The sequence below is a fragment of the Amyelois transitella genome, chromosome Z (assembly GCF_032362555.1).
Source record: "Amyelois transitella isolate CPQ chromosome Z, ilAmyTran1.1, whole genome shotgun sequence".
Taxonomy (NCBI): domain Eukaryota; kingdom Metazoa; phylum Arthropoda; class Insecta; order Lepidoptera; family Pyralidae; genus Amyelois; species Amyelois transitella.
The window spans coordinates 3827535-4400743 of record NC_083535.1 but is presented as its reverse complement, the minus strand read 5'-3'; the positions used below and the strand labels follow the sequence as shown (position 1 = coordinate 4400743).

At 34.9% G+C, this 573209-nt stretch overlaps 17 protein-coding genes across 24 annotated transcripts; 9 read left to right on the top strand and 8 right to left on the bottom strand.

The window, feature by feature from the left end:
* Positions 1–2573: 2573 nt before the first annotated feature.
* Positions 2574–12406, top strand: LOC106130547 (alpha-tocopherol transfer protein-like). Its single transcript, XM_013329402.2, has 7 exons — positions 2574–2653; positions 8039–8224; positions 8544–8703; positions 9314–9375; positions 10264–10457; positions 11195–11399; positions 11551–12406. Exons 2-7 carry the CDS (start codon positions 8041–8043, stop codon positions 11757–11759), a joined length of 1014 nt encoding a protein of 337 aa, XP_013184856.1. The 5' UTR covers positions 2574–2653; positions 8039–8040; the 3' UTR covers positions 11760–12406.
* Positions 12407–13931: 1525 nt separating this feature from the next.
* LOC106130574 (chondroitin sulfate proteoglycan 4) lies at positions 13932–39449 on the bottom strand. Its single transcript, XM_013329448.2, has 25 exons — positions 39079–39449; positions 38726–38862; positions 38251–38397; positions 37750–37893; positions 37475–37656; positions 36772–36979; positions 34047–34202; positions 33393–33620; positions 32641–32931; positions 31795–31992; positions 29986–30092; positions 28593–28728; positions 27754–27929; positions 27433–27592; positions 26096–27301; positions 25427–25608; positions 24454–24607; positions 23665–24156; positions 23102–23297; positions 21415–21570; positions 19234–21092; positions 18731–18969; positions 18065–18215; positions 17370–17517; positions 13932–16741 (listed from the first exon to the last, which is right to left on the bottom strand). Exons 1-24 carry the CDS (start codon positions 39131–39133, stop codon positions 17410–17412), a joined length of 7068 nt encoding a protein of 2355 aa, XP_013184902.1. The 5' UTR covers positions 39134–39449; the 3' UTR covers positions 13932–16741; positions 17370–17409.
* Positions 39450–41618: 2169 nt separating this feature from the next.
* On the top strand, positions 41619–48243 carry LOC106130605 (chromatin complexes subunit BAP18). Of its 2 annotated transcripts, none has more exons than XM_013329496.2 (5): positions 41619–41965; positions 42295–42386; positions 42569–42670; positions 43504–43567; positions 45049–48243. In XM_013329496.2, exons 1-5 carry the CDS (start codon positions 41945–41947, stop codon positions 45154–45156), a joined length of 387 nt encoding a protein of 128 aa, XP_013184950.1. In that variant the 5' UTR covers positions 41619–41944; the 3' UTR covers positions 45157–48243. The 2 variants fall into 2 exon arrangements, with proteins under 2 accessions (XP_013184950.1, XP_013184948.1); XM_013329494.2 differs by having other exon boundaries at positions 43504–43612.
* A 1972-nt stretch (positions 48244–50215) lies between these two features.
* Positions 50216–86824, bottom strand: LOC106130546 (LIM homeobox transcription factor 1-beta). 2 transcript variants are annotated; one of them, XM_060953617.1, is made up of 4 exons: positions 86704–86824; positions 53422–53623; positions 52625–53241; positions 50216–52398 (listed from the first exon to the last, which is right to left on the bottom strand). In XM_060953617.1, exons 2-4 carry the CDS (start codon positions 53541–53543, stop codon positions 52151–52153), a joined length of 987 nt encoding a protein of 328 aa, XP_060809600.1. In that variant the 5' UTR covers positions 53544–53623; positions 86704–86824; the 3' UTR covers positions 50216–52150. The 2 variants fall into 2 exon arrangements, with proteins under 2 accessions (XP_060809600.1, XP_013184855.1); XM_013329401.2 differs by lacking the exon at positions 86704–86824 and adding an exon at positions 64020–64141.
* Positions 86825–97594: 10770 nt separating this feature from the next.
* On the top strand, positions 97595–100357 carry LOC106130551 (uncharacterized). Its single transcript, XM_013329405.2, has 5 exons — positions 97595–97667; positions 98198–98422; positions 98769–98904; positions 99503–99630; positions 100150–100357. Exons 1-5 carry the CDS (start codon positions 97660–97662, stop codon positions 100283–100285), a joined length of 633 nt encoding a protein of 210 aa, XP_013184859.1. The 5' UTR covers positions 97595–97659; the 3' UTR covers positions 100286–100357.
* An 887-nt stretch (positions 100358–101244) lies between these two features.
* LOC106130552 (uncharacterized) lies at positions 101245–102688 on the top strand. Its single transcript, XM_013329406.2, has 3 exons — positions 101245–101380; positions 101847–102048; positions 102440–102688. The coding sequence occupies exons 1-3, from the start codon at positions 101343–101345 to the stop codon at positions 102686–102688; spliced, it is 489 nt and encodes a 162-aa protein (XP_013184860.1). The 5' UTR covers positions 101245–101342.
* Positions 102689–103618: 930 nt separating this feature from the next.
* LOC106130583 (F-box/WD repeat-containing protein 7) lies at positions 103619–124649 on the top strand. Of its 4 annotated transcripts, none has more exons than XM_013329463.2 (12): positions 103619–103776; positions 108435–108473; positions 108579–109295; positions 109701–109787; positions 110211–110258; positions 112111–112265; positions 113173–113388; positions 113726–114014; positions 114537–114718; positions 117091–117316; positions 118076–118286; positions 118536–124649. In XM_013329463.2, exons 3-12 carry the CDS (start codon positions 108597–108599, stop codon positions 118820–118822), a joined length of 2400 nt encoding a protein of 799 aa, XP_013184917.1. In that variant the 5' UTR covers positions 103619–103776; positions 108435–108473; positions 108579–108596; the 3' UTR covers positions 118823–124649. The 4 variants fall into 4 exon arrangements, with proteins under 4 accessions (XP_013184917.1, XP_013184919.1, XP_013184920.1 ...); XM_013329465.2 differs by lacking the exon at positions 103619–103776 and adding an exon at positions 104305–104436; XM_013329466.2 differs by lacking the exon at positions 103619–103776 and adding an exon at positions 104308–104481.
* A 2058-nt stretch (positions 124650–126707) lies between these two features.
* Positions 126708–353474, bottom strand: LOC106130621 (protein bric-a-brac 1). Of its 2 annotated transcripts, none has more exons than XM_060953746.1 (5): positions 352730–353474; positions 140889–140946; positions 133691–133957; positions 131406–131572; positions 126708–131089 (listed from the first exon to the last, which is right to left on the bottom strand). In XM_060953746.1, exons 1-5 carry the CDS (start codon positions 353399–353401, stop codon positions 130619–130621), a joined length of 1635 nt encoding a protein of 544 aa, XP_060809729.1. In that variant the 5' UTR covers positions 353402–353474; the 3' UTR covers positions 126708–130618. The 2 variants fall into 2 exon arrangements, with proteins under 2 accessions (XP_060809729.1, XP_060809730.1); XM_060953747.1 differs by having other exon boundaries at positions 133691–133954.
* A 50817-nt stretch (positions 353475–404291) lies between these two features.
* LOC106130569 (CCR4-NOT transcription complex subunit 1) lies at positions 404292–429543 on the bottom strand. Of its 2 annotated transcripts, none has more exons than XM_013329442.2 (16): positions 429145–429543; positions 423776–424000; positions 422476–422659; positions 419878–422377; positions 417974–419390; positions 417299–417862; positions 416566–416814; positions 415975–416280; positions 415443–415820; positions 414681–414827; positions 414194–414337; positions 409139–409567; positions 408629–408813; positions 407956–408219; positions 406987–407126; positions 404292–406716 (listed from the first exon to the last, which is right to left on the bottom strand). In XM_013329442.2, exons 1-15 carry the CDS (start codon positions 429244–429246, stop codon positions 407048–407050), a joined length of 7173 nt encoding a protein of 2390 aa, XP_013184896.1. In that variant the 5' UTR covers positions 429247–429543; the 3' UTR covers positions 404292–406716; positions 406987–407047. The 2 variants fall into 2 exon arrangements, with proteins under 2 accessions (XP_013184896.1, XP_013184897.1); XM_013329443.2 differs by having other exon boundaries at positions 414203–414337.
* A 1130-nt stretch (positions 429544–430673) lies between these two features.
* On the top strand, positions 430674–432055 carry LOC106130539 (uncharacterized). The gene is made up of 2 exons (XM_013329393.2): positions 430674–430832; positions 431708–432055. Exon 2 carries the CDS (start codon positions 431836–431838, stop codon positions 432007–432009), a length of 174 nt encoding a protein of 57 aa, XP_013184847.1. The 5' UTR covers positions 430674–430832; positions 431708–431835; the 3' UTR covers positions 432010–432055.
* A 5188-nt stretch (positions 432056–437243) lies between these two features.
* LOC106130618 (DNA-binding protein D-ETS-3) lies at positions 437244–507958 on the bottom strand. The gene is made up of 9 exons (XM_060953740.1): positions 507879–507958; positions 505968–506326; positions 499352–499435; positions 469558–469611; positions 462487–462558; positions 450133–450180; positions 439431–439620; positions 438790–438998; positions 437244–437368 (listed from the first exon to the last, which is right to left on the bottom strand). Exons 1-9 carry the CDS (start codon positions 507956–507958, stop codon positions 437244–437246), a joined length of 1221 nt encoding a protein of 406 aa, XP_060809723.1.
* LOC132903953 (uncharacterized) lies at positions 440379–444437 on the top strand. The gene is made up of 4 exons (XM_060953679.1): positions 440379–440539; positions 440625–440702; positions 441414–441492; positions 441580–444437. Exons 1-4 carry the CDS (start codon positions 440379–440381, stop codon positions 444040–444042), a joined length of 2781 nt encoding a protein of 926 aa, XP_060809662.1. The 3' UTR covers positions 444043–444437.
* Positions 490053–492755, bottom strand: LOC106130473 (dynein regulatory complex protein 11-like). Its single transcript, XM_013329322.1, has one exon. It carries the CDS (start codon positions 492753–492755, stop codon positions 490053–490055), a length of 2703 nt encoding a protein of 900 aa, XP_013184776.1.
* An 11886-nt stretch (positions 507959–519844) lies between the features above and the next one.
* LOC106130518 (succinate dehydrogenase [ubiquinone] flavoprotein subunit, mitochondrial) lies at positions 519845–539198 on the bottom strand. The gene is made up of 12 exons (XM_060953793.1): positions 539101–539198; positions 538561–538634; positions 535552–535724; positions 531063–531218; positions 530056–530213; positions 529188–529352; positions 528674–528873; positions 527932–528126; positions 527327–527471; positions 523472–523480; positions 521014–521247; positions 519845–520040 (listed from the first exon to the last, which is right to left on the bottom strand). Exons 1-12 carry the CDS (start codon positions 539114–539116, stop codon positions 519895–519897), a joined length of 1671 nt encoding a protein of 556 aa, XP_060809776.1. The 5' UTR covers positions 539117–539198; the 3' UTR covers positions 519845–519894.
* Positions 521969–522933, top strand: LOC132903980 (uncharacterized). Its single transcript, XM_060953794.1, has one exon. It carries the CDS (start codon positions 521995–521997, stop codon positions 522784–522786), a length of 792 nt encoding a protein of 263 aa, XP_060809777.1. The 5' UTR covers positions 521969–521994; the 3' UTR covers positions 522787–522933.
* A 13405-nt stretch (positions 539199–552603) lies between the features above and the next one.
* On the top strand, positions 552604–553707 carry LOC106130474 (uncharacterized). The gene has a single exon (XM_013329323.2). The coding sequence runs from the start codon at positions 552604–552606 to the stop codon at positions 553705–553707; it is 1104 nt and encodes a 367-aa protein (XP_013184777.2).
* Positions 553708–554066: 359 nt separating this feature from the next.
* On the bottom strand, positions 554067–560561 carry LOC132903969 (uncharacterized). Its single transcript, XM_060953738.1, has 3 exons — positions 560529–560561; positions 555487–555754; positions 554067–555328 (listed from the first exon to the last, which is right to left on the bottom strand). The coding sequence occupies exons 1-3, from the start codon at positions 560559–560561 to the stop codon at positions 554067–554069; spliced, it is 1563 nt and encodes a 520-aa protein (XP_060809721.1).
* Between the last annotated feature and the right edge of the window lie 12648 nt (positions 560562–573209).

The window sequence follows — 573209 nt, the reverse complement described above, 5'->3', positions numbered from 1 at the left end:
GCCATAAATCTCTTTCTTCCTATCTATCTGATATTGTCTGTGTTATTTATGTTATCCAATTGTCTAAGCTATATAACAGAAAAGTTTCATGAAAATCCGTTCAGTAGTTTTTGTGGGTAAGAGCAATAAAAACCCACACCCACACATCATGACAAACTTTCGCATTTATATTAGATATCAGGATCTTCGTAAAAATAAGAATAATATTGAACTATGCCGATTTTTATAATCATCTTTGTACCATCTCGTCGTTGAAGAATGTACTGTAAAAAAACCTGAAACGCAAACTATTTAGAAAGGGCCCATCAGCACTGGTTATACAACTCAAAAGTATGCCCTTTACCAAATAACCTTGGCCCAGTGCGGGCCAGTCGTTGACTTACTACATCGGAGTGCGCCCATACCGGCTTGGAGTTACAATCACTTTTTTTTTGAACATCACAATGGCAGAAAAAGCTTGCCTTATGTCACAAATATTTCGAGAGAATATTGCACTTTTACTAATCGGATGTCGGGCAGGTTAAATTCAGACTAACTTTACGTCAAAGGCCATGTTTAGCTGCATGGTTTAATGATGGAATTGAGATTCAGATAGTAACTAGGTCGCTGGCCCATCTTCGCATAAAAAAAAATGGATTAAGTATATTGTCACAAATAAAAAATACATCTTTACACAATTTGACTTTTTTTCTATTTAACGTAGCTTTTCAAGACTGTTCGTTTTGTATAAATGCTACATAAAGGATATGTAAACGTAAACTCAAAATCATGAAAATGAAATTCGGCGCAGAGCTACACACAGCTGCTTTTATTTCTAGAAATTTCAGAGTGAACTCGCGAGCAACAACTAGTTTTCATTCACAAGAACGAATATGGAAAGGTTCGTAAACTTGAATTAGTATAATGACCCAAATCAATCATTGTAGAGTCCATGGACATTTTAAAACGTAAATAGATAACTACATTCCGGTTGGTAGACTTGCATTACACGTGACCTTAGCAGTAGAGGTTGTCTCACCAGTTACCCAGTACGTACTTGCTATTCAGAAGGGCCCAAGTTAGATTCCCAATTTATCTGCAACTAGAGGCCGCCCGCGACTTCGTCCGCATGGAAACCCTATCAATCCCGCGGGAACTCTGGAATAAAAAGTAGCCTATGTGTTATTCTGGGTCTTCAGCTACCTACATACCAAATTTCATGGTAATCGGTTCAGTAGTTTTTGCGTGAAAGAGTAACAAACATCCATACATCCATACAAACTTTCGCCTTTATAATAGTTTATCTGCAATTGAGGATGTACCTCTCTGAAAAAGAGCCTGTGGTGCGACTTTTGGCCATGATCATAGATTAAGTCAGGTTTTTGCACGAGGCAATATCCGACATCGTAAAGAAACCTGTCCATTCAAGCAACTGGATATGTAACCATGATCGATCCAATACGGTTCTGGTTCCCCTGAAAAGGTTGCGGAGGTCAGACGGGAGTCGCTTCGAGTAAAAACCTGACTCCAGGATCCATGGCCAAAGGCATACCGCGGGCTCCTCTCCAGAGTGGTGAGGATGCAACCAAGATCTAGCAAAAGCTTCCACACTGCACTGTTGTTTTGACGAAAATATACAAGCGTAGTGTGCTGGGTCTCTTCCTGAGCAGATTGTAATAGTCAATCAAGGGAAAGGCCTATAAGAGTGAAATTATTTTATTGACAGGTTACTAGTACAAAAGACAAGAATTTTAAAATTTTCGTTGGAAGCTATGCACTCACCTGTTTTGATTGCTACGCTTTGCAAAAAAACTCCTAAACTTTATAATAGTCCAATAAATACGAGTACCAATGAAGAATAGTCACTAGTTATTTAATTTTGTTTACAAACAATAACCTTATAATGCAATCCGAAATGTCATAATTGGGCTGTTGTATAATAGCGCATAATGGTCTCAATGTACTTTACTGCAAGTTACATTTTTTTACCAAAGAATGGCAAACGACCTTAATCATCTGTGCAATAAAACAAAGTTATGTAATCCAGGTGTAAGCATACTCTTTTGATGGGAATAAAACAAAATCATTAAAATTTTTATAACGATATTCTAATAAAGTAATAAGTCTCTGAAGAAAGTCATCTTAATAAAATACATTTATCATATAATCTGACTGAACCAGATACTTCATGTAAATCAGAACATTTCAATGGATCTGCTTGTTTTTTGTCTAAGGGCTAAATGAATGCGTTGTTTTTTTTTATTTACATTACTATTTAATTTACAAAATAATTTTCTATTAAGGGAAAAAAGATAAATGAATAGGTATAACAATCTATATACGATGAAAAGCGAATATTACCTCAAGACAAAACAATTTTATAGGTATTATACAGATGCAGGTACTAATATAATAAGGTAATAAGATAATGTAAATTGAAATCACAAATTTTATGTAAATCATTTTCAAACAAAAAATGTTGGCAACGCCTGCCTTATACACAAAAACCACAGATTTCTAAACATCTCTTACACTAACTGCAACCATCACCATAAACCAAAAGACCTGAAACAGTGGTGCTAGTGGCCAGTGTTATTCGACTCGCGGTGTAAGACGCCCGTGCTTGCACAGTTCGAAAAAAATTTTGGTGTTCGGATTTAAAATTTTTTGACAAGTGAGTTTTCGCGCCAATCTAAAGAAACGAGCAAAGGATTTTCATGCCTTTCATCAATTTCATGGGATTCATTGTTTTGTGACTATGAGAGTGTTAATTTCTATAAAAAAGCTCTGCGATATATTACTCAAAGCCCGACCTAATTTTGCTATGCGAATATTTTATGCTCTGTTCTAATTAATTTAATGTAAAATTTAAACTGTTACATTTAAATACCTATTGTTTCCCTGCCCTTTATAGGATTCTTCATTTGTAAAGATAATGTACTTGAACTCAATACAATATTTTACAAGTAAATGCAATATCCCTTGTTCGTTTCTGCATATTTTACTTACGCTAATAGCCTTAATTTATTAATACGATTTTTTTTCCTTCCAATTTGATTAATTTATTTTCCGGGAATTTCTGTATATTTATATTACATTATAAATATAACTTAATATCAATTTGCGTTAGTTTCAGATACTAACTAAAAGTTTATTTAGTTAAGTAACTTTTAAAACTAAACCTTACGCAAACAGCGGTGAGTCCCGCGGGAGCGAAAATTGAAAACCTTGGAATGACGCTTATTTATTTACTTCGGTAAAATAAAGTACGGTCGAATTGAGAACCTTCTCATTCTTTTAAAGTCGGTTAAAATTTTATTATCTTTATGTCTCTCTGGCAAATGCAGTCGTACGTGTTTGCTTTAAAAGTCTGGTTCATAGACGGCAAAGAACTTACTTGCCATAAAAATATTTGTTAGTATAAGCATTGGGAAAACTCATTCACTGATAGGTTTTAAGTTTCTATACTTTAATCGCCTGCAACAATATGCTGAGAAAGAGTTTAAATTGTCCGTTTTTGCTCTGCCATCTAGAAGATATATTTCACCATAATCGGTTTTTTTTCGTATTAGGTAAGCCCCGCGATAAATTAGGTCATTTTGTGGAAGCCATCTGTACCTTTTAAACTGCCTGTGCTTTGTTCACCAATAAATGTGTTTAATTGATGGTTATTTCAATGGTTTAATAAGAACACGCTTCCTTCCCTGAAACAGAGCTAAATTGGACACTAGTGGTAGGCAGAGACTATATATTCACAGTTTTTAGGATTTCTGAATCCCACATTCGTCTTATCTTTTTCATGAAAGCTTTTCCTTTTATGAAAGCTTTTCCCTTGAGGGTAACTAAATAATAACGTACGTATACCTTAATTAGTAAATATCTGACATTTCAACAACACGTGTGATGTGCACAGAGTCGGTTTCACAAGATCATCCATCACTTTTGCCCAGTGGTAAAAGTAGGTCGATGACCGCACATTGATGATAAGAACAACCGATGAGTAATCTTAGCAAATCTATGCAATAGTTATTAAGACACATAATATGATTTACATATACATAAGGTGGCCGATACCACAAATATAGTATAATCCCGGTAATGTGATATGGCAAAGCCGTGGCGGGCCGCTAGTATTAATATAGAAAAGAGATATTAACGTACAACCCGAACAATCTAAAGATTTCATTTTGTATATAGCTTCCTCGTGTGTAACAAAAGGGAACGGAAAAACATAGGCTGCGATTACACGTGCGCAAAGCCGCGGGCGGAAACCAGTGAGATAATAAAGAAACGCAGATAGGTGTCAAAACATAACCTCCTTTGCAGAGTAAATTGTCATGAGATAACAGCGAAAGTGGACCGTTTACTTCGCGGTTAAATCTAGATTGAATTACATATTGTTCTAGGTCAAAGTCAATGTTAGCGATTCTCCGATTCAAATGAAGATGAAATCTACAGAAATGATTGTTTGATTTAAATATTGGTTGCTAGGTACCTTCTATTATTGGTGGGAGTGATACAAGTAAATTACATTAATGGTAATTTGACATTAAAACCGCACATAAAAATAATAATAAGTAATCATATTCAGGGTCAATTGTTTGACAACAATTGTTCTTGTTAAATCTTTTTTCGAATCTGTGATATGAAATACACAAATACAGTCACGAAATTATAGGAATTTACATACATATAGTCATATCTATATCCCTTGCGGGGTAGACAGAGTCAACAGTCTTGAAAAAGACTAATAGGAAACGTTCAGCTTTTGGCTTGATGAAATTTTAAAGGCCTTTGTCTTCAAATAATTTTCTGGCAAACTTAGAAGAAAATTACTAAATATTTTATTCCCTTGATCGATTGTAACAAACTAAAGTTATATACACTCTCAATAGAACATACTTTTGTCTGTATTTACGAAACGGGAAAAAAAATACTTAAAGGCGTACTATAGGCTAAATCAATAAGAACAATGTAGGTACTATCTCAACATAAAATTTGGGAGAACCCAAAATCACTCAAATGCAGAGTACTTGGTTGCCATTTTGGTATAATGTTTAACGATCAGTGAACTATAGTACTACAGAATACAACAATTTGATTCAGATTTTTACGAGTACTTTACCTGATTAACAAAATGTTCTTTTACAACGAATGCAATAGGCAATATATGTACCTACAACGATGAAGTAGAGGTCTAGACACATTAAAATTAAATTAGTCAATCAACTCAAAATGAAATTACTATTGCAAATTCAACCACAACCCACTTTGCTCCCGGAAAACATTCAGCAAATATCTGCGTAATCAATATAATGATTTTAGTTTGAGTATAATATGAGATCTAGATATTGCAAATCTTATGAACACTCTCCTTGGGTCTTTGGCAAGAGACCGTTACAATGGCAGTCTTGTCTGACTGCTATTTTGTAATCTGAATCATATCAGTATTCGTAGGGATTAGTTACATTAACAAATTATATTAACATCTGAAAACTTGTGTTTATTAGTAGCCGTATCAATTATATCATTAAGCCATCCAGCTTAAATTGGTATTTCAGTATTTTTAAGGCTTTGCTACCTCGTATAACGCATGGTCGCTCGCCTCTATTCTATCTCTCTCATCGTGTTTTCTATCGCACCCTTCACAGAAGTTTTTCGGTAAAAATTTTGTTTCTGATAAAATAAATACAAGCCAAACAAAAAAAAGATTGACCTATCTCCAAAATAATTCTAGAAATAGAAAGATAAACATCTAAAACCCCAGGCTAATGAGAGAAGTTATTTTGTCATCATGACTAAAAGAAGACATCGAACCCGAGACTCAGAAGAACAACATATCTCACTTTACCACCGCATTATATGTACAGACAGCCAAATATGTTTTAGTCTGTTAAAAATAAGGTATCATTCATTATTCGCGACAAAACGCAATATTTAAATAAAAATGCTTGCAAAATTAGGTACTTACTTACTTAGTACTACTAGGCCGCCAAAATACCTATCTAAGTCTTTTAAAAATAATACAATCTTGAAACAAAACTATTTTCCTTTTTTTATCGAAGTTATACAACAAATAATGTCGTCTCATCGTGACTTCTACCGTCTACGGGATAAAGACCTACATTAGGTACCCACTGATGACCCACAAAAGTCTGGGTCGCCGACATCGATGCGCAATTAAAGTTGCGCCACAATCAGACGCAGCTTTTGTTGTAGTTAATATGGCGTCCTATTATTGAGTAATATTTTATATTAATGTTTAAATGGCACAAAAGAAATTTTGCCGAAGAAAAATCGAGCAAGCGCAATTTGTTTGAAGTGCATAGCGTACTTATACAAAAGGTGTAAGATCAAATGGTTCGAATTTTAAAATCGGCCACAGTAATTATCCTCATCAATAGTCACTTTAATTTACAATATTTTCTTTCAAAGCAAACTTAACTAATATTTGAAACCAACGGATATTGTAACCAAGTCAAGGCCAACCATTGCCAACGTGACATGTGGCAAGTACATAAGCAATATGCATAATGAAACTTTCGCAATAAGTTGTAGGCCCGGCACTTGGTAGACTTCAATTAGCGAAAACTGTCTCCTTATAAAAGAAACATTTTCATTATTGTGGAACTTTTGTAGAATTGGTACAATAAAAACCATACGGCCGAACCACGCTTCTTTTTATTCAGAGACGTAAAAGTTTAATTAAGTATTTATTAAATAAATAGATGCGTAACAATTTTTTAATCCCTACACATCGTATTCCTGTGAAAAATTAATAATTTAAATTTTAAGCTATAATTTTTAGCCTAACCTACGCGTGGTATTCATGGATAAAGGCACTTCTAATAAAAATTATTGGTATAACGAATTTAAGCGCAGTCCCATTTGCTTTGGGAGAAAAATAAAAAAGGTGGCCATTGACGTCGTTTACGGAATAAAACGTGCTAGCAACGTGCTAATTGTTTTCAAAATAAAAGACAATGGCGATTAATAATTCCTAGAGTATTCATTTAATTAGAAAATAAAAAATAAATAAATAAAATCATAATGTAATCTAAACGCGCGTCAGCGTTCGGGCAGTTGTATCTGAGGCGTACTGAATAAGTGTTCACTTCAACTAGTTCACACGCATAAAATAAGGCTTGTGGAGAGAGAACTTCAATTAAAAAGATTCATGTATTAAAAAAAATTTGTCCAGGAAACCTTTTTTGTAGTATCGCAAATCTTTTCGTGTAACCCACGTACCTACGGAAACAAAAACAAATGATGCATTCGTTTACAACACAAGATGGGGCAATGTCTGAATCTTTGTGTCGGGTTGAGCAACCTGCGATATCATTTTTTCGATGTTATATAACCGGTCGAGAAATAGGCGTGACTTTAAACATTTCTATATTTCAACATTTGATTTGCCATGTTGCAGATTTTGACCCACTAAAAAAAGTTTTCAGGTCATATCTTCGGTTTCCTTCTTGTTTTCGAAATTCACAATGTGAACATTTTGTTCCACATTATTTAAATTTTTTGGTTTCGTCTTATATTTAAAGTATTTTTTTTTATGTGAAAGTGTTTAGTGGTTAACTTTACTACTCTAACAATATCCTAAATGGCAGAACAAATGGCAAGATACGGAAAAAAAATATGGAATGCGTTTCATCCACCTGGCTATTTTTCCAATCATTGTTTTCGATTTTCATACTATTGTAGTAAAATAATGAAATTAATGTACTAAAAAGGGAAAATTATACATATTCAATTTATTATTGTAATCTCTTTTGTTTTACACTTGCCGTAATTCTTGTCTTGATAAAAAAGCGAGGTATATATCCTTACCAAATAGTGAAGACAAACATACAAAAAAAAAACATTATTAAACTTAATCCATCATTAAGCCATACAGCTGATTATGGATTTCTAGTAAGGGATAAAGACATGATTATATATATTCAAGACATAATCCTCTGCCTTAAAAAAAATCTTCTCCCATCTCCTGACAAATCATCGAAATGGCAGATAAAAATGTGGATATTAACCTTTTATTTTATTTGTGTTCTAGAAATGTCCCGAAGATTAACGAAACGGTATCTCACGCCAGCGGACGATTACCGCTGTCCCCTGCCCGATGAGACCCAGAGAATCGCCCAGGAGCAGCTGCGGGAGACTGAGAACTCCAGGTCACAAGCACTAGCTTCCCTGAGGAGCTGGATGGAACAGAACCCCAAGTTCTTGGCTGTCAGACTCGGTAAAAATCTTCTTCTAACTTTACAATGGCTACCGGATCCCACGTTCCCCGTAAGGGGAAAGCCACACAACCATATGGAAATCGGAATAATTGTTGTTTATAACTCTTATTTTTGTAACAATACAAATAAATATCATAATTGGAGCTTGGATCACACTCTTATCATCCGTTAGTCCCGGTTGCACAATCACCTCTTAAGAAAGGAACCCTGAATCCACCTATAACTATGGAGGTGAATTGTGTAGGTCAATCACATCTCTATAGTGTAATCTGTTAGTCTTTCAGTATCATTTACAAATACTATATTTATACTCGACAGATGCAAGCTTCCTGCTCCGATTTCTGCGTGCCAAGAAGTTCAGCGTGCCGATGGTCCAGGAAGCCATCGAGAGGTACATCCTCTTGAGGCAGTCATGGGGTATCGCATTCAACCAGCTCGATTATAAACTACCCACCATGATGGAGCTTATTGACCTGGGGTAAGTTTATTTCATACATAAAATCACGTCCATATCCTTTGCGGGGTAGACAGAGCCTACAGTTTTGAACTGACTGAGACTGATTTCAGCATTTTGGCTTAATGATGGAATTGAGATTCAAATCACTATAAACCTGCAACTGCAGGTTGCTAGCCTAAAAGAGAAATCCCACGTTTGTAAGCCTGTCCTCTATCGCCTTTTACGTCATCCATGAAAATGATATGGAATGGTTCTATTCTAAAGTGCCGGAAACCGTACAGCACTAGTTAATTACAATGTTTTGATTGGGTTATTAAGAGCAGTTTTAATGATTTTTTGTTATGTGAGGTAGAATAATAAATTATAAGTAACTATAAGACACGTACAATTACAAAACATCCAACACACCAGTAGGCATATTATTTTTAAGAGAGAAAAAACAAAAATTGTACCCAAAAGTCGACAGCGTGATCTAAGGGTCACTAATTTTTAACCCGAGTCAGGGGTACTTGACCAATGTACTTTCCAGCTTTACATTAAGTCACTAACCGGCCTTTGGCTTATACAATGCTTATTTTACGTGAAAAATTCATGCGTACCTATTTCAATGTAAATTTTTTTTTCTTTACAGGTACATTTTCGTGAGCCCATTCAAAGATAGGGGAGGCCGTCGCGTTGTCGTGTATAGGCCTGGTAATCCATAATATCGGTTATACTCATTCATTGGTATTTATTTATCGCCCGTATGTATTTTCATTGCACTTTATATACAGGTCTGTATGGAAACAATACATAATTTATGCGAATATTTGATGGGTAGGTATGTAGGTAGATACTTTTATAATTGTTTTAAATTGTTTTCCGATTACGACAAAATACATTGAATATTTTAAATAAACTTTTATTTGTGTCAACGTACTAAGTAGATAAATAACATTGATAATTCACATAAATTATAAAGGTATCTTTAGTCTACTATACATTTAAAATATCAATTCCATAACCTTGTTGAGCATTTCAGCATACGTACGTTCAAGATTGCCTTTTTGTATTTATTTGCCGCAAAAGATAAGTATATATTTATTTATTTAAAATAGTTTTTGCACTCATCGCATAAAGCAAGCACGTAATATTTTAAAGTATTTTATTTCCATCATCATACTTTATCTTTACACTACATTTATCATTGTACATTATACATATATAAATTATAGAGAGATAAAATTTGTTGTAATGGTAACAAATAAGCAAACTACTTGACCGATTTAAATCTAACATTTGCGAAATTGAGTCTAAATATTTCTTTGTTTTATCAAACACCTTAGCGTATCAAAAATAGGTATCGTACCTATAAAACGCTAGTACTCTCAATTATAAAGAATTACCTTTGAAGAGGTATTAAACAAAGCTAGTAATCTTCTTGAAATTTCGTATACATATTTTGAATTATTAAAAAAACGAGGGAGGAATCTCTCCACATGCAAAAGCTTGGAAAAAAGTTTGTTGCTAACAAAAAGATCAATTAGCTCCTTGTTCCTGATACACTTGTTAGTTTCATTCGTTCATAATTTCCTTTTTCAGGCGTATTCGATCCATACAAATACACAAACCAGGACATGTGCCGCGTCATGGGCATATGCTACGAGACACTGATGGAAGACGAGGAGACCCAGGTCCGAGGGCTAGTACATTTTGCCGACGGCAGCGGAGTCAGTTTCCCCCACCTCACCCTCTTCACACCTAAAGAAGCAGTGCGGATCGTGAAGAATGGAGAGGTGTGTTTCGTACCTATCCATACGTAACATAGATTAATATAATTAAAACAATACCATTCCGATTTCTACCATGGAACTGTACCATGGTTCTAGTATCAACAAACGCATATAACCGTGTAAGTGCCGCTGTTGAACCGTATGGTTAAAAACAACACGGGGTTATTTTTACACAGTACTTATCCTCAATCTTCCGCAAAGCAAAAGGGTGATAAAACAACTTCACTACGACAACCTTCCAATATAAATATATCTGTCCATGATTTTATGCTAAAAGAAAAATAAACTATGTAGATATTTGGTTCTGGTCCCTATCGCCTATTTGGGGAAGTGTGAGGATAAGTGCTTGTGAGTACTGTGTAAAAATAACCCCGTCAAATCACCGATAGTCATTAGGTACGGAAAGAAATGAATCTCTTTGTATTGCAAAATACTTGTATATTAATGGGAAAACAAAACTTAATTAAATAACAGACATCATACTCGTAATAGATTGTTTTGCTTCTAACCATACATTATGTATTAGATATATATTTTTTCAGAAAAAGGCATTTTAAGATTTAAGTATATTTATTTCAGTACCCTAACAAATGGAATTTAGGTAATGGACTCTTAGCTTTTGTAAGTACCTTGAGTTCTAAAACAATCAATAATATTAGAATTGGGAACACACCTAGATGATGTAACACTGTTGACATTTTTACCTACGATAAGTTACTTAATTTAATATAACATTGCAGAGAACAATCCCAATGAGACACAAAGAGATCTACGGCGTAAATGTACACCCGACGATAAAATTCGCTTTGGACTTCGGTATGGCCCTCATATCTGACAAGATAAGGAAAAGAGTGCGACTATACAGCGCGGCAGAAGATGTGGAAATCGAGAAGAGATTACTGCCGAAAGAATACGGCGGAGTCATGCCGATGAAGGAGATGATAGGTGAGTATCATGAGACAGCGTATGAAGAGAAAATATTTTGTAGGGGCACTAATAATAATAACGTATGTATTAGTAGAATAGAATTGGTCTAAAAAGTATATAATAACAAGTCGTTGTGTAACACAATAAAGTTTTTAATGAATGTTTTCAGAATTATGGAAAGAAGAGTTGGCGCGCAAAAGGGACATTTTGTTGTTGAACGACAAAATGGCCGTCCGATTGGAGATGTACTCGGAAGCGGCGCGAGAAGGCGCTGTGTCAGCACTCCGAGCCGGCGTGAAGACATGCGCGGGCGCAGACGCCGTCGGAGATGCTATGCGAGGACTCACAGGAAATTTCAGAAAGCTTGAAGTTGATTAGAGACTGAATTTTATTTAGATGTCTTTAAATAGGGTGTTTCTCGTGGTGTACATGAATTAGGTTCGTGTATTTATGTAATTAAGTATCGACGTCGCTTTGTTGGTACGAGTAGGGACGTCATGGACGATAATACATTTGAAATCAATCAGATAAATTTGTAAAAAAATATGTTTAATTCCACTGAATTACCCCATTTTTTGCAACATTGTATTAATTCCGACTGGTAGCTGATATCTAGTAAATCAATTATGTATTTAGAAATAAACAGGCATAGGTCCTGCAGTGAGATGTAAATTCTCTCAATTAAAGCTACACATACACAAACATTATTATACGTATAAAGTAACTATGATGTTCCAATATTCTGTTAAACGAGATCAGATGAAATGTGTGATATTTAAGTTCATCTGCTTGTAATGATAAGGATTCCCGCCTTGTTACCGTTAAAAACATAATGTGTACGTTATTTGTACTGGGTAATCATTTGATTATTTTAAGAATCGTTGCTATTCATTATAGCTATAGCAACAATCAGTAATAGAGTAATTACTTATTTGTAAGTGGCAAAATAAATATTACGAAGTACATTGACTTGTATTTCGGGGACAATTAATATTTAAGATAAATTGTTAATGTACATAATCTCACATAAGACTAAATACCATTATATGAATAAAACGGGAGTTGAATAAAATGCTACATAGTTTTTGTTATTTATTAAAAATCCATTTATTACCTAAAATGGTATAAATTAATGCGTATTCATATCGTCTTATGAAACAAACCCTCTTAAAAAATGCAACGAATAAGGCTTCGTCCAACAAGATAAGCTCTTAATCTCTAAACAAAACAACTCAAAATCGACCTGCAGCTTGATCTTGATGGACTATTTAGGCTGAACTCATATTGACAGGTATGATTTTTTCAAATTTTTACAGGTAATTATTTATTTTATAAATGGGTTAGTTAAAATAGGAAGCTTATCCAGCCAGTATGGGTTCATTATATATTGAGAAACATGCTTCAAAATTGAGTTCGGCCTAAGCCTCTTATTCAACCTTATTTAAATTTAACAACATTATGGCACGTCGAATTTGGCGCAGTGGGTAAGAACTAGAATATTTCAAAAAGGCCGGCTTAAAACTACCGTCAAATAATCAAATGTTTATAAATTGTATTTATTTAAATGGAAAACTAGAATTTGGTCAATGTGTTCTTGGGGTGTGATTAACGTGAAAACAGGAACATTTTGTACCACTAAATATTTTTGTCCAAAGCGCATTGTAAAGAACAACAGATTTTTAGGCTAAAATTTTTAACTATCCGAATTTCAGTATGAAAAATACCAAATATTTTTTTATTTTTAATATCAAGAAACTAGTTGAAAGCCAGCCTTAACATTCTATAGGTATTGCTTTCAATAAAATCCGATCAAGTTGTCAGTCAGTTGCTTTTTAGCAATTGGGTGAAATAAAACAAAGTTCTTAAAAAAAAATTGCATTTACAACTCACCAGTCCCACTTATATTTCATCTATAGTACTGCATCCCTAAAAGCCGTCACATATTGCACGTCTCCATGCTCCGCCTTCGGTATACGTGCGGCGGCTTTTAAGGCGTTGAATAAGGGGCAGACTTGGACCCTTAACAATGACTTGGCCGACAAAGTCTCTAAGGCTGATTTCAGAGATTGTCCTCTACGTCCAAACTGGATAGTAATTGCGGTACATATTGATTTAAACACGCCGTCCGTGAATTGCGCTTCGTAGCGCATGATTGCACCAACGTGTGACACTAAAACTCGTCTAACAGCGGTCATGTGGTCAAACGCGCTATTTTAATCGCGTCACTCTGAAATTAACCTCAGACGACAATATACTAAATAGGTACACAAAAAGTGGCTCCAAATACAATGAAAAGAAACGATTTAAAGTGCTGTTACTTACTTATGTACGGAAATTTTATTTTCAATTAGGAACATTTTTTTAATTTCATATTTTTTCATAATAATGAATGGTAAAACTACAAAATGTCAAAAATCGATTAGGTAATAACAATTTATGCGTACTTTTGATTACAAATTCGTTACCATTTATATATTTCACAAAGAATATCAAAGCTTTTTTTACAAAAGACCCGACTATTATATTATATATATTATTATTATTGATTCGTTTATTTCGTAATTCACTCCATACAAAATGCTAAAGTACTTAAGAACATTTAAATTGAGTATTTTCGATTGTTTTTTTTTTCTTATTTTTCACGTCAATCTTGTATACAAGCTTTGGCAAAATGGGCAAAATGACACAAAATAAATATACTCACAAATGAGTCCAAGTCTTTGTGATAATTTAGAAAATAAAATAAAATTGGCACTGTATAAAACTCTCATGCGATAGCCAACTTGATACTTAATATATCTCTATAAATGCTATGAGCCCTACCTTAAACAAGTCTATGAAACACGAAACCTTACACAGAACTACGAAACTAGGCACTTTTTTACAGAGCGTAAGAATACTATTGGTTTGTACTACGGACGAAAAGCAGACCAATCGTCTTGTTAGACGTCATGTCTATACGGCGCTGATATACTTACGCTTCGATGAGACAATTTTAAAATTACGATGCTACAAAAGTTAAACTTTGTAAGAAAATTAACTTTCACCATGTTTTTTCATAGACAAAGCGAGTATAATTCATATTAACATTATTTTATTTAAACATTTTAAGATATAAATTTTCAATGTATTAATTTTACCCAATAAAATAAGTTATTTTTTTAGTATAAAATCGTTATATTGGCAACATATTTATACTTCTAGCGTTTGGCTAAATAGGTACCTAGGTATGAAAATACATGTCATTTAAGTGTCTGCATCTATATGTATTTAAAATTAACAAGAAAATCAATCATTTTGAAATTTAAGTCACGAATAAAATCCCGGTACCACTTTAATTAAGCGCTAAACCTATAATATAAAATACTTTAAGTACAAACTAAGTCATCTTCAATGGCACACTTATCTAACAAAGAGTTTCAACATATTAAAAATTATCCGTTAACATTAACTTAGGTTGCATTAGGAGGGCTTAATCTAAATTAACCTTTAATAAAATTAGTCTAAAATATTAACGAATAATAAACTAGTGTATATACGTATCGCTTTGGCACTATCATTGGCATATTTGTGTATTGTTTACTGTTGCAAACGAAGATCTGATCACATTTCTTTATTTGGTTTATGTAATTCATGCCTGACCATTTTTGCCTCATCTGAGGGCTACCACCAGTAGCGACGTTAAAAGGAAATCAAGCAATGGCTTATAACAAACCTAAACATGTTGAAATCGCGAATTCAAGTCTGGACTTTTCATACATTTATATTATTGCTCAGATTACTTATAAAATCCAGTCTGTTCAATGGTATGAGGTAATATGTAATAGGATATTTTAGTACAGTAGCCACTAAAACTAGTAAATAAACATTTGAATACTGCAATACTAAAATATAACCAGTCATCCACCCGATACCTCGATGGTACATCTAATGGATAACTGGCTTAAAATAATACTTATACTTACTATTAGTGTTATTAGAGCTGATATAATTCGTAACTATAATAAAGAATAAAGCCAGATTCAATAGTCATAGGCGTATACTACTCTAAGCGATGTATAAATTTAAAAATATATCTTGTACTGTAATTACAAGCGCATTTATACGCGATGAGGCTTCTGTTTTTATTGCAATTTGAGAATCCATTATAAATCTATTAAACTATGTCTATTTTGGTACACAATGTAATTTTAATTAGGTGGTAAGAGTAAAAAGAAAGTTACTCAAAAAAATAAGTTTGTGCGTGCGACCGACCTGTATTGTAATCTATTCAATGCGAAATTTAATATAGTTAACATGGTAGAAGCAATATGAAATAATTAAAACAAAAACATCATGGATTTTGGAAAATTACCAAAAGAGTGAAAAAATATTTTCTGATTTTACTCAATTTTCTTACTATTATCAAATTAACCTGTGGACTATAAATACTTTCAAAATTTATCACTAGAACTATCTAACCTCTATTCTAATACTAAACGCAATGACACGATCTTTTTCTACTCACAACGCATACAAACCCGTCGACAATTTTCCTGTCTTTACATTTTGCTCGGAGAAGTGACCAAGACCAAATTTCGTTAAAAGTTAATACTAATGTGTGTGTACTAACGTAATATTTGAATAAAATTATAAGTAGACAGAACGCGATACGGTCGCCTTTTTTGAATGCCCTATTTATTCATTGTCATCTCTATTACAGTAAAGAATTTGTACTTTATCACGCTTTGTGAAACCTGACTAAAATCACAAATGTGCTGTTGAAACAAAATTATTACTTTCAATCCAGTAACTGTTCCTTCATAACGATATTTGCTCCTGTCCACACTTCATCAAAAACATTGCAATATTTCGTTATGTCTAAAACTATGTCGAAAACTGTAATTATATATTACTAAATTCGATAGGTAACATGTAACGGCAAACCATCAATAATATTCGTCATAAACGATATTCGTTGGATTAAAAGACACAAATCGTGTTTTTCGCTGTTAATTTTTTGTAAAGGCATGCTCGCATGCCTCATTTTAAATAACAAATATTTTAAACAGTACGATGGGGAGGTCTATTCACGAAGCCTGAAAAGACTTGTCTTATCTATTATCTCTTACTATCTTGTTGGCTATCCGAATTGATAGAAAGAGAGAGTTAATAAGACCTATAGCTTATCAACATTTGTGAATAAGGGGGTGGCAGATTGTCAAAAATATGGTAATGTAAGACAGCTTACAAGGTGACCTCTCTGTTGGCATGTTTAACCTTGTAGTTGCTGAGTAGGAACGGCGTCGGGACCAACTCGACCCGTCTCTCTTGCAAACGACGGGTTAACGTCACGCATCCTGAGTTTTGTGTCAGCGTTACTGGAACAATGATAAAAAATACATATACTGCTAGCTGTCCCGGCAAACGTTGTTTTGCCATATAATTATTTCATTTAAGTAATTTCTAGTTAAAATAAATGTTAAGGATGGACAACCCTTATCACTAAGGGGTACGAAAAATAGATGTTGTCCGATTCTCAGACCTACTCGATATGCTCACAAAATTTCATAAGAATCGGTTAAACCGTTTCGGAGGAGTACAAGAACGAACATTGTGACCGAATAATTTTATATATAAGATCTTATAACGAAATTATAACTATTTGTAATTTGTATCGAAGCACATTATATCTCTAATGAATAAACATTTAAATAACTTAATTTACTTTGACATCTACAATAAAGAAGGCAGTTAACTTGTGTTTGGTCCGATTGTAAATAGACATCCTTATTTCTTCGAATTATTATCGTATCTTCTAATCAAAGAAAATAAAAAGTGACTGACACAATTGAAAATACGTAATGGTATTTCCAATGGCGCAATCACAACCATAAGGAATTTACAAATTTCTAATGGCCTAAACACAAGAGTAAAAACAGATTGAACCAGGAATTTATATCGATATTTTGTCCTAAACATAAAAATAATAACATTTTTAATATTTACCAGGTTTAGGAACCCTAGGCAGTGTGAATGTGTCCTTGGGTCAGACCCAGTATTGGTTGCGTCGAAGCATCGGATTCGCGGGCGCCACGCCCGGCGCTCTGATTGGGTAAGCAGTCTCGCTCGCTTCGTAACTACTCCAGTCTTCCGCCTATAATAATTCAACAATCAATAAGAAAATGTAGACAATATACTGTAGAATTCTAAAACACCGCAAAAGTGGCAAGTGGCAATGGAGAAAAGTTTATATGCTGTTTTGTCGGGATAAATCTTTCCACTTGCCACGATTTCGCTTCTTCCACATTCATAATTCTTCATTCAAGGTTGTTTGTCAAATTCTTGACCTATTTTATTTGATACAATAAATTCTAAATACATAAATTAGTAACTTATAATATTACAAAGAGGTAAAGTTTGTAACATAAAATGTGTTTACCATTTGCATGCATTTACCACGGGCAAAGCCGTGGTACCACCAGTACCACCACCACCAGTAATAAATACTCACGTGAATATGATCGTCCGCGCCGTACGGGTAACGAGCGATCAGATAACTAGAGGCGTCACTTTACCTCGCTAACGCCCGGAAGTAATACAGCATTACTTTTGGTTTCAACCACATACATCACTCTCTTTACGCAAGCCTGCCAGTTAAGGGTCATGACTTATAATTTTTTCTTGCAATGACTACTACTCACGTCAGTGTGATCGTCAGCGCCGTACGGATAGCGAGCGTTAAGATCAGGCAGCATGGGGTCTGCTAGGGGAGTCACTTTGCACGCGACGCTGCCGCCCGAAGGCAAGGGGGTACTGGCGCCAGTGTGCACCGATTGTTCAGATGACACGTATCTGAATGAAAATGTTATTGTTGTAACTATATTGTACAAAATGAATATAAAACATCACATACAAAAAAGATAAATATTGCACAAACCTTCTTTGGAAAACAACAAACTAATTCCGAAAACTAAATCGTTTGTCTCAACACAATACGAACAGTATTAGATATTTTTTTCACTACATATAGACTTTATCCACCTATTTTCTCTGCCTGTATGGATGCGCTAATCCTGGAAAGTTGGACGGATTTTGTTTCTGTTTGAAACGATGGAAAGAGGGTTTTATAAGGAAGGTTTGACTGTGTGCATAATTCTTCTTCTAGTCGTGTCGATGTTATTCAAAATATTTTTTTTTTATTTTTCCACTAATAAAACTCAAATCACTCGTAAAGAAAAAAAGGTGATAGAATTATAGACTTAGTTGAAGTACGGGTTCCATCTTTACGTCTCTGGTGGGGAGCCCTATTTATTATCGGTAAATAATAATAAAAAAAGACTAACAAAATGTTATATTCTCATTCTCACCGTTTGATAGGCGGCGTCCCTTGCGCAGGCGACGGCATCAAATGATCAGGCGGCCGAGGAAGCGGTATAGGAGCAACCGCCCCCTGGCTTTGCCCGTGAATCTTAACCAACGCGTTCTGATCCCGAAGCAAGAATCTGCGGCATTTGAGCAGCCCGAATATCACTAAAATGGCGAGTACAGTACCAGAGAGCGCCATGAGAATCATCATATAATAAGACGCTGTTTCGCCGTTTGCTACCTGTAAAAATATAAAATTGGTTATTTACTGCTACAGTTAATTTGTTAAAGAAATTTTCAAGTAAAATAATAACAAAGTTGTAGAGATGATTTTGAATTTGTTTTTAACAGATCAAGTGCAGGTTGTTCTTTGTAAATAAAGTCATATGTGTAAAATTTTGATGAGTATTCACACACCACCAGTTTTTGATTCTAAACCACTTCGAACTAGTGTACGTTCTGCTAAATAAAGAAATTAATATATTTAACAAACCGAAATACTCACAGGAACACCTTCATGGCTCTCTGGATCATTGGGCCCCGGCAGATTCTTCTTCGGCCTATTCCCTATAAACACCCTGACATCCCCCGCCGCGGGCTGGAAAATCGATGCCGCCAACAGAAACCTGAAGCTATCCTCGACACTGTTCAATTCCTGTTTCCTTTTACTAACGTAATATATCACGCCCGCCTTTATATCTTCATGAGTGAAATACGCTACTTCCCTCTCCCTCGCACTAGTTTTCTCCCCAGAACTTCTAATTATCTTCTTGATCGCACCGTATCTCGGTTTACGTAATATCGTATACACCGGATCACTCGCAGTCAAATCGGCCAATCCCGTAGCGTCCATTATGTTCAAAGTTATCTTTGCCTTGTCGCCTTCGACTCGCAAATCGCCCAATGGTTTCATCAAAGGCTGAACTGTCACGCCTATCGTAAATGGGCGCGTAGAATTACTATTGTGAACGTACGCTATGAGATCAAAACTATCGTTAGCGGTGGTCATATCGTTCTGCATGTAAATGACAACTCTATCGACTAAATCTTTATGAGAGAAGTAGTTCACTGGATTTCTTCCGACGTAGATCATACCGTGCAAAGGTTGGCGAGTTATATTGTACCAAACTTTTGTTATAGCCGCATTCGTTTCTATGTATATTTGGTCTGGAGATACGGTCGCTACGTTCGAACCTTGCTGCAAGCTGATCGGACGCATCGAAGTAGCGTTGAGTATTACTGGTATAACATCTATTGTAAACACTGTGTACGTGGGCTTAAATTGACCATCCCAAACTCTGAAATAAAATGTGGCCGTTTGCAGCATTCCAGAATGTTCGTAAATCACTCTGCCATTATTGATATCTTCTTGTGTAAACTTGTTTATGCTTTGGGCCTCATCTATAGTCTGGTTTTTGTCTAACATCACTATTCTTCCTTGGGTGGGACCGCTAATAATGTCGTATAAGATACCTGATGGCCCAGTATCGGCGTCTTCAGTTAACAAATCTTTTCTAGTTATGGTATAATTCTCGCCTTGTACCACTTGTATCTGCGGCGTGTCAGTTAGCAATCTAAACGGTTGATCATTCACTGGTATTATGTGTATCGGAATAGTTATGTTACAAAGGAGGACATAATCGGGCAATAGAAACAATGCCATGTCGATTTTATCGCGTAAGGTGTCTGAATCGTCATGTTCATAGTTCACGACTCCCCCTTCAAGTTGTGACTGGGTTAATGACGTCATCGGAGGCTTTAGCTCCCCGTGGGCCGGCTGAGACCATTGCGCCTCTACCTGCGGCTGTCTCAAACCAGCCTGCGTTTCTAAATACGCGATAACATTAGTAACATTCACATGTATTGGCACTTTATCACCTTCTTGTACTTTGATTTGAGGCACGTAAACGTATTTCGCTAATCCTCCGGTAGAAACCGATATATCGATATTAAAAACTTGATCTGTAATCGGTTTGGCTAGAGGTGCTTCAACCGTGAAAATGAATGAGTCATTCGTATACAAATCGGAAAACGGATGTGTATGTTCGTAGCACACTACGGAATTATTGACATCTTGTTGGGAGAATTGTTTTATTGACCTGTGATGGTTTTCTCCGTTCAACATGACAAGTCTGCCCAGTGTTGGAGCGCGATCAACTTTGTATATAATCGTTCGCGTCAAATCTGAGCATTTGGACATTAGGAAGTAGTTATTCAATGGCTCCCTCATGAGAGGAAACACTCTTAGGTTATTTTTTCTGATTAATTTGAGAGAAACCGGTTTAGTTGTGATAAGGAAAGTTATTTTTGATAATTCGTGAAGACCGTCCGTTACGTTGAATATCATTTTGCCTTTTGATCCCTCTGAAACAAGTGTGTGGAAAATTATTCATCTATACGAAATATACGAAATGAATTATGATAAAGAGATAATTATGATTACTTTAGTATAAGATATAAATTATTTTGCAGGGAACTTAACCCACACACATGGCTGCACGTCTAATTAATGTGCAGATTTCCTCACGATATGTTCCGTCGCTATAAAGGTATCAGCAAACAAAAAGAAACTCGGAAAAGGGTCATTACTACATGACCGCATGAGGAAAAATGTGTATAAAGCTTTTTTTATTAAAGTATCTCTATAATTTAACTAAAAGAAGAAAAGTAAAAATGTCTTACAAACCTTTGTGGACAAACAAAACATGTCCCCTATCAATATCGGCCTGGGTAAAGTGATCTACGGCCACGTCTTGGGCGCCACTCATCGCTATGTAACCTGATATGATGTCAACCACTCGGATGGTCACGTTTTCCAGAGGCGTATCTATGTCGTTCACATCTGTGGACACAAAATGATAAAGAATATATTATAGTAATTTATCACATCATCATGCCTTTTATTGTGCAGGTTAGTTGTTAATTTTCTTGACAATTACACTAATTACGATAAATCTTCAGTCACTTTAAGTCTTACAAGTCAGATAAAACCTATGCCTTGTCTTCCCTCTCACTTTCACTATGCTGTTCTTCTCATATATAGAAAGAGAGGGAATAGAACACGCCTTGTCAGACCCCCGGCGCTTAACAACAAAATCTAGTAAATGTAGAAAAGAACACCATTACATACATACATATAGTCACGTCTATATCCCTTGCAGGATAGACTGAACCATCAATCTTGAAAAGACCGAAAGGACCATGTTTACCTTTATGGCTTAATGACGGAATAGGGTACCGGACAACTTTTCAGATTGTGTTTAAAAATAATCTTTATTTATTTATATATCCATAAAAAATATTATTTTAAATAAATAAATCTTTTGGAGTATTTAAAAACGAGAAAAACGTAATTTATTTAAAATTGCCGCGAAAACAGCACTTTACGTCAATTCTGATCGCGTGACGTCATATGTTTGAAAAACAAACTACAAGCCATATTACAAGTGATCAGTGCTTGGATAATTTAAGTATTTTCTCGCAGATCTAGAAACATGCAAAACCCATAAATATCTAACCTTTAAAATCATAGAAAAAAATATGTGAAAATAACTTTGTAAACAATGAAACTAGTTTTAGGTTATGTTTTCGTTTGTAATTTCTTCAATCATTTCTGTTGTTAAGATAAACAAAAAGAGGTTGAAATACTTACACAAATGTTTCCACATTGCTTAATTCAGCAAATAAAAGTCGGTATTAGTGGCAAAGGAACTGCCCACCATGAAAATATCAATCTTTTGGGAGATTTCTATTGTCGGTTTGTAACCTTGTTCCATGATAAAAGCTTGATAGGCGGCTTCAAGCACTTGCGACAACTTCTGTTATGAGTAAAGTCCTTCAATTCGTAACTAATTACAATTAAATATTTTTAGAAAAATGCAAATAAATCGTAGAATAACTCGAAATAACATACAAAGCAGTGGTGTTTACTTATCACTCATTACGTATGACGTCACTCACTGTGATTGGTGTTTGGGTTCTTACGCTGCACAGATAAAAAAAATAGGATTTTTGCAACTTTATTTATTGATTTAAAATTATAAATCATTGTTATTTCTTAAAAATCTTTATTATGTGATGTTCTTGTATAACAAACTTTATTTTAAAACACAACTTAGATTTTTTTTCGATTACTGTCCGGTACCCTATTGACATTCAAATAGTGACAGGTTGTTTGCCCATCGCCTACAAGAGGTATATCGAGTTTATAAGCCTTTCCCTCAGTCGCCCTAAACGACATCCATAGGAACAAAATGAAGTGGTTCTATTCTAAAGTACTGGAAACCACACGGCACAAAAAAATGTGATCTTTTCCCATAAAGACATTCTGATTTAATACTAACATTCATAAAATGATAACAAACTTTACTCACACAACTCGTTCCTGGTAAACGTAAAAGTGCCGCCTTCCCAAACGCACAAACCCGTGTTAGCAGCCACTATAGGCGTTTCGTCGTTCACTGGCATTATATTGATATACACTAGGAATGGTTCAGATTCCTTCCCGCTTTCAGTTATAGCTTGAAGCTTGAATGTGTCCAGATATTCTTCTGAGCCGTCATTTATGTACTGGAAATTTACAATATCTTTATTAAGGCTGTCTTGTGAAGATATGATTTTATTTTTAATTTGTACAGAAGATAATTTTTCGAACCATTGCTTATTTAAAAAACTATAGAAGTAAGAACTTTATCAACTTATAGGAAGCACAGTACTTGAAACTGTAGAACCCCCTATTTTGACTTCTTATTGCTTGCATGTCGATTTATCTTTCCTTTTGTTATAGCTTTCACACTTTACTAAAACAGTAGTGAGCTATTCCCGTTCAACAACAATAATAATTAATTATCATGGCAGACTTGGCAGCAGATTATTTATTTATTAACTTAAATAAAGAAGAACACTTGGCAATCGAATTAATATTTTCTATCCTCACCTGTATATTTCCCGAGTTGAGTTTCAAAACCGGCAACAAAGCTAACTCCTGATCGCCCATCACTATTTTCCCGTACTTCGGTTTCTCGATCACTTTATACGACACGACTTTCCCACGATAGTAATCCGTTATCGTTCTGAACAAATCCGGTCTGACGCTCACTATTTCCCCTTCAACAACCGTCAAATTCGTCGCGATCACGTAGAAATGTTCGGGTATTATTATTATTGTCAATTCGACATCTCTCAACCAAACAATGCCGTTGGTAACGTCCATTTTTATTCTGTCTCTAGTGCGATTCACTCCAGATTGGACGTACATTAAACGGTTGACGTTTATAATTGATTGGTCGAAAACGCGGGTGTGAACGGGCTCCTCGTAGTTTTCGAGTTCGAACGAGAGCGGTGTCGAAGTGATTTCGAGCCAACCGTAGTAGGGCCCTTCAGTGACTTTGTATACGATGTTGGAAGGCTCGATTTGAGGGTGCATCACCTGTTGATAAAACAAAGGAATGCAAAAATATTCGAATGAAAAAATAAATTTGATTAAGGGTTGATATTTGTTTTTTACAATATTAAACAGAACTTATCGTTTACTAAAAAAAACATATTGAATTACCAAATGAGATTAAAATGGCCATAAAGCTTTGGGTATTGACAAAACTGATTCTACTCTAAAAGCAAGAATAAAGCACAAATTATATAAAATATACGCGAGTAAGTGTTATTTTTGTGGGTCTTTATCTTTATTATCATTATCGAAAATTTACTTAAATTTGTAGTTTATTACCTCAAGCACATCCCTAGAGATATTGACACTAGTAGACTCTTCTACCACCAGCGGCCGGTTCGTGGTGACCTTAAGTGGCTCCCAGTAGCTCGATGGGTATATCTTGATCGGGTAGGTGCCTTCGCCCCAAGTGTCAAGGCACATCACTTTGAACCTGAAAAGATTTGCTTCTATGAACACAAGAAAAAGACCTTTTTAATTTTCTCTTAGGATAAGATTTCCGGTATTTTAAAACGAATAATAATCTGCTCAAGGAGAAATCAGGAGATAAAGATAAGAGATGTAAGATTTCTACAAGTGCGAAGCTGGGTACAGAAGATGATTATATGTACATAAGATCATGATTATATTGTCTTCTGGGAGCAGCGGTAGTGTGCTTGCTACAATTGACGTTTGAATGTATTATTATTAAGGTTTTATTATTAAGGTTTTATTTACCGTTTGAGTTAGCATCTCAAAACACAAGTTTTGAACTCTCAATATGTGTTAGAGATTGTCTAAGCTGAAGTGACGCGCCCCACTACTTAATTAGTTTATTTAGATGTGTGAGTGCAAATATTAATGACGACACTTCATCTGTGTGGTAGCGTCGATTGTTCAGTGAACTACGATCTGCACGTGAACAATACGGTCGACTTGTCGGGCGATAAATCCGACCACGCTCGCTCTATGGAGCAGCGACGTCATATTGTATGAAACAAAACGTCCTCTCCTCTCGAACGTTTAAGTTCAACTAAACTAGTTGGGCAACAAAATTCAACAAATTTGAGAAAAACAGTTTGAGCCTAACCGGCAAATGAACGATTGATGTTTAGGTGTATTGAGTCCATATTTGATATTTGCTTGTGTGCGTAAATACGAAGGTGGGGCGCGTCACTTTAGCTTAGACAATCTCTAACTGGGTACTAACTCAGTCTTTATAATTTGTTCCGTATATATTATTACTTACTCACTTCGTTTCAAACTAACTCACCTAAATTGGTCCACAGGGGTATCAGGCTCGCGATGCCTATAAGCGACCCGACCGGCCGCCACGTCCAACTGAGTGAAGGTGAAAGCACCCTGGCCTTCTCCCACCTCGATAGTCCCGTGTTTGGGCTCGAGAGTCACCTCGTAACGGATATCCTCTTCTAGACAATTCATGTTCGTGTCCACCTAGAAATAAGTAGGTTGATGTAAATTGAGACAAGTAATGCTGCGTGCCCCTATATAACATGCAGCGTAGAGTAAATACGTTATTAAAAACGTACAATAAAAGATATTTACATTTCCGAATGTGGTTCGGGCTTTCTACAAGATATAGATTAAGCCTCGCAAATTTAAATCGTTGCAATGTATTTGTACTATTTCGATTTAATCCAAAAATAACCTATTTATTTATGTACCTATATTGTTTATCTATTGTAATTTTTATGTATGTATATTATATTAAAATTAATTTATTTTATATTTTGTCTAGGTATAAATATATTTATTTAATTTAACCCCACATAAAGTTCTCTGTCAGACCCAATAGTTGACTGGTAGATAATGCTTCCAGCATTAAGTCCGCCAATTGTGCTATACATTTGTATTTTGTGCAATGAGTTTTAAATTAAATAAATAAAAGACTGAACGTACGTATTACGAAATGGCCACTCACCTGCATTTCCCTTGTTGTGATGACCACTGCCTTTCCATTCTCAACAATAGACCCGTTTGTCGGGTACATCCTTATAAACGGCGGTGACGCCTGGATCTCCAAGTTTCCGTTCACATCGAACAACCCATCAGAAATCCAAAAAGCCATCTTCCCATACTCCTTACCCTGATGCTTGAATAAAACTAAGTTTTTATTTATATCGTCTTGAGAAAACGTTGCTATCTGCTCCGAAGGATTGTCGGCTCTGAATATGCCACCATTAGGAGGATCGTTCGTGTTCCGTTGCACTGTGTAAATAATATCCGATGGTTTTGTATCCAAATCCGCATCAGAATAACTCAAATCCCTTGAAGTTATCAGTCTAGCACCGCCGTGAACAATATGGAATACATTGTTATTAGTACGCACAGGACTGTTATCGTTCTTCAGTATAATATCTATATGAAACACTCCGACGTATTGAAAATCTTCCGGCTCAGGACTCAGAGCCATGAAATGGAACGAATCATGCTTACTCTCTGAATCGTCGTGCGAGTAATAAACCCTGTCAGAGTTCAACTCTTGCAAAGTGAAGTAGGTTGTATTATCCCTTATAATTTTCAAGTTCTCATTGATCACTTCAACTTTGCCGTGTTTCGGCAAACGGGTGATGTTAAATACTAGATTCGTGACGGCATCCGTACGGAAATTTAAATGTGTTGCTGGAATGACCATTCTTGATCCTTCTGTCACTTGTAATCGTTCCAAGGTCATTCGCATGCGTCCTTGCGAATGTTCGGCGGTCGTCGTCGCAGGTATATGTCTTATAGTCATAACTCCAGTTATATTTTCACATTCCGTCGCACCGACCACGAATGAGAACTCGTCTTGTATATGTGAATAAGCTCTTCTATGTAATCGATACCATAGTTGGTCCGTATCTATATGTTGTTGAGTGAAAGTGCTATGCGTTTGTAAATGGTGTTTTCCTAATGAAAGATGGAGGATGCCGTATTTGGGCGCGCGTAATATCGTGTATTGAATTCGGTCATTGGGCAGAGCTAGGGGTTTGGTTTTGAACAGTAAATGCTGTGATGATATGAAAGCTTCTCTTGTATTGTTCAGAACTAGTTCTTCGTTTACTGACTGGTGTAATTCGAGTTTTATGAACGTCAATCGAAAGTCGTATAGGGTATTCGTTCGTACAGAGCCTACCGATGCTTTGAACTGTAACAAAATAAGTGATAAAAATTAATCGGTACTTTGTGTTTTATTGGAATCTTTGCATTGAATCAATATTTCGTTTAATTGTTTACCACTGTTACGAAATAATCAAATTTTTAATTTACTGTACTGACCTTGAACTCGTCGTGAGATGGGTTGCCAAGTAGGTGCATGTACCTAACCCGGCCAAAATTAACCATATCGTTGGTGAAAGAATCCACCGTCTGCCAAGTACCGTCCAGCACACGAAGGCGTTCTACCACGCCGAACTGAGGCGGTTTTACTATGTCGTATCTGGGGAAAAGAGATTTTGTTTTTGAAATAGATTTGACCCTATCTCAGGCAGCAGATTGAAGTTCAAATCGATTTAAAAACCCAAAATGTACACAAGTGTCGAGTTGAATAATACATATTTATTCTGAAAGTTACTTCAAAAAGCGTTACTGAACACTTACTTGACTTGCACGTTAGTTTCATCAGCGTTGGTGGTGAAAGTGAGGTTGTCAGCGGTGATAATTGCATAGGAATTGTGCACCAATTGCAAGCCGGTGTTGTTCACCAGGCGCACTTGAAGTGGCACCACTGACACCCGAAGGATGCCTGGCCCGCTCGTCTCGATGCCGTCCGATACCTGAGTAATACAATAACACATACAAACATACATCTTATATTTTACTAGCGACCCGCCCCGGCTTCGCACGGGTGCAAAATTCGGGAAAAATTATACATAAAAACCCTCCTCTTGGATCACTCACTCTACCTGTTACAAAAAACCGCATAAAATCCGCTGCGTAATTTTAAAGATTTAAGCATACAGACAAACAGACTAAAATAGCGACTTTGTTTTATACTATGTAGTGATTTTCTAACTAAATAGCTGTAACGATGCTCTTCGCCCACGGAAATTTGACTCAAATGTAGGATAAGAAGTTAGGTCTACCTCAAGTTTTGACCTTCTTTAATCAGATTTCTTACTAATAACATTAGTAATAGAAGTATGAATTAGTTGACAAAAGCCTACCACTTTTTTAGCTGGCTTAAAGTTCTTACAAATCCTTCAATTTCTCCTAACAAATCTAATCGCTAGGGTAGAATCTGGCCAGGGCTTAATAAACAGGATAAATTCAGGACACATCAAATTCACGATAATAATAATTTACCGCCTGAAGTAATAAACCTTTCTCCGTCCTTAAAAAAAAATTGAAGACCCATAGACATGACATAACACATACACTAGAGCACAAATTAAGACTTATCGCTAAACACATCCATAAGGTGAGAGAAAATCACGTACCTGTAAGGTCAGCCTTAGAGAAGTCTTGTTCAGCTGTTTGTCCGTTGTTGAGCCGTGCACGTATGAAATTACTCCGGCGTTTATATCTTGCTGGGTGAAAGAGTCCACTGGCTGGCCAGACATTTCTATGTGACCACTGTTAAAAAAACATACGTTAACATTACGATATTGTACATTTATTATATTGATATGCCCTTATCAAACGGTTAAGGCGTACGATTTAAAAACAATGAAACGTTGGCACAACAGATGCTCCTACGGTGAGTGTAAGCGTCGTGACGATCCCTACATATCCTGCCAGATGTTTATTCGTACATACATACCTACATATAGTTACGTCTATATACCTCAATGATGAAATTGAGATTCAAATAGTGACAGGTTACTAGCCAGGTGTTATCATGTAATACAATTACTGGTTACATTGCTATTACAATCTCAAATGAAACGAAATGCATACATTTACTTTGTGTTTTTAAGCGGCTTTTATGTAGCCGTTATCGAATGTTTATAGTATACTAGCTGTGCCCGCGACTTCGTCCGCGTGGAATAGTTATTTTGGGCATCATATTTATTTTTGCAAACATCCTCCTCGGCTTTATCAATGTCAGGCGGTCACGCGTATTAGAAAGAACGCTGGTTCGCCGTATTAAATGTTTCGCTGAAAATTGCTTATAGCGACTATATCTCAAAACCTATTCGTCTGATTTATATACTGTAAATGGCAATTTTAGTCTACATGAAAAGCCGAAAGTAATAAACATATTTATTTGGATAAGGATTTATACTGAATTAAAGAAAATTGGTTTCAAAATAACTTATGTTTATAATGAAAAAATAATCTTAAAAAATGAACATAAAAGTGGTTATTGTAAGTAAACCTTAAGAGATAGATATATGCTCTCGCGGACTTTTTTGTGGCAAAAAATGAGTACTTCACATCTTTAGTACATTGTTTTACTATATCTTTGTTGGTTTGCGCAGCGTTCGCGTGGAAAGCTCGCAGATGGCCGACTCATTCAACTTTCACCTGCATTGTTGACGTTTCCCGTAGGAAATCTGGGATAAAATGTAGCCTATAGCCTTCCTCGATAAATAGACTATCTAACAGTGAAAGAATTATTCCAATCGGTTCAGTAGTTTCTGAGATTAGCGCGTTTAAACAAACAAACAAACAAACAAAACAAACTCTTCAGCTTTATAATATTATATAGTATATATACATATGTTAATCCTGAAGGTTTTGTCTCTCCTAGTGCCGAAGATCACCAAAATCAGGTCAGGAGATTTATTTACAAACAAAGAAAAAAATATTAAAAACCAATCTCTTGATGATATTAGAATGGAGTATGGATTAGGAAAATTTCAACAATATCACAAGGAAATTTCTTACCTGCCCACTTCATTTTTTCCATGCAAGACAGTGTACAGAAGATCTTCAGGCGGCGTATCGGGATCTTCTGCTTTCAGTATGTCAGATGTGATCACTTTTCTTGTTCCCTAAGTGAATGGACAATAGCGTCAATATTTTACATAAACTTATACAACACACATACATAAAATCACTTGTCGTTTCCAGAGGGTTTGGCAGAGATTTCATCTTTCAACATGCCACGATCCGTACATACTTCTTTTGCCTGATCCACATTCATAACTTCATGCAAGGTTGTCGGTCTCGCTCGACGATCCCAATTGATTAAGCTACATTCATCTCGACCTTCCCTTCCGATGTTCGCATTCACACTCTCCTTGTACATTTACTTAGTCAACCTAATTAAGAATTACTTGCTAAACTATGAAAAATAATATAAAAATAAAAACAGTGAATAATAAAAAAAATGAGTTATACTTACGCTAATTCACTAATGTTAGGCGTGCTCTGTCTACGTGGTCACAAACACATGCAACTACAAGCAAATCAAACAAAATAAGTGAAGCGCTGCGAACACTCTGAAAAATAAATGTTAAAATATAAAAAGGTATTATTGGAATGGCAAGGTATAACGGTATTCCATTGCTGTCGATACAACTGACATTTAAAAAAAATATTTAAAAAAACGAATTAAGCACACCACAAAATTCACGTTGAAAATACGAAATCATAAAATTAAATAAAACAGATTTTAAACTTTCGCGTTGCATTATAAACGAGTCGCTCGTATCACTGTAACATGATTCAAAACGTCTGAAATAAAATAAAAAGTACGTTGCGTGCGCGTTTAATACCTGTTTTTATTTATAAGTAAAGAAAAATAAACAGCTATTTTGTGATGCTTTTATCAAAACAATATTAATATATAATCAGCTCCGTCCGGGTGAAAAGTACTCTATTTCTTTCTTCGTAGTCCACACTAGTTTCTCTCTAAGAAGTATGCAAAATTTAATGAACAATGGTCAAGTGATTTTGACTAGAAAGAGGAAACAAACACGTATACACATATAATCACGTCCTTATCCCTTACGTGGTGGACAGAGCCGACAAGTCTTCTAAAGACAGTAAGGCCACATTCAGCTATGTGGGTTGATGATATACCTAAATGAAATTTAAAATAACAATCAATTTAAACCTAAACATTGAAACGAAATTAATTTCTTTAAATTAAATAATTTGTGCATTTCCATTAATTATGTATTACGAAACATTAAATCGATACTAAATAAATCAAAACGCCATGCGTTAGTCCATGCTTAGTCAAACTAAATTTATAGGACGTTAAATGTCACATTAGATCTGCTACTACAAAACAAACAATTATGAATATAAAATTATGAGTACAACTTAAGTTATCGTAAATTAAAAGCATATTATTTATTATGGTGATAGTAGTAATGCTTAAAAATAAACTTTTAAAAACACATTAAAACGAACGAAGACTATAAACAAACAATAATACAAATATTTTTAATTTCTTTAAAATAACACGAAATCAGTTGATGTCCTTGTCTACTGCACTAAGTAACCAGGAAGGACTAGACTAAGAAGTTCTTACAACACGGAGTGCAACAAACTAAAACACAAATAAATCTGCTATATGGACCCAAGAAACAACTTTATGGAGATTTGTAATAAATATTTAGCTGTGAAGACCTATAATAATTGGCTTCTTCACTACCTATTGGTCTTGCTTCTAAAATTAAATATGATTAATTGAACAGGAAAACTTGAGATACATATGTAAATTAAAAAAAAAATCTCACTGACCTGTGTAAGCCTCAGCACCTTCCCCGGCAGCAGGTTCAACACTGGGGGGTCATTAACCGGGGTGACGTTCACGTGGAGGACGAACGTGTTTCTGCCTTGAAGGTAGCTGGGTAGTGTGAACTTGGTCTCCGGAATCAGCTCCATGTCGAGGACTATGGCGTCTTGATGGTTCTCGGAACCGTCGTGGACGTAACGGACCTTTGCAGATAAAATATATATGTATTTGACTTGCTTTGGTCCATTTTTTATATAATGAAAGAAAAGGCGAGAAAATAATCAAAATAAAATATAGGAAAGAGCGCCTTGTGGTTCTGCACCAATACAAAAAAAGGAGAATAGGACCATTCCATTTCCTTCACATGGATGTCGTAAAAGGCGATTAAAGGATAGGCTTACAAACGATGGGCTAGCATCCTGTCGCTATTTGAATCTCAATGCTATTAAGCCAAATAGCTGAACATGGCCTATCAGTCTTTTCAAGAATGTTGACTTTGCCTATCCCGGAAGGGATATAGTCGTGATTATATGTATGTACGTAAGAGTTTTACCAGGTAAAACCTTCGAGAGCAAGCCATAGCAGCTTCATGGCATAGGAAAATCGCTCATTAAGTCTCGGAACACTTTGGGTACTTCTGGACTGCTTCCCCTTGCTTTCACTGCTTTTTGCTTTAAGGGTGTAGATTTTTGGGCTTTAATTTTAGCACTAGACTTATTGATATTAATGAAATTAACTCGAAATCTAGAGGAGACTGAACACACTAGAGCCTTTGTGTATCTTGTATCTTTTTACTAACATGTTTCATACAATAATGATAATTAACTTTAATAATAAAGTAACAAACTAACCTTATCCCTAGAAAGGTCCATGAGCGTGAAAAACTGTTTCATTTTCCCAACGGCCTCTATATAATTGGTGTACTGTGGCGAATTCCTTTGAAGCGATAGATCCACTGCTATCCTCCCGTGCTGTGGCGATGTGGCCACGTGTAGAAGGACCCCTGAAGGCCTAACGCCATATTTATGATGGTCGAGGATCACATCTATGTTTTGTGTGGTTATAACTGCAACGCCACCTTCTTGGACTGTGAGGGGGTAGAGGGCTACGAGTTCAAGTTCGCTGCTGGATTTTGAGTAAACCTAGTAAAATTAATATTGAAATTAAAATTTGTTTCACTTGTCCGGATAATAGATAGTAACAAAAATATTTGCGACAGAAAGTCATCAGTAAAAAAACGAAACTTCCTAGAGTCCAGTGGTAATAATTTTTTTTACGTCAATAAAAAAATACCTTAGCTCTTATACTTCTTTCATGTAGTCTTATAAAGTGTGAGATCAGAAAAAAATCTGATCATAGAATTGTTACTGGTATATTATTCAATCAAATCAAACAAATAGCCCAAAGGTAAAAAAGTAGATTAAAGACATAGGATCTTGAGATAAAGCGCTAAGACGAGAAATAACGAGAAAATATATTTGCCTTGTCATCATTAGTTAACAGCCTTGCAATAGCCAAGAATAGACGCATTTAGGGCCCTCTTCTGTTAAAACTTATTTACGTAATCCGATTATATTGCAGTTAAACTCATAATCCAACTCACTTTATATTTCTCAGCGTAATCGGGATTGATGCACAGATCGGAGTCACATTTGCACGTGAAATGGTCGACGCCATGTTGTTCGCACGTAGCTGATGGCACGCAAGGCGGGTTAGCAGGATTGGCGTGACAAGGATAAAACCAGACACATTTAGGGCTCACTCCATAGGTGACAACTGCGTTGGGGAGGCCGAAGATCTTGTCGTCTACTTCGATCGGTTTTATGCAGCCCTGGAAATGTTATTATATATTTATTTTTCGTCTGTGTACCTTCTGAGCATAGCATTAGATTAATAAAGGGCAAAAGTGCAATATATGAACTGTTACGTAGTGTGTGGGTGTGTGTAGATCAAGAATTATAACATTACTTAATCAATTCAACCGAAACAAAACCTACATCAGACACCACTCTCTCACAATTTTGTAATAAGTGTTGTGATAAATAAAAAAAAATATATATTTATTCAACAGTTCATAAGAGGTATTTATTTAGATGATTTGTTCCGGATGTAAACAAGTATGCTATTTCACAAGCCTTATTATTAATGTCACCTGTATTCGAGATCTGTAAAAAATATGTAATCCCACATTTTTAGCGACGACCATCTTGGGCCAATACTTCTAGCTCATTCAAACAAAAAGATTACTCAAACTTACCATAATACTAGAATCAGCCGCCTTGATTCCCTTAGCGAAGGCTCGCTGTCGTTTCTCACTCTCAATCCCGCCGAGATAGAAAGAGTCGGATAAATCGAGGTATCTCGTCCCCCCGCTCTCGATTCGGGTGCTCATGGCTATGTTGTCCACGGTTAACTGGAAATAGGAATTTCAATAAATTAATAATGTCGTAGAGAAAATTATCAATTTTATTTATACAAATAAGAAATTAATAGTCGATTGAAACCGTGTATTTTTATTTATATACATTCAAGAAAGTAGGATTTGGTTAAAGGTTGCAAGCAAAACACTTTAAATCTTACGATTCTTCTTTTACACTAATGGCTGTCAACTTCTTCATCATCAATCCATATTAAAACGTAGGTTTTTAGACGGAAAGTGTCACTTGCATGCTGTCTTTAGCACACCTCAAAATTTGAGTCCAACATTATAAAACATTTGCACAAATAATTGAGCACATATTACGGTCGAACGCTTAAGATACCTGACTAAATCAATAAGCGTAACGAGCAGGACGGCGAAAATGGTTCAATTTTCCCACGACCATGTTTAAATTACTCTTTCTTTAGTTATGTATGAAACCTAAACGATGATCTAAAGGCGAGGGAAAACATCGTGAGGGAACCTTAACGTCCAGGCAACTGACACCAACTGAATTACCATGATCCAATATAGGTTAAGTCCCCCAGACAAGGTAAAGTCGTTAAGTGTAAAACCTGACTAACCCAATAAAGGATTGTGGTCACAGGCACACCTCTGGCTTCTCTTCAGAGACGTGAAGTTGCAGCCAGAATTAACGCCAGGAGATGATGATAATTTTACTCCAATATATTTTTTATTTTATTTTTATTAACAAATACCTACCTACTTTAGTAGTAATAAATAACAATAAATAACAAAACCGTTTGTATACACTCGCATTACAACATACAGCAAGCGACAGTACCACACTAAATTACAGAAAATTATTCATAGGCATAATTTGGAGCATGCTTAATTTGCTCAAATAAAATAAATATACAACACACATTTTTATATTTATTAAAATCAATATTATTATATTGCACTTATTTTTATATTTTCTTTGCAATATCTCTCTCAACAAAGCGTGTTCCACATTATCAATTTCGCCTCAAAGTCAGTTTATTGAGAGATAATAAAATTTGAAGATTCCCTATTTGAAGAACTCGTAGTTCGCGTGGACGGCAGCCCGGCCGATTGCCAAAGGTCAACCACCACTTCGAAAAGTTGTGCTCGCCTACGAGCGGTCAAGGCTTTTTAATTCGCAGTTATTTTATACATTTTTACAGAAGGATATGAAATAGAGCAGAATTCAAAGGTCACAAGACTTCAAATCATAACCATAGATTATTTAATAAATTTGAGTATCAAGACCAGGTACAGAGTTAAACATTATCCATAAATATACATAAATCACACCTCTTTCCCGAAGGGGTAGGCAGAGACTACATCTACACAGTTATATTCAACCGGAAAATAATTAAGTCTTACGACGCAAGCAATATCATATAGCTTAGCTTATAAAAAAAATCATTACACATTTGTTTTTTTTTTAATATGTATTAAAGCTTTGCTTTTCTGAAACACAGCCAAAACAACTAGGCAAAATGCTGAAATTCGGTGTATATGTTCTTCTTCCTGGGGTAAATCCCGGTTGCATCCGCATCTTTCTGAAAGGAACCCCGGGGTGCGCTTTTTGCTATGATCCCATATTCGATCAGTCGAAATTCGGTATGTAGTCCTTAGAAGAAGAAGTGTTAGAAGCACTAAGAGAATCAGAGAGGGCAGAGCTGTTTGCAGAATTAATAGAAGAGCACATTCGCTTATGCAGATATATTTATTGAAAGTGCAAAAGCAAATAAAATTAATCAACAGCGAGGCTGAATCCACTTCTTTGGATTTTTTTTACTAATTACCATCTATGACCCACTGATTTGTCCATTTCTCATGGAATGCCTTTATATTATGCAATCAGTTTCCTGTTCTCTTCCTATACTTTGTATTTTGAGTTGTTGTTAATTATTTTTTTGTATTTTTTTGTCGATGTCCAAACCGTGAAATTTCTTGCCTTTATGATATTTTTCTCTCTCTCTTACTTCGCTGTTAACAGCTGAATGGATGTTCATAAATCTCAAATAACACACACGATACACTTAGATATTCACAGATATTATTATTTCGCAATGAGAGCGTTTCTCACAAAGGAATTCAACATTTTAACACGACTAAATTTTTTATTCCTATTACTATAAATGGGAAAGTTTGCTTGTACATTCTTAACTCTTCATCTACTCGACTAACTTCCACTCAATTTGGCACGCAAGTAGAAGTATGAATAAGGTCTCTTTTTTTTTTTATTCGGAAAAGATACTGATTTCGCGATAAACGAGCAATCGTAGAAAATCGCATTGCAAAACCAATATCAAAATTGTTCGCCCAGCTTTAATAAAAAATTGAGTTATTGGGATACGAAAATATAAATTGTTTTTATTCAACTAATACAACACCTAATTTGACAGGTTTGTAAGAGAAATAAAACAACACATAATATTACACACAACATATTTAGGAGTATTCCATACCTATTCTATCTATAGAACCAGGAAATCTTACACACGACGAATAAAGCAACAAACATACCACATCGCAATGGTATTAATTTTATGATAACCAGTTTACTAACCTCAATGAGTGAAGGGTTGAATGTCAAATGCATCTTGTGCCATTGTCCATCATTGATCCTCAATGTGTGTACAATCTGACCGCGCGCCATTTTGACTCGAACTACTCCATCCAAAATCTCCACAGCCAAGAAATCGGACCCACGACCGCCTCCAGAATTGTATAGAATTATAGCGTTTTGGGTTATCGTCTTGAATTCTATGTTCCATCTGTGAAAGTTGAATAGTACTTGTTTTCAATGTAGAAAAAATGTCAAATATTTAAGTTTATTCATATTTCTATCAAACAACATACAGAAACTAGAGATTTGCTTCAACAGAAACACATACAGGCAGTTACCAGGCTTAATACTGGTCGTAATAAAATTTACATCTGTAATTTTTTAAATTTGATTTCTGTTATTAATAAATTTTTGATTGCATAATGCAATACAGCGGCCTTTTGTGCATTTATTGCATTCTTTTGTTAATATTTTATGATAAGATTTTATGTTATAATTTTTATGCAATATTATATTATCTTTTTAACACAGCTTTTACCAAGTTGCATTCTCATCAGTAGTAAAATCTTTACGTCATATAAGCTATCACTTACTTGCATTAATAATTATATAAACAGTAATAAACAAGAGAGAGATTAATAACATTTGATTATCACTCGCTAGATTTGGGAAAAGTTTATCGCCCTTAAAACTTTGTACGAACCTTCCTCCAGCCCTGGAATTGATCTTCGGCAATATTAAATAAGCTCCTTCGTCAACGAAACTGATGTCAGAATTGATGTCGGCGTCGAACTCGGGTGCACAGTTCCAAGTGACTCCCTCCACATGGACTGAGCCGCTGCGACTTCGAGCTTTATCTATTATCTTAACACCATTGTAAAATACCTAAGGATAAAAACAATCAATATTTATATATTAGTCCCACTCTGGTTGATTACAAATGTGCATGAATAGTTGAGGCAGATAAGTTAAACTTACATCTTCCATACATCCCCTGAAGTTCTCCATATGACCCAAGAACAACTCGGAGAAGTCACCCTGGCCTCCTAGAAATACTCCAAAATGTATGTTGAGCTCAAAGAATCTTCCAGGTAGCTTCTTTTTAACAGCACTGTCATCAACCTTAAAATAAAAATATAGTTCTGTTTTAAATGTTGGCTTCTGCACATAATATGAAACAGTCAATTTCCGTTTTTTGGTTGTAAAAAACCTGTTTGATTCAATAAGTTAGATATTGTTAAATTCCAAAAAGTAAAACATCTAAAAAATTTTCTTATTTAACAGAGTAGGAGAGGTGAAAAATATCAAAATATTTATTTGGAAAGGAGAACATGTACAATGAGTTATTTCATAATTTTTGTACATTTAATGTCATAAAACCTGCGCATTGTGTTTGCTTTTCTGTAAATCACTCCACCAGACTGTAAACCCGAAAGTAAACAGGTGATTAATAAAATAAAATATTGTTAAATACTTCACCTTCATGGTGAGATTAGCTTCTCTCCTCACAATACTGACATGATGCCACTGAGTGTCATTTAGGTGTATGCCTTTAGGAGACGACAGTTCACTCTCGCCAGCACCAAGATTGATGTGCAGTTTTAGACGACCACCTTCCAAGCGAATCTGTTAATAGTGATACGTAACTTTAAAAACATGTCTATACAGGGCAGAGCCAAAAAGACTTCAGAAGATTGAAAGGTTCAAATAATGACAGGTCGCTAGCCAATCGTCTACAAGATGAATCCCAAGGTTATTATATTTATATTATTTTATTTACTATATTCTTAAATGTAAGTAAACTCAAGGTTTTCTTTGCTATAATAGTATTGATAATAATTTCAACTCATTTAACTCAGAAAAGTTTATTGATCCATTGTCCAAGAAGTCACGGATACACTGGTGCTTTAGTGGTATTATTAATAAGTATCTTTACAAATAAAAAAAATCTTACCATGCAATAGTCTGTTTTTCCAGCTGCCAGTAATAACAAAGCATCGGACAAGTGAGTTCGAAACCGAAAACTTATATCTGTAATTCCTTTGGCCTCTTGAAGTGGATAAGATATATAACTGGCTCCATAAAAGGAAGCTGAAAAATAACAAAATGTATGTTAAGAACGAAAAATAAGATTTTGCTGGCAATTCGGTAAAAAGCTAATGCCAAAAGCCGATTTTATAGCAAAAAAGCTAGTCCTTAACCCCATTAGATAGTACACTTGTGTGTGAAAAAAGGAATTTTGTTATAACTTTTGATTCGTAACCGACATGATAAATTATATATGAACGAATGTAAATAATTCCTTACCTTTATCATAAGCAGACACCAGTGAAACGAAGGATAAAATTAGAAAAAGTTCCATGGTTTTTAATAAAGAAAGACAAGGATTCTAGTTGAGTTAAATTATACATAGAATCATTTGTGAAGCCTTTCTCGCTATATGTGAAACACATAAATAGCGTACTTGAATTGAGTAACTTGTGGGCGCATCGCCGTGAACAACAGGCGTGGCGATCTTAGCGATTTAAATTCCAACATAAACTATAGAATCATGTTTTCTTATTATCACAAATAAAAAACATAACAGTAGTGATGTCGTCACTTATTTTCAGCTTATTAGAAGAGCCTTTTCATAAATTTAATCAACAAAATAACTTCACATCACCAAACCGTAACAAACATCATTTTCTGAGAATAATCGCAGTTCGTTCAACTTGAATATTTAATTTCATTCGTTCACTATAATGAGCGGTCCATTCCATAGATTAGGTGAGAAAAATTAGGCAAAGACTATTTGTTCTCTAAAACAAAACGCGGTTTTTACATTTTTGTCAAAACCAATTTAGTCTATAAAGAAAAAGAGGCTACTTAATGGAAATGAGTAGTTTAGTTTTATTTTACGTAGGTAACCATACTTACATGTACGATCGCGTTCATATCTGCAGTCATAGTTTTAAAATTCTTACGGGTTAAAATAGCGTGCACTGTGGATCCAATAGATACACACACACATGCATATTTAAAAAGAATAAATATTCCATCAAATGAATACGGTCTTTAATACCAATGATTACCAAGTAAAACAGTTTATTATTCTATGACATATAACATAACAAAACAGAAAGAGACGGTAATCAACGATGGCCGAACTGGGCCCGATAATTGTCGATCGAGATATCGTCGTCTCTCATTATTTGCATAAGATTTGCCTATAGAGGGAAGCCTGCGACTGCCAGACTTATGACATTTCAATAAGGTTGAAAGTTTATCTGCACACGACCCTAACATAGGTAGTGGTTCCTTTGAAAGTTATTGGGTAGCAATTTTATTACTTGTGTGAGCAAGTGAGATCTAAGATATATTAGATAATCTCGCTTGCTCACACTCGCTTGTTCTAGTTACTAGCGTTACTTGGATTTCGAAGTTATTCAAGGATTTTTTCTGCCTATAAAAAAAAAATTGTGTTACTGACAATTTTTAATGTTTCAAGGTGCCATTTGAACTAAGTAACTGACTGACTAACTAACTGATATCTAAGAATTACAAACACGGAAAGTTGTCTTCAAACACGGAAATCAGCAAGAAATATTAAACAAGAGGGAGAAAATAAAACATTCAATAATTAAAATTAGTAAATTTTATTGAAACAGTTTACCTGTAGTTTTGTTTACATATTGATGATTATATAAAGCTATACATACAGCATATTACACTAATTGTATCATCTACTTATCTCCTGTTATTAAGGTTACAGCTTAATTATTCGTTTTCATAAAGAAAAGATATTGAAGCTGTCCTTAAATACTATCTAAGTAATTAGTAGTTTTAATATAAACTGGCAGAATCTTTCACGCACTATATGGACTCGATGCACAGGACACAAATGATATTGTTGGCATATCATCAATCGGATAAATATACCGCACAGTTGGTAACATGGTTTCTTCCAGCACTTGCACATAATGAGTAGCTGTAGCGCGTCCTGCTATCCACACCTGTTCCCCAGGTCAAGCAGCACTCATCCAGCCCCACATATTTACAGATATGTGTCCAGACTCCATATTTGGCACAATATTTTTTTCTTCAACCGAGTTGCATTTCTTCGCCATAAATGAAGCCTACCGTGTAGTGATGACATAAACGAACTTTTCGTCCGTAAATATCGCTTCTTTCCAGGTAAAATCCAAATACTGCCCAGCAAATTCTAAACGTCTTTGCTTATTTATTTCGGATAAATACGGCTTTCTTGCTGGCTGTCTGTGGTGTAGTCCCTCACGATGCAAACTCAACGAACAGTAACCACTAATGTGTCGAACTGTTCCGCAAATATTCTGGTCGGTATGAAGCCATTATTTTCGTACTGTTCCACCATGGATCTCCACTGTGTGGCTGTCGCTGTGTTGATTAGCGGACGACGGTCGCTGCGCGGTCGACTTTTTACACTACCCTCTTCTTGATGGCGCGTTACCCAACGTTTCACCGCTTGTTGTTTATTGTGTTATTTGTGTGAATGTGTGAGTGATAGCAGCGGTGCAAGCTATAAAGTTTTGCGAACTATGACTGCAATTATGAACGCGACCGTACATACATACATACATAAAATCACGCCTCTTTCCCGGAGGGGTAGGCAGAGACTTACATGTGCGTAGAGTTAATCAAAAATAAGTGTGAAGTACTCGAATAATAACGCACTATGCAATAGTGCATAGTGCGTTATTATTCGAAATGTAGCCTCGGCTTCGCTGCGTGGACTTTGCCTCCTCAAAAAACGAGGAATCCAAAAAAAAAAAACTTTTTGACCCGCTTGTCATTGACAATTCTTATTCTTCATTCATTCACTTCGCTCACTAGATCACTTTGTCAAATCAAATCTACGTCTCGGAATCTGAGCCAATCTAGTGGAGCTTGGCTAGAGTAAAATTTTTAGGCACTGATTGATTTTATTTACTGCTTTCTTCTCTAATGCTCAAGATGATTGCTTGAGTCGTTTAAACTGTTATAGCCCAATTTATTTTTCGATACTGACCTCTACCGATCGTAAAATCTGTATAAATAATAAAGCTTCCTTGTGTAGGAATCGAATTTTTTTGTACTTGTGATAACATAATTATTAGCAGTGGAGTTCTCAGAGAGTGATAGTTCTTCGGAATCTACAAGATCTCCTTCACCAACGATGAATAATTCTGCTGCAAAAGTAAGTTTTAAACCAAGTTTGTTCTCCTGCCAACTCAATTCTAACCTGAAAAATATTGAATCTTTAGCTGATGAAGTTTACCACAGAGCACAGCAATATCTTTTATTGAAAGAAACAGTAATGTATTTATTACCTAACATCGAACGTATGAGAACAATTTGGCAGACAAAAATTGTGTTGCAAGAGTTATCTGCAGATTTTTTTTTTCATTTAATTTTGAGCTGCTTAAGCCATGTCATTTTGAAGTAAATGGTATGCCTTGTATTATATACAGCAGCACACAGTTCAGGCCAGGAGTATCATATATTTTATTTTTCTTTTTCTTGCAGGTAGGTGAAATATTTCGGGAAGCAGGCATTGCTTTCAACAAATTGTCTGAAATGACTATGCTTTTACATCCTATGGGTGACTCTCAACCAGGGTAAGTTCTAATTATTAAGAATTTGTATAGATTACTAGCTGTCCATCCTGATTTTATGTGGCACACTGGCCTATTGCATATTTTTTTATATTAGTAACAATGTCCACAGAACATATGACATATTTTTTATTCATGAACATGCAGTATCTTTAAATGTCTTACATGATATATATATTTTTAAGGGGTAAATGGACAGATGAAGAGATAGAAATGCTCCGTTCCTGCATTCATCGCTTTGCGGTTGACCTCAATAAGTTGAGCCAACATATCAAAAATAGGACTGTGTAAGTTTTTTTATATATTTAACCTTTTTTTATATTTAAGAATATTATTTAACTAAATTTTTAAGGTCGTAACAGAATAAGATTTATTTTAACGCATTGTGTGTATAGGTATATTTTCATATAAATAAATAAATATTGGTATGTCAAATGTTATATCAGTATTTAAAGGGTGTTTGCCTTATATAATACAAATGTATAGCACAATTGGCGGACTTAATGCTAGAAGCATAATCTACCTGTCAACCAATGGGTCTGACAGATTTATAATTTTTTCAATGCATTACTACATTCAGGTTATTATTTGGAGATCAGATTTCTCATCATTACAAGTTCTCAGTTGCACCCACCACCACTATTCTTCAAGACCTGGGGTCTGATTTCCTGTTTTTCTTTTTCTACATCCTCCATTAGACACTGTATTTAGTTCTAAGTCCATTGGTACTCATATCATTTTTCGTAACGTGAAGCCAGATTTCTACAGCCTGCTACTGCTGTCTGTACCAGAGCAAAGTCTAATTTGTTAGTTTTAAATAGTTCATTTTAGCCTTCCTCACACTTGAATCCTCAGCAGTTTAACTAAGGTCTATGCTTACTGACTCCTGGTAAACAATAGTGATGTAGCAACCAGCCATAACCCCGCAATTAAGTAGTAGTACATTTTGTAAAATGGATATCAGTGGTGCGTGAAATGAATTACTGATCTTGGTAAGCAAATTCAATTTCCACAAATATCGACTTTGTCAGTTAAAGAGGCTCTTAACAACATTTTGAGGTAAAATCGTTACAATATTGTCCATTAGTACACATCATACAAGTACTAACTCATATTCCAGGACACAAATCCGGACTAGGCTAAAGAAGAAAGCATTCGAAGATGCAGGTATACCTGTACGTCAGGTAAGCAGTACAGCGACCAGCCATGCGCCGCCGCAGCCCCCACAGGTAGCCCCCATTATGGGCATCCTGCCCCAGACCGGTTTAGGAAAAAATGCCGAGGTTTTCACCCACTGATATTTTAAGCAAATTTAGTCGTGCTGCTCTTTTATTTTGTTTTTTTTTTAGTGAGTTAACTTGGGTGTTGTCATGTGGAGTGAAAATCGGGTTGATTATCCAAATTATTCATATTAGTGGAGGATGTTTATTTTGCAAAATATACCTACTAGTATTTTATTGAGTGGATGGAGAAAAAAAATCAACATATTTTTGTCACAAATGAAAATCGGTCAATTGATGATACTAAATATAAAAATCCATTAATCTATTAACCTACTATGTTCCACGAAAAACATCATTGTTTAAAAAATATTGCATATTTTACAAAAAAAAAAAGATATATTTCAATGTGCCATAGACATAAAAACGTCCTGAAACCAAAAAGGATTCGATAATGTGTGGTTAGGTCTATTCAATACCTCATATTGGCACCAACTGACTTCTTCCGGTGTGATGACACCCAGCGCTTCGCCCCAGCACTAGGCTACAGCATGCACAATTACACTTTACAACTTTTTTTTTATTACGACCTGTTTGTGTTAATTTTTAGCTAGATTTTGACTAAGAATTTTCATTAGTTAATTAGTAATGTAGTCGTGTATATTTTTTGCTAGCTTGTTAATAGTAGATTTACAATGTTTTGTAGATTGTATACAGTTCCGAAATAGATGTGGGTTTTTGTAATGTTTTGTAGTATAGTAACACTTTTAATAGGAGCGAATATTGTAAAGCATATTTGTTACAATATAATATACCTACACATTAGTTAATTAATGTTGATTAATAATAATAGTCATTTCAAGTTAATGAACGTATATTGTATTTTCCCATGCATTAGTAGGTAGGGAGCAGATTTAAATATAGTTAAATTTCCGATTTATTACATATCAATCAATCACATCTTAATATTTATAGCAATAGAACCGTTCATACATGGAATATTTTTATAAAATCTTTTTGAAATTTATATTTTTTTTTATACTTATGTAGTGTTTGAGTGTTTGTTAATATGTAAATAGAGCATAGATAAACACGTAGAAGGAACTGGAAAACGTTATGTTTTAAGTCGTTAAATTTAGTCACACATAAATGCACAGAACTGTCTTGAAGTGATTAAAATAGCTTAGTTACTAGAGATTTGCTGCTGATAAGTCACCATAAACCGAAACCGGAGGCGCAGCGAAGCCAAAGACGAACGTTTTGTACCATTTGTCTGTCTGTATGAATCACTGCACGCTCAACCCAAAGCAAACGTCATACCAATCAAGGACTGTCTTCCAAATTTCGACAGTCTAGTATTTACCGCAAACCACCTTCACTTCGCCTCCAGTTTTCAGGTATTAAATAGCCTCTTTCCCTCAAATTTACCCTATTTTTTTCTCTAGGTAACACTTAACATGCTCAACGCTTCAGAAAACGAGGTAGACGTTGAAGGTCTGAGCGGCGATGTCAAGCTGGAGTTCGAAGGGGGAAACGAAGAAGTGGCCACCTGAAACATGTTCAGCTTTTCTTACAACTAAGCAGACGACTTTTAGGCACAGGATTTGGGACATGCATATTGGTGACAGGCATTTTATCAAATTGTAGTGTGAGAATATTATTCGGGCAATTATGTTTACATAGAATATGAATAAAATAAATGTGCTTGTGGGTTGAAAAAGTTATATTTATTTTGTTTGTTACAATTAATTATTTATGCCGTCTTAAATATGTTTAATTTTTCATCCCACGTCTCGTTAACATTTTAATCAAAACAATTTGAATTTACAGTTTTTATTGAATTTGATATAATCAAAAACCTGTTTAATAATACACCTTAAGGCTATGTTCTTCTAGAAAAAGAAAAATATCTCTAGTTATATGAAATGAGTGCTTCTCATTTAACGAATATTTCATGACAAATGTTAATATGCCTGTTGCGGATAAAGAATGGTATTGTCGTCCCAAATTCTCTGCCTAAAATTATGATGTCGTCTGCTTACGTTACTAGTATTAAGTATGATAAAGACAGCAGCAGTTATATTCAATTAATCAAGGACTTTGGTGATAATGATGAAATTTATGATTATTGACCTGAATTTAGAATAAACACTACTAACTAAAATATTCACAATATACAGTTTAGTTAGTACAGTACAAAAATGCGGTAATTTTCAATGAAAACGAGTGAAGATTGAAGTACCCAAAGAATAAATTACTAGTATAATACAATCCTGAATATAACTGCTGTCTTGTAATATGTAAACTGTAGGTAGCCAGGAAAATAAGTCACACTGATGTTTCAGGAAAAAAATTCAGGAAAAGTAAAAGCACTAAATTTATTAGCCAATTGTAAAAGGTGGTTCTGGGCATACTTGGGTATTAACGAACCTGAACACTTGATGAATTTTTTCTGCGGCAACACCAAATAAGTAAGCAGGTTTTACAGATCCTACATAATTTGCCAAGCCTAAGTGATGGGACAAAAACAGAAAATTAGCTTCATTCCACTGGTGATGGATATGTTAGGCGATGCCTAAATCAATGAAATTATTAATTTTTTACCATGCAATTGATAGACTAAAAGATTCTCCAATATCTCGAGACAAAATAAATAATTCGAAGTTGTCAATGTGACTGGTTTTCGGCTATAAATGTTAATAATTATATAAATAACGGACTATTCGTTTCATAGCTGTTCTCTCAATTTCAAAATCGACAAATAATGTGCGCTCAATTATATATTTGTTTAATGTAGGTAATATTTGTGGGGTTTCTTTATGTTCCCAAAGAGATGAGGATGCTGGGTTTAACGCCAGGAGTTTTTCTTTATTTTTCTTTTTTCTTCTGTTCTTCTTCGGTTCTGTACTTATTCCATACAAATATTTCTTGAGCTTTGTTGGCATTACTTCTTTTTTACCTTTGGCAGAAAAGTGTCATCCGCTCCTGGCATTACGATGATGGACAAATTTGTTTAAAAGGCAATTTCATGTATTTATATGTATTTGTGTGTATGAAACGTTTAGTCCTAGAATATAGATTATGGTTTGTTAGATATAAATAGTTTAAATTGTAGTTTTGGTGATGTCGAACTAGTTAGTAATGATAATGTTAATTGTAAATTTAAATTCATTTGGAAGCGAGTAGTTAGTACTTTGTGAATTCCATAAGGTAAATTAATAAATTTTAATAAACCATTTTGTATTCATAATAGAAGAAGTTGTACCGCTAAAAAAATGCATAAGGCTATTTGACATTTTGTCAATTGTACAAATTCCGAATTAGTGTTTCTTAGCTTATTCCAGCTTAGTAATTTTCCCAAACTGTAATAAAGTAATTAGACTAGGCATGCTGTTTATATAAAACCCAATGATATCAGCTAAAATTAGTTTTCTTTGTTAATTATTATTATAAATGACAGGACCAACTTTATAGCAGAACAGTTACAAAAAATATTTTAAAATAAAATTCTTATAGATACACTGTATGTTATAATATGTATACATACAAAGGTAAAAGTGCAAAGTTAATTTGATGAGGCCTTCAATTATAAATCAATTAGTGCAGCTTTTAACAATAAAATGTATATTAATAGCACATATTTACCTATATGAACAGTAAATCCACTCGTTCACGTCTTAAATACAATTTATCCACAAATCTTAACTAATATTATAATTATAAATGAAACGAATATGAGTTTGTTTGTTATCTCTTCACGCGTAATCTACTCAACCAATCTTATTGAAATTTCTCGTATATATTACAGTCTGGGAAAGAACATGGGGTACGTTTCATTGTGTGATTTGCGAAAATCCTGAATTCTTTTGTAGGTGCCGCCGCCGCCGTGTAAATTCACGCATGCGTACCGCTATTAGTCGCGCAAAATTCGCGTGGGGGGAGCCGAGGGTAAAAGCTAGTAAGTAATAAATAGAGGTAGTTATTACTTCTAATATTTTTCTAGCTCTATAGTAGCATAGAATAAGCATGTTGAGTAATTTAATTCTAAATTTAGCCTTAAAAAATGGTGAAATGCATCAAACAAAAAGCTGCCTAAGATATAGTTATAATATCACATTATTTGGGTGAATTCATAACATAATGATACTTAGTTGTAACGTCCCAACTAGGTGTTTCAATGTACACTTTCTTATATTTTAAGATCTAGCTCTTGTCACTGGTAAGTAGAGCGTTCATTCTTCTCTTTCTTTTTGTTATTGTTTTTATTCCTTGGTAAGTCTGAAAGTCTAATATTATCACATACATTAATACAATATATGTCTGTAGGTACATTTCACATAATATTAAAATCTGTACAAATTTCTAGAAATGTATGAGCGATCTTAAAACCACAGTGGTTTTTATTAGTTTCACGTTAATAGGTTTTAGTATATCTATATAACGTATGAAATCAAATCTATGTTGGTATATTTCTAGAAATTTTATAGTGTATTTGACAATGAAATAATATTGAAAACGTAGCAATGTCACTAGTTTGTTGATTATGCACACCACACTTTAATTTTATTAGAATGAGTGTTAATTACTTTTTATTGTTAAGCACTATCACATGTACATTAACAAATAAAGTTCCAAGTTCATATTGGTGTTCTTATTTACTGTAATTTGGTTCCATAATCAATCGAAATGATTATGTATAATCGGTGGATTAAATGAATGGTAATGGCCGTTTTTATCGCGCGATAAACTATCACTACCCCATTTCTTGACATAAAAAGCGAAACAGCGATATTTCTTCGCGCGATAAAAACAGCGTCGCGCGTGTCATGCTTCAGAGGATAGACTAATGAAGCGAAGCCAGCTTTCCTTTATTTAATGCTGATCAGCCGGGGTTGATAAGCTTCAAATAATTTTATATATAAAGTTCTCGTATCACAATGTTCGTTTCCTTACTCCGAAACGGCTTGGCCGATTCTCATGTAATTTTGTGAGCATATTGAGTAGGACTGAGAAGCGGCCAACATCTTTTATTCATACCCCTAGTGATAAGGGTTTTCCACCCTTAATATTTCTTTTCAGTAGAAATTACTTAAAAAATATATGGCATAAGAACGTTTTCCGGGACAGCTAACAAACTACAAAACAGCAGCTACAAAACTAGAACACGATAACATTGGGGGTTAAATATTATATATATATGTATATATATATATTACCTATATCTGTGTTACGACATAGTTGTTTTGCCATATAAATAATTTTTAAGTACCTAACTGACAGCTAGTAAAAATATAAAACATGAAATTTTGAAAAACTTGATAGTATAATTTGATTTACGAATTGAAAACTCCTGCGTGACGCCATCTGTTGACAGTTGTTCGCATGAAAACTATTTCGCAACAGCCCCAATTCTTGCATTGTTTGTCACGTTATTTGATTTTAATCTTTCGCGGATAGATGTCACCCACTGTTCAGTACAATTGCACTAATTTACAAATTAGTGCGGATTACTAATTTTCAAATATAAAATTACACAGATAAAAAAATTGTTTGGTTGTCTTTCCTATTCACGCTTTCGTTAGGGTGGATACATAAAAAGTATTATGGTATTTGCGTTTATTAAAGAACTTCTGGCTAACTGAATAAGAACTATACCTAGTGGCTAAGTATTATTCTGAGGTGCAGCCCCTAAGTTCAATCGTCAGTCATTTGAAATTATTGCGCTTCATGTGCTGGTTCCCTAATCTCTTCTTTTCGCCGAAATATCTCTGGAAAATATCTCCTTCGGAGAATTAGAATCCTTTATCCGGTAAGACTATTAGAAATAGGTTAAAAATCATAGAATTATTAGGAATATGAGTGATTACTATACCAATTTTATTATTCCTATTCTGGAAATGTGACGTCGCAACTGGCGGTTGAGGGTATAAAATTTTTGTATTGCGTATATTTTTTTGACATTTGTATACATTTTAGCTGTTTGGTGCTGTTTTGTATGTTGTACTTTTATAGTGCAATAAATAGGTTTATCTATCTATATACATACTTATAATCACGTCTTTATTCCGCCTTTAAGCCCCGTTCAGCTAAATGGGGTAAAAAAAATCCCTAGTTTATTTCTTCTTCCTTTAATTGACTCTTAAAATCACATGGGAAGAGAAACAGCTAGCTCAACTATGTTTTCCCACGTTACCAGGCCAGTGTTGAAGTTTGGACTACATTATGTGCGCCTATTTCCTCTGTTGCCTTTTACGACATCCATGGGAAAGAGGTTAAGTAGTCCTATTCCAAAGTGCCGGAAACCACACGCCACCACTTTAACAGCAGAGCTAACTAACTACGCAAAACACGTGCGTGCATGTGATGCCTATCGATATTTTTAAATACAATATTGGCATTTCTATTGGCTTGTATTATTCCGATTTCTATAGTCCGATAGGTAAACTAGATTATTATTAATTTTCCATCGTCGAAGAGATAGGGTAAAAATACACAATAATGTCAATATTCTTTTTAATTTACATGTACATCGATTTATAAAATTACATTTCTAAGCATGTATAAGGTACCTAATTACACATCTACACGTAATTGATAAAAATTATTCACGAGCGTTTGACTAGAATTGTTATACAGAATTTCCAGGCAATATACCAAAGTGGCCATTTTTCCTACTTAGATTCCAGATATCTAAGTATCTTTCTACTTCAGAAGGTCGAAAGCTACCTTAGCAGCTATTTTTCTCCGAAAACAGACCTCAAAAATACTTTAATTTTTTGGTGAATTCTTATTAGGTTTACATATATAATATTGGCTGCAGCTTATTTTGTTTCGAATTTTCTAAATCAATTTCTTCTTTTCCATTTTGAACTATCCAGCTCGACATGACTTCAAGGCTTTGCGAGACTACTTGACATGTCTCTTTCGTCAGGGATAAAATTAAGATGTGGTTATGTATGACTTTTAAATTTGAATTTCTTTATAGGTTATTGGTGAACAAATTATTTATAGGCGTTGGATACAAAATGCCCACTATTGACACATTAACTGAGGATATATTTTACTTCGTTATTCTTATACAATCACCGGCTACCTATTCAATTTATTTTTCTAAATGTTTTACTGAACATTCAGTTAAACCCAGATACCTAAAGAATAAAGTGACGATATAAAGAACAGAAAAAAACATACAAAATTCTAGACTAGTTCTTTTCTTTTTCCTTCCCTTAACCACAGAAACCATGGCAGTGTCGAGTGTTTTCTTATCAAACTTAAAGATATTTGGCAACAGTACACTCTGAAATCTAATTTCACATCTTTCTGTCTCTCCTTCCTATCAAATATAATCTAACGAAACAGTCTCGTCCCTTCTCATATACATAATTACTTTCGAACTTAAGAGAAATTGGTGTGATATTGTTTATTTTACATTTTAGTTAATTTATTTACATAGCTACTTACACAAACCGTACCTTCGAAGGAAAGAGATGTAGACTATTAGATATTGACTAGAATATAATATATTAATTGCAGTAAATAAACGAAAAATGTTCTACTAAACTTTTCGTATATCTACCTACAACAATTTATGCTTGCAGCATGAGCTTTTTCACGGTAATTTATATTTTTTGTACAATTATTACTTGCTTACCTAGAGCACTAAATAAATAAATGTTTATGTGCTCAACTATAGAAGTAGACAAAAAATCTTCACATAGGTAATATTCCTACTATAAATCATTATCTTGCGGCTATTCTAGGTTTAATATATTTATAGCCACAGAAGCCACAAGTATTCAACATTTACTGTATAATTTAAATATTATCTTATATGTTATGTACAATATTTACATTTTACATATCAAGCTACTTATTCTTATTTACATCTGTCAAAAAAGTATTTCTTTTTTTGGTTACTAAAGTTAATTTTTTTTTTGTTTACGCTGTTAATCTTGTGTAAACCATCTACCCAAATGTACTTAGTCAATAATTCTGAGTATTGACTGGTACCCAAGGTTTTATTCATCTTGTAAGAAAAAAAAGCAAACAATTCTAAGATGCCTACAGTGAAAATAGCCGGAATTTCTTAAAAGGGTAACGTAGTTTCTTAAGCTATGTTAGTTTCGTTTAAAAATCGTGGTTGTAATGTGATTCAGACCAGTAAATATACGTATTGGTCTTTAAATAAACCACGTTTTCTTTATGCATACTTCAATGTCTAAGGATTTCTAATGATTCTTCAGTCCTTCCACTCAGACCAACTACACTATTAAAACGAATCAACTATTTTTCTCACTGATAGAACTTTTAGATGGTCCGATAGGAATATTTTATTGTTTTGAATTGTAAATATTTTAAAAACTTTTAGTAATGTTCATCATAATATTTGAGGTTCAATGCTGAAGTCATGAGCGCATTAGTATCAGTGAACGATGGCGTGATGTTGGTAACCGTGGCGGTGGACTTGATGCAGAGATCCATAGCCGACGGGTGGCGCAGCCGTTGGCCAGCCCTCGATCTTCGGCCAGCACCACGGCTGCCAGAAAATCAATGATCCGTACTGAAGTAGGAATTCTGCATTAGGTACAGTTTATCTATTGGATTGACCACGGCTCCGGTACCAAGGTTCAGGGGTTCGTGACCCTGGTGGCCTCCGTGCTGGTGTGGGTGATGTTGAACCTCCAGATTTTGAAGGCTCATCGTATCGGACGCACCCTCGTCCAATTGGTCAAAATTGCTGCCGTCTAGAGATATATCTGAACTGCAGAAGCTGTCTCCGGAATGGGCTGGATAGTCTGAAATAAAATATAAATCATTGCAGATCTGTCTAAAACTAATTGCAAAGACAGAACACGAAAGAATGGTGAAGATTATATAAAGAATATAAATTTGATGAGATATTGTCCCTTTAATATTACTCTAGAAATTTTCTGGGTAAAAATTCATAAATCAAATAATTTTACGCAACCAGTGTCTTTGACCTCGACAATTGTGTTGCAATTGTACTTAGTGTTAACTTACCATCGGGGGAATATGGCAGATTTGGATTGAGAGGCTGGCTCGATGCGGAGTATGAACCGTCCAATCCCAAATAGTTGCCATGCTCGCTGGACGGCGACTCTTGTTTTATACTCTTCTCATCTTTGTCCTTTTCCTTCTCCGTGTTCTTGTCTCCTTCTTGTTTGGCCTTGCGCTGTATTTTTTTCATCTTAGCTCGCTGATTTTGGAACCAGACTTGAACGACCCTGACGCTCAAACCGGTATCTTTTGCAAGCGCTTCTCTCACCTTGCGACATGGCTTTGGGCTGACTTCAAAAGAAGCTTTGAACTGCCTTCGTTGTGCTGAGGTCAGTATTGTGCGAGGGCGTTTTGGACCTCGTCGTCCATCCCGAGGACGCTCTGAGTCATCAATGATCATATCGTCCTCAGCATGCTGCATCAGATACATTTCTTTCTCAAAATCCTGTCTGCAAAATATCTGGCCAGCTCTGATCACGTATTGCTCTCCTTTCTGAAGAGGTTGGCAACACATCACGCACACGAAGCATTGTATGTGGAAGACGTACTGCTGGGCTCTCATCACCATTTCTTGGGGTAGAAGTCTGTCGCCGCACCTTGTGCATTTGACTCCGAATAATCTGTTGGGCAATAAGGAAATAAAGACACGCAATAATGAGGGAAATTATCACAACGCTCAGCCATTCGCTTGGCACAATCGCTCAGCAAATATAAATCGCACTAGCATCAAAATTGCAGTTTATATTTCTGGTCATTCAATGGATTGAATGACAAGAAATATATATTTAAAGTTTAGGTACCTATCATAATCTGGTTTGCAGTAGAGCTTGGCGTTTCTCGTGTAGCAGGTGTGGGCGAGGGGGCAGCCGCAGACGCAGCAGCTCAGACAGTGTTCATGCCAGGACAGCTCTCCCACCCGCATCAGATATCTGTCTTGAATCTTCTGACCGCATCCTTCGCAGATTTCCACGATCTTTTCCCGTTTGATGCTGGCGCTCAGCTCTGTTCAACAAAAGTCTCTGTTAAGTAGCATGTGGTAGGTCGTGCAAAAAAATTGAGAACCTGAATGTGAATCTGTGCGTCCGTGTCTTGTAGCTGAAAATTTATTCGTGAAATTTATAGCTTTTACAATTATTTTTTAAACATTTGTATTCCAATCAAAAAAGCAATCGGATACATTAAAATTTGTTCACTTTCTCAACTGGTTTTTAACAAAGCATCATAGTATTTTCTAAAATACAATTCGCTGTGGCAAACACATTTCGCGTTGAATCGACATTTGTGGTTTGTGTGTTTAATTGGTGACCGTCATTAAACACGTCATCCACAAATAAATGTCAAACTTGGTTTAACAACGATTTTCAGCAATTAAAATAGTCTGATTAAATTATTTTATAATTTACTATATATAAGGAAGGGGCTTTTGCTTTCGATAGCTATTAAAAAAAAATATAAAAATAAATTTAGTAAAGGAATAGGAATAGCTCTAATATAAACTCGAGACTTGTATTATGGGAAAGTAACTCAACGATACGAGTATCATATTAAATTACCGTTTAAGATATGATGCAAATAAAACTAACGAAATTGGTTTTAGTCGTGGAAATGCAAAGATAAAAAGATAAAAATTTGATTTCTTTAAATACATAAGTTAAATATCAACCGTAGAAATACATACAATCAATCAATTGGAAGAATCCAACGTACTTTCGTATGAAAACTTGAGCGCTAAGCGTCTACTTAGAAAATGCCACGATCTAAGTGTAGCCTGAGATCGTGGCATTTTCTGAGAACACTCCAAGCCAGGTTGTTTAGAATTCCGTTGTTGAAATGTAAACTTCATTTAGTTTCCGTTGCTTATTTTTCACGTCTCTGGAGAAAAGCTCGGGGTGTTCCTTTTAACCATGAACCTTGATAGGTTAAGTCAGGTTATTACAAGAAGCGACTCCCGTTTGACTGAAGACTTTACAGGAGAACCTAACCGGGTCACGGTTACACCTTCAGTTTCCTTAATAGACTGAAATCCTCAACTCTCTAAATGCTCTGATAATTTCTCTAAATGCAAGATAATCGGTTGCCCCAAAAGTACTAATTAGCTCAGAAAAGACTAATTTGTACATGATGGCCACAGAATTACTTAAAACTGTACATCACGCTTTTTTATTCGGCCTTCTTAACCGTTCGACCACCAAAGATCAACTTTAGTGTGTATTTAGGAACAAAATTCCTATTCCTACTGCGTAAAATTATTTTTAAGTTTATAGTTGGTAGCTATACTTAGTTCAAGTTTTCGCTACGGTAGTTGCGGAAACTTGCGAGTTAAGTGCTCTAGAAAGCAAAATGGTTGGCGTAACTTTAAGGGATGGAAAATCCGGCAAACGTTTTAGCCAACAAAGCCAATTGACGGATAAAGAAAATAAGTAGGTGTGGGTCTTAAATAGATAATTGGAGAGGGCTAAAGAAGGCTTACACGATGCGATGAGAATACTCCTATAACTACTGTCTAGCTACGAAAAAGGTAATATTTTGAAAATGATTGAACAAAATTTATCGTTTAATATTCAAATACATATATCACGTCTTTATCCATGACGGGGTAGATAGAGCCAAAAACAGTTTCATAGACTGAAAGGCCACGTTAAGTTGTTCTTTTGCTTCACTTTTACAATCTACACGGAAGCTTGCACTCAATTAATGTGACTATTCCGTTAGTCGCTTTTTACGACTCTCCATGGGAAACATTTGGAGAGGTCCTAAGTATACTAATGTGTTAAGAACCAGAAGACACACGTTGATACTGCATATAATAATAATGTTCACGGGAATTTATTATGCATACAATTTAATATCGATAAATTAAATTGAAATCCATTACGTTTCGGTGCATGCTTCGAATAATTTTCAATAATGTACAAAAATACTTTAAAGTTATTGGGTTGTTAGTTATTGCTAACAGACATTGATAGACAAATAAACAGCCTATATTTATGTAGCTTTCAACTTAGTACTTCTAAATTCAGCTACGACCTATCCATTATTAACATTTCGTTCATGCACCAATAAGTAAGTATATTTACTGACTGTTGAAGAAAAATCTATCAACGATTCTGATTATTCTTAATTATATTTGATTGAATGAATTTAAAGGAGTCATAAAACAATGCTTTACTTAAAAAATATTTAATAAATATATGAGAGACAATGCAATAAAGATTAAGCTAGCCCCAATAAAATATCGTTACCCAAGTAACAATTAGGCGCTAAAGTAAGATTTATAATAAGTCTATAAAAGCGCTAACTAGATTCTAAAGTGGTTTATGGGTGTAACAAATTAGTGTTAAAGCGCGCTCTAACCCTACTTTACCTCCGAATTAGGCACAATTTTTATATTACTTAAGGTTGTATAATGACGGTATACAAGAGTTATGGTAATTGGCTAAGAGGTACAATCAGTGCCATAAGAAAGTTATTATAGCGGTAACAGGATCTCTTAGCGATACAAGAGGGGTAAATAAGCGTCAACTGACTCCTTAAGCGGTACAGTAGAGATACAAAGGCGTTAATTATATTTTCAAGCGCTAAAAGGGAGGTAAATAGGTGTTTTGTAACGGTCTGAACGCTATTCAAGATAATTAAACTAATTTTGTGATCTAATAATAAATAATTTTATTTTCAATGGCTATAAGTTTACGACTAATGATTTTTATATTAAACAAAAAAAAGTGATATTGTATGGTGCGAAAGGAAGCATATTTTTGCTGCGAAGGGAAGTACACTGTGAATATGTTACATATTTATTGGCAAATAATTCGAGCGCCCGATGTATGTTGTCTATTTACTGAAAACTTTTCCACGTATTTTCAACAATTTTTGTTTATTTTGGTTGCGACGCCATTGTCAAAAACAAGTAGTCAATATAAGAAATACAGTAGTGACCTTAAGCGCTATTACTTTACCTTTAGTCACAAAAAAGTAACAATAGACGCTAGAGGATCTGTTATAGCGAAAAATTATACTCCTATTTGACTTAAGGTAATGCAAGAGAGTTTTGTATAACTTCAAGCATTTGGTTCTATATAAGATTAAATAAACACTATTGTAAGGCTGGTAGCGCTTATTAACGCTATTGTGCAACTTTAGGTTCTTGTAAAGAGTTTATTATCACCTGCATAGCACTTTTGGAGGTAGAAGCTAATTCTTATCCTTATTTAGATCTTAGAGTTCTAAGATTCACTTAAAGCTATAACACAAAATGCTGTGCATGTACAACAGTGTTAAGATTTGCCATAATACATCCATAACCTTTAAGCTCGCCTAATTGGCGCGCTTGTAACTCTGTATTATAAGTAGAAGTGATATACGTTACTTGGTACGCCACTTTATCGCCAATAGTCATAAGTGCTGCTACTGTAATGCCTTTGTAGCCCACTAAGTAACAAAATAAGCTCTAATCGTCGCCTAAATGTTTGTTGGGTAGAGACTTGTTTTATAAAATACTTTCTTTACGATACTTTATTTTATAATAAATACAATACGTTTATATGTTATAAACATACAGCTCAATGAAGTTAATTTCGTTTTTCATCATGAAATGATCGGGGATCGTTCCCGGGACCATTTGTTTCAGAGCACGCACACAGCCCCACAAAAATTGTCAAAATTCGCAATTCAACCAAACTTAAACATAACTTGGTGCAATGTTAAAATAATACTCAAAATGAAGTGAGGTGAGTTTCACAATATGTCCCTGACAATGTCAATACTGAAACGTGCAAACAAAAATGTTGACTTTCCCCAAAATGTCTGACGCTGTGATTCTTTTTAATTCGAAATCGTGTTTTCTCTTTCTACCATTTTGCATCGTTGAATATTGTATTAACATTTATTTTTTCATGAATGAAAACTAAAAGATCTTGTGTGAATATCGTGATTAGGTTGCTTAATACATAATTAAGCCTAACTCACACACAAGCTAGAAAAGTTAAGGCTTGTTTTGATGTAGTCCCTGGGAGAACAGAAACTCTAAGAAAATGATGATGATCGTTTACTAAAAAAAAAATTATAAGCAAAAATAAAAGCAATATAGCGAATCCAAACTGTCCGATTGACGGGACGACCCATTTATCCAAAACTGAAATCCAGACTCAAGAAAGCAATAATTTCGGCTAAGATCTCAAGACACGCGTATAGAAATGGCGTAGACGTCTCAGGGTGGGGGTTCGCCCAATAAGTGAAGAGGGGCGTGCCCGGGTCACCCGGGTCGCGGGATCAACTGGGAACGAAATGCCGGGTATCGGGAGCTGCCCTGAAAAACGGTAATCGATGCCTGCGGCTGTGGCTTCATCGTGTATTTTTTGGGAATCGTCTGCAAAGCGAACGCGGCGAATTAACAGTTCTTCGAAATTTCCCTTTTATCCCCGCTTTTCCGTACGGATTCCAATGTTTTTTGCACTTTCAAATGCATATTTTCATTTTATAAGCACCACTGTCCAACAGTTTTATTATTTCCATACAAAACGTGTGAGGGCTTTTTATTACCTGTTGATAAAAACGGTGCAAATAAATTCCATTTAGGCAAAATTGGAAATTGGTTTCGATGCAAATTAAATTAATACTGTACTGTTACCGAGCACTTCAAAAGTGCCGCCTATTAATTTAAAACCGTGAAAAGCCGGGGCAGAACGACATAGACATAAAATCATTATTGGAAAACGTATTTAAACCTTTGCGATACTACGGGTTCGTGATAACTATCATTAACTTTGATTACTAAGTTTCTGAGAGCCAGGATACTTAGGTGTGATTTGTTGTTACTGATAGCTACCGACTGCTTCTTCTTTATCAAGTTAGTTTGAAATCTGCTGCTTCTCTCCCCGCTCAGATTGTGAAAGTCAATCAAAGGAGATGCTTTTAAACTTCGAATTTTTCTTTTGGGCTTGATGAGCTAGCAACTTGTCTCTGAATTTAATTTTCTATTTTTTAGCTATCTTAAACGTAGCCTAGTATATATTTAAAGTACTAGAACTTAATGTGAATTTCTAATCGAGATTGACTTATTTCTCAAGAAAGAGAGATAAAGTGATTAGGTAATTGTAATCTAATCGACGACATTATTCCAAATTCTAAATTTATTATTCAAAAATTAATCTATGGTCAAAATAAAATAATTAACAAATAATTTAAATATGTACTGAAATTACTAGACCTAATATCAATTTACTTTGTAGTTTCAAACAAACCAAAATGTTATTCGATAGTTGTAAGTATTTCGTGCAATAAAATAGAATAGAAAGTAAGAACTTTAAATAAGTACTTTTTATTTTACAAGATAAAGAGAGCTTCGCCATCCGCGCGTACCTAGGTCGCATCGCAACAAAAAAATTCAAAGTACCGAGATTCCTACATTTTTTAAAACGTTTTTTAGTCTTCAACATTTAAACTATTAGTACTGAATTTCGTTTCAAGCTAACGTTTCAAGGATCGACGTTACAAGTCAACATTAATTGATATATTTTCACGTTCATAGTAATAACACTAAAGACGCAAAATTTAAGCGTAGCTATTTCTATATTTTTGATGTTACGAGTACTTTGAATAGCGCGTTAATTCTACTTCGGAACGAAAATTCCACGTTGTAATAAAAAATATATCGATATTATTTATCAATATGAGTCGAATAATACCAACGAAGGTTATGGCGATACGCACTGATAAACAGTTATCGGTGTACATACACACACACACAGACGCAGCCCAGTATTGATCTTTCTCGTAGGCTGCGCTACGGGCTCTACGAAGCTACGAAAGCCTACGAATGTAGCGTCTACGGGCTACGCCGTAGCTTTGTTATATAACTTTTTTTTTATTTATTCTTATGATTATATACTTTCTCCATTTGTTTACCTTCATATTAAATTGAATTATCTTACTACCGATTGATAGGATGCATTTAATGAGAAAACAATGCAAGCATTTTTCCGAAACATTATTAATTTATTCCATTTTACTTAAAAATTTTAAACAATTATGTAAAATTTCTAAATTCCAATGTGAATAGGGGAAGGGGGACTCATTCCAGGGTAGGCCTATTATCACGAGTTTTCAGAGGAACCTTATTGGATCATTGTCACACGTCTAGCTGCCTGAATGCGGAGGTTTCCTCACGATGTATTCTCTCACCGTTAGGGAATCGATTGAAAATCAAATGACTACGATTTAAACCTGTTGATCAAACTTTTAAATTCTATCACTTTAAGCGGTCACCGTCGCTCACTCATCTATATCATTATGTTTTGCCGGGAAACTTTGCTCTCAATTAATATATCAGATTCTTTATGGATGCTTAATAAACCATAATCACCGGTATTCGTAAAATTTCAGCAAAATCCCTAATATTATTCTTTGATAAAAGCTTCAGTTATCCATTATAATGATATTTGATCTTTATAATTAGCTACATTATAACTTTCGCATTTGTAATAATAAAAAGTTTGTAATGATTTGTGTTACTCTTTCATGCAAAATCTACTAATTGGATTTTAATGAAATTCTCTGGGTAGATATATATAACATTATAAGTAAAAACCGGCAAGTGCGAGTCGGACTCGCGCAACAATGGGATTCCGTACCATTACCAAAACCTGTATATTAAAACACTACACTTAATAGATAATGATTGGAAAAATATAAATAATACGTTTTGAAAATGTTAGTACTCCTGGCATTTTCTTAACTAAGTACATTCCTTTCTGCATCTTCAAATTTATACCTCCTTCCAACATTATTCACGTCGCATACTTTTTGATTCTAGCTTTTTTTTTCATTTAAATGAAAATATTTACTTTTATCGGTGGTACAATCGGTTAGGTGCTCGATTTCAAAAACACAGGATGGCATGCATATGGTTCAAATCCCACCTCGGCCATGTACTTTTTCTGAGTTGTGTACATATTAATTAATGTGCTAATAGATGATCTTACGGTGACGGAAAACATCGTGAGGAAACCTGCACATTTAGGCAACTAGATGTGTATCCATGATACAATACGGGTCAGCTTAATGTATATTAGGTACAGATAATATGATTGATTAATGACTGACTACCCACAATCAAAGCTAATTTAATTAGCCCTTAGTAGCAACTAGCATGACCAAAATTAAGTGAAGCGCGAATAATAGACGCCTTCATACTAATTGTACATATAATTATTGTGGAATTATTAGATATGAGCAATATGACCAATTGATTAATAATTATCATTAAATGAATTTATCCCTTAGTTGTAAAATAAATTTAAGCGAAAAATTCCGTTTTTTTCTTCCCAATGGAATTATTATTATTTTCAGTTTGATATGATAGCAATGTAATGGCTATATAAAATTGGAACGGGAGTAGGATATTATGGAATAAACTATAAGTCAATTATTGGTCTAGGTAATTATAGTTTTCACAAAAAACGCGAACCAAACTAGTTGAAAAAAAAATGAGTAAAAAGAAGTTAAGATACTTAATAATATATAATCCACTAAACTTTACCGAACATAGTAAAAAATTTATGAAGAAGAAAAAAAAATAACAGAGGTTATGTAAGGGTTCTGATGAAAGATGAAAATGAATTGATATTTATAATTACATTATGAAATGTAAGTTCTTGTTTTCACATAATTATACTTCGCTTACGCATACGCTGACAGCGGTTAAATATTTCATTTCCAATTAAAATTATAGTTGAGGCGTTCGACCGTTTATATTTGGTATTTAGTGAATAAATCGAATCTGTAATCGTGAAAGGTTCGCTTCATTTATTACTAACTTTATTAATTAATCACAGGTTAAATATTATTAACCAATTGCTCAAAAATGTGATAGTGAAATATTTTTAATACTAATAGCTTTTGAATGGCTAAGGTTAGTTCCATTCGCCAATTATGTGGACCAAAATTTGTTTTAAAACTCATATACTCATACTCATATCATTTAAGGTTCGAAGCTTCAGTTCAATGTTATTAATATAAATATAAATAAATATATATGGGACAAATATATATATAAATTATTACATTTTTTAATGCAGGAACAAATAATACAATTCCATTCTATTGGTAAAACGTCCGTTCTTATGTGTCTATTTTAGTTTAATTTACCTAAGTAAGGCCTAACATAGACTAAGTTCTAAAATTCTTAATCAATATTTCGTTTGATAAATAAATTGTACCTAGTTCAAAAACAAATTTAAAACAAAAAAAAAATAACTATAATATATATGTCCCATACCTTCCCATACAATCGTTTATTTATTAAAAAAAAATGACAAATCTTCAATACACAATACATCAACTATACTGAAGAAAAATAAGGAGTTCAATAATTATACCTCAAAAAATCCAAAGGCTTTAAAATAACGTCCTGTTTCCGTCACAAGTCCCGGGTTTGATCCCCGGTTGGTTTCGATTGACAGAAGTGTTAGCTAAACCTCAATTCGCATCCTACGAATTTCGACTCTATCCGCCCCGTATCGAATGAAGACGTAATATTTGTGTTTAAAAACTCAATTATGAAATCAATCATACGCTCACCAACCTACTCCCGAACTTCAATCCAATATTTTTTCTTTTTGCAAGCTTTCATTTAGCTACGTTTATCTGTAATGAAATATTGGATTGCAACTTCAATTTGACCTACTTTCCACGGTCCGATGGAGCTGAAATTTCCAATAAACGGATGACTAGGTATGCAAATTCATGAAACCGATAAGAAATATTAAAGTTTGTAGTTAATAGTTCTACAAAGTAGAAAAAACATTTTTAGTATTATAAATGAGAAAAAGTGTTTGTTTGTCCGTTTTTCATGTCAAAACCACTGAACCGATCCGTGACATTTTGCATCCTAAGTATAAAGGTGTTGTGTGGAGTGCGAATAAGGACATAGAGTACTTTAAACGCTTGTAAAAGCTTATTTTGTTATAGCTATAAAATAACTCAAAAAGATGGAACAAGCTTCAATTTAAGTTCACCACTTGTTGTATGAGTACTATCTCGGTTTTAAAAATAAGTTTTTTTTACTAATTATACTTATGTATTTTTTTTATTTATAAAATCTTTATCACAATAATGCACTACATTAAATATTGAATAGCAGGATTGGCGTCCTGAAAACTATAGGTCAACCATGCCACCACAAAAGACGGTATATAACTTTATGTATATATGCTGTGAAAAGATTTAAAGGTCGACTGGAGCCGAAAAATTGAACTACTTTTGATTTATTTTATATAGATGCAAGTTTTTTTTTTGCAGTGAACTTTTGAAATTCTATTAACACACTGTTTGGAACAGTCTTTTGATTTGATTCTTAAATTTAAACGACTTATTTTCTTATCAAAAAATAAGAGAATTTACGAATACTACAAAGTTAATTAGTTACTATGTATAGGTAAGTACCTACTAGAAGAGTAGAAAATGCCAACCATACTATTTCTTCCTGTAGATATAGTAGGAGGTTTTAATTTGTGCAAAGAAAATATTCCAATGTAACTAGGTTTAGCCGATCATCATAAATGATTTGCCAGAACTTATTACGATAGCTAATTTAGTGTTTACTTTAACGTACAAGTACTACTTTTTTTGTCTGAGAATTTTATCGCGAATACGATAAATATGTTAAGGGAAAGACAAATCAATTAATGGATTAATTGCATTTTAATATTAAATATAAAGAGGAACGGAACAAATCATACAGATTGAACCACCACAAAAGTAAATTCGAGTACCTACTGTGTTACGGGCTTCGGAACTCAACAAAACTATATTTTCGATTATAGATAAACATCGAAGAACTAAGATAAAGTTATATTTCCACCATGAACTGAGCTGGGATCGAATATGGGACACGGTTCAGAGGCGACAACACAATTACTGCACCAAACGGTATTGATAAGAGATTTGAGCTTTTTCTAAGGTAAGCGCCTACAAGCATTGACAAATTACAATTTAATTACCTATTAGTGTACCTACATATGAAAATTCTTCATTGACGAATATTTTTTAAAACAAAGTTATTTGCATTGCATACAATTCGTAAAAATCAATTAAAAGGAAATAAGAAATGTATAAGTGTATATATTTTAGTAGAACAAAAACTTTTCGAAATGTGTTCACAAAGCACAAGGTTGACATTCTTAAACATTTATTTTACACACAAGTAATAATCTTTAAAAAAATAACGAATAAAGAAAAGTTATAAAAGTTGTGAATAACCATACCTACTTAAAAAATAATTCGGTAAATAAATCAAGTGTTCCGAACGGAATGTAAATTAGAAATAGTTAAAAATAACTAAATGAAACTTTTTTCTATAAAATAAAAACAAAATACAACATTGAAAAATAAATCCACCAACCTGTCCTCCCAGTGCAAGTGAGCGGAGGCTGCATGCCCTCCTGCATCAATCCGGGATTCAAATTCGTGTAGAACTCCAACATTTTGCCCGAACAACTAACACCAAACGACACTTTACTCGGCGGCCACCGATCATACAATGGGGAAACATGGACGCACGACCCTGCACACACCTAGGGTATCCCCTTTCTTTCGTCCACCAATCACGGCCCCCCTTTTTGGGCGGCCCCGCCCACCGTCGACATAACCAAAGATACAGACCAAAGCGATGATATTTTTCCGCACCGCTGAGGAGCCCACGAAGCCAGTAACAAATTGTATTTTTTCGTTTGGAAAAAGTCTTTCAGACAGCCGTTAAGTGTTACGCTGCTAAAGCGGTCTTGTTTATTTTGTACCATCTTATCGTGTCAGGTACTGTGCAGTAAAACAAGTATTTAATTTTTTACTTCTCAAATTTAAACCTTTAACCAGCGTAGCGCCGTGGACATTTTGTATTATTTACATAAATTGTACAATATAAGTTTTATCCCACAAACGCCTTCAATGAGACTAAAATAAAGGTTTTATCAAAAATTCTCTGATTTGTGATATTATTTGTACTTATTATCTTCGCATTTGTAACTTAATTAAAATAATAGTTAAAATTATCGCACCATGAACATCTAAAATTATTTGCAAGAATTAATTTTTAGAGAAAAAATTATGGGTGCTATAGATTTTAAAGACATATTTCATAATTAAGTACTTATTTAAGTATTTAATATTTGCAATAATCAGTCGATCATTGTTTTAAATACATCTACCTAGTAATTAACAGGAATCTGAGTAGGTAATTCAAATAACAAATAACAATATGTTAGGAACTTTTTTCTTGTTATTGTTTGTACTTAAGTAGGTACTTAATATTTTTGTTGTTATATGTAATGGTATTTGAATACAATAAAATATTTTTTAAGAGTCATTACTTACGACTATTTTTATTGAACAAATTGTCTTTCCACTTCACACGAACAACTTTTTAATCAGTTTTAACAACTTTTCCTCTAATCGATACGAAAAATTGTTTAAACTTTGATTCAATAAATAGATATTTAACTCTTTTGAAATCAAAAGTTAAAACTAATCGATTAAAAAGAAAAGCTTTGGCCTACCTAAACTAATCCTAGTTATGTGACTGAGATTTTGTCTTTGTGATATTTCTACAAAGGGTCATTCACATGGTCACATTATTACAAAAGTAACATTGCTTAATAACCGTAAATTACTTACTGACTTTAAATATGTATATGTTCTACAAATGAAAAATAAACTGAAGAGGTAAAAAATTTACTCCGTCTCATTAGAAGTACTTTAAATTTGTAACTTTAAGCTTAAGAATTTTACTTATTTACGCGAAAGTACTAAGTATTTTCTAAGTAGGTATTATTTATTGTAATAGTAAAATTAAAGTAGCAATTATAGGGCATATTATTATATTCTACATTCTCAATATTCATTTATGTAGATTAGCTCAGATCATATACCTACTCAAAGAATTCATTAGACAAAAAAATATTTAGGTATATCATTTTTAAATCATTTATTACTCCGACATACTATTACGTCACACTATTACGTAGATATATCTAGACACCGAGATTTCAATAAAGCATTTATTTGTAGGTAGGTATACACCTTCCACAAGAATCACCGAACTTCACAACAATAGCTTTTCTAAATTCAAAATACCTAATAAAATTCACCTCTATTTTAAATCTACGAAACGCGCGAACGGTTGGAACGAATAAAAAAAATAGTTTCTTTTTTTATAAAATCGCGGCATCGGCATCCTGCAATAAAAAAAGCAAGAGCACATTTGGGCGAGTTGGTTAAGTGGGATACTGCCTCGACGTTCCGTGGGCAGACATTGTATTTCAAGTGGGGCAATTCTCCCATTGAACCGGTACTTATTCCATCCGTCGTGTAAACAGACTTGATGTACGAATTTGTAAGCAATTTTGGATGCGTCAATCGTTATGATTAAATAAAGAATGGTCTGATTTTACGGAATATATGTAAAAATCCCTTATTACAACTTTATTTTCACATTATAAACACACATAAAGGAACATAAACGTTTATAAGACACAGGACTTATCAACACGATTGATTGATTGCCTTGATTTATTATATTTATTCTTCTAAAAGTTCTTTCCCGGGGCAACTTAATATATTTTTTTTTAAATCAGTTACATTCTAAATTCATTCATAATATCTTTATTTACGAGTAAATTTGAAAGAACTTCTATCACTAAGAAAATTATGACCCTTTTACAGCCAAAACCTTAACTAAATTTGATGAGCACCGTTTACACCCCGGTCAAGACAAAGACACCTTTTGGCACGAATCCTGATCGGCATGGAAAAGTCTACATATAAAACAACATAAGTTGCACAAAATCCGACAGACACATCTAAAGGCCGCACTTAGACGAATACAAACTTAAATTTCTCATCAATAACTAGATATGCACAGTGATAATAAATCTGTAGTTGTGTTAATTATGTTCATTGAAAACATGAGTATTATGGATTGTTATTGTAAATAATAGAATGCGAACCAAATCGCGCGCCAAAACTAATAAATGTTGACAAATGCCGCATCCACTGGTTATTCCACATCTCCAAATTCATATGGAATTATTATTGTGTTTTCATTGCTCAAAACGATGAATAGAACTGCATGCGTTTTGGTCCTATTGTGCACCCAACCCGACACCACTTCAGGCCTACGGTGAGGTGATCACGAAAAATGCCCAGTTGATGGGTTAAACCTATTTTTTAAGGAAATATGCTTCAGTATGCACTCATGTTGGCAATACAAACGCGATTCGACGAATTCATCAATACAATTAAAAAGGAATTTTGCGTGGAGTAGTTTTGGTTTTTGACGATGAATCGTTTTTTGAAATGATAATTTTGTATGAGTTTTGTGCGTACGGGTTTTTTTTTTGGCAATCATTGATAATTGGGTTGCATGCTTGTCTTGTATCGAATTATTTAAGTTTGTACCAGATTCTCTTCCTACGCAGATTGTAAAAGTTGTCACGAAAAATGTTTAGTTATACACTTTGATGGTTTACATTTTATCATGAAGCCGACCAACGTTGCCTACTAGTCTTGTGATCATTATACCAAAAATTTGGTTTGATTAAAATAGAGAAGTTTCTAGTAGTATATGAGACTAACGGCCCGCCACGAATTCACTCATGGTAACATCTGCAGAAAGTGTAGGTATATTTTTATGGTGAAAGAATTTGCATGATCGGTTCAGTATTGTCGAAGATTATCCTTTACCAACAAATAATCAAAGTTACAAACTTTACGTCTATATAATTTTAGTATAGCTTATAATAATTTGAAATACTTAATTTATATTATTATATAATATTAAATGGCAAAAAACCCTTCGAATGAAGTGCCAGTGGTCAAATCATTACGGAATGCGTTATGCCCTTGGAGGCACAGGTTCAAATCGTAGTAATGACCTTTTTCTGAGGACCTGACCTTTTACAGGAGTATGCAGAACGAAACATCGTTCAGCGTACTCCTGTAGCTGGATGGGTTATCATGATCCAAAATGGATTAGGCTTCCCCTGCAAAGGCTGCGGAGGTCAAATAGACATCGCTTCGTGCCCTGACTCATCCAATCTAGGATCATGATCAAAGGTGCAACCTGGTTTCCTCTCGAGAGAGGGTAGGCATAATCGGAATTAATGCCAGAAAGAAGAAGGTGCGGAACCCCTCGAACTGAGTCCGATGCAGTTTGTAGGTTTTTTAAACTTTTCATTATAATAACACTTCCAAATTCAGTGAGTGCATTGCACCAAATATTCGACTGCGCATTTTTCAATACAGAATTTTGGCTTGACAGACAGCATTTTTGCATACCAATAAAGAGGGGGTGCCTATTTAAAGCAGGTGGAATTTCATTTACCACCCTGTATGGCGGGGGAGGGGCAGACCTCCGTCAATAAAGGCTGTGTGCCACACGTGGCGAGGCCCCGGAAAATTCCAACTGTTTCTACACTTCCCAGCAAAAATATATCTTAAACTATCCGACTAAGATTCAGTATAGAGTAAACGAGCTAGAATCTTATGCGAAAGGGACCCGTTTTCCCCCATCGTAAACACAGAGTTGTATTTTGTTGTAGATTAGATATTGTTTTTGTTCGCAGAAGAGACGGTTTGATGTGGTACTTAACATTTATTTTCAGTTTGAAAATAAATGTTAAAATACTATTTCTAACGGACGTGGACGATGCTACATCAAGTGTTATAGTTAAATAATAGTACATTGTATAATCGATCATTTGAGAGGATATTTCATGACAGTGTTTGGGTGCTCAGTATTGGAGGTTAAAGCTTAATTATTTATAATATTAATCCATTTTAAGCTGCGCCACGTAATACGAAAAGTCCCATTAATTCTTATTCCCGTGGGAATTTCGCTAAACGTGCTACTTATTTACTACTCTCAGTGCTACCCTACGCTCCCTACGGAACATACCTATATGCCAAAATTTCAGTTTCTAACGACCAGTAGAATTTCGGCTGTACGTGATCCTTAGTCAGTAAAGCAATATATGTTGATGATTGCCTCTCAAAGGCACATTCCGCATATCTACCTATCTTTCCTTTCTTCTCTGAGACCGCTGAGCCAATCGTTTAACCTCGGATATGGCGCCTGGAAAGTCACTGCATATTATTTTTAAATATAAAACCAGTTTAAAAAGTCATTTAACCAGCCTGGAAACCTCATAACGAATGCTTTGTAAAATTGGTAAAGTAGTCATTATATCGACTGTCTCCACTTTTCAGCTTAATAGCTGAAATGTCTTCGTCGCCTCCTATGTTAATACTTAGGAGGCGACTAAAGAACAAAAGCACGTAAAAGACATCAAAGATGTCCAAGTTGTCAGATTTAAGTGCATATAAAAAGTTATGTAGGACTTCTTTTAAGTAGGCAACTGACTTATCCGCTTCTATTATTATTAAAGCGGAGTTCAATTTATCCTCAAGAGGAATCCAACCGGTATGAACGCCAAGATAATGATCAATATTAAACCTTTTAAAAAGAAGTCAATAAACATGGCCGAATATAATTCAATTAAATTAGAAAATCAAAATTACTTACAATTGTTGTACCTATAAATAGTTCCCTCGATTTATCCAAATTCTCATCATCCTTGACGTTATCAATATGCCGCAACTCGTGGGTAGGTAAGTAGGTACAGTTATTTTTAATAATCATCTCTGTTTATTGTATAAATATAGTCGGATGACAACCTTTATTAAAGTCGGTTGAAATGCTTTTAAGCTTCGAACATGTTTACTTGTTTACATGATATTTTCATGTTTTAGATTAAATGCTTTAGAATAAACTGAGTTGGCTCTTCTGCATACACAGTTTGTAGACAGAAGGGCCACAGCAGTGGCCAGTAATATTTGCTCAGCAAAATTTAATCCTTCATAAAGCTAGTTTCATATTTACATACGCGATATATCTTTACGTCTCTACCTTTTCAGAGAAAAGTAAATAGTCGCAGGACTCGCTTAGCTAGTTTTATATTACAATCTACGCAGATTGTAAATGTCAGTCGTAGGCAAACTTTTAAACTTGGGTATTTTTTTATAGTGATGGACTTTCTTGTATCAAAGCCTCGCTATCCAGCTGAAGGTGACCAATTCAAGTCTCTCCGATATTCATCTGCCTTCTTTCTTTCTGGCGTGAGTCCTGGTGGTGACCTCACCTTCTCTGAAATGTAGTTATCGAGGTACGCCTGTGACTATAATCCTGGCGTGAAGCGACTCCCGTCTGATCTCCTCAATCTTTGCAGAAGAACCTTTCCCATTTTGGGCCATTGTTTTACATCCAGTTGCCTGAATACTCAGGTCTTTTCAAGAAATTTTACCTCATCGTGACATATTTCTGTGTGTTCGAATGCCTGAACTAACAGGCCACTATTCCAATGTTATCACTTGTCCAACGGCTATTGATACAGTGCTAACACTAATTTAATTACAAATGAGCCCCGTTCCACGAACGAAACCTGTGTGTTAGTTAGCACTATTTATCTAACGAAACGAAAAGTAAGCACTATTATCGGAAACATTTTTTGTTGCACGATGATAATTTACGTATATATACGTACTATAGTAAAGCTTTGAATTTTACGTATGGTGATATTATTGTTGTCATATGCCATCATCATTTGAGTGTGTTCGTAGCATAAGCGGCAGGGTCATTATCTACCACAGAGTAAGAGGTATTTTAAATTTTTTTAGGATGTAAAATGCGACGAAGGTACATGAAAGAAATAGCACATTAGAAAAAGCATAGTGCGCGCAAACTGCTTCTCTGTCCATGCGAAATCAAGACAAAGGCTATTATAAAATAAACGTGACCTTCCAGTCATTTCGAGATTGTTGGATTTGTGTATCTAACGGAGATAAAGAGTAATAAAATATTTCTAAGCATGACCGTCTATTGGAAGTATGTATGTTTTTTAGCCTCTTTCAATTAACGGTCATGCTACGGAATATTTTTGTATGATGACAAGTTTACCGATGTAATTAATTTATCAGACATCGCCAGGATATATTAATAATGATATTATGATGACAATCATGTGTCAAATCGGATAATCCTGAAGGAAGATGTAAGATGAAGGCCATGATTTAGTTGACAGCTTATTTTGTGCGAAGCAAGACGACTTCATTCCTATAGTTTCAATAGTACAATAACGTTTCAAATAAAAATGCTGGACGGCTTTTCATATCTTCTTATAACTATATATGCCACATGAGGCATCGAAAATATATATGTCATACATACATACATAAAATCACGCCTCTTTCCCGGAGGGGTAGGCAGAGACTACCTCTTTCCACTTGCCACGATCTCTGCATATTTCCTTTGCTTCATCCACATTCATAACTCTCTTCATGCAAGCTCGGAGGTTTGGGGTACTTTTGACCTGACCCTTTACCAGGACGTCCTTAATTTGATCAAGATATGTATGTTCGTCTAGGTCTTCCCACTCCGACATATATGTCATATATGTATAAATTCTATTTCAAGACAGTATGTTGACACGGGTGTCTTGTTAAACAAATAAGTACAGTCTTCTCGTATAGAAAAGTCTTTTAAGTCCACACTGGCTCGCCGCCGTGCAATATTCCCGGATTTATTCCTCGTATACTTGGGCCATGGGAATGTGGTGAGAAACATCTTATGAATAGTGACCTTATTCCGAAAGCCAGTCTACACTTTTATGGCTCAGCGAGGAAGGCTAAATAATACTAAAATACAGTAAGTTAATTATTAGTTATCAATTATTTTCATAGTAATAGGAATATTTAATAGTATTCCGAATTCTATGATTATAAAAAGAACATTCCCGATAGGCACAATGGTATGAATGTTCCACGGGAAGTGTACCGAGATTGTTGTATTTTTGACATTTCAACATTTTACTTTTATTTTTGTAGTAACAATAGTTAAAAATAAACTTGACGATGCTTTTGACTTGACTATTTACGTGGAGGCATAGTCAAGCTTGAACTTTCCACTATGCCTAGGTATATATGTTGGTACTTCTTTTGCCTCTTTACTTCATCCATGTTTATTTTCATGTACTTAAATAAATATAACACAGAATACTTCGACCAATAGCTAAACAAAGGGTTTCAAAAAGCGTTCCTTTTTACGCTTGGAGGTCAAAAACAATATTTTCAAACTATGCCACGCGCCGCACCGAGCGCAGCTCACACGGGCGGCGTAGAGGGTCGCTTTGATCGCCAACGATTAAATAGTGTTGGATTTGATTCCCGGGGTGTTCACTGAGAGATTAGAAAGAGATACTAATCGGTTACTATTTTAGTGCACACATGATTGCGATGATATCGTATGCAAACTATTTTGTGCGAGCAGTCAATACGCGAAGGCAAATATTTCTAAATTTTAATGAAAATTGGTCAAAATGATCAGAACTCTGATTCGGATGCTGTGTTTTCAATTACAAATCTTTTTTTAAATATAGGTACTAATTACAATTACTTTTTTTTTAGATAAGCAGAGAAATTATTAACAATTTATCACTTATAATAAAAAAATCTAAAACCGATTTTCATACAGATCTCGTCCATGAGACGAGCAGAAAGAGTTTTTTGTAATTATAAATTTCTTAAAAAAAAATAAATGAAAATATTCTGTTGAATGCTTCAATACACACAATTTAAATTTCATCAAAATATAATCATAACATACATTAAAAAATATATATTTTCGTCCGAAGTTGATAAGTAGACCTCACTCGCTTCGCTTGCTCGGTTAATTATATAAGTACCTTTCTATTTTCCAAAATACAAGTAGCAATAGACAAACATAATTCTTAATGCATTATGTATCTGTCATTTGCGCCGGACAGAAACTTAAAATAAACAAGTTTATTCAATATCGTTCAATAAAAAACGTGCGAATTGCCCCACTGACTCTGAAACCAATTATAAAACCGGGCCGTTCCCAATAAACGCGCGCCCCCGATTCGCGGGAACAATAAAATAATGAACGCGGCAGAGCCTGAAAATATGTTCTTTTTTATCGCATTCCCGCATTCATTCATTATAGGAAATAGACGGATAATTTACATACATAGCATCCCGGCTCTATCCCTTGCGGGGTAGACAGAGCTTGCGTTTTTGAATCATATAGCCTTTTATCAGACTAAACGGCAAACTTATATTAGAAGTTCTTTTGAGGCTGCATATTGATGTGTTTAAGATTCAAGCAAGGTTTCGGAGGTCAGGTGAAAGTCGTTCCCGTGCAAAAGCCTACCATAAACATAACTACCCAGCTGTTTCCCTTTTTAGCGATAGTTTTTCGCGCGACAAAACGGCGTCACACGTGCCATTCTACGGGGCAGTATTGTGGTCTTCTACGAACCCCGGGTAACCTCCAGATTGATGAAGATGACGTAACTGGAAGTAACGCCAGACGACTATGAGCTTTCTTACTTACTCTCTTTACTAGGTTGTTATGTTCCTAACTGCCATTGTCGCGTGATTTGAACACGATGCGTCTTAAAATCTAATTTTCTCTATCCACTTATTGCAGTCTCCGGCATCTGAAGTGCGGCGCTGTGAAGCCATAATAAGGGCTACACTACTTGACTTACAAATAAAATAATAATATTTCTTACGTGGCAAGTGGAAGGAGGTAGTCTCTGCCTACCCCTCCGGGAAAGAGGAGTGATTTTATGTATGTATGGATGTATATTTCTTACGTGTTCGAGATAAAAACACCAATCATCAGACAGTACCTATATATTTATAGTTTTTTTTTTTCATTTATTTTTACAACGAGATTCAATTAGTGACCGTTTGATTCATCTTTACTAGTATTATAAAGCTGAAATAGTTTGTTTGTTTGTTTGTTTGAAAGCGTTAATCTCAGGAACTACTAGTTCGAATTGAGAAATTCTTTTTGCGTTTAATAGATCATTTATCGAGGAAGGCTTCCTTTTATATGTATATAACATCACGTTTTATATTATAACATCAGTTTTTAGGCTATATAACATCACGCTGCAAATATAAGGAGCAAAGAAATTTTTGCATCATTGACGGCTTCGATGATGTCCAAAATAACTATTCCACGCGGACGAAGTCGCGGTCACAGCTAGTGTGTTATATATTGTTAAACCTTAATGATGCTTTATTTTCTAACAAATACTTGTACTAAAAAAGTTTTTCACACTTAGAGGTTTTCTTTTTCCTAGCTTTAATCCCGGTTGCATCCTCGCTACTCGGGAGTTATGAATAATATGAATACCCAAGACTATGAATCCTAGATTGGGTGAATCAGGTTTTTACACAAAGCGACTTTTATCTAACCTCCGCAAACTTTTCAGGTTTACCTAGACCGTATTGGATTGATCATGGTTACAAATCCAATTGCCAGCATGTGCAGGTTTCCTCACGGTGTTTTCCCTCATCATAACAGCACCGGTTAGTACTCAAACAAAATGCACATAACTTGGAAAATAGTCATTGGTACATGACCTGGGTGGAATTTAGACCTGTACCTTTATGCGCATCACGCAGTTTAACCGGGCACCTTACCGACACTTTCACAGTCCTAGGGTAAAAAAAACACGAGAGAGTGCAAAACAATTGAAATATGAAATAGAAAATACGTGTATTGTACCAACGTTTAATGAGAGGAATTCGTAAGATTTTTGACATGTTTAAACACTGGCCGATGGCTATATAATGCAAACAGCGTGAGCAAACAGAAAGGTCTATACGACCAGGGCGCGATTTTATTATTAGGGTATTAAGAGATAACCCCCGCGGTGCCACCCCTCGCGCAATAAGACCAGCTTTAACCCTGTGGGGTATTTCACAGACTCAATAAAAAAGACGGCGCACAAAATTGAAAAATTAAGACGTAGTATATTGTAAGTATACAACGCCGTTACTTAGATACTAGATGGCAAATATCCTCTCCCATTTGCCGTTTCACAAAAATCGTTCGCTCGGATTTAGGTAAAACAACGCATTTTTGTGAAATGCCGGCGGTGTAGAGCCTATAATAACAAGCTGGAAATACTCGTAAGAAGGACCCGGTTAAATTAAAATGTAAGTAAACTTATGAGAAAAAATACCAAGTTGAATTTTTATTCGATTCGCAACTCATTAAAATATTACCTAACCATGGCAGAATTCATGTGTTTGGCATAATTAAATATTAATTTAAAAAAGTATAGTCCCTACCTCCTCTCTGGCAAAGAGGAGGAGAGAAGAAGAAGTTATATTATTGTAGGTAGGTATATATCGATATTGTAGCTGTATCTTTCAAGTTCTGACATTGGTCAGTCCCTAAAAAATAAATTACAATAATTGTCTTATTTATATGTTTGGATATATCTCGATTACTTTAGCCGGCAGTCACCTATTATTATACTTTCGTAAATCTTGGTAACATCTAAACTCGACAAGATAACTTACATGATTACCTGAACACCAAGTTTTGAAAGCGATGTTACGGAGATGTTGTAATCATGATCGAGCAACAACAATATTAAACAAGGAAACTTTTTGCCAATACGTGCCAGTATTTTTTGTTGAGACGAGTTGCGATATTTATTTCCTTTTTATGTTCCCCTTTATTGCACAGAAATGTACACAGTTACCAGAGATAGTTTATTATTGATAACTTTTTACTGTAAATTCCTCGTAATTCATCAAGTAAATAAAATCTGTATTATACCAAATAAAATAAGTAAGCTCTTGACTTGGATCCTGGATTGGCTGAGTCAAGTTTAAGTTTTCACACAAAGCGACTCCCGTCTACCTCCGTAACCTTTGCAGTTCTCCTGCATAAGCCTGCCTCCTAATAGGAAAACCCGTATAGGATCATATGGTTACACAACTAGTTGCCTGAATATGCAGGTTTCCTCACGATGTGTTCCCTCGCCGTAAGAGATATAGAATTAAATAAAATAGAGATTGCAACGCCTCGCCGCAAGGCAGGGTGCGCAGGAAGCTGGCAGCATTGCCTCTCTGCACTGCAAAAGAGATTCTTTGAACGAACGAACTGCCAGCACTTGGATCACTCGTATTCTCACGGAGAAGCGCTGAAATATCGGTCACTAAAGGCTTTTGATTCTGGCCCGTTGAAATTTCGGGAGTCATTTTAGTGCTACTAGATCAGATTAGGAATCATACCTTACTTATGGTAGACAGAGCTTACTTATGGTCACGTCTATATCCCTTGTGGGGAAGACAGAGCCAACAATCTTGAAAAGACTGATAGGCCACGTTCAACTATTTGGCTTTAAGATATAATTAGGAATTAGGAAGATAAAATTAAGAATCTACATGCCAAATTTCTTAAACGCTGGATATAGGCGATATTATTTTCTGTTAAGATCCGTCACTTGACCAATTGGTTCACAGTTGGGTAACAGCGGGGAACTTTATAAATATCATGTGGTTTGGTACTTACTACTTACCCAGTCAAACGTCAAGGGTCAGAGCGCAGATGACCATTTACACGAGCTAGTCTTGAAATTCAATATAAAACCAAGCCTCTTTCCCGGAGTCCACTCCGGGCACTCTGCCTTCCAAGGCAGAAACTACATCTTACTACTTTCCACTATCCCTGTATACTTACTTCTTACGCTTCATCCACATTCATAGAGCTTCTTCGGTACGCTTGTCTTTCTTCGTCCCCGATTTGTTCGTCTAAGTTCTGGAACGTTTCCATTTATATTCTGCTTGTAGACCAATTTTTTTGTCAACCTATTTTTATAAATTCTCTCCATAGTCCAAACCATCCGAATATTTCCTTTTCTATTCTTGTGTAAAATTTTCTTATTAGTTTGCACATATAATATTGCCACATTTTGAAATAACAGTATGATCCTTCTCAGAAGTTGATAAACTGCAAAAGCCCAAGCAATATTTAGATCATGAACTATTCCGTTTGCATGCGTATCGAGCCGCTGCTAGCCTGACTTCACGTGAAATGCCTGCATTTCGGACAGATCATGATGTGATCAATTTTTGGAATTAACTGCGACATACACGCTGCCAACATGTTTTCATTGTCATTGGCGCGCAAACTGCAAAGCCTCAGCGAGTACACAGGACCGCAGATCGCGTACAACAGATTGCTGTTCGTTCTAGCGTTATTGCTTTAGAACACAGCGTCCTCTTTATGTACCCACGGTACATGCAATAAGCACCGTCTGAGCTTTATGTAGGCTGAACTGTAGGTATTGGTGACATTGATATAGAATGTCTGGATGAGCCAAGACAAACAACAAAAATAATGTAACACTATTTTTTGCCCTGGGCTATCTGCCCGTAAAATATTTTAAAGACTTATTAAATTTGGTTTCTTTATTTAAAGAGTCTGCGGTACGTCAACGACAACAACCAGGATGATAATGGTGACTTCAAAATGAAATAAAATTACAACAACTATATGTTGCATCATTATTGGGTTATTGTAGAATCGTAACTGAGAAATGGACTTACATTGAGAATGCCGCCGACCAAACAAAATGAAGAGAGCAATGTCAGCAAAATAAAAGCGGGGCAAGAGAGGCTTAGGTTTAGAAAACTAGGACAGTATTTCCAGATGCCGTATGGTTCCCGGCACCAGTACAAAAAAGAATAGGACCACTCCACTCCAATGGGTGTCGTAAAAGGCGACTAAGGGATAGGCTTACAAACTTGGGATTCTTTTTTTAGGCGATGGGCAAGCAACCTGTCACTATTTGAATCTCAATTTTATCATTAAACCAAATAGCTGAGCGTGACCTATCAGTCTTTTCAAGACTGTTGGCTCTGTCTTCCCCACAAGGGATATAGACGTGACTTACATATTATGTATGTTGTATTTCCAGGTTCATTTAGATCTGTAATAAGCGGAAGGCTCCCTCGCAATATGGCGTTGCTACAGCAACCTAGAGTGCTTATAGCTTATATACTTGTAGTGTACACGCTCCGCTGATTCTGACTTGGATGAATGTAACACTGCATTTTACGGACAGTCGAACTTGACTTTAAATTATTAAAGTTATATGAATAGTTTTATTTATGAGCAAAATTAATATATTTCTTAGATTACCGAACCAAATTTTCTAAGGAGTGAGGGAAATATAACTTACTAAAAAACCTGTTTGATACAGTGCCTACTATAGGTATTTGTTAATGGTAAAAAGAAAGTTTAATAACAGATTTCAATGGTTTGGTTGTTTTTTAAAGTTCCATTTTTGAAATCCGAATTCATTTTTTTATACAAATAATCAAATATACCTAAGATAAGATGCTGCTTATAAGATAGGATGGGTAGAAGGCAATCAACTGAGTGAAGTTTGTGACGGCGAGACATGGTGGAAACTATAATAAAAGAAACTATTTTATTAGTTTTTTATAGTGTAGCGTAGTTTTAAAATTTAAAGTCTTGTGGTAAAATGTACTATTTTTTTTATCGTTGAATCTATTCCAACGAGAACGTAGATTCGAAATATTTCGCTATCCCGCACAGTGGGAGAAAATTTAACAATAAATTAAATGTTCATAATAATGAATGACGTCTCTGTGCGATCACTAATCTGCACAGGTAAAATTAGGGTGGGTTGTGACCGGCACACTCGCGGCACGCGTGGGAACGGCGCGCGCGCACGCCCCGCCAGATAACGTCTATATTGGCACTTGTCGGCGATAGCAACATTGCAGCCCATTGACCATGTCATTGGAGCATAGATCTTGGTGTTATGCTGGATTAAACTTTCGGATATTTTTTAAAATTTTCTAGGGTATTAATGGCAGTGAGCTACAGCTCTATACTAATTGCCGCTAATCTATTAAGTTTTGAAATTATGAAGGCTAGTTAGAGACAGGTAGGCAGCTACCTTATTGTAAAACAAAATGAATTGGCCTCTGTGGCGCAGCGGTAGTGCGCTTGTCTGTGTCACCGGAGGTCCCGGGTTCGAATCCCGGCCAGGGCATGATGAGAAACGAACTTTCTCTGATTGGCCTGGGTCTTGGATGTTTATCTATATACGTATTTATTATATTATAAAATATAGTATCGTTGAGTTAGTATCTCGTAACACAAGTCTCGAACTTACTTCGAGGCTAACTCAATCTGTGTAATTTGTCCAAAAAAAAAAAAAAAAAAAAAAAAAAAAAAAAAAAAAAAAAAAAAAAAAAAAAAAAAAAATTAGCCCTAAGGTGTATCAAACTTTTCATGTCAAATTGGAATAATATCGATTGTAACTTTTTTTTTAATTTTTATCGTTCATAATTCATCATTAGTCATTTCTGAATTAAAACGCACTACAAATCGAGTGACAAATACTCTGACTTAATTCGATATTTAAATATTTCATTAGTCAAATAGAAACAAAAATATATATTGTAGGGGACGTTGTGTCATGTTACTACACACTGTCTAGACTACTTTAAATGTCAGGGTAGCCTCAGCTATAGTCGCATTTTATCTGTTCTGTGGGCCCATTGACCAAGTGATTGGGGGGCAATGAGCCACGAGATTTAAATTGTAGATACGCCTTTGAAAGGTGGTAATTGGTTTCATTTTGTTCATCCCGTCCGTTTTATTTGTAGGGTATTCGTGTAACGTATTTAGTGCCATCAGGGATATTTCGACAAATAATCCTTGAAGAATAATCCTTCGTCCGCGTGGAATAGTTATTTTGGGCATCATTGAAGCCCTCAAGGATGAATAATTTTTCCCGTTTTTTTTTTCACATTTTCCATTATTTCTTCGCTCCTAAAAGTTGCAGCGTGATGTTATATAGCCTAAAGCCTTCCTCGATAAATGATCTATTCAACACAAAAAGAATTTTTCAATTCGAACCAGTAGTTCCAGAGATTAGCGCATTCAAACAAACAAATTCTTCAGATTTATAATATTAGTATAAGAAGCAATAGAACGTACTATATTATGTTACCTCATCAAGCACAATCCAATTGAGAACGTACTGGGCCATAAATATATATCGAAAAAAATCTAAATCAGAAAATTAATAAAACTATTTTCAACTGTCGGTAGGTAGTTTTTAGTTGTAGGTACTTTTTAACTGGAAACTTGCTAGTCGTGGCGCAGGGAAATTCCGAACACGTCGAACTAAAACGATTTGAAAACTATCCGTACCGAAACTCAGCAAATCTAGCAAAACCCGGTATTGACAATGGGGACTTTGCCGATAGGGAACATAAACGCAGGTGTACTGAGCAAACTTTTATCGTTACATGACACCCAGTTTATATGGGACGTCATACTAGACGGGTTCCAAAATAAATTGGTCATGTTTGTACAATATTTGCGATTGTTTAAACGATTAATCTGTTGTTTGTAAAGAGATAGTGTCAATGGTTATCGGTTCTGTATATGTTATTGGAAGGGATTTATGTAATTAATTCTTCGCATGTTGATAGCAGGACAGAATGTACTCTAAAGTTAGCCCAACAATAACAGCATAACCTTGGGTAGATTAGAAAAGGACCAACAAATTAATAAATACTTACAAGATTTTGATTTATTAAGTAAATAAGAAATCACGTTTAGAAATAAAAGCTTAAGCATCATCAATATCATGGACGGAGAAAAATTGTGAACAAAATGGTAATGTTTGCAAAAATAAAATTTTTATTGCGATTTCTATGGCTACACAATAACTTCTTTGAAATAAGTGTGACCGGGCACACACATGCACAGCTAAAATCACACCGAAAGGAATTTTGCAAAAATTCTTTGTCATATTTATACTTACAGTTACAACGTAATTATAATAAATATAAATTCTTTATGTCGGTTTAAAGTGCCAAGTTTCAAATTTTTATTTTTCTCAGTTAGTCAGTCTATAAGACAATATGTTCTTTGCTCTATCTTCATCCTTGCCACTTATTAAACGCCTATAAACTAAGGCCTCAGCCCAAAAAAATATTATTGTAGACCAATTGACCTTCGCAATGAGAACAAATCAAATTCACACAGTAACAATACCGTTTGCCATTTTGTTTTGCTCAAACGAACTACATCCCACGATACTGTTTATTTGCGCGGTGTTCAAATAAGGGGCGCGCACACGGGCGACTTATCAATCGTTTGACATTTAGTGGCGGGCGACGTCTGTCGAGGCTTAAGAAGCGTGTGCGCCGAAGGCGACGGGCGACTGTAGGGCGACGTCAATTTTGGATTTAGATGAACATTTTCAGTTGAAGAATACGTATTATGTTGTTAAGCTCTAAGTTGTAATAACGTTCAGATAAGCTCGCGTAAAAGTAGGCCCAAGGCTCCGAAAGACAGCATAACGGAAACTTCAAAACTCAACTTGAGAGAGAGAAGCGAGAAACAGAGAGGCTCTACCAAATGTAAGAATTTCCACATAGTAAAAGATAAAGTATATTTTTGTTAATCTATTGAAAACATACTGAATATTAGATAAAATACAAAACAACAATTATAATGTAATATATAAAATACGCCTATTGGCTGTTATCTTTATGTAATACTAGCGGACCCGACAGATTTCGTTCTTTGTTTGGTCAAAAAGATTTCTAATGTAGCAGTATTATGTTCTTACCTATTTTATAATCGGGGCAAAAATTCCGCTTAAGAGGGCGTGAACTTTATATAAGAGCAATAAAGCTCAAAAAGACTACGTTCAAGTTAAAAAAGAAAATGGCTGTTTTTAAGATAGTTCCGGCTTTTTTTCGTTTTTCTCGTCGCAAAACCATCCTCAAATTTCAACAATTCTCAGTTGAATTATGCGCTTACCAACATTATTAGTGATTCATTTTATATTATAAAGATTTAAAAAATAAAACATAAATAATATCTCAAGACATATATAAACATTTTTCTTTTCAATAACGAAAAGATCACGCACAAGTCCATTAGACTTTTCAAAACTCGTGGTTACCCTGGCCGTCCGCGCTCCCTAAACGAAAACAAAACTCAACCTAAATTGAATCGCAATCGGTTGTCTTAAAGTTCAAATGAGAACAAATAATTTTTTTAATAAAATTATTCATAATTGGTGGATAATATTAATATATCTAGTAGTATTAGCTATAGTGATACATTTTAAAGTCTTATTTGACAAGATATTCGCAATGAATAGAGTAGCGGGGAAATTAAATGCTGGTGGCTTAGTAGTGGCTGTTTAGTGGTTTTGAATTATTTATAGAGTTTTATGAGATCGTGGGAGAAATGTTCGTGTAGAAATTCATTTTTCATCGCTGTCCACAAAAATATATACGTATATGCAATTGTTTTAACACTTCTTACGGCATAAATTTTGACTTTTGATTTTAGGAAACAAACACTAATGCCTATAGTACATGTTAATATCCACTTTAAAATTAAAAGAGAAATATATATGATTTGTTATTTTAACACGCAATTTTATTAAGATAAGCAAACAATTGGCTATATGTTACCGGTGGATGAGGGAAGTCGCGATCGAAACTAGACTGTGGTATTATTATAATAGATTTTCTTAAAATTTGTTTATATTTCCGATTTTTAATTCGCATAATTGCGTAGTTTTTCATCAAACATAATCAATTCTATGCTTCTGAAGTCAGCGTTTCTCAAAGCATGTCTACAAAAAACGCCCTCAGTAAAAGCTCTCACTATCTCATAAATAAAGCCAGTGTCATCGCAACGAGTCGTAATTAGCATTTTATTAAAACGCTAGTTAATTTTATTCGAATAAAATTAAATTGTAATGGACGTCGGTCGCTTTATTGCATCATCAAGAGATTCCGTTTAATATCGTCAGGATATTCAGTTTTATTTACTGATTGAATTTAAAAAGCTTTCTTATAAAAAAAAAAAATTTCATAGGACGTGAACACAAAATTCTGTTTTTTAATTCGGCATAATTTTGACGAAACTTTTGGTTCTTTTGTTCTTCATTTTAACTGTATTTAATTATATTAACCTATTCTTTATTGTTAATTATCTTCTTCCTCATGGCTTTTAGTCCCGGTTGCATCCTACCAATCTGGAGAGGAGCCCGGGGATACCTTTGCTATGGACCTTGAATTAGGTGCGGAGGAAGCGACTACCATCTGACCTCCGCATTAGACATCCAGTTTCCTGAATGTGCAGGTTTCCTCACGATCTTTTCGGTAAGAGTAAGAGCTTCGGTTAGTATACAAACGGGGCACCTTACCGATTCGACCACCGACGCTACTTGTTATTTATCTGTTAGTACCTATAGAAATCGGAATGATAAATAAATAGTTCTACATACATACATTCATATATATAGTCACATCTATATCCCTTGCGGAGTAGACTGAGCCAACAGTCTTGAAAAGTCTGATAGGCCACATTCAGTTTTTTGGCTTGATGATATAATTGAAATTCAAATAGAAACAGATTAGCAACCTGTAGCGCATCGCCGAAAACAAGAATCCCAAGTTTATAAGCATATCCTTTAGTCGCCTTTTACGACATCAAGGGAAAGAAAAAGAGTGGTCCTACCCTATTTTTTTTGGTTCCTAGAACCGCATGGCAACAATAAGTGTTCTACAATAGAAATATAAAATAAAATATAACTGGTATTGCCACTTTTTCAAACATACTTACATATTTTTTATTAAATCCTCAAGAAAAAGATGTATTGATCCTATTCCAAATTCCGGGAACCACACGGCAATTCATATTACACGATAGATATAAACCTACTTTAGAACTAGGTATGGAACAAGTGTGAACGTGTCATCGTATGCGGCAGATGCTGCTAAGCTGATTATCCTGTCAAACGTGCCGTCCCGTGGCGATCCAAGATTATGAGACAATTTAACCATGTGTACAAGGTGCCGATCTATATATGGAATAAAATTGTAATGAGGGTTTGTTTGTAAATAGAAAATTTGTCTTTTGAGAGTCAATAAATAAAACACCTCTTTTAGAAAGTGATAAATCCATTTGTTATGCATACTTATAACACTCATACATACCGAACAAACTGAGATTCAAATAGTGACAGGTTAATAGCCCAACGCTTAAAAGAAGCATCAGGGATCATCAAGGATAAATTACACAGATTGAGTTAGCCTCGAAGTAAGTTCGAGACTTGTGTTACGAGATACTAACTCAACAATACTATATTTTATAATAAATACTTATATACTCGTAAACATCCAAGACCCAGGCCAATCAGAAAAAGTTCTTTGCTCATCATGCCCTGGCTGGAATTCGAACCCGGGACCTCCGGTGTCACAGACAAGGGTACTACCGCTGCGCCACTCTCTATTTGGCAGTCTTTCCGACACTCCGAAAAATCCTACTTGAAAAAATCTGTACAAAAGAGAGGACCATTATACGAGACATCATTAAAAAAATAAACGCAACTTCTTTTAAAACGTGGCCTAATTTCAGCATAATAAATAGTACAATAATTAATCACATTAGCACCGATACAAAAACATAACTAGTGGCTCGCCAACTGAGAGGAACGAACGTAAAAGAGCGCTCATAGGGCTACCAAAGTTTGCTATTTCAAATTTAAACTCTCTCTACATACTCAACAACATTTTTTTAACTGTTACAAACGGTACTGGTACATGGTAAAATAGGCATCTATCAACTTTTGCAGTCTAATATAATATTAATTTCTTTCTTGGTGTAATACTGTTCTTAATTCTAAAACTTATCAAAGTTAGCCAACCTTTTATAATTTAAGGTGTGCATGTTTTGGTTAGGTAGAATTAGGAGGCATAAAGTGGAAAGTCCTCCATTCCACCGACAAGGTTTAGCTCTTAAATTTAAGAAGAAGACATAGTAGACACTGTTCCGAAGGGGTATGCAGATAACATCTTTCCACTTGCCACATTTCCTGCATACCTACTTATTTCATTTTATCATGCAGGCTTGTCGGTTTAGGGTGCTCCTGACCAGACCTACTTTTCACCAGGACATTCCCAAATCGATCAAAGTCCTCAGTCAAACTATCCAAGCATTTCTACTACGCGCTCTATTCAACAATACTAACTCTTGGTTAAGCCTGACATTCTGCGCCCTCATTGCTGTGCGGTGTGATTGATGACGCGTATTCGTATTCGCGGACACGCCTCGCGCACTTGCGCGTTACGGTGTAAATGAAAGGGATGAGACCCGCTAACTAATTTGTTAAATCACCGTTTAAAGTAATAAAAAATGATCATGCACATACCTAGATTAATAATGCAATGACCAAAGAGCTTGAATAAAATTTCGTTTGTCTTACGGCAAATCATTAATGACTCGGTCACAATCAGATTATCTTAAATAATTAATGAAATTGAAATAGTATTATTCAACACAAAATAAAATTTTAAGAATCTAGTTACCTATGCTAAGCTTAAATTAACTTTTCAGATTTCTAAGTAAATACTCTTCCATAAGCCCTTTAGTAAGCTATCATCATCTGTAATCACAGCAACACTGTCAAATCGCATTATTTTATTTGTATTAAACATAACTATTATTTTACAAATTACATTATACGGATTAAATACTACCACTTCATTGGTAAACAATTTTTCATCTAAAAACAATTGTACTAAAGTGTATATTCGATTAAATTATGAGGGTCGGTCAAAAATAATTTATTATAGTGGAACGGATAGGGGTTGCCTAGGGGTCGGAACAGGTGTCGCCCTCTGAGACTGATTACCCTTAATTTTTGGGGATGACTTCGTAAATATGTTTCTTTTTCTCTTTTGCTTACTGATTTATTATTCGATTGAAATTATTTCACAATTTTTAGGGTGAGTGACAAAGTCAATGCACTGCTGAAATTTTAAAAGAACAAAGAAATGTTCTTGTAGGTATTTGCTAAAGATGCGCAGATATGTTTGTTGATTGCTATCTGTTTCTTGTCGAACCCATCTATTGTTTATTTTATTTGCAATTCACATCATAAAAAAAGCCAAAAATAAAATATTACCTGAACAAAGGTTTTTAAAAACGTTATTGTTTAACGTGTCACGCTCAATGTAGGCTCTCGTAGTTACCGTTCACAAAACAGTGTTTAATTTGATAAAGAACTACTTTGGTGCTGAATTTTTACTTTTTGTCGGCTTTTTAAAAAAAAGGAGGTACTGAATTCCACTTAAATATCTGTAAGTTATATGTTCGCCTTTTGTTAAAAAACCTGACCGGATTTTAATAAGGTTTTCCATTATTGATTTGTTTGTAAGGATTTGTCTGCGGAGATTAGGTATTCTTCTTTAAGATTGAGATTGGGGTTGCCTGCTTCACCTCAGACTTCATCTTGCTACCATCAGGCAATTTGCAATGTATGTAAAGATTTGGGTTTCTTTCTCTTACACTGTTTCCATTTTACGAAACACTTAAAAATAAAAACACAACAAGCGGTTCATACTTATTCTTTTATACTTGTCGTATAATCACAAATAAACACAAACTTTACAATCAAAATTGAGAATCTTCTCTTTTTTGAAGTCGGTTAAAAAGTCACGTTTGTACGAGAAAGCTCAACCGTCAATATAGTTTTGTCAGAAATATAGAGTTAGCATTTCCATTACTGAATGCCCAACTACGTTTTGTTCTCTTAAATAAAATCGTTTTTCAACTATTTTGAACTCTGAACTAATAAAAAAATTGTTTGACCGGTATGTCCGTTTCGTTTTCAATTGATGTTCATACCGATGCACTAGATTCAATTTTTTTTTCAATCGGTTTGAAAAAGCATCCTCCACTTTTTTTGGTTCATAAATGAGAATTTTAAGTTAGTATGTTTTTTATGAGATTAGTTTTCCTAAGTATAAAGGTACTTTAATTCTGGGAATTAATGTCTGCAAACAGGAATTAACGCGAACATACCGTTTTTTCTGACGTTTCATCATCCTGTGACTACGGTGGGAGCAGGAAAAAGCGGTAATAATTTAATTCTGGGAATCTGCAGACAACTATAACTTAATAATACCTATATATATATATATATATCATTAATGTAGGAATTACTTTTTTGCTTCGTGGATTTTTCCCCAAAAGGGTTTGTTTCTTGCATCTTCGAGGTTTTACAAAACATGGCTACATTGACAATATATGTAATACCTAGTAAAGTTTATTGACATACCTGAGTTTATAAACACCTTATATACTGAGGATCTATAACACACATTTATATATAAAAAAAAAAACAATACCTATTTATAACTAACACAACAGAAAATTATTCAACGATAAACAGAATGCAGAGGCAGAATAAAAAAAAATATCCACTTATTTATCAATCAGCCATATTTTAAGATTATCTCAGAGATTCTTCTAGTGAGTGTGCGTGTATGTGTGTGTGTTTTGTGTCTGTGTGGGTGTATCTTTAGAGCACGTGACGCCGTGTCGTCGCATTGCGATATTAAACTAGACGTCAGCGGTTCACAAACTGGGGAAATCTTTTTCGCTTTAGTGTCCTAAAAATTAAGCCGATTTTTTTAAAATAAATTAAAATTTAAAGGCCTCCCCTTTCCAATTACTACATACTCCATACAATATTTAGCATTTTCGTTCAATTAATATGACTTTTTACAGGATCATCCCAGATTTTATCAAGGCAAAGTACTTACTTTTACGATTTGAAAAATCTGTTATGAATGTTTCGAAAATGAATTTATACAATTAACTTATATTAGACTTTTTATTGTTCTCTTTGGGAGGCCACATATATTAAATTATAGTCAGATCACGATGAATCACTAAAATGGTCATACAGAATTGGACTTAAGTGGGAATTTCAAAATGTTTGGGAACCTCTGTTGGACGATTCCCACCCTAAGCCGAGCATGCGGCGTGGCTCAGCGTACACACAGAAATCGCGCCAGAAAAATTTAATTGTGAAATACGACCTCCAGCCCCCGCTCCCTTCGTCCCCCCCCACTCCTACCGCCCCCTTCCTAACCCGAATAGATTTAGCCTTCAGGTATAGAATATATCCCGATAGAAATATATCTGCCTGCCACTATATTAATATCGGAAGGACTCAATGGCGCTTACGTTCGTCGATGACTCAAATTATGGAATCAATTACCTAACCTGATTTTCTTAGAATTTCGAAATCGGAATGAGAAAGCTCCCATTTCTAAGGGTATCTCAAATTTAAAAATTGGTTTAGTTGAAGTAAGCTTAACAATGTTTTGTGCAACTTACTGACCAGGTGGACTAACGGGGTGAACCACAGATTGGGACTAAAACCAATTAGGTATAATATAAGAGGAAAAAATGCGTGATTGTCAAACAGTGATGATTTTTTTATATACGCTACTAGCGACCCGCCCCGGCTTCGCACGGATGCACAGCCGATACTAAATATATCTCTATTAGAACTTCTAAAGGCCCGCCCGCAAAACGGCTAACTAAGTCTTGCTCACTTCGCAACGGGCCGTACAGCAGAAATCGTAATATTTTAATTTCACCACAACTTCAAAACCAAACGTCCAATTTTAATCATTCAAAGACCAAATATTATCTACATAAACTGTACTTATTGATGAAATTATTTATTTTGATAAGGATTAATAGCATGAGTAAAAAAACGCGTTTAAATGTAGACCAAAAAAAATTCAAGATTTTTAAATAAAAATGTGGTTGTTGTGCCTCACTCGACATAGATAGGTATAGTGTGTCGCGGACTTTTTTGTAGATATTTATAAGATCTTCAATTAATTAAAACATTTTATGGTTCTATCTTTTGTAGTTAAGGCAGCGTACGCAAAATAAGTAACTTTTTGGTTGATTTTTTTTAGTTTGTGTCCGAAAAATCCAAATATATTACGGAACCCTATTTTTTTCCAAAATAAAATATAGTTAATGTTACTCGTGGATAATGTAGCTTTCGAATGGTGAAAGAATTTTTAAAATCGGTCCAGTAGTTTTTGAGCCTATTCATTACAACCAAACAAACAAACAAACAAAGTTTTCCTCTTTATAATATTAGTGTAGATTAGCATTCATGTTTTTATCTTACTTAGAAAAATGTCGGTGGCACTTACCTACATAACCACAGATCTGAACCTGTGCATTTTTTATAGTTCCATCACTAACGCACTTTAATGGCTGTAAAATTTAATACAATTTTAATAAACTCACTTTAACTCTGATAAAATTAAAATTTCAAGAGTTTATTGCCTTACAGTTCATTAGATTGATTGGCTTAAAATTTTATGAAAAATACGAGTATATATGAAACATGGAAATTACTGAAACGTGAAAATCCTGAAGAACTTTGGACTGAATTGGTAAAAACTTTTAGTAGAACATTTGTATTTGTATCAGCTCAATGGTATTATTCGTTTTATTCGTTTAAGGATTGGTTCCATAACATTTACACTTACCGTATACTTTAGTTGTACTATATCAGTTTTGAAACAAGTTTTATTAAATCAATATATCGACATTAATAGTAGACAATTAATTTATTAAATTTAAAAAGTATGGATCCGTGATGAATGATCTGACACAATCAAATAATACCTATTCACATCCACACTAATCCACACTAATAATCCACATCCACACTAATAATAAAGAGGAAAGATTTGTATTTTTGTATGTTTGTGTGGAATAAACTCAAAAACTACTGGTCCGATTTTGATAAAATTTAGCACAGATATAGAATAGACCTTCAAAAGTGACATTCATAAAGTAATCCGGGAAAAAAGCGCTACCGAAAATCTTTCCATGCGTGCGCTGGATCCACTGTTGATTATACAGACATACAATGTATTACAAAAATAAAGGTTTTTTGCAGATCTATAAAAAAGTCCGCGACACGATATATCTAACTTCTATAATTTAGTAACTACAAGGTATTTTGTGCGTAAAAAAATAATGTAAATTCAAACGTTTTGAGAATTATTATTACACAAGCATATTAATCCTTATGATTTAAAGTTGTTTTATCATCAAGATAATTTTACGGAGATAAACTTTGTCCTTTACAGCTCAGTGATTGGATAAATAGATTCTGAAATATCGTGAAATTAAAACACGCACTCCAAATTATTTTAAGTACCTACGTCACGCGAACGCGCTTGCCGCATAGGTACCAGTACTTACGCGGTGTCTCGGTAACCTAAGCCGTGTGGTCAGTTCCTTACGCAGCGTACGCCACCAAAATTGAAAATTTTGAAGCTATTTGACTTAGAAGTGCTTATAAACACTAAAATATGTCCACCCGTGCGAAGCCGGGGCGGGCCGCTAGTTTTTAACAAATATAGATCACGAATAGTTACGAGTAAGAACATCAAACTCATATGTTTTGAGCCAATATCGTGCTTTAGAGCATAGTGCTGGTTTAATTTAAAAGAGGATACAATTAAAAAAACTTTAGAATTTATAAAATTATTATGGACTTATTTGAACGAGGAGCGAAAAAAAGTTATCATTCCTCTGATAAATTAAGTAAAGATATTCAATGCCATGGAAGATGGTTTGAAAAAAAAAATGTAACCCCAAGTTTGGCACACGTGTGACCAGGGCCCAGGAATTTAGGGGGCGCAGGGTGCACAAAATCCCCCTGCAACATATTGCTAGAAATTCGACTGCGAGTATAATTAATTCGATTTAGGTAGTTGATAATAAAAACAAACAAATTTTTATGTCATTTTGTAATGTAATCTCTTGAACTAACTTTTTGGGTACAGGTTACTTTTATTGTTTGGGTTTTATAAACAGGTTGATGTTTTTCTGTGCTAAGCTAAGATGTGTTCTTTAAATACATTTTTTATGAAGCATCTGAATAAAGAAGCGTGAAAAAAAGGTCGGAACCTACCATGAACCAATATTTCAGCCATTTTGAGATACTCATTAATTTGATTGCTAAATGATGCTTAAAAGATTAGAGAATTGAATAAAATTATTCTTAACTAATACGATTGGTTCTTCCATAGTTTCTTAGATGTGGTAAATATAAAAAAGATCTCCGATAAAACAGTATCAGGTTTCAGAAGTGAATTCTTTGAAAATCAATTGACAAAACAAATAAAACTCAAAATTCCCTCTCGATTTCAGACAAAACGATTGGCTTCCTAAAGGTAGATACGCCAATTTTCCACTTACATCAGATCACAAATTAAAGTTATTAACAGATCGTAATTGTAACATATTTATTATAAAATCCTTTGTTATTGAAAAATTTACCTTTATCTGTTCTCTGGGGACCCACATTACTTTATTGCATTTCTACATAATTAGAGTGGTGTTTACTGAATACAGCCTTAATTAAACTTTACGTCAAATTTAGCTTAAATGGTAACTATAATAGTATTAATATAAAAATAATATAACATTAGAACTTTTAGACGAACCAAAAAATATTCTGAAAGAAGAGTATTCTAAGTCTGAAATAGATTCGTATGTCAAAGGACAGTAAATTGATTTGACACTTTTCCTGTCTCAAAAACCAAACGTTTTTATACAAAATTTTGATATTATGATAAATATGACCACATCTCCTCTTTTCGTTCTCAGCTTGGTTGGCTGTCTATTCCTCTTCGTCGCAAAGCTAGAATCCTATCCATGCTGTATACTATTATCAATGACCCTTTCGCTCCAGATTATCTTAAATCGAAGCGCTCGATCACTTCGCTCTACTGATAATCATCTTCTGGCCACTCCTGCCCACCGCCTTGGATTCATGTCGAATTCATTCCAAGTGCAAGCCATACGACTGTGGAATTCCCTTCCTGAATCTATTCGGAAGGCGCCTAACCGATTTGCATTAAGGGAGCAAGTCCATAAACATCTTTTTGAGCAGTAGATTTTTTTTAAACTCTACACAATCATCCATCCTATGTAGTATATACATACATATAATCACGTCTATATTCCTTGCGGGGTAGACAGAGCCAACAGTCTTGGAAAGACTGATGGGCCACGTTCAGCTATTTGGCTTTAAGATAGAAAGATAATGTAGTATATGTATGCTTATTTTATATATAGTATATATCTATAGTCATACTTATGTATGTAAACTATATTATATGTAAGTGTATAAAGTAATCTATTATTCATATTTTTATTTTTTTTTTAAAGTCATTGCACCACCCGTACATCCATCTCAGTTTGGTCCGAAGGTTCGACTGGCAGAGAATGCCTTGTGGCATTAAGTCCAGCTGTTGTACATTTTACGTGCATAAAGTTTAAATAAATAAATAAATATTCTTAAAAATAGCCATGGTACTTCTGAAAGTTTCTGTTTCTGCGCCAAAATCATCATAATTGTTTCTGTTTTTGAGTTTATTCTTTAGAAACAAAAATATAAATCTTCCTCTTTATCGAATTAGTTTACCTATACGGTTAAATGTTTTCTATGATCTCGTTCTTTTGCTAAATTTGAACCGAATACACCTTCCGATTGTCGAATCGCTGCATTACCTTCACGCGGGAGGGCGCAGGGTGGAGATGATCGGTCACGGGTGGGGGAGGGATAACTAGGCGAAACGGAACGCGTTTAAACGCACGTCATGCGTTGACAAGCGATTTGCGACGCGCAGGCGCTTCGTGGCCGTGGTTCGTGGTAGTTGTAACGTTGTAAAGAAAAGTCAAAATAAAAAAAATATATTTTACACTAGATTATTGCACGAGGCTTTGCTGGCATTTGAATAAACGTAGTCCTAATTGCTGCTTTCTCTCTCTCTCTAAGACTCGAATCACTTCCGACTATGTCAAAGTTTATCAAAATCACTTCGATAATGTTTGCGTTTTTTCCGATACAAACAAAAATAAAAACCTCTTTTAGTGTATAGTATGTTGTAGGGATAAGGTCGGTTTCAAAAGATAGATAAAACACTTTATAACTTCTACCATATATACTTCTACCATAAGAGTAAAATATACATAACAGCACAAAACGACAAAGATGGTACAAGTCGAACCTTTCGGTAGGTAATGCTGTAATTTCCAGTCAACTTTGGGTGGAAGGTGTATAATGTATAATGATAACTTTAATTATAAACAATTAATAAAATGTAGCAATTCCGTGCACGACAGTACCCACACACAAGTTCCAGCATCAAGCCGGTGCCCGTACAATTTGTGGAGTGACAAATATCGCGCAATAACGGGGGATTGCACGCGAGTGTACTTCACGGTAATTTCTCGGATGAGGGAAAACTTAAACGAAATTCAACAATAAATAAAATCTACTAATTATATTTTAAGTCTAGCCCGCCCCGATAGTGCGGAGTAGTGGGTGCGAATTATATAATTTTAGACAATAATCATTCCTTCGATAAAAATATTATGCAGCACTTTTCGATTTACCTTCGTGTAGGTACTTATTCTATTTTTATTTATTCTGTATTAAGCTTTTTATTTAGTCCCAAGTCTGGGGTCATCATCATTCGTTTGCTTTACATGTGTAAGACAAAACAATAAAACAATAGAAAGAGTACATATAGCCAGGAATTATAGCTCTTGTGAACACTGCCACCATTTTGTTTCAAATCACTATTATTTTGACCATTCTAGATATACTTAAATCTGTCTGCTATGTTCTGTTATGCTTTTAAAGCTCAACCACGGGATCAATTTTAATAAAAAATTTGATACCTGTGCACGTCCCAATAAAAAAATGGCAATATAGAATAATCGGGCGAGGAGCTGCGGGTCGAAAACTTATTGCCTATGGATATCTAAACCACAGACGAAAGAATCTCTACGGCTACAGAGGCGACCTTTCAAAGCTCTGTGAATCTTGATGTCCAATATGCTCAGATATGTACATACCTTGAAATGACAGACATCTCGCAATTTACGGAAATTGTATGACACGATTCCAGTGTAGGGTGGCAATATGTCGCAATGACGTCACGAATGTATGCGTCTGGGGTGGCCACGATTCCTGTAGGGTTGAACACGTGGTGTGGCTTCGGTGCCCTTTAATTTTGTCACGCTGTGACGTCTGATGATAAATAGTCATATTTTGAGATGTATGGTATAGGTTTGGACAATTGGGCAGGTTATTTCTGGTGTCTAGATGAGCACGTTAATCGGTGACGTAGACATTCATGAGGCGGGACTATTTTACTATTTTTGTATCACGAGGTCCTCCTCACGTCTTTTTACATGGCCACACCGACGTAAGCTGTGTTTCCTGTCATTTTCTTCGCGATCGGTAAACAGCTCTGATTGCGATAATAGATCATAGCCTAGTTACTTACTATTTGTTCGTAAAAAGTTCGTCATTATTTACAAATGGCTCAAATTCCCCATCGTTATCACGAGTGTGATAACGGCTATCTGTTTATCAGTACTTCAGATCTCCACCCAATTGATTTCTGTCTAATCGCCCCGTGTGACCGCCTCATATGCTGTGAAACATAGAGAATCAGACTTCTTTTAGTGGAGTGCGCTTCAAGCCTACATACATACATTATCACGTATATCTCCCTTACAGAATAGACAGAGCCAGCAGTTTTGAAAAGGTTGAAAGGCCATATTCAGCTGTATGGCTTAATGATGGAATTGAGATTCAAATAGTGACAGGTTGCTAGCCCATTGCCTGCAAGATGAATCCCAAGGTTATTACCCTTTCCCTTTGTCGCCTTTTACGACACCAATGGGAAAGATATAGAGTAGTCCTAAAGTGCCTAGAACTACGTGGCATAGTAGGCGTAGGCTTGAGAAAAACTATCTTGTGGCTTTATCATTAACGGGGGAGACAGTGCCACCAATCACAACCTCGAAGTCTCAATTTAAGTGTAACTATGTATGAATATCAATTCTATCAAAACCAAGTCAGTAAATTTGCTTGAAGTTCGGAGATCTCAATATTGTTGTGTTTTTAAAGAAACCATGATTTTATTACGGTTTACAATCGATTGGAGACTTATAAATCTTTCTTGTCTGTATATCTGTCCGTCCGCCCATTATGCGGTGACAAAAATAAACCCGTTGAATGCCGATAATTTATCAGTGGTTCGGGATTTCTTAATTCGGGAAATACTTAATTTAAACCACGACGAAAAGTAGGTACCATAATATACATTCTTACATACATACTTAGAATCACGTCTTTATCCCTTGCTGGGTAGCTAAGCCAACAATAATGAAAAGACTGAAATGCCCCTTTCAGCTGTATTGCTTAAGATAGAATTGAGATTCGAAAAGTGACAGGTTGCTAGCCCGTCGCCTTAAAAGAATCCCAAGTTTGTAAGCCTATCCCTTTGTCGCCTTTTACGACATCCATGGGAAAGAGACGGAGTGGTCCTATTCTTTTTTGTATTGGTGCCGGGAACCACACGGGCTTTTTGAACTTCTAAAATGAATTTATGGGAAGTCGTAAATTTTTTATAATAATTGAAAATAAATAAATTTTCATTGTATAAATTTTTTTGATCTAAAAATATATATTATTACTCCAAAAGGTTGACCATTTAACTTTATCGCAACAGAATGATGACCAATAACGAAAACCCAATACCAAACATTTATACTCTCCGAAATCTTCGTAATGTCGATTATCATACAATAACAACAAAAAGCAACTGTAAAACTCTCAAGTCGTCCTCGGATCACCAAATATAACTTTGGCATTACAATAAAAGGGTGTCTAAGATGCTTCAGAAGGTAATGTCTGGTAGAAATCGACATTTGGATAGCTCTTGAGAAGTAATTTCCGACACCTTGTAAACAAATTGTGAAGATAACTTTCAGTGAACAGACCTGCGAATAGATCAGAGCCGGCAAAATTGTTTAATTTGAAATCAAATCAAAGTTTAAAAAAAAAGACAAACAGGAAAGGCAATATTTTTACAAACAATTTACCTACGAAATACTAACTGTTAACTGCAGTTCCGCCCGCGTTAAAGTTCTCGTTATTACGATCCTGTGGAAATTTTTGGAGATAAAAAAAAGACCTAGCTCTGTTACACCTAAAGGTCTGTTCTATCTGGTCTATAAAGGCCTCTGTAATAAATTTCGCAATATAGGTAAAGTAGTTTTAGAGTTCCATTTGTTATAAACAAAATACAAAAGTCTTTATACACAACAATAAGTTCTACTACCTAAATAAAACCTGTGTTCTTTACAGGAAACGGCATTTTCTTAATGTTTATAACTACGTCTGTAACAATTTGCTTAATTTATTACATAATTTCACAATACGAATGTAGAGAAGTACCTACATACTAAAATCATATTTAATTTTAATTTTTGTTAAAAATTCACCTTTTCGCACGAATATGTACGTAAATAAGCGACCATGTAAAACATCTTGAAATGTATATTAAAATAACTGTCTAGTAGAAAGTAAGGAAATAACTCCTATTTTCTTGCGCCACCTTCCTTGGAATGCTATAAGTACTAACAGTCTACAGAGGCACTTCTGTGAAATGCTCAGCTCTTTTCGAGATCTCTCGAATTTTCCACATTCACAGTCAAGCGGTTCTGCAGAAATAAATGTTAACGTATTTTCAATTCACATTTCTTAGCGAATTAGTACTTAGATATAGGTTAAAAAGAAATAATTTTAAAAACTACCTACCAACCTTTAAACTGATTCAATTATAACTGAGCTTAAAAAATTCTTCATTCATTCATTCATATAGTCACGTCTATATCCCTATGCAGGGTAGACAGAGCTAACAGTGTTGAAGGCTTTATGAAAGAATTGAAATTAAAATAGTGACAAATTGCTAGCCCATCGCCTAAAATAAGAATCCCAAGTTTAATTTCTTTAAAAATTTTTTGGAAACTTCAAAATTAAGCTTCTGGTAAGTATAGTTTTGTTTAATTCTTTAGTCATCCGATCCTTCTTCCTTCTGATCCCACTAAAATCGACTAGACGGATTTTGGTGGAATTTTGAGCACGGGTAGAACATAACCTGGAATGACATAATAATTACATAAGACGTATGTATTTTTATCCCGAAATTTCACGGGTGTGCATATTATTTAATCTCAATATATAAAACGTGTCCGGTTGCGTCCCCTGACTAACGAGAAGCACTGGGTCTACCTACATATGACCACGACGAGTTAGAGTCAGTTATCAATAAACCAAAACAATATGAGTGTTAACAACCTTTTGTTTTGTTTTTTAGGAATAGGAGGTAATTTTTCTCTGTAGCTGACTACAAATTTTGTAAGAAAAATATTTACAAATCTACAGTACTAAGCTAGAAATACTGGCTCAAAGAGCCACCCCGTAGTTCATAGATCGAATGCACACGTCAGTACTTACGAGCTCAGAAAGCAATAAATCTTTGCCTCTGGCTTCGTCCGCCGGTCTGTTAGCATGTGCTCTTTAAACACCGAAACATTCAGTTTTCTATCAAGTCACGTGACTGACACGCGACCCACACCCCCAACCAAAATCTTAGTTTCAACCTTAAAAATAAGTAGTAAGGGTGGATATTGCAAAGTTTAGTTGATTAATAAGCCGAATATTTGCCGAATGCCCTTTGTTTGAAGCTGACGAGTCAATATGGTTCTAAGTCTCAATTTGATGGCAAGCAGGATTATTGCAGGTTGTGAGCATTATATCGTGTGAATGTTTTTTAATTGTCCCCAAACGGTCCCGGATTTCCCAAATCTGAAAATATTCATTCATACCAATACAATAAATTTTAAAGTTATGTGTTATGCTTTCAGAGCTAAACCAAGAAAATCGGTGAAAAGGCTTGATTATTTTCTTTGTCGTTTGCCCTCTTTTGATTAATTTTTATGAATATTTAAAGACGGAGTTATATATCAATCCAAATTGTTATCGGCCAGAAACAGGCCTTCATATTTAAAGCTGAGACTACCTATGTATCTATATAGTATGGATAAATACAAACACTTCTCTTTTTTATGAGCTTTCGTCTTTGTTTTCCTTTAATGCTGGCACCAAAGATAAAACCATAGAAAGAAACAAAATTAAATACCTTACGTCAATCATTGTTACATTTCACTTTTTTAGAGTTTTTTTTATCACCAACAATGTAATTTTTAAGTGAAAAATTTAATATAACAAAAAAAAATGGTCCCTGCCTTCGTAATAAACTAAAGACGTTTCTTTAGATCTACGAAGAAACAAAATTTGCAAGTAAACATGGCAAGGTAATGACTGCTTTTCATCTTTACTTAGTTAGAAACTTAACTAGCACAATCAGCTTACCTACATACAAGATACTGGACAATACACATCCTATTTCAGAACTTCATCGACAAGCCCGTCGAATACCAACTACTCCTGGTATAATACCATGAATACACTCTACTTCCCACAGCCATACTTTCAAACTAGTGCAATCGGTGTTATTTCTAATGAAAAGAATTACGATTTTGGTCTACTTGCAGTTGCTGCACACGTAGAGTTTGCCAGTATTCTGCCTTGTTATTAACACGCGATGGAAGCTCCCTTTGAGACGCAATTGTAAAAAAAAAGTAATTTGGTTTTTTTCACGACATGCCGTGTCTCGTGGTTCCTGGCACTTAAGAACAGAACTCCATATCTTGCCCATGGATGTCGACAGAAACTATTAAGGGAAATGCTAATAAACTCGGGATTCTTCTTGTAGACGATGGGCTAGCAACCTGTCACTATTTGAATTTTAATTCTATCATTAAAGCTTGCTTCTTCTTCTCAGTTGCTGCACATGTAGTGGCGCAGCCGGCGGCGCCCCAAGCGCTAGCTTGCCCTTGATCTGCCTCGTACCCCGGGATGGAGCGACCCCTGGAAAAGCGGGCACAGGAAAGCCCCGGCCCGCTTCGGCTGCCACGTCATCCCGAGGAGGCTTCCAATTTCTCGATGAAGACTATATTAAGAAGAACTTTAAATTGGCACCCAGGCCGCTATATTTGGACCCTTTCAGGTGATTCTGGTTTTAGGTTTTAGATTAGTTGTTTATAGAATTAGTACCTACGTTGCCGAGCAGTTTCCAGAAAAGGTGACAAGAACATTTTGCCTACTTGTGGCCGTCTTGCAAGATGAAGTCCAAAATTTTCCATTGCGGCGTCAGATGGACAACCGACCGACGAAAATATTCGCCAAATTTTCAGTTTTATGCCCTTTGTGGTGAACCTCTGTTGTCGTTGAAACAAATAGCAGAATTCAACCAAGAGTACGCTTTGCTGAAAAAAACCTTTACCGCAATTTTACGGGCATTTTACGACGTTTTTATTTGTCGCTTATACTTATGTAGTTTTTGTGTACTTTAGGCGACCCCTCATCACGTTCCCCATGACCCAAGAGGATGCGCAGAATTTCAACCTGGCCAGAAAATACAAAATTAACCAGCAAATTTTGGACGGAACCCTTGACCCAAGTGAAGCAATATCGGCACCTAGTGTTTTCGTGAGTTTCTTTGTGGCCCAATCTATTTAAAGCTTACTAGTATTTTTTCCTGGCGGTATTTTATACAGGTATAGTACTCGTATAAATATGATAAACATAATTAAATATAAAATTAATTTTGACATCTAATAAAACAGGAATACTTAGGTCGTATAATCTAAGGTTTATCTACATACATTTAACCCTAACAGCTTTACCCGGCGAATTTTATTTGGCGATAAATGATTGCATTGGATATGAATGACAATACAAAATTGCAAATGACAGAATTCCATGCCTATCAAATTTTATAAAAATTGTTTCAGTAGACACAAACAGACTCCATTATCTATATATAATTGAAACGCAAAGATGACCAATTGACTGACTGATCTATCAAAACACAGCTCTAACTTCTGGACAGATCGAGCTAACATAATTATGGCATGCTAAGGATTTTCCGAAATTCCAGTGGGAACGCAAGCAAGATTATTCGTTTTTTATTAAACTCAAATCCTTTAATCCATTTGTAATACAGAGATGTCCCATTCCACTCTTCATGGAAACTACACCGCACATGTCGCTATATAATAAGTAAGTACTTATATATTGCTTTCAGCCATATGCCAAATCAGAGGCAGAGAAGAAGAAAGAATCAGACGAGAACGAGGAAATCATTTACATTCTCCAGCTCCCAGACTGGGAGTTCCAGTGTCCAGTTCACAACACGACTGTGAAGACCCCAAGGTAAAAATCAGTCACCAGTACTTAGCCAGTACTACGTATACATTTTTCAAGTGAAATTGAATTTTGAAGCGTGATTGTCGAACATTGCAGGTAGAACAAAAAGCACAGATTCAAATCAAACCACAGACAATCACTTTGAGTTATTTGAGTACCTATTTATAATTGCTTACAGTGAAAAAAAACATCGTGAGGAAAATATCACATTAAGACCATTAAGTTTGTATAATATTGGTTAGGTTCTTCTGCAAAGGTTACGGAAGTCAGACGGAAATCGCTTCCTAAAACCTAACTTCCCAAAACATGATCGTGAATTGACGCAACCCAACCGGAAATAACGCCAGGAGAACGAGATTAATCGGGACGTTTTGCCAGCATTTTATCTGGAGAAAAAACGCAATCGGACTTACACTAGGATGTGATTGTTGTCACTTTCGATAAATCTAAAAGCAGACGTGATGTAGTAAGCATGGTGATAAGTATGATATGATACACTTCTTATTCAACAACATTTTTTTACAGATTCATCTGGCATTCTTGCAAGAAACCGACACAGGAGAAGAGAGGCGGACCAAAACCAGGCGGGGGACCAACAAACAAGCCGAAACCTTGGTTACTGAGCCGGCACACAGATTTTGACTTACTATCTCAATGGTAGCATAACTAACTTCCTTGTAGGGAAATCCCCTACAAGCAACAACATACTTATACCGTGGTTGACGGGGTTGGCGCCTACGTCCATGTGGAGGCTAACCGACTTTTTTTATCGAGGAAGATTCCTTCACAAAACTTTTTTATAGCAACTAATTTATTAATTTGTGTACATCTAGTGTTATGTGAAACATAAACCTTATAAATTCTTTGCAATGTTGTATAAATTAAAAGGTGATAAAATAAACAACATATTTTAAGATTTTGTTTTACTTATGTTAGGCAAAATCATGTTTGGGTGATCCAGACTATTTGGGCTCATCGAACAACTAGCGCCATCTAGGAGTGATGAGAGTAAAAAACTAGCGCCATCTCGATTTAACCATTGGAATTATTTTGAGTGATGAGACTTGCTCCTGAGACTCTAAAACCATAGTGCCAAAAACCCAAAGATGTGTTGTGGTTGAATGGTTCTTTTCAATGTTATTACATGGTAAAACCTCACGATGGAACACTAGGCACCCTAAGAGCTGCTGCGCATAGTTCCAAGCTCTTTGTTTTTAATACCTGCCTATCAAAATTACGTGTACCTACCTAAAAATCTTAACAGTTTGCTTAGAAATATACCTACTTATTAGCACCCCTCATATAAGTAGGTAGACCATAGAATTTGACCCATCCGGGATACGCAGAAGCAATTTTTCATACATAAATTTACACGGGGTAGAATTTTGCATAACTTATGTGGCGGGCTGCTAATAATTTAGCCTTATCTTTCAGTAGGTATTAAATTTTTAGTAGAATTTTAGACGTAATTTTTTTTCCAAATTTTCATCCTACTTTTTTCCAAAACAATAAAAGTAACAAATAGAACCAACTTGAATGAGATAAATTACCTCTTTATAGCAAAATCAGATTTTTTCTGTTTCTTCAAACCGTCAAACATAAAATTATCTCTGGAATATTTCAAAATTCTCGTTTCATGTAAATTTTTGTCGAAAACAACATAAATATTTTTATTCGAAATTAAATTTTCATTTTATAATTAGAAATAAATAATAACTATGGCTGAAAAGGAACTTATATCTAAACTCGCTAATGTGTAAGTAAATATTGAGATTAAACTTCTTTCTAGAAAATATACATAAATTACATTAGATACTAGTTGTACATTGCTAGTTTCATGCATAAAGTATTATTAAATATGTTTAACTCTTCTGTTATTGACTTCAGACTTACAATCAGACAACTTACAGCCTTCAGATTCTGGAAATTAAGGTTTAGCATGTAGGTTACTTAATGTAGACCACATTAAGTAACCTACATGCTAAACCGAGGTGCACTTACAGAGGACTTCCCGAAATTCCCGCGGGAAAGGAAATTACCGGCACGTTTTGTTTTATATTGGTAGATCCGCTGGGGAACGCTTGTCTTATCGTTACGCTTTAATATACTTCTTGCAATTGTTATGTTATTATACCAAATTACTACTGCTATTTTGGGGACCTAAACGTAGGTACAAATTTGTAGAAAATATTGTTCATAATTAAATATTATATTTATTGTAGACCACTAGCAAAGCCAGGGTTTGACGCTTTAGGAATGTCAGCACCGGTTTTGGTACAAATGAATCCCGACGGAAAGTGGGAAAACAGTAAACCAGAAAATTTGGATGAGGAGCGGCTTAGAGCCGTAGTACAGCATCTGACTAATTCTAAAGCTTTGTCTGCTGCTCAGAGTTACTGTGTTCAATGTGCTGCAGAAAGTCAGGTATAAACTCATATTTTGGAGGATAAAGAACATATTTATCCAGAAAAAGTAACCTTTTAGTATGTTTGTTGTAGTTTTGTCTGTCTTTGTGCCAAATATCATCAAAATCGATCCTGTAGTTATGAGTACATTTGTTACAAACCAAAATACAAATTCTTTCCCTGTACGTACCTAGAGTAATAAAATTTTTGGCTTAATACTCAGTCCTTACAATATAGGTAAGGCGCAGCTCCGCTCGCGTGTAAAGCTTCGACCTTTTGTCCTTCTCCGTTTTCCACACTGGAGATTTGTTTAGTGGTTTTAACTAACGGAAAAGACGAACAAACAAACACCCTTCCACGTTTTAATTGTATGAAATTATTTCTACAAATATAGATAAAAATATTTTTAGAAAACTGGCGGTAAATCAAATTATGTTCCTGTCATTATGATGCCTATTTACCCAGCTGACCAATGTCCTTTTGATATGGAATGCGAGATGCAAAAAATAAAGGAGACTGAAACAAAGAAACCTAAGAAAAACAAAAAAGACGAAAAATCACAAGAAGATGAAAAACAAACGGAATCAAAGAAGAAACCAAAGAAGCGCGGTTTTGTCATGCAAAGGCTTACGGATTTTGATTTATTGTCGCAATGGTAAATATACAAAAGTACTTAGTACCTATGTAATTCGTTTTGTGATTCCATTGGTAAAGAATATAATGTTTCAAATTTAATAAGTATTTGACAATTTTTATGCAAAATGTTTTTTATTCATGGTTGGACTCCAGCCGGCAGCAAAATACACCCACGCTAGGGTCCGTCCGTATTTTACTGCCTGTTTATAAGACTCTTGGGTCATAACCTTGTCACATGTCCTATTATGATGCTAATCGCTCTATCTTCCATGACTCAACTGCTCAACATGTCAACTTTATTCAAAACAAGGTTATTCAAGAAATTGCGAAATTTGCTGAAATTTAAAAAAGAGTAATACATACATAAATACATACATATGGTCACGTCTATATCCTTTGCGGGGTAGACAGAGCCAATAGCCAATAGTTCAGCTATTTGGCTTAATGATAGAATTGAACCTCAAATAGTGACAGGTTGCCAGCCCATCGCCTAAAAAAGAATCCCAAGTTTGTAAACCTATCCTTTAGTCGCCTTTTACGACATCCATGAGAAAAAGATGGAGTGGTCCTATTCTTTTTTGTATTGGTGCCGGGAACCACACGGCACCAATACAAAAGAGAACTGAAATTTAAAAAAGTACCTAGGAGAAATTGTACGCCATACGCCTTGTCTAAGTTCGTGAACAAGAAGGCAAAGGAGCGAGAACTTTCAGGAGACGACGGACATCAATGATACGAACAATATCGTAATAATACGTCACGTCTGTATTCTTTGCGGGGTAGACATAGCCAATATTGATAATTGTATAATTATATCAATAACACGTGAAAGAACAAAAGGAACTGAAGTTAGCCCACATAGATCTATGGTTAGTCTATGGTTTATTTTATAATTTAGCGAATGTCATATTTGTTATATTGGCAACATTGTTGATTTGATGGCTGACAACAGCAACACCATACCAACCATCGTGAAGTGAAGTCAATGAGAGAGTGATGCATGCACATTGCTTATAAGTTTTTTATTTGATATCCAATTTTCATTATGTTAGTAATACTAGCAAACTAAGCAAAACCAATGATAATTAATATCAGTCTAGCACAAACTAAGGTAAGAACTTTTAAACTTGTCATCAGAGTCTCAAATGAAGTGTACGCAATTAGTTTTCAACTCATCCCACTTTTTATGTTTTCTACCTATCCTTCCAACGTCCCAGGCAGAGCTATTCAGCTCAAAATGCGTTTCTGCGCATCGAGCTAGTCCTAGTTAAAATAGGTCATTTGCTGGGCCATCCCAGTCGTCAAGCTGCGTTGCAATTATGCAAAGGTCAGACGAATTTCGCCATAAAATTGTGAGAAAATTGTCTGTGCTTTTTTTTGTAAGTAGGTATGCATGTGAATCCTTGCGCTGCAAAAAATATTCTCACGCTAGTGGATCTTTTGTAGTGGTTGTTTTTTTTTAACGTAAAGAGGATTTCCAATAAGAACATGTGATTAAACTTCCTGCTATTAGGAAATTGTCGATCATGTCATCGGTTCCAAGTTTGTAATTTGTAATGCATTATTGGTTGTTATAAATTGTGTATTTTTAATCATAAACGGAAGTTTGAAACATATGATTGGGTTGGCCTTGGATATGACATTGGCTCTGTGTAAAGTGAAACATGGACCATTTCAGATAAAACATTGTGGAATGTGCACTGGTGGACATATTAAAGTAAACTCAGTCTTTGGCACTTCTAAGTGCAATGCTTGCTGCATGTGTTTTGTTGTGAGTAGGAATTAAATCAATAATTGCAACAAGTGACCCTAGTGTGTAAGTGGCTATACATAATTTTAAGGTTATATAGAAGTTTACTATTCTAAAGTCATAAAGATGCTGATATTCTGGCTACTTGCTGGATACATGTAAGTTTATTTTTAGGTTAGAATTGAGAATATAATTCTTTCGAGTAAATAATGAAAAAGAAATGTCAACAAACTAAGCTTACGTTTTGTAGGTACCATTGAATTTTCCTTTTTTGATAATTATAGGTTCAAATAAAATCATTTATAGATTTAATTGCGTTAGTTAATAAAATAGATTACTTCAAACTATATTTTCTTTATATTTTTTAGTATGAGCATATTTCAACATTTCATCTCCTGTGGCAATATGAGTCTCAGTATGTAAAATCTACCTGCGTTATCACAGCATGTTGCATGGTTATTAACACATGATCTTGATCTATAACTAATAAATGTATAGGCCATAGCCTCATTGGGGGTAGTTATGAAATCAATAGTTGATTTAAACTTTAGGTGATGCTCCAATGTTGGTAATTTTAGAAAGAGTTTATATTACTTATTTAACTTGATTAAATAATTTAATTGTAAAAACAATACTGCCAAATAACAATAAGTTGTTTACCTTTTTTATTTGAAATCTACTACAGTAGAAACCGTTAATTATGATCACCTTAAAACCTTTTCTCGCATAATACGCCATTTTGCTTCAGTCCCTGTAATTTGAGACATATTTTCATATATTCATTAATGCTTAATACAATCCATCATCCCATTTAATACACCCTAATGGCCAAAACACATATTACCTCTGTGGATATTCTTCCATTGATGATAATGTGGCATCGTACGAAATTCAATCAATTGAAGATCTTATTGAAAATGTGAATAACATACAAGAAGAGGCTGGAAGTGATAATGATCAAGAGGATGAGTCAACTCTGATTATGTCACACGCACAGGCATTATCAGCAGTAAATGATTTAAGGCGCTATGTTACTTTGAATCAAACTGACGACACACTAGAAAAGTTAAATTAAGTTGAAAATAATTGCCAATGGCTCAAATACATAATTTGTAAATGTACGGTCGCGTTCATAGTTGCAGTCATAGTTCTCAAAACTTTATAGCTTGCACAGCTGCTATCACTCACACATTCACACAAATAACAACGATAATCAACACAGCAATACTCCACACAGCGGAGATCCATGGTGGGACAGTACAAAAATAATGGCTTCATACTGACCAAAATATTTGCGGAACAGTTCGACACATCAGTGGTTACTGTTCGTCGAGTTTGCACCGTGAGGGACTACACCACAGACAGCCAGAAAGAAAGCCGTATTTATCCGAAATAAATAAGCAAAAATGTTTAGAATTTGCTCGGCAGTATTTGGATTTTGACTGGAAAAAAGGGATATTTACGGACGAAAAGGTCATTTATTTCATCACAACACGGCAGGCTTCATTTATGGCGAAGAAATGTAACTCGGTATGAAGAAAAAAATATTGTGCCAAATATGGAGTCTGGACACATATCTGTAAATATGTGGGGCTGAATGAGTGCTGCTGGACCTGGGAAACAGGTGTGGATAGCAGGACGCGCTACAGCTGCTCATTATGTGCAAGTGCTGCAAGAAACCATGTTACCAACTGTGAGGTGTATTTATCCGATTGATGATATGCCAACAAGGTGTATTAGCTGGACGTCGATTTCGCACAACGTCGATCCATCCATGTTTGCATTCTCATGACGTCGATCCGCTTATAATTGTATTCTCATAAAGTCGATTCTATTGTTTTACTACTTTCCAACATAAGAAAGGTACAGTTAAACACAACATTTTTATTTAAATTTTTATATTTCAATCAACAGGTTATATAACGTTAAATAAACAGATTATAGCGACCTTTGTGTAATTATCCAGAGACATTGGAAAGATTTAGTTTAGAAGACTTATCAGACTTGTTTAATTAGGCACTAGACAAGCCGTTTAGTTAAAAATCCCAGATGCATAGATTTTTATAAAGTTATAGGACTAAAATTTTACTCTTTAAACCTTTAAAAAAATATAAGTATCAATAGGAACACGACTAACATAATCAAAGCTAGGTAAAACATTTAAAAAATTTGATTTTTTATCACCGTTATCTCATATCATTGCTTCGACACTTAGTCGTACGACTGTCATTCTCCAATAGGACGACAGGAAATTTCTAAACCAAGCGCAGTTCTCTCATGTGTTCAACTTCGTGTGCTGTTAGAGCTGTTTGTACTATGTTATATTTAAGTTTTCATAAATACTTGCATGGAAGGTGCAGGAACCTACACTTTTAAAAGAATACAACAAAATCATTATTACCTTCATATATTCTTTTTTCGCTCGATTGTACTGCAAAAACATTGTAGTTTCTTTTTTCTTTTAATTTATAAAGTTATAGCATTTTATTGGATGAATCGATGTAATGCGAAGAAAAGCCAGGTAATAACTGTTGGATCAAGTGATCAATTGTGCAAGACAACTGCCCTGTGCATCGAGTCCATATAGTGCGTCAAAGGTTCTGCCAATTTATATTATAAGTACTAATTACTTAGATAGTATTTTAAGGACAGCTTCAATATGTTTTCTTTATGAAAACGAATAATTAAGCTGTAACCTTAATAACAGGTCATAAGTGGATGATACAATTAGTGTAATATACTATATATGTACATATAGCTTTATATAATCATCAATATGTAAATAAAACTATAGGTAAACTGTTTCAATAAAATTTACTAATTTTAATTATTGAATGTTTTATTTTGCTCCCTCTTGTTTAATATTTCTTGCTGAATTCCGTGTTTGAAGACACAGGTATTGTAATTCTTAGATATCAGTTAGTTAGTTAGTCAGTCAGTTAATTAGTTCAAATGGCACCTTGAAACATTAAAAATTGTCAGTAACACTAAAATAGACAAAAAAAAAAATCCTTGAATAACTTCGGAATCCAAGTAACGCTAGTAACTAGAACAAGCGAGTGTGAGCAAGCAAGTTTATTTCATATATCTTAGATCTCACTTGCTCACACGAAGTAATAAAATTGCTACCCAATAACTTTCAAAAGAACCACTACCTATGTTAGGGTCGTGTGCAGACAAACTTTCAACCTCATTGAAATGATATAAGTCTGGCAGTCGCAGGCTTCCCTCTATAGGCAAATCTTATGCAAATAATGAGAGACCGACGATATCTCGATCGACAATTATCGGGCCCAGTTCGGCCATCGTTGATTACCGTCTCTTTCTCTTTTGTTATATGTCATAGAATAATAAACTGTTTTACTTAGTAATCATTGGTATTAAAGACCGTATTCAGTTGGAATATTTATTCTTTTTAAATATGCATGTGTGTGTGTATCTAGTGGAACCACAGTGCACGCTATTTTAACCCGTAAGAATTTTAAAACTATGACTGCAGATATGAACGCGATCGTACAGTTTAATACCTAATAATAAAACATACGTATTAAGTTGGTTCTTTTTTTTATTTCCCTATATCCCCTCAGACCATAGTCCTCATAATCATCATAATCCTCAGTTATTATTTCGAATAAACCATTCTGATTTGTTGGTTATCTTCTTATGATGTAATATTAAGTAAATTACAGTCATGAAAATAAATGCTTTATATATGATATTTTAATATGTTGTGTAAACATGTTTCTTGTTGATATCAAACATTGTTTTGAATATCTAGCGTTCAAATAATTGAAATTGGTCTTGAATACATACATAAATAGAATCACGCCTTTTCCCGGAGGGGTAGGTTCAGCTTATCTCTGAATATTTCTTTAGCTTTGTTCACATACATAACTCTTCATGCAACTCCTGAATAATTTGAAAAAATAATAACCATGACAATAACGTCTTCCTATTACATCCATGATAAGTTTCACGTTGTGGTTTCTAATAGTTAATAAATATTTTAATTGTTTTAGTTAACCTGCTAATGCCGCAATAAATTTACTACAAAAAGTGTAAGTAGAAATAAATGCATAATGGTGTCTTTAATTCCTGACCTCATGATTTCTAACATGTTTCTTCATATTATATTTGTTTAATATATTTGTTTTTTTTTTCAGTTCAAATAACACCTTAGGATGGATCCATCATGTTCACATTCCAAGTGTGACATATATGAAGGGACGAATAATGTCCCTCTCGAAAGCAATTCAGAGGATAAGACTGATATTGAATGCTTAGATAAGAAGTCTAGCACGCAGGACAATGGCCATCAAATAGATGACCTGGAAAGGGCAGATTTTGAAGAAGAGAATAGGATAATCAAACATGTAACAGGAATGTTTGTTGACTCCAAAATCGCTGCCAATCAGCGTTACTCTGGGTCACTGTCCAGTGCTAATTCGAGCCTAGCATCCAGTTCGGAGACCATATCACACCTACCCAGCGATTATAGCCTTCCTGGGTGCAGCAAATCCTTGATTTGTGAAGATAGCAATACTACAATTAAGAACATGATTCATTCAAGAAAACCGTACGTAGAAGAGCCGCAGAAGGAAGATTTTATGCAGAAATTGTTGAATAGCAACCCTGAGGAGAAGAAGGACTTTCCTAAGGGTAAGATGTATAAAGCAGAACCTGATCTATTGGAGAATGAAGCAGAAGGTTGTGAAGGTAGAGGCGGGCCCTCTGGTAGAACCAGTTCGAATGCTTCTAGTATTGGGAGTTCAGGCTCTGACAGCACTAAGGACTTTACGGTACCTTCTACGTCGAATGCTGAGAAGCTGCTTGGGTTGGATGATAGCAGCAAAAACGAACCAGGCAGTTCCAAACCATCTGTGAGTTGACTTATTTATTAAACTTTATTATTATTATTTCTCAATAACACGTAATGGTGACATAAATGATGATATTTCCTGTTACTGTTAACACTATATATGTTCTTACACTTATAACAAATTTTAACATTTCAAATTTCATATAATAAGTTTTCCCAGTAGGATAATCTCGACCAAGTTTCATGCTCAGCAGAGCAAAATGGGATAATTGGGAAAGTTTAACTGAAAAGTTGTGTTAGCATACTCCAGTAGGTACCTTATTAGTTTGGTAGTCGTTATAAACTTTGTTTGCATTAGTTATATATAATTATTCTTAACTTATAATACCTAAACATGACGTGGACTGAAATCTCAACTTCTAGCAAAATTTTACTCGTAACATTCCAAGTGTTCGTTTTGTCACAGGCGTATATGGGGTACTGCGAGGCAGATGATGATTCTGAAGACGATGGCAATGAAGAAGCTTGGTGCACTTGCCTGTCTTCTCATGAGGTAAGAAAATGATTCTACCATAGACTTCGGAAAAATAAAAGGCGACAGATGTGGCTGTAGTGATAGTTGTGACGCTATTTTAGGCCTTGTGTTTTCATCGTTTCGACAGCTTTAGTCATAGAGTTTCAAGAACAATATAGTACCTATTGCTATTGTGTATAATATTCTGATTTCTTTGAATTCGACCTATTTTAGTGTTTTCACATAAAGTCACAGAACAACGTCAGGAATACAACAAGGAGCTACGCGTCATAAAATCAAAGTCTAGTTTGCAAATAGATAACTCATCAAGTGTTCTAATTATTAAATTGTATGCCTTATTTTATTTGCAAAGCTACTCGAGATTTAAGGCATGTGTGCAGTATGCATGTGTATTGTATGAAAGTAATTTTTGTTTGATAATTAATTACTAATTATTCACAGGACGATGATGACGACGATGAACCTGAACCGGAGCCAGAAAGGTTATGGGTAAGTATCTTTTATGTATTTGTTCAGAATTATTAAAAACTAAACATTTCTATACAATCTACATAAATAATTTATCTGTTAAGCTTACATATGGTTTGCTTACGCTTATGTTACCCGATTTTGGAAAAAGATGCTTTGAGCTTATTTAGTAGTGGATCCATTTGCTAGAATAAACTAGGTAATACTTCAATTCCATTATTTTTTTTAAATGTAATCAATAAGTAATAATTGTAGTTGAAATTTTATTTTATTTTGTAAAAAAGTTACAATTCCTAAATTTTCAATTATTCTTGCCCTTCGCTTTATATTCTTGTCTGGTAAACTATCATTTAACAGGTGTTTATATGTTTTGGTGACTGATTTAAAGTCCATTTATTATTAAAAGAATGATCGGCACTTAAAATTCCACTACTGGTTACCTTCTAAATGTAATCTAAAATTTGAATCAATAATTCAATAAATTTCATATTTGTAATCGTATGTAATGTGAATAGTTACTTTGGCTAGTAAGTATGTTGCATTTTATATGACGGAAAATCTGACAAGAAACCCCTTCTATCTCTACTTTGTAAGCAGCAAAAACAAAAACATATAACATAAGGTAACGCTATTTACTTCACTTTGGGGCGAGCTCAATTTTATGTTATTTGTCCAGCATACAAACATTTCTTTGTTTATGTATAAAAAAAAATATTACGTGCTTACTCTATAAAGGCAGACAACAAAAATAACTGAATGCGCAAATGTGAACACGTACTGATGAGACAGTATAAAATTCAAGAGAAACTAGATGCCTTGTGAACTAGTGGTGAAGCGCGTCAGATGCTCACTTTTTTTTATCAACAGCTGTTAGGCCAGGACTCTGTTCCCGCGCCGGCGCAAGATTTATGACCGTGAAGACGATTACCTTCATTTCTATAGCGTGTCACTCGGCTAAAAGTCACTATTATTCCCTTTCTAAGGGTCCGATTTGAAAAAAAATTGTTCTGTTTTATTACGTCACTTTATTACGTCAAAATTGTTCTGTTTTTTAGACGTTACCTTGATACCAATATAAGACACCAATTTCTTTAAAAAATATATACCTTATTATGTTTTTAGGTTTATATGACTACTCCTTAGTTTCATTATTATACATACATGATTTCGAATTTGGTCAATTAATAGTTTAATAATATTTAAAGAGGGCGTGGGTTTAGCTATAGCTATACTTTGTGGGCGTCCTATTAGTCCAAAGCTGCAGATACCGCAGCAAAAAAGCTATTGCGGCTGACAAATGGTGTTAGCTATAAATATACCTGTTCAATAGTCAATAGGATGATAAAATGAACATACCGATTTAGATTTAAAATCATGAATTGATTTATGGTTAACGTGCAATGTTTCACACTAGTCTCCTTCACTTCGTTAGATATGAGCAGATAAATAAATCCATAGTCATGGATCACCCGTTGTTCGCCATCTCATATACTGATCATTTGAAAACCTAATGCTTGTATCTGGGCGTTTGATATGCTAAGTCTGGCCTCTTCTATATGCGCCAGATCGGGTATAAATCTCGATGTTTCTTCGGTTATTTGTTTATGGTCCTCTGACTAAAGAGTTCTTACTGAAGTTTTGAGTTACCATCTAGTTTCAATAGCTGGCCATTTATGTTAGTCCAGAGGAGGTTGTTTCTTTATTTGTTTGTATAATTTTTTATAAGGCTGGAACTTTTAATAAATGATGTCATTATACAGAATCAGCTGCCCCCAAAGTCAGTTTCATTGTATTATGGCTATATGCTGTTCACCGGGACTTTGCCCGTCTTAAATCTCACCTTAAATCTTAACGGTTTATTTTTTTTTTACAGAGAAAGAGACGCTATGAGCCACCGCCGCCACAGAGCGCCAAGAAATTCTGTCCCGAAGGGCCTTCGTCTTCCAACTCTCAGGATAGCGGCTGGAATTTAGCTCTCAACAACGCCAACGTCCAAGGACCGCCCGAGATTAAGCAGTGGCTTAACAAGTAAGTGTATTGTTGATAAAAAATAATTTATTTTAGCTTTAAGTGTAATGTCTTAGATTGGCTACTTAATGAGTTTCTTGTATTGCAACTTAATGCGGGTCCGCTATCAAACCTGCTTTGGGTGCTCGAGCCTTTAGAAAGAGAATCGGGCCGGTACGGAACATTTCAAGGTCATGTTTCAAAGTCTGAAACAGTGTTTTTTTTTTTTCACATTCAATCAGTTATATATCCTTGTTATAAAGCCTAATAATATAGTTGTTATTGAGCCAATCTACATTTATTGTAATTTGTTCACTTGCGCCAGGCGTTTTTTAATCATTATCAAGTCATGAAGACTCCATGCATGATTGTGCAGTCAACGAATAGGTACAGTTGATTGCCTTCGCATCACTTTGTGAAAGTCAAAGTCACAAGCACTTTGTTGATTAAATAGATGGACAAATTGTTTATGTAATTTGTCCAAACGAGTAGAAGCAAAGGCAGTTAAATAGAATAAAATGATTGCAATAAATTTATATCAAAACTACTTGCACCCTTTGTTTCGCTCCCGTGGGAATTCGGGATAAAAAGTATTTGTTATTGGAAGTTATGTTCTTCCCGTTATACTTAATTTCATCAAAATCCGTCCCATAAATTTTGCGTGACTTTCGTATTTATAATACTAGTACAATATATCTGTCTTTCATTTTTTGCAATTTCTAATGGTTTGCATGCAAGTCTTATTATGCGAAAAATACTTAAGATCATTCTTCTGAAATAAAATTAATTTAATTTGCCAATTCATAAATTTAAATATATTATATACTTTATTATTCAATATTCCAAAAAAAAAAAACATACAATCAAAACAACACTATGACCGGAATCAAGCCATTTTTCTTTACAAAAACGTTTTGAACATCCCCAGATTCCAATCTTGGACCAACAACGAGAAGTTCCAAGCTATAGACGCGTTGATCAGCCGCTGCGGTAACAGTCATGTGCGGTACATGATGAAATCCATAGAACCTCTATTCCAAAGGGATTTCATTTCTCTACTGCCGAAGGAATTGGCATTGACTGTGTTGGGCTATCTGCAACCTAAAGATTTGCTTAGGGCCGCCCAGACTTGCCAGTACTGGAGGTAAGTGCATTTATTATGTATTTTCTTTTTGCTTCCATTTATTTGAGTTTGTTCAATGATCGTGAAACATTTTAAGTTTCAGTTCTATTTGGATTTTTGGTTGTCAATTTTCTTCTTTTAAACTATAAACAGATAAAATTGAACCTTTGATGATAGGTAGATTTTACCCTGTATCCAACAATTAAATAGTAGTATACGTATTAATTTTGACGGTTTCTATTATTATATTATTTAGTTTACTACTTATAATGCTTCTAGCATTAAGTCCGCCTCTAGCACTGTACATCTGAAAGTTTAAAGTTTACAAAAAAAGAAAAACATTTTTTCCTTACTACAGATTCTTAGCGGACGACAACTTACTATGGAAAGAGCAATGCCGTCGGATCGGCATCACTACTTTGAAGAAGATGCCCCGTTCCCTTCCCCGCTGCGCGTCACCATGGAAGGCCGCGTACATGCGGCAGTACCTCATAGAGAACAACTGGCTCCACAAGCCGGTCAACAACCCGATCATAATGAGAGGCCACGATGACCACGTGATCACCTGCCTTCAGTTCTACGGCAACCGGATTCTCAGCGGCAGTGATGATACGACGCTGAAAGTCTGGTCGGCTGTCACCGGCAAGGTTAGTTTTCACATACGACAGTACCTCATAGAGAACTTATTTCTTTATTCAAGACAGTTTGGTAATAATTTATGGAAAACTATGTATCTACATAGTAACGTCTGAAAAAAGAGATATACATACAATTGATAATCTCACAATAAGTGATAACTAAATAAAAGTAAAGAAACCTTTTTATACCTACTAGAGAACCAAAGCGCATACCAACATCCATTTCAACAAGCAGCTTCAAAACAACGAGAAGATTAAGAAAAGAGTGAAGAAAAGGATATCTATATTTTTCTGTGCAGTTTGTAAAAGTCAATTTAGGGAGAGGTTCATAAATTGGAATTTTTCATTTAAATGATTAATCATCATCTAGCAACCTGTCACTATCCATAATAAATCCATCGAGCTGAACATAGCGTTCTCAAGACTAAAGGCTGGTTCTTTCTACAAAGTATAATATTCTCAATGAGTTGTCTACGTCTGTACCAATACAATACATTGTTAACTCTTATCAAATTGGCCTTTCTCCCACAGTGCCTCCGTACCCTGGTGGGTCATTCAGGCGGCGTTTGGTCGTCCCAAATGGTTGGCGACCTCGTGATCAGCGGCTCCACGGACCGCACACTTCGCGTGTGGAACGCAAAGAGCGGACAGTGTCTCAAAGTTCTCGCCGGCCACACGTCGACTGTTCGCTGCATGCATTTGCATCAAGACAGGTATAATACAATACAATAATTCTTTATTGCACCACATTAAATTACAGCAAATTCACATGTACTTTAAAAACATTGCAGCTAAAGGCGATTATTATCACTAAAACCTTTGTATTGTGAATTATATGGCGCGGTGTCGCCCCCAGAGAAAAGATGCAGGAGACGCTGAAGTAACTGGTGGTCTATTCTATTGTCAATATACCTACTTATATATGTTATAAATATTATAAACAAAAATACCTAAGTAAATCACATACCTTGAATGGACACGGAACCAAAGCTATAAGGTAATGGCTGATTAAATTTTAATTTAAAATCTGGTACACCCAATTATTGAAGAGGAGGGGAGAGAGAGAAGAGGTGAACTATATGTATAGTATACTATATATACTATATACTATATACTATACTATATATACTATATACTATACTATACTATATATATAAATGCCCTTGGTACCACCCAGGTGAATGAATGTGATGTACCACGGATTGGGATTGGTTTTGTACTATGCTGTCGCTTGCGGCTTCGGTTACGTGAGGATTTCCAGGAATAATAAAAGTCTTATACTCTGCGTCAATTGTCATCAAAATCAATCTATAATCGTCACAAACAAAACAATCTTTTGTTTATAATATTATTAAGAATATGGATAGTATTTTATTTAATAAGTAAGTATTAAGCTTGCGTCTTTGATAACATCAGGACGAAAATTAACACATTCAGGCACATTGAATAATCAGTATCAAAATCCAATAAGTTTAATGTTAGATAGTAATACTTTGTAATAAAGTTATAACGAGAGTCACTCTGTAACGTAAACTCAATCGGGAACAAAAAACAAGAGGGTGATAGTGACTGTAGAAGATGCGACTGGTAAACAATGGCGTATGCGATGTGTCTATTATTCGTATAGAATTTTGTAATATTATATTGTGACATGTGATATTTTTGTGTGTAATTAAGTGCCCTTTATTTACCCTTCAGTCGCATCCCACGACATTTTAAGGAAAAGTTGTGATATTCTTTTTTCAATTTGACAATTTGGAGCGTTGTTTGAAAGACACAAACGACAATGTGTGTAAATATGCTATTTTTGTATCGCACCGCGAATTATATTTTGTTCTTATCATTTTTATTGTACGTTAATGACAAATATTCGACCAGTGCTTTAGTAGACAGGAGTTGTAAGCGAGAGGTTATCGGGTTTGAACTGCCTGCGTACGAATCTTTTTTTTAATTTCCTACATTGGTAACAAGAGAGAAAATATCGTGACAAAACCTTTACATACTTAATTTGTTACCAATATCACCTGTTGACATAATCCTAGGATTTTGATCTTGGTCTTCTCCAGGGAGAAGGCGGGCAAGAAGTTTAATAAATAATTCTATTATGTTCATAGATGTAGTCTGCCTGCCCCTCCGGGAAAGAGGCGTGGTTTTATGTATGAATATTATCATAGGCTGCCCCTTGACATATAAATCTTTGTAAATATGGAATTTACATACACGTCTATGTTGATAACATGGCTTTGGTTTAATTTTTAATTTAAACTATCACCTTTAACATTTTTCTTGCTAATATTGTAAAGACGAGGTATGATAATTTTAAGTAATGGCGTGTGTGTTTGACCTATTATTTATTAAGTTTGTGATATGCAATGCGATTGAGCTACAGACGAATTATGTTTTTTCTTGTGCTCTTGTTGCTTTGTTATATGTTATTATTGCGATCGTCTTTCTTATTTGCGAATTTAGTATAATATATATTGATATATAACCCGCATTATCAGGAAATACAATAAGCAGTACTTACACTTTCCAAAGAATTACTGTTACCAGTCTTTTTAATCAAATTTAGTATTATCAAATTAAGTGATTACTTTATACCTAATTAATACGAAATATACCTAAGTTGAACCACTAACCTTGCACCTGGTTGTGAAAACAAAATGCAAGCGTGTTATAATTCAGAAAAATATAGGACCATAGAAGGATATAGTATTGGTCAGTGTCACCTCAATGGATTGTTCATCAGTCACCATAACGTCTTCCTACGTACGTTACGTAAAGACCGGTGATCTGGTGCAGTCCGCTGGGAATCATTGGATGCAGGCCGCCTCCAACAGAGCGAGGTGGAAGTCATTGAAGGAGCCTATGTTCAGCAGTGAACGTCCATTGGTTGAAATAATTTGAGAGTTTTATAACTGAGATTTCCATTGTGTCTAACATATTATGATTCTGATTAGTGGTTGGTTGGTTATTAATTTTTAATCTCATTTCATAAATGTTTTCTATCTCAAACCTCTACTCTCACTTATTTAATCTGGATAATGTAAATTGATCTTCATCTCAAACATCTTTTTCATTCCAGGGTCGTGTCCGGGTCACGTGACGCAACCCTACGCGTCTGGTCCGTCTCCGAGGGCCGCTGCGTACGCGTGCTGGTCGGCCATCTTGCGGCCGTGCGGTGCGTACAATACGACGGAAAAGTCGTCGTCTCAGGCGCGTACGATTACTTCGTAAAAGTGTGGAATCCCGACACTGGGGAGTGCCTTCACACACTGGCGGGACATACCAACAGGGTGTATAGCTTGCAGGTTAGTTCTGTTATAATATATACGTTCAAATGTTTAGCCCAAGTTAACAGACTTAAAAGGTCACGCTTTGTTGCGTCTGCGTCGTTGGATGATGGAATTGTGATAGTGTCAGGTTGCTAGAAAAAAAAAACCTTTTAAAACAAGAATCCCAAGTTAAGCTTTTACCTTGTTAAGTTTTCGTAAGTTGTTGAATAAAAAGAGTGGTGTGTTTAGGTGCCGTGCGATCGCTAGACATACAAGCACCGGTTAATATACCAGGCGTACTATTACATACAATCTGATAGTATTTACTATAATGTTACGTCATAAACATCTTTGTTTACTTTTGTAACTTTTTTGTTTTTAATAAACTTGCTAAGGTTGTAGTTCATCCTAAACGTCCATAATTTTAAAATAATGAAAAGCATCTTATCATCTTTGTGTTATTTATTAACCTGTTTATTTATTTATTTAATACTTTATTGCAAAAAAAATGTATAAGGGACGGACTTAATGCAGTTTGGCATTCTCTATCAGTCTACCAGCTGAACAAATAGAAAAAGTTTAAGTTGTTGGTGCGATAAAGTGCACCTGCATACTGCAAAATTCATACATTACAAACAAAATACACAAATACATACAAGAAACATAAAATACATACAAAATACATTATAAATACATACTGTCCCTTTCACCATTTCTCTTCCTTCACTTTCACAGTTATTTCTCTTGTATTAATAAAAAGAAATAAATACTTCATATATATTTATTTTCACCCAGTTCGATGGCGTACACGTAGTGAGCGGCTCCCTGGACACATCTATCCGCGTTTGGGACGTTGAGTCTGGGCAACTGAAGCATATGTTGACTGGTCATCAGTCCCTCACCTCCGGCATGGAATTGCACTCTAACATCCTGGTTTCTGGCAACGCTGACTCCACGGTCAAAGTGTGGGATATTACCACAGGGCACTGCCTTCATACCCTGTCCGGTAAGTTAATTATGTATTTCTTTAAGGCTTTAACGGCCTTCGTAGAGCAGCTGGTAGTGTGTTTGTATGAAGCACAGTAGGTCTCTGGGCATCCCATACTCTGGAGATTCTTATTGTGCTTTACTGGTAAATTTTTCGTTTCTCAATCAACCAATCACACCGCGAGTATTTCTATGTCACGAACGAATTTTTGATACAATCCATTTGTAACACACGCATCTTTTATTATTTCTGACTTTCCCACTGCAGGTCCCAACAAGCACCAATCGGCGGTGACCTGCCTGCAATCGAGCAACCGCTTCGTGATTACCTCGTCCGACGACGGCACCGTCAAACTGTGGGACCTTCGCACTGGCGAGTTTATCCGAAACCTCGTCGAACTGAGCTCGGGCGGGTCCGGCGGCGTAGTATGGCGGATCCGCGCTTCCGCCACCAAGCTCATCTGCGCCGTCGGCTCCCGCAACGGCACCGAAGAGACCAAACTGCTCGTCCTCGATTTCGACGTGCCAGGCGCTTGCAGGAAATGTGACGAATAGCATAGACTAAATCGGCGCCTCTTGCGTCGCTACGCCAACCTTTACGCGCCGTGGCACTGCTAAGGCCACCTATTCCGGAGGCGCGAGACTCGCGGACGTATCACAGAAGGGTTATGGTGTTTCTTGGACTTCTGTTTGACAGTTTTCGTTGTTGTTGTGGTCGTTTTCGCAATATTTTCGGTTTTCCTGCGGTTCGGTAAGTACTCGAAGAAATTGAAGTAGGAATTTGTGTTTATGGAACCAATGTCATTAGTTTTGCTTCGATAAATACTTTATATGCTTTAGATTGAATGATTGACAGACATCTTCTGGGGTGATTTTATTGATCGTACCACTCGCTTGTAACAGTGATTTCTAGTGATGATATCGAAAGCTAATTTGATATTGAACTATTGATCAATTCGGTCAGTTTTAATGATGAACCGTATGGCACCCCAGAATTAGCTAGATAAAAGGACTGCTTACCAAATAACATGAGAATATTCTAAAACGTTTTAAAACTTTCTCACCGTCATGCTGATATGTAGACAATCATATGGAATTGAATAATGATATCGCGACGGAACAGATAATTTTAAAACGTTTTGAATACTCTAGCGTTAACTTCAATTTGATGGATGACCCCGTCTGCGGACTTCATAATTATTTTAATTTGAAGTGATAACGAGTGAACGTACGTTTTTGGACGGAATAAATTCGTTCGCGCGTCTTTCGCCTTTGGAATTAAGGTTGTCAGTGCAGTGGCTAATTCAAGACTACCCACCGGAACGTTTAAGTGACGTAGGCGCGTACAGATCTATAGGATATTCAAATGTGCTTAAAGGCTAATTCACGATGGCGTCATTATATAGACTTGTGGGTGTTTTAGTATAGCACTGATGCTATGCAAGAGTGCAGAATGCTGACTTTCTGCACTTTTTGAGCATCTAAAATAAGATTTCGACCGACCCAATTAATGTTCTTCTTAAACAACATAGAAACAAATGCATATGTATGTTACTACAAGTCTGTAAATTGGCGCGTCAGTTATTATTACTAATGGAGCTACGGAAATGCATGCATTTTGTTTCGGACACTACACAAGGAACATTCTAACACACAGATTGTGTGACCTGGAAGAAGTAAATTCTCCAAGACTGTTAATTAACTAATTTATTTTAATTAAACTTTATGCACATGGACTTAATGCCACAAGGCATTCTCTGCCAGTCTTACACTAATATATAATAAATCAAGTAAAGATCTTTCCGTGTTGTAATCAATCAAATTCAAAATCAAATCAAGAATGATTAATAACTTTTACATAACAATCTATATCAATAAATATAATGTTTGATCAAGCTGTATTTTGTGTTTTGTTTTCAACGTTTTTAGCGTTGGTATCTCATTTAATAATATCTCTAGTGGAGAGATCTTCTTCAATTTCACGTCCGATAAAATGTACCAACCCTGTGCCTGAAACGAATGTTTACTTTTGCGATGCACCATACGGATAATTCACAGTGGCGTAGAATTGTAGCAGTTCTTTTGGAGGATATCATATAGGGGAAAGACAACATTCTGAAATAGATATAATGAACTGTCTGGAGCATTGGTGTATAGCTAATAAAAAAAAAGAACTCAAGAGTTTCGAGTACCAAAATTAGATATATAATAACTTAATAAGAACCCCATTATTTTTTAGTATTTTTATGTGAAAACTCACATAAAAACACTGCTACATTCGCTCCAAAGTGAATGATCTCCACTATATCATGTCAAATAGTTGTAGAATGTACTCATCTGTAGGTTCAAATGGTGGCCCAACTCACATTGCCAAAATTCTGTAAGTTACATGCTCCATTATTCCAAAGAATTAATAAAGAAATTGGATTTTTAGCTCTTAAGTTTACGTTAAGGTGCCTTGACAACTTTTGTTGTTTCTTATATATTTATGCGGTTGTTTTATTCAATTTTACTGCTCTTTTTGTTTTTTGTCTTCGATTACAATAACTATATGTATACTTAAGTTTTCTCTTGTCATTGTTTTCTTTTTCTCGATTGATGCTATTATATATTTTAACCTCATTTGTATCGATGATTTTCAAAAGCGATTAAATTAATATGAGAATGAATATTTTACATCAGGACTAAAATATAATACAGAAATGTATCACCGAATAACGATTACATTTAAATACATAATAATGTGTACACACAATATTCGAACTAAATTCTCTCTCAAAGAGAAGATAACTTAGATGTTAACACCATATAATATACTTACCTACTCCAAATTCATTATAGCCATTTAATAACTATGAATACACGATAAATGTTTTACTGTGAATTGAATATATTATTAATCGCAGATATGTAATTAAGAGCAACTCGGTCGCTTGAATCCATGTTTCTCATTTCTTACTAGTCCGCGTTAAACTTTAATATCTCATGAAATAACTCCGCAATTACTCATAGGAAATCGAAATAACTTGTACCTACTCCATTTTATTAATAGTTGTATAATTATCTCTTTATCCGTCATAGAATAAGACCTCTTACAATTATAATCGAATTTTAATCGCATATATATATGTATAATATTACAATACATTCGCTGTAAGCTAACAATATCTATTCTTATGTCCATTTCGGCCAACTTATCTTGTTTACTACCTTTATGTTTATTTTTTCATTGTTCACATTTTATTTCTTGTCATTATTAACTACTATATTTTTTTTTACTCTTAAGTTGTGGTTGTGCAAAGTGGCAGTAATTCAAGTAAAACAACAACTGTTATATTTAATACCGGCGTTTTTGTCAACGGCTTCTCCGTTTCATTGTAACCCAAATATAATGGGCGTTCTTTCCCCATAGACAATACTCAAGATGTCGAAGTATGTTAAATAGAGCTGTATATTAAATAAAAATTGTTAAAACTATGAATTCACTGCCACTGTGAAGAGCATCAACCACGAATTAGTTTGTTTAAGTGTTACTTGTAAACTTGTCCAATTTTCGTAAAAGGCCAGCATTGTCCCTATCGTCATAAGTCAGTTAAGATAATTGTAACTCTATTTTTTATGTATTACATGTCAAACTCGTAATAATACCGAATTAAGATACGAATCTTTGATAAAAGCTCGTAGCATAAAACTTTTTTTTTATAAATTAGTTTTTGGCTATTTATCAACGTTTCAAAATGTTGCCAGATTGTTGTTTACTAATACTTCCCTTTTATAATGTAGAACTAATTTATTTGATTATAATAACCCATGTCTCTTTGAAATCATGATTTTGTACATTCGCAACGGACTGGCAACATTGTTATACTAAGTTTGAACATTTGTTGTATATATAAATATGTATAATGTCATTGAAGGGCGTCTGTACGCATCTCTTCTATGATGGCTGTAATAAATAAATTAAAAAGACTGAAGCATAGGTATAGTGTAATATTGTATTAAGTATGTACCGACCACCATTACTAGCCAATGCCTTTGATCCGTTCAGAAATCTCTGTTAAGATGTTCCAATTAGTTATGTTTAATTTAGTTTTAGTGTATAGATACTAGTTTCACTTTGAATTTGTAGGCGAATTGATTGTGGATTTAGTAACGTACTCTTTGGTACACTTTCGCGACCATGTTTAAGGGAAGAGGTGAAAAAATAAATGTATTACAGAAGTTATAAATACTTAATTCCAAAGAAATCAGGATAAGAAATTAATATACTTGACTTCCCATTAACATTGTATTCGAACGTTAGGTCCGTATGCCTTTTAGGAATCTGATATTATGATAATCAATTTGGATATGGTTGTTAAAATGAATAAAAGAGTACACAGCATTATTGTATTTCCATTTATTTTATTAATTGCATGTATAGGTAACCCTTTTTGAATTATACTCCGCAATCAATTGGCCTTGATGGTCGGATATGCGCCTGAAAATCTTTCACAACGATATCGATTCGACAAAAGTACTTATAGAAACTTATGGAGGTTTCAAAAGAACAAAATTTGAGATACCTATGTATAAATTAAATTGTACCGTAGAGAACGGTTTGATATCGGGAGTCGGTATAGTTTGCGAAAGATGTATGTGGCTTTCCACCAAAGTCGTGCGATGTGTGATGAATCAATCTTTATAATATTCTTTACTATTAGGGCTTTTGGCCGAAACAACTAGCCTATTTTCGATATACCTATTTATATTAAAAAAAATGTAATGTATGGTTACGTGCTCCGAACAATACAAAAATAGTAACCAAATAGAGGAAGTAAGTTTTACAATCCATCCAATGACTGATTCTTATAGTGACAACTTCAAGTTTTTTATGCGCTTGACTTATTTTCGATGTAAGGTAACTAGCGAACATTACAGACTCTACTTGCGAACATTTCGCATACCCGCGTTTAGCGCGCGCCCGCGTCTTTGGTAAAAAGCCAGCCTAAGCGCTTCAAAACAACATTCAATCTTAATGACTATAAATAATTCTAAGTCCAATATTATACATTAGCAACTGATTTGCCATTTTCGCTGTATAATCCGTATAACCGTATATCATAAATGTCTGTATAATGGCGATTGTAACATGTATTTCAGATTTTTGCCCGTTTGGGGTTTTGTTAGGCGATAGGCCCACCTTTGTGGTTTTCTACAATAGCAACAATACTTTTGTAGTTTAGCAGGCTATGTATATTAGGTTTATAAGAAAAGACGACCATTAGCAATTGAAGTTGGTGTAGTAATGACATCGACAGATTCTTTTGGTGGGCCCACCGTTTTGACATTACCTATAATAGGTCTGGTCAGTTAATATAAAAATGTAGCGTGATTTATATTATAGAGAACAGTTATACTGTCGTATATATCAAGTCGTACTTTAGTAATTTTGGCGTTTAGTAAATCGCCGGTGATTCGCAATATTTTAACATATAAACTACCTAATTATATTAGGCGCGACAATATATATAATGTATTTTTACCGATATCCTTGATAAATATTGTGTAGAGGATATTCAATTTATCAGTGTAGAAAACAATTTCAATATCTTCGATGTAACGACAAAGAAACTGTTTTGTATGGCAATTGGCTTAAAATTATTTCCATCATTCCCATATTTTTATCGAAACAGGGATGCAACTTGTAATATTTGTGACAAGAAAATGTAAAGTCGTTATTATATTCAAAGAAATCTCATTGTATTTAACGCAAATACGCGTTGTAACATGTGTATTGTGTAATGATGTTTTTATTTTCCTTGATAATCATTATAAATTACTTTATAAGCACATTAATCAGAAGCTTTAAATAACTGTACTCCACATTTGATGTATACAAAAACGTATCTGAACACTTGTAGATTTTGTGAACTCCATTTTAATACACGCTCCTTAACTGTATCGGACTTAGTCCATCATAGGATATGTGAATGATATAACAATACCCCGTGGGCCGTAGTTATAGAAATATTTGGATAATCAATAAATCAGGTTGATTCAGATTCTTCTTTTCTTGTAGTTGACTAAAGAACAAATTACTTAGTACTCATAACATGCTCTTTTACACGAGTTGTAGTCAAGAAGCAGTTTTCTCTTATTATTCTTCTTCTTCTTCTTCTTTATCTTCTTCTTCTTCTTTATCTTCTTCTTCTTCTTCTCTTATTAATCGTATACTCAGTGTAAAGGGGCCATAACAACTGATAATACGATCGTAATAAAATTAACGGCCGTGAAGCCGTGCAGCATATGATCGTTCTTTTTGTTATTATTTTTCACTTTATAGGCATTCTCTTAATTTGCTTAATGTATTATTATTGATAAATAAATTCAGTTGTTTTCATTTTAATTTGTTTTTCTTTTACAGTAGTATATTGATATTTTACCGTATTATTTATTTTATTTTCGATGATAACCTTCTTTTGTTTCCTTCTCTATCTTATAAGTATGCCACTTAGAACAGATATTGGACTTATTTAAAAATTAGCTTGTTCGCAATTTTGTTTGCGTGCGGTTAGAAACATTTCTTACATTTACATTAATGGTTTTTTTTTACATAAAATCTTTCATGTTAGTATAATAAATATCGGTATAATAAAGCAGAAATGTTTATTAAAAATGTCTCTTACGCATTCATCGCAAAATTTGGAATAGATATGGCATGGCTTAAAGCCCGAGGTCAAATATTGTGTAATGGGATCCAACTCAATGATATGAAAATAAATAACTATAAATTAGGGCCCTTACATATGAAATCGGCGTTTGGTATAGGAGTAACAAAAAGTCGAAAATTAATTTATTTAATCAAAGTAAGACCCATTATTATCTATGCATTTCATCTCATTGATTCATTTAATAAAAAAAAACTGACGGGAATCAATAAAATCTTTGAAGCAGGTTTGTACTGCCCTATCGACATGATGCCTTAGACATTGGTTGGTCTGTTGTGCAGCGTGCAGCAGCAGTGGCGTGGAGCGATTGACCAGCCTCGGTTATTAGCAGCTAGCTTTTCCATCATTGTTTGCAATTGCTGACAATAGACGTCAGCAATTGCAAACTATGATAGAAAACGTATCACTACTTACTAATTAATAAATACTAACGGTGCCGTGTGGTTCCCGGCACCATTAGAAAAAATAATAGGAACACTTCATCTCTTTCCCATGGATGTCGTAAAAAGCGACTAAGGGATATGCTTATATACTTGGGATTCTTCTTTTAGCCGACAGGCTAGCAACCTGTCACTATTTGAATCTCAATTCTATTATTAGGTGAGCTAAACAGCTGAACGTGGCCTGTCAGTCTTTTTAAGACTGTTGGCTCTGTCTACCCCGCAAGGGATATAGACGTGATTAAATGTATGTATGATAGAAAACGTAATCGTCTGGCCAGATTTGAGAAAACGGTAATGAACGACACCGGCACTAGTCCACCAAAAGGTTACAAGTAACTTTTTTTGGGTCAATTTTAGCTTGGGGCAGGATTTAGCTGGCTGGCCAGGGTCCAGCCATTGCGATGAGCGTTTCCGATTATCGTAGAGAATCTACTTTTCATCACAAGTAATGATTTGATTTAAAAATTATTGTGCCTTCATTGAGCCAAACAGCTGAACATGGCCTATCAGTCTTTTCAAGACTGTTGGCTCTGTCTACCCGCAAGAGATATAGACGTGATTATATGTATGTATGCTGTGTATAGCTTTTTTATTAGGAATAAAGAAAAGGTTCTCAACTCTACGAAATGAAACGAGATTATTCTCTATTTGTATATATTCATCCAGACAACGGTACACTGTGACATTAAACAAATTAAACATTACTGAATTTGTAACTACTAAGACGACAGCTAAACAATTTCTGTAATCGGTTATCGATACTGCCTACATGTGACTGTTACATGAAGAATTACACCAATTTAGATGATATTGTACTCGACTTAAATGTTGAGATGCATAGTTTACATGAACTTAGTGACAGTAGCTTAAAGTCATGATCCATTATGCACTTCAATTTCCCATGCAATAGCATATTCATCGAAAAAAAGTATCTATCATGAAATCAAACAAGTGTAACATAGCAATGAGCAGTTTAAGATCTCATTAAAGATATTATAATTTTTAGAGGATTTATCACTTGTTTTTTACTCCTATTGCATTTATCCAATATATATAATTAATATTTAAGTAGTAGGAGGTACCTATAGCAATTTTACCTCCTAATATGTTCCACATTAATACCACGCCATCTGGTCGTCAGTAGTCAAGAAACGTAACTCATATCAAATAGCTGCGTCAAAACCTTAAAGAAATTCAAACGCGCACATCATAACTGAACTAATTTCATGTAAATTATGCTATGAGTAAATTACTTAACGCGTTTTACTGCCCGACTTTTATTATTTATTTTGATTATAGACAAAAGTTGTAACACACTCATTATGGGAAATGTGATAAAAAATACCACTTAAATAACAACTTAAATCAGACCTAAGATGAATCATAGATATTGAGAGAAGTTAATATAGGAATGAAATGCAAATCATTGTAGGGTCATGTAGGTAATATTTCTAACAATAAGAACTTAATGACATAAACGAGGGTATTGAAAAAATAAAGTTGTATTCATTTATCGGACAGCAAAAACGCCCAATACGCTTGATTACTTAAACAGAATTTATCCTCTGTATTCACAAACACTACTTAGAGTTACGATACACAAGCGTAAAATAAAGAAACTTGGATGAATTTAAGCATAAAAGTATCGTTTGTGCATACAGCATTTATATGTTATGCAACAATACAGATTTGCCAGGAACACACATACTGAAACATAAATCCTAACAACAATAATTGATTCAGTAACATAATTGATATAACGACATTAATATTCACGTATATTTATATTACATGAAAAATTAAAACATATTTCCATGATTTCACTGACGTTTAAGTTACCCCTGCGGCATTTAAAAATTATAAAATACAGTTCTCGAGATGCCCCATACAAAATAAGCATCATTCTTTAAAAAATAATACAATTAGTCGACAAAATAAATCGTGTCTAGCCTACAGTCGCAGGGGTAACGAAAATTTAATTACACAGTGTGATATGCAATGAATAAATTGTTAGCCCAAAGCAATGGTAATACTTATTTAAAGTTACATTTATTGATACCTACCGACTGCTATGTACTTAAAACTAAACAGTTATTCGATAAAATACATAGAACAATAAATATTTATTAACTCGAGATTTTTGGTAGCTTGATAGACGATCAGTATGGGGTAGGTATCAAATACAATTAGGTAAGTAGGTATACTTTGAGCCCGTTCTGGCGTTATTAACGAAATAAATAATGCATATACATACAGTTACAGTAAATAGGTACTAATTAAAGAACATTGAGAAACGTAATATTGTTCTTTACGATTAAACATCTATAAATATTTTTCTTTTATCACAAAAGTAATAGAAAATTGAGAAATAGCTGCAGGTTTCACGCAGGATAACCTGCCAGTTCGTGACTAATTTAAATCATAAATTATGTCTACAATTAAAATTATACCAACCAAAACCGCCTCTCGTGTGTATCGTAAAAAGTAATTCTACAAGAAGCTTTTCTTATATTCTATCACGAAAATAAAATAGGTACTTAATTATGTAATCCGAAAAATGTATTCTCCAATACAATAAATTAATTCTTGAATTATAACTAGGAAATCGTCAATGTGATTCAAATTGGAGAACCGCATATTCGGTTCGAACTAATGGCACGTCGCAGGGTCTGCGTGGGGACTATGGTCGCGAGAACAAACGAAGAGAATCAATTTTGACGCCGAAAAGGAGCTAACGCTTGCCTGTCAGGGTATAACCACATCGGCCAAATATATAATTTTATGTATATTTTTTTCTATATAATAGTCATATGTATTTTAATTTTATATAATAATTTTGAATTTTTATTATTCTAACTTTTATAGTTCAGCACGTTCAGTGAGGCCGGTGGCGCCGCCGCGCGACTGTCGCGCGACTGTCGCTCGACGGTCGGTCGACTGTCGCCACCGGCCTCGACTAGCCGATACATCGCCGCACCCATCCCAACACTTACTGTGGTCAAAAATTTGGAAGGCACTTTCTACTTTTTTTCAAAAATTTTAATTTTTAAATTACTTTTTGAACACATTAGCCTAGACTTACACAATAGAAAATATGCGTAGTAACATTTACCAAAATTACGCAATTCATCCGAAACGTATAGGCCATTATATAACTTTGTTTTAATTTTACCATTTTCCTAGATTAAACTTTATTTCCAAAAAGGATAGCCAAATAGTTTCAACACTAGTTTTGAATTGCAAATGTATTTTTAATAATTTGGTCTTTTTTTTATACACTAATTCAAACTTGAACCGAAAAATCCAAATTCCAAATAAAAGAGAAGTATCAAGGCCACTTGGAGACTTATCATAATATCTCTTGCGTGCATGCGACGAGGCAGCCCGGACGCCCGCCGGGTCGCGAGGCGTCCTCCTCTATAAATACGCCAACGAGTATGCCAACAATATCTAATGGTATACCCCTGCGGCAAGAAGAATCGTACACTAGTAATTTTCCCGCCGAAACTATGAAACGAAAGGGAATTATCAATAAAACAAATTTGTACACATACCTTAATGAGAGTTCCGAGGCTTTGGTCGCCAGCGCCAAGCGTGACCATCAATCAAACTCTGTGACTTGACACGTAACCATTTCATTTTAATTCATTCATTTTGAGACATTTTTTGTACAGAATCAATGAATATCACAGAATGTCACATCGAATATCTTTTGCTCAAAATTCCGTGCATTCGACAAACAATAGTTGGGATACTTGGAAGAAGATACAAATGTTAGCAACGTGTCAACAAGATCTCTTTGGTATTTTTTTATCGTGTCCTGCCAATATCACGCAGATGGCGCCAGCGGCAGCCAAGTAAGTCACTTGCTACATAGTTATATAGCTAATCTAAATTGAAATGTATACTCTAGCTACGCGTAGGTAGGTTAGCAGACTTTCGAATGATTTACATTCAATGCTGGCGATTTTAGTGCTACTAAACCTATCGGACCCGCGAGTATTTCTATAGACGAAAGGTTGAGATGATATCTATATGATGAAACAGTAATAGATACAGTTGTCTTTAGGTATCCATGTTCTAAACAGCAATCATTTTGTGGAAGCAACGCCAGGCAATAAGCGTTTGGAAGTATCCAAGTTCTTGGGACTTTTCTTTAAATCCCACTGAATAGAATAGCGCAACAGTTATCCACAAATCGCAATAAGTAAAATGCACTTAATTATATTTCGTACACTTCGACTACAAATACATTTGAATATTTAATTTTTGCGATTTGTGGAATAGCATATAATGTGCAGCAGTTAAGACAGAGGCCGCACGGGTCCGGACATCTAATTTAACCTAACATTTGGAACAATCACTACAGGCTAATGATACAATCTATATTACATTTGGCGACCACTATGTCTACTGGTTGTGATCGCTGCGAGACGGTGAAGAGTGCGCCGAGCCGGCAAGCGACAACACCACGATAATCTACATAGAATTACATCAACCTGATCAAATGACGGGACTATTTTAATACAGCTAACACTAATTTATAATTCTGTCTTACACGAATATGTTGCTGAATTACAATGAATAGGTATACCAAACAGTCTTTTGAAATCGGGCCAAATATTAAATTTTGATCTCCCTACGTTCACAGATGGCTCTAAAATGTAACGTTTATTAGATAAGCTTACATTAATGTTTGAAAGTCTACACACTACGGGCGAGCCCGCGATACCTACCTTCATATAATATTAACAAAATATACTAAAATATTTCACTGGAACACATGCATAAACAATAATGTATACAAATAATAATTAAATTAAAATATTCTTTCATTACACAAAATTCATAAGTAATTAAACAACAAAGCATTTTATTGCACAGCGAGTCCACGTTAAATAATAGTAACATACATATTTGAATTAAAATTGAATAATTAAAAAAAGTTTAAACAGCATGCAGTCGACCCCTCCTACGTCCCTCCGTCTGCAGTGGCCTTGGAATGTCGAACGGTCGTATACAACATAGATTTAATAGGATACCAGGGTACTAAATCTATGGTATACAGACTACGGCCACGATGCCATTTAAAAATAGCCCACGGAGTTCCTGCTTGGGACGAAGTACGGGTAAGCGGGCAGCGGCGGAGCCGGCGCGCTCAGCGGCGCCTGCGTCTGCGCACCGCCCGCGGCCTCGCTTCAGATGTGCTCGGCGCGAGCCTCCACGAGCGGGGGAGTGCCGGCCGGCATGTCCTTGCCGTTCTTAGCCACGGGCGTCTTCGGTGGCCCCATGTCAGTGGCGTCGGTCACCACGTCGCGCTCTGAGAAACGACTGTCAGGTCGTGGAGAGGCGAAAGGGCGGAACGGATCAGCCGGTTTGGGCGGCTCTAGGGCGTGACCGGGAGGAGGCGGGGAACATAGCGGAGATTCCAGTCCGGCGGAGAGCGGCGACGGCAGGCGCGGCGACTGCAGCGGCAGCGGCGGCAGGCCGAGGTGCGGCGGGTGGTCCGGGGGCCTCTGGGCGGCCACCACCATGTTGCACATCTGCCGTCGCAGGCCGTGAGCGACCGCGGCGACGGCGGCTGCTGCGGCGGCGTTGGGCGACACTCCGCCCTCGCGCCCGTTGCCGCACGCCACACCACCGTACGCGTTCGGCACGGTCATACCGTCCTGGAACACGCATACATCAACATACAATATCCGCCGCACGACAGTCGAATAGGCACCGTTTCACCTCACGCCTTTTAGATCTGCAACGATTTCACGATCGCTGTGTAAACGTTTCTAATAAAACGTTGCAAACAAAAAGGTGAGCGCGATACGAGTAGAAGTTCTTCGAAATAACAACTAAATCTAACACGCCGAGCCAATTGCAACAATTGAACTTCGCAAGAGCATATTCGCATTAGCAGAAAGGAGAGGTGATTAGGGGTAATGAGAGTCGCCGGGGGTAATATAGTTATAGAGTGTGATCAGAGATACTGACCGTGATGGACGGGTAAACAGGCAGGACTTCTTCCTTGATGTGGTGTGTGGGATGTGGCGCGTGAGTGTCGCGGAAGACGACGGCCCGGATGACGCCGCGAATGTGCTCGTCGGGCCACACGCCCAACAGGATGCGCTGCGGACGCCCGCGCCCCTTCGGTCTTAAGTCTGGAAGCACGCACAACCGTAAACGTGAACACGCGACACAACAGACAACTTCCCCAGCGATCAGTCGTTCTCCTCACTACAAAGAGCGCTTGGGGTAACTTTCTCTGTCGTAAAAGGCGCCTGTATACATTGGTCAACTGCTAGACGAGGCGAAAGGTGAGCTTGTACCTTCTTTAAGTCCGTTGTATGCACGCAATGTTAATATAAGTAATTGCAGGTGAAGTCTCGAATATACTAGCCCAGCGTCTTGGCGAGAATTTTGGCCAATGTACACAGTGTCCTTATATCTCCTCCTGCATGTACTCGTATAGCAGGATAACCAAAACCACAAGTCTGAGGCTGCTCCCGCGCGGGGCGGTTCCTTTTCTAGCCGGGTTTGATGCAGATACTTTACAAACGTGTTTTGCAATTTACTTGCGTTAATAATTTATTCTTGATAAATCCAGTGAATTTAAATTTTGATAAATAGTTAACTACGAGTATAATTGGCTTTTTCTACTAACTTAAAAATATCGAGATACCAATTTGCTGGTAATTGCTATAGTAATCAAATATGCGTATTATTTGTAAAGAGCAACAAACATTTTAAAAAGTTCTTATTGGAAGTTACTGGAAATCTATTATTATGTTCAAAAATTATTCATTAAAATATGAGGTCTTAATAGCATAGAAAACAAAGTATATCAAATGGTACAAAAGCAAATATAGTCACTGAATAAATATTTCAAAGATTACCAAAAATATTAATAACTGTTTACAAGTACCTCCCAACGCGTCCTTTACTTAATATTTCGTGAACGACCGATTACAATATATGTACTTTGAAACATTTTGAAGTTGGCTCCATTACTTATTTACAGCTTGTGTGAGCTTATGAGGCCACAATTGGGTTACCGCACTAACAAACGGTATAATTTAACTTTCATAATACCCAATGTGAAATATTAATATCGACATGTCTCACACACACTGAAACAAATTTAAAGTCGTTACGCAAAATGAGATTTTATTGATTTTCTTATTTTTTGTGTTTATAGTTTTTCAAGTTGGTTTTGGTCTAATATAAATGTTTAGGTACTTATAAGTAATTTCCCTTGACGTCCTTTATGTAACTTTTCTTATTTTTCTCTAGGAAAGGCGAAACACGAAGCAATGACCTCATAGATATCTTATAGTCAAACGAGGTCATTGTTCGTTTTTCCGTCTGTACCAAAAACAAAGTAACAAAAAATATAACAAGATATGAAACATATGAAAATATGTATATCAATCGCTAGGCGTGATATTTCGCAATGCCATCATAAAATTCGCAGTAAAATTCCACGCAATCAGAACTTAGAAAAGATAATTTAATCATAAGTATAAAAATTATTTATCATATTTTCCAAGTTCTCAATTATATTTCCTGACTTCTGGCTTTAAAGTGTGGTAATCGGAAAAATATCAATTGAGTTGCGACGACTCGATAAACTACAAATTAAAAGTGGGATGCTTGATAGACCGCCGAGCGTAATAAACGGGGAAACATCTCGATTCATCTATTTAACCTTTCTTAATGAAATTATTAAAACCAATCTTGCGGTTAACAGTGGTTTCTCTCGAGTTTGAAATTATGTAGAATTTAAATAAAAAACAAGAGTTACAATGAGGTGTCTGGCTTTTTTCTTATACTTTTAAACGGGAAGTTTTTATAGATATGTATTCATTTACTAGCCAAAGATCTTTTGTTTCAAAATTTATCACAGATATTTTCCAAGCAATATTTCATAATAAAATATTTTGCTTGAATATAACGCTCAGAGTTGAGCATTTTATTTGGCCTATTTCTCTTATACTTCTATCATTATTCTGGCAAATAATCGCGGTTTTCATTATATAAAACATGGTAAAAGCCACCGAATATAAGTATTTCCTGCGATCTTTCATATAATAATTTATATATTATACGAAGAAAGGGCCAATATACATTCGGTGCATTTTTTTTTACCATATCATATATATCATAGGTCCAGCTAAAACACACTTTAAAAACCAGAAATCACATTTGCCTTTATGTACAAAAACCGGTACTTAAAAGGTGCCGGTGAATTGCTTTAAAACCTGTAAAATGCTACATACCTGCACCTCCATCAGCGCTGGGGCCCAGCATGTTATGGACGCGGTTAGCGTACAGCACGAACGTCGGGTACGGTATATCGTATTTCCTCGCGGCCTGCGAGAGGGACAGGCCCTCCTTCAGCACCGAGAAGATGGCTTCAGCCATGGTCTCCGGCCGCCAGGACTTCAGGGGGCCGCGTTCTCTGAAGCGCAAGTTGTGGACCAGGCTCTGGTTGGTGTTCCAACATTTCTGCCACATGGACTGCAGCTGATACTGGTAGCTGTCTGCTGGAAATAAAGAAGGTTGGCATTACTATGACAGCCGGGACGTGTTTGGACAGCGGGAACCTGTAGGGGATAAATAAATCGACGAGAACAATAATCAAAGATGAATCGAAATAATGGCCGTTTGGGAGCCAATTCTGTAAAAAGAGGTAAAAACCAATGTATGTTTGCCGAAAGAGGCACGGTGGAATTAGTTTTTTAAAAATAGGAGGTATTTTAAACAAAATGTAAAAATCCATTCTACATAGTCCTCTATTCTACATAGTTTAATAGATTTCGATCATCGGATCAACTAGTCGTTCCGACAGACTTCCGTATGCCAATTTCTTTGTTTGAAAAGTTTATATTTCAAAGATTTTTTATAGATTTTTCAAGAATTTAAGACCTGATTACAGTTAACATTTATTTATAGTGCTTCACGGAAGAGATTTTCCATATAATGTGCGAGTAACAATCGTTCCGCATTATAATTATTCTCTGTTTTTATAATGCATAATTAAAACTGCATAACTTGATGCAGTGTCAATCATGCATGTACAAGACAAGCACATTCAGACATTTTAGTCATTCGTGAAAATATGCTGAAATTCGAAAGGTGAATTATGTTGTTAGTCAAATAAAAAGTACAAAGTTGTCAGTTAAAGTAAATAATTATATGAGTTTGAAAATGTTACCATTCATGCATACATACATAAAACGTCTTTTTCCTGGAAACAACATTAAGTTATTATAAAATATTATCTAATATTTTCGCGACATGTGGTTCATGCTGAATTTAACAGTATTTAAGCTTTTATGTCAACAGCAGAGAAAACCAACTGACAAAAGCTATAATGAGAGGGAAATAATATGTCTTTGCCTTTGAATCTCAAAAGCATAATTACAAACGGAGGCACATTTATTAATATTTTTATGCAGGCTCTTAGGTTTAGGGTATTCTCGATATAAATATATTTATTGAATAAGAGTATTTATATAAATATAGTTATTTAATACTAATGTTGGTTACATTAATTTTCAGAAACTATTCTATTAAATAGTGAAATTCTATTTTCCATTTTTAAGACAAAAGTTGAGTAAACTCAAAATCAGGTAGTTTTTATTGTTGACTCGTAAAAAATAATGAACACGCGGCTACAAAATTTTGTTGTAATTTTATTCTGTACATTGCCGAGTAATTAACTAGTACTGAATAACAAATTGGGTACTTGTAAAAAATGTTCATTGAAATTCAATGAGCATGATAACTCATTTAGTAAAGTAGATAAGTCTATTAGTGAATCGATTTCATGGGAAATCAGAAATTACAATGATCTTTTTATTAGACTTAAAATGGTTGAGGTTCTCAATAGTTCGTAGTTTTGACAGTATAAATTAATTCTACGATAAAAATTAAAAGGAAACGTATTCAAGAGCTTAGTTCAAGAAAGGTTTTGAATGTCTGACCGTCAGGGCTCGACACAATTTCATTAAAAGACAAGCTTATACAAAAAAATATTTCGTGATCATTGACACATTCTTCTATTAACACCATATTTTAAAAACCGTTGAATCGATTTTTATCGATCTGATTTATTATTTTTATGCAATGGTTTAGGTTGTTTTTATTGTTTCCGCCTTTGGTAGTCCTTTCAATAACAATTTATAATTACAATATTCGATAAAAATGTTATGTGTATAAAAAATAAAACATAATATAAAAAAATAAATTAAAAAAAACAACATACTGACCTCCAGAAGAAAACCTATTAGAAAAACAAAGATTTATTAGAAATGGGAAAAAATAAAAACCACTTTTAAGATTAGGTTTTATTGCAGTCTTATGCATTTACATTCGACAGCATATTAAACAATGCTGTGTACACCTACTATGAATTCGGGAAACTTGATGTGCTATCTTTTGTAGCTATTCAACAATTATGTTCACCTTTATATCACCTTTATCTCATTATCACATAAAGAAATAAGTCTTGTTTTAATAATCAAAAGAAATTCCCGCTATTTTTATGCAAGAACGAATCGTTTAACTATATCTTGTCCAACCATTTATTTTAATTCTGACAGCTCCTTTCGGGTTGGACGTTGGAATGTACCGATACGATAATTGTTTTGGTCTTATTTAAAGTATATATATCATTCATTCCTAATTAAAAATATAATGTCGATACAATCATAAAAAGTACTTGTAAAACTTTAAATTTTAATTTAAAAGTTGATTTTTACGAAATGTTAACATTTAAAGTAGAACGAAACTGCAGTGGCAGCTGTCAAAAACCAAATAAACGAATGGACAAGGTATAAATGTATAAATGTTTTGCAAAAACAATACAAAACTTGTGGTCATTACAAAGTCGTATATTACAATTAATGAAAAGGCTTCTAATAACTTATAAAAAAATTAACACCTAGTGAGCAAAACTGAACAAAAGCAGACAAAAATCAGTACAATGAAATCAAGTTTGTAATATAACTTCCTAAAGCTAAATTATTGAGAAGTCTTTAACAGAGACCGAAATTAAAGTGTTCGACTAAATACAGTGAGGTCATAATTGATTTGAAATAAAAAATAATAATAATCTATTCTGTTCCTGTTATGAGTTTAATTCCAAAAAATAACAAAATATGTATATGATTGTCTTTCAAACTTAAGTATCTTATGTCCAATCATTCATAAGCGCACATTTGATATAATTTGAAAACTCATAGCAGTCGAAGTACTAACATTTTCATCAAATTATTCCCACATTTTTGTTCTTCTGACTTTTTGTTGAACTTACTTTTATTCTATACCTACTTTACTGTTTAAGATAACTGTGACGAGAATTTTAAAAAGAGCACATAAGTTTTTCCAGTCTTCAAATTGAAATGAAAAGTTCAACGGTAAATTTTTACATCAACTACTTTTATAACCATTTTCCTGATTGACCTTCAAACGTCGTAATGAGACGTAATCGTATGATACCTACTTTTTTCTTAAATTTGTAACTGACACTAATGGTGCGTCGTCAATGAACTGAATTTGTAATGTTCAGACATTTTAGACTATCTTCCAACAAGTATAACATACATATATGATCTATACAAAGTGTGAAAGAACGTAAAAGCTAACTAGGAACACGGAACAGTGCCAAAGGCTGCACTTGCTTTTGGTCCACAACAAAAGCACTTGTTGGCTGAAAACGAAATATCCAAAGGTATTCTAGGCCCGCCGTTCGTTTAGGTCACAGTGATACACAAACGCAGACTTTTTTTTTTAGATTCAGGCACTGCAGTAGATACAGGTAGACTATTTTGTGCTTTTTCAAAGGTGACATAATTGATGTTTTAAAAAGAAAGAGTAGTTTGATCTCTCTATTGCTCCTAATTTATAGTAACTAATTTCTGTCAATGGATTTATTGTAAAGAACATATATACGTGTATGCATTTTTATACATTTATGACTCATTTTTATAAATCAATTTCAAGATTCATAATAGTCATTTCTTGCAGAAAAGAGCAGTAATTTATTAGAATAAGAAATTAATAGTGAGTTAATTCTATTATGAACCAGGCAATTTATCATAATAAATAGATCTATTTATTCTTAGTATTTCATACATTAGAATATAAGCATTTCATTGGAACGTGAAGAATCTACACGTGGGGTGGTCTCATTATGGAATTTATTAATAACATTGTTATCTTAAATGGGTCTCTATTGCATGGCAATAATTGCCAATTTGCAATGAATCTGAAAAGCGTGATATGCTGTTATGTGTGCGATCGTCATGCTCATGCGTTTCAGACAAATAAAAGCGTTTTGCCAAAGGTCATAGCATTCATGCAGATAAATTACCTTTATTATATCAGCCGGTTTCATAGAACCTATTGTAATTTCATTAAATAATGATGGATTACGTTTTTTGTTGTGATTTTGTTTGATTCTCACGATAACTACGGCGTTTTCCATTCTCTTTTAAACTATTAACTTTGTTAGACTTTAATTAGGTTTGAAGTTATAAATTAATTTTAACACGCGAAGTGTAAAATGTTGAATTAAAAAAGCTACTAAAGATGTGAGACAAAAGAATACTCTTCGTAAAGGAGTTCGTAACAGAAAATCACTTTAATAAATAAATTAAAATGTAGTTAGGATTTAAAATAAAATCACCGTTTCATTAGATATAGTTGATAAAAACGCACAAATGATGACCGCTCAAGATTACATGATGATATTATTAAACATTTCATTAACATAACAATAATCGTTAATCCATGGGTTACTATAGTGCTCACAGATATTAAATGGCCCAATACCTATATAAACTTCAACCACAGGTCATACATAGTTGATCGTAAAAGGATCAGCTAAACAATAAGTAGATTTCAAATTATGCTTAAATATGTTATTACAGAGAATAAGAGGCCTGCGGTATAATTATTCAAGTCAAAACAATGAATTTGTTGATTACAATACGTTATTTAATGATACAAATACGGATAATAATGGATATTTTTCACAAATGCCATTCTTTGTTCGTCGCCACCGCAGAATAGGGTAAAGTTTTTGTTTCAACCACTAATTACGCACATGTTGTACTTTCTGATATAGGAACAATTTGATAAAACGGTTCAAATGATGTCTTTATAAAGAACTTACAAAAAAGTAGTTAAAGTTACAATTAACGAAAATATACAAAATATATTTACTAACAAGTTTAGCCGCAAATTTACTGAGATCTTTTAGTACCCACTTAAAAAGAAAACAATTTTTTTCTTACTTAAACATTAATTTCACGAAAATTTAAACCAAACACGCCAAATGATTAAAAATTATCACAAAGTTATCGCATCCTTCCAAAAACTTACTAAACAATTGTCACATTCTTAAAATATTATAATGACTATATTAAATGAGTAACAAAATTTTATAGAAAATACTTTTTCCAATACAATCTTAACGTATAGATAGGCACATTGACTCAGTCTTTAATGTAGTTTTTTTATGTAAGTACATTAATATAATTGAAAAGTAAAGATATTAGTTTTTCAATTAAAATATCCAGATTAGCACCACTTAATGTTTACAACAACCTAGATATCAGTAACAATTAGAAAATTATAAGAAACACAAAGTTTAATTTGACATATACTTAAAACACCTGTTATTCTTCAATTGATCGAAAAATATCATGTCCTTTTCTTTACAAAATAAAAAATAACTAATATTTACTGAGGAGAGTGACGTTAATTAAGTTGTTCTATCGAAAGCAATTAATTTCAACAAAAAATGGTGATATCAAAAAATACACCCAAAATTTAAGCATCTGTGATTACTTATTCAACAAAAGCAAAATATCATTTTTAACTAAGTCTTGGTCCTCAGGTTTATTTAACTACATACGATATTGGATATCGTATGTAGTTAAATAAACCTGAGGAGTACCTTAAATTAACTGAATTTGCTTCGAACTAAAGTTTCTAATGTAAATTTTACATGAACTAAGTTTCTTCGTCGGTGCTGTTTTGTTTTGTTTTGATTTTAGAATTTTTAGCTTTACTTGAACTTTCATAATAGAGTGATACAATCGAATGCTTCTTACAAAACGCCCACCACCATCTAAATCCTGTCAGACCCACGAATGCGAAACCTGGATCGCGGTTTCTCCGTAACTTCTCAACGAAAGCTAGAACTTCAGTCAGAGATTTCTTTGTTCTTCTGTTGTATGGCGAGACACTGGTTTCGCAACAGAAATCTAATACGGCTCTCTCTTCTCTTAAAAGAAGACCGGCTTCATCTAGTACGGCCATGCGTTTAGATTTGCCAAGTATGTTATCATATAAAGTTCCTTTGGGTATTCCGTAGTGTGTGGCGGCTTGGGTGAATCTCATCCGTTGAGTGACCACGGCTTGTATAGCCTCTTGCAGCTGGCTTTGCGTCCAAGTAGGAGCTTTCAACTTGAGTGCATGACCGTGGAATTCTAGTAAAAGTAACACGTAAAGCTTATTACACATCCCGTGGAAAAATGAAATATTGTAAGTTATTACGTGATTATGCTAAGATGAATTTGTCTTTGAACGTAGTTTCAATTTATATTTCATAGGATTTATGTGAATTTGTAACAGATCATGTACCTATACAATGTGTTTTGGTACCGTTATTAATTAAAAAAATATTTTCTTATTTAAATTTTCTCCGTTTTCGCATACAAAGAAGTAAATATTTCAAGACGCGTCTTTCCCTCGCAATTTTTTCCCGAAGTGCATTTTCCCACAGCCTAGAAGCGGGTCGCTTTACACCGTGTTGTTATCAAATCATGTACATGAGCTGTGTATCTATACCAGTATACGAGTATCATTGTTATAAAGAACTAGGTTGTAGCCGCAGCTTCGCCCGCGCGAATTTTCGCCTCCTACAAATACATGCCTTTTGCAAATGTCACGGCAACTATGATTTTTACCGGATTGAAAAATATCTCATTAAGTCCTTTTTCTGGCTCTTGATTATTTTGCAAGATAAAACATACAAACTTTCTTTAGCCTTAATAATATAAGTTGTGATTGCATTACACATATTACATATTTCAACGAGAGACCTAAAATTTTGTGAAAATTCAGTTCAAATTTTGTAATTTTACGTTATGTTATGCTTTAAAACATCAAAGGTAAACTTTTATTGAATATCTAACATATAAATGATAAAGCTACCTTATTATAACAGTGACATGGCTAAAGTCATTACTTTCCCAAATAGCCTGCTATGAAATTAGCTTTGTTTAATATTACTATCATGCTCTGATTAATATTACTATCATGAATCCACAATTGATACTTACAATATCACATTTTTTCCACGACAATTACGTAAAAGTGAAACAGAAAATCTTGCAAGTGCTTAATAAAAATAAGAAAAGTAGAAATGATAGAGAGAGAAAAATAAGGAAATGAACTGACCTGCAATTGACGACGTAGACGCACCAAGCCACGCGTGTGAATTCTCCAGTAATTTTGCCTGTAACAATGAAGAGGAACATTAGCATAATAACAAAATATTATCTTATGGATGTGCAGACAAAAATTCATTTTGATACAGACACTTGTTTTATCACGTCTTTACTACATATAGAGTGCAAAACTTAGAGGGAAAAAAATATCACAACTTTTATTAAAAAGTTGTCCGACAATCATTTGCCGAATGGCTTCACGACATAATTTTTCGCTCTCGGGCATTGGACGACTTAGCTTTTTATCTTTGAACGATTCGTCGACGGAAAACACCTGCCTTCCTCAATCCAAGATCCATGGTCAAAGGCATACCACGGGGTCCTCCTCAGAGTGGTGAGGATGCAACCGGGAGTAATGCCAGAGGGAAAAATATTGGTTGATAGAAAAGTCGGAGTCCAATTTGGTTGACGAATGATTTGAGCTGAAATGTCCTGGCAGCTAAAAGCCCGAAGACGAAAAAATTTGTCCTTGAATCTTGACTCCGTAAGATATAAAGAGGTTATATATTATTAAGTATACCAACGATAAAAAACTATTAAGACACAGATACAAATTAACCTGATACAGGCACTGGACAAAGACAAAAGTCCAAAATCCACACAACTTTATAAGAACACCAAATGTATTGTGCTTCGAATAGCCAACATAACAATATTCGTAGTATGGTTGTATCGATATTAATAACTTATAATTAGTTTATTGCCCATAAAATCCACCGTTGCGCTGTAACAACTGTAAAATATATTCTTGGGCAACAATGAGGTTGATTATATAGCAAGCCTAATACGAGTATCGCGTCCACATTTTGTGTTGTTCACAAGTTATAGTCTCTCTATTATTTGTATAACGGAATTGTATTTCATTCGTCCATTAAATTAGGGGCCGACTTCCACAAATTGTGTGTAACGGCCTTTACAATACCTACACTGGGCTCATCTAGGAGTTGACAAACTTTGAGCACGTGTATAATGGTTATGGCAAATGTGATAAGTTCAGACATGTAAGGACAAAATTTAAATAATTGGAAATACCGAAATTCATTCCAATAGTTTGCTATGCTACGGTCTACATCGTCGTCTTTAAATTTTATCTATATACGTGTTAACTTCTTCTATCTTTGTAAGATGCAGTCGCAATCAGAAATATATTTTCAGAATTCTTCAGCAGATAGTTTCTAACGCCTTCAACAACGCAATTTGTAAATTTTTAGCAACTACAAAGTATTAAAAGTTTATATTGTTATCGAGGCAGTCATGCCAAATTCAAAAAAATATTATTCCGAAACAAATTTGGCGCGACACGCGTGGCGTGAGATGTCACCGCAATGCAACTTTTTGTCTACATTCGCACCAAAAAACGTCAAGTGAGGACGTATTTTAAAAATTCAATGCGGTTTCTACCCAACGATGAATTTCCGACTTTATTACGAATTCTTGCGTCCGCCATATTTGCTGCTTCGATCCACGAGAACAATTGGATATGGGTAATTAAATTAGCTTCCAATTGAAAGGTATTTAGAACTTGCTACTTGAATAAATATAGCAACAGGATGGTTGGGTCGAAATGGAATTTTATTTTTGTGAAACAATGACTTATTTTTTTTAATTTATGTCAGTATGTAGACAAGACCAAGGTCGGATTTTGCAAGGCAATATTTTTACATTATAATTTTATCTAAATGGTTAAAAATCCATGATATCAAAATTAAGTAGCAGTTCGTTCTTCAAACACCACTTTATCAATCTGCTTCACTGTAATTGATACTTTATTATACTCACAGACATTTATATGAAAAGTAATTCGTTTCCGTACGTAAACAAGGTGAATTTCAGAGTGCAATTCTATGTTGAATACGTTAGTGAATGTATCGAGAGTAGTGATCCTACGGGCGTACAAATATTTGTATGCATAATAAAGGAATGGGCTGCTTGCGTTAGGCTGGTGTACCACTGTCCCTTCTAGGGTGTAAAATTTGTATTGTAGTACTGGTGTTTTTTTTTTATTATTGATAATAATATAAATATTTGCAACATTATAAGACACGTAATTCTTGTTTCTACATTGCGAATCGGCTCAAATTTTGTCTTAGTGTAGGGGCTTTTCTTAAACGGGACATAATTATTTGATAAAAACGTTGACCTACGTTTATTTTACGTATCTACTTACACATACTTAAATAAAAGTGCCCTTACAGAGATAAACAAGCATGAAGTTATTTAAGAAAATGTGTGTATTTTGGCGAGTAAATTTCACCAGCTTAGTATATTGAGCATAGCTTGTGGACATATGATGGATATCCACCTCTAGTTTAATAACCTATTGGTTCAGCCGGTCTGAATAACAAAACCTTATCCAGGAATACTAAAACGTTGACGATCTATCAAATATTTCAATCTATTCCCGTTACTGTACCTTCTATCATGTTGATTATGCTTCTGTACATAGAACAATTGATATTTTGAACCTTTATTTATTTTTGATCCTATTAATAATAATAATGTCTTTCCGATATCCTCTAAAGTACCATTAAACGGCATTTAAATAGAATAAATTGTGGGCAACATTTAGTTTATCCTGGCAATACAGAAAAAAAAAGAAGGCCTTTTGCTAAAAAGGCGATCTATCGTGTAATGCAATGACGAGCTCTCTCTTACTTGGACCGTTGAGGTGACACCACGATGTTGGACGTGTTATTTCTACTATGGTATGAGGAACAGGTATTGAGTTTGTTTTTATTGAGTGATAACTTTAAATTAACACTTATCCCATTATTTATGTTCTGATATCTCTTTAGATGACAGATATATATGTCATATGTACAATGACCATAGCATGGTGGGGACACTAGGCTCTTGGTTGTGTCTCACAAGATGGGCGTTGGCGAGGCTCATTCCTTAGCCAACTATTAGTATCATTTACCCGCGATAAATATTAGCTGGGGTACATAAATATATGGTTATTTAGCACAATCATACCCTTTGTTAACAAAATATCCAATTTATTTTAAGACACTTTACCTACCTAAAACCTTAAAAAGTTAAATAAGTGCGTATTGAAATAGGGTAATCAATACGCACATTGGTTTTATTAATGCACCACCACCGGCCGAATTGTGGCCCAATTAAATCGGTCAGATGAAAAAGAACAATCACAGAGTTAATTTACATCGGCAGGAAGTTTACCAAATTACCATTTGCTCATTTTATCGGCTACCGTGCGAGAGTTGCGTGCGCGCAGAATAAGCGAAAAGTATAATAAGTTACAGAAATGGCGTCTACAATGTGCTGTAAAATTTCACTGCTTCTTTTGATAGATTATAACGATTTATAAAAAAAATATTTCTGTTTGAAAATAATAAGTACCTATAAGATACTTATTTTTGTATTGAATAAAAAAATTTGAGAGAATAAATAAAATACAGTTCGAAAAGAAGATTAAATAACCCTACATTTTATTAAGGACTGAAAGAAACTTTATTAAATTTAGATATGCTTTTTTCAACAATGAGAAAAGTAAAAATATATTATAATAAAGGGGGAGGTCCTGAGGCTTAATCTTTTTGGGTATGTATACGGAACTGCTCTTACATAATAATAACTTTCTGCATTTGAAATAATGCGTACATCTTAAAAGTTCGCTTCAAACGTATCTAATTATCCGAGTAAAGAGCGGCATTTCTTTGTGCCCCACTATAACTAACTTTATAGTTTTAATTGTGCAGACAAAAGAAAATTTTACTGCGCTAACGCAACAGTTCGATCTTCAAATAAAAAGTTTCATTAAGGCGACGCGGAGTTAGTGCGCACGTGCGCAAGTATTGTTGAAACAGTGAGATGTATTGTTTGTTTACCCGAATAAAACACTAAAATCCAATTCAATAACAAAGAATTAAAGATCCCAAAATAAAATTTATTGCCGGAGTACTATAAAATAGATTTATGTACGCGCCGCGCGGGCGGCGGGAGCGGGGGAGGGGGAGTCGATAATATTATTAGGAACACTTGGCGAAGTAATTTTAACAATCATGCACGACATTATTAATACACTTCTGTAACGGCCATATATATGCCAAATACTTTCCATGCCACCTTTCACCGAAGAAAAGAGAGGTTTTTGTATCTGTGACATGCAAAGACTTTTTTACGGGTTGGACAATTTAATGGTTGAATGCTTAAACTTAAAATTTTACGTGTAATTGTAAATTAAATTAAATTTCTTGTAAAAACTAAAAACACTTGTTCCGAATGAGTTCAATAGGTTCACTAGGAATAAATATACCAAGTGAACCGCATAAACTTTCATAATATTTTGTTCACGAAGCGTAAGGAATGAAAGTTGGAAAAATAAGTAGGTAGGGTAGGGTAAAATAAGTAGTAGGTAGTATAACTTATAAGAACTTAGTGAAATATCTCTAAAACATCATAAAAATCACACACTGTTAAAATGATTGCAAAATGTTTATCGATGAATGAATATCCGAGGATAGCAATTAATGAAATCAACCTTTTAGCGCTGAAACTATTAGCGAAATTATCGGCGATGGAGTTAATTAGATTTCATTAGAGTCGGCCAGCAATACCCCACTAATCGCAGTAATCCATAAAAAAACAACTTTCGTTTTGCCTCGAACTCTTCCATTGGGGATAAAAAAGTACTCGGTATTTAATTAAAGGCTACATGCGCAGTGATTCATACTTTACTTCTTTATCTGTGGTGTACTATAGTTAAGAAGACACATTTAGCATTTAGGTGCTTTTCTGAGATAGATCTCCGTTTAAAAACATTTTTATGTATGCGCATTTTTATAATAAGTTATACATGATAATGTAGGAAGTAAGGATTTTTTTCGCAATCAATAAATCTATTTTTCGTCAGCTTATGGCGTATGACGGCTGGCTTCAGATTATAATGGCATAAAAGATTTCATCAAATTAATGAACGGTCTGTCTGACGTAAATGTGTAAAATGAGTTTGTGGTGGAAAATTCCCTCTGAATGCGAAGAGGTTCCACATATTTTGGTGTGGAACTGTCAAACTTATAGTTCGTAAAATGTAACTTGATCTCTGTTACAGTGGGGTGTAAGATTTTGTAGCACGATACGTACCTGTAATCGCGATTCTTACAATTTCCAATAAGATCGTACAATCGGTAGCGACATGCTTTCTTTTGGAAAATAAAAATATAACAAATATTTCAAATATAACAATGCACTATGCCTTTAATGATCAGTTATCAAGAATATGGAGCCTTTTTTATTAATACTACTATTACTCTACTTTATGATACAGCAATGTTCAAAAATCTGCAAGTTACTTACAAAATCAATGATTAAGAGGAAGTAAATACGAAATAACTAGTGCCGTAGAGACTTCCAGCACTTTAGCATTAAATAATAAATAAATATCTACGGGACAAATTACACTGATTGAGTTAGCCTCGAAGTAAGTTCGAAACTTGTGTTACGAGATACTAACTCAACGATACTATATTTTATAATAAATACTTATATAGAAAAACATCCAAGACCCAGGACAATCAGAAAAAGTTCTTTTCTCATCATGCCTTGACCGGGATTCGAACCCGGGACCTCCGGTGTCACAGACAAGCGTAGTACCGCTGAGCCACAGAGGCCGTTGAACTGAATTGAATCACTCTATATTTTTTTAAGGGATCAAAGCAACCCTGTCACTACTTGAAATCTTGAATCTCCATTCCATCATAAAACTACTCGTATACAGCTAAACACTCTGGCACTACCCCGCAAGGGATAAAGACGTGACTATATGTAAGTGCATGTATGCGAAAACGACATACCTTTAAATGTATGCATTTTACATCTGTCACAAGTTACAATTTTTGCATTACTAATATAACGACAAAATGGTATATAAGGATATTAAGTTAGATAATAGATATAAAGCAAATAAAGATTCTATTCTATTCTATAACTAAAGGAAACCTCGCACCTGTTGGAAGGCAAGCAATTGTCGCCAATAAATCAATATAAGCAAATAACTTAAACTTATAATTGTGAATGTCGATGGCACGCTCGCTACTAGGTATCTAATACTACTCATAGTAAGGCAACCTGCACATTTAGGCAATTGAATGTGTAATCATGATCGATCCAATAGGGGTTAGGTTCCTCTGAAAAGGTAACGGGGATCAGACGGGAGTCTATTCATGTAAAACCTGAATCACCCAATTCAGGATACATGGTCATAGGCGTACCCCAGCCTCCTCTCCAGAGTAGTGAGGATAGAACCCTTTCGTTTCATACATGGACATGTATATATGGACCTATACAAGTTTTATTCGGAGACAATACTATACCTATTGTTGAAATTTTAAAGATAACTATATGAACCGTGACACACTGTCAAGTTATCTTATCATACCAAATTATAATAACAAAAACTCTGAGCGGATCGTATGAAATTTCAGTATATAATAGATTACAACAAAGACGCACCGTCTTCAGAGAGGTGAAGACGTTACCAAGATAAGTGCCAAGAGGAAAAATAGGACCACATTTATACGAGCGAAACAGCGGGCGGACGGTACTATAAAAATAACTGTAAAACAACTTGTCGCCCAGAAGTTAAGGAATTAAAATTGAGACCTACAGTCGGCATATTGATCGCGAGTTGCTCCGTATACAAGCCATTATTTACGAATATGAATTTTTTATATAGTTTGCATAAGTACGGCGCCAAGCGCCTCCCTTCTCCACCCCCCTATTAATAACCTAAACGCCTAGTAAATGATACTCCCCATATAATAACGGTTCCGTTACGACCTCCGCGAAAGGCAACCTACTTACTTATAAAAATAAATGTTAGGAATATTTTTCATGTAAATGGCAACACTTTATATTTTGTTTTTGAGGATTTTAAGAAGGAATAACATTGAAGATGCAATTATTTTTGAACGTTTATCTTTAAATAGTAATTAAAGTGGATACTTCGACTTAGAATCCAAATTCAAAGAAATTATATATAACGAACAAAAAAACGCCTCATTCCCGCAAGACTATGGAGATGTTTTTTCACTTGCATTTAATCTCTGCATACTTTGTTTTTAAGTAACATGATTTATAAATATTTTTAATCAAGAGCAATCTTGAGTTTAAAGAAATGAAGTTTCAGTCTATACTAGCGACTCGTAGATTAGTTTACACGGAATAAAAGTATTTACTAGTATACGTCCAATTTTCAATTTAAGATCATTCAAAAACAATTCAACAGCAAACAAAATTAATCAAAGGAAGATAATCAAAACACAATCGTAGATGCGCTAAGTGCAGCCCAAATAGCTTCCTTCTGCAATCCTGGGCTCATCATAATTGTTATTTACGTTACAGCGTCTAGGCGACGGCCCTAGAAGGGATATGCACCAGGAGCACAGATACCAGAGACCGGGGCGCTAAAAAGGACGTCAGTTTCTTGTTTTTATAAGAATCATTATTAAAGTTTTAATGTTTGGAAACACAATCAGATGGATATTAACTTTATAACACTTATAACTTAATTGGGTCGATGATATCAATGAACCCGCGACGAAAACTGAAGACAACGGAGGAGGCCTTCGTCATATAATATAAAGGCTGCAATGAATCGATGGACACTGTTCAACTGTAACAATTTAATTACTATCCTAAAAATGAGGTGGTTCATAAACTTCGCGGCGCCCCTAAATTATTGAAAAGCATCCTAGGGCCGTCACTGGCTAGCTCTAATCGAAAGTTTGTATGAAACGCAATAATAAAACTTCCGCGTGAGGCGCCATTACTACATAATAAGTTCATGAGCGGACCCCGGTGATATGGCGAGATTCCGCGAAAATTATGCGAGCCAAACAAGAAACTGTACTTTTGATCTTGCCATTATCATACCACGAATTCGAGGGCAAGCTTCGACTTTTCTTGAACTAGGCGATGCCTTTACGGCGATAGAAAACATCGTGAGTAAAACTGAACTTTTAAGCAATCAGATGTATTACCATGATCCAATATGGATTAGGTTCCCCTACGAAGATTGTGGAGGATCAGACGCAGCTTCGTATAGAAACCTATGACTTATCAAATCCAGAATAGTGGTTAAAGGCGCTTATCTCCAGAGAGGTCAGGCAGGATCTAATCGGAAAATGAAAGTGATAAGTCATCAGAAATACTTTAGTCGAAAGACTTTAATGACAGATTTCCAATAGACAAATAGAACTTATTAATAATGCGGTTATTACTTCTGCGAGTACGATTGAAATGTGCAACGGACAAACAGCCAGGTAATTTCAATTGGAATAGACAAGAGTAGGGTTCCCAGATCTCATTGAGTAAAAAATATTATAGCTTTTGCGAAATTTGTTTAAAATAAATATATGTATACATAAAATCAGGTCTTTATCCATTACGGGGTAGATAGAGCCAACAGTTTCGCAAAGACTGCAAAGCCACGTTCAGCTGTATGGCTTAATGTTACAATTGAGATTCAAATAGTGACAGGTCGCTAGCTTAGCCTAGCCCTTAGTCGACATCCATGGGAAAGAGATAGAGTTCTACTATTTTAATGTGTCGGGATCACACTGCACATATTTATTGCGTATGAAAGCGTCTTAACTCCGGAACTGATACCAACTTGTACCAAATTCTGACAAATTTCGTCGTGTGGTAACCCTACAGGTAAAGAGAAGCAATATTATTGCATGCAATTTTCTCGGATATCACTTTAACTAGTTCCACAATTCATTTGTTGTGACGCGGTGGCATTGGGGGTGAAGGCGGCTCACTCAGAGGGGCGAAGGATAAAACTAATCACACATACTCTTCACAGAGATAAGGGCCGGGCTTTTTAGTGGCGATTTATTTTACAGTCACTTGGAAAAGAATTCAAACGAATTAAGTAAATGTTTTTTACTTATTGAAGCAAATTAATGATAGAAAATACTATTGGTATGGATCAGAGGTTTCAAATTTTCCGTCTTTCATGTGAGTCCAACAAAGTGTAGAAGAGAGTATTGTATTAATGTAGAAAAGTTTTATCGGCACGCTATATGCATGTTGGTAAGCTAAAACGCTTCAATTACGATAGCTTTAGAAAATTGCAACCGAACATTAAACTGGACGTTCAAGAAAAACGAAATTATATAAATCTTGAACTAGTACTAGCTAATCTTTCGCCTATTATTTCTACGTGAACGAAAAGTGTAACAAATGCACGATACAATATTAAGTCTTAACATGGGATATTTGAAAAAATCAAAGATCAAATACTCGTAAGACTATTAATGAAAATTACTATCTAAATTGCACACCTCCCACAAACACTGATTCGTTTGCACCCACATAAAGGGGGCCCACAAACGAATGAATCCCATACGTAGGCTGTACACGGATAAGCCAACGCTGTCGTGTCTCAACAAAGAGATTCGCAAAATGGGTGAGTATCCGTGACTGTCTCGTCGATATTATGAAAACAGCCACGCCGCTTCGACAACTGGTGACTGACAAAAGAATGACCAGCGGCACAAAAACCGTTCAAGAATTGGATTTGACGTGCAAATATCGAAACAGAGTGCTATTCCCTATCAAGCAAATCCCGGGACAGCAACGCACTTAGCTCAGGGATCATTTCAAAATCAACTGAAACCAAATTCTGCAACATTTTTATCAACGTGTTCTTTTTTGTGTCACACGAACCCTTTTTGTTGAAAGCTCTTCGCAATTTGGGTCCTTTAGCTTTAATTACATTGTTTATGACATCAATAGAGAACGATTTCTTTTTGATAAGCAAAATTGCAATGTGTTCAAAATATCGCCCCTCTCCCAGAAATTTTGGCTAACATGGGAAGTAATAACGTTTAAACTCCGGCGAGTGATAATTGTGAAGTGAACTTCGTACAGTCTTACGAAGTCGAATATTTTTTGCTGTGGCCATCTTTCAAGATCCTACTGTCGGCCAAGTCTTATTGAGAGTCTGATCTCATCATGTTGAGAGCCTATCAACTATAGGTGACTCCTTTGATGAAGTTATGTTTTCAGTGCTGAAAACGTAAATGTTTCTACTGATAACAAAAATATAATTTGTTTTATTAGCAATAGATAATGGGAATGGAATAGGAAATAAAAGAATACAGGCATGATACTTATCGTTAAGGAAACTAAACTGGTCTACAAATTTTAATAGTCAATATGAAACATGAAGTGACTTCGTTTTGATAATTTAGCCTGACAACTGAAACTGAAATTCTGACAACGATCAAACATCCTTTAAATAAACAAAATGGCGTGACGCCTTATGTGACAGAGTAATTGTAAAAAACATGGTTCTTCATAACATATGAATTTCATAGTTTTAGTCACCTACCTGAAGTGGACTTTCCGAGGCCAAAACATAAGAGTAATGAACACAACTGAGCGCAGCTTTATAAGCTTGCAATTATTCTATATTTATAAAAAAAAGGGAATCGCCATCATCTCTCTACAAATCTATCACGATTTACCTTGTGATTTGTAATGTTGCATTCATATTGACAGCTCTATTCCACGGGAGTTACACTATGTTTTTATTGTATAATTCTAAATAATATAATAGAACGTTTTTATTAATATTTTTCACTGGTAAAGGTGACATCGCAATGATAGTTGTGACACCATAACATTCTCAAATTGCATCTCAATTCTGAGATTTATTTGACAGTTTTACAACTGCACAGAAAATTGCTTGCGATGCATGGCAAATAGACATTTCTGTCGGTACAAGTACATACAACATGGCATTTTTATTATCTTATATTTTGATGGTTTCTATCGTTATTATACTTGTTTAACCTACTCCTACTCTACTACTCTCTACTTAGTACAGAGACTTTGTAACTTTAGAAAGAATGGTCACGCTTTGAGGACAATAATCGCTCATCGGCGACACTAGCGCCCCAACCCTAGGCTATCATGCCCCTGCAGACATGCGCCTCGGCATTATCCATTTCCACATTACTGTCTTTTGTTCCCGTTTGATTGTTTAAACGTGCGTCGATGGTACATACTGGCCGTTATTATTTCCACCGCTTTCACTCAAAATGGCTTCAGTCAATTGTGGAAAAATGTTGCTCATATTGTTTCTGAAGAACAATAAACCGCCTTCATTTTATATGTTTAGCATCTGAGGGTTTGATAGGCACTTCGAGTATTGCACAGTTCTATTGTTCCACTGTCCGTCTTTTTATTCGCCTCTATTTCCATATTAGATGGTGTTTGGTCTGATGTTTCAGATGATGGTAGATTAGCGCGTTCCTTGCGAACTATTTGCTAAGTTTTCGTACGGTCGAGTGAGTGCGACATGTGAACGAGATGAAAGTAGTGTTTGGTATGATGTAATTCATGAGATAAGTAGGATACTTTATGTCAGCAGAAACGAAACGTTGTACATATTTTCCAGTTGTCAAAATTTGATTCCCAGTTGGCAAAATTTAAAACCGAAATATTGTTATTGTCACATTTGACAAGAAATGTAGGTGGTGAATAACTAGATAGGCTGTCCACAGCAATCCCAAATCCTAATTCAAAGTAAAGCTATCTGAATGACTGTCTTTCTTTCACTCCAAGACATAGCAAATGAGAAATAAAGTCTATCAATGTAACAGTACAATGGAATCATACAGTGATTACTGTTAGTGGCGTAGCGGTATATATGTTATTTTAAATTGACATATTTTCCTGTTGCGAACCGAATTATTTAATAGTAGGTATGTCTATTTTACAAATGACAAGGTACGATGTAAAGAAAATTGTTGTAATTTATAAAAGACAGTGGTCGTTAAGTATCCGTTTATGTTTCAATCACATGTTTTTAAGTCTTATTTGTTGTACGTATTGGCGAATGAAAAATTTTGATTGAGGAATCTAAAAAATACTTGACGTGACATGGAATGACACAGTTATGACATGCCGCAATAATTATTGGCTAGAACAAACATCAGTAAGTTGATGATGATGATAAAAGGACAAGACGATCATTGTAATGGTATTAATGAAGAGTATTTATCAGGAAGTGTAACCATGTATTAGAAAATAAAGAAATTCATTAACTTATCTTTGAGTCACTTCAATTAAAAGGCAAACATTATGCTAATCCGTGTTTAGAAGACCAATATTTTTTTTCATCTTTGTGCTTTTAGTTAAAACAACACAGTAACCATATGTATTTTAATCATATGTGAATTATGAAAATTTAAGAACGTTACAAACTTGCTCCGTATCCAGTAAAATAAAATATTCATAAGCAAACACAAATTTCATGTTTATATAACGCAAGTAAGATTAATTTACATAATTACATATTTCACAATAGACTGTATAATATTTTTTTAATGAAAACGTCAATAAAAGTTTGTATCTGTTATTAAATACGGTATATTGTAGTTTTTCCACATATTATCTGCTGTTATAAAATATGATAATAAGTAAGTAAGTATATTATAGGGATGGTGGTATGTATAAAGATGTGATCTCTCCGGGCAAGAGGCCTGATGTATGTTTATTATCACAGCGCATTGACTGGATTCTGTGCAGTAGACCCCAATCTGTTCTTCGATAAACCCAGATTACTAAACACTACAGTGCGCCCGCAGCTCCGCTTATTAGGGAAACCGTATCATAGTGCATGCCTAGGCCACATAAGAACCCTACCGTAATTGCAAATCTCTAGAACGAGCTGTTTGGGCGGTGCATTGATACGTCAGTAGATAGTGTCCTTTTAAAATATTTTGATTTAGTAATGTTGATTTATAAGCAGTTTACCAAGGTGGCATCGCCCCCGCGGCAGTTCTTCTCTTTGTGGCGGTTGAGCCAGAACTAAATAATAAGTAGGTTATGCACATTTGAGGAAAAGCTCACAGAATTAATATTAAAAACACTTTAGTATTCATACCGGGAACGTAGGTGACGGTAATTGCCCAAGCGACAACATAAAACACCAAGTTAGCAAAGTCAAACAAAAACTTTTAATTCTAGCATTAATTACTGGAAACAAACGGCAGACAGCATTAAACTCAAACATTAGTACACGTACTTATGCAAAACGAGTCGAAATTTATTTGACTTGAGCGTAGTTTGGTGTAGGCGACGCAAGTAAAGACAAACATGTTAATTTTCGCCCGAGGAGACGCCGCACACCCCACGAGGGTGCTTTCATATTCCACGGCGTGAATCTTATTTATACCTTGGCCCAAATATTTTTTAACAAAAGGATGAACTGTTGTCCCGCCCCGCAAGGCGATCGTCTCATATTCCCCGTTGTAAAAAACGAGACTGAATCTATGCGAAGATTTATTTATAGTTCAATTACAATCTCAATCTCGATTTTCATTCAGGACATAGTAGTACTCATAGAAAAGATTTCTTATATTTTTAGTAAAGAAAAAAAAATCTTTCTTCTTAGTATGATATTATTTCCCTCGTAGGGAATTAAATGTTTGGTTTATATGCAAATAATGTTTTCATACTAAATTATTTACTCGTAGCACAGAAATATAGGTAGATGTTGTTGTTATGACAAGAAAAAAGAATGCACTTGTCATTTCAAGACATAAATTGATCTGTAAAGTTAACCTGTACGAAATCGGGCCAGATCGTTGAATAAAGAAGTGTTCCTACGAACCGAAGCGCGACCTTTTTACGTATTTCAATAACTTTAACCGTGGACTTTGACGAACATAAATTTATAAATTTTTGATTTGACGCCACTTTTACGGGCAGCAATCGTTTCAAATTACTAAGCCCTTTCTATAATTCAGTGGGAACGCAAAACCACGTAACTTCCTGTAGACAGGCCCTCCTGAATAACTCATTGTAGTTTCATATTATGTCTCAGTAAAATATGTATACGGTGTGTCGGTTTGCGTAACAAAATAATGCGTACAACGGAATACACCTCGGAAGGCCAGGGCATTAAACTTTTACCTGTGATGTATTTTGTATTTATGTTAGCCCCGTTTTTTTATGGGGATAATGTACAAAGGACAGAATATATGAATCAATGACACGATAGAAATGGAATGTCCAAGGTACTTACGACGCTATCGAAATTCCTGTCAGTACATTACAACGGGGGGCGAATTAAGCTGAATCCCTGTCCATATAATTAAACCAACGCTATAGAATACTATATGGACTAAATTATCTGGCTCCAACTGTATTTTAACGTACGCACAATCAATAGGATGAAAAATTAATCTGCTGATTTCGATTCAAGGCCGCGACATATTAACCTTGCCGTTGGGTCTTAGCCCTCGTGACCCTCTTCCAGAGAACTGCTTGGAGTAAGGGGACTGTTGGGATCAAATACTAGTAAATACTAGTTTACCACCGTAACGTGTATATTTACCACCTTGCCTAACGCGTAGGTATACGTGAAAGCTTTAAGATTTTGAACGCAAAGTTTTCAGAGATAAAGTTCCCATGGAGAGATCTGGTAAGTATTTCATTCGTTTTTATTTGTGCAATTTGATTTTAATTTTAATTTAAAGTTCGCGAACAGCCTAGCCTCACTAGCACTAATTTGTTAACAAGTACTCAGTGAACGAAAAAGATACTAAAAGTATTGGCGCACCACAAGTGCTTTGACACCATAGGCAGCGTTTCATTTCATGCAAATTCTAGCAGCTCTAACCGGGAACAAAGTTAAATGTATCAACTTTTTAGTCTGCGTTCGACAGATCATGATTACGTCACTTTATAAAATGAAAATGAGAAATCGTTCAGAGGTTTTATTTGATTATCTGTGTTTCTTACTAAATACTTAGTAATTATGCGACAATGGACAGTTTTCACAACATAGATCATACTTACTCGTAAATTGATAGAGAATATAATAAAGCCAATGGCCTCATAAAGTAGTAGAGAAAGAATGTAAAGAAATTAACTGAAATATATTACATCCGTGTTTATTCCAAATCCTAAGTCAATTTATGGGAGTTTTTCGTATTATCGTTTAAGCACTTGTTACTCCGTTACTCGAGCGTTACAATTCAGATTACCATACAAACAATAAGAAGTTATGCAGCAATCATTTCCAACTACGCAATTTAGTAACAATTTTCTCCGCTAGATGTCTTCCGGATGTTCCCGCGGAAACATAGATGGCGGCACAAGTATCGTAAAAGAAATGCGCATATTAACATAAATCTCTTTGATAAGAAGATTTACTTATAATTATGTAGCTTTATTATTTATTTAGTAAGTAGTAACATAAATTCCTAGAGGAGTAAGACTTAAAGGTTTTTCAAGGTTTAGTACAGTACGCGCCCGCGAGTCTGCCCGCGTGAATCAGTCGGTCAGTCACCGTCCTCTTTTAATATTTTAGGTACTTACTTATAGAACTATAATATATTTAATTATCAATCTAAAAAAAAAATTGAACTGGCATAACCGATAAATTTTTAGTATGTGACTTGTATACTTTCCAACATATCACTCCCGACTTACATCGCAAGCGCAACTAAGCTCACTACGGCGCGGAATGAGAAAGGGCCGCGGGCGGAGGACAACTAATGGTATAAATTGAACGATAACACAATTACTAATCGCCTGTAAAGATGGCAGCCGAGAGAATTTCCGCCTGTTTATAATTAATTTAGTACATTAGGAACACGTACGCATCCCATTGTGTTGTTCTATAATACGCGAGGAGAATATTGTTTCGTTAGAATCGTTTGTTATTTCTATTTTACTTGAGGAAGCGATGTAACGTTGCCGGTGTGAGCGCGTTTGAAGACCAAAAGATTCAGGACATATTCATTAATTTCATGACACATGCATTTCCAATACATATTACAAATAATATCATTGAAACTGACCGATGTCTGTATTTGAAAGATGTAGTTAGTTTTTTAGAATGTCCGACTTTTTGTCTCTCTGTATAAGCTATTATTGTTCTGATTTGAATGCAGTTCTCTCAGATGTCTTACTCTCCGTAACCAGAATTTCTTCCCTCACTCCTTAAAAGGGCAATACAGAGCGTCAGATTGACTGTCAGTGAACTATCGCTATCGTGAGTCACACAAATTTTGTTTAATGAAGTCGCGGGCAATAGGTAGATAGGTATTTATAAAAATCCCCATAATCATGCCTATCAATGTTATAAATAAGTTAAGTATTTGTAATTTAGATAAATTCATAAATATCTTCTTATATCAAATCCTGTGGACGAAAGCAAACTATAACCAATGCGCAAACCTTTTAATATTGCTATGACTAGAGCTTATAAAATATACCAACGCAATATACAGATATTCTGCAATATTGATGCCTTTGATATAATATTTCGTTTCATTATAATGATCAGGACACTGTAGGAATCATTGGTCTGACTAATGATGTATTACGGACTGATGAGCCGGAATCATGTCGTTTGTTCGGTATGAAGAAATTAACATACCTACGGGTATCACAACTATATCACTCGATCGGATCTAAAATATTAAACGTTAGATAGTCCCATACGTGGTTCCATGTGATTCCATTGGGATAAATAAGCTAGTTCATTTTAAATGATAAAGTTTAAAGGAAAAGAGTAAAGTCTAATCTTTACCAAGAATCTTCAAATCTCAAATTAAATAATCAATTCATATGAAACTTCCGTTCTTAGAAGACCTAAGTGAAAATAATAATTATAATACATCTCTTGGATACTTTATACTTCTTTAAAACAGAACAGGACTACTCCATCTTTTTCCAATGGATGTCGTCAAAAGCGACTAAGAAGAGATAGGCTTTTAAATTTGTATTTTCTAATAAATTTACTTGTTATGTTTCCAATGTCTATTAGTAAAATATTATAATATTGCAGTGTCATGAACATCCGTTCTGTAGGTTATGCGTGAAAGAGTAACAAACCCACACACACACACAACCAAACCATACAAATTTTCGCATTTATAATAAGCTGGATAGAATTCACATGAGAATTAAATTGCAATTCCACAGTCGAGCATAAAAGTAGGTCTTAAAATAATGAATTCCAAAGCGATAATATTACAAATATTTAAAAAGTTAATGGAGCGATTAGGCACGTCACAAGCGAGCCGAATTCTCCACGACGTCCGGCGTCGCGGCGGCCGGCGCGTCATCGCGGGAGAACCCTTAGGGCTGCCTACCACTGGGTATGTTTCCTTATTTCATACATACATAAAATAACGCCTCGTGCCGGACGGGTACACAAAGACCGAGTGTTTCCATGTAATTTATTTACATTAAAATTATACTGTAAACCAAGCTGATTCAAATTAAGGACACGGCACTCAAACTTACGTCATTCATCATTTAATAAACTTAAAAAATAAAATGTTTACTTGAAACTGCAAATAAGTACACTCAAAACAAATTCTATCGCACTCAGGTATTCTATAATTTGGCCAAGATTTCAAATGTACAATGGAATGCCTGAAATGTTAGCAGCCCTACTGGAGGCGCCGGCACAAACACAATGGCGTGAGATCAAAGCCGCGCACCGTGTTTACGCGAGCGGACCATCGACTAATCAACTGATTAATTTAATTAAACATTACGAGAAAGTTTTGTTTACTCTATGTTTCCTTGCCCACATGCGAGTTCAAAGGAAATAGGTGTAGATGTAAACATAAGGAGCAATGCGCTCGCGCAGCGACAATTGCGCCTTCTTCCTCTAGCGGCGTGCTTGTGATTTGCAAATTACGATAGGGAATTCTTTCACATTTATACATACTAACTGTACCCCGCGGCTTCGTCTACGCGTTAATTCTGTGTTAAGTTTAACCTATTATATTACTATTTACTGCAATGTTTGATGAAAATCTTGTTCAGTGGCTTTTGCTTGAAAGAGTAACAAACACACACACACACACACATCTACACATTATTGCCAACTTTCGCATTTATAATATTACTGGGATAGGAAGGAGGATGATCATGATTTTTCCGGACCACATTTTTCCAGTTGCCATCCCTGTTCTTGTTCATAACTAGCTTTTACCCGCAACTTCGCCCGCGTGGATTTAGCGTCATCAACAACATGCGACAAATTTGACGCCATCTACCAAAAAGCGATTAGCACCACCTACAAAAAGCACCGAATTAAAAAACCTACTAAAAGAATACATATTTTTGCAAATCGCACGGGGATTTTAGTTTTTACCGTGATAAAGGTACCCTATGTCCTTCTCCACTTTTAATAAATACGTGATATTTCAAGAAGATAAGATATACTTGAGTAGATAACCCGTAAAAGGGTAACAAACAAACAAATAAAATTACTTTCTCATTTGTAATATTAGTTGGGATAACTTGTGTTATGGGATTAGCGGACCAACTGTGAACTATCTGGAACTTGTAGATCAAAGGCTCATTTTCTTCTAGAAACTCCATCAGGACTTAGCCTTGAGCTTAAGTCTAGTTGTAGTACATATTCCGCTCACGCTATACTGTTTTACACACAACTTGCGACGCCACATTGGAACTCATCTATTTAATGGACGCTTCGGAATCGAGTGATATCTGTATATCGGTTGGATCCGTTGTTCAATGAATCTTTGGGTAAAACAAAGTCACGCGACTGTTTTATGATGACAGGTAAATAATATACAAAAACAATAACAAAATCGTAGTAGTATTTGTATAATAATTTCACAAAATTTCTAAAGCTTATAATCGCATACTAGACTTTCAAACTGACAGAGACAATTACACTGTTTGGAAACAGTGAAATAATCTTAAATTAAAAAGAGTCTGAAAGACGAAGTGACGTACATATATAGGTACGATTGATATTTTTGAACACTTCGTTAAATTCCGTTTCCGTGAGTATATAAAGAAAAATGGCTTCTCAATATACGTCTTCGCTCATTCGGTAACGCAAAAGTTAATATATTGATTGTAAAATATAAATTACCAAATTCAATCTTAAGCTGGAAGTGGCCTTACAGCATTTTTGAGAGAGTTGGCTCAGCCTACCCCGTGCGGGATAAAGGCGTAATTGTATGTATGTTGTACAATTTTCACTTGCGTCTAATCTCATCTCTGCAGCAAAAGGAAGGACGCGGCGTTGTATTATTGAAACGCATCGGCGCATAATCTACATACATATCGCTCGTCGAAGTACTCGTGTTCCACTTACCTGCGTTAATACTGCTATTGTTCTGTTTCCACAAATTTCGCACCCGACAATTTTCTAGTCGGCTGCCCTCGGTCCGACTCGTGTATAACAAATAAGTTGCAATTGTTATGACCTGTTTAACTTAATTTTGCAAAAGAAAGCCGATTTTATATTGACTGGGTCAACAATTTAAACTCTAAATCTCAATTCCGTCATAAATTATTGAGCCATTCATTAAAAGGGTGCTTTAAAGTTTTTGTTGACTTGTTGATGTGATCTTGGTTAAAGATTTTGAAGATCTTAGAGCTTTTGCCAACTACTAGTATTGCCAAATAAGGTAAGACAGTAAGCCGCTCGTGAAAAATGTTCCATATAATTTTACAACCTTTTTATTACAGCCTATGACAGCAAAATTTGTATTTCAATCGGGAATACCCTATGATAATCAGAGCTTTTGTCGGTAGGTGGTACAAAGGCATTTCAGTAATCGCTAGACATCTTCTTCTTCCTTGGCTTTAGTTCCGGTTGCATTTATCATCGGGTATACCTTTCACCATGGCTAGACGTCGTTAGTGCCATTTACCTTCTCACCCTGGGGTCTACGGCCATAATCATGGCGTAAGTAAATCAGGTTTAACACACTAAGACATTCCCGTCTCACCTCTGAAACATTTTGGTCACTCAACAGACAAAACGTAGTAGACGTAAAAAGTTAAACTTACAAATCGATCCTTATCGTCCGATCATTTCCTATACAAATTCTGATCAATCGCACGCCTGATTGGAAACACCGGCATGACAAAATTAGATTGGGTTCTCATTCGCACATTGAACTCCGCACCTTTCGCGCGAAGGGGGAGGGGGTTGAGGCTCGGGAGGGGGGTGCAACGGGTTATAAATAAGGTTAATATCGGTTTAACAATGCGTCGTTCGAAAGCAATCGGCGGTAAGTACCCGCGATCATACCGTTTCGTTATTAGCGACCGCCCACCATTTTGAGAATAAAATTAAAACAATAACTTCATTCTGTCGACTAGGTATTGGAATTTATGCTTTTTTGTCCTGGATCGAGTTGCCAGTTGAGTATGATTTCAAGTAAGGTAACTTTATGAGGTCTGAGCCATGATACCTTCTTGCTATGAGTCGCCCCTGGTCTCGAGCGTAATCGCGATCGTGAATGGCACAAGTCAAAAATCATTAAATAATTTCCTATTAATAAATTAATTAATACTATCTGTAGCAATTTGCCTTCAAACACAAAATTTTATATACTGAAGACATTTGATGATTTTCCCTGCACTTGTGTGAAGTTATTTAAAAATTTCTCAGCGTCTGTCCTTGTTTTGACATTCATCATTTAGTTATGTGCAGGTTGTAAAAGTACAAAAAATCGACCTAATAGATATTTTCAAATAATACGATTCGCTAGTTTGCTATTGGATTAATCAAAAAGTCCCCTTTACTATTAAAAAGTCCACTACATGCTAATTGTCGCCTCCGGGCAATCATTTAAGCCAAGTCACTTGGACATAAACGAATATGAACATGTGGTGATACGAGGGTAAAACAACAATGCAATTGTACCAATTAAATGGGGGGATTTTATTATATGGAATACAGTTGCCAGTTCGAAATTTAAACAAGAAAAAATATAAATAGTAAGTTAATTATCAGGAACTTTCGCTTTACTCGGGCGGAGCCCCGGGCGTATTTTAGTCCATAATTATAAACCTACAAGATTTGTATTTTTGTCATTTGTTTGTAACACATTAACTCAAAAATTACTGAAACATATTTGACGGAATTTGGCACAGACAGATAGGATACCTTCAGGAGTAAGATTGAAGAAGTTAGTATATTAGAAAATAGAAGACAACGTCATGACCCAAGCCAAAGAGGTCAGGGACATGTGAACTAGGATGAGACACGACTCTCAGCAATGAGGATACGACGCAGAAAGAGTCAAAACACAGATTGAGCTCAATATGAGTCAATTCTGATATTTTGATCACGCTAAAGCAATGTCATCAAAACTTCAACATCATTACATTGTGAAATGTAAAAGTAGGGGTCCTAAAAAAAGGAACAGCAGTTAAGTAGTAGGGAGATATTTGCAGTACCTAGTTAACATAAATGCATTACTACGTGGGCCGTGGGTCGCTGTGGGCACGTACCATCGCTACGAAAAGTGAAATAAAAATTTCGGATTAAAAGTACAACTACCCTTTTGTTTCAACACTTTTATTTTATCAAGTTTGACAGCGCATGTTGCCAAATATGGGAATGAGGACGTATATTGGGTTGGGAACGAGAATTAAATAACGTTATCGAAACGTTGCTAAAGTAAAAATTTAAGCTGAACTTGTACTAGTAGCTTAGGATGTACCTAATGATGAATGAATGATAATTCATAACTGATTCCTAAAAAAAACATGGCTTTTTATTTTTATTATTTTCTGTTTACGTGGATACTTTTTTTGTCAAAAAATAATAATCATTTGTGTACGAATATATTGTGATATATTCCCACACTACTATTTCGAAAAAGTGGTAAAAAGAAGTCAATTTTCGGCAAAAAAAATATATATATAAATTTTCAGGATCGTTACAAGACTCCGCCGCAATACTTGAAGCTTTAAACATATGCGGTATATGTTCAAAGCGACCGATTAATAACTTCTTAATTTACTTGTGTGCGCGACTGTACCTCAAGATATTTAACATTGTTCTGGCTTGTGGAACACAAATTGTTTCGATTGCGTTCCGTTCCGTGCATTTGAGATCGAAATTTTGCATGATTTAGTTATGGGACTTCCTTCAAACAGTCTTTAGCTTGTAACTAAAAATTAACAGTTATTCGTTAGAAACGATAACATTAACATAATACAGTTTTATTGTACAATCAGAAGGCGAACTACAATACTCATATTGTCGCAGTCAAAAATACTCATCCAATTCCTTCGCAATTTCCATTTTAATAGCCATATCACGACTGATTACTCATCAAATGCAAAAATAGCCAAAACACGATCGTGGGCAGCGTACACGGACCGCGGGGGAGCGAGTGACGTGCGCGGAATACAGTGGCCAATTCGAAATTTGAACAATGAATGGTCAGATCACGAAAAAAGTGTACAAGTTGGTCGTGCGCGCGCGCAGCCCTCACGAGTGGTAGTCGTGTACGTTCGGGAATCTCCGTCACGATGCGGGTGTCAGAATTTAGGGCTCAAGTGAATTTTAAAGCTATTTTGCATTGTATTAAGGACATGGATATAAATTGGATATTTTGTAAAAACTTTCAGGATATCGAATGTGTAACCGGCAGGTTAATTATAAACAGAAAACAAAAAATAGATTGAAAACACAAATGCATTATGAAACCCATTTTTTTCTCCTTGTTATTTTATTAAAAACTTTATTTCAGAAAAAGCATCAGCAGCAAAGCAGCATTATCAGAATGCAATGCACTTCACTGGTAAATTAATTATGCTCTTTCATTCCATATTATAAATTTAATTATCATTTCATTATTCAGAGTCACTTATAAAAAGTTCCTGGTATACCATGAACATTTTATTTTATGAAGATAATTTAATTAAAACGTTGAACATCCAGTGCCGGCGTCGACGAGAGCAAAATGCCCATCGAAATTGCCTTATAATGTAATTTACGTCTACATAATATTATTTTTCATAAGTAATAACATTATTACACCTTACACAGCCAACCTTGTTAAGTTAAATTAAAATTGTATGAAAAATAAAGAGAAAATATTGTTTTTGTTATCTTGTTTTTAACTGTTTATAATAAAAGTGTATATAAGATAAGATGTGAGCTTCGAAGCTTCAAAGGCTTAAGAAGCTTAACATTACATTACATATGGTAATGTCTATATCCCTTGCGGGGTAGACAGAGCCAACCGTCTTGAAAAGACTGAATGGCCACGTTCAGCTATTTGATGATAGAATTGAGATTCAAATAGTGACAGAAAGAATCCCAAGTTTGTAAGCCTATCCCTTAGTCGCCTTTTACGATATCCATGGGAAAGAGATGGAGTGGTCCTATTCTTTTTGTATAGGTGCCGGGAAACCACACGAGAAGCTTAACCATGTTTAAAAGGATGTCTTTAATAAAAATTTTGACCTTATTTTAAGTTCAACACAATTACTTATTGGAATCTCTTTAAAAATTGCTTAAGATCTCAGATCTTATGGAAGGAAAAATCCGATATAGTGTCGACAAAGTTGAATAGTTTTTGTCATTTGGTAGTCTATCTATACTATAGTAACAGAACATAGCGAAAATCTATTTCACCAATACTATCTACACTATTGGCACCTTTTCTTAGTCTTTCAGTGGTCACCACTGAAACTTCGTGACGTGTAAAATATTATCCACACTTCCACGATTATAAAATACAAGTAACAACAAATTGTTAGCACATATGACTTACTTCGAATACAAGGGCTACATTTTATAAAATATACAACAGTTTAAATGATAATTTATATTCCATTGTTATTCATTGATGTTATTATATGTATATTTTGCCATTGTTTCAAATCAGAGCATATTTCATGCATTTAATGTTTTAAGTTGTATCACACTGCATGATATAAAAAAGATTGTCTTTGGAAAATTTGAGTTGTTTCAAGATTTGAATTGATTTTGATGTTTAGGCATATGAACTAGGCGTTTAATAGGCTCTATTTATAATACTTCATAATAAAATACACAATTTTATTAAGCAGAATCAGGACTATGGCGAGTTCACTTACTATAGCCATGACTATGACATACGGAATTTCATTACTGAACCATTTCGATAGACATTATTGAAATTTATTGCATTAATTTAAAATTGAGATGCGCGCGCGCAACGGATGCGGTGACGATCGCATTTATCATTTCAAATGCTGTATTGACACTGAACGGGTTTGAACAAACATCAACTGTGTATTTATTCAACTTGGTGATACAAATGTAACTTCCATATTGACTGTCAAATGAATTCGTACGAGATGAGAGGGAGGGTGACATGCAGACGGTCAACTTTAAAAACATTTGCAAAACCACTTACATGTAACTAAGTGCGTGGTGTGACAGTTGTGCATGATGTCAATACAGTTAAATATGAGGATGTACGAGTTAACATTTTATTCCTGACGTTAAACCTGTCGTCTCTGGGGAATAAAATAAAACTCCGCCTGTTACTACGTCTTAATCTTCCTGGCGTTTACCCTAGTTACGTCCTCACCTCTCTGGTGAGAAGCCTTTTTAACATCGGATCATATGGAAAAAGCTGTGCTAGATATGTATCTACATAATATTATTGAACATGTCCTGCCCCGCCTATGACTACCTAATTATAAGTGAATTCAAAATCATTAACAAATATTTAAACGACTATAAAAAATGCAAAACATGCCCAAGACACCTGCTTCACTATTCTTTTAAAGTATTGATGATCGGATAAATATAATTTCTAGTTTTACGGCTCATTAATTAACGGAAAATATAAAAACAGGGTAATAATAAAACAGCGTGGGTGCCAACATCTGTTTCAGCATTGTCGTGTGAAAGAAATGAAAATGAAATCATTGATAAAATAGCGTACAATTACCAATAGTTTACTGGGCGTTAACTTCTAACGAGTCATTTTACTAACGTCTTTATGAAAATATTAGCAATGCCATATCGGGAGTTTTGAATTAAATTATGACATGCGATTTTTCTGTCATAGGACTTTTTTCCGGCACAGAGGTAATTGCCATATTGTTCATGTTGAATTTTTTGCGTTTTGTCGATTTTAAACGCTTTGTGAATTAAATTTAGAAACAACATTTCATGTTCAGCTTTTCCAAATGTTTAAATAGTGTCAGGGTACACTACTTTTCTTTTTTAATATTGCAAACCCAGGCAAAGCTATATTCTTCTTAAAATAAAGTATAGCTCTCAATGCGTCACCGGCAGCTTGCCTCGTATTGTTCGGCTGCATGTGATTGTAATTCGTGCAATATAAACACACACATATTAATAAGACTCAGAGGTCGCGTGTGCCAATGTAAAAACAGAGGGACACGATACGATTGCTAATATTTCTTTAATGTGGTTTAAAAACATACATTTCAATATAGTTCATACATATAATCACGTTTTTAGCCTTTACCGGGTAGTTATGATGGAATTAGAATTCAAATGGTGAGAGGTTGCTAGCCTTTTGCCTAAAAGAAGAATCCCAGGTTTGCCTGTCACAAGATTGAATTTTACTATAGAATCAGCAGGCATACACTATGTTTTCTCATTGCTACCCGACCACCACGGAAGCTTCCAATAAAGTCTCCGGTTCTTATCAAAACATAGTACCTTAAACTAAACATCAAAATGATTGGGTTAAGGTACTATGCGATTGTAATTATAATCGATTAACTTCGCTCCCTTTATAAGAACGAGAAATAAAATATACTCCACTCAAAATCATAAAATCGTTTTTCTTGTAACACCGATTCATTTGTGGATTTTTCCACTTAATTAACACTAATATATATCTAAAGAATAAGCAATAGCCATTAATAGTTGCATCGGTTTAGAGTTTTAGACGCTATTTACAGTGTCCGTAATTCGGTACATTTCCGAATGGCAATAAAGCGAATTTAAACTTTGGCTCCTACATATTTGGAAATAAACGACCCACATTCGATAGGTAAAATTTGTTAAGCAAGCCCATCTTATTATAGTAACGTGCGAGTATATTGTAGTTCAGAATTATTAATTGTGCTAATTAGTATAAATTCCGTGTCGCATTCAGCAATGTGGTATAGGACCTCCTCATATCTACATGTGTGTGTGAATCATAGAAGATAATTAAAGAAAAGAAGAAATGAAATTAACAACTTTGACCGGCAATATTTGTATAGGTACTTGAAAGTCACCGGATAGGCTTAATTTTTAAACAACGTAGAATAAGTCTCATTTCCAAAGGACACGTTAGATTTCAATACAATTTTACTAAAGCAAAGACGCCATGTATTGAAACCTATTACAGAGGTACATCATTTGTAGGAAGAAATTTAAAAAAAATAAACAATTTATGTACAAGAAGATATTCCTATACTGTGCGAAATCCTATGTACCTATTATTTGCGAAACTAAGTTATAAGAAAACTGTAATTTCCCAAACTCTTGCAATAAGTATAGTGTTCTAATTACTCAGAGTAAAACTTGGAGCGCTCCCATACCGCCCATGACGCAAACTCCGATATAAATCAACCGTATTGTGATTCGGTTACAACGCACAACAATACCATATTTACATATAAAACATTATATTTCCAAGGCAATATTTATAATGGCACGTAATCCAATATCTACCTTTTGTTATTAGTATTACGCTCCACCCGTTACGGAGATTAATTTATAGTACTTCTTATTGTTTTTCGCTTGTTTCCTGTCGAGTGAAAAATATTAATTTTGATTCGGGTTTTTTGTTTCGACGTTCGGTTTGTGCATGTGTGTTTTGAAGCGTACCTACTTTATACTATACACAGCTGTAATAAATTATTTGTGTCATTCGGTTTCCGCAAGTTTAGAACCGACTTTCTGATTTTTCATGTCTTGTGGATTTTGCATTAAAAATATTCGTTATTTTTTAGAGTATTTACTTCTTAATTTCGCTTGCAGGTGACTCATAATACCGCGGTGTACATATAAGTGGAAAAAATAAATCAATTCCCCCGAAGGAGGCGATGTGCTAGCAATCGTCGCAATCTTTTAATTTCAATCAATTTATTAAGCTGTCAAGCTAAACGCATCTTTTGAGGTAACTATTGGCTCTGTCTACCTCACAAGGTATAATCCACTATTCAAGACCTAACTCAGGTCAATAACAAAAAAAACTTGCTTAAGCTTCGGCGTCATTTTCATGGGAATTATTAGAATCAAAAGTTGCCCAGACGTTTAAGAATCTTTAATCAAAAAGGTTTTGAAAGAACCTAAGATTATTTTAACTACCAATATAGATTATCATAGGAATAGATTAAAAAACTTTTCTTTTGTCAAAAAGTTTTTTACAATTCGCGTTTATAAGTTATATGTAACACTGCTAATTTTGTAAGCGCGTTAACTTTATGTAATCTCTAAAACCTATACATCTATTCCATATGATTATGTAACAGCATACATCCGGTGCCTACGTAGGCGACAAAACCGATTTGTCTCCTGTCGACGCGATAATTAAAATAAGGCCGGCTACACACTGTCAGAGTGTAGTTTGTTCCGCCACTTCTTCTACACTTGTGCTTTTGCAGTAGCTCTCTGATAAAATAAGCTTTACTGCCCAAGTGATGTTTAACGTCAATATGTGATACTTCATATTTTGAATGGTAGTAACATTAGTTCTAAGTAAAGTCTTATATTATACTCTCTAGACTACGAACCGAACAAACAGAGATATAAGATTGTGGTACGTTGGCGGTTTGATTTAATTTTAAAGCCCTGCACATTTAGTCAACTAGACGTGCAACCATGATCCAACCTAGGGTAGGCTTCTGTTATCAAATGCTTCGAGTAAAAACTTAATTTACTAAGATCGCAGTGTAAGGAAGGTTTTAGGCGAATCCATGATTCTCATCATCGTCATCTCTAGAGATATTAGGACGTTGTTAGGACTAATGCCAGAAGGAGGATATACAGTTATATATTTTACATACGTCTACAGATAAAACGTAGAGTAAGTTTTTTGATAGTTTTATGATCTTAGAATTTCGGAAAGTACCTGTTTTCCAACACATTTAAAATTTGAAAAATTATTAGAAAAGTTTCAATCGTTAGTTTGTTGAATAACATGACATTTGAACCGGGTTTTGGGTGGTCACAATTCGTAGGCGTAGTTTTTGAACTTCAAGGTAATAGAATGTTTCGGGTTATAATTTAAACAATATGGGACAGACTCAGCAGTTTTCTACAAACAGATTGAGCAAACACGGAAAGAGACTAACGAACCTAAATACACATATATAAACCTACGCATCATTTTGTACTCGTTTATAGATATGAACGTTATGAGTATTATAAAGAGAAAATATTTGTATTTTTGTTTGAAACCGGTAAAGTTTAATTATAACTGCTGATTGGATAAGGATATGGTATAGGCAGCAAAAATATTAGAAAATTTGAAATATGTTACTGTTATACCTTCTAAAATCCAATACGAAATCTGGAAATAACCACAGGAGCAAGCCCTCGGAAGGAGGTGATACCTACAGCTTTTACTTCTAAATGTCAGTAAACATGTGTTACCCAAAAAAGCCACGGAAAATGCCGTATCATCAGCCTTCCCCATATCCTCTTGTAAGCAAGATGTTGGACAATTAGGACAAGACAGTAGTTGGGTTATATTATGTTGGAGAAAACACTCCTTTAGTCTCTCCTGACGGTCTAGTGGTACGTCTATCAAAGAATATAAATTGCTATCCCATGGGGTTAGTTTAATCCGGGTGGCATTTTTATTCATTTACATTTTCGATTACATATTTTTTGTTTTAAAGGATTGATCTCCCAATATCAGTTTCAACTGAGTAAAACAGACATCTAGTGTAATTTTAACAATATCATTACAAGTGAAACAGGTTAAATCCGGGCCGATGCGTTGCGAACGTCAATCAGGGCGATTGAATCAACAGGCGCACAAAAACTGCATTTTAACGCATTATCGCGTTACCACGTGGTAAGTATAGTATAAATCAACAGGTATGCGTTGCTGATATTATATCTATTGAGTTCTGATATTATATTTATAAGTTTTGTTTCCATATATCATTTTATAAATCAAATCTGAAAAATAATTCATACAGACATCATGAAATTCATTTCTCAATTTTGACGTTAGATAAACCATTGTCTTACAAATTGCATCGAGGTAAATCGTATAGGTACCTAAGTAAAAAAAGTCTGTCCATAAGTCACATGAGTGACGCACTCACGATCGTCCCAATCGAATCAACACTACACAAAAGCACCCATTTCCCCTCCCTATAAGACCGCACTGACGTTTCGGACACCACAAACACATACCCGGCGTCGCTTCACTATCTTTTTTTGGACGAAAGACCGCTTTGACAGGCCATATTAACTGAAACCGCAGAATAGATTTCAACCAATTTCACCAGTACTTTTCAGATGGCGGGAAAATAAATAATTCAGTTTAAGACCGACGTTTTAATTCTATTAACATTCAATAATTGCCGGAACCTATTTTGATTATATGAAATATAATGTGAAATTAAGTTTGTCATTGTTATTTACTGGTAATATATAAAAATAATTTTAGTACCAAATACATTTTTTAAATAGTTATATCTATTTGGAACGTCGCACGTTAAAACAAAGATACTTTTTCTCATTTCCCACACAACTAACAAATTTGTTAATCCGATATAATTTACAAACCCTTTGCCCGTGCAAGAACAAATTGAAAAAAGTATTGTTAATCAATGTATTCCAAGGGGCTAATAAAGATATCTGTTATATTATAACCGGTTCATTAAAAGATTTATCAAACACCCACAGAGGGCGCCTTGAAGAGCGCAACTAATTATTTGGCGGTCGAGCGTGTAACGTTCTGACCGTCAATCAGGTTATCGCCACCCTGCAGTAGGCCAATCTGGATGCCAGGGCGAACCGGGACACTAGCGACCGCCGCGTGCGCATCACTACACAATGGCGGCGCGCGGCCGAGGAGCGAGCTAATCGCATTAGCGAACTAATCACGGCCCGTGTGGTGCAGGAAATTTATTAATCTCCTGTCTCACCTACGCCGACTGATGAAAAATATAAGCCAACTCGACCCCACCTGCAACCCGCTGCCCCGCTCGGCCTCATCCTTTTTCCACGTAACAAATTCCTAAACAAGCAATTAAATTTTAAACGCGAATATTTCCATGGAGTTGACTGGAGCGTACCGATGAAAAAAGCGCCGATATACCGCGCAAATGTACCGATACCGGCCTATATTTACATAAGTATGAATGTTAACGATCGTCTTATTTGCATACAAAGTGCTGCGTTTTATGCTGTTAAGATAATAATTAACTATGTACTATGTAAGTGCGGACGTATAGAACACATTGTGTTGCAATATTACAGGGCCCGCCGCGGGCTCACAAAAAGATGCATTGTTTATTTTAAAATTTATGGCAGATATATGAAAAAGTTGTATGAAATACGCGACGCTCAGTTATAAATGATGGGTTTATATTTAATGACTAAAGAATGCCTGCGTAATAAAAATTCTTCTCTCGTATTTTTGCAATAAAAATGTCTCGGAAACGTCAAATGAACTTAATTTATCGGTATAAAAACAGGCGACATTGACACACAGCCTAGGTTTTGATATTGCATATATAGAGAAATAAAGAGTAAATATAAACGCAAAACTGTGTCTTATAGAAACTATACCACATGAATTTAAAAAGAAGAGGAAATGATCATGTCTTTTTACGTAAATGCTTTGTAAGATACTATAATGCTAATTTAATTATTATACTATAAAACCCTAGATCTTTCATACGTTGAAGGGGCGGTGGGTCCAAACGCCAAAAGGACTAAGCATTCGTTAGTGCCCGATTGCAGAATGTCCGGTGTTTTAGCTTTGGCAGCGCGATGGGATATTTACAACAGACGGCTCAAAAGAAAACGCAAACTGCAATAACAAAAATATCTAGATTTATAAATGTACTTATGTTTATGAACTGTTTAGCTTATTAGATTGTTTTTGAGAGTGTTAAGATTTTTCAACTAAAAGTAAACTAAAGATCCAAAAATCCGAACATAGAAAAAAAAACAGAATGTTTGAAGTTTCAATTTAGTTAATATTTTTATGGAAAAGTTGTTATTTAAACAAACTTGTGAACCACAAAACATTTGTGTCGTCCCACGCATAAGTTATGTCAGACTAAAAAAAAACAAGAACTTTCAAAGATCAATCCAATATTTTGTAATGTAATTCTACTAATCATACTTTAGTAAATTATAGATTTGTGAATCAACAAGTGTGCAGAATACCTGTTGTTGTTTTCTTTTCATTCAAGCTTACAATCACAATCCGTCTATCACATATGCTACTTGAATACTCGATATGCTACATAACAAAATACACACGGTTAAACCAGAACCGAAATTCCTGAAATCGTCATTGACCCTGTAAACTAAAAGGATCTTGATTAAAAGTCCGTGCCCCAAATAGATCTGGCCTAGTCGGATAATGGAAATAAGGGGATTCTGCGACCGGCTACCCTTTGAGCGACTACGGATATAACCCCACACAAAATCCGACATTGATAAAATAGGACATAGTATCGAGACAAATCCGTCATTATTCCGAGAGCGCGTTTAGCATTTATGCAACCTAACGCTAGTAATTATACCATGATTAATTTCGCCTAAAATCTATTTAGATTTTCACCGAAATTAATCAGGGTGTGGATGTAATAAACGTATTTATTTGACAACTTGCTTTAGCCGTGCAATTAATAACTAAGCGGCCGAATAGACTTTCTTTTTAATTTTTAATTCAGAAATTTTTATGGGAAATAAAGTGTAAATACGTCTTAGTAACAAAATATTATTCAACTTCAGAAAGTTCACTGTTATGATTATTTGTAAATATTTATTATTTGTACTTAATACGATTTACAGAAGGCATCAAAGGCAACCAACAGAGCATAAAACCTGTTTCTTTCCCAATTTCTAAATTCTTATGCAATTGGTTCTATAAAATTAACGGGAATATAACACACGGTACAGCGAAAGTCAATAAAGAAAATTTACCTATATCACTCCCTAGCACAATGGAAATCTCCCGGCAGCACTTCGTCCATCAACGATGACGAATATTCATATAGAAATTAGTCGGGGGGCAGACAGGGGCAGTTGGGGGGTCAAACGGGGCCGAGGGGGTCCATCGGCGCGCCAACGCCATCTAGCGGCCACTCCGACACGCGCGTCGCCTTTAATGAACTTTATGTCACTGTTCGCGTACAAGAGCACACTTTTCTTTGCGATACCATGTTAGTTTGAACAAAGCACTTGAAGCAAGCACTGGCCTGGCCGCCTCTTTGCGTAAGCTTTCGCAGCTGTTCCGATGTTTTAGGCGTGAAGTCAATTGTGAAGGACTATTGTTCCGTTGGCTATTATATACAGGTGTTTTATAGCACGTAGTCGATGCCGTTTTTAAGAGTTTCGCTCTTAAGGTTTCAGAGCTATGTAGGTATTTTAGATCTATATTTTATGCTTAATATTTACATTCTATTACTTTTAGGCGGACGCCGGGCATTAAAGTATTGATGTGGAGAAGATGAAAGATATAAAATACATACTTACATCTAGCACGCCTTTTTCCTCGAGGGAAAGGCAGAGCAAATAGCTATAATTCTAAAAGGTCACGTTTATGGCTCAATGAAAGAAATGAGATGCAAAGATTACTCATCGCCTAGTATAAGTACGATTTCATTGTATATGCATTTCCCTTGATTATCTTTTATTTTCTACGCGGAAGGAGAAGCATCTGGCATTTAAGAGTAGCTAGCAACTCAAATATTCCTCTGAGCAATATTTGTGTTACACAAATTAAATTTTTAAAGTTAAATTAATCTATATAATTTATCCCGTATACACTTTTTTAGATATTATCTGATATATGGAATAAATCTATCTATATTATATTATATAAAATACATACAAACTGACTAATTGACGCCATATCGTATGTTCCATATCCCAATGAGAATATGTATACAACGACATTTATTGACCTCCTATTGGGGACGAACATCAATTTATTGTAACTTTAGTATTATTAGATAAATTAATAACGTATTTTTCAATGAATGCCGCCCGTACGATGATTTCACAACCATTTAATTATGACTATAGACCAACTTCCGCCTGTGGCTTCGCTCGCATCTAAACATTGGACTGTGTGTTGTATGCTATGCTATGTTTTTGTTTATAATCAATTCCTAGTTTTGTTGTTTTGTTTTTGTATGAAATAGTAGCAAGAAATTAAATTTAACTAAAATATTACAATTGAGAAATGTCAGTTCAAAAGCCTAAACCGACAACCGACTTGCTTTCTGTAAAGAAAATTGATGAATGCCGAAAAAACTAAACAAGTAAGTATGCAGGGTTCATTGCAAGTGGAAAGATGTAGTCTCTGCCTACCCCTCCGAAAAGGAGTGAGTACTCGCATAGAAATTCTCTCAGAGTAGTTGTCACTTTTCACTCATGACTGACGACTTACCTGAAACAAAATAAAAAAATATAATTAACAATTTATTTTTATTATATACCAGGAAATTGAAAAGTAAGTATAAAATGGAATAAATTATATCAGAAAAATCAGGCATGAAATTTTAAACCCCGAGGAAAATAAAAGGTATCAATGCAATATTTCATTGCAAACAACGAGATTGAAAATTATTCGTCAATATTTTTCATTAATTTTGACTGGATTTTATCATTTTTAATGGTTTTGTTAAAGTGCACAGACTTGTGAAATTGTACAAAACCCCTACAGAATGGATAAATAAATACTGGACTTTACGAAATACTATGAAGAAATAAAAAAGGAGATATTTGTATTTTTTAAGTGACGAGTTAATCCAAATAATACTGTAATAATTTCTGTTAAACGATTTCTTCAAATGTTACATAACTTGTAAAGACTAAAAATAAAATGTTATCTGCAAAGCAATATGTTTACTAAAAAATATTATGAAACTCCAAAATAATTAATTTTACTTTACACAAACTAAAAACCTCTTTGCATTCGTTAATGTTCATGGATGTTTCCCATCCAATAAATAAACAATTACATAAACCGAAGGCCTGCCATTATACATATAAATAAAGTTTCCTACAAAGTTTGCAACGGAAGGAATCGCTCATCTTTGGATAATTTTCTGCTTTGTAAGTTGAAGAGCATTGCCCCTCTCACAAGTTAAAAATGGGACAGATATATGACCATTAAAGAATCCCAAAAAACTCGGAGGAGTTTTGGGGACACAAAAACAACGTCTTCCTCCTGGCGTTAACCCCGGGCTCCTCGCTAGCGCAGTGAGGGGTCACCACTCTGGAGAGGAAAAGTCCTGGATACGCCCTTGACACAACCTTTGCCGCGAGGATACAATCACAACAAATAAGACAAATTGTTGTTTGCTTCGTGTGTAACAGTGGGATACTTTTGGGAAAAGTGGGATACTTCAATGGGCTGTTCATGTAGAACGTATGAGGGATGCAAAAACACCTAACAGCCTCCTGGCAAACCTAAACGCCGAAGATTGCGCTTCTGACCACGATCAGTAGGCTAAGTTAAGCTCATAGTATGACTAATTAAGAACCATTTACGTAAGACTTGTGCTGAACTCAAAGGTCGCCGTTTTTATAACAAATATTATTACTAAATTTCCATATGAATCGTGCTGACATCAGACAAAAATAACAATTATAAAGCAACTAAAACATCCAATATCAAAATAGGCTGATAGTACCAGACAGAGGTCAAGAAACATTCAGTTTAACAGACCTTTTGATGTAAACTGTGTTGATACCTTTCTGTAAACTAGATATCTTGTGCCCTAGCAAGCACCTGCTTACTCTCCCTGTCCCTTTCTAATTTATGGACATTACTTTTTGTGCGACTGAGACGTTCCTTTTTATCTGTTGATTTATATGTGCTTAAACAATTCATTAAATATTATATTATAACTAACATTATTTGCAACTACAACAAGAGAATGTATCGATTACTAAGCTTGGGTTATTCATATTTGTCTTTAATTTTCAATAATACGAACGCTGTCTAATGAGTAAAACCTCTTTTTACAAAGATACATACATTATATATCGATGCGTGACTTTATTTAGATGGAGTTATTTTATTTTAATTTTAATGATTACGTAGAGATTACACTTTTGCACTACCTACAATTCATGCATACTTTTTTGCATCAATTATGACAGCTAATAAGTATAGGATATTAGATAAAGTAAGTTATATTTTACTTAGATATTAGAGAGGGGAAGGTTTTGTTAAGCTTAGCAGTGTGCTATTAATGGCTAGGTATAAAAGTGGGAAAGAAGTTGCGCGCTAACTTAACAATGTTTTAATAACCCTACAATCGATAATTTATAAAAATATGTACATACAAATTACGTTATAACTGAAAGTTCTCACATTGTTTCTAAGCATCGTGTTTACATATAGCCTTGACTGAAATCTTAACGACCGCGGTCTACCTACGTATAGAATGTAACTATTCGGTGCAAATTCAGGTAAGTACTGAGTGGTATCATGATTCATTTTATTTAATGTTAGTAGATAAGGAATTAGAATTGATATATATACGTTTAAACGTTAACTTGGTACTAATTCCTGTGAGATAAGGTTTGGTCACAGTTGTATCGGAAATGGATTTTTTTTCACATATTTAAATTGTTAAAATATACATACGTTACTTTAGATACATGTTGTTGTTGTTGAGTGCTTTTGAATTTAATACTTATTTTTGTCTATTTAAAAAAGTAGATGAAGTGGTTTAATACCATACATTTTGTGACCGACTTCAGAAATGGAGAAGGATTTCAATTAGATTTCTTTTATAATTATAAATTTTCCTGGTATTTTTACGGTAAAACAACTATCATAATTTTATCCACTAACTTTAGTCGGCGGTAGCAAGTTCATGATCCTCAGACTCAGTACCCCTTTTTTTAAATAAAATCAAATTCACGATAGATTATTGAAATTTAAATCTGTCAATTTAATATAATAAAATATAGAGCAATACGTTTTGTCTCTATAGGATGCACGTTTCAGCGAACTAAGAGTGAAAAACAATGTTTAGATGTCAAAGGGGGCCAAAAATCGGATAAAATAGAGAAAAAAAAAACGGCACGTAGACCTGAATGAACACGGCTGAGGGTCCAAGAAGATACCAAAAATTAGAGAGAAGAAAAAATAAAACACATTTAATTAACGGTCTAACGAACGCTCGCACACGTGCCCCACCCGAAATATAGTAGCAGGTTGTACCCCGTGCTTGTACCACAACGTACGAACGCAGGTAATTTCAATACGAGGCGCAAAACATCGCCTTCACCGTTCGTTTCCTAGCCGCTATCGCATACTTGATGCTATCATAATGATTATAAACATGTGATGCCGTACCAGGCGCCACCGGAGCGCCCTATATTTTTGACATCGTTCTGTTATTTTAATACTTACAAGCAATTAGAGATAGCCGACTTCGAACTTTTCGATTAACTGCGGTAAGTATTTAAGTGGATTTTAAATTGCGAATCGATTGGCCAAGATTTGTTTGCGAGTTGCGAGTGCCGAAGTTAGTTCCAACTGTACTGGGCGCGTAAAATTTTTGATATTTTTATTAATTTTGGTTTTTATAATAAAAATATAGTTTGTTACACTTCTACGTTGATAGGGTAGAGTAAATCGTAATGTGAAGCAACTGGAAAGCTGCCTCATCTTATGAGAGAAAATCAAGATTTACAATAATCAAACCAAATATATCCAGACTTCATAGAATGCGAACTTTTGTTTTTCTTTTACGCTTTCACGTCTAAACCGCTGGACCGATTTTGTTGAAATCTTGTATAGGATGTACTTAACTCCAAAGCCAAAGCTCTTTCACACACAAAACGAAGCTATATGCAAAAACTAGTACCCAATCAATAAAAAGATAAGATTAACCAAAAATAACGCAACTAAACTTCGGCATTATAGAAAAATTTTTGATTAATTGATTACGCCCTATACGCATTTTCCATATCAAAGCCTGTTCAGGGTATCCTAAGGGTTATCATAATCAATGTCAAACGGGAACCGAGACTGACATAGATATCACCTTATCAATAGACGACGGTCGCCCGCGGCACAATAGCCGGGGAGGCAAGCGTATAGTTCGGGAGCTAAAGGCATAACCTGGCCGTGTATGGATAATCGACGTGGGAGGAACGAAGGGACGTAGGCTTGTGCGAATATATGTTGGGATGTTAGCTTTTAATTAATTTTTGTAAATATACATCACAGAAAAAATATTTAAATTATTTGAAAGATAAGCCAAAAAGCTTGAAACTTCTCGACTGACGCAGATTGTAACTTATCAATTCGAGATTCTTATTTTAGATGTCATTATATCTCAATTTTAATTCCAGCCATACAACTAAACGTACCTACCGTAAAATCATTCGACTTAGCATTCATTAAACAATATAAGTAGTAGTACGTTCAGTTTCGCCCACTGTAGTGTAGTACAAATTTTAATTAGTTCAGTGGGTAGGGAATTATGAATTTCTAATTTTTTTTTTTTGCATTTTAAAAGTTCTAAAGCTTGTTAATATTTTCACAACGTTATTATGATTTCAACTTAATATGTACCTATACCTAGTGTTAATTTTAAAAGGCGATAGGTTAGCAACCTGTCACTATTTGAATATCAATTCTATAATAAAGCCATACAGATGAACGTGGCCTTTCAGTCTTTTTAAGACCGTTGCCTTGTCTACCCCGCAAGGGGTATAGACGTTATAATAAGTATAAATGTACGTGTTAATGTTTTATTAATTTCCTCTGCCTACCACGTAATAGATGAAGGCGTGAATGTGTGTCTATTCAAATTTGCTTTTGCAATTCAGGAAACAATCACGTGACGCGACCAATCTAGAGGCGTCCTGAATGATCACGGTGTCCTATGTAATCGAGTCGTGATAATCACTACACCAGTTTCCATTAGTTTTCATCCGTTTCATTTTACACACAGAGCACTGAAGTGCGCCATGCTTTACGCCATAGAATCGGAATATTTACAGGTCACGTGCATATTCGGAATAATTTATTAAATAACAGATTTTGGTAAGCACTAATAAATTAGTCGCATTATGATTGTGTCACCATAAATTTCTCATGTGATTCAGATGTTTTCCAGCTTTACCTACAACTGTGAGGTGTAGAAGTATATTTTTCCACACCATAAGAGTATCGGTATAGAAATAAACTAACGTAAGGCAAGGAATTAAAATGACTCGTAAATTAGAAATGAGTTATTGGTACACGGCCGCGTTAAGATTTGAACACTGACTGACAATGCTACATTTCGGATTGAACCTAACCTACATATATTGGATCATAATAAAAGCTGCACGAAATAAATATGCCGATTATTATTAGTAGTATTAATTCAATATTATCGTGTTAATCACATGAACATTTTAGTGCGATGGCATGTCGAATATATTCCTAACGGGACGACGGAGCGAAGTGTGGTCAATTAATATGTATATGCAGCGAACATTTACCACAAGTTCGCAACATAAACATAATCTATAGATAAATTTGATTAGTCACACTGGTATTCGTCTTACTGTTATAGAATATTTTGGTAAATGCCAGTGTTTGAGTGGTTATGATTTTCGAATCGTAAGCGAGAAGAACACGGTTCGAATACCTAATCATCAATGATTAGTTTCTTTCATTATTCACGGCTCCAAGAAGCTACTAATTTGTTGAGTGACCGGTTACATCGTTTAAAGATGAGCGTATTATTTTAGAAAAAATCTAATTCAAAAATTATTTATTTTGGCCTTTGGACCGGACTCATGCCCCAAAGCATATGAGAACACACAAAGAGGATAGAGAGATTTTTGGTAATTAAAGAGTGCCTTTTAACTTAACTACTTACTTTTCGAAGTCTGCTTAAAAATACGTCGATGGGCCGCCGGCACGTGACTAAACTAAATGAATTAATAAAAACGCCCCACGTTTTTCAGTACCACCTACGACGGACGCAACGACTTTTTTTAACTGTTACGTCGGCTGTACATAGAGAAAAAGGAAAAGTTTCGGCACACGGTGCCACGCTAACTAATATTTTGATTGGTCTAAATATGACACTGGAGAAGTTTCTAAAATTTACCGCGTTTCACTTTGTAATCGCGGCGTTTCCATGAAATGTCAGTATGCATACATACATAGTTTCCCGTCTATATCACTGGCGGAGAAGACAGAGCCAACAGTCTTGAAAAGATTAAAAGGACACGTTCAGCTAGATAAAGGGAAAAGTCAAAAACCTGCGATTCTTCTTGTATGTGATGGGCTAGCCAACCTGTCACTATATGAATCTCAATTCCATTATTAAGCCGTTCAGCTGAACGTAGAAACCTTAATATTTAATGAATATGTATTTATCATATTTTTCAACCTGTCATTTGAATAAATGTGCATAAAACTGTTAATTGGCTGAAAGTCGTTTAAATTAACGATTTTCTTACACAGGTTGCAAAATATCACATTTGTATTCCACACAAAAATAAGATCAACTGCAGTTGAACCCTTGCTTTTCTTGTCTAATTACCAATCAATCCACATATAAGACGACCCGATCATAAAGGATTACTGCCGTACGAATGATAATTTCAAAATCATTCAGCCCTTTAAGCACAGCATAGATAAGCCTTAGTCCCCTATTCCAGTGCAATAGTTGCTATATTGCAATGAATTTAGGCAGGTTGATGCGCTGTTATCCGACTAACGGGCAAATCTTGTTCAGCACGGTATAGATTCGGAAAATCGGCCCGGGAAATAATCGGGCGTCGAGTAGACGGAAATTGCACCATTCGATGGCGTTTTAAAAGGCGCACGGTTGCAGATTGGTAGGAATTATCACAGATTAATAAATATAAACTCAACGCAATTAAGGGTTTAACATCTAGTCCAATAGTTTAAAAAATGCGACATTATACTCGTTTATATTACGGCCCCATTTTTATCTTCTTGTTCTTACTCAATAAGTTTTTTTTTTCTACCAGTATGTGACGTAGTAAATAAGCTTGAACTATGTTTTTTGAAGTTAAAAACTACCGCCTTAATCTCTAACCTCCTTTACCAAGACAATCAACATTTAACTTCATATTTGCATCGTTATAACCCTCCACCCTTAAGGCTTAAAAACTAACGTATACACGGTGCAAATTATAGAAAGATTTCATTGTCAGAAATTTGACTTCTGCGCCGCACCAGAAGGGTGGGTTTAGGGTGAATGGGTAGGGGGACGTTAGATCGATTCCTATCGCGGTATTATTCCTGCTAATTACAACTCGCCAGTACAAGTTGCGGCGAACATTGTTCCAGCTATACTTAGAGCCTACGATACGAATAGACACATTAAAATTTAACTGGTCGAAGATGATGATAGTGAACCGACTTGTGGAGCTAGTCTTAGTTTACAAACTATTAATTATTATATCGACCACTAAAGTGAAAAATCTTAATAGCTTAAAAATATTGTACCAAGTGTAATTTTCACATGATATGTATTAAGTTAAAATAAAAAAAAAATGGTGAAAATGTCAACTTGCTAAAAAACTCAGGATGGTATATAAAAAATAATAATTTTAATTTAGCTGACTAATAATTTGAAGTAGATTAGAATTTAAGCGCGCATTCTGCCCTAAATGAGTCAGTAAAAAGGTAATTCAGGTGAAAGAAACATTATTTAGCAACTTCCTAAACGCTTTACAATGAGTCATTTATTCTCAATTCCTCCAACTACCCAATAAACAAATCAAACCAGCATGGAAACGAAATATTCGTCCACATTGATTGAAAATACCGCACTGGATCTCGCCAGAGCCCAGTACGTATTGTGCTAAAATCCCAAGACAAAACTGGTACGTGTATTCACAATCAGGCGGGCGGGCGGCAATTATTCAAAATACGGCAATATTAGATACGCGGCTAGGATGCGTTTTGCATTGCGAATCACCGTGCACTGTTTATGTGGCCGTCTGCCGGCTCTAGCAGATTGCTAGGCCGTGGTAACAAAACAAAAACGACAACAGATGTGTACGCCACTTGTGAACGCGTAAGAATTTGTGTTGTATACGAGGGCTGTGGTTTTAGCTGCTCTCTCATCTTATCCACATCCACACTAGTCCACACTAATAAAGTGAAAAGATTTGTATGTTTGTAACGAGTAAACTGAAAAACTACTAATATTAATTATAAGTTGAAAATCATAATTCTAATAAAATTTAATGACAGCCAAAACATTAATTTATGTTTGCTAACACACTGTAGATTATTTACTGAAATTAGTTTTATTATGACATTTCCGTAGGTGATTTTCGATTCGTAACATGTTGTCTTCAGTTAAGAAAGTAGGTATACTTTTTTCTTCTCTATAATTTGAACAATGGATGCCGGACGGCCTTTGCAGCCCACCCTGGCCTTTCGAATATAACCGCGTTATACCGTTTTACCGCTAGCAAGCAAAGAGATTCAAATATAAAAAAAAGTATTTTAAAATTGAATACCGGTTGAAAGATTGGTCAAATAAATGACTGAAATTAAAAAGAACCTTTAATTTTTTTTTTTTAGTTGATGTTATACGGAAATTATTGTGGTAATGGTCTAAATCTAAATAAAAAGGTGATACTACCGTAGGTAAGGTAGGATTTGTACTGAAGGATAGACAGGCTGAAAGGTTCATGTATTAATTAATTAAAAAAAAAAATCTTAGTTAATTTTTATTATTGTAAGGCAAAGGTGAAAATGGTTTAACTAGCAGCCCGTTAAGAACGCGTATGATGACAATTCTATCTAGCATTTTACTAACTAACAGCGTATTTCAAGAAAAAAATTTAATGTAGTCACATTGAATAGTAACTTCATACACAGGTGATTAGTTTAGGATCCCTTTCACACTGCTATTAGGGCCCTCAGCGGCACAGATAAAGCTGGAGGGGGCTCAAGGGCGTCTGAGTGCGGTGCAGCGGCATATATATTTGAAAATAAATCTAAGGGCGCGTTGTGGATGACAGCGGTGGCAGGTCGGAAGCCGCATTTAGCCTACGTACATACATATGTATATAACGCCTTTAGCTCATAAGGGGTAGACAGAGTCAATAGTCTCAAATAAAATTAAAAAATTGTAGAATCATAGTCAAGAAAATAATGATAATAATACGCGAAGATATATGTCACATTCTATCTTTAAAAAAAAAATTTATTTCTCACTATTAGTTGAAACTTCTTATTCGATTAATTTCAGTAGGTACAGTGTGTAAAGTGTACAATTATATTTCGTTATATTTATAAATACATTATTTCGAAAAATATTTTATGACGAAATATATGTTCAGAACAAATAATAACATGTATATTTAATTAAAGATTCCACGAAATTGGGTTGAAGGTACTACAACAGCTATTTATAGAATATAATATTCGTAATTAACCTCATACTCGAAAATGTTTTAGGATATCAACCGAAGCCTGTATGAAATCAAAACCATTGAAAAGCAGTCCTAGGGCTCCGAAGCAATAGCTGAAGATGCGTACAACAACACGCTGAGATCATAATAATATGAAGGAGTTTATATGAAAATACAAACTGTTTAACAGGTCACATAATGAGTCTGAAAATTCAATAGGAAAGGGAAGTGATGTAATTCCGAATACTAGTTGGTAATTCCTGTCCATCGTTATTACATTGGCGTGATGTCAAACGATCCTCATGAAGCCTGCTCCGCAAATTTGTGGATTGACGGCTTATAATCGACATCAAACGGACCAAATGTCGTCTCATTGCGACCTTGACCCGCATCAGAAATCCATTTGTAGATTGATGTGCATTGCATTTTTGAGACTTTGAGAAAATAACTGAAAACAGAGACTAAATAGGGTAGGTGGTCGAAGGGTTAAGGTGCCTGAAGAAATAAGCGTAATGCGCATAGTAGTACATATTCAAATCTTAGCGTGAATGTGTATAGATGTCTTTTATGAGGTTTGTATATTAGTTTGATTGCTTACCGATGCTTTTACGGTGAGAGTAAACAATGTGAGAAAACTTGACGGATGTAGCTTCGTGTTAAATCCTGACTTACCCAATCCAGCGTCGCTAAGAGCAGAAGGTAAGGACGCAACTGGATTAACGCCAAAAGAATAAAAGATCCGTAGTACTAACCACTTCAGCTTGATCCACCTCAAAACGATTTTAATCTCTTACTGGAAACATTTCCTCTTGCTGCCTCAAATATAGTCACGAAACTCAAATATTTAAGAGGTCTTTAAGTGCTTTTCAATGGAGAATGACACACTACTCGACGGATGCACGAAAAACTCCCCGCTCTCCCGAACCGTAGGGGGGTGCATCAAATATTTTATGAAGATTTAAACACGAAGATCACAAATCTTACTCCATTTTAACTATTAAATTATGAAAATTTAAAGCCTTCTACGTTTTCGATTAGTTTTAATTAATTAAATGGAAACTTATTATGCGTATACCTACTCTTACTTATCAGACAAAACGGCTTATTTCAAACATGTAAATCCTTTGTTTAAAAAAGGACAAGGGAAAACTTTAAACACCAAATGATATAATCGACAAAGAGAAAATATCTTTGAATTTTTTCATAGCATGGCAAGATGTACCAATAGTTAAGACCTTGACTAACATTTCACATTCTAACATATTTAAAACCTCGTCTTACTTATAATTTGTAGAGCCCCTTTAATTATTTTCCATTCATACAATGTAGAACAGGATGTTGGCGTGAGAGCCTGCCTAGTGTGACACATATCGGATGAGACCCATCTTATTAATAGAACATCTTCTTTGAGTGGGCGACTTTGTTTCTATGGCTATTTACTCCTTCGACAAGTTCAAAGGAAGAAATATCTCTTCTCTAATAAATAAAATTACAGCTGATTTAAGTTTCAAGCCAATAGAAAAATTGTAATAAAATTATAGATTGTCATCAGTTATTTCTTTTTCATCACAATTAACAATGTATTGTACCAACAGTTCAAGCTCACCTGGAACTGTGGGTGCAAAACATATTCCTAATACCCTACGAGATACAATTCCCGTGACTACATAGCCTGATTTTACACTTTCGCTCCACTTATGCAAATCATTAATCTTCCGTTTATGGTTTTGGTAAGTTCATGGATTTAGAAAGTTTTATTATGTATGTACTAACTCATCCGTCAAATGTTTTTATATACGTATAATATGGAAGGAACATGCTAGAAAACGTCGGCCCTGTTTAATAAACAAATTTAATATCCCAAAGATGCTAATTTGTAATACCGTGGTTAACTTTAACCCCTTTCTTCCCGCCGAAAATCGTCCAAAAATGTTCCAATCCTTGCAGTTGAATGCATTTTCGTATGGAATATTGAAACCTCAGAGTGGGTGATGCGGGCATGCCTCTTCCGTGCACGCATTGGGGAGAGGGTGTGGGCCGACCAGGGGCGCATGGCCCACTGCCCCCCCCTCGCGTACCCACCACCCGCTTTCTAAACCTACACGCAAATAGTACACGTTTGCTTGGCAACATTTCATGCTTAGTGTATACAAATAATGTGCGGCCCGCTACAAACTGCAAAGGGAATACTAATGTAAGCAACGAACGCAGGCCTAAAGTTCTATCAAACATTTTGATGATCGTTCATATTGCAGGAGACGAGACCACGGGCAAATATTTGAGGAGCATCTAATATTCAATAAACTATGTTGGTACGTCTATGTATGTATTACGAGACTTCATTTCGGGTGCAAAGATTTTTTCGTTTTCGTTGAAATGATTTTTTTCGGTATTCAGAATCTTTACGAATTGAGATGCTATCTTAGATTGATAACAGATTTCCTACCTAGTTTTCAATATTTGATAGGTTTGCAGAATCTGTTATACTGATGTTCAACAATGGTCTAACAAGCAGCATTGTTTGCTGTTCACGTGCATTTTATTATTTCAACCATAGTTTTGTTCCACTATTGTATAGAGATTTCTCCATTTTGATTTCAGAGAATTCTGCTTTGTCAAATTTAAACAAGAAAAATATGAAATCATTTGTTAAACTATGGTTTTATTGCTATGAAAAATATATTATGGTTGTTTTAGCCCAGATTGTAAAAGCCAATCAAGGAAAAAATCAATAAAGTTTCTACTTTTAGGCGATGAAATAAAGTGGCTTTTTTAATTTGTGACTATTATCTCTGTCTACCCCGTAAAGGAGAAGGACATGATTTGTGTGTGGAACACTAAAAGCTCTCTAAGCTCCTAGACTATTCCCGTTTGCATTTGCAGACGGTAGCTCAAAGCTCCGCTAAGGATACACTTGTAACTGATATTTTATTTGCTGTGAAAAGATTTGAAAAAGTTATTTACAGTTGGTTGTCTGCCGTTATATCTCATTCACCGTTTTGCTTGTATCCATATGCATCCATTTTATACATTTCTCATTTCTTCTTCTTCTCTGTCTCCAGTAGTTCATTGGCATAGCATGACATTGGCATATCATCTTCTGCTTCGCCTCTTTACAGCATCCATAGAATGTTCGTACTTTTAGTGCTTTGGAATTTTTTGGTCGCTTTCTAAAAGACCACAGACAGAGATTTTTTAAGAAAATAAATTAAAAGCAACACAATCAAATGTTCCATTAAAAATACTTATTTCCAGTAAAACGCTAAGTTATCTTTCACTATTTCCTAATCGTGGTATTTTTACGTCTAATGGCTCTGTATAATTCGTAAATATTTCGTATAACGAAATATTCACTGTTATCAAACAGTTGTCAAACTGGAATCAATGGGGACCAAACTAAATAATCTTAACCAGTATCGGTTGAACTTCGTTAGTGTACGATCTAAGGGTAGTCAATGCGTGTGTGTGCATGTAGTTTATACTTATGTGTGTGTATATGTGTGTGAATATCATCCACCTGTGCCTAGCGTCTGTTTGCCTTTTACCTAGCCAAACTCGACGATTTCCAAATGTCCACCCTTTTGTTCATTGATTGCAAACTGCGATGTCAATGTATGCGACTTGAAACGTAACTACTGCCGTTAGGGGCCGGTTTATTGTAGTTGTCAACTCTATATCAGTCAATCAAATCTTATATAAAACACTTGTAACTGACAAAGTAAAAAACTACGTGGTAAGAAGCGAAAATGTCCTTAGGAAGCGTAAGGTTAGTAAGGATATACCGAAATTCCCAAAGGAACAGAGTTTAAACAAGATTATTTTGTTAGGTATATACATTCATCAAATTTCAGCTTCTAACACCAAGTAGTTTGCACAAACTGAGTAATGCAAGAGTTTAATAAATATACCTTCTTTCATATTGATGACTTTTCGATCAAGTCTCCGAGGTCAAGACAAAGGCCTCGAATTTTTTTTGTCTTATAAAATTATGTGGTAGTGATGGGGTCAACACATTATCGCATTATAGTAACGGAAATCCTTAACATTACATAAAACAGTCTATTCTGATATTCCGGCGAGAAAGCAACCAGTAGTAATATATTTTAATAAACAAAACAGGTAGCGCGAAAACTAATTAACATTATTATCTAATTAGAATTGGCAAACGACCATTTGTCGGTAAGTACGTAACATCAAAGTGTAGTTTCGAATCAGAATTTCACATAATGCAATTTGTAAACAATAAATACATTTGAATGGCAATTTCTACAATTGAACTAATTTATCAATTAGCAACGGTAGCCACGCTTCTAGTCCGCTGGCTTCGAGTTCGTATCGGAGACGGTAATGGTTTGATTACGGCTTATTCCACATTCGCCACGTTTCCAATTCGACCTTAAAATGTACATCAATTCGTGAAAATATGCCTCATTCTCAAAAGGGTAGGTAAGTATATAAGGATATATTTCCTGTCTTTTTCACTAAGTCTTATGAAGTTTTCCCATATTGCAACAACTGAGACGTTTTTGCCACAGTAGCGCGCCATCCACTTGCTGTATATTCATAACTCTCTTCAAGTTCTTCTTGAGCTGACTTTTCGCCATTATGTCCCCGACCAAGGAACGTTCATCTAGCCTTCCCCTTTAACGTTCCAAAAATGTGAATCAAATATTAACAAAAAAGGAAAGGAATGATTATACTTTCCAAAATAATATCTTTGTGTATGTGAAAAGATAACAAAAAAACATATCGAAATGTTTTGGTCACTAAAGTGTTTCATAAGTGTTTTAATTTTTAAATACATATTTCTTCTTGTTGCATATTGTACTTAATTGTTGATTACTACTTATTTTTAATTATATTCAAGAATGCTATCCTCTTATTCTAGTAATTTCAGGACGTAGTGAAATAGGAATGTGACAAGTTATGAAATATGATACGGCCTTAGTATAATATACCACTGCAAGCGACGCTAGAAACACTTAAATTATGTTTAAATCCGATAACAACGCTTTAAGCGGTTTTAGTTAAAAAAAAAAAACTCGAGGCATTATTTATTTAGATTATTAGATTATAATTTACCTTGGGCGGATATTGAAACCCACTCCTCAGTATCACCTAGATAACAGTAGTACATGACGTTCGAAAAAAACGCTGGATTTTCCTAAAATTAAACCAACATATTTCATACATATTTTTAAAATATAAATCCATCTAAAAGCTACGCCGGCGCGGCTAATATTTTTTCAAATATTCTTATTAATCCGATTAAAGTTTCTACGAAATGAAAAATTCTGCTTGGTAAATCGGAAAATTCGCTTGTACTTATTTTTATTTAGCTTTGCTGTGCACTTTTTATTTTAGATAAATTAATCTTTTTGCTCTTATGAGCTGAGGAAAAGATTAATTCTATATCAAAAAGATCAAAAATAAAATGTTACTGTTGGCCGTCTGACATTCAATGATTAGAGTCTGTTGTTATTTGGCAAAATACCAAAAAAAATTTTTAATCCTACCTATATCACGAAAGACTGGACATACCTTTATTTGGTTTGATGGGGTTCATACATCAAAGGAATATTAAAAATACTATCACGGTGAAATTCGGTAAATTCATATTCGCACGCAATTGCAATACGGGACCCAGTGATGCGTTTTTTGTTTAAATTAAAAACATATCGATTTTTATCAGGATCATACATTTGAATAAATTTTGGTCAGGTTTTGTATATGATTTTTATAGTTATCAAAAACAAATGCACAGACACGCTTAGAAAAAATACGATTATAGCAAAATGTTAGATCAATGTTATTCGCAGATCGGAACTTCAAATTCTCTTATTCCATTTAAGACACATATAGGTACATGAGTTAGCCCTGAACGTACGATATTTTATAAAACACTAATATTATTTTCAAAAGCCATGTAGCTAACCGTAGCCTTCCAGTTTTTTGGAGATTATTGGCTCTGTCTACCGCATTTATCATTAAATATTGTACACGCATATATAATTGAAATGTTAAAATTATGGGGATTTAAACTATTCATTCACTATTTTAGAAGCTGACATTTCAGAAAATATTAAGACAATTAGGTTATGTGTTTAAGCTATCTGCTTATATTATTTAAGACCTAGTCTACGTTACCCCATATAATCTAAGTTACATGCATGGAAATGTTTAGCTCTAACCACATTTACGAGTTTCAAGGTCGGCTACCTGCCTTCTGCCTAACATAAAACCTAAGTAGGCGCTTTGTCCATGGAAAATAAGTACCTACTTTCTGACTACCTCACTTTTCGTCGAGTATGCTATTACTAGATTATTGCCGCAGTTCCGCCCATAAAAACCAGACACCACTAGTACCAGACAAAACTGTCTGTCAGTCAGTCATTCGTTAACGCAATTTTTAATGGTTTCTAGATTAGATACTTTTGTCTTTCCTAATAATAAGCTAAATAATTCAACTCGTGCTTCGATACCGATCTAATAGCGAGGAAAGAGCATGACGTGTGTCAGTAGTCTTGCCTTCTCTTCATGTGCAGATTGTAAAATCCAATCAAGGGAATGGCTAATGAACTTACGATTCTTCATTAAGGCGATGGGCTAGCAACCTATCAAATCCATTATTAAGCCATACTGCTGAACGTTACCTTCTTGACTGTCGGCTCTGTCTACCTTGTAAAGGATGAAGACGTGATTATTATATATATCATGCGTATGTATGTATCAGTAAATCAGTAGCAACCGCATTCAAAAGCAACTACAACGCACGCAATGGAACACAGGTTTTACGCGCGATAGATCCACTGCAGATACGAGTATTAATTTAATTATCGTTTGCGATGCACATCACTATTGTATTGCATAGGACAATCAGTTATGCGCATCCGTAGTTTTAGACCGTGTCTACAACAGGGTGATTACTTCACCATAACTTGAACTATAACTACTTAGTTTTGAGAGGCGTTAAAACTATCAAAACAACGATTTGATTTAAGCAACACTTTTTCCGGGACTTCTGCTCTGTACTATTTTCACAAAACAAAAGTACCTACATAATAGAGATTTAAAAAATGTTTTGATTTCACATTTTGTATATATTCAGCAAACGGCCCGAGCATTTGTTAGGTCTTCGTTTTCTAAATAACTTTAAAAGAACTGTTCTAAAATTGTACAAGAAAAATTTCTCGATGTACGAGTAGAAATAAAATTGACAGAGTGGGGGTAAAAGGAGCGAGTTATTTTAAAAGGCGATGTCGGCTGAAAATATTAGACGTACCGACCGATTGACGTCGTCTAGACTTATAAAAACCTTTGGTTACGTGAGGTTTCGTTTATCACAAACTAGCTTTTGCCCGCAACTTCGTCCGCGTGTCCATTACTAGTCCGCGTCAAATTTCCATACAAACATTTAACCCTTCTACCCTTTTTCCGAAGAATAAAAGTAACCTGTGATGTTACTTAGGTTCAACTCTATCACCGTACTAAATTTTATCAAAATCTATTCGGTGTCTTCGGCGTGTCAGAGTGATAGACAGACAGAGTTACTTTCGCATTTATAAATTTATTTTTAAATTAGTAGGTATAGAAAGAATTGTTAGTTAATTATCAAAACATTGAAATGGATTTATCTAATAAATTCGCATTAAGTCAATGGCATTAAGTTCGCCAATTGTGCTATACATTTGTATTTTGTACAATAAAGTTTAAATAAATAAATAAAATTCACGTCGAACAAATCAACTTTCCAAATACAAACGCTCATAATTAATATGATTAGTATTGATAGGTGACTATTAGTTATAGCTAACTTAGTTTTGCTTTGATACAAGTGATTAAAACCAATAAACGTCAGGGGCGACAAACTGAGCGTATGCTGGGGCGTGCGTCGGAGCGTGCGCAAGTTTTGTTCATGATTCCTAGAGCCCATTTACTCAGTAGTGACCGCGCCGGTCAATATTCATTATTATAAACTAGATAATGTACGCCTCATAAAATCCTTCCTAATTTATTTTTTTATTTTGGTTGACTGGAAATCCCGATTGGGATAAGTCCGTCATTGAAAATTTTCTTCTAAATCCAATCACTGTTTTATAATTTGTTATATTTTATTTTACAAGCCATATAGAGTTTAGATATAAGAAAACAAACAGTAATATAAATATCTACAAAAAATCACACCTCTTTCCCGGAGGGTTAGACAGAGACTACATCATGCCACGATACCTGCGTAATTCTGTCGCTTCAATCACATTCATAACTCTCTTCATGCAAGCTAGTCGGTTTACTAATAAATTTAACTAAAATCCATAGGTTTTACGGACTTCCGAATCACAAAATACGAAAACAAAATCTTTGCGTTTTGCCGCAACATTATTAATTGTACCATACGAACCTTTACATGGTTTTTTGTAAGTGGCATGACCTGAGTAAATCTAATTTTTCTTTTCTCTTTTTTTCTTTTCTCTGTCTACCCCGAAACGGATAATAGACGTGATGATATGTATGTAAGTATGTATCTCAATAAGGCATTGGAGACTTCAACATGTTATGTCGAGATGCGTACCATATAGAGCTGACAGTAGCGAAGTTAGTAGCGTTAGTCTCGCACTAAATTGACACCAATCAAGACATTTGACGATACAAATCATCCACTCTACCGAAGTAATATCCGCACTATTGCCTCGGTATTTTCATTTAAAGGAGCAGTTCAATCTTATGGATTTATATTATTATAGATTTCATATGACTAACTAACTGAGTTTACAATTAGAAATTATTTTTATTTTCGTAAAGGCGATGGGCTAGCAAAGCAACATGTCACTATTTAAATCTCAATTCTATCATAAGCATAAATACAGCTTCAGTCTTGCAAAAACTTGTTAATTGGCTCTGTCTACCGCAAGGGATTAAGCATAAATATATCTTAAAAGTATGTAGACCAACTAATAAAAAGACCAAACATGGATTTAAATATTATAACGACGTCCAAAGGGTATGGTCGGTCATCATCTTTAACACTAACTTTAATGTTTATAATGAGAGATACAGAATAGGTTATAATTAGAGATATATATTTGCTATGAGGACATATCCAGAAATTTATACGTAGACGTGGTTTAAATTGTCTATTAGTTTGCAGCGTAGACGTATATTAGTGGTATTCCTGGAGTAATTGATTGATGCATTACAAATGCAATCAAGTGATTAAGGGTGTACCAGTGCTCGGTACGTAGCCTAAATTGATATTACACAATACATTGCCAAGGGAACGGCATACGGGGTCCGGACCACCGCTTACGACATTACTGATTGAGTGCACTGAACAAGATACATATATCAGGAATACCCTTACATGGTAGACAGAGCCGATAGTCACGTAAGCACATGAAAGACAATATCTGTAATATTTCAAGGTTAGGCGAGGTATAGTTGTGAATCGTAAAAATTACTCAACATTTTTTTAACTTTTAGAAGATTATTCTATGTTATGCTTACACCATTTAGTACCTAATCAGTATGCCTTATATTAGCAGGGTGTGCATAACTATCTTTATTCAATCGACTTTCAATAAAATAAAAAAGGGACTAAACATTTAGTTAATCCGTTCAAGCCAAAAAATCACAAAGGAAAACCAATAACTTTAACTCCAAGCCAAATATACCAAGTAAAAAGAAAACTGTTTCAACATTGAAAAAAAGAGATGTCATCATCCCTTTATTAACTGAGGACAGATTTGAAAAACAAAAAAAAAATTGAAACGAACAGATTCAGGCACAAAAACACGTTACAAATTTAATTCCGCAGATTGTAAGTAACACGTTGCCGTTAGCGAATTAATATTGAATTTTTAAAGGGACGCTCGGATAAGCGAGTATGCATCAAATATTGTATTTATTAATGTATTTAAATCGGAATACGGCTTGTACGAGTACTCGGATACTCGCTCATAAAGTATGAGGTACTGCTGTTAAACGATTCATGCGATTAAACTGAGTGTGCCGGCGTTTACTACGGCGTGGTCAGCTCTCAGATACAGTCACCTCGAGCGAATTTAAACCTTCCTACCTGATGTTAAAATCAGTTTGATTGTAGCCAAAAGATCCGCTGCTCAGATTATAATTTCGGCTCGGTGTCAAGTATTCATCGAGACGGTTGACTGTGAACATTTCTATTCGTTTAATAATCTATGCCTTTTAGAAGTTCAGGTTGGTCGTTGGGGAGGTCTCTGGTATTATTATTGTTATTGTAAAGTAAGGCATCATATTTGCAAGGCTAAGTACTTAATTGGCATCTGCTTTGTACGGAATAGATACTCATCTCCTAATCAATTAAAGTGATGTCTCTGTGAAAAACTTATTTCAAAACCATAATACAAAAATCCCTATCATATCATTATTTGTGTTATTAATATAGAATTTTGGTTTGAAAATGACATATAATTCATGTAATTAACGCCACATCAAGCTGGCAAATTACAGCAATTCGACTAATTCTCCGTCCTTTGCCACATAGAGCACTCACTCGGAGTCACTTGATTCGAAGATTTAAATAGATTTGACTAAGACATCGGGTAATTTGATTCTACGAATTACGAATATGTAAATAACTTAATGGATCGGGGGGGTACAATATCCAGTATAAAACAAAACAATACGCCTTTAGATGAGACCTCAACAGACGCACGGGTAACGCCTGTGTTTTGGTTTGATTGAACGCATAAGAATGTGAGGAGTACGTAGATATATCATAACAGGAGTGAGGGAGAAACAGCGAAGCGGGAACGGGACGACGATATCGCAATTACCCCGTGAGATTGTTGAATAAATTTACATTGAGTTGATTGAAATAATAATGAAATTGGTACGGCGCACACTGAAGGATCGCATGCGTTATTTAAATTAATAATAAAATAATATTGTTATACAAATCGTGCATGGATGTGGCGCCGTCAATTCCGATGATAATTAGGTACTTTATATTGTGATTCTTTCGGAAAGATGCTAATGTTATGAATCAAAATCCCGTCGCAGAATATCTTTGTATTTTTAAAGGGCCGCCGCCGCTTTCCGTTCAAACGACAGTCTGGAAACATTTTCGATTAAATTAATAAATTTATATGTAATTATGTTTCTCCTCAATAAAAACACTCTTTGCATGTCTTCGTATATATTATATCCGTATAATTCTGAAGCAAGGTTCCCTTAACGAACAAAAGCCACAATTATATTAACGTAGCAACTTTGTTTATAGTGATCATAATGTATCAAGAATTCTTATGATGATTGATAAACCTTTAATTTTCTTATAAATCTCACAGGCTTTTATTTTAAAATTATTTATTGCACAAAAATAGCGGTTTCAGCGTCCATATAATTGCATACATCGAATTTATGTGGCTCGTTGTATTTATATTGGAAACTTGCCACAAAGTAAGTTCGTCATAGCGAAAAAAACACAGAGTTAAGAATTAGGTATGATTTAATAATGAAAGTAATAATATTGATATTGAAAGTTCCAGTTAAATAATTATTTAAAACATTATGATACGGTAAAGAAAACTTGTTGACCCTGTGATAAACTACATAATATGAGTCCAAATTTACAAGTAGGTAATATTGCTGTTTTATACTTATTGTTTTACGTTATCAAAATTTTCTCCAGACTCCATTTTTTATAATTCATCATTCTTACCTCGGCTCAAGCCTATTTTTAGCAAAATATTGTGTTGTTAATATACTCACTGTAAATCTGTCGTACTCCTCATACTACCCTAACAAAGACCATAATTTTATTTATCGCGACATAAATCCAAAAAAAGCACCGGTCAAATTTGTGCCAATATTACACAACAAATACATGACTAAACCTATTCTGTGACGATCTTACATCTGTGGTGAAGTTAATACACTCTTTTATATAATAGATGGCACGTCAAAGGAAGTTCTAGTCTTCAATTTCATTCTTGAAAGTCTTATAATAACACTCAATTTCTTGACGTTTTTTATAATAACACGACATTGTATTGAAACCCGGTTGCATATTGGTGAATTGCTAATGTAGGCAGCAAAATTATTAGTCCTTTGAGTTGTTGATAAATGTTTTATACTATACTGTTCTTTGTTCTTCGCTTTGTTATTAGGTGCAGAGTACAGGTCGCCTTGGGGCCCTTGGTCTTGTTGGAGACGTGCCATTCACTTAATAATTAATATATCCATTATTGTATTCCTGGCTGCATTTTTAGCTTTTGATTTCAAATGTATTAGAAAAGTTTTAACATTTGGCTGCTTGCCTTCTTGACTTGTTGTTTTTCATTACCCAGCCTAATTTCATTTGGATTCAACTCTTACCGTCATTCTTTGCCATATACTTCGGCTATAATAATTCGATCCAAAGGTTGAGTTGTTATCAATTTCGGTCTTCATCAGGTCAATCATGTTATTTTCGCCTATTGCAAATTCATTAATTATAACGTTTCCTATTCTATAGGGAATAAAATTTCTATCGACGTGAATAATGTATGAGCTCTCGGTAGTATCCTGAAAAAGATCACAATAAAATAAATGTAGGTCACGCGTGCTATCCATGATGGCCTTGGACTATGGCATCTCTTTTCCTAAGGTTGATTGGAGTTTTTATAATACAAAAACATAACCAACTAGAATCTAAACCTTTGCGAACTTGCACGGCATGTAAATAATCTTTTTGATGCTGTTTGGATTGAGCCAGTTAGTGCTATTCTGGAAAGAGATGGAAGATACCTATGCAATAGAGAAACACTATAATTTGAGACAAAAAATAGGTCACGCATTAAACGGAAGAAGATACAACCACACGTGAAACTGTGTCAAAAATACACATAAGAAAAGACGCCAATAAAAGCACTTGACCTGCCCCAAGTGGGGTCAAACCAGGAACTATTCGTACGGAAAAATCGGGAAGAGGCCAAAGTTTGTGACCCGTCGTCGGGAAGCGAGGGTAAGCGGGAGGGGGGTCAACGAAAGGTGGCGGAATCGCGACCATGACCCGACTCAAGTGTTGGGCGGACACGGGCGGGCGGAAGGTCGTTCACCTTGAATCAGGGTTGGCACATCACGCGTCTCCGAGCTCTCTTGGTTTCATTATGTTGGATCTGTACTAGAATATTTAAAGGGGAATATAGTATAGGAAGAAATGTTACATCTCTTTCATTAAATAGGTAGGTACTACTGACTCAATTCGTGCAATATGATTCAACACTTTAGACAAATTTAGGGAAATGATCACATGATTCTACTAAATAAGTTTGGAAACTTTATTGGTTTAAGATTATTATACCTACATGCAAAAAATATTATTTTCTATTACATACTTGGAATATTAAAATAAATGGTTATCTGAGCATTATGCACTTTTGTAAAGAAAAACCTAATTAAATTTGGTTTACTGTTTTGTACATATAATTAAGTTTTATAAATAATTCTATTAAATTGTTATACGTCCATATTTGAGTCGACAATATATATTGATACTTATAAACCGTGCACTCTTTCACCTATTTTCACAAGAAACAAATTTTTAAGTATTTATATTTATTAGTCGACAGCCCTATTTAAGACATATTGCGAGTGCTCCAATTGATAACATTGATCCCATGACCTTCAAACCGGATAGCACTTACGCGTTAGGACATGCTCAAACATTACGTAAAGGCCGATCCTCGGAGACCGCATGTTCGTCAACAGGTCGTTTTTTGTTAGCAAGGAGTAGTATTAGGCCTTTGCCCAGAAGTGCTACCTATATAAAAACAACAGGTGGAAGAAAATCGCATAAAAGCTACATGGTTAGTATAAAAATACATAACTGGCACACTACGTTTACAGTTAACCCCATTTTACGGTTAAACACAAAACATAATTTAAAAATATTTCTCCGTATCATAAATAAGAGTTAACCGGGCGGCCATACTAACAATTATGTTTAATTAACTCACGAATATACATTACTTACACATTTATTTATAAAATTCTTTTCTCGTTTCGCAGAAAAATAAAATAGAATGTCGGCATATTTGGGATGCACCCTCGTTCCTTTCAGGTATCTTTTTGTACCAAATTACCCAAAATTAATACATAAAATGTGCAATTACATATTGCTGCAAAAGATTTTTATTTAACTTAATTACTCGAGTTCGTAGGTTCAAATACTGCGTTAAGATTATACTACAGTTTTGTCAATACAATTATTTGGTGTGTTATAATTATATTATTGATGTTTTATTATTATTATTTGATGTTTTATTAATCGATCAAATTTTGTGTTAATGACTGACTGATGAAAACGTACCTACCGTCGAAACCATACTAAGCATAGAGGAGCTCTAAGAAAGGATGTCCCGAAATTCCAAAAATTTGGCAACATATGTAATTATCCAGATTTTATGTTTTACGTTAGCGGGGCCACTTTCTTATTCCATCAAGCAGGGGAGATTTAACATAATGCAATAGTTACAATTGTAAATTTAAAAAAAAATGTGCTTTGTACTTGCACAAACGCCTTCTATGTATGTTATCTTCAGATATTGGAGTGGTCCTATTTTGTCTTATGTACCTCTACAATGTCAAACTTCTTATCAGTGTATCTGCATACAAAATTGACCACAGTGGTGGTATAAAGTAATTACTCTAGCTTGTAATCACGTCTGACTGACCATCGTGACCTTTTTATTATACTAGGTCAAACGGTAATTAAGTAGTTAGCAATCAAATTAATGTACATCAGTAGGTACATACATAACTCACAAGAGTCATTGGTTGACCACGGTGGGATTTGAACCTGTGCAATTACTCTTTAATCGTAGGACCCCGAGCTCGGTATCCATACTAATATTATAAATGCGAAACTTGGTAAGAATGTGTGTGTTATTCAAAATCTACAGACGAATTTTGATGAATATTTGGTACATGGGTAGAATATAACCTGGAATGACATTTCAAGTTTATGGTATGACTAGCTGTGCCCGCGACTTCGTCCGCGTGGAATAGTTATTATGGGCATCATTGAAGCATTATCCCCGTTTTTTTCCCATTTTCCATTATTTCTTTGCTTCTTAGGATAGTTGCCGCGTGATGTTTTATAGCCTTAAGCTTTGCTCGATAAAAAAGAATTTTTCAATTCGTACCAGTAGTTCTTGAGATTAGCACGTTCAAACAAACAAACACTTCAGCTTTGTAATATTAGTATATATTTAAGTATAAAAGAACGAAAAAGGCGTGATTCTATGTATGTATGCATAAAAGAACGAAGCCGCGGGGCGCAGTTAGTATACTAATAACTTCATACATTATTCTCATTAATATTTTGCATTAAAATAATCCATTGAACATTTAGGATGCCTTCTTATGGTCTCTCGTTCGCAATCTAAACAACAAAACTAGGCGAGATATGACGGATGTCCCCATATGGCACACTAACACCGCACTTCCCTTTTACCGAGCGCAATCGAGTAATGCCACAGGATATAATAAAACTATTGCATTAGCTTAACACGGATCATACACGTGCAAACGGAATAGACACGTGTTGGATTGAAACCTGTATGGAGACCGAGTACCTACAAACATTGTTAAGGTGTATTTATTAAATAATTCGGATATGAACTGGACTTTTGCGATTTTAAAACTTCGAAGATAAAAGGATCTTACTAACTTTGAGACGTTAGTGTAGCCTTTACATATTTAGGGTGGTAGCAAAAATTTGGATCACGCCTTTTCAATATCGGACGTATTGTCCCACAGAATAACAAAAAAAATTATGAATATACTTGCTCATAATGAAGTACTTAAGAGTTTCAATACCGGAGTTCTCAGAATTGGCATTAGAATTCCAATTTCAAACTATTTTCTTACAACTTCTAACCCTGAGAACATTGCGCCCATTTAATAAATCAATAAATCCGGAACTAAACGCAATAAAATATAGCAAACACCTGCCTCGTTAATGAAATTACAAAAAAAAAAGTATTTCGCGCGTATACAATCACTAACCGGTTGCGTTGCCGCGTTTGTCCCGCTCACTCGATAACCGATAGGAGCGAGATGAAAACAGCAATAGTGAGGCGTGACGGCTATTTACACTCCCACTGAATAGAAAGTGGTCGTTTCTATTTAAATTACGTAAATGTTTTTATAAGCATTCATATTTTATTTGCAATTTCCATGATACAATCAGTGAAAACAGTAGCAAATTTAGGGTTCCGTGTTAATCTAAAAATGTTAATGTGTCTGACGCATGAATTTCCTCATAAACAAATAGGATTACTAATGGTCATAAAATATATTAAATTTGGTATATAAATAAATACTTGTTACCACGTCAGATATGTCGATCATATCGTAGACCGTCTAAGATTAAACTTAGATACCTGAATACATCCTACTTCCATGATGTTCAGAAATTTAAATGAAAGTATGTAAGTACTTACAATACATACCTATGTAAAAAGAGAATTGATGAAACTTTTACCACTATTTTATGTATACGAAAATCGCTTACTCAACTCACAAGTTTCGGATAAGAGTTATAAATATGGCAGGCCATTTAAAAAAAATCTGTTAATAGAAGATTTTAATTTACGGAACCTCGCAATGGAAGTGGAACTCGAACTAACCGGTTTTTTATCATATCCAGTCTAAGATTTGCTCCTATGCAACTTGCTAGCAAAACAGCCGGAGGAATCAATCTATTGTAAATCCATATTAATTAATAATAAAGACGTAATCACCCTATGTTGGTAATAATCTCCGAGTATTATTAAAAAGGTCCCATCTTTGGCTCATCGTCTGATTCTTGATTTTTGATATATTTTGACTCCAATTTCTAATAGATGCTTTATTTAATTGAGTGATATCCTTTTTACTACGCTTTTATTAGCTTGGGTTGTATGTATGTATGTATGTATGTATGTATGTATGTAACGGAATCTTTGAGCTTAATTTTCACTGATTTCTAAACGTCTGATCAACTTGGAACTTTGCACACGTATCAAGGACCGATGACAATGCAATATTTTGATAAGAGTTTCTCATTATCCTTATTAAAACTGCCAGGATTAATAAATTCATTTTTAGATCCTTTGTATGAGAGTAAGAGAGACAGAGATAGGACCAGTGCCAGTAATCTCCATACAAGAAACCAAGAAGTTCTGACGTATAATGAGTCAAAAAGAGATGTAATATATTTCCATATAATGTTACTATTAACCTGAGGCTTCTTTATTTCATCGCATTGCTCCATTTAGAATTACCATTAGAAACCATAGTAGAATTAGTAGAATATTTTAAAACAATAAAAAATATATAAGTAATAAAACAAAAGTAATAAATGAAAATTGAACAACTAAATTTACAAAAATACAAGAATAAAGTTACTACCTACAGAACTTTGCGATATTTAATACGTATTTAACATATTAATGCAATTCTTGAATTAACATTAGGTATCTTTTGCCTATTTATAATAGCAACACTGTAATACTCGTTTGGAAAATGAGTGACAGTTTTTTATGTCAAATAAGTTTTGCAGTAAGTTTTGATTGAATTCGATTCGAACACCTGTAAACTTTCTTTCTGTTGTTTTTTACCGGACCGCCTGTGTATTTACCTATTTGCACTTTGATTTGTGCTGATAACTTGTCGTTATTTGGAGTTTGGAATCTTCCGTTGAGTCGAGCTTTGTTCTTCCGGATATTCGTGTGATTTTATCATCTGAGATTGGACTCTGACTGTGTTTACTGTGTTGTGCAGATATTTTGAGATAGGACTCCTGTAAAAAGTACCTTATTATTTGAGATAGGAGTCCCAAGTTTGTGTTTGTTTTTGTGAAAGACAGATTTTACAACAAAAGTGCCACGATGTCTTCAGATAAACTTTGTTGCGTTCCTGGTTGTAAAGGCAGTGGAGGTATGTTTGAAATATTTTTGTTCCTGTATCAATCTGCCTCTTAATCTTGTGTTTTGATTCCTGGCAAGGCCACAATCGAAAATTATTACGTTTGCTGGATAGTCAAAAATATTATTAACAGTGATTTATCACTATAAAATTCTTTTCAACTGGGTTTAACAATCATCATACATACATATAATCACGTCTATATCTCTTGCGGGGTAGACAGAGCCAACAGTCTTGTAAAGACTGATAGGCCACGTTCAGCTATTAGGCTTTAAGATAGAATTGAGATTCAAATAGTGACAGGTTGCAAGCCCATCGCCTTAAAAAGAATCATGATGATGAGAATATTATGAGATTTAATCCAATCAGGCCACATATAACTTTAAGAAAGTTAGATGTGAAAACCTCTGGCGATGGGCGCATGGTTGCGAAAGTCTTTTCTAGTAAGATAGTTATACCAGAAGTGTTAACTTCCAAAAAATAATTGTATAAAAAAACTAAAAAACTACCCGTTTTATTGCAAATCGAACTAAAAAATAGAAAATAAATAATATGTAGTTTAAAAAAAAATTAAAAAACTACACTTTTATTGCTAATCAAACTAAAAAATAGAAAATAAAAATTAATGACAAAGGAATTCAGTAGTAGCAAGTCGAACAATCAGTTATAGTCAGTTGTAGTAGTAATTACCTCGGATTAAAATTATAACAAAATTAAATTTATAAACAAAACAATTTAAATCAGAGTAAAAAGCGTGGGGTGCATTTTACTTCATTTTCATAACTCTCTTGTCATAAATATATGCTAATAGAATGATTTTAATATTTACTACATCAGGCACCCCACGCTTTTTACTCTGATTTAAATTGTTTTGTTTATAAATTTAATTTTGTTATAATTTTAATCCGAGGTAATTACTACTACAACTGACTATAACTGATTGTTCGACTTGCTACTACTGAATTCCTTTGTCATTAATTTTTATTTTCTATTTTTTTCTATAATTAGACAATTACAATTAAAATAACGAAGAGTACCGTGTGGTTCGAATAGGACCACTCCACGTCTTACCCATAGATGATAGATGTCGTGACTAAGGGTAAGGCTAATAAAATTGGGATTCTGCTTGTAGACGATGGGCTAACAACCTGTCACTACTTATTTGAATCTCAATTCTATCATAACACATACCGCTGATCGTGGCTTTTCAGTCTTTTCGATGCTGTTGGCTCTGTCTAGCCCGGAAGAGATATACGTGTAACTATATATATATGTATGTAATTAAAGAAAATTCTAAAAATCTTTTTTACTCTTTGTGTCATAAATATTTTCAGTTAAGTATCGCAGCTATCAGATTAAAATACGTCATAAAATCACAATCAACTATCCGAATTTCAGCACGTTCTCATCAGAGCTTACAGTTTAATCTAGATAATAAATAACTATTCAAAATATGAAGAACATCGCAAGCACTCAGGGCATTTTGGGTGATTCCCAGCGGTCTCGCGGGCGCTGTTGACGCCTTCCGTCATTCTACAACCAGAAAAGCACTTGCAGGCGCGTCAAGACCCCCCCGGGGGGACCGGCCACCCGCCCGCCCCCTAGCACCATCGCCCGAGAGTTCGAAAAAAGGCGATTCACTCTGAATTGTTCCTTTTATGTCCAGGATCGATCGTTTCGGAAAAGGAGTGAATTTTTATCTGGCCAGCCTCCGAGGTACTTCGCACTTGGTAGGCTAATTGGGAACAGCTACGACCGATTACTAAAAGGAACGCTATGTTATTGCAGAAGATGATCGAACGTCGGGATTTTGAACATATTTGCGGCTCTGATTTGTACCCGAGTGCGAAAGGGTTTACGATTTTTGCCAATCTCGTTGTAGTCAGCAGTAAAGTGTTAAAAAATACAGAAATCATCAATATTAATAATTGACATGTTGTAGAATACTAATAGAGGTCTACGGTCGGTTATCGCAAAATAAAAAGAACCGCGAAAAGAGATAACTTAATAGAGTATGATACAAAATTATTTATAGGATACAACTTTCTTACAAAAGACGTTTGCGACAAGAAGCCATCGAATCTATTTGCATTTTCCAACGGACCGACACATTATTGAGTTTTCTAACCTTTCGCCTTTTCTATTGCATTTTCATCACTCAATATATAAGGAAAAATTCTTATAACGACTCACCCATACAATACGGGTGCAATTTCTTCGCTTCATTCGTTTGTTTATCAAAAATAGGACTTACCTGAAAATAAAAAATACATTTATTAGTGTATGGTTTCATCACCTACGCAATCACGCCCAAGCCTTGTTTGTTCTTAAATTGGAACATTAGACAATAAATCTCTAAATTAAATTTTTATTTTGTTGCGGACACTTGCCAGTGTTTCAGTACTGTAACAGTTTCATTTCACTGTGTTTTGGGGCCCGAGGTTTTTATTAGAAATTTTCTATCTTCTATTAGACTAAAATAACAGCGCAAATGCTGAGCCTTGAGATTTGAATTTGACTGTAAGTACCTTATGTGGCTAAGGGTTTACTAAGTGAGAATTTCCTGATGCCACGGGAACTAAACATAAAGGGTTTTGCGTTTAAGTATCTCTCTCTGCTTTTATTAGCTACATTGAATATGTTCTACAATGTTTATTATGGCGTTAAATACAAATTACAGCAGATAAAACAAGCCTAGGGGCATTGCGTGACACCGTCGCACGCTCACAGCGAATCGCCTCCAATATTGCACGAAAAAATATGATAACTCCTTGACATAATAAGTACTTGTTATGCTAAAGGCAATTAGTCTTTGGCTTATTGCAATTTATGTTAAACTCGATAATCGTTCAGGCAATTTCTGCTAAATATCGGCCTAATTTTTTATGATTCACTTGCTAATCCGATACAGACGGTTAGTTACTCATTTTAAGATGAGAATTCTACATAAAGCAGATTGAAAAACGCCACGCCAAGAAGATATTAAAATAGTTGAGGAACTCAAAATTTCTTTTGAACTTATAAAGAAGTTTTATCAATAATAGAACGCTTTCCTAACCTTTACCAATCCTTTCCATCCACGCTAAAAATAAGAGAAAAGATTTGTGACGAATAAACTCAAAAACCGAAGACTTGTGCAAAAACTAAGTAGCAAATAAAATAAAAGTAAGTCGCAAAGTAAAAAAATATCTTATATGTCATATAATAAAAGACTTCCGCTTAAACATAAGATTAATATAACAATGTCGAACAAAATATAGCAGAAATGAACAAAGTGTGACAAATGTCATAGTACATATTTGTGCTAAAATAGATACGACCTTTTTTAACGGCGCCCTATCAGAGAAGATAGACTTGGTCACTTTTATCGAGCATGTCAGTGTAAATATAATTTATTTCCCTCGGCGGTACAATGTTGGAATTTTAAATGAATGATATTAGAGTACTTTCTTGGGGAATTTTTTTTAAAGCAATGGGCTAGTAACCTATCAGTATCTGAATATCAATTAAGTGTATGACACAGCTCGCTGAGATTTTTTCGAGACTGTTGGCTCTGCCTACCCCGTAAGGGGGAATGACATGGTATGTGTATGTATTTATGAGTTCATAAACACACACTTGATGGTCCAATTCTGAAGAAAATTAATAATCCATAGACTAAAACCGCGGAGAACTGAAGACCGTTCAAATTATAAAAAATATAACAGTACTTCTTAACCACTCCACTTCTAAACCACTCTGGTGCAACTAGGAAAAGTCAAATATAAATAAGAGAGAGATGTAGGATTATTAACACAATTAATTAAAATCAGCTGTTAATGGCCGCTCCGTCCTGACTAATTTTTTCTACATATTGGGACTATTTGTACCAACCGGACCGTAACACCGTTAATAAATGATCTTTGGTCATACTTAATACATTTTAAACGAGCAATTACATAAAAAAAAACTGTTATTCCTTAGAAACCGCATGAAACAATACATGCTAGTACCTAATAAATCCATCGGGCTGTCGGTCGGCAATTATATACAATGTGGCAAATAGTGAGGAGAAAATTATCGCTAAAGCTGGGCTCGCCTAATTTTTACGAGACTAGAGTCCAAAACCAAAACTGCAATAATACAATTGTACTTAATATACTGAATTATAAAGCATGAAACTAAATTTTTAACAAAATGTGACTTCTTTCCCCGTTTATTTTTTGTGTAAATACATTTTGTGGACAACGACCCAGAATCGAATCTATTTGTGTTTATAAATTATATGTACGAGTACTACGTTGCATTCTGTTATGTATGATAAATAAATTATAACAGAATTGTAACTTAAACACCAATTAAGTATATACATTTTAGAATAAGTTTTATGGCATTGTGATATTTCTTGAAAAGTCCCACTATGGCAGAAATGTTTCAATTAGAATATAAAGTTAGGTTTGCGACAATGTCATATTTTTGAAGCTGACAAAGGTGTGTGTTATTTGTATGCTGTTGTGTGCAAGATAGTGGATAATTAATAGTTACTATTAGATAATTTTTTGGTTGATATTTAGAATTGTCTAGTTGTGTCACTATGGCATTTGTGGGATAGACAGATTTATTTTTATAATGATAACAGATTAGAGTTTAAAAAATCAGTCTTTTTACAATGCTTTAAAGAAAGTCAGCTACATCACTAGTAACAATTGCATAGCCACGTAATTGTATTCATTGTATCGATTTGCGCAAAATAATTACGAGTCTAGCACTTAAGCCTACTTTTTGCTATTTTTATATTACTTTTAAGGCAAATTAGCAATAATGTAAAGTAAAGTTTCGTTACGGTTTTCACCTTAAGAAATTAAGAAATTTTCAATATGTTTACTTTGGAGTGCCAAAAAGGACTTTTTTTAGGGAATTCCAATAAATAATTATTTTAATTTTGCTCAGATGACTATTTAAACTTTTGAAATTATTTAAATAGAAAGTACGGGTGAAACCGCGAGCACTAGTTTGTATTGATGCAGATAAAAAATATTTCTAGCACCAACAAACATGTTTTATAGAAAACTGTTATCGACCACTTACAAAACTAGTTATTAACAGAGAGCTTGCACGGACGACTTATTTTGCATTTTCGTTGGGTCATGTGACTTGACGGAATCTAGACATCCTTTTTAGGGTTTTATAATTTAAAATGATGCCTAATGGCTGGTTTCGTGGGCAACATTTAATTTTATTTACACTTTACCATCTAAGTAAGTAAGATGACTCCATCTTTTCCAGGCTTTTCAGATAGCGATCAAAATAACACAGTGGCCAGTCTCTTCCCATGCAGATCGTCACACAAGAACAAGGCTAATAAACTTTGTTTAGGCGATGGGCTAGCAACCTACCATTATTTGCATCCAACTCCATCATTGAGTCATACAGCTGATCGTAACCTTAGTCTTTTCAAGATTGTTGGCTCTGTCTACCTCATAAATAAGTATATATCTTTTTAAGTATGCATTTTATTCGTTAAAGAGTCGATCTGACTTCTTACAGCCCGCTAAAGACTTTAATTTTTATAGTAGTAAACTTGAAATATTCTCTTAGATAAACTCCGCTTGTAAGTATTAATGAAGATTTTGTAGCAAATGTTCGCAGATCGAAAAAAATCAAGGTTGATATTTGTTGACGCTACACTCCAGGCGTCGTATGGTCACTGAGACGAAGCTGATTATGGAAGTGAACGAGTTAATTAAAAATGGCATAACGCAGCCCCAAGGTTGTGTGAGAATGCGATTTTGTTCATTATGTTAACAAATAAAAACATTGTGTGAACAAAAGCACCGCCGAAGCTGGCAAAATTTATTTGAATAAGTATTTATTTACAAAATTATTATAATAATATAAATCTTATCTTTACATGAATAAGAAAAGCAAGCAATAAGCAAAACAAGTACGCACGGCATATGGTACTTTCCTATACCTCCGGGAAGTAAAGAAGGAAGTTGTTTAGGGAAAGGCAACATTTTTTTATGGTGGCAGCCTGACTGACGCCAACCGCGTAGCAATATTTAAAGCAATGCGTTTACGGATTCATAGAACAATTTAATTATGGTCTGCATAGTTATTTGTAGTACTACTTCAGCTTCCTTCAATATCTAAAGGAAAATCCCAGTAAACATCGGAAGCTTGCAATTTAATAAAATGTCTAAGATTTGATCAACATAATAATACTTCACTGGAGCGAGAGAAACTCAATAAAAACTCGCAATAAGTAAACTCATTTTATTTTTATTCAGAACAGCTCGTAGTTGCATTAGTGACTGGTTTTTATGCGTTATTGAAATTTAATCCTATTTAAACATCGAATACATTAATCAGTACACTGTACTTAAAAAAGTAAACAATGGCAAAAGGGCGCAAATTTGCTCTGCTTTCAATACTATAAAGGCATAATATACCCGGGGATTTCATTTCCTCACGTATTCGATGTTTCTGATTAAATCTTCTATTTTTTTAATCCATTCGCTGTAATCATACGCGGTAAGGTAAATACGATGAGGTGAAATATGAACAGTATAGAAGTTGATTCCAAAACAATAGAAAAATCATGATCGCATCATAAAGAATTGTAATGCCTGAATTTCTATTTATAATTAATACAGGTATTAAACGCGCACGTAACAAACCTTTATTTTTTACCTAAATTCGTCAGTTTAATGTTAAATACCATAGTAATGTACAAATTAAAAAGTTAAAAAATTAAAAGTTTTTGATACGAAACGAGCACAGTAGCTAAACAACTACATATGTCGTCCAAAACAAATGTTACATAGACGTTTCATTAAATCCGAAATTACAAAAACAAGAAAATAGATCACGCGCGGTCATAGGTGAACCCTGGGTTCTCTTTATGTTCCTGGCGTCGATGATAAATCATTACAGATTTTAAAAAAATCTATTCTGTAACCTCGTTATTTTGTGGTGACGATTCCCGCAGGATGTGGAGGCGTGAATTTAAACAATACCTTTTATGTTAGAGTTACAATGCGAAAGGATCGATGAAGTGTTATTGTTTTGCCTAATTTGTTTTTTTTTTCTTATTTTTAGATGAAACCCTTAGCCGTATATGTACGACACGGTTTTAAGTTATTAACTAGACTTTTGCCTAGTGCTTATTTTTCGCTTTTATATACATAGATTCCACGCATGAAGACTACAAACTAAAAGATTGTTGAAAATGGCTGATGTCTTCTCTTAGTGTAGCCATAATCCAGGGAGCGAGCAAAATTATTCGCATGTAACTGAGACATGAATAACTCATGGCATGATAATACTCCTCCTTTGATACTTGTCGGGTCAATGGCGTAGTTATGACTGTTTCCTATTATGCTGCGAATATTTGCCACGACCGTCATAGTTTTGTGCCTATTTGGTTCGGCAAAAATGTGTTGACTTTGAATTTGGTAACAAAAAGACGAGGAGTTTTACATTCATAAAAACACATACTTATGTATGTATGTAATTTTATAACAACGCTTTTTTCCCGGAGGGGTAGGCAGAGTCTACCACAATCCCTGCATACCTACTTCTTTTTTCTTAATCCACGTAGAAATTTGAATGCCCTCGAAACGAGTGATAAAATAATTCAGCTTTGTCTGAAACTGCACGAATAAAAGGCACGCTCCAAATACACGAAGAGGTCGCAAAAGCGGGGTAAAACTAAGAGCATTCTCTTCCAAACATTTATCTGACACAATTCCCAGTCCTTTTTCCACTCTGTCTAGGTTTAGCTTGAGGCCCTGCCGGTTGAGGGCTAGAGTAGGGACGTGGGAATAAAGTACACTGACGAACAAAAATAAATGTAGCAGCAAAATTTGCGGCCGAAGTAAAATTGTTTCTAACCTTTGTTTTCTTCTTTAAGAAAGAGGTCATTTATCTAGATTTACTTATTTGCTTTAGAAATTAGAAGGTACCCTAAATTTAAATACACCTTAATTGAATGTTTGTAAATTAAAGAGTAGATGACGATGACAAAATGCAAACCGCGATGACGTCATTTAACGAAAACTACATAATTTTTCATGAAAGAAAATCTTCATAAATCACCGAAAAAGATGAAAGGTCATATTTAAATAGAAAAAACATTGGCTGGGCAAATTGTACTTAGCCAATTCCCTGTCCCTTTTCACCACAGTCGTCTAGATTTAGCTTGACGCCATGACGTTTGAGGGTTAGAGACGTTACAATAAAGTACACTGACGAACAAAAATAAATGTAGCTTCCAAATTCCGCGCCGACGGTTTTCAGCGTGTTTGCCTCCACTCCCTGTTAATTGCCAAAACAATTAAGCCATTTATCAACTATACAAATTTTAAGTGTCCGATTACCATCGGCCGCGCCTGTGCCCCGGTTTGCGCTTCTCATTTGTTTTCATCTTCATATGCGATTAGAATGTCGTTTGGTTTTCTATCATCAGAGTATATGGTCTTTTGTAATATATCCATTATAACTATACGTAGTGTGGGTATGTAGCTCTCGGTTAACTATAGGTTAGGTTCTATTAATTATTTCATAAGGAAATTAATATTTGATTGTTTCTCATGTTTTCGATTTGTAACTTGATAATTTTAACAGCGTACGATTATTTTCAAAATATATAAAGCTTAGAAAGACGAAATGTTAACAATATAGTTGTCGAAATGATTGGGAATTTTTTTCTACGCCATAGGAGTAAAACTGGTATTAAAAAAAAGAACAAGAACTGCAATTTCGTGGAAGGTATCATAAAAACGTAAATAACCATTTTGTGCCTTATCAAACAAAATCGAAAATATTTGTTATAAATTCTTGTTTCGATGTACATCAATAACTAAATTGCTTTGCATAAGATAAAAACATTTCTCAGAAAGAATATCGAGTGCTTAAGTTATAGATGTTCCGTTAACAAAAGACCAGAAAAGAGGATGATGTGTACGAGAGTAAATTGGCCGTATCGAACTTAGGGTCAGGACACATTGAGACGGGTCGGTTTGAAGCGAAGCATCAAATTGTCTCCCATGTAAACAAGGGCGGACGTTTGTAAGTGAGACTTCAAATTTACTTACTACAAACAATACTTATTTTAAAATTACTAATAATCTCAATTTTTATGAAAATATACAATACCACTGTAATAAGGCAATCTAAAGATCAAAACAAATAATTTGTTTTAAAAATCTAAAATGTTAATTGTACAAGACATCGGCTTCGCATACAGAAAATTGCCGATAAAAAAAATGAACAAAAGTCTAGAAAAATAGCGTAGTAATTTCCTAAACCGTTTCCGAATCGAATAGTTCAAATACTGTCATCCCGGATCGGGACATTTTAATAACGGTCCGTAGCTACGCAAACATCGGTTTTAGGCGGCCAACTAAAAAAGCATCCCTTCCGCTCGCTGGCCGGTTATCGTAAACTAACACTGATACTAGCCGGGTAATAATTGCCCCCGTCAATTAACAACCACACGTTGGCCGATACAATGGTTTAATTTGACAGAGTTTTTAGCCCGCCGCGCGTCCATGTCCGATTGACAATTGGTCCGCGGCGAAAGGGTTAGGCAATATGCTCGATTGCTTTTTTTGTTACGTTAAATAAATATTTTTACGGGTCTGGTACGAATTGGATCGGTTGGAATTTTAAGTTGTAAAGATATGAAAGGCATCAATGAATTTAATTTCATAATTTTGAATCATGAATTCAAATTTGACCTAATCTTACATTTTGTATTATCACGTCTTTATTTTAATTTGACCTGAATTTACATTTAGTATAATCACGTCTTTACCCTTGACGGGATTGAAGACGTATGCAGCCACATGCCACGTAAGGTTATGATTAGTTGGATGGCTTTTCTAATGACTTTGGTTAATGCTAAAAAGAAAACTTTAATTAAAGACACCGAAGAGAAATATCAAGATTTCGACGTGTTTTCGCGGCAACAAAGTAGTAATATGAGATAAGATTTATTTACTTATTTAGAATTTATTCAGTCAGATTAGTACAATGTTCCCTATTGAAAGTTATAAATTATTTTCCATAACTAACTAAACCATTAGGTTCTAATTTAGCGATGGACTTTCGAACTTAATATAGAATGCGCCACATTTCAATATATTAAGTTAATGTGGAAGCCGAAATTTTAAATTAATTATCATAAGTTATAGTCTCATTTCGGTGTTGCATTCATGTTTGTTGTTTAATAAAGACCTATTTCGTGATTTATGTTTGTGGCATAAACGAAACTAACTTGTTTGTGGCTAGAACTGATATGATTTCATACAAATTTGACGGAAATTGCATGAAAATGCCTGTCTATGTGATCTTGACGAGTTAATTTAAGTGATTTTGTGAGATTTTTACGTCTCATAAACTAATAAATTTGAGATTATTTTTTAAGTCGATGGGATAGCAATCTATGACTATCTCCGAAACCCAATTTCGTCAAAGAGCCAGATAAACGCAAAACATTTTTATCTATTGACTCTGTCAGCCTCGTACGGGATAAAAACGTACTATACGTTTTTTATCCTCAAGCCGTCTTCTGCAACTCTGAATTCTGCATCTCGAAGTGGAATTTCTGATCATGTTATCTTGAATTGGGTAAGTCAGGTTTTCACACCTCCGCAACCTATGCAGGGAGCCTAATCCATATTGGTTACAAATGTATTTAACTCAAAAAAAGTCATTGGTACACGGCCGGGGTAAAGCTCGAACCTGTACCATCTTGTGCATCGCGACGTCTTAATCGGGCACCGCTGCTTATAACAAAGGTGGCGTAATAATGAAAAAAAAAGGGAAGTGTACACCACCCTTTAGGAGCATAGCGTTAAATGAAATTAAATATTGTTACAATATCAGATGCGTGCCCCGGGTGATTTACCGTGACACTCAACGAGCAGTTAACGTACGATTCCGAGTAGATTTCATTTTATCACTATGGCCCGTAATTAATTCGGAAAGCTGGTTTTTTCCCCCGTTTTTTATTGAGTGTCAATATACATAGACTTATCACGTCTGCTTCTCATACGGGGTGAACAGTAGCAATTGCCTTAAGGAGACTTACAGATACAGTGTGAACCCTCTTGTGAATAATAAATAGTTATAATTGTAGCTAATTAACTTGGGATTCTTATTTTAGGCTATGTGTTAGAATCTGCCACTATCTAATAAAACGGCCATTCACCTGAACATTATTTTTGAGACTGTTAGCTCTGTCTACCCAGTATGGAATATAGTTATATATACAAAGACGAGTATTGAGGATCGTAAGCCGCCCTTTTGGATACCTACATATATGTGTTGGTTGTAACAAATAATAATATCTAAGCTTTTTCTCGTTGAAATCCCACCAGAATTTATATAGAAACAGTACGATAATAAGTTTTTAATATTCAGATATAGAAAATTGATTTCTTTCTGGTTTTCCTCATCTCATTATTTGCCTAATCCTACTTAAAAGCTAACAATATTCAATTTCAATAAAAGCTTCGAAACGCGAGGCATACCATAATAAAATCTGCTTATGATGTTATATTTAACGGATTTTCCTATTGTACGAGTATTTTTCGCATTTGCTTGATTCTATGAAACAGTTTGATCCATTTTTAATTGGGCACTTGAAATTGTTGCAGCGTTATAAATTGTTAATCTTTTGCATTTTATTTATTTGAAACTTTATCTCTCATAATGAGAGGGTTTAACCGATAATTAAAACAGTAAAGCCTGTTTAATTGTATGGCACTTAACGGTTTTGACTTATCGTTAATTTGTAATATTCAAACAAAGTAAATTTGTGGAATAAAATAATCCTGAGGGCCCTCTGTAAAATTTAAGTTCTGAAGTTACCTATAGCTGCGAAAACGAAAATATTTTTAACATATAATTAGTATGGACGAATATGACGAAAATCTCAAATTTCTCGAAGCATTTAAATGGACACATGTAAACACACAAAATTCTACTATCTATATTATAAATGCGAAAGTTACTTAGGATTTGTAGATGTGTGTGTTTTTGTTACCCTTTTAAAAAAAACACTGAAAGATTCATGTAACATTGCATAATTGCTCAGACATTGGAATAACTTAATAAGTTAAATTTATAGAGATTTCAAGTGGCACAAGTCGCCGGCAACAGTCAGTTTAAAATATGAGTAAAAACTCCTGGCTAGAAAAAGTAAAACCTTGCGGTGTCATCATCTTGAATTCCTGTTTAATGTCGCCTATGTAAGTACGATGGAAGTTTCCGGAAACGGATGTTATTACGGATTCCAAAGCTTCAGGTGTCCCGTCCTTCATTTGCACCCGCATACTTGTAAATGATATTATGGAATTAAATTTTAAAGAAGTTATAAAGAGTCAATAAAATAAGGAAGGTTCTGTTAAGGGTCAGTTCAAAAGTACCTTAAAAAGGGTTTGCATGTAAAGTTTGATGAATGTGGATGAATCAAATTAAGCATGCAGGGATCATGGAAATCGGAAAGGCAATTGGTAACTGCCTTCCCATGTGGGGAAAAGGAGTTTAAATCTTGACGCTAATGTCAATCAATCTTTACGATTTAAAACATCGATACGAGTTCACGATTTTTAATTTTTAATTATTTCTTTTTGGTATTCCTTCTTGGTAAAATTAAGACATATGTATGTATCACAAAATGCTCACACACAGCTCTGCGTCCGCACGCTCAGAATTCGACTTCGTCGGTTATGCTTTAAAAAGGATTCGCTCCAATACACCAGAAATATTGTCACCACGTCGTTTTGCCGTCATTCGATCCTAACCACCGGACTCAAGAATATTATTTTCAGATAACTACATTTTTTGTGAAAATTCTGATACTCAAATAAGGACAAAAATTTTCAGCAGCGATTTTCATAACTGAAAAAAAGAGGTTTATGATACCAACGTGTGTTAGATGGATCGCATCGACCCGTCCACAATATAAAAAAAAAAACACCATATGCAATTAGTTTAGTGAACACACTCTAGAGACGCGCGGGAGAAAATCGAAAACAGTTGAAACTCGATTATTCCTGACCTCGACAACATCGTTTAACGCAACAACAATTTAGGCGGGCCAAACAAACTACTTGACGCGGACATAAATCGATCTATTCGATTACAACATATCGATACGCGATCACGAGTAGGCAGGCGGGTGCAATATTGAGAAATTGAGATGTCACTCGGGGAGGTAGGCGACAATCCGACGTTTACTGCCTGTAACTCTTGAATCGTATTGACTTCGAACGGAACACTAATTTACAACGATTGATTAAAATCAGAATTGGTTAATCGGCTTCCAATTTATGAAATGGTGATGTTATTAGTAGATATGTTTCTTATTTACAGTAAAAGAGTGGGTACTTAAACTTTAGAATTAAACCTATTGGTTTCAGTTAAACCAAGTTTTAATTCGGAGGCTTAAAGTTAAGATATTCGTATTTAGAGGTCTAAGTCGTTTTGCAATACTTTCGAAGTGTTACCGGAGGAAAGAAAGAAGATGATGAATCTTGCTTCGCATGAGTGACCTCATCTCAACATTTAGTTATGACTCTCATTCTCTACTGTATGCAACAGCTTTCTTTTAGATTATTTAACCTACTACATACCTGAAAGTATTTAAAAAAAATATATTATAGAAACACTTAAATACTTTTTAATCTCTCTCGTACAAACTATTTTAATTGTGCATTAATCTTCAATAACAACGTCGAATGATTCGATAAAATTTTAATCGATGGCCATACGTACGACTGTGACTATTTTTGCAACAGAGCAATACGAAACAATTTATAAAAGGCCGTTAATCTTTAACCGTTTTCCAGTTTATATTATTGAAACAAATAAACGTTGGATATAAAGTTCGATAAATTAAAATCTCGACTGTGCATAATTTATGGACAATCATTTCGAGCCGGGAGAACGCGGACGGCGCGGACTTCAAATGATTGAGGTGGAACTTTTATACGCCGATTTTAATAAATAAAAAAATATCGACCATAGCGAGCATCAATAAAAGTTTCAGGACGCCGATTAGCGGCAGTTTTAATAATCACGATATTGTTTGCGTGGAATTCGAAATTCAATATTGGAAACTGCGTTTTTCCGCCCGGCAGCGGAGGGGTTATCTTTAATTTGTAATCCAATAAATGTTAATACATCAAGCGCTGCCACCACGGCGGGCTGTTTGTTCGATTAAATTTTTCACGCGGCCAAACTAATTTGTGAACTATACGGAAGGGCGTTCGGTCCATGTTGCGACTCGCCGTAATTATTTTGTTTGTAAGTGTTTTTCGAGGGAAATTTTACATGTTGAGCGCTGGTCAATATTTGATTCGGACGGTGTCGAAAAGCGGCATGCCGGGCCACTTGCAATTTCAGCCACATTATTTAAATTTGATTTAAATGTTGCGCAGATAAATGAGTTCAGTTTAACCAGAATATTACGGTTACGATACAAATTATAGAGGTTACAGAAAATTTAAGCAAATATTCCTATTACAGGTTGTACGCATTACACGCTTATCCCGATGCAATACCAGTCCAAATTATATTCATTACTTATACTTTTTATAATTTCCAGATGTTAACTAACATCATTACTAAAACTAATAGAGCTTCGTTTTGAATAATAAAAGTATGAGGTAATAAAAAATCATAATTTTTTATCATTTTGGGAGGATTTAAGATATCTGGACGCTTGTTAGATTTTCACTCTTACTTGCCTCTGGGCTACTATTTCGACACTGTTCAGTGATGTTGCCTTCAAAGACAATAAAATATAAAATGAAATGTATATCTATGTTCATTCTCCATGATAAAATATACAATGTATTGAAAAGTATTGTGATATGAATTTATTACTAATATAATGTCCAATAAAAATGAAAGAAATTTTAAAATATGTACATATTAGGTATATCTACCATCTGTGATTTCCACATTTGTTGCCACTGCAATATATGTACTAATGACGCGACTGCACTCGCTTAAACACTTCCCGCTAAAAATGAGCGACATTTAATTGTTTATAAACTGCGAGTTGCGGGTAGAATTATAAAAATATCTCATTGTCGCCGCGTTCGTGTTTCGTATTCGAGTACTCTCGGATTGTCAATTAGCTGACGAGGCGGTTTTAGAATAGGGAACTTTATAACGAGCCCATTATACTGAATTCATACTAATATAAATACGAAAGTCCATTTGCCCATCTGCGAACTTAAACTTATTTAGCAATTTTTATGAAATATGGTATGGATTGAATTCAGGACTGCGATCAAATAGGTACACGATATCGCAACTAGTCTGCTGTATGTATATTAATTCACTAGGTGAAAAGTTAATAAAACATTATACATTCGTAGATTTAATTCTGTCATCTCCCAAACACAAAACTAGCCTCAAACATTCAATAGTCACACGTGGTTCCGCCTTTTTTCCTCCGGCCAGTGGACGGTAAAGGAGGCCTACGAGCACTGCCCACAACGGGATCGAGTATATTGGATTTCAAATTCGTTATTGCAAGGGACTTTTTCACTTTGCGGAAGAGATTTCCGCGGTGCGAAATCGCAACTATATTGCTTTGTATATTGCGTTTCTAGGCTGACACCCATCATAGGTCAACGGTGACGGCCTGTGGTAGACTATGGCATCGGGCGAGCACGCGTTTTGGTGCCCCTTTGCGGGAAAAAATTAAGGCATCAGGAAAAATTACCAAATGTGTCAATTTAATAAAACTAAAAAATCTTTATATAAATATAATTTTAAAGTTATAAAACATACTCGTACATAAATATTTAAATAAAGATTTGCAATTTATCTAAAGACGACGTAACTAATCTTATTGAAATTGTAATTTTCAACATGACAGGCATGATATACCTAGAAGAAAAAAAAAAGAAAGCTGTGACAAAAATGTGCAGGTGTTATGGCTTTTGCACTAAAGATTAACTCCCCTAGTGATTGAGCTATGTCCGCCGCATTTTAGGGCTGGTCCAATGTCGCCAGGTTTTTTTAGCTTTTCAATATTCTGGTACCCTTGATGGAACGAAAACGCTTGGGGCAATCCGTTTTCAGACATCTATTTAATAGGAAAAGTTAGCGCCACACGATGTTTACTTTTTTCGAACAAAATCCGAGTGTTTGTGAGTTTAAAACGTAGTTGGAAATTTCCAGATAGATAAAACATTTCGTTAATTTATATACTTGTACTTCTATAAAATAAAAAATCTGTTCTGTTTTTGATAGAAGAACTGGAAATTGTCTTTTTTTGTTTATTTCTGTTACTCTTCTTTAATCGCCACCTATGATATGGTTGTTTGGAAAAATATTTAATGCATCAATTCCATGAAAAAATACATATGAACTGATTCTTATTTTATGTATTGATTAACCATGGAGATCTCATAGACTTTTAATTTTATGACGTATCAGCGAATGATACCTAAACATAAATTATTTCCTAAATAGTTATGCGGACACAACTTTCCACTTGCATCAATATATAATCTTTTGCCTTAAGCTCATAATCAAAACTTTCATGTGTCTACTCTTGACTTGATCTTAAACATGATCGTCCCAAGGTACATCACCATTCCAATGTAAGATTGAAACAGGAATATACCATTGTAGTGTTGATCTCGTATCGATCAAATTCAGATCCGTCCGGCGAATTAAAAGCTAAAGTTCGTTACGTGTTCGCGTCCAAAGAAACTTGTTTCGCAGATTTCAATTTGAAAAGCGGATCTCAACTTGATTGGTTCTGACGGTACGTGATTCTTCCGCAGACTGGGATTATGACATGTGTAAACAAAGTCTCTTCTTATCATGTAGTACATACTGTAGTTGTTGAAACGAAACAAATACTTTTCAAAGTTGCTTAGAACTTGTAACATTTAAAATAGTTTTAAATAAAACTAGTATTTGGATTATTTAGGTAACAATAATATAAAATTAGATACGAAGTACATTTCTTAATTGATAAATAAAAAAAAAAAACTCGCATACACATCTTTCTCCTGGTGTAGGTACTCCTACTTTGACTTGTGATATTGGTAAGGTATTATTTCATAAACGATATTTTTACTAGATACCTACCTATTTTTTATTTTATTTGGTAGTTACAAGTTGCAGATTGAATGTGACCAATATGTGAGGCAAAGATTAAGAGAAGTATAGAATAACGTGATTATGGCAAAATACGTAATCAAATAAGCCATTACAGAGAACCTAAAAGTCAAATTCATCGAGTTCAAAGATGGAACTCAAAATGGACCTCGTAAACATATTCTGGAATCCACAAGGGGCTTGCTTTGTACTTACTAAACAATTCATTTCATGTAACCTAACAAATATAACATGAACCCCTATGGTACACTAAATTTAGTCACGAATTCTAAAACAAATACAACGCACAATGACAATAGCTATGTAACAAAAGTTTTAGAACAACCTTAACAAAATATGCTTTGTCTTATTAAAAATTCATATGCGCTGTAACATGTAAGTTGTACAGTCTACCAAGTTAAATGTTATACGCTCGCGTCAGCCATTAACATTGAGACGACTGTACGCAAATAGTGTGCGAGTTCTATGTAAAGTTTATTTAATAAAATATTTGAATGCCAGAGACTACTTACAAAAACTGAAGCACGTAATAATTCCAGTCGAGGGTAATGAGATTATGAGCGCGAATCCTGTAAAACGTTTCGCTTCTATTAAAACTTAAGCGTTCTTATCAGAGAAACTTGTTTTATCCGATGACAACTGAAGACTTGAAAAAAATAGAAAAACGTAAAGATAATAAGTAACAGAGAGGTTCAGATAAGGTATTAAGCGTTATGGAACAGAGCAGTGCTGCTATTTTACTCCACAGACACATAAATTAAGATCAAAGCGGCAGACAGAAATTGATTTGTCCATTCCAGCCGTATACTAGTAAAATCAACGCATTGCACTTCTATAAGTTAGTATCCCAACCATTTCCTATGGATACTTAGCCGCGCGCGGCGAGGCGTCCAAGTTACATAAAAGTATTGCATATTTTAGCGAAACGCGCCATGCCTGTTGATTTATTCAGGAACGTTTCCTAGTCTGGCCTAGGGATGTATACATACATAATGCATGATACGTATCATATGCGCCCGTAGGACTGATTGGGTAAGAATAGGGGTGACAAGGCCTTGAAATCTAAGATTCGCGGACACCGCAAAAAACAATATAAAATATACTAACAATAGCAATTATTTTTAAAATACTTTAAGGTTTTTGATACCAAAGCCTTGTTAAGAACTTGTTAAGTAATTTTGTAATTAAAATGTAACCTGATGGAGCCAATCGTTCTTAATTTGAGGGCGAAACAAACATTGGTCAGTCAGGAGCGGACGAAGGTTCTTATTTTGAGATGCATCATTGAAAAGGAAACTGTTAAGTACTTTTTTTAAAACATTTTATAAATACTTTTGACAACCCTAGCCATTTACAAAGATGGCGATTGATACGCAACGGGAAGGCGGTTTTTAGTGTTTGTTTCAGCAATGTCTATGATAATGATATGGCGTCTGTGACATCTGGTTATTTGATTAACATATTGTGTTAGAGAAAAAGTTGAACTTAACAGTGGCAAGTTATGGTTAAATGGATTTTCTTCGAGATGCTACTAAAATAAAGGACTCGTCTTACGGCTTATTCTAGAAATATATTGCAATATGCGCGGATATAACTTTTGACTCCCCTTAATGCTTGTTCGATATCAAATAGTGAGTAAACTTTTGCCTACATAAAACTCTTGCGTTGCTGAGTAACTGACTGACAATCTCTCTCTCATCTTGGCGGGCTCTCAGTTCACTCGCCGTCATTAAGCTTTGGGGCCTGTGGTCCGCTTTCCTACTTTTCTTCTTCACTTCTTCCGGTCTACAGCGTATTCAGTCGGCAGCTATTATCTTTCGCGGCGTAAAGCCATGATCTCTTTGATCAAGTCCTTCTACCCAAACCCGAGTGACAAACTGATAAAGTACAGCCGAAACTACCTGAGCGTAGGAATCTGAAATTTGGCATGTAAATTTGATAGAGTACGGAAGCACTACGAAAGGATATCACGAAATTCGAATGTCGAATGAGAAACGACAATTAACATTTTTCGCGGGCGGAATAACATATAGTCCAGCGGATAAGTGTACCACATTGTTGTCCATAACGTAGTGTACATTTACCCCTAGACTACCAGTCCCATGAGCTTCGTAAATACATAATTCGTTAGATTGACGTATTAGTCCCGGTCCACGACGGCTAAAATGTTTGCCGAAATCGTTAATTAATATCAGAGTGACGCAGCAGATGTCGGCCCGTTAGCTATCAATATTAATAATAGACAAACAAACGATGATAGCTCCAACTCCATCTATTTCATTAAAGGCGACTACGGGAAAAGGCACATTCATATACGAGTATTACAGCATTACCAAGATTCAATATGTTAGATTTCCCTGCAAAAATTGCGGGGGCCAGCCGAGAGTAAAAGATCTTTTGGCGGTTGATAACTTCATCCGTAAACTTTTGGGAACGTTTAATGCCCTATAAGTTAATGCCGTCCTTAGTCACCCTTATGTTGCCATAATATAAAATGGAGTCATCTTTTACACTTTAGGAAATCTTAACTCATTAAGTAAAAAAAAGATTAAGCGTCAATTAATGAAATATTCGAAAATTAAAAGTGTCGATTATTCGATCAAAAAATAGTGTTGATCTTGAGAGAGTACAGTCGCGTGCATATTCCATGAGAGTACGGGGGCGGTATTCGCCCCTACATCTACATTTAAAGCGCATTGTAAGCAAGGGCATTATTAATGTATAAGTTTTAGTTGCAGTACTGGCTCGCCGCGCCAGCCCCATGTATCATGTATAACGCCATTCATATTTGATTCCTTTTAATTCCAGACGTCTTTCGGCGACGGCGTGTTGGATGGCTAATGTAAGCGTGGATTTGTTTGCGAGTTTTCAAAAGACTTTTTGTCGTGATTGTACTTTGATACTTGGAGTTTTTTTTTTTTTTTTGTAAAGCATGACGGAATCACATGTAGGAAATTCTTTCACATTTTTGGTAAGAAAATTAATTGCCTTAAATGTTGAGCAGAGCTTTTTTTATTTTGGCAAAAGGTTTTCAGGCAATTTCATAAGGGCCTTGCATAAGTGAGTTTTAGACTTTTATGCCACATAGACTAGTACTACGTTAGACAATTAATAACCCTGATGTTTCTCAACTATTATAGAATAAGGACTCTACTTAATTGACATTAATAATAACTTATCCTTTTCCTTATTTAAACTTAAAAAACACAACATTTCAAATTAATTATAGAAGGACGCTCGTTGTCATGTTAATAAGCATCGTTATTTTACAAGGAAGCAAAACTGTCGTTTGTGGTAAAAAGTCTCCACTTTCTTATAGCCTTTTTCATATTAATAGAAAAGTGGTTTAAACATCTAATGTAGTCATCCTTTTAAGAATCCATATACCTTTTAAGGTGGTTATTAGCATTAGAAAAAACTATTTGTAGTGCAACATCTTATACGGAGTTCAACTGAATGTAGAATGAGAGCTCATTAATGTTTTGTTACATACATGTAATATAATCACGTCCATGTCCCTTTTGGGGTGGACAGAGCCAACAGTCTTAAAAAACCGTTCATTCAGTGTTATGGTTTGCTGACGGAATTGAGTCGCATGAGTGACAGATTGATAGCCCATCGCTTACAAGAAGAATCCCATGCGTATTTAGCCCTCCCTTAATCGCCTTTTACAGTATCAATGGGAAAGATATTTAGTGGCCCTACTGAAATAGCTTTTAAGGAGGCTTTTACTTTGAATTGAACATAGAGCGTAAATATCTTTTTTCAGTTTTTGAAATCGATTGTTAGATTTTAAACAAAGTTTAACCGTATTGGCCTTTCTAAATTTACTTTGCATTAAAATCTATATAGGTACTTGTTACTTATTTACTGTTAAAATCACATTTGATTTAAATTGTTTTTTTTTCTCAGCTTTGTTAATAGTTGCTTATTCTAATTAACCTTTCCTTTTTCTTTGATTAAGTTTGTACGCTAAAGGCTACCTTGCAAATTAGGTACTTTAGTTACTTCTCAGTTTCTGCGAGATGCATAACATTTGAAATTACTGTTATTAAAACTTATTATATACGTATTTTTTAACGTTTTGGCGTTTGTTTCTAACACCAGTTTATTAACCGCCGAGCTTGTATGAAGAGAGTTATGAATGTGGACGAAGCGAAAGAAGTATGCAGAGATCGTGGCAAGTGGAAAGAGGTAGTCTCTGCCTACCCCTCCGGGAAAGAGGCGTGATTTTATGTATGTATGTATGTACCAGTTTATTAATGCACTACGATTTGTTAAAAATGTTACTATTTCATTAAAAGTAATACTGTGAAATACTCGTAATATGTTTGAGTAATATTTTCATATGTGGTTACACTTATAACTGAAACAATACCGTATACCTCGCCATTATTCTTCAATATCATATTATGCAAAAGTCGATCAATGTCACTGATATGTATTAAAATAATGCTAGACATAAGCAAATAATTCCATAGTGATTGGTTTTTTAAGTATATTTAAATTTGCACCAATAAAAACATGTAAAACTTTAATGGTAACACCATAAATGTACATTCATATGTACGCATGCTTATAATAACATAAGATTTTCAAAAAAGGTATTTGATTAGGTACATTTTGTATTTTTGTTCTAATGGGTATATTGCTTTTAAGCTGACATAATTGTTATCAATTACAACTATTTATAGCAATATAAATTTAACGAAAAATAATTAATTGTGACCTACGTCAACGTTAAGTACAGGTAGTTAATATTCAACTAATCTAATGTAGGAGTCACCGCATCTCATAAGCATTATTAAATTCCATTTTTCAAGATTTTAATAAAAAATTTAATCCAGCGCAACATAATACATATCAGTGTTCGATGGACACTCACCTTCATAATGTTTTATTCACGACAATGCCCTGACCGCGACTGCGTTTGTTTTTTGCTAATAACCCTACAATGTTGCGGGGCAACTTTAAAGGTCGTCCGTCGCGTTTTTTTTTTCTTCAATTCATAACTGTACAATTGTGACATTTACAATATCTGACAGGTAGCGGGTAAAAAGTGTATTACAACTACAATGTTGCAAGTAGAATTGTTTTTATTTCTAAAGAATTAATGTTATCATTAGTTTTAATTGGCGCAGTCTATGTAAACCCTTATTATATCTTCCTATTGTAAATGAATTATACTTTTAACAATGAAATGCGGTTGCAAATGCACGTCATTTGTGAGGCGAATGTATGCAATATTGTAAAATTGCTGTATATAATGTCATCTTCAAGCCACTGCGGGGTTGAAAAGCTAATTATAACCGGCCGAGCCAAGGAGGGTTATGATTTTCGAGTGGAATTGTTTGATAGATTTTCAAATAAAGAGATATAAATGGTGAGATAGATAGAATGGTTAAACTATCCGATTAAAAAAGTACCACCTTCCTAAAGTTCAAATACTAACGCATCAATTCATCGATGACTCTATTCTGAATTACGTACATTTCTTAGAATTATAAAACATTGTGAGGAAACCTGTACATTCATACGATAGGTGACTCAGAATTTTCAGTCTGGGAGTGGCTTAATGTAAGCATTCAGGATCGTGGTCAAGGGTGGACTCTGGGCTTCTCCCAAGGACTGGACGCAACTGAAACTATGTAACGTCCACTAGTACCATTGTGGTAACAAGAAAGATACTCCAGGTCCATATTCCAAAAACAAGACCGATAACAAAATGGGAAATAAAATAACATCACAAATGATTAGTGCATCGAAAATTCCTGAATAGCAAACATCGGATCTACAATGCACACACAAACTTTCCGTTCTAAGTAAGACATAGACAGAGAGTAGTAATTGAGTTACAATTTGTTAGTCACAGACAACAATGCGCCTCTGAAGTTTACACCTATTTAAGATCGAATGAAGATCATTGATTGAACTAAGAAATAGTTTCTCTCAATAATAGGACGATACAGGATGCATCTAAGTAACGCATGCGCACCAGATCGCATAAAATATTAACTCGTCTGCGACGGAGGACAGCTTTAGCGCGCTAAACTATGAACCTAGACCTATACCTAAAGTCTATAACTAGCAATCCTGGACCTTTCAATAGCGTTGTCCAAATGCCGTGTTATATAATTTTCAGCGCTAGATACATATTATCATTTTTAAAAAAGAACGCTTTGTTGCCTGATATAAAAGAAAATCCTTCCAATCTCTCTTCAATAGACGTCGTAGTAAACGAGACTTTGTATCATGTATCGCGGACTTCTTTATTAAAGGTCAGGTCAAAAGTACCATCCCCAAACCGAGTATATTATAGGAGTCGACTAAACAAAAAAAAATTCACGTAAAGACAATGATCTAAGCTGGATTCTTCTTTATATAGTAATCAAAAGGTCAGATGAATAACACTTCGAGTATTCTGACTTACCCTACTCTAAAGACATATGTAGTTGAAAATACAACAAAATTTACTACTGCCACACTTCTGTTGCAATTATACGAACGCTCAGCAAACGCATTTGTAGAACAGTCGCGTACAAAACACGACGTTAATACAATCAATGTCGCACGGCTGACACGGGTCACAATCCGCAGATAGCACAGTCAAGGGTTAAAGGAGAACACTATGGTAAACAAACCGAGTCGGTGTCACAAAGGCCCTCTCGACGGTTTCCTCAAAAAACGCCACGGAACGCGTCTACGAGTGTAATTCAAATGCTCGACCCGCACCTACGTACATAAGTTATTAAAAAAAAGCTGCCTTTGCCACTGGTTTTAATAAAAATAGTCGTCTCGCGTACCCTTTGTCAGAACATCACAGGAGCTACGACATACCTCTATTAATGCAAGGGTTGCAGCCAAGACGCGACAGGGCCGCACGCAAACAGTTCTTAATTTAAACAACCGCTTTGATTAAATAGCTGTTTCTCAGACTAGTGTTCCAAATTCAAATTAAATAAAAATAATATTTACAGTGCTTAACATCAAGTTTTTAAAAACCTTTGTCCTTAAAGGAGTTGTACATATTAAGCCTTTACAAAAAATAAGTGTTTAACATACTTCTTTAAATTAATTATTAAAACAAAATTAACAATGAATGACGTAAAAGTCAACAAGTATTCACTATGGAGACTAACATTTAATATCAATTTATTAAATAATTGACATCGCCTGCTTAGCGAAAAAATTAAATATTCTCTTATATATAACAAGAACGCAAGGATAACTAAATTTAAGCTAGGAAGTAATATTAATATGCGGGCAAGTAACGGTAATTATTTAACCAATTACATCGACCCAACTTTGGGGTCGTTGCTCGTTATAAGATTAGCTTTTTGGAGAGACGATATGGTACGATATTACTAACTATAGTAATAAACGTAATAAAAAAACCGAGAGTTTCTTTTTCTTGCGAAATTTTACGGAAACATTAAAGAGAATGCTTAAACAAGAACAAGATGCTTAAACATTACATACATTACGTATTTAGTGAACATTTTCAACTAGCTTCTCTTTATTTAGCAAGTCTTCCTCTGTTCGCAAGTCCCCTAAGTAAAATTTCAGATCGCACTAAGAATAAAATATTTCCACATTTTGTTTCGTTATGTAAACACGTGAAATAATGGGATATTTTTCATCGTATATCAAAATTTTCTACGTCGGGCGGGGCGTTCTGCGAGTATTATAAATTATTCAAAGTGAATATGAATGTTCCTATATTAAAATAAATATTTAACAAGGGAAATATTAAAGCGGGGGAAGCGAAAGGAAATTCAGAAAATAAGGAATATACATATTAATATTATAAAAGCGTTTTTTCTTGGGTAAACCGTGAAGAGTATTATACTTGAGAACGTTTCTTTTTCGTACGTTTCATTTATTAATAAGCTAGATTTCGAACGATAACGATTTTTACTGCGAAAAAAAAAAAGAGAGTGTAGTAACTCTTGCACATTTAAATTAATATTCACGTTATTTAAACCAAATTCAATGTTTGTAAATTATTTTTAATTTAAGAACATATTTATTTTTAATAAAATGCTGACGTCGGCCCTGTCGAACCGCGATTTTCAGTTTGCCAGTTGCATGCGACTGAATGGAAACTTGCGAGAGACTTTCTCATCAAAGGTCGCTGTGTCATTCTGATAACAAACAGACAGTCTGTAGTTTTAATTAATAATATCTAATATTTTAATTCGTCTGTTTTAAATTTTACAGTGTAAAATTTCTAGATACATATAGTATATTATTATAAATCGTTATTGCTTTCTAAAGTTTACTTTATATGGCACGAAGGTTAATTTATTATTTGCAGTAACAAATTAATGTACCTATTCATGAGACAAAAAATTGTCAAGTGCCAACGCCAATTTGCCCTAAACCGTTGCAACGCGCATAAGGCAAAATTTAAAAACTAATATTTAAATCGGTTTGTTTAAAAATACTTAAAGAAAACTTCGCCCAGCGTCCCACTCAAAATTTGCATGTGAAACGGCGTTCTAACAATGTTTTTTCATGGGCGTCATACAATTTGCAGCATTTTTCATGTGACATAATCTTAAAGCGGCGACAGTGATTATTTCACAAAGGGAATTAAACTTTGTTCGGTCTAATATATGGATGAGATTCGCTCGTCACCATAGTCTACACATCACTTAAGGCTTTAATGAGTGCATCTGTAATAGGTGAAGCATACATATGAAATTCAAATTCAAATTTGTACCCCGGGAGCGGGCTCCTCTACATATTTTAGTAGGCAGTAGAGTGTGAATTTGAATCTTTTGTTAGCATTTACTGGGGAAAACAGCGTTTTATCTGAAAACCCATAATAATGGATGTTGTTCTGTCAACCCGTTTGTTTCGCTGAACGTCGGAATTGAACCAGGCAGGCTTTTATTAGATTTAGTTATAGATCGTTATCTTTTTCTTTTGTTGGAAGCTGTCATATGATTTTATTCAATTTGCACTTTCATTTTACATATTATTTAGTAAATGAATTAAAGTAAATAAAGATATTATAAATTATAAATTGTAAGCGCATATATTTTAGTTTAATATACACTTTTATACTTAATTTAAATAAGCATCTATTTTTATATCTTTGCACAAAATTATGCCAGCTTGCTAAGAAATAATAATTGGTCATTTTTCACTTGCCCTATAGCCTTATCAGTCTACTGGTAGTAATAAAAAAAATTACTTGATCAGACACATTTATTGGTTATTGTTTGACTTTTTCAATTGTATATCAGCTACACAAAACATTTAATTATCTTAATGATAGCAATACTATGTAACGTCATAGTATAAGCAATAAAAAAGGAGATCGATAAAACAATATAATTATTACTGCTAAATGTCATGCCACAATATAATAACTTCATCTTCTATAACCGACCTAACGAACTTCATTTAGAATTGTAATTACTTTAGCTTTTGGTCATTTTAATTAATATACATTACATTCCTAGACGATGTAAGGGGCGCGCAAACGGGATACTAATATCAAATTAAATTATGTTATTTTTATTATTTTCTTCTTCCTGGTGTAAATCCCAGTCACATCCTCATATCTGGGGTGAACCAGGGGTGCGCCTTTTGATAAACCCTGGATTGGATACGTCATGTTTTTAAATTTGTGCAAGTTTCCTTAAGATAATTTCGCTCACGATTACATATCAAACAAATAAACGTAAATCAGTAAACAGTTATTGTTCTATGACCGCTATGGTATTCGAACATGCGAATCACCTTTTTTTGTCCCTTGGATACTTTGATCGCACGACCATCGACATTTGTAAAGTCAAAAGTAAAGGGAGTACAAAGTAGCCGGTCTGCTTCGGTGTAGCCCTTATAGTTCCTGACATGCAACAAAAATGGCTTACGTTCACGTAACGATATTGATAACGACAACTTTATTAAGCATGTAAGCTACGAATGTTTTACTGTTATTTTTACATTGCAAGATAAATGAACGGTTTCCAAAAAAATAATGCAGTCAAATCATTGGGTAATGGTGAAACCAAAATAAGTTGAGCTTTATGGCCTTATTATTATGAAACTGCCACGTATTACCGCTCTAGAAGATGGTAATATTTTAGGTGATACTGGTATCAATAGTTGTGATGATGTTGTAAGCATGGTTGAAAACTTTATTAGTGTAGTAATGTCTAATTTAGCAAACTTTGGTACAAAAACGTCTACGTCTATATAGACCAACGTTATTGAGGGACTTCAAAATCGCGTGCCGTGCTATCAATCTATTATGATGTACAATTTATTTATTTATCTAATAGAAAACAAACCTAACGACTCCCTGGCGTGACTGGTTCCCCTCCCACCTTACCCATCTATAAGCCTCGAATAAAAAAAACAACGTAGATACGAAAAGAAATTCGATTAGTCAACTTGCAAGATTTATAGTTTCTATAGAAAAAGTAATTAGTGAAAACGAAAGAAACGGGGCGTCGGAAAAGTCATTGGACATAATTCATAACAAACAGAAAATAACGGAAGCCGTTCGGCGCGGGTGGGCAATGAATAATTCTCTAACAGTGAGCACCCCCAGCCGACCACCGCGCAAAAAGAACACGACGGTCGAGTTTTATAGTCACGAAAAAATAGGAGGTAGCCAAAATATCTATATACGGCGCATGGAAAGAGTAAAAAAAAAACTACAATCCCGCTCGCATGAATAAGTGAGTGGACCTTCATATAGAAAAAAGTGAGGCAAAAAGAAATAGAAGTGGGATGTCGATGCAGGGGTTGCGTAGGGAGAGCGTGCACTTTGCGACGCGTCACTTTCGCCACCTCCGCGACGCGCGACGCTCGGCACACAAATTAAAGTAAGGCGCATACGTGGAGCTTAACTCGATAATCGCAGGTACTGTTTAGAAGATTTGTACTAGACGTGCCGTGTGGTTCCCGGCACCAATATAAAAAGAATAGGACCACTTCATCTCTCCCCCATGGTTGTCGTAAAAGGCGACTAAGGGATAGACTTATAAACTTCTTTTTTAGGCGATGGGCTAGCAACTTGTCTATCTCAATTCTATCATTATGCCTAACAGCTGAACGTCGCCTTTCAGTCTTTCAAGACTGCTAGGTCTGTCTACCCCGCAAGGGATATAGACGTGATTATACGAGTATGTATGTAAGTATACAAAGTATGTATGTATTTACTAGACGTGCGAATCCCAAATAAAGGCATATATAGGAATATAGAAGGATATATCTATAAATGCAACTTGTGCAAAGTTGGGGCGGATCACTAGTTGATACCTGATAGTTACAATGCAGATAGACGGACTACAAAGTGATGCTATAATTGTTACGATTTTCCTTTAGAAGCGCAAGATCATGTCTTAATTGAACTGTTAATGAATATTTACGGAATTCGAACATCCGTAAGTTCCGGTTACATCCTCCCTCATCTCTCTGAAGAGGATCCCAGATTGCGCCTTTGACCATGATCTTGGGTTTTGTGAGATAGGTTTTTTGACTTGACCATGGGTTCTGAATTGGGTGAGTCAGGTTTTAACACAAAGCGATTCCCGTCTGACCTTTAAAAGGGGCGTTCAACCTATATTAGGCTTACAGATCCAGTTGCAGAATTTTTTTTACACATACAGGTACCTTTGTCCTCTGGTTATTTTGTATGGCGGGCGAACAACGACCCCAGCATTGGGCGCCGATGCAATGTTCAAAATTAGGTGCGTTTCGGATGCGTTACGCTTGGTTAACTTGGCAGGTCATTATTGGCGTTAATTTCTACAAATATCGTGTGGTTTGGTACTTTAGAATAGGACCAAGCCTTCCGTTTTCCATGGATATAGTAAAAGGGGACCAAGAGCAGATTCATATAGTGCAAGCTTCCATGGTGCTTTAGCAACGAAGAAAAAATTATGTGTATCTTCACGTTAAATTGTAAAAGTAAATCAAGGAAAATGCTTATAAACTTGGGTTCCTTGAGTCAATGGGATAGCGACATTATTAAGCACATTCAGACATGCAGCTGAATGTGACCTTTCAGAATTTTCGAGATTGTTGGCTGTCTACCCCATAAGGGTTAGATACGTAATATGTTCCTATGTCAGAATTTCCTAAAATCATAAAGTGCCTTAAGAGTTCACCTTTTGTGAAACATCATAATCTCACCCTTTACCACCTAACTAAGGCTTGTGGTGGCCTGACTTTCTTTTTAAAAACTTTTTAATGTTGTTTAAAGAAGTTAAGAACGCTCGTCCCTACCAGGACATATATTATTTACTGAGGTTTGATCTAGAACACAACGAGAAGTAAGACTTACCTCGTTTCTATACTTGAGTGTTCGAAGTACAATAAGTCCATATACTCGTAATACCTACTACATACCTACCTATATTTGCTGTGTTGGTTCAGAGGCAAGGATTCAACCACTACGACAGTACTATTGTTTTGGCCAATTTTCTGATTCATTTACCCAATGATGCGATTTACAGGCTAATTTATTTTCCTTTAGCTTGGCAAAGACACAAAACAGCTGATCGAACGAAATAATTTGTACAATGATGCCATTTTCAGTATCAATTTTTTTCCTCATGTTTTGTTAGCCAAGGAGGTTAGTAAACAGGTGACAGATCAAAATTATTTGAAAACAAAGCCGAATCGTGGCAAGCGTAGCTTTCTCATTTTCTCTTTCTGACAAAGCATCTTACTACAGGTAATGCGACAACACTAAAGACTTTTTTCTTCTAGAATGCCATATTGTAAGCTATTTCGCTACTAACACACGGCCTGCAGCGGTCTTTTCAAGACTGTTGGCTCTGTATACCCCGCAAGGGATATAGACGTGATATGTATGTATGTAACTATGTACAGCAGTCGGGTTTTCAGAATTAGCTGCCCCGCAGGCTGGCGTAACGCCATGGTATTTAATCACTTTATTAAAGCAATAAAGCCCAATACTGGACTGGAGACCGGTACAAAACAATGGCAGCATGTGATCGCAATAAGAAGTATCCACCGAATATCTCGTTGATACAATTACGTATTGGCGACATGAGTCGATTGGCATAAATTCATAATTTTGAAGGCGATAAAAAAGTACCTAAATTATTGCAACCCATGAAAGTTAGGCAAGGGCCCGATAGCACATTCGCCGTGGCCGTTAGAAGCGCTTACGCATTTTAAGCAGCCGCTGTTGCGGTCCCTACTTGGATGAATGTTAAAACTGTTGTCCTTTAATCATCTCTTACGGTATAAAAATGAACATATTTTATCCATTTTCCGGATCACAAAGTATACTAAAATCTCTAAAGCACTATGAATTCACAACAATATCACCATTGAAGCGAAAGAATAAATTTATTCAAAACACAACTTCAACATTCTTGTTCCTAGCTCAAATATGACTAACTAAACAAGTAGCGAGGTGTTAAAAGCAATGTTTCTTGAAAAGGAAAAGAAACAAACGTCTTTTCACACTGGAAAACACGCGAGACCTATATTAAACAGAATTAAGCGCATTACAGCTGACGACAGGACTTTTTAAATTCACAACTTAATAGTGGTGACTATTGCCATTTCTTTTTACTTTATCTGGTTTTTTATGGGTATTTGAACACACACGTTTATCACGTATTTATTTCCACAGGATCTACCTAATCTACAAGGTAAAAGACCTGCTTAAAGGAGCGAGACAAGACTTAAAGGCTACTTTCATCTGGATAACGTTATGGAATTGAGATTTAAGATAATAAATATAAATTATTTTAAGATTTTCATTTTAATTAAATCTCTGCTTTCAGAACTGTTGAAAGCTTCGGTCAGACTGCATTCAAGTTACACTTCACATTAAGACTCTGAAAAGATTTATATTTATTAGGAAATTTCGACAAATACATTAAAAACGACAAACTAAACATAGTAGTAAAATGTCGCCGCCATCATCATCCGTAGCTTAGCTTAGTTACCCTTTAGTCTCCCAATCCCTCGTTCATAACGCCTAGGGTTGTCACATTCGCATTATAATGACTAAAGACCTTGCAAACGAAAGGTAATTTAGCAACACATTGCATCCATCGCTCATTTATTTACAAAGAATTGTCGATGGTATCGTACACAAAAAGAAATGAAACAACAATTCGACTTAGTCAACTAAATGGTCGCGTGCGTGGAGCGAAATGGGTTTTGTGAAGCTTTTAACTACTTTAATTTTATAAAAGTTTTGCATTGAAAATATTATTTATTGAAGTCTGATATGTGCTGGTCGGGCCAAGCATAATGTAGGCTTCCGTTAGTGCTTCAAAATAAAACAACGTAATAATCTGAGCGGCATCTACGCAATATCCTATGGTAGGTATCCTAACATAAGAATGTAGTATTCAAGTATAACTTACAAAATCATATAATTTGCTGCTGTCATTAAATGTGCCAAAGAAAAGTATTTAGGACGAATGAAGTAATTTTTGTTGCGAATATTAAGCAAGGAAAATCATCCCTACTCCACGTGTAGTAACAACATACCACCATCCGTAAAAGTTAGCCGCTACTAAACACGACATCATAATATATAATATTTCTTGCCCGTAGACTACATGAAGAAAGATCCTATTCACAAGACTGTCCTAAAGAAAGATCACAATCATGCTGCAACTGAAGTCATAAAAACTATTACGAATCCTACGAAATCTGTTGAAACAGCTGCGAATAGAAAAACCAAGGCACCTTTGATCTTTACACCGCCTCTCACAGGCTACTCTGGTTCCCTATTACTGTATGCAGATTTATACTTCGAGTCATTTTTGTGCGAACGCCGCGTCGACGGACACATGAAATAGTACAAACCACCAGAGTGGAATAGGAATTCAATTTTGTTCTATCCAAATAAAGACGCTATTTTTTAAAAACCCTACTTGACTATATCCTTCATTTAGTTTTAATTTAAATGAGCATACTACGTCACAAATAATAGTCTCGAAGAGTACTGCGTGAGTGTGAGACATAAGAGTATTGATGGAATTGAAATTAAGACAGTGACGTGTTGGAAGCCCATTGCATAATAGAAGTATCTTTAGTTTATAAGCTAATAGTAATAAAATTAAAAGGCCCCGTGTAAGTTGCTAGCTCGACATCAAAATGAATTAGGTATTTAATATATTTCTATTTAATTTCCCTACTATTTCAAAATGATATTACCACTTCCTTCCACACTTGCCAACGCTAGTCCTTTTGAAGTACGGATAAGATCACCTCTACCGAGTAAATAAAAAATAATCATTACCCCATACCACATTGTATAGCACATCGAGTGCCCTCATCTCTCCTCTCGTATTTACTCACGGGCCGCCGCCTTCCTCCCCCTACTGTGGGGGTATACTTAGCTGATGACTTATTAAGAGTGCATTCTTCAGAGGTGTCTGCCTGTCGCGAGTTTAATGACGTGGTGTTGCCATGCTTTTCGATTTTCGCATCGAGTATGTCCCACTTTTGAAACAATGGCCAGGTGGCGGGCAAAGGTAAGATTAGAACGAGGCGGTTCAAATGTGAGTAGCTGCTCTTTTTTGACGCTTTTAGCCAAGACTTTGCAAGTTAGCTTTTCTCATAACGCGACTCCTAGCCTAAAAATTTTGGTTTATATTCATAAGTAAAATGACTGAACCTACTTAAAAATATGAGGAGAACAAAGGCTGATAAAATTATTATCTCTTTAAATTTGTTCATTGACAAATAAAGATTTTGTACTCCCATTTTATCATTAAATCATGATATACATATATAAGTAACTTTTATCTTTCTATATAAATATACAAATAAAGCATAAAATCAAAATAAAAACTAATGAGGCCGACTTACAAGGGTTGAATCGCAAACCTTACTTAAACTAATTTAATTGGTCCCGGCTGTGTAGAAGTATGAATCTCCTCCAAAGGTGGGCTTTGATACAAGTGATTACCAATTCAAAACCGAGGATCCGATCAAGCGGTGTTTTAATTAGAAGGTACCCCATTCAGTCTACGATTGGAGTACAAAAAACGTGGCCAAGGCAAGACCGTTTCTTTTAGTAGGGTTCAGTAGAGAAAATTTGCATTAGAAATTTTCTTTATTGTTTTGAGTTCGCTTTTTCCTTTGTATTTGAGTAATCATTACGTTTGAAATATGATAATGTCTTGGCAGTTTTTAGCTTAACATAACATTCATATATATAAGCGGCTTATACAATGTAGGTTACATTGTATAAGCCGCTCGAAACGTTTCACAAAAAAGGTTACTTACGTAAATGAAACTTTTTTTTTTAATGTTTTTCTACAAAGGACTATTAATTTATATTTTACGAATATTTTGAACAAACATGAAAGTTTGAAGTTATTGAAGCCAGAAAGACCATAAAAAGAGTTTTGGGTAATATTTTTTTTTTCTGTCGTGGATCTGTTTTCTTTTATTCTGTCATCGATTTACATGTACCTTAAATAAAGTAGTAAATACAATTCATTTGATACAGAGTGACTGATAGGCAACGTACTGACGAAACTAGTTAGAGAAAAATCTTGATTGAGGATTTCCTGGAATTTACACAAGAATGCATTTTGCATGTAAATGCGGGCAAGAGCTAGAAATGTCGCAAAATTAAACTTAATTAATAATATGTATATACATACATACATACATATGATCACGTCTATATCCCTTGCGGGGTAGACAGAGCCAACAGTCTTGAAAAGACTGAATGGCCACGTTCAGCTATTTGGCTTAATGATAGAACCGAGATTCAAATAGTGACAGGTTGCTAGCCCATCGCCTAAAAGAGGAATCCTAAGTTTATAAGCCTATCCCTTAGTCGCCTTTTACGACATCCATGGGAAAGAGATGGAGTGGTCCTATTCTTTTTTGTAATAGTGCCGGGAACCACACGGCATATGTATTATATATATTTATATATGCTAGTGCTAATAACTAACACAATTTTTTTTAACTTGTCTGTACCACTTATATATATATATATATATTGCTATATATTGCCAACTTACCAAAATTCTAAGTCCGTAAAGGGGACCCTAAAAATATGTAATTAGTGGCGAGTTCTGTTTCTCGATATGGCTTGTTTACCCATCACCTCTTGAAGCCTTCAGGAGCCACGAAGCGACTTATTTTAAGGGCTAAATTGTCCGACTTTTTTAATCCACGCTTTTGCGGTGTTTCGCTTTTGCTGAAAGCCAATTTATATGGTTTTTAATACAGTTCACTTTATATTGTTTGAGTATGCTCTGAGTTAAATTTTTTTAATTTCATTTTTATTTTTTGCGGATGCTTTTGTTTCGTTTTAATAAAAGATAACCTTTTTAATTAACCTAATTTGGCTATTCTTTGAATTGCACTTAGATTTTGTTTTTGAACTAGCTGTTGCCCGCGACTCCGTGTGGAAGAGTCTAATCATGGTGCCACCGAGGTTTCACCGCTTCCACAGGACAGATAAAAGCCTATATGGACTCTAATCAATCACTTTAATAGTTTTTATCAAACCGGTTCAATTTGTTTCATTGCGTAAAATATTTTTTATTTTCAATTATATTATTCGTATGGATTAGGAAACATGTTTCAAAGGATACACAAAAATGTATGAGGTAATATCAGCCAATGGCAGTGTGCCAGCGGGGTACAGCTCTAATAACAAAGTATAAGTAACTCTATGCAGCAGCTAATACCGCGTTTTGCAAATGTCAAAGAGATTAAAATGAGAATATTTTTTTAAGATTCACTCTCATCTTTACGTGTTGTCTCAGCTTCTGAACCGGTGTACGCTTTCAAATTTCTTCCAAAATACTTACGACACATTTTTAGTTTAAGCAATAGCAAAAATTGGTTTAATTCAAGCAATCAATATTACGTTATTCCTCTTAGACGATAACATTATGGGGAACTGAGGGTTCGGTATGATGACATTTTTTTTAAAGATCTCTGTAAGCACATATTATAATGTTCAATTACTTAATGAACACCTGTACAAAGTTTCAAACAAAAGCTTAGCCGTGAGAGTTGGCGAACTAACTTCTCCTTTACTATTTTAACTTTTAATCGAAGCACCCTAATGTTTTATGCATTTAGTAGAATTTTTAATTATTCTGTGATCACGAGAATAAAAGAGGCAATCGGGATAAGCAACTACGTTTTGTCCTAGGACGTACTTTGCACTTTAATTAATTGGTTAATATCTGTTAAATATAAAGGAGAAATCACACACACTAAATCTATCTCCAAAATATATAAGTGTATTATACACATATAAAGTTTTAATCTAATATGTGGTGGACAGAGCCAACGGCTGTAGACTAAAAATAAGTCACTCTTTAGCTGAATGGTTAAATGAAATAGCAGAAGTAATTTTCGTACGACTTTTTAAAGCTGAGCACTAACTATTGTGCCCTTGACTCTACTCGATGGAAATTTCGAGGAAACCATAATCTATCAGACATATTACAAATCGAATTGTTACTAACCGCTCATTTTAATTTTAAGGCTTCCATTTACAAACCGAATAAAATCCGACTGCGATAGACTAACGACTCCATTAAGACGTGTAAATTAAAGAGATACTTATTATACAGGCGCGTCAATAGAACAGCGATTGATTATAACATTAAAAATTCATAAATATCAAGCATTTCGGCCTTTTAATTGCCGCGTTCCAGTATCGATTTTGAGTTGAGAACTCCCCTTCGTAGAAAAAAAAACATTATATTTTCGCCGGCCAGTGTGCGCGATTGTCGCTCCCGCTCGTTTCGGTCACCCGTCTTTTTCTTTTTAATTCTGTATTTTTTATTTGGTATGATAAATTGTAACCACGGTGGTGGGTGGGAGGTAGCCTGGTGGCCCCCTTTGCCCGCTTTTGTTTCGGTAATTTTTTATGTCTAGTGTTCAGTTTAATTGCGTAGTGGTAATGGGAAGCGTATTGTGCGGATTTAGGTCATAGGAACGGGTCCACACTCCTGACCTGGTGCCCTTGCTTCTTCTTCTTTCTTAACTGAAGATTTTAAATATTAGTATCATATAACCGCTTTCACTAGTCATTTTTGAGATATGGACTTAGAATTCGAATACAATTTATCTATCATAACTTCGCAAGAGGGATAGATATAACAGGCATTTGACCGTAAAAATTTTGTCAAATACTTTAGAGTAATTTTTATTTTGAAATATTTTGGCCTAAGTCCTCAGCTCCCTCGAATCTTAAAGCGAGATTTCGATATGAATAAAGATTGACAGCGTTTCCTATTGTTCCGAAACTGCGTTAGACATCAATTTTATCGGCACGGTCACCGACTAGTACCTGTAATAAATACGAGCGCAATCATTTATCAGAAACTCGACTCCACATTTAACATAATAGTTAAATGCGACATCGCAACAATACCGAAAGATGATATACGTCGGACAATCAACAATTTAGTGTGGATATAGTTCTTTATAATCGGTTTCAAGTAAAAACCGAAAACAATATAAAGCGAGACAGGATATTATGATCGTCTAGTGAATGGGTTGGACACTTGAGAGCGATACGTGATATCGCGGAAACAGCCACATTGTATAAGTAACTAGAATAATCCCGCAGCTCCGCTCGCGTCATAAGAAGAAAAATATGTAGATTTCTGTTCCCGCGGAAAATGGTCACGAAGAGCACCCCTACACCACAAGAAATCATAATTCTATGGAGGTCTTCAGGGATCATGAAACTAGATAAAATATTTTTACATTAATTTCATGTTAATGAAATGCTTCTAAACTTCAGATTCTTTTTTTAGACGACGGGCTAGCAAAACAATCCGTCTCTATCTTAAGCCGAATTCCAGTATTATGCCATACAGCAGTGGCCTTCTGAGTCTTTTTGAAACTCATATATATCTCATATATATATATATGTATGCCTTTACCTAATTCCAATAATACCTACTAAGAATGCAATTCAGAAAACGGTAAAAGAAAGAAATTCGTATTTGAGTCCGGAAATTACACATTTAATTTTAATTGTCGATAATCTGTAAATTACATACACTACAAAACAACTTTGTACAGGAAAATGCATCAAACGCAAAAAAGCAAGAAAATGTCACGCTATTATTAAATTTATGTAACGCACATCAGTGTGTGTGTTTCAATAACCTATTGTTATATTACGTAAACTAGCGATTTCTTGGTAACTGCACAATGTATATAATAGTAACACAAAATGCAGGAAGACTAACAATTAACATTATGATCGCATTTTGAAATCCAATTTGTATAATGTTCTTCGTTGACAAAACGGTTTCTTAATTCCTCTTGTGTTACGGCGGTAGTGGCCGCATCTGAGACTCTAAGATCAGGTTCGAATCCCGGTCAGGGGAACAAGACCATTTGTGATTGGTCTTGGATGTTTATTTATATATCTAATAATTTATAAAAAAAATATCATACCGTTGAAAAAGCACTCTTTCTTAACCAGTATTTAGTATATTAAGTAAAATATTATAGAACTTATCTATAACTTTAAAACTTGCCAATATACTTATTTGATTTTCAATCCATAACTAGGCCATTCAGCAAAATGTGGCGCGAGTAGCTCTGTCTACTCTATACGGATAAAGTTTATGATATTGAATGAATGAAGTATGAAAAAACGGTAAGTAAACATGATTTTACCCTTTACATAAAACTTGAACTTATTAGCAAAACCGATTAAGTGCGAGTCGCCTGGCACGGGGAGGGCTTCGCACAGCTACCGGCGGGAAGTTTTTTTCCTCTATGTGGGCCCGCGCCGCACACCAAAATCCATACTAGCATTATGAATACGAAAGTGAGTAAGTATCAGATGAAATGCTGGACATTATAACGCGGGCACAATACTTCCTCCGTCCTTGGTCTCGGGTACATCCTCACTTCTGTGGAGAAGGACTCGGTGTGCGCCTTTGACCATGAACATGTGGTGGGTAAGTCAGGTTTTTTTGACGAAACGACTCGATAAGTATATCTTATCTAGAAATAAGCCACCACGTTCGTCATCTGAATACAAGTTTGAAACAGGTGGACATTACTATCGAATTTTATAAAAACTTTGAGCGAAAATCAATATTATAGCACTGTATTTTATTTAGATTTTTTGAAACAAATCGGAGTACCGGCCCGGTTGACATGTCAGTAAGAAGAGGCGCGGGGCGAGCCACGCCGACGTAACCCCATTAAAAGTGCCGCGGGAGGGGTGCTCCTCTCTACCCCTCTTCATGAAATATTAAAAATTCAATTGCGCTTCTCTTTATTTTAACTCCCCAGCCCTCTCCCGTGCCCGCGTACAATATAAAATGAAAAATGTATTCGAATAAAATAACGTTCGCCTATTATTTATAATTTGTGCTACAAGCTGCCTCCCTCCGCGGGCCGCCCGCTCCTTCCGACAAAAAAGAACTTCTTAAAATTAACAGAACAGCCCTCCTCGCCGGTGAGGCGAAGCGATTCGGAATAGTTTTCGAAAAGGTTAATAAAAATTCTCATTACAAAATTATATTTTTGCAAACTTCATCGAGAATACCGTTCCAACAAATTTTACTTCCCAGAAGCGAGTAATGAGCATTAATAAGCGGTAAAAAGAGTTGTGTATTCAGCGCAGCGCTTAGTTCCACGTGTCTGCGATTAAAACTTTTGACGTGAAAGTTAGCCGTTTAAACTGAAAACACATTTAAAAATGGCTGGTAATAAGTAACGCGGCTCTGTATTTGAGCAGAAGGCAGAAAGTATGTATTAAATATGTTGAATTGTTTTCAACTCCGCTGTTATTGTTTTTTATTTTTTCTATATAATGAAGTTCGCGTATGCCTGGCACCGTTATACTTTTTGCTCCAACACTTTGCGTCTGATTGCTCAATAAGCCAATTTTTCATTAACTGAAAAAGAGCATATAAAAATTGCGTTTGGATATATCCCGTTCGCCATAATGTTGCCCTCTAAAGTCTTAATAAATCAAACCTATTTTACAACCAATGGTTGGGAATTTGGCAGGATTATTTCTTCGACACGCAAACGTTAAATCAGGTAGTGAATATGCCGGAAAGGGATCGGCTTTTGGTATATAATTGTTTCGTGTTTTTCGACTAGCGGAAAAGGGCACATTTAAAGTAACAATAAAAATTATCAATGTCTTTTTTTTACACTTTTTGATACAATAATCGAAATCGACAATAAAATGTATAATATATAAAAGCGAAAGAAGTATGAAGGAATCGTGGCAAGTGGGAAGATGTAGTTTCTGTCCATCGCTCCGGGAAAGGGGCTTGATTTTATGTATGTATCCAAATCATTTTAAAGTTTATTTAGGATGAACAATCACAAAACCACAATCATGGAATAAAAATGTAAAGGTTAGTTAACATTAAAAAAAATAGAATATCGCTCTTTGCGTTGCGGGCACTTGGCGACGCGGCACAAAGGTGCCTGCCCTATCTCGCCCGCCCTACAAGAGCTCTTTATGCGCCAATGTCCATTACAACGCAACTTTGGCAACTTTCTCACCGCCGCAACTTTCAGCGGATCGTATTCTTTTTTCGTATTTGGAATTCCGTTTCGCTCGTTTGCGGACTGTCGCATCGTGAGTGATGTGTTAATGCATTGCTCTTGTTACTTATTTTAAATTCTATAACTTTTAAGCGGAAGGTGTTTGAGTGATGATATTTTGAACAAGTTGGCATTTATGAGTACGATACGGCTTATTTCAAATTAATTAGCACGATCTTTTTTGATGCATCACTTTTTAACTTGACTTATTCCCGTGTTGACACTCCCAATAGTATCTAGTATTAGTTTAGTCTGATATAACATTACTTAATACGTATTAATAATTCATAAATTCAGACACCACAGCGTGCAAGGTAATTTACTTCTTAGTCCACGATCAGCAACTTCATATTCACTATTTACCCACGTTCAGATATTGGAAATTATCATCATCATCATCACAGGTTCTAATGCTTCCACCGCTATGAACCAATAACTCTTTTCTGAGATATATAATGGTTTGAGTGCCAATGAGTCTCAATCAGATAATATAATGAACCGTTACCATAAAAAGCAAAAAAACATTCGAGGCCAATCAGAAAAATTTAGTTTTTCATCCAGAACCAAGATCGAACCCGGGACATGTGAAGCGAGCACACAACCACTGTGCCATTAAGGTGGTTATTATTTTGACGTAACCTGACATTACGGTGCATCAGAACATAACCGCGGACAAAATACTAGTCAATCTATAAACCAATGATATGGGGTCGATTTCAATATGTTTCCCGGTAACAATTCACAAGCAATTCACTCACCGTTCTCGTCACTGTATTGTGTACTTAACGTGTAGTTACAAACACGCACACACACCAAAAAACAAAACTTACACACACACACAGACGCAACCTTACTTACCTTTGTTTTAATACCTCGCGCGGAATTCTAAACAAGCCCATTTTATTGTGTCCAACTTACCTGAAAAAGAAATTGTTTTTTTTTTTAAATACAAGTCATTACATAATTGGAAACCAGCCGGTGATTGTGCTTATTGCAGGGCCATTTATAAATTGAGTGTAAGTTTTAATATTAGTATTGATTCTAAAATAATCAAGTTTTATATACGGTATGTATTATGTATAATATAAGTTAAAAATAAATAATAAAAAAAACACCAACATATATTCTGTCAGTCAATCGTTTAAAATTCAGGTCCAATCCGGCCCAGATAATGCAAAGTAGATTCGTGCTGCTTCAAAGGTCTAAAACTAAGCTGGAATCAAATTGGTCTAATAGCGAGCCTATGACAATCGCACGGTCATTAGCTTTATTGAATCCTCTTTTGTAAGGAGACAAGCCGGGACAAGGCGCAGAGGCAATCCGACACACCGCTCGGCGCGGCCCGGAATGTGTCAAGAAGTCAAAGTGCCCCAGTGATTCGGTACAAATCAACCATTTTGCTAAATGCCTTATCGGATATTCGGATCTGCGGTGGATTTTCGAGATTTTCAGCCCCCGACCGGCCCGAGGCCTTGTTAAGAATCCCGCCAGTGTACAGTGGATAATACTGGATATTTGAATTTGAGCCGGTTTGCACGAACGAGAGGCATCCGAACGTCGGCACGCTAATTTCTGATCAATACATTATGTCAGACGTTTTATCGGATTCCGCCGTAGGATTTCGCGTCCCGCATCCGAAGTCTCGATTCCCGAAATTTGCTGATTGCCGTTGCCACAGTCGCCCGGCGAATATGACGTGCGACAGTTATGACGTTTGGATTAATTATGCGAAATTATGTAATTCTCTCTCTCGTCATTTCCCGACTGCATTCCTTGTTATATTGCCTTCGAGGTTCGGATCCGTTTAAATACACATATCACATCTTTATCTGTTACGTGTTAGACAGAGTCAAAAATCTCAAAATTATCAGATGGCGACGGTTATACAATCAGCCAAAGGTTACTAGCTCTTTTAAAAGTTCCTAGTTTTTAAGGACATGAAATCAAATTTCAATTCGTTTAACTGATTTTTATTTGCTAATTATGCATACCTACATAACTAAAGAATGGGACAGGGAAGTAATAATATTATAGAATAGAATAATATAATTATACTATATCCTACATTCATACGGCCTACATGTTTCAATTTGCGAGACTAATTACTGATCGGGAAGTATAATAAGTAACAAAACATTTAAATTTTAACATGGTGGATGAGCACTTGGGAGTAAACTATTGACTATATATGTTAGATTCTTAACTAGCAAGCTTCTAGTTTGCGTGCATTTAATTATTTCGCGTTGAATTATTTATAAACAATTTAGTTACATATACACATGTTACAGTTGCGAAAAATCTTTCAATACAATAATTGGAGGAAGCAGAGAGGCAATTAAATGTTGCGTGACTGTTTATGAGTTATATACACGAAAGCAAAATCGAGCATCTTTTGGTCTAATTCTATGAATTTAAAATTTAATGAATTATTTACAATTTTTTTTTATGTAATGTATGTACATGTCAGTTTTACTAAATTTATAGTAATTATTTCTTTTTTTAAGATGGAAATTACGGGTTGCGAAAACAGGGGGTTGAAAACAAAACTAGCCTACACTATATAAATTAGTAGAATACGAGTTTTTAATGTGATGACAAGTGACTGAACTATTTGGAACAAACTTTCATACTGTACCAACTGCACATGAAGAGTGGTCTTCTTCCTTCTGGCTTCCCGGTTACATCATCACCACTCTGGAGGAGCCCGGGGTATGCCTTTGACCATGAACAGTGGTATTACGTTGCTAATAAGGATGTCATTATTATTATGTATTAATGTAATCCAAAGAGTTAAAATATTCAAAGTGAATATTGTTGACGTACATCTTCCTGGAAATTTCCACAGGAACGGGAATATAAGAATTTCAGTTTGAAGCGAGCTTTACAAAAAAAAAAAAAAAATTAACGTATTACACTGTTCCAAATTCAAATGATTCTTAGTCGTTAGTAGTCTTCGAACTGTATAACAAAAGACTACAACTGCTTTATTCTGACAAAGCGCACCTTGACTGACGTTCGGAGTCCGACGCGGAAATGACACGCCAGTCGCGGCGCGGTACCGCGATTAGGGGATAGTGTGCAGGCGCCCTTATGATACTGTGACAATGATCTCTATATCGCTAGATAGTACTTTATCATTTTTCGCTTTCATTTTATCTAAACTTTTTCGAATATATAAAAGAAATCGATTACTAATCTTAAATAAGGTGAAGAAAAGCGGCATTATCAGGTTATGAAAGATTGTGCCATGTGTTTCCTGGTATTTAAGAATACGATCACTCCTTTCTTTCCCATGAATATCGTAAAAAGTGACTTAAGAATAGGCTAATAAACTTTGGATTTTTCTTAAGGCGATGAGTTAGCAATTTGTCACCAATTGAAATTTTATTTCATCTTCGAGCCATACTTTACAACGTGGCATTTCAATCTACGAGACTGCTGACATTGTCTGCCCCGTAGGGGATAAAAACGTGACTACATCCTAATATATAGCCAATTAGCAATTATTGTTGATTGATTGCATAAAAATGCCGTTACTGTTTAATTAACGTTACATCGGTTTAGTTAAAGTCAATGGAGCGGACGAATTGATTTTTGCTGCCTATTCAAAGCATCCATTGGACAGTGTTCGCAGGCCCTTATGCGTCCACTTCGATTACGTTTGTGTGATAACTGTGAATTGGGATATGAAACACTTTACCGAAAATGTATGAAAATTAGTAATTGTGCACTTTTCCCATATTAATACTATTTAGAGAATGCATTAAGTATTTTATTGAAACACAGCTTACATATTAAAATTGTACTGATACGTTTGTTGATAATGCAGCATTAATTATGATTGACATTTAAGTATTCTTTGAGGTTTAATGATAAAATTAAATGCAAACAAATAAATTTTTACATTTAAAATATCTAAATGAAAAATTTTACATTGCGCTTATTTATATATGTACTGAGTACTCGTTAGTACAATTTCATTTCCCTACATCAAAAAGGTCAGTTCTACGTTAATTCAATTTTTGGCGCATCCTTATCATATCGAACAACAATTTCAATCTTCATACATCATTTAAAAAGAGGGACTTGTAAACATCCTCCCTCAAAAACCATAACAGAACCTCTTATACGACGTCTCTTATAAAAACTAGCTCTGCACTCATCACGTCGCTATTACAGAACAGAAAGACGAGCATACAACAAGCCATGCATACGATATGAACCATATATTATTTCGCGATATACGCGCGTATAATAGTGAAATTGTCTAAGCACCGACGCCCCTGTGGCACACACATGCACTCACGCACACAGACGCGATCCCCTAAAACTCATATACAGGGTGGTTTACTTAACATCCGCTGTATTGGTACACATATTCTTGTTAAAAGTTGACAAGTTTTAAAATTTTTGAAGAAATCTTTCGTATATTGTTAAGTAGAATTATTTTCATATTATGGATATTAGAAAACCATAGCAATCTAATAGGTGTCTAGGCTGGCTGTTATTTAGTGCACATGCCCGAAATTATAATGGAAGCTATACGCTTTTTGAATGTAGCTTAGCTTAGTAGCTTAAAATATAACTCATATAACTTAGTGTAAAATTATTCATTTTTATATTGCAGAACGACGTCGTCTTTTTAAAGTTTGAAATTAGAACAAAATGGCACCACATTAAAATCACGCTGTGAATCGGGGAGGCGCGTCGCATCTATTTGTTTTGTCGGGCTAGGGACATGCAGGTCATTAATTGTAGTGAACGCCGGTTCCTAATCGATAGCGCACAACGTTCGATTCTAGTTTATATTAATGCTATTTGTGCAAACCCTGCTATCTGTCTACGTAATACCCCATAAAAGTACGCCGTGCGATTCTATCGGTGTCTGGAGCGATTCGACAATATATCGATTCAAATTTGTCATTCTTAGTGAAGTTTAGTGATGTGATTTAAATTTGGAACGGGATTTTCTTGAATTTCGATTTTACGTTTTTGGTGTTGCTGTTTAAATATGTGCTTAATATTAAAGTCACTATTTTTATACACGTCAAATAAGTTTTAATAAACGTCACAACGTGGCTATAAATATCTTCAGGAAAAATAGACTAATTATTTATTTATTGGTGTCATATATTAGTATCATTACAATAACGAGATATCAGGTAACTTACTATATCATTGATAATAAAAATTTAAAGGTGTATTATGGTTATAAAAGGCTTAAAAAAGTCGATAGAGTCCGTAACGATACCTGTCAACATCGTTTCTGCCTAACACGCGCGTCGCGGTCGCCTCCCTAACACGTCCTCAATGCCACTTCAGGCCTTGTCGTATTAGAACGTCAAAAAGCCAAACTCAACCTTATTATCAGAGCAATAAAGGTCGATAAAAACACCTTTTTTGACGTCATTTTTCTTTCAAATAAACCACTGTCGAGAGTTTTTAGTCAGCCCTTTGTGATCGACGTATGGTATATTGCATTGAAGCTAAAATTATTGAAGTCGTTTACATAGTCACTCTGTCAATAGAATATTCTAGTAATAATGGATTCCATGTACTTAGGTGCGAGGAACTCCCTTTCCTTAATTTTCCACAAAAGTGCTTATTATCAGGAATGTCTATAGTTCTTCTGCCTAATTTTTGGGTAATTCTAAGGTCTGCAATCAGATGATCGCATCTTGAGATATAATTAAAATTTAATCAGTTTAAAGTTGCAAAATTCTATTCTACATCTTTATGAAATACAAGATATTGTTAATTAATGTTTTTTCAACTTTTAACATCTTGATATCTTCCATCAACAGACAGGGGTCTGTGTGAATTTGGTTTTGGTCTAGTACCAATCAGTCAATTAAGGGATTAATCAATTGATGGAATGGACTCAAGTCTTCAATAAGGCAAATAGTGGAAGTCTTAATTAAATAAAAAACGCATTATTAAATTTATCTTAATTAAATAATTTAATTACTTTATGGCCTTGATAAAAATCGTTTAAGTTTTTAAATGCGGTTGTCATTTATCTTTTTTTTTTATTGCAACTCCGAATAAAAGTCACATTCTTATGTCTTCTACCTTTAGTTTTGATTTTTATTAACAATTTCATTTAAAAGAAATCCCTTAAACGAATTCTTCTTTCCGTGGGGATTTCTAAATATCTTTTTTTTCGGGCCCCCTACACCTAAGAATGTAGGTAAATACATATTATCACGTCCTTTGCGGGCTAGACAAAGCCAACGGTCTTGAAAATACTGAAAGACGTCGCGACTTTCAGCTGTATCGCTCTGCATGATGGAATTGAAATTCAAATAGTGACAGGTAACAAGCCTATCACCTACAAGAAGAAACCTAAGCTTAATAGCCATTTCTATAGTATGTTATAGTTTAAGTCACTTCAGGGCCCCGTGACAATAGTTAAGTGACGCATTGGACCGTGTTCGTACAACCAAATTGGCATATAAAACAGGTACAAACGAAGAGACTGCGCCAATTACGTTCTATCCAAAATACAGGCTTGTGTCTAGTCTAGGGCTACGTTTTCTATTCGTTAGCCTCTGTGAACGGAAAAAATATTTCTTCGACTGACGTAATGCAGTTTTATGACTATTTCCCCAGAGCTGTGGGCTAAGGGTGGCCATCAGTCCGATTTTATCCAGACTTAAATTATAACTTTATTATTGTTATAAATATAATTTATTCACTTTATAACAAACTGATTAAAATACAATTAAACCTTATCTAAAAAAAAAATAGATTTATTTGATTTATCAAATCTATAGGCCCAGTAGCTTTGGCTGTGTTGATATGTCAATTAGCATCATTTTTTTAAACTTTCGGCCTTGTACCGGTGGGAATTTTCAGAAAAAAAACAACCTGTTACTTCTGAAGGTTCTTTCTGTCTCTGTGCCAAACATCATCAAAATAGGTCAGAGTTATTTTAAAATATTCGCTTATTCGAACAGAAATCTATTCTCTTTTAATATGTGTTATGAAATAGGTATGGATATAATGCAGCCACGATCCAAGCATAATTCTTTCACTTCATCTACATTAAAAACTCTCTTCATGCAATGTAATAACATACATACATACATACCTACATAAAATCACGCCTCTTTCCCGGAGGGGTAGGCAGAGACTACCTCTTTCCACTTGCCACGATCTCTGCATATTTCCTTCGCATCATCCACATTCATAACTCTCTAATGTAATAAAGCTATAGATAATAGATATGTCAATGACTGTGCCGTGTGGTTCCCGGTAACAATAGAAAAAATAATAGGACCACTCGATCTCTTTCTCATTCTTTTAGGTGATGGCCAGTAACCTGTCACTACTTGGGTCTCAACTCTATCATCATGCCAAACAAGTCAACTGGCCTATCAGTCTTTTCAAGACTGTGGTTCTGTCTACCACGCAAGAGATATAGACGAGATTATATGTATGCATAATGAATAATAAAATAATTTATTAAAATTAAGTCTTTTGTATCATTTAGTTTATAAATAACCATGACGTTTGGCGACCCTCTTGTCCTAGCCGTTACTTCTATTAGGTTATATTTTCAATTTGCTAGACGCGGCTTGTTGCTATTGAGTTTTAACTTATTGATAGGTTACTGGCACTATAAAGCACTATTTTCAAAGTATTTGTTAACATTTTATATTTGCTTTGATCCGACTTCGCACGAGAAATGTCTCTTTTATGTGAAATATCACGATTTGAGATTAACTAAGAATCTAAATTAAAGAGGAAACTATTGTATGTCGCCAAAAATTAGTTAAATTTGATAAATCTACTTATATTTTAAATGCGAAAGGTCGTTCACGGCGAAACCAAAATATCCATGAAATATAGTGTGAAGTACGGTGAAGGACATAGGGTACTTTTCACTCGGACGATACCTTGCATTGGTATATATTGATTGATGTGATGTGAGAGGAGTAGTGACAGGAATAAAAATAGGGTAGGACAGATGGATTGGTCACGTGGACAGGATACATAGGCAAACATTCAGGATTTTAAGGAAAGAGTGAATGCTTTTTGTGACGACGGAACCTTGGCAAATATGGATATATAAAATCATAATGGGGATATCCTGACTAAAAGTCATGTCGAAAGTTGTTATCAATTTCGTGGCAAGTGGAAATATGTTGTATCTGCTAACACCTCCAGGAAGGAGGCATTATTCATGTTAATAAAATAACGATTTCGTAAGTATATTTGTTTCATATCAATTTACAACATTAGGGACAATTGGCAACATTAGGTTACCGGCAAACCGACATGTCAAAGGCGTGCCCTGAAATGTAGAGCACTAATAACGAAACACTAATTCGAACCGAAACCGTTGGCCAAACGAAGTAGGTGCATACATACATATATACACATATCGTCTATATCCCTTACGGGGTAGACAGAGCCAAGAATTTTGAAAAGACTGAAAGGCCACATTTAACTTTATGGGTTAGTGACGGAATTGACATTCAAATAGTGACAGGTTGCTAGCCCATCGCCTACATGGAGAATCCCATGTTTATTAACCTTTCTCTTAATCGCTTTAATTTTAAGACATCCACATCATAGGAAAAAATCTAAGCTACCAGACCAGCATGGAAGCTTGCACTAGATGAATGTACTGTGCTCCTTTTGCCTTACCTATTTGCTTTTTACGACATCCATGGGGAACAAATGGAGTTGTTCTATTCTTTAGTGGCGGGAATCACATGGAAAAAACGGAGTAGGCATAACTGATTCGAAACGACCGAGATATAATAATTACGTGAGCTTTTAATGCCTGTTATGTAAAAAAATAGTACAAAGTAGGCACTTACATACATATATTCTAAAATCTCTCATGCAAGTTTACGCAGAATGGAGTCAATAAAATTTTGTTTGTGTTTGGTCGTTGCGAGACAATGTTATTTAGAAACCGTTTCTCGGTACTGTTGTATTAACTAATATTTGTTTGGTTTCGAGGCCCACTATGTAGTGCAATGTGATTTTCAGTAAAAATGTAAACTGTCTTTGTTAAGCCTCGTTGCTTTATTACATGTTTGCATACAATGGCCAATACGCGAAATCATAATGCTTATATCATAAACAAGCAATGTTCAGGAATAAAGAAAAATACACAACGATCTGTTTCACTGAAATGTCTTTTCCGAAAACGTACAGCGGCTTACTAAGAAACTGACAAGGTATTCAGGGAAAATAGGCAAGCCAGAACTGCAAATATATATATTATATTTAAAAAAACAAAGGTGACTGATTTTACTATCAACGCACAACCAAAACTTAAAATTAAATCTTATTGACGATCGGGCTTAAATGTGACATTAAGATAGCTATTATTTCCTTTTGCTTTTCCTTTTCACGACTATAATTAATTGTAAAATGCAATTTCCACAAACAGCAATATCAAGATTGTTAACTTTTATTTTATTACCTAAATAAATGGACTGTACGAATAAATGCAATTATAGTATTTACAAACTCGCCAAAGGCCACTTTGCAAAAATTATGACAGCGGATTATCCGCAAAACGTCAAGACCGCAATCAGTGCTGTCAATACTGGCTTCGCATGCCCTGATCTAATTGTTTGTTAAATGAACGGGGAATGATGGCGGACATGGAATGAAGCGACTGATCAAACGGTGCGGTGTGTTTTAAAGGTAATTCCTTTATCTCGTTAACGCGCCTTAATTTGTGTTGTGAGGTATCCTTGGAACCAAGTAACTTTATACGTTACTAGCTTTTGCGCGGGGCTTCGCTCCAGTGCGTAATGCCAAAAAAAAGTAGCCTATGTCACTCCTACATTTACTATTACACCACATTTTAGGACATTAGGATATTTATTTTTATTTCAGATTTAATATTCCAGAGGTCAGGCAAAGTATAAAGTACCTACTGACACCAAATATTTTTTACTTAAAAAAAAGGAAATAATGACGGACTTTACTGAAATACATTTTTTTAGACGTTGTTGCTAAGTTGGTTATCTCCCTATCACATACAGGTACACCAAAAGAGAGAAAAACCTACACACGTCTTTTTTCAAATAAAGTTGAATAACAACTTTTCCAAAAACCTTATCTATATGTCTCAAACTATCCGCAATACTCGCTCCAATACCGGCCCTTTAACTTTGAGGCTTTCACACTGAATATCACATGTCGTACATCCGTATATGTCAAATTTTGGCAGAGCTTGAAAACACAGAAATGTGAGCTTGTATTACCATAGACCATGGGGCTGTGGGCTCCAAGAGCTTTCGACAATTTCCGCGCCGTTGGTGGTCACTGCGAAAATTGAATCTGAACGCGTTTCTGTCATGCGATGCAATTTACAAGCGACAGCGTTTTATACACATGGTTATTTTTAAGTAACTATAATCATTTGTTTAGGTTAGAATCGACTAATATCAGCTGCTTCACACCATAGGTTACTCACGCACAGGCAATCGAATATGAAACGTCAATACGGCACCGCAATCGAATTTGAATTTAACTTAATTCTTGTTGCGACTGAAATCATAATACGGAAGGCAATAAAAGCATTATTCTTGATAATTTGAATGAACAGGAGCTTGCTCTACTCGCTTCTAGGTTTTCTGCAATAAAATCAAAAGTTCAAATGCCATCTTCGATGACTACCCGGTCGCTTTAGTAATTTTTAGATTTTGATTAGTTTTGATTTCTTTTGTTTTCCCTTTTGTAACTCAATTTTAGCATCGATCTAATTTTGCGTGTTTAAAAATAAGGCAGACTCGCTTTCACGTATAACATGCACTACGCTTCCCTCACTTGGTTTTCACCAAAACCAACGTGTCGAGAATTGCAATGGTCGTCTGACAATAATAGTCTAACGTCAATTCGACCACGATTATGTATTAGTACGAATTTCAAGTGGTTCCTAACGAACACACAAATTATACAAATCAGTATATATTTATTATGGAAAAGCGACGTGAATTTGCGGCGTTGTGAGCACTGTGGAGTTAGAACATATAAACATACATAAAATGCCGCATTCCATGAGTGGTAAATAGATTTTAAATTTCACTTGGCACGAACCCTGCATACTTCTTTTCATTCATCCACATTCATTGTTATAGATTCGTTGTCGAAATATATTTACCAATTATTGTAGTTGAACGTCTTAGGAACACACCTTTGAGAGTCTTTGAGAGTAATTAAGGTATTCGTTAGCGTACCTGCACGAAAGTACCAAAGTTCGATGACCATTTCTGAGGCGTACATTAGTTTGAAGGCAACTAATAAGGGAAAACATCTTAAGGAAACTTGCATATTCAGGCAACTCGATGTGCCATTGTACAAGATGTGTTAAAGTTTCCCTGTTAACACGGTCTTGGTGGTCAGACGGAAGTTGTTTCATAAATTGACCTTACAAAATGACCTTAGGTATTTCGCCAAAGAAGAAAATGGATGATGAGAAAAAAGTAATTCACGATCACTGTTTAAGTTAATGAATGAAATTTCCTTAATTGCATTTAAGAAAATCGTTAGAATACACAGTGTCATACGATTTACATGATGCGCAAAAGGTGGTTTTATCTAATTAAGTAATCTATGCCAGGCAACCTTTTGGAAATTGTTTAAAGAAATAAAATACATACCTCTCCTTAATTTTAAAAAATATTTATTATAATTGTGCTGTAAATTGCCTTTATGAAAAAGAACTCGCTCAAGTTATAAGTCTTCTAGGGCGGGCAAAAAAGCCAGAGCAACCAATTGGGCATCAGTTCGCTAATGAATACAATTGACAAGACACGATGCTCCCGAGTCCCGGATACAAGCCATTCCGATCCCGACAGGGTTGCCAGTACTTTGAAAGACGAAACAAAAGGGCCGTAACTAGGGTTGGCTCTTATGACGGGTGGACGGAAAAATGCGAAAGAGTTCAAAAAACTTGGATGGTGCTAATAATTATTATTTCGAATGTCAAACCTTTTGAGAACTGATAATTGTGAAATTGCTTAAGAATTCGGTCCGATTGAAAATTTAAATATGTATTTAGTGAATCCTACAAGTAATCTCTATGTAAAAGTTATTCCTCTGCAACCCTTTCAAAAGGGCGAACCTAATAGATAAGGTTGTCTAAGACTTTCGCTCTACTCATTCCTTTAGTTGCCTCTAACGTCATTTACTTAAAAGAAATAGTGGCACTTGGGTCGGTTGGCCGTTCTTAATTTACGGATCTACACAGCTAAGTTTAAAGACTTGACAGAATCAAATCAGGGACTAAATTCATTAATACAAGAGCGAAACGTGTTTCTGCTTGTGAAACGCTTGTTTAAAATAGTTACCCTTTGCACAGGGTGATCAACCAGGGTGATTGGACACGCGGTTTACGCGTGTACCTACTGTAGATGCGGCTCAGATTAAAGAAAGAACAGAGGGGTAACGCCGATGGATATAAGAATAATGAGGAAATCATCAAGAGAGCAAATGTTCATGAAAGAAGATGGAAACATGTCGTTTCCTAATAACTAATTATGAATGTGAATGAAGACGATTTGACAAACGAAGTTAAGTAATTGATAGCATTGAAAGATTTGGTTTTACTTATTATTTCAAGAGGCGAACTCATGGTCAACCTGACTTAACATTGCAAAGTCGGCATCCATTCAACGTTAAGTCAAGATGTTCGTACATTCAACGTCTTTACGAGTTGTCCTTTAATCATTTAATAAAATACCGCCATTCAATGTTATGTTGCTAGTCATTCAATCGAATAGCAGATTCAACTAGATAACTGCAACATATATATACATAGTTAATTCTATACACTCGTCAGTTTCCACGTTGTTTCGTTAGCGCTCCTACTGTTTAATTGTTTATCGCGGCATTAGTACGCATTCGATTCTGAGTTATGAGCGCGTTTTGTGATTAACGAAATACTATGCGGATTAGTAACTAGTTTACCAAATTAAGGATAGACAAGAATTTATGCAATTATGTATGGATATTTCCGATCGCGTCTGTGTAAATTGTTGCCACTGTATGTTATCAAACATTATTAACGATAGTGTATTTGCATGTTAAGAATGTATTTTAAGATTATTTGATAGTGTTTATGGATCAATTTATCAGAACAGATTATTGAGATATTCCGGTGTTTCATTTAAGTACTCTATTCCGACACTCAAGTTAAAACAATTTTTGATAAAGCCACGACGACATATGATTAATTATCCTTTTTATGCAAACTTGTCGCCATAGGTTACTTTCGACCTGAACATTGCCGGGGAAGTCCCCAAATTACGTTCCTAATTTTATCAAGATACGTTCGTCTAGGTCTTTCCTTTCAACGTTAATTCACACTGTCCTAATGGACGGTTTTACTAATTTGAGGTTGTCTGCAACTAGTCGGTTTTCTAGTACCCTCCTTCCACGTCGAGCGTCCGTTCTAATACTAGTGCCCCGCCCACTGCCACTTGGAAGCCCTAATCTACTGGGTAATTTCTTTAGGCTTTAACTGGTTAAAAAATGGACAGGTGGGTGAATATTTTCGAATTTTAAAAAGAGTTTCAATAGTTTGTTTTTTATGCTGCTTTTATAAGTATTTTTCCTTTGATCAAATATGTCTGTTTCATTTACTTCTACTTGTTTAGGGGGTTTGGCCTGCTGCTTCTCTTCCCGCCCATTTTGTAAAAGTCGATTATGGGAAAGGCTCATGAAACTTATTATATAAATTACATAGATACATGAATCTTTAACCCTAATCTCAAAAGTATAAGACTTGAGACAATTGAATAGCCTTTGTCATCGCTCTGTCTAATTATTATTATGTAAAGGAAAAAAATAAACAGCAAAAGAACAAGTAATCTCTATAAAGATGAAATTTAATATCCGCTGAACATCGCCCACAATACAATTGAATTATAACAATAAGGATAAACTGTTTTATAATTTTTCTGTAAATTGTAGAGAGTTGCTGATGTGGCGCATCGATAGGTATAATAATGGCCAACATATCGATAAAATTTATTATGACAGTTTCTTAAACGCAGCGGTGTTAGTGTGCTTGTTTTTCAGATAAAAGTTCATGGATTCGAATCCTGCAAAAAGTATATTTATTTTTATTTATTTATTTATTCTTTATTGTAACAATTACAATTTGTAAAGTACAATAGGCGGAATTAATGCTAATAGCATTATCTAACATGATAGGTAATGAATAAAAATATATTTTTACTAATGTGTGTGTATGAGGAAGAGAGATTTCGTAACGTCAATCAATCGATATACCCATATGTTAAAATAAATAAATAAGCCTAAACCTATGCACTAACATTATAAAAGGTACACACACGTACGAAGTATATTTCTGCATCTTAATTATTTTTCCAATAACAAACTCAATGCAATTTTAAAACAACAATATCAGTAGCAATTATATTATTAAGTGTAATTATTATTATAATTACAAGTATTTTAAACAATACGATAATTAAAAGTAATTAAAGTCAATACGAAACCCTTTACATTAAAAACTATTTTTAACTTTACCCCTTTATAAGAAAGGAAATTAACTAGTAGTAAAACAATTCTGTCTGGATGTTTATATCTCACTAACAATGTGCGTCTGATGGAAAGAGGTTACCGTAGATTTCGGACGTGTGAGAGAGTCAGAGTGTGAGATGTCGTACATGGTTAGACAATCCCTACTTCATTATAAATGTGAAAGTTTGTAAAGATGTGTGGATTTGGGTGTATTTGTTACTCTTTCACGCAAAAACTACAAAACGGATTTTCATGCATCTTATATATCAGTAACAATAAGTTAAAATTTATAAAGATATAAGGCAGACGACGTCACGGGCAACAACATACATTTAGTAAAAGTTTCCACGAGCGAACACGCCGCGGTCTACGGCTACAGAACGCTACGCCGCGCCTACGACGTAGCAGCTATATATACTCGTAAGACAGAATTTAGAGATTCGTACCGGAATTTAACTTCCTCGTGCCGTGTGGTTTCCGACACTTTAGAATAGGACCACTCCATATCGTTTCCATGGGTGTCGTATAAAGCTAATAAACTTGGGATTCTTCAACTTGAAATTCACCATTTGAATCTCAATTTCATCGTATAGCCATAAAGCTGAATGTGGCTTTTCAGTCTTTACGAAACTATTAGCTCGATCGTCCTTGTACTTAATTTCTCTTTAGTTTAAGTTCTATTCTTATTTATTCCTTGATGTACATAAATAAATAATAAATGAATCCCCGAATAACTAGAATCATCTAGTCGTAGACTGAATGAGATTAATATTAAAATTGGTTAAAATTATAATATTGACGATTATTTAACCAACCACCAAATCTTCAGATTGCCATAAGTAAGTACTTACGATGCTGATTGTGGACTCAGGACTTTGAAGCTGACAGCAACCTAAATTGCATCAAGATGAGAAAGAGCCAGTGAACTTACCTGAAACAAAAAAGAGCATGTTAAAATTAAAATAAAATATAAAATTTTAGAAACATTTCACGTCATTATCTTTTACGGGGTAGACAATATTAGTAGGTAGTCTGACTGTGTCACAGTCAAGCGCACTATCGCTGCGCTACAGAGGCTTTAAAGCTACAACGTACAGAAGTAGACAGATCTTATTAAGAGGAGACGTAATCAAAAACTTGGGATTCCCCTTGTAAGCGATGGGCTAGAAACCTGTCACTAATCTCAATTCCATTACAAGATCATGTAGCTGTATGTGGCCTTTCAGACTTTTCAAGACTGTTTACCCAATAAGGTATATAGATGTAACTTTATGTATGTATGTGTAACCAAAAATATGGCTCCGATTCGGCCGTCAGAAACCATCATTTCCTTGGATCGAAAGGTATGATAAGATCAGTGCAACATGCACGCAACACAAAGCGAGGCTAATCAGGCGCATTTGTTCGACAACACCCCAGCCCACCCCGTCCCCTGGTAGCCCCCCTCTCGATAATTAACAACGCTACGTACAGCCTAACACCCTCCTTTTCGGACTTTGATTTCCCGCTGCCTAGGACAAAGTTTTAGATTGATTGGGCCGTATTCAAGAATAATGATTAAAAAATATTTATCCAAAATTCAGTGGTTTGTCTTCGCTAAAAATACCAGAACTGATTGCACTAGATGAATGTATGGAAAAGAGATCGAGAAGTTATATTTTACAGTGTCATGTACTTAATACCGATCAAAAGCCTTTTTCATGCTCTCTACTTTCTAGTCCTGCGTCACTATCATTTTATCAATTTCTAGGGTCACTCCATTTTTTTTTGGTTTCCTCTCGACTTCGCGAAGTCTTTATTCATACCAATGTGTTCTGCTTTATCCAATATTTAATATACTTGTTGGCTTATAAGTTTTCTTTGAAATAATTCCGTCATCTCAAAGCAAGTTGCGTTAAAATTATATTTAAGATTATACCACCACAAATTCGACCACCGCTTTGAAACTTATATCCATTAATTTTGTGGTGGAGCCCTTAAGGTATTTCTGACGATGACGAGGTCGATCCGAATGCCACGGTCCAATGCTCGGGGACAGACGTTCAATTTTGTTATTTGAGTCCACATCCCGAACGTAACGAAGATTGCGTCCCGTACATCAAGGCATGATGATATTATATGTAACCTACAAATATTTTCTTAATTCATTTTAGAAGCTCAAAAAAATTGGGATTTAAGGCGATGGGCTAGCTACCTATTACTATCTGAATCCTCTTAATAACATCTTTCGATTATATGTGTGATCATATATATATAGACATATATGTCTATGTAACATATAAAAACAGGCCGGTTTCCCGAACGGCTTTCCGAACATTTTTCTGGACAAGTGGAAGTAAATGGAAATAAATCAAATAATGTGCACCTGAAAATGCCGCAATACACGATTCTTACATTTTAACATTATTGTAAGAATCGTGTATTGCGGCATTTTCAGGCGATATTTCTAGTCATACTTTCTTCAAAGAAGTAGTATATCGAAAGATAATGCATAATAGCAAGCAGTTCCCAATCAAGATGCATTATCTATGCATAAGCTGGAAAACCCATTATAGAATAACTGGCGCCCCACCCCGGTTGCGAACGCCTGAATATTAAATATCCACCCACAGGAATTTCTCTTCGATCTAAATACACATTACGTATAATAATTTCATATTTTATATAGATTTCTACGGATATAAAAGTCGACCACTACTAAGTGATTCGTTGGCAGAAGATTACGAGTAGACTGGTGATAAGAAAATGAAAAATGTCATGTAGGATCCATGGCTTGAAGTTTTGGCAAAAAAGTAATATTGATATAAAGTCACGCGCAAAAGCTAGTAGTAAGTACTTTACAGTACCTCAAAGATTTGAGACTTTTTAAGTCGCAGTGCATTGTTCGGAATTTAATACAAACATTTAACTCTTAATTTAATTTATTTAAAGTGTGCGCGGAATGTATGTTAACCCTATACTAACTCCGCAGACTGCCTTCTTTATGGTTCAACTTATAATCCGGGTATTGTACTCTGAAGAGGCGGATCAACCGAGTATAAAATTCAGCTAAATAATTCAAAGCCACCATTACCTAGTACCGAGGATCTGAAGAAAACTACGTAGCTAAATATTTAATGGGAGACGTTATATGTATTGCAATTTTCATTAATCATTAATAAGGATTTCGGGAGGGACCTTCGGCACAAAGTAGCGAATGTACAGAGGTACAACACTTGACGGATGGAAATAATTTACAGGCTTTGTATATATGTTTTTTACTTATACTTCTCAGTACTTACATACGGAGAAACAGGCAGTTATCCCATCTCGCTTAATTACCGAACAAGAACATTGATTGCTTAGAAGATACTCGTAATATCTTTGACATGTTGTCCTTTGAACTAATTTTTTTTTGTCACAATCTCACAGAATGAGTAAAGGGCGTTGCATAATAAAAATAAATTTGATTAATTATTTTATTAGAAATTGACTCGGAAATTGCTGGCGAATACTAAAGAACAAACAAGAATCTTGAAAACACTTAAGAGCTATCATCAGCTGGATGGCTTAATAATGGAATTGAGATTCAAATAGTGATGGGCTAGTAACCTACTAGCCCATCGCCTACAAGAATCCCAAGTTTATAAGCCTTTCCCTTATATGTCTTTTACGACATCAGTGGGAAAGATATGGGAGTGAATCTATTCTAAACTAACTACAACAAAATAAATATATGTATATATAGGCCTTTACTTCCACATTTTCCCCATTTTGTGCCATGGGCCCGGACAGACAAACATCCATACATAAGTTATGTCAACATTGCGCTTCTATTCGTCGGCTAATCTACGGGGAGCACTAATACAGTAAAGCCATACATAATGTATGAGTGAGACGGTGCCTGACGGTATATTTATTGTATCATTATATATTTGTTGCAATGTGATCGCACCTGTTTGGTTCTCCCGAACCGAGTAAGGGAAAATGATTTATTTTATTTTAGTAATATAATTTTTATTCCGACGCCTTAAGAGGTAGAATATGTGTTCACAAAAACTGTAACTAAATACTTAAGACCTACATTGTAACCATATTCAAGGAATAAATGATTATGATTAAGAAAATGTGAAATGGTTTGCGTGTTGCCTGTCCGAAGTGAAACATTTATAATATTTAAAAGCTGTAATTATCATATAATACACGCACTTAGAAACCTCAAATAAAAAACATACCTACTGTATATTCTACTGGAATTATAAATACTAATGACATAATATGAAGCATGCATAACTACTCCTATTATCTTATATAGGCTAATTAGGTTACGTTCAGTAAGGGAGTCGCTTCGTGTAAAATCCTTACTCATAATCCAGGATCGGGTCAAGGCAGGCGTAAGTTTCCTTAAGAAAGGCGAAGATGTAACCAGGACTTACGCCAGGAAGAAGAAGAAGTTCTATACCATGCTTAGCTATTTGCGATGGAACAACAAAAGTAGTGAACCTACTCGAATAATTGTATTCAATGGTTGTCGTGTGAGTGGCCGTCATTGTGGCGTCGCCATTGTGGCTGTAAAGTTTGAGCATCGGCGGCGATACGGAGTGACGGCGATATCGTTCAAAGGACCTCTCTGACAACGCGAATTGATCGGTTAATGCTCTTGTATTGTTCTCTGGTTGGCTTGAGTTGCTGGGATAGTAACCGATGTCTAAGATAGACATTACCAATCAATACAGCGTTGCGTAGCATAAATTTCATTAAATTTCGTAAACGACAATAATGGTCAAATATGAGTCAATTGTAGTATAAATCTCTAGATAAAAACAAATGAAAATTTGTTCGAGTATGTCTCCCAAATGCAACCTTAATCCAGCGCTGAAGGTGCATATAAAAAGAAATTACACAACATGCGTGTTTGTAAATCAAAATGAAAGTAGTGAACCTTCTCGAATAAATGTATTGAATGGTTGTCGTGTGAGTGGCCGTCATTGTGGCGTCGCCATTGTGGCTGTAAAGTTTGAGCATCGGCGGCGATACGGAGTGACGGCGACATTCGTTCAAAGGACCTCTCTGACAACGCGAATTGATCGGGTAATGCTCTGGTCTTTAGTTTCCCGACTATTGTTCCTAGATGTGTGATTGCTCGGTTAATAAATGAATGGACAGTGATTGATTTTGTATTTAGGAATTATTACACCTCACATTTAACTGAGAGAATTTTAGGACATTAGTTATTACGTATATTTGCTAATTTCCTGTCAAACGTCCAGTGGTTCATATAGGTGGTATATTCAATTAGGATTATAGCATGGTTTGTAACTTTAAATTCTGTACAGGTAAGTATCACTCGGAACACTGATTATTGGATAGGATACAAATGTTACATGATTTTAATTAAATAACGAGTGCGCGTTAATTTTGATTTGATGAACCGAACCAAATCAATCAAAATTAACTTGAGTGACCAATGAACGTGTTGAAAGGTAGCTAAATTCAAAATTAGAATATATAACTGCGGCTTCATCTACGTAATTTAATTTTCTTTATTACGTCACATGCCTGTATTACGAGTAAATTTCAATGCGAAAATATATGTTTCTAGACACATAAAAATAGTGCAATTTTAGTTTACGTATAAAGGACGGAGGTAGGCAACGCTATGAAGACTAAAGGTAGCAGGACAGAATATATTTAAAAGTAATATGTTACAACTCTTCTCTTCTCTTTACTAAACACACACATATTATCACAGAATTCGAAGGTGCCTTTTAGTTGTAAGGTTTAATGATGGACACAAATAGTGACTGATTCCCCATCGCGTAAAAGAACAACCTCAGTTTCCGCCTTTCTCTCGATCCATTTTTTCGTTACCAGTCATGCCCAACTCAGCCAAATTAGTCCCAATCCAAATTGCAACTAATCAATAGGCGCGTCACTAAACAATAGCAAAGACTGGCCGTCGAAACACTGGCTAAGTACGAGCGATCTGAATTGCAAAGCGCACCCCGGTCTAACTACTACACTACGTCTACTACACCACACGCACACCGCACGAAACTCCCCGAAACGTTGCGGTGTGTGTGATTAGGATGTTTACTCACTTTGACAACGTTCTACATATGTATATGTAAACATCATAAAGTTGACGGTTTTTTGTTGATTTTAAACGTTTTTAAAAGTTGGTTCGCGAACGTTTGCAAAAAATACTTGTTGTAAATTATTCTCTGTATCTGCGGAGTAAGACCGAGTGAGGGTAAGACATAATCTAATGTAACATTTGGATTTGGCATTTATTTAGCTCAGTTCGTGAATACCTCTTAATCTTAAAAATAAAAATCATATGACATTAAAGGTACATTCAATCTCTCACGGCGTTTTTATCTTTCGAATAGTAAGAAAACGGTTATTTTTAATCTAACTATACGTGTGTCCAAAAAAGAAGTCAAAGGAGGCAACCCTTAAAGATCCTATTTGAAAAATTGTTGACAAAACTTGAGACATCTTCTGCATCACAACATCTTATCTACTAAAAGAAGTCCTAGCTTAATGTTTTTACGATTATTTGGTCTTTTAAGCTGATGATCCCTTAAGACTTGTATGTTGAAGTGAATTGAACATAAAATGTGTGTTATTTTCACATGATTTAAACTACAACAACTACGTCAACTAAATAATTACGGCATGAAATTAATCATATATATGCAAAAGGAAACACCACGACATGTACAAATATAATTGCACGCACGAATAGAATATCGATGACGGGGAGTAATGAATGATCCGCTTAAAAATGCATAATAAATAAAATTACAACGGGTTAACCCGCCGTTAGTAAGGGCTGATTGGTCATATATTCTAAACGTTACTTATTTATCTGCGCGTGAAGCTCTTAAATAACTAGTTAATTTTGCATTTAAATCAACAAACTTATTTGAGACGTGTTGTTCTTGACGTGGGGATTCTTTATTTTGCGTGTGTCATAATGTATCAGTTTCACAAGGTTCTTCTATAAGAAAACATCTACTCGTATAAAGGTTTTATGTAGACGTGTAACTAAGTTGATGATGAAATATTATTATACGAGTATTTAGACAATGTGCGTATGAGTAGAGTTGCACATGAGTTTTATTGTGCGATTAATCTTGATGAAATCGCTGACTTTTGGGTCAAAGGTAAGCTAGGAAAGGTAGGTAAAAATAGTCATAACCGACGAGCTTGCATTAAAGAGTGGTTGTCGGCACTTTAAAATAAGCCCACTCTATATCTTGCCTACGGATATAGTAAAAGCCGATTAAAGAAAAGACTAATAAACTAAGGATTCTTCTTGTGGGCGATGGGCTAGCAACCTGTCGCTATTTAAATTTCAATTCCATCAGTGAACGTTGCCTTTCAGTATATTCAAGACTGTTGGTTCTATCTACCCCGCAAGAGATATAAACGTGACTATGTGTGTAACTGTACTAAAAGTGTGGGGCAACCCTAATGCTCCTTTCCAGGACAGATGTTCTCGTAATTTTCGGGCACACCTTCATTTCGAACAATGGCTAGACACAGCCGTATTTATGTAATTATTAGCTTCCGCCCGCTGTTCCTGACGCGTAGGATTTCCTTTGGTCATCAGATTTCTTTGTCGTGACTGATAATTACAAATTAACATGAATAGGTGACATGATTAAAAAAAAATTACAATTTTAATACATTTAGGGGTGTGAATATCTTATGTCAACGTAATGATTAATGCAAAAAATAGGATCCGTAATAAACTGGGTAAAAATAACAAAGAGGTTTGAATGACTATTGCTCATATCAATGCAGCAGAAAATATATTTAATTGTGTTTAACATTCCCCGAAATTGCCTGCTTAATTTGCAACGGGCACTATGAGCTGTAACGAAATTATGAGAGAAACAGAGATTACAATGGGATTTTAACCTCGGCAGCTATCTAGGCTATGTACTGACAGTGACAAAATACAGTCTGTTATAGATAATATAAATCGACAACTGTAATAAAGATTCATGTAAATTCTCGCGGTAGCAAAGCCGCGGGCGAACGCTAGTTTATAAAAAGCTTCTTCTTCTTACCGTTTGAGCATTGGTTAGCAATAGCAATCAAACTCATCATAACTCAGAATAAGTATTGGCTTGGCACATGGCAAAAATTTTGTGCCTCTTTGTGCGTCACGCTTTTTTATTATCCGGGCACCTTAACCGTTGGACCACCGACGCTAGTTTATGAATAATATCAATTGGAAAATGATTAAACAGTCTGTCCAATCGTCAATTAGGTGTGAGCACTGATTCACGTACGTTTTAATATCTCAATGGATTCCTAAATGACGGTAGATTTGGCCGTTGTGGACATTCACGTAGGCGAGGTGGTAATGAATGGAGGAGGCACATAAGTGTCGGATTTGACCGTTCTGAAGAACAATACAAGTTTAAATTTGCGTTTGTGGGAATTCACGTTTTGCATTAAAAACTAGATTGACATATAGTTTTGAAAGTTTTAAGATTTATTTTTAACCTTTTTGGCGTCACTTGGCGACAGACGAGTATTTTATATTTCAAATTCCATGTCAACTCGTCACACGTTTCAAACAAATCATTCGCTTTCTACCTGGAAATGGCCTGATGATGGTTTCGCCAATTCAAATTTATGAAGACTAAGATTTTCCACTTGATCCTTAATTAGTTAACAGGACAAGGCTTAGGAATTAATAATATTGTTTCTCTGCGTTTGCGATTGCGGTCATTTGCTTGTTATCGTCTGGATTTAGATTCGAATTCTATGGATGTTCCGGAACAGTATAAATATGAAGATGGTATTTTGAAAGGCATACATTAAATATAAATTTTAACGATAATATTTTTTTCAAGGGCTATCCGGCTGTTTTTTTACAAATATGAAAAGAAAAAGTAACCGTTATATTAAAGCGTGGAAACTACGGACGTTTACTAAAAAAGGAAACTCTAGACAAAAGGATATCTAATACAAATTGGTTATTTTTTTACGTTTCAGACGTTATCTTGCTATTAAATAAATCAATTTCAGAAGTTAACCTTAATATAACGGAAGCTTCAAAAAATGATAATCTCTAACACGGCACAAAATTCAGTTAAAATTTAAAAACGTAACTTAACCTGATGATGACCGGCCGGCCTAGACGGGTTATCCGCCCCATAAATTTTAGACATATTGAGTGCATGAGAAAGCGAATTAGTGCGATACTCGACATATTAGTTCCGCACAGATCCAAAATGAAGCCATCCTAATTCGGAGCTCGGGGAGGCGGCGTGCAGAGTGCACTGCGCTTGCGTTAACAAATCAAGTTTGCTGCGGCGATCCCTTGATAATTTGTTCTAATTGAAATTCAAGTCATTGACATGGGCAACGGGCGTAATCGAATTTCTCGAGGCATGCCCGGCCGACGTACGTTCCGTGCCACGTAGATTATTGGGAATCATCTGTGTGTAACAACGAAACGTAACAAAAACAAACAAGCAACTAATGTTATTAGAAGTTTCTTTTTAAATATTGCGTTGTACTACCTACCATTAAAATTTTCACAAATATAACTTAAAAGGAGGATACTTAAAAGGCGAATTTGAAAACATTAAAATATATTTAAATAAAATTTTAAAGCCTGTACCAGAAAATTCCGTAAATCTAACCTGTCTTATCGTATGACGAAATCAAATTCAAAGTAACGTAACGTTTGTTGTTCCACTGGAGGCTTGGACTATTCAGCTGTAGTAGATAAGACGGAGTCAATGGATATGTGTCACAGCCGTATGCAGCCTTCGATCATTGCTGAGACAAAGAAGAATATCTCGTTCACCAAATTCTAGGAAACGATAGTATTTGTGATATAGGCGTACGAATGAACAAGATTGACTATCGCCCTGTATACCTACATATTTGTTTCATTTCATGCTCTAAAATAACTTAATCATTTCTCTTTTACTAGTTCGGAAAAAGAGAACTTCGCACGCGTCGTTGTCAAACAAAAACAACGAGTGAAATTCCAAATTCAAAAATCACTTTGTAAATGTTATTTTTGACGCGCGTTACAAAAAGGTCGCGCGGAACCCGCGTGTGTTAAAGTTTTGTAGTGAAACTTTCAGGCGGGGTTTGTGGGCGCGTGCGTGGGGCCAATCTGACCACGGGCCGCTCGCTGTCAACGGCAGTAACAGGTTGCTAGATTTCGCACTATTTTTACGCGTCCCGCGGCCGCGTAGTGATGTGACATGGCTCACCTGTTGTGTAGGTACTTGCACACGGGCGGCAGGTATTGACAACGTTTTTGTGCCAAACTCTTTAGCTCCATAACGGCCAGCTCTCTCGGCTTGTGTTCGAAGTTTAAATTGTTCAATAAAATTGTTGTAGTTTACCCGTATTGTAAATATTTGTAGGTTTATAGTGAATGTGTTGTGTTATGTTTGACCATAGATACCAGGACCGACTGTAATGAAAACTTTTCAAACCCCTTGTTAGGTCCACGGAAATCTCTTCGAAGACAATTGCACAGTAATAAAATTATAGTTGAACGTTCACTAGTTTAGGCCTATAATGTAAACAGATATACACACATCTGCTTGACGTCTGTCAGGGGACTAAGATGTCATTCGCTTATAATACACTTAATATTACTTCCTACGTAGCTTTAGAAGTACTTTCTTTGTTGAAAATATATAATCTTAATTTTACCGAACTCTATAAAAAGCAATAAGTACCTATATATTTATTAAACTTATGATAGATTAGGGGTCGGTACGCTTCATGATAGCTTTCCCACTATGTCATATTTCTTTAGGTAAAGGTTTTCTTTTGAAATATGTAGTTTTATAATACTCTCTGAACCCCATGTCATGTTTTGGTTTAATCCTCTTTAGGCTCAGGGCCTGTCTATTAGGCTGTTTGATTCGTCTATAAAGAATGCTATGTATCCCATAAAAAAGTATTAGTCTTTCTCTGATGAAATGAACGTCATATGTAAAAACAATACGTAAAACCCGCTTTAAAGCTAAAATAGACATTCTTAGTCACCACTATTTAAAACATGACAGTTAGTAGAGTATTTCCGGCAATATTACGGCACAAATACGCACACACATTACCATGTAATTTTAAAGTATACATAATGGCTTATATGTGGGAAAAATAGACCGGTAGTACTTAACTATACTTTTCTATTTGATCATTGTTGTTAGTGCGTTCTCTGAGGGAAAATAAAACAGAAATATCATTTTATTGTAACTTTAATAACTGGGGACATTGTAATACTATGACTTCAATAGTACCTACTTTTGTTAATAAAGAGACTACGATCAACAACAGAAAACTACTGTAAGTTGAACACATGCAAATTTCTTAAGTGGGGTTTACGACAAGAAAGGTGTTGACGGCACCGACACGCTAGCTACTTAGCATTAATTATAATTTCATTAGCATCCAATTCCATTTAGGGAAGAAAATTACTGGCTGTTACAAAATTTCTTTAAAAAAAGATTAATCAATATACGGTAATCGAGTTGAATATATACTGGCTGTTAACCAAATACTAGTTTAAAAAAAAGGATAATCGAGTGGACACATCACTAGCGTGTCAGTTGTGATTGGGAATGATCCGGGGCGCCAGGTCGCGCGGCCAATTAAACGCTTTTTACGCGTCCGCACATTTGTGAGGCATTACGTGGGTGTAACCGCGACACCGCGGCCGGCGGCCAGCCGCCCTGTTGATTTTGCGTTTTAAATTTCGAACAGTTTGTTAGAAATACAGCCGGTTTATTTTTTTAGTTTCGAAATCACTGCGTTGTATAAAATCCAGAAGCCTTGATGTAGGTATTTCATAAGCTTTAGAATGGAAAAAAATACTGAGATTTTTTCAATATCCCTAAAGTCTCATAATGATGTAAATTATATGAAAGAGGTGGAGAAGAATAGAATAGAAAAATCTATCTCTAGCTTTACTAGAAAGAGACTAGAGAGTCAAATAAGTCACTAGAAAGAGAAGATAAAAGTGATACAAAATAATTTATATTATTCTGAAATTTAAAGGTACTCGTAGGAGTTTAACTCTTAGTTCGTTATCATATGATCTTCCTAAGACTAATTTATTCCATCATGATTAAAAATTACAAACATAATGAATAAAACATTTATTATATATATAAGAATTATATTTAAGAATATACTATATGAGAATAAGGAAGATTTTAATGGTAGACTGGAAATCAATCGATATGGAATAAGTCTGAATTGTAATCTTTTGTCGTTACTTCAGTTAAAACCGAATTTTGTAACTCCTTTCATTAGTAATTCTTAATATTTAATTCCTACTTTGTAATAAAATTAAACTGCCCAAAGACACAGGTATGCATACAAAAATGGACGAAAAAATGATCGCGCATCATGTAATGTCATCACAGACAGACAAAAATTAAAACGAGCCTCTTATCCTTCAATAATCATGCTTAAAAGCAAATGAAATCCAATCAGTCAATTGCACGTTAAAAAATCAATCGAGAATAATTAAAACACAAATCGTAGTGAATCGCCAATCCGGAGCATCCCAATTTAACGTGCCAGTCATCGGTTCATCGATATGTCATTTGGACAGTAAAATGATGAATTAAACCAAGTAAAACTACCGTGAGCGACGTACAACACGTGCAAATTCAATTAAAATATCGAATCGAGTAGTCGGCTGATGAGATGTGATTTACATCACTATGCTTATTTCCAAAAACGAATGTAATCGGTGTAAAGTACCCGTGAGTGACGGCACCCGAAAACAATTTTTCCACGGGGTACGTACGTGGTATGAAGGATGTTTGGACGAAATGTTAAAAACTGCGCTGTGAAAAGAAAAGAACGGGCGAGCCTTTCGGACGGACATTCTTTGCTCGATTTGGCTGGAAAGCCCTGCCAAGCCTTCAAATTTTACGTGTTGATTTTATGAAACGCTTTTGTTACTCGTATCCATCGGCTCGTGCGGGCTTAGTTTTCGGAAAATTTTAGAACCTTAGTTAAGACATAAAATCCCTATTTCTTTTTTTACTCACTAGCGTTTTATTTAGTGGACTATATTTATTTGAGGCACTATAAACGGCAAAAATTGATAACCAAATGTATGAATCGCGTTTTTAAAATATCACAAATCAACGATCACAAGCTACGTACGGCAGGGTGATTCAAAAGCGAGCCGGCCCCGCACCCTCTCTAAACACAGCACCGTCCGCGGGGGACGCATCAGAGTATCGACCAAATTTTTATTATGCATATTTTTTAATTTTATTTTTTGTTTCGCCCAGACTGCCTACCAGCATTAAATCAATACGCCGCCGCTTCCATTTGGCAGTACGGGCGCGTTACCCGCGTGCCTTTGCTCTGGTCTTGCTACCATCTAATGGATAGCTACCGTTATGAAGCTTCGGTCAGGAACACGGATAAGCCAATGGCCGTACTTTTTTTGTCCAAAGGCGCCTAATGGACTGTTCCCTTATTTTCTAGCTAAAACATTTTTCATCGGAAACGAAAATCCAAAACCCATTTTCGGGCATGTGCCATTGAAAATCGACCAAAAGTTCGTTAGGAAATGGGACAGTTTCTGAAAGGCTTTGTAGTTCAAGTCTTACTAAATGTTCAAGTGGCAATTACAGGGTTTTGTATGGAAAAAAAGCAGTTGAGTTTCGAAGTTAGTCTCGAAATACTTTCTAAACCACTTTATTACACCAAATCTATCTTTTATTGTAATATTAAACAGACAAAGATCAAATTTCGAACAGGACAGAAACGGAACAGCAAAGAAGGTATAGCTACTAGCTACGCAGATTAAATTAGATAATTTTGGAGTGGCGTCTCACGGCGGGAAGTGCGACAAAACGCCACGGCTTACGTAAAGCGGCTAACTAGAGCCGTGTGGGCCCCTTCCGCTCACCACCTTTATTTTCAAGCATTAAATAAGCCTGAATAGGAACATCCGCACAATGTTCCTGTCACGATATAAGAAAAACGCTCAAATTGGACCGTGCTCGTCAACGGCAAGGCCGGTCATTAACAATTGTTGTTAAATGAAAACGCAGCTAAATAACCGCTCGATCATACTTTGTAGTAACAGTAACTAGACGTTTTAAATGATCGGTGAATTAAACAGATTGAGCGATAATAGTGCAAGTTAAATACCGCGGGAAAATACAAGTTGTCTGTCGTAGACAATGTTGCAACAAAACTGATTCTTTTTTCATTCTCGGAGCATTTCTTTCAGGTGAACCGCATCAATTAAATTAACAATAATATTTAAGATATTAAGTAAACATTATTAGTTGGGTACATATATATTTAAAAATATTTTTTTGTCTTATCCTAACATGGATAAAGGCATGATATATGAATTGAAAAATGTATTCTCGTCTGTTCTAAAAAACGTTTTTCTTTCTATACATCAGATTCTAGAATCTATTATCGTAAATTCATAGTAAACTTATTCATTAATCGCACTTCATAGAAGGAATTTAATTAAATAGCAGTTTATCAGAAATAACTGAAGAACAGTGCAATTACAATAATTACAGTGTTATCTAATTAGTATAATGCCTTGTCACAATAAATCAAACAAATTTTCTAGAATCTTTAGACCTTATTCGTTACTGTCATTTTAATTCATAAATTATCAAGAATAGCACGCCATTGTATCATAACATGAAAAAAACGATATAGAAATTAAGTTTTGTCAACTTAAACTTCACAAAATATTATATGTAAAAAAATGAGTTAAATAAAATTGACAGAAATATCAAGAACTTTGTTGTTCTAAAATAAGTAGGTACTTATAAAATAAGTCGCTTGAGATGATATTTTTTTTAAATAACCTTACTATTATTTTTGTTTTCATTATTACAGAAACCAGTAAGCATATTATAAAATATATTTTTAGTCGTTAAATTGCATCATTACAAAATGGTCACTCAATAATTTAAATTTGAGAGAAACGCAAGTGGGTCTATTTTTGTTCTTATCCTAAGATCAAAGTTAGTGAAGTCTATCTAATTCATTGGTATTTAAATCACAAAGAAGTCAAATGGGTGGCGAAATAACTGAAGATCGATAAAATTACGATTCCCAGTTAGTTTCTTTGTAGCTAATAAAAGAGTTATTCAAAAGCAGTTAACAGTGTTACCTATTCAATTTAAATTGTCGTTGCCTATTCGTTTTCCATTAGGAGGTGAATTCATGATATTTTTTACCTAATATATTGTAAAATGTCTAACTGACTGATAACGCACGGGTCATACTGCTGGGTACCTACTAAGAGAGAGGAAATTCTTGAAATTTCCACGGATTTTTTGTATAACGGGGGAGGAGCCGCTGGCGACCGCTTGTAAATACTATATTTTGTGCCACGACTTTTATGTCAAGACTGTTGAAGAGCTCAAAGTAAACTAAAAGTAGCAAAAATTTGCTCTTAATTATCACTTTATATATATATATATATATATTTACGGTTTTTTACTGATTTTTGTCTTTGGAATATTTGTGGTATTAGTTGTCTCTCAATCACCTAGTTTATATTCTTCTCTACCGGAAACCATACGACAATTTGATTGATTTTTCATTTTAAATATTAAGCAATATTTAAGTGGAATGCTAAGTTTGAAACTGCAGTCATTAGAAAGCAATTTGAAGTTATCGAGTACGATATAGGGGTTTAAAATTAAACACTCCTTACTCAATTTCATATGAAATTTATCAGTGAAGCATCAATAATTTTTTCGACCTTTATTTTTTTTGCGATCGACCGTAAATATGACAATTTAATTTACATATATATAAAAGTGTCTCTTGCCACACAATATAACGGGATGACAAACCGTACAGATCTTTTTTATCTGTGGTAAAAATACATCAAAATATAATCCGCCTGTCAAAGACAACCCCACAACCCACAACCATTGTTGGCCGTGAAGCAATTGACCCAAATTCTACCCTTTGGTGCATTCTCAGCTGTTGGAAGGAGCAAGGTCCCGCTCGTCGCGTGCGCAATGCGCGAATTTTCACGCACTGCGCAAGCGGCCAAGATGGCGGCCCCCTAATTTCATTCAGTTTCGCGCCCCCACATTTGCACCCATAATTATATCGAACAACATAAATAATGCGCTATAAAAATAATTTTTGGAGGGTAGCGATCGCTTGCAGAGGAGTGCATCGATTTTGCGTTTTGTAAACTGCGGTTTGTGTGCGTCATTTTAAGCGTCAATATTTTATGTATAGAAAAAAACATAGTACAGAGTAGCCAAAGGGAAAGTTGTATTCTTTGGTGTTCTTCTGTCTTCGGAGATGGGCTAACAACCTGTCACGCTCTCTGAAACTCAATGACATTTTTACTATTAAAATATACAATCAAAGCGGGAAAAGATTCTTTTTTCGCCATTAAATTGGCATTGAAGTAATAAACAGTAAAAACCCCGATATAAAAAAGATATCTAAAAGATTTAAATCATAAATTTTTTTTGGTTAATCTTATAATACACAAATCAATTCATGTTATACACGAGCACATACATATAATGTACGATGTGGTTGTTAATTCATTAATTACAAATTAGAGTCTACTAATGAAACTTGTTTTACGACCAATTAAAAGTAATTGAAGGACTAAATTAAAAGTTATTTTTAAGTTTTTCATAATTAATTACTGTGTGTGTATTTCATAGTTTTACTACAAGTCGTTGTAATGTTCAAAAAACATTATTCTTCGTACTATACTAGAAGTCCTAATGTGACTGTTTATGTTTTTAACTCTTCTTGTAAAGCTCTCATGCGAGCGTAATCGCGCTCGCCCGTTAGTTATATATCTTGTATTTGTTAATAGTTCGAAATATTATTTTGATTATTAATTTGTGCATAATTACAGTTTTCATTATTTATAAGAAAGTTTCCGCGTAAAGACCTATTCAATTGGTTAAGGAAAATAGCAAGAAAATTTCAGACAAAAGCAATGTCCCGCGTTCAATTTACTACAATATATCATCACGCGAACACCTTTGTAACATAAGTGGGAACGAGAGCACTCCAACAAGATGTTCACCATAGCCATAGTGCGTTAATTATGGCATTTCCATGAAAATTAAATTTTAATTCGGTGTGTGAGCCAGTCAAAAGGTCTCTCATTAAATTACTCCGGTGGTTGGCACACTATAGCTGCACGCCGCGGCTTTCCTTTTGCAACCCACAGAAGTGCGAAAGTCGCTCTCTTCAGCTTTTATAAATTAACAGACATTGCCTGAATACCTCGTAGGGTAATAAGCATAGAGGGTGACACGATTTTTTTTAAGCACAGCTCATGCGGCAGTGGCTCGAGAATATCTATTGAAATTATAGCGATGTGCTTAACAGGACGATTCGAAATCTTACAGGACAGAGGTGTTTGATCTTAACTGTCTTACTATGGAAAAAAACCACAATTATGCCCTAAAGATAAGTCGATGGTGTCAAAATGTTTTCCGCTCAAATGCTTTAAATCGCCTTAAGTGGATGACAAAATTGTTAGTTAAATACTCAGTACAGCCAATTCAATTTATATCTAACTAAAGCAAAGCCCTCACCTATAGGAAGTATAGGAAACAAATTGTACCATTTTTTGATAGCTAAGTAAACTGTTTCAAAACTTTGAGCCAAACGGCGGCTGTCAACCCACACTGCCCACGCCGAATGGCTAAACGAAAATGTCGCATGAATTCATTAAAAACCCGAAACGTACTGTCAACAAACTTCCAAAACTCAATCGCAAAACCGAAATGAGAACTCCCAAACCGAACACTGTTTCGTCGAGCCCAAAAATCGTCAAACGACATTTTTTTAAACCCCAAGTGGGCAAATATTAGATGAACAAACCGCTTTTAACTTGTCCAGCAATATTGCTAGGCAAAAATAAAGATAACTTAGAAAAGGCCGATGGTTACAGGAAGCGAATAGTACAAAGCAAAAATGGAATACGTTAAATCCTTAGAGGAAATGTTAAACTTACTTAAATGTTTTTTTCTTCTAATATAAATAAACTTAAGATAGAAATGGCGTCGATAAGAAATATGTATTACATTGCGTTATCAATTTACCTATTTATCCGAACTTGATATTTGTATTTATAACATAATTTTTTATTATTAAATTGTTGTTAAAAGTAATTAAACTTCACTCAATTTTGAGTCTTTCTTTAGTGTCTTCATTATGTTTACTTAGTTTTCTTACCAGCCGCACCGCATTACAAGCTGCAGTGTTCTGTGGTCATAACAGACAAAATTCTGGTTACATTAACTCATTAAGGCTTGTACACATGACATCGCCGACAACTTTGACAGCCATTATAATTTTTTTTTTTCTTTTTGTTTCAAAAGCAATAAAAATGCGTTCCGCTCTCACACCTCTGATAAATACAAGTAGCTATATGTTAAACGGCTTTCAGATTTCACGACTTACCGTTAACAGCTTCTTTTAGTTTAAAGCTCCCAGCTTTTTGTGAAAGCAACTGCAATTACCCCTTTCATTTTGTTCGTGTGCGGAGTCTTTTATTTTATCCCCGTCTGAGTTTTTTATATGTGTGCATGCATAGGCATATCTAATAAGTGTGAATAGTGCGAGCGTTGCGTCAGTGGCGACACGTTTGAAGGTGTGTTTTGCGGCGAAATTATATTCTCACCTTGTATTGTCTATGGCGCGTGATGCTGGCACATCGCACTTGCTTTGCGCTAGTAATAGCGGTAAATGTTTTCGTCAGGAGTGACGCTTTTGTAGTCAGAAGTGTGACGGTAATGCGCGCCGTGTGACGTCTCAATCGGCCGTCGTTTAGCTTTGATGGAGCATTAATTTTAATTTAATTATTATTAAAAAGCTAACGTGAAACATGTTTGGATATTTGACCTGAAAACGCTAAGATTGAAAACAATATTTAAATGAAGTGTATGCCGAAGGGTCTTAAAATGGGATAGGGTGGGTACACAGGAAGAGGAAATATATATTTATTAAGTTTGTTGGAGTATCAGTGGAAAAGGTTTCAATATTTGTGTTCAGTAACATAATACTGGGACTACCGAATAACAAAAACTTTTATAATCAACTTATCATCGTCATTCTATTTGTAGATAAGTTTTTTTTACAAACTTGACCCGGATACCAAATATCAGTACGGGATACTTGTACCGAGTACTTGCGCAAACCACTGCCATTTCTGTCCAACATACGTACCGGCTATCTCCAATACAAATGACCTTAAAACTAGTTACATATAAGTACCGCAATTAAAATACTCAGTTTAGTAACGACCATCGGGCGTAAACACTTATGTACAATAGAGGGAATCTCAACACTATTGCAAGTCAAGGTTCTCATTGCCAGCAAACAAGAGTTATTGATTACTATTTAAGAATCAAAACAACAAAGAAAAATAAAATTCATACATTAAATCACGCCTTTTTCTCGGAGGGGTAGGCAGAGACTACATTTACAAGAGAGTTATGAATGTGGATGACGCGAAAGGAGTTTGCTGAAATTATGGCAAACATACATACATAAAATCACGCGCGGAGGTGGGTAGAATCCCGGGTAGGCAGAGACTACATACTTTTTACATCTGACTACATCCAATTGTGGCAAGTGGAAAGAAGCCTACCCCTCTGAGGAAAAAGCCTGATTTTCATGTATGTTTTTAATAACATTTAAATATTTCAAAAAGAATATTTTATAAAGCTAAAGAACCAACATATTTTATAAAGCTTTTTCTTTCTATTTTTTCATGTCACTGTATTTTCGTACAGGAAAACCCTTAGCGGATGATGTTGGAACAACAAATTGAATTTCATTTAGTTTCTAGAGTGCTATTTTAAACAATAGCAACTAGTTTTGCAACGTGTTGCAGTATTAAATCCTCTTACGAAGTTTGAATTTTTTAGTTGAAATGAATAGTTTAGATTTTTGTGTGAATCAAAGTCTGTTGTCTTTCTCGTTATTTTGTATTCCTATATTGTTAACTGAAAACATTGTCAACATAATTTGAATCGCGATATACCTATTTATTTTACGGCCTGTTTTAATATAGAAAAAAATAAGAAGGATAAGATAAATTAAAAATACAACAATAATAAACTAGTCTTAGTTTAGTTCCAATCTAGACCAGAATCTGAACTACTATTTCATACGGCATTTGCTCCATGTAAAATGCAAATCTAGTTATATTTTCACATTACCCAGGTCAAGTAAACCCAGTCTCTGCACCGACATAACCAAAGATTCAACCAGGAACACTCAATAGATGATGAAGGTAATTACGTTGTTGCGATAACGGTTCAGAAAAAGCGACCTTATGCACACCACGAAAAGTGCATAGTGCGAAGGGGAAAGTCGCGGACCGAAGCTAGTTAACATACGTCCCTTCAAATAAGCCGAAAGTATAAACAAAAAGAATTACACCACCCCGCAACGGGGCGCCCGGATCGATTTCCATGCCACTGCTGCGGCACCCCACATTTTGTTTAACTACGCAATTTTTGACAGCTTTTTTAATAAAACTTTCCGTCGGCTTTTGAAAGCATATTTTTATCCGACTTCAACAAAAAAAAATTGACGGATGTGAATCATACAAGAATCGTTAAAAGTTAAAGATGCTTAAACGAAATATGACGAGAACGCTTAAATATTGATGAATTTAGATGATGCAAAAGAAGTGTAAAAGTAACGTGATAATCGAACAAGAACACGATTTTACTGCAACTTTGTAGAAACTTTTGTTAACTTTCAAACATAACGCATCCATAATGAACCATTATGCTTTTTACAAACAGTAGTTTCAGCTGTGTATCTTCTATCAGTCACGCAGAAGATGTAGATATGTAAATGTTTATTTATTATTACTTACTGCTTCTGCTTCAACATCATGTGATGGATGCCAAAAATTAACTTACCTAGAAACAAGAAATTACAAACATAAATAAGAGAAAATTATACACACATATAATACATTTATATTTATTTACACGTGAAATCCAGCAAACCATGAAATTAATTACAAAAATGTACGTATGATCTAAATATATAATTTTATTTAACAAAAAGTATTAGTCATATGTAATGAGATACAAACTCCCGGACATTTTTATTATAATAATTCAACGTTCAAAGAATAGCTTAGTTGTCCGAGATAGGCGGGCTCTATGTAATTAGACCAATTTAAATCTTAATTAATATTAATTGTACGCCGTCGCTACGGATCCGTCCTGTAAAGACGGCAGAAAAAACCTTACTAATGAACATCTTACATTTTTATTTCATTAACGATATTAAAAGGCGGTGAAATTTGTTTAAATTCAGAACTTTACAAGTCCTTTAGAATTGTCATTTTACGACCTACTGACATGTCAGAACGTTTTTCTAAAAATATTATCACACACTTATCATAACTTAAACATATCACACCTTATTACACCTATGGTTATTTTTACATGAAAACTAAGAATAGACGATTTAGTAGCAGTTGATTGGAAATCAGTTCAGCAGCCAAATAAATGTAAGTACCAATTTCAAAGCATGATTATTTTTAAAAGTTGAAGAACAGGCGTTTAAAAAAAGAAGGGAATTCAATGCTTTCAAACTCATCACATCTATATTTCATCAAGAAAGACTTTGTACCAACGACCCATGTTTAAAAGTCCAGTTCAGTTTTGCCGCAGACTATTGTGTTCTCCTCAATACACGACGGCTAATCAGGATATGAGCATTTATTAATCTATTAAATAAGTAGTAACGTACTCGTTCATTCTCTGGCCACCATTTAAAATTAAACGCCGTAACATTATGCCTATTACTTCTATGGCATGTCATCTGTTACATGATTTCGAAACAATTATTGTTGAATTACTAGTATTTCGCGTTTTCCCTCTCCTGATAATTTAAAGGAAGTTGCATTTTTATTCAAGAAAGTCTATTTATGTGCCAAATTTCACCAAAATTGTTACGAAAAGACTCTAAATTTAGCAAAAATGCAAAATGATCACTTTAAAATGGCAGTCTTGCACGTCAATGCTTTTATGAAAAGACTCAAAGGCAGAGAGAGAGACAAGAGAATCTGGTCAGAATTTGGTAAAAACAAATTGTTAAAGATTTATAATAAAACAAAAACTAAAAGATCAGAATTACTTATTGCGGAAAAAATAGTTATACACAATAAATAGATGCCTTTTGTATCAAGTATTCTTACGCTATACGAAAAGCTTCTCACGACAAAAAAATTCAGCTAGAGCCGAGCCGCCTTTGACCAGAAAGTAAGTTGAGATCTCTCTTACAGATATAACTTGGACGGAAAAGCTGAAACTCGACCACTTAGGCCCTCGGGCAAGGAAGTAACTTACATTCAGAGATGGTGCCAGTTTGGTAGGACGTCTCCTAGAAGAATATTTTATATCTATCTATATAAGTATATACAAAAGCGAAAAAGACTAATTCACTCACTGATCACGAAATGATCTAACTACTAGCCGATATAAATTTAATATAGTAGGAAATGTAACTAGGAGACGACCGCTAGAAAAGAACTTTTGGAAATTAACGCGGGAACGACAGATAATGGGATTTTTTGTTTTACGTGGGAAGAGCATCTAGAAGCGCTCTTTAGTACCTATATAGTATTCTATAAAAAAAAACAGAACAACATAAACCGGGGCAGATAGTTCCTTATAAAAGTACGTAGTCAATAACAAAACCTCCATTTAATACCGGTAAAAAAAAGAAAATTCGCGCCACAATAGGCGACAGATAGCGAATGAATGGTAATATATTTTTATTCTACATAAATATTAATGAGCCTCTCCCGCATAACGTTTAGGCGTACTGTTCGTATATCATTCACTTAATAACAATTTTGTTTATATATGGAGATATATTTATTTTACTTTGTATGTTTAATACTGCTTCCGTAATATTCTGATAGCGAACAAAACCATAGCCTATCTTTCGTTCTGCATAGTTTCAATATACACATGCAGTTTGTAATCAGGTAATTCTCGGTTTGAACCACAGATGTCGCTCATTTTTTTGCGTTCACCGTAAGCCACTTTGAGACAATGTTGAAGTCACATTATGGATGAAGTACGACGACGGGATATAAGGGTTCGGTCATGGTATATTGGCGGAGCGATTATGATACTTATACAAATACTAGTCCGCGAATCCGACTGCGTGATAAATACTTTATGCCTATGACCTTCTCTATACTCATACCCACTTTAAGTATGCAAGATTCATGGACAACGGTTTAGTGGTTTTGACGTGAAAGACGGACAAACAAAAACACTTTCTCATTTTTAATATTGTTATGGATTATAAAGCGAATGAAATGAAATGGAGTTACTACTAAATGATGTAATCCGTTCTTTTTCACATTATAAAGTTTAACTCTTTTCAATTTAAATTTCACAATCTCTCCTATGTATGTATTTACTACAACATTAATCAGAACAAATACCTATTATAGCACCTCTTGCAATAATAGAATGAATCTCAAATTAGTTCACTGCTGCATTATCTCAAAGCCTATTCGAGTATCGTAAATTAAGTATCACAACAAATTAGTAAAATCCATATCACTATGTAGCAAACACACCCACACAAACTATTAAAATGAGTTTCTTATCTTTTTAATTTATATACTGCACAGACAATATGCTTGCACGACAAGTAATTTACATACAAAGCACATTGTCTCGGTATGTATCTAAATAATTGTCGGTCTGTCTGTAATATAATAAGAACAAGTGATAAATCTATCGTGCATAATAATAACATCGCTTATCGCTCGGTGTAACAACACCCTTACTTATTTATAAAGACCGCTGAACTGTCTTTAAAGTAGAATTACAATGTTTGTGTAAAGTATTCCCCTGATTGACTTTTACGAAATAAGATAAAAGGACTAGATGTTACAATAAGGAAAGTTATGTTTTTTTTATTGTACTACTTAAAGTGTTAAAACAAAACTATGTCAAATCACATTTTACCTCTTATCTATTATTTTTTTTAAGTTAAAAGTCAAGGAAGTCATATTATTTCTTAAATCATTTCTTTATATCAATCTTGTTCTTTTTTTTTATTTCATACTCCCGTTTTTATTCCATTAATTATGGAAAAGCCGATTGGCGAGAATACGATAAGCACAGAAACCTCTGGTACGCTGCAATGGAAACGCACCTTAAAGACACTTATTCACACAGCGTACGAAGAATGCATTAATTATAATAATTACAAAAAGTAGTTAAAAATGTTGCACTGGAGGTAAGTAAGTGCACAAGTGGCAAGTAGGGTCACCAGCCGAGCGGGCGAGAGACGGAATGATGTGACTTAAGTTTTAATTTTAACGTTATTTAATTACAATTATGCGCGCGGTGTAGTCTTAAATCCTTTACGGGGTAGACAGGGCCGATTCTAACAAAAATGTCTGAATTAATTTTGCTGGACGGAGAAATTACCACGGGAAATTCTAATGGAGGGAAACTTTAGGAAACAGGTACAATCTGCATAAATCAGAATAGTAATAAAAGTTTTCAATGCCCTAACTCGTTACGCATAAAGTTTTAAACGCTTTTGTAATATTTAAAATATTACAAACTACCGTGGATACTGTAAGGTTTCCTTCCTGTGTCAATTTTCATAAAACCTGAGCGGGTGGTTATTGAGTTTATTTGTTACAAATTAAAATACAAATACTTTCTCTTCATATTATTAGTATGGAAGTATAGATAAAACAAGAAAGAAGCTATTCATGTATCAGTCATGAAAAATATATTAGTGATGCAAAATTTGCAAGAGCAGCCCTATCACCGAGCGGGTTCGACACGCAATAATGAGGCGGCGTGAAAATGGACCGAAACCGAACAAAACAATAGAAGAATATCGTAAACACGCTTAGAGAGTGTTAATTATTAGTTTTAGTATTCATAAAAGATTGAAACATAGATTAAATAGTAGTTACCGCTTTAGTTACGTGAAAGCTCCAGATTATATTTTTAAACTGTTAGCTACAAAACATATCACATGAGTAATATGAGCGTTTTAATAGTTCACACTTAAAAATGTAATCTGTTACTTTAGCGTAACGTATTAAGCCTGAACGCCTAGAACGACACGACGCGACGCGATTAAGTTATTTGTATGGTAATGTATGAAGCAGTCCGTGCGCACTATGCGAGGATCGCATCACGCGTAAAATTATCAAATCTACGATACTATACCCTTCATCGGCGAATACTTATCATTTTTTTCTGGTATTTGCTCAGTCACCAAAATGGAATGCTGACTTGTAAAGATTTTTGGTCAAATTAAAACACGATGTTATGCCAAAATTACTATTATTTTAATTATAACACATCACACTGGGCGATTGCATGGTAAAAGGACGTCTTGTAAGATACATACATATTGTCACGTCTATATCCCTTGCGGGGTAGACAGAGCCAACAGTCTTGAAAAGACTGAATGGCCACGTTCAGCTATTTGGCTTTATGATAAAATTTGCCTTTCAAATAGTGACAGGTTGCTAGCCCATCGCCTAAAAAAAAAAGAATCCCAATTGTGTAAGCCTATCCCTTAGTCGCCTTTTACGACATCCATGGGAAAGAGATGGAGTGGTCCTATTCTTTTTTAATTGGTGCCGGGAACCACACGGCATACACACTCTTCTGTCTTGTAACACATCTCAATTTAGAAACCTTATGTCGTTAGTATAAGACTTAAGGAGTCAATTATTTTTAGACGTAGTAGGTACGAACTTACATTGTTTAATGCACGCGAATATGGTCGCAATTGATAGTTTTTGTGATGAACTGATATATTTACAGGTTCAGAAGTCTCGAAGACAATGTCTCAGAGTAATCGTTATCTGTACGAAAAGTGCGCGCCGAAATTATGGTAGACCTAAAAAGCGATTTTTCCGAAAATATCTAGTTGCCTCGGGTAGAAACTGGTCTTATAAATAGACATAAGTATTGATCGGCTCCTGCACCACCAAAGACGTACTTTCACACAAAACTCTCTTTTATTTCCATTCACAAATAAATCCATCCCATATGTTTTGAAATATCAACATTCTCTCGTGAATCACCGAGAATCAGGATCGCAGTTCATCATAATGCTTTATTATAAAACTGCCCACATACGCTGCGCCCGCGCATCGCCGCGTAATAAAACGAGTATTTATAAAATTAAACGTCCATTGTTCTGTAATTAGAGACGGGAATGTCTGGACCATATGTAAGCAGAAATATAAATAAAACGATAGATATTAAAGCGTAGCGCGAACTACTATTAATAAGATAACGCGTTTTGTTATTGCAACAAAGAAGAAACATAAACTAGTTATCCATATTTTCAAACAAGTAATAGCAGTTTCATAAATGAAGGGTCTCCTAGTCTTTTCTTCAAGCTTCATCTTAAAATTTGCACCCAAATAGCTAAGTAGTAAAAGGTACTGCAAAGAACATGATATAGGACCACGTGCCATGTCTTCAGCTTTCTTAAGACCACCGGATTGCTACGCATTAAGTATATCTCAGGCCTGTATGAATATTGTACTCACACAATATTTTCATTAATTTTATTGACTTTGGTTGTTTAGAGGTCAAGTCTGTAGAACAATTATGTAGGTGTAGCTACCAATCGTGTATCAATATGGTGCCGTGCCGTGACTCTCAGTGGAATAGTTTTCAGACAAAATCCAAAACTCCACAACAACTATTGACACTATATCGACACATTTATTACTTCGAGAACTACCTCTAGCGTGTCTCGGTTGTGACTTTTCTCGATGGACTAAGAAGTGTACCAAGTTTACAAGAGAAGTAACTGGCATACACATTGAAGAATAAGAGGTAGAATATTTAAAAGTGTTGTCACAACATCGTTACAAGCGAGGCTATTAATAAAATGAAATATATTATAATTATAATTATTTGCCCGCATCAAGGCGCTTCGCTGGGGCGGACCAATAGGGGACCAATAGTTATACTTCAATTACCACTCGGTCAGTGACCCTGCATTAGGGATGGCGAACGCGAGTTATTATAATGAAAGTAGTAAACATTTTTCACCTGGATTTTAAGTGTTTTCACAATAAATATCATTTAAATACCTTAAATTTGGTGTTAGTAACATCAAATTTAGGTATCTGAATCTTACTCTGCACTTCTTAAGGAAAACTTTCTACGGTATGGACAGTCGTTTGAGCTGTAAGTACCTACCGCCAGATATGTTATATATATATAATACATTGATTACTGCTAATGTTTTTACTTGCCGATTGAGCGCTCTTCATCCTCCTGGTGTTTGTCCCGAATACATCCTCACCTCTCTTGAGAGAAGAGATATAGGTGCCCTTTTGACTTTAATACTGAATTGGTCAAGACAGGTTAGTCCGACCCCCACTTTGCAGGAGAACCTAACAACATCGACCCTTCATTAAATTAAATATGTCGAATATTAATAAATGATTAAAAAACCAGTTTCCAACTGTGCAAGAAAGGCAACAATTTAAATTCACAACTGAATAATATATATTTGAAGGGCAGAAACTAAAAGCCGACGCCGACGATAAAGTAGATTAAATTCATTAATAAACATAAATGAATTTAATCAACTTTTTATATAAAATGGCGCGGTCCGCAAATTACGGAGCCGGCGGACGAAGGAAACGAGCAATTCATATTACGATTGTGACACGATGAATACTGTATAATATTGTTTTTATACAAGTATCGAACTTTGAATTAAATAAGTTTAGTAGGTACCTACCTATCTAATTAAGTAGTGTCTGAAAATCAATACTGACTACCTCACCGCGTCTCCGCAGATTTAGAATATAAAAACGATATATTAAAAAAATCCTGAAAATCTCTAGCTTTTCACAGAAAAGTTGTTCATTAAGATAAGAACACTAAAGTCATAGGCATTTTTAGAGAAGGTGCCTACTTAATATCTTCATTTGCTATCAAGAGCATAAAATTACTCAATAGATAATAAAAGTACTCAAAAGAAAAAAAAAATTTGCTTTATGATGTCCTTAATGCATTACTACTGAAAATTCCATTCAGATCATTAATCGTTTAAAACATCCGATTAGGTATATCCAATAGGTTTCAAGGGCATTCAGAGAATCAAGACCTTTATGCTAAATAATACGACAAATTGTTTTCTATCTTACTGCTTTCGAATTAAAGTTGATATTCTTTTGTTTAATTTCACAGATGATGTAACAGCGTAACGGAAGTAGGTACAATCGGGCACAGTCATAGGAACAATGATACTTCCAGAAACTAATTCATTCAATTTTAAACTTTATCTTCGCTATTTTCAGTTCATAATTAATTGCGCGTTTTTTATGCCCGATATTAAATTTAACTTGATGGAACTTTGAACTCAATCGAGAGCACGTTAAGATCGGTTTTAGAATGTGGATAAGATGAAACTTAAATGACGCACGAGGTTTTCAGGTTAAGTTACAATTAGAGCTAGGTAGTTTAATTATCAGCTTCTGCTTCCATTGTAGGGTTCACTGCTTCAATTCTGTATACCGTTACTTAGATCCAGTTATGTCTTAAATTTTGTAAACAAGAATAACTTGAAAACGATAGTGGCCTGCTTAGTGCATATATCGTCTGTCCACGCCTAAACAAATGAGTTCCGTAAAGATTTTAATTATGCCAAATTTATCTAGGTAAATTGTCATTCTAATAATTGTTTTTTTTTTTTTTACTTGATGTTTCTGTTCACACATGTAGGAAAACGTAAGTATTTTCTTCCGAAGCAATATATAAAACTAATGACACGATACGACCTACTTCTAAACAACTAGGCCATTATCCTTTATAGAAAAACAGTGCAGGGTTTGTAAGTTGGCTACGCAGAGATCGTAAGTTCATACACAGAAGAAAATTTGGTATTAGACCAATAATGAACTCTTACACATAACTATTGGAAAACGTTACGTTATCGTATGAATATAAAATAAAAATATGTCAACCCTACCATCCAGGCAATTAGGGCTGTCAAACTCCCATACTATTCAAGTTACAATATATTCAGCGCATCTGATTGTTCCGTCCATGAAAAAAACTGTTCCCCATCCAACGTACAAGAACACTCACTTCTTTAATTAATCGCATAGTGTGTACATAACCTTATATTAAACAGTTTCCTTAGCCCGTAATAAATGACAATAGGGATTTATTCGAAGCGTCTGACACGCATAACATTATCAAACTTAACATCAAAGTAATAAGATTTAAATTCGTATTACGCCAATAAAATTTGCGATCTTAATGATACGCGCAATCAGAGTCGCATTCGAAAGTTCAAAAGGCAATCGTTGTCTGTTGAAGTATTATAAACTGTATTTGTTGTGAGAAAAGGTACATTTATCATTGTTAAGACACGCCGTATGTGATCTTTATTGCGTTGATACGAGTTCGTAAAGACGGCCATTACGGGCACGATCGAGACACACTACAACATTAAATTTATTAGAAAACGCGGAGTTATATTATTATACTTCATATAATAAACATCTTTGTTGTTACAATGACAAACTATCTATTAAAATGTAATAAGATACAAAAACATGAGGCCATGGAATACAATTAGGTACAACTCAATGTTAAAAGTAGGAGTGTCATCGCGGCGCGTGCTGCTTTTCTTCCCGACCATAAAGTAAAACTCAAGAAAAGCTTATAAACTTAGGAGTCCTTTTCAAAAGGCTATAGGAATCTAGGAACCTGTAAATCTGTTACTATGTCTGATCACTTCATTTATTTTATTTATAAATATACAATACTTTTGAAAAAAAAAAACGCCATGTAAATAATCGACTTGTGAGATTGGTACATATATTACCTACTATGTTCGCACAATCAAATATACGTACATAAATACACATATACTTAAAACAAAACAACAATGGACCTCATTGTTATAGTTGTTAGCTACGTTAATAATGAATATAGTCACAATTAATAATAGTAATAACAGTAGATATAAATGTATATGTTAATACAAATCAATTTACGATGTGGGTGAACCATAATAAAATCAGCATTTAACTCGTAAAACTGTTTTCGCCACGAACACGAGCCATAACATGTGAAGTCTGAAGCATTATAAATTTAACAATGTGATTCAATCAATCTTCAATTCATTCATTCAATACTATTATTCTTTACATAAAAAATAATTGTTACTTGAAAGAAGTTCATGACTCGATTAGATAACGAGTTGATCCACGATCACTGTGGTGTTTTGTCAAATGTCAGAACAAATTGACGAGGTAACGAACAATTGCAAAACTATCTCACAAGATTTAATAATATGAATAATCAATCTCTCACCCAAAAAATTGGAGTAAAACCTACAAATGGTAAAGACAAACAATACAAATTATATGATGTTTGATTCAATTGTTATACTATTAACGTGTATTAATGACGAAATGTTGTTTCAAAATGTCTAAAGAATTATGAATGATAACTAGACAAAATAAATGCCATACTGTTCTTGAAACTATAGAAATGATGTTCCTTAGAGTTGGTCATACCTACATCGCACGTAGTATTCAGTGCAATTGTCAAGCCTTCAAACGAATCTTAGATTTTTATTTATTTAGCTATATGAGATGCAGTATAACCCAACTAGAACGCCTTGGTATTAGAGGGAATCAATTAAAAGTTTTCCAAGATTACCTTAACAATAGGACCCAACGTGTAAAAATTGGCACAACTATAAGCACAGACCTCACGACACATTATGGTGTCCCCCAAGGCAGTGTGTTAGGCCCGAGCCTATTTCTTGCTTATATTAATGACCTATGTAACCTTAACCTAGTAAATGGCAGAGTTATATCTTTCGCTGATGACACCGCATTAATTTTCACTGGTTCTACATGGACCAACACTTTCATATCGGCGCAGTCAGGTTTCAATGACCTTTGGTATAAGAAAACCGTCCCTTCCAACCCCTGGTAGACACCGCCTCATAGCACACGAACATCGCCCATCTGACTGTAATGTTGACAACTGCACCTGCCCTATACTCTCTTTGGTTAAAACAACTAAATATCTAGGTATTACAATAGACCAACACCTAAACTTTAACCATCATATACAATTACTGTGCTCGCGAGTCAGAAAGCTCATATACGTTTTTAAACACTTACGTCACATTGCTGACAACAAAACCCTAACCTTATTGCATTACAGCATGAGGTGGCGCTGCAAAAACTCATCTGCTTACACTTGAAAGAGCCCAACGAGCCGTTCCAAAGGTATCCCACTTTAAGCCGTATCGCTTCCCCACTACAGAACTATACAGATGTTGCCAAGTCCTAACTGTCCGACAACTGTATATACTACATACAATTCTCCAACAGCATTCCCTCATGACATATGATCCAGACCAAAATGTACGAAATGACAGGATAATTCCCCCGGTCCCCAACTATAACACCACTTTCTTCCAAAGATTTTTTCAATTTCTAGGGCCTTTTCTATACAAGCAGGCAAATCGCAAACTAAATATATTTCCCCTTACCAAACCCATGTGTAAAATGGTTACCAGATCTTGGTTACAAGGCCTTACATACCTAGAAACGGAAGATCTGCTTCGGCCCATTATTTAAAAATCGACTTTTCTATGTTCCAGTGGTAGTGATGATCCCATCACTACCGATCCCAAGACACCGTCGTAGGGCTGGTCACAACAATAATTACTCTCACGCACCCATTTTAATATACCTACTTAGAATACCTTCGTCGTTTCTTTTATTACACTCCTATTTTACTAACTCCTAATAAGTACATACATAACATACATACATAAAATCACGCCTCTTTCCCGGAGGGGTAGGCAGAGACTACCTCTTTCCACTTGCCACGATCTCTGCATACTTCTTTCGCTTCGTCCACATTCATAACTCTCTTCATACAAGCTCGGCGGTTTCGGGTACTTTTGACCTGACCCTTTACCAGGACGTCCTTAATTTGATCAAGATACGTTCGTCTAGGTCTTCCCACTCCGACCTTTCCCTCCACACTCTCCTTGTATATCTGCTTAGTCAACCTGCTTTCATTCATCCTCTCCACATGACCGAACCATCTTAACATACCCTTTTCTATTCCTGTAACTACATCTTCTTTCACATCACAACATTCCCTTATCACGCTGTTCCTTATCCTGTCACTCAATTTCACACCCATCATACTCCTTAACGCTCTCATTTCCACTGCATTTATTCTGCTTTCATGCTTCTTTTGCCATACCCAACTTTCACTCCCATACATTAATGTCGGGACCAACACGCCCCTGTGCACAGCCAGTCGAGCCTTTTTGGATAGTTTCTGACTGCTCATAAAGGCATGCAAAGCTCCATTCACCATGTTCCCCGCGTTCACTCTCCTTTCAATATCACTATCATACTTGCCATCTGATGTAAACTTTGATCCTAGATATACAAACTCTTTCACTTGCTCCACTTTTTCTCCTCCAATCAAAATATTACATGCTGTCATTTCTTTCTCCATTTCAAAAACCAGTGTTTTAGTTTTACTTACGTTCACTTTCATTCCTTTCTCTTTTAAAGCTTCATGCATACAGTTTACCATCTCCTGTAACTCCTCCGCTGATGACGCCAGTATAACCTGATCGTCGGCATAGAGCAGACATTTGACGAGTAACTCATTCAATAAGTAATTTGAGGATATTTTAAGCACCACCAATATATAAATTTTCTCTACAACCTAGGTTATGTTATCTACTAAAAGGTAAATTTAATTTAGATTTTTAGTATCAGTGTGTACTTATTCATAATATTCATGTACTCTCTCTGAGGGGAGGCCTGGTGTCCTGTATGACAGGTTCCTTCGGATACCTAGTTCAGGCACCAGTTCTCCACAACAGACTTATGTATATTAGTTATGGTATAGTTAAGACACCAATTGTATTGTTGTGGAGAAAAATAAAGTTCCTTTTTATTTTTTATTTATTTTTAGTATGTTAATGTTATGGTGTTACAACCATAAGTTGCGACGCCCAGGACTTACGACTTCTATATTTTTAAATTGCGAGTATTATAAGATGTAGGTAGTACCAATAAAGCTAATACAACAAATTAACGATACAAATAACTATTACATTACGTCAGATAAAAGGCACCTCAAAAGCTGATCTCCAACCGTGTGTGACGACCCATCTCCCACACATCCATTTGTTATAGCCACATTATAATCACACATTGTCCCGATAATAAAATAGAAAAAGCGACAATAGATATAACGAGTCACAAATTAGTATCTAATAATGAAATTGTTGCATACAGACAGACATACAGGCGGGTCTCGGTCCGGCGGACCGTTTGATGGTCGGTAGTTGTGATATTTCCGTATTTCCGTATTAGGACGCGGTCACTCTTTGAACTGGCGTTTGCGCGCGCGCATGATACCATATGGAATTTATGTCAGTGCAATCAACCTGCTGAAATTGATTGTAATTCTGCAAGTTCCTTTTCCATCAGGTTTTAATTTCTACATGGAATTTCATTAGCAAGATTTAGGCGAAGATACAGTTTTTTAATAAAACTTATATAAGTAGGTACATAGTTACTCGTAAAAGGGAATGCAAATATTGCAGTCAGCTGCTTTAAAAACATTGTTCAGCAAGTTTTTAAAGCAAGATCGCTATTTACAAATCGTATCTATAAATTTTACATATAATGTCTTTTTATATGTTCCTAAAATTTTCTCAACGTTAGGTTCAATTTTAATACAGGACAAGCTATTTGAAAATACATAATATATGGCAAATGATTTGCATGGATCAATATTTTAAAATAATTTCTGCAGTTCAAACATTTATTCCACAATAAACGAATGCAATGATCTATTATGATCGCGCCTACGTTAAAGAGAAAATACCTCTATCAAGACAACATACAATTTATATTATAATTGCCATATGTTTTTCTCAATTCACACAATAAATAATTCTCACAATTCAATGTTTTATGCGATACGCATGAGAATAACAATCTCTAATGTAAGTATTTAACAATTGACTTTTTCCATCATCATAATAATAATTAGATAGGTACCGACACTCTTTTCAATGTCGGAAACTGTTCCTAGACAGCAAGAAGTAGTTGGCAAAACTTAAGGTACATAATTTGATTTATAGCAATATTAAACAAAGCGATTAAAATTTGTAATAAAGTTGTTTGAAATCGTCACTTCATCCTCATCTTCGTCAAAATTTCAAAAGATAAAAGTACAAGTCAAGAGAAGTCTTATCGATGACCCTGCAATTAAAGATTAATTAAAGTAGAAGACGAATCGAAAAAAGTATACAGGGATCGTGGCAAGTGGTCTATGTGGACTTTGGGAACTACACTAATTCGGGAAATATGCGTGATTATATGTACTTACGTCTGATGGTGCGTCATTCCCGAAAATCCTTAAATAATTCTTTTAAATGTTTTAAAAATAATATACTACCAAAGCCAACGACCTTTTTATCACGAAGTTCCTTTCCGTGAAACGCACATTTGTTTTTTATTTTTTAATTATAAGACTATAAAACATAATATTGTGGAAAATAGCATGCGCCCGGGCAACTGCAATGCACCCATTAAGACATTCTTGCGATATAAAAACTTGCATACAGTCGCTGCACTTATGATACATGTTATATTTGACGCGACTGACAATTTTTTTAAATATATTTCCATTAATTGGAAGTTATAGAGCCTAATATGGCAACACCATCTCGTTGACTTTGTAAATATAACTGCAAATTGTGCTTGGGTGACACACGGACGATGTTACACATAGATATAAAAAATAATTAGAACAGCACAACGGGACTATAATATTTTAATCAATACTTTCAAAGTTTTAAATTATATCGATATGTGAATGAGACTGAAGATTGCCGTAAGTTTCTTCAGAACGAGCAGTCTTGTTAAAAATATTGAAAATCCGTTAACAAAATCGGTCTAGCGGTTCTAAAATAGAAAATAATGTGGAATTAGTTGAAAAAAAAATACGCAGTAAAAATGTAAGAACCCTTTGAAATTGGATAAAGTCAACGCGGTAAAAATGATCTGAATACGAGTAAGTACACTTCTCTGTTTCGTCGTAAGTATTATGCCGCAACCGATCTATTTATTTCAAGTCTATGTATTGCTTTCTTCAAACATGGCTATGATAATTTTATTAATATTATACGCTTTAAATGGATTACGTTAAGCACAAAAAGGCAGTTGAGGCGAGGGTGTACGGACGCCATTTTTATTGAGTTTTTTAAAAAAAAGAGATATATTATAAGTTGGATGATGACATCATAGTTGCAAAACGAAAGGACCGAAAATGATGAAGTTTTTTTAATTAACATATACGAACCGACACGATATGTTGATTCGGATTTTTACGAGTAGGTATCATCCACATGAGTAGGACATTGTTTTTTGCAACACGTTAAAGACCTCAGTGACGGAAGACGTCATTTTGATGGCACTGAATTAGTTGTATTTTCTATTTTACACATAAACTAAGTAAGTATCTGTCAAAACGTATGCATTGATTTATTTCCTAACATAGTGAATTGCACACTTTGCCCACATTAAATATGGTACGTATAGAAAGTTCAACAGTCAATTTAGAGCGCGCAACAGAAATTAACAAAATAACCGATCAATAGTTTGGCTCAAACAAACTTGGTTACCATGCTCACGACTCGAGGCAAAAAGTGCTCTTGTATTTTTAATATCCCCCCTGTCTCCCCCACCGTTTTAACATAATATAAAATTATAAATGTTATGAATCACGATAATGCCGGCGTGGTGGTGTGCGTAGCCAGCCAATTCACAAGTTCGCCAGTACGGGGGTCGCCCTCCGCGCGGATACCCCAGCCCCAGCCATAGTGTAGCAAATTCAGTTGTGCGATTTTACAGTGATGACAGTTTCAGGTCAATGTCTTAGGTGTTACCAAATTAACATTATAAAAAAATTTATGTTTTAAATCCAAAAGAAATCTAAATAGTAAAATATACACTACTATACATATATACTAACACACTTGATAACTATAGCAAGAATATGCAAAATATTTGTGTTGCAGATAATTACTTACACTTTGTCACTTGTTTAATAGTCACAAAAGTGTCTATCAATCGATACCTACTGAATAGAAAAATAGGAAATAAAGAACGTTTTTAGCTCTACTTACAAGACGGTGATTTCTACGAATAAAAATGTTTATTCCACGCTTCACGAGTCATAGGCAGTAACAGGGTCTTTTAATTACTAGCATGCATGACCGACAACTAACTACTCGTATCTACCCCAGGAGTGTAATCAGCACATTAGTTACTTTCATGGCGATGAAAGCTTGTTAACTATATTCGTAGTCCTCTATTTGCCGTTTAATGACGTTCAAGTTCACACACGTATTGACAGACTACCGCTAAACATGAGTTTGAAATGAAAGGTGCCATTTAACATTATCATTCGAGAACAGATTAGAATCGTTCTAGGTACTATTGGAAATTGTATGTTTTTGTCGAAATACTATGAGGCATAGGTACATACTGAGGCAACTGACGAAAATGTTGTCAATGGGCTGTTTCGATATTTTAAGTGGCTTACAATCACACGTTACGACTAGAACTACCTTCGATAAAGAGCACAGAGCCTATCAATAAACCTGGCATCTAAACGAATGTTTATTTTATATGAGATCGTATTATCATTTATGTAAATTATAATGATGACAATTTTTAGGTAAAAAACTAAACATTCAAGCAACAACAACATCATCAGAATATAATAAGCGACGACGGATATAAATATAACAAACGACAAAAAACATAATTACCTAGTTAGCGCACTGGAAATACGTAGACTGTGGCTGTCCGCCCCGCGACGGCAAAAAGAAAAGTTTTATTTTTATAAGACAAGAAATTTATTATGGTTGATGCCAGAGTCGGTTTCGCGTTTCTTCGGAAATAGAACGTAAAATGTTGCCGGATCGATCCGCGGTCCGGGCCGAGCACGATTCTCGCGATAGGTAAGTATATTTGGACATCACCTGTACTTTTGACGAGATAAATCATATTCTATTTTAGAATTTTCTTTTTATTTTCAAACTTTCTTTTAATTAACTACCAATAATTGCATGACAAAAGCAAAAGAAGATCAGATCATCAGTACTGTATCTTACAAGATAAAGGGTAACAAATTTTCGGTGCCGCGGTGTAACAAGGGGCTTTACGGGAATTAGGCTGCTGTAAATTAATCCAACGGGATGAGCTGGCAAATTTTTATATGCCATTACAGCAAAAAGGAACATTTCAGATATTAATTTTCAATCATATACAAACAAAAAGGCACGATAGCTTATACTAAGTTCTATAACTTCCCAGCACCCTAAAATAACACCACTCCATTACTTTTCCATGGACGCCGTAAAAGGCGAGTTAGTGCGAGTCAGATGCTGGTATGATAGCGAAGAAAAAAAATAGCATGCGTCAGCACGTAGCAGCAGTACTTCTTTTCTTCTGTAGATTATGAGAAACAACCAAAAAAATAATCTTCGGTAATACAATAGACGAATAGACACTAAACATCAAACGTATGCCCCTTTATAAAATACCCATCAAGCTAAAGCAAATATAATTCGGGGTTTTCAATAAAATTAAAGAATAATACAGATAGTTCACTTATACACAAGAAACTTTGTCACACAATAACTGGCACCAACACCAAAGAAGTAGAAGATGGAGCATCTTAAATTCAGTCCACCGTAAAGTTGCTTAACTTCCCGCATCGATCGGAAGAGTGACTGGCATATTCTGCGCCTTGTTTGGGCCGCAGCGAAATATTATATTACAGAATATATAAATCGAGGGCGTCCGCGGGGTGGCGAACTTTTGTTGTGAATCGATGAATATTAAAAAAAAAGAAATGTTATTAATCATCATAGTTTAAGCATGTCATCCAATGATACGTTCGATATGCGAGCTAAGCTACGCACAAGTAGGCCACGGAGCGTTTATGAGCGGATGTAATGACAGTAATAGTACCATATAAGACCGATATGACAGTACATTTTAACATTGATGAATGTGGACGAACCAAAAGAAATATGCAAAAATCTTGGCAAGTAGAGAGACGGCAGTCTCTAATCTGTAAAAAGGCGTGTTCTTATACATATATGTGTGTATAAAAAAAACCAGGATCTTTATAATTATCATGATATTTTATTTAATTATGAATAAGTCTGCATCTGATCTTTGCCATGCAAACAATGAAACTACAAGAACATCTGCACATTTAAAAATGTTTTTAAAGAGGGTCCGCACTAAGAGTCCATTAATTAAACTATGCCTTGTTAAAAACAATATTGAACAACTGCCAAATGAAAAAGTTGTGCCTCTACAGAGCACCTGCATATTTGGACTTCGCAAATCATTGTAAGTCGTACATTTTAATAAAAAATACTACCGGTAATCACGAAAGAGGAAATGTAAAGATCTCATTAAGTTCAAAATTCAAAAACGTTCAGAAAGAAAACGTTTTAAGTAAAACACTTTTTTGTTGATTGTACTGTACATTATTTTTATTATTATACAACGTTGTTTCACAGAGTGACTATCAGGTATCAGTAGAACGCGTTTAAGTAATCAGAAGAGATTTCATTTAAAAACATTTTAAAGTTTATCTAAAAGGCAACATCAAATGTTAGAACAAATTTCTAATCAAGCAAATAAATATATACGGGACATTTTCGTTATTAACAAATATTTTTATGATGTTACTATAGTAAAGATACTGTAATATCCCGTTGAGTGTACTCGCGGTTTTGACTGTAGTTGAGATTCATTTCACTTGTCAAAACGGCGGCGGTTCGCGCTCGCGAAGTCGCAAAGAACCGGCGCTGACTTGGCAAGTTTTCGTTTCGCGCGTGGCTTGCGGTACCTTGTACACAGACTTGGGAAAACCTTAGCATGGAGAAGCGGTGAATCAAATTGTTACAGTATATTCAATAACATTCGAGCAATAATACAGTCCTCGTAATTCATAGTAATACAAGCTAAAATATCGTTTAATTCGCGTGTGTGTGTGTGAAACAGAGTGTTTTTGTACTATCCTCCTCGTGCCCTTTCTATGGAGTTTGTAAGGTCTACGGTTGCGAGTGCAGCCGCAGACATTGTCTGTAATTGCTGGTGCCGCTATAATCGCACTTAATTACAACTATACAACTCACAATCGCGCCCGTTTCGAGTATTCATTATTAATATTAATTCGCAATAAAACTGGTTCCGTTTCGATCCAATACGGAGTCGGCCGCGGTCCGTACCCCGTATCTTATTTTAAATTTAATTACTGCCCAACATAGCTAAATTACGTACATTAATAAATTAAACACGGATAAAATTGCGCGACAGGCGGTACATCACGGCGGAATTACGTTTTACTACATAAAAATTCCATACAACATTTTATTTTATCATCTAAATCGGCGTTTACGACGGGGAACAATGCCGGGCTCCGAACCAAACAAAAGTGGGACGCAAATAAAGAAAACAATAAAATTAGAATACATAAACACATAAAAACGCGTCCAGAACGTTCGCTTGCGAGCGGCGGCGGGCGCATGCGCGGTAACATTACATCAAATAAATTACATCGCTACAAAGTTATCTGTTCCGGTGGGCGAAATCGGAACTAACAATTTCATATAATAACTAAAAGGTTAACATGACGACACTAGCGCCACTACATCAGAAACAATTATGTTTGTGGCGCTGTAAAATCAACCGACGCCCGCGTAGGGCTATGTTTGTTTGACATTACTTTTTTTTTGTTACACTCCATTTTGGAGCAAGAGGCCCTCTCTAGAGGGAAAAAGGTTGGTAAACACGACCACCGGTGTGGCCGCGAAATAATAAATAAATATGTCATAGAATGGATGTCTAAAGTTTATGACATAAGTCTTACAATAATAGAGAATTATCCTTAACAGCCCACATTATTATTAAGCGTATTTTCAACCGTCCTGTATGCGTTGCATATTACTGGTAAATACTTTCCCGAAAACCGCATCAAAAACGGTTCAGCGAAACGTGAGACAATCGCGAACAAACATACATATACTTTTTTTGAAAATCCTTTTACAAAAAACTGATAAAAACAAAACGAGTTATATCAGCTTTTCGTAAAAGGATATATTATGTAGATATATAATAAAAGATGTGGGAAAATATTATATCCTATGAAAGCCAATCTAAGGGCAATTATTAAATATTACTAAAAAGAAAAATTTTATGTGTGCTTGTCACTTCTTCAAGCAAAAGCTTATCAACTGATGTTAATTAAATTCAGTACACGGTCAGCATATAACGTGGAATAACACGAAAGGCACTTTTTATTCCGAAATTCCTACGGGAGTAAAGCCGCGGGGCACAACTTGTGTATGACAGTAATGTAACGAAGCAATTTACAAGGTCACTGTTATTGGAAATGTCAGAAAGGGAAGGCCTAGAAGACATTGATAAAATCGAGGACTTTAAGGTCAGGTCAAGAGAAAATATAATATATAAATAATAACCTAAAGAATTAAACAGGGATAGTGACAATGGGAAAGAAATAACAACTGCCTATACCCCTGGGAAAGTCATTTTTATTCTGTCTTGTCTGTATTTTATATGCTTGTTAATATAAAATGGATACTTTCAAGACTGTTGGCTCTGTCTACTCCGCTATAAGGGATATAGACGTGATAATATTTAAGTAGGTAGGTAAGTATGTAAAATGGATACGGTCAAGATTTCCAAAATCCGGACCAAAAAGTTTTCATGCTCCTATTTTGCAATATAACAAATTATATACATTATACAAAATATCACTTGTAAAATATTCAAATGATACGATCTATTGTGTTTCAGCACAATGATAAATAATATTATTATTACATAAGTCTTGTAAATATTTATGTAAGTGGGTTTACGACTATAGTCGCCATATTACAAGCCGGTCTAATGGGCTCAGATTTGTATCATTTAGAATAACAATAGTTGTTCGTGTAGTTAGTGGCAAAAAACAGCGGAAAAATATGCAAGTTTACTATATAAGAACAAATGAACTACGTTTATGTTACACGCATTTGTATAATAGTTGTCCGCAACTTCGCTTTCGTGATATGTTTAGACGGAAATTTAAATTTATGTCTCTGTACACAGACCTGAAAAGGAACGAGTACTTTGTGAGAACGTTAAATAAATTAAAGATAAAACAATACTATTGATAATTCCATAAACAATATTTTTAGGTTTAGATTTGGACAGACCGTTATATATTAGGAATGGATAGGTGTATGTATGGCAAAAGGAAGTAAAAGGCCAAGATAGAGACGGAGACCAATAAAAAAATTCGACCAAGCAAAGGACACTTATGACTTTATATGACTGTTTTAGACGAGAATTAAATTATTCTTTCGAAATCCGGTCGAAATTATTCCGAGAACCGAACTATTTATATTTCACATTCAAAAAAAGAACGGCCTGTGAAAACACATTCTCTTCCTACTATCGTCTACTGACACTCAAATCAGTACAACAAAGTACGATCTTTGCACCGCCAATACAGATTTATACGATAAAAAAATATAAGGAGTAATTACACGAAGGTCGATTTCATTCGCGATACAGTTTCTTATTGGCGTATATTATAACAGAACGGGCTCACAGACGCAACTGCGTTCGTGTGTTATAACAAGAGGGGTCGACGACCTGTCTTCATTGTAAATTACAATTTATTTAAATGCCGTCTTTGATAGACGACTGTAAGATTTCGCAGGGCTTTGTTCTTAGCATGTAAGCGCGCTTTTTGTAATCGCTCGATTAAGATTACGCGACTTGTGTGGCGGGAAAGCGAATATTTACATTTCGGCTTCTTTTCTTATAGTTAGTAAAATAAATATAAAAAGTGCGCATGTATTAAAAGTATTTTTAGTGTAGATATAGGATATGGTCAAGAATACTGAACTACTTGGGACAAATGAAATATGATTTTTCCTTATAACAAAAATAATAATTTCACTGCATTTGCTCTATAAGCACAATACTTAGTCCGTAAACCGACTCCAACTTCACTGGAAAAGATGAAGTGTGGTATCTGCCGGGAGCCACGCGGTCTAGTAGGTAACTATGATTTGGCAAAATAATGATTTTAATAGAAAAATAATATAGAAACATTTCACTACAAAGCAATATTATTTATACACTTGCGTGCAGCGTTTATTATAAAACGGGGCAGGTTCACCCGATGGTAAAAATTAAATGTCAGACAACATAGTTGCTTTTCTACAATTTAAAACGTCTGCCTTTTTGCTCGCCACTTGAATAAGACTAGTTTTTATAAAGTATTATTTTTTATACTGTTATAAGTTATAAGTAATGCTCCGAGCTATAAGTACATTGCCCGCGACTATTCCCTATTAGGCACTGTGTATATCATCTATCGATAGGCACTGCAACAACTTAGGACGCAATTATTGGAATAGGGACGTGCACTTAAATACGAGTTTCTTGCTCATTTAATAAACAATTTGAAAAAAAAAAATTCATGAAAGTTATTTGAAAGTTTTTTCTTATTCATTAAATGCTTCCCTAAACCGCAACGGAAAAAATTAACAAAATTTTATAAAGTATGCACCAAAATAAAATTGATCGAAGTCATGAGAGATAATAAAAAGATAAATTATTTTTGCTCCACTATCGAGAAATTAAAATGAAACTAGTTACAATTATAATTTACAAAGAATGCACATCTAAAACTAAGCAAAAAGAGCAAGAGCACCTACTTAAATTATACCAGTTAGTGTTAAGTTTACGCACAGCGGCAGCTACGCTATACTATAAATTAAAATGTGATTTCTTTCGCATATTGATGTCGTTAAATATTATTCAAAATTATCGTCTATAAATTCCATGAATTAATTAAATATTTAAAAAAATATAAGTACCTATGTAGACCAGTTGAGAGCTTTTTGCTTTTTCAATTATATTGTATATTATATATTATTATACTGTACTGATTATGTATGCAAAGTAATATTTTTTTATTTTTATAAATATAATTAGTTTATGAAATATTAAAAAAAAATATCTACATTATAGCGTAGCATAAACATGAAACAGGTTTTAGTTGCAACCAATTACAACGGAGCTGCATGCGCATTAATTATTTTTATAAAAAAATTACACTCACACTAACAATAGTTTGTGTTCGCATGCTTATATGCCATTGATAAAAAAATATATTAATAAGTTGGCGCTCGTGCATTTGCGCCTACGCACTCTTCACTATTAAAACAAAGATACCATTTTTTTCAACCACTGGAATCTAATGCGGAATTTTAATACATTTTCTGTCCATAAAATATGTAATTTATGTATAAAAGAAATTATAATTATGTGAGAATGCTTCGGTAATAAACAATGATTTGTTCGGTAGGTAAACTCATATGATAGTACTCATTATTTATTTATTTATTCTTTAATGAACAATTACAATTTGTTAAGTACAATAGGCAAACTTAATTCTAATTGTAAATATCTAACAGTCCACAATTGGTTAAAGCAGTTTTACAAGTATTATTTTATCGTAATGCATCATTTCTAACTAGGATTCTCATCAGTCAGAACTTTAGAAAATCCTTTACATCCGTTCACTGTATTTTTAATGCCATAGCATTCATTTTAATCTACTTTGGTGACACAGTAGGTTGAGAAACAACAAAACCTGGGTGTGCACGATCGACTGCCTTCGCAGCCCACTCTATAAACAAGCAACTCGCAATTTACTCGTAATGTCAAACGAGTATAGAAACCACATCCTTCGACCGCAAAACGCCACATCTCAAAATGTCAGATGCAATATAATCAAATTCGACGACATTGCATACAATTATTATGATAAATGGTTATTTAAGTCCATTTACAAACATATAATGCCCAATACTAATAATAAGAGAAGTCTGGGTTCACAAACACACGTACAAAGGAAACTTTGGGGGTCAAGTTTATCTGCAGCTGACAGTACATTAGTTCCAATAGCTGTAAAATATAAGATATTAGTGTGAATTTAAGAGATAGCATATATATGTAGCAGAAAAAAAAATACCGTCCGATTTTTAAAACTCTCAAAAATAATAAGATCATTCACAGGCTACAATAACTAACGGCATACTAATCAGTCTTATAATTTGTATAAATCCTGTATATATTCAAATTCAATTCAAATTCAGAATATCTACTCTTTTCAAGATGTAGTGGGAGTGTCGCATCCATGAGAGAATTTATGCGAGAGACGTAACGCGCCCATTAACACTGCACTACAGTGTAGTTACCACTTCAGGATTATAAAAACTACGTGTCTGCACTTTGATAAAATCTTTTGGAATGGATTTATCGCAGATTGTACTAGGATATGCAAACTGGATGAAGCGAAAGAAATGTGCAGGGATCGTGGCAAACGGAAAGGTCTACCTACCCCTCCGGGAAAGAGGCGAGATTTTATGTACATATGTATAGTTTTTCCTAGATTGAGAACAAAACACTTTTTCTTAGTATCGATTACCTAATAAAACCTCCATTGCATTTATTGCATTGCGGGTTTGGTTTGCAACAATTATGCATATATTATTTTTTATTAAATTATACACTACTGGGTCTGGTCGACTGCCAATTAAGGGATCATGCTACAATGTAGTAGTAATGCCAGTTCGTTTATATAAATAGCTAAACATCCTATTTTTTTGTTTTATTTTGTTTACCGGAGAGCCCGTTTTTTATAGATTTCTTAAAGGCTTTTTGTTATTACTTATAAATAAAATATTTATTATTTCGGAATAAAATGTGTTATGTTACGGTTAAACCAAAAAAACTAAGTTTGGGTTGCACCATAAATTTTTTTTTGACGTACTGAAAAAATAGCCATACTATGGGTTCACACTTCAAACTCAATATTATGAAAGCGAGCAAGTTTTTATTTCTTTGACTATAAAAATATATTCGTTTGTGAAGACAGTATTATTAACAATCGAAATTTTAAACCTTAATCAGCATCAATATTTTGTTCACCCCATATCAACAAAACTCTGGTGACGACCCTAACGTTATATGAGGGAAGTATCTTTTTACACTGCATCAAGTCTTATTTCCGAGAATAAACAGACTAACAGGCGATCTTTTATATTATTAGTATGAATGAAAAACAAAGTTAATATTGCATTGAGCGCGCGGCCTCGAATGACAAAAGCAATATAAAACGAGGCAACTAATTAATCTTAGGGTGCATTGCCCGTCGCGACGCACGCTTTTATTCTTATTATATTATCTTCTTCTTCCTCCTGGCTTTTAGTCCCGGTTGCATCCTCACCACTCTGTAGAAGAGCCTAGGGTATGCCTTTGACCATGGACCCTGAATTGGGTTAGTTAGTCAGTTTTTACACAAAGCGACTACCATCTGACATCCGCAACCTTTGCAGGTAAACTTAACCCGTATTGGATCAATCATGGTTACTCATCCAGTTTCCTGAATGTGCAGGTTTATCCACGATGTTTTCCCTCACCGTAAACCGGTTGGTGTTGCCTCTGTCTACCCCGTAAGGGATAAAGACGTGAATACTTATTATGTGCATATATCAAATCTCTTCCATACGAGTATGCTTTATAATTCCATGACTCGATAGTATTGAAATCTATCTGACAGACCCTGAACTTTAATAAGTAAATATGTATATTAAAATTTGGGGTCGTTGGCTCATGACTCACCAGCACCGAGCTATGGGCTAGGTAGGTATTTGATTTTGTTTGTGTTACGCATTTACGATTTATGCTTAATTTACGATAAAAATGCAACTTTGACTAGTCTAACTATGACCTCGGGACTTTATCTACAACTATTTTAGAATTCATTGAAATCAGTTTATCGTCTACTCAGTCAGTCAGTCAATCAGTCTATGTTACTGGGACTAAAGCTTGTAGGAAGAAGAGCCAACATTCTCTTAAACACGCTTCGTTTACAGCTCAATGATAGAATAGGATTCAAATGATAATAAAAGTGGATATTATAATATGTATTAATTGTATTTTTTTGGTTAATCTGCAAACCACCAAAGATTAGGTATTCCCTTCCAGTGTAATGTCGCTATTAATTAACTACAACGAACAAAACAGAGAAGAGTAATTAGGTTGAAAAATTGGCATTGTAACTATCAAAGGTCTACTTTGCTTGTTCATTGATTTGTAAAACACATTTAAATTTGTAATTTAAAAATAAATGTGCCTTGTGGTTTTCAACACCAATAAAAAAAAGAATAGGCTCACTCCATCTCGTTCCCATGCATGTCGTAAAAGGCGACTAAGGGATAACCTTATAAACTTGGGATTCTCATTTTAGGCGCTGGGCTTCCTGTCACTATTTGAATATCAATTCATTAAACCGAAATGCTGAACGTGGCCTATCAGTCTTTTCAAGTCTCTTGGCTCTGTCTACCCCGCAAGAGATATAGACGTGATTATATGTATGTATTAAAAAAAACTACACTGTGTCCACCTCATGATAGGCCGCAAATGAACGTACGGCAAGACAATTAACATAAGTCACAGTTCGAAAGCGGATACTCGGAAAAGGATTTTTTGCTTAGCAGTAGGACATTGTCAAGTAAAAGCAGCGTTAATATATAAACATTCACACCAAAACATATCAGAAACCCCATGGGTGTATCGATGTCAAATTGTTAAACTAGTTTAAATACTTGAGTCTCCATAGATTTCTATACTCGAACTCTCGGGTGCATCGACACAATATTGACTTAATACGACGCAAGAAAAATTGTACCCACATTGTATGCAGTTCGAGCGACCACGGTGTGCACTGGTTATTTTCATTTTTATGGACTTTAATAACATACTTTTAAATTGTTGAATATAATTATCATATTTTATAATGTAATTGAATAAAAATGTATGCTTTTATTATGGATTCGTACCTCAAAATGGATGAACGGTATTTTATTTTTCGTATAATTATTCGCGTGTGTCGGAGAATATAGTACTTGCAATTTTTTACGTAAAATTTTCAAATAATGAAGAATATTTGGATCATCTTGTATTTACCTGACATAAAATCACTTGTCTTCAGAGTTTTCTTCAACAGTGTTTAAGAAAACATTAAAAGACGTGAAATAAAAAAAAATCAAAGAATATCAAATTGATAATCTTTCCGAATATTAAATTTTAATAATAAATATTATGTACGTTATGTATTTTGGCTACTATCAAATATGTTTTTATCTCACTTATAGAGTAGAAGCTCTGATTTGCAATAAAACCTTTTATTGAAAACTGATTACTTAGTTAAGAGTATATCTTACTCTGGCAAACTCAATAAAATACAATGAAGACAAACAATTGCAATATTTCTTCGTTGCATTGCCATTTTATTTATGAGTGCACCCTTCTAGCTAAGATATTACATTATATTTACTCTAGCTGTTGCCTTCAGTTCCACTTGCGTAAGATTTGATTAACCACGCCATTATAAGAATGAGAGAAAGAAGTAAATAATGATCCAAGCAAGTAGAAAGATTGTTTATAGTCTTTGCCTACCCCTCCGGGAAAGAGATATTATGTATGACCGTTTATAAGAATGACTGGTTCCCATATAATAATCTAATCATCCTCCTGACCTTAGTCCCGCTAACATCCTGACCTGGATTGGATAAGTCATATTTTAATACACTAAAATGAAAAACATGAGTTTATAAGCCTCTACTTCATTAACTTTTACAATCTGTGCGAGAAGAAAAACAGCTGTTACATACACGCTGTATATTCTTCATTACACTCCCAAACCAGTATCAAATCTAGTCTTGTCACTATACTTATCAGAAATTATTGCGTCATTTCTTTTTTGAGATTTAAAACCAAAATTTATTTTTGCGATTAGGAATAACTTTGCAATAAGTTACTTGTAAGTATCAGTGTTAAGAAATTCAATAATAATTTCACCTTTGCGATATAATTCATTGATAGAACATAAACAAATTTAATGACGGGAAAAGATAATTCTAATTTATCTGATGATCATTCCTTATCGGGAAGTGGTAGAACAAGCCCTGGAGGCAGCTTTATTTATAAACACAGCTTTAACATAAATAAATAGCATAGACAGTGCAATGTTATAAGCACTGTCAATTTATTTTAATTCATAATATTGCTGAATAGTTTATAATCTTTGAAATGCAAGATTTTTATTTGGTTGGGCCTTTGTCGAACTTGGCTGACGAGCGAGCGTACGGTAAGCGAAGCGGATTTTGGTGTCATCTTTCGGACTCACTTATTTGCTGGCTGTGTGAGACAAAACCAATTGATCAGGGGGAATGGGTAATCAGGGCTTATAAAAAAATTCTTCAGACCTAAAACAGTGGTCCTATTTGACCTCGGATATTAAATATATTTATACAAAATTCATAACGTATGGTAGAAAATCTTAATGTATTCTACAATGATATTTGCAACCGGTATTCTGAAGTTTACAATCTTTAGTCTGGAACCCCAAGATAGAAAAGCCAGAATTAGTACAACACCATACTGTCCATTCAATCTGTCTTACTTGTTATCCTTAAAAGCCCTTTTAATGTAGATTATAATATCACAGATGACATTAAGAAATCTTTTGTTACAAAGTATATTAAAAGTAGAAATGATATCCTAATCACGCCATAAAATTCCAAAATTGAAGGCATAGGCACATTAAAAGTTAACAAAACAACGGCCCTAATTCAGCTAATAAATAATATAGTACCGCTCTTCGGTGCAACTTGAATATAAATTGAGTAATTAAAGTTAAATACGAAATACCCGAATACAGGAATTAAGCTACATTGTATATTGTATTTTATTTAGGTATTTACCACATTTACACTTTGCCCCGTTAATATATTCACTTGTCCCACATGACAAGCCAATTAGGTGAAAGTTGGGATTCGTCGTCAAATAAACGTTTTCTTCCAGACTTTTTGGGTCTGTTGACTTTGACTTCCCCGTAAAGGATGAAGACGTGATAAATGTAATGTATGTACGTACCACATGAATAATATTTTCGACATCACATTCTAATTAAGTCCTCCAAAATTATTAATATTTAATAATAAAAAATAATTGAAATCAATACTTACAAAGTTATATATGGTTTGCAATTAACTAGACTTAGTAATAAAAACTTACCGCTTTCCCAGGGATTTTATAAATAGAGATTCGCAAGAACTTACCTGGAATGAAAAAAATATCAATTTATTACATTGAACTTAGCAAACTATATGAAGCGTAGAAAATTAAGACACATAATTCAATTGTGCAGTAAAGTGAAAAGTCCATAATTTGTTTTTTTGTTCATAAAATGTTCCTTCTACATTTCTTCAATTAAAGTTATTAATTAAATCGGTGCTATGTTTTATTTGATATAGTACATTCCAAGCCGCGACATATATTTTCAGGCCACGATGTAAATGAGAAAGTAGGATGTATAATAATATATCTACATACATTTTGTGTTCTAGATCCTTAGCGTCACAAAGGTGAGGTTATGATGAGACAGATTATATTTTTATTTTTATTGCAATAGCTAATGATTAAGTCGCCTTTTACAATATTTAAAAAGTAATCTTCTGAAAAACTACTGATTTTTAAAAAACATATTTTAATTCCAACATTAAAAACTACCGAGATATTCTTGCCGAGATGAAATTAACCAACAAATCAGAGATTACTTCTACTCAGAGAAGACCATTACTTTTGCTTATTAAGATTTTTTTGAATTCTCTTCAACTAGATGTTGTATTACTAAGAAGATAAACAATGAGACTAATGTTATTACTTATTTGAAATTAATAAAAAGAAGTTCAATGTGCACACATTATAACGTGAGAAATAATAAAACAAGGTTTCTTCCCACCTGTTTTGTTTTGTCTAGCTTGAGGGCAAGTGTGTCACATAATATAGACTTAAATATCTAGTAGTGGCGGCATATAGAATAAATGCTGAATTGATAATTTAACGTAAAATATATTTAAATGGATAAGCGATTTCTCTTTCCGAACATTCATGACGAATTTCGGTTAGGCACTTCATTTTACCAGATTAATCCGATTAACTAGGTCACGGAGATCATTATTAATTTTAGTTCTAAACTAAAAGAACCTAGTTAAGACAATGTTGTGCAATATTTACGTTGATTTATATAACGCGATTTAAACTGAACAATAATTCTTCGTGCCTGTTCTAAAAGTAATTCATTCGTATGTCTACGGATGCATATTTTTGTTTGATTCGCTGTGACAATACAGAAATGATTTGTAGAGATCTTTTTATATGTTTGAATAAATAATACTAGCATTTTCAGTATTTTCAGTATCATTTTCTTTTTCGAAGCATTCGCGCAACATGTCAAACAATATTTTTGTTATATGACAGTATTATATTTTTAAGAGTTGGAGACTATTTATGAACAAGGCAGGCTAAATAAAAGAAAGTCTTTGTCAGTAAACTATTTTATTTTTTAATAAATATAGTTGTTTAAATATTTCATATTTTTCAGTAACTGCACCCTTAGATATTTTGTAAAAAGGACGCCCAGAGTTCTAAGTAATCGTATATCTAGGTTTCCACTAAAGCGGAGAAAAAAGAAGACTAGAGGAGATAGAGCACAATGCCTGAGGGTGCTTTTGGAAATAAGTTGGGTTAAAAATACAGTGCTGAGAGTGAGTTAGACAATGAAGAAGTATACAACCTCATTTGGAACTCCATGCAATTATCAGGAGTAAGGATTCCGAAGGTAGAATAACGGATCAGCAAGTACTATGTAACTCAATTCCTGATCAGTCTTGAGCAATTAACATGCAACTGCAACTTCTGTTAAAAAGACGTATAAAATAGACTTCTTCCATTTTTCATGCCTATAAGCTCTAAAAGTAAACATTCCAGGCATCCTGGTGTTAAAACAAATTTTCATATGGAAGCATGTGCATAGATTACAAGATAACTTCCTAATAAACTAAGATTAGCCACAACTTAGTTGTAGTTAGATTTGTAATTATTTGATTAATGAAACATCTAATCAAAAGATGGGTGAATCTTTAAATTTTAAACTTACTATGTCGAAGTAGTAAAAGTTGGGTTTGTGACAAATAAACTCATATGAAAGCTAGTTATGATGTTTGTGCTGAACCTAAAAGGATTGTTCGTCGACCTCAGGAAAATCCTCATTATAAAGCTCTAAATAAAATTTAGAAAAAAAAATTTCTTTCGTTCGTGACCGTTGGAAGTTCCGAATATGTGCACAGCTGAACCACTGGACCACTGATGTTTTCAACATAGGAACCTATTAAATACAATAAATTAAATAAGGTAATATATTTCTATGACTTCCATACACAACTTGCACAACCGGTCATCGAAGTCAAAGGGCAAGAATGACGTTGTATGCACTAAAGGAATTTACTACAAGTTTTTATCATTGAGAAGTCCATTCTATCGCAAACTTTCTATTAGTAGAACGTAATTGATAAATAAGAAATATTTTCTATTACTTCATCACCGGAGCACAGTTAAATAAAGAATATTTTTTTTTGGTTAACAAATATTATTCATCATCATCATTAGAGTAGGTACATATAATCACTTCTTTTTCCCTTACAGAGGAAACAGAGCCAACATCCTCGAAAAGACTAAAAGGACACGTTCAGCTGTAAGGCTTATCCCGGGAAGTGGTTTAGAAAATACTGAATCTTAATAATACTCGTATATCGATTTTCATACTTTAAATCATTGTTCTATTAACATCTAAGGCACTGTGGTTTACAAACGCGAAAGACATGGTTTCAGTTCCATATATTTCACATCACCATTCTCGAGTCTAACTGCGAATATGTAAAGCAGATTTCACATCACGATGCCATTGGATTAGCTGATGAACCGTGGTCTTCGTCCTACCCACAAATATAATTTCTACGGACGGACGGGTGCACGGTCGTTCGTAATTAATAGGTATTGGTGTACAAATAACACGGATACAGAAGGTTAACTTGTGAACATTTGGATTGATTCAAGAATATTTATTAAATAGACAAGATAATTCTAACGCTATATTTGGTTGTGAATTCGTGGTTTTTGAGTAAGAGCGCCTAAATTACTAAAAGAAGAAGCGTCTAAGTTTACCATATTCTAGATTACGCCAGCGACTTCGCTTGCGTATTTCCTTTTAGTGTGCATATTAAACCTACATGCCAAATTTCAAATCTTTAATGCATTGATATGGCCGTCGGTCAAGCAATGTTCCTGTAAGCAATGTTTTTATATTAACACACAAAAGTTTGAATAAAAATGTATATCTCTAAGTCCAGATGAGACGATCTTAATTTTAGGAAGGCGAAGTGCTAAAAAAAGGAACCTAAATATTGCAACCTTTCCTGCGCATATCGCGGTTTATGTGAATAAAACTTTTTATCAATATGAGCCATAATTTAATTTACATTCCTCTCCGTCTGTCCGCTTCCTGTGGCCCTCGACGCGAAACTGTCTTTATTTACCCGTGTCCGAGCAACACAATGCTCCCAATGACTCACAATAGCGAATTAAGTATTATTTTAAATTGATGTAATTGAAAAATATGCAGCAGCGCGCGCTCTGCACGAATAAATTGATTCATGTATATTTACAAAGACTAATGTGATTTTTGAGTGGACATTCTCTACTTCTCTTTAATGACAATTCATTCTATATCACGTCTATATCCCTCGCGTGCTAGACAGAGCCAACAATCTTGAAGAGGCTCATAGGCCACGTCCAGCTTTCTGGCTTAATGATAGAATAGATTCAAATTGTGACAGGTTGCCAGCCCATCGCCAAAACGAAATTCCAAGTTAATTAGCCTATCCCTTAGTCGCTAAAGATTTGGAGTAGTCCTATTATTTTTTTCAACTGGTGCCAGGAACCACACGGCACTGTGAAAACAAAGAATACTTGCAGTGTGAGCGGTGAGTAAACAGTATGATGATATTAATTATTTTTACGATGATAATAGATTGTGTCTAGAGGTGATAGATTAGTGTCTAAATTATTTGTAATTTGACCTCAATCAGTCCAAGCGACACTTTGGTCAAATAGAGCTTAAAGTGGTGAAATTTCACCGCAGCCGTTAAGTTTTGGCGGTAATACTAAAATTGAAGTTTATGATATTATGATACTTTACCACTATAATATTGTCATGACATTCCTGATTTTAGCTGTCAGCTACTTGAGCCTCTTAAAACTAGCATGACATACCTTCTGGCCAAGCTACAAAAGTTATTTTACTGACATTCGATGGAGTTAATTGCTTTGCCATGTAAACACATGTACACTTTAGAATAGGACTATATCTCCCATTAATGTCGTAAAGGGCAACAACTAAGGGTTGGCTAAAAAACTTGATATTCTTCTTGTAGACGATGGGTTAGCAATTGGGCACTATTTGAATTTTTATTTTTTTATTTCATTTAATTTTTAAGCGTAGCCCTATTTACCACACATAGCGGGGATATATTACAGATGTAATAATTTAATAAGCTTATATTAGACGACATGCATGGTAAAGAGAGGTCTTATTTGAAAGTGTCAGGGACCACACGGTAACTACTGCTACCAGACCTAAGATGATTACCTTAAGGTAGGTGATTACCTACATTACCATAAGGTTAGTTTATCACAGCTTAACCAAGTTGACTTTCTGTTATTTTACATCATCTGTGACACTCGGAGGGCCAACGAACGGACGGTCACGAAAACGAATAAAATGATTATTATTAACATTTACATTGAATCGAAAGAAGTACTTTTATAGGCTGCTTTGGAAGCTGAAGCATGCTTTTTACGGGTCATATTCATGTCGCTATGAAGTCCACAGCTGAAGAGTAAACGATTTGAGAAAAAGAAAGAATATGCCAAATAACTCTAAGCAAAGATAGCCATTTTATTACTATCAATGTCGTGTTTGCATATGAAAACATATGAACAAATATATAGTACTGTCAAGAACTCCATTGTAATAAAATATTATGTTACATTAAATTATGATAATTTGTGTGATTCTGTATTTATTCAGGTTTATATGTTTACTTTAAACATTTAGGTATTGCATTGCATACGAGTATACAAAGGAAGGGACAGGCTGGATCATTTACATACATACATTACATATGTATAATCATGTCTATGTCACTTGCGGGGTAGGCAGAGCCAGCAGTCTTGAAAATACTGATATACCACGTTCAGCTACTTGTTTTGTTTTTTTTTTTTTAGTATATACAAAATAAATAAATATAAATATATACGGGACAAATTACACAGATTGAGTTAGCCTCGAAGTAAGTTTGAAACTTGTGTTACGAGATACTAACTCAACGATACTATATTTTATAATATAATACTTATATAGATAAACATCCAAGACCCAGGACAATCAGAAAAAGTTCTTTTCTCATCATGCCCTGGCCGGGATTCGAACCCAGACCTCCGGTGTCACAGACAAGCGTACTACCGCTGAGCCACAGAGGCCGTCAATTTGTTTTGATTATCTACATATATGAAGATATAAATATAGTTGCGAATTTTTAGATCCTATCGTCTAAGAAACCAAAGTCAAATAATATTCTTTAAAAGTGTGATAGTGGAAGTTTGTCAGTTTTTTTTATATATATGACTATTTCATGCAATATCTTTAGGAAGAATTCCGATAAAACTCTACATTATAAGCTTAAATTTACACGCGAACAAAGTCGCGATCGATTGTTTGAATTATATATTATTACATAGTACCAATTTTATTGGAAATATTTTCCCTTGTTCAAATTTTACTTTTGTTACTACATAATTACGTATTAAAATCTATTCCAGATATCAATCAAATATTCCCGCGCAAGATGCGCGCCGGTCCGCAAACGCCCCAAGATGTACCGATAACAGACTAGGTGTATATTTTAATTTTCATAACCCTTTAGTTGCCACTTCTTGCACACTATAACACAACTGTTAAATTGTTCCCATAAATTAATTTCGTGTAACCCGTATCGCTGTAGGTCTGTTTATTACAGCGAAGGATTATATTTTATTGCGATCCATATTATAAACATCTTTGTTACTCTTTGTTTGAACTGTACTGGCAGAATAAATCAATTTTGTTTGACGTATTGTTTGTAATTATTTACAGGTCGTATGTAAGTCGTAAAATTAATAATACGATACTGGAAGGTACAATTACATACTAGACATGAGTTGATCGAATATTGAATATGATAACAACAATAGTTATTAGGAATCTCGCCTGTTCCATGGAACGGCAATGTTTTATTTAAATATCAAGTTTCGTGTTTCTAATCTTAACTCAAAACAACCCACAGTTGTGTAGATTTCATGCCGGTGTTTCCCTACACATTATTTTTATTTAATTAAAGCAAAAATATATTGTTCAATTGATCTTTCCAAAGTCTGTCAAGTAACTAGCAAAAATGTTGCCGAATGTTTTCGAAGCTGATTAACGAAGTTTCAAATATTCGGAACCAGACAAAAATTGACGTAAATGACACGTACATCTCTATCTATTTAGACTGTGGTGGCGAAGCATGCCTTTGTGCAATTTAAATCAAAGAAGGATTCTGCAAATCAATTAACTTTCAAAATCTAGAATTTACAATTAACTCTCGAAACTAGAAAAAAGTAAGAGTTAAAACTTAAATTACATCAAAATTTTATGACAAGAGGTTACTTAATATGGTTTTAAATCAGGCGAATTAGAAGCTAGTCGACCGATATATTCGCATGTAGTGTATACTTATAACACATTAGTTGCAACTGAATGACTTTCTGATAGAAAGTTGACGGTTTAAATGAGCCTTAGTACCGTAAATTCAACATTTTAATGCCCCTGCTACACATACTACCTACTCGACATTCTGATGTGGCGAGTTTGCTGATGGCTAGTCCAAATATGTAATGTATAGTATTATTATACTTTGTCAGGGCCAACATTTATGTCTTATTTAATAGCTAGTTTGTCTTTATTGTAAAAAAGAAAGCTGATGACAAATAACATTCAAATTCTATGCAACGGTCAAGTGAAAGTATACCATACATTGGTAGAAAAGCCACAATGTCACGTACTAAAAGAACATCTGTTCCCGAAATTATAACTTAGGAGTCATTTGACCACCGAAACGTATACCGATTTTTGGGTAAAACGAAATACCGCAAGCGACCCATGAACGAATGATATGTTTTATTGTTATTAAAATTACCAATTTTGGTCCGTTCAAAAATGTTAATAACATAGTCGTCGGCTTATATTGAACATAATTATGGTATTTGTTCGGCCCGGTCTCGGTTCGCGGAGGGTTAACGCCACAGACTTAGATAAGTGTAGATGTGCCTTCACTTAAATTTGTTATCAGAAAACATTATTTTTATTAGATTTCACAACATCAGAGATTCAATAAAGGTACGTTTAATTATACAACTGGTACAATCATTTCGTATAAAACATAAAATTTTTTTAACAATACATCCGTCATTCTGACTCACACTACACGAATACGTTGCAAACAAAAATAAGGCTTCAAAATATATATTCAGCGTGCCATAAATTGCCCATAGCTCACTTAGCATTAGCCGGGAATGCCCAATACCTACTTAAGTAATAAAGTTTGGTTCTTTTTTACCCACGGGTACAGCAAAGGCGACTAAGGAAACAATCATATAAATAATTAATTTAGTGTAAGCTTCCTTGCAGGCCTGGTATATTGTAAGAAAATATATAATGTTCTTCTTTCCGCACATTAAAACGCTCTATTTCTTCTCTTCCCTCTTTAACTCTTTTATTTATAAAAATGTACAAATTCTGGAACAACTAACAAATTTCCATACATATATTTTTATTGTTAATTTGAAACCCCTAACGCTATTTGTATTCCATGTTAAAAGTGTTATTAGAATAATATAGTTATGATACTTCGACAGATTTAGGAAAACGCCCGGGGCAGACAGGTAGACGGGCTCCACTGAATTAGTAATCCCTAGATTTGAGCCCTAAACACCCGTTACGCCAACTGGTTCTTTCCTTTGAAATATTAATAAGTAGAAAACATATACAGACACAAAAAATTTAATGATTGTTAATCATTTAATGATTATGACTCAGCTTAGTGGCTTGATTTGGTACATTGTAATATAGCTTTTTTGAGGGTTTACAGTGTGGCATTGTAAATTCCAATAGGAATCACATAATACCTGCCACTCCTTTATTTAATGTAAGAATAACCATACATATTTATAATCACGTCTATATTCCTTGCAAGTTAGACTGAACCATTAAAAGACCGAAAGCGTCATTCAGGTCACTAATGGAATTAAGATTCAAATAGTAATTAACCCATCGCCTACAAAAGACCTTATTTTAGCCCTTCCCTTAGTCGCCATTTACAACATCAAAACACGTGGCACCAATTTTTATTTAGAGAGAAACCATCAATTTGTTAATTATGAAGAAAATCAGACAATTGCATTCAAAAGCTAATCTGAGCGATACGCTGATTTGTAAATAAATTTTTTATTACGTATAAAGACTTTACCAGTTTGCATTGTTATAATGTCTGTAATGAGCAAAAGATGGCATTCTAAGGGAAAATTCTTGTATAAAATTTAAACGGAGTCTCGCCGCTGGATTTTATCAACAGCAAGTAAACTTGAGGGGTTATCAAATTTTCAGCATCTTTCTTAAAATTCACTGACACAAATATTCAAAATCGCTCGGAATCCCAGTATCAATGAATCTTAAAAATCGGCCCAGTGTGCCGACATCTTTATAAGACACATATTATTATATCCGAAATGATTGTATAAGAATACATATTCCAATCAAATTTAAACCGCTCTGCCGCGGTCCTACCTCAATATTATGCTTAGTTTTTTTATTTTTATTCATTACAATAAACATTATAATTTGCAGCCACGAAACGTAATTTGAAATACCAAATGGTATAGTAATGATCACTTTTGTTTTTGTATTCCGATGATATTGATCCGTAAATATGGATCTATAGGGGATCGGTATATATGGATATAGGTATATATGTGAATGTAATAACAATAACAATCCACACATATGTAATGTTACAAAGAGTCAGTCAATAAGCAATCTATCAGAAACGGCGACCAAAGAAAGGGACATTAAATATTAATCCATTTAGTTAGGTCCAGAACAATATTTTCATGTTGGATAGGGAGTAATTGAAATGTCGATCATTCAAAATGTACATAAAATACATGTTTAAAGCAACCGGTGTGCAATCAAAGGAAATGCATGACAATAAAATTGTCTCGAGTGACGTTCTGTCGTGCAACTTTTATGGTCAGATAATAATAAAATTGATAATTGGTATATATATCTATCTACACTTGAGAATGATGTTTCTTGACACATTCATATGTTTGCAAAAATTTTGGGGAATGACGAAATTAAACAGTGGGTGATTATGAAAATAGATATTTTAAGAACTTACTAGTTCTGTAGCTCAGCCACATCAAAATCATACATACTTAGTTAAAATCACGCCTCTTTCCCGGAGGGGTTGGTAGAGACTACATCATTCCGCTTGCAATAATCCCTGTATACTTCTTTCGCTTCAGCCACATTCATTACTCTCTTCATGTAAGCTCGTCGGTTTCGGGTACTGTTTAGTTTCCATAATTGTAGCATTTTTTGTTCATTTACTATATTTCACTTCTACACTTGCGCTTTGGAAGGGGTACCTAGTAGATTTAATTATAAGTTATATTTACGTCATCAAGTGACACCTTGTCTATATGAAAATAAATCTATTTCTAATTAGTATTTTAGTAGCAAAATCGAAAAAGAGTTCCGTTCATAGCAACGAAAGATATAAAAGCCAGTGAATGAAAATCCAATATCTAAAACGAAACATATTTTGGTTTGTCCTAACGTGTCCATTTGGATCCCCCATAAACAATTTTATTCTTACAGATAAAACAAAACATGCCAATAGACAAAAGACGGCGTTCAAATACTGAAGTTTATAAAAACGTGAGACATTCCACTCAAAATTTATTTTAACCATAGAGTAAATATCACACAACACAAAGCAGCGGACAAACAAAAAAAGGGTGCCGTCTACTATTAAAATGGACGACCTAAATATTCTTCCCGGCATTATTATAAAGACAATAGTCACTATTTTACTATTCACTGAATAGTATTCGTTTTTAGGCCACCGGGATACTTGTATATGCTAATTGACAGGTGATTTTTCTCTTAAGATTTGATGTGTTGGGAACTTTATGGATTGCGAATCGAAAGCACTGAATTTTTATCAAGCTCACTCACTCAAGCTCTATGCTTTTTATTGAAAAGAATCTTATAATGACGTTAGAAGAATAAAGAAAAAATTGTTGCATAATATTTTAAGTATGTCATATAACTAATACAAAAATAACTCTATCTGCCAGACTTTCGGGTACTGTTAGGAAGAAATTTTGTGCAAATCACAGACGAAGGTCTAATTTGACGTGGAATTTCACGCAGAAGAGTATGCAGACAAATTTTTATTAAGGAAGGTATTTAAAACGGTTCTAAAGAACTTATAAATGACAACAAAGAACCATTTTGCAATACAAAAGCAATGGTAATATTATATTAATGACAACATATTATTCTATATAAACGTCCATCTAACAGATGTGCAATTCCCATAATTATGAAGTAATTTTATCATGATAGTTATAAATAAAGCCTGACCTCCCCATTCTTGATCGTTGTTATAGCTGGAAGTAGAAGAGGCAACCAGTACAAACCCAACAAAGGTATCTCCCTATCCCAACTAATTTATAATCCATACATACACTCACCGTACGGGGTAGACAGAGATTAAGATAATATTAAGGCCGCGTTATGCTGTTGATTTGTTCATACTGCAGTACAATTATTTATCCGTTATCAAACAAGTATTTTTTTTTTTCTGAAAATTCTCACCTTACAGATAAACGAGAATACATAATGCTACAGTGAGTTTGGAAGGTTTTTTAAAAATACACCTTATACTATATATATATATATATATATATATATATACCTAACTTACTAACCTTATATATATATAATCTTGTTTTTATCCCTTACGGGGTCCCAGAGGGTATACTATATTTGATTTAACGACCAGTTTTAACCATTTAATTCCCTTAAAATTTCATCAATGTGCACAATTCATTTCGGCATATTCTTTTCTGTTTTTTTTTTTTGGTTATTAATAATGTGAATAATTATTTTATTTCATTCTAATATTTTAGTCTCTCTTTACGTATCTAAGCGCATCTCGCATAATCTATATTTTTTGATCAGTCGCTTATAATCGCAGGCCAAAGCTGTTTTTAAATAGAACCAAGATGATTATAATTATGCGTTATTTTTACATTTGAAATATATGATGGCAAGGCAACCTGCAAAAACGTAATGCGAATGTGCGCGATGTCAACCTTGCACACGATTTTCACTTCCATTTTAACTACTGTAATTAGAAAAATAATTTTATTAACTTATCGACCAAATTGATCTTAATTTAATTAATGTTACAAATGACCTAATATTATAGCTTGTAACATTTAGATTATAATATAAAATTATAATGAACTGACAACTTATTATTTCCGATGCCAAATAGTTTTCCGTTTGTTATTTACAATGTGGCTCGAGAAGTTGATAATTTACATTGTGTCCCATTTATTAAAAAAACGCACCGTCTATTATATCGTAAAATTAAGTTATAAATAAAATAAATATGTCACCGATGTATTGTCGATTATTAATGTAATGACGGGTATTTGCTCAGACGTGGAGTGTCCTCGTGCATCGTATTATTTATTTTATTACCTTAATATTATATTATTACGGCGTACGTTGTTGTGTATTGGTGTAATTGTAGAGTTGAATCGAACGTTTCATGTTTTCAAGATTTGATATTTGGGTTCTTTTTTGTAACAAAGTTTGATAGACATTTCATATTTTTCTTTATTCTAAAATTTACGTTGATAGTATTCTATTTAAAAATTATTTAACAGCAGTTAATGACACTTCTTCAGATATGAATGAGTTGAACAGAAGGTATTTAATCTGACTTTTTACAAAAACATGTAATTTCTACATATAATAAAAAAAACTTGTAAATGACTTATTTACTTACTTAAACATTAGAAAAAGTGCAAACTGGAAGCTTGCCTGCTTCCTAAGAGTTTTAAGAATAAGTTTTTAATGAAAAACACATTACATTTTTGAACAATATGTTGAGACATTATAATAACAAAAAAATATAATATTTCAAAACCCAGACGGTAAATATTTATTAATTTACACAAGTCATTTTGTTTTAGAAATACACATTTAAAATTTCACGTTCGGGTAAATACAGTATGGATAGCGGTCCAACTAAATAAACAGGCAGGTACTGTCAAAGACAAGACAATATAAAATAAGTAAATCAAGATTATAAATTTAACTATGTTTTTTTATATAATAATAATATTTTGCATTTAATTACATTTATTGAACACAAAAAAGTATATATTCAGACTGTACAGGGTGCCTTTTGGATTTTTTATCAAATTACTAATGAGTAATAAGTAAGTGTACTGATAATATTATAAATCAAGTATTCGCTATAAAAAAAAGAAAAAGATGTGACAAATATTAAATAATATGATGAAAAAAGTTCACTTATATCATAAGCCAATAATACTGTATTATTGTTTGCGTTCGATGAGTATTCAAAACAGGCATATTATTGTACACTGAACAATAGATTATATTATTAATTATTTATTTAAGACAACGGCGTCTAAACTGTTAGATGTCAGTTAATTCTTAATTATTCTTTATTTAAAACAAAACTAGAAAATTTAAAAATTAAACATACAAAGCTTTCCAAAAAAACTGCAGCAATTACAGTGGTTTCGAGTAACCTTAGCAGAGTTAGTAATGCGACGACAATCAAGGGTCAGATAAACCTTGGCGTGCATAGTCTCTTCATAAAAAAAGAGAGAGGTCTTCTATCAGAATGAGGTGAGTGGTGATGAATAAACAAATAAATATTTCTAAATGTTACCTTTGAATGATGAGGTTATAAGGAGGTTATATGAAGCAATGTATAAAACTGAACGAAAATATGTTCATAAATAATTTAAACAGTAAAGGAGACAGCTCATTTTATGTTCCATTTAGAAGAGTTTATATTTTTTTCTCCATGATTCAGGATAATAATGTAAATTATTATGGATCTGAAAATTCCCAAAAAACTTAAACACACCAAAGTTGAGCGAATATACCAAGCTTTGCCACCCCATCAAAATAATCTGCGAAAACGGGACAGCATCAGCATTAGAAAGGAACAATCGTTGGCATTACGCGGAATAAAAAGAAAAGTTATTATATTTTTTATTGGTTAGGGCCGCCACCCGCCACCCCACCGCCAAGAGGGTTATTTTTATTTTATTTGAAAAGTTTATTTTCCATTTGTTTTAACTTCTATTTTTGCGTCGCGAGGGGTGAAAGTTGTTCGGCAGAGCGGGCACGCACTCAATGACTCACTAATGCGTGGGGCATTATTGTATTTTTATATTTAAACTTTGACGGGGAACATTAAAATGAGAAAAGTTGTGCTTGCGTATATTGTGATATCAAAGTTCCGGGGCTCGCTGGCTTTTGTTATTTTTAGTATAATTTATTCCATTGTTTATGAAGCCATACTACGAAATTTTGATAATTTTTACGCACAATGACAAAAATAAAATAATCATAAATAAGTCCTTTATCGCATAAAAGCACTGGCCATTTTTCAATAGTCACACCAGTAATGGGTTGGGTATGCCTTACCGAATTTATTACAATCGTCGGCAATAATGAGCTAAGGAAATACAAAGCCAATTCCATAATTGACACTCAAAACCAAATTTGTAACCACTAATAACTTAAGTGATCGCTCGCTTTACAAACCATAAGTAGATAAAGCATACAAGAACCACTCAAACCAGTACCCGCCGATGATCTCTTCACACGAATACAATAACTGCTAATACTGACAACATAAACAGGCACACGACATTGACATTACCAAATGAAGACCAATCTCGAGACTTGGTGGCCCCCGTGGAGAGCCCGCCCAATACTGTTGGCACTACTTTTTAACTCTAAGGTAGTCTATTTACTCCCAAAAATAAAGTAGTCTAAAATTTTTAACAAGCAAACTAAGACCAACGGACAAAGGGAACAAACATAAGTATCGATGTTTGACCACCATCAACTGTTCAGGGCTTCAATAAGGGTAAAACTTACCTAATTGTTATAAAAAACATTCAACGGCGTGTATGATTCAAAAGTGATACCTCCGCCATAAAGGAGTTTCACGAGAGCATGTGAAATATTTAACTAAATATTATAAGTAAACTTAAACGCAGGCCCTTTTTTGAGGCAATCAAATCGTTTTGATACTTCCTGTTTGGTAATTTTAAGAAAGTATTAATATACACATATGTCCGTATAAAGCGCCGGTGGTAGAATTGTTAAGGTAAAACATAATATTCTTCACTCATATTTTTACTATCAACGAAACAACAGAATATGAGAAAGGTTTTTAATAACTGTTTGTATTCATTGACATTTAAAATAAAAATGTTAATGATCACTTTAATGGAAAGGGTATCAATTAATTTCTTTAAAGAAACAACATCAACATTACGAGTTAAAGGGTGAGTACATGTGTTTATTGACTTTTAGTGACTAAAACACTCTTTTTATATTAAGGTATATAAAAGTAAACAAAAAATATAGTGATTGAAGAATTAATTAAAAACTATATTAATATTTTCTTTTATTTTATTTTAACTATATTAATATTTTCTTTTATTTTATTTTTTTCTATAGATGACCAAATAAATATATAAAAATATATATATAAAATTAACATTATTATTAAAAAAGTCCTAAAGTATCAAGAGTTATTAGCCAGTGTACACCTAACTTCAATTAGGCACACATACATAGTAGTGGCAGAAGGCTCCTTTCACACCGAGGCCTGTGGTCCTTTGTTTGACCATACATTTAAATAGTATACCGGCGTTCGATGCGTCCGGTTCTAAAGCAAACAGACAGATATTTGGATATAAGTTACTATTTATATTACTCGAAAAATTCCCGTCCCTAACTTGAAGTAATAATTCTAGAATTTGTTTCAATGTGGTATGCATGAAATACAGAAAATATCTCAAATAGTAATTTGTTTTTAGAAAGTAAAGTTTTGTTATTAATTAATGCAAAACACTTTTGATGGATGTGCTAAAAGACACTATTTATAAAGTCAACCAAATGTTAAATATCAACAAATACATGAGTTAACTCTAAATCTTCTCTAAAATGATAAAATTTATATTCAAATCAATTGCACTTTGAAGAATAAATAGACACAAATAGTAAATAATAATAATAAATGGACCACATTCAATGGCACCGAAACACATGAACAACACCCCGAGCGTTGACACTTAGGGAAAAATTTACTCGCAGTAGGAATCGAGCCCAGGCGGTAATTTGGAGTACAGAAGTAGCTTTAAGAATATATATATAATTACAATTGTGTAATAACTTCTCAAAAACTCGAATTTTTCATATTATTATGATTTAATGCGCAATCGGGCCACGTTGTAACTAATTATGACTATTAACCGATTCTCCGTCATAAAATTTAATATATTTCTTTACAACTGTCCTTATGTGATTCATCGGACTGGGAGCCTGTTAAATCACCTATCACACAAACCTTACCAAAATCAATATATCCAATTACTAGACTGTAACCCTCTGGACTTCTATCCCGTCAGAATTTCCAGAAATAAAATGTTATTTCTTAGTATCTGTAAAATATTGAGTTAATTTTTATTGTATAACTATACGTGTTTCCTCTTTAAGTAATTACTTGACTGTTGAATACCGGATCGGGATAAAAATCGTGACATTTAAACATAAGACCTTATCTAGTGAACAAAACAACAGACATTTAAAACAAAACAAACAACTCTGCAACCGTTGCTCCACTTGCTTCAAACGATAACAATAAAAAGTGACCCTTTACAACACGCACGGACGCATCTGTCTTCCGTTTTTAGATATATATATCCAAAACGGATCAAGTCGATTTGGTAATTTGTACTCGTTTTTTTTGAGAATTATACTGTCGGTGATATTGGATTAACATCTGTATAGATAATCTCCGAATTTATAATAAGAGGCACTTTATTCAAATCTATCTGTATGGGGTAGTGATGTTAACTAGTATGGGTATGTATAGTAGTAATATATACAAAGGTTTCTGTATCTATCGCAATTTCATTGCTAAATCACTGAGGCAGTTTTCACGAAAATGACAAGAGTTAAATTCTGCATTTGGCTGGGTTGAGTCTTATATTAGCAGGCTAACTCATTCGTTAGAAGAATCTCAAGTTCAAAGCCTTCCCATTGACCGACTTTTACATTTTGCGCGGAAAAAAATTAGCTGGCACACGTTGTTGTCTTCCAGATCGTCATCACAGACGATGTAAGATATATATAGAACAAGTTTGGCGCCACATAAGTAGCTATTGGAAAATGGAACTAAGTGGATAATATGAGGAAAACCGGTATATCCGGGTGGCAGTCACCAATTAGACGGCAGGCGTCGAACTCTCAATATCATAAACAAAAAGCGTGCTTCGGGAAGCTGCGATGCGAAGCGATGGGTGCAGTCAGAGCTAGGAGCGTGAGCGATGTTAAACATACTTCTATCTTTCTCTTGAAAAAGATAGATATGTATATCATTATTTGACTCTAGTGTTACACTTTGAAGCAAGAGAATACGAAATAACGATATGAAATCGTTCCAGCATTCTTCAACAACTCGTTCGGCTTTCAAACTATTGAGAAAAAAATTGGTTATTTTACTATTTTATTTTATCTATTGATTGCTGGGAAATCAGGTTCTTAAAAACCATTAGAATTTTTTTTCGAAAATTTTGCTTCGAGTCTTTAATGAGAAAAAAATTTTGAGTATTGCGTAACTTATGGTTAGTTTTTTTTATTAAAAAAAAGGATTATTTAGACAACTTATGACTTATCACAACCTATACAAATATAACGCTCATTGAGGCACACAAACACACAGACAGCACGGCTAACTCATCTGAGTCAACAGAGCATTTTAAAATTATTATTAGACGGAACATTTGACTTTCCATTATGTTTTTGCTGCAGCATTTATGGTCATTCCATCAACTTTTCAACTAATTATTAAATGGAAGAGATTTGTATAACAATAATCTTGCATCAATTATTGTATTTGTTATAATAAATAGAAAACTTAATAAAAATTAATTCAAATTAAAACCAAAGCTAAAAGTACTTATAAAAAAGAAAGAAAACCAAAAGATGATCAGTAAAATTATTGTTTTAATGCTCCTGTATAAAATTTGGTTAGTTAAATAAATAAATGATATTACTACAAGTATCCATAGTTGAGCTTTGTGAAGACGCCACCTTTAGGACAAAATTACGCATTTCGTATTTTTTCTCACATGTAAGTGTAATTTTGTAAATGATAAGCTCTAACCATTTTTCATAGAATTGTTTTGTGAGAAAATAATATATAATATGGCTTTCCTACTTATGTAGGTACAATGCTTACACAATCCGACGTTGATAAATACTATTCGTATAAATAAAAAGAACATTCTCAATTAATATTTGTAGACAAAACATATGTCTCCCCATTGTTTATATTATAATAGAAATGGAGTCCTTGATATAGGTTTAGTATATTTTAAAAGCATCATCAAAAAATTAAGACGCCGGCCTCATATTCATTCTTTAAAAAAATTGCGTAGAAAAAATTTGATTTCATGAAATTAAAAACAAATCGTAGAAAGTTAACGAATATATTGAGTAAAGAGGAAATGAGACAAATAAGTAAAATTCGTTGTATAGCTTAAATCAGTAAACAAAAGAAGGAAGTTACACTACGAAAATGTCAAAAGCACCTTAAGGGAGAGAGGAGAAATGGCATTTTAAGAAATGAATAAAAAGTAAGGGAATGCAAGGATTGTTTTTTTTATATCTGAAACAAGCGTTTAGTCTCAAAGAGAGAAATTACAAAGTAGTTGGATGAAAAATGTGTGGGTGAAGAATAAAAAACCGGTAATGTAATAAAAGAGTGTAATGGAGACGTTCATGCTAACCGTACTTGACTTATAGTGGAAGATGTGGTTCATCGTGATTCTTCAATCCTTACAATTATGCTGCTGAATGGATGTCTTTATTTTTTTACTTAGTCTGCGATTTTAAAATAGTTTTCGATTGTTTGGTAGATAATGCGAGCAAGGCCGGGCGCAGTGCCAAGTGTCACATGATTAATTTTCCGAGATGAGATACGCACGGGCCAAACACAATTACAGACATATCTTAAAGTAATAAATTATTAAGCAAACTAAATTAGAAACCGCGAACGTGTCAAGCGAGTACAGGTGGGAACATAAGTTGCAAACAGTTTTACAAATCTATCGTATTTTCACTAAGTTGACATAAAATATTCACTAGTCAAAATAGCAAAAGTGGTTTAAAACTACTGATACTGATAAAAGAATGCAGTTTTGTTGAACCAAAAGAAAAATACACCAATTGTCAAACTAAAAGGCGACACATACACCTCTCTCGTTTGATATGGCGCGACGCACGGCGTAACTGTATTATTTTTAATATTCTAATTATACTTAAGTACATGAATAATAATTTTCATGCGGTACACTCTTATTATGGAATGTTTCATGTTTATAAAACTGCTTAATTTAGCAGTCTCGTCGGCGAATGCCGTTTCGTGTATGTTTAAATTTGAATGTTAAAAAGTTCAAGCGCTTTAAAATAAAATATAATGTTTATATTTTTTATCAAACGAGAAATATTTTTTACTCGCTTATACGGGCATCTTTATTATTTACGGACTATAATCATCCTCCTGACATTAATTCCTGTTGTATGCTTACCCCTCTGCTGCCCTTGGCACGCCTGTGACCACGATCCAGGATTGGGTAAGTCAGATTTTCATCGAGATTAGAGTGCCTTAAACGTTCTCTCTCTGGTATATGAAACATCAATATATTACATAGAGGTATTATTTGCACATATTTCGCAATACCGTCAAATGGTGAAGTAACTACATGTGTGGTCGTTATATCATTGCATATTAAGATTTTATCTACGGAATGTTATCTTTATCATCTGTAATGATCTGTAGTAACTGAGTTATCATAAAAAAATAGTGTCAGTATATTTAATAACACATTAAATTCTTTTCATAACACACTATAATTTTTATTTGGCTATAAGCAAAAATATGCTGTAAAAAAAAATATTAACTTTAGCTAACTATCTCTGAATCTCACTTCTATCATTAAGGTGACTATCAGCTCTATCTACAGTGAAAATTATTGACTTGAAATGTTTGTGTGAGAAAAACTTGGCAAATTTTCTTGGTTCACTGCATGCCTAAAACCAACCAAATTCGCCTAAAACCTATCAAATAGGAGTGAAGGCTTCTTCCACAATTAATCAAACAATATTTTAATAAAACAGAATCGTCACCAAATGGACAATCAAAATATTTTAAAATATTTATTTTAATAACGGCTACCACTTCTGCACGCAACAGTACGAAGACAATTTGTACAGCTGTGTACAGTAGGTACCGTGAATTGTCAAAGTCTTATTAAAGTCAATAATTGAGTACAAACAGACGGACAAAATAACTTAAGGAGGAAACTGGTAGTTATATTTCACGGCGGCCACTGGACGCGGTGACCGCTTTCTTAGCTCGACAGAATACATACGACGATACATGCTTACTGGCACTATAAAATTCTGGTAGCGAAGAATGTGTCACATGCAAATTTAAAAAATCAAACTACATAGGTGATGGCAGTTGCTGGGATATTTTAAAACATATATAAACCTCGGGTATGATTGAAAGTATTGATGGGAATTATACCATACTCCAAAAGTTGTTTTTTTTTCCACCTCACGTGATTCCATTGCACGTATTATTAATTATACTTGTTTAATTACAATTACATGCTCGTTCGTTATATTAAACATGGAACAATTAATATATACTGAATTAGATTTCAGTTTTGTATTTACGATGTTTATTTCGACGTTAAATAAAACATTTGTATTACCTATGTATAATTTTAGGATTCAATTTTCAATTTTGATTAAGAATTTTCTTTCAATGTTTTAATTTACAATTTGCAGAGATACTTTTTACAACCGATGATTTTAAATTATATGCAAAAGAAAGCGTTGAAGAAGTAGCATATTGAAGCATTTCATTGCTAATGAACATTTTTATTCGTGCATAAATTACGCGACGACGTCCCAGACTAATTTTTATTTACACTGAAATTAAATATAAACTATCTGGTCTACAGCTTCCCTCATAGTTTTATGTGCGATTGATAAATACACATTTAAACATATACGTCTTTATTTTTCACGGGGCAGGAACAGTGTTACAATTACTGGCTTTATGTAAATGAATGTAATTTTTCATATTTTTGAATTTTTAAGAAATCAATATGAAGAACTGATCTTCAGCTTCGGCTGAATTTAATTAAATTTTTCTAACAAACAGTCTCGAAAACTGATAGGCTCTGTTCAGCTGGATAGATTACTGATTAAATTTACTAATAATAACAGTTTGCTAGCTCATTGCCTTAAAAAAAAAGAATCTCAATCTTTCCCGTAAACTATTAAAAAAACGTGTGCCGTGTGGTTCCCGGCACCAATACTAAAAAGAATAGGACCGCTCCACCTCTTTCCCATGGATGTCGTAAAAGGCGACTAAGGGATAGGCTTATAAACTTGAGATTCTTCTTTTAGGCGACAGGCTAGCAACCTGTCACTATTTGAATCTCAATTCTATCATTAAGCCAAATAGCTGAAAGTGGCCATTCAGTCTTTTCAAGACTGTTGGCTCTGTCTACCCCGCAAGGGATATAGACGTGACGATATGTATGTATGTGTGTGTATTAAAAAAACGAAAAAAGAATTCACGTTACGACATCAAAATCTATTGTGTGTGCTGATTATAATTATATTCTCCAAGGAAGTGATCCAGATTTAATAGATAACTTTGTTCTGTCAGCACTCAGTATTACGCATAAAACTTTACTACCGCCTATACGAATATATTAATAGGAATTTCGCGTGAATTAATTACATAAGTTAAATGGGCGTAAAATAATAAAAACGAATGCTCCACTTCCCGAGAACGTAGAGAACAATATGTAACATCTCCCAACGGTTATAAAACACGTTTTTTGTATTAAGTTGTTGTAAATTAAAAGAATAGATCAAAGGCGGCGTTTATATTAGTTTTGTGATTTAGTTCGTTTGCTCCGCGACCTACTTCGCTGGTGCGACCAACTTTTGTTTTAAGAAACGTAATTGTACACCTTGGTACTGACTCTTCAGATAGATTGGACGTTATTTATAGTGATGAATTGATGATGCTTCGTCTTCTTATTTTATCGCGGGTTCTTTGGTTGTGTGAGTGTTTGCATTGTATCGTTTTAGTTTCAGGTTCATTTAATACCTAAGAATCAAAATGAATAAATATACATAATATACAGAAATGATTACACGGATTGAGTTAGCAACGAAGTAAGTCCAAAAATTTACAAAATCTTAGAAAGCGAATAAAAATATCATAGTCTATCTGCTGGTCACTCCTTTACGCCTAAGCCGCTTAACACGTATTGATAAAACGGACAGAAATAATTACCTAGACATTTATCGCGATCTCAGATTGATATAACGACGTAGGCATCCATTCGATTAGAAAGGTTGTCGGGAATACACGGTAAAGATACAATATTCCCTGCTGCATTCTCGGGTTTGCCCTCAAAGCCCAGGAGCTACGAAGATAGCACGTACATGAACAACATTTACACTGTAAAATGTTTCGGCAAAGTTTATTGGTCACATTAACTTACATAAAATTATGCTTCTGCCTGGAGGAGAAAGCACAGGGTTTTACCACTTGCCACGATTCCTACATATTCCATTTACCCATATCCATAGCTCTCTTCATGCAAACTCGCCGTTTAAGGATAATCTTGTCCAGGTACAGGTTACAATTTCAACACTACGTTCGTCTAGCTAGACCATTCCCTTTCCATGTTCTCATTCACACTCTTTTTGTATATACTTCAATAAATATATAACAAACTAGAGGCCGCCCGCGACTTCGTCCGCGTGGAATCATTCCCGCGGGGACTCCGGGATAAAAAGTAGCCTATATGGTATTCTGGATCTTCAGCTACCTACATACCAAATTTCATCGTAATCGGTTCCGTAGTTATTACGTGAAAGAGTAACAAACATCCATACTGACATCCTGACATACTCATAAACTTTCGCATTTATAATATTAGTAGGATCACTGCAATCTTTATTTGATCCTGATTCACAGTTAGAACTACACTTTAGATAGATTACATTTTAGCCCACCTGCTTGCAAAGGGCTTCTGTTATATATAACTCCCATTCACAACCCTTTTCTGGACTGAACTATAGCATATTAACTCGTAATAAAATAAATAGCAGTAGGTCAGGATTATAAAAAGACAGAAACCTTTGTATGGAGATATTTAAAACTATATTGACATTATAAATGTAGTTAATGCATTTTGAATCGGTTATTTTGACTCACGATTGGCGGATATACTTTTTGTGTAAATTAGATATTGTTTGCCCGAACGGACGTAAGGCAAATTATTTGTTTGTTTGTATATTTGTTACGTGATAACTTTTTAGACTGCTGATCTGATTTCGATGAAATTTAAAAAGTAAGTTTCGTTTAAGTAAAATAATTAAAATTTGGATATTTAAATTTGGACTGTTAAGCCACGATTACATAAGGCAATACACATTTACACCTCTTTTGGGTCACAAATTATGACCACTCAGGCATCAAGCATCAAGCTGAATGTTCAGCCTTTGAAATTTTGATTGCACAAAGTGAACGAAATGCAAAACACGATGCAAACGGTTGAAGTAGATACATTTTCTTGGCGAAACTGACGGACGTATTAAACCCTCCACTTTAGTTGCAGAGTACTTAAATGGGAAAAGTTTTGCTATGTTAACGTTTTATTAAAAAGCCAGCATCGAGTGCTCCACTTTAGGTGGTTGCCAGTTGCCTAAGTGTTAAGGCGATGTTCCGTTACTACGACACGCTTCAAATTGTAACACGCGTATTAAAGACACAGCATGTCTTTATTATAGACTAGTATTAAGAACTTCGTAAATTATTGTACGATAAAAACATAAATTCTGAGGTCAGAAGTTAATTAAAGGGGCATGCTAATAAACTTGATATTCTTATTTAAGGCGATAAACTAGCAACCTCACTCTATTTGTATTTCAGTTCCAGCATAAGCCATATAACTGAAGGTGGCCTTTAAATTTTTTTTGAGACTGTTGATTGTTAGTTGACTGTGGCTCTGCCTTCTCCTGAGGTCTATCCCGTAAGAGATAAAGACGCTATTATTTGTACTATGTATTTATTCTTAGGTTCTAGCTGAGGATTTATTCCCATAACATATTAATACTAGTTCAAAAAACTTTAAGAACTTTTTTATAAGAATGTTTTTGGAATTTTACAAGTGGCCATACTTCGCATTCCAAATCGCATAGCGAAAGACAAATTTGACAAATATAACACTTTTCAAAACTGTAAATTTAGGTTAGGTATATGCATACAAATTTATAAGATACTGTGCTCTATTGAGCTGTTTCTGTGAAATCTATGAAAAATATTTGGTAAGAATTGTCATTGCATTTTGGGCAAAAGGTTCGCTCAAATGTTCTATCCAAATCAAGCAGAGAATGCTATATAGCACTAAGGCCATTGTCATTGTAATAAAGTTTAAATTAATTAACCATAGCGATGAATGAACTTGCGTGATCTAGCCAGGTGTATGTCTGTGGTACAAGCACTGTTCCGTAGCTGCGACACGCTTGTTCAGTGTTCCTGACAGTATGAATGCAGGAAGTAAATTAGCTATTCCATTTTAGTTATTATAAGGTGTTGTAGTTGACACATATATTTATAAAATTAACTAAAGAATGCGTGATATTTCACCTACAAAACTGAATTCTTGGGTTTGTTATTGTAATGAATAACATGTTAACATTTTTTAAAACAATGTATAGGTCATATTGAATATTTTTCATATTTGACGAAATTTCTTGACAGTATTTATGAATTACTCTTAATAATTGAAACAAACCGAAACTATCTTTCTGGGATAAAATATCATAGCCACACATTTAATAAAATCGGGCACACATTTCGTAAAGAACCGGCAAACAAAGAATAGTGTTATTTTTAGATGAAATTAACGCACATTACTACGTGCGCGTTTACGTTCGTGAATCATTCCGGGTGGGGCCTCAGTGTCGGCGGCGAGGCGCGGTCTCGTTCCTTCTGGCCTTAGTCCAGGTTATCTTCACGTCTCTGGAGAGGAGGTGCCCTTAGACCACAATCCTGAATTGGGTTAGCCATATTGTGATCAAATATGACTTACTATTGAATGATAACACATCTAGTTGCCGTAATGTGCACATTTCTTCACGAAGTTTTCCGGGTAAGATTTGAAACTGTGCCTTCCTGTGCAACAACTTTTTTATTAGAGAATTAGCGGTGCGCTCGCTAACGTTCTACTGTAGCTCGATGTATCATTCAATTTACCGGCACCAAAACTTCAGCGTTCGGTGACAAAGATGCATGGAAGCGAGGCGGTTCAAATGTCTTTGCACCCGATATATCACTCTCGCCATATCTCAAAAGACTAACTGATAGATTATGCTTTGCTATATGTTTTACCTGTTGCATGAAGTTGTACATTATCTGGTTTTGAGTTTATCGTGATGGTCTTTCTACATAAAAAAGTCTAGATAAAGAACTCGTTGAATATAAAAAATATGACAATATGTTATTAAATTTATAATTTAATAAACCTACTTTTTAACTTTTTCGTTGATTACACAAATACCTTAAAAATCAGGGCAGTACGTGCACGTCTGTAGCAATGATGAAATAATTAGATATTATATCAATCAGGTGTCGAGAGGTGGCTACCTGAATAAATAAGGCGTAAGTTTAAATGAACAGGAAACCAGAGTTTTCTTTTTTCATACTTCGTAAAATCGTCTCTGCATAAAATAGCAAATAATTCATAATTTTATTTTTCTAAAGATGATATAATTTTACTCGCAAGCCGCAGACAAAAGTTATTTCTTATGGGAAAGCTTTCTTTAATGGACTGACCATGGACAGACAGAGTGAAGAATCCGCAGTTTTTTTCATCTAGTTAAACCGTTTACACTGAGCCCATACCTCACTCGGTACACGTCATCGCAATAACAAATATTTTCCGCTGAATCTATTGTATATTGTTGGTATTTCTTATTAAATCTTTTCTAACCCACTTCTAGATTGGTTTTAATAGTGTTTTTGTATATTCGAATGGGAATGTTAATGTACCTAATGTTTTCATGTTGTGAAATGATTGAGCTTTGTATGTTTTCTTTCTTTTTAATTTACATTGGTATTTTACAATAGGTACACGATCTATAGATGAAAAAGGATCTGTGTTGCTTGATTATTATAAAAAATTTATTAATAAAAAAAATAAACAATAACCTATAGTTCTTTTAGGCGATGGGCTAGCAACCTGTCAGTAATTGAATCTCAATTTCATCATTAGGCCACACAGCTTAACATGCCTTTTAATTTAGGCGAGACTTTTGGCTCTGTCTACCCCATAAGGGATAAAGACGTGATTATACTTGAGATCCTTATTCCACAAAAATTAGGGAAGCGATCTGTCATAAATCTCTTGATTTCAATTTTAACCGCAACATAAGCATCTATTTTTTTTTTTAAGTCAGATCATTTTATTCTTATCGCAAAATAAACATACACACTTTCTCACCTAAATCAGTATCGATATATTAGCATGGATCGGTAATATACCACAGGATGAGCTTGATATCACAATCTCATCATACTATCTTATAAAACAGAAACAACACTAACAATTTAGCATACTTTATCACATCAGAGGGGCTGATATGCAAAATAACCGGTACAAGCAGAGTGAATACATTTTGTATATAATTACCCGACAGCATAATTATAATATTATAAATAATAACAAATTACTTGCGTTTCCTTCAATTTGCAACGTCCAGCCGGTTTCTCGAGGTTATAAAGGGTAACTTTCGGTGAGAAATACAGTCTTTATAATAAAAACCTGGTCAGGTGCTACATCTATATAGGTACTATGTTTTTCACTAACCCTTTTAGAACTTTTCAACGTTTTTCATTATTCCTTCTGCAAATAGGCAAAGTATTTTCAAAACTTTTCGTTTCTGTCTTTTACGTAAGGAAATAGATTAAGATCCTTGTAGAAAGAAAAAAAGATTTCAAGAAAAGGATTAATAACTGTCTCTATTCGAACAATCATGACGAAGCCATAAATCTGAACATGGCTTTCAATGTTATTTTTACCGAGTAATTTCGAGACTATTGAGCACTGTCTGTCTTGTAAGAAATAAAGACGTGATATAAATATATTTATGTATGATTAGATCTAGATTGAGAGATTTTTTATAAATTAAGGAAATTCTTTTTAGGAATTTAGGTAAAGAAAATATAAGTTTTCTTCTATAAATATCTATATTGTGAAGTGGTTGAAAAAAAAAGTTCTATCGGAAATATTAAACGGACGTCTATCATTGAGCCAAATTATCGTTGACGTGGCTCAAATGATTTTAATTTTTCATAGTCGTAACTGACGTGGCTATTTATTGCGTTAGGATTCCGTAAACAAATTAACCGCTTATCGGTAAATTAAACTTTTTTTTTTGTTTTTTAATAAATATTTTATGTATAAAAAAAGAGCGGGCCCCGGGTCCGCGAAGCATAGCGGCAAAAGATGTAACATCAAAAAACTATGGAGTTGACTGGTAATTTGGAAAAATAATTTGTGTACAAAAACCCAAATAAAAATTCGATTAAATTTGTATTATAGGCATCACTTTTAGAAAATCACGCGGGGCCGAAATTGCAGGCAAAAGATAGTTAAAATAAAATCGAGGAGCTAGATTATTTCTGGGCTCCTTTCCTAATAATATATTTCAAAGACGACGAGTGACGATTTCTATTTAGGGCACAAAATAAATTAATATATTTTAAATTATTGAGTCCAATAACTTTAAAAATAAGACGGAACCAGATTCGTACACCCGGCTCACACTTGACCATGTTGATTTGATATTATCTGTGGCCGTGGTCGGGATGAGACGAGAAATAAAATTGTTCCAAAAATTTGAACAGGATTGTCACAATGTCAATTAGTTCGTATTTATTTTTGTTAAAATCAGAAGATAATTTTGTTTTTTTTTTTGTGTTTTGAACATGGAGACTTAAGTTTAATTCAGATACAGAAACCTTAGAAATATTTTACATATACTTAAATAATTAAAACACTATGGAATTATTTGTCTAAGGCCAGCCTGATATTATCCCTATTAGGAATAAACATAAATAAAAAAACCCTTTCAAACAAAAAATAAATTGTTATATATCTATTCCTCGTTCAACACATTACTTGAAATTGTCTAGAGAAAGCGGTACGCTATTATTATCAGATAATTACTCGATAAATGGCAACATCGGGCCGCTTTCTACCAATGGGTGTGACCGCTCATATAATTGCATAAACCCAGGAATCGGACAAAACCTTCGATAAACATGCTATCGAGCTATTCTTTATTCATAAGGCAAAGTGAATTGCACAAATAAAGCTTGATTGAGGTAAAATTTTTTTTTCTTTTTACTAACAAACATATAACGTCTATATATTTGACGAGATAGACAGGTGAATAGTGACAGGTTGCGAGCCCATCGCCTCTACAAGAAGAATCCTAAATTTATTGAGCTTACCCTTAGTAGCCTTTTACAATATCCATCGGAAAAATATGAGTGAATAGACGCAGCTTCACCCGCGTGAATTTTGTTCCACCTAGAAAGAAATGAATTCCGTTTTTTCGCAAATTCCACGGGACAACAGTTTTTACCGGGATGAAGAATACCCTATGTCCTTCTCCAGACTCTTAATTGTACGCAAAATTTCAAGAAAATTAGTTCAATAGATAACGCGTGAAGAGAAAACAAACTTACTTTGAGACTCTAGGGTATAGTATTCATAACGAAAGTTCGAGTGATATCGGGTTTTGAAATACACTTATTTCCTTTTAATTACCAGAGTGCTAATTTCTTTCGCTTTTGCATCACTAAACTTTAAAACATGACTACAACACTCAAAATAGATAACTAAAATCGATAAAATGAACTAATGAGTTCATATGTTATTTATTTAAACACCCACATATCAAAGGATCGGTTTTTACAATATTCGCGCACCGACTTTCGATTAATCGAAACGAGTAGGATTATAACATTTATAATTATTCGATATGCATATTTTAAGCGATTCTGTCGCCATGATAACATTTTAAGTTTTTTAAATCGTCGTTTACATACATCGATGCCGACGCATTCCCTTCATCGACCTTAAATGCCAAAGTACACTGAACTGGGTAAACAAATCAAATGATTAACTCCTTGAGTAGTTTGATGCGCTCTTGTTAGGAACTTTCAGTATTTGCCGTTGTAGTTTCTGTAAGTTATAAATAACATCAGAACTTTAGCATAAGCAAGTCCTAATGTGTAGATGTCATCGTGTTTTTTTTTAAACCATTAAACAAACCACCTACGAAGAAGGGTGCAAAGAATTACGATTTTTTTTTAAATACTGTCAAAATCATATATTTATTCAAGTAGGTATAGACTTTATTGTTGAAACAAACAAATCTAGGGTTAGTCTTCAGATACTTTAAACGTATAAACATGACTTACTCAATCCATGATCAGTGGCCATAGCGGCATACCAAGCTCCTCTCCTGAAAGGTGAAGAAGTAACCGGGACTAACGTCAGGAGAATGATGAATTTAATCAGTTTGTGTTTATATTTATTACACAAAAATAAATATTATCTACCAACTACCTAGTCAACCATTGCATTGGAAGAAATTATTATTAGTTTAGCATTAAGATGTCAATGGTCGATGCCGACGCGTTCCGTCATACCGTAATGTCGCCCGACGGGTAGGGACGGAAATATTATAAATTGTACATTAACTGCAACATTTTATTGAATGTTGTGTGCCAAGTTGCCGACAGACATTTATATACAAAATATATAATTAAAAAAATGTTTTAAATAAACAAGCCTTTTTGTAACTGTCGAAGCACTACATTTTTTGTAATTTTTGTGTTCTTTGTAAACGTTTTCATTATTATAATTTTCTAAAATCAGTACTTAATTGCAAAGTTAAATAGCTCTAGACAAACGTCTCTCCTATTCAAACAATTGAAAAAAAAATTGTTGAAAAAAATGCTAAATTAAATTAAACACCAAGCATTACATTCGTTTCTGTGGCTGGCAACACCACCGTGCCAAATACACGTGTTGCGATTAGATCTACACGTCACACGTGCAAGCACGCGCCGTGGGGAGCGGGTTCGAGCCCGGCCATGGAAAACTAAATATTTTATTTCCCCTAATTACATACACTTTTGCGGCCACATTAAAATATGTTACGTTAAAGCATGCTCGCGTCTAATACCCGTATTTATACCGCATAACGTAACTCATAGTTTTTACACGATTATGTATAGTAATAACTAATGCTTATTGTAAACTAGACTTTTAAACAGAGCAGTTTTATATAAATAGTTCATGTTATTTAGGTACTCATGAAACTATCTTATAGTCCATCCTTGTCTCAAATATAGTTTAATACATACATACATAAAATCACGCCTCTTTCCCGGAGGGGTAGGCAGAGACTACCTCAATACAATACTACTTACTTACCTACTATAGTTTAATCAGAAGATTTAATTACTAAAAGAAAATTACATCGTCTGCTTTAGTTTAAGAGCGATATATCGTTAATACTTTCTCGCTTACTGTTATTATGATTAGAACTAAGTCTACCTATATTGTAACAGTATCACTATGTTAGTGTTTGACACATATACAAACAAGCGTAACAGCTACTGCGCTGAACGTATCATCCATATGCTAACATTTACTTTGATCTGCACTATCGCAAGATAATATATACGATAAAATATTAAGACTATTTCGAACCTATGTGGATTAACTGACAAACGTGCGTTAGAAAAGCTATTTAAAATGGGGTAAATTCTTTATCTTTTTGTCGTTTTATGTCTTGTCACTAAAGGCTAAACTGGACTTTTTAGCATATATAGATGACCTTATATTAAACTGTCACATAAATATGAAACTCCACTTACTGAGTGACCGCCAAATATGTGCTTAGGAGAGTGTTAAGAGAAGATTAAGGTAGCCATAGAAAAATGGAAAATAAACGAGATTTTTTTGTGTTGTATCTGTCATAACATATTTCCGAACAGAACAACTACATATTCAAATTGTTTCAATACCGAAGTGGTACCCTGAAATCTATTTCAAGAAATATGATCGAAACGACCGTCCAAATCGCATTATTTTTTGAGAAATAGCAAATATACATATATACAAAATGCTTCCATTCTTTGATCAACATCCTATTAAACGAGTCTGTTAACTAAAAAATGGGTAGGAGTGTGGTCTTATGTGGTCTTTCTATACGAATAATGTGAATGAGCAAATATTACCATTAATAGACCACAATTAAATCTACAGTATTAAGAGATTATTGCTTTATCATTAAACCTTTTGTAAATACGCAGAATCACATGAAATAGTGTTTTTTTCCTTTATCAGACAAAATAAAACTGAGGCTAGAACCGAGAAATACTGATAAAGAAAAACATAACTTTTGGAACCGGACTCAAATTCAAACGGGATTGAAGGCTGGCACATTCTAAGATATCTTCACTTCCAGACCAGACTTCAAACTACTAAAATTGTAAACAGTACTAGCCTGTATAGTGCCACTGTAGGGAGTCCTGTCCCCTACCTCTCCTCTCCCCTCGGACGCGTGCTTGAACCAAAGAAAAAAGAAGATGAAACTCGAGAAGAATAAGAATCGGAATGAATGTATAGGTCCTACGAGTTCGACAGCACTCACGATACGGAGATATTTTTGTATATTTATATTGCAGGCATAATGGTAATTATTTGAAAATTCGCAGTGAAGCAAAGCCTTTGGAAAATATTAGTCTTAAATTTATAAAATGTCATCATTATCTAAACGTGGAACGTTACCTATCAATATTTCAAGATTTTTGGCTCTGTTTACCCCGCAAGGGATATAGACGTGATTATATGTATGTTTATATGTATCATCATTATCTAAACTCTAGATTTTGTTGCGTCATCTACATAACCTACCTTTTACCATGGTTACGAGTTAATACTATCATTCAAATTGTAATGGACAATACATTAAATAAAAGCTTGTAAAAGTACGCCGGACGGTCAAAACCTAGTTTGTAAAACCGTAATCTAGATAAGCTAGTTCGTTCTTTGGTGTTATCAACTATACTACATTTTAATAACTTTCAAAGTTTACAGCAATTACGAACAAACATCGTGTATGTCGTTTTGTCGAATTATTTCCCTGTGGCGGTCGCAAGTAATTTCATCGCAATTGTAATTATCAAAAGTATAGTGACAATACGTTATCTTTCAAATAATATCAATGATGGTTAGGGCACAAAGGACATGACTGTGGAGTCTAAGTCACAAATGGATATTTCAATTTTATAGAACGTCACCAAATCAGAAACAATGATCTATATTCGATTTTGTGTTTTGATGCAAAGGCAACCATAATATATCGACTAAAATTATTTATTTTTTATTTTGTTTAGCCTTCTAAAATAGAGTAGGTATACTATATCTTACCAGAATCCGAGTTCGGGGAAAAATGTACCTACCTACTTATAAACTTGTAAGTAGGTAGGATGCCATAACTAAAAACTTAAAAAAAAGAAGTCTTAATCGCCATATCACTTAATTTAGTAAAATGATATGATTGGCGTCAGTTCTTAATTATCAATATTTTAATTTACTTCAATGCTCTTTCTTTAAAGAGAAAATTAATACTTTTCGTTTAATTACTGCGGTTTGTGAATTTTCGATAATTACTTGGAGAGGTCAATGACACTAAAAAACTGTTAATGTTTGTACTATCTTGAAATCCTTATAGTATCAGTAACAACATATGTTTAAGAAGACGCGTGTAAATGGATTGTTTTTGAATTTTTAACGCTACATAATGAAGATGTTATAATTTTAAAATCTGCCAACAGCTAAACATAAATAGAGATATAAATGGAAAATTCAGGAAGTTATGTTAAATGCAATGAATACAAAATATAGAATACAGCTTTACCTCCATGGAAATCTATTTTGTAGTTGGGGTGGCAAAGGTCATGATGCCGTTGACCCCGTGTTTACATTCGTTTCGAAATTGTCAAGTAGGTATTTGATCGTAGAAGGCGACCAGGCGAAAGAGCAAATAGCCCGCATATTATAAAAAAAAAACTATATTTTCCGATGTTTTCCCTCACCGTAAGAGCACCGGTTAGTATTCAAACTAATGTACATAACTTTGTAACTATCATTGGTATATGGCCGAGGTGGGAATTGAACCTGTGTCTTCTGCGCATCACGCATTTTATCCGGGCACCTTACCGATTCGACCATCGACGCTTTCATCAATTAATCTCAACAATGTAAGTAACTCAGAATAAAATTATTGCATTGTCCTGGGATTTCAACCTTTGCATCATGCTCCTTCAGTCTGCTACTATAACTGTTGACCACCGACACTATTATGTCAGAGCGCTATTCTTTACAAAGTCCATATCGAAAATTAAATACTTAGTTAAAACTGGGATTACCGAATTCAGAACAAAACAGAAAGATCAAAGCAAAGTACCGCTTCGTTTTTATTGTGTCCTAAAGATTTATTTGATACGAACACACTTACACAATAAGAGATAGTGTTATAGCGTTCACTAAATTTGTCTAGAGCAAACATTTTTTACACGTATGTAATGTAAGAGATAGGCCTTAATTTAAAACAACAGACGAGCGCGTATGAATTAGGTTGCTTTTTATGATCTGCCGACGGTGTCACAACACCTTAATGAGTTCCGTGGAACTTTCAGAGGTAATATTGTGATTCAAATGTTTTCGGGGAAAAAAGACTCTCTTTTAAAAACATAAATAAACAAACGTCTTTTACTTGGCGATGTAGTTTTTTTTTCTTAGTTTTCCGGAAGATGACCTATCAACCGGTCGTTTTCATTTATTCATAATTTCATTACCAAGCCATCTAGCTAATTTTGTTACTGTTAGGTCTTTTTACCGAATAAGGGATAACCACGTGATATGAGTGTTTTTTGTTTTATATAAATTACTTGGTTTAATTTATCATATCATTTACATTACAAGTTAACAATTACAGTACATTTAATTTTTATCCTCCATTTAATGTGTGTCCTCCAACTGAGAGACAGACTTGTAAACTTAGGATTCCTCTTTTAGGCGATGGGCTAGCAACCTGTCACTATTTGAATCTCATGTCTACCATCAAGCCAAACAGCTGAACGTGGCCTATCTGTCTTGTCAAGACTTTTGCCTCTGTCTACTCCGCAACGGATATAGAGGTGACCATATGTATGTATGTGTACTGTACATACTGACAACTCAATAAGTATGTTTGTTCATACTGACAATCACAGTCGATATTTAACATGTCAGTTTGCAAATTGTAAAATCGATTGTTGACTGCTGCTTTGACCGCCATTATCAAACAGAATATTTTATACAAATGGAATTATAATCTTGATTAGTAATGTGATATGTGCTTCTTTGAGTAATAGCCTAATAATACTATAGAATCTATATATATTATAAAACTAAATGTTGCCCGCGACTCCGTTCGCGTGTAGGTATCTCCATAGCAAAGACCAAAGCCTGAGGTCAGTACCCTGACTTTCCTCTCTCCACTTTGTCCGGTTCGCGGTCCTCAGATTGAAGTCCATTGGTTCGCATATCATCTTTTGCGTTTATTACTTACCGATGTTGATATAATTTTGAACAGAGTCAGTCTCTTAGGGGCAGAATAATTTATCATAATATCTCTTGATAAAGTTCATGTTGACTTTGCAACCAAACCAACATGGAATCGAGGACAGCATTGATGATAATACTCCGCAGGAAACCACTAGGCTTAAGAAAATACGTGCAACATCATATTAATCTTTCATAGATAAGGAAGAGATTAAAAAACAAAGGTCAAGCTACTCTGCTATGCCACATGCATGAGACATTTTGTGAGTCAAGTTGGCTGGTTCACCGACCGCGGATGACACTTCCTAAAATTTAAATTTCGAATGTGAATGAATGATTCAACGTCATTCATTCATGCAGACGGCTATGTTGTCTTCGTTCGGAATTCAAATAGTCGCTATTTTGTAATACTTGTAACGGATTTGCTCATCTTTGGAAGGATAGTCAAATGGACTTCGGTAGCAAACATCCTAACATAACAGGATTCATTCAAATTTTATTCCGAAGAATTATCATAGCGGATTTTCAAATATACACACATACATTTATCACATCCCCTAGGAGTAGGTACACAAAGCCAACATTCTTAAAAAGGGTTGTAAAGCACTTTCAGCTGGATGTCTTGATGGTGAACTGAGAGTCAGAGAGTGCCATCACTATGAATAAGAATCACGTTTATAAGCCTTTCTAATTTATTACTTGTATTCTGAGCAACCCGACAAGAAAAGATTAAAAAAAATTTAGTAAAACCTGAGATAAAAATTAGTTAAGAATATGACGAATTCTAAATGAGTAAGGGTCTAGTAAAATCTTTAGCTTACTAGACCATAGCTAAGGAATCGGAACAATCGTATTGGTCGTAAAGATAACGCAAATTGGTGAGACGGTGACGCATCTCATTCTACCTTTGTTTCGAACACAATTTCAGTAATTCGTGAATAAGCTATGACCTAACCGCGAGCTAGGGTTAACGTATACGTAGTTCAGATCACCCTCATTGTATCATCACATCTACTTGAAGTAACTGCAAAGAACAAAATTTTATGGCATTATAGGAATGAATTTGCTTAAAAAAAGGAGAACCTTTATAATTACTTTTAAAAGTATCTTGTACGTATTTTTGTGTACAAAAAAATATTAGTATGATTTTAAGTATAAATTATTTAGAAATGAATACAAATTTCCCGTTACACTTTGGTGAAAATGCTAGAGGAGAAAGATATACATAGAAACTTTGATATAACTTGTAGAAAAAAAGGTTATAATGAGCAAAACGTCTAAAAGACGCCAACTAGGTCGCATGTCCAAATAGCATGATTTTTTAATTAACTCAATTTGTGCCCTTACTAACTTATGTACTTTTACCCGTCACATGTGTCAAAATGGGAAAAGGAGGACTTTATTGAAATGGCATAAGAAACCTTTTGACATCATGTATTAATATGAATGATTGGATTGAACTTGGAAATTTTCCCTAATTTTGCCGAAAATCTCTGATTACTGGCAACCCTGAGTTCGCGATGACCGGTTGAGGTAATTATTTTTATATGTAAGGCATTGTTTTCCATTTACACGCTCGTAAAATCAGTCTTATTTTTAAGTTGACGAATAAGTCTAGATGCCTGTGTTTCTTTCAAAAAAGGAGGAGGTGCTCAATTCAACTGTATTTTTTTTTTCTCAATTAGAATGGCTTACTAAAGTTTCATTGCCTCCATTTCTATTGACGTTTTGATGGAAAGTCTATTTTTAATGATGTTATTTTCCTAGGCCTATTACCTAGGAAAATAACATCTTTAAAAATATTACTTTCTTCTATTTCTCATGTTAGAAAGATGTAGTCTCTGTCTATCTCCGAGAACGAGGCGTGTTATAATATGTTTGTATGTAGGATAATATTCTATTCCTCCCTGTTCGCGCAATATTAAAAAGGCGTCCGTCCCTACCAACCTTATTTTTGGTTCACAGCATTAGTATTACTTAATGCGCCACTGATGACTATGATCTTATATTTTAACTAAAATAAGAATGTATTCATTGTTAGTAAAGATTTTGGCAAATCCGCATTGCACACGCCACCAAAACTAACATTATAAAACTTGCTAAACAATTTCATTACTTGAATACCAGTCCGTTCCGTAATACTAAAACATAAAAAATTATCTGTTACATGAAGCGTGTTACTAAAGTTTACACAACCGTTACATATATAATTATAATGCTCTTATCACCACCGATAAAACGGCATATATTTTATCGAAGAAATTTTAATAATAATATAATCGGTTTTATTATAATCTGCAATTAATATTTTGTAAGCGCGTGAAATTAAAAAATATATCGCTGTATAAAATGTGCGGTGATTGCGGAAACTAATTTAATTAAAATTCTATTTATTGCTTAAGCTTCGTTTTCTTAAGAGATTAAGTGTTGCAGTTTTAATCAATTCTAGGTTAGTTAAAAAATTACAAATCTTTATCAGGAAAACGGGTCGTTCTTTCCCTTCATTCAGTCGATGATTATAATTTGCTAATTTATTAACATTCGTTACCAATATTACCAGACTTAAAAGAGCAAATACCCAACTGTCTATATTAAAATAAAAAAAAATCAATGATCACTTTCTAACTCGAGCCGAAACGAAGTCAAGTGGACAAGCAAACATACGAGGGTCCGTGGAGAGGCAGGCCATGGATCGAAGCAAACCTGCCCACAACAAACAGACCCGCTACTTGTCCAAAAAAAGAGACTATATATACCTACCTTTATCTCATACGGGATAGTCGGAACTAACAGTCCCGGAAATACTATAAGCAAGAAGTGGCTAAAGGGACTACATTATGGGTAATCTAATTAGTAGTAGGTATAAAATAACACGGCTTTATCATGTTGAGAGTAAACAGAGCCAGTATTCACAAGGCCACGTTGGGATGGATGGCTTAATGGTGGAATTGAGATACAGAGTATTACTTTCCAATGCCTAAACGACGATTGAAGACCAGAGTAAATAAGAACTTATGAGACTAGTTACGTACCTTGATCAAAATAGGTGACGTTCTAGTGAAAAGTCAAGTCACAAGTACCCTAAATCGATAAGCATGCATAAAAGGACTGACTGAATGTGGACGCACTCGTAGCAAAAGAACTATGCATGAATCGTGGCAAGTGGAAATCTGTTAACTCTGCCTGCCTATTCGGGAAAAAGGCTTAACCGTATGTGTAAACGCTTGGATATAATACAATAAATTTGAGTGATGACATAGTAATTTGAACTTCGAAAAACCTGTGAAATACCCCCAAGAAGATCCAACGGACCATGCCCCACAGATTTACATTGTAAAATGCAATTGTAAATGATTGTTTATTTTGAGACACCTAGTGGTGAATGGTGAATTATTCATTGTTATTATTACAACGCTTCGGAAACCTAAGTTCTCATTTGTTATTCTATTATTATAATGCGTTCTCTTTCTATGCTACTTTTTATATAGAATATGAGCAAGAATTTTTATGATACGAGTAAGACAAAAAACATTGCATCGCCCGACTGCCCAAGTTATAAATGTGTACGCTTCATATAACTTGTCTGTAAGCCATCAGGGGTTTTATATAAATTTTTAACTTTTAAATTTACATTAAATTAGATATGACATGTACTCTCTTTCAGTTGCCAGTTGCACTCTCCACCGCTATGAATTGCTTCCGCCTGTCGGTAATTCAATTCTCTCTCCACTTCATCTGATCTTGAGCATCAGTTTTACGTCCGATAGCTTGCATATCACTCTTCACGACTTCTAGCAAAGTTTTCTTCGGATTTCTCTTCTACTTAGGCAAGTAAGAAAAATACTATCTCTCTTATATCAGCAAGAATTTTCAAGCATTGAAATGGTTTCCATCTAATCTCCCGATTAAAAAACGAACCCCCGTCTGTCCAAGTTTGTGCTAAGTCTTTATAATTTAAAAACTTTACTGCGCTTTGAAAGTTTTAGCAGGTGAGCTCTCTCTGCTAGACCTTATTAAATCTTTATTTTTATTCCGCTATATCTCTGAAACCCCTAATCCATCTTCTTTCTTGTGGCGTTTATCCCGGTTACATCCTGACCTCTCCGGAGCAGAGTCCAGGGTATAACTTTTGCCATGATCCTGGATTAGACAAGTCAGGTTTAACAAGAAGCAGCTACTGTCTGACCTCCGAAACCTTTGCAGGGGAATCTAATCCATATTGGATCACGATAAAAGCCGCACTAGATGTATGTATGTGCCTATTGGATTAGTCACCTTTTACGACATCTATGGGAAAAGGTGGATAGGTCGTATTCTGTTAAAGTGTCAGAAACCACACGGCACACCTAAGTCACGATAAGCCCTTGAATAACTTACATATCTGTCTGTATGTTACACCTAAATCCACTGGTATTCAGGGTAACACTGCCTAATACCTATCAATGGAAATGTCTAGGGTTCAGCACCGGGTTGTAGGCATCTTGTTAAATATTAGACATAGGTACAGTCAGAATATCAAGTTTGGGTACAAACTACAAATGATGTTTCCCATGCAAGTTGAATTGGTAATGATCAATATAATAACTTCCACATCTGGGACGGGGTACACAGAGCCATTTGCTATGGGTATTTGTATTTTTCAGAGCCGATGCAAAACCTTATCGTCACTTAAATTTACGAAACTAACTAATTACTTATAACATTGTCTATTTGCCTGTTTGCTGTAAAAAGTGGACATCAACGATACGGAAAGCACAAAATAAATGCTTGCGAATTTTATGTTATTTACATATTTTTCTTTATGCCTTTGATAAAATGTGTACAATAATTCAATCAACGACTATGTTCTATGTACCTATGTATGTGAAAGACTATGACTAATGTGCACCATCATCATCATCGTATTAGCCGTAGAACGTCCACTGCTGGACACAAGCCTCCTCCAATGACTTCTTAATGTTGCTAATTACTTTTAATCAATTGCATAGTATGCCCGCGCCAGTACATTTTAGTTCTTAATTAATTTCAAATAACAGCAAAAAGTCCTATAAAGTTGACGGTACTAAATAACGCGATAAAAACACCTTATCATAGCAGCCTCAGAATTAATCGAACACACATACAATAAATATGCTTATCGTTCACAACATAAATTAATCTTGATGCTAATACTATATTTTTTATTCAATGCACTTTTTAATTACCTACGTTAATTGAAAATGAACGGAAAAGTCTATTTGCACAGTTATTATTTTGTGTTTTTAATTTATCTAAGCGACTAGTGACCGCATGCAGATCCATCCGTGAAGTATTTTCATTAAAAATAAAATTTGTAAGAAAGTGTTTTAAATAGTACCTACCTACCTACAAATTCCAAATTATAATTATATTATCCTACTGTACGTGGCCTTATAGTCTTATCCAGACTGTTTATTCTTGTCTCTAACCGTTGTTCTATTACCTATATCGTGTATATATGTAAATTATAATGGAAATATTAAAAAAATATAATAAATTACAATAAAAAATAGAACTTCTGAAACGATTCAAAGAAATATTTGCTTATCACCTAAGAAAATGTTTCGTATACCTATCTATAGTTGTAATTCTTCTTTAGAGCTAAAAGCAATAACAACCTGTCGCTTTATCGGTATCTCATTTCTATTTATAAGACAAGCCAAAGACGCTAATTTGAGACTATTGGCTCTGTCTACCCCGTAACAAGAGAAATCTAAATGTATGTAAATTTTCCTAAGTGCGTTTCTTTGGACACAAACACGTAAAAACTAAAAATGGCTGCCATTATAGAATGGACTTCTATGACGCAGGCAACGAGATTATTTCTTAACACATCGGATGAAGATTAGAAAAATTACTTATCTACTTTGTGATAAGGAACAGATGTTTTCTTGTGTTATGGAATTGCATGTACTGTCGACAACACAACTTGAAACTAAAATCTGATGAAACTTCACTCTACATCATGCACTTGGCAGTATTTTTTTTATGTTGGTAATTTGGCAATCATTAGAATTATCGATACCTATAGAAAACCAGATGAATTTTCTGTGCAATAAGCAAGAAAAGAAATGTTTGTTCAATGTTGAAATTGTAGTTAAGTTTTCATTATAAAATCTATTAGCGTCAGTTCTAACCTAACCTAACCTTTTTTAAAGTCAGTTCAATCCGAGACGAGACACGATGCGTCATTTTAATTGAGCGACTATAACCAACTGTATACAATCTCACCTTTTTCCAAAGGGGTAGGCAGAGAATACATCGTTTCACTTGCCACGAACCCTGCATACTTCTTTTTCATCTTCATATTATGTCAATCGTTTTATACAAGCTCGTCGGTCAAGGGCACTATTGACCTGACCTTTCACCAAAATGTCCCTGATTTCATTAAGGTATGTTAAATTATTTTTTTGTACGAGCCATAAACCCTGAAGATATGGGTTTCTTTTTTGCACTTTCTACTTCGCTGAGTTAGATTAAGCAAATAAGATAAACTTGGTTTAATACGCATGTAGAAACTGCAATCAGGCATGATGTAGCATGTATAGACACAGATATACTATTTGTACAAGAATTATTGAATGACACAACAATATGTTAATAGCCGAAAATCCCCAGAAATCTTCATACTCGTATATAGACTATTTATAAATTTATATAATAAACGTGTACATTATGCATTCACGTGTATGTAGTAAATCACGACTGTGATGATGATTAAATTAGTTATGGTTAAACGAAAGATTGTGTCCGTCTTTTACAATATCACGTTGAAACCGCTAAATCGTTTTGAATGAAATTTTATAGATAGTTTTTTTGTGTGGTCTATTTTCGTTCCCAGTTGCGCAGTCATCTGTTAAACCTAACGCACAATTCTTTATTTTCCCTTTTTTGTGATAATTTCGGGAAATCTTCTCTAAATTCCACTTTTTCCACAATAACTAAAAGTCCTACATATTTTCTGGTTTGTTCAAGACGATATGTTTTATGATGTAATGTTATCAATAAGTTTTCTATATTATAGTTATGATCAAGTTTGAAAAATTTTATAACATAGGGTGAATTCCGAATACATTTTAATATAATTTACAACATTCTTAGCCTTAGAATGTACTCATCAACTAATAAATAGGTTGGGTGTGGGAAATGGCGTGTGTCAGTAATTTATTGCTTTTAATACAATAATTCCTCCATCGCTGGCTCTCGCAAATTACGATGATAATTTTATAAGAAAATTGGCTTTCCATTGTTAAATTGTTCAAAGTACTTTGGAACTGAAATAGAACGTACGCTGTTACGAGTAGGTATCCTCCAGGTAGCGTGGAGTTTCCAAGAATACTTGATAAATTTCAAAGATTTATAAATAATCGCCGATGTTAGTCTGGGAGCAAACTTTGTTTTGAACTCTCCATTCCCGTAAGAAATAATTGTCATCTGTTTCTAGCTACAGAGTCCAGAATATTAAAATAGTAAGAAATAGTATTACTGGTGAATGTGACATTGTAAGTGATGATTGGGATTCTGACGCCATGATAGAAACTTTTTGTGTACATTTTCCATCTCAATTCTGAGCATTAATTTGTAAAAATTGCGTGCGTTACGACACATATTTTTTTATATGGTTTCTATATGTTTACAGGATGCAATTTTTCGATGTTTTGCAGAGTAAACTAGGTTCACAAAAAAATTATCCTTCAGTTGACGTCGTCAGTCCTCCAATCCTAGGCTAAGTAGAACCCGGGGTCCGACCACCAAACATGCAACCGGGAACACATTCTGCCGATGTCTATGCAACGTAACGCAGTAATGTAAAGCGCTGAATGATTTTCTTTCCGTAAATTCCGAACACAAGAATTAACCAATAGAGTAAGAGACAGCATAACAATTGGTAACTGACCATAGCGAAGCTGATTTGTAATCAGGGATGTTTGGATAGTGAATTATTTTATAAGTTTCTTGCAACTGTCTTTAGCATAAGAGTAATATGTTGTTGTGTCATGATCCTACTACTAGAAGTTTCTTTTAGTATATTGGCATAATTTATTTTAAAGGGTGACAGATACCTACTTTAAAAAAAAAAAACACTAAATGATATAAAGACCGAGAATTTTTTTCTGATAATTTAAGATTTTAACGGAAGGTTTTGTTTCGTTTAATAAAAATCAACGTTTAAAAATCATATCTTAAATAATGCAACTGTTCTTAAACATTTAAACCCACACAAGACCACCGCGCGCATTGGAATGAAATAGTTCAAGTTGAACTATTAGACCAAGCACATTGAACATGTTTAAATTAAAAAAATATATATCTTTATTTACTATTCTAGTTAGTCATTTATTCATGACGTGTGTAACATACTTATGAGTAAAGATTTTAGACTTTGTTATATGAAAGCAAAACGAATATCAAGCTTTGAAAGGAAAAATTTAAAACAAATAAAATGCTTAACTAACATTAAAAATTACCAATAAATCAGTAATTTTATGAAAATTTTCTATTACACTGTGATAATGCATTACTATTGAATTCATTATCTACTAACGTCATCCATATTAATTATGATTACTTCTTTTCATTGTGTAAAAACAATAGAAAATATTATAATCAAGTAAAAAAAAAATGTAACCGAGCTCTTGGCCTAAGCGTTTGTTGAAAAATGTAAGTAGGCACAAAATAAAATGTCGGTGAGGCGGCCTATTGTTGCGCGTTGTATAATTTCGTATTTTCGACCAAAAGTAGGTCTTTGTTAACAAAAGGGGATATTGTTTCGGTGCAATTAGCAATGGTATCAACAATTCAACATAGATAAGTGAATGTTTGCATTAGGAGTGAGTTAGGAAAAATGTTACTATTATATGCCGCAGTTTTACGAGCCTTATCGCAGGGCTGGGCGTCTCAGCTGGGTTTTGACCGTATTTCGCTTATTTTATGCAAAGTTTGCGTTAAATAATGAACCTATTTTGCAAAACAATTTGAATGAGTTTTCTACTTTAAGTATGATATGCCTTATAAGGTCTTATTAAGTCCTTACATTAATTGTTCTTTTATAATAAGTTACTATTATTTTGCCTAAGAGGAAACAGGAGACTTTCGAATAACGATTTTCTTATTTAAATAAATAAGTATGTAGCGGGAGCGATGATTCGGCTCGACCGCCACCAAAGGGAAGATCTTCCGCCAGGCTAGGTGTTATGCCTGGGGAACCGCGGCTCCGACGATGTTGTGTCGGAGGTTGTATATATAGCTCCAATCCGTGAAATCTCTGAAATCGCGATTTGGGTTCTTCGCTGCTATTGGCTGAGCGCGTCAATTTCTTCGAGATGATTGACATTAGTTGTTTGATTTGATGTTGTGACGAGTGGCGTAGAGATGTCGCCACAGTACTCCCCCCCAAGACCGGAGGTCTGAAGTCTTGATCTTGCTGTGCAATCTGTGCTTCAGTAGCTTGCAAGTGCCAGTTGTCTTCCAGTGAGTCGGAAGTTGCTCGAAGTCCTAGTGAGTCAGGAGTGAGCCGTTGCGTTGCTCGTAGTCTGCGGTGAGTCGAGACAGTAGAGAGCGAAGTCGACTTGTTGGCGCCGAGAGAAATCGTGCAGAGCTGCCACGCTGGAGAGAAGAGCGGCCGTCGAAGAGATCCAGGCGTGGGCTGCGGTAGATGCGTCGGTCGCTGAAGCCGATGAGAGTGAGTGCGGGTGGAGACAGGACCAGGAAGCTCGGTGAGTCGGCTGCGATGGACCTGCTGCGATACCCAGTTGCTGGCTTGCTATGAGACTGCTTGCAGAGTGAGGAGTGATGCTGAGGATTGGAGGAGTTGATGATGATGAGAAGGTTGCTTGCAATCACGTCGGGGTCACCAATGTAGCGGGAGCGATGATTCGGCTCGACCGCCACCAAAGGGAAGATCTTCCGCCAGGCTAGGTGTTATGCCTGGGGAACCGCGGCTCCGACGATGTTGTGTCGGAGGTTGTATATATAGCTCCAATCCGTGAAATCTCTGAAATCGCGATTTGGGTTCTTCGCTGCTATTGGCTGAGCGCGTCAATTTCTTCGAGATGATTGACATTAGTTGTTTGATTTGATGTTGTGACGAGTGGCGTAGAGATGTCGCCACAAGTATATACGGGAAAAATTACACAGATTGAGTAAGCCTCGAAGTTCGATACTTGTGTTACGAGATACTAACTCAAAGATACTTTATTTTATAATAAATACAATAAATAATAATAAAATTGATAAAGATCCAATTGGCCTTGGGCCAATCAAAAAAAGTTCTATTCTCATGCCCTAGCCGGGATTCAAGCCCGTATTTGTACTGCTTGAAACATATTTATACCCAATACGCAAATAAAGATGTTGATTTATCGATGAGGACTCATCATCAATCTTATAACTCAAATGCAGAAGTTAGACCTAAGGCCTAGATGAACGTATCTTGATCAAATTAAGGACGTCCTGGCAAAGGGTACGGTAAAGAGTACTCGAAACCGGATGAAGCGAAGGAAGTATGCAGAGATCGTAGCAAGTGGAAAGAGGTAGTCTCTGTCTACCCCTCCGGGAAAAAGGCGTGATTTTATTTATGTACGTATGTCTACCTAGCCCGTTTGACATAAAGACGTGATAATTGTGATTGATCGAAGCAGATTCGCCCGTCAATCGCAAAGTGGTTAAGGTACCCGATTTATAAGCGAAAGGAACAAGGTTCGAATCCCACTAAGGTCATATTTTCTGAACGCCATAAGTTCATAAGTCACTTGCCTATTATTTCTCTACTATAGGAAATGGAAGAAATGATCAGCATATTTATGCAAATAAATGATGAATCATGAGAATCCAATTTAGTCCGATTCTCTTAGTAACAGGGTCAGACGGATCGCCACAGTCGCTCCATTTTATAATCATCTTAAAATATACTTATAACTGTAAGCTCCATTCACGAAAGAGTCTTGCGCTTTTCAAATAATCTTACTTTTGCTACCCCTGTTCACAATACCTACAGATTGGTCTGGTCTTCAATTCTTTCGCTGTTACGGCTGTTAAACTTTGGAATGCACTTCCCAAATTTATCAAAACTTGCCCAAGTCGTTCTTATTTCAAATTTAAAAATTAACCAATACTTATACCATTTATTTAATTTTAGCACAATGTAATGGTTGATTAGTAGATTATACTTCAAGTATTTAGTACTCCTATTGTGGTAATTTATGCACCTGTATTTTGTACAATAAAGTTTAAATAAATGAATAATAATTAAAAACATATTGACCTCAGCTTTTCGACCAGACATTTAAGAAATATTTAAATATTGTTCGGTTTACTTATTTATCTAAGAACTCTGAAAGAAGTTGGTAGGTACTCCTTCTAGTAAGAAATACTTAGTTACTTCTTTAATGGTTTTCTTTACTGCAGAAAACTTGGTTTTTTTCCCATAGCAGGTAATATTGCGTCCCATTAGGTTTGAGCATACCGCAGGCAAACCAAGTTTACAAAAGTAAATAAACTTGCGCATGTTTCGTTAGCGTATTTGCATTCGCCTCCCCCGAAAAAAAAATATTTACCGAACAACCCTACGATCGGTCGATCAATAACCGCTGCCTGCCTTTTTATTTATTTTATAACTAAGTATGCATTTCTTCTATTTTTATGACAGTTTTGATCCTTACGGATTTCACGATTAATATTATATTATACTAGAGGAAACCCTATCAATCCCGCGTGAACTCCGGGATAAAAAGTAGCCTATATATTATTCTGGGTCTTCAGCTACCTACATACCAAATTTTATCGTAATCAGTTCAGTAGTTTTTGCGTGAAAGAATAACAAACATCCATACTGACATACTCACCAACTTTCGCATTTATAATAGGTATTAGTAGGATTAGTACTTTTTATCTTATTAAATATATAACGCTTTTCGATTTTTTCCAAAAAATTAATAAATTACAATAGTGACAAATGCAAAAACGTAGGTATTTCATCAAGAAATTTTCATGTTCCGCTTGCTAACTCCCACCACCTCCACTTCGTAAGCGACCGTTTTTCCCTTCCCGGAAGAATTTCGGGAAATTCTCTCTTAGTGCTCTCCTAAGTCCAGTAGGTAAACTGAATGAAAATTACAACTATACTGTAATTACCTAAAATCTGTCAGTCAATCACTCAAGTACTACAGAAAAAAAATATTCTATACCTACATCACTTGAACGCCCAGCAACGTAAAACAAATTTTATTTTTGACGTTTAATCTAAAATGTAATCTGACATTAGGTAGTTAGTTAACTATTTAAGTGTTATACGTTAACTTTCTTTGCATCGTTCCCAATAAATTTTAATTAGGAAAATATCGCACTTTCCACAATTGGGCCAGAACGCGGGGTCTGGGCAACACCGCCTTGCGGCCCCGCGGGTGGGCCACCCCCCACCCTCGTCGTCTCAGAAATCGTTTGTACAATGTCCCGAGACACGTTCGGCGTGACAGACAGACAAGTTGCCATTCAGTTTTAGAATTCCAATACTTTCAAACTTAGTATCTACCTTACGTAACTTTTCAAACTCTATTGTAAAATCATTCATATCACTTAAATGTGAAATGAAATTTTGATGAGAACATTTTATTTGCTAAGTTCATAGTTTTCTTTTGAGTGTGAAGTACCCCCTCGAGAGAGGAAACATAAAAGAAACTTTGGCTGACACTGTTTTGCATGTCTGATATCCTACTTTGACAAATATTTTTAATAAATTTAATTAGGATTAAAGTAAGGAATTAAATAACATTAAATAACTAGGCGTCATACTGTAATGTCAATACAGTAGATACATTTTATATTACTATAATAACCGGGAATTAATATTTTAACAAATTATTTTTATAAGTTCGTATTTAAGTAGTTCTAATTGAATTGAATCTATTTAGTTGAGGTAGGTAATATTAATTGTTTTTTATTATTAAATTAAATTTGCAATAATTTTTATTTTTATTTTGTTTGTAATATCTTTATTGCACAGAAACTTTAGAAGTTAAAATAAATAGTACCTACATACTTATAAAAATACATTTATGACCTAAGTACATAGGTAGTAAATTAATTCCTTAACATAAATAGGTTTTTTCTTTTGTTCCAAACTCACCAGTAAAAATTTAGTTTAAATACCAACATAAATTTATTTGATAATAGTTTTTCCAGTCACAGTAGCTCCTGGACTAACATTGTTTTTTTTTTACATTTATATTTGATAAGAAAAATCAAAGTAGGAACCTACTTAGGTACCTAACTGTGTTAATCGTTTATTTAATATCACTTATTTTCCTTGTGACCGGCTCCTGGACTAACATTTTTAATGTTATTCAATCTTTGAAGTACTCAATTCTGTGCATAACTTAAATATAGTTAGGAACTGTTCGAAGCCAAAATGTCGTACTTATGTTAATAGGTACATTATATTATTTACGAAAATGAACACCACTGAAAGCGTTGATATGAGAAGGTGGCGACCCATCCGCCGCAGGAGGTGGCCCCGCGCTCCAGCATCTCGCGCCCCTGACCGGCGACCCTGCCTCGAAAACACAAACAATCGCACGTGAGCCCGCAACTTTCGGCCTAAACTCGATCGATACACACTTATAACTTCCACATTAACAAAGTAGTAGACTCTAAAATAAATTAATTACGTAATGCGATACGGAAACTTTCGAGGGTGGGAGGCGTCGGGCGGCGGGACACGGGAAAAGTTTGTACTCACCCTCTCCTCCTCGCGGATCATCTCGGCGATGCCGGGGCGGATGTCCACATCGTCGGCGTGCAGCGGCAGCGCGGCGGGCCCCGCGTGCTCGCGCTCGCCCCCCTCGCGCTCGGGCCCCGGGCCCGGCACGCTCAGCGCGGGCCCCGGCGTGCTCGGCGAGCGCCGCGGGCTGTGCTCGCTCGACCCGCGGCGCCGCGTCTTCGATGGTGATTCACTTCGCTCCGACCCGCTCGTTGGCCTCTTCGGCGGCCTCAAGACAGCGTGGTCCGCGCTCACATCCGCCAGCCCGCGCACTTTTAGAGTCCCCGCCACATTCAACAATGCCTGGATCTGGTCCTGCGCCACGTTTATCTCGCCGCGGTACATGAAGTCCACCAGGGACTTTAGATCGCTAAATTTAATGTCCCGCATGATTATTATCGGGTGGTTGCACGGGTTGTCCATTAACAGGGATTGGAAGTAGGGGCTGCACGCGGATAGAACCACTTTGTGAGCTTTGAGGCTCTGTCCCTCACAGGAGAGGGTGACATCGACGAAGGACTGGGTCCTGAGGAGCTGGTCGAAGCAGTTGGTGAGATTGGTTTGGTAGTTGTTCCACCGCAGGCAGAACTGCTGCGGCTCGCCGTCCACATCGCGGCTCTCCATCGCCGCGGGTTCCCCCTCGGCGGGCATCGCTCTAGCAGCGTCGGCAACGGGCTCGCATCTGCAACGTACGCGGGAGCGGTGAGTAATGCACGACACGTATGCTGCGTGCGACGACTCGCGAGTCACTGAGCGGCGGCGAGGCGCGCGGCGGGGGTAGCGGCCGGGGCGGGGCGAGCGGCCGCGAATGGTGGAGCGCGCCGCCCCTGGCTACGCCCAGCCCCGCGCGCCGCTCCCAGCCCATCGATCCGCCAGCGCCCGCGCATCGACCACGCTGCGTCCACCACACATCATACTATGCAACCTGGTGCAACGAATGCATTGCAATTTTATTTTTATAATTTTTATGTAACCAGAAATATACCGGCGTCTTATTTATCTTACTTTCTTCCTTCCATTACTTTTTTACTAAATTATAAATATTTGTAAATAAGTAGATAATAAACTATTATTAAAATTAATAATTCATAATGTTAGTGAGTACGGTCATAGTTACATTTTTTTACTGTACTTATAAGGCAGGTAAATAGGACTCTTAATTAGCTAAGCTATCACAAACCGTGTTACATAGGTACTTACCTAGACAGCATAAAATTAATGTAGGTACCTTCCTAGGTTACCTAGTATTTTTACAATTTCTTAGATTGGTTGCTGCTTTAGGCTTTTTTGTATACTTACCTAATAGCACAGAACTCTTCATGCGAGTATGAGCCGTAGGTATAGGTAGGTAGGTAAGGTAAGGGTTTTTCTGATCTACTGAGTATTTTTTTTTATTTAATTGAAAGTTTAAAAAATAAGTAAGTACCTAATATCTACCTACTAACTTCAATCAAGATAAATTTATTTAAAATATCCTGAGCGTCAGGTTTAAGAAGGTTATCTATGTCTGACTCAGGCAGAATTATAACAAGGAAAGTATGAAATACCTACATGTACAGACAGACCTACTCATTACCTACCGATAACATACCAATATTTCTACCTAACGCAAGTTCTGCTTACAAATATTGTCTTAGTACCTACCTAAGTCTTAATTTTTTTTATTTACCTTGTAGTAGTATGAAACGAATTATTTTATACCAAACTAGGTACTGAAATACCAGAATCCGGTAAATAATGTCGTTATTTGAACTCTATTTCAAGTGAATAAAGCTCACAAAAACTGTATTCGTTCGTCTGAAAAATACCAAATCTTAAAAAAAGTATTCCTTACTGTCACTAAATTTTTAAATCTCGCCGTACCATTATTAAGCCACACAGCTCAGCATGGCGTTTCGGTCTTTTCAAGACTGTTGGCTCTGTCTGCCTCGCAAAGTGTAATAGACATGGCTATACCTATGTATGTATAACAATGTAACCTGGTAGTAGGTACTTAGTAGGTATATATAATAAGTACCTAATAAAAAAAAAAAAACTTTCGTTATGACTATCGTTTGTATGTTAAAACATACAATGGTCAAAGGCTCATACTTTCTATGCCTTATTATACTTAAATACGAATTACCTAGATACTAATATATTAAAATTAAGAAAATGATACTTAGGTATGGTAGGCAGAGACAACCTCTTTCCACTTGCAACGATCTCTGCACACTTCCTTCGCTTCATCCACATTCATAACTCTCTTCATGCAAGCTCGGCAAAGAAACCCTCCGGGAAAGAGACGTGATTTTATGTATGTATGTATAAGTACTTATAGTGTCACAATAGAACACTTAAGGAATGACGTTTACAACTACCTAAGTAAGGTGCGTTGGGGTAAATTCGGACTGTTTTTCGTTGTGTTTGACAGGTCATGTTTATGTTTTTTTTTTCTAGACTTATATTTTAATTAAAACATTAAGTTTAATTGGGAATTGTTTATGAAATGTCAAAGTATCAAATCTAAATGCGGATATCTCGCTAAACTAAATGATTGCCGCATAAACAGAGTTTAAAGTACACAAATATTTTTTTAAATCCATGGGTAAGATCGGATGTAGTGGGGGTAAGTTCGGAAATGACATAAAATCGATTTTATGGCTCAGAACATACAGCCCATAATAGCAAAATATCCGACCTTTAACTTGCCTTCTTGTGACATTTAACCCAGATCAATCAAATTTTACTGACACACAAACGACGCGGCTCAGTGACGGACGCGGACTGCGGGGAGGTGCACAACAAAATGGCATCTAGCGCTATGTTGTCAGTTTAGAAAAATTACTAATGATTTCGTAAATATTCAAAGAAAACGGTCTTCCCCCATTCACGATGTTACCCCAACGCACCTTACTAATAAGTAGTTAATCCATATTTATATTAATACCTAATAACTTTTACCCGCAACTTCGCCCACTTGAATCTAGCACCACCTAGGAAAGGAATAAAGGTTTTTCGCAAATGCCACGGGAACTAAGTAAAGTTTTTACGTCAGTATAATATTAATTCTTATGCAAAATTAAAGTAGATTGGTTCTGTAAGTACACGTGACGAGGAAACATTAACAAACAAATAATTTGATTAGCTGCTAACATTAAGGAAACACATTATATAAATGTTTTCTGGAGGTGGGCGTTGACATCTGCGACACAGGTTCATAACTTCTACAAATGTCATTGTTATACCATGTTACTTAAATTGTACTTACCTACTTGTTCTTGTTTCATATAGGTACTTCTATCTAGATTGATTACTAAATATTTTGTAAGTATAATTTTTTTAACTCAAACATATAGGTACTCACTGTAATTGGACCACTTTTGGTACAATATGATATATACAAACAAAACTTTCCTAAATATTAATTTTATTTTGTAATTTTCACAGGAGCGAAGCGCCGCACGGAAACAAAGGTGGTAGGTATTTACATAACAAGACGTATAAACGTGAATATATTTGTACATATAATACGCGTCTAAATGTAGTATAATATTTGGTATAAAAAGTTAAATAAAAAATTACTTAAAAAGCAATAGGTATGCATGTGAAACTTGTTTGTTTGTAAATATTTTACACATAATAAACAACAAAAAATTATGCACAACGGCGGACTTGTCTCTAGGAGGGATTTCTAGATATTGTATGGATGTGTAAGTAAGTAGGTATGTTGCATAATTTTCGTTCTTTCAACTGCATAAAAGTATCTAAATCTAATTTATTTATTTTTAAGGTATATATTTCAAATAACTTTAAATTTTATAAAAGATAAGTACATTAGTTACCATGTATAGGTAGGTATATCTCTTTATTAATATAATTTATAAATTAAATCTCAAACTTTGAATATTTTAAATTATTATGTGTAAGCATGCATGCTACATATGCTACAAAAGAATAATTGTTAAATAATACACATTTATACATATAACTATAAAATACATCAAACAATAATAAGAAAATAAAATAAAATATTACAACAATTAACATTCATTTAAAAGTATAAAATTTTGCATACCTAAGGTAAAACACCCAAACAGCCGTTAAATTCTGGAAATGCCTGTCTTTGCAAATCTCTTGTGCTCAAGCAATAATTCATATAACAATATGTTACACCCTTGTGATTAGGTAATTTGATTAAGTTTTGGTGCAAAGTATAAATAATAAACACTTCATAATATAGTTACACTAAAAATATGAAGTTAAATAAATATCGCTGACATAATTGATTATTGATAACACAAATTAAAAAAAAAATACATTACATTACCCACCTATATTCCGCTAAGCCATTACTGTCACATCTAGTTATGATTACATTTTATATCTGGTTGTCCGGTGCGGTGCAGTGTATGGATGTTTTGTGAGAAGCTAGCGATGCGCATGCGACAGTATTAATTGTTGGGTTACAGTAAGTTCATTTTATATTGTTATGTTATAATATTGTAAGAATCCGCATGCTCATTACAAATTTTGTTTGTAAGCACTGTTTCTCAGTAAGTGAAATTTGTTTTTTAATGAGAAATAATATTTTTGATACCTAAATCTCAACAAAGAAAATAAAACGTTTTCATACATTTATATAAATTCAACCGCTCAAGTGTGTATTTGTTTGCGCCACTCGTCTCTCCTAAACATAAATACGAACAACTGGTTTCACGGAACACTCGCACCAAACGGGCCCTGTCTTCCCTTTTGTTTATACATGGCTTAAACATAGAATTATATTGTCTAAGGAGAAAATATTACCTAAACAAAAAAAATTAAGGAATATTTTAAGACAAAATGTAAGTAAGTAATTTTTTGCATTTTAAAGCTAAACAATCCATACATACCTACTCGTATATTAAAATGCCAAACCGCCCTTGCTCCACACGGGTAAGTACCACTTTCGATTTTCATACAAATTTACACCCCCCATTTTAGTACTTACTTAAGATTGTAGGGTTCATTTTGAATAACAAATATCCAAAGTCAAAACGCGGGTTTTTACCTATAGGTATGCATACCAAAATTCATTCGAATCGGTTCAGCAGTTTGAATGTGAAAGCAGAAACATACAGACTTTCGTATTCAGATTGTAATCGATAGATGTCTGTACTTGAAGGTACAACAACACAGAAGTAAATATATGATTTTTTGAATATAGTCTAATTATCTATCTATTTGTTTATTTGTACTCGTATCACGCTTAAACTATTGCTGCGATTTTCTCAGATGTGTTAGGCTTGGTCTAACATAAAAACTGGTAAGAAAAATTTCTCTGCCTCACCACTTTAAAATTTTAAAATTAACGTTAATCACAATACTATCTGGAGTTTTCTCAGATAAGTGATAATAAACACCATTGTTAGGTACAACAAAACCTGTTACTAAGTATTTGATATTGAAACTCCATCATAAAGCTATACAGCTAAATGCGGCTTATAGACGTGACTACATTTAAGCATGAACCAAAAAAAACGGATACACAAAACGCACAAACGATAATAATATGAAAATATGTAAGTACCTATACCTATTAGTTAAGTAAGTACTGTACTAATATGATGACAAGTATATGAGTTATAACAACAGAAAGAAACGTAGGTAATCAAATCACGAAACATGAAACTACCTGCGTCGGTCTTAAATCACACAGTATCATATAAATCCCGGTATTTTTCATTATTTTACATCACTCATAAAAGTATGTGATGACAGGCGAGAGGTCACGCGAACCCCGGGCCCGGGTCCATCAATTAAACGGTCTAAATCATAATCTTGACAGCGTACGTTATTAATTAAGTTATAAAAAAGTCATGGCGGTATTAGCATATTTATGGCCCAATAAACTTGTGCGGCCACCGTTCAGTGGCTACCAGTAGCGCCATCTGTTAGTGTGTTAGGGTCAATTTTGTGAGTTATGGATTCTGAATGCATAGATGGCGTTGTTATTATAAAAAGATAAGTAGGTGCACCATAAATAAAAATTATAGAAGTAAAAGTTACGTACTACTTTAGTTTAAGTCTTTTCAATGTAAGTAGGTATAAGATTTATATCATAACGTGTACTAATTTCATTCAAATTAGAGTAATAATTTAGAATTTTACTTATGTCACCGCCTTCCAGTACCGATATTAGGTTCAAATGTCAGCAAAGTTCCGGTAGGAGCTTTTTTCTCATCATTGCGTAGAACATACTTGACTACATAGGTAATTCTAATAAGCGCGTGGCCCGACTCGCGCTTGACCGTTTTATTACTTTGTACTCCATAATTACAAGACAAACGTACTATCAACAATAACACAAAACATTATAAATGAAACCATTTACATATAATATCGTGACTTTAAAATTAATGGCGTGTTTGTTTATCTATTCGTGTATCTATAATTAATTAGGGGGAAGAGCGTGGTACCTTGTCGTTGTAAATGCAACTGAATTTGTGTTAAGCGGTGTCGTTTTAAATGTCGTATGTTTTGGTGTGACAAAGTTGTATTTCGTCATAGTTTTTCGGTCGCAGTAGTGAACGCCTGGCCCTTGAGAGTCCCGGGTTCGATGCTTGTCTGTGAATGTGTTATCCTACTTGATTGGCTTTATACAAGCAAGAGGACTAGATACAAATCATTTATTATTAAGTTTGATCTTTTATCACGATTTTTATTTCTATTTCTATAATAGGTACCTACATGTTCGTAGGAATTTTAAAAAAAAGGTGATAATGATACCTTTCAAGATTTTGTGTCTCAAAGTTGGTTCAATATAAGTACTATATGAATTTATCGTGACAAATAAAAATACATAAGTAGGTACAAATCTTTCCTTTTTTTAATATAATCATAGGTAATGAGTACCTACTACTAAATAGATTTACTAGGTACCTAAGCTGAGCCCCGAGGCTTTACTCCCGTGGGTACTTTGGGATAAAAACTCCAATCCAACATGTTCTTCCATGTGATAGTCTACCCAAATACTAAATTTCATCAAAATCCGCCCAATAGATTTTACGTGAGTTTATAATAAATACTCATATTATTAGTATTTTTCTCTGAATTTAATTTGATTCAAGGGTTGAAATTCTGTATCAAAACAAAACAATTTGTTGAATGGTCTTTGTCGGACTAAACTCAGCGTTTCTCCGAAATCTAAACCGCCAACAATGTTAGTACTTAATTAAACATGTTTTTACACGGCAAATATTAGTTTTTGAAGTTTGTGTTTAAAAAGATGTCTTTTTATGACATTTTAGAGGTTTTTGTTGAAGAACTTAGATAAATTTAATTTAACAGACTCGGTTAAGTTTGGGAAATGAATTAGTATTTGCCATTTTATCGCAAATCCGGAACGGAAGTACCTATATTTCCTTCTTAATCCTTGTATAGGTATGACTTAAAATTAAGTATATCGTTTTATTTTGTGAAGCGTGAAGAGATAAAAGGACACTTTTCTTTCCCCTGGCGTATATTTCAGTTACGTCCTCACCTCTCTGAAAAGGAGCCCATGGTGTGCCTTTGACCATGATTCATTGACATAACCTATGTACCTAAGTGTTGGGCTAGTCAGGTTTTCACACGAAGCCACTTCTGTCTAATCTTTGCCGGAAAGTCTAACCCCTTATTAGATCATGGAATCGAACCACTCTAAGTCACTATCGAAACTCAGTCACAAATCTCAAGGGCCTTGCCTAAGAGCTGTGAGTAAATTTTGGTGATAAGGTTATAGGTAACTTGGCCTGCCTGGATATTGCTAACCCGATTGGCCTTTGTAAGGTCGATCGGGAAGATGGGATTGATTGACATCACTAAACCCGTGCGACAAGGACTCCTCTACGCAAATAATGATTGACTAGATGGGTATAGTAGTCGTGATTGATTAGTAGTCATCTACTGATGCCTATGAGTCATCCATCAGAAATCCGTTGAAGAGATTTAAGTATGAGAATGAGTTAAACAAACATATTTTTTCCAAATTTGCATTTTCTGATAGATTGAATTATTTTCTATTGAATATCAACCTACTTACAAAAATATTTTTTTATTCATCCAACGACGAAAGGATTCATAGAATTAGGTATTTATCCTTTACGCAGTACATAGAGCCTCGAAAAATTCATGCCACGTTTAGCTAGATGGCTTTATGATGGAATTGACTTTTATATGGTAACAGTTTAAAAGTCCATCGCCTATAATAAATATCAGAATTATATTCCTAGAATTCTTATATTTATTATTCAGAATTATGTTAGAGAGATACACTACGTGAATATAACGGCAATGTCAATACACAGACATTCTTGATACGATAAGAATGAAAAAAACATATAAGTATATCGCACGTAACATTGTGAAAAGCGCTCACTGAACACGCGCTCAAACGCGAAATGAGTAAAACCGGCTAACAAATGATATCAGTAGGCATTGAATTTTATAGTTGCCGTGGGATAAGCTGTTTTTAGCTCAACAGGTGGCAGGGAGGGCGATGGTCAGTGTAGCCTACAAAAATTGTTCCCACACTATTTACTATTCTGCCGATTTCGCGCGGGAATGGGGTGACAAAATGTCATTTAGTCGAGTTATTAGCTGGTATGTTTGTTAGGTCTACTTAAAGTTGACACATGAAACAATATCTTAATGAAAAGATAGGTGTTATAAGTTTGAATGTGGTACTCAATCGGTTCTGATCTTGTGCATTTATGTGGATAGAACATCATGTCATCGTCAAGCAAGATTCATAAAAATCTTTATAATAGGTATATAGGTAGCTTCCCATGTTGCTATTACTAGTTAAATATATCCCTAGGAATACGCAAGAAATATGGGACCCCTCCCCCTGCAGTTGTATAAACCGTGTTTTACTTGTCACCGTAGTGAATTTGCTGTTATAAACGCAATTAATACCACAACAAGTTGAAACCTGTCAAATAGTGACAATCAAAAGCCAAAGAAACTCAATTCTATCATAAAGCTATACAGCTGAACGTGGCTTTTCAGTCTTTTCAAGACTACTGGCTCTGTCTACTCCGCAAGGGATATAGACGTGACTATACGTATGTATGTATGTAACCTCTTTGAATTTCATCTACTTTACTATTTTTATACTACTCTCCTGTGGGATTTGCGATAAACGAGTAGGTACTCTACACAAGCATAGGTACACGCGGGAAAAAACTAGTTATTTTTAAACACGGGATAATAATATGTATTGATGAAACCACGAATAACCATGAATAAAAGTAGAAAAAAATGCAATTCCAATATCATACTCCGGTTTTCAATCTTTGAAAAGTAAAGTTGACAAATGGAGAAACGAAACACGCGGACCATTCAACTTTTCAACTGCAGACGAACGTGCGATTTCAATTAATATCCACGGCAAATAGAAAAAATGTGTATTAAAAAACTGTGTTTACTATAGACATGGAATGAAAATAGACTATGTAGCAGGTGCTGAATAGGCAAAAGCGTGCACGATCCAAGGTGCAGGTTCGAATCCTAGCGCGGCCTGGTAGAAAGGAGTCTTTACTGTGTTTTTATATTTTACTGAGACCAATGCTCTGACTTTGGGAGAAACATCATGAGAAATATTGTACACTTGGGCAACTCTATGTGTATTGTAACCATGATCAAAGTGGATTTCTAATACATAGAATTGTTGTCAGAGTGTTAGCTGTGTAAAAATCTAACTTACCTATAATTTTAATCACTTTGAATAAAAGAGGACATTGAATCTGATTGACTGACAAATCAAGGCACAGTCTAGAGATTTGGATTAGAGAGTTCATCTTATCCTTTGTCTATTTCCATTGCTGGTCAGTGGAACTGACCGTAGGTTTTGGACGTCGACTTGGTGTCGCACGTTGCGCCAATTATCAACTTGTCATAGAGTTGAGAGTGTTTTGTTCAAAAATTTGAAGGTTGGTACTCTTATGACGTAAAGGTCGCGATCTCGGCCGTGTTGCGCTGACAGAACCATTTTGCCGATATACCAGTGTACGGTCAGCGGAACAAGAACTTACACAAATTGGTTACAAACCAATTTGGAACTTTACACGTGCTGTATAGTCGCAAGCACAGTTTCTATGCACATTATTAATGTAGCAGAATAGAGTAGAACCACCGCATACAATCTTCTCATCGCCGTAACGGAACGTGATTGGTGACGTAATTAAAATATTAACTTTAATAAATGACTATAATAAACTATACTAGGGTTGGTTCCAAAAATTAAGCATATGTCAATAACCATTAATAAAAATAAAATCACTAACTTGAAGCAACATAGCTAAAGAAACGATCGTTAACATCATTTAAGTAACAATTCATCCAGTTAGGTTGTACAAGTGTCGGAAAGTGTCAGAGTAATTTCAATTTCAAACATACATAAAATTGTGCCCCGTGGTTACCGGTATTTTAGAATTTCCATCTTTTCTCCACGGATGTTATTGAGTGGCACATTCATCTAGTGCCAGCTCCCATGCCATCCAGTTGAATATGACCTTTCAGTCATTTTGAGACTTCTGGCCCTGCCTATCCCACAAAGGTATATCTTACGTATAGTTTAATTTGGGTTGCATATAACGTCATAATGCTCAATTTTCGCGGCATCTGAGCAAGTGCAAGTTGTCCGCAGCCCCTCCTTCCAGACTTCCAATCCATAAAACATTTTAATGGAAAATCGATGATATAATTCAATTACTGAATGGAACAGCAAGTCGTCTTACTTTTTCTTTTTAAAGAAAACAATGTCGTTAGCAAAAGAAAAGGTGTAATCAGATTTCTACGAGTCATTTGTTAAATAGGCTAAGTGGTTATAGCGCAGTTTTCAGTTTGTTTTTTTTTTCACTATGGAAATTAGCGTTAACACAACATAACACTAAATAACGGTCGGAAATTGTGAATAACGCAGTTTTAATATTCGTAGCATTTGTTTAAACTGTTATTTGAAGTGTTGTGGCTGATGAGGGTTCTGCTGAACCTTGTATATTTTCTTGAACTGATGAAAAATCCTTTGATTATGATCAAGGAGTACGAAACCATAGCGGCTTAGGAATATAGCTACCGTATAAGCCTGTCTTATCAAGGGAATGCAACCCAGTTTGCATAATGCATAGTTCATCTTAGAACCTTTGACAAGCTATTAAAAAATCATTGGACAATGATGGCTGTTGAATTGATGGCGCCCAATTATAATGCTTGCTGCCTGTTAAGTTATAGGTTTAAATCCTACCTCGACCATTTACTTACCAATGATTTTTTAAGGTACATGTATATTATTTACATTGGTAGGTTGCAGTTTGTATTGCAACTGCATGAAACGATGATCCAATATTGGTTAGGTTACCCCGCAAAGTTTGCGTCAGTCAAGGCGTCAAGGCAGGCAATGGTCGTTTTATGTAAAATCCTGACCAGTCAAAAGCACACCCGAGCTCCTCTCCAGAAAGGTGAGGATGTAATCGGGACTAACGCCAAAAGGGAGAAGAAGAGTTAAGAAATCAAGAAAACAACAAACAAACACGGGTATAGGTATCATTGTTAAAATTTTAATAAAATTATGGTATAAACAATAGGCGTTTGAAAGTTAGGGAATAATCGCAAAAAAGTACGGAATGAAATGTGCGCTGTGGTTGCAGACGTGGGAAATTAAACTGTCTAGGTTTAAAGATAGGGTTCAAAATGAGGTGTAGTTGTGTGAGCGAATGTTAATATCGCGGCCGCGGCCCGCTCCAGTGGGACTTCGAAGCTACCAAGAGTAAGAAGTAATACGGAGAGGTTTGGATGAGGCAATTAAATAAAAGTTTTGTAAATAAAATTGAAAATGAAATACCTACATGAATTATAGCTATTGTTAACTGTCACCTAAAAATAACTGAATTCACCCAGAACCCAAGGAATAAGGACCAACTGACAAGATGAGAAATGATTCAACACCATTTCATCTTGTAATAATATACCTGCAATTAGCCCTAAAGCTTCTATCAGATCTGTTGGTTTATCACTTTTCTGTGCCAGTATATACATAGTGTAGTATATACATAGTGGGTAAAATCTGTTAAAAGTAAATCAATGGACACGCTTATAAAGTTGGAATTCTACCTTAATGTCATTATCCCTGAATGTTAATTTCATCACCAAGCCACCCCGATTCCGGCTAAAAATAGATTTGTAGAAAAATTCTGATTACCTCGTAGGTTTGTACAGAGTGTTTTTGGCTTCTAATTACTACACTACATAGTATCCGCTTTAGTTATACAATTTAAACGCGCTGAAGCCAGCTCATAATGGGCGCTAATTGTTGAACTCTAAACTAAGCCAAAATCGCTTGACTTAGCGCCGATACCGTGAAATTGGCAACACCGAGAATTCCAACGAAACGCACGACATCAAAACTTGATTTACAGCGGGCAAGAAAAACGCGTTAACAAACGATAACAACGCGTCTCATCTTCTCTCTTTTTCTTTTTTTTCAAGCTATTATTACTAATCACTGACGGTGAATGGAGCGTTTCTATTAAAATTAAATTCTATGTAAGTATATGCCTCATCCAAAACAACCGGCTTGTTGCTCCACGTGGTGGCGGCTCGCCGTTTCACTGCCGACTTTTGTTCTCTTTGTGACGTTCACGTTATTATTAAAAACAATAAATCGCTGAGGGCGCTAGCTACCACTATTGCTTCGCTTTCACTTCGCACACCCCCGCCCTCGCCACCCCCTTTATAATTACTGAAAACGTTCAAATTCATACATATTGTACAATTGAGTACATCGGTCTGGTGATCTTTGAGGATTTAACCAAAAGGAGACAAAACAAGCGGCTTATTATCAACCGCCTTTAAAAAATAAAAGATTTTTCGTTACTTATTCGCAGTTGAGAACATCTGCCACGTTTATATCTTTAAGGATTTACTCGGAACGGGTCTTATTTTCAACCGATTAAAAAACAATATGATATTCTTTATTCGAATGTGTCTTTTTTGTATGTATGTTGCGAAATTATACTCGGCCAATTGTGAAAATAATGACGGCGACTTTCATAAAATAATTATTGTATTTAAGGTTATGCTTCCGAGGTGTATCCATATTCATCATTTCACTTAAAGATCTGGTGATAAGAACTCAGGTAAATCAAGGGAATTCTAAAAAAATTAACGGAAATTTTGATTATTTCTATTATAATTTCAAAAGCTATTCAGAGATTTGCATTTGGTAGTAGGCATCATTAAAATATATGTATATTGAAAAAAGGTATGCAAAAATGTCAGTCACATTTCGCGGGTTAGAAACTACTATTAGTGCTAATATCATAGTGAGTGAAAGTAGCGCGAGACTCTGTCCACCCCGTAAGGGATAAAGACGTGATGATACGTGTGTATGTACTATCATAGTCCCCAAATACAGGCTAGCCCCAGTTTGGCTGCTTTGTTGACAGACAGTCTGGTAATCCATTAATTTGTCTTTGTTCAAGCCATATACATATATGACTCGACTAGGTATCACTACATAGTATAAAACAAAGTCGCTATTTTAGTCTGTTTGTCTATATGCTTAAATCTTTAAAATTACGCAACAGATTTTGATTAGGTTTTTTGTAACAGGTAGAGTGATTCAAGAGGAAGGTTTTTATGTATAATAACATTTATAATTTTGCACCCGTGCGAAGCCGGGTGGGTCGCTAGTATTCTATAATTCTATGGTGATGCTGTGGAGCTAGAGAAGTGAGTTTTGTTATTAGCGTTAAAGCTCGTAGAAACTTACAGTAGAAAGCCATGGTAGTAGTAGACTGTTTTTGGCTATGACAATTCTTTGAGGATTTTAGTTTCATATGTTTAAGGATTTTAAGTACAGACTTAATTTTTGAAGTATTAGTAGCTATTTAATTTCCATAGCATAGATTTTTTCAAATATTTTTGAAAGTTTCTATCAGATAATAAATGCTTGTGCAAATTGTTATCATTAATCAGTTTATTGTTTCTAATCCAAAGATTTGCTTCTATTTATTTAGCACATCTAAATAGATTAAAGCGTACCTAGTTAAAAAAAAGGATAGGCATACATTCCACTTGTAATGATCCCTGGATAATTCTTTTGCTTCATTCACATTCATCAATCCTTTAAAAATATCTATCTTAAACTCATATTTATTTTGAATAGCACCCAACTTTATTTTTTACAAGTCGTATAAAAAGAATAATATTCAACTCTATCCCTGGTGTATAAATAAGGTACAAAACAGAAAACCAGTCATCTAGAAATCATTTCGTTTAATTATCGGGTAACGTATTGCATTGAAAAAAAAACATCATTTGCGTTGACTTTGGCAAATCAGCGCAATTAGGAATTTACTTTATTACTGGCAACACCACCCTGGTAGGGTGTCTATGATTTGCTAGTTCTTTTATTTGCTATTTAAACGCAGTATTAAAGCTATTTTAGCGGACGCCCTGATATCAAAGCTTGCAAATTAAAAACGCAATGTAACGCAAAATCGCTATGATAAAACAGTAGATAACGTTAGATAGTTTCTTAATCTTGAGGTCACCGCAACAAAGTACAGGACCACTTAACGTTTCAGAAATGTTGTATATGGCGAATTACAGATTTTGTTCTAAAAACTAGGTAAATTCTGGCAACCCTAATAAAGCCTAGCCCTCCCCACTCCCCAGACGTTAATATCGGTAATTGATACCATTCTGAACGCGAGGATTAATTACGTTTTTAATGCTAATGTAGATGTAGTGACTGAACAAGTTATAGTGCAAGTGAGTGTGAAAAAATGATATTTAATCAACGGAATGTTAAATATTTATACTGAGTAAAATTTGATGTATTCAGAATTCATATAGAGATATAGTACAAAGGCATAGGCTTAAAAACTTGGGATTCTTCATTTAGGCGATGGGCCAGCAATCTGTCACTATTTGATTCTCAATTCTATCATTAAGTCAAGCAGCTGAACGTTCGTTTCTGAACATTAATACATATATCATGTCTATATCTATATATATATATATGTAGAAAGAGCTAACAGTATCCAAACGGTCTTGTCTTTATCCGTTAACGAGGTAGTCAGGGCTAACCATCAGAAAGGTTGAAAGATCACGTTCAGCTGAATGCCTTTCAGTGATAGAATTGAGATTTAGATAATTACAGGTTGCTAGCATATCGCCTAAAAGAAGAATCCCAAGTTTAATAGCCTCTTTCTTGATTGACTTTTTACAATCAGCATGTTATCTTTAAATATTAGATACCTAGTGCCGTGTGGTTCCCAGCACTTAAGAAAAGGACCACCCTATCTTTTTCGTGGTTGTCGTAAAAGGCGACTAAGGGTTAAGCTAATAAAATTGGGATTCTCCTTTAAGACGTTGCGCAACCTGCCTCTATTTGAATTGCAAATCCATCATCAAGCCATAGCTGAACGTAACCGAACGTAACCCTGTGAGAGATAAAGACGAGATTATATACTACTCTGTCAAGAAAGTAGCAGGAAAAGATCAATAATACACAAACTGTTTGTTATTCATCCAAATTTATTTTATCACCTTCAAAATATGCTCCTTTAGAAACGATACACTTACGCCAACGAATAATCCAATCATCAAAACATTTTTTAAACGCTGTTTCCGGAATTGAGGTCAGTTCTAGCCGCGAATTCTCTTTTATGTCTTCTACCGATTGAAAACGGGTGCCACGAAGTGGTAATTTGAGTTTAGGAAAAAGAAAAAAGTCGGCTGGAGCCATATCTGGTGAATATGATGGTTGCTCGATGGTATTTGTTGGGTGTTTGGTTAAAAATTCGTTCACAATGATGGCCTTGTGCGAAGGTGCATTATCATGGTGCAAAATCCAAGAATTTTCTTTCCACAAATCTGGCCTTTTTCGTCGGATTTGCTCTCTTAAACGCCGCATAACTCTCAAATAATATTCCTTATTTACCGTTTGACCTTCCGGCAAGAATTCCGAGTGCACAACACCGCGATAGTCAAAGAAAACAGTCAACATGACTTTGACTTTTGAACGACTTTGGCGTGGTTTTTTCGGTTTCGGTTCAGTTGGAAGGCGCCACTCCGAAGCTTGTTGACTAGTTTGCATGTCAAACTCGTAAACCCACGTCTCGTCACCAGTAACAATGCGTTTCATGAATGTTGGGTCGGAATTGACTCGTTCTAGCATGTCCTCAGCGACTCTCATGCGATTGAGTTTTTGAAAAAAATTCAGGTCTTTTGGGACTAGCCGAGCGGCAACATGTTTCATACCCAAATTATTAGTTAAAATGGTACGGATCGACTCGTGAGATACAGAAAGTTCGGTGGCTATCTCTCTCAAAGTTGAATGAGGATTTTCAGTCACTATTTCCTTCACTTTTGCGATGTTAACTTCAGTTGCAGACGTTGATGGCCTACCAGAGCGAGGCAAATCTTCCATCACATCTCGACCGCTTTTGAACGCTTTGTACCACTCATAAGCACGAGTTTTTGATAAAGTCGATTCACCGTAAGCCTTCTGTAACATTTTCAGTGACTCCGAACACGATATTCCATTGGCAATGCAAAATTTAAGACAAACTCTTTGTTCGATGTTTTTATCCATTATGAAATTAGCAATACACACTAGATATGATATAACTAAAAATACCACTGTATTTAATGTAAACAACAGATGCAACTCAAACTCCGCGCCAAAATGGAAAACAGTTGTGCCAATCTAACAACAACAAAAAAAACAAAAATTTGAATTTGGAACCATAAATAAATAATCCATTCCCGATACTTTTCTGACTGAATGTATATGCATGTATTAGATCTCTATATAGCTAAAGAGTACAGAAATCGTACTACGATTATTTTTTCCACTCATACAGGGTCAATATCATTCTCTTTGTGGAAAACTGCAAGAAAAATTACTAGGTAATAAACCATTTATTAATTAATATTCCAAGGAAATGCACAGTTCAGGAATGGTACAATAAAATAACAATTAAAACTTCGCGACAAATCAGACAATCATGAGAAAACCGGGCTAACATACTATGTAATATTACCGCTAGATTAGATTCTAGACTATTATCAATTGAAGCTATGGTAAGGCGTAGGTCATTTTGACGCGTATTTGAGCGGCTCATGTGAGTTTTTTAGTATAATATGAAAGAAGTTAGTTAGTAGTGCAATAGCTCTTTACATCAGAATGACATATTGGGTACAGTAAACACGCGATCGAAGCTGCAAGAAAGCTGAAGTTAGTGCGGTAGGAGCAGATAAAACTTACCACCTCTCTATGTAATTTACATGTAGTAGATTGATGAGAGGTGATTAGTTTTATCTGAACCCGACCGTACTTGAAGTCAGTACGACTTTTTATTTGCATTAGAAAATTATGCAAAACGGGACCCTTAGTTGGGAAACTAATAAGTTTGCCTCGAAGAGATTGCGTTATGCGACGCGGCGGTTTTATGCATCACTTAGTTTAAGTTTTAGATTAATATGTTATAGCATAGTAGCATATTACCCTAAACTAATATTAAATGAAGTAAATTATGAATGTGGATGAAGAGAAATTATGCAGGAAACGCGGCAAATGGAAAGATGTACTTAATATCCGCCTCTCAGGGAAAAAAATGTGTTATTTTATGTATGTATGTTATAATTATTTTGCAATGAAAGGCATTTCATTCATTCATTCAATTTTCATGCAAATTAATCACATTAGCTATTACAAGCCTGAAAAACTAATGGAATCAATATTGCACGAGCATCCACCACGTTAGCTATTCAAGCACTTAGCTTGCCATCCTCAGAAAGCCTTACCATATTAATTATAGACTTTATTACGCACTTAGTAATTCATTAGTGCAATTACAGAATTAATTATTACGAAAACAAGGAATAGGTTTAATTGAACGTAATATAACGTTGAACGTCAAAGCTACTTGCAAAAAATTACAGGCCGTATACTAGTAATTGTGTAATATAATTGTATGTCTGATTGTAAGTACGTGAACTGTTAGTGACAGATGGAGACAAAAGTGCCTCTGCAATGGGAATTTTATTAATTTTAATAATGACTTTTGAAGGAAGTACCTGCGAATTTAACTGTCATCATGTGTATAAATTAGTGACGATGCCGACGGCGGCGACCGCTTCAATTTCTAGTTACTTAAAAATTTCACTGTAGCTTTAAGTTTACATCTTATATTATTATGGTCAAAATAAAGTGTATTTTTGTTTGTTGAGTCGAAACTCCACGGCGTACTTTTTCGTTGGGCATTAAGACTTTTCGTGATTAAAACAATTATTATTATTTGACAGAAAAGAAGAAAACCTTTGGTTTTCATCTTCGAACCAATCGTTGATGACAAAATATGGGATGCTCAAGCGGGATTTCGAAAGGGAATGGGATGTACTGATCAGGTCTTTTCCTTGCGGTGCATAGCCGAAAAGTTTTTGGCCAAGAGTCAAAAAGTCTATTGCACATTCGTAGTTCTGGAAAAGGCCTATGACAGAGTTGAGAGGAATGAATTGTGGTCAGCACTTTCTATGCATGGGGTGAGCAGTCTCTTAATACGAGCACTGAAATCCTTATATGAGGATTCGAGTGCTTGTGTCAGGATAAACGGAGCGCACACTGAGTGGTTTAAGATTGAGAAAGGCGTTAGGCAAGGATGTGTTGCGTCACCGTGGCTGTTCAACCTATTTATGGATAGCTGTTTGACAGATTTGAAAGAGTCTAAAAGTGGATTAAGGATGAATGAGTTACTCGTCAAATGTCTGCTCTATGCCGACGATCAGGTTATACTGGCGTCATCAGCGGAGGAGTTACAGGAGATGGTAAACTGTATGCATGAAGCTTTAAAAGAGAAAGGAATGAAAGTGAACGTAAGTAAAACTAAAACACTGGTTTTTGAAATGGAGAAAGAAATGACAGCATGTAATATTTTGATTGGAGGAGAAAAAGTGGAGCAAGTGAAAGAGTTTGTATATCTAGGATCAAAGTTTACATCAGATGGCAAGTATGATAGTGATATTGAAAGGAGAGTGAACGCGGGGAACATGGTGAATGGAGCTTTGCATGCCTTTATGAGCAGTCAGAAACTATCCAAAAAGGCTCGACTGGCTGTGCACAGGGGCGTGTTGGTCCCGACATTAATGTATGGGAGTGAAAGTTGGGTATGGCAAAAGAAGCATGAAAGCAGAATAAATGCAGTGGAAATGAGAGCGTTAAGGAGTATGATGGGTGTGAAATTGAGTGACAGGATAAGGAACAGCGTGATAAGGGAATGTTGTGATGTGAAAGAAGATGTAGTTACAGGAATAGAAAAGGGTATGTTAAGATGGTTCGGTCATGTGGAGAGGATGAATGAAAGCAGGTTGACTAAGCAGATATACAAGGAGAGTGTGGAGGGAAAGGTCGGAGTGGGAAGACCTAGACGAACGTATCTTGATCAAATTAAGGACGTCCTGGTAAAGGGTCAGGTCAAAAGTACCCGAAACCGCCGAGCTTGTATGAAGAGAGTTATGAATGTGGACGAAGCGAAAGAAGTATGCAGAGATCGTGGCAAGTGGAAAGAGGTAGTCTCTGCCTACCCCTCCGGGAAAGAGACGTGATTTTATGTATGTATGTACCAATCGTTGGTGGGACTGTTCTTAGGCTAAACGACCGCCAGAGAACAGTTTTAGTTTTTGATAGCTTAATTAAGACAATGAGTAGAAAGGTCTGCCTGCAATCAAACGTTGCAAATAAAGGACATAACTCGCTTTGTTCGAAATGGTAAAAAAATGTTTTCGACATGCTTCAGAATTCTATATATAATATTACGAAAGCCGCGTTGTTTGGATGATAAAAATGCTTTGAGAAAAAAAAATTGTCAAATTATATTTCTTTAAAAAAGCGCTCATTATGCTTTTAAGTCTTTGGTTTTTATATGGGAAAAAACGAAGATGATACTCGAATAAAATTGCTAGGAACCACAGGACACAAATCTGTACCAATCAGTCCCTATACATACATATTTAAACACCATAATTGGGTACAACTTTAACCATTATACTATAATCGCTACGCCTACATTAATTGCTAATAATGCCAGCAATCATAGTCAAAGCTTAGTTATGATTATGCCTTGCAAGTTGTAAGTTCTATTTAGCTTCCCTCTGCCTATCACCCTGGATGGTTTATGGATTAACAATGTTCGCCACTTAGATATCTACGTTCTAATTATGCGCTAATATATGGACAAATGATGTAGACTATAAATTGTAGTCAAGCAGTAGCGGAGTAGTAAGTAAAACGAACTCAGTTCTTAAGGAGTAAGGGACTTAGTCGTGACCTGATGAAGTGTTAGGCGGTCTGTGACAACTTCTTGTGATGTACTCTTATCTCATTGCCGTCATGTGTTTAATATATTTTTTTTTAATTAAACACCTTTTTTTTAATATAAATTTATTGTATTGACAAGAAAATACAGTCATGAAAACTATTCATGATTAATGTGGATGAAATGGTGAAGTAGGCGGCAAGTGAAAAGGTATATTCTGCCTACCCCTCCGAGAGAAAGGCATTCTCATATCTTTTTAAATTACAATTACAACAAAAACATAAGTAGTTCCTACATGACAAGAACTTTTGGTCAGGAAATATTAATATTACTTCATACAATTTAAATATACCAAACATTTTAACTATCTGCAATAAGGCTAACTTTGCAGGATTTTATAAGAAAGAAGTAAAGGAAATTCGGACAAAAGCTTGGCATTATAAAGGATGGCAAAATAGGGACTCCTAATAAGTCCAAATTAGTTTAAATCAATGTTAATGCGATCGATTATGAGTGGTCATGAAATAGGTGTACCTGAAATCTCCGATTGATATGCGGGCCTCAGCAGCAGAATTAATGATAGCCGACTGTACTTTGCTACGAGTGAAGAAAAACTAGATGAGGCATATAATCTCTCTATTTTTTTCATTTATGTAACGTAGGACGAGGCAGACTTAAAATAATGTACCTTTTAATCGGGTATGTACTGATAAAAACTTAAGTCAGGAGTAAGTACACTGAGGTAACCAGCCTCAAAATTAAATGTTTGTTGGCTGAATACAGATGATTATCAGGATACGTTTTCTCTAAAAATGTAGACAGTCGGGCCGTAATCAGTCGATTACTTGACAACAATCCAAGAATATAATAAGACCAGTTGTCGGTGCTCACTTTTACTATCCCAAATGACATGCACAGGTGGCGCTTGGGTGGGTTTGATTAAGTATCACATGGCTTCCCGTAGCAGTGCGAGCAAAGGTTAGTTTGTCCTTATATAAATACAATTGCTAGTTTGTCTGTATGATTGGGTTAGAGAAAATCATCGAATTTGATGTCCTCCTAGACGAACATATCTTGATCAAATTAAGGACGTCCTGGTAAAGGGTCAGGTCAAAAGTACCCGAAACCGCCGAGCTTGCATGAAGAGAGTTATGAATGTGGATGAAGCAAAGAAAGTATGCAGGGATCGTGGCAAGTGGAAAGAGGTAGTCTCTGCCTACCCCTCCGGGAAAGAGGCGTGATTTTATTTTATTTATTTTATTTTTTTTGATGTCCTCCTTTACCATGAACCGATATCTTCACTTGTATTCCTACTCTTACCAACCTATTCACGAATGCACAACTTATCATTCCCCAGACCATACCACATCAATACATAATTATTCCCATTCTATGGCTACGTGTAATATTTGCACTACGCTCTGGGGCGGTCCAATCAGGAATCATCGAGTTTAGACCGCCATACAACGAAGAATAATGCAATAACCCGACCTAACATCATTATTGGAGAACGTCACATACTGGCTTCTGTTCTACTATTGTTACTAGTACTATAATGAAGCTGAAATTGCGAAGCCTAAAATCGCCAAGTTTTCATTTCTCGTGCTAATGATTCTGCCTTCGATTTTAGCGCGAAAAAATACCAAGTAACAATTAGTGCGACATGAATTGCGGTAGGAATAAAAAAAAATACAATAAATATGTATGACCAACAAGATGGATGACGATAAAAAGTGTTAAAGATTTACTGATAAAATGGTTTATTATTGTTAAAACTTTGTATAATAGAAATTTGAAATCAAAGACACCTAAAATTCGGTAGTGCCAAGTTTGAAGGCTTTCTTTACTCCAGTCAATGTCATCACAGGTGCATGTCGACGTTGTGGAAATATAAATGCTGCAAAATTATACTTAAATTCTTATTTATAAAATGTTGTCTTAAAAAATTTACCTGAATAAAGATACTCTCCAACTGTGTTTATGGGTACTGGTGGTAGGTGCCGTGGTGGCAAATGTAGCTCTCTTTTCGCCCCTCTGCTCGTTGTGGTCGCTGCGCTCGCTCCAGTCACGCCGTTGGTCGCTCTGCGCGCTCGCTCCAACCACACCGCCGCTCGCTCTGCTCGCTCGCCTCGCTCCTAGCTCCACCGCTTTGTCACCGCAGACTCGTCGTGTTCTTCAGCCACCACGGTTCCTTTTTACCCTTTTTCTCTGCTTGTCGCCTAGAAAATAATAAGTATTATCAAAACTTTCATAAAACAACATTAGTTCTTCTTCCTCCTAACATTAGTCCTGGTTGTATCCTCATCTCTCTGGAGAGGAGCGCGGGGTATGCTTTTTATCATGATCTTGGATTGGGTGTGTCAGGATTTTACACGAAGCGACTCCCACCTGACCTCCGCAACCTTTGCAGGTTCAATCATGGTTACACATCCAGTTTTCTGAATGTGCACGAAACCCATTAACTTACCGATTCGACCACCGACGCTCTTTTTATCTTTTTCATTAAACAATTGAACTTAGCTTATATTATATTATATTATTTGGATTTTAAGAGCGAGAATCTAATTTAAAGAAATATATGTCTGTTTTTGTTGATCGTCCTGGCAAAGAGTCAGGTCAAAAGTACCCGAAACCGCCGAGCTTGCATGAAGAGAGTTATGAATATGGATGAAGCGAAGGAAGTATGCAGAGATCGTGGCAAGTGGAAAGATGTAGTCTCTGCCTACCCCTCCGAGAAAGAGGCGTGATTTTATGTATGTATGTATGTTTTTGTTGATAAGGGAGCTTCAATAAGTAGTTAATTTACTCAATGCAATGAGAAAAGAAACCTATATGTATGTAGTGTCGTAAGGTTTTGTAACGTAAAAGACCCTGAAATTTATAAACGATGTAATGATAACGAGGGAATATCGATATTAAAAATGAGTATAAAGAATTCTTAGTTACGCACAAGTGACGTATAAATAGGTTGGTCTAAATTAAAATTCTACTATTATGGTGTCAAAATAAAACTATAAATAATTATAATGTCCATATTTTTCGCATATGAACTAGATAATTTTTTCCAGCTTCTTACGGTAAGTGGCTATATTATTATTTATTTATTCCGAGAGCCGTTTCTATCAAACTAACATGGACATCCATACTTAATGTATGAACAGACTTCGTACGTACAGCATGCATTTAATGTGTGCATTGTTTTAAAAACAAGATATTTTTTATCGAAGAACATAATGCACAATAATCATATTTTATCACTTGCAATATCCTAAATACCTATGATTAGTGCGAATGTGAGTTTGTATATTTATTTACTTTGCACGGTTTGTTTATGAACCGATAGAATCGCCATATCTGTGATTCTCTAAGTCTGCATTTTTGCTAAAAGCATATTAAATAGCAAAAATCTTAAATGAACGGATTTGAGATACTTTCCGTCAACTTATAACATTAATTTAATATTGGCTTTCAAAATTAACTACTAATTTACTTTGAAGAAAGAAAAAATACCTATCACAATATTCGTTTCTTTTTCCATGATTTGACTTACTTTCCACTTGGCTGGTTTTATTGTTATTTACAAAACTACACTTTTATCTAGGGGATAGTCACTTATAGGAGTTTGTGAATTAAAAGTTAGGTAAGTTACTCTTGTAAATCTAGTCAATCTTTGTGCCAAATGACATTTGATTCAAACCGAAAATATTTAAGTTTTCTCGCATAAAAACTTAGGAATCTTATTTTTGGCGAAAGGCAACCTGTCACTATTTAATCTCAATTCCATAAATTAAACCATACCACTTAGCTTTGCTCTGTCTATCTCGTAAGGGATCGAGACGTAATTATCTACGAGTATGTTATTTTTTCAAACAAAACAAAAGCAAATATTTTCTAACATATTTGTATGAATATGGACAGTAAAAACAGTTACAATAACGAATGCGACCGGTGAGTCACACGCCTTACGCTACAATGTATGTGTTCCTATTGACTTACTAACTAGGCGTCGTTTATCGTAATAATAAAAAGTAATTTCACACAAAAAGTTGGCGAAACTCAATTATTACATACTCGTTTTGCGTGAGACACGATTTCCAGTAAATTAATCAATCTAACTATACATTATTATCGTTTTTAGGTACTATCTATTATATATATAAGAAGTTTTTAAGTAACCATTTTAGTATCGTAATAACGGCACATTATTCTATCTTTATTAAATAAATATATACAGGACAAACCACACTGATTGAATTAGCCATGGAATCTGACTCTTTTTAGACTACCCCGTAAGAGATAAAGCCGTGGTTATATGTACGCAACTATGTATGAACTAGTCCCAAATTATTGTGTTATGGTAATTTAACATAGCTATTTAAAGTAAATCCTGAGATAAACATCTTACAACTAGATCAATCAGAAAAAGTTATTTTTCCGTCAGACCTGACCGGTTGTCCTGACCCGTGGCTTAAGGCGAGAATTCAACCTATCACTACACCTATTAGTGTGTTCATCAGATATCTATCAGTCTATTCATTCAACTTTCATGTTCAATCAAAAAAATATTTTGTCTGTAACGAAGTAACTTAAAAATTACAGAGGCGAATTTGATGAAATTTGGTACATAGATATTTTAGACGATGGGCTAGCAACCTGTCACTATTTGAATCTCAATTCCATCATAGAGCCATACAGCTGAACGTGGCCTTTCAGTCATTTCAAGACTGTTAGCTCTGTCTACCCCGCAAGAGATATAGATGTGACTATATATATATTTGAATAACATAGTCTACTTTTATTTTTATATATTCCCACTGGAGGAAAGGTTCGAGCTTATACATGTCAATATCTTTAGTTCATCCGTCAAAAATAAATATGACCAAATTAGGTGTGCCCGCGACTTCGTCCGCGTGAAATAGTTATTTTGGGCAACATTGAAGCCCTCAAGGATGAATAATTTTCCCCGTTTTTTTTTTCACATTTTCCATTATTTCTTTTCTCCTTATACTTGCAGCGTGATGTTATATAGCCTAAAGCCTTCCTCGATAAATGGTCTATTCAACGCAAAGAATTTTTCAATTCGAACCAATAGTTCCTGAGATTAGCGCGATCAAACAAACAAACAAACAAACTCTTCAGCTTTATAATATTAGTATTGATAGGTTGCGGTTAATGAAAAGAATAGCCAATCAGTGAATTTGGCGGAGCGTTAAAACCGCCATCTACATTCAGTTAGGTGTGTATGTTTCCAATGTGTTACGCAGCGTGGCGTGTCGGACGTCTTGCAGACGACACGGGAATTCGATTAGCCAGTATAATTGTGCGGCAGAGTCGGCCCCACTGTTCTGCGAGATCTGTAACAAGGGCTAGGCCAATCTAGACATATACTATCAATTTAATTTCAAATTGTAACTGGCTTTGGCAAGTAGAATGAAATGTGTGGTTTCCCGTATTGAAGAATAAAATCAGTCAGAGCAACTGCTCTGACTGATGTGAACTCACTAACATTGATAAAATCCGAATAATTCCCAGTAATTGATAATTCCCATGGATGTCCTCAAAGGCGGCTAAGGCATAGGCGTAAAAACTTTGATACTTCTTTTAGACGATGAGCTAGCAACCAGCTGTACGTGGCCTGTCAGTCTTTCTAGACTGCTGGCTCTGTCTACCCCGAAAGAGATATAGACGTAATTTTATGAATGAATGAATTGATAAAATATATTATCATCTTCTCTCTGCATCTTATCGGTAAACCACACTAACAAAAACCTTTAGAAGGAAGTGGAAAGAAAGATACGTATTTATATTTTTAAGTTTAACCCTTCTAAATAAAACAATCTTTTTGATGAAAACCCCTTTGCCAAATATGACTAAACTCAAAAATTGATTTATTTAAATACAGAACACTCGATGGTACCACAAAAAAAAAATAAAAATATAAATCTGATTACATGTAGTATACGCACGCCCTCTATAAAGTTGAGCGGGAAAATTAATAAAATGGCGGTGTACGGTCGATGTGGCCTACTGAGAGTAGGGGCGCGGAGGGCCCTACAGCCCTAGAGGCGAGCCGGTCACAATTCACAATATCATTGTGCGTGCTGCAGTGCATTGAGGATTTCGGACGTATAGAGAAATAGCCGTTTTACCTATCGGAATAAACTGTATGTCATTTATATATAATTCTCAATAAGTTAACAGTGGTAACTTGTCGGTGTGATTTGGCAACTTCATAATCCACATCAATTGTGAGATTTATTTGACAGATTTACGACTAGCAGCAAATTGCATGCGGTGCAAGTCACATCAATCCTATAGTTTCAAGTACAATACGGCATTTCTAATTTTTTTTTTCTTTATATACATTATTCTCACTTATTGCACCAAAATGTTATGGTTAGCTATAGCTAAAATAATAAAAATAAATTAAAATATTTAAAACATCCAGCTGAACAAAGCTTTCGAAGGTCCGAGTCTACTTGAGAGCACTGGCTCTGTATATCCCGTAGTGGGCAAAAACGTGTTATAAGTATATTTAACATTATCCTACCCGTTTATCATATATGTCACTGTCATGTCAATAAAATTCACCTGGTATTTGGCGACTCGGCGAATAAGGTTCGGATATAAAATGATCCGTAAAAGGATACAAAAGTCGCGGATTGCGACAACATTTATCTAGAATCGAAGACCTATGCGTGAGGCCATTTGTCAATGTAAATGTTTATCGATTATGTTTTCTATGTCAGCTCTAAGTAAATATCAACTTAGAATGTTAACTTTGCAAAGTTCAATGGTCGTCTTAATGTTAATAAATACTTTCTTGCAAGTTGAGGAATGAAGAATGAAATTATTATTTAGTATTTGTGCAATTAAAAAGGAGCCCAGGGTTCGCCTTTGATCTTGTGCAGGTTTTCTCGCGGTGTTTACTTACCGTAAGCCCACTCCATTTCATGTAATTAGCAATTCACTTGACATTTTATCAATGTTTGACGAAGTTATACTACTTAAGTCACAACAATGAAAAAGCCAGAATTTTATACCAAAATATTGTCAAAATTATAAAAATCTTAAAGAATGGAGTGGTAATTAATTACCTTAATAACCTATACGAAGAAGTAATAAGGTTTGGTAGCTACCCCAACATAGTTACCGTTAGTAAGTTGATGAATTGTCAGATTTCCAACAGCTACAACACACGCATAGAAAATAAATCCTATTCATAGTTTTATTGCGAGTGCCTTTCTAGGGCAAATATTAACACAAAATGCGATGGAAAGAAAACTTATTGAGAGAAACCAATGCACTTTCTTTGCATTTCCAATTAATTTCCCAGCGAAGTTTTTCAATCAGCAAACCATCCGATAATTGGTGTCTACTTTGATTTTATTTGAAATTTCATATTGAAAATGTTCATTGGTTTTTAGTTCATAAAAACATTTTCAATATATAATATACTAACATTTTTTTCAAGAATACTCATAACAGACGAGCTTGTATTAAGAATTGAATGTGGACGAAACGAAAGAAGTATGCAGGGATCGTGAAAAGTGGAAAGAGTAGTCTCTGTCCCAAAATACGCTTAGAAACATCACGGCAGACGAACCTACTTTTGATTTAATAATTCCACACTAGTATCCATTTGGAAGGTATGATGACGAAGATACTTACATTCATATGATCACGTCTATATCCCTTGCGGGGTGGACAGAGCCTTGAAATACTGATAGGACACGACGGGAACCACACGGCACCCGCAGTAGATGACGGAGATGTATAATATATATACGGCCATACAGTCAAAGACATTTAGATGAACAGATAACCTGCAATTCAAAATTGGCAATCGTAGTACAGTACGTCGATAAACTATGATGATATGTAAATGTCACTATATAATCGACTGCAAGACGCACTCGACCCCAGAAACCCCTAATATCTGTACTACAAACCCAATCACTTCCCGACCAGTGGCTCTGACGTCATCCACAAAGAACAGACGATCTGACACATTCGATTCGCCGCCCAATCGATTGTACTGTGATAAGGGCCTGCCGATCGTCAGGTAATCGAGAATCGAGACCGTCCTATGAAGGCATTGTGATGCAAGGCACGCGAGACAACCAATTTAGGACCAGCATCATTACCAGAGAGGTTTAATGACAAGAATGTACCAAGGGCCACGTGTGGCTTCCAGTACTTTAGAATCCATACCATCTATTTCCCGTGGGCGACGCAAAAGGCGACATAGGGAATAGGCACAAATCATCTAGTGCAGCAAGCTTCCATGCTGTTCTACTAATTCAGTTCCCGCGCAGATTTTTAAAGTCAATAAAGGCTTCTTTCAAATCTAAGGTCTATAACTTGGTATTCTTTTAGCTGTGCTTAGCAACCTGTCACTATTTGAAACTACATCTATCATTAAGCCATATAGCTGAATGTTGCCTTTCAGTCTTTTCGAGACTATGGGCTCTGTCTACCTCGTAATCATGACATATCGTTTACGTTACGCCTCGGGAAACACCCGGAGTTCGTTTATAACTAAAATCCAATAAAATGTCTGCATTTCTGGTCATCTGGTGGTAACGCAAGTGACGTCCTTGACATGATATTGGGTGTACAAAATAAATGCTATCAAATAATTTGGCAAAAAATGTTGTGCTCAAATTCCTTGAGAATATTTGATACATTACGTTAAGTTTTTTTCCACAAACACTTCTCGTTGTAAAAAAATATTCAAACAGTTATCTTACTACGTTATCGATCAATATTTGGTAGCTTTATTTTAAACATTAGAAAATACCGCAAGAACAGGTTTAAAAATATTCTTTACTTCTCATTGTCGTCTCTATTTTAATTATGTTCTGTGACCAAAACCTGCAAAGTGAGTACTGAAGCTAAGACCCGCATTATCATCAAATGTCACAATTTTATCAAATACAGCCAATAAAGCCTGTCTCGGTAGGCATTAAAGTCTAAATTAGACAATTTAGCTTATCAATAATTTGGTATAATTTATTAGGTGCAAATTAATGGTGCCTGTCGAATAGTTATTATTAATTTAGACTAATAATGGCGTCGGAGCTTAGCTAATCCTAGGTAGGAAATTTCGGAATTAGATCTTATTAAGATTTCAATGCAACAATGGTATAATGCAAAGTTGGATTAAAAAAAAGTGAAGAAAAGTCGGTGTTTATCAGAAAATATGCGGCTAAAATGAAAAACTACTGTGAAAATAGCGAAAAACTGAAAACTAAAATCTTATACGGAAAAGATCCGCCAGAAATGTACCCACTCGCATTTTGCTTAGATTATAAAAGTCAATCAATTCTTAAAGGCTCTCTTCCATCATTAAATCATCATGTTAAACGCGGCCTTTCAATCTTGTGATTTCGTCTACCCTGTTGAGCTTTGTCTACCTCGTCAAGAATAAAGACGTGATATGAGTGTTAAGTGAAGACATGTTCCTGATACCCAATTAAAAATCTATTTATGCACGACTGCAATAGCATCATGCAGAATACCTATTACTTAAGGCTATGCTAAAATCCTAAGGTCATGCGCCCCCTAGTGGCACATTCAGTAAATACAATTGGGCTGTAACGTTCCGAGAATAGAGGTAGTCAGGAGGCATTAACAATTAAGGTCTCTCACTCAGGGAGACTGTTTAAACTTGTAGCAAGCCTGCATAGGCCTTAAGTAATTGAACTCAGGCTTTGAATGTCTACCCTGGAACCTTGTGACCTACGGCAACCCAACTTGTTGTTAGTCAATTCTGAATATTTTAATGCTACGTGTAACTGTCACGTTAGCGGTTATATTTTTTTAATAGATATAGTAAAATTTCTAGAGTCATGTAGTGGCATATATACATAACATGAAGAAAGGACGTCTTGTGAGGCATATTTATATTTAAAAGAAATAGTTTTTATTTTCAGCTAAGATAAAATAATTAATAACATTTTGAATAGACAGAATGAAAACAAATTGTTCTTACAATGAAACAGATTCTATTATTTTTATGCAAGTATAAATAATTTAAGATAAAAAAAAGTTAACCATATGTAATGATACCGAAAAATATAACACGTATATAAGTAGGTACATATAATTTGATATATTATCGAATAAAATAATAGACTGATGACAAAAATCCCTAGGGAATTAAATGAGACATCCTTCCAGATCACAACTCTCCAGTTACCAAGATCCCTGCATGCTTCTCTTGCGTCATGCAAAATCATTACATGTTCATTAAAAAAAGCATATCATTTTAGCTTTGAAACCACACATCTCACTTTGCTACTGTTAATAAAAAAAACGCATAAATTTCGCCACAATAAATATTTGTTCGTTTGTTTATGAATAAAGGTCGCGTTCCACTGTACCTTGCGTAAATATGGTAAAGCAGGCGTTTTGTTCGATTGTTAAAGGCGGTGGCACAATAAAGTTATACTTTATTACATGTTTGTCGAAGCGTGCGTCAGTGCCGCGCCTGTGTTAGCCCGGTTTTCCATAAAAAATGTAAAAATAGCGTATAAAAATTATTATAGAAAACTTTTAATTACCCTTCGTTCTTAGTTATTTCTTTTTGTCATTACTCGTATATAGATACTTCATTGAGTTAGTATCCGATAAGTCCCTTTAATATTTATTTTGTTTTTCGGTGTAATAAAACATTTGATTTGTAACAAAAATATCAGGTACTAACTACGTTTATAAGTATGCGTGCATGAACTTCTAGGGCAGGCAGTTTATCTATGCTTATAGAAGTGTTTTAATTAATAAAATTCTTGAAACATTTATTTACGGTTTTATTCATATGCATATTATGTAGATGCAGGATAGGGAGTTATTACGGCTATGGATACCATATTATTTCTCCAATGGAATTTGCAGTTTATCACATAAACTAAGCTATGTAAATCTTAGCGCATAGTGGATAGCGAGCACCCAGAGCTGAATACACTATGGCTTTTTAAATTTTCCATCAAATCAAGCATTGCTATTAGTAGATAAGATTTAATCATTTAGGCACTAGTGTGTTTTAGTGGACGTTATTACTAATTAGAGCATAATTGTGTTTCGTGACAATTTATTAAACCATTTCCTTCTATACTTAAAGAAAACAAGTACTTCAGCCGCCATTGGAACGACGTATAAAAAAAGGTTTTTAAATTTTCCATCAATTAGCGACATTTCTTTTTCTTTGTCACTCACTGTGGTGTTAGAAAGGGACAGCAGGTGAGACGATCCCAAGCCCAAGATTGGCGGAAGTGGCACCGACGAACGGCAAACCAATATTATAAGAGGGGAATAAGAGGAAATGGAAAATCCCTGTCGAAGGCTTGTGGAACGATTGGCGCGTTAGTGCCTTAGGAATCTATATATGTACTGTGTAAAATTAATTCAGGTCTATATTCTCAATTAACAATCGTTATCGTCGAGAATGTATGAAAAGAGTAAGTAGGAAACACAGTACTCGGAATAAAATGTGATGTTGTGGGAGAAAGTAACAGAAGCGTGTACAATCGATGCATTTGCTGCCCACAAGGGTAGGCAGATACTTTCGGTGGTCAAGATAGAAGAGCATCGGTGATGGAACCAAATATAAGTAATGCAGGTTTAAATCCACCAATGTAGGTACCAATAACTCTTTTCCGAATTATTTATATTAGTTTAAGTGCTAACCGAGGGAAAACATCGTGAGGAATCACGCACATTCAGGCAACTGGATGTATAACCGTGATCCAATTTAGGTTATGGGTAGGTTCCCCTGCAAATGTTGCAGAAGTCAGATGGGAGACGCTTCGTGTAAAAACCTGACTCACCCAATCCAGCATCACGGTCAAAAATCGCACCTCGGGCCCCTCTCCGGAGAGGTGACGTAATCGGAATTAACGCCAGGAAGAGGAAGGGGTAGGCAGATTCTTTGGATTTCACTTGAAAATCCTTAGTCTCAGCCTACTCCTGGCCTAATGATATTTACATATATAAACATACTAAAAATTACCCGCGACTTCGTTCGGTGTAAAAGTTAACTTAAGGCCCCCTTTCCCTGAAAGAGGTGGGTGATTTTTTTTTTGTATTCCGTTTCTAAGTTGGACCAAGTATACATCTGAGAAAACCGCATTCAAATTCGGAACAAAAATTATCGTGGTTTGCGAGTACAAACATATGTATGTACAAATAGAAATTCTAAAAAGAACATTTTTAACTTCTGTTGGTCATATATCGATTTCCCATATAGATGTTTCCCCAACATATTTCAAGTCAGACATCGGTCAGTTACTATTTTATTATATGTATGGACTAGCGACCCGCCCCGGCTTGGCACGGGTATCATTTATACCTATATATAAACCTTCTTCTTGAATCACTATATCAACTAAAAAACTGCATCAAAACCAGTTGTATATAGTTTTAAAGATCTATGCATACATGGACGCGGCAAGCGACTTTGCTATAACTATGCTATAAATATTAAAAAAAGAATACGACCACTCCATCTCGTTCTCATGGATGTCGTAAAAGGCGACTAAGGGATAGGCTTATAAACTTGGGATTCTTCTTTTAGGCGATGGGCTAGCAACCTATTTGAATATCAATTCTATCATTAAGCCAAACAACTGAACGTGAAATATCAGTCTTTTCAAGACTGTTAGCTCTGTCTACCCCGTAAGGAATAAAGACGTGATCATATGTATGTATGTATGTATGAAGTTATGTATTCTCAATGGCGAATCTTCACACTTAGGCTCGCTCTCGTCTTATCGGACTCAGGCTTGCGTTCTCAATTGCTGACTCAGCTTATAGTCTGCCTTAGACTAAGATAGCAAGTGATACCACAGAATTATTAACAGCACTATCAAATCGATAACTTACCTGCTAGCATCTGATTGATAAACCAAAAGCCCGCTGATGTTATGTCGTCAAAACGTTTTGAAAAGTGGTCCTTAGAAAAACATATAACATATTGTTATATGATTTAATCACCTTATCATATTATTTTATTTTATTAGTAATATAAGACGTTAACAAAAGTACATACTGTAATGTGTATGCCGTGTGGTTCTCGGTGTTTTAGAATAAGAAAATATATCTCTGATGCCATTTCTATGCCCATTAATGCCGTATACGCTGATTTAAGAACAAGAGTAAACAAGTAACAACAACGTTTTTATAAGCAACCAATGATGCCTCCAAATCAAAATAATACGTAACGACTTAAACAGAATTTAAATTTAAATTCAAATAAACTAGCTTACCTTTACACAACAGCAGATGTAGTACTGCTCACCCTTGCCACACTGTTACAAATCTGAAAAAGAAAATGTTTATATAATATACGCACGTTGATGAAGTATAGTGTATCTAGTGTCAGTTCTCCTTCTATTAGTTAGGTATTCTTATTTAAGTATCTTAAACGTAAAATTGGACAAGCAATGCAAAATGTATTTAAAAAGCTTATTAAATGGTTAGTGTGCATAACGTTTTACATAAATACATCTCAATTATGAGATCAATTTGACAAGTTTACAACTGCGCAGGAATCAGTGCAAGACTACACCACAGCATTTTTATAGTACGTCAATGAGTTACATGTACAAAATGATATTGATTTCTATGATAAGGATACATCTCAGAAGCTTTGTATAATATAGATGTTCCCATAGTGTCACAGTCATCGTTTCTTTCTCTATGGCAACCGCGTTGCTTGGCATCCAGAGAATCATACATTTGTGGATTCGAATATCCTTAAATGCAACTAATAAGTTATGTACACACGTTCTCATAACCGATTCCCTAAAACCAAAGGCATTGGCGCGGAAAAAGGTAATTTTCAAATTTCGATCGAGGCGCGCTATTGGCGGCCGCCGACGCCTGCCTCATCCGCATTGGCTGTCTTAACCTGATTTATTTTAAATATTGTCACCTCCAAGCGAGCTTCAATTTGTTAGGGAGGTTATTTAATTTTGGTACCCTGATAATCCGGATGCGTGTTAGCGAAATGCGATTTCGGAAGATGCGCTTATTGGTGAATATTTTGGTAGTTTAAAAGCGGATAGATTAGAAAATATCGATAAGTTCATTTTCAAGACAAATTAAAGCTCACATAATGATAATGGTTGAACCTATCATCTTCCATTGGACTATCAATATGTTTTTAACAAAATTGAAATAAATGCTTTAAAATTACTTTAGTGCTCAGGGGGATCTCAGGGGGATCCTCTTACTTCATACGTATGTGTTTTTTGCATTTTTCTTTAAGAGCCTTAACAAAGCGTATTTATAATTACCCACTGACCCAGTTACACATTTCTATACATTTGTCATTAAATTGATACAACCAAAAACATTGGTGTGATTTGTTACGTAAACTTTCGTTTTATTTACACACGAGTAAAAAAAAACATAACATAGCATAAATAAAACGAGATAAAATTGTTAAACTCTTGTTAGAACAAATTTCGTTGAAAATCTTCTAAACAAATTATTATAGTTTGTAACACATTTAAGCTACAAATACCTATAACATTAGTCCCGACTATCCTAGCCGTACTAAATAATTACCACTCAAATTTTCGATTACACCTCGAAATGTAGATTTTCGCTTCGTTAGTCCGCCTTAACGAGTAAGTACGGGAGCTGATTGCAATTATGTGTATATTCCCTTACACAAGCTTTGGCGAATTGCAAGCGAATCCAAACGCGGTCTTAATGGATAGCTGCAGGATTATGCGTGTTCAAATACTGCTCGTTTGCTGAAGTCGCCAGTGCAGGCTCGGCCTTATGCGCCGCGTAAATTTTACGCGTCTCGCCGCTTTGGCAATTTCTATTAGTTCGGTTATAGATTAAAAACAATGTAAGTATTTTTCAAAATAGATCTGTAAAAAACTGGCAAGTATCCGAAAAAACATTTTCCCCAAATTTTTAAAGGCGACTTACTGTTAGGAAATTATGAAATGGTGCCTTTTTTATGAAATAAATTTGTGTAACTTTTTATCTTGATTAAATGTTTAAAATACGACCGCGGCTCCACCCGCGTAAAACGAAACTCTCGTTAATTTCTGTTCCCGTAAGAATTTTGATAAATCCTCTCTTAGTACACCCCCTAGACCACAGAAACATACATATGCAAAATTTTTAATTTCCAGACCCCCGCTGGGTCTGAGCTATGTCTGTCAGTCAGTCACTCTTTTTAATAATTATAGGTACTACCTTTTTTGCAAGACTTCGCTCCTTCCGTGGGAATTTACAGAAATAAAGTGCCCATGATACTCCCGAAGGTCTGTTCTATTACTATGACAAATTTCGTCAAAATCGGTTTAGAATTTTTAATAAGTTTTTAATTACAAACATACAAATCTTTTCCTTTAAACAGTTTGATACTCGTAATAACTAACTTATTTGCTTACAAATATCGTCAATGTTAAAAATAAGCTAGTAATCACCAGCATAATAACGTTGCTAAACATCAGTCAGACAACCATGGGTGATAAATCAGTCACGTTAATTAAATTCAACTAAGCACTCATTAACACCATGAATATGTAATTAATTTCATATTATAATGTACCTCTACATGTTACCGGAAATGCACTATAGGTAGGTACTGAATCTATTAGGAACAATATATAATTCAAGAAATCTTTTATTTTCTAAAATAATCTAAAGCCGTGTAATTTCCGGCATTAACAGGAAAAGGAAAAGTACACGTCAATATCCCTTGCAAGGCAGACAGAGCCAATGATTTTGAAAAGATTGATAGGCCACGTTCAGCTGTTTGACTTAACCATAGGAACGAGGTTCAAATAACGACAGGTTGCTAGCCCGTCGCCTAAAATAAAAGGCCAACTTAATAAGCTTATTCCTTAGTCGCCTTTTACGACGTTGGTTTTTCACCAATTTACTGGTGTCGGGAACCGCACGGCAAAATAATTCATAGAAAACTAAACCAGGAAGATCCTGTATATCGTCAATAATAACGCACCAATGCCGTTTTCAATTTAGCCATTGTTTAATATCTCCTATCCACACAGTAGGCTCTGGCCAGACTAATCACTAATCGCGACGTACGGCTCCAACACAAAGACTGCACGCGGATGCGATGGGTAACCATCGGCAACTATTGTTTTAACCCACTTGGGAAAAGGAGAGTTTGATGTTTTGTTTCTATTTTATATGTAACACTTTAGAACAGGTGTCCGCGAATACTATTTTTCTTAGAACATGTGTTAATGAAAAAAAAATTTCATTTTGTGCGGAATGAAGTCGTAATCTACTGGAAAAAATTCCGATGAAATTAGGTACAGGTGCAGAGATCTTTAGACGTAATAAAGGACAAAATCAACACGGCGGCAAAGTCCGAGCAAAAGCATACCTAATACTTTTTTAATTTAATGTGTATGATTGATTTCATAATAAGTTAGTAAGTTTATGTAAGTCTATATCTTAATTATTATGTAAGTACCTACACAATCCAATGCCTTTCTTTACACTTTCCTGTCGTGGAAAGCCTATCGGAAGAAATTTCTCTAGAAATAAGAAGTGCCTTTGTACTGAATTTCTCTTTATTTAAAGTTTTACTCTCATTTTCCTTGATTAACATATATATATATAAATAAAAAGCGGTATTATATAAAGCGGTTGTATTATACCACAACCATTTCACATCAATCTACATCGAGTTTGAACCGCCTTTTATAATTAAGATGTTGCAGCATTTTACCTATGTGTAAACCAAATTTTATACATTTAAACATCTTATCACGTCTATATCCCCTGCGAAGACAGAGCCAACAGTCTTGAAAAGACTGGTAGGCCAGTTCGCCTGTTTGGCTTAACGATAGAGTTGAGATTCAAATAGTGACAGGTTTCTAGCCCGTCGCCTACCTTAAGAAGATTCCCAAGTTTATAGGCTAGGGCCTTTTTTTCGTAAAAAGCGACTAAGGGATAGGTCCTTTAGTCGCTTTTTACGACATCCATGAGATAATGATGGAGTGGTTTATTAATTTTCTATTGGTGCCGGGCCGCATAACAAATTTTATATTAAATTGAATTCCATCATTAATACTATGTGAGCATAGCCTTAATGACTATGTACTCCTGACCAACTAGGGATAATGAGGTTACATATGTATGTGTACTCCAAAATTCAAAAACAGATCGTTCATTATTTCCAGCTTTGAATTTATAGATAACTGCCACAGAGAAATCCATGTAAAAGCTGCTTTAACCAGAAAATGGCTACCATTTACGCATCGTTTTGCCGTTAAAATTGTTGTTATCCTTACGAGCAATGCGGTAACAAAGGGAATTTCGTGGAATCATCGAATTGCCACAAACAAATTACTACAGGTAATGAAAGGTAACATCGGAATATAACCAAATCTAACATTTGCGAGCCGAAATATTTGCGATTTGCGTTTAATGAGCGGATGGAAAACATTCCCACTGAGGTAAATGATATTAGAATTTTCATTTTCGAAATTCTGTTAGTTACGAAATCATCATTAAATTTAACGGAATGAGCAATGATCAGGCATTGTCGGTAAGCTTCATGCTATATATAAATGAACTAAGGCTCCTCTATTTTCTCCAGCTGGTTCAGCAGCGTCCCGTGAAAATTGTAAAAATCAATCAAGGGAAAGGCTTATTTATTTGGGGTTCTTTAAGGCGATGAGCTTGCAACAACAAATCATTTGGCGCTACAGCTGAATATGGCCTGTAATTTTTCAACACCTGACTCTGTCAACCCTGCAAGGGATGAAGATGTGATAATATGTATGTACATATATCGTTCTTCTCAGTACTAAAACCCTATAATGCTACGTAATACCCACTTGAAATTATAAAAATTATGTATTTCCTGCGGTTGACAACTTAGAACCACGCAGAAAATTGCGTGAAAAAATTTGCTTACTCATAATTCAGATGCAAAATAAAAACATTATGGTCTCACAAACATTCTTCTTATCAATACTTTCATTTCATTATTCTGTAGACTTATTTTATTTTAATTTTATTTCTAGTGGTCAACAACAGAAAAGTCAAACATAAAATGGTGCACAACCTTTTAATAAAATTGAAAAATGCTTTGTGTACATGCATGGCTCATTCACTGTATCAAAAACACCTATCTGACGACGCCTACACCATGGAATTTACGAGGGAAAAAGTGATCACAATTTTACGCTCTGCGGGTCAATTCACGAACATTGACATCTCTTTTATTCTCTCTTATACTACGTTATTCAGAAAAAATATGTTGTTCATACATTAACCCCAAATGGAAATTAATTGAATTCGGTACCTCGAAATGGTGATGAAACCGGTGATGGTTGGATATGAAAAAATAAAACATACCATGTCAACCACATGGTGTCACAAACACGCCGCTTCTCCTTCCGCGCATATTGTAAAATTTTAATAATGGAAATGCCGATAAACTTGCGATATTTTTTTATGCTATGAGCTGGCCAGAATCTCACTTCATTTAACCATAGCTAACCGTGGCCAGTAACAGTTTTGCTTCTATCGGCTCTGTATACCCCGTAAGATATGCACACTGTATCCACTCCATGTATATGAGTACTATTATTCAAATATGCATTATTAAAATTGGGAAAGCCATTACACAGTCGATCGAACACAATTTTTGGGGGCCGCCCGGTAACCGCGTAAGATTCAATACTTAATAACAATTCGCTTATACGGGACCCCGCGGCGAAGTAAATGACATCAAAAGTTCGCGCCTCGCCCGCCCTTGGAGACCACAAGGCGAAACCCTAAAATGTTATTTTAAACTTTTCAAATCAATCAATCCAATTGACATCCCACTGCGCGGTAATATAAAAATGTAAGTGTTGTTTTCTAACAGCACTTGGGGTGGAGAGATTATTCTCCTGGTTACGGAGAACAGGTCAACTCAATGGGACTAGTAGGATAAACGTGTATTTTTAAGGTCATAGGTAAATATAATTTATTGTGAAAAAATAAGCAATGCACTTAATTTTCTACTCTGTCTTGGGTTCAACCCAACAGGAGGCACGTTTCTTATTCATTTTGCCCCATGTTAACGATTACGACACAAGGCATTTAGCACCTTTTAACCTGACTCTTTGACCAAGTTACTTGTCTTACAGATGGCAAATAATTTGCTTATTGTTACCTAGTAACCTCTAACCACAACAAAGTCTTTACGACTGCTTCTTCTTCTTCGTCATCGCCCTTTCCTATTGCACGGGATCTAGCTTTACAAATCGAGCGGGGTCAGGCATGCCGCTGTAAAGCATCGATCTCAAAGCCGGGAAGTTGCTTGTCCATCTAGACATTCATCGCCCATATGGTTCGAGGTCTTCCCTTATTCCTCTTGCCATTTATCATGAAAATACATTTTTATATGATCTCTTCTTTAAGTAAATTATTTATTTCAAACTTTATTGCACAAAATAAATGTACAAAAGGCGGACTTAATGCCGTTTGGCATTCTCTACCAGTATCTATCAACAAAGTAAGTATCTATCTATCAACTATAGGTACAATCTGGCATATTGTTTGCGCACTTTATTTCATAGTGCAACACCTGAACACCGCGGCATAATCATTTCTGTAGCAGCGAGCCTTTACTACCACACACAAATGAATATTTCTTAATAATCCTCCAGAGCGGTGAGAAGACCAATGCATATTAAAAATTTCGCGTTCAAAGTACAAGTTTCCGACATCAATGCTTATATTTATTGGATAAAATATGATAGCGCTCAGATGAAACCTCGTATTACTTCCGATCGTGCCTGCTCGAAGCTACCTTGGCCCCTCATTAGGTATTATAAAAATATAATAAACTGCACTTACTTGAGTTTCTACGGTAGCTACAGACTGCGTACAAATTAATGTGGACAAGTCGCATGCTGCGATATAGCGGCCGCACAAGCGGGGCGGGCAGACTCCGTTATTTTGTACATTTTACGTAATTCGTGGAGTGATTTCTTTATATTTTTATTTTTGTGTAGCTATCTTTATTTCTACTTTTAATGACATTGACGGATAGTATATTTTTAAATCAAGAAACAAGAATAATAAAGTAGGTAAAAATTAATTAAAGATAATTAATGTAGCAGCTGCTTCTTACAGTATTCACTTAATTATGTTAGGTATTTTGATTTTATTTATTATTTTTTTTACAAATATGTGTACGCTTAGGTATAAAATTTTCAACATGTTTGCAATTCAACTTTCTATTGTCAAGCTTTGTTGTCAACAATGCTTTTTCATCATTTAGTTTCCAGCAGGTCACACTTTTTTATCTTTAATCAATATAATTATTTTAAAGCGAATGTTATCACTCTTGCAGTAAGACCGCACCTTTCGTAAACGCCCAGCTTTGTTGCTACCGTACACAGGTGTTATTACATTCTTTTTTTCATCGAAACGCATCTATATCGAATAATTTTAATCTTAAACAGCCCGCATACATAGTATGCGTATTTAAATACTTATAAATACTGTTTTGAGAATGTTGTGGACTTGTGTTACCCGTTTTGCATCGAGGAAATCAACACCTGCCAACCGGCTTGTGCCAGTAAGGTATCTGCTTTATTTGTCCACAAACTGCAAATTTATTGGACAAGAAAACGAGAAGTTTAAATACCTAATTGAACTTTATTAACTAGCTTTTGAAATTCTAGTTTTACCATGGGAATTACGGGAATCTTTCTTCGTATGGACTCACTGTTACCAACTGCCTCATAAGAAAGTCTAGCTAAAACAATGATAAAGATTGTTTTCACTACATTCGTGATTAAAAAATACCAAATTTCTACTTAATCCTTCTTCACTGAACCTTTCTCATTCGTTCTGGTAGCTTTTAACGTTTTGACCTTTCCAATGAACTGCCATTGCCAAAAAAAAGCACTAAATCAAGCTCTGAGAACGCTAAGTTCGCAACACGGGATAACTTTGTGGTAATATTCTGCCTGGCGACACGTATTGTATTTTTATTTTATTAACTATGGTTTTACCTTATTTTAAAATTAAAATCAATATGTTTAATATTTGAAATTCATTAATTCAATTTTTTTTATGTTAAGGATTTTAAGATGTTTCCCTAGCATAAATAGGACAATATAAGGCCACAAATAAATTATTTTTAAGAGTAAAAACTTCTGATTAAAACTAATAATGCTACCTCTTTATGCAGACAATGATACAGGCAGGAATGATATAGGTATTACAAAGATATATAATACCCTCCAACATCGCCTTAAAATATGTAAATACGCTTGCAAAAACCACCATCTAACTCGAAAACAAAAAGGGTTTAATATAAGACGAGGCTACCGGGGCCCTTATTATGGACACAATCAAATTGTAAGTAATTTCAATAAATGCGCTCGTGGTTAGGATCGGTGCTCCGGCGCAGTTATCGAAGGAATACAGTCTCTAATGAACAGTTCTGTTGCACGAGAAAGCGATCGGTGGCCAAATTGATATGTTTATTATTACTTTCTCACGATTCTTTCTATAGATAGTTCGGTTTTACAAGCTCGGGGAGAATTAGATGTTGGCGGCTACTGGAACAAGTTATTAATTTAACAAAAGTCAGCCATCCAGTTTGCCTAAAAACATGTGATTTAAGAATAATAATCATGGTTTCCTAGTTTAATTGATTTTTCATAAATTACTTTCAAAATTATATATTTATTAATTTTTTTTACTTTACTTTTACAAACTTGTAATAGCACTTTTTTATACTCTTATTTCAATAAATATTTGTTTTATTTTTCAATCATTTATTTAATTATGTTAAGCCATGGAAAAGAAGAGTAAAATGTATTAAAAATATAATAAATTTATTTTGCTATTTTATTTTTCAACAAAACCCTACCAAGATTATATACCTTTATTTCAGTACCTACCTAAAGGAATGGACCTTGTTTTTGGCACTTTTGAAAATCATCTATAGAATATTTTTATCTCCCTATTGAAAAACTACTTAGATTATGAAGACGATAGATAGATATGCTAAAGACACCTTAATTAAAGATGTTCATCACGGCGTTTTTAAGATAGAATATAATATAAAGAATACTATTTACATGAATACCTACATACAAAATATGCGCGCGAAAAAAAGTAATCTTTCTGTAGATTTTCGTGAAATATAATAATTTATAATATTTACATACATACTTTTGATACATACATTACAACTTTTTTCTTAAATAGGTCCTAATTTATTTTTATCCATATAATATTTTCTCACCTTAGCATGTTTCATGCCGTGGCCGTGTGGTTCCCGGCACCAATACAAAAAAGAATAAGTCCACTCCATCTCTTTCCCATGGATGTCGTAAAAGGCAACCAAGGGATAGGCTTACAAACTTGAGATTTTTTTTGGCGATGGGCTAGCAACCTGTCACTATTTGAATCTCAATTCTATCTTAAAGCCAAATAGCTGAACGTGACCTATCAGTCTTTACAAGACTGTTGGCTCTGTCTACCCCGCAAGGGATATAGACATGATTATATGTATGTATGTATGTAGCATGTTTCCAGCTGCACCCTCCACCACTTCGGGGCCAGCTTTCCCTTTTTTCTCCATTTTAAGTAATAGTATTTTTATAGTAAGATATTTTTAATTAAAGCAAAATAACATTACATTTGATCGGGAGACGGTATTCTTCCTCTTCTTTATGGAAAGCTCTGGTTTAGAAAATTAATAAGCAACAAATAACAATTTTGTATCTTGACAACATTTCTTAATTAATTCCCGCTACGGGCTCCCTCCCTGCTACTTGCTAAACAATAATTGTGCAGAAATAATAACCGTAGCGCCACCCGTATCCGCTTGCAATAAAAATGTAAAACGCGCCGATAAGCGACAGCGAAGGCCCCAGTGAAGCGCCACGTCGCTTGTGAAACATCGATATCGATAATGCTTTGTAAATTTTCTTAACAACATAATTATGTTTCGAATTTTCTGTGTCGAATTAAATGAACGGGCAGGGCGCACTGAAAAGGTCGAGTGTCTTATGTCGTGTGATCGAATTCATGACTCTTAGAGGAATATGATAACCAATACCACAGATAAGGTTATGTTTTCCTTTATAACCATTTTTTCCTTGACATCACTAAGCCACGCCACCTTAATAATTCCCTCTTTATATTGTTATCCTAATCAAAGTTTTTATTTTAATCACTAAACAAACCGACCGTTTTTGCAAGATAAATCAGAAATTTCCTTTGAAGGGTTGTTTTATTGTCATCATCATCAAAGATCACAATGAGCTTATAACTTCCTCCAAAATTACAATCGATAAATGGCAACGTAAAGCGCATCACTACCGCTCGACCGTTTGAGTTTTTACGTCCGGATCAAACCGCTGGGTATTTTGTCACACAAAATATAAACGCGGCTGGCTTCCTTCCTTCATCGCTATCTCAGTGATTCATTACAGCTTGTTATTCAACGCTATGGCTTTCGCGATATTATTATACGTTACATCGCGTGCTTCGGTTTTTAGACGGAAGGAATGCGTTTAGGGAAATTCTTAACTGCAAATTCCTAATGCAGATTTTCAATTTTCGAACGTAGGTTTTCTTTGTTGGAAGGAAACATTTTCAAGGATTCTTATGTTTTTGTGGAGTTGCTATGGTTGATCGAATAATTGTATAACAAGGGACTTTAAACAGAATTGCTAATGTATTAAAGAGTTAAGTGGTTATGGTATCCATTTGATTTCAAGACACCTGAATTCCAATTACTTAATAATCTCTTTCATTCAAATAACATCTTTCTGCGTTTCTGCAAATTTGACATTCGCCTTTTTTTGGCTATTTAAATCTGTACATTGATAATAAAGTTAAATATAATAAGGCATTTATACTTCACGTTTTCGTGTACATTAAATTCTGTAAATTTAATTCTCTTACCTAATCTAATACCCTTGCGTTGAGAGAAAGAATAATTTCCTCCATATAGTTAGAATCGACAGTATTATTACACTGGAGGAATCGGTTCTCAACCAATCCACCCGGACCGTGTAATTCTAACTCATAAATTTAAGATAGATATAATATCCATGGTCACTTGTGATTGATAGCAAGCCAGCTCAATTTTCAATTCTTGTCGTTTTGTTTCCATATGTTGTAAAAAAAAATCTGCCTAAATCTTTGCAGAAGATTTGGATGACCGAAACAGATCATATTTTCTAAGAAATTGTGGCTTTTGATGAAATTAAAACGCTCATGATTTACAGAAAGACACAGTAAAAATAGATATCATATTATACTAATGAATTACACATGTAAGTACCTATTATCTAAAATCTAAATGTATAAAAGAAGAAAGTGAATGTCTGACTGATAAACGCCCAGGCCAAATCGCTGGGTCTGGCGACATAAAGTTCGCCGTAGCTATAGGTCTAGGGGTGCACTAAGAGAGCATTTCCGAAATTCCCGCGGGAACGGGAATTATACTGGTGTTTCTTATTACACGGGCGGGGTCCTCTAGTACGAATATAAGAAATGCGTAACATATGAATACAGTAGAAGTATAAGTTTCTTACGCCTTCACGAAAACTTTACTAAACTAATTTCAATTGAACTTTATTATATCAAACTTTTTGGTGTTCTCGACCATTCAATAAGTGTGAGAAACCATTGAGAAACCAACCACTGACCGCGTTATATTCAACATAACTCTGACAAAAGCCCCAGGCTAAATTTGATCGATTGCAGAACAATACTTGGACATTATCTTTATGGTGGGAAAATGACGAAGTATAGTTTAATACGTAGGAAATATTATATGGAGCATGACAGCGAGAATACAGCGTGAGTGCAAATCCTCTTTCACCATAAAAAATAGAATAATATACATTATTATCTCTTTTACTGTAACGGCAAACATACAAAAAAATAACAAGGTTCGTGTGAGCTCTTACTCGTATGTAAGAAGAAGATGAATGCCTGTCATGAAGGTAAGGTCACGCGGTACTTCATTATTAAGTATTACTAAACAATTGGTGTTTTTGTAATGATTTGATGCCCTATAGCTCCCGGAACTTAGAAATAGGACCACTTCTTATCCTTCCCATGGAAGTATGGATGTCGTAAAAGGCGACTGCGATGGACAATTTAAGCATTCTTACCAGGTACAAAGACAGCATTACCAAGTAGTGAGAAAGTCGTAAAAACTTAAACATAAACAAGATAGGGAAGTGGTTTCGTATTTAGTGTGTAAATATTAATTTATTCTTAATTACATCATATATCCCTGCCAAAAATAACTATATAAAATTAAACAATCTGCCCTTGTTCGGCGAACCTTTCATTAAGTTACAGTATTTATAAACATAAAATATAATTTCGACGTCAGTCGGTTTATTTATTGTAAAGAATATAATACATGGTGCTAGTTAAATGTGCTAGAGCGACCTCTTGTTATTTTTGATAAATAACCAACAATAATTAATATTGCTTGGAAGAGCGTTGGTAGTCAAACGGTTATTTAATTTACATAACACGTCTTTATGTACCCCATACAGGGTAGACATAGCCAACAGTCTCAAAAAGATCGGCAGCCACGATCAGCTGGATGATTTCATGATCTTCATAATGATGATATTTTTTAAATTGAGATTGTTTATGAGGAAAACCTCTTTTTTTTTTGAGAATTTGCTTTAGATATTCGGTCTGATATCTTCTTGGGGCATCAAAACTACAAATCTCATCAAAAATAAATCATAATGTTTTACAAAAAATGTGTTTTCGCCCTAAATTGAGTAAAAGTTTACATTGCAAATATTATTAGTTTAAAAATCTCTTGTACTCGCCTATTCCACTCGACCAATGTGAATGTAATCGAAGCCGTCGTTGGAAACCAAACGTGTAATCTTTGTCGTATTAACGCGAATCGAGTATAAATATATTGCAAGTAATATTCCAAAGGATCAAAGCGTTTAAATCGACTCAATAAATGATGAAATAAGGCTGTATTCAGAGAACAAAGTATATAGTTCTGTACCAAGTTACAAGCGGGTTGCAACTCTTATCAATTTTATTTTTCCAAAATTTTAAATTGACTCTGTTAGTCTTAATTTATTTGTTTAATAGACTTTTGGCCTGAGGCTTCGCTAGCGAGGAAACTTAAAAATAAAAGTATGTTTGCCTCTACCCCTACTGCTACTAACTACCCCGGAAGGGATAAAGACGTAATAATTTATATGTAAGCACACTTTGTTACTACGTAAGTCCAATTTTTCTTCAAGACAAATCATCATGCATCAATTCATATCCGTTATAATATTATAAATTACAAAGTACCTACTAAGTTTGTTTGTTGGTTACCTACCTCTTCAAGGTTGAATCAGTGGACCTATCTTCAAGAAAGAATAACAAAAAACAAAAATAAAAGTACCGTGTGGTTTCCGCAACTTTATCTACAATAGAACCGCTACATATCTTCTCCATGGATGTCGTTAAAGGCGACTAAGGTATAGGTTTGGCTTAAAAATTTCATAATCTAATTATTAAAACATGACAAAAACACAAATATAAAAGATATCAACGCTTCAATTGACCTTCATATGTAGTTTGAAGAATTACTTAAAGAATATTTTTAAAGGTTCTGTACCTAAAAGGTAAAAACGGAAACCTATTACTGAGCCTCCGCTGTCTGTCCGTCTGTCTGTCTACAGCTACTAAGTTAAAATTTTCACAAAATAAGTAGGTATCTATTTCCGTTGCCACAAATATCTACTAAAAATAAAATTTAGGGAGTCACATTCAATAAACTTATTTTTTTGTATTTCATTACTCAATATCGATAACAGGTAGACGATATAACTATTCAAAATAAATAACATACATAAAATCACGCCTCTTTCCCGGAGGGGTAGGCAGAGACTACCTCTTTCCACTTGCCACGATCCCTGCATACTTCCTTTGCTTCATCCACATTCATAACTCTCTTCATGCAAGCTACTTTTGACCTGACCCTTTACCAGGACGTCCTTAATTTGATCGAGATATATTAAGCGGGGCTACCATACAACAAACATTTTAATAAACAGGCAGAAACATAAATATAAAAAAAAAGAAAGTAGTTTCCATCCTATATTTTTCCTCGCCGTAACAGCATCGCTTAGCAGGCAAACTACTATACGTATACTGAGAAAAGTGTCATAAGATTTGAACGTGCACTATTGAAAAGATATTTACAATTTAATTTTTTGAAGAACGTAAGGCATTGCGGCTGACGTGTGCGAGTGGATATTAGGCGAAATTCTACATAACGCCATCTATTGACAAAAGCCGAAATTAATAAACAAGTTATTTCACCCTTTTTTAACTCTGTTTTGAGGGTAGAGACTGTAGAAACTGCACTACACTGCAACAACTGCTCCTTTGCTTTTTTCTATCTTGCATCGTGGTGATACTTTTCTTTTTAAGCATATAATATTTATATTATTAGTGCCACATAATGCTTCCACGCTGAACTGGTAGCACAAAAATATCTCAATTCCATCGTTGGGCCATACAGCTGGTCTTGGTCAGTCATACATGGTCTTTCAGCCTTTTCCAGACTTTGTTCTATCTTTTCCGTAGAAATGATTGAGCAGAAATATTACACATTATAATTATAATGTTTATATGTATAATGTGCCCCGCGGCCGATAACCCTTTCTCGGAAATTTCCATTGTACTACTTGAATGTGATTTAGTCTATCAAGTCGATTCAGCCGGTGTTAAAATGCGATTATATATCAAAAAATAAAATAAACGGCGCATCTATAAATTACGGTCTTTGGATCACGTAAACAAGTATTATCGTATCTTCTCACTTCCTTTCCATGATTGTCCTAAAAGGCGACTAAGAGAATAAACACATTCATGTAGCTTTTCTATAAAGGAACGAATTTTGTAAAGGCATTTGTTTAGCGATACCCCAATAAAAAGTGTGATGCACTGGTTAAATATTTTAATACCGCGGGTATACACGACCCAATTATTATTTTTTGTCTTGTTTACTAACGTTGGCGACACAACATAGTGAGGAAACCTACGCACTCAGACACTTTGTAACCGTGATCCAATATAGGTTAGGTTTCCTTGCAAAAAAGTCGGCGGGGGTCAGACCCCTCCGCCTGACCCCCGCAATTATTGCAAGGCAACCTACATGTCTTAACTTCCAAAGGAGACATCCTTTGTTTGTTTGAATTGAGAGAGATGGAAGGTAAGACATTTCCGGTTTACGTCAACTTTTTGGAGACGAGGCCGGGGTCCGCTTATATATAGGTTTTTACACGAAACGACCCCGTCTGACTGTGAATGTGTTTATTCTCTTAGTCGCATTTTACAACATCCATGAGAAGGAGATACAAGCGGTTCTATTCTACAGTACCAGGAACCAGACGACACTGTCAATTACATAAAATTTAATAATAAACTGAAAACACAATAAATTTTGCCATACTCCTCTACACAATTACGAATCTGAATAGATTATCAATTTATTCAGTTCAGAAAGTCACAGGAGGCTAGCCGCTTTATTCTGGTTCATTATCTCGTGAATACCAATTTCAAAAGGCAGCCGGTGTTTTGGCACTATGTCATAGAAGCATCATTATCTAAACTTTTAATTATTACATTTTGATATAATACGGTAGTTCGAAATTATAACATATTTTGAAAGACGTTTGGAAGCCTAATACCTACTCGTGCATGCCTACAAAGTTGCACTTTCAAAGCTTCTTCTTACTAATTTAGTTGCATTTTAACTATTAGTTTTTATGGCAGAAACAAAACATTTTTCGAAAGCACCGCACGCTGACCCTGATTAGAGTTCGCAGAAAATTTCTAGTTATACGAGCTTAAAAAGGAATATTATTTATATAAGTTTTATTTGACAGATATCCCATGATCTTTTCCGTACTCCACACTCATGAAGATCAGTCTGTTCTTGATGTGATTGATGTGTTCTTGAGTGAATATATGTGGTTCTATGACGCAACCATACTTTCGCATTCTCACTATAATAAAAAATGTGTCCATTCTGTCTTTTATTCTATCCCTGTGTAGACGACTACCTGGACGCTCGGCGGCGGCGCGGCGCGGCGTCCCTTTCGCTCAAGGCAACATCTATCGCTACGCCAAAACAACCTTAATATCAACAGAAACAAGTGCGAAACTGCTTTGTGCCACTGGCGAACTTTTTTTACACGTGCGTGCCGGCCAGTCGAGCCTCAAACTTCAAGGAATTCTTACAAGTAAAACTTTAAAATACACAAAAATATAGAATAACTTGATATTTTCATTTAAAAAATAACTGCAGATAAGAACGTAGGCAAGAAATTCGCTAAAGCAAAACGATCAAAACATTCAAAAAATGTAAACAAACCGGCTGTCAATGTCAAATCATAAAGATCGCGCGCTCCGACTGTTATCACTAGATAAAGAAAGATATAAATAAAAACTTACCTTATTTGCACCGGTTGCTGTATGTGGTCTCAGGACGATGTCGTTACAGTAGATAATATTGTTGATAAATGCACAGGACTGTGGTGCAGGCGTCGGCGCAGGCACAAGTAACGGTGTCGGCGTCGAGTGACGGTGGCGCCGCGGCGCGCAGCGGCGACCCTGCGAAGCGTCGGGCGAGCGCGACGCCCTCCCCTCCACCACACCCCGCTGCGTAAAAGCCTGCATTTTTATTTTTAATAAGCCTGTCTGCGATGTGGGTGAATAAATTTAGTATCTACCTGTACATAACTAGATAAATTAGTTGAAAAGAGATCTTCGCCTTTGCTTTCTTTTATTAGGCAGGTATAATAAAGTTGAAATTGCTAAATAATTACACATTTTACAACAGACACTTTTAAAGATTTTTCTTTGTATGAGTGACTTTATAAATAAGAAAAGTTTGTATAAAAAATGAAATATTAAATTAAACTAAATTAAATTCTTATTTTAGGGATCAGGAGTTTGTCAGGGGTACTCGACGGCGGCGCTGAATTTGGTCAACATACGTTCGACTAGGCCTTCTGAATTCTTTGAATACGAGTATTATTATACACGTCTTTATCTTTTTCGGGGTTGGCAGAGGAATATAACTTGAAACGGCTGAAAAACTACGTTCTACACTATGGCTTTATCTAGCCGATCGTTTGAAAGAGGAAACCCAAATAAGAGACCCCTTTCCTTTGATTACTTTACGAATTGCACGGAAAGAGAAGCAGCTGGTACACATTGATTTTTACACGACTTTCACTAGATGAATATGCTCCCATTACTTTAGTCGGCTTTTACGACATCCATGGTAAAAGATAGAGTGTGGTCCTATCCTTAGCAAAGATTACACTCGAGGTTATCCTAAAAGCTTAGAGATAGCGTGTCACTTTTGGGACCAATAAAACCGCCCCACGTGTCCATGGTCAACTGAATGGTACTATTGGGAGAGACGAACGCAAAATCAAATTGCATCCGTTCTCAATTACTATAAACTACATGTTTTTGAAAAATTGAGAATGAAATGCAGCGCACGATCGTTTAATACGTAAGTGGAAAGAGGTATATCTCTTTCTACCCCTCTGGAATAAAGCGTCTTTTTCCATCTATCCCACAAGTTTCATGATGGGACAAATCGATAGGATTAATTAGATATAGTCGGGTTATTCAAGTCCTGTAACGCATCCCGGGTGCCAATAGAAAATTCCGCTTATAAGCCTGGTACATCCCTTTAAAAGAAAGAGAAAAGAGGTAGTCTCTGCCTACCCCTTCGGGAAAGAGGCGTGATTTTATGTATGTTCATCCCTTTTCACTTATCATTTTTAGATGGCAGAAGGGGAAAGGACTTGGGTTCTTCGTGATAATCGGTTCATTTAGGTTTGCTCTTGAAAATATAACGAACGTGGAAAACGACTATCAATGTAAAAATGTTTCTTTTTCTTTCTTTCAAGTTGCACCAATTAAAAAAGAGATTGAAAGGTTGGTTATATTTCCATAGGTTCCACTATGACGAACCGAGAATATGGGATCAATTCTCTGATGTGGATATAAAGCTGGTGGAAAATTTAGAATTCAATATAAAAACGTAAACGGCAAGCGACTATTTCTAAATGGATTTATTGCATCACACATTTACATGATTCCAATTATTAAATTATATAATACAATCAAACACAGGTTAGAGTGAAACAAAATAGGAAATTAATTGAAAAATATTTTATTACAATTGTTAATAAAAAATGGGATTACACGCTTAATGACAAATTTGTAGCATAAACATTATAACTAACATCCTAAAATTACATTCGAAAATCACATCTAGAAAACTTTACAAGGGCATTATTTGCATTGTAATTCAAAACTTAAACATTACATTATTACTTCAATATGAATTGTATTGAATTCAATACAATAATTATTAATTACCATAAATCATCATTGATTAATTCGCCATTTTATTGGCGCTAATATTATTACTAAGAGAACTGATGTGCACGCACCTTTAGTCCCTCCATGTGGGTTACTTTAATCAGTCAATTTTGTATTAACATCTGTAAAAGCATGGTACAATAATATAGGTGTGTAGAATAACCACGAAACGTCGGCCGCGCGATTTCTATATAGTTAGGAAAGTGTATGAGGAATAGTTCCGTGCCCAAAGTGCAACCCAATTTGGAATTTACGTTACATCTTTCCGATCGACGTTGTCGTGTCAAAACATCATCCAAACAAGCAAATTTACAATATCATATACAATATTTTTACCTTCATCTACACTTTATATTATTGTACCACGAGGAAATGGCAGTTGGAGTAACGCGTTTTTATACCAGTTCGATAACGTGGGATTTAATGCAGCTTTTCCCAACGAATTGAACTGGCGTAAAAATACGAAACTATGAAGCCATTGAGAGCATTGTGTTTGAAACATTAAACCAGAGTGTGCATTCTGTTGGTTTATCGGGAATAAACAACAACATTCCGATCACGGTAAATTCTATGGACCTGTCATTTACATAAGGCAATCTTCTTGCAGTATGTAAGTGGTAGCCCCATAGATTCTTAGAATAAATGCGATTTTTACGTTCTTGACCAGTCTTAGGACCCACTATTGTGAAGTAAAAATAGAAGACTGATCGAGTGTTTAGGACTAATTCATAAATTTTATATGTAAATGCGACACTATGATTTTAGCTTTTATTGTCATCGAGCTCACTTACAGTTTGTGTTTTACAAAAACGAATGCAGCAGTCTGGCTCAACATTTTGCTTGTCAACACTATCATATGGCTAATTGCCTTATATAAACCTTACAGGCTAACCGAGAGATCTTACAATGTAACTTAACTGTTCAAAGTGCAAGCCGGTGGAAAGCTTAATATTTATCGTCCGGGCACAAGTCAAGGAAATAGCTCATATAGCCATATTTTGTGGACACCGTTTACATAACAGGTTAATTGTAAAAAAATGAATCTACTACAGACATATATAGGTATAAGACTTGTAAAAGATCAATAAATAAACTTACTGGGTCTTTGAAATTGGTACCGATGTAAAATATTAATATTGTTAGGTTTTCGTATTATGAATAACATTATCGGGTGATAGTGTAGTAACAGCTTACTAAAAATGAGTATTAAAACGCGATACCCGTGACGATATCCACAAAAAGGGCTGCGATTAACATATTAATATTTATTATGTTCTGGGACAACTAGTAACATTAATTGAAATATTATACATTTGGGAGAAGTTCAGAGGTTACACGAGACTTGCACAGAGCGTTTCGCAAACAATCAAATTCTCGAAATTAACAGCAGAACCGAGATGATGTATATCATAAAACTTATTTCGAGAATCAGATAATTTCTTTCACGCACTGAACACTGGGAGCGTCCCCCATAACACACATCTACATAGAATTGAGAATTATTGATGAGTATACAGATAATAATGGACAGAAAATGTTGCATTATGTTATATACTACATACGATATTGCTATGTTTATATTTATCACATTCAAAAGTAAGTTAAGCCTATATATGTAACGCGAAGACATTTTGGGAGTAGAAAAGACAGTTTCTTTTGGAATCTATATAGATAATACAACTTTGACAGACAAAGAACCGATTCGAAGGTTACGTGCAAAATAACATTGGAGATTTAAAATTGGCGAATATTTATAATTTATATTATTAAAATAAAATTATAAATTAATTACATTTAATTATTATAGTCATTGCTACTACTATCGTCTAATGAATGGGTCAAAAAGTTATATTCAAATCGTTTCTTTGTCGTGGAAACACAATACAACATTATTACACTAGAAAACGAGTCCAAAGAAACAGAAAACACTGATTTGGATTTTAAGGGGGATCACTGAGTATCTGTAAATTGAAACATGTCGATTTTATAATAGTGCTATGTCCAGTCTGAGCGCGCCCTAATAACGAAAGACCGTGTACGCACTGAGAGGTTTTCTTCTAAATCGTAGCGTCCGTTTTGTCGCACTAACACCGGCATTTTACTTGAACAGTTTGCTCCAGTGTCCCAAGAGGGCTGGTTGCTGCGCCGGGTAGGAGGGCTGAGGGGCTTGACTTGGCTGCACCTCAGTTTGGAAGCCTGTTGATTAATAATTCTTAAATGGATTATACTGCCATGCTTTTTCGATAGCGAAGTCTCTGCCACTGTTTCTCTTTCCACGCAATCATAAATGTCAATCAAGGAGTCTTATAAACAAGGGTACCCTCTTTTACGAGATGGACTAGCACCTTGTCACTATATTTGTTGGAACTCAATTTTATCATTAAGCTATCCAGATAAACGTGACCTTTGATTGTTCTACTTCCTGAGAGATAACTATGTGATATGTGCACATTATGTGTGTTTTACCTTTCTCGACAAAGCATTTGAACAAATGCTTGTATCGGACAGACTCCCAATTGGCGCGGTGCTACTCTCCTATTTCCCTTTCTCCCCCTCCCCCACCCGTCTTCTCAACGATGCACGAGCGCGCCACAGACTCGAATAACCTGAAATACACCATAGATAAGTATTTATTCTGTATTAAAAATCACTACATTGTATATACCAAAGTCACTTTCCACCTTGCCTACGTATGTCTGTTTTATTATGTGTGCTATCTTTCGTTATCTTTTAAACTGTACAACGGATTTTGATGCAGTTTTAAATAAAATGTATTCAAAAAAATGCACAAATTTTTAATGGGTGGAATTAATTTCGGAACAGAGACGCGAGATGAAAACAAAACTCTATTTTAATGAGTGTCACACACTAAACATCAGTACTAACAGTTTTGCCAGTTTCATAAGTTAAAACGATAAGTATAAATTTTTTGGTCTCGAAAATATTTAACCCTATCAGAGCGAGTCATTTGAACCCGCTTACCGAACTGTGCCCTATTGTACGACTATTATGAGCGAGATAGCATGAGACGTTTTGTAGGTGAAGCGTAATGTAATATTGAAGCGACTTATAAACGTGGTACTACTTTGTACCATTTATATTATATTGATTTATGCTCTCAACACTGGTAAATAAATGATGGAATACCAATACCAATTTAGTAACTACATTTTGTTTGGGGCCTTCGCTGCCGCTTCAGGATTGAACAAACTACATTTTGGTATCCTTTTTCATCTCAGAGATTCAAACTCGAACGTATTCCCGTAAGGGCCTTTATTCATTTTTGAATTGTTTCTTTTCTTTGTCTTGCGAATTCATATTAAGTACCTATGTAAAAATTCATAAAAACAATGAAAGTAAATAAAATACCAGTGTATAAACATTGACAATTTATAAAAAAATATATCTTTATTAACAAATAAAAAAGCCACTCACTTCTTTATCTCCGGCGCACAGTGGACGAACTCGTGCGTCCAGAACTTGTAAATAGGATTCTTTATAAGTTCAATGAACGTGATCAGCAATCCCCACGGGTGTGGTCGGTTAACGATGAGCCGTTCTAGCAGCATCCTCGTGATTTGCTCTTGTACCGCCTCGGAGTTGGCCTCGGCGAACAAGTAGAGGAGGCAGCAAGAGAAATAGTGCGTGTGGCTATTGGGGTAACGGAGCTGGTTCGCGATCGCGTTCAGGAACAAGTATCTGTGGGACAATATTATTGTTATACCATTACTGACGAACTACAATAACTTTGGATCAACGAGCGTGGCAAGTGGAAAGTTGTAGTCTCTGAATTCCGTTACGATTAAAGTATATTCCCACTTTTATCATAAGATTAAATTTTCTTGAATCGAACTACAGTAAAATCTGTTTCAACGATAATCTTTATCAACGTCGGTTCAGCGTCGTCTGCAGAGAAACATTATCACCTGTTTCGCACAAAGTAAAACCACACGGAGGTCATAAATCGACCTATTCACCATCCTCCTGGAGTCAGTAGCGGTTTGATTCACGCTTATCTGGACAGGACTTCGGAAGCCATATTCCTTAGATTGGGAAACTTAATTTTTTACATTACCCAATAGCTTTTAAGAACCAAGCATGTACTTACCGGCCCTCGAAGTCGAAATCCACAGTGAAGTTCTGAAAGATGTCCATGTGCGCCGAGTGCGCTATTGTCGACATGTTGGGTGTCTGCCCTTTCGATCGTATGTGAGCAATCGCTTGCGTGCCGACGTACAAAACAACAGCGTTCATTAGTTGGCTGTTGTAACGACGGCTGGGATCATTTAGCACCTGATAATGGATGAAGATATACGTACAGATTATAAATGCGGCTACCAAACGAAATAAAGCTATTATCTCTTAATTGGATTAAATTGATCTAAGTTTAAAGTAAGTTAATTATAAAATTTCTTGTGATTGGAATTTCTTGTACTATATTTATTATCTATTTTTATTTTTATAATTGAGTATAGACTCAGACACTGCGTATACATCTCTGTGATCATCACTCAGATCAACTTCAATATAATTTGTGCCTAGATATTGTAAAGCTACTTTCTATCCTGATATTATTTTGGTAGTGAAGCCTTACTTCTAATAAAGAACACACACATACCTGCATGTTGCCTCTCAACTCCGATAAGAAGGTGACCGGGGCTCTTGCCTTCAGATAAGCGTCTAAATCAGTCTTAAACTGGGATGACGGCAGTATAGTCGCATAGTTGATAACTGCGCGCGGCGGTAACGAGATTTCCGCCAGCAGGTCCACCTTCAAATTCGGCGTGAACGGATCAGGAAGCCTCATATTCCGTGGGAACGCCGAAAGAATCAGATTCCTCATTTGAATGCAGTTCGGAGGTATCTCATCGCAAAATCCGTAATGGTAATCGCAAAGGAACTCGGGGAAATCGTGAAGAAGTACAAGTAGAACCTTCAGGGTGCCCTTGTACAACATCATGACTGGTGCGGCCAGTTCAGTATTCCGTAGGAACGGATCAAGATATTTGAACAGGTCTATTAGTAGCGTAGAATACATTCCCCAGCCCTGCAACAAAGTTGGCGTTGAATCAAAACTGTTTTCACAATACCTGGTTGAACACCCACATGCACTATCTATATATTATAAGATGTGAAGCAATAGATATATTATTTGCAAGACAGTCATCAAATGATTGAAGCGTGGTGATTGCTTAATAATAATTTTTCCATTTCTCCGGATATTTGAAAAGCCTTAGCTGTGGGAAACGAATGCCGTTAAAATATTATGAAATAGCTGCACATTTGTTAACTAAGCTAAGAAACTGATTCCGTAATCAGGGAACGAGTCCCACAGAGAAGTCATAAATTTACCTATAAAATTACAATAACATACATGCAATGTAACACATTCCATGAATTTTGTGAGGGTTTAAATAGGCTGAAATAACTTGTCCTACAAGATACCAGTGGATCCACGAAGCTTGACAAGGCATAGCATAGGTCTCATCTATTCTATCAATTTAATATCATTAGCTTGTGCGCGGGGCTTCGCTCCTATGGAAAATTCCAGAAAAGGTAGCCTATGCTTCTCCCGAAGGTCTATTATAAATCTGTGCCAAACTTAAAAATCAGTCCAGTATTCCGTTACAATCATACAAATCTTTTCCCTTCATTCAGAAGTGATAGGAAGTGAGAAGATAAGACACATGTTGTCTTTTTACGACTTTAGTGAATAAGGGTGCAATAACCAACCTCTATGTTAGAAACTGTATTAATGGTAGTGTATATGATGTATTTAAAAATGCCAATATGGTTTGAAACCATCTGATTATGAAATCAGCCTCCTAGCTGTAGTTACCAAAAGTGAAGCTATCATATATAGTTATAGAAGCAGGTTTGGGTTCAAATATATTGGATAATTTCAAACAAGATATGACATATTCTAATGATGCGGTAAGTCTATTTGGGTTTGCAATGATGTGCCAAGCAAATAGCTTTGGCATATTTAAAGCTTTAATATATTATATTGCAAATATTTTAATGGTGCTAAATACAAATTTATAGAGCTTATTGCTCAACATAGATTTTAAGCTACGAACTCAAGGGATTTTTAAGAACCAACTATTAAAAATATTTATGTTAGTATTTATCTCAAAAGTAACTTATATTTGAATAAATTACAAAAGCTAACCGAAACTGCTTTAAAAATATTAAATTTGTTTCAATATACTACGAATCATTTACATTAATCGTAAATTCTCGATCGAATCGATTCTTACCGCATTAGAAGAAATTAAATCACGCTCAAAATATAGTTCATAATCACACAGGTATGTGAATTTAGTATCAAGATGCCAATTGAGAAGTAATCCCTTACCCGACTACAAAAATGTGTGATACTTTACTACGTTAGTAATCAAATAAATTGATTTTGCTTTTCATCTTAAATTCTTTCAACAAAAATAATTCAAAATTTATAAGAAAATATTGATTAAAAAAATAAAGGAACTGCCAAGTATGATAGTAATAACGAACATAGACCTATTTAATATTACCTGTCCCTGTAACCTTTGAGAGATATAGATAGAGATATTAATTTTTGCTAATACAAGATTGTAGAAGGATATAATTAAAGACTTTCGGGGGGCACACGACGTACAAAACGCCTTTTACAAGGCGTGTTCTTTTATACTCAGATATTTTCAAACTTTCAAAAATTTACTCAAATAATACAAGCCATTTAGTTTATGAAATTTTGTGTAAATTATAAAAAAAAAATACTATGCGTTTTCCTGTTAGACGTATGATCTAATATTTGCTATCAGAGTGGAGTGAGATAATTTTCCAGCAAGCAGTTCCACTGACGTTCACGCCAATATCAGCGCAATTTACGCCGGAATAACATGTTTTTTACATTGCCAATATGAAGTACAGAGTACATTATACAGGTCAGTGGTTTCTAAACATTACATACATACATACATATGGTCACGTCTATATCCCTTGCGGGGTAGACAGAGCCAACAGTCTTGAAAAGACTGAATTGCCACGTTCAGCTATTTGGCTCAATGATAGAACCAAGATTCAAATAGTGACAGGTTGCTAGCCCATCGCCTAAAAGAGGAATCCTAAGTTTATAAGCCTATCCCTTAGTCGCCTTTTACGACATCCATGGGAAAGAGATGGAGTGGTCCTATTCTTTTTTGTAATAGTGCCGGGAACCACACGGCACACGTTTCTAAACATTAGAGGTCAATATTCGATATTGTCATTTCAAATGGCAGTTTCAGCTCAAATTTTGTAGTCGAGTGGTTGTTACACAAGACATTATACAGACAATTAGCAATTAAATATGATTACTGGATTGTGTAGATCAGGTTTACAAATGGATGACGTAGGCGGGATGTTTGCGCCCGGCACTGTCCTAGACTATAATGATGATAAAGTGAAAAAAAAAACAATGTTAAATGGGTGTATCACAAGCTTACAAAATGACAGGCGTTAAGCATGTTAAGGCAACACAATTTTATCAGGTTATAAGCTGTTTCGTGTTATGCAATACACATATTTTATGAATTTACAAGTATAATAGTTTGTAAATGATAAAAGTTAACCACCTTTTTAACGCTTACAGTCTGTCATACTAGTTTATAATATGATTTTTTTAAAGCTCAGTAGGAAATGTATTGTTCACCACATGTAGGAAACGACATTTTCGAAGTTTCAGAAGAAATTGATATAAATTGTGAATATTGTGAACAGTGTTTGTTGTCATTGGTTGAAATTTCATTGTTGATGTACTGCGTTTTCTAGATGTGAGAAAATATGTGTGAAGACCTGTGTCGAAACAACAAATAGCCAAGTAAAACAATAAATTAATTGCCGAATTGCTTGCATAATAAATTTTAAATATCAGATACTTTTTTTAAGATGATTTACAGACAATGCACAGGATCATTAGATATATTACCAAGAAGTCGCGAGTAAAAGCAAGTTACAGATAATTAACATCTTAGGGTTTTTTATTTACCATTACCTTGGTTATATTTTTCGTTTAAGTTACAGCAATCACAACGACGGTGACAAAAGTATAAAAAATACATGTAATAAGTAGTGGTGCGGCACAAATTAGGGTTCGCTTATTATATTATAGTGCAAGGGTAATTTTGTATAACCAACAGGAAGGTTAATTGTCCAGCTATGTATTGTCACGACAACTAGGCTCAATGCGCATACCAAAGAAAAAACGTAAGTCGTGATCTTACTAAGCAAATTGTTTTTTTTTTAAAGAAGTTTGTACAAGTTCTGTTGCGCACAATATAAGAGGCGAAAAGCGCCAGTGTATTATTTATATAAACAACATTTAACCTGGTTTAACTTTAACCAGAAGTCTAAGGTACTAAACGATGCTCAGACTAATTTTGTAGTGTCTTACGTTTTCATCTGGTCTGCTTAACAGTGTCTACAATTGTATGTAATTGTATTTGGTTTTATAGAAAATGTTGAATACTTATGACCTCAATCTGAGCAATTAAAAACCTCAAGCAAGATGAGATCTAAGGTGGCATTAGGGGAGGTTGTGTGTGTGGCTTTTATTAAAATCCTATTGCCTAGTTACTCTAGCATTAAAAGTTCCTAATTTCTAGGTATTGTGGAACAGAGACATGGCGAGGGAATCCGAATTTTAGTAATTCGCACTATAGAAGTGTTGGCGAATTGAGAGGCACATTATGTGAAGATATCGACCACATATGGGTTTGCGTTTTTATATGTGTTGTCCATGATGTTAATGGTTCTGGGGTTAAATTTACATACGATTACTAAGAAATTATTTAATACATATAGGGTTTTCTTTTGAAAAGTATGTGGATATTTCAGTTGTGACAGTGAAACATACAATCTGTAGACACTACAACGCAGAGGTAACACGTCACCATTAAATATTATTAAAACCACGACACCCTTACATTAAAAATTATAATAGCATCATTATTTGTATTTTGTAACATGTACAATACGCCCACATTGGAAAATGAAACGTAGCACCTCATGCATCCCAGAGTAATAAAGTTAGTAAACACATATAAAGAGTCAGTTTCACCAGTATTGAAGTACTTATAAAAATACCTTTGAATAATCCATTTCCAGAATAAATATAAATAAAATATGATCATCTATCAGCTGACATAGCCAGCGGTAAAGAACGCATCTTTAGCTACTTTTGGTGCTTTGTTGTAACAACTAGTAAAACTGATACTTTATCTTCAGTTACTGTAGTAAGATATCTGAGGAATAAGGTAAAAATAATATTATTCTTTTTATAAATTGTACCCTGTTATGTCATATATTATCTTAAAAATACAGAGGGTTAAGCTAATGAGTCTAAGAAAATCACCGAAACGTGTTCACAAGTCTTTCTAAGATTCTTGGCTCTTTCTATCCCAATAGGTATCAAGACATAAGTCCTTCTCAAAAGTAAGAAACCAGAAGTGTATGCACTATGCAAAAAGAAAAATACGGTCGAATTGTGAAAAACATCCTTTTTGAAGTCGTTTAAAAATTAAAAGTTCAAAGAAAATATTTTTCTTTTGTCCGCTTAGAGATAAGGACTCAACTTATATCAGACTTTGCTAGATAACTTACTACACCAACCGGTAACCTTAATACTATATTAGCCAAACCATAACCATACCATGATTACCTTTTGCTGCGGAGTCACGGCCAGCACTCGATTGATAAAAGCGCGGTGAGCCACCAACTCGAGCCACGCATAACAGAAGCCGGAAGCATTGCTTGGTCTGATGATGCGGAGAGTATGGCAGAACGCTGTAAGAACCTGGTGGAGAAATATTTAATTTTTTATTCGGGCATAAGATCAAAAATGATAGGTATTTTTAAAATAAACACGCAATATTTTTGGTAAACATTTGTGGTACAACAATTATGAGTTTCACATAACAAGTTATAGGAATTTAGATGAAAACTAATCTATAAACTTGTGTCATAACTACTAGTTGGAATTCCTCAATATATCACCTTAAGATTCCGCTTTGGCAATCTGTCAAATGCAGATTCTGATGCAGATTGCATCGCGGTTGTTGTCTGATATTGGTTGTCGGCATCTCCAATTCCAATCTATGATTCCAAACCTATCAATACCAAAAAGGGGCGATAATCACCTGATAATTCATAGATTCCAGGACTGGCTCCGCCATGTTCATGTCGAGGAACAACACCAGAAGTAGGCGGTGGTACGGCAGCTGCTGGAAGTTGCTGCCTTGGTCTTCGTGGTCGGTGAGCAGCCAGCCCGCGATTATGCCCAAGATCTGTAGTAAGGCGGTTATTTGTTAAGCTAAGTAGATGTTGAGTCATCGAATGTTAACTATTATAGTCCTTGTTTAAGAGGCTTTATATCACTTGGTATGATTGCAAGGCAAACTTCAGAGAAAAGAGTTGCAATCTCGCAAACAGTGACGCTAGTTACGACATCATGGCGCTTCAGAATAAATAAATTGATTTGCCTTTCATAACAAAGACTCACTCAACGTTAAGTTCGCCATTGTCCAGAGAGATAAAACGTAGTTGTGAAAAAAAAACAGACTATAAGATGAATGCAGCAGTTTTATATTTTAAGGACTATAGAGATATGCATTAGATTTTAAACTGATTTGGATGCATTATTGTACAGACTAAATCTTGGCAAGGGATAAAGGTTACATGTTGACGTGACATTCTTGATATTCCATAAAGACAAAGTTGCTAATTATAAATAAAAAAATTGTTTGTATTTTTATTATTCTTTTATGGACGAAATTTCTATCAGACAGTTGTCAGTTGTCTATCCAGCTGAAATTTTGTACAAAGGCAGTTAAAATTGGGACGATATAACTAAAGAATAGTTCAATAAAGCCTTAGTATTATATAAAAATTTTGTGACATACCTTATTCAACAGGTTGAGTTTCGGGGTCGGGTTGCCACTATCGGCCGTATTTTTGATCAGCAACGAAACGAGTTTGATGAACGAATCACACATCGTGTAATACTTCTCCTTCTTCACAGGAGTGGGAGGTGGGTTCGCTCTGTCCTCGTTCAAGAGCTGGTATACGTTCTCAATGCACTTCTGCGTGGCTATTCTGAAGAAACGCGTGATCATATCGTCGGATTTGAGAATGCCGTTCATATTCATTCTATGAACGTAGAGATTGAAATTTTGTGCGATGTCGATTTCTGTCAGTGGCGATAGCAGCACGTTGCGCCATTCGCGTAGGAGGTTTTCTGTCTTCTCTTGGAGGCCGGGCGGGTCGTCGTAGTCGCGAGCCTGTTGTAAACAATAATATAGTTTCCAAAACAAAAGTTAACAAAAACTCGAAGAGATGGAAATAATTATTTAGGATGGTGATGATGGTAATGTCATGGTCAGCACATAGAAGTTTACTTTAGTAAGGGCTTAGTTCATTGAAGTAGTAACTTACCCGCACTGACATGATCCCAGAGTGAATATGAGCCGTGGGTCCGAGAGGAGACCTTTCGCCCAAGTACGCGCTGGGGTCCTGATTAACCCTCAACATCTCAATCAAGGACCCCAGGCCTTCTGGCGGGGGTTGTCTCGAATGGGTCATAATTCTGACCAGCATCTCGGTGGTGTGATACAGGTCGGACTCGTTCACGAACATGTTATTCCTGTCGTCAACTAGGTAAAGCTGCACGAGTTGCATAGCGAACGCTACTGCCATGTAGTTGTTCCCAGTTTCCATCATGTGTGCAAGAGCGATGTCGTACTGATAGGGGAAAAGAAATAAATAATTAATAGTAGGTAGCGCACATGAACATCATTTACTATGATCAGTGAGAAATAGGTTGAATGGTAAAACGTGATGCACAGCTTTAAATCCTACCTTCTTACTCACACGTTCAAATAAACCTACTACATTCTTTATTCGCCAAAAATGTGATAGGTACATTATTTTTTTTTTCAAATACTATATTTTACATAAACATAATACAGAGCAAACTTATTCTGAAAATTTTGACCAGCAAAGACACACAAACATTGCAGAACATACCTGGTGCAGATTGATGAGATGGTTCCTTATGAGGCAATCAATAGCCTCGATGTTGTATCTGAGGTCTTCCCTGCATTCTGTGAGACAGCATGTAATCTGTTTCGTGGTCCACAAGTGGCCATAAACACGGGCATCTTCGAGCAACTTCAGAACCCTAAGATGGATGTCTCGGTAGCGAGTCATCATTTCAACATGGTCGCTGCTGGCTCCTGGTTGAACGATGTGCCCATCCAATAGTCCTTCAACAGCCTGCGAAAGTAATCAAGGAGTCATGAGTGCACTGTAAGGGATAGCAAAAGCGATTGCAATATACTAGTGTGACTCGACTCTTATAAACGTTAGGTTGGTAGACAGGTATAAGTAATTCATAAATTGTAGATACAAGTGCCGTGTGGTTCCCGGCACCAATACAAAAAAGAATAGGACCACTCCATCTCTTTCCCATGGATGTCGTAAAAGGCGACTAAGGGATAGGCTTACAAACTTGGGATTCTTTTTTAGGCGATGGGCTGGCAACCTGTCACTAGTTGAATCTCAATTCTATCGTTAAGCCAAATAGCTGAACGTGGCCATTCAGTCTTTTCAAGACTGTTGGCTCTGTCTACCCCGCAAGGGATATAGACGTGACGGTATGTATGTATGTATGTAGATACAACATAAGTACGGCCCAGTAATAAGATTCATAATTTTATTAGCATTTATATTTTCTTTTTTCATGTCATAAATATCTCACCTTCTGTAGAAGTGTGCATCCAGAAACAATGTCCCTGTTCCTCCTTGCTAGGAACAAACATTCCAAAAGCGAATGCATATTTGCAGCTTGCACCGAAAGTGTGGCAACCCCCACAGAGTTGGCTAGAAACATTTCTGCCGCATTTATGAGAGCTGTCATTTCATCTGCCCCATACACCTGAGTAGGATTCATAACTTGGCTGAACGTCATCTGGGAGAGTTGATCTTGTGTGGTTTGTTTAGGGATGAACATCCCAGCGTCGCGTACGGGCATAAATCCCGGGATATTGCAGGCGAATTCTTCGTAAACAGCGATTTGCATATCAGTAGGACCGCTGACGCGTTGTCTCACGCGTTCGGGAATCCTTTCTGTCTGGTAGGTTAGCACAACGGGGTCGAAGTACCGTCTGCCCTCTTGTCGTGCGAGTTTTCTCAATTCATAGTCGTTCATAAGTCGCTTGTCGAGTTCGGGTAACGCTTTCTCGACAGCAGTTTTTTGTATGAAAGCGCACGCTAGCTCCATGTTTTCGGTCGCGAGAACCGCTGCGGCGCTTTCAACGATTTCCTAAAATAAACAGTCATTTAGAAAACTTATTAATTGAAAATAGAAAAACCACTTCGTAATATTCTGTTTAATTCTCTAACTTTAAAAACAAAAATAAATGAAATATATTACCTGTTGTGGGGTCGATGGCAATAGAGCTGTAATGAAAGCCGTCTTCAGGTTCGTACTTATTGTACTTATGATCTGCTCCCGGCAGGTTATCATGGCCATGCCTGCTGTCAAATTTCTAGTCATGTGATGTGCGCATGTCCGCATTCTAACCTCATCAGGATCTAGAGCGAAATCCTTCCTAATTATTTGCTCGCAAGTCGTCAAGGCGTATTTAATTGATCTATCCACAACAGGATGGATCCATTCCTGGATTGATCTTTCGATGGCGGGCTTTACAAATTGTTTCAAATGCGGGTAGTTTTGGAATAAGATAATGTGAGGATTGAAGCATATCTTCTGGCCAAATGCAGATGTCGAGGACACATTAACATCGAGGTAACTAAAACGAGGCTCAGGTAGCCCGAGCACTCCCATCAAGTTTGGGTCATTGGAGACGAGGCCTCCGGTCGGAGTAGGTGCCGTGGCGGCCATCTCTTCCGTCGGCAGTGCCGCAGGTTGCGGAGGCATATACTGAATTTGAGGGGTTTGCACTAACGCGGTTTGATTGACCGGCATCGTACTTGCCGCTTCCTTATTCTGTTTCGGCTGCGACAGCTGAAACTCGATCAAACGCACTTTCTCCGGATCTTTCAAGTAAATCGCAGGTTTCAGATCAGAAATGTCTAGGCTGAGATTTTTGCACAACACTTCAATTTCAAACTTCAAGTTCAGCTTTAGGTCAGGTTCTTGATGCAACTCTGCTAGCACGTTCATGAGCGCCATAGTCCATGGATTGGGAGGCTTAAAAACTACGCTCTTGGCACACGATTCCAATACTTTAGCGACGAAGGGAACCACGTAAAGGAGTTCCTGTTGTCCCTTGTGATAAGCTTCGAGCACCAAGGCTTTGAGATCGATGTCAACATGTAAGATTGGTAAGTTGCGAGCAAGAGTCAACATACCGAGCCAATGGCCAAGATTCTTCAATAGAGAACGATCAGAAAAATTTGCAATGCCTTTGTCTGACCGCAGCAACACCTTGATGTTGCGGTACGTTTCTTTTGTGACCATCTTGTTTATTTCGCGTATTTTAAGAACATCAAGGAAATTGGAATACAGAGCATGGAAATTCAGTTCGATGGATGCTCTCTTCATGACAAGATATTGTGATAGCCATGGGTAGTATTCTTCTGTGATTATTTCCTTGAGCTCTTCACATTTAGTTTGGAGGTTTAACTGACTGAGGTTATTAAAAATGAAAGCTGTTTTATCTTGAATGGCCTCTGGAGGGGAACTAATCTTTTCTTCCCTGTCTGTAGCAGTCAGTAGGGTGTCGATGTTGGTGGCATTCGCAATAGAAGGCCGACTACCCATGCCTCCAGCGGCGTTCGTAACTTTCGATATTGCAGATATGGACGAATGCGCACATACGACGGCCCTGCAAATAAGCAAACTTTGGCAACAGCAGTATAATAAGTATTTAACACACAAAAGCAGATGTTTGTTAAAACAAGGAAAATAAGAATAAAACTTAAAATAAAGAAAAATTAAGTGCAAGGGCACTACTTATTTCTAGAGATATTTCTTCCAGCAGACTCACAACAGAAAAGTGTAAAGCTAGTGTACAGAATAATTGAGATATCTTACTGATATTATTAAACCTAAAACATATTATCATAAAACAACAAATATCAAATAACTAATTATATATATTATAGACATGTACTATAATATAAATAAATAGTGGATGCGTCACAACGACAACGACATCATTCATAATTTTAAACAATAATTACCATAATCATTTAATAAAAAATAACGCATTTTTACCATTTACTTATCTTCATGATCGTACATGGTGAAAATGCGTAATGCGACTATATGATTAATTTTTAAACCTACCACGAGAAAAGGGATATACTAACCTGTAGGGCGCTGACACGGTGACAACAGCACTCTGGTTTAACACGGCCGCCAAACTGCTAGGCAGCACGGGTCCTTGCGGTTTGGTGGGTGGCTCTTGATTTTGCAAGCCATACTCGATGTACTCGATTAGATGCGGTGGGAACTCGCTGAAATGTGGAATCGCCCTCACGTGTTCACAATACTTGTGATAGTCCTTCAAACGCGACTTGAATCTGTCTAAAGCGGCGATTCCAAAATAATACATTTTCGATCCTTCTGGTTTTCGAAGAGCGTCGAGCACGAATCGCAGGGCGAGCCCCAGCGACACGTACGTCGGGACTAATCCTTTCTCAATGATGCCTCCGAACAGTTGAGCCGTGATATGCAACTCTTTATCCGGATACTGTGGGAAGAACTTGTACTCCTCAAAGAGATTCCGTAGCATACATGAGAATACTTCGCGCTCGCGTTTGTTTGGCGAATCTTGGAACTTCTTGAGCATCTCTAAGACCTCATCGATAGACAGTGTCGGGTGCGGAGGATGGTTGTAAATCCGCTGAAAATATCCATTTGCTTCGTCTTCTATTTCTTTGGTGACACTGTGCATTATCTCTGGGAAATGAAGAGGGTCTGGCATGCGAGGTTTGTCCATAGCGGGCGCCGGGGCCATTCTGGCCAATGTGCCCATGTTGGCTACGTTCGTGTGTTGCAATGGCATCATTGTAAAAGGGCTGTTAGGCCCAGCACCCATAAGACGCGAAGGGGATCCGGGAGTTGTAACCAAAGGACCTAGAGTTCCGGGCATGGCAAAAGTAGTATTAGCCGGAGCGGCCAAATTCATATTTGCCACATTTGTCGTCAAACTGGTTATTGACTCAACATGTGGAGTGAATAATTGTCCACCTAAACCGGCAGGATTGAAGGGTGTTTCGATGACCCTGGTGTGTGGACGCGTTATACCGGCAATGCTTTGTCGCTTACTCAACAATAGCGTTTGGCAATTAGCGATAACGTTGTAGATGGCTTCTTGCAATTCTGGTTGGACGTTTTGGATGCAAAGCTGAAGACATGCCAACATAGTGGCGACAGTCTCGTTGGGCAGTTGCGCTGCTTTTGGAAGCTGCTCGTCAGGTTTCCCTAACAACTGCGGGCATCTTCTCTGAAGAAACTTGACCATAGCCGATACAAAAGTCTCTCCGTGGTCTCTGATCTTGTCTGTCAGCCACTTGTCTAATTTAAGATACTCCCGTCGTGAGGCCAAACAGGCCAAGTCGATAACGAACGGGAATGACTGTACGTTCAGTAGTAACGATAACGCTTTCAAATCTTGAGCTACATCTAATATTCTTGAGAGTTTGGACTGGTCACTTTCGCCACGTATGTACCATTCTGCCATAGCATGCATGATAACAGGCTTGATGTTGGGATTCTGTGTATGCCACGCGTGGTGGAGAATGATTCCCGAATTAGGGTGGTTACCTAAGAAAATTGGTATAAGCATTGTGAGAAGTTCTTGCCTGAAGACTGTCACAGGTGGAGGTATTTGTAATAAAACAATGAGTAAGATGTCAGGGCAGTTCTGAAGAGGAAATTTAAAGAGCTCATGCACTTGCATGTAGAATCCACGTTCTGCTGCATACAGGAGTAGTTCTACTAAGTACAAGCAACGCCAAGTGGCGATCTCCTTATTGTCACTTTCGGGAGGCGACTTCAGCAAATCTATCGACACTGGATGGAAAGGGTGGTCAGCGAAGCAAAAGATGTCTGGATGCTTGATGATGTTGCTGATCAAACTCATCTGTCCTTCTAGATTGGTCCAGCGACGGCACAGATAATCTACTGGAAAAATGTTTGCTGGATAGCCTGCACTTTGCAAACCAAGTCGTAATATTGTGAAGAGTAAACTCAGTCCTTGTCTGTCGGGTACTATGAACTCTGGGTGATCGAGTTGTAAGATCACCTCTTTCCAGTTGAGGTTGGAAGCTAGTTCTTTGAGTGTCTGTACGAAAACTTCGGCGTTCCACGTTTCGCCGTGGCCGTGTGTGGTAGGATCCTTCTTGGACTCGTGACTCATCCAAAAGTTTCCTGGTGTTTGTATCTGAGGGCCATCCGGGACGGTGGCGTGGTATCTGACCATCATGGATATCATTTTTGCGACATCCATCGCCGTGGGTTCCCTCGCCCCGAAGTTGAGCATGTTGTTCTTGCATTCCTCGATCGATGAGGTGAACGAGTATCCGATGTCTCGGATGATCTCCGCGAGTGAATTTTCCATCATGGCTGCGGTCATGTCGTCAGCTGTGGTCATTTCCTCGAGCGGGGTCTGTGTATCGTCAGGGTATAGAAGTGGGGCTAATACGATAGGTACGACTTCTCGCGGGAAGTCAACTCGCAGCCGCAATAAAAACAAATCTTTGGTCACAGTAGCTAAGTTCTCGTGCGCGAGGTTCGTGAGGAGAGTTTGCAAAACTTCAGGGCTGCATTCCTGAAGACCTGCACGCTCCGCTTGATGCCCGCGTTCTGTTGATAGAGTAAGAAGGAAAATGTTTTAATTTAAGGTTGAATGGAGTAAAAATAAATCAACAATAAATAATTTTTAAAAATGTGAACATATTTACCAGCGTCTAAGTAACACTGTACGAGATCTAAGAATCGCTTCTTGAGGTGTTGCTTCGCTAATGATACGATTTCGGGCTTTGAAGAATTCTTCCTCAACACGAGTGAAAAGGCAACTTCTTCGGCAGTGGTCAATTTCAATAATCTTGAAAGTCGATTGAGTAATGTATTTGTCGGTTTTAATATCTGAAAGTAGTGTTAAAAATCAAAATTTGGGACATAAAAGAACCTATTTAATAACTTACTTAACAAAATCCTTATTTAGTTCTAACAGAAAACTTCAGAAGTTCTAAATCTTTGAATGTCAGTTAGTTACCTTAAAATTTCAAATGGTGTTATTTAATTTTAAACTGATTTTCAATGCAAAATACCAAAAATCCCCTTAAGATATTAGAACTCTTAACAAACTTTATTTTACACCGGTGCACCCTATTGATAGTGAGGTATAGTAAAAGCTCTTTCCAAAAATAAACAACCCACAATTTCAACATCTTCATTCTTCAATTTAAATAATAATTTTTTACTCATCCTCTAGACTCCGATAGTGCACAAACCGCCTTTATAAATAAAATGTTGTAATTGACAAAAATTGAGAAATGCAATGATTGGTACATTTTACTATGATTTAGTCATTTAGATCTGACCTAAAAACACAAGACAAAGTACTTGAATATCTATAATATACTAATTGTATTTACACATTATAGCTGCTTATTTGCAACTCAATGAATTTAAAATATATATTGGAGCTGTAACACACAAAACTTGTTTGCACTTTCATAAGGTATGCTCCGTACATTAAATGATGACATAAAAACTACAGTACCTACATCTGTATGATGTCTGTTATGTCCGCGTGTTTAGAAAATCTCCTTGGCCTCCCGGCCAGCTGCAGTTAACAAAATATTTTTCAGATATCTCATATGAACATCACAACACAATTGATCATCACATAAACAAATGATGCCTTGATTAGGAAAAACATGAAGATAATGGACACAATAAAATTGAAAATGATGTAAATCATAAGAAATTAGGACAAACAGACAACACTGATGATGTTGATTATGATTCATATGGTAGTTGTACACTATGCTGGTTTGGACACTATGGGTTCATAGACAGATCGCATAGCAGGAAAAATAAGATCAGTTTGTATGAACAATCATATTGTTTTGAATAAAGGTTTAACCTTATCACTGCAATAAAGAATTCCAGACATGACAAGTGTGTACAACCATCACTATTTCATAAGAGTTATGATCAAATAAAAGATGACAGATGCCAATTCATCGTATTTACCTTCTGTACTGCCCTTGTGGGGTTGTCAACAGCGCGGCAAAGTACTGTAGCTTTCGCTGGATGATTAAGCAGAGCTGCTAAATGTTGAGACAGGAGCGAGGCGTGAAGGCTATTATTATTCGACGATGGTCCTTGTCGGTCAGTGTCCCACGAAGTCTTCGCCGCTTCGGTGAACAGGCACCTCAGGAGTTGGTTCTCTGCTTCCAGTCCATAAAGGCTGACAATCTGTTGCAAATGAGGAAACGCAATATGTAGCATTTTTTTTATAACATCATTCATTTAGGTTTACCTGTTGTCTAGTATAGTGTTACATTCGGAATATCGGCATGTGAAGTTACAAGATCTAGTCTATATATAATACCAAACAATTCCTTATTTATAATTTACTATAATACATTAATTAAATTACTTGACATAAGTATTCGCCACTTTTTAGAGACAGAGCAGTCAAGTAACAAATTCGCAAAGCAGTTAGATGATATTGTGGATTCGCCATTAATTCGCGCGTACTAGATTATGTAATTACAGAAGCAAAAAAAAACATAATTATACAGTAGCACAAACACAGAAAATAGAAATGAATAAGAACTAGTCACACATCAGTTTTTCAATGTAACCTCTTGCCAAGTCGAAAAAATATCTTTCCACTTAATTTTTAATATTGAAGGCAAATAATTATTAAAATATTCTAGTCTAATTAAATTTTAATGTTATACTATCAACTTACTTAATATTTGCTCAATAACTATGAACACTGAAAATTGGAAAATATCAATAACTATTAAACAGCAGTGTTACCATAGAATTTTTGACCTTTATTTTACATATATATTTTAAGAATTGAAGAGGCAGCTTACAAAATAAAAAAAAGTATTGGACTAGTATTTATATTCCATTCAAAAATAATTAAATGTGAGAGTAACAGGTATATATTTGTGCCCATAATCTAATCAACAGTGAGCCTAAACTTATAGTTAATTACATTACCTATTTATTCTAATATTTCATCTATATCTATTATTCATTCTAACATACCCAATTTAATTACTTATGTAATTTGTATAATTTTGCTTGACAGAATATAGTCTCTTAGAATATAGTGTCTTTTACAAACTGCATCTAGAAATATGTTTAAATTAAAGTATATATCTACCTAAGTATTTAATATTTTTTCTTTAAAACAAACATTATAATTTCTATTCAAAAAGAAACTGTAACATACTTCTAGTTATGAAAGGAAGCTGTATAAACTACATTTAATTATGAAAGTTGGGGAGCTGTGTAAACTACATTTAATTATGAAAGTTAGGAAGCCAACAGAAATTGTTTTGGAGAGTTGCCATTATGTTGCCAAACAATTCAAACTTGTTTATATAACAAAGGTCAGGTGAACATTGACGATGGTCTAACAAATTTTTATATTATATGCCAAAAAAGAATATAAATTTATATTCCTCGAAAAAGTGATGATGTAAATGCATGGTAATGACACATCGAATTTTAAGAAATTAATATAAAAACATTTAATCAAAATCTTAGCTGTAGGTACAAAAAACAAGTGCTGATTAAAATCAATAATTTCAGTTACTTTTTTACATAACAAAAAATTTATTTATAATCTGTGTTAAATCTTAATTACTTGAACTACACCTGGATAGGTTAAGTAGTTATGTTTATACAATTCTGACTTATGTAACTGTCTGTACGGTTTTCCCTTGAATTAGTGAGGTTTTAATGCCAGCATGAACATTGACTGCATAATAGAAGGAAATTGTCTACAGTTATATAGTTTTGACGTGGAAGTCACAGCTAACAAGTAGGTAGTTGAACATAATTACCCCTTGAATTGAATGTGACAATTCAGTGCTATAGTACAATAGGTTAAGTGGGCCAATCTATATGTCAACTGCCATAGTAATAAGTTTCTTTGCGCATAAACATGTCTTAGGTAGATGCCAATTGGGCAAGTTAACCTAATTTAACCTGTGACTTTTATTATACTCTGAAATGAGAGGTGTTTTTTTTATTAAAGAAGGTTGTTGTTGAACTTCTTTTTAGTTGATATGATACAACATTTATAAAAGCACATCTCATTTTCCAAGGGGAAGGCAGAGATTAAATCTTTCTACATGCCTCAATCTTTACATTAGTACATATGCACAACTTTCCCTTTGTTTACATTTATTCTCAGAAATAAATATACACATATTTTTAAATTATGAATAAAAAAAAATATAGTAATTTTCATTTTACCTATTATATACCTTATTTTACCTGTCTCTTCACATAATTTTTTTTTAATACCAATCAGAACTTGTAATTTCAAATTAATAAGTATATAATTGTATATATTCATAGAATTTAAATTTCTAATTATAAGAAAGATGAAATTGTAAAGTAATAAATCTTTTCTAGACTGTTTGCTCAGTCTATCCCGAAAGGGAATAAGATATGATTGTATATGTGTGTATGCTATTGTACCCAAAACCAGTAACCATTTTACTGGAAAATAAGCAATGAAAATTTGTAAAGGAAAAAAGCCAAAGGCTATCAAAAAATCTCCAGCAAAAGAATCTTTAATTTTTGCAAACAAATACCACAATCACGTGTATAATTCCTTCCATCTATGTATTATTAGTTTTTTTTAAGGAAATTGTTTTTCATCCAAATTAGATTACTTGTCTTCTTGCCTTTAATCATTGTAATTAAAATATTATTCTTTAATTTTGTGTGAGACCAAGTTATGAAATATGAAACCTTAGTATGTAGATATGCCTTTTCTTTGAATTAGATATCAATGCTATGTCTATGCAGTTCTTCTGGGTGTTTTCTCAGAATGCTGATTAAGTAAAAAGGGATATCATTATTTCTTAGTAATATGTTTATTAGAACTGGTTGTTATCACCATAATAATTTATATAATATCCACTAAACTTATTATGTCAATTTGTTAAACTTTCACACAAAATCAACTGAGCATTTTTGGATGAAGCTTTACAATATAACTTATATACTAGAATAACACATATACTATAATAAAGACATGAAAACGTTCAATCCCAATCAATTGTATGTTGTAAGTGACCACCTATGATTAATATAAGAAGATTCTTGTCTTGCCTTTGGGGAATATGGAAGACATAAAACATGCTGTAATGAAGATAGTCAACATAGCATGAGGAGCTTTGCCCCTTGGAATGTCACCCATTTGTATACTGAAATTCGCTATGCAAAAGTATACATGCACAAACAATTATAAAAAGGATATATATAATATACAACCTGTGAGGGTCATAAGCATAGAACTTGTGTCATGAGTTTTTGCAAACCTATTTAAGATATTTGGTAAAACATCATCAGAAAAACAGCACAGATGGGCAACCATGATCCAATATGGGTAAGATTCCTCTATGGTAAAGGTTGCAAAATTAATGTTTAAGATCTTGATGAATATTAAAAAATTTACAAAATAGGCTTTTGCTTAGCTCTGAGTATCTGACTTAACAGTAATATTTTATTATGTAAGCATTGTGATTTCTCAAGATACTACTAAAGTAAATTAGTTCGCAATGTAGCATTACAGTAAGCTAATTTAGCCAAAAAAGTGGTCTTAAATTAGTCAGCTATTTATAATATAAATACCTTTGTTGGAAAAATAATACAGATTGGGCCCGGTAGCCTTAAATGTTCAATTAGTTTCCGTATATTATGGAATACTACTTATTGTCATATTTTAATTGTGCAATATACTCTTTGCACATCTAAAGTGTGTAGATTAACAAATATAAATATAAAGGGAAAGTTTACCTTAGTTTAACTATGGAATTTAATTAGTAGTGTTTATTGTAACACTACCCATTGTGGCATCATATTTAACTATTTATAAAAAAAAAGAATTGTAAGCTACAGAATATAAAATAGTACCTACCAAGAAAGAAATTGTAAGAACTGCCAACATAAGCTAAGTAAAAAAAAAACATGAGACAATAAAGCTGAGCAGGGATAGGGTTTTGTGAGTGGGAGGCAAAGCCATTTTCACTCCCTCTTTACAGGCACACTTCCTTTCTTTCCTCTTTTCCTTAAAATGAAAAATTAAACATTAATGCTGAAAGGGCAGGCAGAAATAAAATCTTTCAAAGAATTAACACAAACATACCATTATTTTAGTAGGTACATATAGGTAGGTATATATAATATGGTATATATATCAACCTGGTAGAACCTTTAGAAAAACAGTATGTTCGCATTGCATACATAAATAATCATTCAATGCACAAGTTTAAAAAGATTGTTAAAATCGTTCCATTTGACCAAGCCAGCTAACCTTTTCTTTTTCTGCCACCATTTTTATGTCACAACATGTCTTCCCCATAATGTTCTTATTTCCAACACATTTATTTAGCAGGCATGGGCCTCTTTCTTCTTCACAAACAAATAATTGTTAAGACAAACATACCTATTGCACTTACAGATGAGCCTTAATCCTAAAGGCATGCATACATCATGTTTGATATTACTATCATACTTTTCATCTGCTGTAAAAATTGTATCCTCATCAAACTCATCTCCAATCTAAATATAACACTGACATTTCCTCCTCTGTTTTTAATCTTATGTTATTTATGTTATCAGCATAGAAAAGACATTCATAAACTCTTAGGCAAATTAAATTTTCATTAATAAAAACCAGTCAAGATCAAGACAATACGATTGGGTGCACCATAATCAGAAATGTAAGAGAGTTATGAAAGACAACAATATGTGTACACATCAATGTGTGCTGTAACTATGTTCTAATGCTTGTGTATGATATGTGGCATTTTTAATCTTAAAATAATACCATGATATCACCTATCAGGATATATGATTCCATCTTACAATTTAAGTGGATATGAGTAGTATTCCATATTACCATCTAGAAAAGTAAAAAAATATTTAATTTGTAGAGGTTAAAAAGTTAAAGCTGAATTATTTGACTAACAAAGGAAAGCTTATAAATAATAGCTTTAAACAGAATTTTTACATGAATTTTATAACGATTATAGTTAACAATTAATTCACAGAAAAAGCAAATGTAACGCTTTTGTTACCTGTAAATGTAACGGTATGAACGTAGCAAGCAGAAAAAAACTGATACGTACGAATCATGACATGAGGCGGCACGACTTCACTTTATATAACGATAACGATTCATATCCATATGAAATTATCTGGCATGTAGGTAATAACATTTCAATGTATAGTGGGCAATAAATAGATCGATTCATTCGTTTTATAACTGTACACTATTACAAAATGCTCGTGGCTTTTCGTACATCACACACAATATGGCGACAACAGAAAACAAAGACAGGTCATAATTTTCTTACCTGAGACAGCTCCTGATTGGTCTGCTTAAAGTTCTTCTTATTTAAATTTATAACGAGATAATTGATTTGCGATAAGCTAAACGTTAAAGGGTCCAGGTTCATAGTTCCATTAATGCGAAAACGAAAGCTTCAAACACGTTTGAAGCTTTCTCGATTTTTGACGGATTGCTACAGTGAGTGTGTGATCTTTCACAGTTTTTTTACGAAATAACGACAAGCCTAAGGCCAACATCACCAATAATATTGTTCACTTCATCAAATTCAACATAATTTTATCACCCCACACTGCAATTTACAATATATCTGCACAAGATGACGAAGGCACTCGATCGTCCGCTCCATGCTTTCCTCCCACTTCGTCTTCCTCTCCTCCGCCCGCTCCGCTCCGTTCTGAGTTCAGAAGTGCCAACTAAATAAAGAAAATGACTGTTAAAATGTTGCCAGTCATGTCACACAGTCATGGACCTAGATCACGGAAACCTACCTACATTTTATTTAAACTTCTTGCCATATGAGAAATTAAAATATGTACTGAAACCTTAGAATATATTTTCATATTTTCATATTTTTGTGACTTCTTCATTTTTCAGCTGTCCCTTTGAATTTAATAATTTATTTCTGTATATTTAAAATTACTTTGATGAACAATTTCAATTAATAACGGTTCTAAAATATAATTACCTATCAAAGAACATATATTTACAATATTGTATTTATTTGGAAAACAAAAAAGTCTAAGTCAACATTCACAATAAAACTCGTAATTATTTTTTTTTCAACATAGTTACTACATATTTTTGTATTGTTCATTTAAAAATAATGTATCAATTAAAAATAACACTTAAAAATAAAAATTCAGTCATTATAAAAAAGTGTACTATGTGAAGTGTCTCGAATTAGTCCGGTTTGTAAATTTTTGTATATTTTTTACATTGTTACAATCATATTATAACAATACAAAGTTTTTCAAATGATTATACAACTAATGAAAGTATCGTCATATAACAAATAAAATAATAAACATTGATTGTAAATATTTCTAAATGTTGTCTTTTGTTTCTAAATGTTCTTATGTTGTTGTCAATTTAAAAATTTCATAAACTTTATTCATAAGGTGTTGTTGAATTTATGGCTACGAACATTATTATTTTAACATTGGGTAGTTTTAGTTCAAATTTGTCAATTTATAAATTACCGATTTGGCTTTATTGAGATTCTACTATTAAGATAATCTAACATTAAAAGAATCTGATATTTTGAGAATCTTATATTTTGCGAATCGCAAGTAAGGCGCATGCAATTTGCTAATATTCGACCGTAGTAACCGTTTTTACTTACCTACTGGAAAATTGGCTCCAGTGACAGTTGCCTGCCGCTGATATTGCGATTGTCTGTTACATTTCTCTTTTTTATAATTTCGGACAACCAAAAAGATAACAAGAGAGAAAAAAAGCCATGTTCCATGTGCCATAACAAACTTGGTGAATTTAAGTTGTAAATAGCTCACTAAAATTTTATTGCGACATGCTACTCACTTAACAATTTGGACCCGCAGAAGCAGATCGCAACGACAAATGATAAAGTGAACAGGCCCCTTTAGTACATAAACTTTACTGACGTTGACAGTTCCAAAAAAAATTATAATTAAAAAACATCCTAATTTCTAGAAATCATCAAAGGAAGAATAGGTTAGTAAATTAATTCAAATAAATTTTACATAAATAATAAGTAGATGTAACTTTGTTTTATTATTTTAAAGGTTTGCTTTAGTTAGATTTGATAATAAATATTTAGCGTCGTACGCTATGCTCAGAACTCTATTTATATTCCACACATTTCTTCTTTCTTTATTTTATTGTGTTTTTAGTACGTAATACTTAGGGTTTCATACACGACACAAATCTATAAGAATTTTCCAAAAGTGTATTTCTATCACATGTAGTATCTGTTATATAACTGGACTTTTCAATTGTCATGTTTTTCTTATACGTAAATCTTTGAATTTATGTAAGATGTGCACAATAAGTATACTTGCTCTGTAGATATTATGAAATCAGCAAAATTAATTCCATGTTAATCATTAACTCATCTCTACAATTGCATAATCTTACGCTCTTGTAAATAATTTCTTTCTTGGTTAGACTGTCATACCTTATTGGTTATGTATTGTGAAATTTTCAGTAATGTAGGTGTAGACACAGTCACATATATAATAAGTATATATAATTTCAAGTAGGTGTAGACTTTGAATTTGAATAGTGTTATATATTTTGTAAGGGTTTGATAGTGGAAGGGTACTTTGGTACTTTGGTATGAAGAATATTTTATTAAAAATGGTATAAATCAGACATATTTAAGATTTTCGGTAATAACTTCTAAAATATAAATTTCAAGAAGAACCTTCAGTTCCCCTTTCTTTTTACAAATTTTTCTTGACTATGCTGCACCCAATTGTGACAATCATATTTTTTTTTATGAGTTTAATTAGATACAGCAATTAGATTCTCAATAAAAAAATTCATTGTATTCTTTGAAAAAAGATAATTAATTTCAATTTTTATAGTTTTATGGCGATTGGAAATTTCTTGAAGCGGAACCTGGTGAGCATAACGTTCCCAACACTAGCCATTGCTGCTATCTACTTTGACTGGAGTCATACCCAGGAGTGGAAGAAGCGGCAGCAGAACTAAAATGGGCCTGTTTGGCATCACTACTCAATACATATGGTTTGCTGTACCCTTAACTGGGTTCTTTATTGGCAAGTTCTTGGATGACCAGGAAACTCTACGTATGACCAAGTTCAGGGATAAGTCTTGTCTGTACGGAGGAAGAGTAAAGGAGGGTGACCCACCATCCTGGCCTTGAGTTTTTATTGTATAGTAATGCTTCTGTAATAAATTATTAGTTCAATTGTTTTGGTTTTATTTAGAGGGTGTACAAGAAATATTTTTCTAATATAAGGTCTCTGTTGAAATGATTCTAATGTGCTCCAGTCAGGATTAAGAGTATCTGGTTAAAAATTTAAGTATATTAGAGTTTAAGTAAACTACATTATTAACTTTAAACTAGCTTGTAATTACCATTGTTATTTTCACAAAGAAAATTGCTTCGTAGATACAAAATAATTGTAATTTTTAACAAATGCAATGGATTACAATGTTCTCTTTGCCATGGAATACCAAACTATAAGAAAAGGAGCCCACAAGCCAATACCAAAGAATATACCGAAGAACACTGCAGTGATGTACCTGCAATAAAGAATAATTCTATGAAAATTTGGATTATCATAGGGAAACCATAAAATAAATCGCCATCTCATGTTTCATTACCAGACAAATCATATCCTTGTTTACCGCAATCCCTACGAGTTCATCCATATTCAAGGGGGTTATATGAATATGTATAAACATAATGTTTAGGGTACACTTGATCTGACCTTATTCGTCTTGAATTTAAGCATCATCCTGAGGATCAGCAGGAAGATAATAACTTTTGTAAAAAGAGAACCGCCTTCAATTGATATTATACTTTTTGTTAAATTTCTCAAACCTTATCCTAAGTGTTTCAAACACTTTCCTGAAAACCGCATCAAAATCGGTTCAGGGAAACGCAAGGTAATCGCGTATAAACAGATATACATACAGGTTAACCCGAAAACCAACTTTTTGTCGAAAGCGGTAAAAAATGTAGGTATTTTACCTATTGGTAACATTGAATGGCATATTGTCGAATGGCGCCGGAGGTCCGTGGTCATCGTGGTGCCTGATTTGAGTCTTCATTGGAGGCCTAACCTTTGAAAGCACTCCCCTGCTTCGGTTGAGCCCATTCAAAATATGTCTAAACCCTATCATAATAAAACGTGGCAAATATTTTTTAAATCTCTTTTATTTTGCCTCTTGAAACTGAATAGCTGAGATGCTTGGTAATCTTGACTTTATAACTTGTCAATAATAAAAATTTCAAATATGACAATTCATGTAACGAGATTTAATTTAGAAAATTTTATGGGTAGCTCAAGGATAAATTTAGTAATAAAAACGTTTAACTCATAGAGGTTTTATTGAATTAGTTGTCAATGAGCGTGCATGGTGTAAATATTTCAATGGAAATGTTAAAGGGATTTACTTTTTGATATACTTGAAACAAAAATCCCGTTAATTCCTGTCGACAAAATAAGGTAAGTAAGTAAGTCTAAATCCCGGTAATTTCGAGTTGGAAGAGACCTAGCGGTTTGACATTATGCTATGCGTTGTCTGTCAGTCAGTTAATCACACGGAAAGTTTTTAATATATTAATTATCATCTATCATTCATAGATCATGATCTCAGGTCATGATATCAATCGATACCACATCGATACTATATAACACAATTACCACAAAGCAATCAATGTTAACAAATTGTTAAAGTGGAATGGTAATCAGAGCCATCTATACCAAGTTCATTAAAATAAAATGCAAGGTTCATTTCTGCTTTAAAGGGCGGCCATTTTGTTGTTCAATCCGTCGCTGAAGTCAAAGGATATCATTTTTATTTTAACGCCATCTTTGGAATAATGTACAAACTAAAAGTGAAAGAAGCGACATCTAGTTTAACAAGACTGACTTAATAATAATTGATTTCTAAGACAGATGTCGCTAGTGGTAACAAAAATATATATTTATTTTGAATGCATAATAAACATCGTTATCTTATGTATCGTATCGTTATCTACATCAATTGTTCCCAAACTTATAGAATAGAATTTTTAAAATGGAAGACATTTTTGGCCTCTATTCATTTCTCCCATTAACGAGAAGGTAACTAAATCAATCTCTTCTGAATTATTTTGTCAAGTATTTCTAATTCCCTTGTATTCATACAAGGAGATTAAATAAACTTTGTTATAATAGTTTGGAGTGTTCCTACGACAACCAGAGAAAGATATGGAGTGTTCCCTTTTTACGTGCGTTTATTTTTAATCCTCTAAACCCAATTATTAGGTTATGTCTAGCAAATTTTTACCTCTATAATCTGTGGCCAAACGGAAGTGACTTGTGAATTGCAGCTTCCCTCAAAAACGAAGCGACCCACAGAAATCTTAATTAACTTAGGATTTACCTATATCATACTTTCTTCCAAACCTCAGCTTTTGGCGTTAACGACCGCGGTATCCGCAGCATATAGGGAATTGTGGTAAAAATTTTAAGCCTGTAATAGAATAGAGATTCGAACGAATGTCACAAAAGGTAAGGGATAAGGCACATTATTCTAGTGCAAACTTCCATGCTGGTCTGGTATTAGTAATATAATATACATATATTATGACAGTATGTGCCAAACTACCAACTGCTTCTCTTCCCACGCAGATTGTAAGTCAACCAAGGGAGAGAATTTGGCATATTTTTAAGAGCTGGGATAGCAACCTGCCAAATTCTAAATCTCAACTGAACGTGGCCTTTCAGTTTTTTAAAGACTGTCGGCGTTTGATATATTATTATGTTTGTATTTAATATTTTACTTCTTTCTTTTGTTTTGGTAGCAGGGAAAGACATAATGTGTGTCAGCTGTTTCTCTAACGAAATACATTGATGTCATTCAAAGTATTGTACCTAGGCCAACCACCGATCACTATCCCTAAATTTCATCATTGCCATTAAGCTAAACAAAACCCTAGTCTCTTGTAATAATTGGCTGTGTCTTACCCCACAAGAGATAAAGATGTGACATTTGTGTAAAGGTATGTAATTTTTTAGGGACTGCCCACAGAAATCGAAATACTTAATATAGGTAGATATTATCCGTAATCCGATTTCTAAAGGGCTGTCTGCCATTTCGCGACAAGTGTCGACTTGATGCAGAAATCATGTAAAAATAAATAAACGACATTTCATTCCTTTTATTTTTTTTTCAATTACAATAACATCTATACAATGATACTCTACGACTAAATGATTTTATTATATTGACACATGCATTAAAAATAAAGTAAAATAAAATTTAAATAAATAAAATTCAAATGACTATGGATAATCTAGATCACAAATAGGTAATTTGATATTTCATTGTAAAATTTAATATAAACTAAAATCCTATTAAAATTATTGTTTTATTTTAAAACGATTTTCTTTTTTAAAACTTATCAATCTGTCACTCACAGGTTAAAGTCTCAATACTGTAATATTGTGAAAGCCTATAATAAAAATTAAATAATACATAACATTTTCAAATAATTTATTCAGGGTATAAATTAATTAGAATTAAATTTTTAACTACACTAGTTTCATAAATTAGGTACTAGTACGATTGCACTTTTCAAATAAATCTATTTTATGTACAGTTGATGATTGATTACAATTTTTTTTAAATCGTATGGGGCGAGTCAGTGAAACAAAAATAACATGATTAAATATCTACATTTTTTCGCTCACATCGGATAAAATAAAATAGAGTAGTTGTATAGTTGCAAGGTGTAAGGTTTGCAATGCTATATTTTGTGTTTAGTTTCAGTCGTATTCCAATAAATAGGTTTAATAAACTTTTAAGATTTTATTGCCATTTCAATAAAGTATTTGTCCATACTAAAAAAAAGTTCAGCTATGTTAAAAATAGAAAGATACGTTTTTCTAATAAGATTTGCAAATAAATACTAAATACCTATCGAAAGCTTAATGCCACTTTTTGAATTTATTTAGCGCCAAATTAATTAATTATATTGTCAGCCGCATAAAAATCTCATATTTTTTTTTAAATGTGGTCATTTTAGTATAACTTTGTATTTTTAAATAAGGAGTTATCAAAAAAAAAGTCGCCCGTACCTGGTCACAGAATATGTTTTTAAAAATTACATTTAATAATCGAGTGTTTTTAACTGTTTTATTTAAGTAGGTATAGTACAGAATTATAGGTTTCTGGTTTGAGATACGGACATAAAATCCTTATTTCTGTGATGTCTGTATATATTTCTATGGAAAAGCTTGATTGACCTTTAAAGTTTGTATTCCACACAATAATTTGACAATATTTGTTAGGTACGCTAAATTTGATACGGAGTAAAATGTAGACTAGGTACTATTATTTCTATTTTTTTAAGGATTTTATTACACGGATTTCAAAATCACCATTTGGAAGAAACACAAAAATTGAGCGTCATGATGATATAGATTTTGTATTTTATTTTAACTAGTAACTTACGTTAATTAAAATTTATTTTACAGATTATTAATACTGAGTAAAATATCACCAATCATAAGTTTATATGGCTAACGTGTGTTTTGAGTATCAAATATTTTCAAAATAGCTTCTTGAAATAACTAGATTTTCGCAATTGAAATAAAATCAAAAATATCCCATAATATTTGTAATCATGGTTATTTTTAATGCTTAAACAAAATAATTTAAACAGCATCTTCATATTACATTCACATTTAATAAGAAAATATTGGTTAATGATATGTTGTTATAAAATTAAAATACCAGTTTTTCTTCACATACCTATCTCCATCACGTATTGTCACGTACAAATTTTTTAAGCCAATGAAACACCTTGTTATTTCAAAACGCTAAGATACACACGCGATTGGGAATATTAGTCACTTTTACATTTATTCATACGACCAATAAATTTTAATTATTTTGATATACTAAATAAATAATTCTACTTATTCAATGAATATCTACTATTTACATCATTCTCTGATAAAGACTAGTCTTGCAGTTCCATTCCTTTTTATTTACTCGACAATTTCACAAATAATTTTTTAACACAAAATTACAGTAGGAGTCTTCCACATGTAGGTATATTAAGTATGCTAAAAAAATAAAATAAATATACTTACAGCAATTTTTTTTTATAATTTTTCAGTTATGTTTAATAATAAAATTGAAATTTAAAAGTGAATGCACACAGTAATATTTAAAGGCCGATTGACTGCTTCTGATTATTACAGTGACCAATAGTCATATTACAGTGTGCACTTGTATTCACATACGAAAGACTTCAACGACTTAGAAAGACGAACGAATACGAATCTTAAACTACTGCCGACAAAATGGGAGTTCAATTTTTGTAAAATAATTTTCCGAAAATAAATTAATTTCTCGTTCAGTTTAAAGGGCTGGTCATGCGTAGTGCGGGTAGGAGCCCAGATGTGACGTCACGTGGGGGGGCGCCATAGAGTGGGGGGAGTAGAGGTTGCTGCCCCCACCACCCCAGTTGCCCCACGAAGCAGATGGGAATATTGACGCTGGAACAATAATTTGCTGGCTTCAGTCAGAGAAGCCTTGAGATCACAGAGGCACTTATTAAAATTTCAATATGCGAATGAAAATCGAATTAAAATCGGATCCCGAATGTCGGAGGACACTCTAGTTTTTTTTTCCAGTTGCAAAAAGATTGGATTTGGAAAATAATTCAATTTTATTCATTCATTTGCTAAATATGAATAATCTGAACACATTTAACAAATATAGGAATTGAATTAAAATAAAATATTTCAATGCTAAATTAGATAAGAACTTATTTTTCATAGTAATGATGTATTACAAGCGAACCGTATATAGAAAATTTCAAATATGGACAAGAAGAAAGACATTAAATAAAATATAATAATAATAATATACTATGTTCATTGAACAAATTAATAAAAATGCAAGCAATATTCGCGCCACATAGAGTTTACAAATATTAGTATACGTTAATTATTTCCAAATATAGCAATTTTGTTGTATTAAAAGATGACTTTCATTTAATTTGGAATATCTACTTATGCTATTTCCGGTAAACTTTTTTCACAAGACAAGCAAGTTAACGATTGATCCTTGAACTTAGTTTTTACCCGTGTTTAGGAACTTACAAGTAAGACCACAGAAAGCATTATGCCAACGAGGCAACGTTTAGATTTTTAAGGGTAATATCATTACTGAAAGGGTAATAAAAAAATTCTAAACATATTATTGGTCATTGGTTTCAATAAATGTCTGGACAAATATTGACCAAAAAAGTTTCACATCAAATACGAGAGTATTTTTAAAGGAATTTTTAAGGAATTGTTACACTTTTTGTCATGGCAACATTATTCCATTAAGTCGAGAATCTTCTGCCACTCCCACTACATCTCTGGTGAAGTAGTATGCCAATATTTACACTAGCAAGTTAGTGCAAACCGAAACGCACTGCCTCTGAAGGGTGCATAGCATTATCCAACCATTTACGGTGACATGTATTGTTGAGAGTTAAATTTTAATATGTTTATTTATATTCGATAGAATATGAAATAAAAAATAGACATAAGGAAAATTGTGTGTAAAGGCACTACTTATTTTAAAAAAAATCTTACAATAGGACTGGAACACAAAGTTGGATTTGAAAGTTTAGTCCTAAACATTCATTTAATTTTTTTTTGATGTAGGCTTCATTTTAATATTATTTCTTCTGGGCGATCTTTTTCTTCGTTTGAAGAAAGACATTTTCTGTTAGAAAATACGTATTTAATTTGGAAATAATTATGCCACTTGTTATATTCGCAATAGCATAATTTTTAACATGTAATTAAGAAATTAAAATATTTTTCTTAATTTCAAGTTTGAAAACAAACATACGACACATTTTTAAAAATACAATTTAAATAATGTGATTATTAAAATATTTTTAATAAATAACTCTCACCTGTCGACGTTGGCATCGCGGCGTGTGGGGCCATGAAAGACGAGAGTTTCGCCGAGTGGTGATACGAACTCATAAAGAGGTCGCTCTGGTACTTATAAGCGGGATCGCTAGCCGCTGGTTGCGTGGCCGCAGCCAAGCCTTGGAAATCGAACTTGTACGCATATCTTTTCCCATGGACCTTGGTCATTATGTTTTTGTCGTAGTAATATCTGCGCAAAGAGTTAAAATGTCACATAAGAGTTTAAACAAAGAATAAGCCAGTTTCAGATCACAAGGAGCTTCTGTGCAATTAATATTAACATTGGAATAGCTGAAGAATCAAATGTTCCTAACTTTTGGAAGAGATAGTGTAAATCATGGATCTTAACAGTGAATCAATAAGTGCAAGTTAATTATTGGGGACAAGGTAATATTTTTTATTACGGAGTGAAGAACAACTATGTACTCAAATCTTAATTAATGGAGAGTCCATGAAATCAAAACTTTGGAGAGATTAAATTGTGTAATCTGAAACTTACTTTAAATAAAGAACACACATTTAAAATTAAAAAATAGAAGTCGCAAACAAAGAGCAGTCGCGCGGCAAAATCGGGTACCCGGCAGTCGCATGGCATGTATAATTTTACCCTATTTCTTGTTACCTCAGTGCCCTGCTTAGCTTGTCGTAGTTCATATTTGGCTTGGATTTCCTTTCGCCCCACCGTCGGGCCACTTCATCTGGGTCCGTCAGTTTGAACTCTCCGTTAGTCCCTTCCCAGGTGATGCAGCCAGCGTTGCTGGAGTCACTCAGTAGCTCTAAGAGGAACTGCCACAACTGGATTTGGCCTGATCCTGCAACAGGAAAGTCTATATGTAAGTAAAACAAATTTGATTATAGCAAGCGGAGAGATGTTGTATCTGCTGTACCTATCCCGCCGGGAAAACGTGTGGGTGTATGTATTAAACAATTTATGTATGACCGACTGAAGTCGAGGTGACCTTTTTTATCAATTTAAAAAAGTGCACGTATGCCTCAAGGAATAAATGGCATAAAATTAGTTATTCAAATTGGAATGTGGCAACCCCATGATTAGGTGCGTAATCTTACCGCTCCCTGTAATGGCTCCTAGTAACGATCGTTGTTTTATCGCCTCGGTCTGAATTATGACGAAATAGCCCCTAATTGCGGTATGAACATATTGTTTTAAGTGTATGTGTATTGTGTTCACCTTAAGACTGCATCGAGCAAAAATGCCAAAACAGGCACTCACCGTTTAGTTGATAACTTCTAAAGTTTTAGTTCAATAAACATAAAAAAAATACATTTACCATCACAATGAATATGTTAAGAATTAGTCCGTGGAAAAAACTAAAAAATATCAATATATAAGCCTACATAATTACGTAAAGTTGGTCGATAACTGCCAAAACGTATGCTGCCGTTAAGGGCTTTTTTATTTGATAAAAGTTGAAAACTAACAATATTTTCAATTGACACAATACCTTAATGTCTAATGTACAGTTTGTCCGTTTTAAATATTTAAATTATTGTCCGATTATTTAAATACGTATTTATCAAATAGTGTATAAAAATCTCCATACATTTTACTATGGCGGCCGCGCGTCGATTTAAATATACAGCGCGCGGGCTCAGCGCTTCAGTCGGCCACAAGAGTTCAGAGCGATCTCACGTCACTTTTTTACCGAAAAATATTCCCGTCGCGCGCCGGCCTGTCGCCCCGTCGTCTAGTGAACGCCACGGTAAAACGAGGTAAGTATTCTTTTGGAATTTTTCAAGTCTAATCAAGTATGAATTATTTTACTTTATTGTCTTAATAATTTTTTTTTTATTTCAGTAAAATGGGGAAACGTAAACAAAAATATTATAAATTAGTCAGCAAATCGAAATTCAAGAAAAAAGAGACTATAATTAAGTATGTATAAATTTTTATGTTTTTTGTGTGTGTAAGTGGCTAACACTGGTGTTAGATTTTTAATGCTGCCATTGCTCTCTCTTTGGGCAGTATGCATAATGCCCAAATTATCATTTGGTCGATAACATAATATATGTATATCAGCATCAAATATTGTCACAAAAATGACATTTTTGTTTTTCTCAGATTTCTAGACTAGTGCAAGAACTTCATGATTTGGTCCATTATTTATTGATTTCACATGCCCCAAACTCTTTTCAGGCACCAGGTTATCAAGTCCTCTTTAGGATGCATACTTTGCCAAACAAAGAAGCCGAAAGCCGTAGTTTTTTTTCTTGGCGCCATTCCATTGATTCAGCCTGCATGATGGTTCTTCTTTCAAGTGACTGACGATTTTCTTCACAAAAAGTTATGCTTTTTAAGTGCTCTGTTTTGGAAAATTTAAAATCTGCATCGCTTAGGTCAGGTTTTTGACAATCCTCGCCATTATTTTCATTGCTGGTACAATATTTTCTTCTGCCGCTTCATTTTCAGTAAGTTTCTTGCAAATAATACGGTTTGCATGAAGCATGACGACATTATCAACCATCATCGTCAAGTATTCTCCTAAAAAATTTTTTTGTATTTGTCAGGTTTTTGAATACTCGTTGTACCCTATTACATACAACTATGATAATAATAAATGTCTAACTTACAATTTTTATATTTTAGGAATAGAAACAAAGCAGGCAACGAAGATGGTGAAGCGCCAAACAGTTTAGGCTTGAACATATCAGATATTGATAAACAGGTCAGTATTCTTATGGTCTATAATTTAATAACATATTTTCGATAGAGATTATTATTCTGATTACATACGATTATTTTTTCTTTCTAGGAATCACTAGAAGATACATCTGATACTAAACTTATTATAGAAAAGGAAAATAAAGAGCAAGAGGAAATTGTAATAACTGGAAATAGAATTATAGATTTTGCGTACATTTTTCAACAACTACAACAAATTTCTAATCATAGCACGGCATTTGGTTGTAATTTAAATTGCTTAAAACTTAAGAAAGAAGTAAAAAAAGGGTTTCGTTCAATATTTCATTTTAAATGTCAAATGTGTAATGAGTCATTCAAATTAAAAAATTGTCCTGATTCTGATAACAACATGGATCTCGACCTAAACGATAATGTTGTAAGCAGTTTTATGTCTATAGGTGCGGGGTTTTCAGGATTGGAACTTGTTTCAGCCAGTCTCAACATACCATGTATGTCTGATAAATTATATGCAAAGTGCCATACCAAGGTCTGCGAATTATGGGAACTAGCGAAAGAAAAAAGCATGGCAGATGCAGCTAAAGAAGAGTATGATTTAGCTATAATTAATGGAGAAGTTGATTCAAATGGAATACCAATGATAACAGTGGTTGCAGATGCTTGCTGGTCAAAAAGATCATACAGAAAAAACTTTAATGCATTGTCAGGTGCCGCTGTAATAATAGGGTATAAGACGAAAAAAGTTTTGTATATGGCGGTGAAAAATAAATATTGCATGGTTTGTGCTCGAGCGGAAAATAAAAAAGAGGCAACACCAGAGCACATTTGTTTTAAAAATTATACGGGTTCCTCGAGCGGTATGGAAGCAACAGCCTTGGTTGAAGGATTTAAAACTTCCGTAGAAACGCACAAATTGATATACTCTAGACTTATAGCTGATGGGGATTCAAGTACACATAGCAACATTTTAAGAGCTAAACCTTATGGAAATTTGTTAGTGGAAAAGATTGAGTGCACCAATCATCTATTAAGGAATTACTGTACGAAGTTGGACGAGCTGACCAGGAATACAAACTACCCAATAAAGTATCGAAGAGCTGTACAAAACAATATATTGCGTTTGAGGCGGTGTGTTAATGGAGCAGTAAAACATATAGGTGCTAAAAATATAACTTTTGAGGAAAAAGTTCTTGAACTAAAAAATGATTTGTTGAATGCGCCGCATCATGTCTTTGGTAACCATGCTTCATGCAAACCGTATTATTGCAAGAAACTTATCGAAGATGAAGCGCCAGAAGAAAATGTTGTGCTAGCAATGAAAAGTAAAGACGGTGGTTTTATTTTTTCAGCCATAACAAAAATCCTTTCTAGGTTGGTGAATAATGCAAAAAGTCTAATACACTGTGTGAATAGCAATATAGCAGAGGTTTTCAATAGTATTATTGCTAAGTTTATTGGAGGAAAACGCATTAATTATTCGGGCAGACAGTCATATTCTGGAAGATGTGCAGCATCAGTTGTTTCCTTTAATTCAAAGCAACCACAAACTTACATCAATAAAAATATATTTTTGCGAAGTCCAAATAAATTAATTAAACGTCTTGAAATGCAAAGGAATTTGAAGAGAATGTCTTCCGTAAAACGGATAATTTTTAAATGTCGCAAATCTAACCAAAATCGCAAAAAGTCTAATAATCGAAATAATGACGAAAACTATGGCGAGGCTTGTCAAAAACCTGACTTAAGTGAGGCTGATTTTGATTTTGCCAAAACAGAGCACTTAAAAACCATGACTTTAAGTGAAGAAGACCGTCAGGCACTAGAAAGAAGAACTATCTTGCAGGCTGAATCTATGGAATGGCGCCAAGAAAGGAAACTACGTCTTACGGCTTCTGTGTTTGGCAAAGTGTGCAAACGAGGACTTATTAAATGTGGGCCTTTAGTTAAAAATCTGGTGACTGAAAAGAATTTGGAGCATGTCAAATCAATTAGTTATGGACAAAGTCATGAAGCTCTTGCACGCGAACAACTAGAATGTCATCTAAAGAAGCCTATTAAATCGTGTGGTCTATTTATTGACCAAAATTTGCCATTCTTAGGTGCAAGCCCAGATGGACTTGTGGAAGACGATAAAATTGTGGAAATAAAATGTCCATATGCGGCTCGGGATCTAAGTGTCGACGATGCTATTAAAACGAAAAAAATTCTTTTTTGGAAAATCAGTAAAGACGGAAATACTGTTTTAAATAAAAGACATGATTGGTTTTTCCAAGCGCAGGGACAAATTCACATTGCACAACGAAAAACATGCATATTTGCTGTTTGGACAAATGTAGATATGAAGATAGAAATGATAGAAGAAGATTTACTTTTTTGGAATGATATGGAAGAAAAATTAATAAAGTTTTATTTTAGTTGCCTCCTTCCAGAACTAATTGATTCAAGATTAGATAGACAGATGGAAATTAAAGAACCGAAACATATTCTGGAAGCAATTGAAAATAGAAACACTAAAGAAGTTAAGCGGAAACTAGATGAAACAACCAGAGAAACAAAACGGAAACGAAAAAAATAAGATAAGCGAGTACCCAATGAAACTAATTCAAAATAAGTTTGCCTTACCTGATTACTTAATTTTACTTGAGAGACGGTACCCTCCTTTTTTTAGAAAATTAATTGTTTGTTTGTTAGTTATGCGTCACTTTCCTAGACGGACTTCACCTTAAGCTTTAACTCCAAATCCGCTGACCCGCTTTTCATGAAATTTGGTAAAAAGATAGACACTAATGCTTGAGAAAGGACGCGAATAAAAACGGTAATAAAGTCGGTTAATTAAATGAACGCACAAGATTTTAAAACCTTAAATTTTGTTATAAAATTTAATTCAGTTTTTTTAATTTGCTAATTGCAATATAATAATAAATAAATAAAAATAAATAGGGATAAATCACACAGATTGAGTTATCTGAAAGCAAGTTTAAAACTTGTTTATGGAATACTAACTCAAGGATACTATATTTTATAACATAAATATATATATATATATATATATATATATATATACATATATATATATATATATATATGTATATATATATGTATATATATATGTATATATATTCATTTAAATCTCATATAATTATATTAATCTGAACAATGTATTCTCTCGTCCACATCCTATTCTAAGTTTAATTGATATTGTGAAGTTGACGTTGTTGAAGAAAATGCTGCAGTGCAGTTTGTTACCGCTTCTTCTGCACTTACGCCTTGGAAGCGGCAGTAAACTTAGTTTTAAGTAATTTATTTGACGTCAACCAATGTTGTTAAACCATACGTTTTGACAATTATTAAGCGATATGAAGTATCCTATAATAATGAATAAAAATTTTGAATTTGTATTCAAGACCCAGGCCAATCTGAAAAAAGATAATTTTCTATGTTGACCTGACCAGGGTTCAAATAAGTTCAAACCCGTATTTGTAATAGAAGTATACTACTGTAATAGTAGGCACGTGGTTATGACTACCGCTCGGGATGGTACCTGGTGCAAAGGCTCTCCATAGCTATCCAAAGAGGGAATGCGGCAAGTTTAATGGGTACTTTTGAGCCGGGTGCAGTCCGGGGTGGTATTTTTGATTAAATGTGTTTGTTTGTTTGGTGATTTTTTCTATTTTGTGTTGCCTTGATGTTGACGAAGCTGTTGTGAATATTTTGTAATATTTTGATAAATAAATGAAAGTATACTTATGTCAACTGTACTTCTTTCGGTGTAATGAAACTAGGTAGGTTTAAAATAAAATAATATTATACACTAGTATTGTGTTTTATTTACGACTTTAATTATTTTTAAAATAATGACTTATGCTATTTTCCCTTCGGTCGTTCCGATCCAAGCACACGGACACTCGCTGATGTGTGCGTTACGCACACTACTAGATAAATACCTAAACAGAGTCCCTGTGATATGCTCGGTGCAGTCTTAAGAGAAACACGTATGCCTTTTTAAATTAACTAGGTGTTGTCTGGAGCTATGATTCCGAGGGGTTTTCTAATAAGACGTAGTCTATGTTACGACCATGGGTAATTAACTATAGACAGACAAAACGATAGGTAAAAGGTGCACAAACTGTCGCATTTATAAAATTAACACTTTTTTCTACGAGACTCCGGGAATGGTGCCTGCTAGAACGTGTTAAAATTCAAAATTCAAAATAAAACATATCGCTTAATAATTGTCGAAACATTTGGTTTCACAACATTGGTTGACGTCAAATAAATTACTTAAAACTAAGTTTACTGCCGCTTCCAAGGCGTCAGTGCAGAAGAAGCGGTAATAAACTGCACTGCAGCATTTTCTTCAACAACGTCAACTTCACAAATTACAATAAAAATATTGATAACAGATGAGACCGGTCGTGATCCGTCACGGGACTTAACTGGTGCAGATCTGTCGCGGCAAACGTAGTCCGAAAATTGGACAAAACTTGTCCAAGTCGAAACTGAATTTCTTTATAAAATATGGATTTGGAACTTTGTCCCAATCTGGATATTGCCATCCAATTTCCAAAACTAGAATTTGACCACAGTGAAATCTGCTTACAATCCAATAAGATCTAATAGGTAATGTCCAAGTATACCATCTAACTACTTACACGGTCCAATGTTGGTGGTACAATAAAAAAATAAAACGTTGAAGACATTCGAACCAACTAAACCCTTCGTCCTTTAATTCATTCCTTTAATTAAGTAGGTAAAACTACAGCAAAGTTGAATTGTTAACCTCTATCTATTATTGAAGTGGTTAACGTAAATGAAATGCATTTATCCAGAATTAATTAAGTAATAATGGCTAAAATACACTAAGAAAGATTTAAATTTACAATTACGCCGTTAGTTAAACAATTGTTTGGTCATTTCATACATATCATTCATTCGTTCATTTATTTATTTTATTGTTGACTCTGTCTTCCGCAGGGTACCTAAAGTATGTGTGTTTGTATATATACCTGGCCGACTTTGAAAATCCCTAGCACACCCATTATCATCGCATTAAGTAAGCACAAAGCTAGAGTGCGCACTATTATACCATTACTGGCTAGCATCGCTAATTTACCAGTGCTGTAGATGAGGAAAGTCTTTCTCGTTTTAGGGTTCCGTAGGTATCTAAAAGGTAAAAACGGGACCCTTTTACTACGCCTCCGCTGTCTGTCCTCTCCGCTGTGGCTCCCATACAATTAAACGTAATTTTTAACAATTATTTGGTGGATTTTAATAAACAGGTAGAAACGGTGATAATGGTACGGGATCCTTTGTGGGCGAAACCGTCTTGACCGGTTTTTTACAGCGTTTGCATTGTCAGGTGTTGGCGTCAAAGTTTGGAGTATAAAGATGACATCTACGTGATAAAAAAAATATTTCGGAACCACATTATGTATGTTAGTGCTTTTTTTAAACATAAAAAAGGTAAAGGCGGGTTCACACGGCCAATGTTTTCGTGTTCCCTTACAGTTGACTTCGCGTTAACCTATCCCCTATAAAAGTCGGGTTTCACATAGTTTAGGTAATGTGGGGTATTTCGGGCCCTTGGGGTCGTTATATTGGCGGCTATGTTACTGCGCGCACGAGCGGAACGCGGCCGTGTGTAACCGGCTTTGTACGGTTAGCAAAACATCATATTTTTAACAAGTTTCATTAACTAGTCAAATGATAAATGATTCATGCTGTAAATGATTTTAAAATTTTGTAATGTAATCCATATCTTATAATGTAATTTTATGCTCGTATCCCATGATTTAGCTGAAAATTTTAAGTAATTTAAAATATTCTCTACGGTTTTCAGATCATCATAAAAATGTATGCTCGTATCAATTACAAGCTGTCGAAAGTACCAATACAAGATATCTTGTTCCACACAAATATGCACGCACATACTGCGCTTTGAATTTGTACATACATACATACATAAAATCACGCCTCTTTCCCGGAGGGGTAGGCAGAGACTACCTCTTTCCACTTGCCACGATCCCTGCACACTTCCTTTGCTTCATCCACATTCATAACTTGAATTTGTAACTTATAACATTTGCCGACCCTACCATGGAGGCGAGTGCACACGAGCGTAGCAAGCCGTGATTTATATGTTTCCACTGTTTCACGTCACAACGTTTGCTGGCGCATCTCGCCTCATCTGATCTATTGTACTCATGGCTCATCGATTTTGCCTCGCAATTAATGCCTCGATCGGCAAAATATTGTGCCTCGTGCCATTAAGACGTTTGGGATGTGATGTGAATTTTTTTGTCACTAGGGATACGCCTTATGGTTTTGTTGTCTATCGGCAATTTTGTGTAGGTACATACTAAAGTTATCTTGTCCCATAATTAATGAAAGTTATTTCAGTTGTTAAGTTTTACTAATGTGTAGTGCAAGTTTACAGGGTGGTATAGTATAGGTATCGAGCTCAAGTTAGCGGTCTTGGCTGGTGTGGTGACTACGAGCATTCGCTCTGTGCATTTTGTCACCGTTTTGGTTTAAAATATTGCAGGCATTGTAATGTTCCTGAAATTTAGGTTTAGGGAGAGCTACCAAATTATTTCCTTCCATTGGAAAAACTGTCGATAAAATAAGTAACTACTTAAAATATTAAAAGTTGTTTGTTTATTGAAACATTAATAAGAATAATTGATTTATTGTTGTCCAACAAAATGCATAAATTTTGTTGAAATCTTTACCAATATTAGCAAGCATGTTTTATTATCAGCATTTATGTGAGCATCGGTAATTTCATAGTTTTCATTTTCAGTCAACGAATCTCTTCGACAAAAGCCCTTGTATTCCCACAATTATATCATGTCACAAATCACTAGATTTAGCCGGCCGTTGATCTTTCCTTTGTGGCATTTACCACACCGCTCCCGACACACCTAGTTCGGATGACTGGCGGTCACTTAGATTTTCCAATAGCCAGTAACCGCGGTTTGTGGTCGGGTGAGTTCTATGCTTACCGTTTTCAAAATAACCACATTGTTATCGATGTTAATGTCAATAAAAGACCTTATGGACTAACCAGAGCAGACAATCTCGAAATATCAGAAAGGACACAGACGGTTTGATGTCTCAATGGTGAAGCCCAGATTCAGACAGTCACAGGTAGCTAGGAAGTCCCCTCAGGATAAGCAGCTGGAACACACCGTTTATTTTAACGCTTTTTCTGGATAAATGTGCATAGTTGCCTTTTACGACATCTATAGTAGAAAGATCTATTATTCCCTTTCGAAAGTGCAGGAAACCGCACGTTACTGCACTGAACTAAAAGTGTGTATTGCCAATAAAAATCACACAAGTCAAAAAGGCAGGTAATTTCGTGACACACCCGTGAGAACCATTCTTTATAATTACGCAGCCAGGGTTGCCGCGTGCCACTAATTGTCTTTGTACGACTGAACGGCGTCAAAGCAAAGATTTATCGGCGCAAAATTACACGTTTTAATTCGAAGGTGGGGGTCAAGCGTTGATTAAGGTTGATGTTTTTTTTATTATCAGTCAGTGGTAGGGTTTAATGAAATAATTTATTCGTAATATAACGCGTGGAGTTTGGTTGTGGGTTTTGTGAATCGCAATAAGTAAATACCTTACGTTACAGACAAATTATTTTACAGTAAATTTAAGCCTATCCGGAGTTTTGATTGGAAACCGCAGACTTATAAAGTTGTTGAAATGTCATAGTGAGTGGTTTTCCAAATTAAAGTTAATAAAATAAAAAGGAAAAACTTACGCTTTATCTAACAGAAGAAGATAAGTATACTTAGGATTTTCCTTTTAGGCGATGTGTAATGACTGTCGCGATTTCAAGACGTTGGCTCTGTCTACCTCGTAAGGGATGCGATAAGGGAGACGAGTTAAGGAAAACTGTAATTCTAGGACTCTTAAGATTTCCAGTTATAATAGTAGTGGTATCAGCCCTCTTATCTATCTTTGTTATCACGAATCATTATTCTTGATTACAACAATAGATGAGAGGGAGCGATATATCGTATTCAATACGTACTAATACTTAATAACGATATAATATCAGCAATCTACATAAATTTAGCGGCGTGATAAGTGAGTGGCGTACCCTCCTTCCATGTAAAGTAGTTAGGCCATTAACATTTTGATTTTCACAAGGGCCGATCACAGACAGATAAAATGCGTAATATACATAAGTTCGTGACGTAGTAGTGTTCCCACACGAACAAGTGACGTTTTATCGACGCCATCTTGCGTGTTGCCGTATATTGCTGCAATTTATATACAAAATTGACAATCCGGCGTGCTATAAGGCTAAGAATAGACCCTAAATACGCGAACAATTTAAAAAATGGTACATCGTACGGTTTTCAAACGAGATTTTAAAATCAGAGACTAACCCTTCTTGTTTTAAATTAGGGCGAAGGAAATAAAATTGTTAGGCTTTATCGTGATCTCGCGTGCCAGTCACGCGCGTCTTGGTCACCCTATTTCCTTAGGGGTCACCTACCACCCCTGACCACTTTCACCTGTAAGAATATCGATAGAATTGTGGAACAGTTCATCGAACCTTGCGTGGTCAAGTCTGTGGATAGTTGTAAAATTTTTGTAAACAGACTTTTACATTTATTAAAAAATATAAAATAAGTTATATTACCTGAGTTTGCTAGACGACTGCTCGTAGGACCAAACATTTGATATGGATCTGGAACAAAGTATTGTTTTAGTTGCGAATTAAATCTTCGTACACACACACATAATCACGTCTATATCCCTTGCGTGGTAGACAGAGCCAGTCAAGAAAATACTGAAAGGACACGTTCAGCTGTTCATCTTAAGACGAAATTGAGATTCAAATAGTGACAGGTCGGTAGTCCATCGCCTACAAGAAGAATCCCAAGTTAATTCCCTTTCCTGTAGTCGCATTTTACGACATCCATGGGAACATATTCTATAGTGCCGGGAACGACATGGCATATAAATCGAAATTTTTATTATTATTATTTCTGATTATTTCATTTGGAAGTATTTCAATAGGTACGTGACACTTCCAAAAATACTGCAATTCAGCCTCGTATTACTTTAAGCAGAATTATAACCTCGTTTTCCAGAATACTGTTACTTATCTTTAGATAATTTAGCAAAAGATAGGCGTAACCATAGATACGAGGTACCAACAGGTCTAAAAAACTGATACAGTACATAGATTGCATTACAAGTAGCCGTAATTAGAACGGGGGACTGCATAGCGAATTTACATAGATAATACACTTGATGCAGATTGGTATGGCTGTTTTAAACACTTTTGGATAGTTTAATAAGTGAGCGAGTTGTAAAAATCAATCAAGGGTAATAATAAACTTGCGATTCTTTTAGGCGATGGTCTAGCAACCTGGCATTAATTGAATCTCAGCCGTACATCTGAACGTGGGGTTTAAATCTTTTCATAACTGTAGGCCCTGTCTACCTCGCAGTGGAAAGAGACGTGATTATGTATTTCCAATGGAGCGAGAAGTTTATTCCTCTAATAACGGACAATAACTTAAAAATTGCGTTTTTCTGCGGCTGTTCAAGTTCCAAGCCAAAGGAATTAAGGATTTATAAGGAATTATATTGCTCATTACAAATTGGGGTTAAAATAAGTTTGAAATACAATTTTAGATAAAGGGGATTTGAAATATAAATCACGACTTTGTTCTTTATGGAGTAGACTTCAGTCCAGAAAAGTCAACTTATCTATGCCTTTATATTGATGATGATTTGAAACATACTCGTAGATATTAAAATCTGTTTAATTTGTGTATGTTCCAGGTTCACATGGATTGTAGAAAAGATATAAGAAAGAGTAAAAAGGTTCTGGTAATTTCTAAAGATATCACTAAAATTAAGAAAGGAGACATGATAAATAGGCTGACAGGACAGGATAAATAAATTTACAAAAATTGTATGAATATAGGAGTTTTTAAAACTTACAAAAAATCTCGTCTAACGAGAGGTAATGAGTTCACGTTAAAATTGGAAGATAATGCGACAAAGTGGAAAGAATGGTAGGAACGGACCCCAGGCTCGAAGCACAATAATGGAGCGTGCAACTGGGGATGTGCAAAGACGAGAGTGGCTAAGAAAAACTAGACAGAAGGCATCAGGATAAAAAAGAATTCAAAATTTTTATTCATTATTATAGGATACTTCATATCGCTTAATAATTGTCAAAACGTATGGTTTAACAACATTGGTTGACGTCAAATAAATTACTTAAAACTAAGTTTACTGCCGCTTCCAAGGCGTAAGTGCAGAAGAAGCGGTAACAAACTGCACTGCAGCATTTTCTTCAACAACGTCAACTTCACAATATCAATTAAACAAATATAATGTGGACGAGAGAATACATTGTTCATATTAATATATTATATATATAGTAGTAGTATAGATAGTGTGTTAATAAAAAAATATTAGATCCCGGTCGTTCCAGACTGAGCAAGCTCGTTAAATTCCGATCCCTCTACGGTGTGGCCATAAAAACCAGCATAATTTACACATGGTAGGTGAATATGCAAATAGTAGTAATAATTCCTGCATTCATATTGAAACAAAAGGCCCCCTACTCTCTATTGTTAATGTTATAAAGTAGTGCTTTAATGATACTTTACATTTAAGAATGGCCTGTGACGAATTTTAACCTCTGAGTTGCGAATGAAATGAAATATGATTCCAACAATTAATTGTTATTATTTGAAAAATCGTAATGTTTGAAAAGTTGTGTTTATAAAATTTGGTAACTTGTTTTTTATGATTCAGATCTAATACAAATAAAATAAAATTTAACAACATTTGTTTATATTTCGAAGAAAAACGTATAAATCCGATAAAAAAAGAAACGATAATAAAATAAGATAAATAATGGTACCTATCTATATCTGCCTTGATAGTGCGTTACAATCAAAAAAAAATTATTGATGAATTGGTGTCAAGCTATCTGGGTAACAAATGTCCGCCTGATCCAGGTAGAAAGTGCAGACTGAAGAAAACCTGGCTTGACGTCGGTAAAATTGGAAAGATAAATAGGTAAAGTGGAAAGAGGACCCCAGGCCCCGAACCATTATGGTGGAGGGTGCAACTGGGAATGCGTAAAAACGAGATATATACCATCATTTATAATAATTACTTATGAGAAACAATCAAATCGCAGGCCAATCAAAAAGTTAAATTTACAATCATGACCTGATCGAGAAACCTCCCCAAAACATGTTGTAAGGAGGCATGACCACAATATCGCTCAGAAAACATTTTCCAATTTGTAGACAACCAAGTTCTAACTTTCTTTTTCTTCGTAAAACGATTATGTGTTTGGATATGTTTACGTCAAATGGAACGTACAAATTACACGAAATTACCTTCAATTTTGAATTCAGAACTGTTTGCATTTCAACAAATATATTCATTATCCGCCTCCCTACATTTTCCGAGTATTTATTTTCAGCGTAATTTAGTTATTATGTTGATAAAAGCTACTAAAGTTGAAACAGTTTGTTCTTTAACAACTCTATGTAAAGGCTAATTAGACTAAGTTGGAATAGCAGCACGACTTACTATTTGCTAAATGCATACGTTCTTTTAAAATAATTTACGTATAATGTGTTCTATGTTCCAATTCAGTGTTGATTTTTTAGTACACCCTAAGTCTGATCGGGTTTTGAGGCAATCTTTTGGGCAATTGATTATAATCTATAAAAATATTACGGAAATTAATTCATTATCAAATTAAGTCTTTGAGATATAAATATGTCTATTAATGTATACCTGCCTTCTTATATGTTAAGACTAAAGGTCCATCTGGCAACGGGGGTTATACCTAGGTATTGGCATGAAGTATATGCGGTTAACATCGGGTAATATAGGTATCTTCTTAGAATACTGTTATACATTCATTCAGTTATCTAAAGCTATTCACAATGTCTTAGGTAGAAGCGGGATAAGTGAGAAAAATATTTCGCAGGAAAACAGGTCGAAGAGGAATCACATCAGACGTTGAAATTGATAGAATTTCCAACTGAAGCACAAAATAAAGCGCTGACAGGAATGTCACTTGTCCAATTTTAAAAACTAAAAACTCGGTCAAAATCTTCTTTTAGTCTGGTTTTTTTCCTTTTATTGATCTTTACGCTTACCTTTCAAATTTCAATTGTATGTCTGCATATTTTCAAATATCTAATTCTCAAAACGGAATTTCGCGTTTATGTGCACGAACCAAGATTATTTTTTATCATGATATACTTATCCAATGAAATGTTAATCAAGAATTGAACCCTTGATAGAAAGTAACTTGATGGGAGGGGTATTGTTTGTAATAATTTTCATTATCAAATTATCATTGCTAATAATATAAGTCTATAGCCATTAAAAAAGTAGTACTTGGAGTATGCCAATTCAGTATGATAAATTGTATTTCCACCTAAAAAATGAAGCACCCACATAAAGTACCTTTCTGTAAAATTGTTATTGTGTACTAAAATCGTCAATATTGTCGGGCAGAAACGTACGTCCCACCAATTTGGGTCCAAATCGAAATCGTAATTAGTTTGGATTCTATTTGCCGCTGAAGACATAACTTCGTTTTGGACCAGACGCAGCGGGCGGTGGATGCAATATTGCTGTCTTTGTGGAACAATGAATGAGCTGGTGACATCAGTTTATTGCTCTGAACCAACAAATTTCACGGGTTACATAGAAACTAGAACTCTGTGTGCAGATTTCTAAAAATCTTAATAATATAACAACATCCTAACCCCGCGGAAACCATATTTTAAGTACCTATGCGGTTTTGTCTGATGTCTGGCCTATGGACGGTTCGATGTTATAGTTTTTGTCGTCGTTAAATCGGGATATTGGGTAACATACACTTTTCATATTCAACGATTCGTCGACATAGAAGCAGGAGTCGATGTATGGAAGATAAAAAAAATGGGCACCACAAATGTAGAATTAAACCATTTACCTATATGCCCTCGAACGCCCAAATAGACCACCTTCGAAGAATTATCTCCGTGTGTTCAATGTGGATTTTTCATATTGTTAGATAGATTAAAGATAATTCCGTCATTCGGAAGTTGATGAAATCACCACCTTTATCAAATTGTCAACTTTTACATATCGAGTGTAGTTGTTATATCCACGACTGCGTCCTGAGTAAACAGGTTCAATTCGCTTCAATTCCCTTCTTTAAAATGAAATGTAAGCTATTCGGCGAGTGCGGCGAAGCGTCATACAGATTAGCACTTGGCAGACTTATATAAATATAATCATTTCAGCCATCCGTCCGTATGCTGATCGAAACGTGGCACTTAGCTTGGGGTCCCTTAGTCCCTTTTGTAATATTGAAAGCGAACTGTGAAATTTATTTTTTGTTGTAGCAGAATTTGCTTTGTTTATTTATAATTATTTATAATTAACAACAAATAATAGTTTTAATCACAAAGAACACATTTTTTTATATCAATCGTTATTTTTGTACCATATGTATCATGCACACCTACTACTAAATTGTTTTGCATAGTCATGTCATCTTATGTATAGTGGGCCACATAGAATACTACTTCGATACAAAACTAATACAATATTCTAGGTTCCATTGTTCATGTCATAACTTAGTTCAACGAAACGAAGGAAATAATTTGAATAACTTCTGAATTCAAGCCATAATTTCAAACACAAATTAATAACAAAAAGTTTTCGTTCAATCCGTTTTCTCATGACGACAGTTCCCTAAAGGTCATTTATCATAATCGGCTCGATTAGATCGCGCCCTCCCCCGATTTAGCGCCCATTCTCATTCGAGCTCTCAGTGATCAATCGAGTAGTCATGACTTGACGGAACCCATCTTTAAACCATTTGTTATTCAGTGATTGTCTTGTATTGTGATTAGACTGTCGCTAAATTTTGATTTTAACGTTAGAAGACCTTATAGAAATAGGTACAATGTAGGATTAAAGAACTTAGCTTAGTTCCAACTTAAACTGAGTATCCAAAAAGCACAGTGGAACAAGTGATAGAAAGATAAAATATAAACTTTTATGATTACATAAGATGATTTTAAAATATTTGTATCGTGTAATGATAATTTTCACTTGCTTTTAGTAAATAATGTTTTCAATGCAAAACGTGTCCTAATATTATCTTTTATTGATCGCTTAGTTCTAAGCTACGTGCATATTTTTTTTTTCTAAAGCCATATATTTCTGACCAGTATTTAAGGAAATATAAGGTCATACAACAACTCAAAAATATAAATAAAAAGCTGGTCAAAATGATCAGACCAGTGTATTGATCGTCACGTCATAATTGGAGTACAAATTCGGCCTTTGACGCCGAGCAAGGGCCGTGATTTGGCCTTTGTGCGTCACGCGCTAACTCCTTCAAAACCCCACACCCCACACTTGATCATTATATTCTAAAATACACTATCACCCAAAGAATTAAGGCACTATTCTGCTTGCAACTGTCCTTAGAGTGAATCTGGCTTCTCAGTTGCCATTAAAGGGCAATTTCTGAAAGAGTATAACAGTGTTTAAGGGTACAAAGACTTTGACAGCTTGTACATAAGGGTTATTTTCGGATGAGGTTCTGTGTTTGGTAGTTGAGATTAGTGTTGTAATGGGTATGTAATTAGGAGAGAAAAGGCTAACGTCGTTGTGTTCATTTGGCGCGCCAATCAGTTGTAATGTCCGAAGGGCTTCAAGGGCCGATTTGGAGTACCATTGGCCATTAGGATCGCTCTGAGTTAGTTACAGCAAACACCAGAGAGTTATTGTGGTTTTAATCTACACTTCATAGGTTATTAGGGTTGGAAGAGGTTTGATCACCTTTGGGAGATCGACTGATTGATATAAAATTGTGTATTCGCAGCAAGTATATCTAAGGGTCAGACAGGCAAAAGATATGCCCGTTTGTATAGTATGAATGACCACCTAATTCTGTAACTCTTGAACACATAACACATTACTTTATGACAACACAGTGAATCCTAATGATACGGACACTGAAACTGCTATTTTACTAATGCATTTTTCTATACTAAATAAATATTCCTTATTCTCATTCATTTCTGTCGGCTCTCACCATGTGTGTCAAATTTTAAATGAATCCAACATCTTCAAGTATACCATCCTAATATTCAGAGGAAATCGCCCCAAGCAAACATTCCATCTAGCTGTCAGGAAAACGCAAGATATTCATAGTTTTGTTTGCGAAGTCTGTTGACCGAAGCCGGGGGCACCCACTATATTTGCACTATCGATCACATGTGTACGATTTTATTCGAAAATTAAGGCTGTCATGTTATTGGGAATGTCTTTGTGTATTTCGTATATTACTATATAATTTGCAACACGTTTTGGCTCCGCTCAGATACAATATGACGTTATGCTTCCTCCTGTCTTTATCTCCTATATGTTTTTTTAAGACTGTTGGCTCTGTCTATCCGTAAGGAATAAAGGCATGATTATAAGTAAGAATGTATGTTCTAATTCTTAACCTCTGTGGAGAGGAGCCCAGGGGGTGTCTTTTGACCATCCTGGATGGGTGAGTAAGGCGTGAGCAATATAACTGAATTATTTGTAAGAAATCACCGAAACGCCCAAATCTAAACAGGTAGAGATGGAACATTAACATACTTTATTACGAATATAACTATAATATATTTTTCTTTTTTCTATATTCTTTACAATTATTCTCATTTTTGCGATCCCGATGGCATCATTGGCCAAAAGTTTCAAAGTTTAATCATTATCGTAACAACCCGAAAGCTTTCTAAAACCGTGCAAAACGATACGTAGGTATAGTTCAAAAGACAAGACATTAATCCGAAAAAGTACAACCGACAATTTGGGAGAAATTATGAGGCCGCCAGACAATGCCGTGGAGGCAATAAAATAATAATAAAAGGATAATTAATAGATTGCAGTGCATTACGTCCCCTGGGAGTCGTTACTGTAGCTCAGATTTTATCCGGTTGGGTCCGAAAGGTTTGCTCCCGATTTCTTTTTGTCTCGTTGTTAAGAATGTGTCGGATATAAATTTGATTGTCAGGATAAAACTTTAAATCCTTTGGCTTATTTTTGACAAAAAAACAAAAATGTTATGCATTAGTGAAAACACTATAAATAATAAATAAACAACTGATTCACTATTTACAAAACAAAGCTGCATAATCGTTGTATCGGTGTGTGTTTTTTTGGAAGTGTGGGGGACACTGTGGGGGAGCACACATTGAGAACTTTTGGTAACTCAAAATATGGTATTTAAATTTTGGAAATATCTTCCATGACAATTTTCATCAATAATGCAGAAGCATTATGATAGAAAAGAAATATGACGTGTTTTTATTTTAATGAGGAACCTTTTTCGAAAGAAATTGTCTCTTTTTATATAATGATAAAATATTTTATCATCATTATCATTAAACTATAAAGCTGAACGGCTTTTTAGTTTTAGGAAGACTATTGGCTGTGTCTACCCAGTAAGGTATAAAGACGTGATTATATATATGAAGGTATGATGACATTTGGTTTTTAGAATAATTATGTCATAAAAAGCGGAGAAGTTAAAACCAAATGCAATTTTATAGATAAATTGTAGCGGAAGTATGGGACATAGTGGTATAAAGCAATTCACGGCCCCCCGCATTAGCCCTGATTGCAGTACTGCGATTCAATAAACTATGCCCTGCAGATATGTTTTGACGTTTCGATCTGTGACCTGTCGTTATAGGATCGTAATTGTTTTACTATTGCTCGATCTTTAGTGCCGTGTGGTTCCCGGCACGAAAGAATAGGACCACTCCTCTTTCCTATGGATGTCGTCAAGGTGATGGGCTAGCAACCTGTCACTGCCTGAATTTTAATTCCATTATAAAGCTATACAGATGAACGTGGCCTTTCGGTCTTTTTAAGACCGTTGGGTATGTATTGCTCGATTATTTGTTATAGGTATTTTTGGCACTATTTGGAACTAGCGCAGTTTTAAATCAACACAAAAACTTGAATACCTAATTATTTCATTATCTCATCAGTTTAAATGGTTTATGGTTAAAAATCTTTACCAAACGTATAAAAATAGTGCATGGAAAGTAGGAGAGTAGACATTGTCAGCTAAAACGGTTTTATAGCGACAAAAAATAGAAAACAGTAGTGGCAATGTAAGTAAGGAAAGGTTTTGCCATAAGCATATTTCTTTCGCTTCGTCGACATTCATAACTCTCTTCATGCAAGCTCGTCGATTGATATCCCGCGAGGACATCCCCGATTTGTTCAAGGTACGTTCTTCTCCCCCTTACTTCAGGTATAAACCACAAAGCAGTTTTTAAATAACAGTTTAATTTGCTCTGTGATTTACATAAAATCACGTTTCTTTCCGATTGCAGTGAGCTGAGACTACATCTTTCCACTTGCCACGCCTTTATTCCGCTTCATCTACATTCATAACTTTCTTCATGCAAGCTCGTCGATTATCGGCAACGGTTACGCGTATACATTCTACCCTTCTCGCGAATTTAAAGAAGGATATGGCCGATGAAAGAAGAAAGTATGCAGTCTGTGAGCGTATATTCGTAAATACGTCTTTTGCACATAAATTTTATGACTTTCGTGGAGGAATGTTGTATAATATTATTAATAAGAAATTGGATTTATATAATTGTAGAAAAAAGGAATTTCAACTAAAACTTAAAGAATGGTTCATTGATTTAGATTATGAGGCTACGGAGAGCATTTTGGAAATTATGTCTTAAAAAAAATAAAAAATAATAATAAGAATAAAATTAATAAATAAATATATATAGGTATGTATAACAGAAGACTGTGTAACTTCACATTTGTAATATCGGAAGTAACAAGGGGACCTGGTGACCCAAGATACAGGTTCCGGCCTAGTTTGAGTCTCCAGGACTCCAACAAGTTTTTGTAATTGTTTTCTCTTTTTTATTATTATTGTGTTATCTATTGTGTAACTTGTGGAGTTAAATAAAATATTTTTGATTTGATTTTGATTTGATTGATATCCCGCGAGGACGTCCCCGATTTGTTCAAGGTACATTCTGCTCCCCCTTACTTCAGGTATAAACCACAAAGCAGTTTTTAAATAACAGTTTAATTTGCTCTGTGATTTACATGAAATCACGATTCTTTCCAATTGCGATAAGCTGAGACTACATCTTTCCACTTGCCACGATCCCTGCATTTATTCCGCTTCATCTACATTCATAACTTTCTTCATGCAAGTTCGTTGGTCCACAGCTCGAATGTAAGTATGTACGTTATAATATTTAAAACACAGAACACAGCAGACGTCGCCTGTTTGCTCTGTGATGCAGTACAAACCACAATAAAGTTTTTGAGTGACAAGCAGTCAATTACGACACGCTACACGGCGGCGCGTTTAAACAACGTTAGTTGTTTGCTGGCGTTTGATCGGACGCGCCCAAAGAAAGCACGCCACACAAACAGGGGTAACTTGGATTTGGAAACACTGTTTTTGTGTTTAGTTGCTACTCTTTTGTTTTGTTGCCCAATATTTTATTCTCGGAATTCTAAAGGATATTTTTTAAAGATGATGAATCTTAAGATTATTAGCATGGGAAGGTATGGCGTGGTCCTATTATAAAGTGCTGGGAATCACACGGCACTTTCTTCTTGTATTTGAATCTTAATTCCATCATTAAGCCCTATAGCCGAACGTAGCCTACCAGTCTCTTCAAGACTGTTGGCAAAGGAATTTATAGGTATAATAAAAAATAATTATCAATCATATTACAGTTTTATCATAAACTATTTAGATTCAGCATTAATAAATATTATACTTACGAGACAAATTACATAGATTTGAGACAGTCTCAAAGTTAGTTCAAAAGTTAGCAAATGTTAATTAATCTTTCTTAGTTAATGTAGTCGAGCAATACTACTCGTAATAAAGAATAACAATCTTTAATATACAGTGATATACAGATAACAATCAAACCTCAAAATCTTATAAGCCCCATTCTTAAACTATTCATATAACACATTTAGTGAAATCTAACAAAGAGGTTACCTTTAGAGGTACCAAAGTAAACTTAGTATATTCCCCGGGAAAAAGTGTTTTGAATTTGATCCCTTCAAATCAAGTGCTGATTATCGCATCTAAACTGGTCTAGTCTAAAAAAGAGGCTCATTCTAGACCGAGATATCAAAGAGAAGTGAGTAACAAGATATATCCTGACCTACTTTCGACCCCAATCCTGATGAATCGCAACCAACGGAAGGTCAAAAATGAGAGTTAGATATAGATCATACATGTATACGTGATATGGATGAGTTATAGATATTTATAATGAATGTTTAATGTAATGCAGTGAAATGATTAAGTCAAAACTTTATGTTAATTGTCATCAGTAAGTTTAACAAATTAACTCAACTTTAATGCGCATCGCATGTATAGAAGTCGTTCAAATCGAGTGAATTGTACAAATACAGGAATCAGTGTTAAAAGGCGCTTCCCCACTACACCTTTGCATAATGCACCCTAAATAACAGTTTAACTTATAGGTAATATTATATCTACAATGGGTAATATTTGTATTAATAAGTAAGAAGATCAGTTTTCCCATATTTTCACGTAGGATTGAAACCTAACCCACCACGACCAGATTAGGAATTTGGGTTATGCTTGTAATAATTCTATGATAATTGTAGATTTTCTGATGGCATGTAATACAGTTAACAAAAAACACCGAGCTCCGCTAGGTCACCCAGGCATCAATTTTTCATGAAATATACAGGCAGAGAGAGTTGACCTTGAGGAAGAAGTTTTTATTGGGAGTGATAATGAATAAGGAGTTAAACGAGAGTTTAAAATATTGTCAGTTAGCTTTTACGGCGTAAATAGTCGTAGGCAATAAATACTAAACATTTTCGTCTTATCTACATCAGCCTATCCCGTCTACCTATACACGTCACTGATTGATATACAGAGATAAGTATAACCGCAGAAATAAAAAAGAAAGTGATCCCTTGTAATTCGAGCCAGCTTCAAGTCGCTTGTCAGCTCGCCACGCGCCGGCCACGAGCGTAAACAACGCGCGCCAATATTTTCTAATGAAATAGAACCGTGATGCCTGTCACTTCATTTTGTTCTTTTAATAATATAGCCTTATAGACTTGGAACGTTTTTTGGGCTTCCGATTGGCTAAGTGACAGGGTGCTGTTACTTTGAGAATCTAAATTCCATCATTATTATCATATGTATTGGTATATTACCTGTCATTTTACCAATACTAACTTACTTAATTACTTTTAAATTGTTTCTACAAAGATAATAGACTCTTCCAAAAGCTAATTAAAATGAAATACGAACAAAAAGAAAATCTGTCACGTAAATTTGTTTTCCCTGGGCCCCATCGGAATATGTTTGAGCACAATGGGGCAAACGCGTTGCTCTCGTATGTGCCCAGGGTAACTGACCGTGGAGGGCAAACAGTCCGTCCCCTGGCGAAAAATAAAATTTATAGTTCGTTACGTTTCACTTTATGGGATTTCTTAGGACGGCTCGGGCGTGTAAAAATGTAATAGAAAAATTCTGAGATGGCTTTTGTATGATTTAGTAGCATTTTCCAGAGCTTCGCTCCCGTGAAAAAAATGATCATGGCCTAGTTTTGATCTTCTACATAGAAAGTTTACAAAATCTGTTTAGCATGCGTGATAGAAAGGCGTTGGGCTTATCTTTTTTTTTTAAAGTTAATTCTTTTAAAAATGAAAATATAAATACCTACAGATTTATAATTTATTTTTATTCAAATTTCATATAGATGTTGCAAGAGATAAACATTTTTAGTACTTACTTAAATACAAGAAAATATAACTTTAGTAATGGGGAAGTTTTAATCCTACTAAGTAAGCGTTACACATTAGTAATTTTTCCTTCGTTATATACTTGAGTTGTTTCTTAGCACAAAACAACTAAAAATCACTACATCTAACTTACCTGGTTGACGTAAATGCGTGTGCGCCTCAAGTGTCGTCTTTGACATGGCTGACAGTGAATTGGTGCCATAGCCTGTAACAAATAAAAATAATTCAAGAAAAGTGTATTTGATTAACCCGGCATCAAATAAAAGAATAGGACCACTCCATCTCTTTCCCAATAATGTTGTAAAAGGTGACTAAGCGATAGGTTTATATATTTGAGATTCTCCTTTAGGTGATGGGCTTGCAACCTGACACTATTTGAATCTCAATTCTGTCATTAAATCTAACAGCTGAACGTGGCCTATCAATCATTCAAGGCAGCTCTGTCTACCCCGCAAGGGATAGACGTGATCATATGAATGAATAAAAATTAACCCGTTAAATGATAAAACAGAATGAGATCCCTACTTATAAAACCCAAAATTTTGCTAAAATTTATCATAATAAACATTTGGCAGATTTAAGGACAAGATCACGATATCTCCTAATTAAAAAACTATTTTTATTTTTATTAAGACTATTAAGTTTTCATAAAATAATGATGTTTTTAATACGCCATGGTATCGAATTTGGATTTTGGGGGAGTAATCCCCTTGAGAACGTTTAAAATGTGAAAAGAATAACATATTGCAGTTCAAATGGTTATAAATTCATTTTGCGTCATGTAGAGTTGTTACTTCAAAAAAACAATGACATACTTAACTAGATTTTGCTTTTTTTAGCTCGTGAATAGGCTAGCCTTTTTTAGTATTTATAAGGTAGGTAAGGTTTTGGCCAATAAAGCAAGGTTGTAGATTATCTCTACCAAGTTGTACCAAAAACTTGTTGTTGTTGAAGCGTGGAAGCGTAGCAGACAAAGTAACATTTGAAATTTCAATTTGCAGTTAAAAGAAAAGTATTCTACCCCAGGCTCCGAAGAATACGCAAGGATGAGATAAAATAATGAAGACAGATAATCGGATCATTATAATGATCTAATAAAAACCATTTCAACGGCCATCGAAAGATTTTTATATGAAACTTTAGAGATATCAAAACTTGTAACATTAAACAATAAAAACTAACGTATAAAAACGTGTAAAATGTTTTGCAAACTTTCAGTTTTACGAAAAGATTTTCATTTTCGGTTCAGTAACTTTGATCGAATATTATTATTTCAAAATTACATTTCGTTTATTAGAACCATTCAGGCCCTCAATAATGAGACAATAATACAATTTGCTCTCATTGTGTTCAAAAGATTGTATAAAACAATCAGTCGTCAAATGGCGAGCGAGTAAGGACAAAGAAATGGCAAATTACGGATTTTTTCCAATCATCGGAATCGTATTTGTACCAGTGCAATGTTATTATTTTAGGGGAAAAATAAGGGCTTTTGAACGTTCACTGTGCTGTGGATCGTATTAATTTAAAATTAAGTCAGCCACAAAAAAGTAAAGATATATATCCGTAGTTACAGTTACTACCAATGTATAGAAATATAATAATTTAAAAGATTATCGCTTTGAAGCTATATAGCTGTTATTGCACGTTATTGATTCTATGAACCACATACATTCTCGCATTACGACCTGAGCCCTTCAATAAATAAATTAGGTACTTACATTGATTCCATTGTGACTTTAATTTATTACGAACTTTACAGATCTCTTTTGCTCTTTCTGTTCTGTTCTTTCCATCACTCCATATAGATAAGTCGACGGTAACGAGTATTAAGACCTCTTTTTTACAAGAGGTTCACACATTGAAACAGCAACGGTGTTTTCAAACAATGCGTTCAAAATATCAAAACAATCGTTACCCTTTAAAAAACCTAAAGGAGCGTAAATCATGGAATCAAAAATACACCAAAATCAAAGCCCAGTGTTGCTGCGCCGGTAACTATGCGTGAAATCTGATTTCAACATCAAAGAGATGTAATCCTGGCCTGGCAACATGGGAAAATAATATCTATTTTGAGGGTGATACAGTATAGTGTTAGTGGTAGGCGCCCGAGGCGCTGTGCACCCTAAGAAATAGTCAGTTGTTGAAATGCCGATGATATAAAGCTAATGGTAATTAAGGAACAAATGGGGTATTGGTAGTATAGGCCATTCAGGGGATTGTAGTGTAGTGGGTAACTGGTTTGCTGTGTAATCAAAGTCTTGGTATCGTTAAAATCTTTTGGTCGTGGTGCTCAGGTGGCAGTCTCTCAATTGTACCTGTGAAATCTTTCTACTTTTACAGCTATATAGGAACTTCCCAGGAAGTCATCGTCAGGATGAACTCTGAAATTGAGGGATATAAGGGATATCATAAGGGTTAATAGCATTGTGATTTCGAAAACGATTTGGCTATCACATTTAAAATTACTCTTTCATTCGTGCTACTCACATCAAGCAAGAACGCAAAAGTCAAGGCTGCATGCATAAGGATAATAATAAAAATAAAATTACCACCGAATAAATAGATTTTTAAGTAGATTATAGAGTAAGTAATGGTAAATGTTCTGCATCATCGGTCACTATAGCGTTTTCAAATCTCAATTCTGAGTTTTATTTGACAGCTGTACAACTGTGTGCGTGCGACACATGTCATTTCTCTTGCCTTTTATTCCAATTCCTGTGCAATATACTTATCAACAAAATTATAAGTTTAAAGCTGTTCAAACGTTGTTCAAACGTTCACTTTTGAACAAACAATTTTCATTGAAGTCCCCAAGTGGTGTTTTAGTCACCACGCCGTGTCATCCCGAAAGATAATCCCGGGCACTTCACGCGTGACAAACAATACCCCGGAGCGCCCTTCACTTATTATTACACCCGGCGTTGCTCGCCAACTCAGCTTTGATCTCAGTTAATGAGATATCTAATTTGCGGTTGACAATCGCCGCTCTTCTTTTTTATTAGTAGTTATGTTTTTTTTATTTTCGATGTTTTTCTAGCATCTGCTGTTGATAAAAGTTGTTTTAATTGCTAACAATTTGTTCGAATTAGAAAGACAATTTAACAGTGTAAGCATTATTTAAAATTCAAGGCAATCGAATCAAAGCAAAAATTTCAAGATGTTTCAATTGTACACTTTTTGGTTTGACCCTAAACTGACAATGATTGTATGTATGTACCTATGTCTTGTCTGCTTACCCTTAGTTTATTTATGTAGGTACCTATATGTATAAAATGATTGTATAAGCAAAGCAATTAGAAAGGCGATTTTTGTCATTACGTCCTTTCGAACACGATTTAATTTTACTTAAAAACTTATTCGCTTTTGCAAAATATTTTGCAAAAATCGAACGGTGCGTCAACATATCGTATTCCATGATTGATCTGGCTTGGCCCCAACTATTATTATTCAAACAAACATGTCAGATGAACTACTGGCGCCATTCTGTTTTGACCTCAGTTGAGTTGGTGAGCTCAAATATTTGTCGGCCAGCTTGGTGTCGTGATAGTGTATTTCTATGATTTTAAAGACACTTTGGGAATTCAAGTTCACAAAGTCATAATGGTTGTAAATGTGAACGGATTCGAATAGGACAAATCAGACAAAGGTTAAGGTCTAGATTTGCGGTACACAATGCTACACGTAATGCAACGATACTATATTTTTCAATTGATGTGATCAAATTCTTATTTAAGTGAACCTTCAAGCCTATAGGTATACAGATTTGATGATGAGATCATTCTAGCTCAACGAGGCCTTCTGGTTTTATGACTATTTGCACCTTCTACCCTTAATTAAGTCGCGATTGTGTGTGATATTAAGATGAAACACTCTGTGGGACTCATTTTGAAAATGAGAAAAGAAAGAAGATAAAATTTTGTTTAAACGATCAAAGAAAGTCTTGTTTTATTTGCCAAGGTAGTGAAGACCGGGACAAAAGCTAGTTATGAATAATTGCAAAGCAATAAGCTAAAATATTTTTAACCTTATTATTGTACCATATGCTACTGGTTTTTTCTAAAAATCGCCAAATGAAAGAATAGATGAATTCACATTTCTTTTAATAGCCCCCATTTTTTGCATTCGTATAAAAATAAGTATCTATTAATTATAGCTCCATAGCATATTAACAGATACAGTTCTGAATAGAAAGCAGTTTCCCCCTATCTAGATGCACAAAAACATTGAGATTTTCATTTTAAATTACAATGCTCCGCGCCATACATAACTACGCAGTTCGCTTCATAGGGCGCAAAACAATAGGGTGCTTACGGCTTCCCTCCTCACGCCTGAAGCGGTTTTCCTCTATCTCCTTTCTCTCTCCTTCTTATTGAAGATATAAAGCGAGTGAAGAGCACCGAGGATCGCGACAAAAGCCACTTTCAGCTAATTTTCGCAGCCGCTAACTTCGTCCGCGCAACCAAACGCCGGTTTAAGATTTGGTTTATTTCACCATTCGCGTCTATTTTTTTTATTTCTAGCTCTTTATGCCTTTTACCTAAATTTAACTTCGTTAATGATTTCGCAGAAAACGTTATTAAGTTTGATTTCTTTTTGCTGTAATTACTGCCGCCCCACTGATTCGTTTTCAAATAGATGACTTTAGTTTCCATTTTTTTTTAATTTTACCTACTTACACGATTTGTTAAAATAATTTTAACGACCGCAATTCTTTTACGTGGAATATTCATGCTAAAGTAAAATTAAACTTATCACCTATACTTAAATAAAAGTAATCATGGGGACACGATGCGCAAAAAAGAGTTCCATAAATACGAGTATTGTGTAGAAACAAAATTATTTTTTACAGTTCAGTTTCAATGATATACGATAAATATTTTTTGCTATAAGTATGATCTTGACCAGACTTCATGGACCATTAGTTAAACACATATTGTTTCTATATTCTGCACCTCTATCGGTAGTAACACCTACTTATAATGCAAATAAAAAAAAAACGTTTAATCTTATATAAACAGAAAAGTCTTAATAATTTTACGACGTCAAACATATTGAAAAATATGTTTTGACTATGCATTCCCTACACAATAAAATTGAATCATTTAGCCATAACGCTATGAAATTCGTCACAGTGCCACCTCACAAATTTCTCTTAATGAATAACATTGCTCCATAGCTTTGGGACTTATTTAAAGTTCATTTAAAAAGCCACGGGGTGCGAGCGAAGTACTCGATTAAGACAGTAGTCGAAAACTACTCGCATAATTCTTTATAAGCTACGACATAGCGTAGCACTGTTACAATCAAATTGACCACATATTTTAAAACATTACATTAAAAAAAACGGATCTGACGGTTTATATTTATTATTTATGAAGGAGTATAGCAAAGTTCAATATCTTGGTTTTTCGAACTACAAAATCTAAATTTTATATAATATTCTTAAATTTATAATATTAGTTAAAAAAGATACATTTTATAAGTATTTCATGTATTTAGATAAAGTGCTGTGTGTTTCCTGGCACTTTAGAATAGGACCTTTTTCATCAATGTCGTAAAAGGAAACAAATGGAAAGGCAAATATATTTGAGATTCTTCTTGTAATCGATCAGCAACCTGTCATTATTTGAATTTCAATTCCATTATACAGTCGGAAGCAGCCTTTCGGTCTTTTCAATACTGTGGGCTCTGTCTACTCCACAAAGGATATAGACGTGATTATATTATATTTATATATTCAGATGATGGGTAATACATATTTTATAATTCATATTTCAATCTGTAAACGAAATAAAATATCGTATAGTTTGACAATACACCCCATAATCGGTCCCAGGGGTGCGGCGAGTAAATCGTTCGTAACGATTGTCTGGGGTTCCAAGCCGTCACGGTCCGACGCGAGCAACCCCGAAGGGCAAATCTTGTATTTCATATTTGTTGTCTTCACCTTATTTATTGAATTTTAATCGTTGTAAATTCTGTAATGGTGATTATTACAGTACTCTTTTAATTATTTTGAATGTGTGTCAAATGATAATGTTATTTGATTAGTTAGTAGTGATTACCCAGGTGACCAAAGTGGAATAAACCAAATTCATATTGTTTTTATTTTTTTTCATGATAAAAATATTATTAACCGAATTATTTTTTTACATTATTATTGTTTTTTCTTTATTTGATGATTTTGATTTGCTATTGCGTTTTAGATACAATGTTTTATAAACATTTAATATTATGTTTTCTAAAAATTTGACTAGTTACATACATATAGGTATTGTATGCTTGAAATGAACCTATATCATAAGTAGTATTATCAAATTTCACCTTACTTGGTTGTAATATTTTTAAATAATTTTGTACGTAAAATTTTTATCAAATATTTCGATAAATCAACAAAGTGGATTAAATATAAATAGGAAATTTTACACCAACCATCTTAAACGGCAACTTTTGATTGAAATATCATGTAGCCAAAACTGAGTGCACAGCCAACAATAAGACGAGACGAGCGGAGCGTGTCGCTAATGGCGCCCATGGACCGTACGAATGATAATCATCAAAATATTGCATCACTTACTGAAATATTGTAAGTGTCAATCAAAAAATTACGGTTTCATTGTAAACGCGGGCGGCGCGTGGCCGGCGCGCGCCGTACGCTTTACGCTTGCGTGAATCATTTTAGGGGCTTTTGTTTTTTTTACGCGTCGAGATTTTTTTAAGCTGAAGGTATGTACGGAATCGTAAGTAATTATGGTTAGGTCGGATATGACACTTCTACTAGGTAAACTGAATAATATCGCTCCTGGAAGATATTCAGGATTCACTAATTTTGATTTGTATATACCTAAATAAATAACCAGATTACCAAGCATAGGTAACGGTTCTCTGTTAGGTATAGAAATATAATACTTTTCATAGCTTGATATTTCAAGCTATAGCTATACAAGGATACCACTGAAAGTAACAAAAGTCACCGGAAGACGAAAAAAAAAAGAATTTGAATGATTATGACATATGTATTAAGGCACTAGAGATTGAGAACTTGTCAAAGAAGATTACATACTCGTATAACTTGAAGGAGAAGGATTATATTATTATGCGACCATCCGGCCAGAGCAATATAAAGGGAAAAAAGAGATAATATTTAAAAAATCATAATAATGTATATGAGAGGTTCAAATTAAGAAAACTTTTCACATACCTTGTGAACCCTGTGATGTGGCATGTGAAGACCAAGTACTTTTGTAGGATGCATCTGAAAAGAAATTGTTGATGATAAAAAAATATTTCGTACTGTGGATGATTGCTCCAATTAAAAACTCTTTTTCTTTCAAAATAGTTCAATTCATTTTCTTTACATTATCCCCTAGAAAAAGCCATCAAGTACACCGTCTACATATTTTTGGAATAATGCTAAGCTAAAAATAGCTGAAAAAGATATTAGAGAGTGGATAAATAAGTGGTTTTTCCATGAAAAATTGCATAGATTTTGATAGCTTCCTAGCTATTTTACCATTAACATAAAAAAAAACAATATATTTGTAATAAAATATCTAGCTTATATTTATTCATCTTATCAATCACGTGTTTGGTTTATTGTGCCACTAATTTAATTGGCGAGTACATCCAAATTATTTTTATGTCAACTGGTGCAATTCTCAAATGCCTATAGTTTTGCTTTAAGAGAAACATCGTTTCACTGTAGAAGAAGCGACAGGAACATAAAAGTACGTTCTTTGCCACTAGTACCATCGTTCAGTTCCATGATGGAAGTTACTCACTTTTTACTATACTCGTACGCCTCTTTCTTTAAGTGAGAGGTATAGACTAAATCTTTTCACATAGGTTTATATTATTTTAAATAATCAAGCATATTTTAAGGGATCTTAATAGCTTGCATTCAGTCAATGATATAGTGCTTGTTAAAACAGTTTTTTCAATAATGTCAGTATTTTGTGAAATATTAGCTTCTAAGGTTATAATTATTTAGTATGTTACTCCCCTTTTACTTTGAAAGCAATTTTACAAAGAAGTAAGTAATTTAAAACAATAAAATTTGGTTTGAACAAAATATAATAGATACTTTTAAGTAAGACAATTTCGATGAAATTACCTACGTGCGTGAGTGCGACTCGCCCTTGTCAAGAAAATTTTAGTAAAATTTATATTTGAAAAAACCTTGAGCTTACAGTTAGGTGTTCTCTCTTTTATTAGAGAGATACTAAAATAATTTTATATACGCTTTTATATTTTAAATATTTTACGAGGTACGTGTGATGTTGTGATGTGGTTACAATACATTTTTAACAATCATTACAAAAGATACATCGATTTCTTAATCCTTTCATGGTAGTTACATTTTATAGATAGGTACCTAATAGTTCAGAAAAGTAAATGGAATTGAAATCGCGTGTTTATCTTTATTATTGCTTTCGACTTTATAAGGAGTTCCAAACTTAATTGCACTGATAAATTGTGATAACTTTAGATTGTATGTATCAAGAGTCATACCAGAAAGTCGTTGCTGGATTGGTCAAAAGGCACAATGAGCTAAGCATAGCTCGAATATTATTTCAGGACTTAATTAGAGAGCAAAATACTAATAACTATTTGTCTATTCCAGATGATTTGTAGAATAAGTGCCTACAGCCATGACCCAGGAATGGTAAAGTCAGATGCTACTAACTTTTCTTTGACCTCCCTGACGAGAACCTAGCTTGGACAATGGTGGTCTGATTAGGTGAATATTTTTGTTGCCAACGGCATTTTTCGACAGAAATAGATATAGGACCATTTCATCTCATTCTCTGACGGAACGGCATAATAAAACAAAGTTTACGTATTTCATAACCAAAATACCTACGAGTAAGCTGACAATACAACCCTAAAACGCATTACAGATAACGCGGCGTCGGGATCCAGTCAGGGGCTCAAACTACCCCTTTGTGCAGGTGTCTATTTTCTCGCTTCAAAGGGACGTTTATCATTTGATGTGCATTTGTGGATAGCAGGCAATGGAAATGTACGTATCTGACCTCTGTGACCTTGCGATAAAGTCAACCCAGCTTGGATAATGGTCGGACTAGGAGGTTCTTCATATGCGCCTTTTGAGAAATCCACCGAAAAGAGAGAGAATCAATTCATCTCTTTCTCTGTCGGAACAGCACAGCGAAACAAAATTTACGTATTCCATAACCAAAATACCTAAGCTCACAATACAACCCTAAAACGCATTACAGATAACGCGGCGTCGGGATCCACTCAGGGGCTCAAACTACCCCTTTGTGCAGGTGTCTGTGTAGTGGTAATGTGGAGCCATTTTCTCGCTCCAAAGGGACGTTTATCACTTGATGTGCATTTGTGAATGACAGGCAATGGGAATGAACGTGTTGAACAGGCTTATTGGGTTGTTTAAGTAGGTATTTGTTTTATTTAGTGGTAGACAATGCCGAATCAACGTTCAATTCTTTTTAATTATGAAGTAGATAGATACTATAATTAAATATAATTTTTTAAGAGGTAGTGAAGCAGTTAACACGGTATGAAATTATGCTTCCTGAGAATGTACTTGGAAACAAACTGAGACATTTGTTACTATAGTCTCCTTAAAATGGCGTCCCATGAAAAGACTTGCGTGTGCTTTTTTCAACCGTACGGAAAATATATACCTACACGTAGTAACATTCAACGATCTGATAAAAAAATTATACAGATTGAACTGCCCCGAAGTAAGTTACGGGATACCGATATTATAACTAAATATATATATGAGTACTAGTCGGCGGCTCCTCACGCGTAAAATATATATATCCCATTCATTTCTGACACCAATGGAATTTCAGAAAGTCCTCTCATGTTGGACCTTTCGACCACGTGAGGAACTTACACGTTTTAAACGTTTAGACCGAGTGAGCTATGCGTTGATATGTCAGCCACTTTATTTTTTTATTTTTGTTGATAGATAGCTGAACATAACCGATGCCAACACGATAATGTTCCTCTATTATCATGACCTGACCTGACCAGGGTTCGAACCCGAACTTCTAGCGTTGGCGGTAGATACGTACCTAACAGATAAACAGTCACATTATAAAACTTTAGATTAAGTTGTTTTTTTATATTTCAATTGAAATTTAAAGTATAATGGTAAGAATTAATGAAAATATGCATGTTTTAATCGCGAATGGACTGCCCTGGATGCAACGGAACAATGTAAGACTATACAAGTGGAAAGTAAATTTGAATGTGATGGTCGTAACAACTTATACATACATAGGTAAGTATTGCATTTCAAATATGAGATTTATTTTACAACTTCTAAACTGTGAAGAAAACTTCATGCGGTGCAAGACGATGACATGTTATAATTTTTACTGCCTTATATTTATTGTTTTAGGCACCGGCAATTATTACAACCATCGTTGGTACAATGAAAATTATCTCAAAATAGTTCCTAGTAAAATATTCAAGAGTAACAAAGCGACTAAAAGGTATTACTTGTGAATCATCCACAGTAGGTACCTAAAAATGCTTAAATTTGTAATTTTCTATAAATTAATTTAATTTTGGTTACGTGAATAGTGAGAAAATAAAGCTCCTTTAACCGTACTTACGACCGATATATACATAAATAACAAGCACAAACAAAAAATATCACCACACATCACTTCACGTCACGTCACCATTAAAAATATATAAAAAAAATATATATTCACCAGCAAATAGCATAGAGAAATTGGTGAAAGTGCCCGACCGACTGAGGTAGTCGGCTGAGCTTTTTATATCGAGCATTTTGGACTAAGTCATATCCGTGCGGTCGCGGGTTAAGTCGGGAACTTACTTGCGGATCGAGTCAGGGGCGTGGCCGGACCAGGAACGCCCCGGACCATCCCCACTCACCCCACGGACCACCCCACCAATCGCACGCCACTCGAGCTAATCTTTATCTGAGAAAAATAAACAGGGCGGGATAATGACGTGAAGCTTCGGCGTCGGTAATCAGAACCTTTGTGGCTGTTAGGCCGACGGTTTGTCGATCGACGATTTTTCGATATTGCGTCTTTTAAATGGTCGCGTTATGTCGCAGAAGCGATATGACTGGAAGGGATGTCTCGTATGAAAATGCGCCGTCAACTTTCTATCGACGATTAGTCTCTTATAAAGTGGGTCTAATTAAATGCATGAATTTACGATTAAACACATTTTTAATATTTACACTGGATTTTCTTCACATTATACTTATTTTTCCTATTCCCTAAGGACTTCACCAGAAAAAAATACTGTTTGCTTGACCTCGGATAATTAACTGCATTAACACATCATCGAGGAGCTTAGCTGAGAAAGCGTATCGGACAGACATTCGAATTTGTAATATTAATATGGATGTTGTGTTAGAATTCTGTGTTGCCAGTATTGGCAGCGGTTGCTCGGTCGTTTGTCAACCATATTGTTTTTATTTTGAACGCTCCTCGTGGACAATGCAAGCCGTCGCTTTGTGAAACGATTTTTTTTAAATTGCGCCTCTGTGCCGTTTTTCCTATCTTGATAATTGTCCATATAATTGGCTGAATTTAGCCATATTGCCCGCTGAATTTTTTTTATTGTTTTGTGAATTGGTTCACGCTTTGTAATGAATGAAAATGAAAATATCTTTATTTGCAAATAAATGTTATACAATATTGTGCGCTGGCACCCACGATAGGTTTCCCTGTGTTGTGGGTGACAGGCTCTTCAGTAGACATTATAGGATATTGTTTATTTCATTATAGATAAATTATTTTCTAGAATATTATTTCTACTTAACTTTGATTAAGTGGAAAAGAAATCTTAATTGAATTAACAATTTCTAACAATAATGATAATCAAGTATAGCAAATTAACAGTGGAAAAGAAATTTAACTTAAGTTAACAATTTCTAGCAACAAAGATAGTATAATTAAGTACTTATAGCAAACTCACAATTTTAACCAATTAAGTATGGTAATCAAGTATGTAATATGTAGTTTGTAGTTAGTAAAATTCTTGAAATATGTAAATATTAGTAGATGGTATTTTTGAATTGAATTCGTGTACATAATCAAGTGAATGAATCTCATCATATAATATAAAACCAATTTATTAAATTCATGCATTATAAAAATCTATCTCAAATAATCACCTTGCATAATGGTGTCAATACTAAATAATTATGTTTCGTTCAAATAACGATGTGTTCGCAATAACCAGTTTTTATGTAATGACATAGAATAGATTTTCAGTCTCACTGTAGGTCATGTTGCTGAGCCAAGCTAGAATAAACTTTCCAAAGGAACGGTTACTGCTGTTTTTAATGTTTCGGTCTATCAACAGTAGTTTGTTATAGAGTTTTGGACCAAGATAGTTGAAGAATCTCCTAGCAAATACTGTTTTTATTTGGGGAACAGGACAACGCTGTATACGTCTTGACGCTCTGGGTGGTGGCGTAGGGATAGTCTGTCTGTGGAACCTAGTTAACGTAGCATATATAAACAATTTGCGTACCGATAACACATTTGCCTCTTCGTACACCTTTGTAGTCGGATAGCGGAACGAGACACCGAGGATAACCTTCAAGATTGCTCGTTGGGCCCGTTCGACTATCAAAGCGTGGGTATTGGTTGCACCACCCCAGGAGGTGATGCAATATGTAATAATGCATTGGCAAAGAACTTTGTATGTACTGATAAGGAGTTTTGTATCCGCAGCTAGTCTTAATTGTTTAAAAATATATATAAGCTTTCTAACTCTGCCAGAGAGAGTAGATATGTGCTGTTTCCAGCTTAGGTGTTGGTCAACTGTTACTCCTAAGTATTTTATTGAGGTTACCCTTGCAAGATGAGTGCAGTTACAGGTTGTCCTTGCATTGTAAGAAATTGTACGGTTACATGGAAATCCGTGCAGTGTGATATTAAAGTTCGGCTGAGCACTTGTGATTGCCGTCTTAGAAAAACAGACGTAATTGGATTTAGTGGTGTTAAGTGTCAGGAGACGATCCTCCAACCACGTAGTTATTTTGGCAAGGCCGTCTTCCGCTAATGCCTTAACTCCATCCCACGTCTTGTCGTGAAAAATTACCGCAGTGTCGTCGGCAAACATCAGTAGCTCGGCTCCTGAGATTTTAAGACTACAAAGGTCATTAATATAAACTAGAAAGAGCGAGGGACCGAGCGCACTGCCCTGTGGAACTCCGAACGAACACTTAGCTTCACGACTCTCGTAGTTTTTAACTTTAACATGCTGCCGTCTTTCCGTGAGGTAATCCTTGAACCAGGAAAGTACTAATCCTCTGACACCCATTTTTTCCAGACATCTTAACAATATTGGGATAGAAACCGTGTCAAAAGCTTTTTGCATGTCCAAGAACACACCCACACAACGCTCGCCTTTGTCCAAATAGGAGCTCACTAATGTTGTCAACCTCAGCATGGCATCTTCTGTGGATTTATTCCTCCTGAACCCAAATTGGTTGGAAGCAATCAAACCTGACCCCTCCATATAGTTGACCAATCTTCTGTTTACTATTTTCTCAAGAAGCTTAGACAGTGTTGACAAGAGTGATATTGGCCTGTAATTAGTAGGTTGGTCCTTATCTCCATTTTTGTAGATTGGACATACTACCGCCGTTTTAAACTGTTTGGGAAAGATACCACTTGACAGACTGAGATTGAACACAAAAGTAATTGGGTCTAGCAACAGGTGCCAAAACTTCTTGAGGAATAGTACTGAGATCTTGTCTCTACCCGGTGCGGAATCAGTTCTGAGTGATAGAATAGTTTCTTTTATTTCTAGCGGGTCCATTGGCAACATTGCCATAGAACTCGCGGTTGTGTTATGTGTGTTCACCTTCCGCGCTAAGATATCGTGTGTGGTGGCAAGTTTTGCAAGAGTCTTATCTGCTAAATTTTCCCCTATAGACGTGAAGTAGGAATTGACCACTGTCAGTGCGTCCACGTCCACACATTGTGTAAAGAGTTGAGTTATGTTTATGAGTTTGCATTCATTCATTTTTCAGTGCATAGAGTAACTAGATAAATGTTAATAACTCAGGTATTGCCATAGAGGTGTAAAATACCTACTAAAAGGTGGTGTTTGTCCATCCGGTTCCATCCTGAATAATGTAATTCAGGATCGAACGTGGAACCCATGAAATAGATATTGTCCATATTCGCTAATTTATCTGCGGTAAATGAAAAACAGAGTAAAAAAATTAAACATCGTCGATTGTGTATTTCTCATACTTACATCTTGCAGAAATTACTAACATGAGTGTAAATTGATTTTTATCTTAGTTCCTGTGCACTACAAATAAAATCAGGAATCCATAAAGGAGTAATCTCCTGCAAAATGGAACGTAAAAGCTGCAACTCAAAATGAAACTGTTTTAGATGTCAGCGACAGGAAAAGCCGCTCGTATCTGCGATGTAGACTTAGGAGTTTATAGATAGGATATTGTAATAAATAAATAATAAAAAATTGAAAATCTTAAATTAAATCAACAAATAAGTTTTAAATTGATTTAAGTACTTACATGGTTATTCCAATCTGTATCAGTAACCCATACATATTATACCTAATTATTATTATTTAATCTCAATTCCATCATCCAACTGAACGTCACCTTTCAGTTTTTTCAAGATTTAGTTTGCCTTGAAAGCTATAAAGACGAGATACTTAGGTACTTCTGTCATCTAACAATTGAGTGTACTCATATTAATGTAGTTTATATAGGTATATTTTTATGTGTTTATCATTAATTATTTAGAAATTAATTGATTATTATAATGCATCCTTAATTTATGAGCGCTGCCATTTTGATTATGTATTTTCCTTCATATTTTGTTTGACTTGAAAAAATCCCTAAGTCAAATTATAGAATTGAGATTCAATCAAAATTCATTGGACATAAGTTAATGTTAGTGGAGTAAGCCTTAAAATAAATAAAACGCTTAAAGTATGCATTGTGCTGAATTTCCGTGTTCAAGATTTACGTCACTGGTCAACGATGGATGTAAGTTTAACGAAGGGTACCTATATGTAAGACCTATTGATTTTTTATTGCTAAAGTTCAAAGTATTTTCATAATTAATGTCAGATGGCGTTGTCTGATTACAAATTGAAGTAAATACCTAGTGTGCAAGAGAAATGCTTTAAATTCAATCAAAACACATTTCTAAGTTTAATGATTAAGGATTAACCATTTCAAGTAAATATTTAAATATATTTTTAACCTGTTGAGTGCTGAGGGTTTTAACTTTTCCAACAATTTTTAAAAGAAACGTACTAATTCTGTGACCTGTCGTTCGTTTTCTTAAGTCTGTCGTCCGACATTTCACAATTTTAGACTTCTGCAGCGATTAGGTTCGAATGTATTTCCGAACTAGCAGAGTTTTAAATGAGATTTTTAATGAACATATTTTCGGGCAAATCGTTCCCGACTTTAAAAGAAAAGTATTTATTTTCTAAATCCCAATTAATATGATAAATGCAAAAGTAAATTTGTTGGTTTCTAACCAATTTTTTTACTTATATTTAGGTTTTTGACCCTGGCGGGACAGACAGTCTTAAACGACTCGAAGCCTAGCTAATAGAGACTGGTTGCTAGTCTATCGCCTATAATAATAACCGCTGCGTGCCTTTGATAGACGTTTACAATCTCCGCGGAAAGGTCACCAGACCAGCATGGCAGCTTTACAACAAAGCTTTATAAGATGTAGACCTTCACCTACTTGATCATAAAAAGTGGTAGGCTACTATTTTGGTTTAATTTATGTTTTTAGGCTTATGATAGGAAGGTTTGTTTTCCATATTGAATCGGCGAGCGAACATGGGACCAGTATTTAAAAAAAAAAAAACAGACATAGAATTTTGCGTGGAGGAAAAATACTAACAGCCATTACGAAGAATCGCAAATTTATTAGTCGCCCTTTACGATATCCATGTAAAAGATATGGAGTAGTCCTATTCTTATGTGCCGGGAACCACACGACACGAGTCAATTCAAACTAATTTAATTCTGAATTTCGCACTAGCCGTGACGTGAGAAGATCTAAGTAAGTGTGTGTAAGTACGTCTAGTATTCGTGCGTGTGTGCGTCGCCGACTATGATCGATGCGCGGCGGCGTTGCCGGTCCGTGCGTCCGGCCCGCGTTGCCGCCCCGACTCTGGGCTAAGCTAACTTTTGTTTTTCTCTCGTAAAGGCGTTATCTTTGAGTGAATTGATAAAGTTTTTGCATTTTTTTTTAAGAAATCAATATTCCTGAAAGCTAGGGTGTAATATAATTACATACATTTTTCGTAATTCCTAATACTAAATACATGCTTCCTGTAAGAAGTGATTCATAGCTTTATTGTATATTTATGCACTAACTTTCCTAGGTACCATTTTTTAAAATATATTAAGTACTTATTTATAGCTTTACTAGAAAATTAAATATAGCATAGAGCGATAATTAAAAAATTGAGCTTGCAATAGCTTAGAAAATAAAATATGTATGTATGTTATTTGTAATTGAAGGTTATTTTTAAAAGTTAATAAGTACATACTTACTTATTTTAATTTCTCGTTGTTAGAAGGAAATTCACGCAAGCGAACAAAATTATTAGTTTTTAATTTTTATAGTAATATAGATACAATTTCCATTCAATACACATTTAAGTAACACTATTTCTTGATTAACAAATACGAGTAAAATAAATAAAAAATAAAATCACACGTTTTTTACTTATTTGCTCTTTTTCTAGAATGAAGAATGAATCTTTCTGAATAGAAGAATGTTTTAACGTACTATGTAATTTCACCTGTTGCAGTTAAGGCTCAAGAAGCATTTAAGTAAATAATACCTTCACCAGTACATTTCGTGACACGCAAAGACTGGTCGGGAAGCTAGTCTGTTGTTTATTTTAAATTGTTTGCGTTCCAGTCTGAAGTTTAATTAACTTGCGAACAAACAATATGTCGTAGGTACTTACATAAAGTAAGCACATTCAATAAACACTACACAATGTGATTTAGCTGTATAAAACCATAGAAATTGGAATAATATGAGAACGTAGAAGTGACTATATAAGACTATGGCCTAAATGTTTAGGTTTCCTCAAGATATTTTCTGTCACCGTGAGAGCAATGACTGCATTAACAATAACAAGCATTTTAATCAGGCACGTTTTTGTACCGAACACCAATGCTCAAATATGCCATTTCTATTATCTAAGATTAATCCGATTTCTATGTGTTGTACCTACCTAATTGTAACAATCAAGTTAGCACGCAGAGCGCGCATTTATGTACTGGTTAACACATTAAACAGGTTGACAGCATCTAGTCGCGTTCAAAGCTTGAAGTGCCCGTTTTGGAAATTAATATTTATGATATGAATTTAGAAAAAAACAGGCAAATATGTAATGTTTAAAATGTTTTTTAAAAAAATGTTTTACCGACACACTAAAAATTTCATGATGTTTCTGTATTATTTTCATAAGATGTGTAATAGGTACTAGATAACGTTAGTATTAAAAAAGTTAAAATATTGCATCCCTAAAGGGGCCAACTGTTATTAATATTACAATGTATTTCCATCCACATGTTTACACTGTTCAGCAATAAATATTTTGGAGGTTGAGTTTTCCAATTGTGGAGAATTATTCCAATTCGCCATTGGTCAGATTGCGAGCAATCGTGACGACGCCACAAAATAACCTAACTCTTTTTTTTTTAATAATCGCGGCTTGGACTATTTTACTTCAGCTGTTCAAAAGTACACAAAAGGAATCTTAAAGATTCGAATACGATGCTCGAAAAAAGAGAGTGCACAGAAAATGAGATATGTAATTATTTAATTGCCTGACGATGCGTTTATGTTGAGGGCAAACATCGTGATCAAACCTGTACATTCATAGGAATTCATATGTAAGTGTTATTCAACATGGATTAGGATAGATGCATGGTTGCAAAGGTAAGATGCATGCATGGGAGTCGGTTCGTGTAAAAAAAACTGAGTTACTTTTCCAACATCGTGGTTCAAACCTCAAACTCCTCTCCAGAGAGATCGGGACCCAACCGAGACTACTTCTACAATGATGGAGACTTTTAAAAACAGTCTGCAGACCATATCAATTATAAAAAATACAAAGTATTTTTATCCATTTCACAAACAACGCTTCAATTAAGGGCCTCATATAAAATTATCCTTTCAAAAAGCCGTTTGCATCAGTTATCGAGTTATATCGACGGTTCAACTAAACACCTCCCCCCTCCGCCCCACCACTCCCCCCACCGCCCAGGCTAAGCTCATTTCCTGCGCGCCGCCTGCTGAATTAATTTTAAATCAACTGCCATAAGGTCGGAGCTTTCGTTCGTAAACACGTATTAAGTAAATAACGTCGAGCAAAGACGAGTTTTAATTGATGCTCTCCAGAGTGAATAGTATATACGTGTACATGTACATACATATATTTAAGCACGCCTCTTTTTATAAGGAGTAGAGACTATATCTTTTCACTTGCCCTGTTCTCAGTTAGGAAAATAGATGAAGCGAAACATGTTTTGCTTTCACTAGAAACGAACTACATCGAACGATAATGAGAATAATAATAAAAATAAGTTATTTTTAGGAAAAGGAATGACGGGAATCAATTACATCATAATTGATTGTACAGTTAACAGTACACCAACCTACCCAAATTCACCTCTACTACCGCTTTTTTGGTAATTTGTAGAGCGGTTACACACATATACATGTCTTAATACTTTAAGGGGTAATCTGGGAGATACAGAGCCTACAGGTTCAAGAAGACTGAAAGGTAACGTTCAGCGAGTGATTCAACTGAAATTCAAAAAGTGTCTGGTTGCTAGCCCATCGCTTTATAGAAAAATTCTAAGGTTATTTGCATTGATTGATAAGTAGTTGACTGTACACATTAAGAAAGAAAGTACGTAAACAAAATTTTTCACTTAGTACAAAATCAATAATGTAAAAAGCAAAAAAAATAATCTGTATGAATCATTTTTGCTACGTTTGCTACGACGTGGCTACGACCGTAGCCGTAGCAGTGGCCGTAGCTCGCCTACGGCGTAGAGCTTACTATAGGACGACGGGTTTTGTCACCTTTTGATTACTATGCAAGTCTCACGGTTTATTCTTTACAGAGAAGACAAAACTATTAGTTATGCCAGATGAATACATATATATCGGCATAATTCTGCCAGCTGCTCTTCATCCCGCGCAGATTGTAAAAATCAATAAAGGCAAATAGTACTTTTAAAAATTTATGATTATGTCATTGTTTGAATCTGAATTCCATAATTAATCTTAATGACTTTTTAGTCTAGTAACTTTTGGCTCTGTTTACCCTGTTAGGGATAAAGCCGTTATTGATCAAATTTTAATTGATTTTATAATAGGTATGAGTACATGAGTACGATTATCAAATCAATTTAAATTTCCATACAGATGCATACAAAATTGTTTATTAACGCTATCTTTGGGCAAGCACAATGGAAGCTCGCGTTCGTGTGTTTGTGAAATCACGAACTGTGAAAAGGAGACGGAATGCAAGCGTTTTAAAAAAAACACGGGAGGAAATATCGCGCGTCTACGCCGCCGCGAACGATGTTTTCATATACCTGACAAAAATTTCCGACTATGTATGTAATACTCTTCTGTTACTGAGTGACTGACAGACAAAGCACAGCCTAAAACCACACGGTCTACAAAACTTGAAATTTGGCATGATGTTCATAAAAGAATTTCCCTAAATTCTCAAGGGAACGGATCATAATGGATTTTTTATTTTATACCGGTGGAGCCCCGGACGCTTTCTAGTTATTGTATAAAGCGATAATAAAGGGAAAGGAATCTCATTTTATCATTTAAGGGCTGGTTAATTATAACATAAGTTTCAAGAGTCAGATTTAATGTATGCAAATTCAAATTTAAAATTTTCATTCATCATTCATTATTAAATTAATTAATTTAATAGTATATATTAATATTATAAGTTTAATAATTTTATAAATGACAAAGTGGGTTTCTTTGTTTGTTCGCCCTATAGCTTCGACTTGCTGATCAATTTTGATAAAATTCGCACACCATACCAACAGTACTAAGAAGTACAGTACCAGTAACACACCTAGTAAAAGTATTAAGAATTTAACTTTCACCCGGTAAAAGTACAGAATTCTATTTCTACCCACCAATCGATGTATAAACGCTTTAAAATAACCACCCGTATTATTCGTCAGTAGATTTTCAATTTTAGTAGCAGAGGACGAGTCCTCTTGGCTATGTTGAATAAACTCTGCTTTTAGCTGACATACAAGAAGTGCTTTACCATGTACCCTTGAATATTTCTAAATGTAGTCATGTCAACTTTAAACGCAGTAGTCTCTTCTATTGCCAATGACTTTTCGTTTTGAAACTGGTTCGGGTTACAGTAACCACCATTTTTATATAGTATCTTATTATATATTTGTATAGTATCTTAGCTGTTTATTACTAAGTTCTGTTTCGTATCAGAAACAGTAAAAAAAACATTTTACAATTTTTTTCCGTCGCTACTTGTCCGACACCAATTCGCTTTTGGTAGATTTTAATCGTAAATTTATTGTTTTATATTAATGGAAATCGATTTGTCTATAGAACATAAGTAATTATTGAAAATTGTTAAATATAGCGAAATATTATTAAACCGGAAGTAAAATTACAGTCAAAAAATTAAAAATAGGAACTACATCAAAGCCGCACAAAGTCACCAACTTTTAAAGTTTACGTACCCAGAAAGGAAGCCCGTCTAAAAACTTGGCGGAGAATACTTTAATTAGTTTACTTGAGTTCAGAACTCGTGGAAAACTGATTAACCGGGTAAAATTATTTTGCTCACAGCATTTTGTGTTCATTTAGCCACAAAAGCGTGAATAATTATATGTGAAGTAAAAAGTTTCTGACAAAATAATTAAATTAAATGAGGAGCTAAGATATGAAAAACGTTTCTTAATTCTGCATCTCTTTTGAATAGTATAGAATTCAATTTGCACGCGTAAAATGTATTTTTACGCTATGCCGTTTTTTATCATTTAACTTGACACTGTCGACCCACGCAGTGTAGTTCTCGTTCATATGGGCAAATTTGTCAGATTCTATCGATATTTAAACTTGATTTTCACGTTTCATTTCGAGCATTTAAATTTCTCGGGCCATTCATCAAAACTGGTAGTTTGGATGCGGAAGATAATTCGTCACACAAATTTTCGCCGACCTATAGGCTATTTCCAGGGATGTAACGTGTCGGTTACTGTTCCTGCCGCCTCGGTGTCGGCCGCCGCCATTTCCGTGCGGTCTCGATGGGCCTTCTCGTGTTAAACTCGGGTTACTCGACGCACCTACTGATATTTTGTCTTTACTACAGGATAGACGAAGACTAGGGCTGTAAGTAGGATTTTATGATTGGTTCCTAGGGTTGAAAAAAGCGGGAAATTTTCCGGTTTTTTTCAAATTCCCTCGTAGTTATACAAGTTTTTTACGAAAGTTTCAAGAAAGATAAGAATGAAATATTTCATGTTTTTTTATTAATAAAACGGAAAAATATGAAAGAAACGGAAAAAATACGATAGGAAAAGTATTGATTACCTTACAATATGCATCATTGTTTTATAAATTGGTAATTATACATAGAATATATATATAGTTTTCCAATCGTATTTTTTATTATTCGAAACAAATGACGAAAATCTCAATAAAACCGTTTTTCCCCAAGGTTTTATTCTGACATATTTCAATGTAACAAACCAATAAAACGGTAAAAAACGAAAAAACGTTTCTTTCACCGAAAAAAACTTGTTCTTTCGGAATTTTCAACGCTATTGGTTCCCGATGATTGTTGTAATATTGTTAAGATTATAAAAAGATGCCTACTACTTCATTTCGTATCATGCCTTGAAGGTCTTTAAAAATATAAAAGTAGTCATTCGATATCTTTTTTGCAAGAAGGAAAAGATTACATTTAATGATTTAACTATCACATGAAACTGGTTTCAAGAAGAAATTGTATTTTGTATCCTTAAGTCTTAGTCAAAGAACTTAGGGCTAAAAACCATTTTCATGTGATAGTTAAATCACTAAAAGTAGCCTTTTTCTTCATCTGTTTTCACTGAAGTTTTGTATTTCTTTGTCTTTCCAGATTTTGTGTTTAGTCTCCAGGTAGAATTGGACACTGTGCTATACATATAAATAATTGCTTCTATGTACACCGCAGTCAACCTCATTATAAAGTCGTGTTACACATACTATATTGCAACCGAAAACTTAGCAAGGAAGACAATTCGTCTAACAATCCGTATTCATAGGCCAATAGCGAAGTAGGTCGCAGGTCGGGCGCGCCCCTCACCTCCGGAGGCTCCTGTCTCGCCGCCATTTCCGTAGACCACTCACAATATTATACTTTATACTCGTAATCTCATGATTAGTTCGAAACACTTCGTATGGAAAGTGTTAGTTTGTTAGAGTTGTATCACCATTACTATAGAATAGGTAGGAGTATGCCTTGGTGGAAGTTGTTAAAGAATAATGGTATAAGAAAATGCATGTAATGTCTGCTGCTCTGGTAGCGAAGATAGCGTGTCTGACCTCCATAACCTTGCTGTCTTGACCAGAAATCACACCTGGGACCCAGAGACTTAAAGAACTGAACATTTAAAGATGAAAAATTAAAATGAATGCCAAAAAATAAATTTTACATTTGAACTGAGTTCGCTTTAGTTCTTGCAATTCAACATTTATCGCAAAGTACAAGTGGGCTCTTTGAACTATTGGGATTTGATTTTTTTTTATAACAGCGCCCTCTCTGCCATAAATAACAATATAACACGAACCCCAACTAGCAAGGCGAAGCGACCTCTGGCTGCATTTTACTGAACTACTAAATCGGAGGGTGGCAGTTCGGATAATTTAGACATTCACCCTTGATTGTCAGAAGCTGCTTTGCATGGCTCTTGGCTTTATATAATGTGACTTGTCCTCCGAAACGCTGATAAAAGAAAAAATAAAACTAAAACTAAAATAAAAATAAAACTAAATGTTTACTAGAAATTGGGTTGCACCCAATTTCTACTTAACATTTAGTTTTATTTAAAGCCTTTTAGTGAGTATTTTAATTCTATTGTGCCGTGTGGTTTCCGGCACCAATATAAAAAAGAATAGGATCACTCTATCTCTTTCACATGGATGTCGTAAAAGACGACTAAGGGACAGGCCTACAAACTTGGGATTCTTGTTTTAGGCGATGGGCTAGCAACCTGTCACTATTTGGATCTCAATTCTATCATTAATCCAAATAGCTGAACGTGGCCGATCAGTCTTTTCAAGACTGTTGGCTCTGTCTACCCCACAAGGGATATAGACGTGACCATGTGTATGTATATATGTATGTTTAATTCTATTTTATATTCATGAACTTATGGGACAAATTACAGACATGATAAACACAGTAGTACAGATGCAAACATTTTGCGCAGTGATGCTTTTTTTTGTATAATTTGCTAGCATTAAGCGACAATGAGTCATATTATAATACACAAATCCAAACAACCTTTTTATAAATCAAACAGGAAAATAAAAAAATATGAAATGAAAGTACGATCTCTTGCGTATCAGATTTATTAGTCATTTTCACCTTTTTCTTTCTTATCTTTCTTGAGTTTGTAAAGCAGTTGTGAATCCAACATTTGCATGTACTCCAAATATTTTTGGCCCCATGGAGAATATGACAGATACCATTTCTTGTACATCTCATAATCTTCTTCATCTGTACACACACACTCTTCACAATCTATCATAGCATTCAGTATTTCCATCGGCTTTAGAGGTTTGTTGTAGAGTTGTGCCACACGTTCAGCGGTCATCACGCTCTTCACTACTTTTATAATAGAACAAATATCGTGCCCTCTGAGACTTTGAGCTAAGCTGTGCACATTAAAATCACGACTCACTCCATGAAACTCCATCAGCATTTTAGTTAAAATAAATGAAATACTACCATAATCTGACCGAGGAAACAAAATCTGGGATGGAAATGCTCTGTACATAGTCGATCTTTTAGAAAGCCATGGTTCAGTGGCCGTACCTAGAACCATAATTTTGTCATCGAATGAGATCGGTTTTATAACTTCTCTATAAAAGTCCCGTTTCAATCTAGTTGGGTTAAAACGTTTTTCTTCCTTGGGTACTTTTTTATAAAATAGTTTATCAGCATCTTGTACCATAATAACTGTAGGTTGCATTAATTTACTTATTTTAGCAACAAACTGGTACATTCTCTTGATTCGTCTGCCCGGATATTTATTGTAAACGTTTCTGGGTGAAAGATCAATGAGAATGGAGTTGGTTTCTGTAGCTACAGCGTATATTAAAGATCTTTTACCTGAACCTTTAGGACCTACGAACAACTGTGTCCTGACTGCATTAGGGCAAGAACATCCCAAAGTTAAAATACAACGGGTTCTTACAAGATCTTTAACATCTCCTAAACAAGGTTGTGGAAAAGATGGTGTCCACAAAATAGCTCTCATGTCTGCAGCAGCATAGTTTCGATCACCCCAAAAATCATCCAATGTAGCTGGTGGGTATTTTTTGATGATGCCCTTATCTACCAATTCTTGAAACATTGCTGCAGGAGTATATTTTTCAGGCTTTGGTGGCATGATTGTTTTTGGTCTAGCTCTTTTTTGTACTAATGGAGGCTTTGCACCACCAGCCGCGAAATCTTTTCTAAGCGCAGCATTCAAACGTTTTAATTCAAGTCTCATAATTTCATCGACAATGGGACGAACTTCCAATTGTACATCTTTATATGCATTTTCTGTAATAAGTTCTTTAATATAACCCCTTATCACATCAATTGGCGCATGTTTAGTTTCTAAACTATTCCACTGATTTTTGTATAAAAACCAAGCGTCTTGTAATTTTTCTAGATTTTTTCCTTTATGTAAATATATACCGGGATCACTATCTGGATTAAAGCGAGATTTTTTGTAGTCAAGTATTCTTTTCTTTTCTTTATCTCTAGCCTCCATTTCAATGCGCTTTCTCTCTTCCTCTGCATATCTCTGTTCTGCTATTTTTTGTTCTTTCGTTTTTGGTGCTCCAGCTTCAGCTTTCCTTCGTTTTTCCTCAGCTAAACTCCATTCGATATATTCTTCTATTGTCATTGTATCACCTCGAACTATCAATATAGAACCACCTTCTTCGGGATATGGGAATTCATCAAACGCCTTTACTTCTTTATACCATTCTCGGAGATATTGATTTATTTCATCTGTTATATCATCCATTACGTTGTCTTTACGCAGTCTGAAAATTCTGGAGTTTTCCTTCATACTCTCTTCTAAAAATTTTTCATAATATCTTCTTCTAAATTTTCGTCTTTCCTCTTTAACTTTCTCCAATTGAATTTTTGACGAAGGTGGACGATATGATGGCATAATCATACCAAGTTTTATTCTTAGTTTAACTTCCCTCAAATTAGCTCTTTTCTGTTCCATGAAACGCCTGTATGCGAACTGTATAATTTTCGCAGCCCTTATTCTTAAATCTTCTCTTGCTGGAGGTGCTTTCCTTCCCGTTAATTCTAGATACAAATTCTTCTCCTTGTTCATTTTATAAATTTTTTGTTTGATAACAACCCTAGATCTTTCCATTCTTTGAATCGTGTTAATCTGTCTATTATATTCTTCTAGTTTTTTCATTTCCTCTAATTCCTCTGGTGTCATCACGACAGATGGCTCTGATAATACAATTTCTTCACCCATAGCTAACTTTCTTTTGATTTCAGCCTCTTTCTCCTCTTGACGAAGTCTCTCTTCTTCCAAACGTTTCTCTTCTCGGCGTTCAATTTGAGAAGGTGTTGGTGACGGATCTCCTATTCTATTACCAGCAAATATCTGATCTACGATGTATTGCATTTCATGTTGCCTTGTTTCAAAAGGATAGAAAAATGGGCAGAGTATTTCTATGTTTTGAGGTATCATTAACATTGATTGTAAACCATTATCTGGATAAGTGAATTCAAATACTTCTACTTCTTCTAGCATGTATTTCAATTCTAGCAATCTACAAGTTATAGCATCGATGATTTTTTTAATATAAGCTCTTTTTTGCACTTGTTCCATTTGGTCATAACATTCACAAAGTTTATTATATATATCACAGAATTTGCCGTAGACTCTAGACACTACCTCTACAGCAGTCCCTTGTGGTTTAACTCCTATCTCTTTAACAGCTAAATATTGCAGTCTTTCATCCTCAGCAAACGCTATGTTCATCTGTTCTTTTAGCTTAAGCCATAATTGATAATATTCTTTGTTAGCCATTGTATAAAGAGTCAGTGACTATATACCGTTAGTTATTATTGAATATATATTAAAATCTTTTTACGCAATATTAATTTACTTACACAGATATAACATTCACACAATAATTTATCAAGAATCACATGAATTTCACAATAATTTTACATACACGAAATTTTGGGTACAACCTGAAGGCAAACGACACGGTAGTTTATTGACACATTGTTTGACTGCTTCAGTTAGAGATTTTTTGAAGAACGTAGAACCTCCTTAGAATGAGATCAGAACAGTCAGAACAGAAATAGGATGAGGGCCAACCGGGATTGAGGAGGTGATTGTGGGCAATACCTACTTGTACGAGTAGAAAATTGCTTAAGTATATGCTGGATGGATGTTTCTCGAAATCTCATGTTGGCGCAATATTGTATTTGTTATAATTCGGAGCAAGAAAAACTAGTGTTAGTACCAGTAACCAGTACTTCTGACTTTATTTGTATAATATAGTTTTATGAGAGAAGGTTAGTTTTGTTAAGCACAAATTGCTTTTTTCAAAATAAACTGAGAGACAATAAATAAATTGGACGTGTTGTTCTCTGCATTTAAAAAAAGGACCGCTCCATTTCTTTCCCATGGATGTCGTACAAGGTACTATTGAGAATCAACACATTCACTTAATGCGTTCTCCCAGTCCCAAGCAGTCTAGAGAGTCCTGTATTCTTCTATAATCTATAATAAATTATTATATTATATTTGTTTTAAGTTAATATCCTGTAAGCTAAGATTTTCGATGTCAACGCCCTCTTTGCAATAAAGAAATATAATACTAGCCATATTCCCCAACTAGCAGGGAGCGACCTCTGATTGAATTTTACGGAACTACTTATTCGAGGTTAAAGTCCCCTATTATAAATGCTTGTCATCCTTTTTATTCACCCTTGGTTCTAATTTTTACAACCCATATTCGCGCTTTTTACCGCATTTGGGTTTTACCAATATATGAGACAGGGTTTCAAAAATATAGTGCTGCATTTAAGTAGTGATTCTGTCGTAAAAGCGAATCACAACCGATCCGTAGTCAACATCAACTGCTATTATGGGTTATAAATATTTAGGGTATATACTATGTTAAGTTAGTTAGGTATTTCTCGACACTTTGTTCGATTGAGCGATTCGTTTTATGGTACAAACCTTGGCTAACAAAAGAAATAATAGATACCATACCACAAACTTTGTAAAAAAGAATCAAATGATATAATAAACAAATAAAAATTTATTCTCAAAATACAATAATAAAAAAATATATATATATATTTGACATGTCTGACCGAAATTGTAACGTTTTATCCTTTCTTTTTCTTATCTTTTTTTAGTTTATACATTAACTGGGATTCCAGCATGTACATATAATCCAAATATTTTTGGCCCCATGGAGAATAAGACAGATACCAATCCTTGTACATCTCGTAGTCTTGCTCATCGGTATACACAATACCTTCACAGTTCAAGATAGCTGACAGTAATTCTTTTGGCTGCAGAGGCTTGCTGGCGAGCTCTGCTACTCGATTTGCTGTCATCAAATTCTTTACTCCGTCAACAACAGCACGTAAATTAAAACCTCTTAGAACTTGGGCAACGCTGTGAATGTTAATATCACGATTCACTCCATGAAACTCCATCAGCATTTTAGACAAAATAAAAGATATACTACCATAATCTGTTCTTGGAAGCATAATTTGGGATGGAAAGACTTTAAACATTACAGGACCTCTAGAAAGCCACGGTTCGGTGGCTGTTCCTAAAACCATAATCTTGTCATCGAAAGTAATCGGCTTAATAATTTCTTTAAAAAAGTCTTTTTGCAGCCTACTTGGGTCAAACATCTTTTCTTCTTTAGGTACTTTTTTGTAAAACAATTTATCCGCATCTTGGACCATGATTATTGTAGGTTGCATCAATTTACTTATTCTTACAATAAATTGGAACATTCTCTTCAGGCCTTTTCCGGGATATTTATTGTAAACGTTCATGGGTGAGAGATCAATAAGAATGGAATTTGTTTCTGTAGCTACAGCATATATTAAAGTTCTTTTACCTGAACCTTTAGGACCAACGAACAACTGTGACCTAACAGCATTAGGGCAAGAACATCCAAGTGTCAAAACGCATCGAGTTCTGACAAGATCTCGAACATCTCCAAAACAAGGTGGTGGAAAGGAGGGCGTCCACAAAATAGCTCTCATATCTGCTGCGGCGTAGTTTCGGTCACACCAAAAATCATCTAGAGTAGCGTGTGGGTATTTTTTTATAATCCCTTCATCTACGAGCTCTTGAAACATTGTTGCAGGACTTATTTTGTCAGGCTTGGGTGGCTTGATTTTCCTAGGCTTTCTTCTTTTTTTCCCTTGCGGAGGTTTAGCGACACCAGCCTCTAAGTAATCAGTTTTTAGGGAAGCGGTTAAAAGTTTTAATTCAAGTCTCATTACTTCATCGACAATAGGACGAAGCTGCAATTGTACATCCTTATAAGCATTTTCTGTAATAAGTTCCATGATGTAACCTTTTACAGCATCAATTGGCGCATCTGCAGTATCTATATCCCTCCATTGATTTTGATATTGAAACCATGCTTCTTGTAATTTCTCTAAATTAGTTCCTTTGTATAAATATATACCGGGATCATTATCTGGGTTAAGACGAGATTTTTTGTAATCAAGCAATCGCTTCTTTTCTTTTTCTTTTGCTTCCAATTCAAGGCGCTTTTTCTCTTCTTTTTCAAATTTCTTTTCTGCCTTTATTTGTTCTTTTGATTTCGGTGCTCCAGCTTCAGCTTTCAATCGTTTATCTTCAGCTAAACGCCACTCAACGTATTCTTCTATAGTCATTGTATCTCCTCGGACAATCAGAATCGAGCCACCTTCGTCAGGATAAGGGAATTCATCAAACATTTTGACCTCTTTATACCATTCTCTCAGCCATTGATTAATTTCAGCTGTAATATCATCCATTATGTCACCTTTGCGAAGTCTGAGAACACGAGAGTTTTCCTTAAGATTTTTTTCCAAAAACTTTTCATAGTATTTTCGTCTAAATTTTCGTCGTTCTTCCTTAACTTTTTCTAATTGAATTTTAGCCGATGGTGGACGCCATGATGGCACAATCATACCAAGTTTTTCTCTTAATTTATAATCTCTTACGTTTTCTCTTTTAATTTCCATAAAACGTCTATATACAAATTGTATTAGTTTTGCAGCCCTTATTCTTAAATCTTCTTTTGCTGGTGGCGCTTTCAGACCTGCCAATTCCAAATACAAATTTTTATCTTTATTTATTTTATGCATTTTTTCTCTCGTAATAAATCTTGCCCTTTCCATTCTCTGAATATTGTTGACATGTCTGTTATATTCTTCTAACTTTCGTATTTCTTCCAACTCTTGAGGTGATAAAACAACAGATGGCTCAGATAGTTCTATTTCGTCACCCATTGCTAATTTTCTTTTGATTTCAGCCTCTTTTTCCTCTCGAATACGTCTTTCTTCTTCTAATCGTTCCTCTTCTTGACGTTCTATTTCGGAAGGTGACGGTGTAGGATCCCCAATTCTGTTACCGGCAAATATCTGGTCTATGATATACTGCATTTCTTGTCCCCTTATTTCGAAAGGATAGAAAAATGGGCAGAGAATTTGTATATCCTGTGGTATCATTAACATTTGTTGAAGAGCATTATCTGGATAAGTGAATTCAAACACTTCCACCTCTTCCAACATATTTTTTAATTCTAGTAATCTACATGCGACAGCGTCGATTACTTTCCTTATGTATTCTCTTCTTTGCACCTGCCCCATTTGATCATAACAATCACAGAGTTTGTTGTAAATATCGCAGAATTTACTATAAACTCTGGCAACCACTTCTACAGCGGTCCCTTGTGGTTTGATTCCTACTTGGGCAGCCGCAAGTTCCTGTAGTCTTTCATCTTCAGCAAAGGCTATTTTCATCTGTTCTTTCAGTTTCAGCCACATTTGGTAATATTCTTTGTTTGCCATTTTAATTGTATAAAAATACAGAATACAAAAGATACTCGATAAATGTGTACAACCAACAATGTGTAAAGTTGTATATGCTTTTAGCACTCCATTAATAGATTCAAAATTTTACATGATTGAATAACAAAAATGCACAGCAGAAATGTCGGATACGAAACGACAATGCATTGGCATTGGCACTTGATTAACAAAAAGAGTATTTAATGTTGAGATCTAATGTCTCATGGTACATAATCATTCTAGTTCTTTTTATCCAACCTTACCGGTTACTTTAACTTCGACGAAGGAAAATAATTAAGAATCGTATTAAACATAACCCATTATTTGCGTGTCTTGAAAGTAGAGTAATGCGTTATTTTTAAATTATGTTTTATCTAATAAAGGTCATGACGGAGTTATCTATTTTAGGGTTTGGTCAGATTAGCTTAGATAGCCCAAGCTTTTTACCCAGCGACTGAAGGAGGGTTACTTTAGTTATCTTTTCGAAGAAACGAAGAAAAGACCTTTCAAGTTCATATATAAGTTTATGACTCGAAAAGTAAGTACTTATCAATTTTATTACTATGGCTTATTTCTTTAGACGCAGGTTTGAAGTTCAAAATTACTGCTGTGACTTTATAAATATACAGATGTGTAACTGATCATATGAAGATGTTTTTTATCTACCATAACTGGTTATGAACCTACAGTTTCGTACGCCGCCAAAGGGTACGGGATGACTTACGCAGGTTGAACTAGTCACAAAGTATTGATTAAGTTTAAGATAAAATTCGAGTAAAATCTGACACTGGCCAATCATTTAGAAATTTGATGGCGCGCAGTTCTTAAGGGATGTTTACAATAGCGGAGCGAGCGCGGGGCTACAATAAAAATGTTTTAAGTGCGCCTCCGTACGTACCATTGAACGTTGGAATCGACTCACACGCGCTCGTCAGTTGCTTCCGGCGGCGCGACGCGTGCCGTGGTCTGGTCTGAGCTATAGGCGGAGGCGAGAGCGGTAGTAATTTTGGAAAAAAATTTATCTTATTTGTAACGTAGGTATACTTAATCGATTTACTTATTTTGATTATCAACTTTTACTATAAAACAATTGGAGTCACTTTTCACTTCTGAAAAATATGTGGCCTTCTTTATTTATATCACGAAAAAACTAACTTATTGTAAAAAACTTCGCTTGCAGATAAAATTCTAAAACTTCAGAAAAACGATTGAAGCGCTAAAGTTTATACGTAATAGTTGTTTTGAATACAACAACTAAGTATGTATCTAGGTACTACCTTTATTGTTTGAACTGGTTCGGATGAATGCTGTATTGCCCAAACTACTCCAAGATTCAAGGTACTATAGACGATGGTATAATGGAGTGCTGACTTTTAAAAGTATGAAATAGGTAATGTATGAGCGATGGATGTGTGCTCTATCGTGGTTGTGATCGATTGGGTCAAGATCACGAGTCAAAACATACTGTGACAACACTTGAAAAAGAAATTTTTTGAGCGTGGCCTTTCAGTCTTTTCGAGACTGTTGGCTCTGTCTAGCTCGCAAGAGATATAGTCGTGTTGTTTGTATGAATGTATGTATATTTTTTTATTGTTGAGCCTTCATTTTATTTTCATGTTTCAATGTGTTTACCCATTGTGAGGCTCCTTCCTACGTTAAACTGTTACTATTTGCGATTCTGCAATCTCTTCTCCTTTACACCACAACTGACGGCACCGTCGTCCGAAATGCAACGTAACAATGATTTATACATCAACCCTCCTATGTATTCATTACGGGTGTAGAAATTTAAGCCATTTATTTTGTTAACTCTGTCCCGGCCCATAAAGTTTGGGAGGGTGGATCGCGTCGGGTGGATCGCATAGTTTGTAATCTTAATGTTTGCATTGATACCGCTTATTTATTTGTGTTGGTGTTAATGAGTGTTAAGTTGCCAATTTTTTGTTAGTTCTGCTTATTGAGGTGTTAATTTTTGTTCCTGCATTTGCTGTTTAGTTAAATTCAATTTGACAGTCGCACTGTATTGTTTTTGGTAACAGTTATTGAACTTTTTTCTGACTTTGGTAATGTGTTCTAACAGACGAGCATGCCTGAAGAGAGTGATTAAAGCGGATAAAGCGAAAGAATTATGCAGGGATCGTGGAAAATGGAAAGATGTATGCATTACCTACTCCTTCGAGAAAGAGACTTAATTTTTTGTCAAACATAAATAAAATTTGCAGAAGATATACATTTGGTTCAAAGGAACTTTTTAACTTTTATGGGAGAAATTTTGGAAAGCACACTACTACTTGAAGCGTAAAAGCCTAATAAGAGTAACAACAAAGAATAATGGTAGTAAGACTTCTAAGTTTCTAATATCGACAAATCACATACAAGTGAATAAGAACAACTACTTTTTATTTACGTTACAATAGATTTAATGTCGTAAGACAACAAAATTGTGGCTTTAGAAATCAAAACAAACCTACTCAACGGTCTCATGAGATCATCCCGGTATCGACAGTTAATTCGCCGGATTAGCCACGGTGCCGTCCCGGCGCCACCCACCCGTTTACGGCAACCGGAACCGAACGCCAGAATGATTGACTGACTAATAGAGAGGGGACCGTAATCGGGATTACGATGGTAATACTTGATTAGCGATTCTGTTATACCCTAATTAATGTTTTGGGTGTGGAAGATGAAGTTAGAGTAGTCGAAGCAGCTTAAGTAATTGAAAAGTCCGCTTTAAAGACTAACATTTGCGTGTTTTTCTGCCATTGACAACACTTATATCAGTGTATCCCAAATATTTAATTTTGCTAATAATATTTAAAGTAGTGGCATCATTTAATATCTTTATCCGTTTTACTTATTCTAAGAAAGCGACTCTTTTACGTAAGCATACTTTTTCGAATTGTCATTTAAAAAATAGTGTTGAGTTGATATTTCAATACAATCGTAATACAATTGTCGAACTTACTTCGAAACTAATGCAATCAGTGTTACCAGTACTGTATATGCTTTATATTAAAAAAAAACTTTTAAATTTGAAGAAAATTCTGTAAAAAGGGCTTGTTCGGTTCTTCCCAGGTATAAAATTTATTTACCATTGTAAGTAAAATGTTCTTCAATAAGTCATTATGTATTTACCAATAAAAACGCATAATGGCGAAGAGCACGCTCAACACAACAATAAAACTAACTAACGCATCATCAAAATAATACGGAAACGCGTTTCAACCCTAAAATGGCGATACCATGAGAAAAATCTCGAATCTCGATGCGACACGGTTGTCGCCGCAATTTGCGACTATCCGTGGCGACTACTATCTGTAGTGGCAACTGTTGCGCACGCGGCAACATTCGATACGGCTGGTCCCCTCTGGAACCTAAATGATTTTATATTCGCAGTCATTTGTTGGTCCCTCGAGAATTATATCACTTTTGCTTCACAAATATTTGGGATATTGATACCGAGATGAATAATTAAGAAATAATTTTTGAATTAAGCGGTTTTTATGTAATAGTAATGGTTAAAGAAATCATTCCAAGAAAATATTGTGTAAGATTTCGATCAACAGTTTTTTTTTATACATTTATTTATATTTTAAATTAGATAGTCAAATTTAATCCCTTTTCATACTCTAATTGACCTTTTCATACTTACGTCATAGTCATAGATGGGCAGGTTTTGCCCAAAGATATTGTGACAAGGTGAAATATTATCAGGGCATTTAACAATGTCGGCAAAAAGCACTTAAATAATATTAATACATAAGTATGTTTCGCATATCATCACAGAGTAAGTAATGAACATTCTCAATAGGTATTAATTCTTTGTGGCAATTCGTTACATGCTACAAAAATGAGCTGTGTGGTTCCCGGCACTAATACAAAAAAGAATAGGACCACTCCATCTCTTTCCCATGGATGTCGTATAGGGAGGGGAAGGGATAGGCCTACAAACTTGGGATTCTTATCTAGGCGATGGGCTAGCATCCTGTCACTATTTGAATCTCAATTCTATCATTAAGCCAAACAGCTGAACGTGGCCATTCAGTCTTTTTAAGACTGTTGGCTCTGTCTACCCCGCAAGGGATATAGACGTGACCATATGTACGTAAGTATGTTACAAAAATGTAATCGGTGAAATTATTACTAATCTACATCGATGAAGGATACTTTTCGAAGCAGTAGTAGATGTTGGCAAAGGTATCAACAATGGAACTCTGAAGGACCCCGAACTCTCTTCATTAACCAGGCACGTGCAGGGTTACTATACATGACACTTATCATTGTTGAAATGCGAGGGTAATTGCGCATTTAATGGTATTGGGAATCCATCGAGATTCTTACTTATATTTGTTAGGCCGTAGCGAAAGTATATTTATAACTTATGCTCCCTAACCATTTAGAACAATTTGATTTTGTTAAATACAACAATAGCAAACAAAATTAATAAGTAGATAAGTAAATTAAAACATATCATCCCGGTATAGAACTGATAAAAATTAAAACAGGAATTCCTGTATTCCGTCACTTCTGGACATTCTAGTTGTTACGCACTTTATGTTTTACTAGAGAGCGCCCGCGGCTCTACCCGCGTAATACGAATAATTCTGTTTACTTTTGATCCCTTGGGAATTTCCAAAAATCCTTTTTTAGCGAAAGTCATAAATAAATAGTGTAATCTACCTTTCTGTGAAATTTCATTTTTATTGGCCCAGTAGTTTTTGACATTTCGTGATAAGGGTGTGAATGTTATTTGCTTTTATATATTTATTATAGATATATATATAATGTCTTATCACAGAGTTCCTAGTAGGGATAATATTGCAATGCACCTATTGTTTTTGTGTTGCGATCTTATGTGGCTGAAATCTTAATTACCTTCTTCAAGTTAGTTCAATTTCAACATTTCAGGACGATTTGATCTCAAAAACTGATCTCTCTTTGAGATTCCCAATATTTTGCGGTATCTACACAAGTCATCAGCGCGATCAAAAGATCCACTGACAATCACAGCAATTTATCCCATTTCGCGAATGGTCCTCAATCCAGACCATTAAACCTGTCACCGCTTAGTGGGACCAGCGGACCATAAACACAAAGGCAGGGTTAAGTGGAGGGGGGCAATTAAAAGTTACCTTTGTGGCTCAAACCGCTCAAAGTAACGCTTATTTCGCTTGGAAGCCCGCTCACTATTCTGCGGTGCGGCCCGACAGATTGTCGCTTTGATTTGATGATAACTTGTGATATTGTTTGATACTTATCGATACAAGTATGAGAGGGATGTGTGTGGAAAGTTTCTTTCATTTTTGTGAGAGCAGTTTATGTCTAAAATTTCAAATATTGAAGTTTAGAATTGTAAATGACTCCGGTTTCTGTGGTTAGCTTGGTTGAATTTCAAATGAAAATCGGTACGTTCATTACACACTTTCTGCCTTTACAGAAAATTTTCAATTATAAAAAATATTGTGGGTGTGTAATAATAATATTTTGAGTCGATAAAATTAGAAATTCCATTACGCAGAAGAAGAAATCTTATTAAAAATTTGTTTACTTAAGTAATTTGAGTAAAATCAATCATCAAAAAAAATTATGAATTAAAGTATCTACTTTATGTGATCTATATTTAGCATATTAATTTCACGAGTGAATATTATTCCTTGTTTTCATACTAAAAATACCATAATGACATTAACATAGTCGTAATCGGATACCATAACTTATTCCCGGTCCCTCCCAGGGTAGGTATTATCAGCGATGTAAATAAGGCTTCCCGTCTCCCACCTATGACGTCACGGCTGATTTATGACGTCATAACTCGCCTAGTTAGCACACACGTAAATCAATTTGCGATTTCGATCGGAGTGATTGTGAATTTTAAAATTTAAATGTATGTCTTATTATTATTAGAATAGTAAGACTGATGGCGAATGGAAAATAATTTGGAATAAAAAATTGAAATAATATTATACCTATATTATTCAGTTTTCTATTGTTTTGGAAAGCTACATATGTTTCTTATTAGCTCCTAAACGCTTCCAAGCAAGAGGTTTTAGACTAGTTCAGTCTAAAATTGTAAAAAACTAAAATGTAGCTGTATAGATAGGTATTGTTTTTACAATTGTCATGTATCCTGTATTTGAGAAAAATATTTTTTTTACTTAAACTTATGAACACTTTTCCTAATAAAATTACAAAGACTAGAAAATAGTATGGTTTGAAGTATACCAACAGTACTTTGACTAAAGTAATAAATATTGTTAAAAATATATTATATCTCTCATTCATTCATAAAATCACGCCTTTTTCCCGGAGGGGTAGGCAGAGACTACATCTTTCCACTTGCCACGCTCACTGAATACTTCTTTCGCTTCATCCACATTCATAATTCATAACTCTCTTCATGCAGACTCGGCGGTTTCAGTCCAACTTATGCTTTGGTCGGTCTAGTAACATATATTTCCTATCGAAAATTCTTTTATTAAAACTACGGCACTTACCGCTAAATATAAGCTTCTGCAAGCGCTCATTTATATATCAATTGTTAACAAACCAGTACTAATATCAACCTTTTTTGTTCTGAGTCTTATTATGGTACTCACCAGTACATTTTGTTGCTCTGAGCGTCTCTGAGAGCGTCGGCGTAGAATATCCTTTTCCGAGACTGCCAGATATTTTGTCTGAACCTGGGTACAAAAAGTATTTGTTAGAAGGCAATTATGACTAAGCAAATATACAAGGAGAGTTTTAATGGGAACCGTGTAGGGGAAAGCCCCAACGTACCTTGATCAAATTAGGGATGTCCTGGCGGAAGGTCAGGTTAAGAGTATCAAGAACCGACGAGATTGTATATGATGACTTATGATCATGAGCTTGAAACAAAAGTATGTCAGGGTAATAGCAAGTGAAAAAATGTAGTCTCTGCCTTCTCCTCCGGGAAAGGCGTGATTTTGTGTTTGTAGCAGATCCAACAGTCTTGAAAAGGCTGAAAGGCTTCGTTCAGCTGCATGACTTAATGATGGAATTGAGATTCGAATATTACGACAGGTCGCTAGTCCATCGCCTACAAAGGGATTCCCAAGTTAATAATCCCTTTTATGACATCCATGGGAAAATATATGAAGTGGCTCTATCCTAAAGTGCCGGAAACCAAACAGCCCAAATCAGTAATAATCGACCCACGCGTTTTTAAAAAAACGAACAAGTAATTATATTCAAACAAATAAACAATCATAAATTAAATCCGTCTCCCACGCTAAAAAAATTAATGTATCATTGCAAAACTCAATATGCTCATTGCCATTTATCTATCCAGAATAAAGGGGCACTTCCAACCGGTCATGGTCTTCCTGAAAGGGGACCAGGAACACAATTAAGTTACCATTGTCCAAAACACGGTTCCCATGAAACTAGGCATAACAAAAGGGTGGGTAACACTGCGCGCGCGCAAGCACCACTAACGCCATCTACCAAACATAGATGTCATTGGAACTATTATCATTTGATTTATAATTTTGCACGCGCGAGCGATTCCTGATTGTGCAATAATTGTTTGTTTGCGTAGGGGATGGTTTGGGATGAGACTGTGAGAATTTCGAGTGGTTATTATTGGCTTATGGTCGGGATTAGGATAGGGTGTCGGTTCAATCGCTTGTAAGTTTGTATTGAATGTATAATTGTTTATTTTAAGTTTTATAATTTGTTTATAGAGTTGGTTGACTGTTGTGTTTTGCTTTTAGCAATTTCTTACTTTTTAGGTTATGATTAATTTCTGAATCTGACCAAATTTTCAAAGAAAATTGTAGCGAAGAATGAAAATCCATTTTTTCTTTTTTCATACTAAATGAACTTAATGAGAACTTTCAGAATTTGTTCAACTAGAACATTAGTTTCTTTCACGACTTTTAACTTGAGTAGCAATTTTTAGGGACCCTTATCAATTGATCTAAAAAATTTCAAATCCTTAATTGTGCAAATCATTTTGTCAAGTCTAAGTATGGACCAGTTATGACCATAACACTTAATTTTGTATTATAATCATCAAAACTTATAACACCCTTCTTTCCGTCAAGAGACAATGATCAAAGTGGCGCGTCCATCACTTTGGACAACAACAAATAAATCATTCTTTAACTGTTATGCGTCGACACAGGACCGCGGGGCGTCTTTGATGACTCATGTAGGGGGCAGGGGCTAATCTACCGACACTTTAGGCCAGGGAAGGCTGAGATACCACTGTCTGTCTGTCTATTATTGATGTACCATACCTACATAGAAATACGTTTTAATCCCTTACGGTGCAGAGAAAACATTCCTGAAAAGACTGAAGGCCCAAGTTCAACTTAATGGAATTGAGATTCAAATGTGACGGGTAGCTATAAAGAATCCCAAAAGCTTTTCCCTTTATTTTTACATTCTTGTTTGTTTGTTTGTAAACTCTTTATTGCACATAAAAATAAATATAACAAATTACAAAACAGTTATTGGATTTAGAAGAATATGCACAATGGCGGACTTATCCCTGATGGGATTTCTTCCAGTCAACCAAAATATAAAGGAAAATCCAAAATTTAAAAGGCAGCGCACATAAAAAGCAATGAGGATGCTATATAATAAACAGTACATTTCTACATAATTAAAAATAAACATACATAAATAATATATATATAAATAAACTTACATATTTATGAGTACACTCAATTGTTAGATGCATCAGCATACAGTCTTTTGATAAGTGATTTAAAAGAACTAAGGTTAAGAGCAGATCTCGTATCTTGTGGGAGGTTATTCCAAAGCTGAGCGGAACGAACACTAAAAGACAAGCCATAAGTCCGAGAAGAATAAGAAGGAATAAGTAATTTAAGATTATTATGAGATCGCATGCGACTATCCGTCTCACGGAACGAGAAATTTTTATGAAGATAGTGAGGAAATGAAGGATTAAAAAGGATATTAAACAACAAAGATAGTGTGTGAACATTACGTCTAAGGCGAATTGGGAGCCAATTCAATTGGCGACGAAACTCAGAAACATGATCAAATTTGCGAAGACCGAAAACAAAGCGAATGCCCTGGTTCTGTAAACGCTCCAGTTTGTCAAGCAACTCTTCAGTAACATTTAGACAAGCAACATCGGAATAATCAAGAAGAGGAAAGAGAAGTGATTGTACAAGTAAAATTTTAGTGGCGGTGGGTAAAAATTTTTGCATTCGGCGAAGTGAATGTAACGACACATACATCTTACGGCTGATTTCATTTATATAGGGACTCCACGATAGAGTTTGGTCCATGATGACACCCAGATTAGTCACTTTGGAAGATAAAGGAATAATATTGTTATCCAGAACCAAACTAGGAACCATCATATTTGCAAATCTTGAAATATAATGTGGGCTACCTATAACAATAGCCTGAGACTTGGCAGCGTTAACCAAAAGACCAAAACGGCTTGACCAATCTGCAATCCTTTCCAAATCCAAATTTATGGTACTAAAAGCATCGTGAATATTATCCAAACTGGCAGACGCATAGATCTGCAAGTCATCGGCATAAAGATGAAAATTAGAGGAAAGAGACGCAGTAATACCATCAATGAAAATCGAGAACAGAACCGGAGAAAGAATGCCACCCTGCGGAACACCAGCCACTAGATCACACCAGTCCGAAAAGCCATCATTCAGTTTTACACGTTGTCGATTCTTCGTGTTAAGAGGAACAGAGGATTCACAGTATGACTTTTCTTCGCTACCAAATGCCAAATTTTAAATCTCCAGACTCAGAGGTACGTTCTGTTCTGTCAGTCAGTCTGTGAGCGTTATACTTACCTACATAAAGGCATAGATTGAGCCATGTGTGTTTTGTTATTGGTCTGAGGACTCATGTCTTAAACTTAAATTCAGAACGTAGTAATAATGTTGTTCCTAAAGATTTTTTCTGTCTCTATGCCAAGTATCAACTTATTCGGTCCAGTAGTTTATTCGTAAAAAATAAGGATATTACGCTTTACTTTATATTATTTTTGAATTCGGATCTAATATCACTATAACAAAATTTTATTAGGTCCCGTGTAAATCGCCAAACATATTTTTCTGAATACAGCCGTCTTAATTTACATATGAGCAAAAGTTTAGAGGCTACCAAAATTTACCTGTACAATACCGCTCCACCCTCGTTCTCCTAATGAAAATAAATTGTTAAACAACAAACGCCCCAGCCCTTTCGTTTATGCAATAAACATTAAAAAATCAATATACGCATATCGCCAGTTTCAACATGATTTATTGATATATATTTTATCGCGATACAATCTAAAGTATGGACTCATAATTGATGACAATTGTACAAAATATTCAGATAATGTACTATGATAGCTATGCTAACCACCGCTAGGGGGCGTATCGTAATCATTTTCGTGTTAACAACTCTTTAGAGACCCTTCTCGCTTATAAATTTTAATATGTTCCTCTTAATGACTAAGATTAGCCGGGGTTCGGTGCACGGCGCGTGGATTTTTGCACTTATTTGAATATTATGGAAATCATCCTTCTTTGTTTAGTATTCTTGGCGCGAGCAGCATTTATCAAACTGCCGTTTAAAATCTTAATGCGTGTTACACCATAGCTTTGGCTAAAGTTAACGTGAAAGTTAAAAACAACGTGCTTTTTTTGGTGTTGAAACCATAATGAAGTTGATAAAAAATAATTTACCGTCAATGCTGATTCTTTTAGAATCTTAAAATTATACAAATATCATACAGGATTTGCAAATGATATTTGTTGAAGGTCTTTGTTGTCTAAAAAAATAATAACATTTTAGTATACGGTGCTAAACTTAAATTTCGTTGTTAATTTTATTTGGCAAACGTACAATCCTTTTGATCATAAAAGCGTTCACCTATAAAAATATTGCTTTGCTTGCAATTAAAAATGTCACAGCGAAATCAGTTCTCAGCATCAATACAAAAATAAATTGGAAAGCTCCGCTGAAAGTTGCATACGAAGGAAAGCTTCGAGCCTCCGGCCGCTACCGCTAACAATACAATGCCTCCGCAAAAATTTACATTTTTTTAGGGTTCCCTCAAACGGAATATTCGAAGAAATGTTAGAAAGGTTGTCAGTTTGTTCTCTCATTTCATCAAAGTCCCGTCTGTTATCAAAGCGTATTCCCATCTACATACTCTTATCTGAGGATCCATAATAGTTGTACTCTTATAAATATATGAAAATGGTACTCTCTACATGCTAAAAAAGGTAGGTTAACGTTTTACTATTGGTTGTCAGCCTTACACCAACATTATGGCAAGATTATAGTGGAATGTGGTAATATATGATCTCTGTCTGTCGACATATCCGAGAGAGAGAGAAATATTATACCTAGGACTTATGAATCTTACCTACCTTTGTATAACCCAATGGTTTACCGGCACAAAATACTATTAGTTATTTCGATAATTGTTTTGTACAATATTTTATGAGGTATATTTTATGCAATAAACATTATTAAATAAATAAATCAGAAATAGATTGGGCTATCCTATAGCGAAAATTTTGAAAGATTAGAAAATAAGGTACGGAATTCTCTGCATTTCAGACGATTCGCTCTTAACTAAATTTCATTTTCATGAATTGTAGACGGTTTTAATGGGAAAAAGTTATTGTCTTTTTCGTGATTCTTTTGTGCGACGACTTTTCTCGACCTCTATTCTTTATTTTAAAGGTTTTTTGTGAAATTGTTTTCATCTTGTGATTTATTTCGTTTTACAATGATTGTAGGCATAAAAGTCAAGTTACTTTTATACCATGGAAGTACTTCACTCTTAATACTTACATTTAAGATTTTAAGCATTGCAGTAGGTATAAAGTACGTATTATTATCTATTTGTTATTTTTTTTTATGCTTGGGTCATTAAATTAATCAAAAGGACAGTCATACTAATTATAGTATATTAATAATCCTGGGGATCACCAAGTGGTTGTCAAGTAAACTGTTTACAAAAACAGCAAGTCATTTTAAATCAGGGCATTTTTTGTTCTACATATTTATGGTCATGTATGCAACATCAAGAGCAATTACAAAAATAGCATAACACATAGGTAGATACCTCTCGAAGAAACGCACGTGTGGTTTTTATTCAAATTTTCCAAAAAAAAGGGGAAGAATCCAAATGCCGAAAGCAGTTAAGGCCTTGAAGCACTTCCGTCTTCATAATGAACTTAAGGGATGATAGAATTTTATTATCACAACTATTTATTGAGCGATGATCTGAGGGCGGGGTGTGGCGTGGGCGAGGCGTTGCTATGGCAACGGGAGAGGAAAATCCTGCCCCATTCCTCTCCCTTGAACGATTGTTATCTGTGCAAGAAGCTCCCCACCTTCTCTTTATACCTACAAAAGCCTAATCTGAAAGGGTTTAACAAAAGATTCTCCGCACTCCAATATGAGTTATATTCTCAAGTCTTTACAGTTCAGTTTGGCTCGAGAATTGCTTGAATCGATTTGCTCTGTGTATGTCGAGATATGCCGCGACTACAATAACTTTTAAAAATGTCGATAGCGATAGAATGGGCGCTCCTAAAAATTTTGGTGTCGCGCAACATGACACTTATTTCTCTAGGTATTTTTCAATATATACTTCTTACATAAAATGTAGGTGTAAAAATGATATAAGTAGGTACTCACTTGAGCTTCTACATTTCTAGTTTTACATAAATAGGTACATAAAATCATATCTCCTTCTTGGAGAGACTACATTATTCCACTAGTCACGGTCCTTGCATATTTTTTTTCACTTCACCCACATTTAAGAATCTCTTTATCGCTCGTCGGTCGCATGAAGTATCGTTGTTGGTTATTCTTTTAAGAAACTGTCCCAGGGTTCCGCTCCAGTGTAAATTTTAACAATCTTACCCTAGCGGATAGCTACCTCATTATATCAAACTATACTTGAATTAACAGCCAAATCGGTTTATTAGTTTCAGGTCTGCGTTATTATGTGGGCATGTCAGACATTTCTTTCTTTAATACTATATTGCATTTAGACAATATTATATTTTTGCAAGTAGCTACTGAGACTGACACGCTAATACCAGAATAGCTATATCTTTCTAATAAAATGAAATCGGTTTAAAATAACCGATACTGATGTTAAATATCTACACTTTCAGAATTAGTACATTACGAGCATATACGAGTAGGATTTACAAAACAAAAGAAACTTACCTAAAGATTTACTTTTATCAATTGATCCGATCATCGAGTCATCTGTCCTCGTCCTTCCAAACCCTAAACTGGTTGTAGTGTCTTGTCCCAACTGCCCCCCATAAAAATCCCCGAAGGCCGTCGCTGATCCCAGTAATCCTGAACGGTCTTGAAGCGCTGCTTTGGCTTTTTCGACACTTTGCTTCAGTTGTTCGAAGGTTGACTGGTGCAGGCGGTAGGGCGGCCATTCTGTGGTAGGCCAGGGTTCTTCCTTCAGTGCACTCCGCTTGAGTTCTAGAGCCCCGGCGTATGAGCAGCTGCTTTCGTACATCGCAGCTTTACGGAGTGCGGATGCGCACTTCAGTCCGCGCAAGTCAACCCTGCAAAGAGAAATTGTATAAGGTACACACGTCATAGAAGAATTAGAAAAAGAGCGAAAAATATGTCTACTTGAAAGTGAGTATGTTTTGAGATGCAACCTTGGCTGAACTGCTTTAGGACCAGAGATTTGATTATATGTAAAGATTACCAGCACTTTGCAATGAAATGAGTGGTGTGAGACGAGGTGGAGTAATCCTCACTGAGAGATACCACTCATTTTGCATATATTTCGTAAATAATCAAAGGGGTGAACTTCTCGAAGAGGTCTGGATTAGGATGTATCCGGAACGAAGAAGATGCTGTTCATCATTGTCATGTTATCTTTCGTGAAATCTCTGAGACAGCTTTAGATTACGATTCTGGAGTATATATGCTAGCTTTAAATAGACTACCGTTTTACTACCAGATATTAAGAACTGGCGGCGGGAAAATAGGAAGATATGATGTCAAAAGGGCATTAATAATAGAAGTTGCATGTCTAAGGAATAGATAAAGACTTATACCATGTGGTCAAACTTCTTGAAAGACAACATGAAGTCAACGGTAACAGGAAGGTAGTATTTAGTGTCATGACGAATGATATATGGCAAAGTGGAAAACTTACATACCTACTCATAAATACATACATACATATAATCACGTCTATATCCCGTGCGGGGTAGACAGAGTTAACAGTATTGAAAACATTGATAGGCAACTTTCAGCTGTTTGGCTTAATTATAGAATTGATATTCAAAAAGTGATATGTTGCTAGTCCATCGCCTAAAAGAATAATCCCTAGTTTATAAGGCCCTTAGTCGCCTTTTACTTTTTAAAACTTACCTACATACTCTGCTGACATAATACAAAGTGAGAGAGAAGGTCGTGTATCAGTGAAGCATTGAAATGATGGATTTGTAGTTATAATGCCTTTTTTATGTATTTTAGTGTAAAATTACTTATACTTACATATATTATATATAATATAATTATCTTATAAATATTGAATTGGAATGTTGGTGAATAAGCGAAAATTTCGTGAGGAAATCTTCACACACAGGCAATGTAATGCCTGCCCAATGGATATGTAATCATGATGTATAATGATCCAATATCTATCAGGTTCAAAAGGTGCGGAGGTCTGACGGGAGTTGTGACGTGTAAAAAACTGACATACCCAACCCAGAATGGTGGTTACAGACTGACTGACACCGGGTTTAACTCCAGAGGTCAGGACGCAACCGGGACTAAAGTCAGGAAGACAATGGAGGACACCAGAGACTAAAGGCAATGAATATCTGGTCAAAAGTGACCATTGTCATATACATACATACAATCATGCCTATATCCCTTGCGGGGTAGACAGAGCCAATAGTCTTAAAAAGACTGAAAGGCCACGTTCAGCTGTATGGATTAATGATGGAATTGGGGTTTCAAATAGTGTTGGGTTGCTAGCCCATCGCCTACCAGAAGAATCCCAAGTTATTAGCATTTCCCTTTGTCGCCTTTTACGATGATATGGAGCGCTCCTATTCTAAAGTGCCAGGAACCACAAGACACCATTGTTCTCACCTCATATCGGATATTCTTTTCCTTTTCGTGCGCTTTTCCTCGTCCTTTACGTTTTCCGTTTTGATAGTTGTCAGTGGCATCACATAGTGATACCACACACTTTTTCCGAAACCACTATCGCTTTTACATTTTCTCCTAAATTATTATATATTTTTATATTAACGACCGGTGACGATTTTAATTCAGTTGTCTATTTCCAAAAATACAATAAAATAATTATTGATAACAATGTAAAAAAAGATGTATTCTTTATTTTCATTATTAATTAATGTAAGTAAATAATGTTTGAATGGTTTATATCTCAGATTCAGGTATTATCAATTTTTATTAATATTTTACATATTGAAAATATCATAAATTAATGTAAAATTATTAATATTTTGTTTTATTATTTATCACAACAGCTTTAAAAAAATTAAATATTATTTTAATTAAAACTTCAAAATTCTGTGTTACATGTCGCGGTAATTTTACAAATTGTTATTAAATTTATTTTAGAACTGTAATTTGAAATGTTTAATATTTGAATCAGAATTTATATTTATTGAAATTGCAATTGCCTAACACAAACTTCAATTTGGGAATTACCGAAATATTTATTTTTATTTCAATTTTAATATATATTTTTTTTAACGGAAAAGGAAACCGTAAACTGTTTTTAATCACTGTTTTCCGTTACCGACGGATTTGCGATGATCTTTTCACAGTGGCTCGTACCGACTGCGGCCGCGCACCGCGCTACTCAAATTGAACTCATCCGGCCAGAGGAAATATGTCACATAACCAATTTATATGTACTTACTTACTCTATTTGACCACGGACGTACGTGTTCAACTCTTTTTGTATTGTTTTAATTGATGGTCACAATCTCTGCCGGCGATAAATTTAATAAATGTTAATGCGTTGGAAATTTTATTAATTAAGAACTATTTATTAGTAATTAAATATAATTGTATCAAAAATTACCTAAATTTATTATAAACTTCTCAAGTCTTAGCAGGTTTCTAGTTGCACTCTCGAAGTTATAATATGTAATTATATATGTTTCGGGTTCTGACTTCGCTTACAATTTCATCATACTATCTATATAAAGTTTACACGCGACTCTGCCCCCGTAAAACGAAAGTCCTGTAATATTCGTTTCCGGGGGATTTTCCTCTTTTAGTACACACCAATTAAATACCTAAGTAATTTTTTTATGTTGGTCAATCAGAGGGTCAGTCCCCATTTGTTTTAGATAAATTCGTAGCCATTTCGCGAAGTACATACTAGCCTCTTAGAAGGCTAATTAAATAAGTAAGTATAAAAAATAAAAAACAAATATTTAAATTACTTTTTACATACCACAATGCATTTAATATAAATCAAACCTTTTCTTTTTTATTATATTAATAAGCATGCGCATTGCATTTTATACAACAGCGTGACAGACAGACTGGAAATGAGATTCACCAGGAATTCCAATAATATTGAAAACTTCATATAATATTTCTCGTGTGTTAGCATTCTGCGTTACCTACTAACTTAATGAGTTTAAATTTTTGACTAATAATATAGAGTATGACGCAAAAATTTAAAATAGTACTTAAGAGGTAAAGTTTGTAATTTGGATTTTCTGCAAGGGCTTAATACTCAAATCATAGCTGGATATCGCTAAAGCTGATATTCGAGCCAATGGACTGAAAACTGTGACGCTGAAAATAGGGCAAGTGCGTAGAGAGAAAAGTCGAAAGGCGGACCCCGGGTCCGGTAACAGTCGTGGAGGGTGCAATCGGCAACACGCGAAGGTGAGTGAGACTGACAATCATGAAAATTCTTTCACCGTTAAAAATGTATTTTGTGTGGCTTTATTTATGTAAGTACCTAAATACCGTGTCCGCTAGTCACTTAGATAATTTTGATTCTTCCTTGCTCTGTGGTGCATTGAAGCGCAGTTTGCAATACTGAATGCGATCTATTTCATTTGTGCCAGAGGAAGCCAATTCACATTGTGCCTTATAATAAAGCAATGTGCTACTTCCTGGCGGGTAAGTGGCGCGTGTGGTGTCCTTTTAGCAGTAAATGGATTCCTTTCTTTGATACTTGGTGGAGCAATAGACCTAACACGCTTTGGTGGCGAAAATTGCCACTCGCCTTCATGCAGACTCCGTAGGATGGCACACGCTACGCTGTTTTTATCCCGTTTCACGTCATAATAAAATGCGAAATAGCAATAGCTTTTCGTGCGAACAGCGTCCCGTGTATCATGGGAAGGGAGGTGGTCAGGTAGCAAAGAACAGTGGGAGAAAACATCGCACACTCCGAAATATTTAAGTGTAATTGTGTAACTATGATCGAATATGGGTAACTTTATCCCAAATATAGGATAGAATAGGACCACTCCATCTCTTTTCAATGGATGTCGTAAAGACGACTAAGGGATGGGCTTATAAACTTGGGTTTCATCTTTTAGGCGATGGGCTAGCTACCTGTCACTACTTGAATCTCAATTGTATCATAAAGTCAAACAGTTGAACATGGCCTATTAGGCTCTTCAAGATTGTTGGCTCTGTCACCCCGACAGGGATATAGACGTGACTATATGTTTGATACCGGCAGTCGTCAATCTTATGCATTTAAAACTCGCATATATTTTAATAGTGGTGGTGGGTCTCATTTGTTACGAGTATTTCCTTCATAGGCAGGCCAGGTAAAGGTATATCCTTCTGTAGGTATTTAAATTTTCTATCACTGAAGTGATATCTACCTAAGCCAAAATCAAACCCCGTGACTACTTAACCTTCTCTCTTCTTATTGCATGTGATATCTGGTAGTAAGACTTTAATCAAGTAGGCGTGGGTTAAACCATATACTATTACAAGCATCAATCCGTAACAAGCTTAAACAGCTTCACAAATCTCTGATGAAGTCAATAAAAGTAAAATTTGTGTTGTTCTAATCGTATATTTTTTGGTACGGCCTCCATATAACGATAACCTGCCGTGTTGTTTCCGGCACCAAAACAAAAAAAGAATATAAGATAGGACCACTCTTTCCTATGGATGTCGTAAAAGGCGACTAAGGGATAGGCTTAAAAACTTGGGATTCCTTTTTTAGGCGATGGGCTAGCAACCTGTCACTATTTAAATCTCAATTCTATTATTAAGCCACACAGCTGAATGCGGCCTATTAGTCTTTTTAAGACTGTTGGCTCTGTCTACCCCGCAAGGGATATAGACGTGACTACATGAATATTTGTATGTATAACGATAACAAAGGTAGTCAATCACATTTATGTGATTGATAATATACCTATTTCTGCGATCGTAATCAATATAAGATTCAGAATCGATTAATCTCTTTCTGCATTTCTTTTTAGACTACTGTCTGGAGCAGATTGTTATTTTCTCTCGGTCCATCGCTAGTATATCTTGAATTTATCGGTCGATTAATCGCGTGATTTGTTGCCCTCCAAGAATGTCCGCCATTGGACCAGGGACAGAACTTCTTTCTATTCGCATTAAGCCACTCTAGCGTGATTTGATTACAACCCAGCCAACACATAAGCCAGATAATAGCGAAAATATACAACAATAAGCAGTGTCAAGCTTTATTAATTATGTATTAAAGCTGACGTTATGGCTTAATTTTGAATAAGAGAGTTCTTAAATTAAAATAATGTTGTAAGCTTACTAAATTCTGCATAAAGTTCGCGGTATTTTTTCAAGCTGAATAATAATCAAGAGTAGTATCTGCTAAACAAGCGATATTCAAATAAAAAGAATTGAAACAGCTATTATCTGCACATTAGCTGTAATTTTTGCATTGACCTGTATAACATTTTAAAGCAAAGCAGTTAAACAGCAAAACGCTGAATATTAGACGAAATACTTTCTTTAAGCTGTATAGTGTACGAAATGTTACTAATTTATTCAGATGCTGAATAATTTAGATATTTTCTTCTTTACACAGCTAAGTTCTGCAAAATTTAAAATAAACTCCTTGTTTTACCAAACTTATAGCGCTATAAGCGTACAATTGTATTTAATACTTTCTTTAAGCTGTATAGTGTAAGAAATGGTACTAATTTATTCAGATGCTGAATAATTTAGATGTTTTCTTCTTTACACAGCTAACTTCTGCAAAATTGAAAATAAACTCCTTGTTTTACCAAACTTATAGCGCTATAAGCACAAAATTGTCTTTATGTTAAACTTAAAACAATATCAGTTACAAATGTGGGTATCTTAAGCAGCAAATAACTGATTAGTTGAAGATATCGTATGTTTATCCAGATATTTCACCATTTTGTGACAAAATCAACAATATGCCTCCTCAGAAAAATAATAAAAAAAAAGAAAGAGAACGGGAGGAACAAGAAGAAAATGTTCACGAGAGTATGTTAAGAGAAAAAATAGTATCTGTACAGTAATAGAAAAGAGTTTAACATCTGATACAAATGGGCCCGGGCCAAGTGCGACCAACACAGTTGAAGAGGGTTCTGTACACGATGATTATGCATCACCATCAGGATTAGAAATTCAAACACATAGACTGGGTCCAACTTTAGGTGCAGATAACGACAATACATACATATGTGTGAAATATATTAAAAAAGAGATTTAAATGGAAATATAATTAGGTGCTCTTGGGTGTATTTTGTTACAAGCGCGAAACTTTTGGTTGCAACTACCTACAATTTTAGTTGGTAATATTAACAATTGTCTAACTAAATATTACGCAATGCGTCATTCATAGTAGTACTATAAATACCTACATTAGTATAGGTCCCATCACCCTCAAATATTCATGGATTTATTTTCTATAAAAAAGAACCCTAAAAAGCTGAATAAAAGTATACTGTTTTATGTAATTTAAGACCTTTTGCTGATAAATATATAATTATTGTACTTTAAACCAAATAATTTCTGGATATGTAGTAGTATGTGAACTATTATGCAAAAATAAGCAAAATAATCGCTGATATAAACACTTTAATTCAAATTGGCCTTCCGCCATTAACTAACGTTCGACATAAACCTATTTTTATAAATCCTCAACATTTATCTTATGAAACACTTTGTTTAGTGAGTAGGAAACATTATCAGTTATACAAAATTTGATTCTCATTACTTTCTGGGACTGAAATTTTTATAAAAAGTAAAGATCATTTAATTTAAATATTATTTCACATTTGTTTACTTTTTAAAATGTAGCTTTATCTTGAGGCGCTCAAAAAATGTATAATGATCATGTTGATAATTCACAGTAAAGTGCCATGCGTTTATATAATTCACCTTAAACTTACTTAAAATGTATGAAATCATTTACGCTATTTTATATCGGCGACCATTTACAATATTTTGAACTAAGTGACACAAATTAATCCCGTCACAATAAAAAATACTTTTTACTTGAACAATTTCTTTGTAAAACTACTCCAAAGATCGGAATTTTGTATATCATTTGAATATCTAAACTCACAAATTATCACCTGCATAAAAGATGTATAATTTCTGGACTAAAGAAAAATCAGAATTTATGCAGAAGATATTCAGTGTGTTGTACATTTATTCAGCTGCTATGAGGCTATTAATCAACTGTTAACCAAATTGAAGCAAGATATTTTGTGCCCAAATAGCTTGAATATCACCTGTACAAGCGCTTACACAGAAGTTATACAAATACTTTATCCAGCTTAAAGTTAAAAGATTGCTTTTACGCAAAATTTATACAGCTATACTGTGTTGGCTGGGAAGGGGCTGCTTGGCTCAAGAATTTCAGATAAATCAATGATTATACTGCAGTGTAATTTGGGAAAATCTAGTTTTCAGATTACTGTAGCCTGTGGATTAACAATTTTTGCTTAAGGATCTTCCTATGAGACTGCCTAAATTTCGTTCCAAGGGGATACCAATATAAAATGTAATAATAGTTTTTGTAAGCGTACTTTTTGCTTGAGTGGATTCTGATGTTATGATTTTTTTTTCTAAAGTTATGAAACTTTCTCTTTTAATATAAACCTTAAATTTTTATATCTGAAGTATAACCGTTAAATATCAGGTTCGCCAATATTTGTTTGTTTTGCTGAAATTTGGTAGCTTGTGAGAGTTTGATAATCGCGCACACAATTATGTTTATATATATACATATATACCTTGCGGGGTAAAGAGACTTTTAAAACTTTCAGTCAAGCCACGTTCAGATATATGGCTTAATAGATTTTTAAATTTTTATCAATTTTATGATTGAATTAGTTTCGAAATCTAATTAAAAAGAAAATTTAAAAGTTTGTAATAGCTTAATCTTCCATTTTTACCCAACATTTCAATAACTTTCGCTGACATGACCCACACAACAAACACATGTAATGATAACAACATTCGCTGTACAGTCTCCATAATTAATTCAGTTGTGATTAATGCGAATATTATACAAGCAGTCCACCGCTGACTAGCAGCGATTTATGCTTGTATGCTAATACGTTGCATTAGACTTTCTAAGCGGGCGCTATCTGTGATGGACTGTACTTTGTAGTACAATTTCGGTATGTTTGGAACAATTCAACAAGAGATTAAGTAAAGCATCATTGGGTTAAGTCGTGCAATCGTAATCCATAATTAGAGTCCTGCGGCTTCGATCACGTTAAACGAAATCCCGTTAGCTTCCCTTCCTGCGGGAATTTTGTGAAATCCACTCTTATATATATTTAGTTAGACCAAATAAAAGTTTTTGTTCTTGCGGGAATTTCAGAGACCATATATGGAGCCTACATGCAAAATAATTTAAAAATATACATTACACTTACAGTACGTACTTAGACAGAGACTACATCTTTCCAGTTCCAAACATATTTATTTATCTTATTATTTAACGTGAATATGCATTTTTAGATCGATAAAATCGCGGGCAACAGCTAGTAAATTTGTTGCTATCTGGTCTTTGTCCAGAGTCAAGGTCTACCTGCCGGCGGATGGCAGCGTCGTAATCAACTAATATGCCCTTCCCGAGTACGACCGCCCACACGCCGCTAGTATGGCCAGTAGAGAGACAAAGCTAAATATATTTATTTCCTTTGATGACACACAAGGATCCGGGTTTGAATCCCGGGCGATATTGATTATAATTTTTTATCAACGCTCAATCTTATATTTCGGCACACATAAAGAATGTAATGATGCAGCCAAGGCAGGATTTTAAGAAAGTTTCTTATAGAATCATGGTGTAAAATGCTCCTTGGGATTCTCTTCTGAGAGGAAAGTAAACCAGGCAAACGGATCTAATGCCAGGAGGAAGAAGTGTTTTCGGAAAACCGACATTTCGATGTTCTCGATGATGTTCTTTGATGTGATGTCGGTACATTAGGTCTTATAACCAGTATTTTCTAGAGTCTGTTTCAGTTCTTTCAAGAATGTTTACGCTGTCTTAAATACGTCTGTAAAGACGTGATTATGTGTATGAATGTACGGTTTCTAAAGTCCATTTCCTTGAACGTCCATTCCCTCCCTTCCTCATCCGAATATCTTCCTAACCTCCTAGAAGTGTAAAAATGAAAGTACCTTGGAGAACGAATTCATAAGCTTGTTGAATAAACATAATAAAAGACCATCTGGTAAACATAGCATGAGTTCCCTTACATTTGAGCTCGTGTTGTGTGCCAAACTTGATGCCTCAAACGATGCAATTTATCGGCTTAAATACGAAATAAGCGGCGGGATAACTTAGACGTGGCATTTCTTTTTCTGTTTTGGCCGTGTCGCGCTACTTGACAGAATTTAGAATTTATTGTATTTTACTATGGAACCTGATTCATTTATGGGGTACACTTTCATGTTTCTATTGTCATTGCCATTTCTGTATCTACGTAAACGTTTGGAAAGAGGAAACTTAAAGGGATGGGAAAGGGTAAACATGATGACCAAAGTAGCAGTCAAACTTGGTACAAAATCGTATATTAATATGTATTGTATCAGTTATCAGATCAAATTGTAGGTATTATTATTTCAGGAAAAATGCAAATAAAATTGTATTATTGAAGGTCACGGAAGAAAGAAAATAGTATAAAAAATTACTATGTGTTGTTTGTTGTACCTAAGTAATATTAAAATCATGTAATTTTAAGTTGTTGATGTCTTCAGGACAGACCGAAGAAAGGAATGACTCAATTTGTATCATCAGTTGGATTCCTTTCTGTTCAGTTGCTTCAATCTTCGTTATCACACGATATTTAATAGTTCAGTAATATGAAAAACCCGCGAACTTATAACAGCATTTTGCATCTCGGGACTGAGTGTTATTAATTTTTAATGTATTACTGCATTAAAAAATAGTCAGCTATTTTATGGTTATTCTTAAATTTTCAATAGGTAATTATATTGTTCTCGATGATTCAAGATAGATTATATTATCTATCTATTGCTATAACTTGAATAAATTAACCCAACACCGCATATTTAATTCAACAAGAATAACTATTACTGACATTAAACGCTCCTCTGTCCACATCCAAATTTGAATGGTATATATTTCACTCTTAATCACTAACAATGTTATGCTTGGTTAAACGTTTCAATTATAATTTTTATGTATCTTCGTTTATAATTATTTATTAAAGTAATACTACCTTGTCTATGAAAAGACATTTGTCCAGGTTACAATCTGGAGAATCCAAGGCATAGTTAATCATAGGCGTACCCGGAGGTTCTGTCCCAATTTTGTAACTCCTCAAAGAACCTTAACCGGGACGAAAGCTCCGGCATGATTTTCATGGTTATTACCTAAGTCGATAAGTGCTAAACTAGGTTTAGGTTCACTATAAGTAATCTTTTTTACATCGGCTTAGTAGTCGATATAAAAAAGGTAACAATGTTTATCAAAAACCACTCGACCAACAACAATAGCGTCCACACGAGCACTGCACTGCACTCACCTTCACTCAATCCCCATGGCAGTCGAAGGAGCAGTCCATCTTCAGGTCACAGGAAGCGCACGTCCAAGCTATTTGTCTATGCGCGGGAAAAAAATAAACAAATCGATATATTGGTGCAAGCGGGTGGCTCGTGGACAGGAAACCTTTATAATAGCGGGATCCTCCGGTGTTGGAGACAGGAGGGCTGGTGCGGGGGTGGGGCGGGGTTGGGGAGGAAGGGGATGACCACGCCCCGGGGAGGAGCCAGCCCTCGCATGCGTGGGATTATCAGATGGAACGGGTGCAGATGGCGGGTGATTCTTGCGTTTTTATGCCCGCGAGGGCTACGTTTGTCACTTTTTGGTGAGATAATGGAAGCTATTGTCAGGACGCTCGCGGTCTGTTGATAAATAGTGATCAGTAACGCCGTTCTCGTTCTTATGACTTCGTTGTCACCATATAGGTATATGGGTTGTAACTAATGTCTAGGTACGTTTTTACTGCAATTTAGTTAGTAGCTTTGGTTAGGTTAATAGATATCAAAGACAAGTATGTATGTACACAGCAGGACCTAAAGTTGAATTAGATTAATGGATGATGTTAAACGTCCATAGTGTTAATAACGTTCCAAATAGTTTAGATAAAATAAATATAATATCTTAATTACACTAAAGTAATTATATTACAGCAGGAGTCAGCTATTTTAACGATACAATACAATATACTTTACAAAAAAATATGCAAGTATCAGACGTATCAGAAAACGTTATTTTTCATCAACTCTTGCCTAGATACATATATAAGGTAGATATATATTACTCTTCTAGTGGTGTATCAGTACCTTAAAAGTACCTTGGACTTGTTGGCTCTGTCTATTCCATACGGGAAAAAGACGTGATTAACAAACCCACTTTTGCATTCATTACGATTTACCGCAGTAGGTACCTACTTACATAACATTAGATGCCCTACCTATATGAAAGCCTACCAAAGTTTATTCGCATATAATTAGTGAAGCTTAAGGTTCAATGGGCTCGAGGGGCGTAGCCCCCACTCGATAACGACATTTTATTTACTTCTTCATCTATTTGTGTAACTTACTACAGCCGAAAATACTTAGATTACTTTTAATAATTATAGTTTTAACTTTGGCTTAACTGAACTGAAATAAAAAAAAAATTGATGGTAGATATATCTACTTATTTATGTAAATAAATATGTAAGCTAAGTGTCGTGTGGTTCCCGGCACTTTAGATTAGGACTACTCTATCTATTTACCATGGATGTCGTAAAAAGCGATTAAGGGATAGGTTGATAAAATTGGTATTCTTCTTTTAGGCGACGGGCTAGCAATTTGTTATCATTAAGCCATACAACTGAACGTGGCCTTTCAGTCTTTGCGAGACTGTTGGCTCTGTCCATCCCTTGAGGGGTAAAAGACATGATTAAATGTATATACATATACCTATATAAATAATAATAATATGTTTATACATATATGTATAAACTATTCTTTTTGTGTGATTACAATGTTTTTATTTACCACAGCCTTCATTTGTTTTATTCTTGTGTCTTAGACTATTTGTCTATTTTGAAACCATATTGAATGAGAAGAATCCTAAGTTTTTTAGCAATTCCCTTAGTAGGGTGACCTGAGATTCTTCTTGTAGTTAATGGGCTACCAACCTGTCATTATTTGAATCTCATTTCTGTTATTAAGCCATGATGAGCTGAACGTGGCCTTTCAGTTTTTTCAGGACTGTTTGCTCTGTCTACTTCGCAAGGGATATAGACGTGACTATATATATATATATGTTTGTAGGTATATTGATGGGAATTTAGGATGGATATCACACAAATGAAATGAACCGATTTCTTCATTAAAAAAAATAAAAAGCTTAAGGAGATATGTCAAAGAATGCGCTAAAGTTTTTATTAAATATCTTACTTTGATGATCCGCCGAAACCGAAACCGAACTATATACACCTACCTACTTACGGAAACCTTTAAAATAAAACTCGACAGAAAAAAGAAACAATTACTCATCATAACGTTTAAGTTACGGCTACCCCACGGCAAAGAACAGTACAAAAACATGTGTTCCCTTAATTGACAGGAGATATCAACATCATGATTGTACACCTGGCTTAAGGTGTGGCCACACATATGACACCCACCAGTTTTACTGACCCTTCAATCGATACGGAGATTCAAGAAACCACAGGTCAATCATCACTAGTAGCTACCACCAAAGTTATTGACCTATTAATGTTTGAAGAATAATGTAAACTGCAGGTCAAGTTGATATGGTGTTTGCCATCTATCACCCGATGTTTAAGTTAAATAAGGTTATATGTTACAGAAGGGCACTGTTTGGCCAACCTTGATTTAGTTAATGGCTTATAAAATAGCTTTAGGTATTACGAATTAAGTCTTGCGAGTGCCGTGTGGTTTTCGGCACTAAAGAATACGACCACTCTATCTCTCTCCTATGGATATCATAAAAGGCGACTAAGGGATATGCTAATAAACTTGGGATTCTTCTTGAAGGCGATGGGCTTGCAACCTGGTCACTTTTTGAATCTCAATTCCATATATAGAACTGAACATGGCCTTATAAATACTGTTGGCTCTGTCTACCCGCAAGGGATATAGACGTGACAATATGTATGTTTCTCATGCGACTATTTTCGCGTGTAAAAACGAAGCATTGCTTCTAGGATTTTTAGTCTAGTTTATGTGGCCTTGTCAAACCGGAACACATTTACAAAGTTTCATCTCCCATCTTACAAAATTTCATTTGCAAAAAAAGAAAATGTTCATAGCGGTCAACGCGATAAAAAGTACAATTTCAAAACGGTATCTATCCTTATTTTTGTTTTATAAATGCTTATTCAGCATTGCTATGACCTAGACGGTCACAGATATATAGACAATTTATCCAAAGATTAATTAATTATAGATATGTATGTATTATACTATATTGAAGTAAGTTAATCGCCCTACATGTTTCAAAAAGGGATCGAACTACGCAATAAGAGGTGAAAACCAAAGAAATAATAAAAAAAAACGATGGCTTAAAAAATACAAAATTTATTACGAAACTAACAACATTTAATTTATACCATCAATACACTCTTGGCACTGGTGGTACCGTCTCCACCTCATCATCCAGGGTCTTGTCAATGACTGGTCTGAAAGAAATGCAGACTTGGCCGGTGGTCAGGTCCAGAGATGACAGGGAATGCTTTCGCCAATGTTGCTCTATGGGGACTGGGCTCTGAAACAAGCATTACATTGTGAAATTAAAAACACACCATTTGATTCCTACTCATAAGAATGCAAACATAGGCACGCACATACATATAATCATGGCTTTATCCCTTGCGGGGAAGACAGAGTCGACCGTATTGAAAAGACTAAAAAGCCACTTTCAGCTGTTTGGTTTAATGTTAGAATTGAGATACAAATAGTGACAGGTTATTAGCCCATCGTCCTAAAGAAGAATTCCAAGTCATTTTTAATTGTAATTTTTAATTTCATAAGAATGAGGCAATCGAAACGGCAAAATGAACTTTAAACTAAAGGAATGTCTTGTTGTGAAGTTAACCAAATTAAATTCAATAAGTTGCAATTTGAAAACGTTAACGTTTCACAACCATCAGTTGCTACGTCACGTTGACCACTTCTATAGGTTGTCATATACATGTTTTATATTTTAAACACACTTCATAATTCGGCGGTGATTGATTTATTCTTATATTCGTAAAAAGTATTTATTTTGGCTAAGTACCTAACTTCCATTTAACAAATTAATTATAAAAGAAAGATAAATGAACAGAAGAAAAACAAATAAATCAAGTAAGTTAAAGTTGTTAAGTTGTTGCCAGAAATTGCACCATCTCAGCATATGTTGGCTACAAAAGTCTTCCGTTGGTGATATTGCTGAAATAACGGACTTACATACATACATACATATGGTCACGTCTATATCCCTTGCAGGGTAGACAGAGCCAACAGTCTTGAAAAGATTGAATGGCCACGTTCAGCTATTTGGCTAAGTGATAGAATTGAGATTCAAATAGTGACAGGTTGCTAGCTCATCGCCTAAAAAAGATTCCCAAGTTTGTAAGCCTATCCCTTAGTCGCCTTTTACGACATCCATGGGAAAGAGATGGAGTGGTCCTATTGTGACATATTTGCAGCATGTGCTATTGCTGACATAATGGACAAAATACGAAAATACAACTTGCCTGCCCCTCAGTGGGCTTAGAATAATCCATCTCGTCAATTCTCTTAGGGTGATCGTCCCTGAAGTGGGCGCCCCTACTCTCCGTCCTGTTCCTGGCGCACGCCACCACCTGAACGGCCAGTTGCAACATGTTCTGTAATTCCAGTGTCTCGGTCAGGTCACTGTTCCAATTGTGATGGCGGTCCACCACCCGGATCTTGTCGAAAGCCTTGAACCATTTCTGGATTTCTACGTGAGCTGGATAAATAAGCTTAATGTCAACAAAAGTAATATTCTTCTTTTTAGAGCAACATCACGGAACAAGGATAAATTAGTAATAAAACTGCAAAATAAAATAATTAATTGTGTTCAAAACGTTAAATTCTTAGGAGTACATATCGACTCAGACTTGAACTGGAAAACAGAACTTGAAGCTGTAGAAAAATCAATTAATTCTTCATGTTATGCAATCCGTAGTCTCAGAGACGAATTGACAACTCAACAGCTGAAGGTAGTGTACTATGCATTAGTCGAGTCAAAACTGCGTTATAGCATAGCATTTTGGGGGAACAGTTTTAAATGTAATCTGCAAAGAGCCTTTATAGCTCAAAAAAGGGCTATACGCGCCATGACGAGAATTCCACCTTGGGAGTCTTGTGTAAGTTTTTTTAAAAAATTAGAAATTTTAACTGTACCTAGTCTGTATATCCTGGTCCTTTTAAATAACTTTTATAAAGAAAGGCATCTCTACGAGTCTGAAGAAGAAATGATTGAGAGAGAAAACAGCCGTAGAAAGAACTTAAGGACAGGAATACATCCTACTCTTTTTTTCGGCGGGTAGCAGTGAAAGAAAAAGTTGTAGTTTTTAGCCTCTCTGTAATTTTCATATTTTAAAAATCAAAATCATTCAAAATTAATTATAATTTATATGTACATTATTGTTAAATAACATAGTCTACCTGCCAGTTGTTAAGTTTCCTCTCACAAAAGAACACTATGGAATCCATTCAAAAATCTATAAACGACATGATGACACTGTTTAACTCAAAAATGGAGGACTTCCAGTGCAGTTTACAGCAAGCGAATCCATCACCTAACATCACTTCATTGGCCACGGATTTTGCTGACTTTAGGAGTTTCATTGGTGTAACAATGGCATCACTGCAGAGACAAGTCGCATTGCTCTCACAACAGCAGGAGCAATTTGAAATGAACTTCCGGCGTAACATGCTGCTTCTTCATGGTATGTCCGAGGGCTCAAATGAGGATCTTGTTCCGGAAATTGTTCATATGGCAAAGTCCAAGTTAAAGATAGCCAATTTCTCGGAAGCTGATATTGCACGTTGCTATCGCTTGGGACGTTCTGCTGTTGGTCGGAAGCCGAGGCCAATTCTGATTGAATTTCTCAACATTTCAAGTAAGGATAAATTCTGGCGTGCTAAGACGGTACTAAAAGGCTCTGGATTGACCCTCTCGGAATACTTGACCAAGATCAGACACCAGGCATTCATGGCAGCTCGTCAACACTTTGGTATAAATAAATGTTGGACGCGTGATGGTTGCGTGTTGATTATCGGGCATGATGGTACGAGACATCGCGTTTACACTATTGAGGATGTCAACAGGCTTCGAGGCAACTTGCAAACAGAGGTCCCGAGCGTGAAGCCTGCTGCTGAAGTGGTGCCTGCGGGTGGCATACCAGCGGCAAAGCCTGCGGTAGTGCCTGCAGCTTCGGCGGTCGTCGGGGGCTCGTCGTCACGTCCGAAACGGGCTGTTATCAAAAAGTAGTTTCCGTCGCAATGTAACTTCGGTAACGTTTTTACGAAGTGATTTGTAAGTAGTTTAATAACTACCTTCTTATTTTTTGATTTTTTTTTTTTTTTTTTATAATTTATAGTTTAAATGCGGTAGTTGTTGGAATTTATGTCAGATTTGTTTTCTTTTGTTTGCATTACAGGTTTGACAATTAGGTCTGATCTGTCACGAGTCTGTCATCTGTCGACACTTTACTTGAACTTGACAGAATTTCTTTTTTTTTTTTCTCTTTTTAAAAATTACAAATCTTCGTGATGTTACTACTTAAGTAGTGATATTTTGTCTCATTTATTAATTGTGTTCTTTCTTCTCTAAGACTAGTTTGCTGGCGGGTGGCTCAACATTGGTTTTTGCTATTTTAGCAAATAACTATATATTATATAAAGCACTTTATTATTAATTTATTTTCATATTTATAGGTATATATACAAATATTTTTTATGTGTAGTACAAATGATAGTATTCATTCTATCCCTCTTCCACTTAACGAGACTATTGATGAGTATTTTTCTGATGTCCCTAAAAACTTTAACGTCATTCATATTAATGCCCAAAGCATACCAGGTCATTATCCTGATCTGTTGACCTGTTTCGACAGCAAACATGTACATGCGATATTAGTTTCTGAATCTTGGTTTAAATCTTGTCACACTTCCACCTCTTACTCCTTACCGGGGTTCCAACTCATTCGCAATGATCGCCCTGATAAGGGTGGTGGTGGTGTTGCCATCTACTTAAGATCCTATATCCCTTTTAATATTATTCGTGCGTCTCAAGTTACTGACTCCTCTCTTGAAGCCGAGTATCTCTTTGTTGAAATCACTCTTTCACACACTCCTGTTCTTCTTGGTGTTTTCTATAGTTCTTCTTCAAATATTAATTATTTCTCAAGCCTTGAAACTATCTTAGAAGACATCATGCCCTCCTATATGCACACAATTATAATGGGTGACTTCAACACATGCTTAGTCAAAGGTGATAACCGTGCAAATTCCCTATCTTCCATTACTGATGCTTGTAATCTGACCATTCTTCCACTCCTTCCTACGCATCATTTTCCCGGTCGCGTTCCTTCTCTTCTCGATCTTATTCTTGTGTCCTCTCCTGAGCTTGTATCCAAACATGGTCAATGCAATGCGGATATATTCTCCTACCATGACCTTTTATATCTTTCTATCAAAATTAAACCTCCGAAACCGAAATCCAAAATTCTTCTGCAGCGTAATTTTAATGCCATTAACCTTGATATGTTGCGTCATGATGCCATAGGAAGTAATTGGGATTCAGTGTTTGATACTGACTCCGTCGATGATCAAGTCCATAAATTTAATGACCTAGTTATAGGCATTTACAACAAACACGCTCCTATTCGACCTGTTAGGGTGAAGCACTTTCCTGCTCCATGGTTGACAGATAGCATTAGGGCTTGTATTGCTAAAAAACACGCTGCTAAGACTAGGTTTAAGTCTGATCCAGTCAGATATCGTGACAAATATATAGAAGTTCGTAACGCTTGTAACAAGATGTGTAGGGAGGCCCAACGCCGTCACATTCACAAGTCTGTTCAAAATGGGGATCCAGGCAGAGTCTGGAGGTTTTTAAAATCTTTGGGAGTAGGAAAGAGAAACCACAGTGTTTCCAAATCTCTTAATATTAATGGCCTTAATAGGCATTTCTCTTCTTCTTGTAATTTTGGTGGCAATGATAAAAGTTCCATATTAAACCACCTTAATTCTTTTCCACCTCCCGACTATCCTCCGTTTTCGTTTAATTTAATTACCGAATGTGATGTTCAAAAGTGCGTTCTTGCTGTAACCTCGAATGCTGTAGGGGCTGATGAGATGAGCCGTAAAATGGTTCTGCCCATACTTGACATTATCCTCCCCACTTTAACCCAAATCTTCAATAACTCCCTATCCACTGGTTGCTTTCCCTCTATTTGGAAAAATGCGTTTATTACTCCTTTACCCAAAAAACCCACCCCATCGTCCTTTTCCGATTACCGTCCTATATCTGTTCTACCATTTTTATCAAAAATCCTTGAACGCTTAGTTCAGTCACAATTAAATTATTTTCTTCGACAAAATCACATCCTTAATCCCTCCCAATCAGGATTTCGTGCAGGGCACAGTACCACCTCTGCACTTATCACTATCGGTGACGACATACGACTTGCCATGGACAATTCGCAGTTGACCATCCTCACGTTGCTTGATTTTACAAATGCATTCAATACTGTCGATCATGATGTTCTACTCAGTTTGATGCGCACTGTGAACATATCTCCATCGGTAATTATTTGGTTCAGTTCGTACCTCAGTGGCCGTCAGCAGTGTATCCGTATTGATGATAATCTATCATCATGGTGTCACATCTCGGCTGGGGTACCTCAAGGCGGTGTGCTCTCTCCTTTGTTGTTCGCACTTTTTATTAACCGTATCACTGATAACCTTCGGTCTTCCTACCATCTATATGCGGATGATCTGCAAATTTATTGTCACTCTCCATTAGCTGATTTACCTTCCGCGATTTCCTCTATTAATGGTGATTTGATGCGAATATCTGACTGGAGCAGATCTTTTGGAATTAAGGTGAATCCGTCTAAAACGCAGGCAATCATAATTGGTAGCCCTTATTTTGTTTCTCGTATTGATTGGAGATTAGTGCCTCCTCTTAATTTTGATAATGTGGTAATTCCTTTTAGTGACAAGGTAAAAAATTTGGGTTTAATATTCGACAAAACTTTGTCATGGTCGCATCATATTAATGACGTGAGCAGGAAAATGTTCTTAGCATTCAGCTCGCTTAGAAGGTTACGTAATTTTCTACCTATTGATACTAAAATTGCGCTGACACAATCTCTTCTTCTCCCCCTCCTTGATTACGCTGATACTGCTTATCTCGATGTCACTGAGGAACAGTTAAACAAACTCGAGCGTCTTCAAAATCTTTCTATACGTTTCATATTTGGGCTTCGCAAATATGATCACGTTTCTTCCTTCCGTTCGCAGCTGAAGTGGCTTCCTATCCGACTCCGTCGCAATTTGCATATTGTGACAATGCTCTATTCGGTTTTATTTAATCCGTTTTCTCCATCTTATTTAAAGGAGCGCTTCAGTTTTTATAGCGATGCCCAAGGCGCCACCCGCAGTCTGCGTAGCACGGTTACCCTACGACTAAGACTACCGACATCCAATACCAATTTTTACTCCCACTCTTTTACTGTACAAGCTGTCCGTTTATGGAATGCTCTCCCTGTAGAAATCAGGAAAGCCCAGACTATTAATAGTTTCAAAAATCTCGTTAGGTCTCATTATCTTTCTACTCTATCCTAAGTATATGTTATTATTATGTATGTTATTATTTATCTGTATTTATGCGTATTTGTATTTAGATGTATTACATATAGATATGTATTTTATTATGTTCAAACATTTATTTATCTTGCTCTGCGCCAACGCCAATCTCCTGTTTGATTTCCTTCCACCCAAAGGTTGACTGGAAGAGATTGCTTTAGCGATAAGTCCGCCTTTGTACCATCTACATCTACTTTGTGTTGTTTTGTATGTTTTACTCTTATGGTGCAATAAAGAGTTTTATCTATCTATCTATCTATCTATCTATCTATCTACTCTAAGAGTGATAACGCAAGGTGTACGTTTCCAAACAGTGGTTTTTTTCAACAAGTTGCCTATAGAGTTAAAGGCTATACGCAGTCGAAACATTTTTAATAAAAAGTTGAGGGCCCTTCTTGTTAAAAAATGTTGTTACTCCCTAAGTGAATTTTAATTTAATTTAATGTATGTAAGTAAGTAGTAACATTATATTTTATTTTTATAAGTACCTAGATTTAAGATTTTTTATAAATTCGAACACAATATTTTTTGTTTACCGAATAAATAAATAAATAAATAAATAAAAAAGTTTATTAAGTTTTCGATCGAATTTTAATTTTTTTGTTGGTATCAGAACTACTGGCTCTTTTTTCCGATACATACTGCATTGGTTTATATAACATTTGGAAAGGATGTAGTTGAAAAGCCGCGATCTTAAGACAATGAAGCCACTGGAAAGCACTCGTTTTTTTATAAAACCGCCATCTACAAAATAATGTGTAATTTATTGTCGCATAGAACTCCTCAAGTCTAGTGTGTTAGAAGACCCTATCTTCTGTTTGTTTCACAAATAAACCGCAAGGTGGCGTACCTATGGAAAGGGTTCCTATGAGATAGTAACAACATAGGTACAGGTTGTTCAAACCCTCTCTTCACAGAGATTTTCTATGTAGTAATTTATTGAGACTCATGTAGGTAGCGCTAAGTGTAACTTTTAATATTTCTTGGTATTTTAAACACAATCGCTCCTACTCGTACAATCTACTGTGAAAATTTCGATGTAACGATTTCAAATCAACCAATTGGTTTAGGCTACACGATGATATGTCAGTCAGTCAGTTTTTACATCATGTAAGTAACCAAGAGTATGGTAAGTACAGAAAAACACATAGGCATACCTTCATCAAGTAACAACTGAGTCCTGAAGACCCCACACTTGTTCTGCATTGTGTTCCTCATTGCCTCCCGCAGCTCGTGCACGGGCGCGCAGCCATTGGCATTCCGCACTTTATCCAGGTTTTCCAAAGTCGCTTCACATATATTCTGTGAAAAAAATCTTACTGTAGCACGACTTTTTATTTATTTTTTGTACTGAAAGGGAAATCCTTTTTACGACCGACCCCCGGGTCTTCACCCGAGAGTGTTTGGCTCTTGGCACGTAGTACGCCAGCCTACCCACTAAAACCCCTCCGTGCAAACTTCTTGCCATATTGAGGGCATCATTGAATCGCATAGCAATCTACCACGATGCCTTCTGGCTGCCCGTCTGCTGCGTCTGTGCCGGGAATCTTGCTTTTATGAGCGACCAGTAAGTGTCACTGTCCGGTATTCTTTTTAATTTCCCCCATGATCAGATCCGACAGGCAACCTTAACTGATAATCTATTTTGGAACTGTGAGTGAAACAAATTATTATTCAAATTAAAATTTTTCTATAAATAGCATACTAAAGAAAGGTTTTTTCACTGTCTCCTCCTCTTTAGATGTCGATTGAAATCACATACGTCTTTCAAAGTAGGCTGCGTCTGCCCCGGCTTGAACTCATTAGTGATGTTCTGTCCAATCGCCCGGCCAAACACTACGATGTCCAAGATAGAGTTGGCACCCAGTCGGTTCGCTCCGTGGCAGTTGCTCACTGCTTCCCCGGCCGCGTATAGACCGGGCACGGCACAGTCTTGACCGTTTTGGTAGACAATCACCTGACAAAGGCGGTTATTCCCTTATTTCAATGAACTACTGAATGAATAATTAAAAATAATTACAGTTCCGTGCCTTATATTAAGGTGATTATTTCAATATAAACCATGAAATAAAAATAAAGTAATTAGTAAAGGGTATCCCATACAACAAAGGTTATTTTTAAACAATATTTTGGTATAGTGTTTTTATAAAAAAGGTTTTACAACAAACGTGTTGATGTTATGGAAATCTTATTCTCCGATTTGGCCGGTTATTTTTAATAGATTTTATGGAGAAAATTTCATACAGTACGATTATACATTTATATAGGTAAGTGACGTCCACTTCTTCCTCCTGGCGTCCCGGTTAGATTTCCCCCTTTTGGGTAGATCAGGTTTTTACATGAAGTGACTTTGTCGGAACTCTGCAACCTTTGCAAAATAACCAATGTAAGATTTGTTCAACACGTGATATAATGTATCCTTTATGACAGTAGTAAACAAAAATTTCCTTAAAGAACATAGGTACACGCACACAGTTGCGCAAAATACCAAAATAGTCAAATACCTCTCCTTTATAATTGATCGGAATTCCCCCCATGGTGTAGTGGACGGTAGGGATGATAGGCACCGGGGCTTTGTGGACGTCGACTCCGGTGAAGGTCAGGGCAGTCTCTGATATGCCGGGGAGGCGCTCGTCAATGATGGCGCTACCCAGGTGGTGGAGCTGAAGGTACATGTGGTCTTTCTTTGGACCCACACCACGACCTGATGATTTAGTAATCACAAGTAAATCTGGTATTTTCCTGAGTGTTGTACAGATAGTCTTGCGAACTACGAACCAACATATGTACATAATAAATAAACATACATAAAATCATGCCTCTTTTTCGGTGGGCTAGGCAATGGAGACTACATCTTTTCACCTAAGGACGATTGGTACTGAATAAAAAGGCAACCCAATACCTCGAGTGGGCAGTCATTTGGTGAGAACCCTTTTGTTGTGGATTGTGTATCTAGTTTTTTATACTAGATCGAAGATCTCACCTGATGGTAAGTGACTGCATATAAAAAAATCATACCTTCCCTGATTTCAGTAGCAATAGCCCGTGAGACCACGTCTCGGCTGGCCAGCTCCTTGGCTTTGGGAGCATACTTCTCCATGAATCTTTCACCATTACTATTGATCAAGAAGCCGCCTTCTCCACGGCAACCTTCCGTCATCAGACAACCGGAGCCGTACATTCCTTTGAACAAACTGTTTGGTAAAAAAGAATGCAAAATATTCGTGACAGCGCCAACTGTTTGCATTCTAATGTGTTTTCATATAGAATTGACTATCTTATAACACCTTGGTATGAGTTCCATGTTCCATTTAAAAATAACATGATGATTAATAAATAATATAGGTTAAAATTACTACAAATAATTTTGTGTTTATAATGTGTGTGTAAAAGAAAATATTTTTGGTATTTCTTTTTTACATACATACATAACGCCTCTTTACCGTCGCAGTAGGCAGTTTCCCTTTTAATTTTAGATGCCGAACAAAGATTTTTTTCATTATCATATAATTGGTATGGGAAATTTGAAATACCGATTTTTCTACGGCTTCAACCATATTAATTTACGAACTGCTACGACGCTCTACAATGCCTGACGACAGTCTACCATTTAAGATGTAACTCTAAGAAAAGATTAAAACTAATTTCAGCCCGCGTAGCATGGCACACGCGTCGTTTCTCTTTTTATTATGACGTGAAAAGGGACAGCGATAGTTTTAATTAGATACAATAAAAACAACTTGTACTACCAAGTCAATGACAATATAATATGAAGGAAAAGAAATCGGTTTTCATGTTTCGTACTTGTTGACGATTCCTTTCTTACGGCGGAAGTACAGTGGGCTACATATAAAAGGATACCATCTTCGTAGTAACCACTAGTCACCTGTAGGATGGAACTGTATGAACTCCATGTCCTGCAAGGGAATGCCAGCCCTGCTTGCCATCGCGCACCCGTCCCCTGTGCAAGTGTGCGCTGCTGTGCACGAGAAATACATGCGAGGGTAGCCACCGGTCGTGATCACTGTATTCTTGGCTTGGAATCTGAAATATACTCAAAAATCTATACTAATACAAAAATTTATACTAATATTATAAAGCTGAAGAGTTTGTTTGTTTGAACGCGCTAATCTCAAGAACTACTGGTCCGAATTGAAAAATTATTTTTGCGTCGAATAGACCATTTATCGCGGAAGGCTATAAAACATCACGCTGCAACTATAAGGAGCAAAGAAATAATAGAAAAAAAATGGCTTAAATGATGCCCATAATAACTATTCCACGCGGACGAAGTCGCGGGCACAGCTAGTCATATATATATATATACATATAATATATATATACGCAAGGGATATAAGACGTTATTATATATATATATAATAACGTCTTATATCCCTTGCGTGGTAGTCGAAGGCAGTCTTGAAAAGACTGAAAGTCACGCTGCAAGCTGTATGCAAAAGTAATGTTTGTTGCCAGTGGGAAGATGTAATATCTGTCTGGAGATACAAAAAAAATAAAAATAAATCAAGGCTCTCTTTCCCGGAGTGGTAGGCAGAAACTAAATCTTTCCACTTCCAATGATCCCTGTATATTTCTTCTTCACTCTCTTTATACAAACTCATGTTGGTTTAGGGTTCACTTGACCTGACCTTTCGCCAGGATATCCTATGTTAGATATACTAGCTTTCGCCCGCGGTTCGGAACTCGTGAAAACTAATCTATATTCTCCTGCGTACACCATACTTATATATATTCATTAAAAATGTCGAATTGAGAAACCTCTTCTTTTTTCAAGTCAGTAAAAATTTTTATGGAGATTGGTTCAAGACATTAAAAAAGGGATAAACAGGCAACGAACCCGAAATTTTTACTAGTATGGATATGAATTCAAACCTATGCAAGCTGCCATCGTCCATGTCTATCGCCAGACACCCCACCACCTCCCCATCCTGCACCAGGAGGTCCAGAACGAAGAATTCCGTGAAAGAGTCAATGTTTTTGAACTGCGTGCTGTAGCCGTAGAGAGTGTGGAGCAAAGCGTGGCCAGTTCTGTGGAATTAAAAAAAAAAAAAATTGTTGGACCCGCCAACCCCCATAGCGTAGCAACTATCGCTGTCTCGTTTCATGTCATAATAAAAAGTGAAACAGCGATTGTTTATCGCGCGATAAAAACTGCTTAGCGCATATTATGCTACGGCGAAAGTTCCCATATTAAATCTATTAGGATATAACAGCTCAAACGCTGATGCCATTTTGATGCAATATTGTGTAAATTTAGTAAATTATCCGAGGTAAATCTATAGGCCACATTTTTCCGGATAATCCCACAGATAGGGAAAAAATGCGAATTTAAGTTAAGCGTCGACGGAACTGCGGTCATGTATCTCAATATATAATAGTACAAAATCTGGTTAATCTGAGTTTAATATTTTGAATGTCATTCTGTTTCAAAATAACAAGAATAGTTCGATATATTATTTTAATGTTGAATCAGTGCTATTGATTTTACGGATAATTCTATTTCACGCCATCTAGCGGGTGGTTGATAAATTTAAAATACAGGAAATGTGACAGAAGCTGGTTTGTATGCTTTTTCTCTGCTTAAGGGTTGCTTTGGTGTGTTATGCTAACAAAAAATAAATACCATGCTTTTTATCACATGTATCCCAGTAGATTTAGCACAAGATGGCTCTACAATATTTTTTTATTACAATATTGAATTTACAAAGAAAACTATTTATATAACAATACTAGACGGCGCCCGTGGCCCTGCCCGTGTAAAATGAAAAAGCCATTATCTTCCGTACCAGCGTGTATTTCCAAAAATCCATTCTTGGCGAATGCCTACATCATAGCAACTATCTGCATGCCAAAGTTCACCTCGACCGGTCCTGTAGTTTGGTCTGTGCGCAAATAGAACAGTCAGCCAGTCACCTTGGCGTTTTATATTAGGTATTCTTTCAGCTAAAAGTTATGAAACTAAAAAAAAAATCACTTAAGAGGAAGGTTATTAACGCGATTTCTTACTTCACATGCTTGGATCATTTAGAGTGAGAAGCTGCGCGCTACTCCAATATTATTTAAGACAAAGTCTAAAATGCAACTGTAAAACAAGCAGCAAAAAAAAAAACATACATACATACATATGATCACGTCTATATCCCTAGCGGGGTAGACAGAGCCACCAGTCTTGAAAAGACTGATAGGCCACGCTCAGCTGTTTGGCTTAGTGATAGAATTGAGATTCAAATAGTGACAGGTTGCTAGCGCATCGCCTAAAAGAGGAATCCCAAGTTTATAAGCCTATCCCTTAGTCGCCTTTTACGACATCCGTGGGAAAGGGATGGAGTAGTCCTATTCTTTTTTGTAATGGCGCCGGGAACCACACGGCACAAAAAAAAAACAATAAATAATATTTGCTTTTCGATATATTTTATACACAATAAATTATTTTTTCCAATTATCGTCCATGTTAAGACAGTACAGACACGACTCGTCCATTTTATTCATATATGATTATTGTCAACAGTTTCAGCTTTCCAAACACTTTCATCATATGACAGCAATATACGTGGGTTCAAACTCAAACTCAGAATGCATTTTATTGCATAACTGTATGTTTACAGCACGGTTCATATTAGTTTATCTTACAGTTTGCCCTTTGGACGTGTAGATAGTAATTTTGTTTATGTGATGACCACAGGACATCTCTCACTAATATTAGAAATGCGAAAGTCTGTCCGGCTGTTCCGCTTTCACAAAAAAAAACTGCTGGACCGATTCGAATGAAATTTGGGGATGTATATATTTAAAAAAACCGCGTTCTAATCTAGGATTCTTTCTTTTTTTCAAAATCAAACTAAAATACGGGATAAAAATTTGTACAAAATTTATCATAAATGCTACCGTTGCGAAGCCGGGGCGGGTCGCTATGTCGCTATATTAGGTACTTTATATTTATTTTTATGCCAGCTATTGCGCCGACTTCATCCGCCTTAAATCTGAATAATTTTTTAATTATTATGTTATTCCAATGTATAAGTTAATAACTGTAATGATTCATGAAAATCCGTGCGGTTGATTTTGCGTGAACGGGTAATAAACACACACACACACATCCACCCACACATCTTTACAAACTTTCGCATTTGTGAAATTATTAAGTATATTAGTTATGAGTACTTATGACTAATATTAGGTATTGTAATGAAATCAAATTAAACTATGCATACAGTGATTACAGACAGTTGTCTGTGTAGTGTTGAATGAAGTTTCATTCAATAGTATTCGTATCAAAGGAAAATGCATTATTCAGTTCGAGCTCCATCTCAATACCTCACAGTTTCGGAGAAAACTATTCAAAGTAAAAATACTCAGTATCGAAATAAACCAAATTGAAAACGAACTCGACGAAACAGTGCGGACACGAGACATCCTATACGATAGTAATTACTTTATTCATTCATTTCAGCAGAGCTGTTTGGAATTTGCAAATGGAAACTTTTGTATGTCACACACCAAATTTCTCTATGAGATTTATTACCCCTATTTTTGCTCCAATTTTGCATGTAACCCATTTTGGTAAACTAATTACGTTGAATAAACATACATATAGTCACGTCTATATCTCTTGGTGGATAGACAGAGCCTTTAGAGGACTGATAGGCCACGTTCAGCTGTTCGGCTTAATGATAGCATTGAGATTCAAATAGAAACAGGTTGCTAGCCCATCGCCTAAATTAACCGCAAAATAAGTCTTTCCCTTTGTCGCCTACTACGACATGCATGAGGAAGGGATTGAATGGTCCTATTCATTTTTCTATAGGTAGATGCCGGGAACCACACGACAAACGTTGAATGCAATAGAATACCTAATATTTAGCAAACAAAATGATGAATGTATGTCAGATAAGTATGAAATGAAACTTCACTGAGTAGATATTTCAATGACTCAAAGGAGAGTCTTCTTCAATTTATCTAATTAATAAATAAATATATTTGAGCAAATAACACATTTACTTTAATTAGACTAAAATATAAATAAGGCACTCGGGTTTAGGGACTCTTGAATTCAACGGTTTTTTTTATTAGAAAAAAATATATCTACTCATAACACAACATATAAAAATATAAAAACAGTTGATGTACACAGTACACAGTAACAGATTCAAAATGTATGTCATTTTGAATCCAACTGTTTTTATTTTAACAATACCTTGCCGGTATTGTAATACATATTACGGTCTCTGTGGCGCAGCGGTAGTACCTATGCTTGTCTGTGACACCGGAGGTCCCGGGTTCGAATCCCGGCCAGGGCATGATGAGAAAAGAACTTTTTCTGATTGGTCTGGGTCTTGGATGTTTATCTATATGAGTATTTATTATAAAATATAGTATCGTTGGGTTAGTATCTCGTAACAACAAGTCTCGAACTTACTTCGAGGCTAACTCAATCAGTGTAATTTGTCCCATATATATTTATTTATTTCTATGGGGAAAAAATGAAAATCATATGAAAGAAATTTTTTTAAAATTTATCAGAAAGGCTTTATAGAGTGATAAAATTACGATAGCAGATAATTTTCACGTCGGCAACGTCGTCCTTTGACGCAGAGCTTGTTTAATTTAATTATCGTACCAAACGAAAATGCACAATATGCATGTGTCGAATTGTCAATATCGCGGCTCGAAAATTCCGGTTTGTTATTTTAAAATACCTGTAGCGGGAACGATGATTTAGCTCGACCGCCACCAAAGGGAAGTTCTCCCGATGGGCTAGGTGTGATGCCTGGAGAACCGCGGCTCTGACGATGTTGAGTCGGAGGTTGTATTTATGCTCCAACCCGCGAAATCGTTGTTTGCGCGATTCAGATTCTTCGCCGATATTGGCTGAGCGCGTCAATTCCTTCGCGATGATTGACAGTTGATTTGTGACATTAGTGATGTCGCCACATACCTATAGGTACTAACATACCAATAACAACCTTAACTTCATGGACAAAGCTTTTCAATACAATAACTCTATCTAAAATGTGAAGTCTAAGATATCTTAAATTAATCAGTTCTACTTCTATTTGCATACAAATGTTCTTATTTAAATAAAATAAAGAATAAAATAATTATAAAGTAGCTTTCTATACCTTGTTCTTACCATTCATATTTTTATTTTTTGATTTGCTCAAATATTCTTAAGAGGTTTGATTTTATGTATGGTACATACATACATATATTCACGTCTATATCTCATGCCGGTTAGTCAGATCTAACGGTCTCGAAAAGACTGATTTTTTATAGGTGCCGGGAACCACACGGCACTTATGTGTAGGTTATATGTGAAAATATTGATATTAAAATTACGTAATGACAAAACTGCATGGCTAACCTGTCGGCAACAGCACAAGTGCGCTTGGCCGGTTTAGTCCCGTTGTGGGTGGTGCCTCCCCCGAAGGATCTCTGGTAGATCTTGCCTTCCTTGGTGCGAGAGAACGGCATCCCCATGTTTTCCAACTCGAAAGCCACATTCGGCGCTTCACGTGTCAACAATTGTATGGAGTCCTGAAATAAGTCCTGGCGTAAGTCCCGGGTACATTTTGATCACTCTAAAAAGGAGTTCGGGGCTCACCTTTTGAGTATGATCCTGGATTAGGTGAGGCAGGTTTTAACAGAGTTTTAAAAGAGTGTCTGACCTCTGCAAATTTGCAGGGGAACCTGCATGTGCAGTTTGTTGGCATTCAACTTATGTACATAATTCAGAATGATCATATCGACCACCGACGTTTGTGACTTTTATACCTATTTACTTGACAATATCCTTACTTAATCCGTTATAATGACCAAATATCTGCCAATATTGACAAAAGCTGTTTGGATATACGGTCAACTTTTCCTTCTTACAAAGGCAACTTTTGGCTGGAGCTTAGCTAGTGTATTACGGGCATACATTTACAACAGGTATCTATGTAATATTCAACTCAAATATAAAGCTTGACACATACATACCGAAACGGCAAAATCGAATCGGTGTTTAAGAAGTTATGTTACATTAAGATGATATATCACACGTATAGTATGTGAATTCAAAAATAACCGGCGGTCTAGTCGTTAAAGTACGCATGAAAAAGACCGTACCCGTTAACAGGTTCGAATTAGGTTCAAACAAAGCGCGGTTAGCCATAGTAATGTACAATGATTGCAAATCGATGCTCTTACGGTACGGAAAATATTTAAACCCTGTTGTACAATTATGTACGAACTATGAAGCCAAGCTGTGTTAGCTCGTTATGAAAGTTATGACGTGAGTTTTCTCGTCTAAAGACCTGACTTATAACCTGGATAAATGCCGGGATGAAATCAAGACTTACGTCAAGAGTATGACGATACTTATAACTGTTTGATGCCCATAATTTTTCTTTTAACGTTCATATCGAATACAGTCAGAGGTATACTTTCAGTTTATCTTATCAAACGTCCACCTTCGTACACCTGGGTGAACTGTTATAATAAGTTTATTTAATATGAATTTGAATTTGTTGTGTGTTTTCTTTAGTTTGTTTGTTACCATTTCACAGTCAAACAAGTCTACTGATCTTGATACAAATCTAGTTTACATCTTGACAAAGGATATAAGTACTTTTCCATTTATTTTAGTTCATACAACTTAGGCATAATCAACTTAGGCAGATTGATTTACGGCATGTATGTGACGCCCCTAATCAGTGCTATACCGCTGCAAATGAAAGCGAGGTAAAGTTAGGCTAACTACATAACTCAGCTCGTCGTTACTATGGATACTTCTCACAATAGTCACACATTCAAATGATAGTTAATAAATTTCCGTGTATTTCGTGAATTTCATTCCATAGTTGTGGCATTTGATATGGAGTTGTGTGTTTTCGACACAAAATCTTTGCCGGATGTCTAAGAGATGGCTAAAAAAGTAAAAGATATTGGTGTACAAATTAAATAAAAATATTAAACTGTGCCATTAGGACCACTCCGACATAAATGATCACTTAGATAACGATGGAAAATAAGAGATCAAATGAAACAATAGTGTGAAACTGAAATGGTCATCAAAAGTAAATTCTATCAAATTCGCGAATGTAATGTCCGTGTAGATGTTAGAAAAATTTAATAAGCGTGGGTGCAGCTTATATTTCTATAATGTGGGAACGTATGGAAAAGGTATATGTATTGCGGTGTAATTGTACTGGATCACATTTATGAGCACCTAGCACATTGAGCGTCGGTTGTCAAATGGTTGAAGTATAAAACTCAAAAATGTGTATGTACCCAGGTGCATAGGTTCAAGAATACTAGTATCATTGTTTACTATGAATGCTTTTAATGACAGTTTCATAAATAAATATACCTATAAGCGAATATTTAAATAATAAGCACGTTAACTTATTTTGGAAATTGTATGTGATTGTTACCTATAATTTGTTTTTTATCACAAATTATATATGTATATGGATCGAATTCATATCATTCTCTCTAATCGTTGCGTGTTCCCAGTTGCACCCTCCATCGCCGTGCTTTGGACCCTGGGGTCAGCTTTCCTACAATGATTTGACCAATGTGAACAACATTATTTGTAAGCCTCTAGCTGTAGAGAACATATTATGCTTCTTAATAAGCTATGTTGTAATCTTAGTTTTCTTAAGAAACCCATTTCAGATCGTGACTTAAGCCTTGCTTTCATGGGGGCTAATATAAAATATCTATTACAGTGACTTGATTTGAAAGAGTCAGCTAACTGCATTGTAAATAAAGAAATTGGAATAAGATAGGACTATGACCTTTAAATTTTCATCTTATTTAAACAGCTTTAAGTACATAATTTTTATATTACTAGCTGTTGCCCGCGACTTCATACGCGTGAAGAGTCACAAATCCCACAGGAATTATAGTCTTTGTGGCATTTATGAAAAGTACCCGACGTCATTCTCCAGACTGTTCTTAGTCCAAGCAAATAATAAAGAGAAAATATTTGTATTTTTGTATGTTTGTTACGAATATACTCAAAAGCTACTATATATATAGCCTAAAGCCTTCCTCGATAAATGGTCTATTCAACACAAAAAGGTTTTTTTTCAATTTTAATTCGAACCAGTAGTTCCTGAAATTAGCGCGTTCAAACAAACAAACTCTTCAGCTTTATAATATTAGTATAGTTTATATCAGTGCTTTTGTTATGTATCGGAAGAGATCGAGCGGTTCTTCACCGCAATAATGAATTGTTACTTCAGTACTACAAAAAGCCCCACCAGCCTTAAAGTAAGAAGAAATGATCCAGTATTTTGGCGCAGGTCTACCGCTCATCTGCCTGGCTTCATACTTGGTCTTAGCAGATACTACAATAGAAGTTTGTCCCACAAAGAAAGATTACCTGGTCTCCCAGCCAGTCGGAACCTTTCACAGTATCGTAGAAATGCCACTGCCACTTATCTTCATGCATGCTGCCTGAAAATTTATCACTGTCAGAATGGGAATAAGACTAGATAGTTTAGTAAAAGCAGTTTGACTTAGCAATTATAATAAACCTACACGGCGAGCGTATGAAAACGTTGGGAGATCAGGTTAAGAGTACCCTAAACCGAAATCCTAGCCAACCAATAAAAAATATAGTCTAATAGTATATCTCACAAATGGAAGCGTTATTTCCTCTCTGCGCGACATCCACGGAAAAAGGGGTCCCACTCTTATAGTGCCAGGAGTCTTATGTCCCATTACCCAACCCAAAAAAATAAGTTCTAGTTCCTTTATTATTTGCCGGTTGACTGTAAGAGATCCCTTCATGGGATAAGTCCGCTAATACAACTAATTTTTTTTTCCAACTACATATGTACTATTTGTTGTAACTGTGTAAATTTCTGTACAATAAAGTTGATACATACCAACAAACAAACAAAGGAGAAGAAAAAAGTACCAATGGAAGCGTTCATCCCTCCCTGCGCGGCTATGGTATGAGACCTGGTGGGGAACAGCTTGGAGACCAGGGCCACTGAGAAGCCGTTCTGGGCGACACCCACAGCAGACCGCAGGCCAGCGCCGCCGGCACCAATCACCAGTACATCGTGCTGGTGATGCTGGATCACGTAGGACGCATGTCTTCCAATCACTAAAACAAAAAGGTAGCGCATTTGTCTGTGACACGGATGGTTCCGGGTTCGAATCTTGGACTGGGTATAATGGAAATCGTTTTTTTTCTGATTGGCCTGCGCCTTGGATATTTTTCTATATAAGAGGCCGTATAGTATCGTTTAGCTAGTAAGTATCTCATTCATATATACATATAAGCATTCCCAATTAGTAAACATTTTTTTTCATTGATTATTACATTCTTATGATTCAAAGAATCGGTAGAGATGAAGCTGGGATATACATACATACAGTTCTTTTCTTTAATTACAGCAATATGGAAGTGTGCATTAAATGAATCTGAGCGAATTATAAAACAGCACGTTTTAATACAAATCGAGTTGTACGGCGCTAGCGACGCCGTTTTTTTACCGCGCGATGTACTATTCGCTTTTTATTATGACGTGAAACGGGATAGCGATAGTTGATCACGCGATAAACGTCGTCGCGAGAGCCATGCTAGATGACCCGCTGATATCTTCCCATCGCTTTGATTTTGGTATAATGAATGGGAATATAAGAATACTTATTCCAATTTATTTCAACAGTACAATTTATTTTGTAAAATTGATAACGAGACGTAGCTTTAAATAAAAGAAATTAAATTATAAAAGATGTATATAAACGTGTATGACCGTCTATGAAAATCTATGAAACCTCTGTTCCATTGTGTTGTATAGTAACAATACTGAAAAGAGAAAATAAACTTTTAAGCTCCACCCACGAGAAATCTTTGTAATAATAAATAATATTTTGTAAAATAATTCTATAGAGGTGTGATTTCAGAATAAGAGACTTACAAGTACAAAAGTATTAAGTCGAGCTCTCTCTAACAAAGCGTGGGCACCCTTCTTTACCATACATTTGTTCGCTTTATAAAACATGAAAACATGTGAAAGAACTTGTAAACAAGATGGAGTTGCTATTGAAACTTCCCAAATTTTTGTTTACAGATACTTTTGTTCGACTCATTTAATAAATATTGACAACAAAGACTTGTGAAGTTCATGTTTAAAACGTTCGAAACTTTTAACTTCTTAATACTTAAGAAACAAATGTATTTAAAAACAAAATACTCAGTAACTGATAACTTTTTCTACAAAGCTCTACAGTACACCCGCGGTTCCGCACCATACATTCTTACCTATAATCACGTCCTTATCTCTTATGAGTTAGACAGAGCCAATCGTCTCGCAAGGACTCAAAGGCCACGTTCATCTGTAACGGACCCTCTTAGCGCACCACTAGACAACATATCAGGAACAATGGAACATACATGCTCACATATTTAGACCCAGGATGTCAGTCAAAATATCCCCTGCTATATCCAGGTCTTGTATCCTAATAGAAAACCACGTCCCTTTGTTTAAACAAACAATAATATGCATTGATTTTAGCACATTTTACGAGACCATCCTACCAGCGACTACCGAGGAATTCTCACGGCAATAAAATTTCTGCGCTCTCGCTTCTTTTATACTTAGCATATTTTCTATTGCATTCTTAGCTGCATTTTTAGAGCACGGAGTCTGATAAAAATACCTTAAAATATAATTTGCTTTATGTGAAAAGATTAGCTTAAATACTATTTAAGTTTAATTTCCTGTTTAAGGCGACGGGTCAGCGACTTACTCATTTTTATTTCTAAACCCAATTCCATCCAGGTAAACCTTTCATCGTGTCTTATAACTATCGACTTTGTCAACCTCGTAAGGGGTGAATACGTGACACGTGTGTCCCACGTGTTCCACAAATAATTATTTGTCAAACATTTTAGTGTCGGCTGCCATCTTGATGTAAGCTTATCATTTAATTTAGTGCATTATAGTTATTCAGGTACCGCGCCTTTCCACATCATGCCTCCACCGAATACTTTGGCCAAATAGCGCACCGAAGCACTGACAACTTAGAAAAACTTGTAACTGGAAAGGTGGATAGCAAAAGACCACGGAAGAACTCCAAATTTCGATGTATCAAGCTCTCCATCGTGCAGAAGATTGTAGAAGATGGAGAAGCCTGCTGCAGTCGGAGTCACGATCCGCACTTGAAAGGGAATGACTGAAGGAGGATATAGTTGTTATTTATTTGATACATTCGCCTAACTATATCCAGAAGTAAATGAAGAAATTTCTTTAATTCTGTAGCAAATTATTTTACGTTAAACATTACCTTTAGGGGCGGTGTACCGTGTCAGAAGTATCGACGCACAACGCCGCTGCGAAAATAAAATTTGAAAATGAAACATATGTAAGCTTTCGCTAAATTATTTTCCCGATTTGTTTCTGGATTAAACTTAGATATTGTAATAACATAGTAAGTTAATATTAATAGACTTAACCAGGTCTCGGGTAACAGAAAGCACTCTATAGAAACGTAATTTAAGGATACTTACGACCGCTAAGAGCATGCTTCATAAAAATACTAAAAATATATTGATACACTTTAGTCTGACTTTTAAATTGATACTAAATATTTATTTACAATTTTGAAAACTACGTATGAGTTAATGTCATAATGGCAAGTTATTTTTTTATAATTTGTAGCAACATTTTAAGACCTTGAAGATCGCAATATTTTTAGTATATAGTCTGTATACACTATACTGCTGTACACAGACGAGATATATTGACATGTCCTCAATGTCTATCTATCTACAAAAAAGAACGCTTATTTTAATTCGCTGAAATAGTAAAATATAAATATTTCATTTTTGCGTGAGTTTACATTTCTCGCAAAAGTGAACATAGTGCTGGCCTCCAGTGCGGCCGGCGCGATATCCACGATCTTATAATAATAATGTAAACTTTCTCATAAGTTTCGTTAGTTAATTCAAAAGGTTAAGTTTAAAATGACATTTTAAGTAGGTAATACCACAATACACTGTTTTACTTTCTTAATGTGTTCAGTTTGAAAAGTATACTATCTTCTATCAAATTTGAGAACACTGCGGGTATACCGCGGTAGTATACGATTCCGGAAATTGGATCAATAAGCACTCATTATGCGGCATTTTTACTATGTCTTATATTTCAAAAAGTACAAATCTTAGAAAAATATTTCCATCTAAATAAGGAAGTTAATTTTTTTCTCCAATCCTCCATGAATTTTGAATCATGTGAAACACAATTTTAGGGTCTAAAAAGTGATTATTTGCTATGACGTCATTCATTCAGAGACGCAGAACAGGGGCGAGGCGCTATGTTTCGCGCATGCGCGAATGTGACAGCTATCCAACTCATGCTAGTTCAGTTTTGTTGAAAGGATTCTCGGTTGGTCTGCTCAAGATTAAGTCTGTTCTTTATAAATAAAATATATATAAATCACTTCTAAACTACCTACATTTTTACTTTATATCTTTAATCAACTTTAATCAAAATTGTTTCAATACATTTCATAATCAAGAATAAATAAATCAAGTTTTTTCTACTTATTTATTTATTTTTGATCTCAAATAATGTTATTGGAATAAATTTAAATTTGACTTAAAATTAAGAACAGTTTAATAGAGCGCAGGACTATAAATTGGATCACTAACTACCTCAACCGCAAGCGCCTTAAGACCACGCGCATTGCCGTCCTCAGTTTGTCGTGTGACCATTAAAAGTGCCTTATATCAGTGAGATAATAATGTTACATAGTGTCCTTGACATCGTGTTGAAAATAAAAATGTTTAAGGTAAGTAATCTTCGTAACCCTAGTTTTCCAACTAATCAATGAAGCGGAATAGTACTTATTCGTTTTGAGGTCACAATCCAAATGACCTCAAAAGACGCGACTTAATTTATTAAAAATATTTCATATTCTGATTGTATGAATACATCTTTACATTTCAAAACAAATGAAAAATCGTAGAAATCTTGTACATTTCGAATTATAAACAAATCGTTGAGACGTCGAGGTTATAAATGTCTGTCATAAATTCAACGTAAGTAATAATAACAGCTACCTCAACTATTAGGTACCTATAGTAGGCATTTTAAACGTATGGACGCCATATTGGAATTTACATCAGAAGTGTTCTGATTTCAAAAAATCCCTAACCCACTTATTGATTCCACTAAACATTTGGAGGTTACCCGCGTGTAGGTCAGAAAAAAAACTTTGCGTTGCGCATTGCAAGTGCATTTGAAGAGCGGGGGGTGAGCGCCGGCCGGCCGCCTCAGTTCGTAGCTGGCCGTTGAAGCGTGCATGTATCACCTCCCTAAAAAATATTTACGTAAAATAAAAAACTTTAATAACTAACATTTGTTTAATTTACACAAGACTCAACAATCAATTGCGCTTCAGCAATTTTCTTTGTTTTGTTAATGTATAATGTGACTGGTCAATTGCTATCTACTCAAAACATTACTTTTTGGATAGATAGATAAATTACTGGGATACTTTTGACTTTCTAGAGATAGAGTTATGTTACACTTTGTATAGAATCCCGGCCATGACCTTGAACTAATTTTATAGGCCTATTTAAAAAAAATTCATTGTATGAAAAGCAATGAATTTTTTTAAAATAGGATCACTTTCAATTTTTGCTGTGAAAAGAGATGTCATTGATTTTGTCAGCTGATTCATCTTCGCCATGTGATTTTTAGAGTTCTGTCATAGACCAAGGAATAGCGTTATCTGTAGGATCTTTTAAAAATTGAGTAAATAAACATTAAAATTTAGTTATATTTTATAAAATACAGTTTCGTTGGGTTAGTATCTCGTAACATGAGTCTCGAACTTATACTTCGAGGCTAACCCAATCTGTGTAAGCTGCCCCGTATACATTAATTAATTTAATTAGGTCTATAATCGATAACGATTAGAAAGACCTTAAGTACCTACCCTAGGTAAAATCTAGTTCATTTTGAATAAGAGCACATCAGTAATCCTGATATATTGCCCAATGCTATTTGCTACGCTAAAGATGGAATATTCATCAGCATTTCATATCCGATTGTACAAGGATTAACTTGAAACCAAATTTGTTTTTGATACGTGCAAATTAATTTGGAAGGCTATTAACTTGGAATCGATAATAATTGAAATGAAACTTGTCAGAGCGTCAATGTGCGGCAGGCAAATGTAGATATTAGTATAAGTAATAAAAGATTAGATTTTGTTGATAGTACTACTTTCTTAGGAATAACATTAGATTCAAATTTGAAATGGAATGCTCACATTTTAAAACTTTCTAAAAGGTTTAGTTCTGCAGCCTACGCTATTCGTCGTATTAGGCATTTGACAGATGTGGCAACTGCTAAGTTAGTATATTTTAGTTATTTTCATAGTTTAATGTCTTATGGTCTACTGCTTTGGGGAGCAGCAGCAGACATACAAACTATTTTCATTCTACAAAAAAGGGCAATTCGAGCTATCTACGGTTTAAAACAAAGAGATTCACTTAGAGATTTTTTCAAAACCCTTAATATTTTAACATTGCCCTCACAATACATTTTCGATAACATTATGCATGTTAGGAAAAACTTAGACGCTTTCAAAAAAGTAGGTGAATGTAATAGTAGATCACTGCGGAACAATTACAAGTTGTCGATCCCAGCGCATCGGCTGGCTAAGGTAGGGAAATCATTTCTGATTAATTGTATAAGATTTTATAATAAATTACCAAAAAGTGTTCTTGAAATGAATGATAGAAAATTTAAAAAGTACATTAAAGATGAGCTTTGTAGGAAAGCCTATTACAGCACGGATGATTATATTAATGATAAACATGTGTGGCCCGAGCTTGTCATAATGGCCTCTTAAATGCTTGTGCATTTTTGACATGGTGTTGACATCATTTGTACAGTGTGTACATATTTTATTTTATCTTTATTTATTTGACGTAATATCGAATTCGTATTGAAAATACATATAACTAGTTCTACATTCATTCATGTTTTTTAATGTAGACAATGTGTATTCGTCCATGATTTAGATTTAAGAGATCTATATTTGTACATTGACTTCCGATGAAAATGCTGCAGTGTAGTTTGTTCCGCCGCTTCTTCTACACATGCGCTTTAGAAGCGGTAGTAGTTATAATTAGATTTAAGTGATGTGACGTCAATAAGTGATACCTTGTATCCAATTTTGAAAATAAATCTATTCTATTCTATTCTAGCCTATTAGGAAGGAAGAAAGGAAGGAGATCTCTTAACGACCGTCGTAAACATTTGTTTTTAATTTTCTGTAATCTTAGATCGTAAACCATAAGTAGATATAGATCTAACTAAACAAGTCTAAATCATCAAAAACTGGACAAGTCTAAGTCATAAATCCTATCCCTAAATCGCCTTTTAAGACATCCATGGAAAATATATGAAGTGGTTCTTTTTCAAAATGTCAGAAACCACACAGCACATAGCTTGGAATTCCTTCATTTTTATAATATGTACTAAAAGATTTAAAATTTTGCATCCAATTTGAGATGAAGCACAAAACTTCGATTATTCTCAGTAGTCTGCGTTGGGCGAAAATGGGCTGGCGGCCCGTGCTATGTGGAGGTGAAGTAATAGCTTTCAATTCAATATTGTTATCAAACGAAAAGAGGAATTGCATACGGGATTTCAAGATTTTTGGTAAACATAATAACTAAATAGTAACACCATGTGGAAACCTGCACATTTAGACAACGGGAAGTATAACCCATGATTGATCCTAAACGGATTAGGATGCCCTGCAAAGGTTGCGGGTATCCAATCCTTTTTTTCAAGACTGTTGGCTCTGTCTACCCCGCAAGAGATATAGATGTGATTATAAGTACATGTTTCTCTAAATTTGTTCCTAAAGTGAAAGTGCATTATAAAATTAATAATTATTGCCTCGTACTTACCTACTATGAATTTTTCGGTATTTTATTAAGAGCAAAATGCTTTGCACATGCTGAAATATGATTCGTCTGATAAAAGGCCATCCTCGATAATTGGAAAGGTATCGAGTCCCGGGAATATTTTTTGAGTAATTACGGTTAAAAGCAACAAGTGTATTGAAAATTTACTGTGGACCAGCAGTTCTGAACTGTGTGTGTTAACCTCTCATTAATTGTTTACGTGACTAATTAAATTAAACCTTTTATACATAAAGCAGAGGCAAATTTGCCATGTCTGTAAAATATCAGTTGGGACCCGTGGTTGAAACTGAAATAGATTGATTCTGATTTAATTTTACGAGTTATTCCGAACTGATTGCCCATAATCTGATACCCTGGTGGATCCGTTTTATTTTAGTTATTTTATATTCCATTTTGATCTTTCGTTCAGTGGACACTGGTATCACAACGGAATGGAAAATATTTCACAGTGGATCAGATCGTATCAAAGTATTGAAAATAAAGAATGAAGTACTAAATAATAATAATGGATAATTACAACATACGTAGCAAAAAATTGATTTCTGATTTCTTCTCGGTATAATCTAAGATATGAAATACTCATTTTGCTTCTTCAAGCATAATATGAAAAACTGTAGTTGGCGATCTTTCTGCCTTTTAGTAATCAATTAGTAATATAAACGGTTGGACTGTTTGAATTCGGCGAATTGGAACGTTTCGTAATTGCAAAGCACTCTTTATTTAAAAAAATTGCGTCAGATTTTTCATATTACATATAGTTTGTAATTTTTTCAATGCAAACAGTGTGGGTTGCCCGTTAACATATTCCAATATTTTAAACAAACAAACAATCATTCGGTTTAAGTTATCCGTAAATGTTCAATATTCTTATTTCCCGATAACTATATTGATAATGTCATATAGTTGGCATATTAAGGGGAAATAAAGGCGGTTTATATTAATAATTTTCACCAACATTCGTTTGGTTTTTGCGTGCAGTACAAGTGGCATCAATAGATCGCCCAATTTGAACGTAATAGAAAAAATATATTCCGCTTCAATATGACATTTTAACTGAAAAAAATATACTGGTTTTTAAAAAGCTATGCTGATCTGTCAGCGAAGGAGAACCATAGTGTGTACCAGTGTGTGCAATTAAGACAAAGCGTTACAAAATTAAATAGAATCTCAAGCAAGCCGTTATTTTCGCGCGAAATACTATCGCTGTCCCTTTTCACGTCATAATAAAAAGAGAAACAGTGATAATTTTAAATCTATGTATTATGTGTTTGTATGCATGTTTATTGCTGCGCAGAATATTCCCTACGTACAAGATTGAGTAAATCTCAATCTAATAGATCATACCAGTATCGTAGAGTAAACATGATCATACGCGAGAAACATCCGAGCTAATAGCTTCAAGGCAAGGTCCGTAGTTAAACTTAGGTAAACTGCAGTTACCTAAAGCTTAATGTGTAAATTTAATTTAGGTAAGTACATGTGATGAATATCAACACATATGAGTATAAGTTGAACATGAACGATTTTGACGACCTCTGTGGCGCAGCGGTAGTGCGCTTGTCTGAGTCACAGTTGGTCCCGAGTTCGAATCCCGGCTAGGGCATGATAGAAATCGGGATAATTGGGTACTTACTTATAGAATCTTATATTATTTCTAATTCGACTGTCACCGAATAATTTAAATTTGATGTATACGATATTATATAACCAAGTTCATGTGTAATGAACACTAAAAATGCTTCAGGTTTCCTCTAGTTTAGAGTTGAAGGCTTGCAGGTTCTAGCTGTAACCCAATTATACGTCAGTTTAGTCTTGACCTTTAAAATGAGATGACTAGGTGCATTAAGTTCAATAGAAATACTGAGAGCGAGCACTGCACTAGATGGACAATACTAGCTGAATAGGCTCACAGAGGATCCCTCTAGTTCTAGTGCTACCGATGTCAGTGCTATTGTAATTGAAAATGCAGTTTTGTTCGAACAGAATAAATGCCTCAGAAATTCCTCGAACGCTGTGTGTTGTGAAAATATGGCAAAAAAAATGCGTTTTTACCAATAAAAAGAAGATTTTTTCTATATTTAAAACTACACAATAAAAACTCAATAAAAACGGTACAAGCATTGAACTAGCTTTATTTTATCACCAATTTCTTTGATTGTAAACATGACGCTTCATCATTTCGAATCGGTGGATTAAAATGCTATACAAGCTTGCACTCATCTTGGATAAAAAATAATTATTAAAGATCTCATATGAAATTTAAATTTAATAATTAATTTAATAATTATCGCCATTAGTTATCAGCGGGCTGAACTACACACCATGTATGTTATAATTATGCAATCAACAGTTAAAGTAAATATTCAACATAAAGCAAATGAAATAGCAAATATACCTATGTAGATCTACATAATTAAGGGGATTAGGTAGGTATTTATTTTATAGCCAGCTCGAAGACAATGTAAAAATAGGTATATTTATAAAATCTTAATACATATTATAATAACGCAAAAATAATAGTCATTATAACTGACCCAATCATTGCTTTATGTGCTGTTGAATACACATCCTTCAACATAAACCACCTCCCTGAGTTAAATGCGATGAATCTGATGGCATTGAGGTAATGGAAGGCGAATGGGGCTCCGAGGATGATTTTTATTATTAAAATCGAAAATCGGGAAAGATCCAGACTTTGTATCGCAGATACGTAAGAGTCGATCCCATTCGACAAAAACAGCGCTCCTCCTGACAGCAGCAGGGCATAAAACGTTGTTATTGTACCTGGAAAGAAAATACATACATACATAAAATCACGCCTCTTTCCCGGAGGGGTAGGTAGAGACTACCTCTTTCCACTTGCCACGATCTCTGCATATTTCCTTCGCTTCATCCACATTCATAACTCTCTTCATGCAAGCTCGGCGGTTTCGGGTACTTTTGACCTGACCCTTTACCAGGACGTCCTTAATTTAATCAAGATACGTTCGTCTAGGTCTTCCCACCCCGACCTTTCCCTCCACACCCTCCATGTATATCTGCTTAGTCAACCTGTTTTCATTCATCCTCTCCACATGACCGAACCATCTCAACATACCCTTTAAAGAAAATTCCCGAAGATATTATAAATCAAGATAAACAAGAGGGATAAGCCAATTAAAAAAAATCTACACGGAGGTTTCGCGATTGATATAGACAAAGAGCAAATTTCATTGTTTTAATAAAAATTTATCAAAAATATTAATCAAAGATTAAACAATACATTTCTACCCATTGAACACGAAAATTCATAGTTTGTATGCAACTCTATTTAAACCGAGTTTGTGTTTTGTAGCCACAAATAAAACAAATAAAAAATCTGACGAGTGCATATAGCTTAAATTCTTTTTGATCCCGAATAATGGTTGGAAAAAGCAATACCGACATGTACTCGCATTATTGTTACGAGTTCGTATAGCTAGTGCCTATGTCGATTTGTAAACATATTGTATCAAAGCCAGCTTTTATTGTTATACGTATTTTTAAAATAAAAATATGTGCTTCTAAATGAAAAAAAAATACAACTTAAAAACAACTCTGCGACCAATAATTTGTCGCCTCGCTTCGAAATATATCATTGAAAATTCATTAACGTCCATTTACTATAAGTCCCATCCACTCTCTCTATTTATCTTATTGGATTTCTTACGTAATAGAAAAAGAGATGATGAGACATACCTTGTCAGCGTTTGTTAATAATGGAACAGATTTCAAACTCACCAGTTATTCGCTGCGCTATCGAAGTCATAGCCGGCAAAGTAGGGGCATATATTAATAAATGTGGTGACATTGGCCGTTTCAACTTCATATTTTTATGGTCGTGGCCCATGTAAGGAGGTCTCACGTATGGTTTGAATTGAATCTGGGTCTTAGTTGTTCCGCCAGATGTACACTTTGGTGTAGTTGCGCTCCCTTTGCATGGCCCAGCGAAATTTTTTGACAATATCACCGGTATTTTTGCGACCTTAATCAATTGCAGAATTGTTCTGAAATTAAATTGTATACGTAAGTTTGGAAAGAAAGGATGGAATTTAAAGATGGTGGTATTGCTCTGATAGATTACATAGATTTTACCATTACTGATCAGAATCAGTAATGGTAAAATCTATGTATTTTAAACGCAAAGTTGACGGACAAATCAACGCACATCTAAAACTACTGAATTGATCGAGCTGAAATTTGCTAAGAAAGAATTTTGGAATGAATTGAATCGGAGATAATGAAATTTTCCGGTTTACGCGGGAGGAGGAGTCGCCGCCGTTCTATAGTTCTCATATGAACTTTTAGATATACTTAATAATAATATATAAATTATTACATTTAGATAATTATACTATTCTTCAAAATACTCGTAAGTAAACTGAGATATAATACCTACGGTTTGTGTTCGAAGTGGCTTCGTCTGGAGGTAATGCTAGCACACTGATATTTAGTCACTAGGGAAAACATTGTCTAATAGAGCCTTATAATAATGTATTTGCTTATAAAAAATATAAATGTATATTTGGAATAAACCCGACAACTGTTATTCGTCACAAATTAGCTATTTAAAATTATTAAATGATCATGACGGTTTCGTTTCAATTGACATCTAATTATTTTTTTCTAATGACAATATTATTTGATATGTTAAACCGGGCAGGTTTTTTATATAATTTCCCATCTATTATAAGTATAAAAGAACAAGGTGAATGACTCATCAACGCCCATAGAAGCCACAAACTTGAAATTTGGACACCAGCTTTGTGTTACTACGTAGTGCTCGGATAAGAGGAGTTTTCGAAATTTAACCCCTTAAGAGGTCAATAAGGGGGTCAAAGCTTGTATGAAAAATAATTAACATTTTGATTGATCGACTTGGGGGTCCAAAAAAACAAAGTCAACTAATTTATGTATCTTCACAGAACTTTAACATAGCTTAGAACTTGATATTTGCCCAGGCGCATGACTTTACCACACACTTTTCACAAAAGAAAGAGTTTTCCAAAATGTAATCCTTAAATGGGATAAAAAGGGGAACAAAGTTTGTATGGGGCAAAAATTAAGTTTGTCCGATCAACTTGAAATAACACCTTTTCTACCATACAACGTAGAATAACCATGATAGATTGTAACACGCGTACGAAATCGCGGGCTTTTTTTTATCTTTTATTATTAAAAGTAGAATAATTCTTATCAGAAATCATGATAATAATAAAACCAACTAAAAAATAAATATACTCGTATTAACTATAACTACATTTTTAAAACTGTAATTTGAAAGATCGTTTGAATCGATTGTACATTTTGTTTGTAGTAGATTCGTAGACAAAGGTAGGTTTTGTTCCAGGTTAGTCTTTTTTAACCATAGAACCTCAAGAAAAAAAATAACTAACCATTAAACATTTTAACTTATTTATATAACCGGAAATTTTTGATATATTCGATATTATAAGAATCTTAAATATAAGTCGACTTTTTAGTCAGAAATAACAAGATTATAGTTAAGATGGACTTAATTAAATTTAATCAGAACTAACGTATATATATAATAATATCTATATATACGTTATCTTATATAATCTCTATATATAATATTATCTTCTATACGCTACTGAAAGAATAATGAGAAGATTCCTTCAGAATAAGGTTGATAAGGAAAATCCGATTAAAGTAATACATAGTAGGTTACATCCTTGGTCCCGAAGTTAAGCCGTTTGTTTGGTCTATGTACCAACTTTCGCAACTGCAATAGGCTATTTGACTGTATTAAAAATATACATTTCTTTTATGTCATCAGTCTTAATATTATTTTTTTGGAGCGATTTGTATTAACGCGAGATAAAAATATTGCATTATTTTAACAAAATCCGTCTCAGAAAATTAGGGTTTTTTATGCAGCTGTCACGTGACTACAAACGAACGTGATTGGCTATTTTTATTATGACGTCAATTATCCATAAACAGGCTGTCAATCGTACCGTTCCTTAGTGTTCGCTATTATTTTTCAAGATTTTATAAGTGTTTTATCGCTCAGGATTACTCAGATAACATAGGCATTTAATAATGGAAACCAATTTCGAGAAAGCTGACAGTCGAAACCTTCCAAAAGTGGACGCAATAATGGTTGGAGTCTTCTTCAAAGACAATGCAGATTTCCATGCTGCCGAACTGAGGAATGTGAAAACATCAATGTAAGTATATCTTGGTAACCACTGATCTTAGATCACTACTTAAATTATTATTGGCAAATCATATAAATAACACACAACTTGTATGTAATTCTTGCAGTTGTGTAAATAGTTTTAGGTCATGTCAGTTCAATCAGATTATATAGTTAGTTTAAAATCAGTTTACCTTTTCAGGTCGGCAAGAGAAACGTATGGCGATGATGCCATTGGCTATGTGCAACTGCGCCGCGAATCTGGTTTTTGCACAATGAAGTGCAAGATTTGTCCAGAGCACAAAGTGAAGGCTACTTCCTACAATGTCACTATGGTTATCAATGAAAATAAATCTGAAATAGTGAGCTGTCAGTGCTTGGACTGTGCTGCTTCAGCTGGTGGCTGTAAGCACGCAGTTGCATTTTTAATGTGGGCCCATCGCCGAAGTGAAGAACCCTCTACCACTGAAGTGGAATGTTACTGGAAAAAAAGCAATCTCTCTAGAGTCGGGAGCTCCATGAAATTTATAACTTTACAAAATATGTGTAAAAAACAAACAGCTAATTATGATGTGAATGAAGAGCTTTTTAAGGAATTTGTTCAAGAAGCAAAGAAAAGAAAAATAACAACCTGTGAGCTTGTTAAATATCAAAAAGAGTTTGTTCATTCGGATATTCGCCGGTTCTCTCTGCACCATTTTGTGATTCAGTCAAGCGCAGCAATCAAGAATGATGTTAATATGTTAATAGCATCATTAACTCAAGAGCTGAATGCAAATGTGCTTAAAAAAATTGAAGAACAAACAAAATCCCAGTTCAAAAGTCCTCTCTGGTATGAGATGAGGTATGCTCGGATCACAGCTTCAAAAGCATTTGAAGTTATTCGCTGTCAAACTGCTGATGGCTCATTAGTAGCTTCAATAATGGGAGCCAAAGCGCCAGATACCGCTGCCATGAAAAGGGGCCGAAATTTAGAGATGACTGTTATAAAAATAGCCCAAAATAAAATAAAAAGGAAATTCAATCCCTGTGGCTTATTCTTATCAGCACAACACCCAATTGTTGCTGCTACACCAGATGGAATTAGTAAAGATGCTGTCCTTGAAGTGAAATGCCCTACTAGCAACACTACAAAACTAAATTACATCAAGAATGGTGTAGTTATGCAAAAGTACCTAGCTCAAATTCAGCTGCAAATGTATGTCACCAATAAGAAGAAAGGTTATTTTTGTGTGGCACATCCAGATTTCGAAAAATCGAGAAATGTTGATATCTTTTTAATACATTTTGATTGTGACTATGTAAGCGATTTGTTACAAAAAGTGACAGCTTTTTGGAAAGCAAATATTTATTCTCTTCTCATAGAAAGCACCAAATAAATAAATCCTTTAAATTAGTAAATTTGAAATTATTTTGAAAAATAAATCATCAATTTATCAGATTTTTTGTTTACTTTGAATGTCCTTATCCTATGTATCCTATTCCTGCCGACCCTATAACCATGACAAAACAAGACTGCCTGTGTTAACCTTTTAAACGCTTTACTTGATATCACTATCATGGTTTTGGGCTTTATTTATTTAAAACAAAATAAAATAAACTCATTTCTATAGTAACCATTGCTTTATTTGTTTTATAATAAATAAGTCAGTATATACAGATAGCTATCTTTTATTATTAAGTTTCTTAACTAGGTTTACTGACTTACATAGGTTTCATCTACATTGAATCAGTTAATTTATCTTATTAGAGAGTCCTGAATATTAACTAATGCACATGCTATTACAATTACATCATCAAGAATACGTATAAAGTTTTGATTTACTACAGAATGTTGCTTCAGCATGCGGAACTCTCTCAAACGCCTTATTACTCGCTCTACATGAATTCTAAGGCTAGCAATGATTTTTGTTTGCCGTACTTCAGCTTTAGATAATTTTGATCCTGATGTTACACTAGGTGGCCTTAACAATTTGATGCCTTTCTCATTCAGGATCTGCTCCACATGCTTGAATCCTCGATCAGCCAAGATAAATGTCCCTGGCTCTAAACCATTTAAAAAGTCACAATTTTCTATGATGGTGACATCACTTGCTCTGCCTCCAAAACCAGGAGAAATATAATTGACTAATCCATTAGGTGTGCAAGCTATTAAATATTTTACTGTGTTACCCTTTTTATAATCAGACCAAGTTAGTGCCTGAAAAAGGGCTTTGCTTGGTTTCTGTACGTCAATTTCCAGGCAATCTACTATGCAACTGACTTTATGATAATTGTGTCTAAATGAAAGTGGTAAAGTTTTAGTGATAGAAAGTTTGTCTAATTTTACTATGAATGGGCGCATAATGGAAGCTATTAATGGAATATTTTTCATAAATATTTTACTGCCATATGATAATGATAATCCAAAGTTATCTTCAAGTTCAGAAAAAGTACTATTCAACTTAATTTTTTTCAAACACAGCAAGATGTGTTCATGTGGTATATTAGTGTGCTTATGTATTAAATTAATCAAGAAGTAACATTCTTCAGGAATTCCAATATACATCTTAGGCTTTTTAACAATAAGCTTTAAATTGTTCTGTAAAGACTGCATTTTGAGAATATCTTCATTTGTGTCTGTTACGTTTGAACTAGACACAGACAACTTAGAAGAAGATGTAACTGCATACGAAGATGAGGTTTCTGGTCTTGGAGCATCCATAGCCATAGATACATCACTGTCTGATCTTTCTTCTTCAAAGACAATTCTTTTCTTTATATTGATAATGCCCGATATTGATGGTTTTGCTTGACATGGACACCAATCAATTTTAAATGGTGAAGTACTGCTGGTGGTTGTTGTGAACTTAAATGGGGAAACGAGCGTGTCCCTAGTGAAAATTTTAGTCTGCACTGCCTTGCTTCTAAAGGGCACTTTGAGATTACATTGATTGCATTTTTCTGCAGTTATGATTGGTTCAGTTGATGTATCTTTATCACACATAAGAAGTTGTGGTTCTGAAAAGAAAACAAATCATTTGAGATTTATGATTACTTATGTGTTAAGGCTGTTCTGAACAATAGAGTTTGTGCTAAGAATAAACAAGTCCATATTTACATTGGCCGCCTAATTTCTATGATTTGTAGAATAACAAAGTGAGTAGTGGTTTACATACCTGCTGTTACATTTTCAACATTTTCAATCAATGGTACATCCACAGGCTGGCTTGGCTGACTTGGCTGTAGATGATCATTAACACATTGCTCAATAAGGGTTCTTCTATGCCGTTTGGCAAATGCAGATCGGGAAGTTTCAGTGTCGCAAGTTCTCTTTCTGCGATCAGGTTGGCAATGGAATTTTGAAGGCAGAACTCCATCGTTCAAAATATTTTTCTTGGAAAAGCCCATTTTCTGCTGGTAGTAGTTTTTCATATCTTTTTCGATCTGTAATGAAACAGCATATTTTTTAAAAACACAACTAAAGATTTAGCTGATGCTCAAACAGTTGGAAATTGCATTCTCACCTCCAATATATTACAAGTAATAAGAACTTATCATCGTAAATACTCACATCAAAGTGGTCTTCACAAAAATGAGGACGTGTTTTTGGTGATATATCATCAGGATTACGCCGAGCAAGCTGAAACCACTTCTTGCGAATATTCAAATCCATCGGCATAGAAAAAAACAGTTTCGTAGGAGTTTTTATTGTTGTATTAGTGCATTGAGGCACTGCACAACATTTATAGGAACTCATTTTAATAATTTTCACACATATGACGTGGCACAAGTTAAATAAAACAAGAGAAAATCAAAACTTTTCGAAACACCAACTAGCTTTGTATGATATTTACACGAAATTTACGTCACTGCATGCCATGGCCGCCATATTGCTAAAAGTCGCGTTTTGGCGGCATATTTGAATATTGCATTTTCTTTTTCGATTTTTTAATAAAATAGCTGTAATAAAGGCAGAAAAATATTTTTGAAGGGCTCCTTATAAACAAATAAATACCCTAAGATAGTTTTTAGAACTTTGTCAAATAGCCTATCCATCCTTCCCGGGTAGACAGAGCTAGTAATCTTAAAAGACAGGCCACGTTCAGCTGGTTGGCCTAATGATAGAATTGAGATTCAAATAGTGACGAATCCCAAAATTACAAGCCTATCCCTTAGTCGCCTTTTACGACATCCATGAGAAAGAGATAGAGTGGTCTTATTCTTTTTCATTGGTTCCGGAAACCACACGGCACTGCACGCAACTGCAATCGATTTTATCTGTCACTATTTGAATTACAATTTTACCTTAAAGTTAAATAGCTGAACATGGCCTATCAGTAATTTCAAGGCTGTTGGCTCTGTCTACTCCGCAAGGGATATGTGTATATGTGATTATATATAAATATAAATATGTACCAGTACATTATTGTACTTACCCGTAATCAAATATCCAATAAAAAAATGTACATTTCGTTTTTCATCATAGAAATTTAAATAATATAAGACTAATATTATTGCGATCCAATATTTAGAAAATTTCAAGTAATGCATAACGCTGATCGATAAAAAATCGGCGTAGCCATGAAAGTTAACTCTTAAAATGAATTGAAATTTTTAATATTTTTTTTCGATTTTTGGCGAGAGATCGATCAATACTTAGAATCAATTAAACTCCCTTTGCTGAACAGACAAGGGTTTTTTTTTACATACTGTACATAAATAACACAGGGGTAAAGCCTCGGGGAACGGCTAATAAAAACCCCTCGAGTTTCAGTTTACTAGCCACTACTGTTTCATAGAATTTTTCATAACAGTATTTGAGTGACGGGTATTTTTTATTTAACATCCCGTAATTTTAATATTTCCTTTTAAATCTTTGTACAACCCGACCATAATTCCAATGTTAGAATATTTTTTTTATTTATTATGAGAAGGAATTTTAATATAAGAAAGAATTCGGTATTTCGCATTCGTAGTTTCGTACAAAATTTTAAAAGATTCGTTTTACTGAAATTTTACTTGTTTCAGCATCTTAAGATCATAAAAATTATGTTCATCTATAAATATAAATATATACGGTACAAATTACACTGACTGAGTTAGCCTCGAAGTAAGTTCGAAACTTGTGTTAAGAGATACTAACTCAGCGATACTATATTTTATAATAAATACTTATATAGATAAACATCCAAGACCCAGGGCAATCAGAAAAAGTTCTTTTCTCATCTGCCCTGGCCGGGATTCGAACCCGGGACCTCCGGTGTCACAGACAAGCGTACTACCGCTGCGCCACAGAGGCCGTCAAACTATAATCTATACTTCGGTTTTATTTAATTACCTTTGTTCCCATATATAGCTAGTTCATTTCTTTAGATACTGAAATAAATTGAACAATCTTGAAATGTCCTAAAATAAAAAAGAATGTATTATTCATTATGTCATTTTACAAATGTATTTTTATTGACAAAAATAATTTATTATGAAATATCAGTATTAAAATATAAATATTGTTTTCAACAAAAAGTCTTATCAAGATTATTAACCTTTATTTCAATACCCAATGGAAAATCATTTGGAAAGTCAGGATTAAGAGTGGTCATTAGTCTCACGATAGGTAGGTACGTTGACGTTTAGGTAAAACTAGTGTTGCTAACATGAGATTATACATATACCTTGAGCATAGCCTATTTTGCAGATAATGTAAGTCAATATTAATTTCGTGGAGGTCAGGCAATTCTGTAATGTAATTATTAACGCCGCAGGTGTTGAGGTCTAGCTCATCTTAGGTTCACAGAATTATAATTATATATTGGATGCAATTATATTATAACAGCATGAAATTCGGCCGAAACGCTCACAATCAGTTGAACTATAATTTAATGTTAATTGCTTTGGTTAATTGGAATTTACCTTACATACATCAGGCATAAAATCCCACGTTTTTCCCGAAGGAGTAGGCAGAGCCTACATCTTTCCACTTGCCGCAATTTTAGCATACCTACTTCTATCCCTTCATCCACATTCCTAACTGTCTTCATACAAGCTCGGCGGTTTCGGGTATTCTTGACCTGACCTTTGCCAGGACGTCCTTAATTTGATCAAGATATGTACAGTCGTGTAAGCCTACCTACTTCAACCTTTCCCTCCACACTCTCCTTGTACATTTGCTTAGACAACCTGCTTTCATTCATCCTCTCCACGTGACCAAACCATCTTAACGTGAAGAAATTATATAGACTAGTTTGCACTCATTTTATTATAGCTCCATGCACTTTAGAATTGCACCACTCTATCTCGTGAGTATCGTCAAAGAAATATCACATTCATCAAGTACAAATTTCATTCTACTTGCTATTTTTCCTGGGCAAATAGTAGTAGTCAATCAATATATATAGGTAAACTTAATTAACCTGAATTCCATCATGGTTACAGTTACCAAGCCGTGATGAATGTTTGTGTGTGTTTTTCAAATGTTACCTTATTGTATAATCCAAAAGCGAAGCTTTCAATATTTTGGGACTACCCTCATAAATCAATATGATGGCAAATTACTGAAATGAGCTCTTGTCGCATTTCAAAAGGTGGAGCATTGCATAGATTGGATCGGATGATCAAGTACTTAATAACATTTGTAATCCCACTGTTTGCTGATGATGTCAAATGATATTGTTTCTGTTCGCAACAGATACTAGCCAGCAATATAAATTGATGGACGTTTTAATCAACATACGGTCATGTCGATGGACAGACAGACTTATCCGCATTGGAACCTCCATGTATAAATCGGATCTGTTTTAGGTGAGGCAGAACATGAAAGTATAGTCTGCTACGGTGCACTGAACAAAGGCAGAGATATTTTTATTCGCTCTTAATAAAAATTTTCATTTAAAATTCGAAAAGTCGATCGATTAATGAATTCAATTATTAATATACTTGATTACGCCAGCGGCTGCATATAACGAAAATTCCTGTTAGTATTGTGTAATTGTCTAACTCTTTTAGTACACCCCTAGAAATGTATTACCTTTGATTCAATTTAACCAGTAAATAGGTAACGAACAGACTTTGTTTGTTTAATTTTTTTATGTATATATTGTCTGGAATACGCTAACGTAACTAATATCTATACTAATATATATACTATACTAATATATTTTTTAAAACAGGTTACAATTTCTTAAAGTAATTCTCAGTGCTCTGCTTCCTGTCTACAGGCGTACAAATTTCAAATGCCATTAACTAATATTAATTATAAAATTGATCATTTATGAAGTCAGCCAGTACGTAACAACATTTTAGTGCAACAAAGTTATAGAGGCTCTTTTTGATTTTCACATTCATAACCTGGTGCATTAATTTAGGCAATTTATTGTAGACAGTGGTTGCCGTTCCTAAAAAATGTGCATTTTAATCGTTTATAAAAGATAGTATGAAGTTGTCATAATTTTTATTAAATAATTGCGCTAATGTTATTATTCGATCTCTGATAAGTTATTTGTGGTTACATGAAACCTGAATTTGATTTATTTCATAAAATAATGTCTGATACTTCAAATCTTTCGTTGTGAAATCACGCGAATATTTAAACAGTTTTGGTCAAATTTTAATTTAATTGTGGCCAATTTATTCCGTCAAATAATAAAGATACATGAGTAAGTATGAGTTATTCCAAAAACGTTATGCCCACAAAAATTAATTACCGAGTCTATGTTTAATGAAACGAAATAACATAATTAAATTACTAACAAGTAAATTTAAACCATTATCCAAACGTGGTTAAACACTCATTTCATTTGTGTGATCGGATTTTAAATCAAAGCCCTGAAAGCTTCCGCGGGCCTAACAAACCATTTGAAATAATAATATTATTCTGAATTCTATGTAGCCGACTGAAGAATGCTTGGTAAATCATAGAAAAATACTGGCAAAAAGTTAGCAAGGTAAAGTACATTACCCTCGAAACTATTGACTAGTAATCTGCTACACTTCATTCATCTTGAACTGAACATGGCCTTGGATCCTTTTCGAAACTTGACTCTGTTTCCAATGTAAGCCATAAAAATGCAATATGTGTGTGTGACAGTAAAAAATCATGGTTCGAGGAATAAGTAAAAATACAGAATTTTAAATGCCACATGCCATTTCCCAGTATTCGTTTTATATTACAGACAGACAGGACACACACATTTTGAGCTCAAATATTTGCTACAATATTTACCTTTGAATTCGGTGGCTTCTGAAATTCAGGCATCAATACGTGAAATTGAATACAAGTAATATAATTAACTTTGCAATTTCATTATTTTAAGAAAAAATTAGACGATTGTTATTTAATTTCAAAATAAATAACATACATGTACAAGTGGAAAGAAAAATAAGAAAAATTTGACCCCGGGCCGCGAACCACAGTGGCGGAAGATATGTATATATTATAAATAAAACATATAGATGCCTTTTTTAATATCGTTCAATACGACAAAAATGGCATAATGGTAAAGAGAAGAAACTTGTAGTTGATGGGCGCCATATAATGTAAGCACTGGATAGGCTTTTGTTACATACGTTTTGTATAATAAAATTATCTCTCAATAAACTCCGTACTGAACTGTTAACTGAAAACGATACATATACTACTCGTACGAGCCCAATTACGGCGCTCTCAATTTGTCTTCTTGGAATTGCACATAGGTTCTCAAGTCTCTTGCATTACCTAATGAGCAGTTTTCCAACAGTTTGGTTAAATTTCCTAGAAACCTTTGACCACAAAGGTTAAGTTTTAGTGAATGCCGGTGACTTCCTTCGCTTGACTAGTTCAGTATCTTGAAGAGTTTGTGGAGTTTGACGTACTGTCTGTGGAGGTCGCTTTGTTGGAAAACTATTTACCAGATGTGCAGCTTATGAGCTTGTTTTATTTTATACTGATAAATCAAACGGATCAAGCTAACTTCAAATTAAGTTAGAAACTTGTATTAGGGGGTGCTTACCTAACGAAACAACTTTATAGTTAATTTTATAGGTCTGACGGTCAAATCGGGATCGATCGCCGAATTTTGCCTCAGGACCATCATAGATTTAAATTCGCCACAGGTATATGTTTTCTATAAGACGGACTGTATGTGTATGCGTATTTACCCTTCCATCTTATGCTATCGAATTAAATTTTCAACGCTTCGGCTGTTCCGAACATGAGCCTGGAACTGGTCTCCGACTAAATAATTTTTCATGAGCGGAAGACTAGGCGACAGGACTTTCAGGGTTCGCCAACAGAAAAGTTAGTAGTCTATAATTTTACCGACGAATAGTTCGAAGGTGAAAAGTACGAGTAATAACAGCTGATTACATAACTTATTTTGTGGATATTTTACACACCATAAAGGTTTTCGTAAACACGTTACATGTCACCAACCTTAAATGCAAAACTATGTCATCATACATTATTGTACCTCAATCTAGAATAGAGTAGATTTATTTTCTAAATTGGATACAAGGTATCAAGAGGTAAGGTAGGTAAAGAATCTAAAAACCTACTTCAGTAATGACGACTTAATCAATGATTCCAATTATATGAGTATCTTTGTACCCATCATTTGAATTTGCAGTTTGCACTGAGGTTTTATTTGTACACAAATGTTTTATTTTCGAAATACAAGCTTATATAGTTTATTTTTGCACTGCGCTGAAACTGGTACTCGTTGCTAAAAGCGTTGCCAAAATATTTAGTCGATAACTCGATCAAAATAATGTTTCTGATTTATTTTGTGGTGAACAAAAACATTTTTTTTGTTTATCTATTTGTGTTGATTTGCTTGTTTATCTGCTATTACAGAATACTTTACGAGGAAACTACACATAATCACAGATCAAATCGTTAATACTTAAATCACCATATACAGGTTTGAAAATTTTTATTCCTGTTGGAATTTCTAGAAATAAGTAGCCATGTTGACCTGGGACAATTAAATATGTCTTAAAATCTCTTATTCTTTCTGAGGCATGCAGTTACCCCACGAAGGTTCATTCGTGGCAGAATTTGTGTTTCCTCGTCAAGCAAGATTTGCCTATTGTTGACGGAAGCGAAACTCGGGCTATCACTGACATAGCTGGCTATAAGGCTTTTGTTTCCAATCTTCATCCACTATTTGCATCTCGATTCCAACATAAGGCTATAAAGCTGAACGTGGTCTTTCATTATTTTCAAGACTTGGTTCTGTTTTCCCCGCAAGGGATATAGACGTGATTATATTTCATTATCATTTTTAGACTTATTTGTATTTGATGCTTTCATACTAGTGACCATACCTAGAATTCGTATTCTCGAACAAAATCCGTCGCTCCGCAAATCCGACAGCTCTCTCTCCAATAGGTAAGATTTTTAACGGATTAGAGTACCTGCCGGCTGCGGCTAATCGGTTTAATTCGATACGTCCAATGAGATTCTAGTACATGTTGAAACCGTGGATGTAGCCGTAAATCATATTTGTCTACTCTTCTATCCTTTCATCCGATACAGCGCCTGATACATCAGCAAATATCGTATATATATGGCCTTAAAACGAAACTACAAAGAAATACATTGGTGGAAGAAATGGAAATTCTATCAAAGACATGAGAGTGCAGTGAAAATTGTGAGCATATGGATTTTGATATACCTATGTAGCTCAGAAGCTAAAAATTTTCGTCGCACTTTTGTCGAAGAGTGTACCCGAAAAAAATGGTTACTATTCTCGCTTTTCATTCTAAAAATCAGTGCCGTGAAATAAATCCAAGTTCATTTATTTATTTAGTAAGCATAAATCGTGCAATATCCAACGATTTTGTCATTAATTTTTACATATGTATATTTTGTACATAATGTATGATCTAGCAACCTGTCACTATTTGAATCTCAAATCTATCATTAAGCAACACAGCTGAACTGATCAGTTTTTAAGACTGTTGGCTCTGTCTACTCCGCAAGGGATCTAGGTGTGATTAATATATAACCTATGTATGTATGTGTGTGTATGTTAGGACTGTACATATGTAATGACTTTCATTTTGATTGACTTCGTGTCGTCGCCTTTGTCGCTCGCCGGCGTTCAAATCTAGTAATTGAGATTTCCCCGTATCCTGTCGACCGGGTGACCTAAATTTTGGTACACAGATTTGATACTATTTTCTGTACTGTTTTTAATAGTATTATAATTGATCTTTTGATAATATTATATATTTTTGTAAATGCTCCAATACGAGTTCAATTCAAAGGATTTGGTTACTTCAAGCAGCAAATACACTTAAAAATGAAACAAACGAATTGGTATTACAACATAGGTAGAAATAAATGTAGCACATCCTCCATTATTTTATTTTTTTCAATTGGATCATTGGAGTGGATTTTATATTTTATTCCTGTTTTGTTTTTGTTACATAATTAACAATACTTAATAAATTTAAATATTTTTTTTTGTAAATAAATGTAATGACGTATTTGTTAAGTAATGTTAGTATACATAGTAATAATTTTTGCAGTAAATTACATATTTACATCTATTAAATAAAGTGCGTATATTTATTCTTTTGAGCTCTTCAGATGAACGTTGCCTTTCAGTCTTTTCAAGACTGTAGGCTCTATCTACCCCGCAAGGGATATAGACATGATAATATGTATGTCTGTAAGTTTATTATTTCTCGATAAGAAGAAGAAGAAGAATCTGTACCACAACGTTCATAGCATTGAACAGAAATGTGACTAAGTTGTTGTTTTATCGAAATAAATTTTGAGAGCAATAACTTTATGTGGCTCAAACTGAAGACCGCACCAAATGGAACAGGAAACGTTTTGAGCTGTTTAAGTATTCATACTGTAGCGGACCAGGCTAAGCGTTATTTTGGCTTAGTTATTCTAATATTTTGAAATAAAAACTACTTATCTTTTAAGTAAGAACAAAAACACCCCAATCCATTTTAATAACACAATTTTATAATTTACTACTAGCAATCATATAAAAATTATAAATTCGAAATTCAAAAGTACTAATTTCTTTTTTTTTTAATGTTAAAAGTATTTATGGCCAGACTAATTATGACAATTTAGATTCAACTAATCATGTATCAAGTAAGACCAAATCTTAGAGTAACTTCTTGATTGCAAGTGACCAAAAGAAATTTGATTTATTTAAATAGCTTGATAGTTAATCTAAGATTTTTATCTCCCGCTAATCTTTCAATCTTCCTTGTTGCACCCTTAGCACGATCCAGTTTATCGGGATATTTATGTTTCTACAAACTGACAAGTAGATTTTTAATTTTATTGCCAAGTAACCTTCCCCCGCGACTCTGCCCGCATGTAAAATACCGAATGTCGATGTTCCTCTATTTTTGTTATTCAAAAATACCCGTTTTGTTTGACACTCTTTGATAAATTATATATATGTATTTATATATATCCAGCTTTTAGTTAGCTTTTAAAATAAGTTGGGATATAAAAACAATGGGATCCGTTTTCATACTCTCAATTATAAAAATTGCACCAAAATTCTGCGAAATATTGTATTCAAACTCATCATGTTTTATTCAGTATTTGATCATCCCTGAAACGTAAAATAAATGTAACTAGATTTATTAATACCCGTTTTACTAAAAGGTAATACACATATTACGACACATTATATCGAAGTTTTAATTTTAATACTTACAGCTGATCGTGGCCTTTCAGTTTTTGTGAGACTGTTGGCTCTGTTTACCTCGTAAGGGATAAAGACGTAATATTATATGTATACATATTCAGTTTTTTTAAGTTTTTGTAAATTTAATATTAAATGTCCTTGTACAACGAGTATGTAATATTTACAAATTATTAACTTTGGCCCGACATTTGGACTTTTATCAATGAATAGGTATACCTATCATTTTTATAAGATATAAGTCCTTCTTTCTTTCTCTCTCATGTTGACATGTTCCCAATAATTGAGATCACGTCAACAATGTCTACTTCAAAATTAGAATCCGCCTTTATAACATAACCCTTCCTGGCAGCCAGGTAAAAAGAAGTTCAAAAGTCAAGTACAAAGTAATTACCTAAGTACATGTTTTTAATTGAGCTATACTGAATACTGAGGCTACATAGATGAAATCCAGAGTGAAAAGTCAATAATTGGCACCATAGAAATCTGAATATAGCACAGAATTAAAATGTAAATATCTGACTTACCTAATTCATTATCACGGTTAAGAGGTGCACCCCACGTCCTCTCCGAGTTATGGTGTAAACAGAATTGATCGCCAGGAAGAAATTTATTTATAACGTTACTGCCAGCGTTTTATAACGTTTATTATAACGAAAATTTAATTTCAAGCTATTTAATTTCAACTAGTGAAAAGGCGTCAAGTCCTAATGTAAAAGAGGAAAAGACAGTTTAATCTTTCGGATTTAAAGAAAGATTCCTAGGAAAGATTCTCAATTGAAAGAATGAACATGGTTTTCGTTTTAGTTTGCAGGGAAATTTGCTATTTCTGATGGAAACTATTCTAACTTAAAGTAAAAAAAAAATATTCTGTTGTTTTTTACAGTATTTCATTCGGGAAAGTTTATAGTCTGTTTCTGTCGGTTTTCAATGTACTGTTTTGTATTTTTTTTTTATATTCTTGTTGAGTTTCATTCTAAAAATCCTACCCAAAAATATCTCAAATCAAATAAAGCTTTGACAAAATACAGCACAGGTTTTGGTTCGAAACCGTTAGTGAATTTGCATTTATTATTTTACGGGTAGTTTGATAAAGAGCGCCTTCCAAGGTGATTGATACTTCTCCGGGGATCCCCATCTACGGAAGAAGGTTCAAAGAAACTTGCTCGGCTTATAGATCTTTTAGTTTTATGTTCTTGTTGAAGGATAAGTCAATAGTGAGTTTGTTCAAATATTTAGAATGAGAATGGATGGATGGCAAACTAACAACCGCAACAAGAGGGAGTTAAGGTGAAAATTCGTGTTAGTAAATTCTTTACTTGTGCGCAAGCTTTTCATACTTTCTTGCATCCTATGTCCACTTGCAGGCAATTTAAAATTAACGACTGTTACTTTGACGTATAAGCTATAAAGTTTCATCTTAATCTCATCAATAGATTTTTGCGTGAAAGAATATAGGACTAACACAATATTTCGAATTTATAGTCCACACTAAGAGAATTTCTTTATCTGATTGTAACGAATAAACTCTGAAAGAACTTATTTAAATTAAATTTGGCACACAGATAGAACAGACCTTTTGAAATACCATACATTTTTTTCAGGAAATTTCCATGGTAGGGAAGCCCCGCGCATAAGCATTTATTAGTATGTATAAAGTATGATTGATGTACTTATAAGTATGGTATAACACGTTTTGATTTAGAAAGAGTTAATACCAATTTTGCTTTTTACTTTTGACTTGAAAATTTCTAAGTTCTAACTGCGACGCAGAAAATCTAGAAACGTTAGCTGCTTCCTATGTTAGAATTTATCAGTTATGATTTATTGAGTTATGCAAAATCGATTCACCAGCAATTCGATTAGAAAAATTAATACCTGAATAAGTCTTCGCATAAGTAGATCAAACATTAAAGGTTGCCAAGTGAATGACGGAAGGATTATAACTTTTAATTGATATAATTCTTAGTTTCTTAGAAGATCTTCTTCTATGAAAACTTATATGAAATCCTGAACAAAAAAGCTTCTGATAATAAGCTTAAGCTTCCTTTCTGCCCGACCAAGACTTATAATGGGATATTTATATAGTAATACCGCATTAAAAGTATTTGGAAAGCAGTTTTTTACTTTTTCTAAGATAAAAATATTCTTTGCTAAACTGAGAAATAAATAATTAATGATGGGGAAAATACGAAACATCATAATTTACTAGTCTCAAAAAAAGGCTCAGCTTTTTAGATTGTATGTCTATTTTCAATGATATTTCTTGTTTTTCTAATGGTTGATTTTGTAACTATAATTACCTAAAAGTTGTCTTAACTAAACGTTAAATTTTTATTTTTTATTTTTCGTCGAATTTTGTAGGCGATAGGCCCTGTCCACGTTTAGCTAATCACATATATCTTTCATACATAGATATAGACACGTCTATATGCTTTGCGGGATAGACAGAGCCAACAGTCACGAAAAGGACTTAAAGACCACGTTCAGCGGTAAGGCTTCATGACGGATTAATAAACATCTTCTTACAAATAAAATAATTTACCTCCTTTTCAGTGTTTGTAAGTTTAAATGGATAATTAGACTGTAACAACTAAAAGAATCGGAAAATCCCGTTCTCATCAGAAATTTGGGAAATCTCTTAGTGCTCGGTCAAACTTCTGTTTCAGTAGTTGCAGCTGCAAATTGTCTGTCAGTCAGTCACTCAGTGACGCAAGAGTTATTATGAAGTCCCAGCCGTACATACAATTGTCTTGGTCACAACAAAGTTTAAATAAGAACAATATACCTAAGACTATGCAACAAACAAACAACAGATATCCCGCACTCAATCTGAAGCTGCCTTAATCTGTGATTTTTCCGTGAATAAAACCTTTTTATTGCACGTTTAACTTTATCAGCTCCCAGAGACTTCTTTCAGACAACTGGAAAAGTGCACAACAGGAAGCCGCATAACCACCGGGTTAACTTTGAAATTGAGACCGAGGATTGAGCGCGCTCGGCGGTTGACTTTTTGATTGTCAGTGAATATCAGATATGATAAGTCATAATTAGAGATCGGATATTCGGATGCATATTTACCTAAAGTTTGGGTGTTGGGTTGGTATGGAACTTACTGTACCTCAAAAATACCGGGATTCGGCATTGATTCTTAATGTTCTAATTATGTATTCGAACTGTATTCGTACTGATTCTGGAATCCCGGTAGGTAGGTAATTTTTTAATAAATATGATCATCCATCACTTATGTTTATAAATGTGTTTATCATACCTAATATACGATAAGTTTCAATTTCTTGTTTAATAAAATCTCCGGGATTCAAAATAATAATTCGAATCCCGAAAGCAAGAAGCCGCCTCTATACTTTCTTTAGGTAAATATGCATCCGATTATCCGATCTCTAGTCATAATGGAACGCCTAGACGTATGTACACACGTACTTTGATTAAATCAGGGACGTCGTGGCGAAATGTCTGGTCAAGAACACCCGAAAATGTACAGGCAAGTATAAATGGACACGGCAAAGCCTAGACGAACATTTCGTTTCAGATCCTCTATTTGATCCTTTACGTCAGGTCAGGTCAAGAGTACCCTTTCGACAAGCTTGCGTGAAAAGATTGATGAATGTTAATTAAGAAACATGCAGAGATCGTGACACATGGAAAGATGTACCTTAGTCTGATTGTCTTTCCAGAAAAGAGGTGTGATCATTGTACGCTTATTTATAATATACGTACTTAGGTATCAATTATATTTTATTTTGATAATAAATAAAAACTTTGTTGCAATTTATTTTCCAATTTAATTTTATCTCAAAATTTTGAAACCGATACTTCCTTTAGTATACAATAGTACTTACTAATTAATATCTACTTAGATATTAATTCAGCCAAATTTATCAACATATGGAGTTCTTAAATTACTTATATGGATTTAACGGCATGGAAACAAAATCCTCAGCTAAAAAAAATTAAGTTACGTGCTGTTTTACGCACACAAACACATCTGGCTGGCACACAGCGATAGGTCAGCTCACAGGTACGCTGGCTAAAAAGGGGAGGTACCTGGACTCCTGCTATAGGTTCCCAGGAAGCGCCTCCATATCTGCGCTGCGCAATACGTGTCCAGCTTTAAAAGTCGGGTCGTCCGTGGCGTACGGTCAGTTGTCTTCTGGTCTTCGTACAGGGTAGTCCGCCTGCTGGGCACGCGGCAAGATGCCGCGTGGCAGGCGGACTCCCGTCGAAGACGTGCCGTGTCAGAACTGTTGCCGATTCTTGTAAGTGTTGAATTTCTGAAAAAATATTTTTCGTGATTTTTATGAAGTGAATATTTTAATAAAAAAAAATAACAGTGATTTCAATTACTTACTTAAAATTACAAAGAAATAGTGCGACAAATTTTTCGCGTAATTCAAAGTGACGGGCTTTATGTTAAATATTTATTTTAAATTGGTTTACCCAATAAAACTCGCGATCTTAATTTCGTAAAAGTCTTAGTTTTCATACTTCAACCGCGCAATATTTGAAAAGGTTTAAATTCATTACACAGATATTTTAAATACGGTTTTTTTACAGGTACGAGCAAATCGCAGAGAATTATAATTCGCGAAGCACATGTAAGTAGATAAAACAAATTAATACTTCAAGGATTTAAATGTTGGATTTTGCGGACTAGCGGTAAATCGAACATTAAGTGTTTTTGGTGAAAAATATAATAACAAAGAAGGTAACTCCTTGAAGTATTATTCTAAGTTTAATCACATTACTTATGTCCATCTACGCAAATTACTTTTCTAAATTTTACTAAAATGTATCAATTTCCTTTGTTAAATATTTTTTTCCATATACATACATTCTTATGGTAATGCCAAAAATGGTTAAATTATTAATGTATAAATATATTTATTACCAAATTTTATTACAATTCCTTAAACAAAATTAATCAGAAACTATATTAGAACGTTTACCCTGCTTTTTTGGACATAGTTTTAAATTGAGTGAAAGTCATCATCTCATTAGGTATTAAATCTGTTTTTATAAGAGTGTTTGTTAGTAAAAATATGAAGAATTTTTATACTATGAAAAAAGTGCGGCGACGTCGACTGCATAGCAATTATGAAAATTGCTGAATAAGGTGCTTAGTTTCTAATAAAGAAGATCTTGTTTACAACTTATTTTGATAAAATTCAAAACTGTACACATTGTTAAAAAAATACAATTAACTGTCCTTAACAAAATTAAACTAATATATTCTAAGACTGTTGGCCCTGTCTACCCCGCAAGGGATAATGGCATGATAATATGTATGTACTGAAAATTAAAATATTTGGTTTCCACATTTGGTATAAACATTTGATCCTTAAAAATAACAATAGTTTTCAAAAAAAGTGATTTATTTTAAAACTAAACTCCCTCCTCTACATACCAATACATGGAAAGATAGATAATAACTTTTTATTTACATTTGCATATTTCGGAGCTTATTGACATTTGTACATTTTATTTTGTACATTAAAGTTTTAAATAAACTAATGACATAAATGTTGTGTCACTTTAATTTTATACCTTTGCAGTATTTAAATTATGAATTGTCTCACATCAAACAATTAATATCACGAAACTACTGCCATGTTGGATTTTGAAATGTCACATATTAATAACACGTTAGGCTGCCAAGACGAATCTGAAATATAATTATTGAAATCCACTAAGCCTTTTGCTATAAGATAGAAGGTTATAAAAAAATTAAGAATATTACTTACACACATACATAGATACCAGTGAATGTTTTTTTTTTTCCATCCGTTGGATAAAAAAAGTTGGACAACATGCAACCATTAACTTTACCTTCAGTTAGAGCGCCAATCACTGCAAGTGGCAAAATAAATTATATTCTAAAGATTATGTTTTGTTATTTTTTATTCTCCATGGCCAGCACCAGTCACAAATAATTTGTACAGAAGTATATAAATACAACCTTATCCTTATTCACTACCTCGGTTCCCTAGGCATCACACTCCTTTGTCCTATCGAGCCCTAAATGTCTTCACCGCTACAATAATGATAACTTTCTAGTCATCAGTCTTACACCAATATTTCCGGTATCAAAAACAATGGTTTTCATTAAAATTCTTGAGCTCATTGAAACTAGTCTTCAAAATGTATATTTTGCACGGAACTTTCATTTATTTCGACTTCGCTGTACTTTTCCCTTTGTTTTGAGATAACTAATTAACAATTCTTTTAAGCGCGTGTTTGAAAGCCAGGTTAGTTTTTCGTTGTTAGAATTTTATAGATTTCCTATGGAGATTAACTTCGTATTGTTCGGTTTCAGAGATTATGTACTAAAAGCGTATGTGTCGGGAATAATAAATACGCTTTAGTGTAAATCTTAAATAAAATAAAAATGCGAAACTGAGTTTGAATTCTTCTTTTCCTCTTCTTGAAATTTTGTTTATGGTATCGTTAGAAGTAGATTCTACAGTAAGGTAATGTAAAATATAGGCAATAGTTAAAGGGCTCCGGGCTCCTCTCCAGATGTGACTCTAATCAGGATTAACGCCGTGAGGAAGAAAAATGAGTCTACTAAGACAGAAGGTTGCTAGTAAATGTTCTCCTTTGCTTTCCCAATCTCCCTTCATTCCCAGTCCCATCATCAGCCTATACGGTGGTTTCATACTTGGTCGATCGAATTCTGTGAAAATATTTTCTATTCAATAATCTCTAATTCAAAGATACTGACAGAGCGAAGTTACCATACCGTATTAGTTATAAATAACACAGGTTCTAACGCGTACATACATTTTTATTACCGACTATTCTGGTTCCAGGGGCTATGGTCGCGACATGACTAGTCTCCATTATCGTTATTATTATTAAAAACTTTATCGAAATATACAAAAGACGGACTTAATGCCGTTTGGCGTTTTCAGACTGGTGTCTACCAGCTGACCAAACAGAAGAACTTTAAATGGGTGGTGCGATAAAGTGCATATGCACACTGCAAAGTACATACATTACAAGCAAAATACATGTAACAGTCAAAGAAATACTATATAATATTGTGAATTTTCCGAAGGAAGAATGAAATGTGAATGGGTCACAGCACGTTTGTACGCCGAGTGACTAGGAGCTCTCCTGATAAATATGAAAAAATGTGTTATTTGATAGTGCTTTTAATTCAACACGACTTTAAAAATTCTTGTAACTATTAATAATCTTTTGCAACAAACTTAGACCACGCGTTAATATAAGCGTCACGATACTTTATCATCATTATTATCTTGCAAACCATCAAAACGATTTTGATGCCTAACGAATTTGTAAATTACAGTAAACTAGCGACCCGCCCCGGCTTCGCACGAGTGCAAAATTATAAATGTTATTATACATAAAAACCTTTCTATTGAATCACTCTACCTGTTACAAAAAACCACATCAAAATCCGTTGCGTAATTTTAAAAATTTAAGCATACAGACAAACAGACTAAAATAGCGACTTTGTTTTATACTATGTAGTGATTTTCCTACGTATCTCTTACCCTCACAACAAAGGCGCCGAGCCAAATACCACCTTCGCCAGCGATCAGGGCAAAGTAGGATTAGTAGCAGGTTGGCCGCCGCTGATCAGTCTGCTTGAACATTTTGTTCAAACTTCTTAAGGATGGCTCCAAAGCCGAGTTCTATCTTACTCTGGGACACCCTTCTGAACTGCCACTGCGCCGGTCGGAGGCCCTTCAGGCTCCACCCACCACTAAAAGCCGGTTATATTTCAAAGCCAGAAACAAATATTAGTCCTTTATAAAATCATAAATTTTCAGTCAGAACTTTTTCTCACGGATTCATATCGGATGCCGTACGGACGTCGTGTGAAACCGATGTTACGCTCCCAAGTCTGGTGTCCGCTTTTATATTATATTTCTCTGTCCGATTTTAGGAGCAACCCCAAAAAGTTAATTATATATGTTCATATTAATTAAACGCTAAATATAAAGAAAACGGTAATAACTTATACAACAAGCAGTAACAGAGACTTCGTAAATGGTGAATTGTTTGCTCTAGATGAAGTTTTGGAATGACGATGCGGTCCTATGGCCAAAAAAAATGTGTAATTGAAATATTTATGAAATCATCAGTTGCAGATAAAACTGAAATACAAAATATTGCGCAGTTTCCGACAAAAGCCAGTACTGAGTAGAAAATAAATTTGCGGATTATCTTGACCAATGTTCCCTCAA

Coding starts and splice junctions, on each gene's coding strand:
- LOC106130547 (XM_013329402.2), top strand. CDS start 8,041: ATGTCCCGAAGATTAACGAAACGGTATCTCACGCCAGCGGACGATTAC. Junction 8,704..9,313: donor ATGGAGCTTATTGACCTGGG/GTAAGTTTATTT, acceptor TTTTCTTTACAG/GTACATTTTCGTGAGCCCAT. Junction 10,458..11,194: donor GGATCGTGAAGAATGGAGAG/GTGTGTTTCGTA, acceptor ATAACATTGCAG/AGAACAATCCCAATGAGACA.
- LOC106130574 (XM_013329448.2), bottom strand. CDS start 39,133: ATGGAACTTTTTCTAATTTTATCCTTCGTTTCACTGGTGTCTGCTTAT. Junction 33,621..34,046: donor CGGCTGATTCTAGTATTATG/GTAAGTTTGAGT, acceptor TAACATTTCCAG/GGCTGCATAAAACCGATCGA. Junction 17,518..18,064: donor GCGCTGACGATCACACTGAC/GTGAGTAGTAGT, acceptor GAATTATTATAG/GCGGAAGACTGGAGTAGTTA.
- LOC106130605 (XM_013329494.2), top strand. CDS start 41,945: ATGAATAATTCTGCTGCAAAA. Junction 41,966..42,294: donor TGAATAATTCTGCTGCAAAA/GTAAGTTTTAAA, acceptor TTTTTCTTGCAG/GTAGGTGAAATATTTCGGGA. Junction 42,387..42,568: donor ATGGGTGACTCTCAACCAGG/GTAAGTTCTAAT, acceptor TATATTTTTAAG/GGGTAAATGGACAGATGAAG.
- LOC106130546 (XM_013329401.2), bottom strand. CDS start 64,101: ATGTTGGAGTTCTACACGAATTTGAATCCCGGATTGATGCAGGAGGGC. Junction 53,624..64,019: donor CACTTGCACTGGGAGGACAG/GTTGGTGGATTT, acceptor TTTGTTGAACAG/AGCTGAGCGCCAGCATCAAA. Junction 53,242..53,421: donor TGCAAACCAGATTATGATAG/GTACCTAAACTT, acceptor ATTGCCCAACAG/ATTATTCGGAGTCAAATGCA.
- LOC106130551 (XM_013329405.2), top strand. Junction 98,423..98,768: donor CTATATTTGGACCCTTTCAG/GTGATTCTGGTT, acceptor TGTGTACTTTAG/GCGACCCCTCATCACGTTCC. Junction 98,905..99,502: donor TATCGGCACCTAGTGTTTTC/GTGAGTTTCTTT, acceptor TATTGCTTTCAG/CCATATGCCAAATCAGAGGC.
- LOC106130552 (XM_013329406.2), top strand. CDS start 101,343: ATGGCTGAAAAGGAACTTATATCTAAACTCGCTAATGT. Junction 101,381..101,846: donor ATATCTAAACTCGCTAATGT/GTAAGTAAATAT, acceptor TATTTATTGTAG/ACCACTAGCAAAGCCAGGGT. Junction 102,049..102,439: donor AATGTGCTGCAGAAAGTCAG/GTATAAACTCAT, acceptor AAATATTTTTAG/AAAACTGGCGGTAAATCAAA.
- LOC106130583 (XM_013329463.2), top strand. CDS start 108,597: ATGGATCCATCATGTTCACATTCCAAGTGTGACATATATGAAGGGACG. Junction 109,788..110,210: donor CTTGCCTGTCTTCTCATGAG/GTAAGAAAATGA, acceptor AATTATTCACAG/GACGATGATGACGACGATGA. Junction 117,317..118,075: donor ACAGGGTGTATAGCTTGCAG/GTTAGTTCTGTT, acceptor ATTTTCACCCAG/TTCGATGGCGTACACGTAGT.
- LOC106130621 (XM_060953746.1), bottom strand. CDS start 353,401: ATGCCCGCCGAGGGGGAACCCGCGGCGATGGAGAGCCGCGATGTGGAC. Junction 140,947..352,729: donor TGATCCGCGAGGAGGAGAGG/GTGAGTACAAAC, acceptor TCATTGTTACAG/GCAAAATTACTGGAGAATTC. Junction 131,573..133,690: donor CAGCGCTGATGGAGGTGCAG/GTATGTAGCATT, acceptor GCGTGCTTCCAG/ACTTAAGACCGAAGGGGCGC.
- LOC106130569 (XM_013329442.2), bottom strand. CDS start 429,246: ATGAACCTGGACCCTTTAACGTTTAGCTTATCGCAAATCAATTATCTC. Junction 422,378..422,475: donor ACAGTGTTACTTAGACGCTG/GTAAATATGTTC, acceptor CTCTATCAACAG/AACGCGGGCATCAAGCGGAG. Junction 409,568..414,193: donor CGCAGCAAAAGGTAATCATG/GTATGGTTATGG, acceptor ACTTTGTTGCAG/GGCTGGGGAATGTATTCTAC.
- LOC106130539 (XM_013329393.2), top strand. CDS start 431,836: ATGGGCCTGTTTGGCATCACTACTCAATACATATGGTTTGCTGTACCC.
- LOC132903953 (XM_060953679.1), top strand. CDS start 440,379: ATGGCGGCCGCGCGTCGATTTAAATATACAGCGCGCGGGCTCAGCGCT. Junction 440,540..440,624: donor GAACGCCACGGTAAAACGAG/GTAAGTATTCTT, acceptor TTTTTATTTCAG/TAAAATGGGGAAACGTAAAC. Junction 440,703..441,413: donor AAAAAAGAGACTATAATTAA/GTATGTATAAAT, acceptor TTTATATTTTAG/GAATAGAAACAAAGCAGGCA.
- LOC106130473 (XM_013329322.1), bottom strand. CDS start 492,755: ATGGCAAACAAAGAATATTACCAAATGTGGCTGAAACTGAAAGAACAG.
- LOC106130618 (XM_060953740.1), bottom strand. CDS start 507,958: ATGCCACTGACAACTATCAAAACGGAAAACGTAAAGGACGAGGAAAAG. Junction 506,327..507,878: donor AAAAGAATATCCGATATGAG/GTGAGAACAATG, acceptor TTCTCTTTGCAG/GGTTGACTTGCGCGGACTGA. Junction 450,181..462,486: donor CACGCATTTACGTCAACCAG/GTAAGTTAGATG, acceptor ACTTTGTTCCAG/ATCCATATCAAATGTTTGGT.
- LOC132903980 (XM_060953794.1), top strand. CDS start 521,995: ATGGAATCCATTCAAAAATCTATAAACGACATGATGACACTGTTTAAC.
- LOC106130518 (XM_060953793.1), bottom strand. Junction 529,353..530,055: donor CATACAGTTCCATCCTACAG/GTGACTAGTGGT, acceptor GTTTGTTCAAAG/GAATGTACGGCTCCGGTTGT. Junction 528,874..529,187: donor TGCTACTGAAATCAGGGAAG/GTATGATTTTTT, acceptor CTAAATCATCAG/GTCGTGGTGTGGGTCCAAAG.
- LOC106130474 (XM_013329323.2), top strand. CDS start 552,604: ATGAAGTGCAAGATTTGTCCAGAGCACAAAGTGAAGGCTACTTCCTAC.
- LOC132903969 (XM_060953738.1), bottom strand. CDS start 560,561: ATGCCTGAATTTCAGAAGCCACCGAATTCAAAG. Junction 555,755..560,528: donor AGAAGCCACCGAATTCAAAG/GTAAATATTGTA, acceptor GTTTCATTACAG/ATCGAAAAAGATATGAAAAA. Junction 555,329..555,486: donor TGTTGAAAATGTAACAGCAG/GTATGTAAACCA, acceptor TTTTCTTTTCAG/AACCACAACTTCTTATGTGT.